The following is a 518,860-nucleotide window of genomic DNA, read 5'->3' as shown; positions in this document are numbered from 1 at the left end:
GTAATAGGGCTTTTCTCAAGTAAGTTGGATTTCCCAGGTAGCAAATGACTTAAGCCAGTACTGCCTTGATGAGGGCCTTAGAATTTGCTGTAAAAGGCCTTAGTAAGTTTGAGTATATTAGTATATGTACTTGTTATACATATTGTATGATGCCACTGATTTTAAAACAAAAGCATAATTTTATTTATTTACAATATTTATATACTGCTCCCCATTCAAAATTTTGGAACAGTGTACAAGATAAAATAAAAACAGTAGAAAAATACATTAAATTAGATTTATTTTAAAAAAAGCAAAATGTAAAGTGAACCGTGGCTGGTCATCAAGGGAAGGCTTCATGGAACAATGTTTTCTGGAGGCACCAAAAGGTATACAAGGTTGGTGCTTGTCTGACCTCCAGAGGTAGGGAATTACACAGGAGAGGGGCTACCACACTGAAGGCTCTTCCCCTGGTGGACTCCAATTGGAGGATGGGTTTATAAGGAACCACCAGGAACATGCCCTCGGATGACCTTAGTGACTGGGCAGGTTGATAGGGGAGAAGGCATTCTCTGTGATATTCTGTTCCCAAGTTGTTTAGGGCTTTGTACACTAGTACAAGAACCTTAAACCTGGCCCAGTAGCAAATAGGCAGACATTGCAGTTCCCTCAGCAAAGGAGTTACATGCTGGAAAGGGGCAACTCCAGACAACAGCCAAGGTGCAGTATTCTGCACTAGCTCCAGCTTCCAGAGCAGCTTTAAGGGCAGCTCCACATAGAGTGCATTGCAGTAATCCAGTCTTGAGGTTACCAATGCCTGTACCATCGTGGCCAAGCTGCCCCTGTCAAGGAGAGGCTGTAGCTGGCGAACCAGCCAAAGGCATCTGCAACTATCAGAAGAACATTTTCCTCACCCAATTCAGGCTAAAGTGCTTCTGGGCCACTATCAATACGCCATCTCTATGGACTGCTACAGAGGAGGGGTTCTGTGACGTAGCTTCTAGGAAGACTATAAATGGTAAAGGCCATTATATATTTATTCTGTTTAGGTTACATCTTCAGTGGCATGTTAGGTGTGCAATAAATGATGTTAAGTATTTCATAATTACCCTATGTTTAGGGCTGATTCAACTATTGTCACGAGTGCTCTCGGGAACATGCGGAGCTATGTCTGGGCTTCCTCCAGGTCAGTGCTCATGGAAGTGCCATTTGTGTAGACTGGCGTTTCCACACCTCTACTTTGCCCAACTGTAATGGCTCAAAAACACATACTATAGCTGCAGTCATGCAAATCAGGAATACAGCTCCAGGTGAAGCCTGTATGAAAACACTGCCTACCAACTGGTTGACCAACATTCTTACTATATAAGGGATCTCTCAGTTCAGAAATAACAGTGTAGATTCCTCCATGGGGGCTCTTCAGGCTGGATTAGGCTTGTGGGAAGGGCCATGGCTCAGTGGAAGTGCACCTGCTTTGCATGCAGGTGGTCCCAGGTTCAATCTCCAGCATCTCACATCAGGCAGGAAAAACTCCTGCCTGAAACCCTGGGGAACCACTGCCAGGCAGTGACAATACAGCTTCCTATGTTCCTATGGGTTCTGTATCCCTTCCTTACATGATGGCTGTTACTGAGTGCGAGCTGGTCCAAGCGGATTTGAGGTCCCCTTTGGGACAAAGACCTCCTGCAGCCACGGGGTAGAATATTACAACAGCTCTGCCTTCCCCAACTGCATTTACTCCTACCAGCCTCCACTGCTGTTTGTCCATCTTTGTTACAGAATATTTTGGAATCGTGCTGAATTAGTAGTTTGCATATGACACTCCAATCTTGTCATGAAGATCAGTTTAGTTGCCTCCCATTTACCTTACAGTCCTATAGGACTGAATTGCCCAATTTCAAATAGCTGACAAGAAGATAGTTCATTTTGTTGTCATTGGCATAACACTGAGCTACCAAAGAAGATTAGGGGCTGCTGCAAACATCCATGATGACTTGTCTTATATAAAAACAGTATCAACCCTAATGAACATAGCATTGCCAAGTTGATTTTCCATCATCCATCTCTGTATGACAGTGACAAGCCAGCCAACACTAACAACAAATGGCCTTGACAAGTGACTTTTGGATCCATGGAGATTTCTAGTGCCCTAAGAAGACTGCAGGGCAAATGAGATTTGGAGCTCTAGACAAGAAACATAAGCAAAGATTTATTATTATTCTCTCAATGTAGTACTTTATCACCTTGCTGTGTTTCCATCTCCTCCTCCTCCTCCTCCTCCTTCTAGCAAAAAAATACATACCCTGGGAAGCACTTCTGAAACATTTGGCCCTAACATAACAAACCACTTGTACAGGGGAATCAGCAGACAGGAGTTGGATGCTTAAACCATTTGCTGATTTCCCCTGCCCTCCAGGCTGTTTTTCTCTCAGCTGGACTTACTTTCAGTCTTTGAGACAGCTGAGAATAAAAAGAACAGGGGGAAGGGCTGAACAGGAGAATTAGTAAGTGGAGAAAGGATTAAGCCACCACTCCTGCATGTTCTCTTCCCCCCCCCCCCTCTTAGCATTAAGAGGCAAATGACGCCTTATAACAGCTGGGCCTGGCGTTAAAAGGAAGAACATAAGAAGCTGCCTCATATTGAGTCAGACCTAGGTCTATCTAGCTCAGTGTTATCTGACTAGTAGCAGCTCTCAAGGGGTTCACACATAAAATGCAGTGGAAGCTGGTGGCTCCAATGTCAGTGGGGTGGTAAATCTGCTCCAGGTTTCAGTCAGATCTCTAAAGGAGCTCTCCAAGGTGCAGAACCCTTTACAGTTTTGATTGAAACCCAAAGCAGATTCACCACCCCATTGATACTGGTGCCACCAGCCTCCACTACATTTTATGTGTGAACCCCTTGAGAGATGCTACTAGTCAGAAAAGGTAGACCAATGGTTCACCGTGAGAAGCCAGGAATTTTACACAGTACAGCCAAAGACATTATCTACTCATCTAATGACAGCCTTCTAGCAAATGTGCTGAATTTATTGTGGATTTGTGGTGTTCTAATTTAAAATGTGTGCAAGAGGCTTGAGCAAACATCAGGCTGGCACCTTATGAAAAGCATGGAACAGAAGAAGTAAGACAATGCCATTGGTAGATCATAGCAGGGGTAATGTAAGCACAGTTCTTGCCAGCCTTGGCCATCACTAATGGCCCAGAATGAGTTTTGTCCCTGCAGCTACCACAAGGTGTTTCACTAGAACAGGAGTGCAGAAACTCTTTCAGCCCCAGGGTCAAATTCTATTTCAGCAATGCTACCAGGGGCTGCAATCCAGTAGTGGGAGGTGCCAAAGGCAAAATGGGCAGGACCAAAAATACCACCATATTTTAATTCAAAGCTCACACTGCCAGCAATTAAGCCTTAGGAAACCATTTTGACCTTTAAAATGGAGGGAAAAACTGCACGGAAGCCAGAAAGCCACAAAATGATTGGTGGTTGGGGAAAAGAGGATGATGAGGTAAGGCCTTTTTGGAAACTCTGGAGGCCTGGATTGTACATAAGTGAATATTTAAAAAAACATTCCTGTACAAAATTTATCCGTGTAATAACCTCCTCCCAAAAAAGAAGCAACTATTGGACACTGCCAAAACATATGTTAAAAGGAAGCATTAGTTGTATTGCACTGCCAGAGATTAGCAGAATTAGTTAATCCCTTATTAAAGAGATGCTGCTGTGACTAATAGACACAAATCAAAAGTTTTTGCTGAATGAGGCCTTAAAGTTTTAAGGCTTAAACCAACTGCCTGCCTGCCTGTTGCTTGGAAGCCTGCAAGGGCAGCTCTGCATGAGGGACTCATTTGTTCAATCATTCAAGGCAGAAATCCATTCCTTGCATAGTTTGTCAGCAATCAGTGCATTTAAGAATAAGGATGTTAACTCAATGGGTCATGCCCATTGCAGCTTAATTGACTATATAGATGCTTCCTATATTCCAAAATGTTATGTAAACAATTAAGAGCAACACAATCCTTTGTGGCATGAGCTTTTGTAGGAAAGACCCTAAACATTATAAAATGCCATTTATTTATTTATTTATTTATTACATTTTTATACTGCCCAATAGCTGAAGCTCTCTAGGCGGTTCACAAAAATTAAAACCATGAAGAGCATAAAAACAACCAACTAATTTAAAACACAAATGCAAAATACAATATAAAAAGCACAACCAGAATAAAACCACACAGCAAAAATTAATATAGGTCAAAATATGAGATTAAAACATTTCCATCTGATGGAGCCGAGCGAAAGCTAACGCAGCAAAATATTTTGTCAGCCTTGAGAGGACTTTGGTTTATGTTAGGCAGTGGACGCCAAAGTAGACAAAATGACGAAGCCACCCCTACATTATTGCAAAAAGCCTTCTAGCCCTTTCCCGATTCGGATCGGAAGAAGGGATCTTTAACTCCCCTCTACTTCTCCCGCGCCATTTTACTAATACCCCCCCCCCCCCCGACACACACCTGTGGATTTTCCTTTCTGAGGCAAATAGCGTGCGGCGCGGGGGGAAAGGTGTTGTGTTTTTACTCCTCCCCCGCTGCTTTTTATAAAAATGCAGGGACGGAAAATCAGATCCGACGAATAAACAAGGACAGGAGTCACACACGCCTTCTGGAAATACAAGAGAAGTTTTGCAAAGAGGGAACTCACTAGAACAAGATGTAGTGATGGCTAACACTTTGGATGGCTTTAAAAGGGGGTTGGATAAATTCCTGGAGGCGAAGGCTATCCATGGCTACTAGCCCTGATGGTTGGGTGCTATCTCCAGTATTCGAGGCAATAAGCCTGTGTGCACCAGTTGCTGGGGAACATGGGTGGGAGGGTGCTGTTGCACCATGTCCTGCTTGTTGGTCCCTGGCCGACGGCTGGTTGGCCACTGTGTGAACAGAGTGCTGGACTAGATGGACCCTTAGTGTGATCCAGCATCAGGGCTCTTTTGATGTTCTTAATCTTTAATAGCAGGAAGAACAACGGCGCGGCAGCCTAAAAAGTTACAGCCCTAAGGGTCCGCTGTGCTCCGCTTTGCCCGACCCAGGTAAGCGTTTGCTGTGAGAGACGATTTAAGCGAGCTTCCTGTGCGTCTGCGCACTCGGGTGACGCGCACGCAGGCGCCCTCTCTGCTCTGCTTACGGCCATTCCAGCCAGCGAGTTGGGGTTTCCCCTGTTACGGGTGTGGAAGGCGAACGTGGTGCAGGATGTCGCCTACGATCCACGAGTTGGCCGAGCAGCTCGCGAGCCAGCAGTCGAACGGTGCGTGTTCCCGGGAGCCGCTTGTGAGGTCACAATGGCTTGGAACGTACCAAGATTCTAGCTTTATTCTTCCTGGGTCCGGGGAATGGGAGCGCGTATTCCTAGACGCCGTGTTTGCTTTCTCCTTCTTACCGCCCTGCCCCCCCCCCCCCAGTGGTCATTTAGGCAGTCTTATTATGCTATGCCGTCGGGAAGCTGCTTGTTATAATGGGGCTGTGGCTGTCATCAGTTTGCAGGCTCCACGCAAACGGAGTACTCCAGATTTGTTGTACTTGGCTCTAAATGTGTGTTTGTTTTAATTCACTTCTTTAAAAGTTGAAGGAAGGTGGGAGTTGATGTTATGACTGAATTTCTGAAGATGAACTGACGTCATGGATGATTTTCCTCCTTACCGAAGTCGGATCAACTATGTTAGGAGTTGGAAGACTTAATCCTTTCTTTGATTTACACTAGTCAGTTTCTCGTATCTCTCTTCACCCTTGGTAGAAACAGTACTAGACCACAGAAAATGATGCAAGAAAGCTTGCTGATTTAATAATATAAAAGCAAGCTGCGGTGGACAAGGAATAAATGGATATTCCTCATATACGAACAATCCAATAGCAGCAAGTAGAACACTACAAGACACGGTTGTGAGGCGTCCAGCCTTCTATATATTTCCTATTGTCTAATAAATGAAAATACATCAACATGCATTTTGTGTGATCCACTTGCAACGTGGCTTACTTTTGTTTACTTTGGATGGTACCAGGTTCCAACAGACTGTTGTCATGATTTGGTACCTCTTAAGTGGTTTGAGGGAGAACTTTACCCGATAGTATTTTAAAGGAACTTTAGGCACAGGGGATAATGTACTATCTGGTCAATCAGCAGGATTGCCAAGTTACTTTTAAATTTTCTTTTGGTCTTAGCTGTAGGCAATAGCTTCATATCTGCCAGTAAATCTATTCCTTAACCCCACTTCCAGATAAGGGGCTCCTAGTGTTAACTATTAGAAGGCACTGTACAGCTATTCTGTCTTTTTCTCTTTAATGGATTTTCTGTGGTAAGGAGAAAGACAGAGGAAGCAGTGGGAAAATATGGGAGGCTTATGAGTGGAAGACGTCCTTGGGCCCCCTGTAATATCTGGAGACTACTCAAAAGCAAGCAGGCTTGCAAGTGCTTGCAGAATTTGGCCCTTCAGTGTAGTCACAGCAATATGCATTTGAGATATAAAATTATGCCAAAGTGTTTAAAAAGGAAGGACCACACTACTGAAAGTTGTACTATTTGAAGTCTGATCCTATGTTACGACCCAAGCGTGTGTGTGAGTGTGGGAGCAGGCATGTGTGCGGGAAGGGGGTGGGGTTATGCCCAGGCTCCAATTACCATGAGGAGTGAAAATGAGCCAGATTTAAAATCATGCTTGAGGTTACTTATGGAAAACATCATGCTTGAGGACAATTCATGCTTAAGGATACTTATGGAAAACATATTGCCCTGTATCTATTGTTCAGAGTTCGTGAGACTAACAGTAGAAGAAGTGTTAGAGCTGAATAAACACATTGAGTGAGTTTGCACGTAACGCTAAACCATACTTTAATGTTTTGTGCATGAATAGAAATGTGACCATGCAAAGCACTGGACTGAAAGATACTACTCTCTTTCTCTTGTGCAGCTGGGAAGAGGAGTAAATCAGAAATTTCACTTTTGCAGATTCCTGACTTGTTACATGCAAGGCAGGAATTGTAGTTTAAAATAATCGCTAGTCAGTTGCTGGACAAACTAACTTCAAACCCTGGATTGCTGTTGTGGTTTGTTTAGCAAACTAGAGTTTATTTGAAACCACAGTTCCTGGTTTGCATTTAACAATAAACCAGGAATCTGCTAAAATGAAACTGAAGCCTAGCTTATTCCTCCTCCCAGTCACATGGGGTGGGGGGGGTGGGGAGCAGAAATGAAGGGGAAGCATGTCAACGTGGTGCTTTGGACACATTAATTTCTGCTCATGCGTGTAGCCTACATGCAAATGTGGCCATTCTTTGTGGTGGGTTACTGGCCCTGGCCCTTCTCTGGAACAGAGAGATTATGCTTGTGCAGTTAAAACTACTAAAGATGCATGGGCCCTCAACTTATGCATGTTTACTTGGAAAAAAGTGCCATTGAATTAAACAGGATCTACTCCTAAGGATATATGAGCAGGCCTGAAGTCTTCATGGCTTGTTTTATTTGCTTTATAGGGAAAACTTAACTCTCCTTATATTTTGCCTGTTGAAGGATTCCAGATAATTCAAAAACTAGTCTGTTATTAGATAAGTGTTAGTCTGAAGCAGCAGCTTTTCTCATCCTGCATCCTTTGAATGCATACGTATGGAGCTTTTTTGGGGGATAGTGCATGATCGTATCTGATCCCCACATGCTTTAGCTAAGCCCATTCTAGCCCCTTACATAGCAGTTTGGGCTGAAAGACGTGTCAATATGAGCTGTCCTTCCTGAGCTGAGTTAAGGTGTAATATTGGTGCTGGCTAGGTTCCGTGCCAAAAATATTTTTTTAGGAGACTTTTTCTACACCAGGAGCTGAATACATGTGTATACATGTATTCTCCATCATTCTCTTAGTTCAACACACAAAACAAGGAACGTCTAAAACATGTTATCTCTGGATGCATGTAAACTCTGTATTTCAGGGTAGAACTGGATCTTGGAACATGGTTTTCTAAGTGTATATTTTAAGCATACTTTGATTCTAATTGAAGTTAATGGGACTTCAGAGACTACCAGTGCTTGCTCCTGTGGGGTGTCCATCTCTTAAAACTGTTAGCTCAGTCGGAAGGTCATTTAATTTTTGGAAGGAATGGTATATACCTTGAAAGTGTGTATGTGTGTTTTGTAACTCTGCTTACAGTTGTTGTCAGTTTCTACTACCCCCTTCAGTAGAGAATGTTGAGTATTTTGAATAAATATTTCTCAAAACTTGTTTCTGTTACTAATGCAGCTGCCAAGAAAAGCCTGAAGGATGAAATTGAATCAATTTTGCAGGAGCGTATTATGGTTTTGGATGGAGGCATGGGCACCATGATTCAACAATATAACTTGACAGAAGAGGATTTTAGAAGTCAAGAATTTAAGGACCATCCGAAATCGCTAAAGGGGAACAATGACCTATTGAGTATAACTCAGCCTGATATAATCTGCAAAATTCACAAGGTCAGTATAGGAATTTTAATTAGGATTTTTCTGGAAAGAATGTATTGATTTCTCTGAAGCATATGAAAGATTTTGAGATTCCCATGCAGATGGTCTAGAGTAGACTATAATTATCATTGTGGGTAGCCATTGACAGCCTTTCCTGGAGGAGAAAGCTATCAATGGCTACTAGTCCTGATGGCTATGTGCTACCTTCAGTATCAGAGGCAGTAAGCCTTTATGCACCTGTTGCTGGGGAACATGGGTGGTAGGGTGCTGTTGCACCTGTGTCCAGCTTGTGGTTTCCTTGTTGACAGCCGGTTGATTGCTGTGTGAACAGAGCGCTGGACTAGATGGACCCTTGGTCTGATCCAGCATGGCTCTTCTTATGTTCTTATGGAAATATAATTGACTTTCCACTCTTTTGGGGTAGGGCGTGGGGAGGAGAATAGCACTTCATATACATGTACATTCCACCATGTTCCTTCCACAGTAGCAGGCATGACATACCCATATAGGTGGGGAAGGGAAATTCACCTGACCATGCCATTTTTAATCTTTTTTCCTATAAATGTTTAAAAACATTGTTTTAATTTGTGCTAAAGCTCTTTCTGATTTTGTGCTGTTGCGCTATTACTTTAATATTTTGTTTGAAGCAATAAGATAAAAAGTTTTCTTACAGCAATTAAAGGGTGCTGGTGTGGGGCGAGAACACAGGGTTAAAATGACAACAAGAAGGCAGCATGCATTTACTTTTAATCCTTTTTTTAAATTGTATGCTAAAATGCATTATCAATTACATATTGCTGTACAAATATTTGAGTAATAAAGCCCAAAAGCTGTTTTAGTGCATATTAAGAGATCAATTAAAAATACACACACTGATACAGTGACATCAGCTGGATGATAGTAAAGGTGAGTGGAGAGGCCACAGCTCAGTGGTAGAGCACATGTTTGCATGCAGAAGGTCTTTAGTTCAATCCCCACCATCTCTAGGTAGACCTAGAAAAACTCCTGCCTGAAACCTTGAAGAATCTGAAACCTTGAAGAATCTCTGCCAGTCAGTATCAACAATACTGGGCTAGGTGGACCAAGGGCCTGATTCAGTACAAGGCAGTTTCGTGTGTTCCTATAGTGGCATCACACTGGTACAATGGCATCAACTAGGTAATAGTGATTGTGACACAGTGCAGAGGTATAGCGAGAAGCTTACCTGCCTGAACAGCACTGCATGCATAAAAACACACCTCTTTTTAAAACAAGGCAGAAGAACAGTGTTAAGGTGTCCTACACCTGTGGAAGTTGTACTATTGTGCAGTTCTTGCCCCCAAAGTTGGAACTTTTCTACAGTCGGAGAAAAAGTTGGAGGGAAGCATGCGGCAGCCATGTGCCTTGTTCCAATAGAAAGTAGGAAGTGAAAGAAGCTTTTATTTTTTTGCATGAACAAATGCAATGCAGCAGAGTATGTATGAGGGAGAACAAACTGGTTTGTGCGACACGGCTGGCTCATTGTAGGTTATTTAACACACCATGAGCTGTGGTGCAAGCTGGGCATGTGCTGCGGCCATTTTGATTGTGCAACCCACAATTGAACCCCCATCATTGTGGGTTATTCTAGAGTTAACCCTTGCTTAACCCACAGATTGCAGTAAGTACACATTAGTATGCATTTATGCTCCTAGGCCTCAGTTCATTTTAAAAGTTTTAGCTCCAGTTGGGAAGGACATCTGTTTAAATATTAAAATACATGAGGTGCATTTGCAACAACAAAAAGTTACTACAAGGCAGTGTAGTTCAAAAAATATAAACTCTTGGTGACATTTCCTGTCATAAAATCTTGCAGGTTCACCTTTAGTTTTCAGAAACGAGTGGGTGTCCAGAGGAACCTCGCCAGTTATCAATTAGTTTCTTTGAAAATCTAAATGTGTAATTTCTCTCTTGTAGCATTTTGATTAAAATATAATTGGCTGTAATTACCCTTGTCCTCATTTATTTTCTTCACCACCAAGAAAAGTCCCAAGTGTATAAACGTCGCCATATCAGTGCTTCCAAATCTGGGAAGAAACACACACAATTCTTTTAGGAGTTGAAGTGTGTTCATTTTGGGGAACAGCATGAGGATCGAAGAGAAATTGCTGCTGTTGCCATTTTCAATTATAATTTAATTACATAATATATGGTAGATTTTCCTCTCCTGCTGTTAAAATAATGAAAAGGTGCTAGTGTAATTTGCAGATGGTAAGACTTTTTTAGCTTTTCCTCTAATCTCCCTATATTAATAGTATAATTAAAAGTGGTTATAGAGAGAGAGGGAGTCCCATTTTACACCTGTTTACTTACCGGCAGTAGTAGGCAAACTGTTAACTGTATATAGGCCATTAAAAGATCATTATACACACATGGACAATGTGACTTTGGATTTTATTCACATTCTAATATACTCATAGTTACACTATGAGTATATTAGAATGTGAATAAAATCCAAAGTCACATTGTCCATGTGTATATAATGATCTTTTAATGGTGTGTACTACTCTCTGAGGGTGTGTGGGGAAAGGGCTGTAGGGGGAGAGGGGGAATGTACCCTTTCCCCATTCCACTACCAGAAGCTTCCATCTCTGGGAGTAGTTAATATGATGCAACTCATTTGCTCCCATGACTACCATTGACAAGAAATTTTAACAAGTTTGGTATCAACCCCTGGCTTCCTCAGGCAGCTGCTTCAGCACCCTTGTAGGACCCACCTCCTGGCCCTATCCTGGCCCCACTTTTTACTCTCCCCAAGTCTAGTCTGGTGCTCCAATCAGAACTTGGTGGCTGGGTCTACCTGTCATTTTAATTTCCCACCATGACCCTGACCTAGTGTCAAACACTGGGCCATTTCTGTGGGGAAATTAAAATGGCAGCCTTCTGTGGTGCTGCTCAAAACACTGCTGCTGCCTGGCCCCACTCCAGCCAAGCCAGTGGGAGCCTACCCCAAGGGCACTTTGCCCAGGGCACCTTCAAACCTAGAGCTGGTCTAAATTTGAACAGTGTGGCACCAATCTGAGTAATGGAGCAGTTTCCAGTGTGACACCAACTGAAGGGTGAGCTCACAGTATTCTTTGTATCCCAATTAAGACACAAAGGGAGAATTGGAAGAGTGTGCACCTCCTTTGGACACAATTCACATTTCTGTAGAGGAGGCCCTGCCTGCATTTAAAGAATCCATTCCCAGCATCCTAAATTTTGAGGTCTCAGTTGCACCATTCTTCTTCGTCTTGTAGGAATACTTGCTGTCTGGTGCTGATATCATCGAGACCAACACCTTCAGCAGCACTAGGATAGCACAAGCGGACTATGGCCTTGAACATCTGGTAAGGGTTTTGATTTTTTGTTCATGAAGGTCAAGTTTCCATCAAACAAGATTAGTGTGATTTTGGAGTCACCAATATTCATACTGATATTGGTTGTCCTTCAGTCCTTGTTACCTCACCACCACCTCTTTTCCCTCTGTGGACATTTAGGTGGGGCAGACAGACACACGGTCTGTTTGCTGATGTTATTCTGCAAAGTGCCATGTATGCTGATCTATATAAAAGAACAACAAAATGTGTCTGAGCGGGTACAGGTAGCATAGCTTTGATTTGTTTGTTTCTGGTAAAAGTTTACCCCAGCCTCACAAATAAAGATTGAATGAGTAAAGAGTGAGAACGCACAAGGATTAACAGCCGCAAGTACCCCGTTGTTCATCCAGAGTTTAAAGCACAACAGCTGCAATCTCTTGCTTGTGCCGAGATAAGAGAGTTTGCATACAGTGGTGCTTATGGGGCATGCCTGGTCTCTGGAAGCTTATTAGGTAACCAAGCTAGTGCCCAATTAGAAGGCTGGATGATCTTTTGCAATGCATTCTTATGTTAGCATAAGACTCCGGATCAAAGTTAAGTAGGTTCATGCCCCATTTGACTCCTCATCAAATATGCTTAATTCTACAAACAGCAGTGCCTTGCCTTGTTATTTCTAATTTACTTATAGTAGATCAGGGCTCTCCAACAATGTGCCCACAGGCACCTCTTTTGGTGCCTACCAACCTCCCTGCCCCACCTGATTTTTATTTCATTTCTTAATAATTATTTTTAATTAAACAAATTACCTGGGAGGCTGGCATGCGGCCAAGTGATCTGCTGTTCTCCAGCACCATCTTCATTTGGGTTCAAAAGAGTGGTTTTGTGTTTGGAGCTGAAACACCTGTGCCTTCTACTTGGGTTCTTGGATAAGATACTTTTCTTATAGGTTCGCCAGTTTGCCTTCCGGGAAATGAATGTTTTGTGACTGGCCATGCCCCAACCATGGCAGCCATCTTATGAATGGTCATTCTTCCTACAATGGCAGCCATTATATGAGAATGCCCATGACACTCTTTCAAAATTCCAAATGGGCCCACCCACTCAAAAAGTTTTGGGGATATCTGCAGTAGATATGTCTTCTCCCCTCAGTGTTGTTTACTGTGCAATGTGGAATTGGGACGGGTGAGCTTAAGTATACTAGTACTTTAAAATGCTGCTATTGGGGGGTACACTTGGAAATTCACTTTTCAAATTGGAGATATTTTAAAAATCTTTTTTTTCTTCTCCTTGAAGGGACTGAACTGTTTTTCCCATCTCAGATGGAGAACGTTTGCCTACCTGAAAGCATGTTGACTTTTGCAGGCACTTGGTTGCATGATGCATAGGGTTAAATTGGGACTGGGTATGTGCAAGAACGCACACTCTGCCCCAAGTGTTCCTGCATGCCCAACTCTCTCAGAGGTGCATGAAGGTGTGCATAAGAACTTGTAAATCCATTCAGGAACACTGATAAGGCACTCTGGTTGTTACCATGCCTATTTTTGTAGAAGTATCGAAGTAAGCATTACAGAACCAACAGGGTGTATGTAGTCTGTATTGGGGTGACCGTTGTAGCAGGGCAGAATTGTCTGTTTTCTATCATAGGACTCTAACATTTGAAGGGTATTAGGTTGGAAGCAGCTAGGACCTTGTCCTGAGGACCTAGCTCCTGAGGCTGTTTATTACTCTCTTTGTTCAGATATCTAGGGCCAGTTATAGCCCTAGAAAGACAAACTTAACTAGAAGAAAGATTTCCAAGGTCACAAAAGACAAACAGGACGCTTAGGTGGGTGGTTTGGGGTACTAATTTGGAGGGTCACACAAGAACTCAGGTCTTTCAAAAGCCAATTCATAAATAATGTTGTACTGTTTTGATTGAATTAGGAAGTGGAGGTAGTGAAGTGAAGGCCTGGAAAGCCCCCCGGAAGAAATAGGGTGGGGCAGTGGATAATGAGTTAAACTGGAAAAAATCTGGTTTTTCCCTGGGATTTTTTTGGGAAACATTTGTGGGGAAATGGTTGTTTCCTGAATTTTTCTTTGGTTTTTTCATGTTTCCTCCCCCTCCTCAAACCTTCCTATCTGTAAGTAGGGGAGCTTTGGCTTTCAGATGTTCAAAAGTTCCCAGGCCAGTTTAGAAGGGCTAGCACACTCCCCCCCCTCCACATTTCAATACTGGGTGTCAAGGGTGGCTACAGAATGCATTCTCTCCTACCTTTGTGCTTGGTCGCTAATATTTCCATACAAACTGGAGACTTTTGAACCAAAGTCTTAAGTGGAAGTACAGGAACCCTCTTTTTACTGTAAACTGTGAAGTGCCCTAAAGTATGTTGAAAACTGTCACTTTTAGAATGCAGTTGAAATAGGTGTTATTCAACTCTGAATCTAATACTTTTTCCCTGTCTTTTGCTTTTGGTGTCCCTTACTCACCCACCCTCCTGCTGCTTAGGCTTATCGGTTAAATAAAATATCGGCACAGGTAGCCCGGAAAGCAGCCGATGATATCACTGCTGAGACAGGCGAGTAACTTTCCCTTCTTACTGGTTTGAACATGGTTTGAACATTCATAATGGTTTGAACATGGATCTCAAGTTCCCCCGGGATCACGGTTGCTTGTGGCCTGTTTGTTTGTTTATTTATTTAATTACATTTATATACCGCCCCACAGCCGAAGCTCTCTGGGCGGTTCACAAAAGCTAAAGGGCATTTTTGTTGGAGGCGTCCTTCAAGAAAACTTGATACAGCAGGCACTATTCATTGGGGACACTTAGGTTCCAGATGTTAGTGTCAGCCAGTATTGTTCCCAAACCACTGCAGCTTACATGCTTGGTTTCTTATTTATACTAGATTAGCTAAAATGGAAATAAACTGCCATGTGTCATTTCGAGATTCCAGTGTTTGGCAGCATGGCGGCGAGTGCTGGCTGGAAAAGATAATTTTTTAAAATTCCAAAAAAATCTCTGGTTTCAGCAGCTTTGAAGAGAAGGTGCTGCTATCTTAGTATCGAGAATAAAATGGACCAGAAATTGCTAAAGAGAAATCTCTACAACTTTGTTTACAAATTACAATTTGGGGTACAGTTTATTTTTTTCTATTTTTTAAAACACCCTTCTCCAACATTATTTCATATTTTTGTCATGGCACGGCCAGTCAGCCTTCCAAATCTGAGGTGTAGTTCTTATTCAAAGTCTTCACATAAGAACTGGTGGGTTAGTTTGTCAGTGTATGGGATGCAGGCTTCCTGCCCATTTTAACTTGGCAGACCACAAAGCTGCACTGGCAGGAGAAGCCACAGTTACCAGAATATTACCGTCAGGTTTTGATTCTAGACCCAGCAATGCAATGTCCTCTTGGTTCTTCCATTTGCCTGTCTACTTCCTTTTTGCCAATAGTGGACAAGCCCTTCTGTCTCTTAGCCATCCTTCCTTGACCTGTTGCGCTCTAGATGTTTTGGTCTACAATTCTCCCAGTATTCACAGCCATTGTCCGTACAGCCAGGGGATGACAGGAGTTGAAGTCCAAAACATTTGGAGGCCACTGCGACATCACAGACCTTTACACTAGGTCCATAGCATAAACCCTTCTCAGGTGAAGCGCCAGCACTTGAAAACCTGAGGGAGGGTTAAATAAAACCTTTCCCCTAGCTATGAGGGAAACAGGTTTAATATAGGATCTCTCTGAATATACTGTGGGTATAATCTGGTGTAGGTGTTTAATAACTGTAAGGCAGTTAAATAATGCCAAGCTGACACATGGCATTTGGTAGCTAACAAAATAATAATAAGTTTATTGTTATTTAAAAGCTTTAAACAAAAATATAATACTTTCAGTCTTGCCTAATCTAAACTCTCCACACATCAACCACCTCACTCTCTTCACACTAATCCTAAATCCCCAGAATCCAAGCACTTCTTTAAACAACTCTCTCTCTCTCTCATTCACTCATCCCCCAAACTCGCATCCCTCACAAAGTCCCAACGCTCTCCTTATATACTCCTTTCCCCCACCTATTACATCATAAACCACACCCACTCAGTTCTAACATTCCATACTTACCAGACATACTAATCTAGACATATACAAGATAATCAATTGTGGGGTAACGCCACAGGCACTAGGTTGGGGGAGGCTTGCATAGCATGTGTATATTGTTTTGCCCAGTCCTATATTCCACCCCACCCCCCCAGTTTCCTATCTTCACCACCCATTGTTTCCCCAGTTCTCTGTATTTTCAAACCACTTTGTTTTTAAAATGTTCTAACCATCCATGTGTCCTGGCAGATTTCAGGGCAATATACAGTAATAAGGGTACACTAAGATGGAAACAGTACAATACAGGACACCAGCATTCATATAACAACAAGACTTGGAAGGTACTAAGAAGATAAAACTTCCAAGCAGAACAGAAGCGATAAAACCAATTTAAATTCTTGAGCAAATAAAAATGTGTTAACCTGGTGCCAGAAGATCTCAGTATCAACACCAGTTGAACTTGCCTAGAGAGGCCTTCTCTGTTGATCAGTTCTTTCAGTTCTTTCTTCTTAGGCCATTACAGTTCTGTGCTCTTCCTTCAGTCTCTTTGCATGCATATGGTCTTCCTGTCCCTTACTTTCCCTACTAAAGTGGTCCCTACCTCTAATGGTGCCTGTGAATGGGTCCCCAATGTGGTGCCTGAACGTATTTTTCATTTCATTTCATTTTTATTTATTTTTATTTTCTCCCATTTTTTAAAGTATACATATATGGATTTGCATGAAATGCATACAACTTTCTAGCAATTATACATGGGCTTCAACAGAAGTGGATCAAATATCCAAATAAGTGTACATTTGAAGGTGAGGTCTATGTGCCACCCTTTCAAATATTGAACGTGTTGTAAGGTCCTCAGTCCATTGCATTATAGAAGGTGGGTGTTTATTCTTCCAATGTTGTAATATCAGTCCTTGTCAAAAAGGTGAAAAGAATCCATTTATGGTGACTAATTGTTAATATCCATGAAGCAGGTAAATAATTTAAAAAGAGCATGTACATGGGTGAATGTTAAAGACTGTTCCAGTACAAAATTTATCTGTGCAATAACCTCACAAAAAGAAGCAACTACTGGACATTGTCAAAGCATTTATTTAAAACAAGCATTAGCTGTATTGTACTGCCAGCACATCGCTGAATTAGACAATCCCTTCCAATAGAAACAAAGCAAAACTTTTTGCTGAATAAGGCGTAGCATAAGATCCATAGACATGACAGGTAGACCCCAAGGCAGTGATCTGCTGATTAGACATTTTGTGGCGGTGCCCACAGCATTTTCTCAAATTCCCAAATGTGCCCACGGGTCCAAAAATTTTGGAGACCCTACCGTACTATCTCTTTTCAGGCCTCAGCCATTCTCTGTGTGATGTTAAATCTGCCAAACAGATAACTTTCCCTTTCTGCAGAGAAGCTGGCCTGCAAACTTCTTTATTCCCTGAGCAACTGCAAGTCATCACACCTCCCAGCCAAATCAGTGTTAGAGACTTCACCATCACAAGCAAAATACTATAAAGATTTTTTTAATGTTGTGTCTGTGTTTCTTCTATGTTAAGGACGGAAAAGATACGTTGCTGGGGCAATGGGTCCCACAAACAAGACCCTTTCTGTCTCCCCTTCAGTGGAAAAGCCAGATTACCGGAATGTCAGTAAGTATTCACATTGTTATACCAAAAATGAAGGCCCTCCACGGATGTAACAGCAGCAATTCGTGGGTTTAATTAATAATTGTGGAGGTGTGTGTTGCGCGCGAGCCACTTATGGTGTCCTGGAACAACCTGTCATAGATTGTTTCTGTGACATAGGTTGTTTCAAGAACAAGCCATGGTTTACTTTTAGCTTGTTTAATCCATGAATAACTCCAAGTGCCTAGCTTCGAACATCAAACTATGAATATGGCACTCTTCATTGGCTTCCAATTCACTCCAGAATCCAATATAAACTTCTCCTGTTGACCTACAAAGCTTTTCACTATCTAGCTCCTTCCTATCTTTCCTCTCTCATCTCACACTATTGCCCCGCTCGTGCTCTTCGCTCCTCTGATGCCATGTTTCTCACCTGCCCAAGGGTCTCTACTTCCCTTGCTCGGCTTCGTCCATTTTCTTCTGCTGCCCCTTACGCCTGGTACGCTCTTCCAGAACATTTGAGAACTACAAGTTCAATCGCAGCTTTTAAAGCTCAGCTAAAAACTTTTCTTTTTTCTAAAGCTTTTAAAACTTGATTTTGTTCTGACTTCTATACTGTTAGTTTTACTCTACCCTGTGCCTGTTTGGTGCATTCTCTTCCCCTTCTTATTGTTTTATTATGATTTTGTTAGAATGTAAGCCTATGCGGCAGGGTTTTGCTATTTTATTGTTTTACTCTGTACAGCACCATGTACATTGATGGTGCTATATAAATAAATAAATAAATAATAATAATAATAATAATAATGGAAGCAACTTGTGTGTGGTTCATACACAGTGTGCATCCCTGCAATATGTGGATTAGTTCAGATTGCCACTGAACACTACCGTTGCATCCAAACAGGGTCTAAGAGTAACAGTGGTTTCTTTCGCTTTTCCTGCTGTCAGCTCTGTACTAACACCAGTTATGTAACATAAACTCAGAAAAGCAAAATCCAGTAATATGTGATGGGTGGGTGCAAAGACTTACATTTGAAGGCCAGTTTCATGTCTTTGTTGCAGTTAGAAATTAATTATTTATTCCAAATTAGAGGCCTGGGTAATATGTTTGATAGACAAGCAACATTAGAAGAAGCCAGTGCAGAGTTACCTTCCCACCTTTCTACCAGTTTGGGAGCATATGTGTACCGTATTTCCAGTTGTGATCAGAATGATTCTTTCATTGTCACTCATAGCATAAAGAGAGAATGTGTTGTTGTGTTCTAGCTTTTGATGAACTCGTGGAAGCATACACAGAACAAGCCAAAGGACTTCTAGATGGAGGAGCAGATATCATGTTAGTTGAAACCATATTTGATACAGCCAATGCCAAGGTGAGGTTTCTAAAAGTGTATAAAAACAGTTGATTATGGGATTTAAAACAGCAGCAGCAAAGTATCTACTGTATTTCTTCGATTCTAAGATGCACTTTTCCCCCCATATAAACATCTCTAAAAACGGGGTGCGTCTTAGAATCGCAGGTCATTTATTATTCCTTAGAATCAAAGCTTTTTTTCTGTTGGTGGTACTGAAATTAGTGTGCGTCTTACAATCGATGGCGTCTTAGAATCGAAGAAATACGGTATGTAAACTGAAACCTTATTGATCACATACGTAGGTGATGAAGAGTCCAAAGCAGATTCATCTTCTTTTATTTTAAACGATAATATTGCTTCTCTTTTTACAAGTGCAATTAAAAGAGGAAGGGGTTCCCTGCTTGAGCCCCTAATAATTTAGGGTTGAGGGATGTTTCCCATGAGGTGAAAACAGTCTCTTCCTTGTACTATATGAGGAAGTTTCAGGAAGGAGGAAAAGGAAAGGATACTTATGATGTGCGAAATAGTTTAATAATTGCAAAATGAAAAGAAGGTGGGACACTAACACTTTGTAACGTTTTCATTGCACAGGCAGCTCTCTTTGCTCTTCAAAAATTGTTTGAGGAAGAGTATGAACCCAGAGCATTGTTTGTGAGTATAAGAATTCAACTTTTTTTTTTTAAGTGAATAGTATCACACAATTTTTCATGGGTAAATGCTCAACCACATGTAAACTCAATCACAAACACTTTATTTTGCAAACTACACTGTCCTGGATGTTCGCTTGCTATTTCATGTTCCTCCTCTTCACGTTCCATGTATCCATAGTAGTAATAAGAGATAAATGACTATGACCTCAAATATGCCCCTCACTGCAATCTTGCCAATCGACTGAGAGTGTCCCGTTGAGGATTCTGCCAGTGTGCCAAACTACAGCAGCTTGTCTGTGTAGAGAGATACTTGGCCCACAACTCTCTTTTCCTGACGATTTACTGGTGCCCTGAGTATGAGCAGTTTCCACCATGGATGCAAGGCCTTGTTTGTGTTGGTATTGGGTGACAAAAGTTAATGTTGGGGTGAGGAAATTGTGGCTTCAACAACTATAATACTTCCTCCTCTTCCATTTTCTTTTTAATTTGGCTGTTTTGTATGATTAGAATATACTGGTTCCTGCCCCAGAGGCCTCGGAGGCTAAAAATCTCTATAAATAATATTAGTAGTCACGTCGGTGTGCAGTTCTTCCCAGAGTGGCTCCTGCTGGGCTCTGGGAAACCCACTTTTTGTCCCTGCCAGTGCCTTTGTGTGTACTGCAACCCCGCTGGGCCATTTCAATAGCAGCTGGAGACTTCCTGCATCTTATCAACAACTCTTCTTAGGAGTAGCTTGCATGCCAAGAGTAAGAGCTGCCAATTGGATGCTGTTGGCGAAATGCAGATGAGTTCCAGCTGCTGTTGGTGGTGCTACCTGGTTGGAGCCTACGTAGAAGAGGCTGCAGTGCACAGAGGCAATTGGCAGGGGAGGAGAGCGTTGTCATAGAACCATGTGGGAAGCCTTCTGCATCCTGTGACTTGAATGTGTGAAACAAATATCAGACTTGATGATGTTCTTAACACGTAAATTTCTTTTCATGTTGGGCAGTTGTCCTTTTGTTGAGAGTCAAGTTCAGAGATGATCATTTCTATATTATATATTTATATCCTAGAGGTAGGATATAAATTAAATAACCCCAACATGGATTAGCTCTCATTAAATATGTGGTGAAAATAATAAAGAGTTTAACATATGAATTAATTCTAATCTCCCTAGTGTGTGATGCCAAAAGTTTCCCCATGGCTCTTGTTCATCAGACCTGGTTAAAAAAAAAGACATCTTTTGTCTTGTGGGTCACATTTTACAGCATCTCAGATTGTAACATGAGGGAATATGGTTGATGGACTGGAATTTTATGCAGGCCAATAAGTTGCAATAATGTGTTTGATAACCCAGGTTATACAATACACTATTGTTTCTATAGAGGTCCTCTCTGGTTTTGGGAATCCTTCTGTACTAAGAACGGGGGAGCAGTCAGGCTGTGGTTATATGCCATGTTAGAAGTAGAATGTTGAAAAAAAGAAAGCTGGAGGATTTGTGGTATTTGGAAATTTCAGATACCAAAATATAGACTTAAGGAGTTGAGGAGGAGGATTCTTCCATTTCATCCTGCAATAGAATAAATGAGTGTTCCATTAAAAAAACAAAAAGAAAAGTCATTTGAACAACATCTCAAAGATTTGATTGATTCTTGAGTGCTTGTGTGTTCCTTGTATGATATTCAGGTGCATATTCAGTTAAAAGATTTTCTTTCCATCTTATTTTGTCTATTAATTTACAGATCATTCCCTGTGACAGGTAAATGTTGTTTGTAGAAGTTGTTTGCACAGAACCATAACCAAGCTTCATTTTTAATTGGGCATTTTTCATTTCAGTTTACCTTCTGCTATTGTAGCCTTCTTAATACGAGGCTTTTGTCTTTCGCCCCACTGCCCTTGTGGACTTTAGGTGTCGGGGACCATTGTCGATAAAAGCGGCCGCACTCTCTCTGGCCAGACTGGGGAAGCATTCGTCATCAGTATATCTCACAGTGACCCACTCTGGTAAGAGACTCACACAGCTGATCTGCATGCTAGTACTTCTCATAGCTCAGAACCTCCAGCGTACAAAGTTTTTCTCCAAGCTTGGAACTTCCAGCATGTCATAGGTCAGAATCTCTGTGTCGTATATTGCCCTGTATCACCTTAGTGTTTTATACGTATAGTTTTTGGAGTCCCCTTAATATTTAAGGCTGTGCGCAATGATGGACTCCATACTGATTTTTCTAAAGTAGATTCAGAAGCATGGACCATGTGGTAGTGTAAATCATGCACATTGCACACACATTTTTTGGCCTCCTGTTGAATGTAACTGGTTGTTTTAGAGGAGCAATGGTTTTCAAAGTGTGCAGAAGGTCTCCTCTGGGAGATGCAGATGGTTGCAGAGGTCATTCCAGACCTCTCTTGATGTACATCTTGACTAGCAGGAGGTAAAGCATTGTGCCACTTCCAGTCCTTATTTATTTATTTATTTATTTATTTAAAACATTTGTATCCCGCCTATGTCATTAGGATCTCAGGGCAGCATACAGATAAAAGCATACAGTAGAAAACAATAAATATACACAGCTAAAAACAAATTAAACCATGAACCAAGTTAAAACAGTATATAATTTAAAAACAGTAAAAACAATTAAAACAGTTAAACAGTCCTTACCAATCAGTGTAAGTGCTCAGGATTAATGCACCAAACTCTTGCAATCTCTCCTCCCGCATCCTAGAGGTTTTTCTCTCCATCACTGACTGCTTCCATGTGAACATGCTCCTCTTTTTTCTTTCTGTCTTTGCTCACAACTTGAAGCCAATTAATGAGCACTGAGAGGCAAAACTTGGGTGCTTTGGTTTTAACACTTGAGAAGAAGGGAACTCCATATGACAACGTTTGGCAATCCTTGGCAGACCTCTGCTGCAGGGACGCAAAAGAAACTTGTAGCAGGCCCATCTCCAGGTTCAAATGTGTTTCTGCTCTGCTTCCACTCCCCACCCACACATTTTCAGTCTTTGGCCACATGGCTGATCAGAAGGGAGAATGCACGGATTTTGTAAAGCCTAAATCTGCAGCTCACGATGAAGTTTGGCCCTAATGCAAAAACCTGAAAGTGAATGATGCTATGGCATGGCATCAGAGATTAAATCTCCAAGGAGAGTTATGGGAAAGGCTTAGGTTCACAGTGAGAATATATAGATTCTTAGGCATTTGTCTACCTTTTTGTTCTCAGCCAACCTGGAGCTCCAGAGACATCAGCAGATGAGGCTTGTAGAGAGAGACAGAGACAGATGGGGCGCTGAAAGAAAGTGAAATATAGCAGCTTGGGGTGAAAAGGGAGCCTGGACTAAAGGAAAGGCAAAAAGTGGAAGCTTATACATCAACCATGAACTAACAGTGTAGAATGAAGCAGTATTTATCCACGGGTTGATAAGGGTGGCAGCATTAGTTACCCTTATCTTGGCTCCAGTATTTGTAGAGTAATGGGTCTATAAGATAGATTCAGCATTGCTTCTCTTTTTGAAATGACATGCTCCCTGGCATCGTTTCTGTTCCAGCTTATATAAACACGTGTGTGCAGCAGCATAGAGATAATTGACCTCTTATGCAAGTGATCTGTGTAAAACCGGTTTTATAATTACTACAGTAAGTTTAAAAATGCAGCTATTTCAGTATGGATCAAGCCAAAGAGATAACAGAAATGTTAATGATTGAGGCTGAATTGCTAGTCCATGCCTTAAGCAAGGTCATATATGTGATTCTCTGGTTATTAATAAATTATTTGTTATATCTGTAGTCTGTCCTTCTCCCAAGGAGGCCTGTAGTTTCTTAACTGTCTCCTGATACAAGTGAAGACCAGAACCTGTTTAGTGTCAAAGTCAGACATCTTTGGATTAGAGTCTATGGTGCAAATTTGAGTAGATTTGCACAAATCCCTGTTAGATTGCGGCTCAGTTTGCTCACGTTTCTGATTCGCAAACTCAAACAGGATTTGGGCATGAGATGAGCGGAGAGACAATGTTCAGACAATGCTCATTCACCAATCCCTAATGACACAACTTGCATGTATATGTTCCTAGATTTGATCCAAGAATCTTGGGTGGCAAGCACTGGGAACATCTTTGCTTGAGGTCATCCTAGCCTTCCAGATGTGTTGGACTGCAACTCCCATCATTACCAGCTGGCATGGCCAGTGTGCCATTTATCTGAGCCTGTATTTAGAATACACACATGCACACTTATATACATATACACTAGTTGGTTACTCACAAACATAGTTTGTGGAGAAAAATCAAATCTAACAAAAGGTTTAACACAACTTTGACTAGGTTACTTTTAACTGTAGGTATCTTTCAATCCCTTCATGATTTGTTTACAGGCCATATGTTACTGACATATCATTGTATATTGGCCTGCACCTGTGATTTTTTGTGTTTTTATCTCGTTTTGCGCCAATTTGCAATAAATTATGTTTGTTTAATTATACTTGACATTTTTTATATTAAAAATAAAAAATTATAGTATATTGTTATAGAAGATAGACTAATACTTTTTAAAAAAGTTTAATGGGCATAAATAAACTCCCAAGTTTGAAAACCATTGTTATTCACGGTGTCAAGAGCTTTCCAATGAAGTGTGTTTCATGAGAATTGGTCAATGGGAAGGCAGTCAAAAAGGGATGACCAACTAATTCCTGATTTTGAATTATGATAACTTGCTGCTGAATTAGTCCTGGCACCTTCTTAGTCAAGTAACAGCTCAATCCTATACATCTCTCAGAATTACACTACATTGAGTTTAATGCGACTTACTCCCAGCAGGGAAATGGATGTAGGGTTGTCGTAGCCCTACATTATATACATTTTCATCAAGTAAGCAAGTCTGATCTGTGACTTTTTCTAGTGATGTTGATTATAGTTCATTGTTTGATTCTTTGCCTTGGGAGGAAGAAGAAAGCAACCATAGGAAAGTCTTCTTTTTGTATATTCAAGTTCCTTTTGAGATCTGAGGTGGACAGCTGAATAGAAATTGAGGCCTAATTTTGTTAACGTGGCTGGTGTTGATGTTTACACACTAATGACTTGGTGAGAGATTGTTGCAGCTCTTTCTGTGTGAGGGAAAGCCTCTCTGCAGCATAAGAATTGAAGCAGATAATTCAATTGCACAATTATAATGCCAGCCTTAGGCATATTAGGCAGATGGATTCTCAAGTTCTTCCTTACTTTAAAAATATTTGAAAGAGCATGAAAATAACTATAGGCAGGTGTTCTTTCTAACTCCTACACCCCCTTTTTTCCCCAGAATGGAAAAGGCTTTATTTTGACCTTTTCTTCAGTCATTGTAGAATTTCTGACCTGCTTTGGCATTGATAGCCACGGCGCAAATATTATCTGTATGGCAGAGGTCACTTTACGTATGTCCTCAGTTTTTTCTAATGTTTCCTAGTAGTATTACAAGTTTCAAAGAGGCATGTCAGGTGGTGCTGTGAGCTGTCTGTCACTCCATATGTAGCAATTTAAGGCATACTTGGTAGCTAAAACAAGATTGGATTGGATTAGAACAGTGGTTCTCAACCTTCCTAATGCCACGATCCTTTAATACAGTTCCTCATGTTGTGGTGACCCCCAACCATAAAATTATTTTCGTTCTTCTCTACACGATCCATTGTCATGGGATGGTTTGCTAATGAAAATAATACATAACAATAGCTTTAATAATACAAAAGATGATACATGACATAGTTCAGTCAATACAGTTTCCTAAGACCATCGGAAATATGTGTTTTCCGATGGTCTTAGGCGACCCCTGTGAAAGGGTCATTCGACCCCCAAAGGGGTCCCGACCCACAGGTTGAGAACCGCTGGATTAGAACAAAGGGTGTTTTGATAACAATATGAGATTCCCTATCTTGCTTCTGTAGTTTTAGGGGATTATCCAGCGCTGCTGCTGCATAAGCAGAAATGACCACTATTGCAACAGGAAGCTAGCGCTGGCTAGCACAACTAGACACTAGTGAAAATTACCCTTTCTGGAATGGGGGAAGTTGGCGGAGCTCAGAGAAGGGAGCTCTGCTGACTTATCCCATTCCAGAACCAGTAATGTTGGTTAGCTTTCTGGGTTGTGCTAGGAAGCACCAGCTTCCCATTGTGCTAGCAGTCATTCCTGCTAGTGCAACATGTTTAGCGTTGTCAGGTTGCCAGCATAGGATACTGCTTTAAATTATTTTTTACAGCTAAATTACTGGCATTTGCTTGCATTTCTTAAAAGATTTTAATGTGGATTTCATGATGATTTGACTCTTTGCCAAATCATCTTGGCTGAATTGCTGCATAATGAATCTCTTACAACTTAACCAAGCAGCAGATCAGAAATTCAAGGAAGACAGAAGAGTGCACCTTGCTCTACCTGCCTATGAAAGGAGGGAGACTAAGGAACACCATTCCCCCCCCCCCAAACTTCTATTTTACTTTAAAATTGTTTTATAATTAAATTATAACATAAATGAACAGAACAACGATTGCTCCAAAATGAAGCTGCAAAATACAGAATTTAGCTTGGTAAACATGTATGGGGTGTGACTTCCAATGGTGGTTCAATCTAGGCCTAATCTACAAGCAGGGTATTGCACTATAAAAGTGGTATATGGTATGTGTCAATGGACCCCAATAGTTGTCAGTGCACTTCAATACTGCTATAAATAGTAGTGTGGCTCCTGCCTTTTATATTCCGCTTTCATACTGTTTTCGTAGTGGAATATCCTGACTGGTGTAGGTAAGGCCCTAGTGTCAACACGTTTTCTGTAACAGGCAGGCAAACTAGTGTTTTCTGTAAGCTGCAATTCAAACAAATACATTTTTGTTTTTCTTACTTGCTTCTTCTTTTTGGTCTTTCTAGCATTGGTTTGAACTGTGCTTTGGGGGCTTTGGAAATGAGGCCCTTCATTGAAACAATTGGGAAGTGTTCCACTGCCTACATCATTTGTTATCCCAATGCAGGTATGCCCAGATCTGTGGGAATTCAGCTTTTTCGTATCAATCGAAGTAATACATGTTGTAAACCATATACACATTTTTAAAAATGATTTTATTGGTATTAGATTACAAAAACATTCCCTTCCATCAAAACTATTGGGGTACTTTAGACCCCACGATGTTAACAAAAGAGAAAGAAACCAGAATCTGGCTAGACCAATAGGGCAGTTTTTTCCTTCAAATAAGACATTAGTGTTAGAAATTTGCACTTTGAGAGCGTTTATTTCTTTGTAAATTTGGAGTAGAATTAACACACACCCCTGGGTCAAAGTTACTTAATAAGGTCAAGAGGGTTTGGTTTTTGTTCACACAAGATTGTATGGGAAAACGTTACAAAAACAGCATAAATTCAACTCCAGTGTAGAGGAAAAATGACCAAAAAATGTAGCTGTAACATGCAGGTTTAAAGTAATGTTTGTTCTAGACCTTATGATCAACAGAACTTTCCTCTGAGAGCAGATTGGGGGCTGAGTTGATAAGATAGAACACTTTGGGCCCGGTCTTGTAATCTGTCCATAGTGTGATACCTTCCAGTATTGTTGGCGCGCTTGAGATTTGAAATACTAAGCTGGATGTATAATCGATTAAATGTTGTTTGTTTCAAATCTGTGGTAAGCAAACTTTTTCTGTGCAAAAAGATGCTACATTTGTGAATGAATCTTTGAAAACGTAATATAAATATTGCTGCTACTCTTTCCCTGCCACATCCTGCTAATGCTTTTGTTGGACTTTTAGTAAAAGAGGACATTTTATTTTTAGAAAGGGAAGAAAAACCCTGTGCCTGTTTACACTTCCCTGTGCCTGTTTGCATTCTCCTTCCCTCTTTATTGTTTACTACAACTTATTAGATTGTAAGCCTATGCGGCAGGGTCTTGTCATTTACTGTGTTATCTGTACAGCACCATGTACATTGATGGTGCTATATAAATAAATAATAATAATAATAATAATAATAATAAAGCTGACACAGGCTATTCTCTGGGAAAACCTAATTAAGAAAAGACTTATGAGTTATTTATTTATTTATTTATTTGCAATGTAGCACATGTTCATTAATTTCAATAAAGTAACCACTGCTGCAGTGACGCTTTTAGGGTGCAATCCTATTACTTCTGCCCTCAGTGCTCGTAAGCATCTGCACTGGAGCCTTATGAGCCTCCAGTGCAGAGTGGGACAAGCAGTGGAGGCAATTGTTACCTCCACTGCTCCATCAGCTCTGCATTTTTGCTGGACGGGCTTTCTTTCCTATCTAGCCAGGATGTTCCAGAGAGGGAGGGAAGGAGGCCTGGGAGGCCTCAGGATAGCTCAGATCCTGGCCTCTCCAGGATCCTCCCTGCCCACTGGAACATCCCCTTTATTCCTCCTCCAAGGTTGAGTTCCTGACCTCGGAGAGGCAGCCAGTGTGGTCCGTTTTGCTCCTGCTGCAAGGGGAGTGTGTGAGGCGGATTCCCAGATCTGAGATCGGAGCGCTGTCTCCAACCTCAGATCCAGGAATCTAAAGTATCCTATGCCCCCCCCCGCCGCCGCCGGGATGCTGTCTAGAGGCCGTAGGATTGCTCGCTTAATTTATTTTTAGCATATCATTGCTTTAGAACAGGAATGGATTGGAAGGCCACATGGGTCTCCGGGGCTACACTTCTCTCGCACTGCAGCCACTGTGTAAGGGGCATGGTATCTGGTGTTGTTGCTGTGGTAGGGGCCATGTCATAGAGGCCAGGGACCTAGTAGGGGCTGCAGGCTATCTGAAGGCTTTAGGCCAGGCTATCTGAAGGAACACCTCCCATATGTACCTGCCCAGACCCTAAGGTCATCCTCAGGGGTTCTTCTCTGTGAGCCCCTGCCAAAGGAAGTGAGGCAGGTGGCTATGGAGCAGGGCCTTCTCTGCTGTGGCACCCCAGCTGTGGAATGAGCTCCCTAAAGAGGTTCTCCTGGCACCTACAGTATACCTTCAGATGTCAGGTGAAGACCTTTTTATTTTCTCAGTGTTTTAACAGTCTAGCAACTTAATTTTAACTTGGCTGTTTTAAATGTGTATTTTAAATCTGTATTAATTTCTGCATTGTTGCCTGATTTTATCCTGGCTGTGTTTTTATATTGTATTTTATATTATACTTTTATACTGTTTGTTTTATATTTTGAATGGTTTTTATCTTTTTAATTTTTGTAAACCGCCCACAGAGCTTCGGCTATTGGGCGATATAAAAATGCAATTATTATTATTATTATTATTATTATTATTATTATTTATTTATTTATTTATTTATATAGCACCATCAATGTACATGGTGCTGTACAGAGTAAAACAGTAAATAGCAAGACTCTGCCGCATAGGCTTACAATCTAATAAATAAATAAAGTTGTCCACCCCTTCTTAGAAGTAAATATTTCCTAAAGATTTATGCACATGGATGCTTCAAATGTGTGCAATGTGTTCCACTGAGCAAATTATTAGATTGTATTATGTAACTGAAATAAAAAAAAAATAGGAAAAAAGATGTCTTTATCTACAGATCATGTGGAATTTAAAATACCTTATATTTCTTCAGGTCTTCCAAACACATTCGGTGGTTATGATGAAACACCTGAACTGACTGCCAAGCACCTTAAGGTATTTCCTATACTAATTTGTTTCTGTAATAGAAAAAAAATAGGCTGCAATCCTATATACACTTAGCTGAGAGTAAGTCCCATTGAAAGTATGGAGCTTAACTTCTGAAAAGACATGCATAGGATTTCTTTGTTACATAATGACAGTGCAGTCTTATACATTTCTATTGAACAGTAAATTCCATAGAGTTCAGTGGAGCTTTCTTCCAGGTAAGCGTGTACAGGATTGCACCCGATTTGCAGAATGTGAAATCCCAAGATTGTCAGTGTTGATTATAAATACATCAAGAAAGTCATGTGGGTAGCTGATGAGTGACCCATTAGTTGGTCAATTCACCTACGGGAGCCCAGTCAGCTGACTTATAGCAGTTTCATGTGGGTTGGCTTTGGATATTATTATTATTATTATTATTATTATTATTATTATTATTATTATTAATAATTTACCGCCTTTTCCCCAGTACTGGGACTCAAGGCAGTTCACAAGATAAAAACATGTACAATTAAAACATATAAATATAAATGTATAAAAGTTAAAATAGAATTAAACCTGCAGTAAAATTAAAAACATATTAATTTTTTTTTTTAAAAAAAAACAGTAACAAATTAAAAGGGAGGGGGGAATCCAATACATTAACACAAGTCCGGTGTAGTTCCAAATGCCTGCCGAAACAAAAAAAGTTTTTGCCTGCCTCTGAAACTGTAGACAGAGGGAGCCAGCCTAGCTAGCCTCCCTGGAAAGGGAGTTCCAGAGCCTTGGAGCAGCCACCTAGAAGGCCCTCTCCCACGTACCCATCAGGCGTGCCTGGGATGTTGGTGGGACTGAGAGAAAGGATATGTTCAGGAGGCAGAGATGTATAAGGGATATAAAAGAGTGGAATACCTGTGTAAAAAACTTACCTGCGGTAAGGGGAGGCGGTACATGCCATTATAGCAAGGGTGGGGAACCGGATTAGTCTTGGGAGTTGGATTCCTCCTGGGACCTATCAAGGGGTGGATGAAATCAGGGGCGGCTTCTCCCCATGAAGACCCCCCCCCCCCCCGTTGTTAACCTGTCCCGGTTCTCTGTGCAAAGAGAAGTTGCTCCATGCTTCTCTCTGCACAGAGAAAGGGACTGCCCCTTGCGCTGCACAGATTGTACTGTGCTTTTCTCTGCATGCAGAAAGGGTCTGTGCTTCACTTGCCTCCTGGCATCTGCAGCGAGAGCTGAGCAAAGCAGATGTACACGCAGCCAGCCCAGCGCCCAGCTTCCCTCTTGCCCCGATCAGGAGCAAAGCAGACTCGGCCAGTGTCTCGAGGAGCGTTTCTTGAGGCTGCAGCACGGTTGCTGCTAACCTTTCTCCCTCCTGGGTGTTCCCGTGGGCCAGAGGTTCCTCATTTCTTCATTATAGGAATTGGTCTCCCACCCTGAAGCCTTCTCTACTTTGGTAACTAGGAAGGAAGTGAGGCTTGAAAGCACAGAGAATTCGGGGCAAGTCCAGATGATTGAAAAATATGGTGAAAGTGCTTGTTGAAAGATGAAAGGGATCTTTTCTAATGTGGTCCAGCTGTCTTCATGTTAGCTACTGGATGCCATTTTGAAGATTCTCTTACTCTAATTGGGGTCTTACCAGTGCAAACTTTAAAAAAATATATGGGGGGATGTTTGCAGTGCTGAAGTTAATACAGCTGAGAATGGTATTGACCTTTTGTTGCCACAGTAGCACTTCGTTAACTTATGTTCTGCGTAGAGCGGACTCAAAATGTCTCCCTCCCCTATTAATAACCTAATTCTTGGGTGGCCTATCGAGGGTGGAGTAACCTGAATCTGGCTTCTCTTTGTTTGGGGAAAGAAAGTGCCTACCGTGGGGGCAGATAAATCTGTCCCTCAGACTGTCGTGGCTGGAGCAGCCCCAGGCTTTCCCCTCTGCTTTTGTTTTTCCTTTTTTAAAGAATGCTCCCCCTCCCCGCACCCCCAGCCATGGTGAGCACCCCTCAAACTGTCATGACATAGTTCAGGGACCAAACTGGGGTGCTGAAATAACCCTCCCCCCCAGAATTCAGACAGAACTGCTGTTTTAGCCGAGTTCGCTACGGCCCTAGTTCTGTGGGTAATGAACGATAATTCCTAAACTGTTTTAATCTCATTCACCCTTGGCCTCTTCTACAACTTTTTAGAGCCAGGGAGGTTTTGAGAACCGTTGGCCTAAATGATCAAGGAGCAATGTACACTACCATTGCAATAAAGTCCCCCCCACACACACTTTAATTTACTTTTTAGTACCCAAATGATTCACAGTAATATAGGGAGCATTGTAATGTCCATTCTTATTATTATTATTATTATTATTTATTTATATAGCACCATCAATGTACATGGTGCTGTACAGATAACACAGTAAATAGCAAGACCCTGCCGCATAGGCTTACAATCTTTATTCAGCCTCTCCCCCTACCAGTTCCCAAATTATATCTCAAAAACCACTTTTCCTCTTCTACAGAATTTTGCCCTAGATGGTTTGGTGAACATAGTTGGTGGCTGTTGTGGGACCACTCCAGCACACATCCGGTAATTACATTTCCATATATTATAATTTCATTTCATATATTGACAGCAACTTGTTTCAACCATCTGTATTTGGTGGAGCAGTACAGTGCAGCTTAGGGTCCCTACTACTCAGTAGACACATATTTATTTATTTATATTTATTTATTACATTTATATACTGCCCCACAGCCGAAGCTCTCTGGGCGGTTCACATCTTGGCTTGCCGGAAAGTAGAGGGGACCTGACCCCTTTTCCCATCACATATATTCCACATTGCTGTTGTGGTTGCTATATGAAGATCAGCCCTGGGGGGAATCCGCACGTCGTACTGAGACCGCTTCTAAGCGACCCCAGTGCGACATGAAAGCGATCGTGTAACTTGCCTTTGGAAGAGCCAAGGAAGAGGCGTCCTTGCCGCTGCTGCCACCCACAGACCTCCTCGCCGGCTGGGACGGAGAGCTCGGGGGAAGAAGGCGGAGTGGAGAGCTTCTTCGCTCTCCACTCCGCCTTCTTCAGCTGAGCTCTCCTCGCCGGTGGCAAGGACGCCTCTTCCTCGGCTCTTCCAAAGGCAAGTTACACGATCGCTTTCACGTCGCACTGGGGTCGCTTAGAAGCGGTCTCGGTACGACGTGCGGATTCCCCCTTGGCTTATCCCTCGCTGAACACTTTGGCAACAGTGACCACGGCGTCCCTTTGACATACCTCTGTGGAGGTGGCTTGGAGAGGGACTCGTTGGCTCCTACTAGCAGGATATTTGTCCTTGAGGGATCCTTCAAGAAGTGGGCTGCTGGGAGCAACCACACTATGTGCCTCAGCAAATTGCCTTCATGAAAGCGCTTGCATAGGAAACTGCTGATGCAAATCGACCTTATTTTAATGAAAGCCTGCCTGATTTTGCACTTCTCAAACCAATGTGGGAACCGAAACATAGTTATTTTTTGGTATTTGCACTTCTTTGAAATTTGTGACACAGTTCTCCAATCAAAAGAATGTGTACCAAAATCCATATGTGAGGGTAAGTGTACATAAAAAATGTATATAATCATGAAAATGCCATACAAAATCCATTAATTAGGGGGAAAATGCATGCAGACATTCGTACGTTAAACAAAATTGTGTAGAAAAAAAGCATACCTTAGGGGAAATGTGCACAAAAATGCATCAAATTTCTTGTGTGGACTTTAAAACAACAGCATCAAAAGTACCTCACAAACTGATGTGAAAATTGAACAAAAGGAATTTAAGATTGCAAACATTCGAAATGGACACAAACTGAAATTGACAAACACATCCATCTATGGAGGAGGTCTGTGAATGGGAAGACTGGATGGTAGGGAAGAGTTGGATCTGACCCATGACTTCAGCCAATTCTACACCAGCCTGGTGTAGAGGGAAGGAGGGGGGAGGATCTCGCAAGATCCTGATCGCAAGATCCTTCCCTTAGTCCAGATGCGGGTGCGACATCCCGGGAGGAAGGAGGGTGTCTCACACCCGCCATTTTTTAAAAGGACCTGAGAGCATGTGTGCTCCAACTCAAACGTAAGTTAAAAAAAAAAAGCCCTGCTCCTGCTCCCCCACACCCCTGATTCCTCCCGTCCTGGTTCCCAAGACTGTGGGAAGAATCGGAGTACTTATCCCTGGGAAAACCCGTTCTCATACCTCTTTCTTCCCAGGAGTCTCTGTGCTTCATTTGGGCGCACAGGGACTTGACTGTGACCAGCCCTCATTTTCGGGCTGGTGTAGAAATGGCCTTTGGCGCTGGCTAACTTCATTGGTTTTGTATGAAGCCTCAAGCCTGTGAGCTAATTTGGAGTTTGCGTTGGGGTGCGTGACGCACTGAAGTTCCTTCATGCTGTCCAGCTGATGGGTGGGCCAGGGAAACCATTCAATGTGTGGGTTTCAGAGACTGATGTAGGCACAGGTAGGCAACCAGTTGGCTCTGTCAGGGCATTTGGAAGTTTGTGAAACTGTCCATAAAATGGCTGCCATGGGTGGGCATGGCTAGTCACAGAGGACACCTGCCTCCAGGCATTCTTGGGAGATTAGAATGATTCCCACTTTGCTTTGAAGCAATTCCAGCTGCCAGTAAGAAAATGTAAAAATATTTTTCTATAAAAATTGTGAGGAGTATGGTATATCTGTGGGCATCAAGGAAGTACCAAACAACCAACCCCTGATGTAGGCTGAGAGATGGCTGCTGGGAATTCTCCACAGGCAGCACAGGCAGCTTCAGGCTGCAAAGATGAGGCTGGCCTGACTTCACTCTTTATAAAATCTCAGTTCATTGTGCTTCAAGCTAAGCACCCCCCCTTTTTTTTTCAGGATTCAAAGAACTTGTGTGCCCGTTGTTGAAAATGTTGATTGAGCAATGCATAACAGCACCACTAATTAAGTTAATGACATTAAATTAAATTATATGTTTAACTATAGCTACTTTAGTGAAATGTTTTTCCGCAATCCCCATATAATGTTAATTGGAAAACTTCTCTGTTTCTTCTGTGATAGCAAGAGCTTATGCAACTTCCCCTGACCATAAAAAGTGATGGAGCTGAATTTGGAGGTTTTATGAGGGAATGGAAAGGTGGGGTTTAGGGTAGGTGATCATCTGATGGCGACGCTCTTAGGGTAGTTTATTATATAACCTGAGATTATATAATAAATCCACTCCAGAGTAGGAGGAATACAGCATAGGAAACTTGATAACTATGTATTGGGTCAGTCTCTTGGTGCCCCCAGGCCAACAACAAACTCAGTCCTCCATACCCACAGAAATGGATCCAAAACAGACCTACTAAGAAATGACGGGGAGTTATCGGCATGCCTAGGGCAGTAAACCTATATACACCAGTTGCTGGGGAACAGGGGCAGGAGGTTGCTGTTGCACTCATGCCCTGGTTGTGGGTTCCTAGCTGACAGCTGGTTGGCCACTGTGAACAGTGTGCTGGACTGGATGGACCCTTGGTCTGATCCAGCATGGCTTTTCTTACGTTCTTAATCTAAACAAAAAGGGCAATCCTCTCAAAAATTAGATTAGTGAATACTGAGCATGCTCAGTGGTCACCAGGGACCTAGAATGTGGAAAAGGAAAACCCAAAATGGAGAGGGGAGTGTACTGGATTTCTTGAGCTTATAGTATCCTAGAGAAAGAGCTTGCTGGTTGGAAACCAAAACAGGAACACTCCTGTTAGGGATTGAGGATATATCTGGATCATCTTTGTTGATGATGGAGTATACAGATTGTCTGGTTAAACTGTCTGATGTGCTGCTTGGAGTGTTGTGATCAGATAATTTCTGACCATAAGCATTTCTGTTGTTAATGCAACAGGATATCAATGGCTTGTATCCTAGTTTAAGTGAATGGAAGGAAATTTTCTTGTCCTCACTCTCTCTTGCAGCAAGCTGCACTCCCCCCCCCAAGTCTCTCTGGACACCCCCCCCCCCCCCAGTATGGGGTGGAAGAGGTACTGCTTGGAGAAGGAGGGCCAGGAAACCCGTGTTAACTTATAAGTTAATTTATCTTGAGATCCAAGCCCATAAAATTAGAGAAAGGCAGAAAAGTGGCTGAAGAGAATAAATATTTGGAATAGGGCACATCGTGTTGTATTCTTCATAACTTGTTTTCATATACAACCATTTTAGATAGAACAAATCCAGTTCATTATATCAGCATTCATAAGCTTCCTTATGTGAAGGTATTATGCTTTCTTGAATGCAAAGTTGATTAAAATAAATTATTTTTTCCTTCACTTTTATGCATTAATTGGGTAATATTCAAAGGTTAGTATGTTAGCTACAGTTTTCACTAAGGGTTGGGGTTACGCATATGGCTGGAACACCTCTGTGAGTTGATTGGAAGAGGAGCAGCAGAAGAGTGTAATACAGGAGCCAATGTGTGCGGGTCTCTTAACATGTTCCAGTTGAGCTGAATTCCTTCATGTAAAGCTTTCTGCTTCTACTTTGTGTGCTGCTGTTTTGCCATGCAGGGCGATAGCTGACGCCGTAAAGGCATGCAAGCCCCGCCTCCCCGCCTCCTCTGTTTCGGATGGCAACATGTTGCTGTCAGGTGAGAGACTGATGCCTCTAAACTTCCTAATCTGCGTTCCTTTAAATATATTTTAGAGTTCCTCTTTTCAGCTGCTGTTCTCGGTCTCAAGACATAAGCAATTGGAAACACACACACACATACACTGTACTTATAGCCTGCCCATGAAATGAGGAGGGGTTACAAAATCTTTAATTTTGCTTCCTGAACATATAGCCCTCAAGACTAGTAGCCATTGATAGCCTTCTCCTCCAGGAATTTGTCTAACCCCCTTTTAAAGCCATCCAAATTGGTGGCCGTCACCACATCTTATGGTAGCGAACTCCATGCTAAAGATCTTGCCCGGTGTTTTGCGGCTGGTAGGGATAGTACTCATACCTGAGAGCTGCTTCTGAGGAGTGAGTCAGCACATGAGCTTCTCCACTGGCCATATGAAGCTGTTTCTGCTGAGTCAGATCATTGATAACGTCGACCCAGGACCGCCTAGTCTTCCCAGCTCTGGACCTGAGATCCTTTGGAGATAACGGGCTGAACCTGGCACCTTCTGCATGCAAAGCACGTGCTCTACCACAGACTGGATGTCTGGATCCTCATTTCACCAGTTGCAGAGTGACCCAATATTCCACATGTACGCCGAGGGACTGGGTGCTCACGTGATGTTCTCCTGGGGTTCCTTCCTCAGTACACGGGGTTGGGAGTTTGCTGTGCCTATGTGGAATTCTACTTATGCTTACATCCCACTCATTCTTAGTGCTTTTAAGTTTTGAAACAGCTCCCAGTTCTTGCCCCATAGCCAAGGCTCTCTGGGCGGTTTACATAGGATAAAAACAGTTAAAAACAATATACAAAAATTTAAAATCACAAAAACATACAATTTAAAAGCACAAAAACATACAAAAACAAACCCAGGCTAATTACACATTGCTAAATGCCTGGGAGAAGAGAAAAGTCTTGACCTGGCGTCGAAAAGATAACAATGTTGGGGAAAGGGGCGGGGGAGAAGTATATGTCAGTGTAATGAATAGAGCACTGTTTTTTCATGCACTGGGTGAACCTGAGGTTATTAGGGCAACAAGATAGTATCACCCCATGCACAACTGAGCTCCTTGGAGGAAAGGTGGGATGCCAATCTCATAATAACTGTGTTGGTCATTGTTTCCCATGTGTCACATGCACACACCCCTTTTATTGAGAGCGCTTGATGGAGCAGGGAGGAAAGATCAGTGTTTGGGCCTCCTTTCCCCTTCTCTCTCCCTTCTGTGGTATGCTGGAACTGATCCGTATGGGTACTTTTTTCCTTGCATTCCTTGCTGCAGTTGAGTATTTTGCTGCAGAATCCTGAGGTTTTCTACAAGGATGCCTCTTCCTTTTCTGTACAGACTCTCTTGTCTTTGGAGACAGGATGTCTGTGAAAGCACAGGGCACCCTTTCACTAATTCCATAGAATCATTGAGTTGGAAGGGGCCTATAAGGCCATCGAGTCCAACCCCCTGCTCAATGCAGGGAGGTTGGATCCCCCTTGTGCATTTACTTTCTCCCAGATCTGTAGGTTTAGCGGCAGAGTGGCGTTGCGCCAAGCCACATAGCTTGCCATGTGTTGGCTGTATTCTGTCACTGTGACTTATATGCTTCTGTTCCTGACCCACAATTGGCTGCTAGGCTAATTGGGATCTTCTCCTTCAATGGGCCTGATTGGAAGGGAAAAAGGATTGATGCCAAGGCTGTCATTATCCTAATCATAATAGATATGTTTATTGCCTACTGGTGTACACTGGGTCAAGTATTGCTCCCAGCAGTGGATAGGATCCCAGCTCTATGGGCCTCCCTTTCCCTACCTCTTCATCTATTTTTTTGTCCTTGCACTGCCATAGATGTGAACTGTTCCAATAATATCCTAGCACTACAGGGTACATCACTGCACAGTTGCTGTTCATTTGCAAAGTAACTTCTGGTACACTACATTTTGTAACACCACATTCTACTGTTGCAAGGAGAATCAGTGGCTTTATTGGAGAGGAGGATCATTCTATTCGTCACATAAATTTCAATAAGGGTATTTAAGTCTAATGTATCCTGTTATCTGGTGCCATGTGGATTGGGGTAAGATGTGTGTTCTTTTTTTCTTTCTGTTTTTTTTTAAAACCAGTGTTAACTATTTCCCCCTATATATGATGCTTATAAAACTTTCTTTCAAGGTCTGGAACCCTTCAGGATTGGGCAGTACACCAACTTTGTTAACATTGGTGAACGCTGCAATGTTGCAGGATCAAGGAAGTTTGCCAAACTCATCATGGCAGACAAATACGAAGTAAGCCTTCACCTTCCTTTAAGTTTCTAGGTTGGCTTTAATTTACCATGGTTTACGTTGCATAATCCTACCATTTAAGAATTTTCACGTACTGTTTCTAGCTGATAAGTTAAATGCAGGTACGACCTTATTTCCTGAAATTTGAAGGAACTGCCTTTTGGTGCAGACACAATGTTGATGTTTTTCTCTTGCAAAAGGGAGAGGTCTGGTGTGCAAGCAATTTTGCATGTCTTATGGGTAACAGGTCTAAAAGTACTCGGCAAAGAGTTTCCCAGAGTGTGGGCTTCAGCTGAGTTTGGATTGCTGGAAGAGGGGAATGGAGTCATGATTCCTGAGGAGTTGGGTCCAGCTACCTGGGACTTCAAATGAAGAGAAGAATGTGTGTGCGCACATAGGGAAGAAGTGGCATGGCTCACATAACTCAGGGATGGAGGAACCATGTGGGCAGAGGCCAATAATGTAGCTCTTCCCTATGGACATTCTGTCCAGCCCACAGGGAGGATGGGGAAAGGGTCTACACCATTGCCCCTGCACCGTATGGTTTCTGCATCTATACACTATTGGGTAGTGTGGGAGGAAGACAGAGAAACTGCTCACACCCTGTTGTGGTAATGTGCAAATTTGGCCTCATAGGGAACAAAGGAAGGCTGTTTCAGTCTAGCACATTGGGTAGAAAAATAGATAGATATATATTTCGTGAAATAAGCTTTTAATGATAGAAAAGAGGAGGAATCACCCTTAAGCCCACCAAAGAAGATGGATGCTTGATACATTAATACATCTTGGAGCTCCATTTTAAGAAAAGATGTATGAGTTGTTTGTTAGTAAGAATCTCCAATTCCATGAATTACATCAAACAGGAATACATAAGTTTTGGCTAGAGCTAACTTTTTAAAAATTTTTAAACGTTTTTGTTATTCCTTTTAGGAAGCGTTGACTGTAGCCAAGGCCCAAGTGGAGATGGGAGCTCAAATTTTGGATATCAATATGGATGATGGAATGCTAGATGGGCCACGTGCTATGGCGAGATTTTGCAACTTCATTGCTTCAGAACCAGACATTGCCAAGGTTATATGCACAGCTTCTGATGTCTCATTTAAATGGATGTTCTTGCAATAGGATTTGAACATTTAGAAAAATGGCACATAGTATTAAGAAGAATCTTTAAGCTTCACATGTTATTCAGACATATTTCTGTTGACTTGCTGCTTTTCAGTGTGTTAAGCCAACAGCATTGCTGTAACATCGAAAGGCCTGCCAAATTGTATGGGGCCAGTCATTATTTTTTTTTACCACCCAGTTATTGTCCTTGATCCTAGCCAGGTGAATGTGGCATGGTAAAGGCCTGTGCCATTGGCCCAGCTCATGTGGTGATGAGTTTTTAAATAATAGTGCTATGGGATAAAGGCACAGGAAAACAGCTTCCATGTTGCTGCTAAAATGTTTTCAGTTAACCACGGTTTATCTTTGTGCCTGAAACCACAGTGGTTTAGGGGAAACAAGCCAGGATTGTAAACCATGGTTTGAAGTGGGATTTAGGGTTTAAAGTAGTTAAGGATAACCACAGTCTGTCTGGGTGAAGACATAACAATAAGTAACAGTTCCTTTAAAATTGAAGTGAACATTTGCGAACTCCTCCTCATGGCTACTGCAGAGGAAAAGGAGAGGGTGGAGGGGGGCACTGTGTGAGTCTGAGGTTTATTCAAGTAAAGCTAAACCATAATTGAGCATTGGCCACTGTTGTGATACATATTTTGATGTGGCTGTCGCAGGCCTTGGATAGTACTTCTGATGAGGCCCAGTCCTGCAATCACCTTAAGTGCCACAGTTTTAAATCGATGGACTTGCTACATAGTGGAGGGACTATAATGGACACGTGGGTCAAGCACGTGCTTTGCTTACAGAAGATCCCAGTTTCAATCCCCAACATCTCTGGTTCAAGCAAGTGTCATGAGGGATTTCTGTCTAAGACCCTGGAGAGCCAGTGGCAGTCGGAGTAGACTTCACTGGGCTAGCTGGGCAAATTGTCTGGCCTGATAGAAGGCAGTTTTTGATGTTTCTACCTAGAGGAGGAATCTCCATTCATTCATTCATAAATAACATATCTGTGCCACCCAATAGCCAAAGCTCTCTGGGCAGATCACAACATTTAACCAGGAACCCCAAGTCACTGTTTGACTTGTGGGTAAACAGTCTAGTGCAACAATCCGGAGGGAAAACATTTGTATCTTCTGTGACTGAAGTAGAGCTGGTGCGTGGGTGTTTTTCAGTCACCCTTTTGCTGTAGTGTCCTCGCTGTCACCTCTGGCAGCGGCATGCTGGATATGAGGAGAAGCAAGTAGGGAAATTGTCATCAAGGGAGAAAAGAGGGTAATTTTTTATTACACACAATCTGAAATGTATTTCCCATTTTCCCGTCCAGCTGATGCCCTTTGGAGCTTGGCAGGAAACTGCTCTACCTTTTCTGTGTCCTTCGTAAATCCAGTTTCTGTGTCAGGCAAATATTGTTGTTAGGGATAAGAAATCTTTTCCTGATGATGTCATAGACTGCAAAGTGCATTCCTAAATAAGCTCTTGAGAGAGAAGTTAATCTTTACCACTGTGTGTATGTGATCCATGTATACATTTAACTCGAGGGTGTCCGGTTCCTTTAAATTTGCAGGGCTATGTGCTTCACCCTCTCTCTGTCTCAGATGCAGGACATACTTTTGACTGAACTATTCACTTTTCTAGCTGTCTTTTCTAGAGTTCCTGCCTCTGGTTCAATAGACCATGGAGCTTCTCATTTCACTTGAGTTCTGTATTAAGGAAAACTGCAGAGCCTTTCCATGAATCCTCTAATTCAGGACTCTGCAACACTGTATTACTTCTCCCTCTTACCAGGGAGGGTTATAATTATTTTTATATAATTAATGAAGCATTTTGTACTACCACTCTTCAGCCAAAAAGGCTCCCCACGTGGTTCACAAAGACCAGAAATGCGACTGCCTCCCTGCAGGTTTACAATCTAAAAGTCGTGACACAAAAGGAAACAAGATTGGGAGGGAAGAGGAAAAAAGCAAACTTGGGCACTAGATTAGTTACAAAGTTTGGCAGGTCAAAGAGTTGGATATCTAAGCACAATGGAGGGGCTGCTGCTTCCTTCCCCACACACCCCGGTGACCTCAGCAATGGCAGCTAGTAGGGGGACTCTCAGCTGAAGTTGTATCCAGGCACAATAGAGGGTGTCCGACTGCTGCTTTTGGAAATGCAGTTTCAGGAGAAGCTCAATCAGATGTGCTCAGCCTCCTAAATATTTCAGTCATGATTATCTTGTTTGGTGCTTTGAGTTGCCAGCTCCAGACCCAAACGTGTGCTGAGAATACACTTGTCAGGTGTTCATTGGTATAATAAGACAAGCTATCCCTGTCTAAATTGCTTACTTTCATGTCTGTATTAATGACATGCTTTCATCTTTAGCAACTACATATGTGAACTGCAGCTTATGAGTATAATCTGAACTGCATGTATTTGCTGCAAATTCTTTGTCTGTCATTTTAAACCAAGCATGTGAACATTTTTTTTTATGTATAGCTATCCTGCTTTCTCTCCTCCAGTAGCTTAGAAGATGATAACATTGTTGTCACATCCTTCTGTTTATGTTTCATTTGGTGCCATATATATATAATAAAATTTGAAGCACTAACTGTGGAGGAAGTGTTCTTCACACGAACTGCTTGTTTTTTCCCCCCTCCCCTGGTATCAGGTGCCACTCTGTATTGATTCTTCAAATTTCTCAGTGATCGAGGCCGGGCTGAAGTGTTGCCAAGGCAAATGCATAGTGAACAGCATCAGTCTGAAGGAAGGCGAAGATGACTTCCTAGCAAAAGCTAAAGTAATAAGGAGATACGGAGCAGCTGTGGTAGTTATGGCCTTTGATGAAGTGGGTCAGGTCAGTACCGCTTTCTTCTTCTTCTTCTTATTTATTTATATAGCACCATCAATGTACATGGTGCTGTACAGAGTAAAACAGTAAATAGCAAGACCCTGCCGCATAGGCTGACCAGAGATTGGCTTTCCAGGAAGGTCATATAACAAATTGGCCTGAATCTAGAGTGGTAAACTGAGCAGAGGAGGAACCAAAGCAGAGCAGGGCAAGAGCACCTGAGTTAGGGCAGTTATAGAGGGATATATTAACATTATCCCACCCTCAGTTATTTTTATTACTATATTATTATTGTTGTTGTTGTTGTTGTTGTTGTTGTCATGGTCTCTTTTCTTGCTCTTGGCAGTTTTTCTAGACGGATATGATGGGCTTTGCCAGGTCATGCTGTCTTTTACTGATTTAGTAATTTCCTGACAACTGAGCATGTTTTAAGTATGACTGATTTCTGGACATTGCTGGGGATGTATTTTGGTAGGCCCAGTTTCTGAAGGTTTTCTGTATAGTTACTTGATGTGATGCTGGTGACTGATGTGACTAACAGAATATTAGTAGTAGTAATAGTAGTAGTAGAGCCCGCCTTTCTTCCTCTTTCAAGGAACCCAAGGTGGCTTACATGGTCCTCCTCCTCCTCTCCATTTTATCCTCACAACAACCCTGTGAAGTAGGTTAGCCTGAGAGTCAGTGACTGCCCCAAGGTCACCCCATGAGCGAGGCCTAGAACCCGTATCTCCTGAATCCCAGTCCAACACTCTAACCACTATACCATTCTCCTTAACTGATTTTCTGTGGTAAGAAACGAAGTGGAAAAGGCGGAAAGTTACAAGTAGGAGTGCTTCTCACACAGCCTCCCCCTCCCTCTGTAAAATTCTGTGAGTGAGATAGGGCAATGGCACAATGAAAGTCTCCTCTTCCCTAAAGCTATTTTTCTTTCCCACTCCCGTTTTGTTTTTCAGGCCACAACATCAGCAGAAAAAATCTCCATCTGCCACAGAGCCTACCACCTCCTGGTGGACAAAGTGGGCTTTAATCCCAATGATATCATTTTTGATCCCAACATTCTGACCATAGGTACTGGAATGGAGGAACATAATGTGTATGCAATTAACTTTATTGATGCAACCAAAACCATAAAAGTGAGTCTGGGGAGTTTTCTAGGGCATGGGATTTGGGTTCTTTTGTTCATAGTATTGAAGAGAGGATAGAAGGCCTAAATGGTATTGTTCAGCGCTCTGCACCATACTAGATTTCAGCATTGCTTGCAGTAGCAAATATTTTATAAATTATATAGTAGTTTAAAAATAACCCAGACCATTAACTGTATTGCAAATATATTTATAGTAATTAAATGGGGCAATATTCACACAATGTTGATAGTTTTGCCAAAAGGCCTTTGACAAGCCATGTGAAAGCTGCCTCATTTAATTACCATGTGCTATGATTGTCATTGTATTCTATATTTGTTCTATAAACACAGTACTTTAGATTCTACCTACTTTGTGTGATTGCGTGGGGGGGGGTTGGGTATCACAATATATATAAGCACAAGGCAAAAATACTGTCATTATCTATTTGTATCTTTGTAAGTTGGATATATACCTCAGCCTCTTCCTAAAGCTGAAGAGGGTAAAAGTGAGGGTAAGGAATTTCTTTATTTCATTTATTCACATACCACCCCTGTAAGGTAGGTCAGTATTATGAGAGGACAAGGGAATATGACTTCTCCAAGGCACCTATGTGCTGAAATGAATTAACTTATTGCCTTGATTGAGATTGTAATGCCTGATGGGTCTGCATGCATGGAAATACCTCTGTGTGCATGTCATGAGAAGCTGTAGTTCAGGAGTGGGCAATCTGGTACCCTTCAGATCTTTTGTGCTGCAACTCTCATAAGCTTGAACTTATGACCAACGGTTGGGTATCATGGCTGTTGATAGTCCAAAACATCTGGAAAGCACAAGGGTGCCTATGCCTGCTATAGTCAATCCCACCTTCTCAGCATACGCACATGCAATGACCTACATTTGTGTATGATCATGTGTTAACATTTACATGTTACAACCAGTGAATTGATCTTCCTTATAGGAATTTTGTAATGTTTGAAGCAGCCTTGGGATGGGACGCGAACTAGTTCTCCAGTGTCCAATTCTAGCCTTCTTTCTGCTGGGCTGTTCAGTCTCATAGTCATTTAGGTGCCTCTGGTACTAATGTGATGATGTAAATTCAGGTTGAAACTTCATCGTTTAAGCAAATGCAGCAATTAAGGATATCTAAGAAGATAAATTGTGCAATCTATCTAATCTGTACACTGACCAGCTCTAATTTAGAATAATTTTCAGACATTATGAGGGAGAGAAAATACTACAAAACCATTAAGTTAGAAAATCTAACACCTGGTGATTTTTTTTTTTTTTTACATATAAGAAAAAGTGCAAGTCAACCAGTCTTAGGGATAAACCAAGTTTTGAGACAAATGTTGCCTGTTCTAAGAACTTCTCTTCTATTTGCCCCAACATATTTCATTTCTCTGTCAATAACCAAACTACGGTAGCTGTTTGTGTCACTTTCCCCCGTTCTTTCTCTGGTGTCCAGACTCTGCCAACACTATATGATGTGGTTCTTGGACTTTGAAGGTGTAATTCCTAAATTCACTGGTGAATTTAGGCCTCTGATAGGAAAACGGATTTTATGAAGTTTCATGAGCTTGCTGATACTTGTTAAGTATTGTAACAATACTGATATTGTTGTTAGGAAACTCTGCCTGGAGCCAAAATAAGTGGAGGCCTTTCCAATCTGTCTTTTTCCTTCCGGGGAATGGAGGCTATTCGAGAAGCAATGCATGGAGTTTTCCTTTACCATGCAATTAAGGTAATAAGCAATTTGACAAAATGACTTCTGATCAGAAGGGACATAGGCTCAGTTCAGACAACACTTTTCTCTACGCACTGGGAGAACTCCACTCAACGATTGAGTTTTTAGGGGTTACTTACCACATGACATGTCCTAACTCCACCGGTGTGTGACTGTGGGCTACTGTGGAGTTGAGTAAAAGGCAACACAACGTTTGATTGACAGTTCCAACACCCTCTTTCCTCCCCCAGTCGTCCTAATGGTATCCCATCAGTCATTGCTGCAAAAAAATAATCCCAGCGGCTCTCCTAGAGCGGCACGCGCTCCTTTTGCCACTCTTGCCAGAGAACTCTGTAGCCAGTGGGAAAAGTCCACTCAACACAACAGAAAACTCCACGGAGCGCTCCACACAACACAATGGTTGTGCAGGAACTCTCCTCTGCACAGGGTTAATAATCTGCATGGAGCGTTTTCCCAAAAAAAAACCTTCACTGTGTGGTGGAGTCCAGACTACACGTTTCTCAACGGTGGTGTAAAAACTCCACTGTGGAGTTCTAAAACCACTGTAGAGAAACGTATTGTCTGAACTGAACCATACTGTAGCATTATCTTTTTTTCCTTCCTGCATTTTCAGCATGGAATGGACATGGGGATCGTAAATGCAGGGAATTTGCCAGTATATGATGATATCCATAAGGAACTTTTGCAGCTGTGTGAAGATTTGATCTGGAATAAAGATCCAGATGCGACTGAGAAGCTTTTGCGTTACGCTCAGGTAATTTTTCCAGTTTTCCTACGTTCTCTTTAAGATGTGTGTTTTTAACCTACAAAACATCGGTGCTTGGGGAGAGTACAGAATTGCTGTATGAATTTGTCTTCCTTGCCGAGGGGTGTAATTTGTCTGTGTAGATGTGTAAAGTTCACTTACCAAGTCACACTGCGGGGAGCAGGGGGGAGAATAGATTCTGAGGGCACATGATGCTCCTATATTGTCAAAGGTAAGCAGGACATGGCCTGGGCCCAGTGGAAATTTAGCCCAGCAGCCCTGTGGAAGTTTCTCTGAGCTTCCCAAAGGAAGAGCAAAATATGAGCACTACTATAAATATATAGATTAAAAATCATAGTAATAAATTTCAGCGTGTGTCTGTTAACACCAGTATAATTTGTTCTGTTACTTTACTGGAGCATACTGTTGGCTATTGATATGGAAGTGTATATATGCTATTTCTTTGTAGAACAGACATATTCAATAGCCTCATTCAAGGCAATGAACCTGAATGAATAAAAGAGCAAATTATGTATGGTTTCAGGGCACAGGAGGCTGTCTCCATTGTCATGGTTTTCAGTCAGAACTCTGAAGTGTTTAAAAATCGTTTTAAATGTTAGCTGTTTTTATGCTTTTGTTTTAATTTTTGTATATTGATTTTTATTGTTCAGTCTTTTTAATCTAATCTTTTTAATCTTTGTAAACCGCCCTGAGAGCTTCGGTTATGGGGCTGTATATAAATGATGATGATGATGATGATAATAATAATAATAGAGCTACCAAGGTGCTGAAATTATTTTGGTGATAGGATTTAGTACCTTGGATATCTTCATTAGAGTTCTGACTGAAATCCAGAGCTGGTACACTGCCCCACGACATCAGAGATACCAGCCTCCATTATTCCAGGGGTACACATACAACCCTGGCCCCAGTGTCCCCATATCTGCTGGACTTTCCACTCCAGACTACTACACATTCAGCGTGAAGGGAAGCCTTCAGGTTAATGCACTATGAGGTCTTTCTGGGACCAGGAGCGCTGCATTATCAGGGTTCCTAGTCATGGAGAGGCTTGTAACGCATTCTGCTGAATGTGCTTGAATTCTCTTTTCAGACTTTATGCTGAATGCACTAAGGCCCAGATTGGAGGGGGAGGTACTTGTAGGGATGTTGGGAGTGGGGGCAGTGCACATGCCCCTGGCCCCCTGCACACTTTGTTCCCCGAATAGGTGTGGTGGTACTCAGAGCCAAGGTACGTGTTCAGAAGAATCCTGTGGTGCAGCCCTCCCGCAACAATGCCACTTCAGAAAGTGGGTGAGGAAGGGGTGATACGACGGAATATTACCCTGAGTAAAAAATCTCCTTGTGCTTAAAAAACTACCGTATTTCTTCGATTCTAAGACGCCATCGATTGTAAGACGCACCCTGTTTTTAGAGATGTTTATATGGGGAGGGGAGTGCATCTTAGAATCGAAGAAATACGGTACAAGAAAAAGGGATGATGTTCAGATACGGTTTAGGGATCTTTTACTTCCAATCTTGTAAGTGTTGGGGGTAAAGCCCCTTGAATTCCTTTCCAAAACACAGGAAAAGAGGATGGGCTTGCTCTCTTAAGCGGATGAAAAGTTCTGGTTCAGTAAAAGTTTTAGATTCATTAGCAATCCATTACATGACATGACATACTCTGTGCCCAACAAGAACTGTACCAAAGCCAAATTAATTTGTTAGATTCGGAAAATGAATTGCTGCTAGGCCGGCCAGGGATAAATTTAAATTAAGTTCCCAGAAATAAAAATCTAAAGCTTCAACCCTTTCAGCGTTTACATTTCTGTTGATGGAGCTTTTATAGGTTGATGCCTCACCTCTTTTAGAAACAATGACCTCCTGGGAGCAGACCTTTAACGTTTTCGTGCAAAGTGACCAGAAGCCTTGTACAAAAGCTTCTACATGTGTTACAAATGTGGCTGGAGAACAGATAAAACTGTCTTTGTCTTCATGATATATTGATATCAGTAGATGCTGATCGGCATCATAATGCAGTTGCTGCCTCTGGCGCAGAACATTTGTGTGCAAAAGAATATATAGCTCACTCACCATTCATGCACCATCTTCCTAGCCCAACTGTTTATATGTGACTATACATATCAAACAATTGCTAAGCATACATCCACTCAGCAATGCTTTTCTGAGTTTAAAGTGAGCAGAGCGCAACCTCTGGAGGTCTGAGCTCTTTCCAGATATCACATCCATTCAATAAATTTGGTGTATATTCTTTTGTCCAGAATGCAGACTATAGTATTGGCCTGTATAGTATCCCGGGGAAATAAGCTCCTGTCTATGACTTCACTTATGGTAGTTGATTTTGCAGGGTGATCCTTTTCCTGTGTTTTTTGTCCTCTTCCCCTGCCCCCTTTTTTTCCCCTTCCCAATTTGGGATGAGGATTGTCACATCCTGTGTGTCAAGGCATGGGACAGGTAAGGATGTTCATCATCCACTACCTGTGGGGCTACATCATTCACTGGTTGTTGGCCCAGAATTGCTGCCTCTGAATAAAGCAGGGGTGGAGAAGACACAGCCTGCAGGCACCTTCTGGACATATTTTGACACACACACCCCACCCGGGTGTCCCAGCCAAATTTGGTACCACAGTGGTGGGGGGAGCCTCCTTTATAAACCGAGAATCGTGGTTTACACTATAAAGTAAGGTGATCCTGGCAAGAATACTGTAAGCAGGGCAACTGGGAAGGAAGAGAATTAGCCATGATTTTGATGGTATGACCAGCTTCTAATTCTATAAATGGATCGTTCTACACTCAAGCAAAAGAGTTGGAGTAGCCTCATAGATAGGAAGCAGCAAAGAGGGTGAAATGAACCACTCTAATATGTCCTATGATCCCATTTACACCCATAACTGCTCAGGAATGCCAAGTAACTGTCGAAAACCTCATGCAACCTCAGCCCATTGCAACTCTTTGGAGAGTTGGAGCAAAAAGTCAGTTCAGTCTTGTATCTTCTCCTTCTCTAAGAAGCAGTGTGGCAAATGGATACAATTTTTATTTTGTCGTCTTTAAATATGTCTGTTGTAGAAACAACCATCTAATTTCTCATTTGTCTTCTTAACTCTCTTAATCTCAATCCAGACCCACGCTCAAGGTGGAAAGAAAGTGGTGCAGACCGATGAATGGAGAAATGGCTCTGTAGAAGAAAGACTGGAGTATGCCCTTGTCAAGGTGAATTTATATGCATGTATATATATCAAAGCCAAAGTCTGTTCTCTTTAAACAAATCCTACTTCCGTGTCCCTACCGTTACCAAAAACTAATAAAAAGGAGATTTTTTCCCCTAGTCATCTGTATTCTTTGATTAAAGAATGACTTGAGGAGAAGCTTGTCAAGGAACTGCGTGTCCAAATTTTCAGAATTTCTTCATGCTAAAAGGAGGGCAGTTCAGGTGGCACTGATAGAAACTTGTTTGGCAGGAATAATCTTGAAGAAGGAAGATAATTGAGTATTGGCCATGTTTCATTGACATGTATATTCCACAATGTCACAAAATTACAACAACCAACTTTCCAAGTCTCCCAGCCTTGTAATTCAAAGGTCATGAAAGGTGGAACACCTGTTCACCTGAGACAAACTTACAACAATGCCTTGCAGGCCTAGTGATTCCGAATCCCTTGATTCTGGTTTCTTGTCAAGGTGGTTTAATTGGTTTGAAATCTGCTGCAGATAATTTCAATAGCAACATAGGACGTTGCCTTATACTGAGTCAGGTCATTGTTCTCCAAGGTTTTAGGGAGGAGTTTTTCCAGTCCTTCCTGGAGAAGCTGGGGATTGAACCTGGCATGTTCTGCATGCCAAGCAGCTGCTCTACCACTGAGCAATGTTCCTCCCTTTAAGGTTATATCAGCTGCAGGTCAACTATTATGATATCTCATATGAAATGACAGGCTGATATTAAACATAGGTCCATATACAGCAAATGTCCCCACTGGTTGAGCAGGTTAAAGTGAGGCTGAGACCATCTGGCCTGATGGAGGAGACTTCTCAACTTAACAGTCTCTTAGCATTTAAGAAGCTATAAAGACTGATCTCTTTTGGCAGGCCTATCCAGGGGAATTTTAGGATGTTTTTAGAATGTTTTTAGGATGTTTTAACAATGTATATAATGTTTTAATTCAGTTTTATGTATTTAATATTTACTGTTGTTCCCCGCCTCGATCAAAATGGAGAGGCGGGTAAGAAATAAATTCTTCTTCTTCTTCTTCTTCTTCTTCTTCTTCTTCTTCTTCTTCTTCTTCTTCTTTTGTCAGGTGTTCTCTTTGATAACTTCTAAAACGTGTATGAAAATGTTGCCCTTCTCTGCTGATTTCAACATGATTTGATGCTGCTGTTGTATTCGTTTCTGTTGCTGATTGTTGTGTTTGTTGACGTTTTCAGGTTTTATTATGACTTTATATTTGTTAGCTGCATTGTGATTCCCTGTGATTAAGAGATGGAGATATTTTATATAAATCTTATAACAAAAAACTAGTTTTCTTTTTTCCCCTGGGTTTTTAAAAAGGTACAAGAGGATAGCTCTATCTATAATTATATAGTTAGCATGTTTGAGTATCCTGGAATTATTTTAATCTCTTCTAATTAGATATTTTGATGAAATCAGGGCTGTATGATAAAAGCTAATGTGATTGCTCCTCCCCTCTAAAGCCTGGCAAAATTTATAAAAAAGAAAAAAAGAATGCAAGCTGAAAATTCAGATGTGGTGCCATCTAAATCTGCATATAATAGCAGCTAGGTTGTCCATGAGAAGGGCCAAGGAAATAATATAAGGAATGAGGTCTGAGCGCACTCTAGGGCAGGGCTGGACAGAACGTAGATGTTCTGATAGTTAGGAGTTCAATTCCCAGCATTTCTGGCCATTGGCCATGCTGGTGGGGGCTCCTGAGAGTTGAAGTCCAAACCATTTGGAGATCTTCTTTCTTCCCACCTCTGCCCTAAGGTCTCCACCATTAGGAGAAACCATCTCAGCCTGCTTTGAGATATAACCCCCTCATAGCTAGCTTGTGCAATGCCAGGCTTAAGCCACGGAGATGCACTTACTAGCTGTGAGACATTAAGCTGTGATTAGGGAGTGGGTGACTTGTTGCCTGATCCATGACCTGTCTTTACCCAAAACCTTCAGTCTTAGCTGAAGGGGGTGGAGGGAAATGTGTCCTCATGCTCCTTTCCTCCCAACCTGCTTGTCTTAAGCAAGAAAACTATAGCTACCCCAGGAAGTTCCTGATGGGAAAGGTAGTAGTAGCAGCCATTGGCTATGTCTGCAGTAGAGGATGGTGGTTCTGATTTCGATGGGGCTTTGAATCCATTCTGAGTATCAGTCAGAAGCAGCCAGAACTCTAAAATTGCTATCCAAGGTGCTGACCTAGGGTTCAGCAACTCAGATAGCTCCTTTAGAGTGCTGGCTGGTTCTGACTGAGAATGGATTCCAAATCAGAGCCACCAGCTTCCACTGTATGTCTGTAACACATTTCCATGGAGGTGACTCATGCTGGCATCTGCTGGTAAAGATCGAGTCCAACTGAGGAATTCCAGAAATCACCACTGGGTCCTTGTGCAAGCCATCTCGATGGAGGCAGCTTGCTGGGGTGGGAAGGAATGAGAGATTCTTCCACCTGGTTTGTCTTGCTCCTTCCATCCTTCATGAAGTCTTGCAGCTCCCCACTTTTGTTAACGTAATATAAATACGTGATGCTTATTGTATACACGAGCACATTACAATTCATGGTGTGTGTTTTACCGCAGGGCATTGAGAAATACGTGGTTGAAGACACAGAAGAGGCTAGATTAAAGAAAAAAATGTATCCCAGACCTCTGAATATAATTGAGGGCCCTCTGATGAATGGCATGAAATCAGTTGGAGAACTTTTTGGGGCTGGCAAGATGTTTCTTCCACAGGTAAAGAAGAAAAATTAGAATGTTCTACTAGCCTATCATATAACAGAAGGTCCCAGATTCATTTCCAGGTAGGGCTTGGAGAGCTCTGCCAGGGTCTGCCCCACAGGCTTGCTGAGCCTTGCTCACGTGGCCCTGTGAGCCTTTGTCGAGTGTTTGGGCGGCTGCGTGAGCCTCATGGCCCCTGGCAAAGTGTGCTTTCGGGGCCTCCAGAAAGTGCTCAGTTCCCTTGCCCACACCATTAGCATGGCCAGGGGAATTGCTCACTTTCTGGAGGCCCCAGAAAGTGCGCTTTCCCATCCCCCTGCCCTCCTGTGCCAGTTGGGCCTTAAAGGACCCCTTCCAGGCCAGGCCAAGGGTCTCTTCAACCCGAGAAACAATCAGAATGCTTCAGGGTGCTAGAATGGGATATAAGTAATCGTCTTGCATGATTCCCGGTTGTTTGTCCATCTTGCCCAGTTTTGTCTTACTCTGACTGACATTGGCTGTCCGTGGTCACAGGCAGAGGTCTCTCATCACCTGGATTGAATCTGGAATCCTACCACATGCAGTGCTATGAGCCTTCCAACCCTCAGCAGTTAAGAGAAGCCAATGATATTCTAAACATGGAAATGGATGCTATTTTCATCCACCCTATTGATGGCTGTTGTCGTTCTTATATTCAGCTGTATAGGTAGCCATTCATCCACCTATGCAGGATGAATAACAGTTCCTTCCAGGCTAGCAGTAGTATCCTGTAATGCACTGGTATCTGCCTGCAGGCAAAGTTGCAACTTCATGTGATAATATGTCTAGTCCTTTTTTGTATTCATACTCTGATGGCAATCTGTTCACAGTTTGCCTACTTCCTTTTGTGTGTTAGTTTAATTCTTGTTGTATGTACAAGAGCAAAGCACTAGTATTTTAAGTACAGAGCACCACAGCACAATAGGGCCATTTTAGCTGATGTGGGTCCCAGTTAGCTCCTGCCTGGCTCAGCTTACCTAGGCAGGCAGCTGTCCTGAAGAATTCACTTGATCAGAGCACTGATCTACAGTCCTTGGCCAACTGTCCACTGTTATCATTGAGACTCCATGGAAATGAATGAATGGGTGAGTCAAAGCAGCAGGAAGCCACATTGATGTTCTATGGGGGAGTTTCTATGGACTAGCAATAAATGGGGAAGATGGTACGGACGTGTCTTAGAGTTTAAGGATAGTCCAGTGTTGTTGTTTGTTGAAGGAGGTGGTGGTGGTGATTTTCTTACAATGTACCTTTAAACAAGAAGCACTTTGATAGCTGTCACAGTTCTTTCATTGAATCTATTCAGGTGATCAAGTCTGCTCGGGTTATGAAGAAAGCTGTGGGTCATCTCATCCCCTTCATGGAGAAGGAAAGAGAGGAAATGCGTGCATTGTGCAGTAGCACAGAAGAGGAGGCAAGTGTGCACACCACAAGGCTGGGGTCTCTTAGCTGAATCTTGGCTACAGTTGCGTTAGAAGCTCACTGATTATTTCATAAGAGACTTTCCTAGGAGGCCATCATCATCATCATCATCATCATCATCATCATCATCATCATCATTTGTTACCCGCCTCTCCCTCTGGATCGAGGCGAGGTACAACACAAATAAAAACACCATAAAATACATACAACTACTTCAAACGTTTAAAACCAGTGCATCATTAAAAGCAGCACACCATTAAGAAAGGCATCTTAAAATTCAACTGGGTAGGCCTGCCGGAAGAGATCAGTCTTTATGGCTTTCTTAAATTCTGGAAGACTGTTAAGTTGACGAATCTCTCCCGGCAAGCCATTCCACAAACTGGGAGCAGCATTCATGCAAAGCCATTGCAGCCATGTCTGTGAGCGGACCACTAGATCCATTTTTGCGAGCTCTTCATCACAGAAACGAGTGGCTGATCGTAGCACATAAAATTGGCCTTTTGACATTTTGCCAATAAAGGCAGACAAATAGTAACAGCCTGTAATGCAGCACTTGGATCCATAATCATAAACATAATACTTAATTGGGTAGAGCACCCTACTGATTATTCCACAGCCTTTTACTATTCATCTTGGGGTTGCAGGCACAAACATCCATTAAAAGCAAGAAGCAAGCACAGCCTTTTGCCGCTATAGGAGAAGCCCAGCTTTCCTCCATTGTAACTGGTCAAATAATACACACAACTCCATAGCAAAGACTGGCATCATCCTTGGCAAGTTTGGCTCTCCCCCATGCTTCGGATGGTTGCCTCTTTTGTGTGCTGTGTGTTTTCATGATGTATTTTCATGAGTGTTTAAATATACGTATAGAGCTTGATTGTAAAAACGAACGTGTTTTTTTTAAGCTGAAAACAATGGCTCTGGGGTGGGTGCTTGTTGATATCACGGGTGCTCAGCCAGTTGACACTCTGCACAGTAGGGATGAACAGATCAGTCTTGTTTTCAGTCCATGGCAGTTTAATTCATAAATACATTCAATCCCGTTTTTTCATTAATAAGCAGGGTTTTTTAAAAAATGATATACGTTTTATGGTAAAATGATATCAAAAGCTGTATTGCAAAATTTGGAGAAGTGCAGAATTGATTTGCAAGGTATGAATCAGGTCGGTTTGCTTCTGAAGACAGACCAAGGGAAATCCTTCAGCATCCCTGCGGCCCTGCCTGTTTTATTTTAATCTGGCAGAATTTGTTTCCCTTGAGGTTGATCCTCAGGCAACGTTTGTGACAGCATTGTGGAGAGCGCTTTCTAGAACAGAATGGCTCCTGCCCTTATAGACGGATATGTGCATCCTTGGGAAGCATATGACATACTGATTTTAGTTGGTCTTCCTTGGAAAGAACCATTGGGCTGGAGAGAACCTGAGGATCGGTGATATAGCAGAATATTTCATCCCTAACAAGCATGAAAATGAAATAACAGCAGTTGTTTTTGTATCTCAAATTGTTGCAAAGCCTGGGTTGGATTTAAGAACAAATTGAGAATTTTATGCTCACTTTGACATCTGGTAAGAGACCAGAATGAGCTAATGCAGAACAAGCTGTGGAAAACATTTTAAAACTAGCTTGGGATATATTTTTTTAAACGTACGTGTGCTTGTCTAAAGTGGGAAAGTGTTTAAATGTGTATGGAATTAGGCCAATCCTGCACCGTTGTTTGCTAATACTTGGTATATGCTGCAAACGCTTTTGTTGGAAATGCTGGATGCTGCTATTAGTGAAAGAGAGAGAAAGAGAAGGGTTCAGTTAGCCCCTAAATATGTGTCTTGACAATGTGAGTACATTCTGCTGCCCTTTCTTAAAATAAGATACATATCTCCTGGCATGGGTTCTCTCACTCTGGAGTGCAGTTACCTCCAGAGCAGTAACCATAGTGCCAGAACATCAGCAAATATAGAACACTGGTTATTATGTTTTAGAATGAATGGCTGTGCCTGCAGGCTTGTGCCAGGATTGAAATGGAAAGCTATTTGGTTCTGTTCCCAGTATTAGAGTGCTCCAATTCATTTGATGCTTGAAATCTTCTTGTTTTTACATAGAAGACATATTAAAATCAAATGCGTGCTCTGGTCCACGTTGCAGCACTGTCTGGGTCGGGTGTCCCCACCCCCACCCCTTTCTCCATTGGTGCTACTCATTCCTGTTGGTTTGAGGACTTCCATTACCAATTAAGTCTACAATTATCACTGGGATGTTCCCCTTATATGTATTTGTTTCAGCCTGATTAAATTGCCTTTCCGCCCAAGCTGTGCGGCATTCGTGAATGTAACACAGAATGATGCTGGATAGCGCAGCCGTTTGGCATTGTCTCGGATGTATTATAGGAAGACAGATGAGATCAATCATTATACTCAACACAAGACTTCGCAAGCATCAAGGATTAAAAAAAGAATTAGATTATGATGATGAGATATAAAGGGTTTTTTTTTTAAAAGCTCAAATGAGATATCATGTTTGCAGATTATTATTTTTTAAACCCAATTTTGCCTCCATTATGTAGGGGGTGCTGGAGGCACTAATTGGTAGAGTAAAAGGGGTCCCCCCCACGCCCCATTTGGGCTCTCAACATGTTGATGGAAACATATTTATTTATTTATTTATTACATTTATATATCACCCCATAGCCGAAGCTCTCTGGCCGGTTTACAAAAGTTAAAAACTGAACATTAAAAACAAATATACAAAAATTTTAAATCATCAAAAGCATAAAAACAACCATAGCCATTTAAAATAACTATCCTGGGGTCAGTTAAAAAACAACAACTCAGCATATATTGTTAACTGCCTGAGAGAAGAGAAAAGTCGTGACCTGGTGCCAAAAAGATAACGTTGGCGCCAGGCGAGCCTCGTCGAGGAGGCTGCAGTGGGGGTTTAGGTGATTGAAGGGGGAAGATTCAGCTTCCCTCATTCATGGACCTCAGTTTCTTTTTAAAACGGCTCTCAATTTCTTGGTTTCTACGTGATTGGGGGAGATACAGATGGATGCGGCACTATCAGGTGTAGTTGACCCTTGCTTTGATAGCATTGCCTGAAGAAATTAGCAGAGAGCTTAAACATTGCCCTTTCCCAAAAGACTAATGTATGTGTTGAACCCATCAGCAGAAAAACATGGAATCTTGTACAGCAGGAGTGGGCCATCTCTGGGGGTCAGGGGGATATACTGTCCTTCCCAGAACCCACTGGGAATTGCACTCCACCCCTGCTGCCACTGAGATTGCTGCTGTGGTGGCAAAAAAAGCATTGATTTTGCAAGGAAACAAGACGTGGGGAACACATGCCTTGTTCACAAATGAAATCACACTCCCAGGAACTTTCCAGGAGGTGCAAAGGGCTGCCTTTTACTCTTCTCTTCTTCCTCCATCTCCCCCACTGCAGTAAAGCAAGTGGGCACTCACTTTCTCGGTCTTGGCTGGCTGAAAGAGTAGAGATCCTTGTGGGCACCTTGGCATGTCTTTGTTGGGGTCACATTAAAGAATGCTGCACTATATCATGCTAGTTCTCTGCCCTCTGGTTCTGGTGCATTCTTGCTCTTCTTGCTCTGTCCTTCTCCAGCTGCAATTTGGGTTTGTTGAATGGTGTGTTATTGCAACTGTCTCACTGGGATTTCTTTGTGAGTTCTACGGTGGTTAGGTCCAGCTGGGTGCTTTGGCTTGTGGACACCTTCCATCCTATGATTAGCTGAATGAAGTAGGCAATATTTCCACATACAAGAAATAAACCTGCTCCATGATTCAGACAGGTTTGTTTGTGCGTTAAACAGCTGAAAAGAATAGTGGTTTCAATAAGCCAACTGTTCATACAGCGTAGGTTGCTCAGATGTGAAATCTTCCATCAAACCTGAAGATGGTTTCCCTCTTGCAGGACCCTTACCAGGGCACTATTGTGTTAGCTACCGTGAAAGGCGATGTACATGATATTGGCAAGAACATTGTGGGAGTTGTCCTGGGCTGCAATAATTTCAGGTAATATTTATATGATCGTTGCGCAACTTGGACTTATTTCCTCCCAGTGGGATCTGCAACAATTTGGCTAAGGTGCTGGTTTTCCAAGCCAGCTGAAACAGTTTGCCTTTGGCAGGAATAGAGGCAGGGGTGCAGAGGAAAGCCATTTCCCTAGTACAATGATGGGGAAGGTCTGGCTGTCCAGGTGTTATTGAACTGCAGCTCCTGTCAGCTCTAGCAAGCATAGCCAATGGTAAGGGATTCTGGGAGTTGCAGTCCAGCAACATCTGGAGGGCCGCTAGTACTATCCTAATTTCCCAATAGCCCATTGCCCCAAAAGGAAGAATTCTTTGGACATGGAATCCAGTTCAGAGGCATGTCATGCATACATACATGTGCAATTACAACTAAGTATGGGGCCAGGGATTTGGTTTGGGAGCGATGGAATGCTGGGAAAATATGGAGTCTGGTTGCTCAGCTATTTAAAGCCAAATGCAGTTCCCTTTAGGCTCCTTGATTGTTTTTCATAATACACAATAGCAACAACAAAGGTAGCAGAATTGGATTAATTGAGCACTCGTGCATGATGATTGACAAACTACCATTGTTTTCCAGAGTCATTGATCTGGGAGTCATGACACCATGTGACAAGATACTCAGAGCAGCTCTTGAAAGCAAAGCAGGTATGAGGTTGTTACATCTGCATTCTTCTTTTTTACATATTGGAATTATGATCTTGAAGTCACATGTTGAAAGGCTCGTTCTTACTGATCTCCAGAAAACGCAAAGTTCTCAACAGATAAATTGCAGTTTTAAAAAATGTAAAATTACTAAACTGCCATAGGAATTGTCAGAAAAATAGGGATGCAGTAAATTTGAATGACAGATCATAGGCTGATCTGGGTGAGACTAACCCTTCTTTTTTTTCTTGAGTCTTTTTCTTTAGTCTTCATGCAGAGGTGTTCTGAAACATTTTGGACCCTACAGTATTTAGCCAACCTTTTATTGTATGTATTTAAAAGATTTATATGCTGCCTTTCACCAGAGTTTCCAGGGAGGTTTAAAAAAACAAGATATAAATCAAAAATATTATTTTTAGCATATTTTTAAAAAATAAAATTGAAAGTCTGGGGAAATAAAAACGTCCTTGCCTTCCACCAAAAGGACAGCAATTTTGGCACCAGGTGGACATCCTGGAGATTGTATATCCTCCTGACATCCATTTCACAGGTGAATAGAATGCCTAGAGTGGCATCCATGGCTGTGCAGTTGTAGTAGGAACACTTAGATCAAGGCCATGAGCACACTGCATTAGTGTTTTGGTTCTCCCCCTGTAAATTAACACACACACACACCCAACCCCATGTCTGAAATGCCCACTGGACTCTTACGGACGGCAATATCTTTACCTATTTATATTTTAATAGATATCATTGGTCTCTCTGGTCTCATCACTCCATCTTTGGAAGAGATGATTTTTGTTGCCAAGGAAATGGAGAGGTTAGAAATAAAGATTCCATTGCTGATTGGAGGAGCAACTACTTCCAAGTAAGTCAGGTTCTTTTTGTTATGCCCAACAGAATAGTAAATGTAAATATGGTATATGTTGTTTTCTAGAGGCTTAGATCCATGATACACAACCAGTTTTTAAAAACTATTTTTAATGTAACTTATTATTATTATTATTATTATTATTATTATTATTATTATTTTATATGTATACCGCCTTTTGCCCAATACTGGGCCTCTAGGCGGCCTTACAAAATTTAAAACGTATATTTTCAAACCTATCAAAAGAAATATACAAAAGTAAAAAATATATTAATTATATTACAGTATTAAAACATTAAACATTTAAAATGCATGACAACTTTAAAAGTCCTTAGTATAGACGGAGGCCCAGATTATTCCCCAAAGGCCTGCCAGAACAAAGACGTTTTTGCCTGCTTCCAAAAGCACATCAAGGAGGGAATTTAAAATCCCCATATTTATTTAATTACTTATTAAAAGGTGTCTATAGGGTGGGCACTGAGAATTTAATGTCATGTTCAGAAAATTACGGAATCCATAACTCTGTCAGAACCCACACCTAAGTTTCATGGGAAACGAAACTCTGTGACCCTGTTCAGATGGCACACTAAGCCACAGTGGGTAAGCATTTTGAGCTAAACATTATGGCTTAGCATGAAACGTAAACCATTCCTAACCATGGTGGCTACATAACCACAGTTTAAACGCAGTCACTAACCATTTGCTGCAAAAGGGTTAGTGACCTAACCAAGGTTTAGCATGTTGTCTGAACAGGCCCTGTGAGTTATAGGCAATGGTGTTGTTCTGTCAGTGGAAGAGAATTGCTGGTGGAGCAGATTTCCTCCTTTCTCTTCTGCGAATCCTCCAGATCTGTTCCAGAAACACATTTAGGGGATATAGCAGGGAGAAGACAATACAGAAGTCCCATTACGCAAGTGGAAGTCCTATTGTGTGAGGGTTATACCAACGTGTGTGTGTGTGTGTGTGTGTGTGTGTGTGTGTGTATATATATAAATGAGGTGTACACTATGGATTTTTCTTATTTTATATGTATACATTTACTATAGCAAAATGAAGATATTTTTGAAAACATTAGATAGTATCTAATGGGGTACAAGCAACATAAATTACATTGCACTAGTGCAAATTACTCGACCCACAGTGGCAATAGCGTTAGCTGGCACACTGATTGCCCTGGGAAATTGTCGTGTCAGTTAATGCTATTGGTGTTCCACTACGGTGGTTCACACTAGTGCAATGTAATTTATTTTAGCAGTTGCACCCATGGGATAATGCCCATTGAAAAGAAGTAAACCCTTGAATGTATTTCGAAGTAAATGTAAATCCTAAGCATGAAGGACAGAACAAAAGACATGTAGTCATTGCACAAATATGGGACATTGTTCAGTGAGGGAAATTGTGCTTAATGAGAATCACAAACGTCTGTACAGAAAAAATCCAAACAGTTTCTTCCAGTTATGCTGCAATCCAGTCAGCAATTGGTAAGGACGGGGTTGGGCAAATCATTTAATTCTGAAAATCGTGCTGGAAGTTTTTTCCATTGTGTACTCAGAATTATCTCTGCAGCCATGACAATTAAACCATGCTTTTTAAAACAACAACAACAACAATTAAAACTTAGGATTCTGGGAAGAGAAAACGAGAGACTGCTTCAAAGAAGCCTGAAAGAGCATTATGAAGCTGTGACTTTTTATATATATATATATATATATCAATCACACACACACCAAGCCTAAGAGAATGCATTTGCAATACTGAAAAGAAGGAAGCTCTGGCAGGGAAATGCTGTCAGAAGAGAGAAATGTGGCAGCTGACGATGATGGCCTGGAACAGTGATGCACACATTTTCCCTCCCACTCCTTATCGCACACAGTCCCAGCATATGTGTTGTAGGGGAAGGTGGGGCTTAGCAGCCTCCATCCACTAAGCAAGACCTGAACTGGGAGTGCCTGTAGGCACAGCTAAAGTTGGATCAATGCCACACACACACAAAGAGGAAATGCAACAGCGCAAGTCTCACTCTCATCGGCAGGGCACTCCTCCCCTTACGAAAAGAGATCGAGAGATTTTTAGTTAAAAAACAAAAACAAATTCTGATACTCTTTGCAGGAACGAAGGCCTGAGAAAACAGGCAGTGAGGAGGCTAGGAAGGCCTGGGGGCAACCTCTCTTGCGAAATCCAGACGTGTAGTAACCGCACTTGCTCTCTATTCTGAATTAGTGATGTGTTGCAGCTCCTTGAAAATCACAGGGCACCGGCAGCCTTGGAAATCTTGTGGGAGTGTGCTCCTCTGCCCTTTTATGATCTGCAGATAGACTGCAGTTTCCATGAAAAGGGAAGTGAACTTGCCGGAGTGCTTTATACAATTTGTTTCATTATTTGAACCTTAGCAGCATGGTGTAAAGGCAATTTATTCCATACAATTCTTTTCCTATGTGTCCTTTTTGTCATTTCAGAACACACACAGCGGTGAAAATTGCCCCACGCTACAGTGCTCCTGTCATTCATGTCCTGGATGCATCAAAGAGCGTGGTGGTTGTAAGTTGTGGGATATATTTCTAGCCCTGTCTTTATACCAGTCGTCCCCAGCCTGGTGCCCTCAAGATGTCTTGGACTTCAACTCTCATCAGCCCCAGCCAGCATGGCCAATGGTCAGGAATTTTGGGAACTGTAGTTCAAAATACCTAGAGGGTACCAAGTTAGGGAAGCCTGCTTTGGACTTATCTGAATGGATCCGATTGTTAGTTTATTCAGTTCAGTTTCCCGTTATTGGCCAAATTTAATATGCTTCTGGAATTTTAGCAATACAGCATTCTTACAGAAGGTGAAATACAACTGAATGCATCTGTCAGTGGAGCAGATTCCCCTTCTCCCTGAAGCCCCCCCAAGTCTGGGGGTGGGGGCTACAGGGCAGAGGAGAGCATGGCAGAAGTCCATAGTGCAAACAGAAGTCCAGTTGTGCAATGTTGGATGATGATGATGATATTTGTACACCGCCCCGTAGCTGAAGCTCTCTGGGCGGTTTACATAGGATAAAAACACTTAAAAACAATATACAAAAATTTTAAAAAACCAAAAACATACAATTTAAAACCACAAAAACATACAAAAACATACCCAGGCTGTACCTATTTTAGGAGGCTGAAGGTCACCTGTCTGAAGGTCACCTGTGCTATACCTTGTATTATTAAAATGTGTATTGTGAATGAGTGGATCTTTTGAGCTTTTTTGTGTGAAACCTTTTATCTGCTAGACATGAATTATTAAAATGTTGCTGTTGTTGATCTCACCCATCATTGTGTAATGTACTTTACCGCTATACATTTGGTAGCCATAGTTAAACCCATAAAGAACCGTAAAGCGTGTGAACCTAACAAGTACATGAACGAAAAAGAAAAAGACTGTTAGTGTTAGGGCCCATTCAGAAGACACCTTAAACCACAGCTTTAACCATGGTGAATAAGGCTTTTTGCTTTATTCACCATGGTTAAAGCCATGGTTTAAGGTGTCTTCTGAATGGGGCCACAGACTTATTTACTGGGGCCACACTCGCCTGGGCAACTGCTTTCCTACAATTCAATCATTGATGTGTAAAAAAATGGTGTTTCCCCAGACACACTTGAGCTATGCAAACTGCTAATCCTCTTTACTAGTAATATAAAATATCTCCCAAATGATTTTTGCCAATATCTAAATGTACTGAAAAATGTCTTAATTTATCAAAGAAAATGTGAAATATTATGAAGATTCTCAGGGTTTGTAAAGACTTCTCTATAGTGTGCCGTGTATTTCCGTTTGGGATGATGCTTTTGAATGCTTAAGGCAGTCATGGGCTTAATTAAATCTGACTAGAACAGCTTGCTTAATGAATAATTGAAATCTCAGAAGCGGTTTGCCCGTGATTGGAAATATATTTGGTATGCTTTGCTAGGTTTTCAACTCTTGCCTTTTCAGACAGCTTCCTCTTACAGATGAGAGGCATAAGTCCTCTAAGCCGTGTTTTAAAATGGCTTCCACTGTTTCTATATGTTTTAACTGTTCATTGATTATATGGAGGAAATACTGATCCTACTTCAGTGGAGGCTGGTGGCTCTAATATCAGTGGGGCGGTGATTCTACTCCAGGTTTAAGTCAGAAACAGTCAGAACTTTAAAGGAGCTCTCCAAGGTGTACACCTTGGATACTTCCTTTAGAGTTCTGACTGAAGCCTGGAGTGGACTCACTGCCCCACTGACATTGGAGCCACCAGCTTCCAATGTTCTCCTTACTTCAGTAACGTAAACTTACTTCAGCAACTGTGACTGACGTTGCTTAAGTAAATGGAACTTCAGCAACCGATAATACATTTAGCCATATTTAAATATTCAAACTTGGGACAGCAATAAAGTAGCCATGCCTTTGTAATTTTGAGATTGACCTTATTTTACGTATGAAAGCTTAAAGGAAAACTTTACCCACACCCCCTCCCTTCCTCTTCATATTTCAGTCTTTTTTTAGAGCTCATAATATGGTCATTTTTGAAGCCTGCAACTGGTTCAGACAGCACAATAGTCAACAGTTGATTAAATAGTCCATGGTAGACTAAATAGTCCACCATTGTCTATTGTGTCATCTGTCGTGGAAAAACCATACCACGGTTGGCTATTTCCAAGAAATAACCAATGCAAATAATCAGCAGTGTGCAGAGTTGATTATCTGCACAACCGTTGATTACTGTGTCATGTGGGCGCTGTTGATTATTTCCTATGCCTACAGAATTACGAGGCAAGAGCAGCAGAAACCCCTGCCGCTCTTGCCCAGTGGGGCTCTATAGGCATGGGAAATAATCCTCTCCTGGCAAGTGCTTGGGGGCCACCAATTGTGCCATCTCTTGGTGGGGCAGCTCCCCACACACTTCCTGAGGAGGCACATACCATCCCTGAGTAGGGCGCCACCAATCGCAGTGCCCCATGTATTCCCAGGGACATGTACGTCCCTTGCCCCTGCCACAGAGGGAAAGTGCTGGTGATGGGGGATGCTAGGAACTCCTGCTGCTACTTAAAAGTGGCAGGAACTCCTAGCGTCCCACTGTTGCCAGTCACCAGCACTTTAATAGAATTATAAAATAGTAGAATTGGAAGGGGCCTATAAGGCCATTGAGTCCAACTTCCTGCTCATTGCAGGAATCTACCTTAAAGCATAACACCTGTCCAGCTGCCACTTAAAGGCCTCTAGTGTGGGAGAGCCCACGAGCTCCCTAGATAACTAGCTCTTTGCAGTGAATGGATTTGTTGCTATGCCAAGGGCGGTGGGGGGCACTGTCAGGAGAGACTCGTAACAGAATCTCTTTCTGCCCTCACAACAAATGGGGAAGGAGGCATTCCATAGTGATAAAATCCCCATGTCTGACAGCGTTGCTTTCGCTGCGGCCATCACCATAGCAACAAGGAGGAGGCGGGCTGGAGTGATGCTATGTGGAATCGCTCCACCCCTCCACCTCCTTGTTGCTACGGCAAGGGCTGCGAATGGATGGCGGAGCGCAGGAGGAGAGAGTTTGCCTGCACCCACTCTCGGTTCACCATTTGTGCATCTCGGGGTGTAGCAAAGGAAAGAGAAGACTCTCTCCTTCGTGCCATCCCGAGATGAAGAAACGTTGAACGGACAGCAGGGCTTAGGAGGAGTGCATCTTCCTGTGTCCCACCCTCCATTCACCGTTTGTGGATAGGGTGTAGAGAGAGGAGGACGCTGTCAGAAGAACTCTTCTGACAGCGTCCCCCCTCTCTCCGCCTCCTAGCCCCAAATGGCGAAGGAGGCATGCTGGAGTGATACCATGCCCTGTCCTTCTCCGCATGCTGTGTTTCTCTCCGCCCTCCCCACAGAAAGGTGGCGTGGTTCTCACTTTCCATACCAGGGCTTTGCAAAGAATGTTCTTTGTGCTGAAGGGGCTGGCTGCTCTCCTGCATCTTTCTCTGCGGCATACCAGTATGGAAAGTGGGAACCAGCACTGCCATTTGGTGAGAAGGGTGGGGGTGGGGAGAAAGCAATAGTCAACCCTGGGCTAATAGTCTACTCGACAGATGACTACTAGACATGCTAATAGTCATCCATGGAGTGGGCTATTAACACAGGGTTGACTATTGCGTCATCCAAACACAGCACATGTGTGTGATCTTCAACACCTTCACATGGTGTTCATGTAAAAAGATGAAGCGGCATCATAACAGGAAGCATATCATGTTCTTCCCCTGGCAATATATTATTACATATGTTCTTAGGGACCATATCACTTTATAAGCGCTCAACAGAGAGGTGTTTGGTCACATGCATCAACCTGAAGTTTAATCAGCATGCTGTGTTCTTTCCAGTGCTCTCAGCTTTTGGATGAGAATCTAAAGGATGACTTCTTTGAAGAAATACAAGAGGAGTATGAAGACATTAGACAGGACCACTATGACTCTCTCAAGGTAAATAAAGCTAACAGACCTTCTTAGTGTCAAGTGTTCTAATCATTTATATTTATTTATTTATTGCATTTTTATACTGCCCAATAGCCGAAGCTCTCTGGGCGGTTTACAAAAATTAAAACCATAAAAACCATTCAAAATATAAAACAAACAGTATAAAAGCATAATATAAAATACAGGATAATGACACAACCAGGATAAAAGCAAGCAGCAATGCAGAAATTAATACAGATTTAAAATACAAATTTAAAACAGCAAAGTTAAAATTAAATTGCTTAATTCTTAAAATGCTGAGAAAATAGAAAATAGAGGTTTACCTGGCATAGAAAAGAGTATAACCTCTCTGGGGAGCTCATTCCACAGACAGGGTGCCACAGCAGAGAAAGCCCTCCTCCTAGTAGCCACCTGCCTCACTTTCTTTGGCAGGGGCTCATGGAGAAGGACCCCTGAAGATGATCTTAGGGTCCAGGCAGGTATATGTGGGAAGAGGCGTTCCTTTAGATAACCTGGCCCCAAGCCGTTTAGGGCTTTAAATGTTAATACCAGCACTTTGAATTGGGCCCAGACCTGGACAGGCTTCATGTGCTTTCCATACCAGTTAAAATAGCAAATAAATCAACTAACAAAGGTATTTGTTCAGAACTGAACTCCAGTCTTTTTTCCACATAGGACAGGAGGTATTTATCGCTAGAGCAAGCAAGGCACAAAGGCTTCTGTTACAACTGGCTTACTGAATCTAAACCAGGTTAGTTTGTCTCTCTATAACTTCACACATGATGTTCCTAACTTTCCACGACAGTCTGAAGTTGAGCCTGGGATCAGATTCTAATTGAACCTACTTCAAGAGGCAAGTACAACAGGTTAGCTACTTTAGTGGCTGATGGGTTTAGGGTAGCATGATTTTTCACATGCAACAGTTTATTTCATCATCATCATCATCATTATTATTATTATTATTATTATTATTATTATTATTATTATTATTTTATTTGAGTAGGCTTTCTACATAGTCTTATGCTTAGACATGTTATTCACTATCCTCTATTCTTTTGCCACTGCCTGATATGGAATAACGCAGTATACACTTTCTCACTATTTTATTTCAAGCTGGTAAAATTTTAACAGATCAATTAATGTAAGTGTGTCATTTTTACAACCGCTGGTTATGCTGTAACTTGGACTTAATTGGCTATTCCATGCACCCTTATTCTATATCCTGCTGAAGAGGCTGACGTTTCTAGGTCTGGCAAACTGATATTGAGTGTTTTACTTTAGCTGCAGTTGTTCTGTGGTGTTGAATGCTTGTAGTAAGGCTCAATAACAGTGTAATAAAATTAGTGTGTGCCGTGTAACAGAGAGAGATGTAGCTCACACAGGATATTCCAAATTTCAAAAATGGCCCATTGTCTTTTTACAGTTAAACCAAAATTCCTTGGCACTAGAATTTTTGAAGATTATGACTTGCAGAAGCTGGTGGAATACATTGACTGGAAGCCTTTTTTTGATGTGTGGCAGCTTAGAGGCAAATACCCCAATCGGGGATTTCCTAAAATCTTCAATGATAAAGTGGTGGGTGAGTAATACAATAACGTTCTGCGGTGGAGAATCTAAAAGATACATTAAGTATCATTTAAAATGCCTTCAAACTGTGTAAATATGCACAAAGTGGAACCAACAATACCTATGAGAACAATGTTAATTAGAGAGAGAATTTATCATCCATAATAAAACCAGGTAAGACACTGATGCAACAGAAAAATTGTGAGGACTCATGAAACAGCTGTAAACTGTCCAGTAGCACATGTGCACACATATCTCTTTAATTTTGCTTTCCTTTTTCTAAAGCAGCTTGATTTTATAAAGAATTGTCGATAGCCACTCTCCTAATTACTTGTGGGGTGGGTGGGTGGGGGTAAGATTCACTTCTGGGTGAGAAAATCATGTACAAAAACATTTGTGGGCTAGTAATTTTGTGGACCTGGTTGCAAGGCTGTTTTATACCCTTTGAGTTTACTCTTTGAAAATTGTACATTTGAGTAATATGTCTAGGGAATGTGCAAACTTTAATATACTGTTCCTCTTGATTTATTGTTTCAACCAAGTTGCCATCAGTAAGTCTGTGTTACTGTAAAACTCAATGATGTGTCTCAAAACTGCAGATGTATTGGTGCTTGTCCATGTAGTCATTGATAGTGAAAATAGAAAGAAAGTAAACTTAAGGAGATAGCTATAACTCGGGGAGTTCTTATTTTTAAAGTGTGCGGGAACTTCAAATATTGATGTGTTCTTATGGCTCCCCCCCCCCTTTATTAGGTGAAGAGGCAAAAAAGATCTATAATGAAGCTCAGAATTTGCTGAAAACGTTGATTAAACAAAATAAGTTTAAAGCTAAAGGTCTCGTTGGATTTTGGCCAGCTCAGAGTGTTCAAGACGACATTTATATATATGCCACAGAAAAGTATTCTTCAGAACCAATTGCTAAGTTCTGTGGCTTAAGGCAACAGGTAGGATGCAAAACTGTTTCACTGAGATCAAATATATTTTATGTTGGCTTGGAGTAGTTTCAGAGTTTCCTAACAATGATGTGTGTCAGGATCAGGCTTGTTCTCCCTAGTGTGGGGGATGGGGTTTCAGACGTACACCAGTCTAGAGAGGAAGTGGGGGAAGAAATTATCCAAGACTCTTCAGGAGTCAAAGAGGAATCTTCCCAGGAGCTTATTGGACAGGAAGCTCAGGCTCAGAGATCACCCTATCCCTTGAGAAGTCGGTCTCTGTCAGAGCGGGAGGGAACATTGGAGTTGACAGATCCAAGAGTCCCCCGTAGGGTCAAGTGCGTGGAGTTGAGAGGAGGTGGGAGGCGCTCTGCCAGGTTGGCCACTCTGCATAGGCTTCAACTTAAGGACCCTCCCTGAAGGAGGGATTCAGAAAAAAGCCTGTTGAGCACTGTAGGGAAACTGTCCAGTCAGCTTTGTTACACTAATTATGTTTAGAAGATAGCTCCTTGCTTTCACACTCCCTTCAGGTGTGAGGCGATGTCTATTTACTGAATAAAGCTTTGCGGATTGCACGGGAGACCTCTTTATTGTCTCATATCTCTGTAGGAGGGCTTAGAATCGCAACAGCGTGTGACCAAGTACACTACATACAGTGGTGAATTACCCCTTACTTCTCCTCCTGTCCTTTTCTGGTTTCAGTAACAACATCACACTTGTGTCATCTACAGCCATTGCTCTGCATGGCTTTAGATGTGGGAGCCTCACTTTTGTAGTGCATTGTATATTTTATCAGTCAGAAAGCACAGATTTAAATCTGGAATGCCTGCAGAGCTTCACAAGGGAAGACCCTTTGAGCACAACTCTCAGGAGGTGCCCCAATTCAAAATACTGGTGCTTACTTTTAAAGCCCTTCACAATCATCTTGGAACCTGTGTATCTTCTGGACTGCTTTCTCTTGTATCAATCTGCTGTTATGTTTAGATCTACATCTGAGGCTCTTCTCTGGGTGCCTCTGCCGTCAGAAGGAAGGTGGGTGGAAACCAGGGAGACCGCCTTTTTGGCAGTAACCCTCTACCTGTAAAATCACTGGGAAGACTCAACAGGCACATACTTTGCTATCATTCTGGCAACAAGCCAAGACCTTATTTCCCCAGGGTTTTAAACAATTATTACTTGTAAAATCCAGTGTGGATTTTATTAAATGGAGTTCTTACGTTGTGTCATTGCTTTTATTGTTTTGATCAATACCTTGTCTCTAAACAGTTTTTAAAAAGATGTAATCAAATACCATTGGAGGGATAATGGGGTGTCCTATAGTATTCTGAGGCCCTTTAAATGAAAGTGCTTTTTTATTTAACATTGTGTTCCATTTATTATTGCAGGCCGAGAAAGACTCTGCTTCTACAGATCCCTATTATTGCTTGTCTGACTTTGTATCCCCTCTGGAGTCTTGCGTTCCTGACTATTTGGGTCTGTTTGCTGTGGCATGCTTTGGAGTAGATGAACTCTGCAAGGAGTATGAGAAACAGTCTGATGACTACAATAGCATAATGGTGAAAGCACTGGGAGATCGGTTAGCTGAGGTAACATAGTCTATTATTTATGGGTAGCAGAGTTCTCTGTACAACTCTGAGCTATGGATTCATTAATTGAAAATTGGGGCTAGGAGGTGAAATCAAAATTGAAACCTCCCACATACTTTTTGTCCCTACTTGTTGCCGTCCAGTGGTCCAAAACACTGGGGTGCTCCCTGTCTGTCCACTAGGGGGCAGTCTCTTCCAAGAAGGCTGTGCTTGTGACCCGAGCAGGAAGTGCTATCCCTCTGAAGCCAGTTTTCTCCTGTCTTTGCAATGAGTGGACTCAGGCTCCGTTCCCTGCTCTTCAGTGAGTGGAGAAATTGTTAGTTTAATTTAAAAGAAAATGAAGACTGTGAAAAAGGTGAAGATGATAATGACTAAAGGATAGGCTTAACTAATAAACCCTTGGAAGCAAGACCCACAAGTGTAAGGGCTGCAGGAACTGAATGCGGGGAGTCAGCTTTGCCCAGTGCCCTGTGTCACCACAGGACTGACATTTATTCGGAGTACTTTGCACCCCGCCCAGGACTTTTAATGATTTGTTGTATTTATTTATTCCATTTATAATACCACTCGATAGCTGAAGGTCTTTGGACAGTTAACAAAAGTTTAAACAACAAAATACAATATAAAACAATATAAAGGCTTAAAACTACAATGTAAAAGTTCAACCAGAATAAAACCTGGCAGCAATGTAGACATTTAAAATACAGATGTAAAACAGCAGGGCTTAAAAGAATAGGATGTTAAAATGCTGGGAAAATAAAAACATTTCCATTTAGCACCACAAAGAGTTCAATGTAGGTGCCAGGTGAACTTCTCTAGGGAGCTCTTTCCACATCTGGAGCACCACAGCAGAAAAGTCCTCTTCCTGGCAGCCATCTGCCTCACTTAGTTTGGTTTGGGCTCATGGAGAAGGACCCCTGAAGATGATCTTAGGCTCTGGGCAGGAACATATGGGAGGAGATGATCTTTCACATAGCCTGGCCCCAAGCTGTTTAGGGCTTTCAATGTTAATAACAGCACTTTGAATTGGGCCTGGACCTGGACTGGCAGCCATTGCAGCTGGGAAAGCACCAGTGTAATATAATCTAGCCAGGTGATGTTCATGTAATGATCCTACTAGAATGTTCTTGGTCATCTCACCTTCCCCTTTATATTTGATGTGACTGCCTGAGACAGGAATACCTTTGATCAGGTTGAGCACACGCTTTCCATGCAAGGGACTTTTGTCTGCTGTTTTACCTCTCTTCCCAATGCAGGTAATGCCAGGAAGCTTCAGAAAAGGTCCCAGCAAGTCCCAAAAGGGCAAGAACAAGCAAAAGTGTAATCTTGTTGATTTTCCTAGAGGGACATCATTTAATACAACTCATAAAGTATATCTCAATGTATTCATGTAATCATAGAAGATAAATATGAGTTAATTGCTTGGATTCAGCACTGCCAAGATTACAGCTTGCTTCTGCTTTATTCCAAGGCATTTGCAGAGGAACTTCATGAAAGGGTCCGGAAAGAATTCTGGGCTTACTGTAAAAATGAACAGCTGGAATTTTCGGATTTGCGTAGGATTAGGTATGATGGAATTCGCCCAGCACCTGGGTATCCTTGTCAGCCTGACCACACTGAAAAAATAACTATGTGGAAACTTGCAGACATTGAGAAGGCAACAGGTACCCTTAGCTGAAGAAGTATTCTTTTAAATTGCTATTGCTGAAAAAAAAATTGTGGGAAAGAAGTAAAAATGCTGGTTTTTGACTTTCACTTTTATGTTTTTCACCTCTGGTGTAGCATTGGATATTTAAAAGGATGAGAAAAAATTCACATATTTAAATAGAAACCTTCTGTTCCTTTAAAGCAACTTTTAATATGGAGGCCATAGACTTGTCTGCCAATGTTGTTAGAAATTTCTGCAATGCTTGTGTAAACAATTATGTTATGAATGCACCGCTATCTGGGAACAGAGAAGCACAATCACATATTTTAACTATCTGGAGCTGGAAGAGCATTTGCCATGGAACATTTTAAGACTGCTAACCCTTAAATTTAAAAAATAAATGTGAGCGCCAGTGTGGTATAGTGGCTAAGGTGTTGGACTGGGAGTCAGGAGATCTGGCTTCTAGTCCCAACTCGGCCATGGAAACCCACTGGCTGACTTTGGGCCAGTCACATACTCTCAGCCCAGCCTACCTCTCAGGGTTGTTGTGAGGATAACATGGAGAGGAGGAGGATCACTTGGAGGAAAAAAGGTGGGATACGAATGAAATAAATAAATAAGAAAGAAATAACTGGTCAGGAATTGTCTAATCCAGCCTTCCCAGCTTGGTGCTCTCCAGATGTTCTGTGCTGCAGTTCCCAGAATTCCTGATTATTGGCTATGCTGGCTTGGGATGATGGGAGCTGAAGTCCAAAACATCTGGAAGGTGCCAGGTTGGGGGAGGCAACAAAGAGCTAGGCTAGGCTCATTTAGAGCAAGGTTAATAAAGAGCAAGTCCAGACTAATGTAGAGGCATGATGATCTAATATGTGATGTGACAGATTGATCCTGAGCATAGTCGATTCATGGAATGTTACATTTTTGTAATGAGCAAAGTGACAAGGCAATGTTTTATAAGAATGCTGTAGGGTTATGAAGTAAGCTAGGGTGTAATTTTGGAGTGTACCCCATCCCTAGCACCATATGAGACCATCCAGGTTTCACAAGGTTTTCCCTTCCTTGCTGTTCTTGTAGAACAAAAGGCACCTGATGGAAGTGGAATTGAAGTCGGCTATTTCATTGCTGAGTTTACCAGCATCCTGGATAAAGTCCCAAACCCCTAACACTCAGAATTGCCTCATCTGAATTTCAAAAATTGTAAACACAAGAATAGAGAGAGGACTATTTTAAAACAAAGCAAAACATTCCAAGCATAGTTACTCATTCTAAGTCGCTTTATTAGCAGGATAAAAGAAATGGCTTTGATTCTAGCCCCCGCCCCAAGGCCTTCTAATTAAAAGCTGTTAAAAATAGTTTCATGGTGTTTAAAAAAACCCAACCCCGAATAAATACTATGGTTCAGTATGAACAAAAATAGTAACATTCAAACTGGGTTGTTACATTACCAGCATGGGATCCACAGCACTTGACTAACATGAGGAGCCGCAAACCAAGGGGAGCTCAGATTGTAGGTCCGTACTAGCTGCAACCATTGGACACCTGCGTTTAAAGTAGGGATGGATAAATTCGTCCATTTTCGGTCTGAGTCAGTTTCTCACGTATTCATCCATAAGTCAATTCGATATCATTTCTGTATCAGTCAGTAATATTGCATTTATTTTTGTTTGCAATTCTCCCTGACATTCACTCCTGTCCCCTAATATGTACATTTTTTGTGTGCACTTTTGGAGCCAAGGATGATATCGCCAACTTTGGAGAAGCAGGCCATCCAAAGGAAAACTCTCTTCCGGTCCATGTATTAGTCCAGGAAGTGTGGATTAGGTCTGCTTGCTTAGAAATAGGGACCAAATGAAATTCTCCCTCACAACTTGTTAATACTGGTGGGGTCGTGAAGGAGTCATAGGCCCCATTCAAACAACATGCTAAACCATGCTTTTTTGTGGTTAAGCAGCATGGTTTAGCATGTTGTCTGAACCAAGCCATAGTATGCGCTCCTCCTGCTAGGTACCTGGCTTTTCATGTTCTTCCAGCAGCAAGAGAAAAGGAGAAAGACTGAGCAGCTCCTGTGCTGCCTAGTCTATATATTTGCAAATAACTTTTTCCTAAGTGCCTGAAGAAATTCGTATTTATTACCATGGTAATCCTCAGACCTGCGGTGAGGCAGACGAGTATTATTGCACCCATATTACAGATTGGCCTAGTTCACACAACACGAAGGGGTTAATAAGCCAGGATGGCTTGTTAATCACCCTCTCTCATTTTGGTGCATTTCCCCTAATTACTCTCTCCGGGTGCGCTTCTCATGTTATCCGAACCTGGCAAGGGTGTTAACCTGTTTGGGTGGTTAACAAACCACCCAGAAACCATGGCCTATTGTAGGATTGTGGGGTGGCTTGTTAACCACCCCAACAAGCCACCTTCACTGGGTTTGGATGACATGACAAGCCACAGTGGGGAGTGTAAATTGGCAGGCTGGCATCACTGAGTGATATGGGATGGTCTGAATTGGTCCTGATGGAACAGTGGCTTGCCTTAAGACCATGCATTGAGTCCCTGTCTGAGATGAGACTTGATCTAGAGACATTCCAGCTCATTCTCTTAAACACAACATTATACCTGCTCCTAAATAGCCAATAATGAATGTTTTTCTTTGACTCTCTCAGGTATTCAGCTCACTGAATCCCTAGCAATGTTGCCTGCTTCAGCAGTATCAGGCCTCTACTTTTCCAATCCTGAATCCAAATACTTTGCTGTTGGGAAAATATTGAAAGATCAGGTAAGGCCTGCCTGACACCAAGGCAATTGCATAAAATATATTGAACTTGGAAAGGCAAATGTTGGTTGTGTCGAACCAATAGGGGCAGTTTTTATCATATGTGGTGCAACGGTGTAGAAAGCAACCAATTTTGAAAATGGTGTTCAGATATGTATCTTTCTGATACAAATTCCTTTAGACTGTTTGGTGTGTCATTTAAGAATGTCTGTCCAGAGGACAATGAAAAATTGACTTTATATGCATTAACAACAGCCAGAATTCTTGTTGCTAAGTATTGATGGTTGACTGAGAGACCAGAAATGGTAGAGAGCCTGAATAAATAATGGGAGCAGTTGGAACTGGTTAAGATGACAGCCTGGGGAAAACATACCTGTAGTTAAACATCAAGCTATGATAAAAATGTGGAAACTGGTTATTGTCTATATTGGTAGAAAACTTTTAATGTCCAGTTTGGATCTAGAGTTTATTTTTGCTGTAGTGGCTTTTTTTAGCTTGTCATCTTTTAGTGTTTGTAATGTTTTATATATAGAAATACAATGTAAAAATATCAAAAACTTGGGTAAGGGGAATGCAAACGTACAGCTGAGTCATATGTTCTCTTCAGAATTAATGTTTGAGAATGTTCAGTTACTTTTTCAAATATTTTGCTGACACTGAGAAGTGGAAGCTGTAGCAGTTAAAGTGTTAAATTAGTCATCATCATCTTCATTCTGCAGGTAGAAGATTACGCCTTGAGGAAAAGCATGCCTGTATCAGAGGTTGAGAAATGGCTGGGACCCATTCTTGGATATGAGCCAGAATAACTGTACGTGTGAAGGATTGGGGTGGGATTTTGAATGGTATCAAGTTGGTGTCCCTTCACCAATCTCAATCTTGTCTCCGTTTTGGTCACCACAGGAAGTCAAAGTGGTTAACATGGTGACCATTTCATGCGCACATACATGCTCACATATGTTAACGTGAACAAATGTGTCCGTTTCTAATTGAAAGGGACTGCCAGCTGTTTTTTGGAGCCTAATTTAATGAGGTGTGTGTGTGTGAACAGAGTCGTTTCATATTTAAATGTGCTCCTGGTAGACTACTAATAAAATGTTGTACAGAGCCCATAATTATTTCCTTGAGGGAATATTGTTTCTCGGTTAAGGCAGCAGGTTCTATTTGTTTGTAGCCATAGGAATTAAGACAAATATTTGCACTGATATATCTCCCTGATTGTGTGTGTGAGATACTGAATTTAATTGGGTTGTTTGTATATATAATGGCCAATAGTCCCAGAAATTAAACATAATACTATGATGTGGGGCAGAAATGCCTAGATTCTCATTTTCCTCTGACCCTCCTATGTTCAGCTTTCATGTTCCTAAACAAACTTCCTGATTGCTCAACCTAACTCAATATTTAGAGATTTTATTACACTAAGTTATATTGAATTATTAATAAAAAATAAATTTTAAAAACAGATCTGCTCTTTTAAGCCCATAAAACCATGTTGTTTTGGAAGTTTCATAATTGCAATTTGTTATATAGTCATAGTTACAGGTGGTTTAGCCTTCTGTTCTGTTACTACTGAAACATGCTCTGTCTGTGTTTTTCTTATAGGCTAATAATTGACAAAAGATTAGGTCACAAAATGTTAAGATTTTTAAAGTGTGGGATCACACTAACTTATCCCACTGCCACAATGAGGTCAGCCTCTTGAAATCTCTCTGGGTTTTTCTTTCCTATCCATCCCCCCCCCCCGACCTATATGACTATTTGGATTTCTCCCATTGTAGCCCATGTTTACTCTGGTATTGTTAGTTTGTGGGTTTGAATTAGTAGTGCTACATTATTCAGATGTCACAACAGGATTTCAGTTTGTAGTTTGAGGACAGTGCTGTCACTTATTCAAAGAAGTATATAATTCATGAGTGGGTTTTGATAGGTTCTACTTAGGGCCTCAATAAAGTTAAGGTAAATAGGTTTACATTTCTTTAGCAACAATGAAATATCTAATGTTCTTAAAATGGGCAGGTTTTAGTCCCAGGAGCCATAGATTAGGGTTGACCCCAGAATACAAGGTTTAAAATGGGACTAAATTCAACATTCTTGAGAGGTCAGATAGGATGAAATATAATCAACTATTCTTACAGCCCTTTCCTGCTAAGTGGACATACTGTTATTTCCCCATAGTCCAGATTGCCAGTCATCATGTGATAAGCTGACTGGAAAAATGTACTCCGTGCTGCATGGTGAAAAGCCATATAAAAGACCCTTTTGGCATCACACTGAATGTTAGGGAAACAGATGCAGCCTAGCTTCTTCCCATTGCCACTTCAGTGACATAAGAAGCCCCTGACCCCATGGGAGGAGCCCAGTGTGGCTGCTTCCCACTAGACCGTTGCCTTACTTCTAGGAGAGGCAATGCTGGCATGGGAAGGAGCCGTCTTTTTTTTCTTTTTTCTTTTTTTAATTTTTACTACATTAATCACAACAACACAAGACAAAAAAAAACATAATACATAACTTGATTAACCTTATAACATTTCTAATTCAATATTTTTACATCATTGCATAACATAAAGTGCACCCCCCCACCCCGGAATCTATTCCTGTTTCCAAAATCTCATTGATTCTTCTGGAGGTGGTTTTCCACTCCCCCTAGTTAATACATATTCTAGGAACTGATTCCAAATTCCCTCAAAATCATTCGTTTTTGTTATCCCTCTTCTTACTTTTATATTACATGTCAATTTATCATTTATAGCAATATCCCAAATCTCTTTATACCAGTCCTCAACATGATAATCTCCTTGCACCTTCCAGTTCCTAGATATGATCAACCTTGCTGCTGTCAGCAAATTCGTTATCAGTTCTTTTGTTTCTTTATTACATTTTAAATCTCCATATAATGATAGCAATGCCACTGTAGGTGTCTCTTCAATCTCCATTCCCACTATATCATTTATCTCTTTAAACACCATTTTCCACAGCTTTTGAACAAATACACATTCCCACCACATATGTAAATACGTTCCTTTTTCTTTACATCCTCTCCAACAATTTGCTGAATACAGCTTGTTTATTTTATTTAATCTCACCGGGGTTAGATACCACCTCCATAAAATCTTATAATAGTTCTGTTTTATCCTCACTGACATACTTCTCAACACTCTTTGTCTTCATATTCCCTCCCAACTCTGTTGCCCTATTTGTATCTTCAAATCCGTTTCCCACACCATCTTACCCATATTTTCTGACTCCCCCTTCCCAACCAATATTCTATATATTTCACTCGTTAAACCTTTTATCATTTTATTTTCTCCTTTCTCAATTTCTCTTTTTAAAATCATCTCAAATTTCGTTAATTCTCTACACTCTCCATTATCCTTTAACCATTTCTTCGTCCATTGCTCTAATTGAAAATAATTTAACCATGTTAAATTCTTCTCCTTTAATACCTCTTCTATTTCTTCTCGAGTGTTCATCCTCCTTAACCAATTTTTTAGTTTCATTATATCCTTCTCTATTAATATTTTCCCTAATTTATCTTTTAAATTCCCTGGAAATTTTCCTAACATTATCGCAGGTGTTATTGGAGAAATACTTGGGAAGGAGCCGTCTTATGGGCTTCTCCCTCCTACTCTTGGGCTTCAGATGTTGCCCAAACCACTCAGGTAAAATAAGAAGGGTGACCCCTTGATTCAAGGCCACTATTCACATTTGAGGCCCAGAAATGACATAGAATCATGACGAGGGCCACATGCATGGAGAAGGAAGAGAATTCCTTCAAAGGATGGTTTTGTTCAGCTAGGACTACAGAGAGTCAAGGGACAAAGTGTCAGTAATGATCTACAAACTGCATATATAAACGTTGAATGGAAAATCAGCCTGTTTTTCTGTTCCTGAATAGCCAGTCATCTTGCACACTAGGCCAGCAAAGTGGCCTTAGGATACCTGCTGTTTTAGTAGTACAATTTGCTAGGGAACTGATGTTAATAAAACACGAACTTTGATTATTAAATTGTTAAAATAAAAGAACATGATCAAGGCGTTACAGGACCAGGAAGAAACATGGTTATTTCGATAGGCAATTTTACACATATATTTGTAATACAAATACTTCTGACTTCCAAAACTCCTTGTGTTATTAATGCATATCGAGATTGAGTTTCAAAAGCTTTATTTGTCATTAAAATTTTGTGCAATAAAAGATAACCCTACCTATTTTGTTTCTGTTGTATTAATTCAATGGAAGTGGAGAAACAATCTTTAGGCAAGCTAGTACAAAAATAAAAACAATTGTTTACAATTTGATGTTGTAGCCTCAACATCTACAGGAAACACTTTTGTTGCCAACCACTGCCTCTAATCAAACTGTGGAGCCTCTGGCTGTAAGCTATTTTTGGTGTTAGCCCTGCTAATGACTCCCACTCAATGCACAGTATTTTTCCAAGGGATCAGTACTAAAGGAGACCCAACCAGACACCCTAACATCAAGATCAGCAATGTGCTACCTCTGCTCCTTATGTTGTATGTTCTCTTCAGGAGCTTAAGACACCTTCCATAACTTTTACCTATCCATAAAACCTCCTAAAATGCTACCTTTGGGACATTATTTATTTATTTAAAGTGTTTTTAGGCCACGCTTCAGGGCATAGCCTCACAAGGCAGCATGCAACAATGAGATTGAGATATACGATGCATTTGAAGTAGCAAACTGTAAGAATTCAGTATTGTAAAGAAGCACAGAGCCTAATGAATCAGTAATGGAAAATCCTGTTAAAGAAAGGCAGTCTGGAACGGATGAGTTTTCAAGGCATGTTTCACTGGCTCTTCACCACAGGAGTCACAAGTAGTTCTGTAGGAAGGGAGTCTTGCAGCTTGTAGAGCCACCACCAAGAAGGTCCTATCATGCCCACCAGCTTGATTGATCTTACTAGATAGGACCATTGTAGCTGAATTTAACACAGTCAGGATCTTATTGGAAGAAGGAAGCCCTTCAGAATGATCTGGCTTCAAACCATTAGAGCAGTAAAGGTTAACATCAGCACCTTGAACTGGGCTCTGAAACACACTAGTAACCAGTGCAATTGGTGCAAAATTGATGTGATATGGTTGGACCACCTGGCCCCATCAGCATTCAAGTAACTGTAATTTGAATGAAATGAGGTTTTGAATGGTCTTCAAAGGCAGCCCCACATAGAGCACATTACAGGAGTCAAGCTTGGAAGTAACTAGTGCATGTATAACTAGGCAGGTCCAATTGTTCTAGATAGGGATGCAGTTAATATAGCAAACTAAGCTGGCAAAAGGCACCCTTGGCCACCAACATCACATGGTGACAAATCCAGGAGCATTCCCAAGTTGCAAAGTGGGTCCTTCTGAGGAGGGCAGACCACTCCAGAACCAGCTTCACACCTATAGCCGGATCCATTGCCTTCCCAGCTCACAGTGCATATGTCTGATCTGTGTTCAGGTTCAGCTTGTTTGCCCCCATCCATCCTTTTGAGCCTAAATCATCCTGTTCCTAAGCCTAAATCTGTTCACATTCAATATATTTTTCCTATTCTCTGTTACATCAGCAAGACAGGCCAGTGGCCTATGCAGTCTACCTTACAATGCACATTTTCTTCACATGCATACAGACCACGGATTGGATCCAGAAATAGACCAACAAAATTCCACTCATGCAATGGGGCTTTCCTGGTTCCCCCCTTCCACTACAACCCACTGTGCGCCCCCCCCCCCCCCGAGCCTCTTCTGAGGATTGAAGGAAACTTTGGAACAGTGGGTGGGTGGCAGTTGCCCTCCTGTGAAATTGTCAAGTAATAGCTATCACCTGGAGTTACGAGTGACCGTATTAGGGGAATGGCTGCATTTTAAAAGAGATTTCCATTACTGGTGCTGCTATTTGGTCAACTCCTTCCACCATCAAACGTTATGCATTGAGTATGCATGAAAGAGCTGAAGCAGCATTTGGCAGAGCAGTTCGTCACAGCCTCTTTTCCTAAGGACAGGTGCACCCTCTTCCGAGAGGTAAGTCAGCTAACAAAACACTCATATGTAGAATAATTGCCCAGACCACAGATAAGAGGATCGGGTTGCTGTCCTGTAACCAGTGTTCTTTGAGGAGTCATTTAGGCAGTCACACAATTCACCCTTTTCTCCCATTGCAGTATCCCTTACTTTTAAGCGCAAACATTATTTTATGGCAAAGAAGCTGAATGGGAAGAGAAGGCCTCTGGAGGTATGCATGGATCATTTAAAACCTCCAGGGAGAGCAGAAAGGGTATATACTAGCTCATTTACTCTAGCCCTATAACAGTCATAGGCACAGAGCTCATATGTGACTTTTGAATGACAGGTGACCACTCAACATGAGCCTGAGGTAAGTGAGTGGCTTTTCCTTCCCACCCTTTTGCCTCCGTCCTCCCATCAATTCATTTGGACGATTGTGGGGCTTTATCCTTGCTAGTTCCTATTGCTAGCTCCTTCCTCTCTTCCTGACCCTGGCTTTCTCTGTCCCCTAAGTAGTGGTACACCTGCATAGTAATACTGCCTTCCTTCCTAGAGATTGCAAGGTTTTCATGGTGAAATTTTACCCAGAAATCTCATATTTTCCAATTGCCTTCATTGGCTTTCCTGTTCATCTTGCTGATTGGCTGCCACTCCAGGTTCCCACTCTTCTGAGTTCCCATGACTCCTCCTTTCCACATACTTACTGTAGGATTTATGGGATGTTTTATGTAATTAAATTGGATTAGAGTGTGGCTTGTTCACATCTCTGCCATGGCCTGTCAGAGTGAATTAAACCAGAATTCCTCTCCATGTGTGCTTGATTCAGCACATGATTCATTTCAGCTGACAGATTTCATGGGCAGTATCCATTGGATACTAAATTTCTAATGCTGAAGTTTGTGTTTAGCTGCAGAGTACACAAGGCCTTCTTTAATGTCTAGACCTGAGATTGCTGACAGACTTTCTATACATTTGTGTGTCAGTTGTGACCTTGTGAGAAAACCCTTCAGCCATTTAAGGGGAGGCTCATTGGCAGGAAGCACTGAGATAGATGTCACATTGATCAACAGGCTCATTTAACAAACTATATACAAGTTGGTACAAATCGTTCTCTGGTTATTATAAATCACATTGCCTTTTATGAGCACTGCTTCAATATTGCTTGTACTAAGCTGTTTGGAATTCAGGACATACTTGACCCAAAGGCCTGTTTTCAAATTAGGTGACACACCACCCCAGTGTCTGGGCTGTACTACCTCATATTACAAGCAGCATCTCACATAATTCAAGGCACTTAAATCCCTCAGGAAAAAAAAACCTTCTGCAGCACGTCTGTAAGAAGGTTGGGCTAGAACTTTTTCTCCCTGGCATCTCTCCCCCACCTTTTGTTTTTACATTGAGGGACCCTTTTTTTGTATGGAGGATTATTGAATTATGCAAGTCTCACCTGCACTCTGAATTGGGTGTAGCCAACCTACAAATTTACCGCCTCTATGACAATTAAGCCTAAAATGCCAAGCTTTGAAATCCTGTGAGATTCTTATCAACTATTCTAGATGGCTTAGTGCATGATCTTGCAGTGACCTATCTGAGACATTGGAGGGATCTGATTTTTGTCTCAGATCTTTATGGGGGTGGATCCTGACTTAGACATACTTAGACCTGCTGGAAGCAACAGGATGTAAGTTTGTCATGAAAAATTTAGGTCCCATTTATTTTATCAGGTCTACTCTGACTATGACTTAAATCTGGATCCATCCAGTCATGTATACAATATCTGTCCTTTGAAAGACAGTGTAGTGCTGTGGATAAAGTGGTGGCTCTGGAGTGGCTCAAAAGTGGATTTAAATGTCTGCGGTACCATGAAGCTCACTGAGTAGCAGAAAGTCACTTTCAGTATCTACACTACTGCTTTAAAATGGTTTATAACAACTGTTGGGGCCCAGGACATACTCCATATACAGTTTTCAAACCATATTCAAAATGTTATATCCTGCTTGGTGTAGATCTGGCCACTGTCTCTCATAGGATATTTATTTATTTATTTGATTTGTACCCTGCCTCTCTACCAAGAAAAATGGCACTCAAATGGATAATCCATTTACATTACTCATGGGGGAAAGGGTGACATGTATCTGATCAAATTATGCTTCCAAACAATCAAACAGATTACAATGGCCTTGTTCAAAAGACACCTTAAATGACAGTGGTTTAAGGTGTCTTCTGAACAGGGCCAATATGTTGTAACACAGCAATATCAGTTTAACTGGGCCTCCAAACCTTACTAGGAGATTTATTTGATTGATAAAAACTCAGGCTTTAGTGAGTTTCCCAACAGCAAAAGATGTTCATGTTTTCAGATCAGCCAGCAGACAGCTTTTCATGTAATCTGACAAAAAGGGTCAGAGGTTTCTTGCCCAATAAACATAGTGGAAAATGTGAACATGAGAACATAAGAAGAGTCATGCTGGCTCAGACCAAGGGACCATCTAGTCCAGCACTCTGTTCACATAGTAGCCAACCAACAGTCGACTGGAAACCCACCCGCCCATGTTCTCCATAGGCACACTGCCTCTGATACTAGAAGCTAGGAGTGCATATAATGCATATAGCTAGGAGGGGGGTGGCTATATGCACTAGAACATGACATGCAAGGCACAGTTTGGTCCTCCAAGGCCTCATCTACACCAAGCAGGATATTTCACTATGAAAGTGGTATGAAAGCTGTATATATGAGGCAGGAACCACACTACTGCTTTATAGCAGTATTGAAGTGCACTGACAACTGTTGGGTAGGGTGACCATATTTTGGAAACCAAAAAGGAGGACAATATGGCTGCCCTCAGGAGGCATGGCCACCCCAACATGTCCAGCCCCCAAGGGGGCATGGCCTCGGTCAGCATCCATTATCAGCATCCATTGTCAGCATCACCATCATTACAGCAGCAGCAGCAATATCAATATCACCATCATCCATTATCATTATCAGCATCGCCATTATCATCATCACCATCATTAGCATCATCAGCATCATTATCAATATCAGCATCAGCATCCATTATCATTATCAGCATCCATTATCAGCATCACCATCATTAGCTGTCCTCACCGCCGCTGTCCTCTTGGTATCTCTGCCATCGCCACTGTCCTCTTTTGCCAGGTGGTCTGGTCCGCCGCCGCTGTCCTGGTACCTCCACCGCCATGTTCGCTCTCCGTCCTGGGCTGCTGGGCCTGACATGACAGTGACGCGAGGCAACGGGCAGGGCTCCATCTTCGCTCCCCATCACGGGCGGCTGGGCCAGGCCTAGATCAGTGCTGGGGGCTGGGAGACGTGTTACCAGAAGTCCAGAACGCGTCTTCCAGCTCCTCTCCTCAGTGCCAACCTAGGATTCTCCTGTGCATTGGCACCATTGCGCAGAAGAAGGCCTGCATCGGCGCTCAAGGGAGGAGTTGGTAGACATGTTTCAGACTTCTGGGAACGCATCTCCCAGCCCCGCCCCCCAGCGCCAATCTAGGGTGGCTGTGGGAGGGCTTCTGCATGCATTCCCAGAAGCCCAGGAACACGTACTACAGCAGCCCCAGCCCCCGCGTTTTGCCTGGACATAACGGGGGAAACGCTATGGCTGTGCACGGACCCCCCGATCTGCTCTGGATCCCAGTCTGCAACTTCTGGATTGGGTCTGCTCTGCCCCGCATTGATCCACCTATGCTCTGCTCCAATCCACTGCGGGTCTTCGGATCTGGATCAGAATTCCATGTTCCCCCCCCATAGACTTGTATTGAAAATCAAATGCCTATAACTTTTTTAAGTTTAAAGTTAGAAACCTCAAAATCGGCACCATGAGAGCTTATATATGTATCCACATTCATACCCAATTTGAAGCAAATCTGAGCATCTGGAGGCAGGTAAGGCCCCCCTCACCACTTACCTGCCTCCGTTGCGGTCCAGCAGCAGCTTCAACTGAGGCCCAGGCCTCAGTTGAAGCTGCCACTGGACTGTGATGGAGGCAGGTAAGCCCCCCCTCCCCTCTGCCACCATCGCCGCATGGACTGTGGTGGCACCAGCTAAGCCCCCCTCCCACCACACTTACCTTTTTTCAGAGCTCCAGATCGAGGCGAAGGATCCGCTTTGTCTCGATCCACTTGGTCTCGATCTGCAGCTCCCCGACCCGACCCATCTCCGCCTTTGTTGGAGGCGAATCAGGCCGCTCCACTATCGGTTCTAAGAACTGAAGCGAAATGGAGCACAGCCCTAGAAAATGGGGATTTCCCCCCGGATCGGGTTTGGTCCTCCTGATTCTGGACATGTCCAGGCAAAACCGGACATATGGTCACCCTACTGTTGGGGCCCATTGACACATACCATATACCGCTTTCATACCACTACATACTGCTTGTTGTGGCTCCTGCCTTTTATATACCACTTTCATAGTGCAATATCCTACTTGGTGTAGATGAGGCCCAAGTCTGTAAAATTTTATAATGACGGGAGGAAGAAAGGAAACAACAACAGGGACTTCTCTACCTTTCACATGCTTTAGAGTTCAACAAGGCCAGTTCAAAAGAGAGAAATGGCTCCATTGGCCCTCTGTACCAATAGTCCCAACAACTATCTATATTGCACCTATCGGCATAGCGCTCCTTCTGCTTAGCCAAATAGTGCAAAATAAAAAGGACATGGGGTTTGGGCCCAAGTAGGTTTGGAACTGCTTGTGGAGAGGGTGCTTGACCCTTCCTTCCAACATGGTCCCAATGATATTCCTCCCCACCTCAAAGCTGCAATTAGCCCCAGAATGGAATCTTCAATTAGCATCAAAAGAACTTCCTTACCTGGGTCAAAAGTAGCTATGGGGTATTTTTTCTTCAGGACCACTGGAGGAGAAAGAGCAAGATCCCTCCCAATACACAGCAATCCCAATCTTGCTCAGGCCCTATATGCTGCAGTCCCACTCCTGCTTGGGCCACAGCAATTAAAAGTTTTTTAAAACATGCAACTAACATCACATCTCGTTTGGTCCTTGTGCCGATACAAGTGACTTTAAACGTCTCATCTGTAATTCTGTATTATAATACCAGAAGGCTTAAGCACATATAAATATTTTCTGCCTTATACTTAAATCCTTTTCTGGCAGAAAATGAAAACCTATCATGACTGCCACAGATGTGATTTTTCAGCTAACGGCTTGGTGCAATCTTTTCAAGCCTTCTAAGAACAGATTAAGAGTAATCACCTCACAAAAAACAGCAGCACAGCTATTGATTGGGCTTGCAGTCTGATAGATGAAGGTGTAAGAGTCTCCTGATTCAACACATGACAAGTATTTAAACATACAGGAAGTCAGGTCTAAATGCAAACCCAATAGCCAACATAGACAAATCTGCATTTCATTGGGTTCTCAATATTCTATTTAGTGGATTCTAAGCAAAAGCCATCTCATCACTAAGTCATAGGACTTTGCCACTTGTTTAACACTTTATGTTATTGGATATTGTCATGACATGATATTATTTGTTGTCTAACAGTTTGTGCCTAGCTTTGCTGTAATTATGCACACTGCTTATTTCTGATAGTCATTTGTTGTTGTTGTTGCTGCTGGATCATGTTTATGTATTAGCTTGGAACTACACATGACATGGCCAAGTCATATTTCCCAACCCACACCTGTTCCTCCTCCATTACAAAGCCTTGAGGGGAAAAATGGCTGAAAGGGAGAATGGGAACTTTATCTTTCCTTTTTTGCACTTTGCCTTTCTACCAAACATGGCACCCAAAGCAGCTTACATGTATAATTAAAATTGGTTTAAACAATAAAACACATTAAATTAACAATAAAAACATAACAATTTCAGAATATAAATAAATAAAATTAGAAACAGCATCCAACCCAACAGACCCATGTCGTGGATTTTCTTTATCAATGGCCAAATACCATCACAACTTCAGGTAGCATTCTCAAAGCTAAGGGCCTTTATTTGCAAGTCAGAAACACCTTCGCGACAGTGCTCCCATCTACACAGGGAGGGAGACTGAACTCTGCCTTGAAGCTCTCTGTATTTATAATGCTATACAAACAGCTAGCTATTCCCCTGCAAGCCCCCCACCTCTTTATCTTAATAGAAAGTTATATACTGGCAATCAAATTTCTAGAAGGAGTGGTGCATGCCTGCCTTATCAGGAGGCTTTGGCTATTCTGACCTTGGTTGCTGTAGGTAACACACATTCTTCCTTGCTTGCAGCAAGAGGCACCTTCTCATGCTTTTTGCAACACCCCAGAAACTCTACTACAATTCCCATCTTAGGAATTCTACTACATGCACTTACAGGCCAAAGGCGTTCTTGAATAAAGCTGTCTGCCAATAGAAGGACAGTAGAGAGGAAGTGAACCCAGCCTCCTGTAGGAAGGGCGTTCCACAGCCTGGGAGCGGCCACCAAAATGGGTCATTACCATGGTGCCGCTGAAGGCTGCAATCTTGAAAGAAGAGTCTCTTCAGGAGATCTTGAGAACGAACAGGCTCTTATTAATTATTATTGTTAATATCCCGCCTTTCTCCCAGTACTGGGACTCAAGGCGGTTTACAAAATTAAAACATGTACAATTTAAACATATAAATATAAATTACAAAAGTTAAAATAGAATTAAACCTACAGCAAAATTAAAAACATATTTTTTTTAAAAAACAAAACTGTAACAGCTTAAAAGGGGGGATCCAATACATTAACACAGGTCCAGTATAGTTCCAAAAGCCTGCTGAAACAAAACAGTTTTTGCCTGCCTCCGAAACTGTAGCACAGAGGGAGCCAGCCTAGCCTCCCTGGGAAGGGAGTTCCAGAGCCCTGGAACAGCCACGGAGAAGGCCCTCTCCCATGTATCCATCAGGTGTGCCTGGGACTGAGAGAATTGTGCCTGGAAACATATCGGAATCCAGTGAAGCTGTTTTAACAGGAGCATTGTATGCTCCCTGTAACCAGCCCCGGTCAACAGTCTGGCTGTAGCTCTTTGAACCAGCTGAAGTTTCCGAACAGTCTTCAAAGGCAGCCCCACGTAGAGCCGTAGGACTATTCAAACTTTACCCATTTGTATTTAGTTCAGACTCCACTCTGATCTTCTTTGCAAAGCTTGAAAATGCTTTGCAAAATATGCATCCTTATATTTTAGCTTCTCCCTTAATAAGTATGGTAGCTATATTCTAACTGGACTCACAAACACTAAAGATGTCATGAAAGGAGGATTCAAAATGAAGGTGTCTTGAAGCCTTTTCTTTTGCACATCTTATTTATTTTATTTATTTATTTATTACATTTCTATACCGCCCAATAGCCGAAGCTCTCTTGAAACCTTTTCTTTTGCATGTACTGCCATGTGGTGGTGGTGCAGCCTATGTTACACGCCTCTCTTCCATTTGGTATGCTAGCTAATAATCCTATTTATTTATTTATTTATTGCATTTTTATACCGCTCAATAGCCGAAACTCTCTAAACATAATACTTACTACTTACCAATCTCTATCTGATGCAAATCTAGTCAGAAAAGAAAAACTCATTATGTATAAAGTCATATGTGACTTTTTTTTTCTACCATCAAGGACGTGCCTGCAAACCAACTTTCTGTGTTGCATTATGTTAAACATTTTAAATACTGCTGTTCTGCAAATTAAAGATATCCTTCTGTACATAGACATTGGATCTAATGGAGGTTCCTGCTCTGTGAACTGGATACCCTTGCAGGCGGAAGAGGGGACGTGGTTTTAGCCACTTTCCCCTTTCACTTGCAGGCCCCAGGACCACCTCCCATTCTACTCTGGAGTGTCCCCCAGTTTTCCAAAGGCATCGTAGCCTTCACAGTAGAGAAGGAATCAATAAAAATTTCCATCCATTGGTGTATCCAGTTAATGGAATTATTTATTATTTCTTTAAAATATTTATATACTGCCCTTTATCAAACCACAGAGTGATGTACAAAATGCATTAAAACAACAATAAAATATAAAGATAAAGACAACAAGGAAAATCTAACCAAGCTAAATGTTAAAATCAGCAAATGCTTGGGTATACAGATAAGTTCCACTCTGCTAGTGTGACCATATGGAAAGAAAGACAGGGCTTCTGTATCTTTAACAGTTGTATTGAAAAGGGAATCTCAGCAGGTGTCATTTGTATGCATACAGCACCTGGAGAAATTCCTTCTTCATCACAACAGTTAAAGCTGCAGGAGCCCTGTCCTCTTTTGTATCTGGTCACGCTAGGTAGGACTCCTGCAGCTTTAACTGTTGTGATAAAGAGGGAATGTCACCAGGTGCTGCATGCATACAAATGACACCTGCTGAGATTCCCTTTTCAATACAACTGTTAAAAATACAGAAGCCCTGTCCTCCTTATCATATAGACACCCAAACTGCACAACTCTGGATACAACTCACTTAAATGTTACACATTCATATTAAAGTGACTAGAGAACTTTATAGTTTAAGATTCTGTAGACTGCAACCATAGTGAAAATCAGAATTCTATGGGTTAATGTCAACACACATTAATAAGAGTATAATTAGCTCCAATTAACACTCCTACAGACTGTTAAATGCATTGCATGCAAAATTACCATCTGTGAAGCTTAAAAAATGCATTTGTGCTACTGAGACACTAATAGGAACTGTCTTGGGTTTTAACCTCTGGAGCAAAAGCCTGTGTCCAAATTATCTGTATATAAAAGGGCTAAGCAGCAGCGTGAAGGGGACTGAACTGTCAGTATAGGGAAATCAATAAAGCCAGATAAATAAAGTCAGTGAACCACAATCTGGATTTTCTGATACAGTGTGCTGAAAATTCTAAAAGGTTAAACTGTGTAGTTCCCCTGACAAAATGGTTGGTTTTATTTCATACTTCATGCTGTATGAACCAAACACAGTGTTTCTACTAAGATGAATGACTTCAAACAAGTTGCTCTTTATTAGTCCAATTAGATATCCACAGCTTGTATGTACTTATTGGATTGTTTGCATAGTTATAGTAGCTTTCCATATTATGCTTTCAAGTCACAGAAATGCTTTCACAAGTTGTCTGAAGAGGAAACATGGATACTCTCTATAGTTCATGTGCTACTCCTCTAAGTTAGTTAGGTGGCCCATTCTTTTTCTCCTAAAGCAGAGAACAAAGATGGATCCAGTCTCCTTAGTGGCATGGAGGTAAAGCCAGACACTCAAGATCATGCCTGTGTTTTAGTTTGGTGAAGGAGAGCTTGGAGACCTGGGTCGCCTCAGTAGGCTTTTTGGATGGTGATTTTCTCTCTGAGCATGTCCATTTTCTGCATCTTTCTGAACTGGCCCCTGTCTTGATGGCGGTGCTTTGGCACCGTGAGGCACATGGCTCCCGCACTTGCATTCCTTCCCAGCATGTGTACAGGAAGGAAAGCAAGTGAGAACTTTCCCTGCTTTGTACCGTCATTGCCATCGATCCATCATGTAAGCCATTCTTACTACATAGATCGGCCTTTCCCAACTTGGTGCCTCTCCCAGATGTGTTGGACTACAACTCCCATCACCCCAACCAACATTTGTGGATTGTGGAAGTGCAGTCCAACACATCTGAGGGGGCACCAAATTGGGGAAGAATGACAAGGAGAAATATTTTATTCTCGCTCTATTCCATGATCCCTCTGATACGGTCTTTCTGCCTAGATCTTTAACCATGTAGTCAGTCCTTGGGAACTCAATCCATCCCTAGAATTTGGGGGTGCAGTTATAGGAGTTTCCATCCAAGCCCTATCCAGCTACTATCACCCTTTCCTTTCCACTTATTCTGCGGCCAGGGCTAGCAAAATGTTTCAGGATTTGAAGGCAGATTTGCATATACATGGAACCCACTCAGTGGCCTCATGTCTACCCATCTTGCCAAGCCTCTCCTGTCAGCAGGGCCTGGGATGAGAACTGTGTGTCAAGGGCCAGGTGATTGGGCCTGGTGGGACAAGGATGGGATCTGGCAAGTCAAGTAGCGGGGCCCACAGAAAACATTTTATTTATCTAAGGCAGCCTTCTCCATGCCTGGCTGCCTGAGGAGTATTGGGAGTTGTAATCAAACATGTCTAGAGGGCACCCACTGGGGCAAGGCTGATCTAAGGTATACAGTTCACAACTCCCATGTCACCAAAGATCTACATAATTTGGCCACATTCAGTAAGCAGAAAATAATCTACACCCAGAATAGAAACTACAAAACAGTAAAAAAAAAAAGAAAGAAAAAAGTCACACACTACTGGTTAAATGACACATTATCTATCTATGTATGTACCCATTTAGCTATATAAACAGAATAAATAGCAGAGTGGAAAACTATTGCCAGATTAGCAGAATTCTAGGTGACAATACAGTTGCCATCAGATAGGCCCTCCTACCAAAGAACCGTATTTTCACTATTTGGTGGAAGGCCAATCCTGACAGAGCCCTATTGGCCTCCCTCAGGAGTACTTTCTACAATTGCAGTTAGCTTGACTAAAAAAGCCCAATCCCAAATGCCCACTTTGCTGTTTCAGCCAGCTGAGCATTGAAGTCTTTTAGAAGATAAATATGGGTTCTTGATGGTAAATATGGTTCTTGAGATATCCCAGTTCCAGACTTTTTAAGGAAGGGGGTAGATAACATGGTGTCCATGAGCACCAATATCCCCTCAGACACCTTTGTTGGTGCCCACTTTAATTAACACAGTTTCTTATTGGCAGCTGAGATTGCTATGAAATAGGTTTCTGTTTGGTGCTGAAAAACTGAGTTCAAAGGAGTTGTTAGGGTGACCATATGAAAAGGAGGACAGGGCTCCTGTATCTTTAACAGTCGTATTGAAAAGGAAATTCCAGCTGGTGTCATTTGTATATATGGGGAACCTGGTGAAATTTCCTCTTCATCACAACAGTTAAAGCTGCAGGTGCCCTGCCCTCTTTTAAATCTGGTCACTCTAGTATAGCTCCTGCACCTTTAACTGTTGTGATGAAGAGGGAATTTCACCAGGTTCTCCATATATACAAATGACACCTGCAGAAATTCCCTTTTCAATACAACTGTTAAAGATACAGGAGCCCTGTCCTCTTTTTCAGATGGTCACCCTAGGAGTTGTTTAGTGTGTTGGGGCTCAGATCCCCTGCCTCAGCCTCTTTATTTTTTTAGTCATTTGGGCAGTTCACTTGTCCTTGGCTGCCATGAAAGGTGCAGCAATTTTGTGGTGGCTCCCAGGACAGTAACTCATGCTGCCAAATGTGGGTACGGCTCAAAAACGTTCAGAAGAAATGTTTTACTTGGAAATTTCCATTGATTTTAATGGAACTTATTAGCAAATTCACATTAATAACATATGAAAGTTTTACATCTGTAACGTAATGTAATGTGTTAAATTGTATGGTTTTTGATTGGAGTGCTGGTTGTTATACCGTAATAAACTTGTTCATTCATTCATTCTTATGATTACAGCCAAATCCTATACAGGTTTACTTGGAAGTAAGCAATACTGATTTGCAGTAAGACTTACTCTCCAGTAAGCATGCACAAGATTGTAGTTATAAGCACTTATATTATACACATTCTCATGCATTACTGGTCTGTAATGTAAACTGTGGTGTTAATATTTGGAGGATGTATAGGAAAGCAAAGGCTATTGTATTGTCACTCTTAACTTTATATAGAAATACTTATTTAAGAAGCATGCTGCAACATAAAACATCCTTCTTTGATACTTTTATGATTAATTGAATAATGGTCAGAAGAGCATCTCATAATTAATTTTTCAAGTAAAGATTACAAAGTATGGGTCTTTTTTAATGTATAGTGAAAATCAATGGCTCTAAAGTGCATTGCTTTTGCATGCTGCACCCTTAGAGCACATAGATAATACAATTTATAAGTCTTTTCATGCTCTGTTGGGATTTTGTATCCTTTTGCAGTATTTCCTGCAGTGTGCTGAAAACCAGAAAGAATATGGACTTAAGTCAGAAAGGAACTCTGGTTAATTAGGGTGATTTGTTTTCTGCTGAGGTGTGAACAAAATTCTACTGAGGCTGATTGTCTGAAAGGTCCTAATTCCATTTAAATTAGAGATAATCAATGGAAGGTATCATTCAGAAGAAGAAGAAAAATTCTATTTTGGTTGACATGGTAATTATTGAGGTTATATAATCTCTATCTTCCATTAAATTGTGTTTCTTTTGGGTATAATCCTTATTGATTTTTTCCTGCAGCACAGCCTAAGCCCAGAATTTTCTGTAGCTCTGTTTATTGCTGCATGATAAGTGTATAGGAGTCTCGAACCATCCCCATTAAAGTATAGTACAACGTCATTTCTAAACAGTGTAAAAAAAAGGATTATATAAGCAGTAGGCATAATCAGTACATAACAGTAACACAGTACTTTTTAACAGGCTGTAATGTAATGTAGAAATGTGCTATATTTGCTGTACAGTATCTGTAGTCAGAACCCAGCACAGAGGTATGAGCATGTAAGATGCATTGGTTAGCTGGAATTTACATAATTATACATTGGCTTGTAGGCAAACATATTGCATAGTAAATGCAGTGCATTTCCACTTTGCACCCTATTTAGGGGAGTTAATGTCCCAGACAAAAACTAGTACTATTTTCTATGTTCTTGTAGATACAGGCTTGGATCCAGATATCCGCCCACATTGATGATGTATTCCATTATCCGTTGATTTGATTCAGTGCATTAACATTTGATAAGATAACAGGGATACCAAATTAAAATATATTTGATTGAATCTAGACACCTGCCTGTAGAAGGAATGGGAAGGAAAGATATTTTCCTTGCCAGGTCCCAGAGAGACCCCAGAATGCTTGCCTAAGGGTCATGGGACTATGCTGAGTGGCATGGACCGTGGCATAGGGGCTGAGGAGGAAGTGGGACAATGGAAAATGGGTCTGAGACATCTTCCCCCACACCACATCATCCCACTCTACTCAGCAGGGTCCTATAACCCTCGGGCAACCTTTTCTGCTGTGAGAGGAGCAGGATGAGAAAATCAGCTTCCACCCGCCTCCTTCTGTAGGCAGATATCTGGATCCAATTCAAGATATTTTTAATTTGATAGCCCTGTCAAATATGAACACACTAAATAAAATCTACATGCCTGTCAGATATGAACACACTAAATAAAATCTACATACAGTGGTTTGCATCTTTAATTATGTGTTTATATTTCAAATAATAACTATAGCAATGTATATCACTTACGCAGTGCATTTCAAATTGCTTCACATAAATTACCTCAGCAGTCCTCACAGCACCTCATAAGGTAGGCTAGTATCCTCATGAATATCTCACTATTTGCGCATAATTCCAAGGCATTAAAGATCAGCATCTTGGTGCCAGCTTTGGAGCTCCATCATTACTGTACTCACAAACAGCTTTTGTGAGATCTACTTTTTTCATTCGCTGGTGGGTTACAGCTAGGGTGTCCAGGGCCAGCCCAAGACATCTTGCTCCCTGAGGAGGAACAGCAAATGGCATGCCTCCACCCAGAGTCATGGTACATAGTACCCAAGGTTGACCGAGTTATTTTGGACCCAGAGGCAAAAAATACCGCAAGGATCTCCCCTTTTATATCTCTGGCAACAATAGTAGTAGTAGTAATAGTAAGTAGAAATAAATAAATAAATAAATAATTTTTTTTTTGTTGCCTGAGGCAGCCACCTCATTTTGCCTAATGGTAGGACCAGCTCTTTCAGTGACTCTAGCTCAGGGGTGGGCAATGTGTGGCCCTCCAGATATTGTTGGACTGCCATTCCCATTATTAGTCACCATTGGCTATGCTGGCTAGGGCTGATGGGAGTTTGAGTCCAACATCTGGGGGGCACACTCTCCCAATCCCTGCTGTATTGAATCTTACTAGCATGTGAGAACATCATGTTATTTTAATGAGTAGCTTTCTACAAGGATTAGCCATGTGTCTCTTTTGAATCAGTTTGATAAGGAGCTAGTTGCTTCAGTTAATGATTTGTAGATCCTCCACCCCGTAGTACCTGCATAAAGTTCCCCCAAATAATTGTGTCTTCAAATAAGCGAGTCTTCACAATAGGAGAGCAAAAAGTGCCTGTCCACTTTTCTACCTAAGTGTTGTCAATTTTGATGGCTCAAGGCTGCAGTCCTGAGCCCATTTACTAGGGAGTAAGATCAATTGCACTCCGTGAGACTTGCTGCTGAGTAACTATCCTTAGGATTGTACTGCAAGTGATTAATAGCTTAAATCATAGGGTTGACCTTAACCTGATGTTTGTCTGACTCTTACTTCATAAGCGCCGACATAATATGATAATTCTATAAATATTTATTACGAGAAAATGTGATATAACTTACTGCCATTTATATTAAAACATATGAGCCTGCCAAACTTTTAATGTCTTCTTTATTTAAGCACTAAAGGTTCTCTATACATGAAATTTGCATAAATCATTTTTAAAAAAACCATTAGCTATCCACTGACTTACACTGAATACGACCAATACTCTAGCTAGTCTAGTATTGTCTAGCTTCAGTGGCTGTTAAGTAGCCATTTTTTCTGGTCCTATTGCTAAAGATGCTCTTGAGTTAAAGATACTACAAATCAGTGCTGTTGGGAATACAAAGCAGGTGTTCTGTCAATGGCCACAGTCCTTTTAGCTGAATGCATTGAAGGGAGAAAGGTCAGCTTTGATATTCAAAGGTCAAATCAAGTCAATCAAATAAGTAGGGCAGGAATTTATGATAATAAATACAGAAGAACAATGGGAGAACTGCGAAATATTTTAGTGAGTTCTAAATTGATTCCTCAATGTCATGTAGGGGAAAGTTTTAAAAATGTGCCAGTGCCATTTCTTAAAAGGGAATATATGTTTAAAATAACTTAAATCCCATTCTCAATTTGGGATTGAGTTTTTTATCCACAGAGGTCCATTTGTTGGGCACACATGAAAGAGCTTTTCTCCTGTGTTGCCCCCAAACTATGGAATGTCTTGCTCAAGGACTATGATTGCCCCCCACCCTCTTGGCCCTTAAGGGAGTGAAGATGCATCTTTTCAATTAAGTATTTAAAAACGTTTAGTTTTCATCGCTTTTAAAAAGTTTTTAATGCTATTATTTTTATTATTTTGAGGTTTTATTGTTTTAAATTGTTGTTTAACACCGCCTTCATGGCTTTTTTTTAGCAGATAAGGCTGATGATGATGATGATGATGATGATTACAAGCAATATTGTAGACATTTCCTTTGAATGGCCATAGTATAAACTAAATATTTTCTTAAACATTTTCTTAAAAGAAGGGAATAAGTGGGGGTCTAGTACAACCACAAAATGTTATGCGTTGAGGGGAGAGAGCCATCAAAGCTCTTTCTTCTCAGGCAGGAGGCTGCCCAGAAGGACTGCTTAGTCCACTGTTGGATGGCTTATTAACCATGTGGCTTGTTAACCATGCAGAATCATGGGTTTTCAAGGTGGCTTATCTGAGAAAAATAAGCCACACTGCCTGGTTAACAAGCCACCCTGTGGGAAATGTCCTGGTTTCAAACGACACGCTAACCCATGGTTCAACAAACAACCTACACTCACTGAATGTGGGTTAGCATGTTGTGCGAATCCAGTAATTGGGATGTTTTGAAGTTGCCCCCTTTGCATTTTTCTCTAAACATTCTTCGTGCTTCCACAAAATTCTGGGTTACTCCAAGTCTGCTGGTAACTCCCTCTTGTGACTAGTTGCTGCTGCTTTGGCTACATATGCAACAGCATTCAAGATAATTGAATTGAAATTAGATTAGAGATGTTAGACCAAAGCACCAGGTCTTAGGGATCGGCCCATTTGAGAGAAAGCTGCAATTTAGATTTAGTGTCAATCTTCCAAATTATAGAGAAAGGGATAATGTACAACATACCTATTCAGTCCACAATGTAGTCAGAGAAACTCCTCCTTTCTTGTTGTCTTGAAGTGGCTGTATCAATCACTACACAATCAAATGTGTTTTTGTTCTTCTAAACACTTGGGGGAAAGCTGTTTTTCATCGATGGTCTTGGCACACATACAATGATTCTCATTTAGAAATATAGGCAATCACTGACAATACATAGCCCTCTGAGTTTGGCAGTCCTGGCAGGAAGCAGAAATGCTTCTTGGTGATTAATCACATCCCATAAATAATAAACATTAAAACAGTATGAGGTAAGGCTCCAAATGAATAGTCATTAAAATGTAACCTAAAGATTTTTTTCTCTGTGTAATGACATTGAAACAGTTATGAATGTCAAATAAATTAGGAAAAATCAAAGCTTGTAGCAGATAATTTTATAACTTTTATTCAACTTAAACTGTGGGTAGCTGGTAATAATCAATAAACTTACAAGTCCAAATTGTGGATCCCAGCTACCATTCAGATCAGTTCAGTTCAATGGTTTGGGAATTAACATAAATCCTGAAAAATGTCATATATTTTCATAAACATGGAACACCCATGTTCATTGCTATGATATGCTGAGACTCAATGGGAGCTCCTAAACATACATATAGCCTATAAAAGGTTTATAAGCTTTATTTATATAAGCAGACATTGCTCTCTCTATCCCTTTTGTTCAGTCCCAATCCTATATTCCCTTGGCAAGTGTCCTAGGGCCCACAGAATTGGTTGGATTCCACTTTCCCAGATTGGAGACAGGCATATAACCTATCCTAAGAATCTATTTGCAGATTCCAAAGCTTTTGGGATTGGTCCATAAATCAAGGAACCAAACAAATAAAAGATATCACTGGGTGCACAACACACAGTGCAAGAAGACAACAATTTATAAAACCAGTTTTACTCAGCTGAGCCTAAATAGCTCTTCCTGTGAAACAATCATACCATCAATAAGGCAGGCATAAGACAGCATTCCCTTTAGACTGGAAAATTCTGCTGATTTTAGTCAGAGTTGTGGATGCATTAAAAGGTAGACCAGAAGCGGTATATGTAAAACAGCTGATGAGAAAATATAAAGAGACTGATAATGTGTTTGCAGTGCTGCTGTTTGTTAAATAAATGCTTTCTTATTCAAGTGAGTTCTATTTAATAGGTCTGGCAGCCTCAAGTCTGAAGTGTGAACTGCCCAGAGAGCTCTGGCTATTGGGCGGTATAGAAATGTAATTAATAAAATAATAATTAATAATAAATTAATTAATAATAAATTAATAATAAAGAGCACCATCACCGTCAACAACATCAAATATTTTTAGAAATCCCTCTTGAAGAACTGTGGCAAAACTCCCATTCATTTAAATGATAGTCAGACTCAGTTCAAATTGCATTTCTAATTTGTGGTTCCCCCACCCCCACATTTGTCCAATTATAATCTGTATCAAAGGAAAACAATGATTTGAGAAGGATGAATTACAACCTAAACACTTCCAGAGGAGTAAACTCTTCTTAGTCTGTATTAGCTAAAATGACAAAGAGTATTGTGATACCTTAAAGACTAAGGACTTGTGAAATGGAACTTTTCCTTCTCCTTCTACCCCTGCATCCCTCATGCCCCTCCTTCAAATCTGCTCTAGAGGGTCAACAACACATGGCAGGCTGTGGGGGCCTGCTGGAAGATGGAGATTGCCCTCTCCATTCTATTGGACTAGTTCAGACAATCACTGTGGCTTATTTAAGCCATAGTAGGCTGCAGTGCATGTCGATGGCCATTTTGAATATTCAAGCCACTGTGGGCAGTCTCCATGGCTTATCATGTCAAGCAAAGCCATCAAGGATGGTTTATGTGAGGATTAAGCAACCCTTGCCTAACCTTAAAACAGCCCATGGGTTATGCAAGGGTTTTTATCCCTCACATTAGCCACCCTTGCCAACTTCATATGACATGATAAGTCAGGGCGACTACCTGTCATTATTTAAATATTCAAAAGGATGGGTGGCACATGCTGAAACCCACCATGGAAGCAGACTGAGAACAGAAACAGAACTGAGTCTAGGCTCTAAAGCATCTTATAAAGCAGGCTGTTTACCTGAAATGAATGTTAAACTGTGTCCTCCATCTATGCTGAATCTGTATATTTACACATAAACACAAATATTTAAAAAAGCTATAAGCTTCCTGTGGCCTCTTTCCAACAAGGAAACTGAAGTTGGATAAGTATCTGCGGTCTGGAAATCCTCACCACTCATAGAATTGGTGTTCAGGTAACATTACTGTGGTATAAGCTTTCTTACATGAAAGTCCGTTTCATCAGATGCATCTTATGAACTGGACTTTCTTAAAAGTTGAAGCCTATGAGCTCCATCACACTTTCTTTTTTTTCCTGGTATTCAGCCGTGATTTCTACCTCTGTTTCATTAGTGCATCACTTTCACGTGTGTGCGTTCTTGCATTATTTCGCCTTGTTTACCTTTTCACCTGTGCCGGCTCGCGCTTCCTACTATCACCACTGCACTCACCTCCCCCACCCCTTTTTCTTCCCCCTCCAGTTCATTGGTTCTTGTGGTTGATGAATATTGTGATGGATATGGGTGCTTCCCCCCCACCCCCACGCTCTGGTTTTGTGGTTTAGTGTTTGAACAATTTAGCATCTGATCGATTAGGTGCCATTTCTGCCTTTTGAGGAGGAGAAATAGCAATGAGAGTGGGGTTGGAGCAGTGGAAGTATGTTCGAGCGACTCAGCATGCCCTCCTCTTTCATCAGCTAGACGGCCCTACAATGCAGATGCCCCCGAGAAGGGAGGTTCCACAATATAGCACGAGGACGGCAATGCATGGGGACAGAAGGGCAATTCTATCCTGTGTGGAGAAAAAATGCCGTATTTTCTCCACTCTAGAAAAGCACAGAAAATGGAGGGGAAGAGGAACGATGACTGCAAGACAAGGACAATGTCATGAGGCAAAACAGTAAACAAGGCAGGATGACAGTGAGATAAAACACTGGTGTGATGGAGGTCTATGTATGTGCCCTCAAGAAATAACTGAGAATAAATTCACACAATTTTTAAAATATTGAAGGCCGAGACTATGATGCCTCCTGGATTTTACACCAGAATGACTCTAATGATTTAATAGAATTGCTACTTGTTTCTTCATTTGTTACTGTGGTCAGAATGATTCCTTGTAATTAATTTCCCATGAGGATTGTAATGCCTCTCCCATAGATCTGAGTAGATTTTAAAAGCAGTTAAATTTGTGGAACAGATAAAATTAACATAAAGCAAGAGAATTAGCATACATTGTTATATTTATTTATTTATTTATTTATTTATTTAGAATATTTATATACCGCTCCCCATTGAAAAATTTCGGAGCTGTGTACAAGGTAAAAATGAAAATAAAAACAGAATAAAACAGTTAAAACAAAATTTAAAAAGAAGCAAAAAACAACAACACAGAAATCCAAGGCTGCATGTTAAAGAAAGGCTTCTTGGAATAAAGATGTTTTCAGGAAGCGCCGAAAGGAGTACAAGGTTGGCGCCTGCCTGACCTCCAGAGGCAGGGAATTCCACAGGAGGGGTGCCACCACGCTGAAGGCTCTTCCCCTGGTGGATTCCAATCGGAGGATGGATCTAGGTGGAACCACCAGGAGCAGGCCCTCGGATGACCTCAGTGACCGGGCAGGTTGGTAAGGGAGAAGGCACTCTCTCAGGTATCCTGGTCCCAAGTTGTTTAGGGCTTTGTACACAAGTACAAGAACCTTAAACCTGGCCCCGTAGCGAATAGGCAGCCAGTGCCGTTCCATCAGCAGAGGAGTTACATGCTGGAAAGGGGCAGCTCCAGACAACAGCCGAGCTGCAGCATTCTGCACTAGCTCCAGCTTCCGGAGCAGCTTCAAGGGCAGCCCCACATAGAGCGCATTGCAGTAATCCAATCTTGAGGTTACCAATGCCTGTACCACCATGGTCAAGCTATCCCTGTCCAGGAGAGGCCGTAGTTGGCGAACCAACCGAAGATGGTAAAAGGCACTCCGAGCCGTGGCGGCTACTTGAGCCTCCAACGACAGAAATGGGTCTAAGAGTACCCCCAAACTACGAACCTGTTCTTTCAGAGGCAGAGTAACCCCATCCAGAACAGGCAATGAACTTGTCTCCCGGACTCGGGAACCACTTATAGCATATGATAGGTTGATAAAACAGAAACAAGAACAAAGCTGGATTTTTGAGCCCAAGGAAACCATGGCTTGTCATTATGAGAACAAGTATGCATGACCTATGGATGTGCATGCTCTCCTTTCCCCTCTCTTTCATATGCATGAGATCAAAAAATTCCACTTTGACTTTTGAATAACTACTTAGTTAATTATAGTCTGCTCTATATCTGTTTGGTCAAAACAACCCAGAATCAAACTCTGATTTGATAGCCCAGCTTAACCAACAGTTTTAAAAAACCATAGTTTTTGGAGTTCAGACATAACAAAGAACTGTGGTTATTTCAAATGTGGAAATGGAAACTTTTAATCTGCTTGTACATGTGGAAAAGGAAAAGGGAACAGGCCGGCCTGAGGCTTCTGTAGGCTCATTCTGTTACACTGGAGTGCTTGAAATCTGTTCCAGAAAGTCACCTTACCTACCAAAGGCAAAATTCCCTATAGATGTGTCTGTTGATCTTTTATTTTGCTCCCAAAGAAAGCCAAGCAGCTTTGATTCAAAGGAACACTTTATTTCTTTATTTCTATACTGCCCAATAGCCAAAGCTCTCTGGATGGTTCACAGAAATTCAAACCAAAAGGTATAGCATAAAATATATGGAAGCTTAAAACCACAATATTAAAGTACAACTAGAATAAAACCTAGCAGCAATGCAGAGATTTAAAACACAGATTTAAAACAGCTAAAAGACTAGGCTGCTAAAATGCTAAAATACTGGGAAAATAAAAAGGCCACCTGACATCGAAAGGAGTACAATAGATGCGCAAGGTGAACCTCTCTAGGGAGCTCACTCTTTAGCGGAGATGCCACAGCAGGAAAGGCCCTCTTCCTGATAGTCACCTGTCTCACTTCCTTTGACAGAGGCTCATGGAAAAGGGTGTTACTCAGTACATAAGTCCAAAGCTTTATTTGTACATTCAGCAATCACATCATAAAACATTGCATACCCTCCCAGAAATGTGCCCACCTCCATTTCAGCTTTCACTTCCCCTTTACTCTAATGTAGGGGATGGGAATCTGTGCACCTCTAGATGTTGGATTCCAGCTCCCAGAAGCCCCAGCCAGCATGGCCAATGGTTGGGATGATGAGAGTTCTAGTCCAACATCTGGAGGACCACAGGATTTCCACCTCTGCTCTGGTGGTCAATTGCACATAAAGCTACAAGCTATTTAAATGAACATGACATGTGAAGCAACAAATCTCCCATCTAGCGAAAATGCAGGGTGGCCAGCTGACCTTGGATACTCAGCAGCCTATGATTTTGGAGGCTGCTGCCCTTACTGATATAGATATTTAATGTGAACCTTTCTGCAACTACTTATTGATGGAAGGAATAATATTCATTAAAAATAATCAAATAAAATAAGTAGAACAGCAAAACCATGCTGAGAGCCACAACTTCATGCTTTACATTTTCCAATAAGAATATTGATAGACATGCCAGAAGAGTATTGATAGACATGCCATAAAAAGTATATATCCTATAATGTGTGACTGGGAGGATAAAAGTATATTTTATTCCATGAGCACATGTCAGGAAGCTGAAGTACAAATTGTCATTTCAGGAGAAGAGGAATATATGCAATAATAATAATAATAATAATAATAATAATAATAATAATAATAATAATTTTAAAACAAGTGCACTTATTGCAGCAGCCATCTGGTTCATGATACTTTCCCAAGGTGTCTCTTGGGGCTGAACAGGTTGGACAGCCCTGATGCACACTTTTGCGTTTTCACTGGTTCCTATAATTAGAGAACTGTAATCCTTGCCCACAAATCCCTTTGAATGTACAATGTGAAACACAATATAATTGTACTAATATCTAGCACTTACATATTACTTTTTAAAGCTGCTCTATAGAACATGTATGTTCTCACTGGAACATGATCAATGGAACTGAATTTAGGTTGAGCAGACTCCCTGTTGGGAAACTGTTTTCCAAGTGAACTGCTTCCAGACTCAATCTGGGTACCACTTTCATTTTCAATACAGCTTTTGTTGTAAGGACTAGCTGTTACTTCATCTTTCTATTTATAGTGTAAAGACATTCATACAGACATTAGGGTGACCATATTCTGGAAACCAAAAAGGAGGACAACATGGTTGGCCCCCAGGGGGGCTTGCCCACCAACATGTCTTGGCCCAGGGGGTGAGTCCAGCACCAAGGGGGGGGGTACCCACCTGAACATGTCTGATTTTACAGCACACAATTAGGACAAATCTGTTTTACATAACAACTTAATCACTAAAATAAAGAACAAGTGAGATATTCAATGTATCTGAAATTAACTTCACTCACTCCTACTTTTGTAGCTTTTGCTGTACTTTGAAGCTTTTGCTATACTCTGTGTGATATATTCTCCCTTTCCCTCAAATATCTTTTCTGATTGAATCCTCACTCATTTCAAGCTGCTGCTGCTGCTAACGGGGTTTGCTGCTGGCTGCCTTTTTTATTTTTAAATTTCAATTTAAAAAAAATGTGTGTACGATTGTCACAAGTTTCTCTACTCTAACATTAGGGTGGGTGTTGTGGGCAGTGGACACTACTTTGCCCATTCACACTTCTCACTTATATACATTAGCTTCTCAAGGCACTACTTCGCACAGCCAGACTTTGAACTCCTATTTCCTGCACAAACACACAACTCTGAGACGCTCTTTCTAATGCCCTGTGTTGCATGCCAGCACCGTGGGGCTAAATTACAACAAGTGTCTCTGGGTTGTCTGTGCAGCCTCTGTTGTCTCTCTCTCTCTAAGGCCGTTTCTACACCTGCCTTTTTTCCAGACATCGTCCTGGGATCATCCCTGTGCATGCAAATGACACACAGGAGATCCCGGGAGCAGGCAGGGATGATCCATCCATTGCCCTGGGATAATCCTTAGGTGTAGAAAGGGCCTAAGTCATTGCAGCCAAACCAAAGCCTCTAGCCTCAAACAATCTTCCTCTCTCTCTCTCTCTGTCAAAGTATCCCAACGGTCCAGCTGGGCTGTGCCCTTGTGGCTGGGGATATTGCTTATTGCAGCTTTTTGCTTGGTCATGTCCACTGACTCTTACTTTAAAAAAGTGTAGAGTTAAAACAATTTGTGGACATGAGAACCATCTATCCACAGTGCTGTCTTTTCAGGATTCAATTTCAACATATTGTTTGAAATTGAATCCTAGTCCAGCCAATTACAAAGTCCAGACACTGATTCAGCACTTGCACGGCCTCACCTGACTCTGATAACAGAGAAAGAGAGCTGTGTGTCATTGCTGTGTTCATGAGATATCACTCCAACCCTCTGATGACCTCATGCAGTGGCTTCATATAGATCAGGGGTGTCAAACCTCTTTCAGCCCGAATTCAATTTTTGACAAGCTTTCGGAGGGCTGCATTCCAATGCTGGGGAGGGCCAAAGGCAAAAGGGTCTGAGCAAAAAACACCAGGATGTTTTAGCTTAATTTTTTTACTGCCAGCAACATCCTTAACTCGCAAGTGCAGCAAAATAGCATGTGAGATGGTATCAAAAGCCTCAGAAATCCAGGAGAATCAGCAGGGTCGTTTCCTGGAAATCTTGAAATTGATCCCTCTTGAACAAGCAGTGTTTAAGGGTGCAATTCTATGCATGTTTAGACAGTTTGGCTGGGGAATGCTGGGAATTGTAGGATTTTTTTTCTGTCTAAGCATGCATAGGATTGCACCTTTAACCACCTTTGAAAAAAGCATCACTTGACATTGTTGTTCTTGCTACATGATTCTAGCATTGTAATGGATATTTACTGAAAAGATTGAGACACAAGCAACAACTGGTATATTGCTATTTATGTATTTATTTATTTCGCCACTGTCATTCAGTGTTCTGTGTTTTCTGCTGATTTCGCTTGCAGATGATACAACAGTTAGGCATCGCATACCCCTAGGCAATATTTATCACTAGCCTCCAAGATTTTTGGGACAAGTGCTTGGCAAGGGCAAATGGGAATGGTCAAGGGAATTCTAGGATCCCTCCTCTTCCGCCCAACTCTGGTATCCAATCAGGGCAGAGCATTCTGAATTTCTGAGACAAATTCCCTCTCCCATGCCCCAGTAGGATTATATGGTGTCTGGAAAGGGAAAAAAGGGGTTTGAAGTACCTACCCCAAAAACCCAAGGGGCAAAAGTAACAGAAAAGAATGTTAAAAGATTATAGGTAGTATCCAATGCTAGTCCTACTGTAAAGTCTCATTCATTTCAACGGGTCAACTGTAAGTAGGGCTAATATTGGATACAATCCTCTGTATCCAACAACTTATTCGGAAGGTGCCCTCTCCTCCGTGCAGAGCTTTTGTGCCATGAACAACTGCAGGACATGCAGCCACACAACAGGTCCAGCTTTTCCCAGGACGTGGCTGTGAATGGGAAAGCCTCACCTATTGGTTTTTCACCTGTCATTTAGCTGTTGAAAGCAGGGGGTAGGTGGAGAGAAGTGGCAAAACTACGCGCGAGTTGCGTGTGTGTGTGCCTGCCTGCCTCTCTCCTTTCACCGCTAATTGGGTTTCCCGAGTTAATGACCATGCCATGGAACGCCGGACACGCTTGCTTGCTGCCTGCCAGCCTGCCCCTCTAGCGGTCTCTCCCTCTGCACGTAAACATGCAGTTCTTCTCTGCGCCTCGCGCGTCTGCCCTCCTCCACGCCTCCGCCGCGCAGGGCGTGGAGGGAGAGGCCCTAGCTGTACGTGCGCGCGCAAGCGCGCCCCCGCCCGCCCCTCTGCTTCTCGCTTTGCGCGAGCGGCCAGACAGTGGCGCTGCGCCTCAGGTTTGCTTTGCAGAGGGAGCCGGCTGCAGATCACCTGCAGTAGTGGGGGAGCCGCCGAGGAGCTCCTCCCCCGCTGCCCCTGTTAATCACTGCTCTCCCCTCCCCGCTTTTCTTTCCCTTCCCTCTCCATGCACTTGCACGAAGGAAATTGGGCTGAGCTGCCAATCTGCTGCAGAGAGGGAGCGACACGTTCGGGCAGAGCCGGGCTGGGGCTGCTGGCTCCGGGTCGCTCACACTTTCTTTCCCTAGAGCTCCAGCTCGGCGTGGAAGCATCTCGCTCAGTCGCAGCCGCCGCCGCCGCCGCCTCCTCTTCTTCCTCCTCCTCCTCCTTTTCTTCTATTCGGTTCTCCGCGGGGCTGCCTCCGTCTCCTGCCACTGCCGCCGCACCACCTGCCAACCCGGGCACCGGAGGCAGCAGCGCCCGGGAGGCAAGAGCGAGCCATGGCTGAAATGGGCGAAGGCGAGGACGAGATACAGTTCCTGCGAACTGTAAGCCCCTCGCTTGCCTTGTCTTTTGCTCGTAGCTCGCCGCCCCCTCACCTCAATGCGGAGTGTTGTATTGTTAGCCGGCGGGGGTTGGGGACCGGGGTGAGGGGTAGATGGCTCACGCGCCACGCAGCCAGAATGAGGGAGACCTTGTGCCTTTGGGGAGGGAGGCGAGTCCGGAGCCTTTTGGGCTGCGAGGCATACTTGCACTGGCGGGGGTGTACTGCATGTTTGGGGTCCAGGACCCACTTACAGGCGTGGTGTGAGAAAAGCTCTGCGTGACGAGCATCCCGAGTAACTGGGAAGTCTATCTCCCCCTCCCCACCGTCTCCTTCCCTCTAAAATGAGGGAGGGGGTTGTGGCAGGAACCTGGTAAGGAGTTTCTCTGGTTCCCACAGCTCACCTCCTCTTGAAAGAGCCGGGTGACAATTCAGAAACAAAGCTGTTTTCAGGGCTAAGGCGCCGCTTTCTATAAGCCCCGTGGGGCGATATTCTGGAATGAGGAGACGAACGCTTTCCTCTGTGGGGTTTCTGGAATAAAGGGGGCGCTTGTCACTCTCGGCTGCCGCCCGTTTGAAACGCGCTGCTTAGGGAGCTTAGAAACGCAGCCCGTGGGTGCCTTCCGTAGGGTTGAGGTAACGGCTGCCACAGGCGTTGTGGGCTTAGGTAGTGGGCACCTTCCCAAGTGTGGGCATGGTGGCTAACAGGGCGCTGCGCGGGGCGGACGGGCAGTAGGATGTTCTTCTCGGTGCTTACTCTTACTCTGCGGTGACGACGGAATGGGTCGTAGTCAGAAGCTTTTTGTGTGTTTGTCTCTTCCTCCCTCCCCCTCCCTTTATTGGGTATAACGATTCCTGTGTAAAATTATCGCTAGCAGGTGACCAGGGGCGGCTTAGATAATATTATACGGAGTCCGCCGAATGAACAGCATTTCCACGAATGCTCCCCTCTCCTCCCCCCACCCTCTGAATTTGTTCTGTGTACTGCAGATATTCCATCAAGCGGCGTTGCTCAGCCTAAAAGCTGCAATAGTATCTCCCCTTCTGGCAAAAGCAAATAAGAGGAGTGGGGAAAAGTCGAGACATTCAGTTCTCTGAAGGACTCTTAGTAACATGGTGTTAGCAAGCCTTGTTTAATTGAAAACATTTTGAACTGCTGAACCATTGCTTTTTCTAAATTTGGCTTAAGACTGCAGTTGCTGCTTATTCTGGAATATGTCTCTTAACCTGTTTTTATTAAGACGTCCCAAGTGATTTATTTTTTTTTACACTCAGAGCTGTAGCAGAGTTTTACAAATTGATGTGTTTGTATGTGTCTATATAGTTTGGGGAATAATCTATTTCCATGCTGGATGTTTACAGATCCTGGAAAAAGTGTGATGTTGCATTGGTTTCATTTTTGTAATGGGATCTGTATTGAAAACAAGGGTCTGCAGCAAGTGGTGTGTGTGTGACAGAGAGAAAATGAAAAAGGAGAGCCATCCTGTTTTGATGGAATTTGGTTGGTTTTGTTCTGAACATTTTGCAGTACTTGGAGATGCTGGTTTGGATTTTGTTGTTGTTGCTTTTTTCCCTTTGCATACCTGTTTCATAAATTCTTATTTGTACTTCATGAAACATCAGTTCTTGATTGGTATATAGTTATTATGCAGTATTGACAGAACAAATCTAAAACTAGAAACTTTTCCCTTCCTAAATGAGTCTGCTTCTGAGGTGCATACAGAGATGACAATGATCTAAAACAAATACAAGAATTTATGTAGGTGAGGCTTTCTTCTTTCCTACTCTTCTGATTGGCCCAAATATTCTGGAAGGCTTATGCAATTACAGACTTACTGCAGGTTTAAACATAAGCAAAGATCATGGAGGTGGTGTTATCTGAATACTTGATAGGGGAAAAGTGGTAACATGCATGCTAATGTCTCTGGACATATAAAGTAATGTTTGAGCTACAGCACTCCACAGCAAAAGCGCATTACGTAAAACCACTCTTCTGGTTGTGTGTTGTGCTGGAAGTAAAGATTGGAAATCCCAGCCAGGGATTATCGTTTTAAAATCCTCAGAATGTTTCATTGGTAACATTAATGACCTTGGAAGGGGCAAATTATAACCAGTGGGAAGATTTTAAATGTAGAATTCTCACAGGGCCTGGGTAAAGGGTGAATCCCCAGAGGAAAGGGGGGGGATCCTATTGATGAGCTTCCTTCCTTCCTTTAGTCTCACCATTAATTTGTGTGTCAAATGCATCACAAAAGTAACACATTTGGTGTATCATGATGCTGTAGTAGTATTTTTTAAATGGCACGCAGTAAGTACTGTAACGACATAAATCTGTCTATGATGTGGACCCTGTTGTATAATAGGATTATTTATTTATTTATTTAAAAAAACATTCATTTTAGGGGCACTTCTTTTAACCTCTAGAGTTTTTATGGTTAATGATCCTGGGTATAAAGCCCACCTCACCTATGGATTCACTTTGTAGCCTTGAATAGGTTACCATCTTTATTTTAAGCCTTACTCCTCCCCTGAAAATCTTTTATTTAGCAGAGTTGCAAAGATGAAATGGAATTTTAAAGTATGCAACATTTATAATATGATTATTAATAAATTTCCTTGTGGTGGTTCAATGTGATCTGCATGTTCAGACAAAAGATGAACACCATGGTGGTTGTTTTTAAAGGTTTATCTGGAAGTACCTCACTTCCATAGTATTCCAATTATACCATATGTACACTCCCAAATGGCCAAGCAGAGGTTCATTTAAAGTGGGATAACTTTACCTAGCTTTTCGTCCCCTGTTTTTTAAAAATCTGAATAGAACTGAAAGTAAAATTGGTAAAGGTCTTTAGCTCACTGTTTGTGTGTGACTTTAGGCCATTCATGTGATCTGAATCTGAAGTGCAGAACTAGCAGTGGAAGTATAATGACTTGCAATTATGACTGCATTCTGATACTTTTACTTTTTGCCAAATTCCATGAATATATTATCTAAGAGTAGGTAACAACCACTCATTCTTTCTGCACCAAAATTCACATAATATATTCTTTTGCCATAGCTGTGCAAGAACAGAAATTATTTTAACATGCCTAGAGAAAATGTACTTTGCAAAATATTCAGAGCTTTTGAATATGTCATAGGAAATAAAAAGGATGTTATAACCTCAGGTGTGGACAATCTTATTTACTTCATTTTGTGCTGACATGGACCTTGCTTACTCTGATTTCCTCCCCCACAATTCAGAGCCTCTAATGCCTCCTTATTCTGTTTGTACGTCACCTCTATCTGTTCCAGTTCCATACAGAGATCTAAGATCCAGCTAGAGTTGTGACACAAGCTACATTATTACCATTTTGTCAGTTTTCTGATTTTGTTTGGAAATTGTTTATGTTTATTGATTTTAAAGAAAAGACATGTTGATTGTCGGGGTTTAGTGTTATGTCTGACTAAGGCCAGTATCAGTGAAATAGGGTTTTGAGAAGTTGGATCTGACATTTTCTGGGATTTCTAGAAATCCTCCCTGCCTTCCCCCCAAATACGTTGGGAAATTTTCTAGTGCCCAAAATAGATTGAGATCTGATTTAACTTGCATGTTTGACTTGTGTTTAGCAAACAAAACTATCTCAAAAGTTATTCTAATATCCAAAAGTGTACGCTTAATTTGGTTTAAATTTTAGTTTCAAACAGATTAAAAGTTTTACTTGAAAATTATTTTTATTGGAATACTTTTAAATATGTTAAGACATGATGACACACATTTCTCTTACATAGCTAAATTCTGAAGAAAACAAATAAAGCTACTGAAAACCATTATCAATGCTAATTGTAACACAGCTAAAGAGCTGTGCACACCCTCTCTCTCCCTCTCTCATGATGATCACCTGGAATACGTTAATTACAACTTTGAAATTGCCCAATTTGGCTGCTGTTGACTATTCATTGACTATTTAATTTTGTGACACGATGTGGGTTTTTTTTTAAGAAAAGAAAGAGTGTAACAGTGGAAAGTGTTTTGTCAGGGCATGATTGAAAATCAGTGAAAATTACTAATGAAAATCAGTACTTTTCAAATATTGTGCCATGTCAAAAAGATAAAATAGTGTAAAATATATACCAGGTCACACACAGGAGGTCAAACACAATTTCTATATTGCTGGATATATACTCTGTATTTTGCTTATTATCGTAAATTCTCATTTATGAATAAATACTATGAATACATTAATTGCACTTCATCATAATGGAGTATCCCTGATGTAGGTAATTGTGATATAAACATTTATTTTTATGGGAAGATCATTTTTAAAACTTTCTGAAATGATTGAAGCTACAGCACAAAGTATAATCATTTGGAAGTAAATCCTACTGAAATAAATGGGACATATTGAAAAATAATACACAGAAGAATGTGCTTGGTCGTCCCCCCAACATTTCTACGCACACTTTCGTTTGGTTGTGTATTTTTACCTTGTTTGGTATGCTTTGAGCATGATTGCAGGAAGCCATATTTTCTTCTAACTGCCTGCATAGATTTTGTAAAGATGTATTTGCTGACCTGTTACTTATGTTTGCTCCTTCTTAACATACTTAGATTGCTGTGTATGTACCATGTTAGTTCTCTTAATGCTCTTACACTTTCATTTATCAGTAGGGATGTTGTTGAAACTCAGGGGTTGTATCCAACTGTGTCCATCTACCAATAGAACTGGCAGAATGGATTTCCCCTTCCATTGCAGCTCTGCATCCCCCCCCCCCCACCAAATCTGCTTCACATTGTTGAGTTCTGTTGCACTAGTGGAAATCTGCTTGCATGGCATTGTATGGAACCCTTTGGCTGCAATTCTATACATACGTACAGGGCAGAAGCCCCATTAAGCTCAACAAGAGTTACTTCCGAGTAGTCATTGCACTGTAAGTAAGTCATTTAAGATAATATTCTGAACTTTTATAAAAATATGTTTTGTGTCCGTGTTTGTTCTGATAATTGTATATGAGTATGGTAAAATGAAAATTACTAATGCCTTTGCAGCATTTGTAGATTTGCTTTCACATAATAGACCGCAGGATTAGTGTCCAGAATACATACATAAAAAAACTAAGCTAATCTCTACTGATAAAATGAGCAACCATTGCCCTCTAAGAGTAGTTGCATATAATGTTTATTTTGCTTACCATTTTATAAAATGTAATGATTAGTAATGGTTCTTCACAATTGGTATGAACTAGTGAAGTTCTGCTACAGATAAAAAGCTGCCTACAGGCTACTTTGGTAAGCAAAGCTGTACTCACAGTACTTATTATTCTCTAAATGTAACCTTCCGGAAAATACTATACAAATCTTTGGAAAGGCCCTCAAGCTGCCAAGTGCCCTTTACTACGACACTGCTGAAGGATTATCTATGTGGTTTATCTGATGATCCCTGGTGTGACTGTTCTGGAGAAAGTGAGCTAGGCATGTTTCCTGAGGTGCATTATTTTAGTTTCATTGCAGCTTTGTGAAAAATAAATCAAATTATTTCCTTGTAGTTTGATCAAGTCTAAATAACAGAATGAAACTCATATTGAGTTATTTTAATCTGTTGTTTTAAACATGGGTACAAATTGCAGGTGCCCCTTGGTAAATAGTTTCTGTGTCTTTCACAGAATTATACTCTCTCTCTGTGTGTGCAAAAGTCATTGCCTTGCCTTCCTGTGCTTTCCTACCACTTCCATCTTTTTCTTATCATATAAACTCTGTTAAGGAGAAAAAGACATGTTAGGTGTTCTCGTCTTTGTGTAAGGATTATGATAGTAGCAGGTTTCATTAAAAATAACTCTTTTAGTTGCATTTACTATTAGAGGAGGCTCAAGACTAATACTGAGCAGTAGATACTAACATTCAATATACCTAAGCAATAATCAAAGTACATACATACTAAGGCGCTAGACCTAAGGATTATTCCAGGCAAATGGAGGGGTCGTCCCTGCCTGCTCCCAGGATCTTCTGTGTGTCATTTGGATGCACAGGGATGATCCTGGGACAATCCCGGGATATAGGCCTGGTCTAGCCATGGCCTGAGTCTCACCTTTTAGTATAGCAGAGTGGCAGATACCTTTGGTCAAAATAAGAAAGACATATAATGTGTGCACAAGTATTTCAATAAATAGTTGAATGGGATACAAACTGGAAGTAAACATTGTGTTTGCCTTTCTTTAGGTTTATGTGGGGTGAAGTGGTTGAAACTCAACAGCAGCACGGTATGCCACAAAATGAATGGGTGAAAATTGAATATGTGAAAAGCATAGTGATGGCCAAGCTGCTTTTGGCTCAATATGGAATTGGCTCAGTATTTTCAAGTGTTCTTGGGGAATGTTTGGAGAAAAACTATTTTCTGAGAGTTCTCTCTTAACTTGTCATTGCATGATGGGGCAGTTATTACAGTTTATTCTTGGAGCACAGTATTGTTGAAAATTACATGCCCATTTCATGTAGTTTCATGGTAATCAATGAGAATTTTATCCAGAGTTAAATGTGCATGAGCTTACTAAACACTTGACTTTAGGTGCCTGGTCTGCTAAACACTTACTGTGTGTGAGCAGAATGTTATTAATATTCCAAGCTGGAGAAGTACTCTTGAGTTTTAATACAGCTTGTGGCAAAGATGCTATAATCAAAGCGTGTCTCCTCTAGCAACTCCCATTTTCCTGTCAGATTCCCTTCCTGCTCCATTCACTCCTCTTATTTATTAAATTTATACCCCACCTTTCTACCAGAAAATGATACTGAAGGCAGCTAACAGTAAAATACAGATTTAAAACAAAATCTTAATTAAAACATAACAAAAAAGTAAACACAGAACACAAAAAGAACCCAGGACTCAAACAACAACACCCCTTCCGGAAGAGACTGTCTAAATAAAAACATCTTTGCCTGCCAGCAGAGAGGGGGGCAACCTAGGGGACATCTACACAGCGTTCCGAGGGCGCCCCAAAAATGCTCGTGTAGTACGTACCTTAATCGTCCCCAGAAGAGGCGGAGGAGGAGGCGTGCTTTGGCGGCGCAGACTGCGGGCGGGCTGCTCCAGGCTCCGTTTCCCTTTAGCCAGCAGGCCCTGCGAGAGCGCCCAGCAGCGGGGCTGGGTCGTGGAGGGAAGAGAGCGGATGGGTGAGGAAAGGGGCGGCGGCGGCAGCGGAGGCCCCTGCATGGTCCCGGGGGCGTGGGAGGCGCCCTCCCCTTTCCTCACCCGTCCGCTCTCTTCCCTCCCACGACCCAGCCCCGCTGGTGGTAGCTCTCGCAGGGCCTGCTGGCTAAAGGGAAACGGAGCCTGGAGCAGGCCGCCCGCAGTCTGCGCTGCCGAAGCATGCCTCCTCCTCCTCCTCTTCTGGGGACGATTAAGGTACGTCCTACACGAGCGTTTTCGGGGTGCCCTCAAGGGGCTTAGGGGCGCCTTCGGAACGCTGTGTAGATGTCCCCCTAGACTCCCTTGACAGGGAGTTGTAAAGCTTGAGAATGGCCACCAAGAATGCTCTCTCTCACATCCCCATCAAACATGCCTTTGATAGTGGTGGGGCTGAGAATATTGCCTCCTCAGAAACAGCCAGTGAATCTGTTGTAACAAAGGGAGACAAGTGCTCCAGCCCTGATTAACAGTCTTGCCACAGCATTGTGGGCCAGCTGAAGTTTCCAAACATGTTTCACAGACAACCCCATGCAGAGTGCGTTGCCGTAGTCTAAACAGAATTTATTTATTTATTTATTACATTTCTATACCGCCCAATAGCCGGAGCTCTCTGGGCGGTTCACAACAACGGTTCACAATGTAACTAAGGCATTCAAGACCAGTTCCAGATTGGATATTTCTAGGAATGGGTGAAGTTGGTGCAATAGCCTCTACTGTGCAAATGTACTTCTGGGCACTGCTGAAACCTGGGCATCTAAGTTCAGAGCTGAATCCAACAGTACACCCAAACTGGGAGCCCAAATCTTCAAGCGGAGCATAACCCCATCCAGGACAGGTTGAATCCCTATTCCCAGATGTGCATTTCAGACAAGGAGGACCACCTCTCTCATCTAATAATAAATAAATAATTTAAGCTTCTGTTTGTTTGCCCTTATCATGTATATGTTACATAGCATGGGGACAAGATGGAACCTTGAGAAACACCACAGACCAAGGATCACATCATTGAACAGCAGTCCCACAGCACTATCTTCTGAAATTGCCACTCCCAAGAAGGACTGGAGCCATCGTAGAACAATGCCTCCAAGTTCCATCCCAAACATACACCTCAGAAAGATACTTTGGTCAATGGTATCAAACCCCACCAATAGGTCCAGCAGAACCAAGAGGGACAAGATATTCTAAGTATCCCCTAGGCCCACAACCTGGAAATCCTACTCCTAATTGATGTTCTACCATTAGGACATTGGAAATATCCTTGAAATTCTCACCCTCCTGGATACTTGCAGGGTGCCAACTGCTCATCTCCAAAGTGTCAAATCGATATGAGTGCATAACATGCCTAACCTTGGATGTCAAACTCTTAGCCAATGCCATGTCTCTGTCCATGAGAATATCCACTGTCATTGGTACAAAGAGACCTTATTGTATCTTCACCTTCTAACTCCTTATTGGTGGATCAAACACTCTTAGCCTCAGAACCACAATCGGAACTTGATTTTTCATTGAAGACCAAAGTTTGTTTTTTAATGTTCCAGATCAGCCTTCAAAGCCATTGTCTTAGATGCCCTATATGTTGTGAAGATAAATGCAGGGAAAGTCTAAAGGGTATTTTAGTCTGCCACTAAGGTGTGATCATGTGTGTGGATCATGACATTTTATAGCTTGCTGGATCTTTAGTGCAGAAAGTGTTTAGGCAATGGTACATTCTCTAGTTTCTCCATGACCTCCTTTTTAGCTACCATACTCTGTGCATGTTGTATGATATGTGTGGCTATGCCTGGTAAGGAATATGTTAGTTTCTTGCCACCTGTTTTGAGAGAGAGCCAGAAAATTGTGGAAGCAACAATGTAAGTATTCTCAAAGAATGCATTTGTGCATAACTAATGTTTATTTGTTGGGTTCAGATGGTTGTTCAAATTGTTTGAACAGCAGCCATTATTCTAGAAAAAAATGGGTATGATAACTGGCAAATAGAGGGAGAAAACGTGGAGGCAGTGACAAACTTTGTATTTCTGGGCGCAAAGATCACTGCAGACGCTGACTGCAGCCAGGAAATCAGAAGACGTTTACCTCTTGGGAGGAGAGCAATGACAAATCTCAATAAAATAGTTAAGAGCAGAGACACCACACTGACAAGAACGGTCCGCATAGTTAAAGCAATGGTATTCCCCGTAGTAACCTATGGCTGCGAGAGCTGGACCATAAGGAAAGCTGAGTGAAGGAAGATAGATGCTTTTGAACTGTGGTGTTGGAGGAAAATTCTGAGAGTGCCTTGGACTGCAAGAAGATCAAACCAGTCCATACTCCAGGAAATAAAGCCAGACTGCTCACTTGAGGGAATGGTATTAAAGGCAAAACTGAAGTACTTTGGCCACATAATGAGAAGATAGGATACCCTGGAGAAGAGGATGATGCTAGAGAAAGTGGAAGGCAAAAGGAAGAGGGGCCGACCAAGGGCCAGATGGATGGATGATATTCTGGAGGTGACAGACTTGACCTTGGGGGAGCTAGGGGTGGTGACAGCGGACAGAAAGCTCTGGCGTGGGCTGGTCCATGAAGTCACGAAGAGTCGGAAGCGACTGAACAAATAAACAACAAAACTAGTAATGAGGTAAATGTGTACAGATATTAGATAAAATGCATAGACATTGCAAGACTAGAAATTTAACATGCCAGTTGCAATTAATTCAAAGGTTTTTGTGGAAAATGTACTTCAGTTTATACAGTTTAATCTAGCACAGTTAATAAATTAAAACGTGTCATAATTCCAAATAATACATGAAATTATGAAGGGTTTATTTGGTTTTGAGTGTTGAATAATGTTACAAAGCATTATTGTGATATTTAAATACAGCTTAACATAATTTTCAACTGAAAATTAAAAGTACGTATCCAAAGCCTCGTGACACTTTTTATTAGCAAATATATTTAAATAAAATGCTGCTGTTCTGTAAACATGTTTACATATGTGCTTTCCTCTGTATTTTTATGTTGTCATGGGACAATAAGACCTCTTTCACAACTGAGCATCTGCAATTTGCAGGCATTTATGCCTTTTGTTTGATAAGTAATATGTGTATCCAGCATCAACCAGAGCAATATTAATCTAGTTTCAAGTTATGCTGCCACATGAATTTTGTATATGTTTACATCACTATGGAAAGTTTTTAGTTGTGCACTTGTTAGATTTTACGAATAAAAATCAAAGGTCTCAGAAATGGAAATGATTTTGAGGCATGTGGTGTGTAAAGATCACTTCTATTTTGGTTTCTGTATCTTCCCCTTAGCATGTCATATTTTATCCACATGTTCTTAAACTGTTTCCTTCCTGTTTGACAAGAGGTTCAAGATTACGAAAGAGTAGGTTGTACTTTGGTCTTTCTAATCAATATTTATTAGCAAGAGAAAATGTATGGGCAAAGAGTAATGTGCAAGGATCTGGGGAAACAGATTTCATGAGAAAAGTCCAAGGACAGATTCACAACGACAAAATCAAAGCAGTCCTTGGATTTCTATTTATTCTGCGCCCCCCCCTCCGCGCTGAGTTTTTCAGAGCACAAGTTGTATGCAAGTAAGTTCCATTGAGTTCTGTTTTAGATAGAGGTTCTCAAAGTCTAAGGTAAACCATGGACAGTGTCTATGAATGCTTATATCATAATCAATTTGTCTTTAAGGTGCCCAAAGATTCATTGTTCTTTCTAGCAAGGTAGATGGTTGCTGGGGAAACATGGATGTCTCCTTGTGCAGGAAGGGGTGGTGGTAACACTCTCAGAGGGGAGGCTTCAAATTGTATTTCTTCACTGAAGCCCACTTCAGATGTTGCAATTGTGTTGGTAGCCATCCAACAAGAACAACAGAACTGTAGGTGTATTTCCAGGCAGGAAACACTTTTGTGTAAAATGGTTCCTCATATGAAGTTGGCAGTATGAACTGAACCCAGTATGACAATAGTGGCATAGCTTCAACTATTACACCCATTAAAGAATCTACTTGATTTGAATGACTTCCACATGGAAAGCCATGCACATGGTTCTATTTCTTTTGCTATTATGCTACAAATATGTCTGATGGTGGGGTCCAGTTGGTGGGCCACATGCTTAAGGCTCTGTACAGATGTGCCTCCCTTTGGAAGTGGTTGCAGGTTTCTCTGGACCTTCATTCTGCTGCTGTTAATACAAGTCGCTCCAACTCTGGTATGGATTTTCACCCCTCCCCCATGTTTAGGGCAGGCTTTTGGCTGTATTAATCTTTTTTTCTTCATGTTAATCCACTCCACAATTTATTCTGTGCCTTTAAAAAGTCATTGCCTTTTACATTGAAAACATAGCTCTAGGTGAGAGGGACGTGGCTTTATGATTGCTAAAGGTGAACCAATCTGCATTATGAATAGTCAATCTTCTCCTGGAAAAAGAAAGAACCAGTTGCTTCTGAACACTATTCAAAGCTGGAAGGGTGGATCTAGAGCACTCAAGCTATGTACTTCTATATGCAGCCTAAAAATCACTGAAAAGTTGTAGAGGACCCATTCTATGGACAATGTATTCTGCTGTATCATGGTTTAAGCAAGCTAGATTTCTTTGCAGCTTGCCAAGAGTGGATAATGGTTCATTGTGTCATGTCGGATTTTCCCAGATAAGCCAGTTCTACTGAAGTCCTCTAGATGGTAACTGCAAAAATGTGCACATGGTGGGAAAGGGAGAACTGCTGAATGAACTTTATGTGCAAAGATAATGCTTAAATGTTAACTGTTCTCATAGATCTATTGTCATGCTCTCTACCTGTGGTGAATATTGCAATGATGAAAACTTGCCACTAAAAATACCAAACAAAAAAGAAAGGTATCTGTCTTGCACTTGCATAGAACGCATCAGCAAAACTGATGTACAAGCAAAATTATAGTGCAGGTATTACAAAAGATAAAGGACTAGATTTAATTTTACCATGTGTAAGCAGCTTATATTCAGGGATCTCACATGACAGCCTTCCTCAGCCTGGTTTGGACTACCATTCCCAGCATTCTTGACCATTGGCCAGGCTGGCTGGGACTGATGGAAGTTTCCAGGTTGGGGAAAGCTACCATGTGGTGTATCAGCCTGATTTTCTCCCCTCCTACTTTGGTACATCACAGGGGAATGGGAGGCCTGAGTGTATGTGGATTACATATATCCATTGGTCAAAGAACTTGAGCTATGAGCCCTCAAGCTCTGCATGGCCAATGCCACTGTGTATGCAGTGAGTAGGGGTGCTGGCCAACTGATCTCTTTTATGATTGATGAGATTTCTCCACACACAAGGTAGGACTGGACTATGCCTGCAATAGATATTTATCACTGCTAATATTTTTCCTTTCCCTTTGTTGTTGTTTCTACTGAAATCTCTATCCCAAGAAGAATCCAGTGGCACTTAATGATCAATACATTTATTGTGACATAAGCTTTCATGGGCTAGAGTCCATTTTATCAGATACACAGTGTTGTCCTCGTTTGACAGGTATACATACATAGGGGAGTACAGAGAAAGAAATGCAAAATGTGAGATCAAATCACAACAATGCAAGAAAATCTGACATTTGAATTAAGTGATGATTCACAGTAGCAGCACTGTATGGATAGTGTCATTATATGATTTGGCCATTAGTTGGCATTGGACTTCTATCAGGGTTGAGTTGTGAATTCCATGTCGCTGTTCTATTCTTGTTTTAAGAGGGACAATAAAGTTCTTGTCTAGGTTTCTGCCTTTCGTGTCCTCCAAACCTTTCATAAGAACTTCTGCACTTCATGCATTTCACTGCCATTTGACTCACTGTTTACAATTTTTGCATGAAACTAATGTGCTGTTTTATTGTACATTCACACAATTTGCTTCTCAGTCTGCTGGGGTTTCTCTCACGTAAACGTTTGCAGATACCAACCTCATTCTTAAACCTTGTTAAGGTTGCTGCTGTACACTTAAATTGGTAAGGAGCCCCTAAATAACTTTCAAACTACTGCTCAGAACTTCTCCAGACTGATGAAAGGCATGTCTCCTTTTCATGAATAAAGCACAGCAGTAGTTTTCACCAAAATGTGAAAGAAGCGTATGCCATGCTATGCCACAAATTGGAGTAAAAATGGTCAACTTTCAGCGCTTTTAAACCTGTACTTATGTCAATCTTGAGTGGATCCTTTTGACATTTTACACAGTTGGACACCTCATTAAATACATCATGTACTCCAAGTTTCAGGTTGTTGGCTCAACAAGTGTCATTTCTGTAAGAATGGTGGAACCTTTTTTGTGACTCTACTAAAGGGACCCTCCTGTACCCCTTAATAATGCTGTCGACAATTTGCTATCTACAGTACATTAAGCTAAATGGCTGGTAACTTCCTGGTTCCTTTAAAAAAACAACCAGCAATACATTCAACAGTATTATGTTGGCTATTTGCCAGTCATGTAGCACAGAGGCCAATTTTAGGGAGAAGTAATATATTTTTGTTAGAAAATCAGTAGTTCTACATTTGTGTTCTTAATGAACTCTTGGTTGGATGCCATCTGAACTTGGTGACATTTTAGTTTATTATTTGTCAGTAAGCAGTAGAACTTCATCTCTTGTTATCACTACTTGACTTTAGTTCTTGAAGTGCCTTCTCTGAAAAAAATTGGTTCAGGCATAGTTATCTGTCCTACATCTTAAATAGTGAACACACACAAATAATTTGTTCAGCTCCTCCTTAGTCTCCAGTCCTCTCACTTCTTTGTCATATAATGGGTCAATCACTTCCCTGATGATGATTATAGGTCCTAATATTTTTAGCAATATGTTCCTGAACATTCTTCTGATAGCCATATCAATCTCCATTTGTTTTGCCAGAGTTTATTCTCATTTGAGCAAGACCTTTATTTTCTGAAGGAAGTCTTTTTGTCTTTTATAGCATCCTTGATACTGCTCATAAACCCCACAGACATCCTCTTGGACTTCATTGTACCTATATTAACCTGTGCTATGCATCCTGGCTGAGCTTCTATTATTGTTGCTTTAAATATCCTCCAAGTCTCTTAGGGACTGTCATCATTCTGGGATCCTTGTTCGTCAGCTCCCTCCCCTCGTTGCACCACCCTCTGTTCCCTGCTCTGTGCAAAGCGAAAGCATGGTGAGAGGAATGAGGAATTCTTGGAAAACAGTATGCTGTCTGGAAGAGCCTGCTGTCTGGAAACTTGAGTAGCCAGGACCCCAACAACAACTTTGCCAGCCCATTTCCCCTCTAAATGATATTGGAAGGTATCCTAAGAACGCTTCCCTGTAACTAGCCAAATGTTGATATATCTGTAAATCGATATATCTACACATTGAAATAACTATCTACATGGTGACATATCCACACATTGATATAGCTATACATTATTTTGTGGGAAAGGGGAGGTACTAGGATCTAGCTAATGCAAAGTATTGATTCAAACCAACAGCAACAGTATCTAACACAGCATTAAACCCGATAGAGCGATTTAGTGCTATTTGTATGTTGCACAGTAACGATGCAACAAAATTGCTCTTTGGGGATACTGCTCCGATACTGAGAATATCTACTTTGGAGGGGAAAATTGTGATTTAGTGTGATTCTTCTGCTGTGCAATAGCAGTTTAATGCTAGATCGAAGTAATGGCCTTCACTGGTTGTTTAGAAATGCTGAACTGAGATCCAGCAAATTAGAAGAGTAGAGGATAGAGTTAGACAACAATATATTGAGTGACGAAGTGACAGTAGTGAGAGATATAAACACAAACGAGGGGAAATAAGTAGAGATAGCTCTGACCTGTGCAAAATGGTGCCTCAAAACAAATGGGGTGGGTGGGAAATAAAGGCAGGAACCAACTCTTGACCTAGGTCACAACCAGGTGAAAGACACACCCCAGGAAACATCTGTAATGCTGAACCATGTGGGAGCTGGGATAAAGGAAAAAAAAACACCTAAAATACTCTGCAAAACTGTGTGTTTTTTCTAACATAAGCTTTGACATAACCATGCACTGGCCATGACATCATGTGCCCCAGGAGGCATCCAATCCAGCAAGGTCTTGGCAGAGGGAAAAGGAGCACCACATGCTTCAGGATTGTTTTCCTCCCCCGCTCCGCAGTTTCAGACATCTTTGTGCTAAGCGGAACACCAGAATCACTAGTGAGAACAATTGTGGGTTTTAAAGCTTTATTCTAGATACAAACTTAAAATGTTAATAATACTGTGAAGTAGTTAGTAATTAAAGGGGAGGAAGAGGACATAAAAGCAAGCTTAAGTATAGCATTCATTTGTGATTTTCTATAAAAAGCTTTTGTTTACAGGCAAATAACTGATTTCTTTCAGGTCAGTCCGTTCTTTAATTATCTGCTTCCGCTTTGATAAAAGTGCTTGTTAATGTTTCAGTCAAACACTTGCAGTAATCATTGTTCAGCTAGCGTGTTTAACATTTAATAAGTTTTTAAAAGGCTAATGTTTGATCAGGAACTATTCTATAATTTATGATAGTTCTAATTTAAAGGAAAACAAACACAGAAGTCCTTGAGAAGTATGAAGATGATGATACTTTGGTAGATTAAGGATCTTTGCAATGCTTGTCTGGACGCAAATCCCATTATGTTCAAAAGAGCTAAATTCTTGGTGCATCAGATCACTGGCTTGGGCTGCTTGCCTGTTTCTGTCTCTCTTACTACTTTTGAGAAGGACAGCAGCATCTTCTGTGACAGAAGAACGGAAGCACCTTCACAGCTGTAGGTGCCTTTAGTGTTACTCTTCTGTCTTTTTTTTAAAGGCAGGTAAACCCTGCATGGGTTATTTTTGTTCCACAAGTGAGTGTCTAGCGATTCCTGTATACACATATGTATATCTGTTGCTGCATGCAAGGATCTCTAGGTTGGGGTACTAATCCCAAAACTGTCCTTAGCAGAGGAGTAAAGCAGGGTGGGGGACGCTGTTCTGAAAAATCCCTTCTTTGCTGGGATCTGACTGCAAATGGAACACGTTCCAGTGGCACAGATTTGGATGCCAGCCATCTTTATTGAGCAACAGTAGGATGGATGCAGCCTCTGCTAGGGGGAAACGTGGATGATCATCAGCCGCTCCCTACAGCATGACCTTGTGCCTTGGTCAATGACAAGAAAAATAGCAAGTGGGCAGGTGCAGCATTGTGTGGACTGCAGTACCTGCAGCATAGCATAACTGTGATGGAATTGCAAGAATTAAGAAACTTGGCTGAAGGTAGGTGTCAGACACAACTTGAGTGGATGGGAACCTCCTAGGCATCATGGTTTGCAAAAGTGCAGGACAACCTCTGCCTTCAACACTGCAGTGTTATGGCTGAGAATCATACCTATAGGGTAGCAGCCTGTAGAGGGAAGAAAGAAGCAGTAGGTGGGGGTGAGGCCAATGGTGAGCAGCAGACAATATCTGTAATGCCTTGTGCAATTGTTGGCATGCCTTGGCAGTGTGTGGTAGTCCCATTCCCATTGTTCAGTGGGAATGTATCAGTGTGTGACAAGTGAAGCCATGTGGGGTGAATGTAATAAGTGTGCTGTTACTCCTCTTATAGTCCTCTTGGGGGTAGTGGAGGACCCCTTTGGGTGGGGAAAATGTGCATGGCTGGGTGTCCAAAGTCTGATTCTGCAAGACAAAAGTGGACCTAGCTGGGTAGTGACTGGCTTCAGTAATTAGGCTGTTATTTTCAGTAGGTAACTATGATGGCTTGTGCATCTCTCTCTTATACCTTACAGGGATGGGGTTTACATGTATGTGTGGGTGTGGAAACTTCTCTTGTTTGCTTGGAAGAGAGATGTGTGTTACAGCAATGCACTTAGGACAAAACATTTGAGGCACTTCAAAATATAGGACATAAGGTAGATTAGATAGGACCCAAGGTAGACAGTTTCAGCCGTTCCCCCTGACAACAACTGCCCCTATCTCCATGGGTAGGATGCTGTAGTCAGGCAGATGTAACATCTGGAGTGGGTGTTTTGTGTCCATGGCTGTGACTCCCGTGGGTGTCGATCTGTAAGGAGGAGCCATGGCTCAGTGGTAGAGAGCATGCTGGAAGGTCTCAGGTTCTGACCCCGACAACTCAAGTAGGCTAGGAAAAACTTGCCTGTGGGGCTGCTGCCAATCAGTGTTGACATTATTGGGCTAGATGGACCCATGGTCTGACTCAGTATAAGGCAGTTTTCTATGTTCCTAAAGATTCTAATCAGAAAAGTGTTAGCAGAACATACAAACTCCTAGTCTTGTGGTAAGGATTGTTTTGTGTGTGTCAAGCACCTGTTTGGAATGTGGTGTGCTTCCCTGTTTTTTGCAAACTTCCTTTTCTTCATAGTTTCTCATCAGTAGAGTTTCCCTTGCATGATATATGAGGTCAGAGAGGTATAGGCCCATAATGTACAACAGATTAGTGGTGGTGTGTTGTGATTGGACCCCTGGTGTGACTTGCTGTCTTTGAAGTGGCCGTGTCCTGCTCCCTCCATGCCCCCACTTTTACTTCCTCTATGGGTTTTTTTCCCCAGAGGAGCAGATCACTTGGCTCAATGCTGGGTTGGTATGTGGAGGAAGATCTGCTTCCTTCCCCGCCCCCTCCTGGGATAGGCCAGTGGAGGGCACTTTCTGCCAGTGAGGGCCATCTGCTCTTCTCAACACACTCCAAAAGGCAGATCTTTGATTCAGTTGTTGAATTACAGTGCAATCCTGTATATGTCTACTGAGAAGTAAGCCCCATTAAGTACGTTGGGCTTGCTGTTTGCAATATATGTATACCTTTTCAGCAGCTGTTTGTAATTTCTTTTAGCAAACCTAAACCTCTTCATACGCTATGTACTCCTCAACAATTATGTGGTTAGTTATGTGGTGTTCCCTTCCTCTTTTTTAAAAAAAATATATTTAACTCATTAAGCTTTGAATAAGTTGCAAAATGAATCATAGCTTTATTTCCAGCTTTGACTTTAAAGGGGTCTGGTGGACCCAAATACCAGATTGATACTGTATGACAGTTAAAAGTTTTAGATCAATTTAAATAGTATAGTAAATTGTTGGTTTAGGAGCTTTTGTCAAACTTTTTTTTCCTGAAGTAATGAATGGTGATGGCATTTGTAGGAAATCACTTTGTTATTTATTTCCTGGGGCTATTCTGATTTGGTCTGTTAGCTTTTCCTGATTAGAGCCTATCACATTCTCAACAACCAAACTTCAAACTCTGAAGCCTCTTCTCTTTCCAGTACATTTAGCTTCTGCCAAAAGGTCCTGAATAAGAGATGTGGTAGAATAATAAGCAGCTTCTTCCTGCTAGTAATAAGCCCACATCAGACAATGCCAGTGTAGGGTTTATCAGGTGGGGGGAGATAGTACAGTATGAACACCATCAGACGGGGCAAAATCATTTATTTATTTATTACATTTTTATACCGCCCAATAGCCGAAGCTCTCTGGGCGGTTCACAAAAATTAAAACCATCATAAAACAACCAACAGGTTAAACAACCATGGTTCCCTACAGTTGCTTCCCCCTCCCACTCAACTCCTTGTATTGTAGATGTATTGTTATGGGATTTATATTGAAGAGAGAAGTACAAAGATTGGTTATAACTCATGAGATTTCTAATTTTTAGTCTCATGTTGAAGTATGAATTAATGGGTTTACTTGCTCTTAAGGAGCAAGTGCACAGTTTGGAAGTGTTCCTAGATCCACCTTTGCACTGTTTTGATCCATCCATTGCTTCTCTGTGATCAGAAGATTATTATTTATTTATTTATTTATTTATTTATTTATTTATATAGCACCATTAATGTACATGGTGCTGTACAGAGTAAAACAATAAATGGAAAGGAATAGTAGAGCTGTATGTCATCAACATGCTGATGACACGTCAGCCTAAACCTAACAATTTCATGTAGGTGTTAAGTATAGGTGAGACATAACCTTGTGGAATTGCACATGCGAAAGACCCCTGGGGTGGTACAGCAGTCTCCCAGCGTTCCACCTTCTGGAGCCAGTGAAAAGTTGTGTATGATACAAAAATGAATATTTCAAACTGAAGTGTGAATCATCACTTTCTCTATCATTCAACTAAGAGGGTTTCTCAGGTTAACTCGATCATCCAGTGTGATCGTTTATGAAATGGCTTACCTTGTACAACTCTTGGTTAAGTGCTATTACAGTGCGTCATTCTATTCTACCCCATTCCAAATACTTAACAATATTGATAGGAGAAGAGTTCTTGGAGGGATGTCTTAGGCCTAATCTACACCAAGCAGGATATTGCACTATGAAAGTGGTATATGGTATGTGTCAAGGCCCCAACAGTTGTCAGTGCACTTCAATACCACTATAACGCAATAGTGTGGCTCCTGCCTTTTATATACCGCTTTCATACCACTTTCATAGTGCAATATTCTGCTTGGTGTAGATTAGGCCTTAGATGTTCAAGTGACAGATAGGTGGGGTACAAAATCTTTAAATTTATCAAAAATATTGTAGTGAAGAAATTGTTCTTATCAAATTAGCATCCCATGTGCCAATTTCTTTAAAGGTGTAAGAATTCTTTATGGGATGTAGCATATCATTTCCATAGTGTTCAACCATGTATCATTCAAGATTTTGCCAATCCCAAACCAGCCTGTTTAGCTCACATTGGTGTTATATATTAAAGCATAATTTGCACAGAAGAGGCTAGAGAAGTCTGCTGGTGTTTAATGTTTGTATGCATTAGTGAGTGACAGAAAAGGGATCATATTGCATCAGAAAGGATGGCACCACAATTACCTTCACTTTGGGTAGTCTAAATTGACTGCACTATTGCTAACTATAAAATTTAAATCCTGCTTCAAATTCTGTTCCATATTTTCCTCTAGAGACCATTAGTTGAAGTGGTCATGTCATGTGGACTTGGATTTCTGTCTATTGCTGCAGCCATGATTGGAGTAATAGCAAGCATTTTTTGACACCTGCAGAAAGTATTAGTGTAGGTCATGTATTATATCCAGATCCCAAAGGAACACAACGTCTTTCAAGTCATTTTAATCTGGGCAAGATATAGATAGCAATGTGCCACAAGGCATAGCATCATTCTTCATGTGCTGTTGAATGTAACAGTGGTTACATTTAGATGTAATTAGAAACAGTCATTTGACCTTATGAGGAAAGCCTCAGGGTCACATTCCTGCTTCTCTCTCAACAGTTATTACAAATTTCAGATCTGATTGTGGCAAATCAGTTTGCCATTTTGTCCAAATATGGGAATTATGGTTTATGATTGCCTGGAAACCAAGATCAAATTCTGGTTTGTAATCAACGTTTGGTTTTCTGCAAATTGGAAGCAGAGGTTTCTTGTCCTGGTGCAGGAGTTGCATGATTCAGCGGTTCATGCCTACTCATTCCCGCAGTGCCAAACAGATTTTGGTGTTACAATGAATGCAGCTATTACATTCTTTGTTAGCCCAGTATTTTCCTGTCTGTCCATAATTTGTTTGGAAGAGAATGTTAAAAAGAAGTATGTGTTTTTTTGGAGTTTGAAATTTCTTGAAAGAGGAAAATATTAACAGCATGACGTAGGTGAGAAGGCAGAGAATTGCAGTTGTAAGCAGCAAGAGGAAAAGGTCAAGTGAAGTAGAAATTTGTGGCTTAACTAAAATAGAATCAAAAGAAAGGACACAACAAGTTGGAAAATAATAAGAGCTCAGGAAAGACAAGAGCAAAAGCTACTTGTGCTATATACAGTATGGAATAGACAACCAATGCAAAGTACTGTTTCTATTTATGTTTCTATTGGTAAGCGGGGGAATCTGAGTTGTACAGAAGAACTAAAGCACTAACCAGGAATCCAATGTTGATGGGGAAGATATCAGATGAAAATAAAGTCATGATCAAAGGCTGAATCAGTGTTTTGGCACTGTTGACAAACAAAATTGAATGAATCAACAAATCACTGTGAAGAAAAAAATGTGCTCCTTCTAAAAGTGACTAAAATATGATCATGGTGGTGGTTGCAAATATGACCCTTCAATCACTGGAGCGTACTGGATTTGTTCTGCCTTTCCATGCATTTTTCAAAGCCATCTCTCTGAGTTAATTGAGCTTGTTGATTAGCTACTGATAGTAGAGGACAGTGAAAGTCTGAATTCTTTTTACTATATGGTCCACTAAGAGGTTTATTTTTTAAAGCAAGAATGCATGCTCAGGATCTCTAACAGTAAGGCATAATTAAGCTGTGTTGCGTGATTCTTTTGCCAAAGAATGTAGGAAGTGCCTTGCTGCAACAAGCAGATGTCCATGTCATCACATACTATATGAAAGGATCCCAGTAATCAGCAGGTACTAGGTAATCCTCTGGATTGCTAGTAGGCTACCCAAAGACTTGCCATCTTTCTTCTGCCTACTCCTGGTCAAGGGCACTGCAGATTATTGAAGTCAAGGTGAAAATTGCATTGTTGATGTGAGCATACATTTCAAAAGCCTAAGTCTAGTGCTCTCAAACTCTGAATACCATTACTGTAGCTTTCTCCCACAACCCAGAAAAAACTTCTAGCTGACACAAGCATTCGGTGAAGTGTGCCTTCTTACGATTTAATCAAGTTATAATTTAAGTGTTCCACATTGGGTTCTTTATTTGAGTCCTTCTGTCTAGCTTCTCACAATCCTCTGGAAGCTCTTTCCATTCAGTTTGGCTTCATCACCTCTCCCAGTTTCCAGGTGAACAACTAAACAGCAGCAGCAATGAAATTAACTTTCTGCTTTTTCAGCAATATGTAGGAAGAACCAGAACCAGACAAAAAAGCCCAAAACATTCTTGATCACCACCATTGTACATTTTACTTGAGGGCATTTTACTCTCTGAGCATGTAATCTAGTTTCATAAGAATTCAAGAACATTTTTTTCTAAAGTTGTGGGTCTTATAGAATTGATTTCCAGATAAAACTGTCCAGGACACAGCAATTATATGCAATTGAAGGTTATAACACAGAGCCAGATATTTATTTTTCCTGTCATTGAACAAATGAGATAGTATGTTTATAGCTGTAGCAATAATCCAACCTTAAGCTTTCTTGCCAAAGAAAGGTAGAGCTTGGAAGAGTTTTAAAATTGGCAAAAATGAGCCTCCGGCCTTAGCTAGACCTAGAGTTTATCCCGGGGTTGTCCCTGCCTGCTCTCAGGATATCCTGTGTGTCATTTACATGAACAGGGATCATCCCGGGACAATCCTGGGATAAACCTTAGGTCTAGCTAAGGCCTCTGAGTCTGTAGCACAATACCTAAAACAGAAACAACATTCTAATGTATAGAATTGGATGGGTGGGGTAACAGTGCAGAAAAATATGCTTTGGAAATACCTGACTAAGGCTGAAAGGTTGCATCACAGCTAGCATAGATACAACCTCTTAAAACATCTGTGCTTTAAGAGAGAAGGGGAAACTTACAAACTGAAAATGGAGGTTCCTATTTGCATGTCTTCTTTTTTTTTTTACATTGGTTCAAATATAATAACATGCTGCTTCTATAGAGTTAATCTATGCATTCAACAATGGCAAGTAACTTGCTAAAATCTAAATAAACAACTCTAGAGGGGAATCCGCACGTAGTACTCAGGGCGCTTCCATCCGCCCCCAGTGCACCCCGAAAACGAGCGTGTAACTTGCCTGTAAAAGAGCCGGGGAAGACGCGTCCTTTCCGCCGCCACCCAACTCCCTCCTCGCCGGCTGGGACGGAGAGCTCGGCAGAAGAAGGTGGGGTGGAGAGCGGAAGACGCTTCTTCCCTGGCTCTTTTACAGGCAAGTTACACGCTCGTTTTCGGGGTGCACTGGGGGCGGATGGAAGCGCCCTGAGAACTACGTGCGGATTCCCCCTAGGTTTCTTTTGTACTTTATCCTGTAATGTAAGGAAGTAATGTAATCATTGCTATTAAGATATTATTGAATGCAAGAACTGGTCTGGTTCTTCCTACCTCAAGTGTGATTTACCAGCAGCCATTCCAACTATGTAACTTTAAGAATTAGTGCCCAAGTCTTCCTCTTCCCTCCACAACCCTCTTTCTTTTTCTGTATGCCTGTCAGCAAGGACTGTCTTATTTTAATTGGTCTTTTGAAAACTGCTCTGGGAGCCATTTATCTGAATAGCAGGGTAAAAATATATTAGTAGTGCCATGTACATTGATATTACTGTATAAATAATATAAATGAAGATAAATTTTGTAGTGTCTATACTAATTTTAGGGAGTTCCAGCTTGTTGAGTTGGGGCAAAGGGGACATGTATTATCATATGGCTTCTTAGAGCCAGTGTGCTCCGTCCCCCTCTGACAAAGACTAAGTTCCCAGGGAGGGGGAGAAGAGGGAAGATGATTTCTGAGCCTGGGCCTCCTGTTTGATAAGCTCTTCGGAAGATTCCTCCCTGACGCCTGGAGAATGTTGGAGAATTTGTTCTCCTGCTTTCTGTCTTGGCTGGTTGTCTTCTTCTTCAGCCTCTGAGTCCGATTCGGGATCCACACCAAGGAGACTGGGCCTGATCCTGACATAAGGAGACATTGCTTTTTCGATCATGTATACCAGGAATGGGCAACTTGTGGCCCCCAGTTGTTCTTAGACTGCAGTTCTCATCAGCTGTAGCCAGCATAACTAACATTGAGGGATGATGAGAATTCCAAATTGCTCACCCCCAGTGTACACTGTTGTGTCAGTTATGATGGAACTTTCACAGTCCCCATTGGCACCGCAGGTAGGGTTGGTCTAGTGCTAGCTGCAGGAATTGGATGTACTTGTATGAGCTTTTATTACATACCTGATATCTAAAATCATGTTCTGTGGTTGAGAATACTGGTTTAAATCACCAGTTTTAACAGCCACTTCTGGCTATATGGGTCAGAAAGGTCTGGACCAGTATAGAAAATACTCTTTTGAGGGTTGAGCGTGCCCTTCTTTCTGCTGTAGAACTCCTAAGTTTTCTCAGAAAATAGCATATTAAAATTTGGGCTGCTGGCAATAGCAGAATCAGGATAATATAGTGATCCAAAACCAGTAGTGGACTTACTATAATCTGCAAATACGGATTTGAAATAATTTTTTTGACTAATGTCCCCATATGTAGGAACCCTATATGCACTAATGTTCCCCATATGCAGGGAATCCCATATATACTATTAATGTTCTGATCATTGATAGGTTGCTACTGCTGAGTCACACTTGAATAAGAAGGGTTGGCGCTTAAACTTAAACGCACAAGTGTTGTCTGGCCTATACTGATAACCATGTAATTGGCCTCATCAGAAGTTTCACCGGGGATCATTCATTTCATTGTCCTTGTACCCTCTCCCTGAAACACCTGCTGATTTTGGACAGTTTTTTTTTTTAAAGGAAAGCTATCTGATCTGGATTCGCCAACACAGAAATCCTCTGGGATTTGAATTTTTAATGTTTGCTTTTTCTTTTTGCAACTTGATGTTTCAGTTATAAGACTGGATTTTGTTCTATTTAATTTCTTGGTTTATTATTCAGGAAGCTGCCCTCTAATAAATCTTCACTGGAGACTAATATCAGCTGAATTCAGATGCAGTGCAGAAGTAAACATTAGCTTGAGCAAATCTGCTGGTTTTCTGTATTCCAATAAGAATCATGTAGTGAGTTACGAATTGAGTTATTCATCTCTAGACAATATTACGTAGATATAGGTCTAAAACAAAATTGGCCTATGGTGGGATACAGTTTTAGGTGCAAAAGGAATGTTCACAGGTGTCTTCTCTCCCTACCCCCTTTCCCTGGATGAAAAAAAAAAACTAATTCTGGAGCTTAAAGTTGATATTAAGAACATAAAAATGGAAGACTGAATAAAAAGCTTCAAATAACACCTCTATTTGGCTTTGAAAGCTTGCTTTTATTGAATATTTGATGAAATAGACTGCAGATCTCTGCAGTACAATTCTAACTGAATCACTGCTGGCAGAGTAGGTTGTCTTTTTCGGGGGGGTGACGTGACTGCAGCAATTGAAAATTCTGATAAGATCTAGAGTGGGAGAGGAAAATAAAGCATTAAATAGTGAAAGGAAGAAATTCGCCCTTCAGAATATGGACTCCTCCAAAGCAGCACACAAAGCCCCTTGCTATTTCAGTAGATGTCTTAAGCAGCCTAGAATTTGACTCAGGATGAAGAATAATGACTCAAATTGGTGTATAACAAAACCCGAGTTCAATATACTAGTGTATATGGGAGTAATCTCTGAAGTATAGCGCTCTTACATAAGGGCCCTGCTGCTTGGGACAATTTAATGCTATAATAGATTTGACAGCTGTTGTTTTCCTCACTCCTTCAGGACAGGTATGTAGGCAATTTAAATGCTGCCTTTCTCTACCACCGCCCTCCCCAGACACATTGTGATGTGTGACTTGGATTTAACAAATGGCAGATAGAAGTTGAAAGCACAAGGCCTCTTTGTAATCTTTCCTTTTCTTTCCCTTAACTCAATCTGACATAATTGGGATGGAAATAATTGGGGAGATGTTGAGAACTGCGATTTTAAATCAAAATTTTAATTTGTGTTTGATTTATTATTCAACTTTGTAATAAATGGATGTATTTTATGATTTTACAGTCTTGCTAAAAATAACTATAGGAAAGTGGCCTTCCCAGAGCTTTGGATGATATGTTTGTTTTTGAGGTGGTAAAGACCTCACGTGATCACCCTATCATCACATTTTAGTGTGAAATACTTTATTGCTTCAGATAACAGAAGAAACACTCAAACTAACTTGTCTAAGTGTTTTCCCATATATGCTAACTCTAAATGAGGTGTATTTCACCCAAGAATATTTGTACTAGCTCATTAGGCATGGAAATTGCAAAGAAAAGAAGTGTTTGTTTGGTGTACAAGAATCAAAATGAAGTGTTTTGGGGAGTGTGCAGAGCACAGACACCTATCAACTTCTATTATGCAAGAACAAACTTTAACAAGCTAAATCTTTTTACAATTTTATTGTTATTTTAAATTTTAAATGTTATTTTAAATTTTATTTAAGATTGCCCCTGCTTTACAGTTTTATAATTCCCTTCAGAAACTGAGGCACAGACATGGTAGTTTGCTTATGGCCTTTTTTTTTTTAAAAAAAAATTCAACCCAGGTGAAATCCAACACACTCTTGTCACCTCGACTGCATTAGTTCAGGGCCAAACTACACATATAGAATAGTTTAGCCTTTCTTGGGCTGCTCTACTTTATACTGCGGGTGGAATATATAATGGCCAAGTTCTCTTTTGATCAAAAGTAGCTTGTTTGTGGAAAGAGGAACTATGGCTGAACTTTTCTCTCTGATCTGATAGTTTACTATATTCAGGGACATTATTATTATTTTATGTGTGGAACATTCAGAAGTATATGTATGGGGAATTTTAAACACTTCATAGAAATGGAAGCAGCATCAAAGTTCCTCTAGTCCAACCCTCTGCCAATGCAGAAAGTACAATACTACTACATCCCTGATAAGTGGCAATTTCAGCCTTTACCTTGTAGGTTCTTGGTTTTCTGCCCACCTTCTTGAATTGAACAGCACAGTCACTTTCATAAGTAAAAGCACCCAAAGTTTATTTAAGAGGCATTGAGTCAAATGTAAATCTACTACTTCGTGACAAAGTTCAGAAACAAGACAGACATTATCCATTACAGCTTTCTGCTATCAAAGCCACCCCCTTAAAATCTTTCATCCCTTTAAATATCCCATTCAGTACCTCAAACTTGGTAATGGTAATACCCTGAAATCTGATTAGCTTCTGTATGTATGATTATATTTCATTATTTGCATTTATATGTGATATCCATATACGTACCACTGAATACAATAAAATCCCTAAGCATCTACCTATGCCTATTCCTATGTCATTTGTTTGTTCCAAAGTTTCAGTAACAGCCCTGAGGGTGCCCTTTAGACTTCTAGGTCACAACACCACCTTTTTGTTCTGCTATTGCACACGCCCCACCCCGCCCCTTCTCTTTCCCCCTCCAGTTCATTGGTTCTTGTCGGATGATGGAAGTGGTTGCCTTCCCCTCCTCACTCTGGTTTTGTTGTCTAGGGTTTTACCAATTCAGCGTTTACTTGCTGCCATTTCTGTGGGCAATGAAGGTGGGGTTGGAGCAGCAAAAGTCCTTTCAACCGGCTAGCACAAGTCTGTTCGTTTGACTGACAGACTCAGCAAGCTGGAGGAGAATTGCCCTGCCCCCCTCTTTTGTCAGTAGGACTGCCGCCCCCAACAAAAGCAACATAGGACAGTAACACAGGGACGGAAGTGCATATTTATTTCACATGGAGAAAATAAATTGCACTTTCCCTGCTCTAGAAAAGATGGAAAAGGGAGAGGAAGTAGTGGGATGACTGCTGGACAGGGACGTGTCGTATGAGTGTTGCGGGGCAAAACGATAACAAGGCAGGACAACAGTGTGATAAAATGCTGGTGTGATGGAGCTCTTTATGATATTACTTCTGACTTATATTTTCATTATATGCTAGCAGTATGATGAACAGGCTGATAAATATGTGATTAGTAGACAATGTATGTGTGTATATGAAGTTTTAATGGAGAATGGAGTCTCTATCAACTTAAAAAATTGTAATGAAGGAGACTCCACCACCTTCCAAGGCAGGTTGTCCCACTCAAATTGTTAGGAATTTCTACTGCTTAATCAAAATCCCCTTTCTTGTATTATTTATTTAATTTATTGCATTTCTACACCACTCAATAGCCGAAGCTCTCTGAGCGATTCACAAAGATTAAAACTGTAAAATTCAATTTAAAGTATAAAACTTAACCAACAATATAAAAAAACAATATAAAAGTACAATTAGAATAAAACCAAGCAGAAATGCAGAGATTTAAAACCGCAAAGTCAAAGACTAAGATAGTAAAATGTTAAAATACTGGGAAAATAAATAGGTCTTTACCTGCTGTCGAAAAGAGTATAAAGTAGGTGCCAGGTGAACCTCTCTAGGGAGCTCATTCCACAGCTAGGGTGCCACAGCAGAGAAGGCCCTCCTCCTGGTAGCCACCTGCCTCATTTCCTTTGGCAGGGGCTCATGAAAGGACCCCTGAAGAAGATCTTAGGGTCCAGGCAGGTATATATGGGAAGAGGCATTCCTTTAGATAACCTGGCCTTAGTACCAGCACTTTGAATTAGGGCCTGGTCCTGGTCTGGCAGCCAGTAATGCTTGAAAAGTACTGGCTGTGGTGGAATTGCTCGGTTTGACTCTGCAATTCCCCGGCTGGAGAAGGGGGGGTCTGACTCAACCAGCCCAGACACACGCCCCTTCACTGCCACTTGTTAACCCTTTAGAGTCTAGGTTCTCAAGGAAGCAACACCACAGTCCAGAGATAGGGACCAGATCTACACCAAGCAGGATACAACACTTTAAAAACGGTTTAAAAATGGTATATGTAATATGTCCTGGGCCTGAACAGTTGTCAAAACCATTATAAATCATTCTAAGCAGTAGTGTAGATCCTGCCACAGACCAAACACGTTTATTCTTCACACTATACACTTCCGTAAGGGTCCACACATTAAGGTAAACACGTAAGAGGTTGGGGGGGGGGAAACATGGACAAAGGAATGACACACTCTGGACAGCAGGGACTAATACCTCACCCTCCCCTTTTACATGCTCAAGCCAATTAAATTCACACTCTCTCCCCACTTTACCACCCACCAGCCGTAACTCCGGCAAGGTCTCTTGCCCACTTGTGCCCAAATCTAGACTAAAACATAACAAGCATTTAACTCTGTGACTCAACCCCTTTGTTGCTCACTCTGACTCGGCTTTATACCACTCAAATTAGAACTCTTTCCCTCAGCAGCCGTGTGGAGCTTCCGCCATCCAGCCGGCCCAGCCTGGATGCTCTAACTCACCATGCACACACTGGACTCCTGACACCCACAGGAAAGAGACCAGACCCTTGGGTGCCTAGGCTTTTTATCCCTTTCTGGGAACCCCTTGTCACCAGACCCACCCTGAGCAATAGAAACCCCATAGCAACCCACACCTCTCCCAAAGGGAGGGGGGAATGCTCCCAGACACTGCACAGCTGCAACTTGTTATTCCCCCCCGCCCCCCGGTACCAGCCCAGGGAGGCGTTATCAGATGCCAGGCACTTCTCGCCCAGCGCGGCCTTGCATTTCACTTGCTACTCCCCTTTCAGACACAAAGAAACCCCTCTCCCTCTCCCTTGGATGAAGCAAAAGATGTTCTCTTAAAGGAACCATGGGCTCAGCCCATGACACTGGTGTAATGTGGTTCCATAAATACGTATGAAATCAAACTGTTCTGCATATTTTTTATTTCTTTTAAATTGTATATTCAATCAAATTTTGTAATTTTAATCCCTTGAAGAACAGAAAAAAACCTCTCCTTCTATGCTACAACCTTTCAGATATTTGAAGATAGCTATCATATTGCTTCTTAACCATCTATTCTCCAGGCTTAACATATTCAACTCCTTCAACCTTTGCTCATAGGACTTGATCTCCTCACCCATCTTTGCTGCCCTCTTTTGAATATGTTCCAGTTTGTCGGTATCATCCTTAAACCTCTAGTGCCCAGAATGGGACACATTATGCAAGATCTAACCAAAGCAGACCAAAGCTCATCCGATTTGCAGATGGGTTTGGAAGTCACCATACTCTGCCATGCCACTTCATCTGTTACATTAGATATACATTAGGGGAAGGACAAAGTGTGTGTGTGTGTGTGTGAGAGAGAGAGAGAGAGAGAAAGAGAGAATAGGCATTTTACAGACTCTCAAACATAGAGTATACTGAAATATACTCTGGCTAGCAGCAATCTTTCATCAGGAAGATATGAGAGAATTCTGTAAGTGTGTGAAAAACCTCAAGTTGATATCTCACCCAAGCAAAACATAAATCTGAGCAGAATGAAGAGTAATAGACAGAGTATCTGAAAACATATACCCCCGGTGCTTATCTGTTTTATAAATCAGGAAAACCACAAAGCTCTGACTGTTCAGATCATTGTGAGATCAGCAAAATAAAGGTTGCTGCTACTAACAACTGCAGAATATTTGATTGTAGTTCCATCTTTGCCAAGTGCACTTAGTGTTGCAGTTGATGACCTCAGGGTATTGTGCTTTGCTGTACTTCATGTTTTGTGGTTGCAGAGTGCATTATCAATTGCATTTGTGATGTCTACACATAAGTGTGTATGAAATCAAACTGTTCTACATATTTTTTAAATTTCTTTTAAATTCTATATTTGATCAAATTTTGATTGAATGTACAATTTCAGTATGTTATATTAGAGAGAGACCTTTAGTATTTAGTGTAGTGAATGACGATGTAATAATAGTGAATAACAGCAATCTTAGGTACTAACAGCAGTTCTATTCTCTGAGTGCCAATCTTTATATAGCCAAAATGGCACAATCCACACACAAGAGAGATGTATTAGCAAGACTGGGGAAACTGGGAGGATGCTACTTTGGATGTGGTTGTGCGGGGGCAGGGGAGTAATTTTGCTGGTGATAGCAGAGGGGCTTTTGAGAACATTGCTCCCAATGTTAGCCAAGATAATTTACTAGAATGACACAAAGTGGTCAAAAGGCAGCTCTCTGTGTGTCTTGCTTACATATTTACACGTCCATTCGTTTTGCAATGATCTGTGGGAAGCTTCTAGTGAATGGTGACACAAAAGGTTTTCTGTGTGAGTTACTATTTCAATGCAAGAAGGGAAGAGGAGGGTTCTGTGACTTACAGAAATGGAAAAAATCTGTTTGGAAAGCTGAATAAAAGGGAGGAGATACTGATTTGTGATGCAGGGGAAAGAAGGTATACAACTCTTAATGAGAGAATAATACTAGAAGTTGGTATGGTATCGCTTAATAGAACAGAACATATGTAAGATGCATAAAAGCTGTGGCTACTTAATGATGCTCCTGAAACTTTGTACTCATTACTTTTGCAATATGTGTTATCTTGGGAAGTGGGGGAATTGCATTGTTTTCTGAAACAAAATGCTGCATTTTTAAAAAAACAAAATATTGCAGTCATTGCAGGGAAATTGCTATTTTCCAATAACAGGTGCACTAGGCAGGGGAAAGACTTCTGGCTCTAAATCAGCAACTGAGTAATAACTGTGCATTTATTTGTGCCATAAAGCAATAGTCTGGAAAGACTCCTGGAGGTAACATAATAGCTGTGCCATCTTAGACCAACCATTATTATCTGAACACAGTGTTAAAATGTACAAGAGCTCTTCTGGACATTTTCCAGACTGTCAAATAGCAGAGACATTATAGTTTATCTGTGTTTGCTGTGAAATGTTATCGTACTTGTTAACTGAACCTTCCATGATAGTGGAGTGTTAGAAGTCAGAATGACTAATGATATAGAATCCTAATGCAACACAAAATGTAACAAATAAATGGTCTATGTAAAAGATGCCTTAAAAGTCATGTCCAAGGGAGGAAAAGGTTGCAGATGTCTTGGAAAAGGCAATCTAAACTTTTTTAGTATCATTACTTAATAAGCCATAGTGGCACACATGTTTTCTAAAATAGCACAAAAGTGATTCTGCTGAAAAATGGAATTACACAGATGCATACACAGAAGTGGATTCCCATAGAGTTGCAGCAATGCTAATTGCATGGTGCAAATCGATTTTGAGGAGGGAAGTAACTTCTCGTTTCATGCTAACCAGGTCATTGTATTGACAAAGTTATAGGGATAATAGTGGTGGAGTAACTTGCTAAGCAGTTTGATGATGAAAGTGAGCATCTAATAACTGAGTTAATTCTATTGATATTTTGGTTTCAGAATTGTGAAAATGTGCTAGTAACTCACCTTGCCTGAATGAAAGGGACAAGACATATTACCACATTCTCTCTGAGCTATAAAAAGATTCCAAAGAGCCTATACGATGATTATTTGAAACATTTTGGACTTGCTTGTAGGAATCCGTCTGCATGTTGTGTGGTTAAAATCTGAGACTTCATATAGCTGTTGGACTAGTTGTTACTGAGGTAGAATACATTTAAAGTATTGTACAAGAAAATACACATGAACTAGAATGTTGATTTTTCAGCAGTCTGGCTCATGTGGAGAATTGCCCTTTGTCATTGGTTTGAACTGTGAAGGAGTCAAGTAACATAACTCATATCGAAAGAAAGGTGACATCTAGCTGCTGAATCATGAAGAGATCCTCAGAGGTTGAACTTGGATATAGGAATAATCTGTTTTAGAATCAGAGTATCTTTGCTTTGGAGTTAGTTGTACCTTGGAGAATCCTCTGGTGATTTGTGCCCTCCTCTCTCTCTCTCTCTCTCTCTCTCTCTCTCTCTCTCTCTCTCTGTGCGTGCGTGCGTGCGTGCGTGCGTGCGTTTTACTGCCATTACATTATAGTGATAAAAGTAATCTTTGAATTTGTTTTCTGTGTAAGGTCAGAATGATTATGTGGATCCATACTGTTCCTATTTGGTTGTGCTTTTAAAAAGAAAGGCTTAGATCCTAAGTACTTCCTACAAATAAAATGGCGCCACAAACAGAAGGCTTCAGTTCTTCTGAAGAGGACAATTTTTACTGATATTCCTTCCACGTAGCCCCCATGGTGTTTCAGCCAGTCCCCTAATCCTCTGGAGCAGTTCCTCAGGATCAGAAGGGGTTGCAGGGGACGGGTGAATTGATAAAAGTTGCCTTCTCCTTCTGCCAGTGAGAGTATCCCTTGAGTAGAACATGTCTCACAGGATGCTCCAGTTGGCAGAAACAACTTGGGATCCAAGCAAGAGTCAGTAAGAGTGCAGTGCTATGCAGATTTATTCAGAAAAAAGTCCTACAATTTCCAGGATGCTCCAGCCAGTCATACTGGCTGAGGCATGCTGGGAATTCTAGGACTTTTTAAATGCACAAACATGCATAGGATTGCACCCCAGACACACAACCTTCCTATGCTAGTTTTGATTAAAATGTCTGTAGGTAATGTATCTGCTGCTGCTTCAGGAAAACAAAAACCCATGGGTAACTTAAATCTATTGAACAACTTTTCCCTTTGCTTCCAGTTTTTTGTGTTTTTTTAGAAACTGTGATTGCTTGAAATAGTTTTTATTCACTTTTCCACAGTCCAGCATTTAAATGCTACCTTAGGTATATTCACTGGTTGAGTCATTTTGAATTTCTTTGTACCATGAAAGAGTGCAACATACTGGCACAATATTTTTAGCAAAACAATGTTATTAGCAAGTGCTTAATTAAAAATATTTATTTTCAAGTCTCTTGAATTATATTCCTTCATCACAGGGCGAAATACCCCCTGTAGATATGGTGTTTGCATTTCTTGTCTTATTGCTTCGTCCTGTAATTAAAATAATTTTTAAAACATCCAGATGGTCTAAAGCTCCAAGAATCCTCTTCTCATACAACTATCAAAACTTTTATACTTTATGTTTCACAACTATACCTCATATGAGTACTGTTGTGTGGTTATTGTGAATGGGTCTACTGCTGTGGTTTTGCTTAGTGTCACATGATAGAAATTGAAATTTGGTCAAATTCCCAAATTTTGTTTACTGCTGACCTCTCCAATAGGAGATGACATGTCTCTTGGCACCCACGAAACTCCCTGCTCATCCTCATTTTTATTTTATTCAAAATTTATTTTATGTAACTACCATGCCTGACCCAGACAAAGGCCAGGATGACTCTTCAGATGAAGAGCCTGAAATTGTAGAGCCTGAAGACCATGTGGAACCCCATGATGATACTGCTACCCAAAGACCCTTCCAGCAGCTGTAGAGAAGCTATACTGGTGAACCTTGAAGAACCCATGGACAGGAGCCCTGAGGAATGTGCCTAACCAATGGTGTCAGAGGAGGCTGAAGAACTCCCCAGCCTGAGAAAATGTGAGCACCTAAAGGTACAGGCTAAGCCCATGATCGGCAAAGGAGTGCCTGCTTGCAGAAAAAGACTCTTCAAGAGTAAAGGCCTTCTCATGAGCAAGGCCCTCCTAATGAGTAGAAATTTTGCCTGTGATGAACTGCACCTGAGCCCTGTGTGAAGCTCAGGCTACATAAGCCTTCAGTTTCAGTGCAGCCATTTCTGTAACAATATCTTTCTATCAATGCTGTATGAGTTGCTGGTTGTCTTCCACTGTGCTCCATTATATTTGGCTTACTTACAAATGCACAAGCAAAGGTACCATCACAGCTTTCCAGGAAGTATACATCTCAGAGAGGCAGTATGGCATTCCTAATTTTGAAGTGTAGGTATAATGCATTCTAGCATGGGCACAACATCTGCATGCGGAGCGGATAGCCATCTTGCCATCTCCCCACTTTCAGATATGCACATGTTATGCATTGAGCCATTATGGCGATTAGAAGTAGGGACTGGTGAATCTGTCAGTTTTGCTTTCTCACATATTCAAGTATTTTAAGTTCCTGATAGAATATGAAGAATTTTGCAAATTTTAATAAATTCTTATAAAAATAAACTCACCAATCTGCACTAGCTGAATTCAATAGGTACAGCCATGGAGTGGGCTATGTTGTACCTGCTTGCCATATAGCTGTTAAAGATGAGGAGTCTGCTAGAGAGAGGTCATAGCATCCCCAATTAAGCACTAACATGGTTGAAAATATAGAATTCAAACCCAGATTTTTAAGAGTTAAGCACTTAAATCTGTTAGTTTTGCTTTGTTCCACATTTAAATTCTTTTAATCTCAAATCCTTTTTATTCCAAATATGGAGAACTTTGGTAAATTCTTATCATAACTGAATTGAAATAAAGTTCTCAGTCATCCCTACTCAGGAGATTTGTTCATGCATCGGTCTCAGCCTCCCTTTTGGACTGGTAGAAGTTAGTTGAGCTTGGAGTACACAAGACAGTTATTTTTTTCATGTGCGTTAGTAGTAGTTATAAATACATGCAAGTCATGATGTATGAACATGATATTATGAATTACGGTGGGCAAGAGCATTGGTTGCCCTTATTAAAATACTATCCAAGTATTAAAGAGGTTTTGTTGTAAAGCTGAACAAACTTTCAGAACATTAAAACGTTGCACATCTTTTCATAAGCTGTAGTGATTCCCTGTCATCCTTTTTCATTAGTTACTTCACTGAAGTGGCTGGAGCATCTGACACTCTCCTGACTTTTAACCTCCTTGGCCCCTCAGCCCCCCCCCCCGCAATATAAATTCTTACGTTGGCTTGGAGACCAAGATACCTAATGTACACAGAGGGTTATTTGCAAAATCCATACAGAGCTGGGGATCTTGAGGGCATTGCTAATGCAGCCGTTTGTGCCAAATCTGATTGGCTGAAAATCTTTATTAGTGTTTAAATGAAAGCTGACCTACTTTGGGAAAAATATTTCTGAATCCTTATATTTTGACTTTATGTTAGGAATCACCTTACTGAGGTAACAGCTGGATATATTATGTCTGTGCTGTGACACCCCTGGAAAACATTACATTTAAGATGCCCTTCTTTTTCAGTATTGTGCAGAAAAAGGATTATGATGTACAGAGCCTTGCTTTAAGTTGCTTTCATAATCTCCAGATTAAATAAGGGAGGGATAGAAAGAGTGAGAGAAGGAAATACATGAATTTGGAAGAGAGTATTAGGATAAAGCACTGTAGGTGTGATTAAAAGAGCAGATGCTTCAGTGATTTATAAAAAGGGAAAACATCAGGATGTTTCTACCCATTTGAGATGTGTGTTTTTACTGTTTACTACATTTACTCATGATGGTGTACGGTTGTGGGTGAGGGAAGGCTTGAACAGTTAAAAATCATATGGACAGGAAATAAATAGGTTAGGCTACAGTCCTATACATGCATAACAAATAGCTCATTGAATTCGGCTCTCAGTACACAGTTCTGAGAAAACATACATAGAGTTCATAGGCCTTAGCTAGACCTATGGTTTATCCTGGGATTGTCCTGGGGTCATCCCTGCCTGCACCCGGGACCCCTGTGTGTCATTTACATGAACAGGGATGACCCCGGGACAATCCCAGGATAAACCTTAGGTCTAGCTAAGGCCTTAGTCTCACATGCTAAATAGCACTAATTATCATAACATTTTGGTGTTTAGATGAATGCTGAAAATGAGGTCTCTGGTTCCCAATTTCTTTATTTCTGTGTAGATTCAAAGGGAGGCATAAACTAATTTACATTTTTGAAGCATTGAGGTGAGAATGGAGTATAATGGCTATCTTGAAGTTTAACATCCTCCTCCCAACTTGTTCAGAATTTGCTGTGTTTTTTTGCACGTGGGCAAGCTGTATATGCATGGTGACCTCCAGATGTTTTGGACTGGAACTTCTAGCATTCTTGACCATTGTCCATGGTGGGCTGGGGCTGATGGGAATTGTGGCCCAAAGCATCTAACGGGCAATGGGTTGAGGAAAGCTGATCTGTACACACACAGTTTCATAGAAATTAACTCTCATAACATTCTTGGCTTAATATTAGATTTTTTTTTAAAAAGGAAAAGCTTTGAGAATGCTCATACAGGAGCCATTTGCATGGTCTATATTTTTTATGCATCCATGCTGCAGTTCTAGTTCTAGATTGAAAATATTACACAGATGGGATTAAAATACAGTTATAGGTCTGTACCCTGTAGGGTGTTTTTTGTGTGTGGTTTTAATTAATTTTTGACCAGAATATGAAGCTTAACTAATTAGAGAACCGGCAGTAATTGAAACTGACAGAAATACCTGCTTTAAAATGGGAGGAGAGAGACAAGAACGTTGGCATTAACTAATAAACCAAAGGGAAAGAGTAATTCTTGTGTGCATTTTTGTTGTTTTAAAAAATAATGTTTTCTTTTCTTAATTGAGCACTGTGGATTCTACATTCTTGTTTCTCCCAGTAACCTCACAAATAGATCATCCGCATGGAAGTGCTTCATGAGGAGGTTCTGTGTAGGAGTTCTGATCATGGGCCATTACAAACTGAGCAAGGATGACTTGTGCTGCTCTTTCAAATAGCCTGGCCCTGCATAAGAATCTCACCATGAAGTGGGTGAAACAAGGTTGGCTTTGAGTTGGCACTGCATACTTAATGGATTTTTAGTTAGACCAAAGGTCTGACCTGGTATAAAGGCAGCTTCCTGTGTGTGTGGTTTGGCATTAGACAAATGAGCCCGTACTTGCACGTTGCTTTCCCACTTCCACTCTGCTTGCTTAAGAACTCTCTGATTTTTGTCAAGCTATGTTTTGTTGCATTTGAACCAGCAAACAGTTTGCACGAGCCCTGGATGGTCATAGGAAGGCTTGAACACGTGGCTTCTTTAAATAATGCTAGAACATGGTTTGGTGTTGTAACTGACCTGACCTGAATTGAAATATCTGATAATATTAGAGATACATTGCTGCTTCAGATCTAAAAGTGACTGAGGGCATGTCTACACCATGCCTTGTCCCAGGGATCATCCCTGTGTGTCCACATGACACAGGGGATCCCGGAAGCAGGGAGGGGTGATCTCTCCATTTCCCCGGGATAAACGGTACGGGTTTTAGCCCAATTTTTCCCACAGTCTTGGGATTATCCCAAGACCACGGGAAGTGTGGGCAGCCATCCTGGTTTTGTCCCGGCTCCTCGCGAGTAAATGTGAGGACCCGGGAACCAGGCACAGGGCACAGAGTTCCTCAAGTGCTCCATGCCCATCGGGGGTGTGTGGGGAGTGCTATCGTGGTGTTGTTTATAAACTTACTCTCTCATGGGAGTGCTCGTGCACTCATCTTCTGTAAAAAAATTAAGTTAATGGCAGACGCGACACCCCTCATTCCTCCCGGGATGTCGCACGCACTCTCTATCCAGAAGGTAGGATTTCATGAGCAGAATACCGTGAGTTCCTCCCCCCTCCCTCCCAGAATGCCGGGAGGTGTAGAAATGCCCTGAGGCAAAGGATATAAGAACAAATAGAGCTTCGGCTATTGGGCAGTATAGAAATGCAATGAATAAATAAATAAATAGAAGAACCTCTTCAGTTGTGATGTGTTGCTAATTGTGCCATATGATGATGATGTAGAACCAGAACAAAATGTATCTGGAACAAAAAAGCATTCATATTACAACCATGTAGTTTCATACAGCTAAGCAAACAATTATGTCTTAACTCTCTATGATTGCTATTGCTACTTTAAAAAAAAATGCTTAATGACAGGCATTTGTGAGTTAATATGCACAACATGGAAACAACACTGTCCCCATAGATTCAAAGTGAGGTAAAAACTGGATTTGCGTATTGGAGAATTGAGGTGAGAATGGTGTATAATGGCTATCTTGAAAGGCAATGTAACAATTTAGTTTACATGCGCCTACAGACATGTTCAGAATTTGCTGTGTTTCTTTGCATGTGGGCAAGCTGTATATAAATAGTTTGGTTCAACCTCCCAACGTTTTGGACTATAATTCCCAGCATTCTTGACCATTGTCCAAGATGGGCTCAGGCTGATGGGAGGTGTGGTTCAAAGCATCTAGAGGGCAACAGGTTGGGGAAGGCTGATCTGCACACACACAATTTCATAGAAATTAACTCTCATAATCACATAATATTAATCTTGGCCGGGGGAGAGGGGGAAAGGAAAATCTTTGAGAATGCTCATACAGGAGCCATTTGCGTCATCTATAAAGGCTTAAAAATAGGGAAGATGGTGCCTGTTCCAGTTCCAGTGATCAGTATGGCATAAGTCTAACAGCAGAAATGGAAGAAGCAAATGAAGAAGGCTTCGTATATCAGCAGATGATATTGAATTGGAAGGAAGGGGGTGAGGTGAGAGAAGAGATGTAACCTTAAGTACTAGTGTTAGGACGTTGATGGATGTAATGATGATATGTTTCAGTGGAAATGTGCGAGTGAATTGTTTAAGGCCATCTCCTTTTATCTGCCCTGAGTGAGAGTTCAGGCCCAGGAAATTGGGCAGGCATAGGAGCATAATAAAAACTTGTTTCAGTTGGACAGTGAACCATCTTGTAAATAGTTCTAAAATCTCAATAACTCCGAGATTTGGGTTAAGGCCTCTCACTGTCTCCCGCCAGGAGAGACCATGATTACAACATGCTATAGCAGAAAAGCCGGTGTGGAGAGCCTTTGAACAACTCAAGGAGGGGGAGATGGTTTCAGTATGTTCTGGCCTAAGTCAAACCTTATTTAGGCACGTATGCTTCTTGAGAGGTAAAAATAGCATAGCCTGTGTACAAGCAGTTATTTCGGAGAAGCAACAGGAGCAGCACTGGCCTTACTACTGCACTGCACCCTCTCCAGACACCTCTCTAGGTGGGCTAGTACTCCATGTGAGGTGGGGTCAGTTTGGTCTTGGGACTTCCAGTTGTTGATTCCTGCACTAGGGACTTTTTCCAGGGAATGGAGGCAATAAATAGTTTGGTTCAACAATAAGGCATACTTCCTGGTGTCAGTTTTCACATACTTTAAACATAGCTAATGGTTGGTTAGCTGCCTTGAGACTGGTGATGCATGACTAAATTACGCATACCATAGCAATAATTACAATCAATAGATATAAAATGGAAGAGATAAGAGAAACAGTAAAACAAGCTGAAAGTACATCAGTTTTTTTGTTTTTAAAAAACAAAGTTTGAAGATACACAATCTTTTAAAATAATTGATTTTAACGGTTTGTTTAATTTATAGTAGGTTGTTTTAATAGTTATAGATATAATGAATCTGTGGATCTGATGAAGTGGGCTGTAATCTACAAAAGCTTATGCTATAATACATTTTTTAGTCTTTAAGGTGCCACAAAAGTTTCTGGTTTCTGGAAATATAGTATTATATTTCACCAGTTGGTATAGAAGTAAGGGACAAATGAAATATTGCTGTAGGCACATGTGATACTTGTTTGTTTTACCATATTACCAGAATCTAAATTTTAGTGGAGCTGCATCAAATAAAGCGTGTTGAAGGAAAATTGCTGCATCATCCTGAAGTCTTTCCAGCTATAGGTGCTGAAAACAAAACTAGTCAAAAGCAATTTCAGTGTTTCTGGCACTGCATGAAGTAAAAAGAAATTTTCTAGAACAAAGCATAATTGAAAGTAGGCATCAGCTGCAAAACCTAGATACCTGGTTTATCACTTTACCCCAGATGATCCAGCTCTGCTTCATTATGTTAGATTTATTTTTCTCCAGTTGTTCCGAATTATGCAAATATGTCTCAAAATGAAAACTTTGGATTTTATAGCAATGATAGTAATTTCAGTTTTGCTGTCTGTGGCCATGGTCTGTATTCAGGAATTTAATTTATATTTGTATAAACCTGAAGTCAAAGATTCTGTCAATTGATGTTTAAACTATAGATTAACTTCATAGAATGACAGTGATGCAAAATTTCTTAGGTTGGATCCAAAGGTGCTGTTCTATTCACAGAAAGGTATTTGATCTAGCAGAGGTTTCTGCTAATAGAAAGCAGTGAAAACATTTTTAATTTTGCTCTGCCACAAAACTTCAGTTTTGTGGCAGAATTGAGATCCAAGTACTACATGAGGAGCATTTATTTTCCTGCTTTTCTGCTATATAACCTCTAGGTGGCACTGTGGTTTAGTGCAAATATACAAGAGGAAATTATGCATTCTCTCACTATTAGAAATAATGCCCTATTTTCCCTGCTCTAAAAGCACTTGTGGAAAATGCTGTTTACAAACAGAAGCGAAATTGGAGATCATGTCATCTAAACAACCCATAAACAACTGAGTAGGGAATGAGTAGTGTGCATTAAATGCCTGGTGTAGAAAATCTCAATGTGTTCATTCTAGTTTTTCACATGGCAGAGAGAAACTCTTTGTACTATTTTCTCATTTGCTAAAGTGTTTGGGCTTGCTAAATTAATGAACTTGGATGAACAAGTGATAAGCTTAAAATATGGACCTAGAAACAGACACAAGACTGTGAAGTATAAAGCCATCATTCTTAGTAAGTGACATGACATAAAACAGATTTTGGTATGACATAGTGTCACTTTAGTAAATTAGCCAGTGCCATGGTATTTAGATGCTTTATGCTACCTAATAGGATTAACATTCCATTTGGAAATCCATTTCATGAAGAGAGATGATAGTTCACAGGAATAAGAAATGCCATTGGTAAGTAGGGAAAGTGATAGCTTCTTAACTCCTGGTGTTATCACAGTGACTTCTTCCACATATTGTTGTACAACTAAATATGCATCACTGCAACCCATTTTTGAAATGGGTTTAAGTCAAGGAGGTGCAGTTTGGCTATTTAGACCAGACCAATGTTTGCTATTCCATGCCCAACTAAACAAGGGGGTGAAGTTGTTTCCTTCCAGAGTTTCAATCATAAATGACTGAGGCCACAATCCTATACCCACTTAACTAGGAATAAGCCCCAAGGTATACTGCAGGACTGGCTTTTGAGTAAACATAAGCTCCAATGGAATTGAGGTGCCTTTCTATTGAATTCAGGTGTAAGTGTTTACTAGGAATTATTATTATTATTTATTTATTTATTTATTTATTTATATAGCACCATCAATGTACATGGTGCTGTACAGAGTAAAACAGTAAATAGCAAGACCCTGCCACATAGGCTTACATTCTAATAAAACCATAATAAAACAAGGAGGGGAAGAGAATGCAAACAGGCACAGGGTAGGGTAAACAGGCACTGGGTAGGGTAAAACTAACAGTATAAAGTCAGAACAAAATCAAGTTTTAAAAGCTTTAGGAAAAAGAAAAGTTTTTAGCTGAGCTTTAAAAGCTGCGGTTGAACTTGTAGTTCTCAAATGTTCTGAAAGAGCGTTCCAGGCATAAGGGGCAGCAGAAGAAAATGGACGAAGCCGAGCAAGGGAAGTAGAGACCCTTGGGCAGGCGAGAAACATGGCATCAGAGGAGCGAAGAGCACGAGCGGGGCAATAGTGTGAGATGAGAGAGGAGAGATAGGAAGGAGCTAGACAGTGCAAAGCTTTGTAGGTCAACAGGAGAAGTTTATATTGGATTCTGAAGTGAATTGGAAGCCAATGAAGAGATTTCAGAAGTGGAGTAACATGGTCAGAGCGGCGAGCCAAGAAGATGATCTTAGCAGCAGAGTGGTGAACAGAAACCAACGGACTGATGTGAGAAGAAGGAAGGCCAGTGAGAAGAAGGTTGCAGTAGTCCAACCGAGAAATAACCAATGCATGAACAAGAGTCTTGGCAGAAGAGACAGACAAAAATGATCAAATCCTGGCAATGTTATACAGGAAAAAACGACAGGATTTAGCTACTGCCTCAATATGAGGAATAAAGGAGAGCGAGGAATCAAATATAAAGCCAAGACTACGAGCTTCCTTGACTGGAGTAAGCGTAACATTATTGACAGTAAGAGAGAATGGGAGATGAGAAGGTTTAGGAGGAAAAACAAGCAATTCATGGAATGGCTGAGCAATCAGAAACTTGTCATTTATTATTGCATTTCCCCCCTCCCCAAAGTCAGAAAAAAATGAATAATATTTCTCAGCCAATCAGAGTCTTTGGGAAAAAATATTGGACAGTGTCTAATACTGCCATTGTGCTTCTGATCATTCTGTTGTGATAACAGAGGACTTTCTCTGTTGTGGCACTCTGCTTGTGGAATACCCTCCCCTTGGAGGCCTGATAGGCACTGACACTGACTTCGTTTCGGCACCAAGTTAAAACATGGCTTTTTATCGAAGCCTTCAATGGCTAAATTATCCATAGTTGCACATAGTTTTAATTGATTTAAATTGTTTTATTGCTTTTAAAAATTTCTAATGCTTTTAATTTGTTAACAATTTAATACATTTTTAACTGTGTAAATTATTTATGTTTATACTGTTCTGATTTTATCTGTGCGCTGCCCTGAGATCCCAGTGATAATAGGGTGGGATACAAATGTTTTAATAAAATAAATAAATAACAGGACCCACTGCTAGTGTAATGGGGAGTTAGTGCTACCTAAAACAACGCAAGAAACCAGCAGAAATGCTCATTTCCGGGTCAAGATCAGTAGAGTTCCATTTTGCGAACTTTGCTGACCTGCCCTGTTCTGGAAACAAGTGTTTCCTCTTGTTACCAGCTGCTTTAAGAGCTGCTAGCTCCCCACTGTGCTAACAGTAGGTCCCTCTCTCGTGTGGACAGTATTGGATACTTCCCATTTATCTTTGTTATTTACAAGCAGCTGCGTAACAAACAAAAAACTTGGGCAGCTTAAAGAATAATAACAAACAAGTTGAAAGTGGCAATAAAAATGTAATGCAACAAAACGTGATGCAGATTAAAACAACTATTACTTAAAGAGGCAATAGAATAAAACATGAAAGCTAAAATGAATTTAAAAGCGGTAGCAAGATTTAAAAGGCCCGGTAAAATAAAAAGGTCTTTGCTTGGTGCCAAAAAGGACATTAAAGTTGGTGCCAAGTGAGTCTCCCTGGGGAGGGCATTGTGAGTGAAAGGAGGGGGGATATAAAGAGACAAGAAATGCCTGGGAAGTGGGGGCCCACAGGCTAATAATGCCTCGTGAGCCCCACCCCCAGCCAATGGCATTGTGCCATCACCAGTGTTGTTCTTAGATGTATGTTGTATTTGTGTAAGCTGTCTCTTTTACATTTTAATGGTTTTAAATTTTTGTAAATTACTCAGTTTCGGCTATGGGGTAGTATAGAAGAAACAACAACAACGACAACAATTTAATAATAGTAGTAATAGTGTCAGGCATCCCCCCCCAACAACAGCCTCCCCGCAGGCAGGCCAGGGTAAGACATTTGTGTGACTAGGGTTCCACTGCTAAAAAAGCCCTTTCACCTCCTCTACCTTACTCAGTGAAGGGCCTCTGACAATGACCTCAGGATCTGGGTAGAATATTCATTCCCCGCCCCACAAAACTACATTGGCTGTAATTGTACTTTGCAAATCTGCGTTCTGTGCTGTTGAAGAGAGTGGGCATGGAGGAATAAGTAAAAGAAGGAGCTTCCATGTTTCAAAAACTCCGCTCAAAAATGTTATACTGATTTTTTTAAATAAGCCTTTCAACAGCATAAGGATATTTGGTCATTAGGTAATGAATAGTCTGTGTCTTTAAACTGATTAATCTAAAATGTTCTGTCCTGATGTCACTTCATACTATAAAATACTTAATAGACTTTGTCCATGTGTGAATAATTCTGTTTTCAGAAGAACTTTCGTCATCCTGGTGGAAAATGGCGTCACTAGAAGTAACATACATTTTCTAGTTGCAGCTACAAAGATGGATTATTACTGTATTTCTTCAATTGTAAGACGCCATCGATTGTAAGATGCATACTAATTTCAGTACCACCAACAGAAAAAAGCTTTGATTCTAAGAAAAAATAATCGCACCTGCGATTCTAAGATGCACCCCGTTTTTAGAGATGTTTATATGGGGAAAAAGTGTGTCTTAGAATCGAAGAAATACGGTAATTTGAATAATCTTACAGTTTCTCAAGTTGGGTTCTCTCAGGCTTTATTCTATGGTGCATGTGGTCTTCCATCTCCCATAGATGAGAGAAAGCAAAAGTCCTTACCATCCTTTGGATGTTCCAGCCACCCATGTGCCACCTGGATCCGATAATTCATTCTGTCACTTTGAAATAGCAGCCTTCTGCTGCTGGCAGCAAATCTCGTGTGTGCAGCAAGATGCGTGGGAACAGTTTGTACTGCAGTATTGTACAGAGTGTTTAAATGTAGGCTGTAGTACAGCAGGACCTTGGGGCCAACTTCCAGGGTTCTGCAGGCAAGGGATCCCCCAAAGGTCCCCTTTTTGGAGCCATGAGCACATGTGGGAATTTGAGAAATTGCTTTGGGCACCACCACAAAATGGTTCTGATGGCTGGGATCATTGTGGCCTGGTAAACTTTGGGACCAGGAAAATGAAAATATGTGTTACATAGGATAAGAAATATATAACTCATAGGGTAAGAAATAAAGAACTTCACTTTCCTTCATGGAAATCTGTGGAATCTTTGCCACTGAGTTATAATCAGTCCTACAGACAATCCATTCATACCAGCTGCTTTGTTTCTGGCTGTACCTGATCTATAAATAAACAACATTTAGATAACAGTGAGTGTTCCTATGAAGTTATAATTTTCGTATTTAAATGTGGTGTGTAAGCAGCCCGCTTTGGATACACACCAGAGTGGTTTGTCTCTAAAGGTGCCTTGTGCAAGCAGAAAGGCTGTTCTACTCAAACAAGGTGCCCTACCCTGGATTCTGCCTTTGCCATCCCATGCCATACTGGAGAGTCACTTGATCCTCAAGAGCAGACATTTTAGGGAATGCTGAAGACTGGAAGGGATGAGAAATCCCCCCTTCTGTGAGCACTATTCATGCTTTTCTAGATCCAAACTATAATTACTATAATCTGCAAGTATACTGATAGATTGTTCTTTAAAAATATGCTACTGTTTTTTAAAATAAATCCCTATGTTTCATTTAAAATGTAAGTACTGAGTTTAAAAAAAAAAGGAAAATAAAAAATGTAGCTTCAGATGTTGAAGACCTTATCTGGGATCCCGAATGTGGTGCCTGTGGATACCTCTGTTGGTTCCTGCCAGGCTCCATGCCATTCCTGATTTGTTTAATTGTGAGTGTATGAGTGGAAATAAAGAGACGAGACATGAAAGTATGGTGTAAAATTGGGCCACATTTATTCAAATTAGATCTGCAAAGGACTAATTGGGCGGGCAGCTAAACTCAGCCAGCAACTAGCTGGGCTGTTATTGGGCGAAAACATTCCATTCCTATTAGGTGGTGTCTGCCGATCGCCACCGACAGGACTGCCCCTTTTGGGGAGGGGAGGCCTTCTCATGTCACCCCTCCCAAATTGACCTAACCATTAAATCAGCCAACAGATTAACCTAAGGCAGTCCTGCCCCACTTACAGTGTGAAGTAGGCAAAAGACTTCTAGTCAGCCAATTAAATAAGAGTAAAAAAATCCTACTCGGCCCCTTATAGGACAACCAGAAAAGCTCACACTGCATCCAGGCAGGGAGGGAGGGAGCTGCGATCTGAAGAGGCTGAGGGAAGGGGTCGACGGGCAGTTAACACCACTGAAGTCTCCTCCCCCAGCCTGTGGCACCACATTGCCACCACCAATGGGGGCAAGTAAATTGTCCCACTCTTCCCCCCATCTTCGCAATAGGCCCCCACGCGGCTAGGCAAGCCAGACGTAGGGTATGTCATTTCTAATTGTTAACATTTTTGTAAATTAAAAAATAGCTGTTAGGCTGGCATGCTACAAAATGAAACACTGATCTGTAGGCCCCATCTTTCTTTCCAACAATGCCTCTAGGCCCCATATAAGTCCCAGAAGCATTCTTAGACAATAATGATGGGTGGCTGCAGCTCAACTCTTGATTTTGAAGTACACCCAGCTGGAGATTATAGGGAGTTTCCTAGGTGGCTAGAGAGGGGGGCTGGGAGCAAGGTGTGTATATTTTCCCCATGCGTTCTCTCAGTTTTGCTTTGATCTTTTAATTAATGTGGGGTGTAAGGGTGTGAGGTGTGTTTTGCATAAGTTGCTTAGTTATATTTTTGCTGTGGGTGGGTGGTTCATTGAGCATTACCATTTTGATTTCTGTGAAATGGTTTTTGTCGTATTTTGTGGGGGGAAATATGTGATTCGGCCTTTGGATTCAAACTCCACTTCTGCCTTGTACTCATTTTCTTGGCCAAGTGACTTGTCTCTCAACCTCATTAATGTGAGTCCCATGCAATGAGTGCTGGAGCAGAAAAGTGTGTGTTCAGAAGAGTAATTGTGTACTTTGGAGCTCAGATCCCCACTTCTGCCTTGTATTTAGGTTCTAGGGAAAGTTATTTTTCTTCTACTTAGGTTCTAGGGTAAGTTACTTCTTTTAGCCTCACCAATTTGCCTTCTGGGAAATGGGTATTTTGTGACTGGCCATACCCACCATGGCAGCCATTTTGTGAATTGACACCCCCCCCCCATGGTAGCCATGTTGTGAGAGCACCCATGACACTCAAAATTCAAAATGTGCCTACTGGCCCCAAAAGGTTGGGGACTAGTGAGCTAACATAATACACACTTTTAGATTATGTAGGTATTAATGTATACAAAAAAAATACTCCAGACAGTCCAGATTGTAAAAGGGGTGTTACAACCCTTGTACTATGTGTCTTTTGAAGAAGTGGACAGAGGCAACTCCTGTATCTGACAACTTCAAGTGGGAGGTTCTCATGACCTCAGAGAGTCGGGAGGGGAGGAGATGGCAAAATTTTGATTCACCATGCTCTCGTTCTTTTATGTTTGTTATGGGTACACTTTGTGTTAATCCCACAAAATGTTGATCAGGCTCAGTTGTGATATATCCAAGAAGATTAGTGGTGTTTGAAGATGCTCAATAATATTGCAGGATTATTCTATATAGAGAGGTTTCAGTCAAGTTGCATTTAATATAAACTATCTAGATGCCTTACATGGACCATATTCTTGAATAAAATTAAATACCTAGATGTGGTATTTCTAAAAAGCATGAAGTATAAATTATTGCTTCTTCAAGATTCCTTCATAGCAAATATTTTTTATGGACCTTGTTATTTATATAATCTCTTACATGTTCTTGGAATATAACAACCTCACCATAGGCCTTAATACTGCTGGAAACATTTGCAATTCTGAAACTAAAAACAAAACTCAACTGTTTTCAGCTTGAGTAACAAACCTCGGCTCAACTCAGATATAGGTAATCAAACTTCCCTGTGGAATACTGCAGAACTGATTTGACTGCATTGTTATATAATCCTTAACAATTTTTTTTTTGCTAAACCAATTATACATTATTTATGGTTGACTGTCAGTGGTCCTTGAATTCACAGAAAAATTACATCATACGTATTTTAGAAGCTATGGCCTGAAATTTTATTATGCCTAAGGGTTTTCTTATATGTACATTTGGTTAAGTCCCCCCACCCCCACCCCAATTGAAACGTGTCTTTTCCAAAATTCATCCAGCCACCAAAACAAAATCTGGTTTATGTGATTCATTGTTAATTACAGTTGAAAGCTGACAATACTGAAAATGCTATAAACTATAATATCTGTAGATTACAGTTGAAGTCTTTATAATGTTCAACCCTGGCAGTACAGAGTAGTATGCAGTTATAAGCCCATAGCTAAGAACCCAAGAAGAGCCATTCTGGATGAAACCTAAAGGCTTGTCTAGTCCAGCATTCTGTTTGCACAGTGGACAACCAGTTGCCTATGAGAAACTGATAAGCAGGACATAAGTGCAATAGCACCCTCCCACTCATGTTCCCCAGCAACTGGCATTGAGAGGCCCAAAGGGGCAGGGGATGAAACTGCCCCTAAAAGACATGCATTTATTGACAAGTGGCTAAGCACAGCTCACTCAAGGTGCGCCTAGCACTACCAATCAAAAGACATTGTGCAGCTATTGCAGTTTTCCTCAATAGAAAAAAGACAGAAGCAGCGCTTGGAAAACATGGGAGGGTTACAACTGGAAGACATTGTCATCTAGATCTCCCATGCTGTTCATTAGGCAGGGTGGTTGCACAATGAACACTTTGTCTGGAAGCATCCTTAGACTCAACCATTATGGTCTCTCTGGATGGTCTTACCTAGTGACTCCACAGAGCATCTTGGGGAAAAAGGGAAAATGTGTCTTGAACCCCTGGAGTACTACACTTGTCTGGGTCCTCTTGTCCACTGCTTCCACACATTGCCATACCACAGCCAAGTCTTTCTGCCCCCTTGCAGTTTAAAGAACTGCAGGATGGGAAAATTGGTCACCGGTACCAAACCAACTTTTTCATAGAATCACACCGCTGTGTGTGGTGCTTATCGGCACAGCATTGCTTTAAGTGCAATGAAAATTCAGATATGCTTCAGAATTTGCATTCAGTTGACAGCAATAGAGAGCAGAAAACAATCCAAATTTATATCTAAGTGTGCATTCCACTGAAAACGGTAGTGTGGGCAGACCAGCTGCACTGTAGTCCTTCAAAAACTTATTTCGCAGCTAACGAAATATATCTGCAATGAGAAAAGTTGAACAAGCGCAGGGTACTGAGTACTAGTCCAGAACGAGCTGTTCAGTGTTTCAGCTACTGTCATCAATGTGTATTTCTGCCAAAATAGACAAAGCTTGCAAGTGCAGATCACTCAGTAAAGAGATAGCATTCAAAATCTGCGGTTACAAGGGACAATAGGTGTGTTAAAATAAAGGACTACTTCAGAGGTGGTGGTGAAAAATTAATTGTAGGAAAAGCTGGGTTGTATCATACTATGGAAATAGCTTTGTGACAAACAGGCCTGTGCAATTATCATTGCACTCCCTGTTCCCCTTTATCTAAGAAGAAGAAATGTAAAGTTATGCATATTGTATGTACTATTGGGATCTGTTGTGGAAATACCCTAAGAATTTGTTACATAAATGCAAACACACACAGCATTTATATTTATACATTGTCAGTTCTGCCAAAATTAAAAAAGAATTAAAAATACATAGTGGCTTGGATTGAAAGGTGTCCTTTTGCTAGGGTGGCCACGTGCATATCACTAAAAAGGAGGAAATGCATTGCCAAAAGAGACAGAGTTGCCTACAGTTTGCATAAATGTTCATATGCTAATTTATATGTACAAATGCAAACTTAGAATTGCTATAATTTAAATAGAAATGCAATACATCTCACCATAGTAGGGAACAGTATGATCAGGTGGGCTCAGTCTGCTGTCCAGGTGCAAACTGTTGATGGTCAAATTTAAAGCCCCTGCTCTCCCTTAAATGGATGCATTTAAGTAAAGGACTGTCTACTGTAAAGTAGGTCACATGACCTCCTGTCATGGTCCCACTGAATGAATCCTCCTCTGAAGAGGAGCTAGACCTTTCAGAGGTGGCCAACACCAAGGAGCCCCTGGGGAAGCCTAGTCCCTCAGGGGAGATGACCATGACTCCATCTGCACAGGAGGAGGGGAATTCTGCCTCTAAGGCAGAGACTGGGCAATCATCCAGCCCCTGAGAGTGTGATTGAAATAATGGCTTCTCATGAGGAAGGGGCTCCTTGGGAACAAAGCTTGTAACAAACTGCAGCTGAGTCCTGAGTGGGGCTCAGGAAGCTCAGGTCATAGAAGCATGTAGTATCAATCTAGCTATTGCTGGCAACATATTCTACCCATATTCTAAATATTATTCCTAAAGTATTGGTGCTTATAAAAGTTGTAATATCGGTTGACAAAGGTGTGTGTGTGTGTGTGTGTGTGAATTTCTTTAACAGAGCCAAAATAAAAGGTCCCTATTAATATAAACAGTAAAGACAGGAGTCAATGAGCATTGTTTTTTAAGTTTATAGGCCTATTTTTACCATGTTAAAGAAACTTGCCCATACAGAGTAACCATACCTACAGGACATAATGTAAGATTATCTTTATTAATGCACACATTTTACAGAGCAAAACACTGAATTGTAGTTTTCCAGATGGCAGCAGCTTCCTCTCTTTGCAGTATGACATAGCAAAAAATGCTATGAGAAAATGCCTTTAGACCAGCATTGAAGTACAATGCATAATTTATGAGTTAACAGAGATTATTCATTCTGTTAGTATGCTGTTAGCATATCAATTGCCATGGAAGGATACGGAATTTTATTTTTCTGCTTTATTTCAATATTCTAAGAGCTGTTTTCTTTATAAATGTTTCATACATGGAAATTAAATGTAATTGCCTTTTGTTTTCTTCTTCATCACTGTGAAGTTCGCTAGTGCATTGCCTTTCCTCAGTTCCATTTAGAAATTTCAGAATGTGCAAGTCATTTAAAGCTGAAAACAACATACTGAAAACAACAACGTATTTTCCAATAAGAAAGTCCTTATCTTGTAAAAAGGCCTTCAGTGTATAGACTAGTTCTCAGTAAGGTGATAAATCTGGGCTATGCACTTTCAGACTGTAGGTAGCTGCTTGTATGGTTAAGTGTTCTTCCATGGTAGGTGGAGGGCAACGTTGATATTTATTTTTAGGTGCAGGGATTATTTTAATTGGAGGAACATTCAGTCATGTGAGACTCAATGTGCAGTCTTATGAGGTGTGTCTCAGAGAGAGGTCTAAATCTTTTTAAACCACCCAAAGAGCTTCGGCTATGGGGCGGTATACAAATGTAAGAAATAAATAAATCAGAACTAAGACTAAAACATTTTAAGTGACCATCAAAAGCATTCTTCACTGGAAGTAAGTGCTGTTGAAATCAATTGGAGTGACTTCCAATCAAATCTATTGCAGAGCAGGATGAGATAGGTACCATTTCAGAACTTAAGAAGCTAAGAATTGTGATTAAAATAGAAGTTAATGCTGTAAAAAGAGATTTATGATTTGCTGCAAAATATTAGAGAAAAATAATTTGAAGTAATAGAAGGTGTTAAAAGAACACTTGGATGGTTGGATTCAGAAATTGGTGCTTGAGAAATATGGCTTGGACTGCTTGATTGGGTTCCTTAACATCTATATAAAAATGTTGAGTGTGGACATCCAGAGTTGCTTTGTCATCAGTATGCTGTGACAATGGACTGGATGAGAGCTAATGAATCCAGACAAGACTGAGATACTGTTAGTGAGTGATTATTTTGACCAGATGGAGGGTGCTTAACCTGTTCTGGTTGGGGTTGTACTCCCCCTACTGAAGGAGCAGGTTTGTAGCTTGGGGGTTCTCTCGGAGCCACCTTTCCCTTTCTTACTCTTTGTAACTTGTAAAAGACTGAAAATATTTATTGTAGAACTTATAGTTTAATATTTGCTGCTGCCTATGGATTGCAGCATGCAGCAGGAGTCAAAATAGATTCTGGAAGAGAGGTGGGAAGTTTGGGTGAACCATGTCAACTCTTCTACTACGGTGCTCTTAAGAGCTAGATCTCTGCATCATTTATGAGCAGTAACTGCTCTCACTCTAATGTGCCTCTAACAAAGATAGAGAATAACACCCAACTTTAGCAAGAGCGCCAAAGTAGAGGGGATATTAAATGTGCCTTTGCACTCAAGATGCATGTTCTTAAACATGTGAATAGCACCTGGTAAGGGGATAGTTAATTGTCTGGTTTGCAGCAAGAATTTAATGCTTGCAGTTTTGACAAAACTGCTTCTTTTAAGCTGCTGTTTGTATTGGCAGGGAATTTTTTATTCCTGCCCCTCCCCAGAATGCTATTTGCATTTGTTAAATATGTGCAACTTTAAGTGTAAAAATGCATTTAACACAGTTTCTGATTTTAAGTAATTGTGGTGGGGCTCTGATCCATCTGATTCCCGCCCCCCAAGTCATGCTGTGCAATTATGTGTAGTTGCAAGTACATTTGTATGTTAAGAGACATTTTGATATGGGATTTTCCCATGCTAGATTGCTTTTACAATGCTAGTGATGCATAAACACACATGCCCCCAAACATGGGTGGGCCTGAAAGTATGTTTTTTCCAAATTTATCTTTTAGCTTATGTTTGCAATATTTGTTGCAGTATCACATAAGTGCCTAGAAAACCTTAACAGTTTCCTCATTAACATAACTATCAAATGATGCTGTCTTCTTAAATAATAGAATATTATTAAATATTAAGGCGAAAATGTTATTGCCTGTAATTAAAACATACAAATCTCGGAAAATGTGCAATTAAATGCTAGTTCATATTCCATTCGTGAAAAATGTCAGTAATTTTCCTTATGAGACTACTTAAAAAGTTTAGGCTGGTCCTGAATTCAATTCACACATATTGCAAGTCAGTCTGGCACAACTGGAAAATCAATGTTTTCATGCTGGATAACAAACAAAAACATCATTACCAGTGTTGCTATTCAACTGCATTGGTGAAATTGAACAGACTGTGTATAAACTGGAACCACTGAGCTTCGACATATGTACAATTTAATTATCTCAGCCCGCTACAATAATCTGTTACTTTGTCCCAAGCAACTCTTAAACATCCAGATCACCAATATTTCGATATGTAAAAAAAGGAGAAGCAAAGAACAAGTGTTTTTATTATTTTACTCTTGAATGCCAATGCTTGAAGAACCATCCCCGCAATTGCTCCCATTCACCCAGTCTGCCAGTTTAAAAAAGGAAAACATATTTAGTTCTTAAAAATAAAAATAGCTACGGATCCCCCCACCCCCAGCATGCAAGAAAACCACTGTAACTGTGTTGGCTACTGCTCCAGTTTGTTTCTGGATTCACAGTGCAAAAGATAAGCAAGCACAAACTCAAACCCACTTTCCTGTTTAGTCAGACTGTGCTCAAATAAGTAAGGGGAGGAGACCAAGGATTATTCTTCATGCCATGCTGATTCCTCCCATGTTGAGGCCCCAGCATGAAAAAGTGAAACTATGGCCTTAGCTAGACCTAAGGTTTATCCTGGGGTCGTCCTGCCTGCTCCCGGGATATCCTGTGTGTCATTTACATGGACAGGGATGACCCCGGGATGATCCCAGGATAAACCTTAGGTCTAGCTAAGGCCAAAGAAGATGTGTTCCATTAGGGTGCTATGTGCAGGGATGGAGGTGAAAAATAAAAAGGAGACAGCTGACTATGTGCATCTGTCATGGATGCCCTGTTCTCAAACTAAAAGCTTGCTCCTGAATGGCTGAGGCGCACTGATCGGGACTGTGTTTGGGGTCTGGAGGACTGGTTCCCCTGGACGCTCTGCTTGTCCCATGCAGTAATGCCTGGCTGAATGTCTGATGAGGAGGAAGTCAGCATGCATGGAAGGGAGAGCCAGACTTCATATGCACAAATCTAGCAGTCCAACCAACAAGGAAAATGGAACTGGTTAACTTACTGAATGCTGAAGCAGCCAACATTTATCAAATACATTCTCTAACTTCTGGTCCTTTTGTATTCAAAATGGCAGCATCCATGCACAAAAGGGAGGTATATTTAAATGTAGGATCTAAGAATATTTGATAGGAGCAAAGTTTCATACAATAGGGCTGTATGTAATTGACAAGTCTCTAATAGGGCTGTACGTAATTGACAGCCATTTCTAACTCTTTTCAACTACCTTGAAAACATTTGATTTGTTTGGCTATACCTCAAGGGTAAGGCAAAAATTCTTTTTTGGGTGGCAGGGGAAAAGAATTGAAGTGGCTGTCAATTTGTTTTTCAAAGAAAGCCCTGTTCAGAGGTGTTTTTTGAATGTTGGAATATTCAAAATGCTTGCCTCCTTTGCCACTCATTGGGGGCCATTATTATAAGCCACTGAATACATAAGCTACAGAAAAATGCACGATTTTACAGAGTGGGCTGATCATTCCTCTAGCAGTTCATTTTATTTGGGAGGTGTTTTATTGTAGTGTTAAATACCACTCCAAAGAAAGGGCAGTGATTGAAGCAGGCTTGTTAAAAATGCAAGGTCACAGTGTGTTCTTCCATATAACCTTATTCTTAAACTTAAATGGTAAGAAAAATGCTTTTTACAGTTGGATTTCTTTCTTTTTTAAAAATAAGAATGTTTTGCAAACCTATCTCACAAAGATACTTTATTCAAAATAGACTCAAAGGTTTAACAGTCATCCTGTGCCATTTTGGGGGCAAAGGGGTTGAAATTGAAGATTAAAAGTGCAATCCTACGCATGTCTACTGAGAAATAAATCCCACTGAATTTGGTGGCGCTTTTCTCCCAAGTAAACAAAGTTGGGGCAAGGCTCATTAGTGGTTCTCCTCAAATTACTGGCTCAGTTTCACAGTTTTTTGTTGAATTACTGTTTCTCACTAACCAAAGAGCTTCCCTACATGAGTGATTTATTGCATGCTTATGATAGGCTACTCATGGAAGTTTGTGGGTCATTTACATGATGATGTCAACCTCCAGGATGTCTCCAGTGTCTGCCCCCTCCATACTCACTTTTTTTAAAAAAAAGTATTTGAAATAATGCAACCACCAGACCGTGCTCTTTTATTGAACTTTATGTAACATTGCCCAGATGGGAAGTTTTCAATTACGAATCATGCATTGCTATTGCTTGCTATCTAGCCTGAAGTGAACATGGAAAGACCTGAGGAACAAAAACTTGATAATGATGCAGGTTTTTTCCCCCCTTAATGTAGAGATGCCCCCAAATAGTAGTGATTGGTTGAGCTGCCCTGTTGTTTCAAAGGCACTGGAGAAGACAGAAGGGTTTCAGGCTTCCATTTGTTGAATCACACTCGTCCTAGACAGAAGAAGTATAGAAAAAAGGGCCTGGACAAGTATAAAAAGCAGAGGTCTAAAAAATGAAGAGGGCCAGGAAGGAGGGCTGGAAAAAGGATTTGGCTAGGAGAATTAGGGGGAATACCAGAAGGAACATCCTTAGAGTTGTCGGAAAACTGGGAGAGAGAATGGGCAAAGAGGAAAGCTGCAATTTATATATTGATTTGAAATAACCTGCAAATGTTTGGCTGCATGCCACTAGTCTACATTCTAAAGCATCAAGTTTGTAATGGTAGTAATGCCTACAGATGTAATGGGCTAAAGTACTGTGATTTCATTAAATGTTAATGAGTATTCTAACAGGAAACTGAAAGTATGAACAAGAGAATGCCTGAAAACAGGCAGGCATCTCTGAGGGTGGTGTAAGGGAGGGGACGAGCCCTCAAAGAGGCCCTTGGGGCAGTGGGAGCAGATAGGGAAACTGAGCATTCTAAAGCTGAATCAGAAGAGGTCCCAGGAGATAGAAAGCTAAGGGACATAATGGCCGGAGGCTTGTTGAAGCTGCCACATTATCTTATTCAATACTGAAGGAGACTATGGTTAGAGATAGGGCAATTGACAGATAAAGAGTGTGAAAGCTTAATAGGCTTGGCAGAAAGGAAAATGGGCTTGAACTTCATGTACTGGAGAATACAGCTGTCAAATAGGCAGTAAATCTGATTAGAGAAAAGGGAAGATGTAGCTTCTATTCACAGGAGCATCTTGCTTAAATGGATCCATTTTTAATGCAAAAAAGTAACTTTACACATCAATACAATGCACCCCAAATCCTGTAATTACATGATAGATGCAATAAATAAAATACAATATTGGGTAATGTTGCAAATCCCAAATTCCTATATTACTTATTAAATTGTTTTCTTAAGTTTTTTTTTAAAAAGAAAACATTTAAGGAGAAAACACCAATATTACAGTATTTAGGATCAAAATATTTCCTTTAGTGAAGCTAGTAAAGATTGTAAAAAATAAAATAAAAATAGCAAGATGATACCAAGATGATACAAAGCCACTTGTCCAGAAGGATGACAGTTTATTGTTAGAAAATGGATGCAAATATACTCTAGATGCAAAGCAAGCTCACACCTCTCCTCAGCTAATGATGCTGTCAAAGCTGACTGTCCAGCTCAGTCCCCAAGATAAACAGGAAGTCATCCCTAGAACCACAAGCTTCTCCAAGCTGGTAGTGTTCACATTGCCCCTTGGAGCAAGACCAAAAATCAGACACCCCTTCTCTGAGACCATGGCCTCAGCATTCCCGCTCCTGTGAGAATCAAGGTATAACATCTATATCTGTTTCACTTCACAAGGCTTAGGCTTAGCAAAGCATTGTACAATTTGTTGACATCTGGAGCTGTACTTGCTTGGAACCAATTAAAGTGTGTGAAAGGTCTGCTTAATTAGGGTGACCAACTGTCAGGATTTCCCCGGATTTGTCCTGGTTTTTGTTCTTTCCATGGTGTCAGGGGGGATTTTCTATAATTTTCAATAATGTCCTGGAATGACACACCTTCCCCTTTAAGGCTGCCATTAGCATGGCAGGAGGGAATGACATGCTTTCTTGAGGTACATCATTCCCCCATCCCGAGCTCCAATTGAGGTCTTAAAGGGGAAAGTGGGTCATTCGTGGACATTATAGAAAAGGCCCCAATTGGAGTGGATGGTGGTGGTGCAGAATGAAATCCTTTCCCCTCCTCCACTCCAATCGGGTTCTTTAAGGTGGAGGAGGAATAACGTACTTTCTGCAGGACTCAGAAAGCTGCTTCCCCCCCCCCCCCCACACACACAAGGTGTCCTCTTTTTCGGTTTCCCAAATATGGTCACCCTAGCTTAATTAACTATTGCTGCTGGCTAGGCTAAACTACACAGGCCTCAGGGTGGCTACCTACCATCATATGGGAGAACAGGGTCCTTGGCCCCTCCAGCTGATTTTCAGCAGGGCGGCTTTTTCTCACCCCATGCAAATGAATGAAGGAGTTTCTCTATTTAGTTGCATAGGGATGGGGAGAGAGGGAGAGAGAAAGAAAGAGGTACCAGAGAGAAAAGAAACAAAGAAAGTTGAAGGAATAGACACCAAAGACAAGGAAGGAAGGAAGGATCAGAAAGAGAGAAAGAAAGAAAGTGCATGGGGAAGGGGGTGGAGAGCGGTGCCATATATTGAAGAGTCAGAGAGAGAGAGAAGGTAAGAAGTAAAAGTAAAATAAAGAGCTATGTCCATTTATCAGTCTCTACTGATAATGTGTGAATATGCATGTGTACAGAAATCCTATGTTCTGTTGTGCAAGTGGAAAGTCTCTTCACTGCCTCCAGGTCTTCTTTTCATTCTCAGTGCTTCTACTGACTGTGGCAGTGGGTGGCCTTGCTGCACTTCTAGGTATAGGGAAATGATTTTGGGTTTCCCTTCTTTCCTTTGAAGCTGAGGGCACAGACAGACTGAGTAGATTGAGGGGTAATTGTGGAAGGGATGATTTGGGGCATGATGGGTAATGCATTTGTTGATTGCTGGGTAGGATATTTGGGGAATAAATTAATTTAGTTTGAATCTAGTTTATTTAGAGGTTTTATTGAAGAGGATTATATTTGGATGGGCACTAATTGGCTTGCCTCTTTTATTAATTATTTTTTACATTTGCATATGTACATTAAATCAACATGTGCAATTTTGTGACAGGCTCTACCCTAAGCCACACTCAAGTCACCATTTTACAACTAGCTCTGGCAGGTGGATCCCAAGGCTCTTGCAAAAGAAAAAAAATCTGCCCACCCCTGTGTTAAATATAGGTATGTTTTAAAAAATAAAACAAAACAAAAAACTTAAATGATCTATGAAGTGATACTTGTATCCATTCCTGGTAATTGAGCCAGGAGCAGCAATAACGCTGATATAAGTAAATGGAAACATTCCTCAAAATGTTTTGGGAACTAGGTCAAAAGTTTGACCTCTGTTCCCTGCTGCTGTTTGGTATAAGCTGACTTTACATTTTCTTAGACATTTACAGGTTGAAAAGACAAAAAGCAGCTTCTCTCATTTTGCTAACGTGGCTGTTATCATGTCAAACATGCCATTAACAGAAGCTATCAGCAAGCTCAGACATCCTTTTACATCAGTAATACAGTATATTGGTTGTATTATAGCTGGCTTATCTTGTATTCTATCATCCGTTTATTTAGGCACTGCTGAGTTTTTTAATTGGGGTGCGTGTTTTTTTTTTAAAGGATGTTACTATGATGTAGTAGCTGTCATTTTCTGTACAATGTAAAATAGTATGACATGGTATGTAATAAACTGAGGGCCATATGACAAGCTGTACCCTTTTCGCATGAAAACCTCCACAGAGAGACCTGAAAACTGCACGTAGTCTACCATGTATGACCAAAGTACCATACACTTGTATAATTAGATTTAATGATTTAAGCAATAATTTTCCTGTGCAGAAGCATGTTCTGCCTAGGAGAACATGCTTCTGTACTGCTGAAGTTCCCCTAAGATGTATTCTTTTTACTTTAGTAGTGTATCTGTATAACTGTTTGAAGATGCCTCTAGTAGGCGTTCCTGTGTGATGGGTATATAGAAAATCATAGGAAGCATATTGCTGAAATAGTAGATTAAGTCCCTTTGAGATTTTCATTGTACTTGGAAATCAAAAGGTGTTTATTCTTATTTTACTTTTTTAAAGTTGTAGCGAAATATTAACTTTTAACACTTTTACTGAGTTTAAAAACTGAGAAATTGAAATAATTGATCATTAAAAGTTAACCTAATGATGAATTATTGGTAATTCATTCATAATAATTCACCTTTATCTAGGGATTTGTTTCCATATTAGTGGAGATTTCATTGTCTGATTAATATTTTATGACTCCACAGCCTGTCTGTTCTAGTGTTTATTTCTCCATGGTGAAGATTGATAATTTATTACTGCATTCTTGGCAATCTGAGGTGGCAGTTTTAAGATTGTTCATTGCTTGGATATTAGGATTTCTATGATAAAGGGTCTCATTCTGGCCAATAAATGAATTTAAACTTTCATGGGGCTTTTTTAGATGTGGTTTTTACTATGTGCGTGCCATTCCTCACAGTAGTTTATGGGTGCTGGAGCAGGAGCATTTCACATTGCATTTTATTTAATTATTTTGAAAATTCCACTTGTGTAAAAATAATGGCCATTATCTCGATATTGGGCCTGTTCAGACAATATTTCAGGCTCTGTGGTTAGCAAAACTGTGGTTCTCTGTGGTTAGCACTAACCACAAGATGTGCTGTTGCACACAACATTTTAAGCCATGGCTAGAGCTGCTAACCCTGCTGGAGACGGTCTGACTGTGGTTAGTGAATGAGCAGGTTTTAGCAAAATGCATCGCACAAGACACCTTAAACCCTGCTGCTTAACCAAAAGCCTTAATCAACAGGGGTTAAGGTGTCTTCTGAACAGGCCCAAAGTATATAATTCATGCAAACTAGGTGTGTTTGCATGCTATTTTATACTCCTCATATTGGCCTACTTGATTACAGTTAGAAAACCATAGAACATTGCTACAGTTGAAGACAGAAGATGAGAAATGACTTTTTTTTTTAATGTGCCGTTGTTTGGGAGTAGACAACAAGGAAAATTGTATAATATCTTCTGATTTTTTGTCTACATGTCCACACCCCTCCCCACTATATGTAAAGGCCAGGAAATGGCTGTTCATTTTGTGTGCCTGGCAGGTGGATGGTGCAATTTATGAATCTACTAAACAAACTAGTGATCCAGTCATCTGCTATAGATGGAGAAGGAGTTACTTAGGCTAGTCTTCTCTGTGGAAGCTGTGGGCAACTATGGGCTTAGAAGGCCCAATTTCTTGTTATTCAAAGACTAATCAACCTAGATGTATAGCATTTAAGAACTGCTGCTAACAAATCTTGTTTTCCATTACCCTATAATAATTTTAATAACTATGGACCCACTGGAGCTTCATATCTGTATACGTTAACCATTCCAAAGTACAGAAGAACATTTACCCTTCCTAGCTTTAATGTGTTGCCATCAGGACAATTTAGTAAGATCCCAGTTAATGAACGGATATGTCCCTGTGGTGCTGGAACAATAGAATCTGTTGAACATGTCCTTTTGTATTGTAACCTATATTAGGAATGCACAAAGGAGCTAATTTTTGCATTATTAACAACCTTTTTTGGAAGTAAGTCAACAATTTGGTACTAATTTGTTTAAGGGATGTGTCCTCCTGCATCACTGAAAGGTTGTGAACCGCCCAGAGAGCTTCGGCTATTGGGCGGTATAAAAATGTAATAAATAAATAAATAAATAAATAAATTTCAAAGTTTTTTATGATCTCAGTGCAAATTAGGGAAAAAAATTGCTATCCTCTTGAGAGAAGGAATTCTACAAAACTGCATTTTGCTATCATGTCACTTTTTAACTATGTTTTACATGCTTTGTATTAACTGCTGATCTGTGAACATAACAAATAAGATGCTGATGCTATAGTGGTACAGTTATCTGAAGAAAATCTACATTTGTGCTTCACTGAACCCTTGAATTCGTAAACAGAAGGCTCATATGGTTATACTGCAATATTATTTATCTGGAGGAAGTTATTATCTGGAAACAACTCAAAAGTTACTTCTGAGACCACCTGATATGTCAGGGATGAGGAACTTGTATCCCTGCAGATGTTTTGGACTGCCAGCTTCTATCAGCACTAGCCAGCATAGTCAGTGGTGAGGGATGATGGGAACTGCAGTCCAACATCTGCAGGGCCACATGCTCCCATCCTTGTGTTACATCAAGTTGGAAATGAACATTCTCATTTACTGAAGAGAATGCAGCAGGGCAGAATATATATTATGATGATCTTTGCAGTGTTTCTTTTGATGTGTTATAAAAATAGATGCTAAATGTTCTACTATTACATGATTAGAGTTTGAATTTGAGCTTGTACATAATCATGTGGATTATAAAAGAGCAGTGAAATATACAGTAATAAATGATGAAAGGTGCCCTGCTGGTTCAATATCTGTTGGACACAGTTTTCCATTCCATGTCTCATGATACCCACATAATTGTTTGTTCCAGGAAAGAAGCAATACCTGCCCAACCCAGATTCTCTGAAAATATATTTCCCTACAAAGTTATTTTTGTACTTTTAAAACAGTATTCTCCAAAGAGTTCATTGTAGCCTCTTCCTTCTACATGCTGACTCGGCAGAATTATTTGCAATAGTGTTCAAAGTAATTTATGTATTCAAAACCAAATGGGCATTTAAATTTATTAGTCATTCCACAGTGTGCAGTATGCTATTGCAGTCTTGCTTTCAGAAATAACAGGACAGGCTGTAGTAATTTCTTGTAAATTCCTTTTGATTTTTAAAAAGCAGTAAATGGGTAAATGGACACGCTTTTACTTCATTCTGGTTGTCAGTTATAATGTTCCCTGCTTTCTTTCTTTTTCACATTTTTATTTATTATAATTTCAAAACTGAAATAATAAACTGTTGCCATTAAAAAACAAACACACAGTGCAGAATATAACAATTTTTGTTGCTCACCCTATATGTAAATTTATCCATTTGAGAAATTTCCGAAACCTTAGATAACTATTATCTAGGTTCTGACATTTTTCTAGTGTCTAGTTCTGGGAGCTGTTAATACATTTATAAACAAATCCTTAATAGTTTTTACTGTAACTTCCAGAAAATAGTTTAGTAATATAGACAGTACATAAAATCCTATATTCATTCTTGTTATAAAATCTTATATCAATTTTGCTGTGTGGTTTTATCCTGGTTGTGCTTTTTATACTGTATTTTGTGATTGTGCTTTTAACCTGTTGGTTGTTTTATTGTGGTTTCAATTTTTGTGAACCGTCCAGAGAGCTTCGGCTATTGGGCGGTATAAAAATGTAATAAATAAATAAATAAATAAATATTACACACACAAACACACACACACACACATATATGAACAACTGACCTCCAGTATTCTTGGACCACCAGATAATTCCACAATACATGAATCAAACCTCCACCCAACCTCCCACACATGTAACTGCATACTTCCAATATTGTCAGCTATTGTGCAGTATAAAAATGTAATAAATAAATAAATAAATGCACCATGTACATTGATGGTGCTATATAAATAATAAATAATAATAATAACCAATCAATTTATCCTATATATTCTGTTCTTTCTTTGTGGAGTCATATACCACCTATGTAAAATTTTATACTAACCTTTTTTCAAGGAAGTACTAACTGAAAAGTGTTTACTTCAGAGATTTCTAGCCACACCTTACCTTCTATGGATTTTCCAATCTCTCTCCCCCACCTCTTGTTAGATAAGACATCAAATGTTTAATGAGCTAATATAAACATTAAAAATAATAATTTCTACTTCAACTGCAATAATGTTCTCAAACATAGTCCCCTGTCTCAAATGTATTATTTTTAGATCATATAAAATGAAATTTGCAATTTGGAAAAAAATAATACTATGGAGGTGTTTACGCAGCCCTATTTCCAGATAGCATATGTCTAGGAATAACCCCTACATTGTTTATTAAGTCTTGTAACCTACAACAATCATGAGTTTCCCATTGTTGAAAATTTCCTCCTTTATTGACAATTTCTTAATGTCTAACAACTGACATTAGAGGTGAAAATTCTGAGCTCAATCTATTCCTATATTTAAACCAAGAAGTACTGTATGTCTTAGGATTACTTTATCTCAAACAATATTTCCCACTACTACCTTCACCATCTCTGGGTCACATCGTAGTTAGCTGAGTGTGACATGTGAACCTGGAGTGCTGTTTTTTTTTTAAGGCCTAAACAACCCGGCGGTTAATTCATGGTTTGTTGTTGGGTTAACTACTGGGTTGTCTAGTCTCTAAACAACCCAATGTCCTGGGATCGCATGTCACAATACATAATCTAAAAATGGCCCAATTGTAAGTTGTTGATTAAAAACAGAAGTGGCTGGCATGCTGCTAGCAGCGCTCCCACTCATCCCTGACAGCCCATGGGTTATTTAAGTAGAAACTGACCCAACATCTGTCTCTTACTTTTTATTTTTGTTGCTGTTTTTAAAATTCTTTAAATGTTACTTTCAGTGGCAGTATTTAATAAAGAAAAAATAAGTTTATTTTATATCCTGAAACTAGGCTATAACTACCTAATAAAATAGGTGAAGAGACTGGGTGTTCCAAAGATAGCATTATATCATCTGCATATAATGTGATTTTAATAGCCCCATATCCTGCTTTGAACTCTTCAGTGTTGTTATCTGCCCCTAAAGCTACAGCCAGACGCTCTATTGCCAGGGCAAACAACAATGGTGAAAAGGGACACCCTGGTCTAGTCCCTCATCATAAATAGTTCTGTAAGTTCATTGCTAAAATACAGAAGGGGGGGAGCACAGAGGCAAACACTGCTTCTGTCACTTCCCCCACTCTGCATTGGATGGTTGTAAGCCTCCAAGTCTGGAAGCTTACAAGCATCCTGATTGGGTTGCGCCCTTACTTAATGTTACTTACTTTCTTCTATTATTTTTCTTGTATGTCTTGTGCATTTTGTGCTTTGTTTGACTCCTCAAGATGAGGATTGTCCAAGAAATCCATTATTTCCTATGCCTCACTCACCATTCTAAGAACAACCCAATCTCCTTTCATGAGGAAGAGAAGTTTAGATGGTATACCCCATTTATCCCTCAATCTCTTTCCCTCAATTTACTCACTAAAAATTGAGCTGTCCTCCTTGCAAGAATATCTGGTGGAACATCTATTAATACTTTGACCTTGGCTTCCCCTATTATTAATTTCTCTCCTAACCAGTATCCCTTTAATTATTGCTTCTTAAAGTCAATAATGCATCTCTAGGTTTATCAGTTTGCTTTGCAGAACTTAGAGTTAATTATATATACCATCTCCGCTCCCACTATTTTTGCTGAATCTAGTTGTAAATAAGCCACTGAAGTGTCCTCCAATTAGGGATGGCCCTTCCCAAGAAATCTGGCCCTTTTGGATTCTTGTGGCACAGCTCGGCTTGCATTTGCAAGTTGTGTTGGGGGTTTGTTTCCAAAATTGGGAACTTTTTAGGAATGTTTTTTGCACAAAAATGCAATTTGTGCAAATTGCTTTACACAAATAATAATGCAAAAAAACAAAACAAATCAAAACCCTGGAAATCCACAAACTGGGTGGATCTGATATCCTTACCTCCAATATGTCAGCCAAACTACCTTTTCCCCAGTCCTTCCAGAACCTTATTGAGCTTCTAATTTTATGTTTAGTCTCACTACTTAATATTTCCAGTGTTTTCCTATTTGCTCCAGACTAGTTCTCTATATTTTGCCTTTAAATCTCTTATAACATTCTTCTGCTGCTGAAGCAATCCCACTAATTCCTGTAATTCCTTTCCAAGATTTTTCACTTCATTATGTACTAAGGTTAGTTGATTCTCCACCTTACTTTCTTTCTCTGAAACTACATTAATGGTCTCTTTAAATCTCTTACCTCTTTCCTCTTTCTTTAAATCTCTTTTTGTAAAGTTTTATCTAAAGCCATATCTCATTCTTTCAGTATTGTCTCCAGCTTCTTTTCTTTTTCCAGTGCATTTCTCTCCTCAAAAGAAGCTAACCCTTTTGTAAAGATTTACTTTATTACTTCTAAAAGTAAATAAGATGTTCCTGGTTTTTCATTCTCCTTATAGTCACTATTCTTTGCACCCTTTCTATCTCTCCCCATCTTTTTCAGCAAGAGATAAGATACTTGATTGAACTTTTATCAAATTTATCTAGATCCATAGAAAAGAGAATAGAAGAGAAACGTTCTCGTTCCCACAGTTCCTTAAGCAGCCTTTGTTACTGCCAAACTTCATGTAAATTTTATAAAATGCACAGAGAAAAACAGCTCCTTGAATAATTAACTAGTCCTCAAATTAATTCATAATTATGAAAAGCAAAAAAGCCAAAAATGTGTTAATCAGTGTAAAAAAAAAAAAGCAATAAAAGGGGGAAATCATCTGAATCCCATTGTCCATATTCCTAAATCAAGCAGCCCTTTCAATTTCCCTTCTCTCTCCTGAGCAGATCCTGTTCAGTGCTCTTTAACCATGATAGTGTAATGCAACCTGCCCTCAAGTCTGCCTGCCTCTGCTTTGGGTTAGCTGTCCTCGCTGACCCACACGCTTCTGCTGTATAATCTCTAGGTAAAAGAGAGACCCCAAATGCTCAATTTATTCCCTTTACCCTCACAAGAGAAGAACCCAGGAAATAGAATACTACTGGTAGCGCAGAAAGATGAACATGGGATTTTATATTTTAAAAATAAACAAATTGATTTAATACAAGAGGAGTTATATCTTATAAATAACCACTTAGTTCTTGATCTTACCTTGCCTACTCTACCCACTCTAACTCCCACTGACTAGATGTAGCTTCATCAATCCCTAAGGCCCTGTCCCCCTGACTGTCTGCTCCTGCCTTTTATAAACTCAAGTCTCCTCACATACACACAAGGCACTCCCACCTTTCACCCACTCTCTACCATACACTTCACCCTAATTTATCCGGTTTCTACTTAACACAGCAGGCACATATATACATTAATACAGACACAACATGGCAAGCATTGTGATTTTCTCACAGATATCTTCTGGCCTTGGTCTTGTAACTCACTGGAGTAGTACTCCTGAGTGGCAAGCCCCTTGGGTTGTGCCTCTCCAGATTTTATTGCACTCCCACCTATTAGTTCATCTCTCACTTGATCCGTCTGTTTTTTTAAACAGCCCAGAGTGCTTTAATAAAATAATAATAATAATAATAATAATAATAATAATAATAATAATAATAATAATAATAATAATAATGATCTTCTGGTTCCAAGTCTGAAAGGGGAAGTGGCCTATGCTGATGGCTGGGTCAGTCAGCAGTTGGTTTCTAGAATACTTGGGCTGGGATTCACAGATAGGTAGTGGTTACATTGTACCATTGTGTATTAAGCATGTATAGGAGATGTGCAGACTATCATGAAAGTGGTTGGCATGCCATGGATAAGTAGGGAAGGATCTCATCCAACTGAGCAGCATCCCAGAGGATCTGACCAAGTGGGTATATAATGAGGATGATTAATATTTAGCACTTACATAGTACTTTACAACAGCTAAGCGAATTAGATCAGTGTTATTTATTTATTTATTACATTTCTATACCGCCCAATAGCCGGAGCTCTCTGGGTGGTTCACAAAAATTAAAAACATTCTAAGTATGAAACAACAGTATAAAACCATAATATAAAATACAATATAAAAGCTCAACCAGATAAAAATAGCAGCAATGCAAAATTACAAATTTAAAACACCAAATTAAAATTTATTTATAGACTGTTAAAATGATGGGAGAATAAAAAGGTCTTCACCTGGCGTCTAAAAGCATATAAAAATCATAAAGCATATGTTACTGTTATATTACTTATGGTGGATTGATGCTGAATAATGGTGGCTTACCTACTGCTATGGGGGTGGGGAGGTAACTTGTCCGGAGTGGTAGTGTGCTCTGTGTCTAGTTTTGTCCTGCATAAGAACATTTTTTATTTTACAGCAAGGGTGTGGCACCTCCGGCCCATGGGTCAAATCGGGCCCACCCTGGGTGCAAATCTGGCCCCCTGGATTTCCCCAGATGCCCATGCCCCTTCCAGCCCCATCTCTCTTCTCAAACTGCCAATTGTTTGGTGATTTTCTGTGTTTTATTTTTCCCATTTTAAAAGGTTGAAATGTTTCTACTAAGACTTTAAGCTAAAATTTGGTGGTAATTTGGCTCTGCTACTTTTACCTTTGGCCATGCCCTTCACTGGGATGCATGCCTTGAGAACTTCTCCAAAATTGAATTTGGCCCTTGGGCTGAAATGGCTTCAACACCCCCTATTTTACAAGTTGAATTTCTTCCTAAAGTAGCACATTAATCAGTAAAGCAGAAATGGGAGAAGAATAAAATTGCTTTCCTATGCAAATATTTCTTATGTTCTATTATTTTACAGCCTTCTTTGGACGCACTTGCAAAGCACTTCTGCATGGATTTGTCCCACTTGGTGGTTGTAACTTCTGAAATCCTCATTCCCATGTGTATCAGTACAATTGTGTATAGAGCCACCAGGGATGTTTCATGTTAATCATTTCGTGCTGTAACATGGATGACAGAGATAATGTCTGTGGTAAGGATCTTTCAGACAATGTATGTGCTTTGTGGAGCTGCTTTTTAGCAGCCATGATGTGAAACGTTTAGATTAGTCCCAAATCAGGAGTCTTGAACCTCTTTCAGCTCAAAAGCCAAATTCAATTTTGGACAACCTCTCAAGGGAGGCTGCATTTCAGTGTTAGGCTGGACCAAAGGCAAAAGGGTAAGGGGCAAAATTCTAAAAAAAAACCAACAACCCTTGCATATTTTAGCTTAAATATCTACTAACTAACTAAGCCTTAGGAGATTAATTTCAACCTTTTGGAACAGGGAGAAAACTGAACAAAAGCTGGAAAACCAGCAAAAAAATAGTGGTCTGGGAAATAGGGTAGAGCCAGGATGATGGGTGTGTGGCTGCCTAGGGAATGTCGAGAGCCTGGATTGGGAGCCCAGGAGGGCCAAATTCAGCCCCAGATTCTTCTCCCTGTACTAAAGTGTACTAACAGATGTTGCCCTCTTCCCTCCCCATCTCCTTTTCCTCGTGTGTCATGCCTTTTTTTAGAATGTAAGCCTGAGGGCAGGGACTGTCTTCTTTACTGATTTATGGTAAGCCACCCCGGGAGCCTTTTGGCTGAGGTGCGCGATAAAAATACTCTAAATAAATATAAATAAAGTGAAGAGAAATAACAACAAAGCAAACAAAACACTTGAACTCTCATATGTGGGACGATAACCTAGCTCTTTTGTTTTCCAAGCAATCCTTCGTATATTAGATAGCATCAAGTCTGTGATGCAGCAAATGTTAACGTGCTTATTTAACTAAACCAACTTAAAAGTGTTTCAGACTCTAAGCAACCCCAGTCAAAATCAGCAGGCCTGCTCTTGTTAACGATGACTTCGAGAGGATATTGGAATTACTGTTCATATCTGATAGCTTAACTTGAAATTTTCAGTGCCATGACTTTAAATGCACACCAGTGAATATATTCAAATGAGTCATCCCAAATGAAAATATAATCAGTTGCAAGAGTATTTCTATTAGGAATCATTTATGAACACATACATATTAATGTCGTTGCCTGCTAAAAACCAATTTGACACTGATTCATAATGACTTGGTTCAATAGAGAATTTAAGGTGGAAAGTGAACATGAGACACATCCTCAAAACCCTTTCCTCTGCTTTTCAGTATTGCTGAGGACCACAATTAACTAAATTGATGTCAATTATCAAATTGATGGTTACAGTTATGATTGCAAGAAATGCCCTGCTAGTTTTAACTCCGTGATGTGATTCAAATGGAAGGGCTCTGCTGACTATGCAAAAGTCTTGTTGTTACCATGCTCTCAGTGCTGAGCATATTAACTTTCACTCAAAGCTTTATTTCAGTCTAAGCAGGTCCAGAATCAGACAGCAAAACTGAGATCAACGTCAAGACTTGGAGACTTTGTGTAATGTTAATGCACTCTGTGCTGCTGTGTACCATTGTTTTCGATCAAAATGATAGCAATGATTTTCTGCCATAGTCACATGCCTTGATGTTTGACAGGCCTAGTGGGTTAGTGCTGTGATACACACAAAGGTTTTAATCTGTATGGTTGCTATAAATCTAAACCTTCAAAGATCTTATCTGTTCAGAATTAAGTTTTCATTTGTCTTAATATATTAAAATTAATTAAACTTTATTCCCCATGATCAATTAAATCATAGTATGAAAGTGCTTCCAGATGGAGCCTTTTGCATTGCACCTGGCACACACAATTTCCATGCAACCAGTGCTAGTCTAAACAGTTTAGCAAGATTAATGTCGTGTAGGCACTGTGACTGTAATGCAAAACTAGAAACGGAATTGTCAGCCTCCCCCTCACCAACTACATACTACATCTTCCTGTTATACTGTGTGGATAGTGTCATCATATGGTTTAATCATTAGGTGCCACTGTATTTGGTTGTAGCTGGGTGGAGTTAGGCATTTCCTGTGTCTGTTCTGTTTTTCTTTAAGAGAAGCAGTAAAGTTTTGTATAGCTGCCTGATTAATGGGTCTTCTAAGCCTTCCATGCTCTTCCTACTTTTTCCACTATGATCATAGTCACACTCCATTGTGAACTTTGCAAGCTTCAATAAAGCATATAACTCTTGATGCAGCATACGAATTTCTGGAGGATCTGAGAGGTGACCTGCAGGCTGCCAAGCTCTTCCAGGGCACTCAGGCACCGCTTGATGTCCGGGTTGTCGACTTTCAGCGCAAACTTGATCTCGCTGTGCAGCTTCTGCAGCTTCTCCTCGATCGTCGGCTCTTTTTCTTCTCCGCCCTTCTTTCTGGGAGCGCATCGGACTTTTCCTACTGGATCAGACCAATGGTCCATCTAGTCCAGCACTCTGTTCACAAATTGGCCAACCAGCTGTCGACCAGGGACCCACAAGCAGGACATGGTGCCACAGCACCCTCTCACCCATGTTCACAAGCAACTAGTGTATACAGGCTTACTGCCTCTGACACTGGACTGACTACAAGTGAAACGTATATTAAAAATATATATCCTTAGACTGCGTAGTGCTATATTATATAGATCTTCGAGGTTCTCATGCATGTGTGCTTTGGTTAAAGTTGCACTATATCATGGTTTCTTTACAATTTATTGAAGAGTCCACTATGCATTGTGACTTTGATTATAGTATGCTTTCAAGGGAATGTTGGGGACTTCTGTAAAATTTCCATTTTAAAACAAACTGGTTTCAGAACAACGTGCATTGTGTGCATGAAGATGAGCACTGTTAGTTAAGGTTCCAAAAGAGTTGTATTCCATGAAGGTGTAAATATGCAACACTGGCTGGTCTCTTTGGACTCACTCCTGTAAGGATAAGAGCATACTGTTCCAAATCATCAAAATATGGTGTTTTGGGTATGAAACCCACAAAAATATTTGGGCCATCCCAGATGATACATCCACACCTCTCTGCCAGATGACATTTAATTGCCCAACACTTTCACTGAGTGCAAAATAATGTCAAACATAGTGATTCCATGCCGATAATATTTGACATAGGTTGAATTAAATACAAATCTACAGCTATGCACTCCACAATAAGCCTTTGTCACCCCAAACATATAGGTATATGAGGGTGTTCTCTATGAGATGACATTGAATTGCATCTGGCCCAAAGTTTCTTTGGACTGAAGGCACCCTGAAGTACATGTGTCCATACCAATAATTGTTTAAGTATGTAGAAAATAACAAGGAAGTGGAACAGTATCCTCACACCTTTGGGCCATCCCAAATCATATGCCTACATCTCCAGGAGAGTGTTCTCTATGAGATGATGTAGAATTGTGTTTGGTACAACATGTTATTTGGGCACAGGACTCGGTCATGTGCATGGAAAATGCTATGGACCCCACAATAAACTTTGCACCACCCCAAATAATACACACACCTCTACAGGAGAGTGCCCTCCTATGAGATGTCATTGTATCTGTTCCAATGCTTTCTCTTGTCACAAATGACTGTCAAGTGTGTGTAACAACACCAATAATAGCCAAAATATGTAGAAATGAATATAGAACTGGGGGTGTGAATCCACAGTAATCTATGAACCACTTCACATCAAACACCCAATCTTCACATCCTGCCCACTAGATGTGATGTGACCTTATTGTTTGCTGGGAAAGGCAAAGTAATGGCTTTGGGAGGGACACATGGGACGTATTTTCTGCGTTTCCTACATATTTTTGTCTATTTTTGGTGTATCCTGTGCTCAGAGTGTTACATCAGATGCAATTCTATGGTAGCTCATAAAAGACACTCGCTTCTAGTTATGAGTCTATTGCTGGTTTGGCCCAAGGCTTATTGATGGAAAAGCTTTGTGGCAATATTTATTTATTTATTTATTTATTCATATCCCACCATTTTCTCCAAGGAACCCAACACGGCATACATAATCCCACTCCTCTCCATTTATCCTCGCGACAACAAACCTTTGAGGTAGATTGGGCTGAGAGTCTTAACTGGCCCTAAGTCACCCAGTGGGGTTCCATGGCCTAGTGGGGACTAGAATAGGGTGACCATATTTTGGAAACCAAAAAGGAGGACAACATGGTTGCCCCAAAGGGGGCGTGTCCAGTACCAAGGGGGCGTGCCCACCCGAACATAGCCTTGGTCACATGTCTGATTTTACAGCACACATTTAAGACAAATCTGTTCTACATAACATCTTAATGTTAAAATCACTGAAATAAAGAACAAGTGAGAGATTCAATATATCTGAAATTCACTTCACTCACTCCTACTTTTGTAGGTTTTGCTGTACTTTGAAGCTTTTGCTATACTCTGTGTGTTACATTCTCCCCTTCCCTCAAATATCTTTTCTGTCTGTATCTTCACTCATTGCAATCTGCTGTTGTTGTTAACAGGGTTTGCTACTGGCCCCAGATCTGTTTCAAATTTGGTGTGGCTAAAGCTCTACCTAAATCCTATCATGATACAAAGTTTCATCTCTTTATCTTTAAAAATGACGATTTTAAAAATAATAATTTTAAAACCTCAATTTTTAATTTTTTTTTAAAAAAATCAATGGATGAACGGATCTGTTTCAAATTTGGTGTGGCTAAAGCTCTACCTAAATCCTATCATGGTACAAAGTTTCATCACTTTAACTTTAAAAATGACGATTTAAAAAATAATTTTAAAACCTCAATTTTTAAAAAATTCCTAAAAAATCAATAGATGAACGGATCTGTTTCAAGTTTGGTATGACTAAAGCCCTTCCTAAGAGCTACCATTGTGCCAAGTTTCATGTCTTTATCTTAAAAAATGATGGAGTTATAAGCATTTTTGTTAATTCCCATTAGAGCTCCTCTTTGAAAAAAAAAATCCGGATTTCCCCTCCCCCTCCTGGATTTGCCATCAAAAACCCAGACAAATCCGGTCATATGGTCACCCTAGACTAGAACCTGAATCTCCCAACTCCCAGTCAACATGTTAGCCACTGCACCACACTGGCTCTCAATAAATAAAATAAATACTTTTTTGTGAACCACCCAGCAAAGTTGGGCTATGGGGTGGTATAGAAATGATTCAATGCCATCTGGTGTAGGACATTCTCCTGGTTGTGTGATTTGTGGATGGCCCAAAGCTTAGTGGGTGGTTCATTTTCCAGTTCTTTACTTGTAACTGTCATCTCAGGTCATCATGCTTTAATGTGTATTGTGCAAAAATGATGGTTTTTATTGGAGAGAATTATTGTTTTTCTTGAAGGAGACATAAACATTAAGTCTTTAAAAAAGGATTATTGAATTCTGCTTTGGACTTTCATGCAAAGCAGAAACTGGGAACCATTTTCAGTATTGTCTGTGTTTGTGACTGCATGAACTTGATATTGTTGAGCAGCTGGCAGATCATAATGACTCTGTTCAGACAACATGTTAAACCATGATGGGTAAGCATTTTGAGGTGAAAATTATGGATTAGTGTGTCATGTGAACCTTTCCTAACCATGGTGGCTACATAACCACGGTTTAAACACACTCACTGACCACTTGCTGCAAAAAGGTTAGTGACCTAACCATGGCTTAGTGTGTTGCCTGAACAGGCCTACTGGTATATGAGTTGAGCTTGGTGTGTCATAAGTAGTGCGAGCCTGTGCCTTTGATATTAAAATAGAGAGTGCTTTGTAGCTAAATAACTTCTTCATACCTGGCAACCTGGCATTTCTATTTAAGAGTCACCAGTATTTATATCTGATAGATTTTCAGGGTATAATTTAATTATTCTATATTAATATGCCTGCAAACAATAATTGGTGTTTTCACATGTATAATATGATAAGATACAGTACATTCCTCAGCAACTGCACAGTCTTATTTTAAGAAAAGCAGCTGAGAAACAAATAATAACACATTTTCTCACAGCTTCAGGGATTTGAATAATTTAAGAGCGATAGAACAGTTAAAATGGTGCACCCAACTAAATGCCATGTAAAAACAAATAAAAGAATCACAGACAGTAGTAGATTTTTTTTGAAAGTTATGCTTTAAAAAAAATAATTACATGTAGATAAATGCTTAGGAATGCAGTATTAAAAATTACCTGAATTAACTAGGGGGAGTGGAAAGCAACATTTTTTCTTTTTACTTAAAATTAATATTCCAAAACTGAGACAAATGAGCACATGTAGTGCATTCAGTTTATAATTTTTTATGGAATGTCCTAACATTTAAAATGTCTTAACTTTAAAAAAATTTAGACGCACACACACACACACAGACCAATTTTAAAACGTGAAACATTTCAGTATGAAACACCAGCTTCAGTCATAAATAAGAGTATGCTCTAATAAGGTGAGCCAGAACTAATCAGGAACAGGCCACATTGATGTACAGTGCTTCAACATCAAAGCTCTTCATATGCATTCTGTCTACAAACTCCACCAGATATAACTTGATGTTTTGCAAATGAGCTGGGACACAATTTAACGGAGGGGTTAACAAAGTTGCCATCAGCTCACTCATTCAGTCTGCTTGCCCATCACAGCCAGAGATAACAGGTCTTACTTTAAAAGTCTTTCTATCTGTGCTGTTTATCATGCATTCCTCAGTGTTATGTGTTTTAACAGGAAATAGATAACCGGACAACAAGGATTATTATTGTCCAACAGTTGCTTTAAATTATTATTAATCTTCCGCCTTTCACAAGTGCTTTTCTAAACAGCCCATATATTTTTCCCACTCACTTGAAACTCATTCACAGATGCAGGATTATATATAGTACAGATAGATATAACAAAGGAATTTCTTTATAGAGCTCTTGACTCATTACAACAAAGTCTCCTCCTTTGTCACTCACAGATATTCTTAAGGTGTCCTCGTCTCAGAGTGCTTTTAACTGCCTTACTACAATTCTTTGATCTTTTAACAAATTATCTCTCTGACATGTTTCCTCAGCATCAAAGATTTTTTTCCCATTTTGTTAGCCATCACAATCATGAGAAAATCAATATCTTGAGAGACTGGAGGTGCTGTAGTTTGAAATTTCTGAAAAGAAGAGCACTTTTCCAGTTGTTTCTGAGAACTGCCTTTGGGGGTGTCTACAGGGTGCCGCTTTTTCAGTAGGTTTTGGGGTGAATTTTGCAGATTCCCCCCAAAACCTGCAGCATCACCGTTGTGAAGCGGCAACGACAGTGTTACATGGCAGCGAGCGTGGGCTGTCCAGCCAGGAAAATTTGCAGCGCCATTTTCACACAGTGGTAATGTGCAGCAAATATGAAGTAACTGAAAACCTCCAAAAGCATTTTTTGTTTTCTGACAACTCTGTGCAGCTGTAGTTCATTGAATTTATCTGTTATACATAACAAATGACCTTACTTTTGTTCCAGAATTAGACTTTAATGTCACCATAGTGACCATTACTAAACATTTACCTGGGGCCCGCCTCCTGCCCTCTATTCTTGCACCTGCACTGGTATCTGCCCCCTATCTATGCCCACACTCTTAACCTGAACTGAAGCCACCACTGGCATACACACAAACAAATGTGGTGATATCAGAACAAAATAAAAACCTGTGGTAAAACAGGACTTTGAAAATGCGCAGCTTTGCAGGAAATAATACGATGTGGCTGCGAATTTGTGACTGCGTCATATAAATAACGGAGCCCAACTGTGCAGCCGTGACAGAATATGTATAGCATGTAGACAAGCCCTTCCTCAGTAGGTGCAACCTCTCTCCATTTCTGCTGATTAGCTATGCAATGTAGCCTAGTTTGCAGCTCCATTTTAATCTGCTTGTTTGCTTTTAAACTCCGAACGAATGTAAGTCCTAAATCAATGCTATCAGCATCTGATATTATCTTTCACCACCACGTTTCCGACCACTGTACATCATGCTCCCCCTACTTTCCCTTTACCTTGTAGATTGCAGCCTGTTCCAAAGATCAGCCTTACAACTTCATTGTCCCATGGGTCAATGCAACCCAGATCTTCAAGTGGTTCATGATCTTATTCCACACTCTTCTGCACCTGAGGAACTGCTGCTTGAAGGCAATCTTTTACCTCCTTATTGGCATCTAACTTCTTACTTCGAAGACTGTACCCATATTGCTTTTTCTTATTAAGTTCACAGTTCAACAGGCTGAACTGCAGGGTATGAACCTGGCAGTTAATCCATTCTTACGGAACAAATGCTTGGTCCACTGATAAATAAACCGCGGTATAATCCTTTCTTGATGACACCTTAATAGGAGCTTGTATGAACATTCTGTCTTTGCCAATTGTTCATACACCCACACCATATAATGCAATTCTATAACAGTGGGCTGGTCCAATCCAAACCTCTGAATTTTAATTACCTGATATCCAGGCAATGCAATGCACATTATACAGCACTCAAAAAATGAAACAAATGACCACAAGAACTTGTGGTCATTCTGTTTTTGGAGTGCTGTATCATGCACATAACACCACCTGGATATCAGGTGATTAAAATTAATATGTAAACCAAAGTCTCGCAGTGCTGTAAACCTAGCATTTTAAGAACAAGTTAGAAAGGCTTACAATAAATTAGATGACTACAAAGAGCGGACATTAAGGCAGAACATTTTAAGAGCTGTGTTTACGGTTATACAGCTCTAATATATCCTCTCTGTTTAGATATTTTTAAATAAATGTGGAATTTTTATTTTACTTCTAAGAAATGATGTTCTGTCTTCGATTACTCTTGTTCAGTTTTATTTTATTTTCAATCAACTGTACCGGATTGATTTGGCTGTCAAGCAAACTAAAAATACTATGCAGTCAATTAAAGTTGTGTCAGGTTAGAAGAAAAAGTAGTCAACATTTAGATCATGGGTGCACAATCTCTTTGGCCTGAGGGTTACATCTGGGGTAGGCTGAAGCCAGGGGCTGCAAATACACATGAACATACACACACACAAGTGTAATTATTACCAGTTTGGTCATTTCCCCATCAAGCATAGCTCAATTCTATTCATGTCCACTCAGAAGTAAGCTCCAGTGAGACAGCTTTCAGGGACACAAAGTGCAGCTCAGTTCTATTCAGGTTTTTAAATACCCCAGCAGGGTATTTAAAATTTAAATGTGTTTAAATTGCCCTAAGCTCCAACTACTGATGAGAGATAGGAATGAGATTTTGCTGCTTACCACTGAAAAATGTCTTGGTCCTCCTTTCTGCATTCCTTTCAGCTGATTACAACCCTCAGCCGAAGGCTGCATGTGGCCTGTGGGTTGTGCACCCATGATTGAGATGACATGAGGTCCCCCTGAACTCATTATTAAAAGTCATGTTTGAAAATATGCCAAATAGAGCACATCTTTTTTTAAAAAAAATGTCAACAGGATTCTCTTTTTTCCAACTATTTTTTGTGTCGTGGGCAAAATTGTATTGAAAAGTTTCAGGAGCTCATGCATCTATTGTGCTATTGGATAAAATGGTGTTTCTTTTACCTTTTCCTTTTTACCATGTCCTGTAAGATACATCTTGTAGGATCCCTTGTCTGACCTCAACTCTTGCTGTTACTGCTAATCAGAGATAAGAGTGGGGATTCTTCTAGGCTGGATTATTAGGCCCATAGGCCAGGTTGCTCTCAATGCTGTAGCTAAGACTGACCTAACGATTAAGCCGGCTTTCCAAATTTCCTTGCAATGCAGTGGTAAATAAGAAGGATGTTCCTTGTCAAGCTCTACTTTGGTGTGTGCACTTCTTTACTTATTTTGTGTTTGGCTTCCTTTGGATTAAATTCAAGAAGACTAGGAAATCAGGTTTAATGTTTATTTATTTCCAAAGTTGTGGTCAAATAAAACTTACGCTCACTTACGCTTAGCATCACTTAGGCTTGTGTGAATTGTGTATCACTTAAGTTACAATTTCCCTGTGTATCCTATAGAAAAAGGGAAGAGCAAGCCAACAAGACACATCAGGGCTAGGAGAAAGATAGAAGGGCATGGAATTACATGTCATTGACTGGGAGAAATAAGGAGGGGGAGGGGACAGAATAGAGGAAGGAGGGAGGAGGAAAAGGTGGCATTTGTTCTTTTGTTCAAATACCAGGCATATAAAGGATAAGGTGCTGAGTTTGAGTGTGGTCTAATGGTAGGCCTTTTGTCCTGGTGCCTAGCTGTCTGAGGTTTCAGCTGTGACAGATATCAGTTCTATATAGTAACCAAGTACTGTCTTGGTTGCTGTAGTACATAAAACTGCCTCAAGTGAAAAAGGCTAACCTTCCATGCACTGCACTTTTGTCAGGAAGAATGCTCCAACAATTAAGTTTGATAACCTGAAACAATCTTGTTCAAAACAGATGTTTGTTGAATCAACAACTTGTATCACTTTTTAATAACACATATCCAAATTTCTGCTTGCTTCTATGAACCTGTGCAGCATTATGAGCTCCATCACACCAGCGATTTATCATACTCTCACCATGCCTAGTATGTGTTTTTGCAGCACAGTACTCACATGACGTCATCCCTGTCATGCGCTCATCTCACCTCTTCCCCTCCCTTTTCCGTTTTAATTTGGGACAGGTTAAGTCTGGTTCCCCCCCCCCCCCCCGTGCACAATAAAGCCGCTCCTCCATCCTGTGTATTGCTGTCCATGCGCTATATCGGACCATCCCATTTTTTGGGGGGACCTTGTGTGTCGAAGGGTGGTCTTGCTGACAGAAGAGGAGGGTGGGGTAGTTTTCTGCTCAACTGTGAAGGGGGAGGGAGAGAGGGTGGCCGAACACCCTGTGGAGAAGGTGAGCAAGGCTGCTGCCGCCGCCCATACTCAGACTCGGTCCCATTCAACTCTATGGTTCTTACTCCTGAGTAAATGTGTCTAGGTTTCCTGACCAGAACAATGATGGCTTCCCATTGTCATGCCATCATTGACCACAAACTTTTCCAAAAACTAATTGTAATACTTTCTCTTCACTTACATGGTTTAACATTTTCTTAGGGGAAAGCGTAGTGTGTTGTTTTACCATAATTGTGCAGTGTCAGGCTGCTGTAGTATTATATTTGCGCAGAAATAATAAATAAATAAATAAATAAATAATAAATAGATAAATAATAAATAAATAATAATTAAAAAAACTGCAGGGGGAAGGAGAATGTAGGGGCCCGGGGCAGGAGGGTGGGAAGAGATTTTGCCAGCACAGTAGCGATACAGGTGAAAAGATACATGAGCTGAAATAGTGTAACAACACACAGACATGAAAGTGCCCAGCACTAGACTCACTAAGGAGAGGGAGGGAGAAACCGCAGACTCAAAGTGGGGAAAAAAGTAGATGTGATGGAGCTCTTTATGTGCTTAACACATAAAGCACACTTTTATTTCAGATCATTGTACATGTGCATATTGCATTACATAAAAAAATCTAAACATTTAACTTGCATGAGAGTTCAAAGAAATGTCGTTAAAATGCAGTCTGTGGGGGTTGCCTCCAAGTGGAGTGCCATTTGGTTGCAGCGACTTGTTGCATGAAAAGGCCTCCTGCCTTTGTGCCACCATAAACTGTGGGCATATCTATATCTCCCGGCGTTCTGGGTGGGAGGGGGGAGGATCTCGCGATATGCTGATCATGAGAGCCTCCCCTTGGGTTCACATGTGGCATGTGACATCCAGGAAGGAAGGAGGATGTCACACCTGCCTTTTTTTTAAAAAAAAAATAGCCTAGAGCACACCTGCGCTCCAGCACAAAAGTAAGTTTTTTTAAAAAGGAAAAAAGTCCCAACCTCACTCCCCCCATCCCCGATGGCCCTGGACTCTCCCGAGCCTGGCTCCTTCCGTACAATGTCTTCCGCTATTCGTGGGGAAGAAGGAAGAAGCCGGGGCAGCTGGCCACACCACCCGCGGTCCTTGGGATCGTCCCAGGACCGCTGGAAAAAGTGAGAAAAAAGAGTATGGCCATATCCCGGGGAAATGGAGGGATCATCCCTTCCTGCTCCCAGGATGCCCTGTGTGAAGACAGGAGCTTCCTCCATTTGGCAGATCATGGGAGCAATTCAAAGTAACTTCTCAACAGGAAACATTTTTAATTACTGTGCTGTGAGTAAAATGTTAGTATATCAAAATACTTAGGCATGGGGGGATTTGGTTTTGGTGAAGACAGAATACCTGACTGCATTACTGCTGTTATTCCTTTTGAATCATTCAAACCCTCTGTGACATAAATAGAAGTTACTCTGGGATTTGTTTTTGCTCTTCATGCTTGACTTCGGCTGTGTGTATTCGGAAAGTTCTGTAGCATAAGAACCCTAACCATGTTCATTTTTTTGCCTCTGTCCTTTGATAGGATGATGAAGTGGTTCTGCAGTGCACTGCTACAGTTCACAAAGAGCAACAGAAATTGTGCCTTGCCGCAGAAGGATTTGGCAACAGGCTCTGCTTCTTGGAATCCACTTCAAATTCTAAGGTACCACAAGCTGTCTTATTCTAAGGCTGTTTTAAACATCACCTGCCAAAGCTTTTCATCTTGTTGCAATATTTTCTTTTGTGATGTAGAGCAAATGTTAGCAGGAGGCACATATGAATTGCACTTCAGCACTTTTTGTATATGTTAATCTTCAATAGACTCATTCATGGCAAAATAATTTGGAGGGTAAAATACCTAATAAAAAGCAAAATTCTGAACACTTCAACATAAAAAAACCCTTTTTGAGCATGGATATCATCATTGGGGACCTTTGCAAGAGTTCTGTTGCACTTGAAATAAGTTTTCTTTATTGTGTTTTTTTAAATTAAAATGTATAACTATGAGTGAAATCCAACATTGTGTGAGTGGACTTCTGCTTATGCAAAAGAACTTTCCCTTACTCTCTTCTGTTCTAGAGCCCCTTGTGCCTCCCCAAAATCTGTCCTGGGGGTCCCCCAACTCTCCAGAATAGGTGGGGTAGGAGGCTGCAGGGGGAACTGTTCCACTGATGGATCATTGGCAGATAGACACGCATTGTATACAATCCTATATTTATGAAGATCACATGTTACAGATAGCTGGATTCTTGTTTTCTCATTGATGGATGTGTGTAAAAAAGGCATGAATGAAATTAATTTGTCATTAATTTTGTGATTGCTAGATTAATATTGCCAATCCAAGATGCTCTGTGCTGAGAGTGAAGTTAAATAAATAAAAGCTTATCCAGCTGATATTTTGTCCTCCTAATGTGCCATAGCACTGTAATAACTAGTATGGCTTCATTTGTAAGCCAAGTGGTACTAATGTTATACTTCATCCATTTGCAGTGCAATCCTAAACATGTCTACTCAGAGTTCTATGGTACCTATTCTCAAATAAGTGTGCATAGGTGTGCAGCCTTTAGGCTGCAAGTTCAGTGGCAATTCAGTAAGATTTATGCAGTCTTAGTGTATTCCTTACTATAATTAGAGGTATTTGTACCATGTCCTGTAGATTATAGGAAGAAAAGTATGACGGAGATGTATATGTTTCTGAAATAAACTGCAGATTCCTTTTCTATACACTGTCAAATTTAAGATTTCAAGCTGGGACTGGCTTTACAGTCAGTGTTATAGGGGAGCCGGTGCTCATAGTGATGCAGTGTCTGCACTTTTTATTAGCAGGGATGCTGACATCATCAGCCACCCACCACCCACGTAGACTTCCCTGTTCCCTCTGAGTTTAGCTGCAATCCTCACAGTAGCTGGTGGTGAGGGTGTGGAATCAATTTTCTCAGCAATGGTACATTGTTCCCTGTTGTGATATAAAGTATTTTGGCGTGGCTTGGTCTCGTTTGGGCAGTTAATACCCATTTAAGGGCAATTAAGACCCACTACTAGAACCGGTGCCTGGACTTCAGAAATGTACCACTATACCAGTGCCTCTAGTCCTTAGAAACTTTGCTTGAATCAGGCAACTCTGTCAATGCATCTACTCTTGTGGCAGTTAGCCCGGCATGTGAAAATGTGCATCTCCTTACCACTGAGACGCACCAGCTATCAAGTGTCTTCAAATCTGTAATATAAAATGGGAGTCTGTAATTAAAGAAGGAAATTTAAAAAAATGATGTGCCTAAGCTCTTGGTTGCAACTAAAATAACATTTTAGATTTTACTAGAGAAAGGCTGGAAAGGATTCTGACCATTTTTATGGGTTAAATGATGTAAACTGCTACAGTTATCTGTGGAATGTCATGTATTTATTTTTTGTAAAATAAAGGTTAACATTTTGGTAAGAAAAGAAAATATATTCAAAGAATCTTGACTTTAGTGAATATAAGACCTCCAGATAGGATTAGAGTTGAGGTCAGTCAAATTTTCTGCCTACAGATTCCCTTAGTATAATTTTAATTAAATATATTATCTCCCATATGGTGCAGACTAATGTTTTATTTTCAGTAGATCATCATTTTGAATCTATTATTCATCATCATAAAAAATTAATTTGAATATTAATGATTCATTATAATAGCAGCGATCCTGATGAATTCATCTAACTTATTCTCTTATAACCGAATTATTCTAAACAGTAAAATGTGGAAGAATAGAAGTAACGGCAGTAAAAAAAAAAAAAATTCTAAAAAGTAAATTTTAATGGAACAGCAAGCATACTATTTCCAGTACTTCATTATAGTTCCTTAAAAATATGTCCAATTACAATACTTATAATTTATTTTGTTGGTTTTGTGAAGTCTTAAGAAAAGCAACTGTTTTTCAGATATCCAGAGAAATGTTCAGATGCCTTTAATAAAAGTCAATGTAGTAAAAGTATAGTTGATAGGGTTAGCTAATTATGAGATCATAAATACAAGCTAAAATGGAGAAGAGAATTGTTTTTGCCAGCAATGTCCAGTGTTTAGTGCTTATTTTTCAGAAGAGGAACTTAAGGCATCGCAGTTTCTGCAGCTATCCAACTGGTGGTAGATGCTAGGAGAAAATATGGCAGGCTGGAACATTATTCAGGCCAACTGTGAACATATCTACCTTGTTATGTCATCAATATTTGATAGACTACCATCACAATCTTCAAAAATATTCAGTAATAAAACCTGCTGGTTTCAGACCAGAATTAAGGCTATTTCATGTTTGCTTGATTCACAGAACACACTAAGACCTTAGCTAGACCTAAGGTTTATCCCGGGGTCATCCCGGGGTTGTCCCTGCCTGCTCCCAGGATCCCCTGTGCGTTATTTACATGAACAGGGATCACCTCGGGATGATACCGGGATAAACCTTGGTCTAGCTAAGGCCTAAGTCACACTCAGTGGCTGAGTGCGGGTTGTTGTTGTGCCGTGGATTATTGTGTTGTCTGAACACAGTGCGTTTTCCACATGGTGGGTTGTTGTGTTGTCTGAGTGCAGTGTATTTTCTGCAAGGTGGCTTGTTAACCATGCAGTGTGGCTTATTAAGCATCTTGAACAACCCTACAACAAACCATGGGTTCTCAAGGCATTCCAATATTGCACAATTAACAATACAGTCTGCAAAAATGTTCTACTTACAGGCAACACTAAAACCTGCATTGTCCTGGTACTGTATTGCTTTATGAAGCATCTGAGCTTTACTATATTGCTAAAGGAATTTTCCTCAGAGTTGAACCATTCCTATTTGCTGCTTACATTGGTACCATAAGAGAGGTCCAGCACAATGTGGGACATCTGTGCTGGACTCAAGCACTCCATCCTCCCTATCTGGATTTGGGCCTAAAAGACCAAGGTAAAGTGTGTGTGCATGTAAAGTAAGATATAAACAAGCACAATTTGTGATATTCCACAACATCATTACTGATTATGGGGCATGTCTGTTAAGACATCACCCGCATTCAGGGCTGGGCAAAGCTGGTAGTAGGCCCAGGCCAGATGGGAAATGTAGGCCCCATTTCAAACTGCTCATTAAGTATTTTTTATCAGTTCTAAATACGTATGAACTAGAACGATTTATAAAAAAGGTAATGGCAAGCACTTTTATTCAAGATGTATATAAGACATCGCTTCTTCATATTCAGAAATGCTTTACGTGCTTTTCTTTGGGAATAGGCCCCCTCAAAATCATAGGCCCATGCCAACTGGCCCCACTGGCTCCCCCTGTGCCTAGCCCTGCCCCCATTAAGTTCTCATTTCTTGGCTCAGCTGAGCTTGAGTCAACATGAGAAAGGGCTTTTTAAAAATAATAATAATCATGGAATTAAATTACAACACATCGCAATACGAACCCCCACAATGTCACCAGTGTGATAGCAAAGGGCGGGCGCTGCAGACAAACGGAACACCCCTAGAAAGATCTACAGATTGTCTCCGTGGATAATAAAGGAGTGTACCCTAAAGATTATGAATATTGTAAATAATGTGTGTTGCGATGTTAGCAACTTTGTATTTTGTAATGGTCTTTGTGCCACAAACAAATAAACTATTCATTCATTCATTCACAATTAATTTCAGATGTTATGAGAAAGTACATCACTTGGAGGACATATATTTTTATTTGTTGTTGATTGGAAAAGGGTACCTTATTCTTGAAAGTCATATATTTAAAATTGCTTAAATACTCTGATCCTCTTTTATTGAAAAGAATGACAGCAACATGAAACTGTTTTAACACTGTTTTAAAATATATTTCACCCATCATTCTGAAGAGAAAATATTAAATCAAAGAGTTTAAAATCCCTTTTTTTAAAAGTTCCATTTCAAGCCTTGGCATGAGGGAAAATAACAAAAATTGCTCTCAGCCTGCCCCTTGGTGTGATTTCCCCCCCATTTGTCCTTAAGCTTTCACATCTGTGTGAATACCACAAATATTTTGTCATAGATTTTTTTTTTTTTAGTTCCAAGTTGTACTGTGGATTTCAGCCTCTTTCACTCCCTATGGAGGAAAAAATCTTAGACTTAATTTACACATTACTTTTGAGTGCAGGAAAGTACCACAGAATGATTTTGCTATAATAGTTGTACCCTCTGATTACATTGTTTGAATGTGCCCTCAAGTGGTAGATGCTGGTACTTACCATCCAAGCCAACAAATACCTCATGATTATATCACTTCTTGGGACTTTTACTCATGATGAGTCCCTTCTATTATAAAATCCAGAAAAAAAATAGATTGTGAATTCAGAAGTTGCCTATTAAAGAAAATGTTTAATGAGTGGTCATATTTACAAGCAAAAAAGTGGAGTCGATGTAAAAACCAAAGAATATAGATGAACAAGAAGAGCATCACTGTTAAAACTAGGCTTGATTATTTTATCTTCAGAGTAAGAATGCATTCTAAAAATATTAATATACAGATAATGACATGATTAGAAAGTGTTAAAGAAACAGAAGGAATCACAGGAAAAGAGAAAGGAGGAACAATTAACATCTGTGTTAGAGAAAGTAAATTTAAGAACAGGAGAAGATATCCAAGAAGAAATAGGACAAGACAAGGCAATTTTTTTTTAGCAACTAGCAGGTTGAGAGTTTAAAAATACTACTTTAAAACACCAGTGTAAAAATAGTAACCAATACTAAAGGAATTGTAAGAAGTCTAGGTGGCAACAGGAGAGGTTCCATAATCAAATTGTAATAAAATTCAATTTTCCTAGAAAAATATTGTTGCATATGTTTTTTTCATTAACTCTTTGTTGATGGAAAGCTGGATATAACCCCTGACACAACCCAGGGTTTGATCAACTTTGACCAGGTCTACTATGAAAAGACAACTTTTGGGATGTTCATGCCATTGTGGGTTGTTCAGCTGTTTCCCTTTCAGTGCTAGGAGGTAAACTTTGTATTTGTCCAGGCTTTTAATCCCATTTCTCCACTGAAGTTTTTGTCTGCTCTGTTTTACATTGTTTTATTCGTTTGCTTTGATTTTATTGTTAACTGCTGTGGGAACGCTTGCCTATAATAATAAATCTTTTGACTGAAGCAAGCTGTTGGAAGCGAAGCTAGTTACCAACTCTAGTGATGCAGCTATGTCAAATTTGGTAAAATTGTGCTAGTACAGAAATTAACATATATCAGATATCAATGGGAAGGGAAATTGAGCTAGAAATTTATGGAGCACGGGATCTGAGATGAAGGGGCTACCATTAAGAACCATTGTGGAGGTTATACAGTTCCTGTCATGATTCCAAGATCTCCCACTGTGATGGGAGACAATAAAGAGGTCTGCCAAGTAATCCACATAACTTTATTCAGCAAATAAACATCTCTTCGCACCTGAAGGGAGTGTAAACACTAGGAGCTTTCCTCTAGGCTAAAACTAGGCAACTTGTCTTTTCAACAAAAGGGAATGTTTTTCTCTGAGCCTCTTTTGCTTCAGGGAGGATTTGGCGAGAAACTAGCTGAGATGATTGCGTCTCCCCTGCTTTCAGCTCCACCCGCTTAACCCTGCGACAGTCTCCAGGATTGGTCAACTCTGAAGTTCCTTCACCCTCTGAGTTCCCATGGACTCTGAGTTGTTAGCATTCTTGCTGATAAAGTTGGGTGAGGATTCATCCCTGGCTCCCAAAGAGCCTGGCAGAATCTCCTCCCCCGCTTCCTGTGTTGGCTGGAAAATTTCCAGCCCTATTTCTTCTGGTTCAGAATCTGATTCCAATTGATAGCCTGAAACCCCTTCCCCCACACTAGGGAGAATAGGCCTAAGTTTTCCCCTCCCACATACAAAAAGATAAAGGGGGGATGGACAAGGAGAAGTACATATGAATTAATTTTCACCTAGGACACCAACATTGCTTGATTCAGCCTTGATGATTCTAATTTCATGGATAGGGAGCTGAGACTGAGATGAAAGGTGGACGTATATGTTGGCATGCCTGAGTTTGGAATTGAATCAGGTATTTGTGCAGATTCTGGTTTGGCAAATTTCAATTCAGTGAAACACAAAAATAGGTTCAATAAATGCTTCTGAAATTGGTTGCATCCAAAACTTGAATATAGATGAAATTATTTATTTTAGAGCATTCGTATACTACTGTTTCATATAAATTTCAAAACTAAAAATAATTAAAACACCCATAAATTAATGGTACATCCATGCAGGATTCAAATCCTTCAGCATATTAAAAAGTTTTCACTTGTCATTGAAAATAAAATAGAGATGACAGGTGAACACCAGGTGACATACCTCCAGAGTTGGCCTCTTTTGCACTAGACCATAAACAAGACCATGATTTTCTTCTGACAGTGGTGCACATATGTAATTACAGCTTCCTCAAACTACTTCACTTTATTCAATTGCCTATTGGATTGTTTATCATCTAGCTGATTGAGGCTTTTTCTATAGTCACTGCAGTGATCCCTTAGATGTTTTAAGCACTCAGGATTGCAAACAAAATCTGTTTAGCATTTAGAAACATAGCCTGTAGTTAAAAAAGGTATTTAATTCCTAGAAGCTTTGACTTGCAATCTATGAGAAGGAAAGTGGTTAAATTCAATTTGCTATAAGAACATTAATTAGGTGGACATGTTTCCTACTTCATACTGGGCAGGAAGGGCTGTCCAGGTTCGGCTCATATGTCTGGGAAAAATGGACATTGTGAGCTGGGAGAAAGCCAGTCACTAGCCATGCCAGTGGGAAGGAAAGAGTTTGGTGGAAAAGGAAGAGCAAGTGGCAGCCCCTCCCACTGCCCCATACCATCCTTTCAAAAAAAGAGAGTGCCATGTGAGTGTGCAGAACTGGGAGGGGCTTCAAAGCGATGGTGGCTTTATTGTGCTCAGTCTGTTTTGGAGATGTATCCTTCAGGAGATATAAATCAAACAAATCAAACAAATACATTGAAAGTATGAATAGTATGTTATAGACAACATGCGTGTGCACAATAAATTTCTCTTCTCTTTTTTTTGGAGTACTGGAGTTAACCTCTGACCAACCAGGTTCCAGTCGATTGGTCCTGAGTGAAGGGCCTGGAGAAGTTGCCGATCAACAGCTAACACTAGGAAAGCAGGCTGAGGCTAGATATGGGGAAGAAAGCCATATGAACTTACTTAATTCACATTACCCAAAACCATACACAAACTGGAATACAGTTAAACATCAATATTCACACTTTCCAGAAGTCTGAGATCAAAGTGTGCACATGAAAAAAATGCATACAAAAATGCATATAGGACAGAAAAGTGCACACGAAAATGTGTATACTACAGAGAAGTATGCACAAAAATTATTTATCTTATGAGGAATCACTTGCAAAAGAAATATTCCTATACTTTGAAAAATGCTTACAAAATGCATACATTTTGAGAACGTGCATGAAAATAGGTATGGATTTTCATATGGACTTGGAAAAAAAAATCAAATCCACAAACCAATGCAGAAACAGAGCAGAATGAACAGACCGTAGGAAAAATGAGAAACTGAGTGGAACCAAACTTGACACATCCATCCATCCTTTGACTGTGTAGGCACATTGACACCCTGTCACAGTCTTCCTCATTATGGTGAAATGTATTTCTATTTAAAGCATTGTGATTCCCCTCCCCTAAATGTGCATCTATACTAGGGGTACAGAACCTCAGATTTGGAGGACAAATCCAGCTCTCTGGGGTCCCAATCTGTCCCTCCAAGTCCGCACCCCCAGGCTCTACTCCCTTTTCCCTCAACCACTGATCATTTTGTGGTTTCTTGGCATTTGTGCAGCTTTCTCCCCATTCTAAAAGGTTGGAATGCCTCTCAAAGGTTTAGTTACTGGCAGAAGGAGTTTTAAGCTGGTGTTTTAGCCCCTCCTACCACTGGAACGTGCCCCCCCCCAGAGCTTCTCTGAAATGGAATTTGGCCCTCAGCCTGAAAGAGGTTCTGCATCCCTGGTCATTTACATTGGCATGTGCACATTTTGTGCTAAGTGTACTCTCTTTTGTCCTCTTTTTTTGGCAACTACTCTAATGATTACGTCTGCTTGAGACAATGGCCCTGTTCAGAAGATACCTTAAATCACCGTGGGTTAAGGCTTTTTTGTTAACAAAATAGCTCTAATTACTGCGGTTAAAGCCTTAACCACCATGGTTTAAGTTGTCTTCTGAACAGAGCCAATCAGAGTACCTTATTAATATTTTATTTGGGATATACACTGTTTTAGTCAATGATGGATTTCGATAACAGTGTTCCTTTATACAAAGAGTTCCATGTTGCTGTCAGTAGTGCAGAAAATGAATTCTAAGTTCTAGTTGTGATTTGAAATTGATAGCTGCATTTCCACATCTCTGGGTTTCTGAAACTGAATCTCTCGACTGTGAGTGGGTGGATAGAAATTCCTTTCCGTGTTCCAAACAGCAGGAAGAAAGCTGTCGGTTCTGTTTCTGAAGCTTTGCTAATCAAGACAAATAAAGCTTTCTTCTTTCATCAGGAATGTGTTAATAAGTCTGATTTCTCACTCCAGGGAAGTAGGCCACTCCTAATAGCAAAAGAATGTAATGTGTATAAACATACCTTCATTCTCAGTATTTTATCTGAAATTTACACATTTGTAATAACCATCTGCTGGATTTGCAGAGATTCAATGTGATAAAATAGGGCATGATAGGCTCCACTGAAACATATGGAGTATGAAGTTCTACAACAGAAGTGGTTGGTAAATTACGTATTGATTGTGTATTTAGAAATGTGTTTATTTTTATTTCATGCTCTTGTGAATATTAGGTTCTAGGGAATTAAATCCTGATCACAGGCTGTGCCAACTAAAGCCAACTTTTGAGCTTGAGCACCTTTATCAGGTAATGTAAGAGCTCTTCAAAAATAATTGGGTTGGTTTTCAGTTGATCTCTACATTATTGAGGGATTATATTATTGAAGTCTCATAGAGAGTTTAATTTTAACAGGACAGCATATAAATATATTGATTTTTTTTTTTTGCTGGCCCAGAATCTTAGGGGTTAGGGCAGATTAGAAATATAATGAATGTTGTACAGCAACCATTGCTTGGCCATCTAATTGGCCTTTAAGTGTTGCTTATTCAGTCACAGGAATATTTTATACACATGCCTGTACTGGGTAGGCAGATGGCTGCCCAGGCATATGTCCAAAATGGAGAAAAGGTACTGTTGGTGAGATACAAAGCATTGGGAAGAGCAAGGGGAGGGACAGGAACATGACACTTGGCCACATTCTGACATGGACTGTCCTTTGCATGGGGATGGGAAATTCTGCTAACCCCATTGAGAAAAAAGGAGGGTTGGTGTGGATCGTGTGTTGAAAAACTGCAGGTGACAAAACATGCTACAGATACTGCTGAGCTTCAAAAACAGGCCTCCGTGTGGGAAAACCCTCACTTGTAAGTAGGCAGGTATATTCATCTTCCCTTCGTTGCTATTTTACTCCCATATGATTTTATACTACAGGGCCCTTATTGCTGCCTTTGTTCTGCCTACGCTCACCTGAGTCAGCCACTTTGATCTCTTTTTCCTGTATCCATAATCTACACCTACTTAATGTGCCCCAAGTGTCCTTATTTACCCTGGGAAGTTCATTTTTTGTTTGTTTATTTGCTTCTGCACATGTAAAGTACTGCTTTAATAAAGTACCAAATTCTCTAAATTCTCATTATTTTATTGTTGGTTATTTTTACACACGTAGGCAGTGGTTCAGCTAGGGCTGGACCTCAAAGCCAAAACCCAAGATCCTGCAGTCCATAGAGCCCCCAAATGACTACTCAGACAGTGGCACATGGTGCGAGGGGGGGGGGGAAATAGGTCTGGAAACAGCTCCTTGCTGCTCACTTTATAAGGCTGATGCTCTTTGCTGCTCCCTTGAGTAGGCCATAGATATTTGCTTGATAGGATAATATCAACTTCATCTTTACCATAATTTGTTTAGTTTGTGTGAATTTTTCAGGTTCACTTTTTCCAGATTCAGTTTTCATGTTTTCTTTTTTCTCTTCGTTTCTTTAATTAACTCTCTGGATTTAACAATGATTAACTACAGCTGTGTTCCTAAAGATTTATAGCCCACTGTATTTAGAGGAGGTTAATTCTGAGTAAACACACACAGGATTGCACTGTAAGTAAGGAATGATGCATCAATATCTAAGGCTGTGATCCTTACATTGGAGTAAGTCCCACTGAAGTCAACGGGACATACTTCTGAGTAGATATGGACAGGATTGCACTGTCAGTGGAAATGCTTTACTCAATGCTTGCTTCATCGCCTTTTTCTATTAGAATGTTCCTCCGGATCTCTCCATCTGCACTTTTGTGCTGGAACAGTCCTTATCAGTGCGAGCTCTCCAGGAAATGCTGGCTAACACAGAGGAGAAAGCAGAAGGGGTGAGTAGCTTGCAGTTTAATATAGTATTGCCAACTCTTGATTTTGGACTTTATTTGCAGTATTTGGCCCCTTTATGAGAATCTCAAGCCTTTGGAGTATAGCTATTCTATAAATTCTCTGTTTTATTTAGGTTTTGATTGTCATAAAATGTCAAGGCTACAGTAATGTGAATCCTCCATGGCAAAAAGTCCAAACCAAAACTATTTAATCTGTTTCTTTAAATCCGTCATTATGAACTAGCAGAACAATTTATGAACAATTATTTTTCAAAGTACTTTCTGCACAACATTTGTAAATACAGGACACATGCCAGTCTTGGAAACCAGTTATGTAAACCAAATTTGAATGCTTGGTGTCTACTTTTAACCATGTATTGATGAATTGCACCTCTTTAACGTTAAAACTTTCTTCTCATTTTGTATTTTGTATAAGTTATGCTATTAATATGCTGTATATAGAGAAATATATACACAATATTTTTCTAAAAATGTCATCTCTTTTCTCAGATATTGCCTTGCTTTCATATATTTCATGAAGATGGTATTAAGCTATAGGTTTTCAGCACCAGTTGTTATATTTCATAATATTCCCTTCATATAGTGATAAAAGCATTCTGGTAGATTTCTGGTTTTGGTTTGTTGTTGTTGTTTAATCTGTTTAAAGAGAAACAACAAACTTCTGCAGCGTTCAGACTTGCCCTCATACAAGGACATCTGAGTAATTCATGTAGCTCAGCTTTTGCAGTGGCATTAACTTGTTTAGTAATAACTTTATTTAGAAGCCGTCAATAATTAAATAAGCACTTTGTAGTATTGTAGATGAAACTGGCTATAGGTGAAAACCAATTAGGAGATGCAAGGTAAGATTTAAAGATTTAGGAAGGAAACATGTTCTGAAGTAGGAATGTTCATTAAAAGAGGTAGAATTAGTCAATATGTACTTTACAGATATCTTAAAAATGAAGTTTGACTTGCTTCACATCACCAGTAAGGGAATGATTGGTTGGAATTGCACTTGTGAGTGGAGAAGGAAGCATGGGATAAAGACACAGGCGCCAGCGCTTGGGATATACTAGGGCTTCTTTATTTAAATAAGGGAACTTTACCCCTCCCTGGATCTGCATGTGAAATGCGGCACTCTATTAGGCCCTTTCTTCAAGCACCGAGCCTGCCAATAAGGGCGAGCCACTCCACTTAACACAGAGGTCGGGTAAACCCGCCCCCTTATTGAAGCTACACTTCAGTGTATGGGGGGACAGGCCTGCATCATCCTCACTCAGTGCTGTACAGCTCCAAGTAGATGAGACAAGAAGGTCCCCCAAAGCAAACCATATCCTGACACGAGAGCTGCACAGCCTCCAAGGAGCAGGACCTCCGGTATGCCAATCACCAGAGGGCGTGCCAGAGGGCTCACCATCAGTATTGTAATATTGTGCAAATTTGAACAAGGCTGAGTTTCGGCGGGGCAGGCCTTTATAGGCTCTGCCCCACCCACACCCCATGCTGCCTATGTGTCCTTGCACGTGCAGCATCTTTCATCCCCCCCCCAAAAGCTGCCCCCTGCCCCAAGCCATTCTGGCTAGGCAGGAAGTGGGCTTCCTTTAAAATGTTTCCTTAGACTTGATTCTGTGCATTTGAAAAAGATCCCTGCATTTATAGTGTGATGACTGATTACTAGAATGTACCTTATATAGAGCTGCCCTGAAATACATGTTGAAAGTGTCAGGTAATGTGTATAATGCCATTACCTATCCCCTTGCAGGAGTGGAGAGGTTAGATCATATGTGACAACTGCACAGGCTGCATATTAGCTTCCAGGTCTAGTTTAAAAAGCTGTTATTGCTTCTAAAACCCTCACAATCTGAGTCCACATCCTTTCCCTCAAGTGAGGAGTCTTGCTCACAGTCCAATTTTCAGGAAGAAATCAAGGTGGCTATATTTCAGGATTCTTTGCTTATTTTCAAAAGAACTGCAGTTTACTGCCTTGAACATAATGCTAAGGTGGAATGACTTGTTTAAAATAAAACATCAGAGTGTATAAAAGAATACAGAACTGGAGTTGAAAGATCTGGATGTTGTCTCATTAAGAACAGGCAAAAATAGTTATATGGAGACTAATTCTCTGGCTGCTCATCTTGACTTTTGTGAAGGATAAGGCTATCAGTGGCTACTAGTCATGGTAGCTGTGCATGGCCTCCAGTATCAGAGGCAGTTGCTGAGAAACGTGCAGGAAAAGGCCTCTGAATATAAGAAGAGCCATGTGGATCTCTCTAGATCAGCATTCTGTTCACACAGTAGCTAGCCAGCTGTTGATGGGAAACCTACAAGCAGGACATGAGTGCAACAGCACCTTCCCACTGATGTTCCCCAGCAACTAGTGTACATAGGCTTACTGCCCCTGATACTGGAAATACCATAGAAGCATCAGGACTATTAGCTATTGATTGCATTAGCCTTCTCCTCCAGGAATTTGTATAACCCCATTTTAGAGTCATCCAAATTGGTGGCCATCACTATGTCTTGTGGTTGCAAATTCCAGAGTTTGCCTATGTGCTGTACAAAGAAGTACTTCATTTTATCTGTCCTGAATCTCCCATCAATCAGCAACATGGGATGACCATGGGTTCTAGTATTGTGAGAGAGGGAGAAAAATGAAGATCTTAGTGGACAAGTTGATATGGGAGAAGACAGTCCCTTTAGAAACTCTGGCCACAGACCAGAGCTTAGAAATAAGCTTTTAATGCTGGAATAATATGATAGGTGCTGCTTAAAATGTCCACCCCCCCCAATAATACTAATGGGAAATCTTCTTGATCTGCCTTATAGAAGAATGTCATTGGGAGGTGGAAAGGTTTGGCTTTAACAGGTGTATGAGAGAAATTCATTGGGATGAGCTTTACTCACTATGAAGATACAGTTATGGGAAACTTCAGATGTTGAGTTTCATGTCTGCTAGCAGCTGTGAAAAGTGCAAGGTCCCTAGCAAAAAATAATAATAGTGGTAGCCACAAGTTCTTTTATGTTTTGTCTGGGGATGCCTTGAGGCACTTCAGCAAAGCGTTAGAGGGAATTACCCTCAACATTGATCCCAAATGGTCTGAGTTCCCAGGAAGCACCTTCACATCAGGAGCCTATCTTGCTATCACCTTCCGGGCCAAGTGTGGGGCATGAGCAGGAACAAGATGGAGGGCTTGCCAAATGTGGGCTATGCCTGCCTTGATTCTGCTTGCAGTCATTCAAAGAGGGAAGCTTGGATATTTGAACATCGTGTTTTGAGTGCTTCCCTCCACACCCAATTACAAGCTCCCGAAACTTGTTTTGGAGGATGAACCCGGCAAGCTTTGGTGACATCTTTAATTGTAAGGTCTACAAGTTCAGTTAAGACCAGTATATGTAAATTTAAAAGCTGTATCACAACAAAGAGTTTACAAGTCCTTCAGTAAACAATTTTCAGGAAAATCAACGCAGTGCAAAAAGGCTTAGATTCTGGTGCTTGGAGAAAGTGCAAACGTAGGGAGGTATTTTGGCAGTATAAAACAATCCTGTCCCTGGTTATTTGTGTCCTTATTTCTTTAGTTGTTTTGCCATAGGCCTGAGAAAAAATGATCCATCTCCCCCAATTCACTACACTATTTGCAAGTTGTGAATTGGAGTGGGGGAATTCTTCAGAATGTTCAGGTGGTTCACCATTGGTGGCTTGCTGATCTTTCGTTCTTTTGTGGGGCTGAGTTTAGGTTACAATTAAAGTTGTCAGTTATTTAGTTAGTTTTTTTACCACTGTGGGTGTCTTTACCTTGGGCAGTAGAACACCACAATGTCTTGAGCTGTCTCTGAACACAGTGGTCATAGCTCATCCTTCTGGACTGGTACTAACTGTTGTCAAAAATGGGATTTCCACAGTTATCTCAGAAGCAAGTGGGACTATTACCTCTTTATGGACTTGCCTGTTTTTTCTTTCCTTGTGTGTCATATGAACTGCCACAGGACATCAACAGTCTTATCTGTCTCTCTCCTCTTTCTTTAAATCAATATCTAGGAATCTAAATAGGTTCTGTTTAATGTCTTCTAACCAAAATGTAATCAGAAAAGATCTGTATGATGGGCTTGCTGTAAACACTGTCAGACTTAATTATATCAACCTGTTTTAGTATCATCCATAGTTTGTCCTGAAGTTTGTTTCTCTGTGATTTGTTCCAGAATCAGGTGCTTAGCATGGTGCTTGTAATCTATCTATCTATCTATCTATCTATCTTTCTTTCTTTCTTTCTTTCTTTCTTTCTTTCTTTCTTTCTTTCTTTCTTTATAGCTTTATTAAGACATTAAATCATTATTATATATAGCACCATCAATGTACATGGTGCTGTACATAGTAAAACAATAAAACAGCAACACCCTGCCACATAGGATGACATTATAATAAAATCATAATAAAACAATAAGAAAGGGAAGGGAATGCACCAAACAGGCGCAGGGAACAATAAAACTAACAGTGTAAAAGTAAGATAAAAATCAAGTTCTAAAAGCTTTAAAAAAAAGAAAAGTTTTCAGCTGAGCTTTAGGGCTCCATCTCACACTCCCCATGCCTGGTATGCAGTTTTGCAGCCCGATACCCACATGACGTCATCCACGTCCTGCACTAATTTTGGCTCTTGTCCTCCATGTTTCATTTCTTTTTGGAGCACAGAAAGTCTTCTTTTCCCTCCCTGTGAAATAAATGCTCTCCTCCCTCCTGTGTATTTCTGTGGTTGCGTTCTATTGACCATCCCGTTCTTTGTTGGGGGCGTGTGTATCTAAGGGCGGTTGCACTAACAAAAGAAGAGGGTGGGGCGATTCTTCACTCAACCGTGAAGGGGGAGGGAGAGAGGTCCCATTTAACTCTATGTTCTTACTCCTGAGTAGGCATGACCAGGGGTACATTTGCAACTTAAACGAAATGTGGAAAATGCGCCCTCCTTGCCCACAGCTCCCTCAGTTTTAAAGATAAAGAGATCAAAATTGGCACAGGTATAGCTCTTAAGTAGAGTTTTCAGCATGCCATCTTTGGATGAGATTGGTCCATCCCTTGATCTTTTAGGATTTTTAAAATTTCCCCCTCTTAAACCTTTTTCTGGTAGTCTGCAAGTGTGAAGGATCAGTCCTTTGATCATGCTAAGCTGTGCATTTCCAAGTTTATAAAATAGCGATCTGCTGGTTCCTTTACGCAAGAGTAAATCCCATTGATTTCAACTTCATTTACATCCAATTCATACTAAAATCCCATGCATGCTTACTTTTGAGCAAACCCTATTTTAGTAAGTCTGTCTCTGTTCAATGAAGTTTACTCAAAGGTAAGCATGCATTGGATTTTAGCAAACTTTTCAATGGGATTTACACAGCCCTGCAACCCTCTCCAGTTCACGCTCCAAAGCCTCCAGGCAGGGTGAGGAGAATGGGCATAGCCTAGGCAACAGGGAATAATAATTAAAAAAACAAAAACCAGAAAGTACGTAGGAGAGAGACAGTTTTTTCCGAAGTAAGTTCAGTAACAAGAGAAGCTACTTCCTAGGAAAAAGCAGTGCAAGACCAGGAGTGCCCCATGTCGATTACTAGGGAGGGCTACCACCAACCAATGAACTGTAGGGGGAGGTACAAAGGAGATCTGAGAGTGCATCTCAACGGAACAACAGCAGGAGAGGAGAGGTGTAAAGATGAATGAAATGTAAAAATGCAAAGGTGCTCAGGCTTTCGTACACTGTGGAAACAAAGGCAGATAATTCGAAGGGCAAACCAGGGCAAACACGTAGGTGTGATGGAGCTATCTGGAGAAAAATCTCACAAAGAATGTCAGATTCAGGAAGAAACTCTAATTTGTTAGTCTTTAAGGTATCACAAGACACTTTGTGGTTTTTGTCTGCTTTTGATTTCCTTCAACTCAGGATTCCTGTTTCTATTGTGCAGGGGTCTTTGGAAGTGGAGCAACAGTTGTAAGAAATGGTTTGTCAATTCAGACATCACACCAAATGTTGTAATTTACAAACCCACTTCAAACCATGACTTCTGATTCTATGAATCAGAACAGTTTATTAATTCAAACAGAATGCTTAAACCACAGTTAAGCTTCCTTAATCATGGCTTGGTGCAATGTCTGAATTCAGCCAGTGAGATACAGGCACAATAGCACCTTGAATGCTCCACTGTATATGCATGCACACATGTGAGCTCAGCTAGGGAAATGCAGTGAACAACCATGACTTCTGGCAATATCAGTGTGTGCGTGCTTTCTTCCTCCTTTCTGAGAGTGTGTACATGCAGCAATCTCTGTTCTCAGCTATGTTTTGAAAGTTGGAAAAACAGCAGGGTGTGATATTGCTGAAAGTCTCATGGTGTGCCAAGAGAGAGTAAAAGCTTTCATACAACATACAACATTCAAAGAGCTCTGTTGAGTTTCTGCATCCGTCTTGACTTAGTAACTCTTTAAGTAATAAAAAACCTGGAGGTATTTTGTATAAAACATAAACATTTTTGGGAGCTGAGTTTATAAATCATTCCCGTATAATTATATTTTTATTAAAAAATATTTTAAAACATAAAACATACTTTTAGACTTGTTTTCCTCTTTCCTCCCCATTTCTTTTCTTTTTTGTATCATGTCTATTAAACTGTGAGCCTGTGGGCAGGGGCTATCTTACCTTTCAATATATGTATATTGTCTAGACATTTTTTAGTGCTTTATAATTTTTATAATAATGGAACCGAATGGTTTCCAAAGGGCTCTGGGGAGTTTTCCGGCTGATCAAAACCCTGGTTGATCTGTGGAATGCAGAAATGACCCGGGCAATTGACATGATTGCTCCTGAGCGCCCTCTCCTGAGTAGAGCTTGTACGGCTCCATGTTATACCCAGAGCTGAGAGCAATGGAACAAAATGGGAGATGGCTTGATGGCAGACTTACAAACTCCTAGTGGATGCAGTCAAACACTGGTAAGTGCCTATAGAAAGGTATATTCAGTGGCAGTGAGGGCAGCAAAAAACCAGTACCTTGCTGCCATTATCAAATCATCAATCTGCTGCCCAGCGGTTTGTGCAAAATGCAACGGCCAGATTGATATAAGGAACCAGAAGGTTTGAACATTTAAGACCCACTTCGGCCTGCTTGCATTGGTAGCCTTTTCAATGGTGGCCCCACAACTGTGGAACTGGAAGAATCTTCCCGACGAGGCTTGCCTGGCGCCAACATTATTATCTTTTCGGTGCCAGGTCAAGACTTTTCTCCCAGGCATTTAACAGCATATGTTGAGTATTTTAACTGACCCCTGGATAGTTGGCAGTTTGTTTTTATGCTTTTTATTGTTTAAATTTTGTATATTAGTTTTTAAATGTTTGATGTTTTTAATCTTTGTAAACTGCCCAGAGAGCTTTGGCTATGGGGTGGTATATAAATAATAATAATAATAATAATAATAATGACGACTTTATATCAAAATGTGAATGCTAAATTACAAAATATCACATTCAGTAACGAACTCATTTGTTTTGTTTTTCTTTCTACAGCTAGTTGATGTGGAAAAATGGGTATGTGCTTCTGACTCTCTTGATCCAAAATAACTGTTGATTATCACAGAGTCAAAATTATCTGTTTTGTAAAATTCTGTATGTATCACAACGCTAATTTGCAAAGCTCAAAACAATTGTTTTAAAATGATTTTATTATTATTCTAGCTACTACTCTTTGATTCCTGAAATAGTTAGTCATTCTCTTAAAAGAATAATACAAATATATTATTCCTGAAGTTATCATTCATCATGCTGTAGTACAAAGCCATATAAAAAGAATACTGCCATGCAGTTTTGAGCCTTGCAATATCATCCTGTAAATACACATCCTTTAAACCTGTCATTGTTTCTTTGTACATACTTTAACTGAACAACGCATGTGAATACCATAATCCTTCCTGTATGTTTATAACTGATGTATTGCTTTATTCACCAAACACTGTAATTGTTAAGCTATTCTAGGTAATAAAATGTTCCCAGAGAATGTACAGAAGCAAATCAGTACACAGAGTTTGCCAAATACAGGTTTAATCTGTGCAGTATGCAGATTTAATTTTGGGTTAAATACAGTATTGTGCTAGCAGACATCACTAGCACAATGGGACATTCTCCATCGCTCCTTCCTCTATAGCCTCCAGCAGTGCCTGGAGATCTGCTCCGGGGGTGTGTGTGTCCCAGACTTTGAGGATGTGTGAGGGGCTGGGGGTGGGCAAAGAAGGCAAATCACCACCCTCCTGGTTCCACTGACAGAACAGCTTCTATCAGCGGCATGGCACAGTTGGAATCAACCCTCTGAACTGAATATGTGTATTAAAATATAATGAATTCCTGTAAATTATTGGGATTGGAAATCTTTGAAAATATGTTTTCCATTTGTCTGTGTGCATGTATGATTGTCAATATCAAGTTGTGTGTTTAGAAAGCCAGGCATGCAAGTAACATATTATCTGTGTAAAGAACATGTTGAGCATGTGCAATTTTTATTGTCTGTACATTCAGGAGTTACCACTCAATTCTCTCTGTATTTTTTTAAAAACACACACTAGAGGAATCCACTTTGGAAAACACCATGTCTGCATGTCTACTTGATTCTAATTTTTATTTGCTAACTGTGTGGATTGTTGATTGTTCTTGCTTCAAATTACTTCAGTTGCCTACGTTATAGTGACTTACAATTAATTCCATGTGTTTTTATGAATTCCTTTCCACAGGAATTTGAGACACAACTACATGACATTTTCCATAGATATTTTAGCATTTTAGTAGTGGCTATACTACCCTTGGTGAAAATGCCCCCAAATATGTGTAACCATTCCAAGATATTGATTACCAAAATAAGGGTGCTATTATAGTCTAGCCCAGAGAGCCTACTTCCTACAGAGTGTAAAGGCACAATTCTATGCATGTTTAGACAGAAAAAGAACATCTACAACTCCCAGCATTCCCAGCCAGAAGTTGTAGGACTTTTTTCTGTCTAAACATTTACAGGATTGTGCCCTAAATTAGGTGGTAGACGCATAAGAGTATTACTCTTATACTCTATGGAGTTTCATTCCATTTGGAAACTCATGCTTCTTAATGGTATTAATTCCTCTTTGCAGTATTCCTATTTCCAGGATTATTGTGTTTTGCGAATATTATGTACATTAATTCAGTTCATATTAAGTGAAGACAATTGTGGGAATTGTTTTGAAAATATATTTATAAATGCTTGAGATTAGCAAAGGCAGTTCTAATAACTCTCTGGTGACTAATAGACATTTTTTCCACATGGCTGTTAATAAACATATCAAGTTAATGGAAAAGAAATTCTCTTAATTGTTTTCAGGGAGAGAGAGGCTCTCAGTCTATGCAGGCATGTTAGATCTAACTAGTTGAGCTTATTATTTTGTCTTGTAATAAGAAATCTTTTTATGTGATTTTGTTTGTTTGTTTGTTACTTGATCTCAGTGTTTACCAATCAGCAAGAATTCCATTTTTACTCAAGGACTTACGGGTCTGTCATATGTACAGTCGACCACTGCATGAGAATACATGTTAAATAAGTATGTGCTCTGATAGAGTGGGGTTTTATCTGTAACACAAAATAAACTTCTAAAGGAAATATTACTTAAATTTTGTAAAAGTATAAAAACCCCGCACATGGTTAACATTGCCAAAATATTAGTTAAAAAAATAATTCTAGGGCTCAACACAGCCAAAGTTGACAGGTTTCAAAAGAGTGCCTATGTTCTATACTTCCATTGTGGTGGTGTGGGTTAGCATTATTGGGTGCTGGTGAAGCCTCTGTTACAAAGTTCCATCATGAACAGGTCTTTATCAATGTCTTGTGCTAGTCTAATTTTCCAGGGAAGCAAGAACAGGAATAGGAGAGCAGTACAGAGAGCTGTGAGTGGTGCTGAGACTGGAAGCCTGACAAGCTTACTGCATATGTATGTTGCTCCAACAAACAACAGATCCTGACTAAGCCTTAAGTAGGGGTTTGGCTTCCTTTAGGTTGGTTAGCCTTGTATCCACACTGACCAACGCCTTTTCTCTTAAAGGGTTATCATCTGTTTTAGCAGCCTCAGGTTGCAACAATGTGGGTGTGTCTGTGGCATGTTTGTGTCTTCAAGGCTGGAGTTCTCAGAGTCTGAGGATGGCAATGTGACCTCCTCTTTATGCATGGGGTCAGGTCTGTGGGATTTGCCTGGAGAACTGGGTCCTGAGAAGGTGGAAACCTTGTGATGCCTTTCTGTAACTGAGTCCTCTTCCTGAACTGTTGTCTTCATCTGAGGATGAGGGGCTGGTATCCTTTGGGGATGAGTATTCAGGGCCCTGGTCCATGACACCCTATTAATTTTAATAGTTTTAGGTTGAACCATTAGGCATTACTCTGCAGTGCTTATTGATTTTCCTTCTTTTTTTCTTAAGCTAGTAACTTGTGATATTAGAGTCTTTGTTTTTTGAGTATGATTTGTTTGAAGTGAAATTATAAATGACCACGGAAAAGGAAAACAGCATATTGTGCAAACATTGCTTCTCATCTGCTTTTGCTTTTTAAATTTATTTATTTTTGGCATGCTTTTAAAACACTTGAAATGTAAGCTTTTTAACATATGCATACATTCTTACATAAGTGATTATATATCTGGTACGAAACAAGAGATCATCTCCTGCTAAGATTTAGACATGCAATCGCTTTTCCTTCTGCAAGGGGCGGAAACATATTAAGAGAGTCAGTCCCCAGAGGATAATGAATCCAGATGGTTTCCAAAGGACTCTAGGAGGTTTTCTGTCTGTTATGGCTAGCTGCCCTGGTAAAGCCCTGATCAGAATGTGAAATTCAGGAATGGCCTGGGTGGCTGACATGATTGCTCCTGAGCTCTCTTCCTCCAATTAGTATTGCTCATATGGCTCCATGGCAAGCCCCGGAGCTTAGAGTAAAGAACAAGGTTTGGGATGGCTTGAGTGTAGATGGCAGAAAATTCCCAACAGATGCAATCAAATACTGGTGCATGCTAATTAGGGATGTAGGATCATAATGCATCAAAATGACACCAGATTTCTATGAATCCGTGCCGTGAAATCTGCAGAAAACTGGCTTTTCAAAGTTGTGTGGATTCCACAGACTTGCAAATCTTTTTTAACTTCCTGTAATTGTATGCAAATTCGGTCATACAGAACTATAGACGTTGTAATGTATACGCCATTTAAACACACACACACACACACACACACATACACACACACACAATGTTTTACACAACATTGATCTCTCTTCAGTCTATGCAGTGTAGCAATCTTTGCTTTATGTGCTCTGCTCATTGATTTTACGCTGACCCCCCCAAAAGTGCACAAAATATTATGAGCCAGTGAAGGTTCCATAAATTCTGGTAGATTTTTTGACATACTTTTGTGGAGAGAGAAAAAATTCTGCGACTGTCAATGAGATGATGGCAGAGCAGACAATGCCTGAGATTCCGCAAAACACAAACAGAGCAGATTATACAAGATTATTACATCCCTAGTGTTCATGCTCAAGCTTATTTAGGGGAGGTGAAGGCATCAAAGAAATATCACTTCTTGTCTTGCATTGCATCCAGTGGAGCATTTTAGGCCTGTTTGGGGTTTATTTTATGCTGGTTTTGCGGAGATTGCAGAACCATCTGACTCTCACTGTGACAGTTTCACAAGGCAAGTTCTCCTGTCCTCCAACCTGAGGACACTGGCAAGATCTTGGTATCTGCCCTGGTTAGGGGCAGGGCATGAGTCAGTATTGGATGTTCTGGCTGTAGGACCCAGATGAGAGAGCTCCATCTGTTGGATTATACACCTGTGGAGAGGATCTAGGAAAGTCACTGGTAAGAACAGAATAAGAGCTGTGCTGGATCAGACCAAAAGCCGTATCTAGTCCAGCATTCTGCTCACAGATGTCTGTGAGAATCCCACAAGTTGGACATGAAAGCAGTAGCACCCTTCCACTAATGTTTCCCAGTAAGCCCAAATTTACCTGAATCATATTATTGGCATAAGACTTTTTGGTTGAGGAAAATAATAATCACTATGATGGGGTATATTAGTATCTCAGGCCAATAAATTCCATGGATATTATACTAGCATCACAGGTTGGTATATCATTTACAGCCACACGTTGATATATCATTTGCCAGGCTGGTAATAATGGGAAACAATTTAGTGAGTCATAGGATTTCATGGGCACTTACAAAAGAAAATGGATTAGACTTCGCTGTCTTAAGTGTTCACCAGTGTATAGCAGCTATTAGCATTGATGAATATTAACAAATGTTTTGAAATAAAATAATTTATTCACTTGTTACACTATTATGATAGAGACAACTTAGAAATCTTTCTCAAGTTCTGACATAGTGATATTTAAAATCTAGATGAAAAATAGCTTTTACAAGAGTCATAAAATTCCACTGGAGAGTTGCATGTATTCTTTGATGTAATTTTTCAGAAGTGTTATGCATGAGTTCTTAGTAATTCTTGTTTAATTCTCTTTACTTTGTATCTGCATATTTATAACCTATTCAAACCAATTAGCATTGTTTTCTGGATCATTGCATTTTAATTCCTTTACTTTCCATGATATTAATCACCACGTATATGTAATTTAATGTATTTGTTAACGCAGAAGAAACTCCTGTACAGATACATTTGAAAAAATGCTTAATATTTCTTTCTGGAATTCAATATAATATAATTGTAATAAATGCTGCTTTCCTATTTTATTTTAGAATAAGAAAAACAAACAACATTTGTAAAAGTACAGATTGGCAATAATATTTAATGTTTTCCTCTTTTTCCTTTTCCTCATGGCACTACAGAAATTTATGATGAAGGTAAGCTTTAAAACTATTATTTAATTCAGGTATTTTCAGCAAAGAAGAATTCGTTGTGCATCGAAGTTATTAAAAAATAGCACATAAAACTATACTGTGGCAAATTTGGCAAATCTTGCATATTTGTCTCTGCTACCTATTTAGGAAATTAAATAATTTGATGCCTCTAAGAGAATTCTGGATTAAAATATAGGATTCCAAAATCCCATGTGATACAACTTAGTCTCTTCATACAAAAGTAATTAAACTTGTTTTATCTTTGAGGCATCCCAGATCAGGGGCAGAAGTGCCAAGCAATGAGCAATTGATGACTGGATTATTATTATTATTATTCGTGGTCTCTTTGCATCACACATTATGGGCTCTGCACCTGCGTGGAGCCTCAATTCGGGCATCTTCTAAAGCTGAGAACAGTTTCGGCTGGAACTTCACCCACCCACCATCTACTGTGCATGTCCGGCTAGAGTTCCTGCCTCTCCCTTAGTTCTCTTTTGACTGCCGTCATAGGTTTCTCATAGGGATCTTTGCTCCATTTTTCTGAGCAATTTTCTTTCTCTCTCCAGCTGAGAATTTCATAGAATCATAGAATAGCAGAGTTGGAAGGGGCCTACAAGGCCATTGAATCCAACCCCCTGCTCAATGCAGGAATCCACCCTAAAGCATCCCTGATGGATGGTAGTCCAGCTGCCTCTTGAAGGCCTCTAGTGTGGGAGAGCCCACAACCTCCCTAGGTAACTGATTCCATTGTCGTACTGCTCTAACAGTCATGAAGTTTTTCCTGATGTCCAGCCGGAATCTGGCTTCCTTTAACTTGAGCCCGTTATTCCGTGTCCTGCACTCTGGGAGGATCGAGAAGAGATCCTGGCCCTCCTCTGTGTGACAACCTTTTAAGTATTTGAAAAGTGCTAACATGTCTCCCCTCAATCGTCTCTTCTCCAGGCTAAACATGCCCAGTTCTTTCAGTCTCTCTTCATACGGCTTTGTTTCCAGACCCCTGATCATCCTGGTTGCCCTCCTCTGAACAAGCTCCAGCTTGTGTGCGTCCTTCTTGAATTGTTCAGAGAATTGAACTTCTCTGAACTTCTTCATCTTTAGTTCCTTCTTCTGTTACCTACAACCCCCCCACACACGTTTCATCCTCTTTATTCATTTTCTTCTCTATCCTCACTCTAGCAGGACCCTTGATTGCTGAAGTAGTGCCACATGGCACTGAGGGGCCCATTTCACAAGTGTGGTAAATATGGGTCATAAACTACTTCTGACTGACAGACACTCGCTCTGCCTCCTTTGCCCTTGTAAAGCGCATATGGTCATGTGCTACCACTGCCAAAATTTCTCCAAACAAACGTGAAAACAAAAACAAAAACGTGCCAACAGGCTTAAGTCAATTCTGTGGCAAAAAGCCTTACAAGCATTTGACAAACTGACCCCCTCAGGATGGCCACAGCTCTGAGGGTGTTCACAAAATGTATTGCTGTAGTCTGTGGACACCTTCGGATGCTTAGAGTCAAGATTTACCTCTGTCTCAATGAATGGCTGTTAGTGTTGTGTACTGTAGCTGCTCCAGCTTCCTCTGGGAGATGAATGAGACAAAGTGCTAGGCAATTGACAAAGCTTTATTACAAGCAATAAACACTTCTGTAACACAAACTAGGCACCTTCTGTGAAACTCCCTCTTAAGCAAAAACTATTCAAACTAAGCAAGACAATTGTCCGTTCAAAGAAAAGGCTTTTCAAAAGTTCATAACTTCAAGGTGGTTGATGTGTGGATAATTTCTCATGCAATCTGTCCGCCTGTCTCTTTGCCGCTAACCTCGCTGAACATTTTAGTTTCTAGCGATTCATAGCATCAAGTAAGCTCTTTGAATGCTCACCCCCGGAAATTGATTCCTTGTCTCCTGAAAGCATAGAATTTGGCCTTGAAGAGATAGACTCTGGAGGGGGCAGATTACCAGCTGGAGTCTCTCCCATGTGAACCTCCTTCTCCACTGGCTCTAACTGCCTTGGAGCGCTGTTTTTACAACATCATGACAATTTATATAAGAAGTGCAGTGTAGTCAGTTTAGTTTATTAAATTATACTTTGTTTAATGTTTTCACTTAGCTGTATAGGCATTTTACTGTGTTTAACCAAATATATTTATTATATTTATTAAAATGTCCCCCCCAAAAATCAACCCTTGAAAGATTGCACTTCTAGCTGTCAAGTTTGTCCAGTTTTAGGGGCAGTCTCATGCATATAAAGTATTGAGGTTACCTTGACCAATATGAAATTTAAATAAGTTCAATACCAACATAATTAAAATCCATTTGTTATGTGAGTAGCTGCTTCTGGAAATGACTTCCACAACCAAATGAGGTCAAAGTTCTGCTTCTACCCTATTTAGAGTAGCATGGCAAATACTAGATTTGTTCCAAATTTTGTTTCTACTCCGAAGTGGATTTTTACTATACAGCTCACCTTACCTTTATTCGGAAGGTTAGTTGTACAACTATAATTTAACTGAGAGCGTCAGAACATGGGAAAATTGCATTTGCTTACAGTAGCTTCTCTGCCAGTGCATTTGTCCTTCATTACTTCCACTTTTGAAAGAGGAAGCAAACAACTTGCACATGGCCCATTCAGTGGGCCATTTTGATCGTGCTGCTTCTCCTGCACACAGCAGGAGATAGTGGCAAATTCTGTCTTTAAAAATAAGTTGGACTTACTGGAGTATTTTTTTGTGGCGCGAAGAAGGCTAGAAGGGTCGGGGGGCAGACGACGTCATAAGAGGGACCTGTGAAAATCCGTGAGTGCCCACTAATGAGCATGCAATTAAATGCTCATCTAATGGGGCTCTGGGTGTTGGGGAGGAGTTTTGATTAAGGGGTCTTCTTCTGAGGATCTCAGTGGACATGAAGCCTAGGGAGGGGAGGGAATTGAAGGCAGGATAGACAAGGGAAGAATAAGTGATTATTTCAGCTACACATTAGGCTTAGTTAAAGCAGGGTATGGGGATTATGAGGTAGTATCAAAGCCTTCATGAAAAGTATATGTTTTGAGGACGGATTTGAAAGAGGTAAGAAAAGTGGCATTTTAGAGGCATTCTGGGATGCAGATACTGAGTACCTTTGAGAGTCACTCCTGTAAATTGTGTTCAAGTGCAAATGTAGTCAATGCAAGATAGAAAGTGGAAGATAGACCTTTAAAAAGCAAATGTATATTCTAGCAGTTTCACGTTTACTTGTGAGACGAACAACATTAAAATAAATTAAGCTTCACACTGGATTTGCCAATGCTTCAAGATAAATATTCAAGATAAGTATATTTGCAAAACCATCAAGTTAAATATTTATATTTTATATGCAGGGCTCTAAGGACAGGAGAAATACAGTAATTTATTATGGATGTATTTAACCTTTTTTAAAATCTATAAAACAAAACTTTGTTGCTGGGAAAGTAAATCAAATATTTTATATTGAATATGTTAATCAAATTTGACATCTTAAATATGCTTCTAGCTACATATTTTTCTTGCCATTTCCCAGCAGATCAATAGTTTTAAAATCTGGAGCATTTCTCATCATGTTGGCATAAATAGCAGCGATGATTATCAATGAGTTCAGTCTTTTGAACAGAGGCTATAAAATATCCCCTTATTAATGAAATGTATGCAGGCAGCTCATTTAGATAATATATTCAAGGCCTCCCTTGCCCTCATTCTGCTTACATGAACTAATAGCTTGAAAGGAAATGCCCAAGATATGTTACAGGTGTCAGCCCATTCGTATTGAACATATAATCAGTAGTGAAAGACTGTATATGCATATTAGATTTTGCACTGGACATCATTTAGGGTTGAATTCTATTTACTACAAAATATTATAAGTTGGAATCAGGCTTGTGCTCAGTGGAGTTCTGCTTGTGATGGAGGAAGGAGGGAAGGGAGACTTTTTCTTTGCCAATTTCTCCTTGCCATCGCACACTCATGTGCCTCCTAAAAAGTTTCTTTGGAGCAGTATGGGAAATAAGCCTCCGATGGATCACAGTTTCTCTGCGAACAGAAAGAGCTCTTTTGTTTGTTCAGGATCAAGTCTGGATCCAATGCCATGTTGACAGCAAAAATAGGTTTATCCACTTTTTTGCGGGGTGGGTGGGTTGTCCTTATGCTTATTGCTTTAAATTCTTAGCCTTTGTGTTGACTCTTACTTCAGTTGAAAAGACTACATGAAAATGCTTTGGGGTTTGTGAGTGTATGTTCATGTTTGGCACATCCCATAAGTAAGCCGTGGATTCTGGAATTAAGTTGGAGATTGCTAAGCAAATTTCAGGACTAGTCCTTGATAGGCCATTTTATTGAGAGAGAATATTGCCTTTGCTGTTGCATTATGGATATTATAAAATATTGTTCAAAAGTGACTCCTCAAAACAAGAAAAAAAATACCTGAGCCTTCCTAAATGTGGCCAACAACAGGGGGCTTGTGCCTTAGTTTTTACCCCAAGTACAGACGTGAGGAAAACTGAAGAACTTTATGAAAAATAGAGCTTTCCCGCAAGGTGAATCCAAAGGATTGCTTGGCCATTCACATTGCACCCACGATGGGCATCATGGATCGGCATGGTTGGGCAGCTGACAAGGGCCCACCCCACAGCCCAGCAGAGGGGTCTCTGATGAGACCCCTGGATGTGCTTCTCTTCATCGCTGCAAATCTCTTTCTCTCACCCAGACAATGGTGGTTGTGTGATGGTAGAACAATAGATGTCAATGTGTACTTACCCATTGGCTCGCTACCTGGCAAGCAAGTAGGTAGTAGCAATGATGAGGAAGAGCAGGAGTATGGGTCATGGAAGATGAGCTACTTTAGAGAAGTTCATCTCATACTGGAAGTCATAGTATATAGAGTATATAGAGTATCTCAGCAGAAAGATTGCCTTATAATTAGCAGGGAGAGGGGGACATTCGTGGTAGAGATCACTTTTGCCTTACAGTTAGGCCTGCTCTTTCTTTATCTTATTTTCTGGCATTTGGACTTGCATCTGAATGTTTGTTGTTTATTCGTTCAGTCGTTTCCGGCTCTTCATGACTTCATGGACCAGCCCACGCCAGAGCTTTCTGTCGGCTGTCGCCACCCCCAGCTCCCCCAAGGTCAAGTCTGTCACCTCCAGAATATCATCCATCCATCTTGCCCTTGGTCGGCCCCTCTTCCTTTTGCCTTCCACTTTCCCTAGCATCAGCCTCTTCTCCAGGGTATCCTGTCTTCTCATTATGTGGCCAAAGTACTTCAGTTATTCAGCATCTGAATAAGCTAATCCATTATTGCCATTATTAAGTTAGCTGAGACAACACTGGCAAATAGTTACCTGCGTTGGGAAAATGATTCATATTTTGTAGTACCTTGAAGCTAAATCTAGGAAACCCCCTATTGGGAGCTTTATAAATTCAACTTATTTTACAAGTCAGTATTTTAAGATATATATATATATATATATATATATATATATATATATATATATATACACGACTTCAGTTTTGACTCCTCACGAGAAGGTTGTGGACTGATCCAATTTTTTTTAAAAAAATATATAAAAACAATTCTATGTAAAATTTCTAATAAGTTCCTCTTAATTCACACAGACAGCTCAAGGTGGTGGTCATCGAACACTCCTCTATGGACATGCAATATTACTCCGGCATTCTTACAGTGGCATGGTATGTATGAATTTATATAGGGTGGTGGTAGTGTTGCTGTTTTTTTCTTTTGGTCTATCAAGACTAGAAGGCTACAACCCACGCTGGTGATCCATCTGCCTGTGGGAAACCCAGAAATGGGGCAAAAGCATCCTTCCACTTGTGTTCCCCAGCATGCTCCCTTTGATACTGGAGGTAGTACACCTACCTTACTGAAACTTTCATGCAGGTGGCACATTGGATAGCTGCTGTGAGGTGTTTTTCACTACTACACAGCCTGTTGATTACAGATTCATTTAGAGTTCGTCAATGTTTCGTTCAATTCATTTGATAGCATATAAAAAGCAGGTTACCAACTTTTTGTGTGTCCATATTACATTGAATAGATTGCCTCCAAAGTGCATACTTATTAGTTTGAATACCATCACTGTATGTCTAGTCTCTACTCAGTTCTAAAGATTTGGGGTGGGATAGATGAGATCTCCATTTGTAATTTCTTGAGCAATATCCAACACTGCCCATGAACCAGTAGGACCCACTGCCAGCACAACAGGAAGCTAGCATTTCCTATAGAAAAAAAGAAACGAGTCACAATGCTCATTTCCAGAATGGAACAGATCAACAGAACATGCAGAACAAAGCTATGCTGACCTGTCCTCTTCTGGAAATAAGACTTTCAGTGAATTTCCAGGGACATGTCTACACCAGGCGATATCCCGGAGATCGTCCCGGGATTGTCCCTATGCATCCATATGACGCACAGGGGATCCTGGGAGCAGGGAAGGAGGATCCCTCCATTTCCCCAGGATATTGCCATACACTTTTTTCGCATCTCTTCCTGCGATCCTGGGACGATCCTGAGGACTGCAGGTGGTGTGGCTGCTCATCCCGGATTCTTCCCAATTCTCTACGAGTAGCAGGGTCATCAGAGGGAAGAAGCCAGGCACTAAGCACATTCAGACTGTCTGCAGCATGGTTAGCAGCTCTAACCATGGCTTAAAGTGTTGTGTGCAACAGCATGGCTTGTGGTTAGTGCTAACCCCAGAGAACCACTGAAAAACCCTAACCCTAAATTTAATTTTAAAAAAAAAATATTATTTTTTTTAAAAAAAAATGGTGGGTGTGACATCCTGCTTCCTCCCTGGATGCTGCACGCCATGTGTGAACCCAGGGGAGGATCTCGCAATCAGCATATTGCGAGATTCTCCCCCTTCCCTCTCCTGGTGTAGATATGCCCCAGGTTTGCTCTAGGAAGTGCTAACTTCCTGTTAGGCTCACAGGCTGCATTGGATACTTCCCTTTGCTTGGTCTCCATACTTTCCAACTTTAGACAACCCAAGTTCCAGTTCCCTTATTATGAGCTCTCTCTCTTTTTCTGTAATGTGGGAAAATGAGGTTAAGAAAGATGGGTATTTTATCAAACAATACTAAGCTTGGTCATTTGCGTTTTACATTATTTAACAAGCTGGTACTATTAAAAAAAAGGGGGTTACACCTTTTCTTTAAAATTGTTATGTCGTTCAGTGATAGTGAATCGGTATGTTCAGATTGAAAACTGGGAAGTAGAAACCTAGAACATTTCTTTCCTACTTTCTTCCATTTTTAGTATCTGTGTTGCCTCTCCACCTCACGAACATCAATGGACAAACTGGCATTTGATGTGGGTTTGCAGGAAAATACCACAGGTGAATATATTTATTTATTTATTTATTTATTGCATTTCCATATCACCCAATAGCCGAAGCTCTCTGGGCGGTTCACAAAAATTAAAACCATTCAAAGTATAAAACAGCAGTACAAAACCATGATATAAAATAGGGCACTTTGTGAAAAAGTGCGTATTGGTTTTTATGGCAACAAGTTGTGATAGTTTGCCTTAAAGAAACTAGCCCTACTATACTACTAATTAAATAGTAGTTAAAGAGTTTAGAATATTTTACATTTCATTTTTGCTTTACAAACCTTGTTCTTTTTCTGTTAGAAAAAATGAATGTGAACATGCACTCAATACAGGTTATTTATTAATTGGAATCCCTGTTATATCTGAAAATTGAGACAATTTTTGATTTTCTTTAGTACAGTGATAGCACACTGACCTGCTTTATATGTATTCAAATAGCATTCTCCTCACATTTCTAGAATGAATTCATCCCAAAAATTTCAGTGCAACAGAAACTATTTTAAGGAGAACCTAAATGCATAACACAAATTATGATCAGCTTGTAATAATGCATATTTTTAAGATTACATCTGTTTTGCATAATAGGAGAAAGTGTGTCTATCACATCTTGATTTGAATAGCAACATTCCTAGCACTATTAATCTAACACCCTTATTTAACATCCACAGTATGGCAGTTCTATTTTCTTTTGCTTTTGCTCACGAGAAATGGGTAAGCATGAATCTATGTAGAGATCACACTTGCACTATCTTTATACTACCAAGTGTAAAACCGAGTCTGCCAAATCTTAAGCATTTTTATAAAGCCAACCCAATATTCTAGATCAGAGGGGGGTGGGAATTATGTGGTTGGTTAATGTAACAGATGAAAATGAGTCGAGACAGAGCAATTGAGTCTTTGGCATGAACTGCCAGCAACTTATCCATTCACTCTTTTGGAGAGTTATTAAAATGAAATAATACTTATTATTACAAAGCAATGTAAGTGCTTTTTCATTTTACGTCCAAGTATGTTAAAACCAAAATTAACTGCATCAAAACCCTTATGTAGATGTAAAATCAGAACCAATACATTTCAAGGTGTTTTCATTGTTATATCAATATTTCCCACACTCTCTGGTAATGTAGGTGAGGCCTGCTGGTGGACTATACACCCTGCTTCCAAACAGCGTTCAGAAGGAGAAAAAGTACGTGTTGGGGATGATCTAATCCTTGTCAGTGTCTCTTCAGAAAGATACTTGGTAAGTTATGAAGAATATCTAGAGTATAATTACATTGTACTTAATAAAGTTTAAGATTTTATTTATTTATTTATTTATTTATTACATTTCTATACCGCCCAATAGCCGAAGATAGAAATTAGGCCAGAAAAAAATAGTTATTAACATGACATTGGATTATTATTTTTTAACATTTTAGCCATAATCTGTACAGTCTATATTGCCACTGAAATGCATTACCTGTAAAGGAGACACCCCATAAAGATTACTTTAAAATAATATTATAGCATTAAAGAGACTGAAGTGAGGATAGTATTTAGCAAAGGGCAATCCAACTGAAGCCATTTCTGATTTTTCCCTAAATGTCTGTATGTAGCTAGCTATAGTCTTTCCAGTGAAAATTTTAATTTTGCTATGATAACTGAATGCTTGCATTCACATAAGTCCTGTCCAGAATACACCTTAAGCCCTGCTGGTTAAGGCTTTTGGTTAAGCAGCAGGTTTAAAGTGTCTTATATGATGCATTTTGCTAAACCCTTCTCACTCGCTAAGCACATTCAGACTGTCTGCAGCATGGTTAGCAGCTCTAACCATGGCTTAAAGTGTTGTGTGCAACAGCATGGCTTGTGGTTAGTGCTAACCCCAGAGAACCACTGTTTCGCTAACCACAGAGCCTAAAGACGGTGTTGGAAGGGGACAGACAGGGAGCTCCGGGCTCCACACTGAAAATAAATGAATACATTTTAAAGAAATGGGTGTGGGAGGAGAGGAACGGAGCAGCCAGGAGTCAGCCGCCACTGCCGGGACAAGCACTGGGGAAGGGGGAGGAATGGGGCAGCCGGCTCTTCTCCCTCTGAGCTTGCTCTGGCTGCCCTGTTCCTCCCCCATTTTTTATTTTTTTATTTGTAGATGCGAACCTTCGCATTTAAAGATTAAAAATAAAAAATGGGGGGGATAGGACCAGGGCAGCCAGAGCAAGCTCAGAGGGAGAAGAGCTGGCTGCCCTGTTCCTCCCCTCTCCTCGGTTCTGGCAGCGGCTACTCCAAATTGGCGCTCCTTCCCATGCAGATGCTGGGAAGGAGTGCCAATTCAGGAGCCCAGGGCCTTGGGGTGCAGACTCGAGGCCGTCAAGACGGGGGCAAGGCCCTTCTCTGTTTTCCCCATACCATCTGAGGGACAGTCGGTGATCATGACGGATAGGGACTGTTCAATGGTGGCACCAAAACAATGAAACATCTTGCCAAAGAAGATTGCCTAGCGCCTTTGCTGTTCACCTTTTGGTGAGCATGTAAGACTTTCTTTTTGCAGCAGGTTTTTAATGCATGATTTTATTATTCTGTTTTTGACTGTTACTATTCTCTGTGATGATTATAATTTTAAAATACTGTTGATGTTTTCGTTATTGTTTTGTTTGCTACCCTGAGTAAAACGTATTTAGAAGAATGGGTTATGCACATTGAAAATGAATAAATAAGAACAGCTGCAGTTCTTCCAATTGGTGTAGTTTTACCTTTGGTAGTCTATATGCGATGATATGGTAGATGTGCATCTCTGGATATTGGTAATCTGCTCTTTTGACCTAGATTATTATTTTCCTTTGTGACAATTACATGTTTTAGCTTTTACATTTTGAGCCACTGCACATACTGTAATCAGCATGGATCAGTTCCCGTGCACTCAGTGTAATTGCTTAAAAAGCTGCAAACATGAAGACAAACAAATGAACAAACAAAGAGACATACTCCCAAAGTATACTGGTTTCTCCGTGTGGCACCAGAATTTACATTACAAGTTCATTGTGAGGAGGAATAGTTGAAACTCTGCATGGACTTAGTAAAAATGGTGGCAAAGACACTGGAAGAATTGATCCTAAAAAAAGAATTTGCACATGGGTTATCAGAAAGATGTCTTCAGTTTATACAGCTTGACAGAGGGAGGGAGAGAGAGAGAGACAGAGACAGAGAGAGAGAGACAGAGAGGCAAACAAAATCAAGGAGGAATATCTACCCTGTCAACAGTCAGTACACCATGGGAGAACCAACCATTTCCATTGCATTCCCCATGTCCCTCATCACAACACAATGCACTTTGGGAACTAAGAGAATTGACAGCACCAAGAAACCAAATGAAGAAAATGACGCCATCTGCCTGCTGCACTTCAACAGTTTGGCTATCACTTCTCTGGATCTCTTCTATCCTTCCCATTAGGATCACCAGAGATATTCTGTCCCTTGTACAATAGGAGACAACCTCATTAGTAGAGGTGTGCAAAGGGGATCTTCTCCACCTCGAAATTTGATGCAGAGCTCCGTAGAAGTTTTTTCTGCCTTGATTTCCAGAGCAGGTCCCTTTCTCTCACTCATTGAATTACCTGTTGAAGAACCATTCCATTTTTGGGTAACCGGTATTAACAAAAATGCTTACAGCTCCCTCAGTTTTAAAGATAAACACATGAAAAATGGCACCATGACAGCTTTTAAAGAGGGCTTTAGACATGCCAACTGTAGAGCAGTGATTTATGTAAACTGCCCAGAGTTTACAGAAATCACTTCGGCTATGGGGTGGTATATAAATGTAACAAATAAATAAATAAATAAATAAATTATAGGGAATTTGAGTGATTTATAGGGAATTTTTAAAAGTCTGAACTCAAATGTCCTCTCTCAGGCACTTCTCGTGGGGGAGAGGGAAACGAAACAGCGGGAATGTGCTTAGTGCAATAATATTTAAGTAAATATATTAATAAATGCCACAACAGCAGCACACAGCTTGCCTAACCTCAGAGAGGGCAGGAGGCTTGCAGGACGAGGAGGAGGCACCCCTCTCCCACTGTCAGTCGGGCACATTGGAGGGAGTCGAGTCAAGGCAACAACAACAGCTTCCCCATAGGAGACTACATGGGAGGAGGAGGAGGAGGACAAAGACCGCCCCCTCCTGCACTGGAAGCCCAGCCAGCCAATAGGAGTGATAGTTTAACTGAGAAATAAACAGCCTACCTGACTCAGGTGTAGAAGCTTACTCACTGACGATACTGGCCCAGCAGCACTTTCACACTGTGGCTGACTTCTGTGAGCCCAAGCAGAAAGGTGCAACCAACCAAGCAGGCCTGCACTCCCTCTCCCCCCCATGGCCAGAACCAGCACAGCAGCAGCAGTCAGTGTTTCCCACACCTCGTGATGGAATATTATCAAAGCGTGCTTTATTAACTTTGAGGAAGGAGAGCTATAACACGTCAAACTGTTAAGGGGAAATAATAATAATAATAATAATAATAATAATAATAATAATAACAACAACAACAACAACAACAACAACAACAACAACAACAACAGCGCAACCCAGCCTTGCAAGGCGGAACAGACAAGCACATTGGAGGAAAAAGCTTTAACAGAACAGGCAGCAGGCACGTGCACACACGCTGGGGGTGGAACAGCTGAAACAGGTCCCTCTCTCTCTCTCTCCTCTCTCTGCTAAGAAACAGAGTTGTCTCGAGATCTCGTAGATCTCTCTATCCCTCCCTCCCTCCCTCCCTCCCTCTCACTCCTCCTCTAAATCTCACTTTGCAAACAAATGCCCCATCTCACTCTGCACTGTGTGTGCAAAGATAAAAGAATCTCTCTCTCTCTCCCTAACGAATGCCTCAAGACCAAAATAGCAATGAGCATGTGAAATCAAGGACCGTGAGAAAATTCCCTCCCCCAAACACTGTGATTGGAAGAGAATAGAACACAGTCATGGACAGCACTGTGGCAATTCCTAATTGGTTAGCCACAGATGTCAATAATACATCTGCGAACCGCATCACCCCATGTTCCTTATTGGGAAGTTTTTAGTTAGACACACCACACACACACGAACAGTCGAATAATTACGGAGACTTTAGAAGCACCAATTGGGCACGTCTCTCTGAGATTATTTGATGGGTTTGGAAGTGGCCATTCTCTGCTCTGGAAGATCGAATGCTTCATGGATGTTCATGATTACGAGATAATTCCAGGGCGAAGTGCCACCCCTACTCATTAGTTCTTTGATAGTGAACTTCTACACTTTTTAATGAAATGTTGGAAACTTCCACATGCTCAACAATGATTGTGCTCACTGTATCTTACAAGCAATCACATTACAAGGACAAATGAAAATCATGCAGTCATCCATTACTGTTGGACCAGATGTTAAAATGAACATGGCTTATTTGTAAAGTTGCCTGCAGCAAACAAATATGTGTCCTTCAGCCTTGTCTCTGCACACAAATATCAAACAGGAATATTAGTTACTTTTACATTGTGGAGTTGGGAAAGGAACCCTAACAGGAACATACGGATTGTGGGGAAAAGTCAACTCTTCTGACAGCAAGTTCAGAATTTCTCTAGCATTATCATTTCTGCAGTAGCACTGCAAATGCTGATTTTACTACAAAATACTAGCTGCTTGAAGCTGTTGACTGTCTTAATAGTAGTGGAGATGCCAGAGGCATAGCTTGAGGGTGTTCAGTGAAACCCTTTTTAAAAAGCACTGCAGCAGGTGAAGATAGTCAATCATCCACAGCGCACCCCAGTAAATCAAGCAATGCCTGCCTGTTTTTGTTTCTCTTCAGGCCAACTTTTGTTAAGCCAGGCTGTGTAAGAAAATACTGGCAACCAACTAGGAATTCATGTATACAGTAAGCTTGTTTATAGTTCATGGAGAGAGAAAAAAGGATTTAGATATTTTAATGGCTAACAAGCCTGTAACTAGAAATGTGGTGCAAATAGAGGGGAGAGGGCTGGTTGGTGGACTGTCCAACCTTTGCGGGAGAGAATTGAACTAAACTTTATTCTCACTCTGGGTTCATCTGACAGAGATATTAAGGTTCTTTCCTTGGCTGAAAATTGTGTGTTTCACTTTTCTTTTCCCATTTTTCTTTTCCTTCTCTCCCTTTATTCTCTTCTGTTCTCTTCTCCTAATCTTAATCCTTTTATTTATTTATTACATTTATATACCATCCCATAGCCGAAGCTCTCTTTGCTACCTTCCTACTACACCTGGAGTATTGTGTACGATTCTGGGCACAATATTTCCAGAAGGACATCAACAGGTTAGAACAGGTTCAGAGGAGGGTAACAAAGATGATACAGGGACTTGAAGACAGGCTGAAGGAACTTGGGATGTTCAGTTTGGAGAAAAGAAGACTGAGGGGGGTCATGTTAGCAGTGTTCACGTACATAAAAGGATGCCACAGGGAAGATGGCCAAGAACTACTTTCCATGATCACAGAAATTAGGACCCAAAATAATGGGTATAAGTTACAGCTACCTAGATTCTGATTAAATATAACGAGAAACTTCCTTTTTTTTTAAAAAAAATTTTTTTTATTCATTTTCAACACTATATAAACATAGATAAACATTACCAAAATATAACTGAAACAAAACACAATAAGAAAAAGAAAAACATCAAATATCTGCTGCATACATATTGAATGATTGTTGAGTACAAATATCAAAAACTATTACATATACCTTATCATACTACAACATCTTCGTTCTTAACATAAAAGTGCACCCCCCACCTCGGGATCATTCTTGAGTCCAAAATCTAATCGTTTCTTCTGCTGGTGGTTTCCCACTTCCCTTAGTAAACACAAACACTAGGAACTGTTTCCAAATTCCTTCGAACTCATTTATTTTAGTTACGCCTTTTCTCCACTTAATATTACATGTCAGTTTATCATTAATGGCTATGTCCCATACTTCTTTGTACCATTCCTCAATAGTATATTCCCCTTGGACCTTCCAGTTCCTAGCTACCATCAGTCGTGCTGCAACCAACAAATTCGATATCAGCTCTATAGTTCCTTTTCCACACTTTATATCTTCAAATAGTGACAGCAATGCTATTTTTGGTGTTTGTTCTATTTTCATTCCCACTATTTCTTCAATTTCTGAGAACACCATCTTCCATAATCTTTGTACATATTTGCATTGCCACCACATATGTAAATACGTTCCTTTTTCCCCACAACCTCTCCAACAATTTGCTGAATGTTGATCACTTATCTTATTCAATCTAACCGGGGTTAGGTACCACCTCCATAGGATTTTAAAATAATTCTCCTTTATTCTTACTGATAAACTTCTCAACACTCTTTGTTTCCATAGTCCCTCCCAGCTCTGTCGCCCTATTTGTATCTTCAAATCTGATTCCCAAACCATTTTCTCTGTATTCTCTCTAAACTCCTTCTCTAACAATATTTTATATATTTCACTCATTAATCCTTTTGAAACTATACTCCCTCCTTTCCCTTCCTCCTTACTTACTACTAATTCTTCAAACCTCGTCATCTTTCTGCACATTCTATTATCTTTAATCCACTTTTTATTCCATTGCTCTAATTGACCATATTCTAGCCAAGATAGCTTCTTCTCCTTTAACAAATTTTCCATATCCTCTCTTGTTTTAATATCTCTTACCCAATCCTTTAATCTTATTTTATTTTTCTCTTTTAATATTTTACATAATCTACCCTTTAGATCCTCTGGGAAATTCTTTAACATTATTATCGGTGTTAAGGGAGAGTTGCTCGGAAGCAGCTTCCCTTTAAATTTACTCCAAATTTCCCATTGAGTCCTCAGGAGTGGATTATCTATACTTCCAACCCACTTTCTTCCTCCGTCTTTAAAAAAAACATTCTCCAAATTCATCTCTACCTTATTTATGGTTTTTTCTTCCATCCAATATAAATCTCCTACTCCCATAATTGCTTCTACAACATGTCTTAATCTATTTGCTACGTAGTATAATTTTATGTTTGGGAGACCCATTCCCCCCTTTTTTTGGCTTAGGTACCAATTATTTTTATTCACTCTTGCTCTCTTTTCTCCATTACAATATTTATTAATAATATTTTGCCAACTTTTTATCTCGGTTTCTGATATTTTTATAGGTAACATTCTAAATACAAAATTAATTTTAGCTAATATCTTCATTTTTATTAAGGCTATTCTTCCGAACCAAGATAAATTTAATCTTTTATATTTCTCCAATTTCTCTAATACCTCTTTCTTTAACCTCGTTAAATTTTCCTTTTCAAGATTCTCTAAATTTTTTGTAATTTTAATTCCCAAATATTTAATCTCATTCTTAACTTTCAATTCCATTCCCTTAAATTCCCAATCCTTTTCTTCCTTCTTGGTATAGTTAAACAACATCATCTCTGATTTAGACCAATTTATTTTTAACCCTGTAATTTCCTCAAATTCCCTCAACTGATATTTAATTCTTTCTAACTTTCTTAATGGATTCTTAATGGTCAATAAAGTGTCATCCGCAAACATGTTTAACTTTATTTCCCTTACCTCTCCAATTCCTTCTAACTCTTCATCCTCCCTTAGTGCCTTCGCCAAAACTTCCATAACCATTACAAACAGGACCGGCGAGAGCGGACATCCTTGTCTTGTTCCTCTGGCTAGTCGTATCTTTTCAGTAAGTCCGTCATTTACCACCACTACCGCCGTATTTTGGGAATATAGCTGTTCTATTACATTTTTAAATTTATTTCCAAATCCCAATTTATCTATAATACTCTTTAGTGCCTGCCAGCTCACACAATCAAAAGCTTTAAAAATATCTAATGCCATAATACCTGCCTTAATATTTGCTTTTTTAATTACATTTATTACATTTAAAACTCTACCCACTAAATTATGCATATGCCTTCCTACCACAAACCCACATTGATCTGCTCCTATATATTCTGCCAAAAATTTATTTAGCCGTTTGGCCATAATAGATGTAAAAATTTTAGCATCCTGATTTATTAAAGAAATAGGTCTATAAGAATCGGGATTAGTCAAATCTTTATCTGGTTTTGGGATCAGAATTATCACTGAATGTTCCCATGATTCAGGTATCTTCTCTCCTGATAATATCCTATTATAAAGTTCCATTAATTTTGGAACTAAACAGTCTTTGAAGACCTTATAATATTCTGGACCCAAACCATCTGCTCCCGGTGATTTACCAACTTTTAACTTATCAATAACCTCTTCAACTTCTCTTTGAGTTATTACTGACTCCATTAACTCCTTATATTCTAATTTTATTCCCTTCTTTATAAACCTTCCAATATACTCCTCCACCTTTTCTTGTTGACTTTCTTTACCCTTATACAATTCCTGATAGAATTCCTGAAAATTTTTTATTTTAGCTTTCATTGCATGACAATAATTCCCTCGGCTATCTTTCAACGTTTCTATCCCATTCCTCCCTTTTTCTTTTTGTGTGAGCTTGGCAAGCAACCTCGAGTTCTTATCACTGTTTTCAAAATATTCCCTTTTCATATACATTAAATTCTTTTGAATCTCTTCTATATTTAAATTTTCTAATTGTTTCTTCTTAGCTTGTATTTCCACTAATTTATATTTATCTTTAACTCGCCAATATCTTTCCTCCAAGTTTTTAATTTCTATCTCTAACTTTTCCTGTTCTGCACGTTGTTGTCTTTTTAAACTACATGTTTCTCTAATACAGATTCCTCTTGCTACAGCCTTCATGGTGTCCCAAATGACTGACCCAGCTGTTCCTCCTTTTTCATTAATTTCCCATGACTCCGACAGTTCCTTCCGAATTTTATCTACTATTTTATTATATTTCAATATCTTTGTATTCAGCTTCCATCTATATGCCTCTTTATAATCTTTCTTAACTGTAAATTCTAGACTTAACAAGGCATGATCAGTTACTTTTATTACCCCCATTTCCATTTTACAGATCCTCGTTGCAAAATCTTTTGAAACAAATATATAATCTATCCTGGAGTATGTATGATGAACTGGGGAAAAGTATGAAAATCCAGGCCTATTCCCGTTAAGTAAACGCCACGAATCTAAATAATCATTTTCTTTTACTAATTTATTCAATATAGTCATATTGTTCCTCTTTTCAGCATTAGTGGGATTTGACCTGTCCCGTTTATTATCCATAACCATATTAAAATCCCCAGCTAATATAGCATACCCCTCCTTAAATTCTTCTATTTCTTTAAACAACTTTATAAAAAACTCTCTATGCCTCTCATTTGGGGCATAAACATTAATCAAAGTATAGACCTTTCCCTCAATTTTACCTTTTAACATAAGATATCTGCCCTTATCATCCTTTTTTACTTCTTCTAATATAAACCCACTTTTTTTTGAAATCAAAGTGGCCACTCCATTTTTTTTCGATGTCCCTAATGACTTTTCATAATAGGCTAACCACTTTAATTTTATCATATTCGAATTCTCGGAGCCTTGGTGTGTCTCTTGGACCATTATAATATCTGATCCCTCTTTATTAAGCATTTGTTCTATTCTCTTCCTTTTCACGACTGCCCCCAAACCTTTAACATTGAGTGTTGATACCTTTATCTTTTTATCCATAATCACCCTTTTGAAATCTCTTCCGATCCCTTGTGCTCAGCAGTTCAAACTTGCTTACATAAAAAAACAAACTCCATACATAAAACCCCCACCCTCCTACCCCAATCCCTCCTCTCCTACCTTCCCCCCCTCCCCACCCCCCCACTCTAATCCCCCCCCATATCCCCGTGAGTCTAACACTCCAGCCATCTACTTTAAAGGGGGGGGGGAGGCAGTGCTGCGCCTGGCCGGCAGGTTTCTATATTAGCATTCCTATTTGCAATTATCTCCAAACATAATTAACAATTCTCTTACTCTCCAGATGTCCCAGCCTCATTCCCTCCCCCACCCACTCCAGCCCCATTTGCTTCCCCATCCAGACCCAGCCTCTTCAGCAATTCTTTACCTTGATCCAATGAGGTTACTCTGTGTTCCCTCCTCCCATATGTAAATCTTAAGAAAACCGGGTAACCCCATGCGTATGGAATTTTGTTCTGCATTAACATTCCAGTTATTGGTTTAATACTCCGTCTCCAATTTAATGTATGTTGAGAAAGATCATTATAAATTTGCACTGCTTTGCCTTTATATTGTAACTGGGTCAAAGATCTCAATTCTTTCATGATTTGCTCTTTTTTATAATAGTTACCAAATTTCACCAAAATATCTCTAGTCCCTTTGTAGTTTTGCCCCCCCACGCGGTGGACTCGGTCCAGATCCGATCCATCTATTGGTATGTCAGGCATCAGCTCTTTGAACCAGTTCAGAATGATTTCTCTAAGATCTTCTCCTTGTATCTGCTTCAGCTGCTTTATTCGAATTGAAGATCTACGAGATTGGTCTTCCAAGGCGATCAGACGTAATTCCCATTCCTTAAATTGAATATTTGTTGATTTTTCAAAAGCCTCTTGCTTCTTCTGGTCCAATTCCGCTTTTGCCTCTATCTCTTTGATCTTATCCGAGTTTTCTGCGGTCTTATCCGAAAGAACACACATTTGTTGTCTAAATTCATTCATTTGCAGATCCATTTTTTTTAAAAATGATGATATTATTCTCTACAATAACTGCCTTAATTTCTGCTAGGGAGGGAAAGTTGCTGTCCATTGCTTTTCCCCCTTCAGCCATATTCTTTTCTTTATTTGGTACTGTATCCAAAGAAACTGGGTCTATAACTTCGTCTTCCTGGTCTGTTCCAGGGGCTGTATCTTCCAGGTGGGAGAGGTGGGTTAAATTATGATTTGAAGGTTTCTTTTTTTGTATATTCAACTTTTCCCACTTCTTAATCTTTTTTTTAATGTTGGACATAGGACCCTTCTGAGTAGGGCATAAATCTTAGAGCCCCCACTTCCTTAGCAACTTTTACTGGCTTCTCTTCTATGTGCCAAACACACCACCTTCTTCCCGAGGGGGAGGAAATATATTCAGTTCACAACAGCATTCACTAGAGGGGATCAGATCCAATCATTCACAGTTTCTCAAAATCCCACATCTCCCTCACAGAATGCTGTTTCTTCCCCTTCACCCCCCCCTTCTCGGCACACTGCAAACAGCTTCCACTTTCCACTTTACAAAGATTACAGCAAACAACTTCAAAGCCAGTATTTCAATCTTTCCAACTTAAGATAAAGGATGAGAAGTGAGGATCGCTGTAAATCAGATCAACGTCTAACAAGCATAAGTTCTTTCTTTTCAAACTGCGACATCAATCATGTTACTTTACTTTCGGTTTTGCCTCTGCAGTTTATAAAGACATTCCGTCAAGCTCACCTCATCCCATCGGCTCTTCTCAACACTTTCCAGCTCCGATAGCTTTTATAATCATTTCCTGTCGTTTGCTCAAAGATTTATGCCCATTAAAAAATAGATAATTGCTTTTTCCGGCAACGCCGCTCAGAGCCTCAGAAGAAACCTGCCACCGCCATGGCTGCCAAGCTCCGCCCCAACGAGAAACTTCCTAAGATCTGTACAACAGTGGAACAGTCTACTTACAGAGGTTGTGGGTCCTCCATCTCTGGAGGTTTTCAAACCAACTCTCATGGATGGTTTAACTGGTTTTCCTGCATATTGCAGAGGGTTGGACTAGATGATCCTTGTAGTCCCTTCCAACTCCACAATTCTATGATTCCATGGTTCTCCCTTCTACCACTAGAAGACAGATACTTACTTTGAGTATCTGTTAGTAGCCTATCAGTATACTTCATTTGCCTTTTTCCTACTAGATGAATGAGGGGTGAAGAGTATTCACTTTTTCCAGTCCAGTTGGGGAGTTAGGATGGCTCTTCCCCCTGGAGAGATAAAATTTAGATGTCAACCTTGCCTACAGGCTTCAGGAGGATGTGCCATCCTTAGGTGGAGAATGCCCTCCATGGGGCCCAGAAAACTGAAATTCATGTTAAGAGTGTCCTTTTTATTGTAGAATTACTGGCCATCAGCACAGCTAAAAGGGCCTTTCTTTGTTTGATGGAAACACAATGTATGCCATTTTCCCTTGCATCCTTCATTGAAGCTGCAAGCTACCAACAGCCAATTTTACCGAAGAGGTGGGACACTTATGTAGCACAAGCCGCCAAAATGCCTGTTCTGTTTGTTCTTATTTAATTTGCATGGATATACTGCATACCAAGCCACTTGTGATTGACACACAATTTTACAGTAAACAGAAATATGTACATCGAGTTGAAGAGAATAGTAAGGCTAAAGTACCACCCCCTTCTACTGTAGCAGTTTTCCCTGAAGTCAAGTATTAGTGTTTTACAGCCTGATCCTAATTCAGTGGGATTCAATCCCCTGTAAATCTACATAGGAAGGATTACAGCCTTATGCTATGTATGGTGTTTCATTTTCAAGAAATGTTTTGTTTCATGCTAGGAAGTGTGATGAGTCCACTCTCATATAAAAGATGAGTGGTTTCAGTCCAGTGACAAGAGACGCAATATTATCAAAGGATGTGCTTAGATAGCCTTGGATTACCTTAGAATTTTAATCTTCAAAAGATGTGGCCCTCATATATTTTCAATCTTATAGTTGTCATTGATGGAGAAATTAAACTTAACATTATAAAGATTATATAAAACAGGCTGTACAGGGACTCAAAATGTTGTCTGCTTGTGCTTCTGTGGATCTCTTGAGTGGGCAAACCCTAGTTGATATTCTAACATTAATAATATCAGCATCAGTATAGATCAAGAGTGCAGAACCTCAGGTAGGGTGGAAACACTGCCTGTCTATAGTCCCAATCTGTCCCTCTAGGGTTCTCCTGATGGCCACATCACCTTTACTTGACCTTGCCTTCTTTCCCATAACCACTGGTCATTTGGTAGCTTCCTGGGTTTTGTGTAATCTTTTCCCCATTCTGAAAGGTTGAAATGCTTCTACAAAGGCTTATGGTGTCTCTACATTAAGGAAAACCCCTGCACTTTTACCGGGCTTTTTTCTTCCAGAGTCTTTCCAGGTTTACTCTGGGCTTCTTTAGATGGCGACCATATGGTTTGGAATTGAAACGTTCTCTTTTGGCAATGCTCTATATATTCAATATATATATTATAGCACACTGCTTGCTTTACACACTGTGCATATCCCACGATAATTTTAATTACTGCATTATCATGATCTTTTAAAAAGTGATATTATTGGAGGAAAGCATGGGAAACATCCTAGGGGTTGATGACGTGGTGTAAAGGACCCGCAAACTCCTGAGAGTGGCCCATCATGAGCATGCAAGAAAATACTCACATAGAGAAGCTCTTAGCTACTGGCAGTAAGAGCTTTAAAGTACAATATGCTGATATTTTTGTTGTCTTGGATCTGCCCATTTTGCCATCAGCCCCAACCACCACTGAGATGTGCCCCCCAAGAGCTTATCCAAAATAGAATTTCACCCTCAGGCTGAGAGGAGTTCTGCACTGCTGGCATAATAACAGAGAATGGTTGAGAAACCAGTGAGACCACATCACGCCAGTCCTTTTACAACATCATTGACTGCCAGTCCAGGTCCAGGCCCGATTCAAAGTGCTGGTACTAACATTCAAAGCCCTAAATGGCTTGGGGCCAGGCTATTTGAAGGAATGCCTCCTCCCATATGTGCCTGCCCGGACCTTAAGATCATCCAGAGGGGTCCTTCTCCATGAGCCCCTGCCAAAGGAATTGAGGCAGGTGGCTACTAGGAGGGCTTTCTCTACTGTGGCACCCCGGCTGTGGAATGAGCTCCCCAGAGAGGTTCACCTGGGCCCTACACTGTATTCCTTCTGTCGCCAGCTGAAGACCTTTTTATTTTCTCAGTATTTTAACACCTAATTTAACTTAAATTTAAACTTTGCTGTTTTAATTCCATATTTTAATCTATATCAATTTCTGCTGCGTGGTTTTATCCTGGTTGTGCTTTTTATATTGTATTTTGTATTTGTGTTTTTAGACTGTTAGTTGTTTTATTATGCTTTTCATGATTTTAATTTTTGTGATTTTGTGTGTGTGTGTGTGTGTGAACCACCCAGAGAGCTTTGACTATTGGGCAGTATAAAATTGTAATAAAATGTAATAAATAAAAATAAATAAATAAATAAATATTCTCATCTTAATATATAACTTTCCCAAGATTATGTATGTCTTTTAACAGATGTTGTATACTGTGTAATCTTGACTTTAAAGAAAAATGCCTTTAGAAGACCATCACAGTGTGTGTTTTGCAGCATGATTTCAATGATTACAGAATATTTCTGATTCAATGACAGTTACATCAGGTCAAAGACTTGAAGGAAATTGGGTGTAATGTTGAAAGCAAGTGACTACTACTGTTGTGGCATCTGAGTGACATTTGGTTTCATAGGTTATTGCTTCAATTTAGGAACTCCAATGTCAGTGCAGGGAGAGTTCCTATGCTGATGCACAGCTCGATGTAAGCAGTGGTATCTCATTATTTTTCATATTTAAGGAAACTTCTCTATATGTGGCGTATTTCCTGATATTGCAGAGAACTGTATCGCACCACTGGTTTATGTATTGTGCATTGGCATCTCGAAGGCTTTGGACTGTAGTCATGTAGTCAATTTCAATTCATTCGTGGCTTGACAATCTGCTTTTTTACATAGCAATTTTTCAACACATTATACCAGGGATATGATTTATAGAAGAAAAAGGCCAAATCCTCTTTCTTAGTAAAGGCATCATTCTTTGGTTTATAAGATTGCTAGATTTGTTGAGACTGTTTACCTCTAAACATTATAAAAAACAGTTGATATTAATTTGATGTTTGGAGGGAATAGGAAATATGGGATCCTTTGTAGAATACCTTTCAGGGAACTATTGCTTCACTTTGAAATGAATGTTCTAAATCAGCCTTCCTCAACCTGGGGCACTCCAGATGTGTTGACTGCATCTCCCAGAATGGCTGGGGCATTCTGGGAGTTGTAGTCCAACACATCTGGAGCGCCCCAGGTTGAGGAAGGCTGTTCTAAATCATACATTGCAGCTATGGCATATAGATGCTGGATTCTCCTTTCCCAATTTCATAGCAGGGAAGTGGCTTATTCTATATACTTACAGTAGTCACAGGAATTTGGATGACTCCTGCCAAATAATTCAAAACAGAATCAACTTGCTTCGAAATAAGTCTGTTTCAACTCAATTTTCTGTACTGCCCTTTTACTGCTGGTTCTCTTCTGATGCCTGGTTTTTGAATCAGTGACTGTGACATTTAGTACTGAATACTAACTGGGACATGAGAAATGTGAATCGTTGATTGGGCTTCAACTGATAGTTTGATCAGCAGAGTGCTAAGCATGAAATCATCCATAGTTTGTAACTCTTGCAAAGACTACAGAAAATGTGTACTAAATGTAAATACAGGATAGCCATTTTATATTCTTTTACTATAATAATAACCTTTCTCATTCTTCAGCATTTATCTTATGGCAATGGCAGCTTACGTGTTGATGCAGCTTTCCAGCAAACACTTTGGAGTGTTGCCCCAATCAGTTCTGGAAGTGAAGTAGCTCAAGGTAATACCGATAAAATAATAATGATCATTGTGCTATCAATTAGTTATTTCAATTTTCAATTTGTTGTTGTTATAGCCTGCAAACAACTGCAATTTTGAACAAGTATTTTCATGGTTCTCATATTATTCTACTTAGAAATAAGAGGAAAGTAAGACAGACAGTAGTGCCACATACTGTAAAATTTGCCTTACTCAGGGTCTCTTGGAGCTGATTTTATAATATGGAAAATGAATAAGGAAGAAGATGGAAGGCAAGTGGATAATAGGCAGATGGTGGTGTTGGTGTCTGATTTTTCTTGAGCCGCACTCCTAAATATTCATCATCTTGTTCAGTGTGTACTCTTTTATATGCCACAAAAATCAGTCTTGTGTGATCTGGTAGTAAGTAGGTTTTATTGAAAGAAAACAACTTTGATACACTTAGCATATATTTTCATTCGGATAATAGCTTTACTACCTCAAGTCTTGAAAATGTTTGTTTCATTTTATTTTGTTTTAATTATTGCTTTACTTAATTAAAGCAATAATTTATTTACACCTCCTTGTAATATTTATGAAACCACGCAAACTTCAGTACCTAAAGAAGATGTGTTCCTATTGCACTGGCTTGTTATGCAATTTTTCAGCCCTTCTAAACTTGTGGGAAAATGTCAATGCACCGTGAGGGTACTTTGCAGTTGGCTTAAAGTTAGGTTACCAGCAGACACTGAACTTGAACTAATCCTAAAATTTTTGACATTTTTCTTTTCTCTTCATTATAGGTTATCTGATAGGAGGTGATGTGCTGAGGTTATTACATGGTCACATGGATGAATGCCTGACCGTCCCTTCAGGTGAACATGGAGAAGAGCAGAGAAGGTAAACATTTGCAAGAAACAATTGAGAGAATTGACTCAAGTAGACAAGCTTTTTTTGCCAAAAGAAGACTGCTGGTGGAGTGACCTCATCATGCATTTTACAACTCTCAGCTAATGATTCATTGAGAGGAAGGGGTTAGGGTAACATGAATGAATTTCTGTTACTTACAAAGCAGTTGGCTTGGTAGCTGATATAATTTTATGACAGTCAATGAGGGTTACAGCAAGACTTAAGGGACTTAATATTAAATACCTTTGGTGCATGGATCTGCAATGCAGTTGACTTTGGAGACCTGGCCAGCTGACTGCTGATTGTGGATGCTTAGTCTTGATTTACCTCCCATGCCAGAGAAGACCCTTTGGGGGGAAATTGTTTTTCTCTATTCAGAATACAGCCAAGCCGTATGAGCTAGACAAGTCTTTTTTCTAAATCATGTAATCATTTACTTTAGCAACATCACTACTGATGAGTATTTTTCTTTTTAATTGTTAATGGCAAATTAATGCTGATGTTTCCTTAAGTTCTGTGCCAACATTAGCCCTGAAGGATTTGCCAAAAAAAAAAAAAAAAAAAAAGGGAAGAAAATGGGTGAGGATACAGTAGTTGGAAGCATGGAAGTGGCAGAAAACTGCTGTTGTTTGAATTTCTTAGAGTGGGGCTATTATCAGCCACCGAAGAAGAGAAAATTTTGCTGGAATGCTATATACACACTCCAGTATTTTTATAGGATTGAATACTGTGGAACTTAACTTCTAGTTAACATACATAAGATTGCACTTTGCATTCCAAAGGGAAAAACGCCCCTGTTTTGATCCAATTATTTCCTATCCCTTCTTCCTTCAGGACCAGGAAGAACGTTGATACAGACAGAATTAGAGTAGACAGATAAATGAACTTCTCCTTCCCTGAAATGTACATTGAGATGGGAGTTAAGGGTCTTTCCGAGCTATCAAGACCTCTCCTCATATGTACCACACCATCTTTGCGCATGTGTTTTTCAAGCACATTATTTAGCAGTGTGTGATTAGTGAAAGCAGACATGAAGCTACTGTAGGAAGGATGTCTTGATAGATAAGTGTGGTGTGTACTACTTCGCAGTGACTTAGGATGCTCTCTAATAGTAATAAATAACTAATTACACAATTTGAGCTCCATCAGACGGGGGGAAATCATGCTTCCCTACTGTCGCTTCTCCGCCCCTGCTTTTGTTGCTTGTTACTTCCTCTTTCAAAAGAGGAAGTAAACAACATGCACATGGCACCTTCAGTGGGCTGTTCTGATCGCACCGCTTGTTCTGCACACAGCAGGAGATGGCAGGAATGTCTGTTTTTAAAAATATATCGGATTTTCTGGGTGTTTTTTTTGTGGTGTGAGGAAGGCCAGAAGGGGCAGGAGATGTGCAGGAGGCAGACGATGACGTTGTGAGAGGGACCCACGAAAATCCGTGAGTGCCCAGTGACGAGTATGTAATAAAATGCTCATCTGAAGGAACTCAATGTTTTCTCAGGTAGTATCTCTGTCATTACTCATTGTTTGCCACAGCTGGGAACACCCTTGATCTTTAAAAATCTGAACACAGTAAGCAAGGTTGAGGAAGAGGCATCATGCAGGAGGTTTGTGAATTTTGTTCAGTCCCATGGATTCTCCAACATGGTTGGATTTGTCTTCCATGCTGTTCAACACCTACATGAAAGCACTTAGTGGAATCATCTAGAGTTTTGGAGTGCATTGTCATCAGTATGCTTATGATATGCAGCTCTAGTTCTTCTTCTTATCTTCATCAGGTGAGGCTTTGGATGTGCTAAATCAGTAACTGGCTTGACAATGGAGTGGATGAGGGCTAATAAACTGTAGCTCAATCCAGACAAGACTGAGATGTTGTTAGTGGATGGTTCTTTTGACTGGATGGAGGCTACTCAACCTGTTCTGGATGGGGTTGCTGTCCCCTTGAAGGAGCAGGTTTGCCCCTGCTATGTCCCTGCTATCTGGACAGGGATAACCTTGTTTCAGTAATCTATGCTATGATAAAACCTCCAAGTTAGATTTTTTGCAACACACTCTACATGGGGCTGCCCTTGAAGAATGTTCAGAAGATGCAGCTTGTGCAAAATGCGGCAGCCAGATTAATAATTATTGAAGCAAATAACACCCATTCTAGCCTGTTTGCATTGGCTGCCTATGTTTCTGAGCCTGATTCAAGGTGTTGGCTTTAACTTATAAAGCCTTACATGGTTCAGGGCCAGAATACCTGACAGAGCACTTCTCCCAACCTGAACCTAACTGGATACTATGATCAACATCTGAGGCCTTCCTCCAAGTAAGACGTCCAAGAGATGCTCGGAAGGTGGCAACAAGGGAGAGTGCCTTCTCAGTAGTGGCCCTGTGATTATGGAATGATCTCCCCACTGAGGGCCACCTGGCACCAACACTGTCATCTTTCTATCGCTAGGTTAAGACTGCCACCTTCTCCCAGGCATTTAATGGCATATGATAGGGCATTTATGTCAGCTGTTTTTAATAGGTCTAGTGTTTTATTGAAATTGTTTTTAGCTGTTCACATTATTATAAATTTTGTATATTAATATTTTGTGCTGTATTTTATTATGTTATATATGTGATTTGCAATTTTGTGAATTCTTGTAAACTTTGGCTATTGGACAGTATAGAAATACAAATTAAATAGATAATGATAATTTGTTTGTCCAAATGTGGATATTGATGATAAATGGTTGTTTGTTTATTAAACTTGTTATACTTTGCACTTTCTGCCCCAGACATGGGAGCTCCAAAGTGTCTTGTGATCATAAAATAAAAACCATACAATCAAAATATCTACAACAAAAAGAAATATGCAAACAAATCTATACGTTTTCATAGTACTGCTGATTTTTAAATTGTGCAGGTCACAATCTTACGAGACTGTGTTGATATGTCCTTTTGCTTCTGATTACTTAAAAACTTCCATCATGTTTTCATGGAATATTTAGTTAAAGTTATTCAAGGATTCAGGGGGAAAGGCAGGGTACAGCATATAGTTTACATGTCAATCCCTGGTATCTGCAGTTGAAAAGGATCTTAAATCGAAGAAGGGAAAGCCATTGCCTGAGACCTTGGAGAGCCACTGTTAGCTAGAGCATGCAACATAAGGCAACTTAGAATCATAGAATCATAGAATAGTAGAGTTGGAAGGGGCCCGTAAGGTCATCGAGCCCAACTCTCTGCTCAGTGCAGGAATCCATTTTAAAGCATACCTGACAGATGGCTGTCCAGCTGCCTCTTGAATGCCTCCAGTGTGGGAGAGCCCACAACCTCCCTAGATCATTGGTTCCATTGTCATACTGCTCTGACAATCAGGACATGTTTTTCCCTGATGTCCAGCTGGAATCTGGCTTCCTTTAACTTGAGCCCGTTATTTCGTGTCCTGCAAACTGGGATGATCGAGAAGAGATCTTGGCCCTCCTCTGTATGACAACCTTTCAAGTATTTGAAGAGTGCTATCATGTCTCGCCTCAAACTTCTCTTCTCAGGCTAAACATGCTCAGTTCTTTCGGTCTCTCCTCTTAGGGCTTTGTTTCCAGATCCCTGATCATCCTCGTTGCCCTCCTCTGAACACGCTTCAGCTTGTCTGCATCCTTCTTGAAGTGTGGTGCCCAGAACTGGATGCAATACTCAAGATGAGGCCTAACCATTGTCGAATAGAGGGGAACCAGTACCTAGCATGATTTGGAAGCTATACTTCTATTAACGCATCTCAAAATAGCATTTGCTTTTTTTGTAGCCACATTACACTTCTCTCTTGTAGTATTGCTGAGCCAAGTATCCCCCATCTTCTAACTGAGCATTTGGTTTCTTTTTCCTGTGACCTTGTTCCCAACTGTAAATGAAACATCCTTTTACAGTAGACCATAAGCATCAAAGGAAAGGAACCCCAGGGTTTATTTTGAGAATGTTTTCTAGAATAGAAAACATTGGCAACAACGTTGATTTAAAACATACATTGTACGTTTTACAAAGGCATCTCATAGAGACTGAGCTTAATCCTTCAAGCACACCACAGGAAGGGCCCCCGTTGAAATGAATAAAGCTTGCCTTAGCCCAGAGCTTGGGGAATTGGTCTATTTGATAGTATCATTTATTGAAACACTACGTTGCCCGTAGTACCTGGGGCTTGCCTCAGGGACTAGTAATATAGAGAGGGAGAGAGAGAGGGAGAATAATCTTACAGCCTCTCTGTCAATTTATATGGAATCTGGAGAGAGAATAATGATTATGTGCCACTGTGTTTTGAGCTAGAGCAGAGTTGCCAAAGGGTAAAATATTTCTTATGAGGAACAGTGATAATATATTGTCTCTGCCTTGACTCACTCTACCCTGATGAGATGTTAAAGGTTACTACAAAACTCACTATAATTTGGATGTGTTTGGTTAGTATTTTATGGCTTGAAGAGAGAAGACCTGAATCATTCAAGTACAATTTGGCTTACATTTCTGAAACAGCAACAAAGTTGAGACACAAAATTATTGAATTAGATGGACCGAATGTTTAAATCTCAGCTCAGCTAAGCCATTATTTCCCTTTGTCTGTTTCCTATCTGTAAAATGGGAGCAATTATTAAGTACTTTCCTGGGTTGTTGAGTATATACAAATGCTATATAAATTTCTGGTTTTAAACAAAGGAGAGGGAAAACACTTAATACTCTTCTCATCAAAAAAAGTAGCATGGATTTCAGAGAATGAAAAGGATCATTGATCACTTGTGTATATTGTTTAACTATACAGAAGCTTATCCCATTTCAGAGTTGACCAAAGGAACAACAGCCCAGGATAGTGAAACATTGAACCCTTAAATTGTATAGTTTACTCAGATATGTAACAGTACCAGGCATTGGTTCCTCCTTTAGGATTGTATCTCTAAAATCGGAGTTCATTGCAGGATGATAAACTCAGCTACTTGAGAAGTTAAAGTGTCTTCTGTTATTGTCACTATCAGGAGGGAAAATGCATTTAACTTCATCAAGCTCCCAGGATCCCTATGCTGCACGTTGTAGTTTATTTATGTTGCCTTCCATAAATGGAAGCTACTTTTTCACTTTTAAAATAAGTACATATCCAAATGCAATCTCCAGCCCTTTATATAGTAAACATACATTGTAACAAATATGTTTTAAAGCCAATACTGCTTCTCTTGTGATGTAACAATTTCACAGACTGGTCAGTCATGGCATCTTAACTAGGCCACGAATGTGTCAATTTTAAATAGCTTAATCACATAGAGAGATGTTCTCAGTGGTTGGCTGATGAATGCAATACAATGTGCTCTTAGAATCTCACCAAAGCCAACACAGGCCATATTTCCAAAAGCTTTATAAGACATTTATCCTTCTTTTTTCTTCTAGTAGTTTGAGTTACTGTGGTATGTGGACAGTGGCTGTGTGTATTAATGTATTGTTATTTTTCTTTTTTAACTTATGGGATAGGTGGACTAGGTATCCACTCCCCCCCCCCCGGTGTGTGTGTGTGTGTGTGTGTGTGAGAGAGAGAGAGAGAGAGAGAGAATCCGGATCAGTGCTCTGTGTTTCCCCCCCCATAGACTTGCATTGTACATGTTAAACGCCTATAACTTTTTTAGTTTTCAAATTAGAAACATCAAAATGGGCACCATGAGAGCTTCTAAATGTATCCAGATTCATGCCCATTTTGAAGGAAATCCGAGCATGCCCTGATTTTGGGGAATATTTAAAGTTAAACCTAAATCAGAATCTTCCTCTCAGGTAACCAAGTCAAAAATGAACACAGGGAACTTCAAGACAGAAAATTATTAAATGGGGTGAGCGTACAGACCTTGCGTTGCCACACTTGGGTCGCAATACTTCTAAAAACATAATTTCTTTCATGCCATGCACTCATTTCAAAGTGCTATTACATGTTGGTTTTGCAAGATGCCCCCCGCCCACATCTCCATCACAGTTCACACACTCCAGAGTATGCCCAGCCAATAACTGTAATATAACAATAAAAATACTAATAATCACAACAACAAGAAGAATTAGAACAAAAATGCTGTCTGTCTTTATTACCAGTAAGAGGAAAGTGGACGTGCCCAGTGGGACAATGGGGACTGTCCCACCAGTCATTTGGCCGGTCCTGTCTAGGTACCTGCCTTTGAGAAGCCACATCACACATAAACTCATGCAACACTTTCCACTGTTACCTTTTGGAGGGTTCTGATTACCTTCAAGGGCAGTGGACACTTGCCGTACAGCACATCATCCACTTGCACCACATCTATTCAGTTGTTCACCAAGGTTATGGTGGGTACCTTGCAGTGCTGTGTTGCCTATCTGTTATTTTACTTTGTATATTATTTAAAGTTGGGTGTGTGAGTTTACTGGGGCTACTGCTTCACCAATCCACTACAAACTGGAAAAAGTCCGAGCCAAAGGCAAAGAAATAAAAGTTACTAAGTACCCCCGTTTTGCTTATTCCCCCCTTCAACATTGGGATTGGAGGATGCTTCACATAGGCTGATCACTTATCACGATTGGGAGATGAACCTGTCAATCAACATTTAAAAAAACAGGTTCCCCTTCCGCTTTACCCATCCTATAAAAATTAATAGCAAGCAAACCGCACAACAAAGAATTCTGAAAATCGACACAAATGACCCCCAATCATCACTCTCTAAACACAGTAAGTTTCAGAGATGTAGCTTTAAAAACAAAGAAGTTATAGTTCTTTCGCCCAATGTGATCCTATGCGAAAAAAGTTCCAAAATGGTGGGCGGAGCCTCATGACTAAGCGGATTGCTCCGCATATGGGTGACCGGCTTCGCAACCACTTCACCCCCGACCCAATTCAGTTCCGCCTTGAGTGGAGGCGAATCAGGCCGCTCCGCTATCGGTTCTATGAACCGAAGCGGAGCACAGCCCTAGTATTCTATATAAAATGTATATAGTATTTACAACTTTAAAACAATGGGGGGAATGTCAACCTACATCACAATACTGCAAATTTAGAACTGGAGAATTGGAGAAAAACAATCTTTTAAAAATAGGGAGCAAAATTAATATATTTAATATCACTCAAATGCCATGCAGAATAAACAAGTTTCATCTATGGCCTTTGGAAGTTTGTGTGATGTCTACTAGTTCTGTGTTTGATAAATCATGTCAGTTGGAAGTAACATTGGAAGTGACATTCCAAGATGAGGCCTCTTGTGAAATGTACTTAATAATAATTGTAGGTTTACAAATAAGCATTAGGTGTTCAGGGAATGAGACATGGTTTAATAAGAAGTAGTCCCTTTGCTATGGAATGCCAGTTTATAGCACAGCTAGCAAGGATGCTCAAAGAATATATTACTAGGTGACTGAGAGCTTCTAAGGATTTGCAGATAGCTAAGCCTTCTTCTCACTTTCACTTCTACACATTGTCTCAACATGCAATTATGGAGTGGGATTGTGCTCCTTGCCCCAACATCTACATGTCTGCTAGCCATGTATCCACCCCTTGAGTGGTCTGTGGAAGGTGATAATCAATGACAGAAGAACCCAAGATGAAGTGTGAAGTGTATCCCCTCTTCTCATGAAGAGCAGATTGCATGAAAAATCCTGGTCTGCCTGCACCACTTCCTCTATTTTAAGGGATTATGCAACTTCTTGGTTCATTCTTGGTTTTTGTGTGTCTTCCTATGGAACACTGTAGTATAGTGAATTGGGATGGGATCTGAAATGTTGTCAAATGCTAGTATTCAAATAGTTTGATCTACAATTCAAAGTATATCACTGGTAGGCACTATCTCTTTTTACTCTCTGCAAATTGCCCAATAAAAATAATAAGTAGGTAAGTAGGAACAGATGGCATTTTAGGTCGATAGCATTTGTAGCAACTGTAGCTATTCCATTGAAGGCTGCAGTCATAAGCCCAGTTACATGCTAATCAGTTCAATGAATTCAGTGGGATCGTAGTCTTGGATGCCATTTATTCAGGCCATTATCTTTTGTATCAATAAATATAAACTTGCCCGTCTTGTTGAATAATTTGCATCGGAGTCTGTGTGATTTTTTTTCATACACCTCTCCCTTATAGTTTTTAAGTAGGGTTAGAGGAACATAAATTAATAAATGATTCTCTAGGGTTATGTTATGTACAGTTATCTATTTTTAACTTCTGCAATTAATTTGTTATTGTAATTAAATAGAATAGATTCAGTGGTCTGACTCCTATGTTTAGGTCTAGCCATTGGCAGGTCATTGCAACTTCCCAATTTGCATCACACATAGATAAAAAAAATGTGCCAAGGCAGAATAAATCAGTAGAAACCTGATCAGTTCTGCTTAGCTCTGACACACTTGTCCTGATAGTGTCACTTAATATGCTCAGCGCAAAGGCAAAGAACAGTCAAGAGTAGCTCAAAGCCAAGGGAAATGTTGAGCTGTCTCTAGGGTTGTAGTGAATTCTGAATAACATTAGTGAACAAATTAGCAAATTCCGTACCGTAGGGGCTACTTTTATTTAGCCAAATTAAATGGATTAACAGGCCAGACAATAAGAACTTGTTTTTATAGGAGGATGGAGAAACATGAACGGATTAGGAAACTGTCTTTTCCTCTGAACTAAATGGGTCTCAAGCCCTCTGCATTTATTTTCTTGTTAGAGCAGTAATGAACACTAGTTGTGGCTTGTTTTTGGATGGTCTCCTACAAAACCATGGTAGCATAGATTCAACTGAAGACCATTCCTACTCTACAGTGGCCCTTGGGCAACTCTTCTAATGGAGCACAGCCTATATGGACTCAGCAGTTTTGATGGAGTCCCATGACAGGGTCTCCTTTGAGGATCCCAGAGCATTTGTTTACAGACAGCCCTTTCTCATTTTTGTGAACCTTTCTCTCTTGCCTTCACTTGTGTGCCATCAAACAGTTCTGTTGTGGGCTGCTCTTTGTTTTCTTGCCTCTCTGTTAACTCACAGACTGACTGGGTTCAGACCATTGCGGCGAGAGAAGCGGCCATTGTGGCTGCTCTCCCTGCCCCCATGTGTGTTGTATGTGACTGCAATTTACATTATTCCCCATACTGCTGCGTGGGTTGGCAGTTTGTCTGAACCTGGCATATGGTGCAGTGTGTAAGGAAAACCCGAGGCTAAAATTCTAGGATCCCTTCTCAAATAACCCCTGGTTTGGCCCAAATAATGGTGGCGGGTTTCCTTTGAGAACTTGAGGTAGACTGTTCCCATTCACTCAGATCATACCAATTAAAACTGCAACAGTGGCTTAGGCTCAATGGATTTTATTAAAGAATAAAGAAAATTTAACACACACGCAAAGCCTTCACTCAGCCAAGCAAAAATAAGACATACAAATCTTGCAGCTATATGACCACTACTCACACTTGTACTTTACCAGCAAAGGAGATTTTCTTTTGCCAGTAAAGGGAACTTTCTCACAATACAGGACCCCTCCTGTAATTGAGAGGAGGACTCCAAGTCCCACCATGCTCAGGCTTAAAAACATTTTTCAGATTGGTGACCTTCTTAATACATCTTCTAAAACTTTCAGATCTATTGGACCATGACATATTCTAGGTCAAATTTTCTCAGAAAGACCTACCCCTTTCCCCTAATACCACCTTCCTCCTTGACACAAGTCATTAATAAAAAAGCCTTAGTTCCTGCTTCCTGCAGTTAGTGGATCTTATTATACTTTGCTGTTGTCTAGACTAGAGAATCTGAAACTACAATGTCTGCATTTCTGGACGAGGGGAATCTGAAACTACAGCATCAGTGTTACTTTTCTTTTTATATATATAACCTTTGACCTGTCACTTTTGTACACACAAGGGCTCACACAATTCAAAGTTCATTAAAACATTTCTTATCAATATCTGTTTTGCTTCTAATAGCTTCTCATATTGTGTATTTGTGTTTCTATGTTTCCCTACTTGCCCTCTTAAACTCTAGCATTGCCTCCACTTAGAAGTACTATTCCTTAACCCCCCTCAGTATGCCCCTCTCTTTCCCTTAACTCCTCTGCATCCCATAAACTGTCTCTTCCCTATGCCATACTAATAAGCTCCTACAGCTTACTCCCTATCTGTGTACACCCCTTATAATATCTCTACACTAAGGGCTCATCTACACCAAGCAGGATATTGCACTATGAAAGCGGTATGAAAGTGGTATCTAAAAGGCAGGAGCCACGCTACTGCTTTATAGCGGTATTGAAGTGCACCGACAACTGTTGGGGCCCGTTGACACATACCACATACTGCTTTCATAGTGTTATATCCTACTTGGTGTAGATGTGTCATGGGTCCCAACAATTGTCAGTGCACTTCAGTTCCACTATAAAGCAGTAGTGTAGATCCTGAAGTGCACTTCAGGTAGTGTGGCTCCTGCCTTTTATATACTGCTTTCATAGTGGAATATCCTGCTTGGTGTAGATGAGTCCTAAGTGAGGGAAACAAAGTGAAGAGAGGTTGTAGGGTGGGTACAATGCTTCCCCGGTGTTCCAGGCCATGCGCCAGGTTCAAATAACGTGTGAGGAATAATACAAATGGCAGTCGAGCATGCAGCACAAGTGGTGGATACAGGAGCAGACATGATAGCTGTTTCCCTCAACGTGATCATCTGAACCCACCCACTGTTTTGCACAGTTTACCCGTTCCCTTGAGTAGTAGAAACTTATCAGGGCAGTGACTTGGAAAGAAAGAGTACTCTGCCTGAATAATCCATGTTTAATAAATTGTCATATATTATACAAATGTAAAAATGTATTATAGGGCACTGCTTCATTGTAAAGGGAAACATCCACTGAAAAAAGAAATATTTAAGATGTTAGTTTGAATGAACAGGTGTCTCAGGATTATATAATGAATAGGAGTTTGATCATGGCAACCATGCTGCCTAATTAGAAACTGTATCTTATAATTTGGTTCGCCAAATTATATTATATATCTTGGGATTTCAGATCCTTCAGCAGTGTGAAAGAAGCTATCTGAGCCTGGAAATAGACAATAGTTTTTAAGGGAGGTGAGTGATCTGGGAGACATTGTCAGCATAGTGTATATGGAAAATATTTATTTTATCTAACTACTTCCTCTGGTTAAATACGTTTTGAAACTGTGCAAAACCTGTTTCATCAGTGGCAAAAACAGGATGGGTTGTGTACACGCTAGGAGAATCAATCCCTCTTTGAAACTGACTTCATCTCTGCAATCATCTGTTTTAGCCTATAGGTGTGGGAAACTTATTAAATGCCTCTTGTGTTTGCAGAACTGTCCATTATGAAGGTGGTGCCGTGTCAGTTCATGCTCGTTCTCTTTGGCGATTGGAGACTTTGAGGGTTGCGTAAGTAAATATCCTTGTGATAATACATTTCGTTATGATAATTAATGGTCAACTAAAATGCAAGCTAGTTCTTGACAAAAATGTTGTGGCTATGCAGAAAGCAAGTGATGACAATGTGGAAATGTGCTTATTTAACCAAGGTTATAATGTACAATCATGCTGTGTTAAGCTTTTACTTGATATCAAATGGAGGGCAGGTTCAGCTCCTTCAAAATACTCAGTTGGAGCAAATCCCATGGAAATGAATGCTTACTGATTGATCAGTGAATGACATGAAATGTGGACAAAGGTTGCACTGTAACACTGTTGTTCTTTATATTCATACATTCTAATAGTAGTGATGATAAAACAGATTAACAGGATAATGGAAGAATATTTTTCTCCTTTAGTTGTTTGGGAATTAAAACCAACCTTGAGGATTCTAGGGTGAGTGCAGTCAGTGAGAAGTAGGTTCCTTTATGTTTCCCCGGTCTCTGTTTCGGAAGTGCATTACTTTCATGTGTAGGGTAGCATAGGAGCTATTACGTGAAGGTTTGATGAATGACAAGCTACTGTTCAGATTATCACATATTCTTAGTTTGACAGGCACTGTCTCAGACCACAGTTTAAACAATGGAATATACTTGACAGAGGAAGATTTGTCAGTTTAACAATGGGCATGTCTACACCTTGATCATGGAAGGAGGGGGGAGGATCTCACGATATGCTGATCGCTAGATCCTCCCCCTGCTTTCACATGTGGCGCGTGTTGTCCATGGAGGAAGGAGGACATCGCGCCCACCATTTTTTTTTAAGAATGCAAGAGCTGGAGTGCACCTGCGCTCCAGCAAAAAAGTAAGTTAAAAAAAAAAAGGCCCACCCCCGCTCCCCACTGCACCGCACCCCCCACCCCCAATGGCCCTGGACTCTTCCTGTCCCGGCTCCTTCCCTCAGACGACCCCCGCTACTCGCGGGGAAGAAGGAAGAAGCTAGTATAGCTGGACACACCACCCGCGGTCATCGGGATCATTCCGGGACCACAGGAAAAACCAAGAGAAAAGGGTATGGCGATATCCTGGGGAATCCCTCCATGCTCCCAGAATCCCCTGTGCCTCATGGCGTAGACATGCCCAATGGCATTGGGCTAGCTATCTTTTTAAATAATGGGATTTAAAGAATTCTTTATAATGCTGAACAGCTTCTAGCTGTTCAGTTACAATTATTGGCTATGAAATGCACCTTTTAAACAAACACACTGATACCTTTTCATGAAACACCTACTGTACCGCAAACAAACATATAGATTATCACTGGGAGAGGATTTTTACTATCAATGAATGTAGGCCAAATTGATGTATTATATTTATATATATATATATATATATATATATATATATATATCATGACTAGAATGTAGTGTTCTGCCTCCCCCTGTTGGTTGCATGAGAAAAATGTGCTCAATGAAGGAGGAACCAGTGTTCCTTTTTATTCCTAAGTGATGGGACGCAACTGACTACAAAGTAGATCAGGGAAAAGCATGTTTCACAGAAAGACACAGGGAGGCTTCTACATTCTGGAATCCCTGAGGTGGCTCCTCAGTGCCACTGTATCGATTATACCACACAGGAGCCACCTTGAAGCCATCGTGGGGCTTTCCAGAGACGGCCAGCGTTTTAAAAGTCGGGGACTTACCAAAATGTTTCAGGATGGAGCGAAGCAAACACGGCCCTTCCGCCATCTAACCTCACTCCATCCTCAATGCGGAGGTGTGGCTGGGTGGATGACAACACCTGACTGGTCTCCATCTGCCTGGGCAGAGGATGGGCCCAGCTGATGCCACCCTGATGCAGCAAAATTGTGGGGGTTTGTTTATTGCCGTGGCAACCCGCCGCCATTGAGGCAGCCCCAGGATCCAACAACATATCTCCTCTGCAAATTTCACAGCTGTTTTTAATTTCAGTTTATTCTGGTGCAACTGTAATCCAATCACCCTGATTCAGAATTCTGGGCATGCTCTGATGTCCATATAGAACTCTTGTGAATGTGGGCATGAGACATAGAATAATAGAGCAAATAGATGTATGGTTCCTAAATAATGCACATATAGATTTGCTGCCTTTGTTGAAATTAGCATGTATCATTACCTAGCAGATAGCTCCATGTATATACATTAAAATCCTTTGCCTAAGAAATCATTGAACTACAATGCCGAAGTGCCTTTCATTCTGTAAATAAAATTAAATGCTGTCTCAACAATTGTAGATACTGCTGTTTGACCAAATTCAGTTAGATGTAGTTTAAGCCATTTTCGGATTTTTATTTGATATTTACGTCATGGCATTTTATATTATCTAAGAATGCTAATTTGAACCTTTATTAGGTGGAGTGGAAGTCACATTAGATGGGGGCAGCCATTCAGATTAAGGCATATAACAACAGGGAAATATTTAAGCCTCATGGATGACAAGAGTCTTCTTCTAACAGAGAAAGAGAAAGCTGATGTGAAATCTACAGCGTTTTGCTTTCGGTCTTCCAAGGTAAAAAGCCTGTGATATGACTTATGGTGTTTGATTCCCCTTTTTAATTAATTATGAAAATAAATATTGACTGCATTTGGACAACCATATTTCATTTTAAAAAGTCAAAATTTCATTTTAACAAGGCCTTTTGCTCCTCCATGTAGACCCTCTCTCTTTGTGGTGTGTGAACAAACAAATTAGGAAGTCTCTCATTAGCAAAGAAGTTGAGCCAGGTTTTTTGTTTTTTTTAACCAAATCATGCATTCTTTGAGTTAAGAACATCAAACATGTCATGGACATGCAGTGATAATAGCTAAATGTTTCCTCCTGGTGGCAGGGGTGGGGTGGGGAAGACATTGCTTAATGAAATCCATATCTAATTAGTATTTGTGGATGTATAAATGTCTGCTAAATTTCGGACTTTATCCCAAAGTGCACAATTTTAGACTTAACCACTCTGTTAAATTAACAATAGCTTCCTGTTTATCTGTACTGGGAAATTATGGTTACAGAACACGCTAACTTCAAAGTGTATTTTATTAGCTTGGCTTATTCCAAAGCTGGTAACCATAGTTTCCCAGTTTTGATGAAACAGGAAACTATAGTTAATTGGAGACTTTCTGGCTTGTTTGCTTCCACTGTGAATGGTGGCTTATTAAACCAAGATATGATGTCCAAACCAGGCCAATGCCAGGAATCACTGCTCCTCAGCCCAGCCTGCCTTGGAATGCCGGCTCACCTGAGGCCAGAAGTTTCCTTGGGTCCAACCTCCCCAGCAGTTCACATGGAAGGAAGTGGGCGGAAATTCATGGATACCATCTTATGTTGGGGGTTGTTCTCTGTTTCTGATGCCCCTTGCCTTGCTCTCCGTTGCTCTTCCATATCTTCTGTGACCCACTTACTGTGCTGATTTCCCTCTGCTTGACCCTTTTGCTTTCCTGATAACGAATAGCAAGACATTGTTGCTTGAGGTAAAGGCAATTGAAGGATGTAAACAGTCACAAAAGTGTCAGCAATCACTTGACAGGGAAATAATGTCTCTCCTGCAAAGATGATAAGTGAACGGTTATACTGAACTGCAACATAAGGTCTTGTAAACTTAATGCAAACATTAACATTTCCAGTTGACCTGAGGTTAACGTATCAGTATTCTTAGCAACTGTTACTAAATCTGTTAGTAGAGTTTGAAAATGGAAAAGAAAATGCTGCTAGAACAAAGGTGATTTATTAGAATTCTATAGCAATGATTCAGCCCACTGTAGAAGATCACCATAAGATCAGTAAATCTCTATTTCATCACACCTGTGTGTGTGGGGTGTGTGCGCGGTTTGCAGGGAAACCAGGATTTATTGAGCCTATGGGAGTCATATGTGTGCAGTATTGCATTGGATATTTGTGTAGTATTGGAGAATTGGATTTTGCCCTTCATATTTGTCTACAATAATTAATGTACACAGACATTAGAATTACATGTATTTGAAGATTTATATGGTGAAACTGCAGACTTCAGGAACAGAGAATTGGTATAGTAATAATAAATGTAGTTTTGGTAAATAAGGATGTAAAGAACAGGTACTGAATTTATGGATGTCCGGAGATTTTTGCTTTTTCTTTAGAGAGATTGGCTGTACTCTGAGAACAATAAGGACACTTGAATCAAATGGAAATTAATGAACCTTAAGTATCATTGATTGAAATGGGTTAAAGTGCTTACTATTTTGTGGTGAGAAAAAAAGTCATCTTTCAAAATTGTATTGCATGTAGGGGCTAATACGTTATGTTTTTCTTTTTAGGAAAAACTGGATGTGGGGATAAGAAAAGAGGTGGATGGGATGGGAGCACCTGAGATAAAGTATGGAGACTCTGTCTGCTTTATACAGCATGTTGACACGGGTTTGTGGCTTACATACCAGTCAGTGGATGCAAAGTCTGTAAGAATGGGATCTGTGCAACGCAAGGTAAGATGCTTTACACAAGGGTAAATTATAAAACTGAAGGGACACCATCAATGCTGCATTTTGGTATTTCAACTTTTCCCCCAAATACCAAATAAAAATGGTTTTGTCTGTCAAAACGGCAATAAGGCATTGAACTATTGGGGTGGACCTACATGTTACCACGAATACAGTGCTGATGCTGAATTTAATTCTATGATTCTGCCTCCGCCATGCCCTGGAGTTATTAGGATGACTGTTTCTTCATCGCCACTGCTTGAAAACAGACACAGTAATTTCATAGTAAGTTGAACTATACATTACAGAAAAGGAAAGGAAAAGCAACTCTGTGTGTGTGTGTGTGTGTGTGTGTGTGTGTGTGTGTGTATGCAGAGTTCTGCCCATAAAAAAATAATAATGGAAAACCAAGCCATATATTTATTAGATTTCTTACACCACAACCACTAAAGTCCAACATAAGGCTTATCTTGGGCACATTTTGCACAGTGTTTTATTCTGTAACAATGTAGCAAGGTTTCATATTACACACTTATGTCATAGAATAGATGGAGGAAATTCTTCTTACAGCTTCCGGGGTGTGGAGAACATCCAGTCAAGGGTCTTATGTGGTGCACCTCCCTGTGCCAGTATAGAGTACCTGTAACCAATCTGCTAAGTCGTTCTCCTCTTTCAAATCTTCTCAAAACCCTTTTCTTCAGCAAAGCCTCTCCGGGGTCATCACAATTTCACCTTGTCTCAATCTTTCACTTTTCTCGATACCATGCCCTTGCTATTATTTTGCCATGCTCTTTGTTATGCACTGTATATCCTCCAGCTCCTGTGCTATAAAGTACTATATAAAAATCATCTTGTTTTCTCCTTTTGTAATTAGTGCTCTTTGACTTTTCATTGCAGGCTATCATGCACCATGAAGGCCATATGGATGATGGTTTAACATTGTCTAGATCTCAGCATGAAGAATCCCGAACTGCACGTGTAATTCGTAGTACTGTCTTCCTTTTCAACAGGTTCATAAGGTACAAAGGCTCTGTTGAAAACTAAAAACTTAGCATGTAACTAGGCCTAAGAACTTGTAACTGAAATAAGCAAACAGTGTTTCCCAGTTTACCCTTGCCTCTCCTTTGTCTGTTGTTTCTGCTATGTCAAATGTTAGATTGTAACCCCTTGGGGGCAGTGACCTGTCTTCTTGTACTCTTCAAAGCACCATGCACACCATCAGTATTTTAATCATTATCATGGGCAACATTTACATTGGTGCAGATGCAACATTAATAGTCCAAAGGGTGAGGGGGTGATTTGAATGGAAGAGAGAAGGGGGAAGTGGAAAGAATGAGCAGGGAAAAAAGCCAAAGGCAAGGGGTGGAACCAGGAGTTGTGTTTGAACGGATTTATTATTGCCGACGCGTTTCAGACTAAATCCAGTCCTTCATCAAGGCAATTGTTATGTTGTTGTTTATTCGTTCAGTCGCTTCCGACTCTTCATGACTTCATGGACCAGCCCACGCCAGAGCTTTCTGTCGGCCGTTGCCACCCCTAGCTCCCCCAAGGTCAAGTCTGTCACCTCCAGAATATCATCCATCCATCTTGCCCTTGGTCGGCCCCTCTTCCTTTTGCCTTCCACTTTCCCTAGCATCAGCCTCTTCTCCAGGGTATCCTGTCTTCTCATTATGTGGCCAAAGTACTTCAGTTTTGCCTTTAATACCATTCCCTCAAGTGAGCAGTCTGGCTTTATTTCCTGGAGTATGGACTGGTTTGATCTTCTTGCAGTCCACGGCACTCTCAGGATTTTCCTCCAACACCACAGTTCAAAAGCATCTATCTTCCTTCGCTCAGCCTTCCTTATGGTCCAGCTCTCGCAGCCATAGGTTACTACGGGGAATACCATTGCTTTAACTATGCGGATCTTTGTTGTCAGTGTGGTGTCTCTGCTCTTAACTATTTTATCAAGATTTGTCATTGCTCTCCTCCCAAGAAGTAAACGTTTTCTGATTTTCTGGCTGCAGTCATCGTCTGCAGTAATCTTTGCGCCCAGAAATACAATGTCTGTCACTGCCTCCATGTTTTCTCCCTCTATTTGCCAGTTATCAATCAAGCTGGTTGCCATAATCTTGGTTTTTTTGAGGTTTAACTGCAGCCCAGCTTTTGCAGTTTCTTCTTTCACCTTTGTCATAAGGCTCCTCAGCTCCTCCTCACTTTCAGCCATCAATGTGGTGTCATTTGCATATCTGAGATTGTTAATGTTTCTTCCTGCGATTTTAACTCCAGCCTTGGATTCGTCAAGCCCAGCACATCGCATGATGTGTTCTGCATACAAGTTGAATAGGTAAGGTGAGAGTATACAACCCTGCCGTACTCCTTTCCCAATCCTAAACCAGTCCGTTGTTCCATGGTCTGTTCTTACCATTGCTACTTGTTCGTTATACAGATTCCTCAGGAGTCTGTATATACCAAGATGACTTGGTATCCCCATACCACCAAGAACTTGCCACAGTTTGTTATGATCCACACAGTCAGAGGCTTTAGAATAGTCAATAAAACAGAAATAGATGTTTTTCTGGAACTCCCTGGCTTTCTCCATTATCCAGCGGATATTGGCAATTTAGTTCCTCTGCCTTTTCTAAACCCATCTTGTACATCTGGCAATTCTCGCTCCATGAATTGCTGGAGTCTACCTTGCAGGATCTTGAGCATTACCTTGCTGGCATGTAAAATAAGTGCCACTGTCCAATAGTTTGAACATTCTTTAGTGTTTCCCTTTTTTGGTATGGGGATATAAGTTGATTTTTTCCAGTCTTATGGCCATTCTTGTGTTTTCCAAATTTGCTGGCATATGGCATGCATCACCTTGACAGCATCATCTTGCAATATTTTAAACAGTTCAGCTGGGATACCGTCGTCTCCTGCTGCCTTGTTATTAGCAATGCTTCATAAGGCCCATTCAACCTCACTCTTCAGGCTGTCTGGCTCTAACTCACTGACCACACCGTCTGAGCTATCCCCGATATTATTATCCTTCCTATACAGATCTTCCGTATATTCTTGCCACCTTTTCTTGATCTCTTCTGTTTCTGTTAGGTCCTTGCCATCTTTGTTTTTGATCATACCCATTTTTGCCTGGAATTTACCTCCGATGTTTCTAATTTTCTGGAAGAGGTCTCTTGTCCTTCCTATTCTATTGTCTTCTTCCACTTCCGCGCATTGCTTGTTTAAAAATAATTCCTTATCTCTTCTGGTTAACCTCTGGAATTTTGCATTTAATTGGGCATATCTCCCCCTATCACTGCCTTTTGCTTTCCTTCTTTCTTGGGCTACTTCCAGTGTCTCAGCAGACAGCCATCTTGCCTTCTTGGTTTTCTTTTTCTTTGGGACGTTAAAATCACTTATCTCCTGAGTGCTGGTGTTCTATGTGCCAGGAGATAAGTGATTTTACATTGTTATAAGAATTGCCTTGATGAAGGACTGGATTTAGTCCGAAACGCGTTGGCAATAATAAATACTTTCAGACACACAATTCCTTGTTCCACCCCTTGCCTTTGCCTTTCCCCCCCCCCCCCCCCTGCTCACTCATTATCTAGGGTTTCCTTTCACTTTTGGAAGTGGAAAGAAAACATGGACCTTTGGGAGGGAGAGGAGTGCATGAACCTGACAATATCTCCTAAACTCTTAACTATGGCGAAGAGATGGTGAAACATTATGACTGCACTGGTCCAGTATTTTTCATATTTAACTCAGAAGTCTTTCATAGACCTCCAGTGGTTCTCACATACTCTTGCTTACAAAATTTACATGCATACTCTGAATTGTAAACAGAATGACCAATAGACAAAGGACAGGCATGCATGCTGGGGAACATGATGTAATTCCAATCTCTCCCACCCAGATGTGAGACAATGAAGAAGTCTCTTGTGCAATCCACAAAACCTTTATTCAGTAAATAGACACCTCTTCACACCTGAAGGGAGTGCGAATGCTAGGAGCTATCTTCTGAGCTTAATTAGCCTAGCAAGGCAGTTGCTTATCCACTAAATTGATGGTTTCCCATTGTGCCTGACAGGATTTTATTGAACTCCTCTTTCAGGGAGAGTCTTTATGCCACAACTTCTCCCATGTTGCTAGTCTGACGGAATGCCTCCTACCTCCTCTCAACTCCATTTGCTTGACCCTGAGGCAGACTCTGGGATCTGTCAATTCCAATGCTCCCTTCCCCTCCAGCAAAGACTGGGTTCCTTGGGGTGGGGAAAAACAATCTCTGGGCCTGGGCCTCCTGTTTGGTAAGCTGCTGGGAAGATTCCTTCTTGACTCCTGGAGAGTCTTGTATCATTTCCTCTCCCATTTTCTGTCTCGGCTGGTCTTCTACTTCAGCCTCCAAGTCTGATTCAGAATCCACATCAAGGAGACAAGCCTCATCCTGACACAACACAGCACTCAAATCAGAATTACAGTCAAAGAAGAGTAGGATCCTAGCAGACATTTTCACCTGTGAACTCCTCCTTTTTTTTTTTTTACTCATTCTTGCTATGATCCTGACTTGAGAACTTTTTACTTATATCAGTTCATTACTAGAACAAATAGTATTGTGTGATATTGTTCCTTTCCAGTGCTTATTGCTTATAGTTGACCTTCGTCAGTTCTACTTTTAAATCCATTCCTCAATAATTGTATCACACCTTGGCCACTGAAGCCATGAGTGTGACCATAAATGGCTTAGTCCATAGTCTCACTATGAGAAGGACAATGTTATGAGCTAATTGAAGGTTGATATGGCAGTGATTTTACATTGTTATAAGAATTGCCTCGTAATATTTATTATAGGTACAAGTAAGTGATAGGTGTTGATTCTGAATAAGAAGAACTTTCTGAATTATAAGCATTTTAGCACTGTGCACAATTTTTATTCTTGACGGCTAAGTTTGGAGGTTCTTTGGTAATAACACTGAATGAGGCTGCCTATCAGAGAGCAGTTGTACCACATGTTGCTTAATAAATATATATGACTATCTCAGGTTTATTTGGGATATTATAATGACAATGTTAAAAATCAGACTAGAACCATGTCTAAGTTTTTTATGTTGTGTTTTGTGGTTTTAATTTTTGTGAACCACCCAGAGAGCTTCAGTTAGTGGGTGGTATAGAAATGTTTTAAATAAATAAAACTTAGAGAGCTATTTAATTTATTTTAGGGGCCTTGATTCTCTCAGCAAGAAAGCAAAGTCTTCCACAGTTGATTTACCTATCGAATCAGTCAGCCTTAGTCTCCAGGACTTGATTGGTTACTTCCATCCACCTGGCGAGCTTTTAGAGCATGAAGACAAACAGAACCGACTAAGAGCATTGAAGAATCGACAAAATCTCTTCCAGGAAGAGGTAGCAATCTTGGTTTTTCCTTTGGTACTTTACTTTAAAGTCATGTAAAAAATTGCTTCAGATTAATGTAGATTCATATAAAGTACTTTCTGTCAGTTTTTGCTCCAGTGGAAGCAGGCATGTCAGAAAGAGAAATATTTTTACCTTTTGAAAATTTCATGATTTTATAGTCATTATTATTATTATTATTATTTGTATCCCGCCTTTTGCCAAATACTGGGCCTTATAAGCAAACAAATTTGTACTTTCCTTTGAGTGCCACACCCAGTCACAAATATGGGTGACTAGTAATTTTCCCTACAGGGGGAAATGGGAAAGAACTTACTTGGTCACCCAGTTGTGTAATCATGTGATAATATCCTGGTTGGTGCCAAAGAAATTGCCTGCCAGCCTCAAGGGACAGTCTAGCCTAGTTTAGTATTATGTGAAAGGGCAGCCGTGAACCTCAGGCTTGCACATTCCTTCTTCCTCGTCTCTTCCTCAGGTGCAGGCCACAATGAGGAAATTGGAAGCATTTGTTTCCTGGGATAAACTAAACCAAATTTCTTGTTATGTCTGAACTGGGAACTCTGGCTAATTTAAATTATGGCTTCTTGAAACCAGCCAGGATTATAAACCACAATGTGATCCTGGCTTGTTTCAATAAGCCAGCTTAAACTCTCCACAGCTTTTGGATGTAATGATAAGCCATATCTAGTTACAAGCAGATATGCTAGAGAAAGAGATTTCGTAGAGGAAGGGAAGGAGAGTATGGAAGTCTAAGACCCATCCACATGGTGCTAAACTGTACTTTATCATTACATCCAAATCAGATCTCTGTGACAGAAAGTTTTCTCCCCAGCAAAAATCATGGGTTAATGCATGAACTGCTTTTAAGATGCCCTGTTCACAAAGGGGCAATGAATGCAGATAGCGAGAATTGTATCAGGACTTCAAAACAGAGGGTGTCAGAGTTGCATGAGTAGGAATTCTCCAGAAAAGGGGTAAGAGAATGCCCATCCTTTGACTGCTGGCAAGATAAATTGGGGTAATCCTAGTCTTCCCTTAATGTGTTTTTCCTTCCTTGTTCCATGTAGATGTGAAATGGATGCTCTAAAAACATACATACACAAAAACAGCAGTTACAAATGAGAATTCTGTTTAAATATACCATTTTTCATTCCTGCCTTTTCTGTAGTTGTATGTAGTTGACCTGCACAGACATTCATATCTGCCCAAATATTTTTTTCTTTTCCTCCTTCTTTTGACAGTTGTTTGTACCTCCAAAGCTCAGTTCATTCATTGTATATTAGCTACACAGTTGGGAACTTCTTTTCAGACATAAGAAGTAGATTCTGTTGTCATTCAAAACAAAATGTTATTGTTCCCTCAGATAAGCATTTTTTTTCCTTGTAGGGTATGATCAACTTGGTGCTTGAATGTATTGATCGCTTACATGTATATAGCAGTGCAGCTCATTTTGCTGATGTGGCTGGGAAGGAGGCAGGAGAGTCCTGGAAATCTATTCTAAACTCATTGTATGAACTACTAGGTAAGATATACATTTGAGTAACTAGGATTATTGGCATCCAAACACACAGACACACCCTAAGTAAACAAAAAAATGTTGACATTTTACATAGGTTCTTTTATATCAGATTTACTTTACCTGATAAGTGCTGGCAAATATTTTCAGAAGAAAACAGGCAAATGAATATTTGGATTAAAATACAAGGGCTTGTTTAGGTAGTACTTCATGTATATTGCTAGAAATGGCAGACTCAAAATATTGTGATATTTTTTCTCATGATTAAACTTAAAATTTAACATGAATGGGCACTATCTAACAGGGTTAGCCACCAGTACTGTCTTTCTCCTATTCAGCAGATAGCATACTTTGAGCCTCAGACCTTAAATAATATATCAAAGCACCCACATAGCAAAATACACTTAAAAGGTCAGTTATAAAAGAATCAGAGAAAGGTATGTAGGAAGGTACAAGGTGTAGAGATGGTGTAGTGATGATGTAGACTCATATAAGGAATGAAACATAAAACATGGTTTTAAACTGAAACTATAGTTTGCTTTAAGACTTGGATTAATATCTTGGTAGTGTACTCAGAGTAGCTTTAGTCATGATAATCCTATGTAGCAGCTGAAGGCACGGTGAAAGTCCCATCCGCATTAGACATGGCAACAAAGTGACACTAGTTGAACATGGAAGTGATTGGATTCAGTTAGCTACACAGAATTGCCTTGTCCAAGGCTGCTCTTAGCTTAGGCTTCAGATTTCATTGGCTTAACTATTATCAAGAGACCCCCCTTATTCTCTTGAATAGCCATGGGGTTTGCCACTTTTGGATATGATTCTTCTTTCTCACTTGGATGGCACCATACCCAGAACTCAAGTGGCCAACCAGGGTGAGTGAAGTATATAGCTATTTAGGAACTTAACATGGATTGTAGAAGTAGAAAGAATAGATCTGGTTACATGTGCGATTTCTCACAGTGTGTTCTGGAACTTAATTGGTACAGTCTTTATTCTGCCACCAGCATGCCACTGTGGGCATTCCATGAATGAAAAAGTTGCCTGACAATGTGTGAAATGTTTTATGAGAGAGGTGGGTTAACTTCAACTTACTGTTTTTTCTCCATCAGTAGAATTAATGTGATACACGAAGGCATATCAGATTATACTTTCAGGATCCCTTAACGTTTAAGGCAGCCTTCCCCAACCTGGTGCTCTGCAGATGTTTTGGATTACAACTCTCAGGATTCCTGTTCATTGGCCATGCTAGCTAAGGATGATGGAAGTTGAAGTGCAAAATATCTGGAGGACACCAGGTTGGGGAAAGCTGGTTTAAAGCATAACCAATCTCTCTTGCTTAAGAATGTAAGAAGCACCTTACTGGATCAAACCAAGGTTCACAAGAACTCCAGCAACCTGCAGGTGTTAAAACGGTTCAACTGGCCATTGTTTGAAGACTGTTGTTTGAAGACGAACTTCCATATATTTATTGTCTTTATAGTATAAAACAAGGGAAGGCAATTTGATGCCCTCTAGATGTTTTGGACTACAAATCCCATAACCCACCATCATTTTGCCATGCTAGTTGAGATTTATGGGAATTGTAGCACAAAACACTTGAAGGGCATCATGGTGTTAAAGACATAACAGTATTGAGCAGATGAGGACAAAAGATCTCATTTTCAGCCGAAAGTAAAATGTTTATACAAGTAACTTAGCTTGTACAAGTGACTTAAGAAACTTAGTTTCTTAAATATGTTAGCACAAAAATGCTTACAAATATATTACATCAGAAGGGGGTTTAATCACTCTCAGTTACTCTGTTGTATCTCTTTTACGGTATTATTTTCAATAGTAGCTCATGAAACGTATTTTCCTTTCCTAACATGATAGGTCCTCATGGAATGTTTGTGTTCCATGATTAATTGTAGATTTTACCCGACCTGTAGTAAAACTAGCGATAACCACAGCTGTGATGCTTCTAATTTATGACTTTATTAACATAATTCAGTGAGAATTATTTTCAGCTCTGAAGCTTTGGCTGGATGAGAAGGAAATAGGGTTTATTTCAGAGGATTAGGATTGGGCTGTTGCTTGTTTTCCTCCTATGCTGATCCTCGCACCATTTTGAATGGGGATTTATGTCAGGGAGTAGAGATGCTACCAAAGTTCATGGGGCTTAAGCACAGAAATGACTTTTAGGGGCAAGACACTTCATGGCACCACACTGAGAATCGCTTTCACCTGTTCTCTGCATTTTCCTGAGAAAAGATTTGGTTCATCAGTGACACATGAGGCAAGAGCAGCAGAGTGCACACCACCTAAAAGTGATTCTCAATGCAATCCTGGTTATTACACTGGACTTGAAACTTTGGGGTTGGGTGGGCAGAGACTGGGCTGAGAGCTGAATGGCATCAACTCCTGAAATGCTGCTCAGCAAATGAGAGCGCCTTGTTTACCATTCCTGGTCCTGTCCCGTCCCCCCGGGTATTGCACTCTTTATGAATGTATAAGGCAAGAACTGCCTAGTCTAGGTGGGGAGTAAAATTGCTGCAGTGATCTTATGAATGGGACAGGCAGGCTTGCTATTCACTAAAGTGCTACAGAGCAATTGTGCATTTCTTCCCAGAGATATTGCTTGCATAGAAGCTGTAACTTGTTTAGCCAGAGATTTGGCTGAATCATTTGCTAGATCAGAAAGCCAAAGAAAAAGTGACATAAAGCAAGAAAAGAAATCTTGACACATTTGATAATATCGGTGGGGGGGCAGGATTCCTTAACTCACTAAGTTGGTGATTAATGAACTTGTAGCCTGACTCCTAATGACATTTCCTGGCTGGATTGGGATCCTCAGACAGGCTGGATTTGCCCATGGGCCTGAGGTCTCACAGTCCTGTCTTATGACATAAAAATAAAATGCGTAATGTTCAGGGTGGGACGTTTAGAGAGCACAGACTACTGGTGAAAAAATCTAACCTTTCCCTCCATTTTTTAATAATAATCATAGTGTTTGTAGTGGCCATGTTCCCAGTCACTTTAAGTCAAAAACTTATCTTAATAAACCAGGATGTGAATGATGACCATGCTGGGACACAGAGCCCATCATGGCCCATCTGCTGGTCTGTGTGGGTAAATTAACCCATGAAGGAAATAGCTTCTCATGACGTCCAAGCCCAGTGTGACTAAACAAGCCAGGATTTGTAAACCAACAACAAATTCAAGTTTAAAGCTATTTTACAACCCTTTGTTTGGTTGCACTAAACCATAATCCCAGGTTTTGGTGTCACAAAAAGCTATCCCTTCTTGCTTAGTTTACCCACCCATGCCAGGGCGCTGTGTGCACAAACACCGTGCTCATTCACAGCCTGGTTTATTAATCTATAGTTTTTGGTTTCAAGTGATATGTGAGTGTGGCCAGTGAATATGAGGGTTTGCAAAGAATTAATCACTACCTTTATTCTTTTCTAGCGGCTTTGATTAGAGGAAATCGTAAAAACTGTGCACAGTTTTCTGGATCTCTTGATTGGCTCATCAGTAGATTAGAGAGATTGGAAGCATCTTCTGGTATGTTTTTCAGCATTCTAAAGTATTATGTTCCTTATAAATGTATTATGAAAACCTACTATGGTAGTAATTTTGTCACAGTTCCTTGGATAGAGCTTTGCATGTATAAACTGACACACAAAACCATGAAATACAGGTGCAGAAACACATGCAGTAAAATAAGAATGGCATTAAAATTAAAATTGAAGAGTGACAAACATTAGACAATGTTAAAATCCAGATAAAACAAAACAATCTTGTCTGCCTGACTAAAGAGAAATAAGGAAGGAGTCAATCTCACCAACTTTAGTAGAGAGTTCCACAGTCGGGGTACTGCTACCAAAAGGGCCCTGATTCTAGTACCCACCAACCTAGCCTCTCTAAATACTGCAACATATAATGGCCTCCAGCGAAGATCATAATGTACAGGCAAGTTAACATGGATATCCCTTTAAGGTTCTTTTTGTTATTTCTAAAGCACCTAAAATTTATTGTGTGCGGGTTAAATTGCTAGCAATTTAATAGAAATGGTACCATGTAATAGACACAACATAATAGAAAAAAGGAGATGGACAGGAAAGAGGAAAACATGCAAACTCAGCCACAACTTATAAGTTGCCTCCAGTCTCCTTCCTTCCCCCTCTGAAGCACCTTTGCTAAACCATCTAAAAGTATGGACTAAGGGCTCCATCACACCAGCATTTTATCAGACTTTTGTCCTGATTGTTTACTGTTTTTCCCTGCGACCCTCACATGACGTCGTCCCTGTCCTGCAGTCATCTCACCTCTTCCCCTCCATTTTCTGTGTTTTTCTGGGCAGGGAAAGTGCAGTATTTTTTCTCCATGCGGGATAAAACTGTGCTTCCGTCCCTGTGCATTGCCAGCCTTGCGCTATGTCATAGAACATACTTGGGGGCATGTGTATTGAAGGGTGGTCTTGCTGACAAAAGAGGACGGTGGGGATGGTTCTCCTCCAGTGTGGCGAGTAGGTCAAATGGACTTTTGCTGCTCCAACTCCACTCTCATTGCTCTATCATCCACCCATTTCAACTCCTCTCTTTTTCTGCCTGCTGTACAAGGTGCCCAACTGATGAAACGCTAAATTGCTAAACTTTGGACAACAAAACCAGAGAGAGGGAGGGAAGGGGTCCACATCCATCAGAATGTCCATCAACCACAAGAACCAATGAACTGGAGGGGAAAGGAGAAAGGGCGGGGTGGGGCAGCAATACCAGGAAGCGCGAGCCAGCACAGGTGAAAAGGTAAACAAGGTGAAATAGCACAACAACGCACACATGTGAAAATGACCAGCGCTTGACGCACTAATGAAATGGAGGTGGAAACTGCGAATGCATACCAGGAAAAAAATGTAGGTGTGATGGAGCTCTAATTGAAAAAGCAAAGATTGGAGGATGGGGAGATAAAGATCACCTCTGCTGCTCCTCCTGCTCTGTCAACTTCAGCCCAGTAGGGAATAGAAATCTCAGAAGCTTCTAAATTTGGGGGTTGCCGAGAAGTGAGGGAGGACCAGATCTTACGGGATGCAATCACTTTCTATGGTGCACTTTGACCAAAATAATATATGACTGTATTTTAAAAAGGCAAAATTATTTATTTTTTCTGGATGAAGTTTTTGGTAATTTCATAACCAGAGGCTATTTGCAACTGATTCAGCTTGAATTCAGAAGTTAGGAAATGGAGGATTTAAAGTCAGCTATTCACAAAAATACTTTTTGTCTTGCAAATAACGTTTGAAATGTACTAAGTTTTGAATTCATATAATTGAACATTTTAAAACAAATATTTTTATTGACTAGTTTTTCATCCCACTTTTTTGGCCAGTTTGTTTGTTCATATCAGTAGATTTTGAATAAACCTGTCCATACAGATAGGAACAGATCTTGGTTCTCAAATAGATTCTCACAGCATGAAAGGTAATGGGAGCAATACAAAAAGAGGTGAGAATATGGCTGCGATTCTCCTTAGTTTCAACTCAACTGGATTGTCTCCCAAGTAAGCATGGTTAGGATTTCATGTCCTATTAAAATCGGTACCAGCTGCCTCACTTTCCCTGGATTGTGCATGTTAAAACTCTACAAATATTTACAATACTTTTCTACACCCCAACCTGTACAGAATAAAGTTATATTTTATATAAAAAATGCTGCTGATTATTTTAAGTCTTTCAGTTCCTTATTTTATTCTAAATGGCAACGGCTTGTAATTTGCTAAAAATTGGAAACTGATTCCACCATAGGTTATAAAGCCAAGAACTGTAGAGTGTGCGGTAATTCAGTTTTTAAAGTCATCAGAGAGAGAGAGCTGTATATGATTACTTAATTAAAAATGTAATTGGCTTGTGGGCTTTAAGATAAAGATCAAATTAACGGTTTGAGATTTTTTTTTAAGCCCTCATCTCTCAAATTAAAAGATGGGATGTTGAAGACATTTTAAAAAGTACCACAATTATGTGTTTGCCCTTGGGGCGCTGTTATAATTTGGGGAAATATGTAGATAGTAAATGGCTTTTGATTATAATTCAAGTGATCAAAATATTAAATACTTTAACCAGTTAAGCCTTTATCTGTAACTAGAATTAGTTTCAGGTAATTAGCTTATTTGTGTGATGAAGAAATGATTAATATGTTTTTGGTATCCGTGTTAATAAGCATACTTTCAGGTTTTTCTAGCCTACTAGCAACAGGAGGAGTCCTGATGATCAACAGATGATTCCCTCTGCTTTTATTTCTTCTGACAAGGGAAATTTGAATAAAAGCAAAACTTGAATGAAATAAAAGTGCAGGGATTACTCTGCAGTAAAGTTTCACTGGTTTGGTAATGTAGCTGTCAGACTAGATAAGCTGAAGTATAACCTCTGGTTCTCTCTAGGCCTTCTTATAAATAAAAGAAGATCTGAGAGCTTTTCTTTCTGTTTATTTCTTTTTCTGGTGGTATAGAGAAGTAGTTGATTGTCTGGTTTTGAAGAAAGGGGGAGAAGACAACATAGTACTTATTGCGTCTTTATTTGCCTGATAGTTTTGGTTAATTGAGAGGTCACAAGTGATTTAGTGCTTCCTGCTTTTTCATTATCTCAATTTTGTGTAATTCTGCTCATTTTATAGGGGCATCTTTATATACCCCTTAGTTGTGATCAGGAAATGTATCAAATACATTCTCCACTCTACATGCTGTATCTCTTCTCCTGGAATGTTGCAATTTAATTAATTAATTAATTAAGGACAAAACCCCTACATGTTTACTATTATTTATTTATTTATTTATTTATTTATATAGCACCATCAGTGTGCATGGTGCTGTACAGAGTAAAAACAATAAAATAGCAAAACCCTGCCGCATAGGCTTACATTCTAATAGAATCATAATAAAACAATAAGAAGGGGAAGAGAATGCACCAAATAGGCACAAGGTAGAGTAAAACTAACAGTATAAAAGTAAGATCAAAATCAAGAAAAAGTCCCATTGCTGGCTTGAGAATGCTGAAGGTTATAGAACTTGTTTCTATCTAAACATACATAGACCAGATCTACACCAAGCACGATACGATACTTTGAAAACGGTTTGAAAAGTGTACATGGAGTGTTTCCTGTGTCCCAACAGTTGTCACTACTGTTATAAACCATTTTAAAGCAGTAGTGTATATTATTATTATTATTATTATTATTATTATTATTATTATTATTATTTAATACATTTGTATACTGCACCATAACCGAGGCTCTCTGGGCGGTTTACATAGGATAAAAACACTTAAAAACAATATAGAAAGATTTTAAATCACAAAAACATACAATTATTATCCTGCCATAGGATCCATGTTTATTTACCCTATGCATCCTCTATATAAATATTATTTATATATTACTTTTTGGACCTGTTTTAAAACAAGCCAACTTCAAACCATGCGTTATGAGTCTGGCTAGCTTAATTAACCAGATTGTGCTATAAACCATGATTTCTGGTTTGCATGCAATGGCAAGCTAGGAATAGGAGAAAGTGAACATAAACACTCCTGAACTTCTTCAGGAGGAGAACAGATGGGGTGGGGAATGTTTTTTCCTAGGAAGGGCTGTGTTTCCACATGAAAAGCTATTGATTGGCAGAGCCTGCAGGAATGCATAATTTCCCCCCCATCCCTTCTCTTTCTCCTGCACACATATGCATATGAGAAAGCATTTGCCAGAATGGGGCTCCAGACAGCAAGGGTAGGCTTACTGCAGCCCTCAGGACGCAGGTTCCAAGGTTTAGCTTTATGTGTGTAAGTGCAAATGGTAACAACAACAAACGTTTTTATTTGTTGCATTACTTCATTCTTCTTTCCTCCGCACAAGATATTTATGGAAGGGGAAGGATTATTGTGACTCATTTGATGTATGGATCATATTGTATGATTTTGAAAGACTACAAAGAATAAAATGTGGTCTTCTTATGTTTTCAGGAATCCTTGAGGTTTTACACTGTGTGTTGGTGGAAAGTCCAGAAGCTTTAAATATTATTAAAGAAGGACATATTAAATCAATTATATGTCTTTTGGACAAACATGGGAGAAACCATAAGGTATGCAGTGCAGACATGACACTAAATAGTAGATTCTATGTGGTGAGAAGCAAATTCTGTGAGTTATCTCACTGAATAACAATGAAGGTTCTTTACTGTCTTATACTTGGTGTTTTTAAACAGAATTATAGGGACTGAAAATCTTTATAACCACCACCATCATTTCCCCCAGGTGTTAGATGTTTTGTGCTCTCTCTGTGTGTGCCATGGAGTAGCTGTGCGATCTAATCAACATTTGATCTGTGACAATCTTCTGCCAGGAAGAGATCTCCTTCTCCAAACACGCCTTGTCAATCATGTGAGCAGGTAAAAAACTAAACAGAATATGTACGGACGCTATGAGAGATTTCTACCCCCCATGCTATTATAACTCAGAGTTCCACAAGCTGACCCCTTTTCACTACTACCAATTCTGTTAGAATACTTTAAAACCTCCTAGTAGCTGGTATAAGAGCAGGCATGAGACAGGCACTAGCACTAGAGACAAAATGAACAGTTGAACAAGTAATTTACTAAAGGGATATTGTACGTAAGGGATTACTAATAATTTACTTTGTGGTTTCATAACACAGCTACCTGCTCCCCACTCCTGATTTTCACCAGCCACCTAAGGTTATCTCACAGAGAAAAATTGTTGTTCACTTTCTTCTTCTAAAACACCACACATCAACCACCATACCTTAATTGTCATATCCCAGCTGCTCTTTTCTACCCAGCTAGAATCCCCAGCCAATCAAAATTGGACTTCACTGCTTCAACCCCCATCTAACAATATTTGAAGCGATTCTCTCTCTCTCCCCTTCAGAATGTCATTCAGCAACTACTACACAGGTCTTTGACAGCAAGAAAACAAGGACTCAAGCCTGCTCAGATACATTGTTGCCTCACAGAGGCCACAGAAAGTAGGGCTATGCAGGGACCCCCCGATCCGCCTTGGAGGCTGATCCAGAGCTACCAAAACAACCCCGATCCGCCTCGGGGCTGCCTCGGGGTTCCCGACCCACCTCGGCGCCAAAGCCGAGGCAAAATTCGGGCCCTCTGAGACAACTTGTAGTTTTCTGGGTGCAGCCAGCACCCAGAAAACACCCCACTTACCTGGTGCCTCCGCCGTCTGCTGCCGTGGATAGCGGAGGCACCAGATAAGCCTCCCTTCCCCACTTACCTCATCCACTACCCGCTGCCGCCACCAGCTTGCATCTGGTGGCTTCCACTGCTGACGACACTGAAGCCCAGAAGTAGGCTGCGGCTTCAGAGTTGTTGGAGTGGTTGGTGGACTCGGGGAAGGGGGGAGGGGGGCTTACCTGCTGCCTCTGTTGCCGTGCCATCTTTCTTCTGGTGGCTTCCAGTGCCACTAGCGGAAATGAAAGGGAGTTTAACATTTTAAGACATTGCGTGGCCTACTCCCTTTCATTTTCGGTGGCGGCACCAGAAGCCACCAGAAGACAGATGGCGGCAGCGACGGAGGCAGCAGGTAAGGAGACTGGTGGGGTGTGGAGGCAGCTCTGAAGCACAGAGGCGGCCTGAAGCTTCGGAGCCAATTGACTTTGGCCTGCCTCAGCCTTCACCCAAACTGCCTCAGATCCGGTTTGGATGGGTCTGAACCACCCCGATCCACTTCAGATTCGGGGTTCGGATCCGAGGCAGTGCACAGCCCTGACAAAAAGTAAACATTACAGGACAGCAATAGGCATTTTATCACACGCACATTTTCTATAAACCCTTGAACAAGTGTTTCATACGTAAAATATCATGGTTGGATTTGTTAAGAGATAGCCTGTTCCCACCCCCTTTCTGCTTCCTTTTTTATATGAAATGGAGTCACCTCAATAGGTTTTCTAGAGACAGTTACAAATGCAACTGCATGAAATGAACTTTTTAAAAGTTACTAGTGAATTTCTACTTAAATTTCTTGTTTTTATTGTAACTCACCTGGAAAGGAAGAGGGTGGAGTGGAGGTGTCCAAGGATTACCAGGTGGGATAAAATGTTTTTAACGAATAAGCAGTGTGATTTTTTTTCTGATGCATTGAAATGTTGTTGTTTTGCTTGTGTTCAGCATGAGACCCAATATTTTCCTTGGAATCAGTGAGGGCTCTGCTCAGTACAGGAAATGGTATTATGAACTAATGGTTGACTATGTGGAACCATTCACAACAGCAGAAGCTACTCATCTTCGTGTGGGTTGGGCTTCAACAGAAGGCTATTCACCATATCCTGTGGGAGGAGAAGAATGGGGAGGTAATGGTGTTGGTGATGACCTATATTCCTATGGCTTTGATGGACTTCATCTATGGTCAGGTAAGACGAAACAAATATCTTAAGTGAGTTATTTTAAGGTATAACCACTTTGTGTTTCCTAATAGAATCGGGAGTGAGGATACTTAGGCCATGGCTAGACCAGGCCTATATCCAGGGATAATCCCTGTGCATCCAAATGACACACATGGGATCCCGGGAGCAGGCAGGGACGAGCCCTTCATTTGCCTGGGATAATCCTTAGGTCTAGCTAAGGCCTTAATTTAGTGGTGAAGCTCATGCTTTGCTTGCAGAAGATCCCAGATTAAATTCCTGGCATTTCCAGTAAGGTTGCAAAGGTTTTATTTATTTATTTATTTATTTATTTATTTATTTATTTCATTTCTATACTGCCCAATAGCTGAAGCTCTCCGGAGAGCTGCTGACAGTCAGTTTAGATAATTATGAGCTAGATGGATCAATTGTCAGGTTCCTATGATACAGTGATGTTTTTTGTTTTTTGTTTGTAATTTGTATTGATTCTTTTATAGCTTTGTCCTGAATTCTCTTACATGAGATTTTGTTCTAATTATATTTATTCTTATATCATAGGCTGTGTAGCAAGATCTGTGAATTCTCCCAACCAGCATCTACTAAGGACTGATGATGTAATCAGCTGTTGCCTTGACTTGAGTGCTCCAAGCATTTCATTCCGGATAAATGGGCAGCCAGTCCAGGGGATGTTTGAGAATTTCAACATAGATGGTCTTTTCTTTCCAGTTGTCAGCTTCTCTGCAGGGATAAAGTTAGTGCCTGCATCCCATTACTTTCTGTGACTCTTTTAATTTTTTCCCTTCCTTATTTTCCTTTGGGATTTCTGTTCTATTCACTAGACTTACTCTAAGGTCCAAGCTAGATGTGCCGTGGTAGTTCCATGATTGGAATTCTGGACATTTTTATTTTCTCTTAAAAGGCAGTATGGGATGGTGATAGTCCCATATTGTTAGGGATCATAGCACTATAGCAGTTTATTACTTTGTGTTCTGGCTAGTGTGGGTCCTGGGGGAAATGGCCAGTGAAACAGGCACTCAAGTGGATTCTGATTCAAAGAAGTTGCATCTGACAAAGCAAGGGTCATATTTGGTCAGCAGCTATGCTAGGTAAACAACAGCAGAGCAAGACAAACTGCTACTCAGACCGCACTCCACAGGATCTGCTAGGCTGTGGTAGTTCCTCATGGCAGAAGGAAGGGGCTGGCAGCAACTGATGGCTTAAGTAGGCTGGTCAGCTCAGATTCCTCAGAAGCTCCACTTTTCTCTGTTACTGTCTTAAAGGGCTCATGCTCATTTCTGTTCCTATGTGGCTGAGGAACCAGAGAGGCTTTGTGAGAGCCATTCTTGAGATAGATGGGAGGGCTTATTCCTTGAGCCCAGGGAACGCAACAGAGGTCCCCAAGAGTCCTTCATAGGGTGTGGTGCCCAGTATCTTGTTGCCTCTTTGGGCCATGCACTTGGGGGTTAGTTGCCCCTCTCAAACCTGCTATATTTGCCTCCTCAGAGAAAACATATTGTAGCATGTTAGGAGGGCAAGTACAGCATTGGGAGGGGATTTATACTGGGAAAATTAGAATAAAGGGTTAAGCCTTCCAGCATCATAGTTCCAATCAAATTCTCCCCACTGGTGTGGGCTATTCTATCATGCATCTCTTGCATCTAGTCTAACTAGGCTCTAGCAGTCAGAATAAGAATTCAGAAGAGAGTTCTTGAAGACAACTGGCAATTTTCTCCATAGTTACTTGCTGTTTCGTTTCAAATCGGTCTGCTCAATCTGTCTTTTAGAAATGAATCTTAGTTGCTAATATATTGCTTTTATTATTTCCTTTAATTACCTATCAAATAAACAGAACAGTCCCATCAAAACATGTCTGTCTGGAAAAAGTCACTGTAAATATAGCTTTTGGGGGCTAAAAGAGGCTTTATTTATCACATATATTTTTCTATTTTGTTCTTTAGTGAACAGAATTTCCTATTTATAATGAAAGAAACTACATTGTAGAAGGTTTTGCTGTTGAAGATTTAAATACTAGAGATGCCAACAAAGTTCTCACAGGTCAGACTTGGGAAAAGAAAAACTATAGAGGCTCTTTAAAACAGAAGCGAGCTTTATAAGCCCCTGAATTATTATCTTCTAATTCAGATTGTAATGGGGAGACATCATTTCATTAATTGAGTAGGGGGAAAGCAAGAGGCTGCAGGAGCAAAATCTGATGATGGGTGCATGTCCTTCATAGGGGATGGACTTCCTCCACTTGGGTTTTCCTCCTCCAGACTTTTATTTCTCCCTCTATTCAATGCAATGGAGTGGTGTTGTGCCTCAAATTGTCTTGGAAAAATGACCAAAGATCTTCTGATCCCCACCTCCCAGAAGATCTTGGATTATTTTTGAGATAATTCTAGGTGAATTTAGGAGATCAGTTAAATACAGAGCAAAAAATATTGCATTTAATTATACAGTGCTTTTCCCAACAGCTCAAATCACAACACATATATTATCTAGCACATCTTTACAACAGCCTATATGATAGGTCAGCCTTAATATCCCTATATTAAGAAATATTAGCTTGCTTAAGACCACCCCGTGAATTCCTAATTGATAGGGATTTGTTCTGTGGTTCTTCTGATTTATAGGCTATGATCTTACCAGCTTCCATTCTAATGATAGCGTCGCTGTTTTTTTAAATGTTTTTAATTTCAACAAAATCTGAATAAACAAAGGATTCAGGTTGCTTAGGCTGCAATCCTAAACATATTTACTAAGGACTAAGTTCTGCTGAATATAGTGAGATTTATTTCTGGATAAATCTGCATTGAATTTTACAGTTAGAGTTATTCTTAGACTACTTGGCATATAAAACTAATAATCTAAATTAAGGAATAGCTGTAGGTAAATTCACCACAAGTAAATAAGAACATACTGGAATATAATTACAGCCTAGTATAGAGGCAATAAACTTGATATAAAAGTAATTTACTCCAGAATAAATGCTACACAGATACAGCATATACAAAGTGTAACTTTGACTCTTAGATAAAACATTTCATTCAATCTATGGACATGGAATTCTTTAAATCAATTGTTGTTTTATAGGGTACGCTTTTTGCTTGGAGGCCGCCATGGGGAATTTAAATTCCTTCCACCTCCAGGATATGCTCCTTGTTTTGAAGCTATTCTGCCAAAAGAGAAATTGAAAGTGGAACACAGCAGAGAATACAAACAGGACTGCAACTGCACAAGAGATCTACTGGGTCCAAATATCTCTTTGTCACAAGCAGCTTTCACTCCAGTACCTGTAGATACCAGTCAGGTAAATCAAATCTATACCCACTTTGGGTAATGTATTTTATATAATATTCCGTTAAAATTAGCAATCTCAAAAAATGCCTTTTGCTTCAATTTTTGTGTCATATTTCATTGCTAAGCATTTAGATGACAAACACATTATACTAAATAATATTTGCCACCATCTATCTAACTACACAGTAGGAGCACAATCCTTGCAGTGCCAGTGCAGTACTCTAGTTTGACACAGTAGTCAATATTCCACAGTCCAAGCATTTCTCAGATGTCATAATAAAGTATTAGAATTAAGCTGTAAGGTATGCAATAAAGTATCTCACCAAAGCTGGTATATATAGTCAAGAATAAAGTTATGCAATTCATAGAATAACTGGGAGAGATGACCTGATGTAGTCTTAAAAGAATATTGCATTGTTCTTGAGATTATCAGTGGGATTTCCCATAACTTGCTTAGTAATAAAATGCCTTGTTTGTTTATATTTTTATTTTATTTAAATGTAAAATGCCATTAAACACAAACACAGTCAATACATCACCATTTCATTACCCCAAAGCATAACAAACAAATGACAGAAATTGCCAATCTTGCAACACTTTACATAATTAATTTAATGCCTATCTTGGGTTTGCTAGCATGGGCCTGTTCAGAAGACACCTTAAACCACAGCTTTAACCGCAGTGGTTAAGCCAGGAAGCCGGGGTGTGTTCAGAAGACACCTTAAACCACAGCTTTAACCATGCTGAATAAAGCAAAAAGCTGTATTCACCGTGGTTAAAGCCATGGTTTAAGGTGTCTTCTGAACATGGTCTGGCTTTCTGGCTTAACCACCATGGTTAAAGCCATGGTTTAACATGCCTTCTGAATGGGCCCTGTGAATGCATCCAAGTGGTTGCCTTCTTCTCAAAGCATGAGTTTCCTCTTTCTATAAGAACTGTTACTTGGTTTTTATGTTTAAAACTATATGGGCAGAATCCAATGGGACATTTATACTCCTGCTGGTTCTCTTGTGGCTCACAGGTTCTGTTGCGTAAAGCGTGGGTTCTGTCAATTCCGTTGTGTGCTTGGGACCCACCGCTTGTGCAAGAGAGATTTACTGCTTCACAGAGGAAGCCCTGAAATGAAAAGTAATGTTTGTTTCTTGATTGGGAGAGGTTGAAGGAGTTCCCTTATACAAGTTCTGTCGACCTGCCCTTTTCCAGAAATATTTCCAGTTGCCTTTGAAGCACTAAATCTTCATTTTACAAGTGGTGGGCACCACTTGTAGATGAGATTCGGTGGAGGCATAAATACCTCATTGGATTCTGCCCTCTATGTAAAACAAAAAAGAATCTCTGAGAGAAACCAGAAGCTGATTACCAATCTGTGCTGATCGTGAGTGCTGGGTTTAGTGGGGCAACTATCCATTTATCCAAAGCCTTTTATTTTGTCACTTTAGGTTGATGTTGTAAATCCTTACAATTCCACTCGGATTCTTTTTTTTCTTAATCATTGAAAGGAAAAAAAAGACTTCTTTAATTAATTGCTGGACCAAAGTGCATTTGTTCAATGAGCAGAATATTTATGTTAGATTAAGACATTCAGTGTGTAATCCTATAGTTCCTGGGTGGGCCTCCCAGAAGCCATAGGATATGTTGGATATTCCACTCCGAGGACAGAAGCCTCCTACCAGCCGCTGTAGAAACCTCTGTGGCTGGATCTTCTCCAATGTTAGAACTCCAATGTCAGAAAATGGGGGGGGAGGCATGCTGAGGGTGTGTGCCAGGAGAGGCTGTGTGTCCACAGGAACTCCCAGTGCTCCCAAACCAGCAGATCTATACCAGGCCTGGAGATGGCATAGATTAATTCCATCTCAAAGAACCCCCTCAAAAAAAAAAGTCTGAGGGAGAGCAAAAACTCTACTCTTCCCTCTCTTCTGCCCTACTGGCCTGGACCAAGCAGATAGAGCAGTTCCCCTGCCTGTGGAAGTCCTTGATGTGGTAAGTAGGATTCCTATGTTACAGCACCATCATATCCATGTCCATTCAGAAGTAAGTCTCATGACACATCTACACCAAGCAGGATATAACACCATGAAAGCGGTATGAAAGTGGTATTTGGCATGTGTCATGGGCCCCAACAGTTGTCAGTGCACTTCAGTACCACTATAAAACAGTAGTGTAGATCCTGCCTCAGTGGGGCTTGTTCTCAGATAAATGGGTATAAGATTGCAGCCTTAATCAGTAAAAAGCACATAGCCTTTGGGCAAGGAGTTTATTTTATCCCCCCCCCCCCTTAATTGCTCCCTGTGTCATTTTATTTTTAACAGACTCACTCTTCTATTTTTAGATTGTCTTGCCTCCACACCTGGAAAGAATTAGAGAAAAGCTAGCTGAGAATATCCACGAACTGTGGGTTATGAATAAAATTGAACTTGGATGGCAGTATGGTCCTGTATGTACCTCTTCAAATGTTGTATTCTATCCTTTGATATATATATATTTTAAAGGAACTCCAAATCAATAAAATAGAATAAGGAGCCAAGATCTTCTCCACACCAATATATATGTGATATAATTTGCAATACTTTCTACTAGTTGGAAATTAAACAGCATTTGTGATTTCATGTAGCAGAGGTTTTGTATCAAGTTTTCATGTACCGTATTCCTTCGATTCTAAGATGCCATCGATTGTAAGACGCACACTAATTTCAGTACCACCAACAGAATAAAAGCTTTGATTCTAAGAAATAATAAACGCACCCGCGATTCTAAGACGCACCCTGTTTTTAGAGATGTTTATATGGGGGGAAAAAGGTGTGTCTTAGAATCGAAGAAATACAGTAGTAAAAATGTTGCTTTAGCTTTATTGGGATTTTTTAAAATAGAATTGACCATATTGGACTACAAATCTAGGACATAAAACTCAGTCTTTCCTATCTTGCAGGTTAGGGATGACAATAAGCGACAGCATCCATGTTTGGTGGAGTTTGCAAAGCTGCCAGAACAAGAAAGAAATTATAATCTCCAAATGTCATTAGAAACACTGAAGTAAGTTGTTAGCGCACTCAGTCTAATCTAGGTATATGTGACCCAGGGAATTCTGTCCTGTTTAAGACCAACTGGATTTCTCAATGTTTCCATTCTGATAAGCAGCAACAGACTGTAGTAGATTTTATTTCCATTTCTAGAAATATTTTGCACTTTTGTTTTCAGGTTCCGCAATCCGGCCAAATGGTTGTGCAAATTTGATCTTTTTTCCAGGCCTTTAAATTTGCACAAGTGTGGTTGTAATTTTTTTTAAAAAATTGTGTATTACCCCCAGAAGCTGATGTGGAGGATAAAATTGAAAAGTTCTTTGACAAATATGGATTATGCCTCTGCTTGACTAAACACAAGGATGAAACTGACAATTATATTTACAATGAAAATATGCCTTTGAATGCTGAAATGGGCCTTTACGGCCACCATAGTTTGTGACCTTATATTTACAAAACCACAGAGCTCCCATCCAGTTTCCTCAGTTCAGATCCATACACTAAGCAGGTTGGCCTGGTCCTGAAGCAGTCCAAGTTGAATCGGGGCCAGTTCGGAAGTTCTGGATCAAATTTCGGTGTGTGTATCCATGCATAGCTCTACTCTGTGGGGCTACTTAGTGGACAGGTGGACTTGCAGAAATGTGCACTTGCGCAAGACTCCTGATAAAATTATGACCCCATTTTTGTAAATTTAAAGACCTGAAGGGAAAAAATGGATTCCATTTATGCAAATTGCCACTGCCATTAATATATATATATATATATATATATATATATATATATATATACACACACACACACACACACACACACACACACACACACAATCTGCATAATGGATTGACTCGCTTCAGATGGAGTCAATGTCAGTGGGGGGCGGGGACAGAATAAGATCCACCAGAGCCAAACTAGAGTACTGGATTTCACCCCATTAACAGAATTCTCATATATCCCTAGTCTAATTACAAGCACCTTTAGGTTTTTGCAAACAAATTGGTTTGGTTTGAAGTTTGCTTTATATAGTATTACTAAAGTGTCAGTTTGGTGGATTATATTAATCAGTGTGATTATGCATGTCCTCTAGTAATCTCCTCTGAGAGACTGTGCTGGTTACTATATTAATAATTTCACATGCTCTTCTGCTTCTTTACCAGAAACTACAGATGCACCTGTATCAGCATTTGAGAAATGCTGATATTTTTAAGCATGTTTTATTTAAGAAGATATTCTGGGATTCCTAAAGTTTCACTTTGCATATCTGTTTAATCTAGTTTTTTCTGCAGGCAAATCTTACTTTGATACTCTGCATTGCAAAACAATTTGTGCATTTCTGATTGTTGTTCTATTTGGATTTGAGTTGAAAATGTATTTGCAGATTTTAAACATTGCAACTTTGAAATCTTGAGCGTTAAAATCGGCAATCCTTTTCACAAATATGACCAAAAAAGGTATTTGAATAGTCAAACATCTTCGTACAGATTCTTGGAATTTTTGAGTCTTGCTAACACTCACACCCCGCAAGCAGTTATAACTTTGCCTTTTAACATACCATTTTATATCTCTAAAAGTTAATGATTTTCTCCTCTAGAACACTGCTGGCATTAGGTTGTCATGTTGGAATTGCTGATGAGCATGCTGAAGAAAAGGTGAAGAAACTAAAACTTCCAAAGAAGTAAGTTTAAACTCAGAAAATTAAGGAGAAAATTAAATTCTACTCTATGTAAAAACCTGTTTTCCTTGTCTTGCGCCTTCTCTTTACTATAAGGGAGAGCTGGAGAGAGTTGGTAGGGTTAGCTTTTGGGGGGTGCATGAGAAGGCAATGGATAGGCATGTGATGAGTTGAACCTTCTAAAAACTCCATCACACCTTGGAAGAAAAGCTGGCTTACACTGGCTACTGTCGCTTGTCTGTGGAAACTCAGTTGCTTCCTGTTTTCAAACAGGAAGTAAACAAGGTGCACGAGGGCCATTCAGTCCCTGTTGTGAACATGCTGCTTCTCCCACACACAGCAGGAGAGAAGCAGCAACTTTGGTTTAAAAAATATTTCATAGTTTTTCTGGTTTTCCTTGCGGCGCAAGGAAGACCAGAAGGGGTGGAAGGCATGTGAGAAGTAGACGATATCATGTGAGCTACCTCCAAGGAATCCCTGAGTGCCCAGTAACAAGTGTGCAATAAAACACTTGTTGGATGGAGCTTTAAGACTCTAGGTTTAAAATAAAGCTTGGAACTACCATTATTATTATTTTTAATATATAGCCAGTTTAGTGTAGTGGTTAGAGTACTAGACTGGGGGAGGGGTCTGCATTGATGGTTGCCCCTGCTTTAAAAAAACCCCATGCTTTTGCTGCTGCAGAGAGGCATTGGGTTATCCTGATGCAGGAGGCAGTGCGGCACTCTGGTGCCTTCCGCCTGGGAATGCCCCCGCCATGGTGCCAGAGTGAGGACAGATGGCAGAAGAGCTGTGCTGACCTCACTCCAGTAAGTCCCCAACTTTTCTGTTGTGCATCTTCATCTCTTTGTCCCACAGTGGCAGCGAATCAGTGGCTGTGGCATACAAGTGACGCAGTACAGATTGGCAGCTGCCACAGGCAAAGACGATGTTTGGAGAGCCCCCTGGACTCAGGAGATCCGGGTTCTAATCCCCACTCAGCCATGAAACTCACTGAATGACTTTGGGCCAGTCAGTGACTCTCAGTCCAGCCTACCTCACAGGGTTGTTGTGAGGATAAAATAGAGAGTAGAAGGAGAAGAAGCAGGTCAGTCATCTTGGTTTCCATGGAGGAGAAAGGTGGGATTATAAATGTGATAATAATAAAAAATAATAAACATCATTAATACTAAAATAATGATGCCCCATCTGAGCATCAAAGGAAGGGATCATTTCACCCTACCATGATCAGTGTATCAAAATGCAAGGTATAATAAATTTTGGCTTGAAGTCCTTGTTCTTGTTTTGGAAAGTTGAAACAAAAGAAATACAGGCTTTTTAAGGCTGTAGAGATCGCTAAGATATGTGAGGAAGGGAAGCCATAGAACCAAAAATCCTGTTTTTAACTAAATATACACAAGAAGTGCATATATAAATAATAATAATAATAATAATAATAATAATAATAATAATAATAGCCCATATGGCTGATTCAGACTGACATAAATCCTGATTAAGAGAGATATAAATAAAAGTAGTACTTGGAGTGAACAGCAAGATGATTGTGCATCCCTGGTTGATCTTCCTTAAGAGGACTAAGGTCAGACTGACAACAGTGAGAATAAAGAAATGGTTCGTTTTCCCTCTTCTTTGTTTTCCCCCAACAGGGCACATATTTAATAAGGCTGTGTGCAGTCATCTGAGGTTTTCCCATTTACTCTGATGCAGCTGAATAGCAAAAGTATTAATAGAGTTTAATAATGGACATTTATAGAATATGAATGTAATCTGCACATAGTTGCCTTTATATCCTTCACACATTATTAATATTATTATTATAATATTTATTTGTATCCCGCCTTTTGCCCAATAACATTCTATATCGGTTTAATCTGCTTGATGCTCAAATCCCAGTTAATATTTAAATATTCGCTGACTAGTAGCTGCAGAAGTTTAATTTTATCTGATCATATGGACATTTTATCTTGCTCACAGCCACCATCTGCAATAATCAAGTTTGATTACTGTGTATTTGTTTTTGTATATATATCATTGAAACACCTATTCCAAAAAGTAAATTAAGAATCCAGTTTTCATAATCTCACTTGAATTCTCAGTCCCCTACCATAGTGTTCACTTTATCATATGTAGAACACATCAGATTCCATTCAGCTACTCAGTAATATTTGGTCCTTCCATTATTATTCATTTCCTAGCTACTTTTATTCTAGCAAAAATTAATGAATTAATGACAATTTCATATTTGGGGTTGGAGATTGAGTCTTTTATACAGGAATTGTTATTGGAATTATTTGTGACATTACTACCACTGCCTTCTTCCAGTATTTTCCCCCCCATTTTAATACTGTCTAACAGCATATATCTAGCATTAGAAGATTGACATCACAAGTAATTACTAGGTATATTCTAAGAAAATAAGAACAGCCATGTTGGGTCAGACCAACAGCAACCATGCTCGCCATGTAAGAAAATAAGAGCTATGCTGGGTGCAAGGATTCTGCTCACACAGTGGCCAAACAGCTGCCCATGGGAAATCCACAAGCAGGACATGAATGCAACAGTACCGTCCTGCCTATGTTCCCCAGAAATTGGTGTACATAGAACCCACGGTTATATGCAATAAAATCGACTAACTCTCTATTATACTTCTCTAACATGTGAGGTGTTAAGTGCCAGTTGTACAAAACCTTAAGATGATGAGTAGATATCGAATTTGAAAGTTCACTTTTAATATAAAACTCTTGATTTAATAAAAATGGAAATAATCTGGAATTTTGATAAAAAGGCCTTTAGTTGTTTTTAAATTGACTTAAGAATGACCAAGGAACTGTCAATTGAATAATAATAATTTGAAATTTGTGGGTCTTTATTGATGAAAAGTGTCTAATTTGAAAGAAAGAAAAAATGACACCAGATTTGGTTGCATGACGAGATCTCTGAGGGTGTTTCCAGATGGAAGATGATAGCACTCTTCAAATACTTGAAAGGTTGTCACACAGAGGAGGGCCAGGATCTCTTCTCAATTATCCCAGAGTGCAGGACACGGAATAATGGGCTCAAGTTACAGGAAGCCAGATTCTGGTTGAACATCAGGAAAAACTTCCTGTTAGAGCAGTAGGACAATGGAACCAATTACCTAGGGAGGTCATGGGCTCTCTCACACTAGGGCCATTCAAGAGGCAGCTGGACAACTAGGTATGCTTTAAGGTGGACTCCTGCATTGGGTTGGACTTGATAGCCTTATAGGCCCCTTCCAACTCTACTATTCTATGGCCTTAGCTAGACCTAAGGTTTATCCCGGGATTGTCCCAGGGTCATCCCTGTTCATGTAAATGACACACAGGATATCCCTGGAGCAGGCAGGGACAACCCTGGGACAATCCCGGGATAAACCTTAGGTCTAGCTAAGGCCTATGATTCCGAAAGCTAACTATCAAGAGGCATTGTACAGCTATTCCGTCTTTCCCTTTTTCAGGGGTCCTTATATAACCTGGACCCCCTGGGCACCTCCTTAAGAATCTCTGCCTCCTTAAGAGTCCCATCTTCCTTCTTTTACATTCCCCTTCCCAGTAGCATTGGTTTAGGCTGTAGACATAGGGTGAGTGAAACTCCAGACACTTTAGATTTATATGGAAGAAGCAGTGGAAAAATATAGGGTCTGTCTAATGGAATTTTTTTTCCGAATGAGATTAGGCAATTGCTCAATAAACACTTTATTTGGAAGCACCCCATAACGCCTTGACTAAAAGCATTGTTAATAGAAAGAAGACTGGAGGAGGGAAGTTTTTTTTTAAAAAAAATGGCAACAAAGTTGCAGCTGATTGGAGTAATAAACAACAGAGTTCTGGCATAAAAGAAGGAAGCTTGAGGGGTGGGTGTGTTTTAGGAAATATTTCACCATCCCTCATAAGCTCAGTTTTCATGCTGAAAATGTTTGCCCTCAAATATTCAGCTCAGCCAGCCCTTAATGCAAAATATTAGCTCTGTATACAACAATCATTTGTGAGACAATATATTGTATTATATAAATATAATCTATCTTTAAGGATTATGGATTTTTCAAATTGGTGTTTAAACATTATACTGTTGTACTGTGTTGCTAATCAGTTGTGCAAGAAGACCACTAAGAAAACATAAGCTGAATATCATTCTGGTTCACAGAATAATATTATGATTTAATAAACAGCTTTTATATAAATGTTCTACTTCTTTGCTACATGGTACTGATATTTATAAAATATCTAGCAAAATACTTATAAAAGAAAACTCACTTAAATATTTATTTTTCTATTTGACAGTTATCTGTTGTCTAGTGGATACAAGCCTGCTCCTATGGATCTGAGTTGTATTAAGCTGACCCCGTCTCAGGAATCCATGGTTGATAAACTGGCAGAAAATGCTCACAATGTATGGGCAAGGGATCGAATCAGGCAGGGTTGGACATATGGAATCCAGCAGGTAAGATCCAATGTGGATGTTTGAAAAATCCCTCCCATCTGTGGATCTTGTGGAACTGAATTTTATTTTGAGGATGATAAACTGACAAATATGACTATTGTATGTCAGCCTGTTATCTATTTTAATTTATATATTAATCATAAACCTAATAGAAGTAATAAGTACCCTAGAGAACATTGCTTTGCTTAACATTAATTGTAAAATAGTCCTGCTAAAGTCAGTGATGTTACTTCGGAATAACTAGTTTGAGAATCGTGATCTCATTTGGAAAGGTGTAGTGCGCTCCTTGGGAACAAAGAAAATATAGGTGCTAGGTGTTTCAATAACTACTTAAAGAAGGCAAAGGATAGTTATGTGTTAATGTGGAATATAGAACTGAGAGAATTTCAGCTATTGGGTTGTATAGAAATGTAATAAAGAAATAAATAGGAATTTCCATGTATAAGAACTGCTATTATTTGTAGCAAGAAATCAGACATTTAAACTGAAGATTTATATGGCAGAGAGAAGGAGTAGTAGACCTCATGTTCTTTTGTTAATGTTTACTTTCAATAAAAGCACAGAGCACAACAGTCTGAATTATTTTCACTTTCTCCATTTGACTCACTTTTAATTAGGGAAACAGCCTTTAAGTTTGAATACCTTATTCAGGCCCAGACCACATGTGATTTGGTCAGACATGTATCTTTAAACATTAGTGGGCCCTAGCCATGTCTAAAGCTAAGGGTGGATTGTGATTTAAAGCACCAAAGAGGGACTGGAGGGGGGTGCTGAATCCTTCCCCAACCCCCATGGTCCACCCCCCAAAATGTTTTCCGTACCGCTGGGCTCAGAGGATGGAAGTCTGCCTGGCAAGGCAGGGAAGGTACTAGGTGGTGGGCAGAAGCTCTTTTAGAGCTTTAAACTGCTCTGCCTCTGCTTTCATTGCGCATTTGAAAATATGGGTCTATTGCCATCAAGTGTAGTTTGGATCTCAGTCTCCAGGTTACAAAATCTATGTGTGTGTGTGTGTGTGTGTGTGTGTGTGTGTGTGTGTGCATGAGAGGAAGAGATGTAGAGGGAACATGTAAATCATGGTGGATTATTATGAGCACCAAATATTCCTTACATAAAATCCAAGAAATCCCACCAAATTTATGGCAAATATCATTATTGTAGGCAATCACTATACTTAGTTTATTCGGTGTAATATTAAAAAGAAGCTTCTTCAATCCTGCCAAAAGGTACAGTAGCATTTCACAGTGGGTGAATTTCATTTTTATAAATGTGACATTGAAACCATGTTAGGAAAAAGTCATTTGCAAAATCTAATCAAGCGTTTCACAGAAACATAACCATTCCTCACCAATGTTTTCTTTTGGTTTGGGATTAAGACCTACAGATATAAAGGAAGGCTTTTTGTTGTTGTTGTTTTGTTGTTCTGATACAGTATTGCAATCATCAGTTTTTTATTTGGGATTTAAGACTTGCATCAACATTTTTGTTCTGCCTTTATAGTGTGTTAACAACAACACCAGCAGAAATCTACATAAATATTCTTGTTATAGCATTGACTTACTTTCTTGCATCATATTTAAGTTGTTGCTACATATTTCTAGGTCATTTTCATAATGCTGCTGTGCCTCTGCACGTTGTTACACCAGTGAGACCACCGTTAGCACAACAAGAACTAGCACTTCCTAAAGCAACCCTGGAAGCAAGCAGAAACTCTCGTTTCCAGAAGAGGACAGGTGAGCAAAGCTCCCTTCTGTGAGCTTTGCTGACCTGACCTTTTCCAAAAAAATGAACATTTCTCCTTCTTTCCAATGGCTTCAAAAACTGCTGGCTTCTTGACATGCTTGTGATTTGTTTACTAGTGCATAGGCAGGATTAGATACTGCCCACTATAACTATATTATATCTCATCAATGGTAGCTATTGAAGCCGTTGGAAATGTATATGCCTTAGATTAGCACAGAGATCTGCAAACGGAAGCAGGTGTCTATATAAACAATTAATATGAATGCAGATGTATATTTGAACTCTCAAATGCATCATGATGCAGGTTGTAAGAAACTTGCTAATACATTTTCAAGCCAGCCAGGAAGATACTTTAAGGCTGCAATCCTATACCCACTTACCTGGAAGTAAGCCCCACTAAACTTGATGGGGCTTTTTTCTGACTAGACATTTATAGGGTTGCACTGTGAAATATATAACACTATATTTTAAATTAGCAGTAGTGTAATTAAATAGACTTGGCTGCAGGAATGTTGATGTAGCCAAGCTGTAAGGAGGAAGAAAACAATTTATTCAATATATTATATTTCTAATGGAATTTTAGTTTATTGCATTCACAATTGCTTCCTACAAATCATGTTTTGTATCCATCTCTGTGAAGACATTTTTTTTAATTTCCTAGCAAAGAGTGATGGCTTTCAGGGCACTTTAACAACAAGTCATTAAACTAAAATGCCAACATTTGCACTTTTCAAACTTCAGTTGAAATTGAGGGTTGCAACAACTTTTACATGTTTTTTTTTAAAAAATAAAGTATCTAAGGGTGTTGTGTCCGACATTTTCAAATGCCAGACAAGCCCCTTCACCTCCTGGTAGCATGTGAGCTTTCTGTTCTGCATCAGCACTATACTTTCTTGCGCTTTATGTTCTTATAAGCATATGTCCAAAGGGTTTCTATTTTTGTGTAATTACTAGCTACTTTCATATGATTGCAATCCTCCAATAAAAGTTTCAACACAGAATGTGGTGATAGCACAGTATCAAATAACAGCAAGAATGTTATGTAGCAATGCTGGACATAAGATGGCATCTTACAACTTCCTTTCTAAAGTTCTTTATTGTTTGTAGAAATTCCCTGTATACCAAATTGTTTATGGGAGTTTGAGAATTGACAAGCTATGAACTGAGGTTTACTGTTGATTTTTGTAATACAATCCTAAAAAAACATTCAGATTTGTAAAATTTTCATTGTCTACTAGAAGGAAAATGGAGGTAATAACAGTTTTAGAACTGAGGGTGGAGAGCAAGTGAAAAGTGGGTTTACTCTCATTCTAGTTACAGGTAATAAAAATGATTTTTGAGCATAATTTAAATTTTTATAACTTAGAAAGTATTTTCCTGATTCTGGTTCCTTGGTAGTGAGAAGAAACTCTGCACATGTTTAGATGCATTAAGTTTAACTTCCCATTCTTCATGTCACTCACAAGATCCTGGAATAAGTTCTGTTGAGCCCTGACAGAGATTAAGCCAACTGAACATAGTTGTATCAAACTACTCCATTGAACAAACAGTTAAGCACAGTATTAATCAATATTCTGTCTTAATGTTTCATTTTGCATTTCATATTTATTTTATTAGAAATGTCACAATAAGTCAATGTATTTTGGATGAGATCCCTGAGGCCATCTTCAGAACTGAATACAGTTTCTGTCAAATGCTACTCATATTGTTGATAATTTTAAAATGAGTTTTATGACTAGTGTTGTGATCTTAAGCACACTTACCTGCAAGTAGATTGCATGAAATTATTGAAGCTTATTTATTTGCTGTTGTTTGGTTAACTCTGAGTAGTTTAATCCATAAACAACCCTGAGATTCTGGGTTCTCACATCATGAAACAACCCAGGAACGGGGATGTTAATCAAAAGCGAAATTCCCAGCATGCAAGTCACATTCTTCATTTATATCCACAGTTCCTGGGTTTAACCCAGGGGTTGCCACCATGACATGTGAATTGGTTCAGTATGTTTATGATCAGAGTCATAAACACCCACAAACATACTCACACTATAGATACCACACATAATCTTGGGTAGGCTTGTGAAAAAAGGGAAATACATTATAATATTAGAAATAGCTTAGGAATATCAGAATCACACAGGAAGAAAGGCAGGAGCTTGGATATACTATGGCCAAAGTCTTTAGAACTGCTTTGATTACAAGTCCCATTGCAGGCATTTCATTTCAGCACCTGCAGCCCTTCTCCATGGGCAATTTTTTTCAGGTAACCGCCCCCTTGGTTCCACAAACTCATGCCCAGTGTCCCCTACCCTACACTATAACAATCATTATTCAGAGTAGCGGTTTTCAACGACCCACTAAGGAAGATAATAACAATAAAATTCAAAACAGTAAAAATTAATTGAATATTTATTCAAAATCCAATTACATTTTTTTAGTTTATTCAATTAAACATAATTGATGAACTTGATCCAGTGATATCATCTTTTCAAAGTCTGATAGTCATTTAGCAAGAATATTAAATATCACATTTAGTAACTAGGGTAGAGTACCTCACTATTCTGTAAATTTTTAATGTGATGGATGGGCTTGATGAAGTGATACCGGGTTCCCAATGACTGGTTTAAAGTCACTTAACATGAGTCTTAAATCACCACGTTTAGTAATCTGGAGTCAATTTCTTTGCTTGGAGAGAAGTAGGCAGACCACACTAAAACCACATTCCACCAAATATGATGTTGGAAATGCAACTAGGAGCTTCTGAACTACTCTCCATAGTGCAGGATAGCGATCAGAAATTTCCTTCTTTAACCAAAACTCCTGGTACGATTTCTTAAACTTTGCCCCTTTAAATGGGAAGCACCCGCCGCAGGCTTGCTGAGGGAGGGAGGAGGGAAAAGAGAACAAATGCTTCTGTTTTGCAGCCAGCGTGGTGGGGCACACCAAGTAGGGTATGTCTCTTCATTAACGTTTTGGTGCTTTTGAAACATTTCAATTCACCACTAAAAGGACTCTTCTGAAACGGTATTAATGCATGTGTGGATTCTTCCCCTATATGGCTTGGGACCAAACTACCTTTTCCCATAAAAATGTCCCTGGGTTTTAAGACCTTCTGGAGAGGCGCTTCTCAGAAAAGACCACCTCGAGTGCCCCCCTGCCGCCCCATTGCCTCTAATCTCCCCCCTGCCACCCCCTTGCCTCTTAATGCCCCCTATGCAATCCCACCTCGCCCTTTGGGAACCACTGGTGTAGAACCCTGTTCTTCGCTAACTACTGTACTCTTTGGTGAATCCTACTCACCCACCCTGACTCCCAAGGCTCTTATCAGTCTGCCAGGAAGGCACAGCACCTCTTCCCCACTACCCACCCTACATGTATGCCAAGGGAAGGGGAAAGGCACAATTACCATTGTCCATCAGGCCTTATACTGACGAAACACCAGACTACCAACCCCCTAATGTTACCCTCCATCTACATTGGTACCTGCTACAGAAAGCTTTGCTCTGCCAAGCCTGGCAAACCTGCCAAACAACAAAAGTAAGCTGGGCTTATTGCAGTATGTCTTTCCTGAGAAAGCACCTTCCTCCTTATTCAACTGCTGTAACTTCACTGCAGTGTGGTAATGGGGGAAAGTAACATGTCCCCCTCTCTTGTCCCTTCAGTTGTACTGCCCACTCTCTCTCTCTGCAAATTAGGCAGCTGTTGCTTTTGTGATCACAAGAACAGCAGGAGCAATTCAAGATAATTTTCTCCCTGATGTAACAAAATCACCTCCAGGTGCAGGCACTGCCTTGTATTGATAAGATAGGGTAGCAGCTGAGTCTATAACTTTCCTTTTGTTCCCATAAGACACTGCTTTCTGCTGAACAGCATTTTAAAAAGTCTAAGGCAAGGCCTAGTTTCCTAAACTTAATTATATGGGGAACTCTCCGTTCTCCTGCAAGTTTTTAAATAGACCCCTCTATTGTGCAGTGCTGGGAGGACTAGGAAACAAGAAGTAGCCTCCCATTAGGAATTGTTTCCAATGGAGATTTCTGTAAGCTGGGTTGTATAGTGTTGCAATAGCCCTCTTCAGGCATTCAGGAATCCTAGTGGGGGGGGGGGAGAGAGACTCACATGCTCCATCTCCTCTCCTCAAAAACAAACAAACAAACAACTCTGATCAAGATGATGGGAAAGGTCTGAAGAGAGGCTCCATTAGGGTTCCTGATTGCACTGAAAATGTAACCATGATCAGCCAAATGTGGTTTAGCCGCTCTAAAACTAAGCTAGGGATGTATGAAAAACTGGCCTAAGAATATGTAATAGGCTGTAGGCAGGATAGCGATCAGTATAAAAGGGTAGCTAGTATAACGGAAAAGATGCCATTGAGGCCTAAATAAGCCTGGCTCCCATCTTTCTCACTAATCTCTATTGTCCCATTCTCCACTATGTCACCTTTTCTGCCCTGGACACAAATTGATCTGGGTCTTCTCAAGGGTTTCTGATTGCTTGAGAGTGCCTCTGCACGTAACACCTGGCCATTTCCCCCAACTTCTGGCCATTCACCATTCAAATGGCTGCAGGGAAAAACATTCCTATTCTGAATTGGAACTCCCTGGGGTAGCTAATAATGAGCAGATAATAATAGGCTTATCCGCTTTTCCACTTGCATATTTTTTCATTTATATTTTTATCTATTGTTTTTAATGGTAGATACATTAGTATGATGAGATAGCAACCAACAGTTATAAAGACATGCCATTTTAGACCCCATGTTCATTTTACTGAACAAAGCTGCCTTCTATGCGGGGCACTGACCAGGTTTTATTTTTTCATTACATGCTTGTCCAACTTCTCTTTCTTATCCACATCTACCATACTCTTTTAATTTGCATGGACAACATTTCTTGGTGAACTTCCTTCCTTTTTGTAGTCTTAGCCATCCATTGGTTTCTAATATTTATTTCTTTATTTCAGTTAAGTAGTGTCTCTTTTTCAGCCTGATCCTATGCATGTTTTCTAGAAGTAAGTCCCACTGAGTTCAGTGGGTATTACTCCAGTGTAAGTGCACATAGGATTGCAGCCTTGATGTAGGAAAAGCAAGGACAGCCTGGTTACCAACAAGTAGTGTAAAAGTAAAATATTCGGATATCAGAAACAAAAACAAAAATTGCCTCTCATTTAGGTTGCTTCCATACTAAAAGCTTTTATTGTTGCTGAGTTACTGGTTTTCCACAACCAGCTGGAACTGGGATTAAAATGGAGGCTCTACACAGCATAATATATTATCCAGTATAGCAAAGATCCTTCTATAATGTTTACTTACAAGTATGTTCCAGTTATCTAATGCTAAACGAAATCCTCCTGTTTGCAGGTTCAGTCAATTTATTTGATCTCCTGTCAGTATGACTGGGGGATTAGTGCTGAATTGTCTCCTACTTAGTCACTTTTAATTTCCTATGGTGTCTGTATGACATTTCTGCTTTCTTTCTATTGGTCGCCTTGGTCGCCCTGTGGGATGACCTCTGCCGGGAGAGAGACAGGGGGAGTGCGACCCTGTTGGTTCTCCTGGACCTCTCAGCGGCTTTCGATACCATCGACCATGGTATCCTTCTGGATAGGTTGTCTGAGCTGGGAGTTGGAGGTACTGCATTGCAGTGGTTCCGCTCCTACTTGGATGGCCGATTCCAGAAGGTGGTGCTGGGGGATTATTGCTCTGTGCCGTGGCTCCTAAGCCATAGGGTTCCGCAGGGCTCTATCTTATCCCCTATGCTGTTTAACATATACATGAAGCCACTGGGGGAGGTTATCCGGAGATGTGGACTGAGGTGTCATCAATATGCGGATGATACCCAGCTCTACCTTTCCTTTTCATCAAACCCAGGTGAGGCAGTGGCTGTTCTGAACCAGTGCCTGGGCTCGGTAATGGACTGGATGAGGGCTAATAAACTGAAACTCAATCCAGACAAGACGGAGGTACTGTTAGCGGGTGGTTCATCTGTCCGGTGAGGTGATGTTTGCCCTGTCCTGGACGGGGTTGCACTGCCCCTAAAGGATCGGGTCCATAGTTTGGGGGTGCTCTTGGATCCAGAACTGTCACTTGAGGCACAGGTGAACTCAGTGGCAAAGAGCACCTTTTATCAGCTTAGGTTGATATACCAACTACGCCCTTATCTGGATGGAGATAGCCTAGCTACAGTTATCCATGCTCTGATAACCTCTCGTTTGGATTACTGCAATGCGTTATACGTGGGGCTGCCTTTGAAAACGGTCCGGAAACTTCAACTGCTACAAAACAGGGCAGCACGCTTACTAACAGGGACTGGCCGACGAGACCACATTATGCCAGTCCTTTTCCAGCTTCATTGGCTGCCAGTCCAGGTCCGGGCCTGATTCAAAGTGCTGGTATTAACATTTAAAGCCCTAAATGGCTTGGGGCCAGGTTATCTGAAGGAACGCCTCCTCCCATATGTACCTGCCTGGACCCTAAAGTCATCCTCAGGGGTCCTTCTCCGCGAGCCCCTGCCAAAGGAAGTGAGGGAGGTGGCTACCAGGAGGAGGGCCTTCTCTGCTGTGGCACCCCGGCTGTGGAATGAGCTCCCTAAGGAGGTTCGCTTGGCACCTGCATTATATGCTTTTAGACGCCAGGTGAAGACCTTTTTATTCTCCCAGCATTTTAACAGTCTATAAATAAATTTTAACTTGGTGTTTTAAATTTGTAATTTTGCATTGCTGCTGTTTTTATCTGGTTGAGCTTTTATATTGTATTTTATATTTTGGTTTTATACTGTTGTTTTATACTTTGAATGTTTGTAATTTTTGTGAACCGCCCAGAGAGCTCTGGCTATTGGGTGGTATAAAAATGTAATAAATAAATAAATAAATAAATATTATTGTTTCTTTTATGGTGAAATAAGAAAAAATGCAAAAACCAAAACCCAGATTCTTTTCTCTATATGCACACCCACCCCTGCACACACCTCTCGCAGGGACTAAAGGGTAGCTAAATAATGCCCAGTTCAGCACTACTTTCCCAGCCATGTGACTTAGAAATGTTCAATTTAATTTAATGGAACCGTTCCCCTTAAAAAGCTCTAATAGCGCTTTGCTTGTCAATGCTGGACAAGCCGGTGCTCCAGTTGTGTGTATTGTAGCCTAAAAAAACTCCACAAATTAGATCTGAAGAGGCATGGAAAACACTGGAATGCAACTATCTGGCAACAACATGATGTGGATGCTCTGTGAAAATTGAGTGAACACAACTTGGCAATGCCAGAAAAAATGTCTAGTGTGGAAGCAACTTTAGCTCTTGCATAAACATTATATTGCTCCCCTTTAGCTGATAGCTGTAGTAATGCTTCTGCTTAGGTTCCGCACTAGGGTATAACACTGATTACATTTGTCATCCTTGAGTTATTACTGTGAGATGATGTGGTCTTGGATGAGGTAGAGGGATGGCTGGAAATCACCTATAGGGAGCAAGATTTCAATGCAAGGAATTTGCACTGAAGAACTGTAAAAAAATTCTTAGGGCAGAACTAGAGGTTGTGAGAAACACGGGGTGGCTGTTCCTTGTCTTCCTTGATTAGTTTAACACAAGATGTGACATGATGTGGCTAATTGCAGTGATAGCTGATGATGTCAGGCAGGGACTGGTCAAAGCAGAGTCATTCTTGTCATGCCATGTCTTGTATTAAACAAGATATTACGAGGAAGAGAGGGAAAGAGCCAGGGAACAGTGGCAGTGCCTCGGTCCCTCGTGATATCTAGTTCCACCTTTAATCAGTCATGGGACTTAATATAACAAGCAAACACAATGCATTCCATTAACTGTTTTGTGGTTAAGCAGCATGGTTTAACGTGTTGTCTGAACCACGCCAATCTCATTAAATGGTGGACCAAATGCTTTGCTGATTACCCTCCCCCCCACACCTTTACTTTCTATATCCTTAAAACCACTAAAATTTAAAGGGATACTGTCAAGTAGCTTATGCCCCAATTATTACACATTTTTATTGTTAGAGTCTTTAGGAAATCCCTTCAGAATGTTCTTATTTTCTTTTCTGGAATCCACCACTGCTTCCCAGGAAACCTTTAAAGAGCAATAGCCATTGTTTATGCATGATTGTACCCAGTATTTTTATTCTGCTGCTGCAGAGCCAGCCAGCCAGCCAGCAGAAGGACCACACGTTATTTAGTATCCCCTCTTCACAGAACTGTGCTGACATCATTGATGACAGGGATCACAAACAAGTAAGTACTGTAAGTAAAGCACAGCTTCTTAAATACATTGGGTTTCAGTGGTAAAAAAATAAAGGGTCCAAGATAAAGATCCAACAATCCCATGCGTGGAGTCCTGCCCATGGAAAGGGTACTCCCAGCACCTGCTAACAGAAGTGGGGGAGGCAGCTTTCATCAATTCCTTTCCCCTCCTGCAGCTCCCTGAAAATCTGTTTTGGACACTCCAGAACAGCTTGGGACATGACGTAGGTGAGGGAGAATCAGTGAAAAATACACCCCATCCATGAGCAGTAGCCTCTGCCTGATCAAAGGCTCTTGCATTCACGATCGGAAGGGCACCATTGGATCCAACTAGGGATGTCAGGATTTTGTATAATCGGTTCCATGTGTGTTTTGCGGATTGTCAGGCGTCGTTTGTTCCATTGTCTATTCACAGACAGAATAGAATTTTGTTTCATTTTTTGGCTGTGGAAAGGTACACAAAAATGAGTTTTGCAGCAATTCATGTCATTTTCATTAGTACAAAACATTTAGCGTGTTTATCTACTTCTACCAGCACAATGTTTGGTGTACACACTTAGATCAGTGTACAAACAATGAATGGAGCACAACAAAAAGGTGCTACATGGATCCTGAAGAGAGATCGGAGATATATTGAACCTTTATTGGTGCGTGTTTTAAAATGTTGTACGTATTTGTGTAATTATTCAGAATTAGTGTATTTTGCAGTAAATTTCATATTTCCCAACCAACAAATTTGCGTCAATTTTAGGAAAGTTAAAAATGATCCAAAGGTCTGCGCAGCTGGAAGAGCACAGTCTGCTGTGCAAACCACAGGTCAAATTAAAAAAAACAAACTCATTTTCATCTGTCTTAGATTTCTCTGGCCTCCCTAGATCATACACAGAATAAGCCATGAACTTAATGAAAATACTTGACAGTGTCCCTTTATGGGAGGGTATGTCTCCTTTCAGGTCATATTTGAGTCAAGAGAATCTTATCAGATTTGAAAGCTATGAGATAAAGACATCTTGGTAGAAGTTGAAACAACCACGGAGATAAAGATATCTTGGTAGAAGTTGAAACATCTATGGTGAACCAACAGGATTTAAGCATTTGCATCTGTTATCTCTAGTGTTTGATTACTTGCCTAGCTTTGAATTCACCTGTAGCTTAAAAAAACAGACATGTACTCCAAATTATGAAAAAAATAAATGTATTATGAAAATATAGATTTGTTACCAAGAACCAGTGCACATGTAAGAGCATAAAAAGAACAGTGCTGGATGAGTTACCAAAAGGGCCATCTAGGTTACTGTCTTGCTTCTCACAGTGGCTAGTCAGATGCCTTTGGAAATCCCACAAGCATAGCATGAATGCAATAGAGCCCCCCTCTCACTGTTTCTCCCCTGTCAGGGCATTCAATAGCATGCTGCCTCTGAATGCTGAGGCTCCATTTAATCATTATTGACAGACTTATCCTTGAGAGCTGTATACTGGAAAGGCAGGATATAAATCTCCTGTTAAATAAACAAACATGTCTAACCGCCATTAAAAGCCATCTATGATAGTAGCAATCAGCACATCTTGTGGCAGTGAATTCCATTAATCAATTGCATGCCATTAGGAGCTCCTGCCTTGGGTCTAGACATGCTCTTCAGTGAATGGAAGGGGTCACTCCATTCACAGAATAGATTTTGATGCAATGGTAGGCTCTGGGGGAAGGGAAGGGGAGGGGAGGGGAGGCAATTTTTACTGATTTCCCTGTTGTGCCAAATTCAGAGCAGATTTGGTGGTGGTGGTGGGGTTACACAAGGGACTGCAGGGTGATGGGGCAATCAATAAAAATAGTTTTTCCACTTCTGCCAGTAGGAGCATCCCATGAGTTTTGTTCATAGATTCTCTGGATCCAAGCCACTACCTTTAGGAGATATCAACTCTAATCTTTTGTAGCAAGCCATGCACAGGAATTATTAAATTCACTGGAGTAAATATGTGCACTCACTCATATTTGACTTCAGATTAGTTGTAAAACAAGAGACAGGCAAAATGCTAGTTCATGCAGTTCTTTGTTAGTAAAATACAAGTACAGAAAATATGCAGGGCCAACCAAATTGTCTTATCTCTTTTCTTCCTGTCATCATTTGTCATTATAATACAACAGCAGAAATGAATACATTGTCCCCAAAGAGTGAATAAAATATATTTTAATTACACACAAATGTTAAAATGCTTCAGTATTACTGAGGTAATGTATTTTGTATTGTTGTTTTCAAAATAACAGATGCACATTGCAGGCATCTGCTTCATTAGCATATTGTAGAGCCATGTTTTCAGACTGGGTTGTATCCAATGTTAGTCCTACTTGGAGTAGACCCATTGAACTGAATGGTACTTGTTAGTCATGACTGACTTAAATCTCATTTATTTCAATAGGTCCACTCCAAGTAGGACCAGCATTAGATACAAACCATGATCATAAATTGGCCAGCCAGCACATGATTCTGAAAGTAATGTAGCTAGATTTACCTGCATCTCCTGTTGTGATGTCCATACTGTGCTGATATATTGCTACCATTTTGTGATGGTGTTGCAACACTGAAACAGATACTATTTACCTTAAGCATTTACTTGCTATTGAAAGTCAATAATTGCTTTTTATGATTTTTGTTGCCTATTTCTTTGCTTCTCTTACCAAAATGTCCACCTCAGCTACAAATATTGTGCCAGCATACAGTGTTTTACTGAGAAATGCAAGGAAGTAAGCATAACATTTACACACTTATTTTGTACTTCCAAGACATGTTAAGTGAAAAAGTCAGAGAGTAGAAATCTATGATATTAAAAATAAGCTAAAAACAAATTATGCATAAAAATACAAAATAGGTTACCATTAGAAATGATAATGGGAATTTATAGGGGGCAAAAGGCAATTCTAACGATCAGTGAAGTGCAATTTCTGATTCTTATAGCTTTTTTTAATTTCTCAGGATGGGTGCCATACAAACAAAGACTTTTTAAATTCATGGCTAACTGAAGGGTTAGAATAGTCAGCTAATCAAATGTTTATATAGAAGGGATGGTTATTTAAACAGTGATACTTCCATATGGTTTAATGTAAGACATTTTACATGGCAACACTGGCCATCTGAAAAATGGTGTGGAATTAAGTTTTATTCTGATGTTTTATTACTGGACAGTCAGAATTAAGCAGGAATTCTTGTAGGTTCCTCCCCAGTCTGGCAATGCAAACGTGCGGCTAATGCAAATGCTCGTCTAGATACTCATTGTGATGCTCAGGCATTGAACTAATGCTTGAATCTAATGTATAATGTCATACAACAAAGTGGGACTTAAATTGGATCTAACATAAAATAAGAGATTAGGGAAAAACAGTTTGCATTTCTATGGCTAGTTGGTGAATATGCATTTTGTGCCATGGCATAACGACTAGCTTGCTTATGGCAATAGGGCTTGTTTTATCAGTCCATTATTTAGGGTGAAGTGTACCTTTGGTACCTTATTATTATTATTATTTATTTATTTATATAGCACCATCAATGTACATGGTGCTGTACACTTATGATCTATATTAGGATGCAGTTTTTCATACATTAGACTAACCCATGGTTTATTTAACCCGTGTTCTGTTGCTCTAACCAGGGTTTGCCTGGTAAATAGTTGAACAAATTGCAGCTTCTTTTCTCAATCGCTAAGTTTGTTTGTTTCCTCCCTTCTTTGCCCACTCCCACCTTATATCCCAAATGCTTTTGCAGTGCTGCAGTACTGGCATGTGGTGTGGCTGGATTTTTGTTTTGCTTTTACCACTCTTGCCCCTCACCTCTGTAGCGTGGCAAAACAACTCATGAACAATCCATGTTTCTGTGTTCACATGTAACAAGAATCCATGGTTTAAACAATCCAGAGTTCACAACCCAACAACAAACTATGGGTACTATTTCTGGCTTGTTCGTGGTTAACAAACTATAGTTTGTTAGCATGATTGGGTTTACACAACACAACACCCAAAATTCAGTAACCTGTACTGTGGGGTAACGTTATGTGTAAACCCAGCCTATGTCAAGAGCTGCTTCACATATAATGAAGATAAATAAAAATAGATGCCTTTCTGTTTTCATCATTATTGCACTGACCACTAACATGAGAGATACATTACATTGTATCATACTAATGTGAAAAGGTATTTAGAGAGCTCCGAGAGTATCTGTTTAATTATAAATGGTATAGATTATATTGGCTACTATATTTTCTTACAGAGAATTGTCTTTTAAAGAAGAGAGCAAGAACTTTCCTTTCTGCCTACAAAGGAACATTAATTCAGATAACTTGCATGCCTTGATACATTGCTATGTTTCCTCTGCCTTGCTGATACCATATGTGTCAAATAGTAACATAAGTCATGCCAGTTCTAGTATTTCAGCTATTAGGCTTGAAAAATAGTCTTCTGCCTCTACAGTATATAATCTCTTTTCATCAGGTTAAACATTTTTGTACTTCAGTACAGAAATTGAAGTACAAAATATATGCCTATTTTGTTAGGTATAAAGGCAGATAGTTACATGTTCCCTTTAAATTACTCACAAGCGGCTCAATCTTTTCTCAATTGTGGATATTTTGAAGAGAAAACCTATTTACATGTTTACGCTTCTGCCTGATAAAATATACATATATTTTGTGTTCAGAAATCTGAACCAAAGTATGAAGTGCTTTGCGATGAGCTGCTATAAAAGTAAGCATAGGCATATACACAATCATGTGCATATATAATATTATACAAATAATATACTTTCATATTTGGAACTTTTATACAAGTAGTGTACTTGTATTTTTTTTAATATGTGTTAACTTTAAGTATAAATTACACATACAATAAGAGAGATAGTATTATGTACAATAATCAGTAAGGCTTTCCTTCTCTGGATTTCTAGAATAAGATACGCAGTGTCACATATGCACATTACATTTCATATGCAAAATCCAAAGACATGGTTACCAATAAATATTCTTTCCTATGAATACATGCATTTTGTAAATAACTTTTCAATTTTTTTTAAAACAAACCAACCCACACACATTCTTTTAGACAGTTGATTGGGCATAAGAACTAACACTTCAGGCTTTCAACTGCCTGCACTTCTGTATAATTTGCTTTTCTGAAGATCAGATTCCTTATGAGATTTCCAAATGTATAAATAGTTTGGATCCAAAGAAGCAATGAACTGAGGCCATGGCTAGACCTGACGATATCCCAGGGATCGCTCCAGGATCATCCCTGTGCATTCAGATGACGCACAGGGGATCCCGGGATCAGGGAGGGATGATCCCTCCCTTGCCCTGGGATATCGGCATAGCCTTTTCCCCTCGCTTTTTCCGCGGTCTCAGGATGATCCTGAGACTGCGGAATGTGTGGGTGTGCGAGACTGCGGAATGTGCGGGTTGTCCCAGCTCCTTGTGAGTAACCATAAAGAGCTGGGCACAGGGAACAGAGCTCTGTGTCCATCGGGGGTGGGGTGGGGTGAGCGGGTTTTCCTTTTTTAAAAAAAACCCCACACATTTGGCGATCGAGCTCTCATGCGTTCCGTCTCCTTTAAGAAAAAAATGGTGGTTGCGATGTTCTCTTCCTCCTAGGAGGTCACGCGCCACGTGTAGACAGAGGGGGAGATCTTGTGATAACCATATTGTGAGATCCTCCCTCCTCTGTTGCGCTAGACCCGTAGGTCTAGTCATGGCCTGAATGAGTTTATGCCTAGCACTGTTCTTCATACTATCTTCTGGAAACTATGAGCTGTATATTTGCTGTTGTATATGCTTTCGGTTTACTTTAATGACTTGCTTGTTTAATGCTAGTAACCATGTTGTCGTTGCTTTTTGAAATCTTATAAAATCTGTTAAAGCTGGTCATCATAATTCATATTTCTGTACATTCTGTAGGATGTGAAGAACCGGCGAAACCCTCGCCTTGTCCCCTATGCTCTTCTAGATGATCGCACCAAGAAATCAAACAAAGATAGTCTGCGAGAAGCAGTCCGTACCCTCATTGGCTATGGCTATAACCTTGAGGCTCCAGATCAAGACCATGGTATTGAAATTTTGCTCTTTAAATAAGTTTGTGAAATCAGTGATACAAATGCTTTTATTATAATTAAGCAAGACTTATAAACCATGTGCTAGATAAAAAAAAAAGTGGGACAGATGTGAGGAAGTTAAGAGTGTCGCATACAATTTGGTATAGTATAATAGCTAAGATTGTTAGCTGTCAATTCTCATCTCAGTCATGGGCTCACCATCAAACCACTATCTTAGCCAAAAACTTTCATCCACAATATGGGAGTAGTAATACTGACCTTTCTTGTTGCAAGGAAGACTGATAATAATGTATGTAGAATGGTTTGAATGTTCTAAAGTGCTTTATTAATACTAAATATTATTAAAGTCAGCTGTGGATTTTAGGCACATTAATTTAATTCCTATATTAACACTGCAACACCATGCACATCAACTGGGAAGCAAATCCCATGGAATTCAATGGGACTTCCTTCTGGGTAATTGTATATAGGATTGCATCCTAAACCTAGTAGAGGAAGAAAGAAGAACCAATACTTAGAAATGAACACTGGACAAATTGTAATTAAAAATAAAGCACACATTTTTTAAAAAAACCCTAAAAAAAACCCTAGCATGATTCATAATTGTGTTCCACAAATGCAGTTTCCAAGTGGCTGGCAGTGACCTTAAACCTTTTTCTGACCACCTTTTCCCATAGATATCTGCACAGAGACCCTTCTCCCCATGTTCTCCATGCATTGTGGAGGCGTGGAGGACTGGTCTCCCACTTCTTGCCAGATGAGAGAGGCAGAAGAGCGCAGTCTCATGTTGCACCAGGTTTTGAACGTATTAAAAAAAAAGCAGGAATTTACCTTGCCACTTCTAAATTTCAACAAAGGTTGGTGCAAAGTTAAAGAGTAATCTAGCCCTTCCCCTGAATCCTCTGCATGTGCCAGAGGATTCAAGGAGGGATGGGGTCATAAGAATATAAGAGCCAGGCTGGATCAGACCACAGGTCCATCTAGTCCAGCATTCTATTCACAGTGGCCAACCAGCTGCCTGTGGAATACCCACAAGCAGAACATGTGTGCAACAGCATCCTCCCACCCATGTTCCCCAGCAACTGGTGTATGCAGCCATACTGCCTCTGATACTGGAGGTAGCACATAGCCATCAGATCTAGTAGCCATTGATCTTTAGCCAGGGATCACAAATAGAAATATCTGGCTACAACAGCAAGCCTAAACTTTAAACCTCTGTTTATAGCTACAAAAGTTTTCAAATATAGATTGTGGATTCTCTACAGCCTGAAGTCTTCAAGTGAAGTTAAATACATTTTATGAAGGTAGGGATTTGTAGTGCTTTGCTCTGATTATACCAAGCATCTTTTTTTGTAGTGCTTTTTTCTCTTCATGTTCAGCAACATATATTTATGTGAAGGTTTAACAAGATTAGCCACATTAGTGTCTCTGTGTTCCCAGAAGCTTTTAGAATTCTCTCTCCCTTCCCAGTTTGTGAATACTTAGGTCATTGATCTTCACTAGTTTTCATGTACTAGCCACCTTGGCTCCTTGCACTGCCACCAAGGTCACTCGGAAAGCCTCTTTCAGGCTCGCCTATTCCCCACCCCCGGGCCAAGCAGTGCCGTGGTGCCTGGAGGCCTTTTAGGGCCTTTCCTCCTCCTCCCTCTACATATTGTTCAAGCAAGGCCCCATCAGTCAGTCACCAAGTCATCAGGTAGGCAATTTCCAACACGCTTACTTTGTCCTTGGATTGGAATGGATCTTCTTATCACTGAGAGAGTGCTTTGGTCTAATTAGTGCTACAAAACCTTCCAGTGCAAGCCCACTTTGCTCTCTTTCTGTGACACTTACATTCAATTTCCTCTTCAATGCGGGCACAGTACTCCACCACAGCTGGCCAGTCACATTATGTTTTGCCTATTGGGCACTTCCCCCACCACAGCTAATTGGCTGGTTGCTCCTGTGATCTCCTCTTCACCACCTCCAGCCACCTTACAGATGACAAGCAGTAAGTCTCTTCTCCCCACCCCTGAAGCCACCACCAGTAGTCCAAATCACAGCAGTTGGTCCACCACTAAAGCAAGGCCAAACTAGAGAGCCCATGCAGAGAGTGAGCAGCTACTTCACAAAGAAAAAGAAAATGAGTGATTGAGAGACAGGCAAAGAGCTTCCCTTGAGGTAATTAGGAACTGCCAGTGGCCCTTGGACATAGACCATGATCCAATCCAACTTGAGCCATTGTAAGTCCCATTGATTTCAATGGTGGAGTGTTAAGCACACACTTTACCCATGATGGTTGTGTGCTCTCTCCAGTATCCAAAGCAATAAGCTTGTGTGCACCAGTTGCTGGGGAAGATGGGTGGGAGGGTGCTGTTGCACCATGTCCTGCTTGTTCATCCCTGGCCAATGGCTGGTTGGCCACTGTGTGAACAGAGTGCTGGACTAGATGGACCCTTGGTCTGTTCCAGCAGGGCACTTCTCATGTTCTTATGTTCCTGTTGATATCAATGAAATTTACATGCATTTTACTTTAGTGTCATACTTTAGGGATTATTCTTAAAGAATGCTTTCTGGTCATTCTCTTAGCAGCTCTTACCATAAGCATACAAGAGAGGTCATTAATATTATCCTCATATTACAGATGGCGGACTAAGGCAGAAAGTGACCCTAATGAATTTGTGGCTGAGCCAACATTCAGAGAAGGGCTTAGGGCTCATTCTTTTTAGCCTTGATATTTCAAATTATTTGTGTCATCTGCCTCTGCAAATCTCAAAATGGCCTTTTAGCCTGTGGTTAGGTTGAGAAACAGTGATGCCCAAAGTGTACCTCAGAGCTGAATACCACACAAACACGCTACTTGCAGTACTTTATATTTTATGCATTTAGTGTAATGATAATGTAGTGGTGTAATGATCCATTTGTTATTTCAGTAGCCTAATTGTTTTACATTTCAAACTGCCAAATTTAACTTGTTCAGTAAATTGGCATTTGCACATGCTGAGCAGGCTGTGCTATCTTGCTCACTTAAATTCCCAAAACATCTATGTAGTAGGAAAACAATTCTTACATTTATAAATGTCTGACAATTTTCTTACTGTACTTGAAATTATTTCATTTTAAAGAAAAACATCTTATTGAATAAATACAATAGAGACTACTTTTGTTAAAAGAATTGCAAGGAGACATTAGTATTTCATATGCCTTAGGAATATTAATGTTCTCATGTTTTTTATTATTTAATTAACTACTATGGCTGGTAATTTGGGTATTACCTAGCCACAAATAAGCACTCTGGATTTCAATAAGTGATAATTGAGCATACTTTGGGCTGTATTAATGTTTAAAGCCACCAAGTGAATTTAATGGTGGAAGCATTACAAATGTTTAACTTTATCTGCTTATGTATATGATCTAACATTATTAAAATTTTAATATTCACTTTCTTTTTTCAGAAAAGCATTTTGAAACAAATATTGAGAGAGCAATCCTATGGTCCCTGGGAGGGTGTCTTAGAGGCTATAAGATGTGGTGGTTTCCCCTCTCCAAGGAGAGAGAAGGGGGGAGAGGACGAGGAGAAGAGCTGATTACAGATTCCCCCTGTCAGCCACCATAGAAACTTCCATGGTAGCTTCCTGCCTGAGGTTGGAACTTTGACCTTGGGAAGGGGGGAAAGAAGAATGTCAAGCATGTGCCAGTGGGAGGGGAGGGAGCAGATGTGGATCTGAAAGATAAATACTATTGTGCCCCTGTAGAACCAATCTAGGAGCGGATTCTATAATTGTGGAGCCATCACAGAAAAGGCCTTGTGTCAGATGCTGATACCTAGTTTTCCATAATTGTGAACAAGGAGCAGATCATCAGCTATAGAACTTAACTGATAGTGAAACACATCTGGGAGAAAAGGCCCCCTAAGGTTACTTCGTTCAAGCCATTTGAGTTGTACTTGTGCAGGAACAAGGGATCCCTGGGTACAAGAATGTCATACTACAGGCCATGGGTAGCCCAGTCTTTTCATTTCTGTTCCCATTCTATAAAATCAATTTGTGCAACCTACCCATGTCTTTAGTGGCTTTTCCCCCAGAACTAAAGCTCCCTAAAGAGATATTGTGCCACCATATACTGGCACTGGGAGTCCAGCAAAGTAGCAGAACGGAGAATTAGGGTCAAACAAACACACAGAGAGACAACCCCTTCTCCCAGGAATAATAGTAGCTAAATTTCTACCAACTTGAATGAAATTCAAAGATCTGCTCTAAAGCAACGAATTAAGATCTGAATTTCACTTTTAAAGTTATTTGGTAGTAATTCTGCCTAAGCGACATTTCTTATTGTATATCATTTTTTATGTGTGGAATTACAACTTACTTTGTTACCTTGTACGATGAGAAAGCATCAAGAAATATTTGAGAGCTAAATCACTGCCATTATGTTTCACTTTGTTGTTTATTCGTTCAGTCGCTTCCGACTCTTCGTGACTTCATGGACCAGCCCACGCCAGAGCTTTCTCCCCTAGCTCCCCCAAGGTCAAGTCCATCACCTCCAGAATATCATCCATCCATCTTGCCCTTGGTCGACCCCTCTTCCTTTTGCCTTTCACTTTCCCTAGCATCAGCCTCTTCTCCAGGGTATCCTGTCTTCTCATTATGTGGCCAAAGTACTTCAGTTTTGCCTTTAATATCATTCCCTCAAGTGAGCAGTCTGGCTTTATTTCCTGGAGTATGGACTGGTTTGATCTTCTTGCAGTCCAAGGCACTCTCAGAACTTTCCTCCAACACCACAGTTCAAAAGCATCTATCTTCCTTCACTCAGCCTTCCTTATGGTCCAGCTCTCGCAGCCATAGGTTACTACGGAGAATACCATTGCTTTAACTATGCGGACCTTTGTTGTCAGTGTGATGTCTCTGCTCTTAACTATTTTATCAAGATTTGTCATTGCTCTCCTCCCAAGAAGTAAACGTCTTCTGATTTCCTGGCTGCAGTCAGCATCTGCAGTAATCTTTGTCCCCAGAAATACAAAGTCTGTCACTGCCTCCACGTTTTCTCCCTCTATTTGCTAGTTATCAATCAAGCTGGTTGCCATAATCTTGGTTTTTTTTTTTAGGTTTAACTGCAACCCAGCTTTTGCACTTTCTTCTTTCACCTTTGTCATAAGGCTCCTCAGCTCCTCCTCGCTTTCAGCCATCAAAGTGGTATCATCTGCATATCTGAGATTGTTAATGTTTCTTCCTGCGATTTTAACTCCAGCCTTGGATTCGTCACTACAAGAAGTTTAAAGTGATTTCTTTTGGTGTATCAAAACATTTCTTGTAACCTAACTAGATGAATATGGTTTCAGGAATTACCGTTATCATTACGCATCTGAAAGAAATATAAAATGTCCAAGAGCCCTCTAGTGGTTTGTATAGAACTGTAGGACAATATATTGAGTAAACTCACTTGAGTTCTTCCTTGGTTTTTGATATAACAGGTTAATAGTGCTTCTAGAATTGTTCAGGTATACTGAACATATATTACAAGGGTATATGATTTGCTATCTTTATTAAGTCATGGGCAATTATGAAGAATAATAAGAGGAAAATCAAAATAATGTGTACCATCATCATCATCATCATCCATGCCTATAGAATATTTTGTGGACCAAACATTCCCTGTACATCAGTAATTCTTAACAGACAGCATCTTGCACAAGGTTACTTAGGATGCAATCCTATGTATATTTAGACATAAAAAAGTCCTACAACTTCCAGCAGGCCCCAGCCCTAAATGGTTGGTTGGAGTTGTAGGATTTTTTTCTGTCTAAACATTTATTTATTTATTTATTTATTACATTTCTATACCGCTCAATAGCCGGAGCTCCCTGGGTGGTTCTAAACATGCAGTATAAACATGCACAGGATTGTCCAATGTAAGTTTTGAACTGGAGGTATCCTGTTCACATACTGGCCAATAGACTAAGCCAGTTCTCATAGTGTTTTCCTTGAAAGAGAATACATCAACTAATTTTTTCAGTGCATAGCTCAGTGGTAAAGTACAAGGTTTGCATGCAAATGGTCTCAGGTTCAATCTCTGACATCTATAAGTAGGGCTAGGAAATATGTCTGAGCCTCTCCCAGTCAGTGTAGAACAATGCCTTAGGCCCCCTTCTCCTGCCTGGAAACCAGGAATCTTCCTAGCTTGTCATTATGTATGAACCAGGAATCATGGTTTAAAACAAACTCTAGTCAATTGCTAGAGTTGTTTATGGTTGTTTATCTAGCTAGGTGATTTGTCTAATTGGTTTAACAAATTTGAGCTTGTTTTTAAGCCATGATTCCTGGTTCATATGCAATGTCGAGCTGTGAATTGTAGAAAGTGGAACTGAATCTGGTTAAGTCTTCCTGGATGTGGGTGAAGCAGAGAAGGGAGGGGAGAGCATGTGATCCCAAGGCTTTGCACAGGCTTGCAGAGCTAATCTACATAGTGGTCAGTCATGGTTTCTTGTCACGTGTAAACAGGGCCAGTGGTCCATTTTTCCAGAAATGTACAGTATTTTTCATCTGAAAGTTGAAAAAAGGGCTGTCTTGCAGCCCAGCAAGTAAATAGAACATGCCCCGTGGAAAGGGTTGCATATAAGCAGGATATGGCTACACAGTTCTGCTGCTTTGGGGGAAAGCATGACTCATTTGTAATCAGGGGGTCAGTGATAATGATCTTTAATGATCCTTACCAGAGTAGTAGTTCTGTAAAAGTCAATATGAATTGGTAACTCTGGCATTTTATCCTCCTCTACCATTATTTCCAGATTTGTGCTAAAAAAAAGATGTATTCCCAGGAATTTAGTCACAGTTGAGCAACTGATAGTTTACATGTTGTGTTAATAAATTCAAAGGAAGAATTGAGAGCGAATCATATATTCAAAAATGGGAGAGATACTCACAATAATATATTCCAGATAAAGTATGGGGGGACAAGCTTTGCGGTACCCCCTCAGGCCAAAGGTCACAGGGCAGAGCAGAAGTTCTTCTGCACTGCCTTCTTAGACCGACCAGACAGGTAGGACCAGAGCTATGCCCGACAATCTGCCAGGCAATCCAGAAAGATACCATGTTCGATGGTATTGATGGTATCGAAATCCACTGAGAGGTACCAGGAGAGCTAACACTGCCCCGCTGCCCATTTTCCAGCATAACTCATTCACCAGGGCAGTCAAGGCTGTTTCTGTCCTAACTCAAGCTTGTACCCAGACTGAAATGGATCCCAAATTATTAGTATTTTCCAAGATTATTGGGATTTGAGAATTCCAGAACCTTGCTCAAAAATGGAAGGTTAAACGCAGGGCAATAGTTATCATAGACTGAGGGATCTCGATTTGATCCCCCCCCCCCCCAGGAGGAGCCTAATCACAGATAGTCTGTGGACCACAATGAGGGGGAAAAGCAATACGATAATTAGGGATGTCTTCTATGCTGGCTCTCAGCGATTTGAAGGTTTGTATAGGTAGAAATTGAGGGTTAGGAATTTTGTATCTCCCATAGTACTTTTGCTTTTATCTGTGACAGCAGAGAATAGATAGTTAGAAATGTTTTAGAAGAAATGGTATGTAATATTAGTCCTTTTCTCACTGCACTGTGCTCTGCCCGATACTTGGCTCTTCAAAAATAGGGTTTAAAAAACCATGGTTACTATCAATTTAATTCACTTTGTACAAGTATTAGGTTTATGTTAGCAGTCAGAAAGCTAGAAGAAAATGTCACCCAGCCCTGCAGAGATGAAAAATTGTAGGAGGAAATATGAGGGTTGATTTGTGAGGAAGAGTCAAAAGATGATAACTTAATTATGTGAGTAGGTGAACTTGGAAAGAGAATGAATAATACAATAGAAACAGTTACTGGCACAGTCCTAATTGTGTGCTTACGAAGGAAAGAGGAAGGTAATGGGGAGAAAGTAAAGTAACAATCAGAGGTCAGTTTGGAAAAGCATGAAAAGTCAGGAGAAGTAATTATTTATTATACCAAAAGCTTAGCACTCAGTCAGAGTCAAAGCAAAGTACAAGAGGCTACTGCAATTCAGGCCACTTATACAGAAGCTATCCTGGAGCAAATCTACACGTAGTACTGAAGGCGCTTGCGTGCGCCTCCAGTGCGCCGTCAAAACGATGGTGTAGACAGCGAAAGAAGAGACGGAGGAAGAGATGGAGGAAGAGGCAGCTGGGGAACCGGCCGCGTCCTTGCCGCCGCCGCCGCCGCCTCCCCGCCGGCCTCCTGCTGCCGGGGTAAGAGCCACCCGGGTCGGAGAGCTCGGCTTCCGCTTCCACCGAGCTCTCCGACCTGGGTGGCTCTTAGCCCGGCAGCAGGAGGCCGGCGGGGGCAGCCACAAGGACGCGACCGGTTCCTCAGCCTCCTCCTCCTCCGTCTCTTCCTCCGTCTCTTCTTTCGCCGTCTACACCATCGTTTTGATGGCGCACTGGAGGCGCACGCAAGTGCCTTCAGTACTACGTGTAGTACTCTCTAGTCTAAAGCATTCATGTTCCGCACTGGAGCTGAGGACTGCGGTAGAGTAAGTAGATGTGAAATGATGAAACATGGTAATGGGGTGAAAGTTGAAGACTGCCTGTGCAATTATCAGGGTCTTTCTGATATGTAAGCATCTTTGAGTGTACCAGGACCTGGAAAGTAAGTTTGGAGAAGCCTAAGGATAAGCCAGCAAGGCTTATCATTTCAGTAAATTCAGTAGCAGGAATTCAGACAGGACTGGGAAATACGCAGAGCAGATTTGCTTAGGAAAAAGGTGCACAGAAAGGGCAAGGTACAAAAATGGAAAGAGGAACTAATATGAACCAAACATGCTCACAAGAATTGGGCAAAAAAGGAAATAGGCAAGTCTTTGCTTTGGTGCAACCACAGGAGGCAGTTAGAAGCATCTGCTTCCTGGTTAAATCTAATTGCAGACCTGAATCAGGTCAAATTTGGGAAAGTTTGAATCAGGAGTGGGAGACCATTTTCCTGTTGAGTTTTGCATACCTTGGTTGGAACTTGTAATGCTCGACATTCTAGCAGAGCATGGGGATAGGGCAAATTCAGGAGGCAAGAGCAGAACGTGCACATTCATTCTCTCTCACACACACTCCTAAGTCTGCCAGCCTGTCTCTGGTGTCTCTCTCCCCACACCCAGGCTTTGTGTATGTCGCTCTGTCTCCAGGTCATTCTCTTATTTCCCAGGTGGGGAAAGAAAGAGAGAGCTTCCTTCCAAGACAGACAGTGATGCTGACCAGCAGGCAGGTATGATTATGGAGTGCAGCAGCTAGACATTTTTACATTCTCTGGGTGCTGTACTCCATGGTCAGCTTCTGAGCTCCTATGTTTGTGTGCCAGCTAGCCGGCCTCCAGTCCCTCTCTTTTTCTCCTCAGTTTTTTCAGAAGAGACCAAGAGTGTGGAGGGGGGAGGAACAGCTGGCAGGCAAGCCATCAGTCAAATATGGGAGCTCAGAAAGCTGACCATGCAGCAGCTGGAGCATCATTAGATAGTGGTGTGGTGTGACCTGGGAAGACCTCAGCAGTTCAGATTCTGGAAGTCCAGATGTGGACTGGAGTTTCCCCGTAACTGGTTTAAACTATGATATAGTGAAACAAACCAAGGTCAAACTCTGGTTTCTTACCTTGGCTTTTTTCAATACATCATGTTTCCTGAATCTGAGTTGTAGGTTAAAGGGTCCAAGAGTTCCAAGCTAGTCACTACAAAGAGGCGTTAGGCAAAAGGCAAGGTTTCAACAGTCTAGGTCACAGGCAACAACGTCCAAGGCATAACAGACAAGGAGGAGACAGAGGGTTAGTCAGAGTTCAATCCAGAAATATTCACACCAGGAATAAAACAAGGGAATCCGGATTCAGGTCAACATTGTTTCCAGCAGTTCTCTCAGTCTTACACTGCTGTTTTTGTGCAATGGTTGTTAGAGCCATGCCTTAGCCTCAGCTGTGGGCTGTTAGTGACCACCCCTTTCCTTGTGAGCAAGCCTCCTACGTATGGATAGACCTCCTTTTTAAGGAGGCCTCTGGCTCAGTCTTATCACTCCTGAGTTCCTATCTTTTCAGGCAATGACAGGGATCGGTCAACATGATAACCGATGGTGGGTTAAATAGTTAGCGGTGGAGTATCGTGTCATCTGTTGGGACTTCTTCACAGCACGATTTTATTCAGCTGAAATAACCAATGCTGTACCAAGTTGTTTATTTGAACAACTGTTGGTTATTGTGTCATGTGTCGGGCACCCTTGACTATTTCGTCACACACAGTTGGTTATTTTTGGCCACCACAGAGTCCCCTGGCAAGAGCAACCAAAGGAGCAGCTGCTGCTCTAGTCCAGCCAGCAGAACTCGCAATAGCTGATGGGACACCAGCAGATGGACTGGGTGGGGGGTGGGGGAGAGGGCAGGGGATGTGTCAATCAAACACACCGTTGACTAATAGTCAACTCAGTGCTGGCCTTAATCCATATCACGGTGGATTATAATCATGTTGTGTGGGGAGTACCCTCTTGATAATCAGCCGTGGAGTTGATTTTTAACTCACCATATTGTCTGAATGCAACCTCTGTCTCAATGTCTGAGGCAGAATCCTTGCCCTCCACAGGTGGTGCCCCCATGGGAGTCATCCCTGAGGGCCTGGGCTCCTCCTGGTTTACTAGTGTATCGTGGGCGTTGCTGGTGGCGGGTGGTTCCTGGTCCTCCATCTATTCCTCTGAGTCTTCCAGCAGGGACATGACAAAATAAATCATAGTTTAAACTAACCACATTTCCCACTTTGGACATAACAACAAACTGTGGTTACCTTAAACAGATGCTTCTAATCTCATGGCCATGCTGGAGGATGAAAAGGGAGGGAGGAGTGTGTGAGCCCAAGGCTTGGGCAGGCCTCTTCTCATAACACTACACTATAGTTTAGCATTATGTCTGAAGCGTAATTATGCCTGCATCTGTGTCTTAGCTTGCTGTACCTGACAAGAACACACTCACACAAATCTCATTAAAATAAAAGACTTGCTTTTCTCTTATTGTTAAGAGGTGCATCTGTTGGATTGCTGTGAGTGAAGAGAAATGGTTTGAATTGGTGCAGTGACTACTCCACTGGCACTTAACATGCTGTGGAAATGGCATTAGAAGAATCTGTCTGTTCGCTTGCTTGTTTATATAGATTTTTTTACCCTCTGTCTAGTACCTATGTGCTATTTAAAATCACAGTAATATATAAAACAATCTATTCAATAAAAATAAAACACAAATACAGCAGAGGCAGAGTCCAGAAAAGAAACAAAATCTTTAAACATAACATTCTGCGAAAGCCTAACAGAATAAAAATGTTTTCACCAACTGCCAAAAGACAGTCAGAGGGGAACTCACCTTAATAATCCTTTCAGCCAATTTATCTAATCCTTTTTATTAATCCTATGGTCCCTGAGTGAGTGTTACTGGGACCATAGGATTGTTCAGATTCCCCATCACCTGACCTCAGGAAACACTCTGATCTTGGAAGGGGGAGTCAGAGATCCAACCTTTCTCCCCAACCCCCTTGCTGCTGGTGCTTCCCCACCAAGGTTGGAAAAGCAAACTTGAAGGAGGAGGTATGGAGGGCGGGAGGATGGGTAGGTGAAGATTGCCTCCACCATTCCTCCCATTCTGCATTAGATGATTGAATGCCTCCATGTTCAAGGGCTTCCAATCCACAAGCGTGCTCTTGATAGGATTGTGTCCGAAGAATTTTTTATCCTTCAAAATCATCATGGAATCTGCCTTAAAGCTGGAGTCAAATTGACTGCTTTCAAGTTACCTAGCTTTGGAGTCTGATTTGAATGACATTCTGATAAATGTGTATTGAGTTTTTGTTCAAGACAAGAGACTACATGTCATTCAAATTTAGAAGTCCAAGAGATGTTTGGGCACCTGTCATTCTGGAGCCAGAGAAATGATAATACACACACAGCTGAAGGTTGGAGTAATTTAAGAAAAAGGCAGCACATCCTTTTCATTGAGATTGTGATGCATTCTTGTTTGTTTCGTTGTTTTTGGGCTCCATCACACCTACATTTCCTCCCTGGTTTGTCTCAGCGATTTCTAGCTCCGTTTCATTAGCGCGTCAAGCTAACAGCCCCTTTCACGTGGGTTTGTGGTTTCGCGCTATACCGATGAAACCTCCCTTTTGCTTGTTTGCTCTTCCACTCCACCCCACCCTGCCCCTTCTTTTTCTGCCTCCAGTTCATTGGATGTAATATTGTGATGGGTCTGGGCTCATTCCCAACCCCTTGCTCTGGTTTTGTTGTCTAGCGATTTACTGAATTAACTTTTCATTGGCTGGGCTCCATTTCTACGGGCAATGAGAGTGGGGCTAGAGCAGTAAAAGTCCGTTCAACCGACTCAGCACAAGTCCATTGGTTCGACACGGTGCTGGAGGAGGAGAACCGCCCCACCTCTCCCCTTTCATCAGCAAGCTCTCCCTTCAAAGCATATGCCCCCAACAAAGGAAATAGTGAGAGGAAGGCACTACATGGGGGCTGAAGGTTGCTTTAATTTCATTTGGGGGAAATAATACAGACTTTTGCCGCTCTAGGAAAACATGAAAAAGGGAGGGGAAGAGGCGGAGTGTTTGCAGGACAGGCACGATGTCATCTGAGCGTCATGCTGCAAAACCACAAACCAGGCATGATGAGAGTTTGATAAAACACTGGTGTGATGAAGCCCTTTATCAGATTGGCAGCATTTCTAAGCTTACTTTACAAATTACATGATGTTATTATATGTTTTATTTGTTTAACCAAAATATTCTATTTTAAATTTTGCAGCTACAAGACCAGATGTGTTTTGTGGTATGATGGAAAGGTTTAGGATCTTCCGCACAGAGAAGACCTATGCAGTGAAAACTGGGAAGTGGTACTTTGAGTTTGAAGCAGTGACGTCAGGGGACATGAGGGTTGGTTGGGCCAAGCCAGCTTGTCAACCAGAACAAGAGCTTGGGTCAGATGAACAAGCATTTGTGTTCGATGGATTCAAGGTATGCATACATTTATTTTACTTCCCTATTTGTTGGAAGTACATAAATAAGATAGGATATTATTTTCATATATGATGGAAATGCTCCTTACCTCAAAATACTGAAAAAGAATAAAAGCTATTATTGGAAAGATTTTAAGTTATGAACTTCATAGAATAGCAGAGTTGGAAGGGGCCTACAAGGCCATCGAGTCCAACCCCCTGCACAATGCAGGAATCCACCCTAAAGCATCCCTGACATCCTTTGGACTCAGAAATTTTTCTTTTGAGTTTTATTTAGGGGTCAGTGGTTCATGAGCACAAGGAATTAGTGTCTAATATGTTTGCTGCTGCTGGAATATTGTAAACACATCCTTCTGTGAAAGATTGTTATGATAAAATGTAGGTCCAAGCAGTGATGGCTACATTTCCTCCTTATATTAAAACAAAAGAAAATAGACAGAGTTGAGAGAAAGAAAATTGGAAACCTTTTATTGATTATTGTAAAAAGAATTTATTGTATCCCAATGTGAAATACCTTTTCCCTCTATATCCTTCTTGTTAATAAATGTGGTATATATTTTTAATATTTTTTATATTTCATTCAAGTTTATTCTTATATGGGAATTAATGGAAGAAATTTGTATTTTCTGTGTATTGTATAATATAATATAACTTGTAATGAATTGATATCATTTGCATATTTTAACTATAATAAAAATGTTTTTAAGAATATAAATTTATTTGAGGCATGGGCAGCCTTGAGGGTCCTTCTTTGGTTTTTTATTAGAACCTTGAGCTCTAGTGGGTAGAGTCAGGTCATGATGCAAAATAGTGACTTCAGGAAGGATCAAGATGCAAAATGCTGGGTCATGGGGTGGAGGCAGTTACCTATTGCACCCCATGAGCCATATACTGAGATAATGTGTATATACAAGTACAGATCTACATCTGAATTATTACTGGTAAGGAATTATAAAAGCCTAATTTTGGTTGGAGATGGGGCAGAAGCATTTGTTACTGCTGCTAAGCAAATGGGAATTAAAACAGTTGCAAATCCTCCAGTAATCTACCGGTAGATCCTGATCTATTTTCTACGGATTCCTGATATTTATAATAATTTGGGATAATGAGGCAGTTTGAGCATATGTTACTCTGTTGGGACAATTGCCCATGGAGGGAATAATTCAATGAGTGCATTAGTAAAATGCATCCTTTTAGCAAGTGAGTGCTCTTTAACATACAGTAGATGAGCATGATGGACTTTGTTGGTGGTAATTCAAATCCCAATTTAAAAAATAACTATTTAGAGAAGTTCATGATAATTAAAAGTGGGACTTGCAGCACACAATAAGATTCCTCTTGTCCAGGTCTACAGATAGTAAGGATTTCAGGATTATTACTGTGTAAGGTGACCATATGAAAAGGAGAACAGTGCTCTTGTATCTTTAACGGTTGTATTGAAAAGGGAATTTCAGCAGGTGTCATTTGTATATATGGAGAACCTGGTGAAATGTCCTCTTTATCACAACAGTTAAAGCTGCAGGGAGCTGTACTAGAGTGTCCAGATTTAAAAGAGGGCAGGGCACTTGCAGCTTTAACTGTTGTGAGGAAGAGGGAATTTCACCAGGTTCCCCATATATACAAATGACACCTGCTGAGATTTCCTTTTCAATACAACTGTTAAAGATACAAGAGCACTGTCCTCCTTTTCATATGGTCACCCTACACAGTAATAATCCTGAAATTTAAATGAATCACACTTTGGAAAAGGCATTTGAAAAAGATTTTTAGAGTTGGGGGAGTGGGCAAGATATATTGCGCTCACACATAATTTACAAAAATATTGAAAGCAACCATTTTGGCTTGCAATAGAACTATATTATTTGAATGAAAGACTTTTCCTTTTCCTTCTGCTACTGTTTGGGTGGAATTGGTAATTTGTCCTCCAGACCATTTGATGTATTTTAAACTGTTTTCACAAAATTAATTGTAGGATTGCAATGCTTATATGCATTGTTTGAGAATGTTAATGACTGTATTAATTGTAGTACTGTGTTAATTTAGGTTAGGGGTGGCTTATTTAGTCATATGCTAGAGGCATAGAGTTCTTAATTTCCTTTTGTCTCATGTGAAATCCTTTGTTATCCAGGCCCAACGGTGGCACCAGGGAAATGAACATTTTGGCCGTTCTTGGCTGACAGGGGATATTGTGGGGTGTATGGTTGATCTCAATGAGCGCACCATGATGTTCACTCTAAATGGTGAAATCCTTCTAGATGACTCAGGTTCCGAACTTGCATTTAAGGACTTTGAGGTTGGTGATGGTAAGTTCTTGAACAGTTTTGTGCTGATAAATTGCTTCTGTGCCAAGCCTTTCCTTATTGTTAACAGGGGAGGGTCTTCTAAGATTCTAACTTCCTTGCTGAAGGAAGGCAGACAAAATAGATGTTGGCCCAAAGGCAGAGACATAAAAGAAGCAGAAGAGGTATAGAGCTGAGAAAAGAGAGGCACAGTTGAGAAAATCAAGAGGAGGACCTATAGGCAGGAAAGGCAGTGCATTATTATTATTATTATTATTATTATTATTATTATTATTATTATTATTTGCAATTATATTCCGCCTATTTTCCTATTAAGGAATCCAAGGTGATGAACATAATCCTCCTCCTCTCCATTTTATCCTCACAACAATAACCCTGTGAGATAGGTTGGGCTGAGAGTCTGTGACTGGTCCAAAGTCACCCAGTAGGTTTCCATAGCCGAGTGGGGACTAGAACCTGGATCTCCCGACTCCCAGTTCAACACTTTAGCCACTACACCACACTGGCTCTCAATATAGGTGAAGAAGTTGGAATCCTGGTGCATGAAGCATAGGGACGATGGACTAAGTGGAGGGCTGAATGTTGACATTTTGGTTGGATGGAATTACTCAAATCATTTGCAACTAATCAGCACAATATAGAATATCAACAAGCCTACCATTATTTTCCCTTCTCAACCTGGCTATTTTGTCCATCAGACAGTGAATTTGTCAGTGCAGAGAGCTTACAGGCTTGTGTGTCAAATCTCTTGCATTGCAATCTAAGTAAACAATTCTGTTTGGGGTGGCATTTAACATGCAGTTTAAGGTGTAAAGACCACACTATTGTATGTGATCAATTGTCTTTTAATTTTGGTTCAGAGCTAACCTTTATTCCAAGTTCTCATACTTCATATTTTTTAGATATTTTTTACATAGGCGCCATGCAGACAATATGTTGCTGCAAACTGGAAGTTTTTACTATAGGAGGAAAACAAAGTAGTAATTTCTCAATGCTATCCATGGTGGTTTGAAAGAATGCAAATAGCTGTTACAAGGTAGTACTGCTATTATACTAATTTGTAAAAGGAGAAAAGGAAATAAGGCTTTCTGCTCACTTGCAAGTTGTTTTCTGTTGTTAAGCTCTTCATATTTTAAGAAGACATAATGCTTTCTCTGGGAAATTAATTTCCTTTTTTCAGAGTGGCACCAAAAGTGCCAACAGGCCCAGTACACTCTATGTGGATGGATGGCTCGCCTGAATATGACTGTGACTGAGGATAAGCCTTCATGCATTTGATGAAGTAGAATCTATTGTCACAATAAAACTGTTAGTCTTTAAGGTGCTACAAAACTCTTTCTTGTTTTTGTTGCAAGAGACTAACAGGGTGACCTCTCTGAATATTTTTATATGGAAGTGGCCATGCATAGGATTATACAGCAACCCTGCCTGGCAATATCAAGATGAAATCTAGGATTCATAGCCTGGCTGGTTGGCCACCATTTGTGCCTTTCCACTTTGGTTTTGAAGATGGAAACATTTGCCCAGCACCAGCAGGAAAAAGAGCATGGAGCAGAGGACACCCATCACTAAGGGAGTGTGTGGGGAGCTCCCTGCCAGAGTCCCCAGTACCAGAGCCCAGAGACCCCAGAAGATGCCACTCTCTCTCCCTCTCATTCCCCTAGCCTGTACATAACTTCAGCAGTCCCTCATCACTCTCACTTGCTTGGCCTGGTTCTGTGGCTCATCCCCCATATGCATGTGACATCCAGAAAGAAAGAAGGTGGGAATAATGCAACAAACAACAAGCAACCCTTTAGAACCAATTGCAATGAAAATGGTTGATATCCCAAACATTGATCCAGGACACTCTCCCTGGAGGCAACTTTTAAATTGCCATTCCTTTCTTCCTGTAGTGCAAATCTCCTGTTTGCAGTACTATGTGAAGAAAGGAACAGCAATTTAAAAATTGCCTCCATGGAGAGTGTCCTGGATCAATGCTCAGGATATTATCCATTTTCTTCATAATTGGTGTCCCCAGATCAAATCAGGATACATTTTTTTGCTTAATGGGGCAGCTGTCAGCTGTGGCTCACTCCTTCACTTGCAGTTGAAAGCTTGGGGAATGTGTGTGTGTAAGCTCCATCGGATGAGCGTTTTATTGCATGCTCGTTACTGGGCACTCATGGAGTTTGCTCATGTCCCTCATATGACGTCGTCTGCCTCCTGCGCGCCTTCTGCCCTTCTTTGCATGACAACACCTCCCATTAAGTCTGATTTTTTAAAATACGGAATTGCTGCTCTCTCCTGCTGTGTGCAGGAGAAGCAGCGCCATTAGAACAGCAGACTCAATGGGCCATGTGCTCGTTGCGTACTTCCTCTTTTGAAAAGAGGAAGTAACTGAGGAACGAAAACACTGACGGAGACGCGAAGGTAGGGAGCGTGTTAACCCCCAACGTGTGATAGAGCCCTATGTGTGTGTGTAACAGATGGACTTGGAGAAAACCAGAGCACTGTCCTGTTCTGGGCTGGTCATTGTGAGTGGCTGCCTATCTGATCTAAGTGGCTGAGGGCCAAACTCAACATTCCGTTGAGCATTTTTGGTAGAGCTATGTGTAGTACTTTTCTTTACATCCATATAAGCACACAAGGCCCAAATTTGGTTAGGGACCATGGCGCTCCGGGAGGGTAGTTTAGCCCTTTTATTTGTGAAATGTTTATTTGTGCAATCTCTCTCCAGCTGTTTTTTTTTTTAAGCGGGGGGGGGGGGCTCCAGTGACTCCAGTGTAGCCTTATTTCAGCCTTCATGCCCACAGGGGGAGGAGAGTAGAAGCAAAAGCAAGAGAGGTGGGAAGGTTTAACTCTGCCTTCCAGCGTGCCATGGTCCTGATCTGAATTGGGGCAGAGGTAAGGAAAACTAACACACAAAGCTCCATCATGTGTGCTAGACAGAATGTTTTGTTTGGCCCTAAACCGCTGTTCCTGCCTCTAGGGAAAGAAAGGTACGAGAATTCCCCTGAGGAGATGGAGGAAGGAAATGGGGAAGGAACACAGAAATGAGGACTCCCAAGGAGATACATTTCCAGTGCATTCTCGTAGTCCAAAAAGACATGTTACTTTTAATACATAGTCTGTTCTTTTTTCCTTCTTCCAAAGGAAATGTGGGAGACCCAATCCTGATTGGGACTCTAGTGTGTATTGGAGGGTGGGGCTTTAACCCTTTGCCCCTGTTATGGGTCCAATCCAGATCAGGGAGCTCACACCTCCAATTTGCGTAGGAAAAAAATCACAAGGAGGCTTACACCAGATCAGACTATTTTGTCAATATACAAAATAAATAAAGTATTGCCTACTTTAACTAGCAGCAGCTGCCTAAATAAAAGCTTTTCACGTCACCTGCAACCTGATGCTTTTTAAAATTGGAGTTGCCAGGGATTGAACCTGAATTCTTTTAATGCAAAGTGTGTGTGTGTGCTCTATTAGTGTGCTATGGTTGCACCGTAGGAAAGAGTTCCTGGATTCATTAGCAGTATTTTTCCAGTTTTTGGTCCAAGAATGGAATCTTGCTAGGTGAATTGCATATGACTACTGAATATATATATTTCCCAGGCATTTTCTAATCAGATACATTGATGGTATTGTGCGTTTCAAAGGTTGTTGCTCATCTTCAGTTGTGTGTGTTATTAATTGGAAAACATAATTAAATGAAATAAATAATAAAAACGTGTATATTTATGATTCATGGATTGCATCTGTCTTTTTGGCAGGCTTTATACCTGCATGTAGCCTGGGATTGTCACAAGTGGGCAGAATGAACTTTGGCAAAGATGTTAGCACTCTGAAATATTTCACAATATGTGGCTTACAAGAAGGCTATGAACCTTTTGCAGTGAATACAAACCGGGACATCACCATATGGCTGAGCAAGAGACTACCACAGTTTCTTCCAGTACCACCAAATCATGAACATATTGAGGTTTGATATATCTTCAGTTCATTTTGTACGAGTGAATATAAAGAGAGCTTAGAGCCGGAACTACACCAAGCAGGATAAAACACTTTGGAAACGTTTTGAAAACTGTAGATGGAGTGTGTCCTGGGCCCCAGCGGTTGTCAAAACTCTTATAAACCATTTTAAAGCAGTAGTGTAGATTCTGCCTAGGCTGCAATCCTACACTCTCTTTTCTGTGAGTAAACCTCATTGAGCTCAATAGGACTTACTTCTGAGTAACCTTGCATAGGGTTGCACTATAACTCAGTTGAATTCAGTGAGAATGGTTGTGTGTGCAAGTTTCCATCTCAGTGAGTGCAACAAGCATATATGCTTAGGTAAAATCCCTGTGTCTACTTTCCTACCAACTCTGATGACCAGTTAAAGATTCTGAGCATACAGCAGCAACCCCCGTAGTGCTGCCCTTCTGGTTTCAGTGGGGAAGAAGTGCAGATACCCCTCCCCACTACATAAAGCAGCAATTGTGGTGTAAATATGACTTATTACCATTTAGAGAAGTGAAGGGTAGGTATGTTCCTCCTGTTGTTGTTTTCTGGCCCTTTACAGATCATTTAGATTCCAGCCAGTGCCTTAGGTATGCGGTTTCATTTTATCCCATTCATTTTAATGAAATCCTCAAATTGAAAAGACCCACCAAAACATACAATGGAAGTGGGGTTGAAACATTATGGAACAATCAACATTAATAGAATATATAGAATATGAAGTGGCAAAGGTTGACAGAAAAGGTTTTACAGAGTTTACATATCCCTTTGGGTATATAATTCCAAAAGGAGGATTAAGATAAAGAAATGGTAACCATTCTTTTTCTTTCTTTCTTGCTCATAACTCCAGGAGATTTTGAGTTGAAGAAAAAAGTAAATGAAATATAGTTGCATCCACAATAATCCTTAATAGAATGGCATATTTTTACATTACAGTCTTGGTCAAATACATCTCTTTTTTTTTTTCTAAACCAAGGCTACATTGGTGATTTATTGACCCCAATATTAGATTAATAAAGGGTGTTGTTGTTTTTTGCAAGAGTAGGAAGTTTAAATTTATAAGCATGCTTTTCATTCTCTAATAAGCATTTTGTACTAATAGTAATTTACCTACTAATATGTCATAAAATACATCAGTTATTAAATATTAATATTTTAAGTGATATTCATTTGCATACTATTAAAAACCTGTGAATATAAGCAAAAGTGGCATTTAATTTTATGTTTTTCATTAATTTTACATTTTAGTTTTTGCATTTGGTAGGTTACAAGAATAGATGGAACTGCAGACAGCTCCCCATGCTTGAAGGTCACACAGAAGTCATTTGGGTCTCAAAATAGCAAAACAGAGATCATGTTCTATCGCCTCAGCATGCCTATTGAATGTGCAGAAGTATTCTCTAAAATTCCTGGAGGAGGAGTGCCAAGTTCAAGTCTTCTTGGCCCAAAGAATGACTTGGATGATTTCGATGCAGATTCTGACTTTGAAGTCCTTATGAAGACTGCTCATGGTCATCTCGTACCTGATCGTGTAGAAAAAGAAGCTGTAAAAACGGAGTTCAATAACCATAAAGACTACACACAAGAGAAGCCTTCACGACTCAAGCAAAGGTCAAGTGGCTTGATCTCTCTGGGGTTTTTAACCACATTGTTTAGCTTCAAGGGCATATACATGTATGTCATTTTTTCTCACACTGTAAATGAATTTATATTATGGAGGCTATGTAAACAAACAATTAGAAGAGAGACATTTGATTTCAAAGATCTGCGCCAGTAGAAGATACATTGCATGAGTAGAAGTCCACTTGTGAGACATTGCATCCATCCCTGTATGTGCAGGAATGTTTGGGATGGGACTTGCATGCATCCTCTCCTTCTTCCCCGATTTAAGCCTTCACACATTTGCCTGAGTGCATGAATGGGCATTCTGGGAATTCCAAGCCCTCATGACTTTCAATTGTTTATTATGAGAACTTGGTGGGGATAGAGAGAAAGTGAGCTAGAATAACTTCCCATAAGATACAAAAGCATGTCTTGGCCCTCAGAAATAAGTGGCAGAATCCAAACCTCTGTTTTCTGCCAATGTCTGAACACAAAAGTGAAGCTCTGGCCAATTTGGGCCAGCAATAAGGCTATCTACCTAGAAGGGGACGCAGTCATTGGCCTGAATAATTTCCTGCAGCCCTCATGGAATTGCCTCTGTATCACAAGAGCTGGGCCTGTTGCCATTGGAGAGGTTACTTCAATTATTTCTGCGTTCCAAGCAGGCAGGTAAGAGCAGAATGGACAATAGTTCTAGGCTTTCAGTCACTCTATCCCATAGAATCATAGAATCATAGAATAGCAGAGTTGGAAGGGGCCTACAAGGCCATCGAGTCCAACCCCCTGCTCAATGCAGGAATCCACCCTAAAGCATCCCTGACAGATGGTTGTCCAGCTGCCTCTTGAATGCCTCTAGTGTGGGAGAGCCCACAACCTCCCTAGGTAGCTGATTCCATTGTCACACTGCTCTAACAGTCAGGAAGTTTTTCCTGATGTCCAGCCGGAATCTGGCTTCCTTTAACTTGAGCCCGTTATTCCGTGTCCTGCACTCTGGGAGGATCGAGAAGAGATCCTGGCCCTCCTCTGTGTGACAACCTTTTAAGTATTTGAAGACTGCTATCATGTCTCCCCTCAATCTTCTCTTCTCCAGGCTAAACATGCCCAGTTCTTTCAGTCTCTCTTCATAGGGCTTTGTTTCTAGACCTCTGCTCATCCTGGTTGCCCTCTTCTGAACACGCTCCAGCTTGTCTGCGTCCTTCTTGAATTGTGGAGCCCAGAACTGGACGCAATACTCTAGATGAGGCCTAACCAGGGCCGAATAAAGAGGAACCAGTACCTCACGTGATTTGGAAGCTATACTTCTATTAATGCAGCCCAAAATAGCATTTGCCTTTCTTGCAGCCATATCGCACTGTTGGCAGCCATCTCTGTGCTAGGCAGACTACGGCGGTATGACCTACTGATGACCAGTAGGTCATACTGGCAAGGATGTGTGACAGGCATGGATGTGTGACAGCTTCCCTGCCCCCCCCCCCCAGTTGCTTGTAAACTGTTTAAAGCACTGATCATTATTTTTCAAGCAGGCTCCAGGCATCACCATCATCACTTAGGGGCTTGCAGAGAGTACTACTGTAGCAAGCCAATTGTGTTGCTCTTTGCATCTTGGGCTTCTTCCCCACCACAGCTAATTGTCTGATGTTTACCCAACTGATAGATTCAAAGTTTACAAAAATGGCAATTTTTCAATCTCTTAAATTTTGATATATTACAGATTTATGTTGAGAAGGACGAAACCAGACTACAGCACAAGCCACTCTGCAAGACTCACTGAAGATGTCCTAGCTGATGAAAGAGATGATTATGATTACTTAATGCAAACTTCTACGGTATGTCAACTTAGTATTAATATTTGTACTGTTTGCTTTTTCAGAGAATTGTCAGATTTTCTTGATTTGTGTTTAAATCCAACATTTTGTGAGCGAACAGACTTCCGCTTGTGTGTCAGGACTTTCCTTTGTTCTCCTCCTTGCTGCAGCCCCGTGTGTGTCTCCTAAATCTGGTCCAGAGGGTCTCTCCAACCGGCTGGAACAGATTTGGGGGGGGGGCACAGTCAGGATTCTTTAAAGTTATATATTAAGTATATACTACCTATTCCTGAATAGCAGCTACTAAATTACTTTTCATAATAGCCTTATTTATTACTGCTAGCTCCTCATTGCTACATTGTGCTAAAAGTAAGGTTGAACAAAAGATTAATGGAGTTATATTTTTGTTTTGAAATAAATAAATAAATACGTGTCATGGAGGGAGCAGGGTGAGCAAGAAGCAAGAGATGTAATGTTGCTCAATCTTGCCATTACTGCCTTTATACAAATCTATGGTGCAACCACATTTACACTATTGTGTACAGTCCTGGTCACCACACCTAAAAAAGGATATTATAGAACTGGAAAAAGTGCAGAAAAGGGCAACTAAAATGATTAAGGGGCTGGAGTATCTCCCCTGTGAGGGAAGGTTACAACAACTGGGATTGTTTAGCTTGGGGAAAAAAGAGGCTAAGGGGAGACATGATAGAGGTGTACAAAATTATGCATGGTGTGGAGGATGTAGATAGGGAAACATTTTTATCCCTGTCTCATAATACTAGAACCCGGGGTCATCGCATGAGGATTCAGATCAGATAAAAGGACAGTGCATAGTTAAACTATGGAATTCACTACCACATGATGTAGCGATTGCCACCAATTTGGATGGCTTTAAAAGGCGAATAGACAAATTCATGGAATCTGAGGCTATCAATGGCTACTACTACTACATTTATTTATTACCTGCCTCTCCCTCCGGATCAAGGCGGGGAACAACATAAAATACAAAATATTATAAAATACATAAAACTGATTAAAACAACAGCCAAACATCTTAAAATTTGACTGGGTAGGCCTTCCGGAAGAGATCAGTCTTTATTGCTTTTTTATATTCAGAAAGACTGTTGCGTTGGCGGATCTCTCTCGGCAGGCCATTCCACAGTCTGGGAGCGGGAGAAGAGAAGGTCCTCTGGGTAACAGTTGTTAATCTAGTTTTTGCTGGCTGAAGTAAATTCTTCCCAGAGGACCTGAGTGTGCGGGGCGGATTGTATGGGAGAAGGTGATCCCGCAGGTAACCTGGACCCAAACCATGTAGGGCTTTAAAGGTAATAACCAACACTTTATACTTTGCCTGGAAACTAATTTGCAGCCAGTGAAGTGATTTTTAAGCTGGTGTAATATGGTCACCGCTAGATGTACTTTGTCTGAGTCCTAATTATAAATCATCTGTCGATTTTTATGCAAGAAAATCAATTTGGGATCAAAATGAAATATTAATACTATGGTCATTTTTTAAAATTTCTTGGCAGTATTTCTACTCTGTGCGTATCTTTCCTGGGCAAGAGCCTGCTAATGTTTGGGTAGGCTGGATTACATCTGACTTCCATCAATATGATACAAGCTTTGATTTGGACAAAGTCCGTACTGTTACAGTAACCCTAGGAGATGAAAAAGGGAAAGTTCATGAGAGGTTAGTTTTGTTTTTCTTTGGTTTAGAAACATGTGGAATCAAATCCTTGCATCATATCAGTGAATGTATTGATAGGTTAAGAATGCTGTGAGGACTAGAAGTGTTTCTGTCTTTGCTGGTTTGTATTGACATTACATTAATTAGCCGCCAGATACCAAGTGTTCCTCCTGCTGCTTCTCCATTCCCCTTGTGCGTGGATTCAGTGCTTTGTTTCTGGTTTGTATTAATCCAGAGTTTCCCATTATATCCTGGCTTGTTGACTGACGTTAAGCCAGAGTTTTCCAGTTTTTACCTAGCAGGGAACTCTGGCTCAGTACAAGCCGGAAACAAAGCACCAAAGCAACATGTGGAGAGGTGAGGGCAGGGGGTGGGTGGAGCACTCAACTCTGATGTTTGTTCCTGGCTTCATAAACCATCATTTATTCAATCCTGGAGTAATCATCCAAACCAGGGCATTGGGTACAACCCAGAGAAAGCTAGGTGTGCTTTAAGGCTTATTGAAATAAATGGGAATTAAGTATATGGTTAGGCCCCATTGTTATTAACTGCAGTCAGAGATATCACAAATTCTCAGGATTTATTTATTTATTTATTGCCCTCTAACAAAGCAAAGCAAGTTAAAAATTACATTAATTAACCATTATGTAATGTCTTTAATGCTGCACTGTACATGCAAGAGTGCTCAGTTCTCTTCCGTGAGTCTGAAAATATTATATGCATGTGGGTGTTCTGGGAAGTTCCCATTTGGTGTGCAAAGCTTTCTTTAACACAGAAGGGAATGAAGCAGCTCACGCAAATGTTCATGGGTACACTGTTGGAGCTTTGGATCTCAGTTTGTTATATTAACCGACCATAGGATCTCACATGTTATCCATCTTTTGAAATGCAGTATCAAACGAAGCAACTGTTATATGGTATGTGCAGGAGAAAGCATGAGTCCAGGACAGGGGCGCAATAACAATGGATTAGAGATTGGTTGTTTGGTTGATGCTGCAACTGGAATCCTGTCCTTCACAGCTAATGGCAAAGAATTAAGCACTTACTATCAGGTAATTATTTTTAAGTTTTCCAAGAACACATGACTAGTCTGAATAGTAGTAGTACCGTATTTCTTTGATTGTAAGACGCACACTAATTTCAGTACCACCAACAGAAAAAAAGCTTTGATTCTAAGAATAATAATTGCACCTGCGATTCTAAGATGCACCCCGTTTTTAGAGATGTTTATATGGGGGGAAAAGTGCGTCTTAGAATCGAAGAAATGTAGTAGTAGTAGTAATAAATAAATAAAATTTTGAGTATTAATGAAAAAGAATATTAATTCCCACAAACTTCATTTTCAGATGTGGTTGCTTCATGAACCATCATGAACAATAATATATTTCTGTTTGTTCATGATTTAGGTTGAACCAAGCACTAAATTATTTCCTGCAGTATTTGCACAAGCTACAAGCCCCAATGTTTTCCAATTTGAGCTAGGAAGAATAAAGGTAATTATTTAATAATTTCTTTCTCCACTATGTTATTGAATTTAGAATGTTTGCGGCATTGGGCTTTTTCTTCAAATGCACATTTTAAGTAGGGATGGATGAACTTATCAATTTTAGTTTTTCCAGTCTTAAATTCAGTTGGACCCAAAGTTTGGAAATGTTTCCAGTCAACCTGAACTTTGAGATTTTTTTTCATGGTTTTGTGACCATTTCTAATTGATGTGTATTTGTTCACAATTTTGCCTAAATATACATATTTTTAAAGTTATTCTCACTGAAACTTGGATGAGCAGTCATATAACTTCAGTTGTTCTGGTTGTGATTGTCCAAAACTTTTATTTATTTTCAAATTTCTATGTTCAACGCTAGGACTCTCCCAGTCAGCCACTTTGGGGCCAAACCAGGCATAACAAAGGGAAACCTGACAAAAGCGTCTGCTGTGTGTATTATTTATGTAGCAGCTCTGGGATGGGATTTGGATCAGAGTTCTGGTACTGGGGGAAAGGTGTTTGATTATGTCTCCCTACATCATTTCTTAAGCCTGCTATTTATCCCACAGTGGAAAACTTACAGGTACTAGTATTGATATGATTTGTTAAAAGGTTCTTTAGCACCAACCCAGTGAGTTTCTTTAGGGATGCTCAAAGATTTCTACTCTTGGGTAGTCCCCCCCCCTCTGTTAATACTATCATTTTATTTTGGCCAAAGCAACTTATGCCATGGCAAGAGGGAAAAAAGTGAGGTAGCTGCAATTTTGAAAAGAATGTCCCATTCCACATGATGAAGTGATCTGTACACATCTTTGGATCATGGCCATTTAATATAAACATTTGCATCATGTTTGTTCTGTATTTTACCCTCCACTGGAATCTTAAATTTGTCAACTCTGCTTTGCTGTCTCCAGAATGTCATGCCATTGTCAGCTGGCTTGTTCAAAAGTGAGCATAAAAATCCAGTTCCCCAGTGCCCTCCCCGTCTCCATGTTCAGTTCCTGACGCACGTGCTTTGGAGCAGAGTGCCAAACCACTTTCTGAAGGTGGATATATCACGGATCAGTGAACGTCAAGGATGGTCAGTGCAGTGCCTGGAGCCTTTGCAGTTCATGTCCCTTCACATCCCAGAGGAAAACAGGTATTTTTTCCTTTGCTTTCACAAATGAAGTCGAAATAGGATGGCTACATTAATGCATGTGTTTCTGCAAAACAAACATCCATTTTCTGTATTATTTTATTTATTTTAAAGATTTTATGTCTCATTTTTTAATTGAATCATTCTCAATGATTCAATTAAATCATTGTATTATACAATACAACCACCCACTCCCAAATAACTCATACATACACACACAGCCCAGCAGCCCTTAGTTCTCTGGCTGACACATGGGACCAGAATATGTTTTTCTTTAGTTTTGCAGACTCAGGGGAACTGGCAGTTGCAGCCAAGTGTTCTTTCTAGCAGAGAGGGGGAGCAAGATCCATTCAGCTGCTCTTCCTTGAGCCAATGGATGGGGCCAGGGTGGTCTTCCCCTTGCTATGATTTTATTCTTAAGAGGCAGGGGTGTAACTTTCCATTAGCCCAGTGACTTAGCAGTAGCCCAGTAACCTTGGCTGATGGATGAAGCCAGAGTATGTTTCCCAGGCAAAGGAACATAGGAAGCAGCTTTGAACTGAATCAAACTATTAGTCTATCCAGCTCAATATTTGTCCAATGTTGGGCATCAAGGCAGCATTACAAAATTTAAAACATATACACTTAAAACCTATAAATATAAATATGCAAAGTTAAAAATATATTAAATATATTCCAGTATTAAAACAAACATTTAAAATGACACTTTTACAAGTCCTTGGTACAGACAGAGGTCCCAATTATTCGCCAAAGGCCTGCTGGAACAATAAAGTCTTTGCCTGTCTCCTAAAGCACATAAAGGAGGGAGCCAGTCTAGCTTCCCTGGGAAGAGAGTTCCAGAGCACTGGAGCAGCCACCAAGAAGGCCCTCTCCCACGTACCCACCAGACATGCCTGTGATGGTGGTGGGACTGAGAGAAGGGCTTCCCCTGAAGATCTTAAAACACGGGCAGGTTTGTAAGAGAGAATACGATCTTTCAGATAACCTGGACCCAAGCCATATAGGGCTTTATAGGTCATAACCAGCATTTTGAATTGTGCCCAGGAACAAACTGGAAGCCAGTGGAACTGTTTTAACAGGAGAGTTACAGTAATCCAATTGGGATGTAACTAAGGCATGTGTCACCGTAGCCAGGTCTGACATCTCTAGGAACGGGCGCAGCTGGCACACTAGTTTTAACTGTGCAAATGCACTGCTGGCCACCACTGAATCCAGAAATACACCCAAGCTGCAGACCTGTGTCTTCAGGGAGAGTGTAACCTTATCCAGTGCAAGGTGAATCCCTATTCCCTGATCTGCCTTTCGACTGACCAGGAGCACCTCGTCTGGATTAAACTTCAATTAGTTTGCTCTCATCCAGTCCATTACTGCCGATAGACACCGGTTTAGCACCGAAACAGCTTCCTTGGAATTGAGTGGAAAGGAGTAGTAGAGTTGGGTGTCATCAGCGTACTGGTGGCACGGCACCCCAAAACTCTGGATAACCTCTCCCAATGGTTCCAGGTATATGTTAAATAGCATGGGGGACAAAACTGAACCCTGAGGGACACCACAGGCCAACAGCCAAGGAGTCCAACAGGAGTCCCCCAGCACCACCTTCTGGGTCCGCCCCTCCAGGAAGGAATGGAGCCACTGTAAAAAAAAAATTCCTAGGTAGCATAGCTATTTTTAACCACCTACTTTTCTTTCTTTCCCACAGATCTGTAGATATTTTAGAGCTGTCTGAACAAGAAGAATTGTTAAAATTTCACTACCATACTCTCAGGTTGTACTCAGCTGTTTGTGCTCTTGGGAACAATCGAGTTGCATATGCAATGTGCAGCCATGTTGATGAATCTCAGCTTCTGTATGCAATTGAGAACAAATATATGCCTGGCTTGTTGCGTGCAGGTTATTATGACCTTCTCATTGACATTCACCTTAATACCTATGCCACCGCAAGGTTGATGATGAATAATGAATTTATTGTTCCAATGACAGATGAGACTAAAAGCATCACTTTATTTCCTGATGAAAACAAAAAACATGGCCTGCCTGGCATTGGACTCAGCACCTCCCTGCGGCCCAGAATACAGTTTTCTTCTCCCAGTTTTGTAAGAATTAACAATGAATGTTACCAATACAGTCCTGAATTTCCTCTGGAAATTTTAAAGGCTAAAACAATAGAGATGTTGACAGAGGCAGTTCAGGAAGGCAGCCTTCATGTCAGAGATCCAGTAGGTGGTACTACAGAGTTTCTATTTGTTCCTTTGATCAAGCTTTTTTACACTCTACTTATAATGGGAGTCTTCCATAATGGAGACCTGAAGCATATCCTGCAGCTGATTGAGCCTAGTGTTTTTAAGGAAGATGCAAGCCATGAAGATGAGACTCGGGTTCTAGTGAAGAAACTAGTTACAGATGGACTAAATTTGGAAGCAGGAGGGGATGAAATCAGAGGAGAGAAGATCCCAGAAGAAGGCCTTCTTCAAATGAAACTTCCTGAGCCTGTGAAATTACAGGTAATAATGAAATAATTCATAGGTCATTATATATTTTGTAGCTATCTTTCCCCCTTTTTTTTTCTATGTAAGACTTGTATTTTAAATGCCAGATTATAAAGAGAGAGAGAGAGACAGAGAGAGAGAGATTCACACACACACACACACACACACACACACACAGAGAGAGAGAGAGAGAAGGCAGGTGTGAGCAGGGATGACTGCATTCTACATGTCAATCTCATGTTTATGTGCAGTAGATTGGCAAGGATTTCTGATTCCTTTCCCATTTAGCCAGTACACTCTGGAATGGCTGAGAGAATGGGAGCATGGCATCCTTTTCTTTTTCTTTCTTTCTTTCTTTCTTTCTTTCTCTCAAAATATATCTTTGTAAAGTCCTTCTGGAAATCAAATAAAAAGGAAAACAAGGACTGTTTTTTTGCATGGAGCAGTCAGAACAGTATATGTGAAACACGTGTGCAACAGAGAAATGAAGGTACCTCCCAAGAGAGAGGTGTTGGGGCTTATCAGTATGGGAGCTATCCAATCACTGTGTAAGCTGTGCTCCTTAATTTGTATGGGGCAGGGGGAGGCTGCAGTTACCCTTGAATGTTCTGAGGGAAAGACTCCTTCATTTTAAAAGTATGGGAGTTCACAGGGGAAGGGCCATAGCTTAGTGTTAGAGCACGTGCTCTACATCCAGAGGACCCAAGTTCAGTCCATGCAGTCTCCAAATAGGGCTGAAAGGCTCCTGACTGGGATCCTGGACAGATGCTAGCAGTAAATCCCTGGTGCCCTTCAGATATTTTGGACTTCAGCTCCCATCAGGCCTAACCAGCATGGCCAAAGGTCAGGAATCCTGGGAGTTGTAGTCTAAAACATCTGGAGGGCACTAGGCTGGAAAAGGCTGATATAGACTGTGCTGAGCTAGATGGACCAATAGTCTTACTACATAAAAGGTACCTTCCTATGTTTCTATGCAATGGTGTAGTGGTAAATTGTGATGTGCAGGAGCTCATCCGAACAGCCACACACCTTCAGGTTTTCAAAGGAGATAACACTGGCTGAAAACTCCACCATAAAACACAGACATCCAAAATAAACAAACAAGGAAACAAAGAAAGAAACCACTAATAAAATCTTACAATTAAGTCTACGGGGCATGACTGTAATCCTATGCATAATTACCTGGAGAAAGCTCCAGTTGAAGAGCATTCATTTCTGCTGTCTCCAGTTCCTCTTCTTTCTCCAGTTGAAATTTACTTTTTCCTTGCAGTTTACTATTATTAAACACATTCATTCATTAAAGCATATGATAATATTTACAAAAGGATGGGATTTAACATAGATAAATGCGTGGTTAGAGGGAAAGCAAGTAGGAAAAGAGAAAATACTGTCCAAAGAAATAAAGAGTATTTTAGGCAGGGAGGAACAGAATTCAAGACATAGAGAGAAGTAGATAAATAATTCTAAACTCAAAAAGAAGTAGATAAATAAAAAAGAACATCTGATGCTTAAAGAAATAGAGATTAAGAAAAAAAGTGCAAAATGACAGATCATAGGCACATAGTAGAGGAAATCTCTTCATAAAGAGGAGAAATGTGATCACACCAATGAGTACATAGCAATAATAACATTAAAAATTACCTGAACAGCATAATTCACAACAAATTAAAAGTTTAAGCTGAGAGAAGGGAAGGGAAGAGAATAGAGTTTTAGTGTCCAGAATAGGAGATAAATAAAAGGCTGAAAAGAAAAATCTAAAAAATGACAAAAATAAAGTTTATTTTCAAAACCCCCCCCCGATCACTATCCATATTATCCATATTAAAAGGGAAGAATGGTATTTGTAAAGAGGTTGCCCCTAATTTACATATCTAAACATTTACAAAATAATAATGCTCAGGCTGGATTTTATAATGTATAGTAAACATATTTTTGTTGTTGTTCATACTTTTTTTAGATGTGTCATTTACTCCAGTACCTTTGTGACTGCCAGATACGCCACCGGATAGAAGCCATTGTAGCATTTTCAGATGACTTTGTAGCAAAGCTTCAAGAGAATCAGCGTTTCCGATACAACGAAGTTATGCAGGCATTAAATATGTCTGCAGCACTGACAGCCAAGAAAACAAAAGAGTTTCGGTCACCACCACAGGAACAGGTATTATTATTATTATTATTATTATTATTATTATTATTATTATTTATTGCATTTTTATACCGCCCAATAGCTGAAGCTCCCTGGGCGGTTCACAAAAACTAAAACAATTCAAAGTGTAAAACAAACAGTATAAAAACATGATATAAAATACACATTAAAACGAATTAAAACATACCATACATAATTAAAACATCCTGAAAACATCCTGAAAACATTCTAAAATTTTACTGGATAGGGCTGCCGGAATAGATCAGTCTTTATTGCTTTTTTAAATTCTAAAAGACTGTCAAGTTGACGAATCTCCTCCGGCAGGCCATTCCACAGTCTGGGAGCAGCAGAAGAGAAGGTCCTCTGGGTAACAGTTGTTAATCTAGTTTTTGCTAGCTGAAGTGGAGGCTTCCCAGAGGATAACAGTTTTATATTAAGTTTTTGTCTAAGGTAAGATGCAACCTGCACATGATTTTGCTTTTCCTGGCCCATACCGCACTGGACTGTAGTTAGACATAAGAATAGAAGAATTGTCTTGGTGAATGAGCATTTAGGGATGGGCAAACTCACCTGTGTCCACCTTGTGCATCCCGCTCCAGACCCCTGCCAACTCCCCAACCCTGTTCGCCATGTGTGGCGAGCCACCGGAAGGTGTGCAAAATGGTAGCTAGGCCTTTTACATAAATAATTAGGATCATTTACGCAAAATTACGCCGTAATTAGGATCATTTACGCAAAATTAAATAGACCATTTGTGTCTGTAATTTTGCATAAATGGCTTTTATTTATGGCTGCCGTTTGCACAAAATGATGTTGTATGTAAAATGCTTACCTGTGATTTCCCACAGAATGGCGGCTCATGGGTAAGCGGGGATCCCTGTTGGGGGGGAGGATCTGAGGACTGGGGCCGAGGGGGACAAACAGGTGCTCACAAGAAGAGTATGGTGGAGATGGCCTTAGACAACTATTTGGTATTGAGGTATATGGTCTCTGTATGTGAAGGTTAGTTATCATTGCTAAACACTCAATTCATTTTTGTCACTTTTTATTTGAATAGTTCATTCAATGTCCTCCTTGAAAGCTATGGATCAGGCATGGTATTACTCCAACTTTTTCTTTTGATGCAAATAATCTGAAGGGAGATGTTTCTATGGGAGGTGTTTTTTAATTAGGGTTTGCTGGAGTGCACTGTTCTGCTATTGTTCCTTGAGTTCACTTGGCTCAGTGTTCCAGTGCTATTTCCTTCTGATGTAACATGGGGGGATTCCACACGTCATACTGAGGGCGCTTCCATGCGCCCCCAGTGCGCCCCCAAAGCGATCGTGTAGCTTGCCTGGAGAAGAGACGAGGAAGAGGTGTCCTTGCCGCCACTGCCGCTGCCACCCACCTACTTCCTCGCCGGCCGGGTTGGAGAGCTTGGTGGAAGAAGGCGCAGTGGAGAGCGGAAGCTCTCCACCCCACCTTCTTCCGCCGAGCTCTCCAACCCGGCCGGCAAGGAGGTAGTTGGGTGGTGGTGGCGGCAAGGACGCCTCTTCCTTGTCTCTTCTCCATGCAAGCTACACGATCACTGGGGGCACATGGAAGCGCCCTCAGTATGATGTGTAGAATCCCCCATGGAGACATTTCAGATATTAATCATAGAATTATTGCAGGCATGCAGGTGGGTGGTACCTAACTGTGTCCATCCACTAGCAGAACAGATACTGCTGGCAGAACAGATACCTCTTGCAGGCCTCTATATGCTCCCCAAACTGGAGATAGCAGTGTGAATACCTCCAAATTTGCTCAGGATGATTGATGGACTGCTAATGTCACCCTTTATTTCCTTCCTTCTGTTAATACTCTTTTCCCGCTTTACTTTTCTGATGCACACAAGTGATCACTGATGAAATGCAGCGTGTGTTCGATCCTTTCCCCTCACCAAGGAGCATGAAGAATATTTAACCAGTATTTGAGTCTGGCAGCACTGCAATAAAATGTTTTCTCTTACCCTATAATCATCTCATAAATTTCCCTTAAAATAAAATATTAATTTATTATTTCTTTTGAAGATTAATATGCTGCTGAATTTTAAGGATGATAAAAATGATTGTCCTTGTGCAGAAGAAATAAGGGATCACCTCTTGGATTTTCATGAAGATTTGATGGCACATTGTGGTAAACCTTTGCTTTCTATACTCTCATTTCCCCAAATTCTAAAACAAATAAAATAATCTCAAGATAAAGTATACTATATTGAGGTATCATTGTAACATAAGGTATACTATATTAGATACTATATTGAGGTATGATTGTAACATAAATAGACTTGTATAGGATCCAGAAAAAAGCATTATAACCTGTATTTAAACTGTTATTTTCAGTTATAAACCTCATAGAATGCATTGGTAGAAAGGCGGTACATAAATGTAGTAAATAAATAAACAAACAAATAAATAAATATTGTATTCCTTCTACTGAGTATTAATAATGCCCAACACCAGATGTAGCATAAAGCATATGGGCTATTTCACTCTCCCGCTGCTCTCTTCCCCACAAACATCTGATCTCATGCTAACTCTGACGGGAAAGGGGGAAAATCCTTGGCCAGCAGTTTTTGGTCTAGGGTCAATAAGTTGCATGCCTTTGTTGTCTGGGAAAATACTTTGTTCTTAAGATAAAATAATGGTGGCATAGTTGTAGGCTGGATTAGTTGAACCTGGGTTATTAGAGGGATTTTTGCAGATATGTGAAAGAATCTGGAGAAGATATGCAAAGTTATAAGAATAAGTACTGGCAATCATGGCAGGATAGTAACAATCTAAACTCTCAGCTGTCTCTTGGGATAGTTGTGCTACTTTTTGAAAGAAATTTGTGGCTTGATTTACAGGTAGTTAATAGTAAGAAATGTTTCAGGACTGAACAGGCTTGATACCACAATGTGGCATGGTCAGGCAAATGCCAGGGCCCACACTGCTGGTGATACCGGTAGCTTCCCCATTGCTGCCGGAGCCCCCCTCCCACTTTGGTCTGCTCAACAACTGCTGCTATCAGTTTTATTTTGCCTGAATGCAGCATGCCAGAAATTACCATTCTGGTGCATTGTGGGTAAAAAAAACCCACATGGCTGCCCCTCAACTGCTGAGTAGGGCCCAGGACGGGAGAAGACCCAAGACAGCATAGTTGCTGAGAGGACTGTGCACTCAGAACAGAAGAAGGCCCAAGTGAGCACCCTGCCAAGGGCCCTCCAAAACCCTGGAAGCAGCCATGCAACTAAATACTGAGACTGTCACCTTGGATGCTTATTTTTAATGATCTAATAAATATTTGAATTTTTATCTTTAGGAATTCAGCTAGATGAAGATGGAATTCTAGATGGAAACAGTGATTTAACTATTAAAGGTCGGCTGCTATACCTAGTGGAAAGAGTGACACACTTGAAAAAGAAACAAGCAGAGAAGCCAGTGGACAATGATGCCAAGAAGCCATGTAAGAAAAATTAAATCAGTACCGTAAAACCTTCATTCCATCAAACAACATCTAAGCTGTTTATCTGGATCTTAAGTATAGCTTAATTTTCCATCATTCCAATACCATAACCTCTTTCAGAGCACCTATTTATAAATTCAGTGCAATTTGAATGCGTTCCATCTCTCAAATATTGTGACGTATAAAACAAATATTGTGTTTTCGGGAACAATCCTATACTTGAAATTAGGGATGTGCTCCGCTTCTAATCGGACCATAGAAGCAGGAGCGGAGTGGGGGGCTTCGCCTGCCCTTAAGGCGGAGGCGAAGAGGATTGGGGGGCTGGCGGAGCGTGGCGAAGAGGATCGAGGTGAAGGCGGATCCTTCGCCTCGATCCGGAGCTCCGCCGGAAAGGTAAGTGGGGTTTACCGGGCCCTGCCGCTGTCGCCCATGCAGCGACGGCGGCAGGGTCCGGTAACCCCCCCGCCCTCCTCTCCCTTACCTGCCTCCGTCCACGGTCTGTCAGCATCTTCAATTGAGCCCGTGGTTCCAGCAGGAAGTCTGGGCCGCTTGCGGCCCAGACTTCCTGGTGGAACCGCGGGCTCAATTGAAGACGGCGACAGACCACGGATGGAGGCAGGTAAGGTCCCCCTCTCCCTTGGTCCCTTACTGGGCTCTGCCGCCGTCGCGGCATGGGCGGCGATGGCGGCAGGGCCCGGTAACCCCCCCTATGGGGGGGGAACGGAGCTCCAATCTGGATCCGGAGCTCCGAGCGGAGCGGAGTGGGCACAGGCGGAGTGGGGGCGGGGCGGAGCGGCCCGATCCGAAAATGGCGGATCTGAAAGTGAAACGGAGTGGGGGGTCCGTGCACACCCCTACTTGAAATCAAACTGCTGAGGGGCCATAGAATCTGGCAGAAGTGCCACTATACTTGAGGAACTCATGATATGTTAGTGGAACACCTTATGCTGGTCGAATATCCCAACGGCAGAGTGAAGTCATGGATGGATATGGGAAGCAGACAGGAGGGGCACACTTACACCATGCTCTATGCTCCTCCAGACCAAAGTCATGTCCCTGTCGAGGGAAGAACTATGCACAGCCACAGACCTAACACTTAGATTTACCCTCCTATATACTTCAATAGAGGATATGATATGGTGTGACCCAGTCCTTGATCTCAGCACACCACCACCAGTATGTGAACCCCACAAAAGGAGACCCTTACTCCAATGATAGGCCTTAGGTTGTATATACCTAGAGCTCACAAGAGACAACTTTGGTAAGGAGAAACTATGGGAAACACAGTTTTCACACAAAGGGAGCACTGCACAAAACATCCTGTCTCCAGAACGCATAGAGGAAACTGAGTGCATCGTTAAACACTTCTCTGCCTAGAACCCTAACTGGCTCCTTGCCTTGGGAAGTTGGGGAATCGTACTCTGGAGCCCCAGGAGCAGCCAGATCAGTGGAAGTGCTACACCAATGTGGAGCTGAACCCCCTAGAAGGAAGCACTATCTACCTCATCTGCTCAGGAAATCCATGTCACACACCCAGAAGGAACCGCAAACAGAGAACAGTACAGAAAGATAAAAAACAAAAGAAAAGAGAATTAGCACCCAAGGGCACAAAAGGGGATGGAGGATGTGGGTATTAGGGTGTGCAGGGAACAAGGGATATATGCAAATTAACACAGCAGGCTGGGAAGGGGGCTGACTCAGGGCTGTGTCCTCCATACCTACTGCAGCCAGGATGTCCTGCTGCACCAACTCTACCACTTGTAGGTAATTGGCCACCCACTGGAACCACTGATTCCAGGCAGCCGTCTCCTCTGTCATGGCTGTATACCAGCTGGAGCTAGGTATTTTTTAAAAAACAAACAAACCCTATCATCACCATCATCACCATCACCATCACCTTTCTATTCCTAGGCTGGGCATGCATAGAATATAGGGTCAGTTCTACTGGCATAGTAGTGGTATATCTCCCCATCCTCTGGCATTATGAGAGTCTAGGATTGCACTGTCCATTTGGCTTTGAATATATATATATATATATATATATATATATATATATATATATTTACCTGCAATTTCTAATTTTTAGTTTAAGGAATCATCTGGCTGTTCTATATGGCTTTTTGAAGTACTTACATTATATGTTTCTAAAACTAAAAACTACTGGGGCATTTGCAATCTATTTAGGTAGGTTTTAACAGGTGAATGTGACAGTAATCTTTCTACAGTCTGGCATTGCTTCCTTTCCCAGAAGATCATTTTTTAAAAAACCTTGACAATTCATTATTTATTGCATTGCTTTACTAAGAACATCCAATGAAAGACTCTTCTGAATTTATAATTCTAATCAGTGTAGTATACTGCATTTAATTAACGGTTATTAAAGAAGAAGAAAAGGTTTTGCTATCTGTTTATCTTAATGCTTTCTACATCTAGCAACTCTCCAACAGCTGATATCAGAGACCATGGTACGATGGGCTCAGGAGTCAGTAATAGAAGACCCAGAGTTGGTGAGGGCTATGTTTGTTTTGCTACACCGTCAGTATGATGGAGTCGGTGGCCTGGTTCGAGCTTTGCCAAAGACATACACTATAAATGGTGTATCTGTGGAAGATACAATCAACTTGCTTGCATCTCTGGGCCAGATCCGTTCTCTCCTCAGTGTTAGAATGGGCAAGGAAGAAGAGAAGCTTATGATTCGCGGATTAGGGTAAAACCTCTCTTTCTTTATTAACACTTCACTGTTAAATAAATTGTTTGCCTGTTAATACTAGATCAAAGTACACCATTATGGAAAAGAAAACTTACCCAGATGGGCTTTAGGAGTGGGTTTCTATGTCCTGAATGCCAGAGGTTAGTACTGTAGACATGGAAGTCAGGAAAAAGTGGAGAACATTCACTCCTAATGTCCTCCTGGCTTCTGGCTCAGTTTGAAGTGATGCAGTACTCTGGCCAGATGCCTTGAAGGTAGGCATTTGGGTAGCATTTGGAAATACCATGGGGCACGAATAAATAAGGTATAGATAAGGATAGCAGATACTATCTTTAGGCTCAGTTGGCTCAGTTCAGACAACACGTTAGTCAATGCAGTGTGAAAACTCCACTCAGTGGTTGAGTTTTTAGGGGGTACTCCCCATGCAACATGTTCTAACTACACTGTTGTGTGACTGTGGACTACTGTGGAGTTGAGCAAAATTCAATGCGGCATTTGACTGACAGTTCCTTTGCCCTGTCTCCTCCCCCGGTCCTCCCGATGGGATCCCATCAGCCATTGCTGTGAAAAAACAATCCTGGCAGCTCTCCTAGAGTGGCACTCCCTCCTTTCACTGCTCTTGCCACAGAACTCTGTAGCCAGAGGGAAAAGTCAACTCAATGCAATGGAAAACTCCACGGAGCCCATCACACAACATGCAACACAACGGTTGTGCAGGAACTCTCCTCTGCACAGGGCGGATATTCTATGTGGAGTATTTTTGAAAAAGACTCCACTGTTGCATGGAGTTTTCCCACCAGACAACACATTTCTCAATGGTGGAGATCCAAAACCACTGTTGAGAAAGGTGTTGTCTGAACTAAGCTGATGTATACTTTTTTTTTCATTAACTGCAACTTACTTCTTTAAGGTGAAAGATTCTAAGAACAGAAGATGTGACTTCTACATAAATTTTAAAACTGGTACTCACTGTCTTTTTTAATTAAGCAATGCATTTAGTATCATGAGTAAGGATGGACCAATGTATCAGTTTTTGTTTCCTTCCACATTTAAATTTTAAAATCTCAACTTATTCTTATTCTTATTCTTATTCTTATTATTTATTTATATAGCACCATCAGTGTACATGGTGCTGTACAGAGTAAAACAGTAAATAGCAAGACCCTGCCGCATAGGCTTACAATCTATAAAAAATGAACCAAACAAAATTCTAAGCCATCTGCCCCAGCCAAATTCAATATATAAAGCTTTTTCCAGCATGGAGAGGACTATGTTGAACTGTCTGCCATATAGTTGTTGAAGATTAAGATTCTGCAAGAAAAAAGAGGTGGCAACCTTACTTCAACAATAGGGATGAGGAAATCAGTAAAGCTCATTCTTGTAAAGCTGTGTACTTAGTCTTTTGGGGGATTGCAACACCATCTAAGACCAGTTGTAAACCTCCATCTGAAGTAGTTGGTTTCCCCACCCACAGTACCTCCATCTGGTCTGGATTAAGTATCAGCTTGTTCACCCCCATCCATCTCAAAACAGCCTCCAGACACTGGTTCAAGAGTTCCACAGCTGAGTATCATCTGCATACTGATGACACTTCAACCCAAACCTCCTGATGACTTCCCCCAGTGGTTTCATGTAGATGTTAAAAAGCATGGGGGACAAGATGGAGCCTTGTGGCACCCCATTGACTAATGGCCATGGGGTGGAAAAGAAGTCCCCCAGCACCACCTTCTGATATCGCTTCCTCAGAAAAGCCCAGAACCACTTTAAAACTGTGCCCTGAAGTCCCAATCCCAATCCAGATTAATGATCCAGAAGGATAGCATGGTCGATGCATCAGAAGCCACTGAGAGGTTTAGAAGAACCAACAGGGTTGCACTCACCCCATCTATTCCTCTGAAAAAGTTATCAACCAGGGGGCCAAGGCTGTTTCTGTCTCATAACCAGGCCTGAAACCTGATTGCAATGGATCTATGTAATCAGTTTCATCCAAAACAGCTTTGAGTTGTGAAGCCACCACACGCTCCAACACCTTGCCCAAGAATGGTAAATTAGATACAGGGCAGTAGTTATCTAAAACCATCCGATCTAAATTTGTTTTTTTCAACAAGGGCATCACCATAGTTTCTTTCAAAACTGTGGGGACAACACCAGACCTCAAGGAGGCATTTACTACCCCTGAAGTCCAGGGTAGGATCTACACTTTATAATGGTTATGACAACTGTTCAGGCCCAGGCCACATTACATATACTGTTTTCATAACATTTTTAAAGTGTTATATCCTACTTGGTGTAGATATCCAGCCCAGCTTTGGCAGATTTCAAAAGCCAGGATGGACATGGACCTAAAGGGCAATTAGTAGGCCTCAGTCCTCCAAGGTGTTTACCCACATCCTCAGGTTGCACAAACTGAAAGGTATCCAAAACATTACTAGATGTTGCACTAGCTCCATCCATATCAGACTCTAGCAAAACAATGACGAATATGAGTGATTTTATCTGAAAAGTGTCTTGCAAATTGCTCACAGTGGGCCTTTGAAGGTTCAGGTTTTTGAGTTGCAAGGCCTATACCCAAGAGACCTTTGACCACCCTAAAGAGCTCCACTAGATGGCACTGAGCAGATGCAGTGGTGGCAGAGAATAGGATTTCTTCACCGCCATCACTGCCACAGAGTAAGATCGCAAATGGATTCCTACCTGTGTTCAATCGTATTCGTTCCGAGTCTTCCACCATTTGTGCTTTAATTGTCGACACAGTCATTTCATTGCCCTCAGCTCCTCGGAATAACAAAGAGCTGACACAGTTCTACAACTAAGTCGAGGATGTTTGGGAGCGATCATATCAAAAGCCCAGGTCATCTCCTCATTCCAGGTAGTGACCAAGACCTTGGCAGAACTGCCGGCTAAGCCTGTAGGAAAATCTCCAAGAGACCTAAGAAAGCCATCTGAATTCATCAGCCGCAAGGGGTGGACCATCAAATTTGGGGGCCCACCCCTGCAGAGGTCCCCTGCCTCTGCAGACTATTACTTTTTAACAGTCATGTAATTACTGAGTTGTTTGAATTGATTTCTGAGGCATTTTACATATATTTACATTGATAGCTAGGCCACTACATCACATCCCTTTAGGTTAATGCTTTTTAAAACAATAAAGTTTTACTTTTATGAAACCAGTTTCCTGAACTGATAAAGGATTAACTGTAACTAAACTAGGAGAAACTCATTAGGAAAAATAATTTGTTGGAACTAATGTAAGATTGCATTTGGTAATGATTTCAAAGCTGGATTCATATCATGCTATTCCTTGTCGGTGAAATCCTAGTGATTTTATGCAACTTTTATCTGCCACTGCACGTAGAATTGGAACCTTGATAATTTTCCTTACGAAGTATGTCTTCCTAAAATGGTTTGTGCATTATTAAAACACTGCATTATTTGGCACGGAACTGAAGGAAATGTTTAGAACTAGTAGTTATAAAAAAAATTCAAATAAGTTTGAATATTTTTTCCCTTTTTCAACCCAGGGATATTATGAACAATAAGGTTTTTTACCAGCATCCTAATCTTATGAGGGCATTGGGGATGCATGAAACTGTCATGGAAGTAATGGTGAATGTACTTGGAGGAGGGGAGTCAAAGGTAATGCACTAGAAGAAGACATTTTAAGTATTGGCTACAATATCATTGAAGTCTAACATCCTATTTGGTTCAATTATGGAACTAAATAACCTGTGGGATTTAAATCACTTGCTTTAAGATTTTGTTCTATAACTTGGTCAGTAAGTCCTAGGAACTAATGATAACATGTACTTTAATAAGCATTTGTAGGTTCAAATCAGAGCAATAGAAATTTATGTAAGACTTTATATGTGTGTCGGTAGATTTTGCTCACAGTTATTTGGTGAACAAAATCTCTGGGCATTACAAATATTATCTAGGTTCAACTACAAGCATTCTGTTATTATTTTTCTGATATTAAATTTAAAAAATATTCCTTTTAATTATTTTTGTGAAGTTAGAAGAATATAAGTAGGGAACCAATTTATTGAATCATGCTGGGAATATGCATCCCATGCAATAACCCACTTTTATTTTAAAGGGCTGTAGTGACTTTGAGTTGGCCTTGTAGAACACACCTTAAGGCCTGCATGATCTGCAAGTCAAACTTCATATATGATATGATTCCTTGAACTTTGAGTGGGAATAAACAACATTCTTTTAATGTTCTTTTGAAACATCCTCTTTCAGAGTGGGATGTTCATTTCAATCTGTATTCAGAAGATATTGAAAGATATATAGTGTGGATTCGTATTTCACATATAGGCTGCATTTGTATTCAGTTTAAAGGACTGGGGGGGGGGTGGAATTGGCCTCAGCAGGTCACCTGGAAGACCTGCTGAAGCCTTCTACTCAACATTTGGTTCCCAGTTTGAGTAAAGGGAAATAAATACCCTTGGAGCAAACTCCTTGGAGCCAGGCACGAAGGGAGCTGCTACAGACCCAGGTGCCCAAATCCAACTAAAGGGATGCTTATGAAGAAGCAGGTCTCCAGGTGCCTAGCACTTGGATGTACTTCCAAATGCAGGCCTAAATTGGATGTACTTCCAAATGCTCTGTCTGAACAACATTTTTTATGCAAATCGGAATCTTCTAGACTTGTATGTGCATTTGTATGTGTATTCAGATGAGCAGTCTATTGAATAACAAATTGATGACAGTGAACAGTATAGAAAGGCCGCATATTCATTCTCTGTGTTTGAGGATTCCATCAGTATGGGACATGAGCGTGGTCTAAGGCAAATCACTACAACAGAACCTTTAAGAGGCCTAGTTAAGCCTGAAAGTCCAGTTTTTGATTTTCCTTACACCAAAGTGATCTTAGCTTTTTCTCTCTGCATTCCCCTTTGGCTCAGGCCTAGTTTTCCCCCTCGATTTATTGTGTGTATTGTTTATGGTCTAATTGTTTTTCCCTTGCCTTCTACTTCAATTAAAGAAGAAAAAAAATAAGTTTGCTTTGTTTCTCTGTCTGTGACTTTCCCACCTTTTTTTCTGGCTCTTCTGTAGCTTCTCCCTTTGACTCATTCTAGGGGATCCAGATACCAATTCTGACACCATTCCTCCCCCCGACAACCCCAGGGGATGGTCATTTTTCAGGTGATTCAGACAGATGGTGGGCCATCACTACGGTTTGCTGGAGACCGTCCATCACAGATGTCATTTGGAGCTGGTCTCCTGACCAACAAACAAGTTCCTTTCTTCTCCCATGCCATACAACCCTGTCAAGAAGCTTCAAATGAATCAGGCCATATACTATCTCCTTGAGATTTCAGCAGTGGAACCAGTGCCTCAAGGCAAATATGGATTTGCAGTCTTCTCACACTTCTTCACTGTCCCCAAGAAAGATGGCTCAGTGAGGGCACTATTGGACTTGAAACAACTCAACCATTTCATTCGCTATTGGAAGTTTTGGATAGAGACTCTGGCATCCATCAAGGAAGCTTTATGTCAGGAAGACTTCTTATCATCAATACACCTGACAGAGTCTAATCTGCATGTGATAATTAATCCAGCTCACAGGCACTTCCTTCGCTTCGCCTTCAGGGGATGCCATTTTCAGTACAGAGCAATGCCCTTTGGCCTTTCTTCTGGCCCAAGAATTTTTACCAAGATCATGGTCACCTTGCTAGCACATATTCTCCTTCAAGGAACCTCCATCCATCCCTACCTCGATGATCTCCTGATTCACTCCCCATCCAAGGTTCAGTCCATGAAGGACTTGCAGATACTTGCATGCCTCAAAGACTTAGACTTCTCTGTTCAACACTTGCAAGAACAACCTCTCTCCATCCCGCCAGATAATCCACCTGGGAGCCTCTATCAACACAGAGTCAGTTGTCATAGCTCTGTCTCCTGAGAGAGTTCTTTGGATCCAGGAGTTGATGCAGGAAGTTCTGCAAAAGTCATCAATACTTCTGATGTTTCTGGCCGGTCTATTAGGTCTCATGAACTCTGCCGTTCAAGTCACACCATGGGCTCAACTTCATTCTCAGCCTCTTCAGTGGTTCCTTTTTCCCTTTCAGAATGTTATTGCTCACAAATGCCAACTTCAGAATCTCACTCCAGTCGTGACTCCATTGCTCATCACTCTATCAGGGAGTTCTGTTCAGAGATCCTCCTAGAAGTCTTGTGACCTTGGACACCAGCTTATGACGATGGGGTGCACTCTGTGAGGGCAGGATGTTCCAAGGCCTTTGGACACAGTAAGAAATGCTTCTTCCAATAAACCTCCTAGAACGCTGTGCAATTCACCTTGCAGTTCAACATTTGTGACTCTGCTTACCCTGTGAGCAGTCCTGAACTGCATGGACAATGTGACTGTGAAAGTGCACGCAAATCGACAGGGTAGGACCAGATCTTGAACTCTTTAGGCAGAAGCTTCAGCTCTACATCTCTGGGCAGAAAGGAACCTAGAATCCATAACAGCAGAACATCTGACTGGGATCGAGAACATTCAGGAAGTTTGGTTGAGCAGGAAACAAATCCAGAATGGGGAGTGGATGCTCCATCTGGAAGTCTTCAACAAGATCACTTTGAAGGGAAAATCCAGGTAGATCTCTTTGCCTCAGAATCCAACCACCAATGACCAGGTTCTTCTGCTTTCCATCTCTGAGGGCAGAAGCAGTAGATATTCTAAACTCCTCCTGGCCCCTAAGGATGCTGTATGCTTTCCCTCCTCTTCCTTCCTATCCAGAATTCTCAGGAATATCAGGGAGGAGTTCTCTGACCTACATGGCGACATCTCACCCATGGCCTCTTCCACTGAGAACACATCTGCTACCTCAGAGTCATCTCTACCATCTAGATCCAGCATGGATACATCTTCATGCATGGAAATTGAACGGAGATGTCTGTTTAAGGCAGGACTTCCAGAACCTATAATTGAGACCATGTTTTCTTCTAAGTGACCTTCTACCATCAGACTGTATCAGGGTGCCTGAAAGCATTCTCCTCTTGGTGCGCTAAAAAGGAAATTAAACCCATGAAAGCTGGATTACCCACCTTCTCTCCTTCTTGCAGGATGGACTTGCATTGGGTCTGAAGCCTAATACCCTTCATTGGCAGGCCTCTACCCTTTCTACCATTCTCTCGAAAAATGCTGATAGACCCATGGCCTCAGATCCTTTCCAGAACCAGTTTCTTCTTCAATTTCATTGTCTCAATTTAATTGTCAACAAGAATTGGTCCTTCCATCCTTATGTCCTCTTGTTCACCCATCAGAGAAAGCCTAGCACTCTTTAGATGTGTGCAGAATGCTAAAGGTGTAAAGTTCTAGAACTAAGCCTTTTAGACAAACTGACTCATTTCGTTTCCTTCATTCCCTCCTCTCTAGGGAAGGAGGTTTCTTCCTCTACCTTGAGTAAATGGATAAAAGCTTGCATTACTTTGGCCTACTACTGTTTGAAGCTTACTCCCCCAATGAAGATTATGACCTACTCTACTAAAGCTGCGGCCACTTCAGCATTTTCTTTGAATGCCCCTCTTTTGGAAATTTGCAGAGTGGTTATTTCGTCCACTCCTAATACCTTTACAAGGCATTATAAGGTGGACCTATATGCTTCTGCTGAGGCATCATTTGGAAGATGTGTGCAACAACATGTTCTTCCTTCAGCCTTATGCAGCTCTGAGTTTCTTTTGAGTACTGCCCTCCCTACATGGGAATCCTCAAGCACAGAGAATAGACTGTTTGGTCTCTTACCTTAGTAAAAGGTATATTTCTATGCTTGATTGGATTCCGCTGGGGCAACCCACTACTTTTTGATTGGTTGGTTTTTTACAGGGTTGCTTTTCAAGTATTCCTAGAAAAAAATTCTTAGGAAATTGTTTGGCTGTAGGTTGTGTAAATAGTTGTTGTTTTGTCTCTACCACACACACACGTATTGTTTACGCAGAGAGATTTTCTTGTCTGTATTTTTTTCTTGTTCTGTATTTTTAGGGTGACCATATGAAAAGGAGGACAGGGCTTCTGTATCTTTAACAGTTGTATTAAAAAGGGAATTTCAGCAGGTGTCATTTGTACATATGGAGAACCTGGTGAAATTCCCTCTTCATCACAACAGTTAAAGCTGCAGGTGCCCTGCCCTCTTTTAAATCTGGTCACTCTAGTATAGCTCCTGCACTTTAACTGTTGTGAGGAAGAGGGAATTTCACCAGGTTCTCCATATGTACAAATGACACCTGATGAAATTCCCTTTTCTATGCAACTGTTAAAGATACAGGAGCCCTGCCTTCCTTTTCATATGGTCACCCTAGTATTTTCTGTCTTATCACTGCTTTGAGTTTACTTTGGCTTGTCGTAATAAAAACTGGGCTTTCAGGCTTAACTAGGCCTCTTAAAAGTTCTGTTGCAGTGATTTGTCTTGGAGCACAAGGTGGTGCTCAGGTCCCATACTGACAGAATCCAATGAAGCACAGCAAATTACCTTTACCTAAGGTAAAGGACCAAACGGTCTAATTTACATCTCCATTTCCTCTTCTACCCAGTGGTAAGCTCATGCTTACCTTACCTGGTTCTGAGCAAGGAAGCCGGAGTGGATGATTGGAGAACAGAGCTGTTTTCCTCTGTGATGTGCTCCTCTCTTCCCTCCCCTCATGAAAGTTTTAATTTAGAAGGGGCACTTCTCTGTTTAGGAATATATGTATTAATTTGTAGCAAAATGAAGATGGCGGGGTTTTTTTAATGATAGAAGCACAGACTTTGTGGATTTACACATATATTTCTTAATGTAAAAGTTGAATGTATTCCTATATTGTTGTATTGAAAAAGAAGAGTACCTGGATTTTTTGTTCAAAAATAGTTTATTTAAATTTTTGTGACCCACCCAGAGAACTTCGGCTATTGGGTGGTATAAAATGCAATGAATAAATAAAATTAAAAGCCTCTTGACTGCATCTGCAGTTCAAAGACAGATGTACCAGAGAGCACATTTAAATGGGCTGATATATATATATATATATATATATATATATATATATATATATATATATATGAGATCCTCCAAGCATTTATTTGGAGGGCTGTTAAGGTACATGAGTAAATTAATATTTGTACTTTTCTTGCATTTTGATTTCTGTAGATGGGCTCCTCTTCAGAATAGTATAAACATTTGTTGTGTTCCATGTATTATAAGAAAAGTGCAGATGGAACTATTAGCAGGACCACAGTGTAGTTGTGTGTTTTGTAAAATGAGGAATTCTAACATTTATTTTTTGTAGATATTGTAAACAAAAATGCATGAAGAAACATGAAAATACCAACATTTCAGTGGTTTTTTTAATACACTATCCTACTTTCCTAACATAGTATTGTTTGTCTAGGAAATCACCTTTCCTAAGATGGTGGCAAATTGCTGTCGTTTTCTATGTTATTTTTGCCGCATCAGTAGACAGAATCAAAAGGCTATGTTTGATCATCTTAGCTATCTTTTGGAAAACAGTAGTGTTGGGCTTGGTGAGTATTTATAAAATTTATTCTACCATTACATTTCACAACTCACATACCCTAAAGCAGTTTTGAAACTACTTTTGAGTCTCTAGATTCTTGATGACATCTTATGTGATTCCTAAAAGTCTTAGTTCAAAGCCTCCAGCATATTAGTCAGTGGCACATGAAATACTTCCATAGAAGTCTAATGAGAATAATTAGCGGTTATACTATATTGCCTATTTAGAACAGATCTGTCTATACTGGACCTTTATGACTCCCAAATTTGGCTACCCAGAATTAATGCAGAGTAAATACGTGAAGTAAATCTAGTATCATATTATTATTAAACCATATCAATACAATGCTATTATAAGGATACTCGCTGAACAAAAATCATGGTTGTGTCTTCTAAAATGTGAAATTATATTATGAATATTTTGGATAATTATTTCTCCTTAATTATTTATAACATTGTCCTACTTCTATACATGTTAAATACATTATAAATATCAAATGTTCTTTTAACAGCATCTCCTTCTATGCGTGGATCAACACCTTTAGATGTTGCAGCAGCATCTGTAATGGATAATAATGAACTTGCACTAGCTTTAAGGGAGCCTGATTTAGAGAAGGTAAGTAATCTTTCGGTTAGCTGACTATGGGGTTGTATCCAGTGGTTTAATTCCACTGATGGAATGACTTCTGCAGCAGAATCAGGAGGGGAGTGATTCCCCCTCTGCCCTGCAACATCCCTGGAACAGATTTTTAGGTGGTGATGGGAAGAGGTGACGGGAAGATCGGGAAGCAATGTGAAGTCTCTATTGCCCTGGTGGACTTCCACTAGCACAATGCATGCTTATCTTTGTTAAACATGCATTTCCTTATAAACATACAGCAGCAGCAGCAGTTTGCATTGCATTAGACATGGAATTTCCATGTGCATGTAACATCATAGGATTATAATCTATTGCAAGACTTGTAACTTGCACTACTACCCAGCAACTTCACAACTAATTGGCTTGAGCTTTTCTTGCAGAACATGCCTCTCCTGTTTAATTTTACCTTGTTCTTAGGTAGTCCGCTACCTGGCTGGATGTGGTTTGCAAAGCTGTCCTTTGCTGATTTCTAAAGGCTACCCGGATATTGGATGGAATCCAGTTGAAGGAGAACGATATTTGGATTTTCTTCGTTTTGCTGTTTTTTGCAATGGTACTGCAGCAGCCTATATGTTTTGTACAGGTTTTGTTGTTCCCAAATCATTATATCCATTTTTGAACATCAGAGCTTCAGATACTAATGCAGCTAATTAAGTGCTGCTTCACAGAGTGCTTTGTAGCACCATCCTTTCTCACTGCAGTGCTTTGAAGTGTCTGAGCTTGGAAATATGAATCTTTTTTGTTTTTTTGAAACTCTAGCCCTGTGTGTGTGAGAGAGAGAGAGAGAGAGAGAGAGTGAGAGAGTGCTGTGTGGCTGTGCTTCCTCCCTTCAATTTATACTCTTGCTTCTTTGCTGATTTGGAAGGGGTGTGTGTGCGCACGTGCATGTACAAGTGGCCATACATCATGACTGGCTTTGGCAGACTATTTCCATCGTAAATGAACAAATCTAGTTATCCTTGTGCCATCTTAAACAATACTGCAGTAAATCCAAAATTTACTGTTCATTGAACTAAGCACGTGATGAAATTGTCCCTGTTACAGTAAATAGTTTAGAGAAACAACAACAAAAATCAACTAAAATCAGAAGAGCTTTGTATATGAGTGTGTCTGTAAACCATGACACTGATTGAGAATACTAGTTCCTTCTATCTGCCAGGTTTAACTGGCCATTTTAATTTCCTTCAAAATGTTCTCACTCCCAGCTCATATTTCCCCTTCTTTTTTATCCATGTTTGTTTCACTTCACCTTCTGCCCACTAATAGGTCAGATGGAAACAGATTTTCAGAAATCTTGTAAATGGCCCATAAATAGTTGATACAACAAATTCTTAAAGTGCCCATATGGCTAGATATAGTGGGTTTATTCCACGTGAAACTGCAGGAAGAATGGGTAAGAAATGTGCTCCATCAAGTTTTTCTTTTGTTTTCTGGATTTACCCAATTCACATCTCCTGAGCTTTTCAGCAAGCTGAGTCAGAGTTCTTCTCATATATATATATATATATATATAGAGAGAGAGAGAGAGAGAGAGAGAGAGAGAGAGAGAGAGAGGGAGGGAGGGAGAGAGAGAGATAACTCATATCAGGAAAAATGTGTATATCTAAGGAAGGTACACACAAAATATGTATTTCAGAAAAGTGCACATGAACAAATCTGCATTTCAGCAATGTATAGTATTTGGAAAAGAAATGTGTACATTTAAAAATGTACAGAAAAACATATATTGATGCACACCTTAGGAAAAATGTGCACCAAAATAGTACAAATTTCCATGAGGTTTTTTTTTTAAAAAAATTGCAAACTCATGTGGGCATGGGACAAAACGAGCTTGATCTCAAAAACCTGTCCATTCTTGTGAAACTGAGATTGACACATCCATCCATCCATAGCTGCAGGCATAATAGCGGTCTTTCACATTTCGCCTAGGCTTGGCACTCAGCCATCAGAGCTGGATCTCAAAATGTGTAAAATTTCAGCTCCAGCTGGAACTACCTTTATGGCACTGGCGCTAGTTCACCCAGTGTGAACTTTATGGAAGTAATTAAAAAAACATTTGGATTGTGACTTTGTTTAATAGCTGCCTTCCTTCATGTTTGCAGGAGAGAGTGTTGAGGAGAATGCTAATGTGGTGGTCAGACTGCTTATACGGCGCCCTGAGTGCTTTGGGCCAGCACTGAGAGGAGAAGGTGGAAACGGCTTGCTTGCTGCCATGGAAGAAGCCATAAACATATCAGAAGACCCTACAAGAGATGGACCTTCACCAAGTAATGGATCCAATAGAACACTGTAAGTAGTAGGGAAGTGATTCCTTCCTCCAGACCTGTTTTGTAAACTCAATTAGAGGATTTACAGGGGATGCAGTTGTTCGTTGTTTTGTTTGTTTTTATATTACGATTTTACTGGATTTTCTTGTACATTTCTTTGAGGTCCCTTTGTGGGCAGAAAAGCGATACCTAATTTTTAAAAATTGCTTATATTTAGCCCACAGATATTTATCAGTAACATAAGAACTATAACAGAGAGAGTCCCAGGGTTCCTAGGTATTTTGGGATAAAGTTCTTGTGATGCCAGGACGGGGGTTCGGATTTCCGATCCCCACCACCACCACATTGTAGCTGCTGCAGAAAAAAGCATGCCAGTTGCTTCTCAAAGTCACAGATGAAGCTTTGGGGAGGTGAAAAAGGTTCTTGTAGGCATGAAGGGGAGGGCAGAGGCTGGGATATGCATTATTCTATGGTCTCTCCAGCCCTCCCCTCCACCCTCATCAGCCCAGGTCTTCTAGATGGGCTCAGAAGTCCCATCTAGAAGATATTAAGTTTTTTTAAAAAAGGAAATACAGCATTAGTTTACTTGGGATCATGGAAGTACTTTTTCCAAGCTTCCACATGGTGTATTCTTTTATTAAAGGTGGGGGAGGAAGGGAAGAGGGGGCATGTTCCCTTTCTCCAAGCTATTGTGATTTCGAGCAAGCCAGATATCTCCCCCTGCACACATATTTGCAGGACCATTTGTCCCTTAGGGAAGTATGTGTGTGTGTGTGTGTGGGGGGGGTATTCAGTCACTTTTAGGGGATCAACTCTAAGAACTTTTGAGAGATGGGTTTACATTTAAAGATGAGATGGCTGAGTTTCGTTTTTTAAGAGAGAGGGGGGAAAGTAGCAGCATTCGCTTTGTAATTTGGGGTGCAATCCTCCATGGAAACCACACTAAGTTGTAGCATGATTCCCATGGGGCATCGTGTTCTACAATACAAAGGGAACCCTGCCAGGCCCCTGACAGCTGAGTGTCTGTAAAGCTTTCTCTATCTTTTCTTTTCTTTTTCTTTTTAAAAAAGGAGGGCGGGACCTAGGCCATCTTATCTTTAAAAGTAAGTCTAACCCCATGCAAAAGTTCTTAGATCCCCCCCACCAAAAGATTAATCAAATAATTGCTCTGTGTGTGTGTGTTTTGTCCGACCCTCCCTTTTTTTGCCCCTTTCCCACTCCTTCAAATGCCCCTAAAGCCTGGGATGAATGCTTTGGCACAGGACTAATTATGATGGCTTGCATATTTTGTGCAAAAAGTTCTTCGAATAGTAAAACTGTGAGACATGATATATTACATCCCTGGAAGGATCACTGTTGGGTTCATGGTGACTGTGTGCAGATGGCTTGTGATAAAAGTATACATTTTAGACTCTAGAGAATCTATGCATTTTCCTCTGCAGAAATGGTGGAATTTAGTATGTTTGCTAAATTTATTTATTGATTAGATTTGTATACTGCCGAACTGGCAAATGTTCTCAGGACAGTTTACAATAATAAAACCAAACAACAACAACAAAATTACCAAACAAACACAAACAGCAGCAGCAACAATAAAAATATTAACACAATACGATATTAAACATTAAAAACATTTAAAAATTAAAACATTAAGGAGCCAGCATAAAACTGATAATTAGAGCAACTGATTAAAGATAAAATGCCTGCTTGAAGAAGGAAAGTCTTAACCTTGCATCTAAATGTATACAGTCAGAAAGCACAGGGGAAGCTACATTTTATTAAAGCAGACCAATGGCGCAGCACTATAGAATCAGCCTCAACTGGCTTCCTTAGTTGGCTCCTGGGTCTCCCTGATGCCTTTCTCTACTTTGAAACCTGTGAGTTTTAACCAGACATGCCAGGGATTGAGCCTGCGTTTGACTAAAGTTAAGCTACCATAACAATTTGCACGCTGATCCTGTATTTTTGTTTTTCTGGTGAAAAATAATAAACAGAAGTGAGGTGGAAGAAGAGGATGACACTATTCACATGGGAAATGCCATCATGACCTTTTATGCTGCTTTGATCGATCTCCTAGGACGCTGCGCTCCAGAAATGCATGTAGGTTCTGTTTTCTTCACTAGTGTTTATTATCCTTGTTGAAGTAACATGTTCTCTGTTAATGAATTGTGTAAATCAGAGTGCATGTATCATAACCCCTCTATTCCAATTCAATTACTTTTGGGCTCATGGAGCTGTTGATTAAACAGCATCACACCTACACAAGAGGGAAGTTCCAGCAGACTCAGGGCAACCTTGAAGTTTGCAGAGGCAAAAAAGAAAAAAAGCCCTAAATACCCACCCACAACACTCCCCCCCTTGCAATCAGTAGCATAGAATGTTGCCTAATTTTGGCGGTGGGGGGGGGACTTGTGACAATTTGGTAGGAGGAAGAATGGGATGGAAAAGTAGCTGGTAAAGGAGGAGGGAAGAAGAGGCACATAGATATAAAAAGGGTACAGAAAGTTAGGCATTTCCAGGTTCATCCTGAAAAGCTATTTTAAAAAGTCCACAGGGACAGAAGTGACATCTGCCTGAACAAATTAAGCCACAATTTTCATATAGACAACTGCCTCCGCATCTCCCCATACAGCCCAATACATCAAAATGGAGGCCACCTCCCCAGAAACAGCCCCAGCCCACTGAGAATTGAGCATGCCCAGTGCACATGGAACACTGACTGATGGAGGGGGAAAAAAAAAGAAAACTGGAGGGGCAGGAATGGAATAGATTGACTACTGCAAGGCTCCTCTCTCCCCTAGAGAGCCATTGTGGTGTAGTCCCCACTCGGTCATAGGAGCTCACCAGGTGACTTTGGGCCATTCACAGACTCTCAGTCCAACTTACCTCACAGGGTGGTTGTTGGGAGGATAAAAAAGGAGAGGAGGATTATGTATGCTGCCTTAGGTTCATTGAAGTAAAAAAAAAGAAGTGAATAATAATAGTGTTTCTGACTCTGGCTGTTAGTCACAAATGGGCTATTTGTTCTACACTCCAGTAAATCAAGTATGGTTTTTGACTTGAATGTTTTAAATGCCACACCTACATGACATAAAGGAAAAAGAACTATTTACACTATTGTCTCTTCAGTTCCCAAGTGAGTGAGCCTTTACAACCATACTTAATTTCAGCATTGCAAGTTTCCCACTAGTTTGAATAGACTCTGAGTGATATAAGACAGCTGCCCATGACCACAAATGTCAAGCTTTATGAGGTTTGTTGCATGTGCCTTGCTCTAGCTCTCACAGTATTTTAGCCTTTTATGTTGATATTATGGTTACCTTATATACCAGTATATGAACTTATCATTAGTTATTTAAAATTATCTAGAATGAGAATCATATGTGTACATTTTAAGATGGCTGCATTCTGATCCCAATCCTATAAACAAATACTTACATTACTCCTTTGATAGCTAATCCATGCTGGTAAAGGGGAAGCCATTAGAATCAGATCTATTCTGCGGTCTTTGATTCCTTTGGAAGATTTGGTGGGCGTAATTAGCATTCCTTTCCACATGCCAACAATAGCAAAAGGTAAGAGATTCCCCCCCCCTTGCCGTCTGCAAATTAAACCCAAATTACCTTGAATATTTCTTCTCAGTGTCATGTGTGTAGAAATGTAAATGTTCATGCAAGTCAGAAATATATCTGTCTTTATCTATATTTATTTTTTCTGGAATGTGAGAGACAATCCTGGCTTATATCTGGGACAGTATCAAAAATTCATACTGTTTTTTTTGGGGGGGGGTATAGAATGGCACTTAACCTCTCAGTTGTAGTAGAGCGGGAAGACAAGATAGTCATATAATGATTAGAATATACTAAACTGGTAACTCAAGATATACCCAGTATTTTTAATAACAGGAAGATCCACATGTATCCTGGGATGCCATGGAATTAGAATTATTAATTGGATTAGGTTTTAGTTACCAAATGTCATTTATTCAGACAGTAAAATATGCTTCCTTTGAGCATCAAAATGATCTGAAGGATGCCCACATATTCATTTTTCCTGGCAGAACTTAGTAAGGTGATGTAATTTGTAATTGTGGACGAACTCTGTATGATTGGTTTGCCTTTCTTTCAGATGGTACTGTGGTGGAACCTGATATGTCAGAGGGGTTTTGCCCAGACCACAAGGCAGCCATGGTATTATTCCTTGACAGGGTCTATGGAATTGAAGACCAGGATTTTCTTCTACATCTTCTAGAAGTTGGCTTCCTTCCAGATCTTCGTGCTGCTGCTTCGTTAGATACGGTAACAAATAAGGTTTAATTGCTGGTTTATCTTATTGATCTAGATCTATGTTATGCAAATATTTTGACTCCTTGAAGATGATGAAGTTTTGCAACCATCCTCAAGGGGGGCAACATGGGGCCTTCAGGCCACATGTACAACCCCACCCTTGTTTTGTTTCACCCACTGTACCCAAATGTGCGCTATTGAATTGCAGCATTTGGTTTTAGAAGAAGGCGGGTGGGGAATGTGTGCCTTATTTTAATGCAAAACTGTATCCCCCTGAGGCTTCAGGAGCGTGATTTTGCATTAAAACAAATGCCAACATTGCATTACAAAATGCAAAATCCGTATGCACTGTGAAAATGTATTTTTTCCTTAACCCCCAAATTTGATGGGAATTCAGCAGGGGTGGGGGTGCAGGGTGCGTTTCTGGGATGTGGAAATTGCCCCCAGACTCTCAGAATTTTCTGACACCTGCCTTAGAATAAGGCTTTCTCAATTGTGAGGCTTGAGCTCAAATTCCATAAACTTATTGGATAGTGTTAGGCAAATCTCAGTTCTCTATGTGTAAATTGAAATTAAAGGGAAATATTACACAGGATTGTTGTAACTAGTGAGTGAAAAAGGACTATTGGCATTGTGTATTAAGACTAATCTTCTATAAAATGGGCTTTATCGCTGCAGTTTTGAACTAGAAATTTAAAAATCTGTGTAGAATTGTCCCCTTTAATTCAAGCACAATTTAAGTTTTGTCTAAATAAATTTTGTACAATTAAAAGCTAGGTTGCAGTTTTCATGCATCACGAAGTGTTGTACAAATATGAATAGCAATGGGTTGGATCCAGAGTGTTTTTGCATTGGTGGTAGAGTTCCCCAAGCAGAGTTCTACTCAGAATTCTCCCACTGGCGGAATGGTAGGGGAAATGATTTTCAACTCCCTGTTTCCCTCAATGCCATTTCTTGCACTGTTCCAGAGGCTCCCCAGCTCCTCAGAGCAGATTGGTGGTGGGGGTGGTGCAGGAGGCTACATAGGGAGGGGGAATAATAATAATAATAATAAAGTCTTCTCCTCGTTCTGCCATTGGGATTCCTCTGCTGGGTCAGAAGCCTTCCAAGGATAGAAGGTGTGTTTCTGTTCATGGGTGGCATATTCTTGATCCAACCCAGTATGTGTTCCTCCTCATTAGAAACTATTTGTTGTGAGTCTTTTGCATGGTTCCTGATCTCTACGTTAGTAGGCTTTCTGTGCACTTTTGTTCAGGAAACCCACTTCATGTGTATTTCCATCTTACACTTTTCAGTTATAACAACTGATTAATCAGTTTTGTTTATATGATTTATGTTTATCAATTTATATTTTTAGTTTTTTGTAATATTTGTGTATTTTATATATTGATGTTTTTTGTATAAATCAATGCTTTATCATTCAATGGAACTTTGAATGATAAAGAACGTTTTAAGGTTCTTTATCATTCAAAGTTTCATCGCAGGAACTTGATTTTTAAAAGCTGACAGCTTTTTTTTCACTTGAAAGTGTGTGCCTAATACTTAGTGGCATGCATTCATTTTGTAACGGATAAAAATCTCATCCATTTCATACCTGATTTAATTATGAAACAAATGGCAGACTAACGAAGTTGTTCCAAATGGCCATCCATGATTCATTAGTTTCATTTTGACTTTCAGCCTGAGGTGAAATTCCATTCCGGAGAAACTCTTGGGGGCCACATTCTAGGGTCAAAGACAAAAGGGGGCGGGATCAAGGGAAAAGAGGTAGGGCCAAAATACTAGCAGAGTTTAATGGAAAGCTCTCAATGGCCCTGTTCAGACATGCTAAGCCACAGTGGCCAAGCATTTGAGCTAAACATTATGGCTTAGTGTGTCATGTGAACCATGACTTAGCATGTTGTGTGAAACAAGCCTCACCATTGTGGCTACATAGCCATGGTTTTAACACGTTCACTAACCATTTACTGCAAAAGGGTAGTGGCCTAACCATGGCTTAGTGTGTTGTCTGAACAGGCTCACAATCAATAACAAAGCCTTAGGAAGTGGAATTTCAACATTTTAGAATGGGAAAGAAACTGCACAAAAGTTGGGTGACTACCCAGTGATTGAAGGTTGAAGGAAAGAGGATGGGGCCATGGCCATCTGGGGAATTCTGAAGGACCAGATTAGGACTCCAGGCAGGCTGGATTTGTCTCCTTGGGCTGAGTTTCTGTACACTTGTGTTAGGGAGATCAGTGGGCAAGCTCAGTGATGTTCTCTGGTCTTGGAATGCAGCCCCATAACTAACTAAGCCCTTCTTAACTTAGCCTGACATAGAAGCAAAGGCTACTATACATTTTGCTAGCTGAGCTGTATCCCACCCTGTTTTCTTCACCACTTTTGGTGAAATGATTGAGTCAAAATAACCTTCCTCCCAGGTGATTCAGGTGTCCAATGCAAATGTTGTGGCGTTGAACACCTGAGGGATCTGGGACGAAGTCTTTTGTTTTTGTTTATATAATAAAATATTTTTAAAAAACTGAAGAATGTTGTCCCAGATGGCTCAGGTGTCCAAAGCAAATTATAATAGCTGAGTACATATTTGGTAGGTCTTATCTCTTGGAGAGGAATGTAAGAAAAGTTCATGTCAACTGGATGGAAAACAGAAAAGTTGTAGGCAGCTGGGTCTTCCATGAAAAACAAGGCAGAAATGAAAAAGAATGAAATAATAGCAAAATGAATGTGATTTTAATAAACAGATAATGAAAGCTATGAAGGCTTTTAAATAATGAAACCGAATGGAATAAAAACCAAACAAAAAGTCATGCCTGTCTCATATGCCCCTTATTTTCTCCTCTTACCCTCTTTCAAAGGAAGCATAACAGAATATAACCATGTTACTGTGTCACAATTCTTATGCTACAGAACGTATCTATCTGAATAGCTTTACAATTTATTTTATAGGTTGCTCTGAGTGCTACAGATATGGCCCTGGCTCTCAATCGGTACCTCTGCACTGCTGTTTTGCCTTTATTAACTAGATGTGCTCCTCTTTTTGCTGGCACAGAACACCATGCTTCCCTTATAGATTCCTTGCTACATACTGTATATCGACTCTCCAAGGGCTGCTCTCTTACCAAAGCTCAGCGGGACTCTATTGAAGAGTGCCTACTCTCCATTTGTGGGTAAGGATGTAACCTTGGATAGGAAAATCCGTTACTAGAGCAGAAATGGCCAAAGATAACTTCACTTATGCATAATAACATTAGAGTTGACGATTTTAGTAATAAGGAACACCAATATATCTGGAGGTCAGGCAGGTGCCAACTTTGTATTCCTTTCGGCGCCTCCTGAAAACATCATTATTCCAGGAAGCCTTTCCTTAATGACTAGCCACGGTTTACTGTACATTTTGCTTCTTTTAAAATCTATTTTAAAGTGTTTTTTATTTTATCTTGTACACCGCTCCAAAATTTTCATTGGGGAGTGGTATATAAATATTGTAAGTAAATAAAATCCCCTCCCTGCTAATAGGATTAATGACCTCCTTGGGAGTAAGCCCTATTTAACTGAGTGAGCATGCATAGGACTGGGGTGCATTTCATAGGTTCCTTAATATCATTGTGCTATAACATTAAGAAAAATAACAAGAAGTATATAGCCAGCTGTATGCAGAATAAATTGTTGTATACTCTGCACTATCTGGGGGAGGGGGCTGAAAAACTCTGAGTGTATCGGCTTATCATCCTTCAGAGAATAGAAACCATTTCAGAAGTTTTTACTGCAATAACAAGAAAGATACTTTCCTTTAAAAAAGAAAAATCAGAGAACCAACTGATGCTTTTCAAACTTGTCAAGAGAGTTTCTTGTGTGAAAGGGTTAGACGAGATAACATTCTGAAAAATCTGAGTTTAAATTCAGCATTTCTGGTTACCTCCCCTGTTCAGAGTTTATCTGATTTTGCTCAGCTGAAAGGTTGAATGTTTAGGCAGATTTTCTCCATATTGCCCTGGTTCACTTGATCATGGCATAGTTAATAAGCCACAGTGACTTGTTAACCTGGCCTTGTATGCTGGTTGATTTTCTTAGTGACCCTCAACTCGCACAGCATATTGTGTTGTCTGATTCTGGCTGGCATGACTTGTTTGTGAGGACAGCAACCTTCAAATAATCCAAGGGCTGTTGTTGGGTTATTTGAGGGTTTCTGTCTGCCCCCAACAAGCCATTCTGCTTGAATTCAGGTGACATGACAAGCCATGCCAATGAGGTTAGTTAAGGAGATCTGAACGGCATGTGCAGCGGGGGAAATAAGATCCCATTGCTTATTTCCATCACTGTGATCATATGAGCTGGCCCAGTTTTCTCTTACTATTACAAAAGATGAGAGAATTGAATTCACACCTTCCCATTTCTATTAAATGGGGATAAATATTTTAATTTAAAAACAAACACTGGTTAAGTTTCTGCAATAGCCACATATCCCTGATATGTGTGACCACAGTCATGGATACACAGACTTGTTCTATTTTGTACTCAAACCTTTTCTTCTTCTACTTGCAGTCAACTGAGGCCTTCAATGATGCAACATTTGTTGAGAAGATTAGTGTTTGATATTCCTCTACTAAATGAACACGCAAAGATGCCTCTAAAGGTGAGTATGATCTTTAAACTTCCCTTTCAAAATATACATCTGGTGCCACTTTCCCTCATTCACCAGAAGAAACGTGAGTCTAGTGAGAGCATTATGAATGTACTGTGAAGCAAAAATTTCAGCAATGTCAATGACATCCAGTGTAACCTTCAAAACACTTAATTTAGAGTAGGTGAAGTAATTTGATGGGGATTGTTTTGGATTAAAAGGTTTGCAGATTTCAGCCTAATAGCTCAGTGGTCTGCTATGTAAGGTCAAAAACAGATAGGATCAAATATTATTTTATCAAAGCAACATCATGAGTTGTGATCATAATGACAAGAGGAGTAGATTACCGTGGATATTGTATGCAGGAACTCAGGGACAATTCCCCCATTTCTGCAAGTTTGACATGCAAGGACTTAAAGGGGGACAGTACTCAGGCAACCCTATGCACCTTCCTAAAAATCAACAGGATGAGGATACCATTTTGCATAACTGAAACACTGAGATGTTAAACAAGATTATGAATAAATACTCAGAATAACCTGGTGTGTCTTGCTTTGATGGCATTCTGTAAATCCTTTAAAATCTCTATCCCACTCATATTTGTTCATAAATATAGCACTCCCTCGGGATAGTGTTCTGTATGGTGCTTTTACTAATGAATATATAATAGATACCTGTTTGCATATTCTGTTGATTCCAGTAGGATATATTCACAACTCAGTGAGGTAATAATAATTTTGGGTTATATGCAATTACCATCAGCCTGTTGACAGAATGCTCGTTGATCCAGCAGAGACTTCCATGACCAGAACTGGGAATTTTCAACAATATTCTTCCTTCCTGCAGCACTCTGCAGCACCCCCTAGTTTGTTCTCTTCAGTCCCCCAGCAGATTTTTTTTTGGGGGGTGAGGGCAACAATGCTGTATGGGGGAAGGAAAGTTACTGAAAATTGTCTCCCTCTCTGTTCCGTTGACAGAAGCCTCCACTAATTCCAAGAGTATTCCATCAGTGAATTGACACTAGTTGGAAACAATTCAATATTTCTTATTTCTATATTGTTTACAGCTATCTACAGGCTGTATAAAAAATGACTTGCCTGTAAACTTATAGTTTAAAAGGATAGGAGAGAAAGGGAAAGGCAGTGAAAAACAAAAGGAAGGCCTTAGCTAGACCTAAGGTTTATCCCGGGATCGTCCCGGGGTCACCCCTGTGCATCTAAATGACACACAGGGGATCCCGGGAACAGGCAGGGACGACCCCGGGACAAACCTTAGGTCTAGCTAAGGCCGAAGAGGCCAGGGGACAGAAAATAAGAGATAATACTATAGGGTTAGATTATCAAGTAGGAGGGGATAGTTTGAATGAGTAAATGAGATTTCTCACTTTAAACCCAATGCCCTTGTTCATGTGCGGGACAATCAGTAGATCTCTCTTGCCCTCCCCATATCCCAGTATTTTGTCAAGTGCCATAATTGATTGAAGCCCATAATATTAAACGGATGAGTTCTAGATCACAGAGCAAGTCCTTTTATAGATTTTGGAATAACACTAGGGTATTGTAATAATTACTTGGTGTATATATAATTTAGAGTAAAAACAGCGTACACTCAGACTTGTGGCATCTTAAAAACTATCAGGTTTATTGGGTAATATGCTTATGGTGGATTAATTCTGTTATCTTTAAAATGCCGCATAGCATCTTGTTGCATCAGGCTACCACAGCTGTGCTTCTGTAATTTAAAGTGACCATACCCAAATGCTCCACAAAGTTTACAGTGCATTCGTAAAACTGAGCTATCACATTTTTTTTCAGCTGCTGACCAATCATTATGAAAGATGCTGGAAGTATTACTGTTTACCAGGAGGATGGGGCAACTTTGGTGCTGCTTCAGAAGAGGAACTTCATTTATCCAGAAAGTTGTTCTGGGGTATTTTTGATGCCTTATCTCAAAAGGTAACTTTTATGTTTATGGTATAAGTAATGATTCTGATCAAAAAGCTAAAGAATATTGGGACTCTTTCTGAGAAAGGGAACTTCTTACAAATTCCTTCCTTAAATGCTTCTTCTACTCCCCGCCCCCAGCAGAGTTTAATTGCCAGATAATGTAAGGAGCGACTAAAATGAGAATTATAATTTGTGCCAGCAGGACGGAGTGGGAGCAAAGAGCAATAACTACACATAGGCAGAATAGATTATAACGGAGATAGCTTTTATTGGTTACAGCTATCGAGATGGTCGATACCACCATCCCAGCCCATATACTGGGATATTATTGATAGGAGCGGCAAGAATCTTGGGCACACCACAGCATGTAACAGTAATGTGGGCCAATCCTGTGTCCGTGGTGTGTGGCAAACATGCCAGCTCCCAAGCTGAGCTGGAACCTTGCTGTAACTCCTCAAAACAGTGGAGACTGTGCGTGCTGCACAAAGCGATGGACTCCACTGGTGCTGGAGGTGGGAAGCAGCTGCACTGCCTGGCTGAATGGTTTTGTGCAGCATGTGCCATCCCCACGAGGACAATGCACATGTCAGAAACACCAGCTCTAGCTGATTCCCTTTCTCCATGCTGAGTGGAGCACAGAAAAAGGCAAAATGGGGGGGGGAGGCAGTGTCAGTGAGGGGGCCTTTCAGTTTACACTCTACAGAATGTAAAATAAATAAGTGCAAAGATAAAATACAGAAGACAGGCAATCGACAAAGAAAAGTTACTTTCAAAAATAGATGTTGCACTCTGTATTTTTTTAAAATGTGCACAGAGATGCTCTGCAAGATACCAAGGGTCAAACTAGAAATGACGTTAAAGGCATCTTTGGATTTAAGGTGCAGTTTTTTAAAAAAGTACAAATAATATCAGCTGGAGGGGTGTGTGTGGATTTGACTATTATTTGGATCACAGCAGGTATGGAAGGTGAATTTAACCCTCTCTTCCTGTGCTGAGGTCCCAAGAAAAATCCCTCCTTTGAAGAGGCTATTTGCATTGGAAGGAAAACTCCAATTGGCACCAATGTGGGACACCCCTCCATAAAAACAGTAATAGCTGCAGAAGAGCGGATTTCTGTAGCCCTGAAGAAACTACAGCAGGGGAGGAAAGGGTTAGATTTCCCCTCAGCCCCTCCTATTGATTATTTGTTAAAATTTTAACAAAATTTTATTTGTTAAAATCATGTTAAATATGAAGATGCCTTTAAGGTCACATCTAGTTTGAAGAAGATGCGAGGGACACTGGAGCAGGCAGGCACCATCGGGGCCTGCTTCAGTTGCCCCCCCCCCCCAGGGCTAACTGCCATCTTCACCCTGTGGGGAAGAAGATGCGAGGGAGACTGGAGCAGGCAGGCACCATTGGAGCCTGCTTCAGTTGGACACCGCCCCCCCAGGGCTAACATCTTCACCTTGTGGGGAAGAAGGAGCTGTTGGTTTGCCCCTCCATTGGGAGATGAGAGGACGGAGCAGGGCCTTCCCACCAGCCTAAACAGTCTCCTTAATTTCTTTTTATTTTCTCCCTCTTCCCTCCCCATCCACTTTTCCTTGTGTGTCACGTCTTTTTTTAGAATGTAAGCCTGAGGGTAGGGACTGTCTTCTTTATTGATACATTGTAAGCCGCTCCGAGAGCCTTTTGGCTGAGGTGCGGGATAAAAATACTCTAAATAATAAAATAAAATAAAAATAGTTTGGTCCTAAGGAACCTGAAGGTGAAAGGTATGGTCCTCTGTAGTGAGCTCATCCTATAATGATGAAAAAAAGAACTTGCCCCGCTGAGTGAAGTAACCATGTTAGATAAAAGTGCAAGAGATGACAGCTCAGTTAATGAAGGGTTAATAATATTCCAGCGAAAATGGAGGCTGTCTCAATTCATTGCTAGGTCTTTTGTACTGTATCTGCAGAAATATGAACAGGAACTATTCAAACTAGCTTTGCCCTGCCTGAGTGCCGTTGCAGGAGCTTTACCTCCTGATTACATGGAATCAAATTATGTTGGTGTGATGGAAAAACAGGCTTCCATGGATTCAGATGGGAACTTTAATCCACAACCTGTTGATACTTCAAAGTAAGGATTTATGCTACCATAGATTATTTTAATTATATGCATTGTTCAGGGCAAAAATTTAAAATAGTGCAATATGCGTGTAATTTTCCTTGTTCCAGCACTTTAAAAAATATCTAGCCTTGCTCCTCGAAAGAAAATGCATATCCTAAATGATAAACAGAATTACCAACAAGTCATTGTCTTTGAACTATTGGTTTGTGAAAGTCTATTCTTGAATACAAGTATATTCAAATGCCTTATTTGGGATGATTCATAAATTAGATATGTTCTTTGGTTTTTATTTTCAATAAAAGTATTATATTCTTTTCCTATCAAATTAAAGTATTTTCCTATCAAATTAAGTGCCGCTGTGGTTTGAAATAACTCTCATATTCAGTATCCTACCTTTTCTATACCCCACCTCCCACTTTGTTCTAAGATGATAGAATACCAATATTATATTCAGATACTTACTATGAGAATAGTATTGAACTTGACAGAGAGATGCAAATATAGTAATATGATGAAGTGATTTTTAAAAAGTTAACATTAAAAAGAATGCAGTTTATAATTATGAAGTATTGATGTTGTCTGGTTTGTTCTCATGCAGCATTACAATTCCTGAAAAACTAGACTACTTTATTAACAAATATGCTGAACATTCCCATGATAAATGGTGCATGGAAAAGGTAATCATATCTCTACATAGATAACATATTTTTGTTAAGGCATATTTAAAGTATTACGAATCTACCTGGGTTATACTCTGAACATATTTTTCATTTCAGTATTCATCATGGAATCTTGGTTATGCTGCATTATTAGAATCATTCATTTTTTTCATCAAACAGTTTTTTTTCTTTAAATACATTTATACGAATCAGCAGTCCCTGTTTTTACATTTATACTAATCTGATGAGTTAACATGTTCATTTTAATAAGGATTTTTCAATTTCTATTATCATCACATATTTGGATGGTTGCATTTGCATGCTTGTCTTCTACAATGTCATTTTTCAAATAAATCTAGAAAAATGGAAATTGCCTGATCCTGTAAGTTCCACTAGCAGATCTCCTCTACCGGCAGTGCAATTCGATGTTGCAGAGGGTGGGGGAATACCCACAACCATAAAGCAGGCTATATTAGCAGTGCTTCAGCACCATGCACACACTGCTTAATGTATTATCACTTTTGTTAATTTGGTAAATCCTGAGAGCCCTCCTTAGGTGGCAAAAGAGCTATGTGAACACATGTAAGCCCACAGGCTCTTAGTTCCTGAACCAAGGCCTATCCATTGAAAAGTACTTTAAGTCAATATTTGCTACGTGTGGGACCTGCAATAAATGTTGCAGTGTGCAGTGCTCCTGTTCAGTTTCCAGATACTCCATTCCTTCCCCTCCCATTTTGTGTCCCTCCCACTCAACATCTAATCAGCATTCTCTGTCCACTGAACATGCTCAGTTCTCATTGGACTGTTTTTGGGATCCCTTCCTCTGTGCTTAGGTTCCCCCCACCTAAATGTTTTTTGTACTTCTGCAAACTTTGGGTTTTTCCCAAACCTGCTGATACCTCCCCCTTGTGCTCCAGTGTTCTGTTATTATCACATAAGATTAAAAGTTCTTAACTGCAATATTTAAAATTTACGTGAGTTATTGCATGACTAGAATACAGGATTTTATTGTTACTGCTATAGGAAATTTTAAAATCAGGATAATCAGGGCACAAATATGGTGGTACTTCTAATTCTTTTGGAGGGGGTGGCTGTAGTACACTGATAGCATGCAAAAAGAGCATCCAAACCATAAATGGCATCAAGATTCCTGATCAATTTATCCCCTCCCCCCCTTTTTTTAACTTTTGTCAGTTTGCAAATGGGTGGATATATGGTGAAACATACTCAGAATCTTCCAAAGTGCAGCCATTAATGAAACAATATAAACTATTATCAGAAAAGGTAAGAAGATCATGTGAAATGTTTTGTTTGTAGTAATCTTTTTCTTTTGAAAGAAGCAACTAATTTAAGTGGTTTCTCAATGAATACACAAACGTCTTGGTACTTGAAAAAACGCCACAATGCTATTTCTCCTCTCATATGTAAGAACACATTCTAAGTTGGGGATGCAGGACTTATAGCCTCTTGCGAGTGGAGAAGGAAACGAGAAATAATGACACGGACACCAGAGCTTGGGATAAACTAGGGCCTTTTTATTTTAAGTGGGTAATTCACCCTCCCCTGGAGCTACACGTGAAAGTGTGGGAATCAATTAATCCTTTCTACAGGCCACTAGCCTGTCTTATGGGCAAGCACTCTGCCAAGTCAGGAGTTGGGTAAACCCACCCCTTTTCATAAGCTACACTTCTTATAAGTGCAGGGGGTGGGAGGTAGACTGCCCTGCATCCGCCCCGCCCAGTGCCACACAACTCCAAATAGGTGAGGCTGGAAGGTCCCCAAAGGCAAGCCATATCCTGGCACGAGAGCCGTACAACCCTCGAGAAGCAGGCCTCTGAACTTGCCAATCACCGTAAAGGTGCCCTAGTGTTCACCAGCCCTACCCTAATAACCAAAATTCCCGCACGACCTGCCTAAACAATCAGCCAATTTACTCACCCTCCGCTAAAACGTAATCCCAGTATGAAATAGGTGAAAAATCTGTACACAAAAGCCAATCCGTGGCAGGTAAAATTCCTACTCAGCCCTTCCAAAGGAAATGTCTGGCTAATCCCATACTGGTTAAAGGGAGGGAGGGTGGGAGCCGGAAAGAGAAAGAGGCCATGTTAGCTGGCGGGGCTTGCCCTTACAGGCTTGCCCCACCCATGCCTTGTGCTGCAGATATGCCAGCACAGATGCAGCGTCATCTCCTCATCCTTCCCACCTGCAAATGCTGCCCCCCACCCGAGCCATACCATTGGGCGGGAATCGGACTGCTTGGAAGGTGAGAACTTTCCACAAATTCCCAATTTGTTTTCCAGTCTGAGGCCAGATTTCTGAGCGCTCTTTAGGAGCAACAGGAAAAAAAGTGAAAGAGAGAAAGTGTGCATCATGTGTATTAGAGAAAGAGCACAGGAAACCATAGAAACACCTCCAGCCCAGTCATTTACTCATTCAGCCTTGCACTGAAGATCAAGATAAACAGATCATCCGCCTTCAGTTTTTGGCCAGCCTCCTGGGGTTGATGATGTCCAGCTTGGAGTATTTTCCTTGGGCTTCCCTGTGCTCCCGTCCACAAAAGTTCCTCTTGTCCTTCCAGGATTGGCAATCCATGAGGCTGAACCCACACATTCAAATTTCCCAAGCTCTACACAAGTCCTTGCAAACACATTTGCTCCTCTCCATTTCCAGAGAATGGGGACGGCGTGTACTAGGTTTTTGCTGCACCCTCACGTTTTATATGAACTGTACTAGTCCCCTTCAACAGCATTGCACAAATTTTGTCACCTTTTGGCTTCCTTCACTGGGGAAAAAAAGATGTTCTTTGCGCTTATTGAGATAACACATTGCTCTTCTATACAGTTTATTACTTACCTTGTTATGTATTGTGCAATTATTACCTGTTGAGATGAGTATAATGATAGTATGATAACTTAACAATCACTATTTCATACAGTGAGGTTATCAGTTCAAATTTACAATTATGTTACGAGCTCATCATTGCACCCCACTTCTAATTGCATTTTTAAAAAGTTAGTGGCTTTGGCTTGTTCCCAATGTTAGAATAACTTAAGTCCCATTCATTTCAATGTCTCTAAGTAGGGCTAATATTGGATACTACCCATTGATTACATTGGAGTTGTTTTACAACAGGTGTGCATGGAATCAAACTACATCTCTTCATTCATAAGTTTTCCAGTATGCAAATCCAAGGTGATCTGTTAGTTATTCATAAGCTTGAATGCTATACCAGCTTCAGTGAAAAGTCTGGAGCTAACCTGATGAAACTACCGAGAGGATCCTGTAAGGCATTCTGAAGAGTGGGATATAAGTTCAATAACTAAAACAAAGTAACAGAACTGCTGACTCCAACTCAGTTACTTGAAGACTAACAGGATGACCATATTGTGCTTTCTCTAGGAAAAAGAAATTTACAGATGGCCAATCAAAGAGTCTCTGAAAACTATGCTTGCTTGGGGATGGCGGGTTGAAAGAACAAGGGAAGGAGATACTATGGCACTTTATAATAGGCCACGTCGAATATCACAGACAAGTCAGGTACATTTTATGTCAAGCTGCAAGTGTTTCCTATGCTTCTACTTAGTAACTGCATCCCAAGTATCCTCTGCTTATTTATTAAAGATAAAGGACTGATTTGAAGGCAGAAGATTTGGCATGACCTCAACCATGAGGATTTGTTTGCACCTCTACTCTAGTTGTATTTTCACATTAAAATAAAAGGCTGGGGCAGGGGAACCAAGCTTTCCCTCTATGCAATTCTGAATATTTCAAGTAGTATAGCCTGAATTTACATTGTAATGGCATATTTTTAAGGTATACTTTAAACTGGCTATTTTTAAAGAGGAAACGCAACGACTCCTGATAGATTAATATTAGGACTGTGATACTTTATAGAAAATGGCACAAACCAATTAATTAATCGGTCTATACAGTGCTGATAGGGAAGAGGCAGGGGAAAGAGAAATGTCAGCATTCATTTTTAGAGTATCTTCTTTGCCTTTAATAGTACATTAACCTTTTCGTCAAGGACAACAGGATCTATATTAAAATGAAACGTGTTTTCACTTCCATCAGAACTTTGGTTTCAGTTATTTTGTATAGCTCTGAAATTACTGAGTCTAGATGAGCTAAAACCTTTACTCTCTACCTACAATGTTTCAAAGTGTATTGCATTAAGGACCAGCATATTTTATTTTTTAGTTATTATTATTATTATTATTATTATTATTATTATTATTATTATTATTTATTTATATAGCCTATGTTGTCAATTATTCATTTATATAAATGGAAAACTGCCTCGATGGAGTTCAAAGTGTGAAAAAGTGTGAAAAAGTGACAGTGTTGTACTACTTACCTTATTTATAGTATCTAGATTGTGCCTTGCTTTCATTAATTTGCAGCATTTTGCAGTTTAATACAGAAATATATATGAACATGATAAATTGTCAATTGCTCCCTCTTCCCTGATGAATGTGTCAATAAATTTCTTATCCTTTGTAAGTTGTCATTAAAGTTTTTGTACCTAATGTGTTTGATCATTAATTTTTCTTTTACACATCTGTTAATATTTATTCAGGTTTCTGTAGATACTGTCCATGGCTATAGTCCCCGTGCAATTGACATGAGTAATGTTACCCTCTCCAGAGAGCTGCATGTAAGTTATATCACAGCTAATGTGATATATTAGGAACATTTAAGAAAGCTTTTGTTACTTTTTCATTGCTTGTATAATCTGAATTCCTTGCTTATTCTCTGGTAGATATCATTCACCCTGATGTCTGACATCTACTGTAAAACATGTATTTTAAGTTCACATTTCTAGTATTTTAGTTGTAAAATTCTGCAAGAAGTTCATATAGATTTTTTTAAAAACAAAACAAAACACACCATCAAAGCAAGTCACTGGATTCGAGCTAGTGGATGCAAGCAAGTCCTGAACTGTCTCTTTCGTTTTCCTCACTGCCAGCTTTGGATAAGGAAAAAGGGCCTTATACTGTTGTGCAACCCTGCCTACCATAGTAAGCAACGGCAGTGACGTGTACACAGGGATTTGGTTCATAACTATGGGTGTTTCAACCAGTCTTAGAAATTCTCTAGTTTAGTCCAGTACTCTCACATCCTTTTGTAATTTTCCATACGGAAGCTTGGATCACCTCCCCCTGTTCCACCTGCAAGAGCATCCCATGATCAGAACTCTGCTGAAATGATCTCTAGATCTCATATATCTTGAGATCATTTTCTGAAGCTTAGATTTGTAAAATTAATGTATCTGAAGCATGTCTTTATTTAATGTTTGTTTCTGCTAAGGCAACTTTTGCAAAAGCATGATAATCATTTTTTAAATGCAAAACCATTGGGCATTATGAAAAAAAAATCTCCACATTTTTTCAGGCTATGGCTGAGATGATGGCTGAAAACTATCACAACATATGGGCAAAGAAAAAGAAAATGGAACTAGAGGCCAAAGGTAAATCTGCTTGCACCTTTACAAAAATATCATCTTGTGTTACCCAACAATAATTATTGCTAAAGAATGTCAGGAATGTTTTGAAGTAGATGTAGTTATAGAAAAAATGGCCTCTGATTCAGTTACATATTTTAAAATATTTAAACATGTTCTGAAAACTAATAACAATCTCTATCCTGAATAGTACTTAGAACAGTACCTGTCTTTTTTTGCTTATATAACTATATGGAGTGCTTCATATATTGATGGCACTGTGCAAACAATACAAATACGTGTAGTTTGAACATAAGAAACATGCTGATTTGGAATAACCTTGGCATTGATATTTTTTTTGTGACATTCCGAACTGGTTCTCCTACCTAGTAAAGTTTTTGCAAATAACCTCTTCCCCAGTTGTACACATGGGAAGCAGTTGTGTACAACAATAGTCTATTTTATGCACAGAAGTTGTCCATTTCAGAGTTCACAGGGCTGTTTGAATTAGATTGGAATGCCCAGAGACCTTCAGGCTCACATATCTAAATGGAAGCAGGTGGCATGCATCAGCCCCTACTTTGGTTCCTGATGGTCTGATAGGCAGTGTTGCTGGAGTAATGAAAAGCTTAACAGCCAAACTTCAATTTCCCATCAGTTACTCTGATGTAGAGCTAGTGGATGCAAGCAAGTCCTGAACTGTCTCTTTCGTTTTCCTCACTGCTAGCTTTGGATAAGGAAAAAGAGCCTTATACTGTTGTCACTGATTGGTAATATTTATTTATTTTCATTTTAATATCCTAGCCTTTTAACCTATAAATAGGTTTTCAGGGGCTTTCAGATTACTAAAACATGATAACACCAATTTTATGCATTCAAATCTACAAAGAGAACAGTCATGCAAACACCAGTTCCTTTGCCAACCATTTTATACTCCATAGCCTATCCTATAATTTCCTATACTTACTTTTTAAAAGTGTAGTTTTCATGCCATGTTAATTTAGAATAGGTTAGTTTTACCATGTCATAATCTAAAGGTAACCAGTTGCTGCAATGTCTTGGCTTGCCTGGAACGACAGTCCATGGTTTATGCAATGCGTGGGTTGTATGCATGAGTGGGAGACAGTGAGTGCACTGTCTCCCACACCGCATTGTTTGTTGGGTTAACTGTTGGGTTGTTTAGCCCCTAAACAATCCATTGACCCAGGTTTGCACATCACACTCAACAACAAGCTGATTGTAGGTTGTTGATTAACAACGGAGATGACTGGTGCACTGCAGGCAGTGCTCCCATTTTTTCCTGCTTATCCCTGGCAACCTATGGTTTGTTTAGCCCACGGGCTTTCATTACATGCAAATTGCCAGTGTGCCTTGTCTTATTCAAGATGGCAAAACAAGTGTTAAACTGTTTGCCTTAGCAGGTAACAAACGTTTCTTCGATGCTCATATAATAGAATTTATTAACTCTTGACTTAGGCCCACAATATATTACTGTGAGAAATGTTTAAATTATCTTCTTAGCTAAATGACAGCCTAATAACTACAGCTTGTCAGCTTGTGGATTTTTAGTACATATGAAAATAGATAATAGAAGAAGCAAAATGCAAGTTAAAACCCCAGAAGATGGAGTTAAACATTGCCTGTTTTAGCAATGAGGGGGTGGTGATGTGCTAGAAAGTGTGTTTAGCTATGTGAAATTGAGTCATTTTTTGGCTTTTCATGGAGCTTTCTTTCTTTTTTTAAAGTGATTTTTTAAAATGAAATATTTTAGTGAATACATTGTTGATATTGTTTCTACCATAGCAGTTACAGGCCACTGCAACTATTAACTTTGGACATAGCCAGTGGGTCTCCCAATCCATTCTTTAATGGGTTATTAGGCATACATTTTGTACTCTTTTCCCTTTTGGCATTTAATACCTCTATGGGGAGGAAACTCTTGAGCAGCATTCCATGAGGTGAAAAGGAAAGAAAGCAGATACTAGCTTCATTCTCCTGTTCACAGCAAAAGCACTTTGTACAGGCAGACGTTTATCTCTGGACCCCTACTGTTCAGTTAATGCCTGGTGGAGGGGAAATTTGAAAGAATATTCAGTCTTAAAAACCATTATTTAAATATATCTGGAACTTACCTATGATGCCCAATTAATGAATGGTTAATGGGACACGATACGGGTAGCCAACCTTTTTTGCTGAAGTGCAAAAAGCTGTGGAGCTATGAGCAGTGATTCAGGAGCCACACACATGTGTGCATTTGCATTTGCACACAATCACCTGACCTGCTCAGGGAGACTGGTGAGGTCAGCCAGCTGTGATGTCTCCCTACCAACACTCAGGGGTGGGTGACTTGTAGCCCTCCAGATGTTTTGGCCTACAATTACCATCATCCCTCACCATTGACTACACCATTGACTCTGCTAGGGCTTTTTGCACCCTGTGTACCACATGGAAGTAAACCTTTATCCTTGTAGGGAGAGGCAGGTGTGAATTGGCTACCCACATTAACCACATATAGCTCTGCTGGTGTAGATGGCTGGGCCTCACTTGCCTTAACAACCCTAAGTGGCAGCTCCACTCCAAGAGGCCCACTGCAGCCTTGTGAGTGCTCTGCTGTCCCTCATCGCATGTGCTTGGTGGGAAAAGACTAACATCAAGGGGTCAAGCGTTTGCACCTCCCTTGATGACTGATAAAGCCAGCTGCTGAAGGGCAGCTTGGTGAAGAGTGACTAAGTTATATTAAAACTTTTGAGGGTTTGTGGGGCTTGAAGGAAGACTAGCAAACTTTACTTTACCTGGTGAGAGATGGACTGTGAGAAGGAGACCAAAGAGACAGCTGGGAGGAAGGCTGCCACACGTGAGAGGTGTGGCTGTCAGCAGTGTTTGTGGGCTAAATGTGAAGAACTGCGTGTGGAATGGAGTTTTATTTATGCCTCTAGGGCAGGGGTTCAGAACAGAAAGGGGCTGGGGACCAGATGACACCACCCACCAGCCCCCAGCAGTCAAAAATGACATCAAGTGGGCCATTGCAGAGAAGCAAAGCTTCGCTCGCCCCACCTCCTTCCCACAATCCCCACTCAGGTCTCCCCCAGTGTCATAGCTCTGCCTATGGCTGGTGGGGGCGGTATCTCATGGATCCTCTAATGCCATTTGAGGAGCCATAAGGCTGCTTTCTTAATGAATTTCACAGTGAAGAATTCATCCTTCTTTTATGTTACTGTCAAAGTGGCTGCCCCTCAGTCTTACTGTTTTGTCATTTCCTTAACTTACAATAGTGGGAGGAGGAAACCATCCCTTACTTGTTCCCTATGATACACTGACAGCCAAAGAAAAGGCGAAGGACAGAGAGAAAGCCCAAGATATCCTGAAGTTTCTGCAGATCAATGGATATGTCGTCTCCCGGTAAATTCTAACCCAGTATCGCAGTTGTTTTACCTTCAGTACATGTTGCCTTCAATGTGTATAAAAAAATTCTACAAAATAGGAATATTTGTTTTAAGTGCCATTGCAATATTCTGTTTTGCCCTCACTTGAAAATACACAAATCATGTAGGCAATCTGAAATTGGTGTGGGATTCTTTCTTATTTGCTTTCCTGTTCCAAAGCCTTTCATAAACGCTAGTTTGCAGTCACAAAGACTAAATAGTGTTTTTGTTGGCAAAAACTGAAATTCTGTGCAATAGATATACTCGAGGGTTGATTTTTTTTTTTAAGTTGGTACAAACAACAAGTATGTTATTCAACAAAAATAAGTAGAAGAGTTCTGAACATCCATCCTAATGAGCCTCTCCAGGTCAAGAATTAACTGTTTTGAGCCTCCCACTTGCTTTTGTCCTAGATCCAGAGTCAGGCTGAAAAAGGGTGGCAGCTGGCTGTGTGGGCTTTAGGAATCTTGAGGGGGAGGCCCTGGAAAAGTCAGGTGACAGCACTATCAATTAAAAAAAAAGTAGAACTGGGTTGGTATGTGTGGGAAGAGAGGCAAATGATTAGGAGAGACTGGATATGGCAGCAATGTGCCTTGTGGACCAATCAAAGTAAAACGCAACAAAAAATTGAACAGACAGAGGCCTTAGTTCTAGCGATCTAGTGATAATCGTTGAAGTACATGAGCTCATCATGGCAACTGTTATAGCCCCCCCTTTCAAAAAGAGTCGAAACACAGGCAAGCTGTGTTGATTCTCTCTCACCCCTACCTACACACACGCCCTTCAAAGTTCAAACCCTGGTGTACAATCCTACTTGAAGGCAAGTGCAAACAATAATTTGCTGGTTTGCTGTGGTTTGCCACAAACCAGAAAGGGAGGAAAGGATTTGCAGTTTCTCTTGTGCATGTAAACAGTACATCAGGTGGGTCTTAGGCACCACCTAGTGGTCGAGGAAAAATCACTGCTCCAATTAAAGCTTTTAATTGTCCTTCCTGCCTTTATAACTCAGTTTTGCAGCCCTAGCCGGCCTGGACAGGAGCCCAATTTTTCTACATTATCTCCCAGGTGGCTAGCCAGAAGGAATCTTAGGGCAGATGCAGAATTCCTAAGTGGGGGAGAGAAAACCCAGGTTGGCTGGCTAAGCAGGGAACAGCTAAACCAAGGGAAATGGATGGTGCATCCAGAAGTTTTTGAGGATGTAGTCTCCCATTCCAGACGGTTCAGGTGGACCTGTTTGCATCAGAAGCCAATCACCACATCAGCAGGTTTTTCTCCCATTATGCATCACCAGCAGCAGAGATGACAAATGCCCTGTCTTCTCCATGGCCCACTGAGCTTCTGTATGCTTTTCCACTGCTCCCTCTTTCCAGAGTTCTGTGGAAGGTGAAGGAGGAAAAGGGAGGACTTGTTCTATTGGCTCCATTTTTGGCCGTAGAGACCCTGGATTCCTGACCTGATCAATTTGGCAGCGGCTCCTCCTTGGCCTCTCTCTCTGTGGGACGATCTGTTGTCTCAGGGACATCTTCACCCAGATCCTGCATGGCTTCAGTTACATGTTTGGAAATTGAACGGAAACATTTTGCTAAGGCAGGCCTCTTCCATGCGGTAATTGAGACTACGTTGGCCTCAAGGAGACCGTCCACCTGTAGAATGTACCAGAGTACGTGGAAGATTTTTTCATTTTGGTGTGCTAAGAAAAGGTTTTCAGCTCAGAAAGCCAGCTTCCACTGGCATTTTAGCATTTCTGCAAGATGGTTTCGTTATGGGACTCAAGCCTAATACACTCAAGCGTCAGGCTTCCACACTGTCAAAATACCCAGAAAAATTCATGGGCTTTCATCCCTTTCATTCCGAGAGCTTCGGCTATTGGGCGGTATAAAAATGTAATAAATGTAATAAATAAATTTCTGAAACAGTTCCTGCATGGAGCTTTTTCAAAGACACCTCCAGTCCAGCATCATTTCCCTTCCTGGAATCTCCATAAAGTACTTTCAGCACTTCAGGAGCCACCTTTGGATCCCCTGAAATCAGTCTCTCTCTCTGAATGCTCTCTTTCAAGGTTTTATTCTTGGTGGCGATAAAGTCAGCCAGAAGGGCATCTGAACTGAATGCCCTCTCTTTAGATAAGCACCTATGTGTCTTCCATAAAGATAGAGTGGTTCTCCGTACTAACCTGTCTTTCCATCCTAAAGTCCTGTCTCCCTTTCATTATCAAGAACAGCTAATTTTTCCCACTTTTTGTCCTTCCCCTGTGCACATCTTAGAGAAGTCATGGCATTCCCTGGATGTCAGGAGTGTTTTGAAGGTTTATATAGGCAGATCTAAACCTTTTCATCAATCAGATGCCTCCTGGGGCAGAAGGTTTCTAATGGCACTCTGAGTAGATGGCTAAAGGTGTGTATTTCTTTAGCTTATTCTTGCTTTAAGTTGTCTCAGCCTACCAAGATTTTTGCCCATTCTACAAGAGCAGCTGTGACCTCAGCAGCTTTTTCCCTTAATGTTCCGCTGCATGACATTTGTACGACAGCTACCTGGGCGAATCCTAACACCTTTTTTAAACATTGTAAGATCAACCTACAGTATATGCCTCTGCAGAGGCAGACTTTGGAAGGCGTGTCCTACAACATGTCCATCCCAGACACTAAGCAACTACTACTTTTTTTAATCCTGCCCTACATGGGTCAAGCATTGGTATGTCCCACCTCATGTACTGTTTACATGCACAAGAGAAAAGACTATTGGTCACTTACCCATAAAAGGGATTTCTTTGTGCATGTAAAACAGTACATCAGGGCTACACCCTAGACTAGAATTCCTTTTAAACTGCTTTATGTTGTTAGGAGTTAATTTTCCTAATTTTGTCACACTTTGTGCCTTTCCAAGCCTTGTCTGCAGAGAGTGTGAGGTGTCCTGTTTTTCAAGTTTGTATTTTCACTGTTCTCAGTGTAGTACTTCCTGAGCTTGTCATTGGAAACTGAAAGCTCTATCACACCTGGGAAAAAATGCTGGTTACCATGGCTTCTCTGCTCCTGGTTTCATTGCTCAGTTACTTCCTGTTTGAAAAGAGGAAGTAAACAAGGAGCACGAGGCCCATTCAGTCCGGCATTGTATTCACGCTGCTTCTACCACACACAGCAGAAGAGAGCAACAACCGGACTTTTACTGGTTTTTCTTGCAGTCCTGGATCAGAGAGGCAGGCGACGTCATGTGAGAGACCTCTGAGAAATCTGTGAGTGCCCAGCAGTGAGCGTACAATAAAAGGCTCATTGGATGGAGCTCTGAATTATAAATGTAAGAACAGTTAAAAGGTTTAATTGGAGCAGCAATTTTGCCATGACCACTAGGTGGCGCCTAAGACCCACCTGATGTACTGTTTGCCAAAGATGGCAAAAAAATACATAATATTTTTGGGCAATTAGGTAATATCACAACTATTTGTGACAATTTCAGAATGTATGCAAGATCTCCTTTTTGAGTTCTTTTCTCAGCTTGTTGGAAATCTTTTTTTTATTATTATTCCAGAGGTCTGAAGGATATAGAGTTAGACACACCTTCCATTGAGAAACGGTTTGCTTACAGTTTTCTTCAGCAGCTGATAAGATATGTAGATGAAGCCCATCAGTATATCCTGGAGTTTGGTAAGCCATTTTAAATAAGCATTTTATATGATAAAATAATAATAATAATAATAATAATAATAATAATAATAATAATAATAATAATTAATAATAATAATAATATATTTATTTGTTACCTGCCTCTCCCTCTGGATTGAGGAGGGGTACAACACAAATGCAAACACCATAAAATTCATATAACTAATTAAAACATTTAAAACTAATACATTATTAGCAGTACATATTTTAATATGGATTGCCAAAAGCAATCTGGAGTTTTTGTAGGGACATGAATCAACTGTATGTCTCTTTGAACAGGAACGGTTGGATTGCATTATCAGCATGGATTTTTACTTTACTAGTGCAGTAAAAACCTAAAATGGTTCCCATTCAGTGCTCAAACATAGTTTTGAATTCATTTGCACTTGTTAAAGAAATTCAGTAAGATTCTCAAAAGACTCAGAAAAATCAAAACAATAATAATAATAATATATTAATTGCTGCTTCCTGCAGATAGATGAGAAAGATAATAGACAAATAAATTCCAACCATTCTCAGGAATGCCCCCTCTTTCCTGCTCAATTTCCCATTTAGTTTACTGCACAAGGAACCTTTCAACAGTGAAAACAAAAAAAAAGGGGGGGGGGAATGTACTGGATTTAACTTGATTGAACAAACTTATGAAAAGTTATTATTTTCTAAAAATTGAAGAAGTGCCTCAATACTTGGAGAAGTTGTTGCTTTTATAATAGATTTTCATCTAAATTCATCTTTAATGATATAGGGCGGGATATAAATGTTTTAAATAAATATTTGTGGTATGCGGAAGGGTGGTTGTAGAGAAAATAAATATATATTTAATTATCTCTCTCTTGAACCAAATTTAGTCAATTCTGTAGTGCCAGGTCTGTTCAAATTGAAGGTTAAACATTCAGACGGTTTAAAGTAATTTACTCACAAGTAGCCATTCGTATTTGATTTAGTATGATGGCTCCTAACAGACTTGCACTGTAACCTTGTTCAGGACTGCAATCTTGCACACTGAACCTGTATGCCCTTGTCCTGGGTACTGAAAATTAATAGATGGGGGAAGTGGTATAGTATTAAGCTCTGCGTGGAGATTGTTTTGGTCTTATGATAGTAAGGGAGGAAGCTCTTGGAAACTAATGAGTTTTGAATTGTGCTTTGTGCCAGAGAAAATGGATCTTTACCACTGTGGCTGAATTATTTGTCACACTGCTTTACTGACAGAAAGGGGGAAACCTAAAGAGGATAAGTACAAATCTATAGTTATATTAAGGTGTGAAATACAGATCAGAAATTCAGTTTAGGAAGAATGTGGAAACAATACAGAGGGTTACAAATTGTCCTGAACGTATTTACATTACATCTGAAGCATTTATCTTTTTTCATACAGATGGTGGCAGTAGAGGCAAAGGAGAACAATTTCCTTATGAACAAGAAATCAAGTTCTTTGCTAAAGTAAAGTATATTGTACTGCTTTTCTGCAACTATCAAATGTATTATACTTAGAGGTAGTGCAGAGTTAAATAACCTCAGTTAAGAAATTGGGATCAAGACACTTGAATGCTGCAGGTGATGGAAGAATAACGCTGATCCTATACCTCCCTGCGACATATGCAATGATTTGGGTTGTATTCAACAGTGTCTGCCCACTAGTGGGAACAGAAAGCTGGTGGAAAGGATTCCTTCTCACCCCTGCACCCCCCCCAATCTGCTCTGGAGAGTTGGGGGAGCCCTCTGAAACAGTTTGGAGGGGCACAAGAAGGAGGTGAGGAAGGGGAAGTCCAACCATGTAAGCAGAAGTCTGCTCATGTGATGTTGGATGGAACCCACAACGTCCCTTCTCTTCATTCCGTTATGTTGTGTACTGATGTTTGCTCATAGCAGCAATGTGCAGTGTCTACAGTCTGATAGTTCCAACAGCCAGTCATGGGCCTATGTGGGTTGATATGCCAATGCCAGGCTTTCCTTGCTAAATGGGGGGCGGGGAGAGGCAAGGAAGGGCCTGTACATATCCCAGAAGTGGCACGCAAAGACACAATGGGATGGTGGAGCCCTCTGCACAGCTGAGAAGCTACAATGTCTCCTCTGATCTGATTCACTCTCTCTATGTATTAATTTAGTTTGGGGAAAATATATGTAGAGAGGGGAGGAAAAAACTAGAGAATTTCGATGCATGTTAATAAATCCCCAATACCATGAAACTGTCACAAATGTCATAGCATCAGAGGAGACCTTGGGATAAACAGTGTTTGTTTTTCTCTCTTCTATTTATTCCAGGTTGTACTTCCTTTAATTGATCAGTATTTCAAAAACCATCGGCTGTATTTCCTATCTGCAGCAAGCAGGCCTCTCAGCAGTGGGGGGCATGCCTCTAACAAGGAGAAAGAAATGGTAACAAGGTAAAAAACATAGTAAAATATAATTGCTGATTAGCTTATTATGAAATATGGGTAGATTTATAGACAGATGTACTGAAATAAGAAGAGTACCATTTCCACGAAGATGTACGATCAGCTCCTGAAGACTGCATATTGAATCATTTCGTTCCTCCTTTCCTCATCCCCAGTACTTTTTCCCATGCTCTTGCTACCTCTTATACTCTGATTCTATCCTCACATTTTAGCTACTGGCTATGTTTCTATGGTTTTTTTAAGGCAGCAGAGCTAAAACAATCACTGAGATGTTTAATTTTGGGGGGCCCTTTTTTCAAACTTTTTTTTTTTGTATAAGTCCATTAATACTTTTTTTATCACTTGAATCTACTTTTCCTATGAAATATGCAGGTATCTTCTATATTTTAGTTTCACTTTATGTATTTCAGGTATTCAGACACGTTGATTTAAACGTATTTTGATGTACACAGCTATTCCCTTTACACATTGGGGGAAAATGATAAAATTGTTTATTTCACAATTGTATGTCCTGTCTCAAAGGTTAGAAATATTGGCATGTCTACCCACTCTGGACCCAAGCGTATTTGATAACTACTATCCAGTTGTAATACTCTTTTCTTTGAGGGGGGGGTTGTGTCTCTCAGGAGGGTCCCTGCAGGCACTCTTGGAGGATATTGACTATCTAGACCCATTTCAATCTGTGTTCCAGCCTGGTTACAGGACCTAATCAGACATGGTTGTCCTAATGGATGACCTTTATTGAAAGAGAACAGAGAGAGTATGACACTGTTAATTCTGCTTTTATTTCTCATTGGCTCTTAATACTTCGTATAATGTATTTTTAATAGGTTTAAATTTTTTGTCAACCAGCCAGAGAGTTTCAGCTATGGAGCAGGATAGAAATATAATGAATGAATGAAATGAATCAATACTATTGAACATGGCATCCACAGCTTCTTGGCAATTATGGAGTACCGCAAGGTACCATCTTGTCCTCAATTTTGTTTAATATCTATATAAAGCCACTGGGAACAATCATTAGGGGATTTGGAGCAAGCTGCCATCAGTATGCTGATAACACACAGTTCTATCTCCCTGTGACACCTGAATCAGGTGAGGCTGTGCAAGTCCTGGATCAGTGCCTAGACTCAGGGATAGACCGAATGAGGGCCAAGAAACTGAGGCTGAATCCTGGCAAGACAGATGATGATGATGATAATAATAATTATTTCTATACTGTACCATAGCTGAAGCTCTCTGGGCGATTTACAAAAGATACCCTGAGGGTGAGTCATTTCTGAACCCATGAGATAGGCTTATTGTGTGCTCTGGATGGGATTGCACTCCTTCTGAACGATCAAGTTCGTAAATTGAGACTACTCTTAGATTCTTATCTGTTGCTGAAGCCCCAAGTGGCCACAGCAGCTCGGAATGCCTTCTACCAATTTTGTCTGATACTCTAGCTTCAGCCTCTCCTAGACAGCAATCGCTCAGCCATGTAGGACAGGCACTGGGAACCTCACAAAGAGATTATTGCAATGTGTTCTATGTTGGGCTGTCCTTAAGGTTGGTCTAGAAGCTGCAGCTAGTGCAAAATGCAGCAGCTTGGTTGTTTTGGGGAGCTGTCCCTTTTCAGCATGTAGCTTCTTTGCTGAGGGAATTGCACTAGCATCATCATCATCATCATCATTATTATTATTATTATTATTATTATTATTATTATTATTATTATTATTAATCTTACCTGCCTTTCCCTCTGGATCGAGGCAGGGAACAACATTAAATACAATATAATACATAAAACTAGTTAAAAGAGCATATAAAACCAATATTATATTAAAATAACAATCACAACATATTAAAATTCTTAGGTTTAAAATTCATCTGGGTAAGCCTGCTGAAAGAGACTAGTCTTTTTGACTGTCTTAAACTCAGAGAGAGTATTCAGGTGATGAATCTCTTCCAGCAGGCCATTCCACAGTCTCGGGGCGGCAGAAGAAAAGGTCCTCTGGGTAACAGTTGTCAGCCTTTTTTGCTACCAATGCAAGTTTAAGGTTATGTCACAGGTGTATAAAGCCCTAAACAGCTTGCAACCAGGATATTTCAGTGAATGCCTTCTCCTAGGCATGTATGAGAATTTTGTTTCAGTTTGCAAACCACTCAAAAATGTCCTATTCATAATTCCAGGCATGAACAGGAGCACAGGTTCTCCAAAAATGTTTGCAAATTCCCAACCTTGCATTAAAAATTGTGTACTTTTAGAAACGCACACTTTTAAAAATTCATATTTCCACTCTTTAATTAATGGGGGGAAAGTGTACCTTTTAAAACATGCACACATTAAGACATGCACATGTTTAAATATGAATACTTTTTTTTTAAAAAAAGCACAATTTAACATGTGCATTTTAAAAAGCGCTCACTTGAAAAATTCACATTTTTATGCTTTAGCCTATGAGAAGAAAGGGCACACCTTTCCCCATTCGAACAGACCAAATAAGCACATCACAAACAAGATCAGGAGCGAACTTTGAAGTGAAGCCTGGAGAATTTTGTCAAGCTGAAGCATCCCTGGTTCTCTCATCCCTACCTTCTCCCTTACCAACCTATCCAGTCACTGAGATCATCAGATGAGCCTCTGCTGGTAGTTCCACATGTATATGTGGTCTGTCTGGAGTCCACTCAGAGTAGCGCCTTCAGTGTATTGTTTTTCTACCTTTGGAACTCTCTGCCTGTTAGGCAGGCACCAATGTTATTTTGTTTTCAGCAGCTGCTGAAGACATTTTTATTTAAACAAACCTTTGTTGATTGACAAACCATGGTTTTAGATGACATCTGGTTTTAAATATTTTAATTCTGTATTTTCTTTCTTTCTTTCTATTGTTCACTGCTTGGGAATCTTGTCAGATGTAGAGTGGTATATAAATCCGTCTGCCAGTGGAAGGGACACTGCTGTTGGAATGATTATTAGAATGTAAGCCTATGCGGCAGGGTCTTGCTATTTACTGTTTTACTCTGTACAGCACCATGTACATTGATGGTGCTATATAAATAAATAATAATAATAATAATTCCCCCCTCCCCTGCAGCCTCACACACAATTTCAAATCTGCTCCAGAAGGTTGGGTGACCCTCCAGTCAGATTTGGGAGGGGCAACAGGGTATGCAGAGGGGAGGGGAGAAAGGGAAATTTGCATTGCAAGTGAAGAAATGCAGACTTCTGCAATGTTGGATGTTGCCCATTATGACAACATTAGAATTTCCAGGATGTTGTCATGTTAATTATGGTATTAATTTCATATTAGCCCAGGGCTACTTCTCAGATTTGTGGATGTATGCAGGTGAAAGAGGGGAGTCATATCTGTCCTTACCTCTATTCTTCCAATGGATTTTCTAAATGCTAGGCACCCTTGCACATCTTTCTATTATCAGCTGAGTTGGTGGGTTGGCTCATTGTTGTCAGAAGAAAGGCAGGGACATATGTGGTTGTTGTTGTATTAATTTAATTGTTTTTCATTTTATTGTGAACTGCCCTTGGAAGTCTTTGGGTGATGGGTGGTATATAAGTTTATAACACGCACACACACACACACGATTTATATCCTGCCCTTCTTCACAAAGAGCCAGGGCAGCTAAAAAAAATGATATAAAACACAGCACACCACATAAATATCATAACACTTATGACTCTAAAATCACAAATATATAACAAAATATGTTAAAACCACCAAAGTCATCCATCCATCCAAATAAATAAATGAAACACTTGCCTATTCCCCAGAAGTATGCACAAATAAATAGGCCTTTAAGTGGTACCTACATCACAAGAGCTAAATCTCTACTGGAAGAGAGTTCCATAACCTGTAGGCAGGAAATCTGTAGCCTGCCATGTATAGCTCCATGGGACACATTTCTCAAGAAAACTACAAGCCATGCCTGCCCATCTTAAATCCTGAGATGGCCAGTATTGGGGAAGGCATTCCTTCAAGTTCCTAGGTCCTGGGCTATTTTGGCCTTTGAACACTAGTAATAACTACATAGGGCGAGGGAGCTCACTGGCAGCCAGTGAAAGATTTCAAAACTGCTCTGATATACTCACATCTTACCGCCCCTGTCAGCAGACGGGCAGAAGCATTCTGCACCGGACTGTCTTTAGAATGCACATGAACAGCCACTTTTGGAAATTTCTTCCATGCTTCCAAATTGTGCACAGAAATTGTACATTTCAAGAAGAAAGTTAGGCTTGACCCCTTCTCCCTGATGTGTACGGTATTTACATGTTCTGTCTTGATAGTGATATCATTTGGAGGACTGTCCACGTACATCTGACGTGAACTTGCTCTAAATGTGTTCTTAATATGATTGAAGAAAATTGATCCTGGATGTGGTAACTTGCCTTCAGGTATTCCTCTGAGAAACACTACAAACACCACAAAGATCATAGAAAGAAACATAATAGAAAGAAAAAAGATCACAAGATCTTGCCATCACCAAATATATGAAATAATGAATATTAGAAAAAAATATATTTTAAATTTCCATTGGCCTTCTTATAGAATACTTTTAGTTTAGAAAAATATTATGGCAAAAAATACAAATTATTTTAAATACAAAACAAACATTTTAGCAGTGAAGTCTCACGTTCATATTTTTTTTAAATGTTGTAGGGTGTGGTATCCTAACAATGTATGTGAATTTAAGGCATCTGTCAGTGGAATGGGAATGAAGGTGATTTTCAGCAATTCCTACCATGGTGCCTTCATCTACTCTGGAAGATCCTGAACCTTCCAGAGCAGATTTTGGGGGCCTGGGCATCTCAAGGGAGAGGGAGAACTTCCCAAACTTGCCGCCTTCCTGTTCTGCTGATAAATGCCTTTTGTTGGTGGGTACTAGTTAGATACCACCCACCGTATAAATCTCTTTCTATTTCCAAGGTGTGTAGGTAACAAATGATAATTAGATTTAAACTTGAAAGTTAACAAGGTAGTTATTTTATCCACTAATATTGTTCCAGTCAGTAATTTGAAAGGTATTGCTAATTTGAAAGCTATTTACTAACGTCTTTCTGTAGCAACTTATTAACATCATTTAATGGAATAAGCCTGGCAAAGAAACATCTGCCTGTCTGCTTTTTAATGAGGACATACTTGAAACATATTTTGGTGGTGTAAAAATATCTCATGGTTTTGTAGAACATTTAAAGAAATTCCATAGACTCTTTGCCCCATTCATTGTATAAGTGTCCAATGAAGAACGGGGTGTCCATATTGTAATTTTTTTTCTGGATAGTTCAAGAAGAAGTTACATGCTTTTGATACATCTTTTGCTTGATAAGTATCTTCATCTTTACATCTTAGATTTGATTGTGGGTAATGGAAGCATGACCAGGTTTTGCTAGTAATGTGTGGCCCAAAAGTATCTTTTACTACTGAGGCTGCTTGCAGTCCCATACAAGACTTTTATTGAGCAATCGTTCACAGAATTTTATGGGGGCCTCAGATGTAGTCATTTACTATTTCTAACCCTCCAGTGTTTTACAACCACTACTTCTATATTTTTTCATACCAGAACACATCCACTGAAGAGGAAAATACAGGACAGCTCCACAAAACCTCTTCATTGGTAGCACTAGGAGCCCTCCCTCTGGAAATACCCTGAGTGTCAACTGAGGGGATAGGATATCCTTACTGGGGGATGTTTCTGGACACCAGAGCAGGCAACACATTTGTAGTGAACAGGCAGTCATGTCTCAAACAGATGATGATAATGATATTATTATTATTATCATTATTATTAATAATAATAATTGTTATTATAATTATTAATAATTTATTGTAACTTTATTGCAGGCACAACTTAGCTCAGTCTACATTCATTTAAGTTATAGATAATACCATTTCAGAGGCATGTCATAATATATCCTTCCAGATTTTATGCTGAATGTTTGGCAGGCCCCGCCTCCCTCATTTTCTCAATAAATGTGAACCAGTCAGTAATCAAGACTCCATCCCCTTCAACACCCTCAGTTTATGAGTCAGCTTTTTCAATAATGCTGCCTTGCAGACTCTGTCCAGCCACTGAGAGGTCGTCACCCACCTTCCAATGAGCCATCTCTTCTGAACGATCAGCTTTCAATAAAAGTCTTAATGACTCCTTGAGCATTAGATGTTCATTTGCACCAGTGAATATAGATAATAAAAATAAGGCACCACAGAAGCTGACTGTTTGGTTTATCACTGGGAACTCCAGCCACATATGAATTAGCATTCCTCTGAGCTCCATAATCCCTTCTGTATAGTGAAGACAACCCCAGCTAAATTTTGGACCATTTCATATGGATGATTTTTTTATATACTTGAGCCATATCTGGCAGTGCAGACCATCCACCAGCAGCACACCTGCGTTTTGCAGCTCCTCTCACCCATCCTCCTTTCCTGTTTCCAGTAATATGGATCATGTTCCATCTTAGTCACTGATCAGAGGCTATAGCCATGTATTTTCCACTGCAGAGCAGTCAGGACAAATTGCTGATTTTAAAAATATTTTAAATATTTTTTGAATATTTGATAGGGAATTAGTGATTAATGTCTATAGTGGTCCTCATCATTGCAAGGAAATGAATTTCATTATGAATAGTAATCTAGTTTTTGTTTAAATGTGTGCATCAGTTCTCTCACTTGCATTTTCTATCTCTCCCTGAGCCAGGTACCTTTCATGAGCACTACAGTGTCCCCATTCAGAAGACACGTTAAAACATGGCTTTAACCGTGGTAAATAAAGCAAAAAGCCTTATTAACTATGGTTAAAGCCATGGTTTAAGCTGTCTTCTGAATGGGTCCAATGATTCAAAATATATTGGGTTGGATCCAAAGATTCATTTCTGTTCATGGAAGAAAGAGCTTCCATTCCCAGGAGTCCTCCTATAGAACTCTCATTCTGTGAGTGGAAACTCTTTCCGTTAGTAAAACATAACATTTGGACCCAACTCATTAAGTAAATTAATAGTTCATATCTACATATAGCTAGTCATAGTTCAGCAGAGGTGCACCTAAACCCAGTGAAAGTGATGAGTTAAATGTGCATAAATCCATCAGTTTCCTAGGGCTTAATTTTGTTTGGACTGTGATCAATGTTAACTGTACATTGAATAACAAAACATGTTTTGAACTTGATTATATGCACATAAAACAAATTTAATATCTACTGCCATCATCAAATAGTTGTCACTGATTCAAGCTGTTCCGGTGGTTATTTCTGGATGGGTTTTTTAAAGAAATAAAATATGCTTTTATAATAATTAGCTTCACTGATAGTTTTTCTCTGTTTCTTTAATTATAATACATGCTTACTTAACCATGTCTGTTAAAGAGCTGCTCTTGGAAACTTTTATAGTATTCTCAGTCTTACATCCTACTCAGAGAATTGATTCTTTCTGCAAAACATCATGTTGCTTTTTCCTGCTCATATATCAGCTGTTACTTTTCTTCCTTTATTTCCTTTTCCCTTCCCTTCTCTTTTATTTACCCCTTGTCTTCAGCCTATTCTGCAAACTTGGAGTTCTTGTCAGGCATAGGATTTCACTGTTTGGTAAGGAGACCTTTGAAAAATACTTGTGTGAGCATCCTTTGATTTTCTTTGCCATTATTTGCAACTCTGTGTGTTCTGCTTTGTTGCATGCTGCATGACTGCATGGCCAAGAGCATGATCTTTGCAGGCCACTAAGAATCCTTCAAAATAGTCAATCACAGTGGTTTTTACATAGCAACCTAAAAGTTCTGTAACGATCCAAAATTTGTATTCACTGTTGATTTAGAAGATAAAAATTTAAAGCAATTGTCCTGCTAAAGGAATTTATATACTTTAGCTTTAAGATGTCATTTATGGAGATGTAGCCTGAATTTATTCTGTGTCATATTTTGAATTCTCAAAGATATTCCACATTGCCTACTGTGGACTTACATTTCCATAACTGGCAATGGGAATCCAATGCATTTGTGGATCATGGCAGTTCATCCCAATCTAGAAATCTCTCTTCCCAAAATCCAGTGGAGACATTGCATTTGTACCTACAAAGTTGTGCTGTGTACTGAAAAAAGGAAGTATGCTTTGCATACATGGAAACCTCCCTGTAAGTCATGATTGTTGTAATGTTTAGCATAATAAAACTAAATATGGGGCTACTGGTTGAGTTGTGCTAGGCAATACAAAATGTTATTGAACTGGTAGTTTGAGATGCTAATACGGTTCTATATCTATTAACATATTTTAGACAAGCAATTTCTGACATTTTTAGTGTGTAACTAAAAGATGGTTATCTTAAGAGTGATTGTTTTAATTGCTCCTAAGGAATTTGTTTTGCACTGGACTTTGCAGTGGTGCAAAGAGCATGTTGCAAACACTGTGCAAGCAGATGCAGAGAAAACTCTGCCTAACTAGCAAGTAAAACCCATAAAGTTAAGAACATCAGAAGAGCCCTGATGCTGGATCAGATCAAGGGTCCATCTAGTCCAGCACTCTGTTCACACAGTGGCCAACCAGCCATCGGCCAGGGATCAACGAGGCAAGACATGGTGCAACAGCACCCTTCCAACCATGTTCCCCAGTAACTGGTACACACAGGCTTACTGCCTCAAATACTGGAGGTAGCACACAACCATCATGGCTAGTAGCCATTGATATCCTTTGCCTCCAGGAATTTATCTACCCCCCTTTTAAAGCCATTCAAATTGGTGGCCATCACTACATCTTGTGGAAGTGAGTTCCATAATTTATGCACTGTATGAAGAAGTACTTCCTCTTATTTGTCCTGGATCTCCCACCAATTAGCTTCATCAGATTACCCTGGGTTGAGAGAGGGAGAAAAATGTCTCCCTATCCACATTCTCCACACCATGCATACTTTTGTACACCTCTATCAGGTCTCCCCTTAGCCTCCTTTTTCCAAGCTAAACAATCCCAGTTGATGTAACTAAAGTTCCTGTTTAACAATAAAAAAATCATAAATTCGAAAGCCACACTGTCACGTTTTGTTTCAGGTTCCAGTAGTACAATATACTTTTTTATTATTTCTATAGTGAAGCGTTCTAAAGAACCAGTCATCCACCTTCTTCCTTCCTTTGAATGATTCCTTTGAATGGAATAATATAATACTGTTGTACCTCTAATATAGGATTTGCTGCATTAGCGCTGTATGTGTAGTTGTACATGGACAGTTATATGTGTGATTGTAAACTGTCTCAATCCACCTGCATGCCAAGGTCATCAGCAGGGAGCTAGGGTTGCAGCTACAAGGGACAGGGCTTTTTCAGTAGTGGTGTCCCAGGAGGTACCAACTGGTGCCAACTTTGCTATCTTTGAGGTATCAGGCAAAAACATCTTTGTTCTCACAGGCATTTTTTTTGGTAATGCCTTAAATATTTTAAACCTGAGTACTAATTGCACTTTTACCTGCTTCTTGTTTTGTTTGCAGCATTATTATTATTATTATTATTATTATTATTATTATTATTATTCAGCCTTGAATATACAGAAATACACATATATAACCTGCTTTTCTCTAAAACTACATGAGAAAAATATAATTTCTCCATTATATATTCTGTAATCTCTGAACATTTTTATGTACACTTCTTTAAATAATTTGGCCTTTAGTCTCAGTTTTTACCCTTGCTTTTATTTTATTTTTTCTGTTAATATTATGGATTTCATTTTTGTGCCCATAAATATTCCAGTAATTTAATTTATCTCATGTCATACTTTTTTACTTAGGTTTTATGTTATTTTTGGTCATTATTGTTATTGAGATTCCTTCCATACAGTTAAGGTTTTTAGGCTGCAGTCCTGTACTCAGATATCTGTTCCATTGAGTTCAATGGAATTTATTCTCAGGTTAGTATTATATTATAAAACTGTATTGAACTCCTGGGGTCTCAGGTACAATTCTAACCTAGGGTGACCATATGAAAAGCAGGACAGGGCTCCTGTATCTTTAACAGTTGTTTAGAAAAGGGAATTTCAGCAGGTGTCATTTGTATATATGGAGAACCTGGTGAACTTCCCTCTTCATCACAACAGTTAAAGCTGCAGGAGCTATATTAAAGTGACCAGATTTAGAAGAGGGCAGGGCACCGGCAAGTTTAACTGTTGTGACGAAGAGGGAATTTCACCAGGTTCCCCATATATACAAATGACACCTGCTGAAATTTCCTTTTCAATACAACTGTTAAAGATACAGGAGCCCTGTCCTCCTTTCCATATTGTCACCCTACCTAACCATACTAGGGAGTAGTATTTAGAGAACTCATGGGGGGCACCCCTCTAGTTTGCCAAGCCCTGCTCATTCATCTTAACTGAACGACCCTTTGCTGAGTGCTCAAGAGGCTGACCCCTCCTGAGCCCTCGGCAAAGCATACTTTTCAGAGCCTCCAGAAAGTGCACAATTCCCCCAGGTAGGCCCTTAGTGTGGCCGGGGCAATTGTGCACTTTCCAGAGGCTCCAGAAAGCATGCTTTGCCTTCACCCCATACCAATCAGGGCCTTAAAGATCCTCTTAACCTTGCATTAAGAGAGTCTTTAAGGTTAACGGGGCCTTTAAGGCCCCCATTGGCATGAGGGGAAGGGAGAGAGAGAAACGCAATTTCCCAAGGCAGGGAAAATTGTGTATTTTCTCCCTTCACTCTGGCAGCAGAGTAGAGGGAGAAAATATGCAATTTCCCCCAGACTTTAACACAGCGGGAAGGGACAAAGGGTGCAGGTTAGGGCAGACCTGTGCCCGACTGCTCTTGAAAGCTTGCAAGCAGTCAAGCATGGACCTCTCTTAGCACTGTGCAGGTCCCCCTGGGCCCGTGAAGGCCAGTTGCATTGACATCTGCTGCCTTCGCAGGCCCAGGCAGATTTTGCCTCAAAGATACTATGAAGTAAGTCCCACTGAATTTAGTGAGATTTACTTCTGAGTTTACATGCTCAGGATTACACTGTTAGTTGCTTTTCCTCTAGATATCATGGAAAGAATCCTGCATCAAACTCACATTTTTCAGCACGGAAGAGTGCAGCCTGACTGATTTTTAGGGAACTGTTAACCCACACTTCTAACTAATCAGTCTTACATACATAGTGATTTGATGCGATTGCATTTGATATGTTTCATATCCTGGAGGGCTGTCTATGCGACACTGCTTTGTAGCTGGTTCTCTCAAACCCCAGCAGCATCACTGCTGCAAGGCAGAAATGATAAATATAGATGGCAGGAGGGAGTGCGGGGGCTACCTGGCCAGGAAAACCACAGCGCCACGGCCTTTGGGCTCAGCCAGCCCACCCTCTGCCCTCTGTTTCTGCACTTTCCCCGGACTTCGATCTACCCCCAGATCCAAGGCCACCATTGTCAGATGGAGAAACAATGTTGTGACCTCAGAGCCACTAAAAATGTGCAATAAAAGCACACTGCGGAAAAGTGCTGTTTCAAGGATAGAAGCCTGATGTGGCTTTAAGTTGGCATCTGCATCATATAAACAGTGCAGTGCCACTGCACAGCCACAACGTGGTAAATATACACCCCCATGATTTCGCTGATGTTATCACAATAATCTGTAAACTTTATTTTGTTTTTACCATTATGCAGAATTCCACAGGAAGTAGTTCTTCTCACCTTAGGAACTGCTAAAAATTTCCTGTGCATTCTACTTTAGATGATGCTGTGTAATTGTAGAAAGATATAAGCCCCTTGCGTGATGCCAAGTAGCTTCTTGGATTCCTGCCATAGTGTTTTGTACTTCACAACATCTGTGAGACATAGGTGCATAATCTAGCTAAGGTTAAGCACTTTTAAGGCTAATTGATTTCTGTGGAAAACATTTAAGCGTGTCCTTAACTTTCCACTTGAAAACAAAACCTAAAAGTGCTTAAGTGTGGCTGGATTTTTTTTTACTGTTCTGTGTATCACTTCAACAATTGATTTGATGAAATGTTCTCGCAGAACAGCTACAATAAACTTCCAGGAGAACGCATTTACTTAATCACAAAAGTATGAAAAATGCATACATATTATTTCTGATATCTACGTTCTGCAATTCCTAAATTTAAATGAAAAAGGATTTCTATCATGAACTGCCAATACTTGTTTGTAGAGGTCATTACTTTAGATATACATTACATGTGAGTTATAGATCCAGTAGTGGAATGTACTAACAATGGTGCTTTATATAATGATACATAAGCTTCCAAATTTAATGCAGTCACACAAAGAGCAGGGAGTTTTACTGTTTCGTCTTGTTTCTTTTACAAATCTCACTTTGTTAGGGTTCAGTCTTTAAGGTGGCCTAAAATATTTTTGAATGAATTAATAAATAAAAATAACCTGAAGTTCCTGTTTTAGGTTCGATTGTAAGGTTGTCCCTCTTGTAAATGACACACATTTTTAATTGCAGTTTTAAAATCACATAAAAACTCGTTGCATTGATTTCCGCATTCATGAAATACGTTTTGTCTGCTTCAGCCAATTGTGTGGTGATGCATAATTGTTTCTGTTTTTGGCACCTGCTAAAAATGTTGAAACAATATTTAATTAATGTCATGCGGAGCATTTTCCTCTCTAACGTTCATTTTTCCCACTTGTAAATTCACCAGTGGGAATAATTTCACTGTTCAAAATATTAGGAATACTATAAAATTCTCTCTCTTATTCCCTTCCCTCAGGAAATGATGCAACTTCAATAGTCAATTGTCTTCATATCTTGGGCCAGACTTTGGATGCAAGGTAAAATGTTATACATACTTAATTTAATTACTATTTGAATTACAAAACAAGTCAAAATAGGATTTGGAACAGAATGCTCAATAGTTCATTCCATAATGGCGAATTGTTGTTAAATCTGAAGTATTAGTAATGGGTGCAGTCAGCTGAACGCTCTCCACGCCTTGGCCCCATTGAAAACATTAAAAGCTAATCATATATTTTATTTCAGTTCCTTTAAGCATGTAAGCACACACAGAGTTAGCATGATTGTTTAGAGACTTCTGAATATTACTCCCTTAGATGAAATGAACATTACCATCCCTAACCTAATCACTTTCTCGATCAGGACTGAATCATCCTTGCATGGTAAAGCAAATGTATGCTTCATTGTAAAGCATAATGTACCTATTATCTGAATGTATTGAACACATATAGAGCATAATTCTGTAGATGAAGCCTTCATATTTAGCTCCATCCTCGCACCATCTGCCACCCTCTACCATCCAAAGGTTTCCTGTTCCCTCAAAAGATTCCGCTTCCATATGCTTGGAACTGCTTTCCAAAATGCCTCTGTGTTCCCTCTTCCCTTACTTTCTTCAAATCCCTCAAAACCCACCTTTGGCACAACCAAAGTTCCAGCATTCCCAGTCACTAGCCATGGCAGCTAGGGCTGATAGGATTGATGTTCAAAATGTCTGGAGAACACCAAGTTGAGAAATGTAAGCACGTGTAACTGAAAAAGTTTTAGATTGCATTCCTGTTCATGTCTGTTTTCACTTCCTTCCTCTTCTTCTTGTTATTTTCCCTGTGTCAAATTTTAGATTGTACGTTCATTGTAGCAGGGACCTATTGTAATTAAGCAAGCACTATGCACACAGATAGTGCGAAATAAATAAATAAATCAAATTAGGGCTGGGAGCTTGTGCATTTCCAGATGTGGCTGGACTGCAGGTCCTACTGTACCCACATTGGCTATGCTGGCTGGGGCTCATGAGAACTGGAGTCCAACATCTGGAGGTTCCCTTTTCCTGAAGTACATAATAATGTCAAATATGCTCAAATAATTTGACCTCCTGCTTTGACTCTAAATTACGGCTTTCATTTAACCTCTATTATTTTATAGTTACGAATGCCAGCTTTGATCATGATAGCTAAAGTATGAATCTAAATAAAGCTGCTATCTTGCCTTGTTAATTCTAAATATGCAATTGCCGCATCAGTTCCAAGAAGCCTTCCTTTGACCATAGGAACATTTTATTATATCTAGTGCTTTAATCATACAGTTAGTAGCCAATTTTACTTGCTAAGTGTATGATCAATGCGTGAGTTATGTGGACTTCTACTGCCCTCTTTTGACATTTCTCTGACCAGTTTCACTGGTTGTTAGAGGTTTATATTTTATATGTGGTAGTAGAGACTAAGAAGCGTATCGTTTTTGTTTATAGCAGAACGTAATATAGGTTTATGTGTATGTAACATGTAGGACAGTGATGAAGACAGGTTTAGAGTCTGTTAAGATGGCTTTGCGGACATTTTTGGATAATGCTGCAGAGGACCTGGAGAAGACAATGGAGAACCTTAAACAAGGACAGTTCACACACACCAGGAGTCAGCCGAAAGGAGTGACACAAATAATTAACTACACCACAGTGGCTCTCCTGCCAGTGCTGTCTTCATTATTTGAACACATTGGACAGCATCAGTTTGGAGAAGACCTGATATGTAGGTATTTGAATAATAATGTAAGGTATTTCTGTACTACTAAAAATATTTTGTGTTTGAGATCCGTAAAGCCTGACTTCTAATATTCCGAACAATAATACAAACTTAATTGCTCTATGCGAGCCTTCTCCAGCTGGCCCCTTCAAGATGTTTTGGACTACAACTCCCATCAGCCCCTGTCAATATGGTCAATGATCAGGGATGATGGGCATTGTGATCCAAAAACATTGGGACGCTACCAGGTTGAGAAAGACTGCTTTAGTCAGTGACTTGATTGACTTGTTCTTAACAATTTTAGAATAAGGAATCCAGAGTTGATTCCATTGGGTTAAATATCTCGACTATGTTGTGCTGCCTAAGTGGTGGGATTTAAAGGGGACTACTTGGTTCTCTTTCTGTCTTTGAGACAGATATGATTGATGGCACTGTATGAATAATTAAATGTTTTGGTGTCTCAGCTCACCCAACTCCAAAATGTAAATCACCTGAATCGATGTGTAAAGCCCTATATATTTCATATTATTTAGACATCTATTAATATAGGCCTGCTCAACTTGATACCCACCAAGCTTACCAGCCATATATCATGTTTGCCTAGGTTCTTGGGAACTCATGCACATTCTCTCTCTCTCTCTCTCTCTCTCTCTCTCTCTCTCTCGCACACACACACACACACACAGCATTTTTGCAATTCTAGGCAGGCAGGAAAACTAAGGAATGAGTTTTCGGGGGGACAGGACCATAAACGGCTTGTGAGCTATGCTAAACTTGGTTGATTTCAAGTTGTGCAGACCTGCACTAATATATTACCATTTCTTTATCACAGGCATTATATTTCTGACAGTAACATCTGCATGAGTTTTTCAGAGTGGTTCTTTTTCTCTTATTGGAGACAAATGGCCATTTCTGTTTGTGAACAAACCAAGCAAGATATGCAGGACATTATTCTTTGAAAATAATTTTTTTATTGGCAAGTTCAAATATTTCATGCCATTTAATCTTGCACTACCAAGAACTCTGGGGACATAGTTCAGTGGTAGAATATATGCATTGCATGCTGGAAGTCTCAGGTTTAATTTCTGCATGCCATGATAGTGTAATACATTCAGTTAATAATACTGTTATATGAATCTTACCTATTAACCTAAGATGTTTTACTACTCATAAGTATATGATCTACAGCAAATTAACAAAGTAGCATTTTCCACCATGGCATGTTTTTGGATTAACTATGTGTCCTATTTTAAGAAATGCTTGTATAATAGAATTTAAGCTCAACCTTGTGTGCTTGATGTAGGAATATCATTTTATTTTATATGATTAACTTATGTTTTTGCACATGTATAATAATTCCACATGTAATACCTCCATTGTTTATTGTTGCAAGTTGTTTTCTGAATGGTTTATTGTCCCTTCTTAATTATTTTCTGAATATTTCCTGTTCTTCCTTCCTACTTTCTTTAGTGGAAGATGTACAAGTTTCTTGTTACAGAATATTGGCCAGCTTGTATGCTCTGGGAACCAGCAAGAGTATCTATGTGGAGCGGTAAGGGAGAAATGTGTATTGCCAACAATGTCTTGTGAACCTTAAGGCTGGAGTCCAGACCTTGTTGAAGTCTGGGAAATGATATCAATCACTTCAATTAAAACATTTATTTATTTTGAATTTTTTATCCTGCCAAATGTTTCCATAGAGCTCTATAGTTCCATATTGCCCATGGGAGTGAGGCAGTTAACAACATTTTATAACATAACAATAAAACATTATCAATTCAGTAGCGGGGGGGGGGACTCCCCATGCCGGCTCATGTAAACATCAAATCCTCATCTTCAAATACCTACTGGAACAACAACAACAACAGTTTTGTTAACCTTCTAAAGGTAAACATCAAGCTGAGTCCCTTGTATGGAAAAGATGCTCTATAAGAGAAGATATATCAAATCTCTTTAACACTTTTAACATTTTGACCAACACATTGGGAAGGGATGTGCCCCCATTGTGTCACTGCTACTAATAAGCATACTTTTTCATTTTGAATTAATAGAATTTTCCGAGCAGTCATTAAAGGTGTTGCTACACACATAGCACATTACAGTAGTCTAACCTAGAGGTTACCATAACATCTATCATGATATTCAGTTCACCGTTTTCTAGGAGCAGTCACAGTTGGTGAATCATGTTTAGTTGGTAAAAGACTATTCTGTCCATTGCTGCCTTCTGAGGTTTCACCTGATATGAAGAATCATCCTCAATTGGCTGGGTCCAGGCTGATGAAATTACAATAACAAGAATAATGAAAAGACTATTTTCTTCATTTTAGTCATCCCGTTTTTGTATGATCCCCTGAATTATGTTTGGGCTTTGTTTTTGTTTTAACATGTCATATTATATGAACCTGCATATTTTTTAAATATCAAAGGCTCTGTTCTCAGTGCTGCTGCCTTCAGAAGTAAGGTAGATTGTAATGGGAGATAGGACTTTTCAGTGGCTGTGCCCCAATTATGAAATACTATCTTCAGAGGACATTGGTTGTCACCTATTTTACAAGCTTTTTGGTGCCAGCCATGTGAAGTTAATCTAATTCTCCTGAGCTTTTAATGTATGACCTATTTTATTCCTCCTGTTTCTCAGGTTTTAACCCTGCTTTGCTTTAGTTTTTATGGTTGTCTTATTTTTATTTTTATCTTTAGCATTTATCTATCATCATCACCATCACCTGTATTACACTTGTAATGAAAGATAATACATTTTGGACATATTTCTAGTACATCCAATTTATGCATTAAACCAGCTTAAGAACAATGAATCCTCCAAAATAAATATTCTAAATTAAAAGCTGAACAAAATTAATACATAAATTAAGGATCTAATATAATCAAAAACATATTTTGATTAAAATGTGAATTCCAAATTTAAAAAAGGATTCCTATTTTTGTAGTATATTCTACACTTCTAAAATCTTTTCCTTCCTTCTCAGTTCCTTGTCATATGTGTTAGATGTGTCAGATCGCTCATGCAAGTCACTCGATAACTTATTCAACCACAGTAGGGTTGTCTGATTGTTAAAATGTTAATGTGACAAGTTGAATTTAAACATTTTTACTATTAGCTCCCATGGGTGTTTCTGGTGACTTGTGGGATAGAAACCTTTAAAATAAAAAATATCTAATATTCACTTATGATCAGTCAAGGACTATTCAATACCAGTAGAACTCAGTGGGCTTTTCAGTTACTATATTTGGAATAATTAGATGTAGATATAGATATGGAATATTTATAGAGAACATTCATTATTGGACCAATGAGAAATGTAATAAATAAATAAATATCTAACAGACTGCTTGAAAAGCCTAGAATGATACTGAACTAACTATGTGTGCATGGAGTAAGGGAAAGTGTTTAAATAATGATGGGAAATTTTAATTTGCAGGCAGCGCTCAGCTTTAGGTGAATGCTTAGCTGCGTTTGCTGGTGCCTTTCCTGTGGCATTTCTAGAAACTCATCTGAACAATCACAACACCTATTCTATTTACAACACCAAGACTGCAAGAGATAGAGCAGGTACATAATTATTATTTTTAAATGGTTATTAAAATCAGCTTTTTTGAAGTCCAAGGTACATATTTTCCTTAAAATGAAGAACTCGAGCATGTCATGGTCACTTTCCTCCAAAGTTCCTGTTACTTTCATGTCATCAACTAACTGTTCCCTATTGGTCAGAATCAAGTCAAAGATGACAGCCAAAAGACTTATATTATCACATTGGAAGGACAAATTTACACCTCCTATAATGCAATGGATCGAGGACCTAATAACATTATCAACTTTTGAACGAGTGTTATATAGACTCAATTTGCAAGAGGATAAATATACGGATATTTGGTCTGCTTTTCTTGAAACCTTTGTATAACTCTCTCCCTTCTTTCTTCCTTCTCTTCTTCTTCTTCTTCTTCTTCTTCTTCTTCTTCTTCTTCTTCTTCTTCTTCAGTTTTTATGATGGAATTGATGATAACTCTTTATACACAATCTATGGTGTTTTTCTTCCCCATTTTTCATTATGTATTTCTGTTTTGTTTGTTGATATTCACAATAATAATAAAAAGATGGTCAAGGAGGGCTGACTTGACCTTCCTTTCTCCACCCTCTGAATGAGAAAGTGGTCAGCAAGGCAAGTTAAGAATTTCCTGGAGAGACTGTGCTTGGCAGAGTTTGTCCATTAACAGATAGCAGGGTAATTGAAGTCCCCTATTACAACTACTTCATGATTCCCTGATGTATCTGCAATTTGCTTTTGGAAAGGATAATCTACATCTTCTCCTTGGTTTGGTAGTCAGTAGCAAACTCCAACCACAGTATTGTTTTTCCCCTGCCTACATTTATTTTAACCAAGATGATTTCAACATGGCCAGCACATTCATGCTCTTGAATTTCTGTGTAGGCACGTACATTTCTAATATGTAGTGCAACTCCTCCCTGCTTTCTATGGCTTCTGTTGTGTTTGAACAAGTTATCCTTCAGTTGCTAAATTCCACTTATGGGAGACATCCTATTAGGTCCCAGATATTAAATCATATTTACCTTCTTGATTAAAAAGTTTAAGCTCATCCAGTTTATTTCCCATACTTTGAGCATTAGCATAAAGGCATCGAAAGCCATTAACTTTATGCTACAATTACCTCCATTTTTATTCAGAGATTTAACAGGCCCCATTTTAGCTGCTCTTCTAGTTCCTGCTGCAGTGCATGAACCCTTATCTGTACTCCTTCTCTCTAAGCATTTATCTCCATCCTCCACAGGATTCAGTTTAGAGCCTTCCTGATCAATCTCACCATTCTTTGGGCAAACATATTCTTCCCAGTCTTCATTAGGCTTGGAGGATTGCCTGAATGCAGGTCTAGACTATCTGCTTTCATTGCATTTTGGTTCTTTATTTTTCAGATAGTTTGCATTAAAGTATCATAAAGTTAAATAATAAAAATGAATATTAAATAACATGTTGATGAAAGTCTTAAGTAAAATATTAGTGATATGTGGAAATGTGATGCATGAAATATATATTGAAGGAGAAATCTAACTAGGAAAAATGTTTGTTCACTATTGTTAAGCATATTGTTATTTTAATAGTTATTATTGTTCTTTCTTCTAGGTATCAGTTTACCAGATAGTGTAGAAGAGCTTTGTCCAAACATTCCTTCCCTGGAGAAGCTAATGGAAGAAATTGTGGAATTGGCTGAATCTGGCATTCGCTATACACAAATGCCTCATGTAATGGAAGTTGTATTGCCTATGCTTTGTAGTTACATGTCACATTGGTGGGAATATGGGCCAGAAAGCAATCCAGACAGAAGTGAAATGTGCTGCACAGCTTTGACTTCAGAACATATGAATACCCTGCTTGGGAACATACTGAAAATCATACATAATAACTTGGGCATAGATGAGGGAGCCTGGATGAAGAGATTGGCAGGTAAGATAAAAGGAAATTAATTCACATTACTTGATTAATTTCTGCTTGGATTTCTTTGAAATGTAAATAGTCAGTATTACCTTGGAAGTTAAGCTGAAAAAGAACACATTTTTTAAAAGAAGCTGAGAAATGTAAAGGAAGATGGAAGAAGTACTTTGAATTGCTTTTAAGAGGGCAAAATGGAATAGGATAGGGCCAGCAAGGTGGAGGCTGTCGTAGTCTAAATTCTGAGAAGGTGTTAAGTGGTTTTAGTAGTAGGATTAGAGAAGTGGTAGGTGGACAGCAGTTTGCACATCTTATTATTATTATTTATTTATATAGCACCATCAGTGTACATGGTGCTGTCTTCAAGCCAGGACCCTGGTAGTAACAGAGAGGTTTGAGGGGAAGAGTGTAATAGCTGTAATATAGATCCGTAATGTATAGATCCGTGATCGAGTCTGATTGTGGAGCGTAATATCTTCTACTATAGTTTCACATATTAATATGCTATGATATTAATGGATTCCTTACATAGTGTTTTCTCAGCCTATCATAAGCAAAGTGAAGCCCCAGCTTCTGAAAACGCATTTTCTGCCACTGATGGAGAAACTGAAGAAAAAAGCTGCCATGGTTATCTCTGACGAAGAACACTTAAGAGCAGAAGGCAGGGGAGACATGTCTGAGGCAGAACTCCTCATCCTAGATGAGTTCACTACACTAGCTCGGGACCTTTATGCCTTCTACCCATTGTTGATCAGATTTGTGGACTACAACAGGTGAATGCAGAATTGGCTTATAAATGACTTTGGGATCTCATAGTGAATAATAGTTGGGGATTCCACAAGTGTCTGACATGTTCTCTTAAAATGATGCAAACTGCTTTATCTAGAACAGTAAGTGTAGTGATAAATATTTTCCTCTATTTTATTTCAGAGCAAAATGGCTTAAAGAACCCAACTCGGAGGCTGAAGACTTGTTTCGTATGGTTGCTGAGGTATTCATTTATTGGTCAAAATCCCACGTAAGTTAATTATTTTTATTTATGTCACAACGAGCAGAATGCTTGCCATTGGTATGGGCAGGATATATTAGTGCAGGGCCTATTAGCATATGTGTGTTTTGTGGAGGTGGGGGACGGAGACGCAATGGGCCAGTTTGCACAACAGCCCATCGTGGCTTAATTTACCCTTGAGGAGCTGTGGCGCATGCTGGTCACCATTAAGAATATGCAATCCATGATCAGGAGTTGTTGTGTCATCCGAACTTAGCCAGCATGGGTTATTTGAGGACACTCTAAGGAAGATAACAATTGGACTCTGCAAGTATTATTATTTTTTTAAAAAATGGTCATGATAATATTTGTAGAGCCCTAATAAGCAGTATGAATTCCTAGAGACTGGGAAGAGCATTAAGAAAGGATTGCATGTGAGAAGATCAGAGTAAGTAAAAAAATATGAATATTGGTAAAACTCTTTTTGTATATATAATATATATTTAAACTTTTATTTACATAGTTCATATGGCATTTTATGGATTATGAGGGAAAAAGCAAAGGAGAGTGATGCAATGGGGAAGCTACAGAATGTATTTCTAGCATTTTGTTAAAAAAATGTTCTTAATATCATTTTAGAATTTTAAAAGGGAAGAACAGAATTTTGTTGTGCAGAATGAAATCAACAACATGTCCTTTCTTATTACCGACACTAAGTCCAAGATGTCCAAGGTACAGTAAACTGCAGACATAATTATAATTATTTTCTCCATGTATTGCCAAAAAAACACTTATTTTGCTTTAAACTTTTGCAACCAAAGTCATCACTGATTGGAGGTAAGAGAGAATATGCCTTCTGATAGCTCTGAGCAGTGCACAGAGAAAGGGATTCCTCCAGTTGGGAGGGTAAGTGCCCAGATTTTATTTTTGGGGTCACCCCTCCCCGCCCAGTGGCGCCAAACCCAAATGCCCAATCACCATTGGGCACGCCTCTTCCTTTGCCCTGCCCGCAATCCTCTCCCCATGCCCAGGCTGTGCCAGACATGGCAGAATGATCAATGTGGGATCAATTATGCCAACCTTCATAGTCCGGATAAGCCTGCAGACCTTTAGAGCACTGCATAATGAGGTCATCAGTGACTTTGCTTCTGACATCATGGCATAGGTATTGAGTTTAAGAATCTTGTCCTTATACATATCTAGCATTCATTTGTGCAAGCCAGTGCAGTTATTCATAGCTTCTGCCTTAGTTTTCATCACTATTTTAAAACAAAAGGTTTTTAAACATATGTCCAAATTGCATTTGATTCTCTACAAAATGTACACTAGACTTGCAGTCTACCTAGACTGTAGGGAAAATATGCAGGAAATGTGTAGGCCCAAGGATTGTTGCAATGCTAAGCAATTTTTTAAAAAATCAGAAGAAAATGGGAATGAGTTATACCTGTAAAAAAATGTTTGCAAGAACATGTCTTTAAAGGCAAGAACATTATCTGAACAAACGAATGACATTATGACGGTAAATTAGTTGAGAAATAGCAATATATAGTGGCATGATGTGAAGTTCTATCTGTTCAATCTAAATGCAAATAAAAAATGGTAATAAGGTTGTCTCACAAAGGAACCATGAAGAGGATAAAAGTGAAAAAGAGGACTTCATCATTACTGATATAAAGTATTTAATATGCACAGTGATTTATTCTCAGTGTTTTCCTCTTTTGGGTTCAACCCATCTAAGAGATAGATGCGGTTTTTCCAATTTTCCAATGGCTTGTTTCTTACACATTTTAGGCAGCTGTTTCTGATCAGGAAAGGAAAAAAATGAAGCGGAAAGGAGATCGTTATTCAACACAGACCTCTCTTATTGTGGCAGCTTTAAAAAGATTGCTACCTGTTGGACTAAATATTTGTGCTCCTGGTGACCAAGAATTAATTGCACTGGCGAAACACAGATTAAGTATGGTAGGTTAACTATATAGACCTGTTCATATATCTAACTTGGCAGGTGTATGTGACCAATAGACTCTTTGATTCCTTCCACTCTTAGTAATTCCTTTTACAGGGACTATATTTTTAGATGTCTTCAAAGTGAACACTGTTTTGCAAAATGTAACTGGGCTTAGCTGCTCAATACTACCAATATTATAATTGCAGTAGGCAAGAAAACATCCTGTAAAATTCGTAGTAGAAACCGCAATTACATTTGTGTTCTCCAAATCCCCTTGCAGGTATCATGGTCCCTATCTACATATTAGGTTCAGTGCTTTTCAGGACAGTGTTAGATTTGCCACTGTGCTGCTGCTCTTTCTTTCTGCCTGGAGGGGCCCTCTTTTCCCAAGGTACAGTTCGACCCCACTGTGCCTCGGTTGTTTAAAATGGTGGTGGCCACCACAGTGCGAAGCCCCATGGAGACTTCTCATTATGTGCAAACCATGGCACAGTGTGCAGGGAAGAACAATTCAGTTTTGGAACATTATTTTTGAGTAGTTGCAGAAGTCCATGAGGTTTTATGAGTACTTAAAGGAAATACTTGCTAAATGGGATGTTTCTGAGGAAAACAGGGTGTTCACACATGTGTAATGCATAGCCTTAAGCTACAAATTATCCAACTGCATCACTATCCAACTGACTACCACAGTTCAGAAGGCATCCCAGAAACCTGTGGTTTTCTCTTGACTACTAGCAAATATGCATTATTACATCAAAACTACTGAATCTTATAGCTCTTTAATAAAGTCTTTACTGAACGACATGTTAGTACTAAAATGTACCTGATATTTTGTATATTTTATTGACAGAAAGACACCGAGGATGAAGTTCGAGATATTATTCGTAATAACCTTCATTTGCAGGGGAAGGTAATTTTTAAATATTATAGATTTTCTTCTTTATATTTTCTTTTAAAAACTACCCTAGTTACTTCAGGTATAAGCACCCTCTGTTTACATGGGTCATTTTTGTGTGGTGTTCTGACCTTTTGCCCTTTGCCTCAGATTTCATAGGACGTAACCTTTTGTTTTATTGTTCCTTATTTATGTCCTTTAAGAATGACCAATTTAGTCCTCTGTTCACAATATGCTACTCAAATACTGGTAATTAATCTTCTTTCTTTCATTCATGATGTTGTCCCAACATTACTTCACACCAGAAAAGATGTGTGGGCTCTGGTTTGTGAGGTCAACTGTCTAACTTCATTTGTGGAGTCTGGGAAATAAGTAGCATCCCAAACTACTTTTATTTCTCTCTGTCCCTCCTGGAGGAAGGGGGATGATAAGGTTTTTGACGATGTTTTGTAAAATATAAACTCCACTACCACCATTGCAAGGCTGCTTTTCAGTAACAAATGTTTGGTCATTGCAAGTTCCATTTTTTAAAAAGCTCTTTCTCTTACACTCACACATGCACTATCTTCTGTCCCTTTCTCTCTTTTGCAGTCAGAGGTACACTGCCTCTGAACTTGGAGGTTCTATTTCTTGGACTTTTTCCAGAGCAAATTGATCATTGCTCCATTGCCATATAAATCTCTCTCTCTCTCTCTCTCTCTCTCTCTCTCTCTCTCCTTTCTCCCCTTTCCCCCATTAAAAATAAATTGGAAAGGTATTTGCCTATAAATATCTGTCTGTTTATATTTTATATTTTAAAATAAACTAAAGTAACGTAGTAAAATAAAGGCCTACAAGTCCTATGATCTCTCACCATTGGCTAACATGGCTAGGGCTAAAGTTGTATGCCAAAACATCTGAAACACCACGAGTTGCTCACCTGTGCTGTAGAGACTCACCTGTTTGTCCTATGTTCTATGCAGAAGTGCTGAAAAAAGATGGCATGTATCACATTGAAAGATAAGCAAGTGAATGAGAGCCCTTATTGTTGTGAGTGACATTATTAGGTACTGTAACAGTGTTTCCATAATAGATATGGCAACAGAGGTGGCAACTGGGTTTGCAAGTGGAGAAGAAACCATGGAATAAAGACACAGACACCTGACTTTGGGATAAACTAGGGCCTCTTTATTTAAATAAGGGAACTTTACCCCTCCCTGGATCTGCATGTGAAAGTGCGGAAATCTATTAGATCCTTTCTTCAGGCACCTAGCCTGCCATTATGGGTGAGCCACTCTCCCAAGCCAGGAGTCCGGTAAACCTGGCTCCTCTCTTATGAGACTTTGAAAGCATGGGGAGAGTGATCTGCATCACCCCTGCCTGGTGGAGCACAGCTCTGAATAGGTGAAGCGGGAAATTCCCCAAAGGCAAACCATATTCTGACATGAGAGCTGCACAGCCCCTGAGGAGCAGGTCTTATGGATATGCCAGTCACCAAAAGGTGCCAGAGTGCTCACCATCCCTATTGTAATATTGTGCAAATTCCCACACACCCTGACACAGGAGGGTGCCAAGCCTCTGCTTTGGCACCCTACCCCCACCAGCCCAGGGGATATCCCACAGGCCCATGTGCAGGTCCTGCAGGAAAATATCATTGCCTGCATTGGACAGTCCTTCCCACCTGCAAAAGCCGGCCCCTACCCAAGCCATTCCAGATGGGCAGGAAGTGGGCTTGTTGCAGGACCTGGACTCTATGCTTGTAACCATGTTATGTTGTCTGTTGTTGCTAGTGAGTAGCAGTTTCAGGTTGGTGTCTAAAAGCAAGTACAAGCTTACAAGCAAGGTTTGTGAGAGTGAACTGTCATTGTCCAGGCTGTAGATCATTGATGATACATTTGAGTGATTAGAGCTGGAAACTGTAGGGGACAACCAGCAGTTTTCTCTTGTTTTCTCTTATGGGTCTGTTTGTAGTAGGTTGTCCCTGGATACCACTCAAAAGGAGATTAGAGCAAAAGACTGCTGTGTTAGAATTCATCAACAGGTTCAAGTCTGTCACCAGACTTGAATAGGGATAAATGACTTCTATCACATTAAATGTGTCAATTGACACATGTTTGTGTTGTCATCCACAATTGTTTTTGTGAATAGCCACAGTTAATAATGTAATTGTCACTGTCAGTACATTCTACATTTAGTTGCCTTCCGATTGCACTGTTTGGAAAACTCCTCCTGCCTCCCGTCACACATTTTATACTGCATATATACCCGAAACTCTTAATAACTACACATCTGATGAAGTGGGGTATACTCTACAAAAGCTTATGCCAGAATAAATGGATTTATTCCGTAATACTTTTTGTTGGTTATATAACCTGATAATGGAAATTAAATGTAATGCACAGTAGGTAAGGCTTAATGATACTGAAATAAATCACTCATGCCCAAATGAATGTTATAATCTCTAGAGACTATACAAACAAGGGTGTCTGTTGTAACAATAGACTTTTACTGATACCTGAAATGAATTTATGTTTAGTTGGTGTTTTCAGTTGACCATTTTTCCAATGCCATTTGCCAGGGATTTTAGAAACAGTTAGGTGTATAGTAACTATATAAACTTCTTCCTGTATTTGTGAACTTTCTTGTTAGCAGTGTTTAGCAAGCATTGCACTTCTGTTTGCCTCATGGAAGTGTGGTAATTCATAGAATCATATAAACACAGAATAGTAGAGTTGGAAGGGGCCTATAAAGCCATCGAGTCCAACCCCCTGCTCAATGCAGGAAACTTATAGAGATGCTGGTTCACAGTAGCAGTTCTCTTGTTTAAATGAATGCAAATGTGACCCAGTTAAATTTCACTTTCTGATCTGTGTGCTATCTCCTTTCCAATTTTCTTTTTAATTACCAGTGCTTAAATGCCAAACTGTCAAATGAATCTTGCTTTGCTAATATGCAGTGGTTGAGATATCCATCATAATGAAGCTTGCTGTCCATGTGTGTTGCAGTGTTCATTTAATGTCTGTCTTCTATCTTCTGTTCTCTTCCTGTCTTCCCTTTTTATTTTTCTTGTTGCATGTCTGCATGTTATCTCGATAGCAAATATTTTACTGCAAGAAACTGCTGGACAAACTTATTTTGACATGGATGAAGATCAACCCATCAAAGTCTTTCTCCAAGCATTTCAACTCAGATTCTGAAATGTCAAGCATTCAAAATGTCAAGCATGTCAAAAACTACATAACAAAAAAACATATCCTTGATATAAAGTGATGGGCACACATGTGCAAATGGCCAATCTCCCCAATTAGTTGGCTTTAATTGTCTGATGTCCCTTTGAAATACTCACATATAGTTGGGGGTGAGTTCTTGCTGAAAATTGAAAAGCTAGAACTAAGGATGTATGATGTCTTTTTATTAAAAAAGAGACTTAATTTTTCTGTGCCATAGTCTTGCATTTCTCTAGAAACTGTGGGTGTAAACCAGATACATTGGGATATGCTCCCAGATAGAGATGCTGTCTTTTGCGTTCAACAGAATGCATATTTGGATTTACATTCAGAGGCAATTCTTAAACCTCTGTCTAGCTTTCACAATAATCAGTGCAAGTAGCCGCCAATTGAATCCATTAGAAATTGTCTGCACTGGTGGAACTACAGCATCTGCTTCAGAGATTTTATGTGCTGATTACTGCAGCATCCCTGTCTATTTATTTATTTATTTATTTAAAACATTTGTATCTCACCCTATATCATAAAGATCTCAGTACAGATAAGAACATACAGTATAAAACAATAAATATACACAGCTAAAAACAAATTAAACCATGAACCAAGTTAAAACTATATATAATTTAAAAGCACTAAAAACAATTCTAGTAGTATGGGGGATTTTGAGTTGTTGTATACGTTTTTTATGCCCTCTTACTGTTTTACACCATACGTTTCAGAGCAGTCCAAGTTAGAGACACAACATGGCCAGACCTGAGGATCCATTTAAATGAGTTTCCTTAGAGTGTCATTAGTTTATTTCAACCAAAAGCTGAAAATTCTTCTCTATTCTAAGCCAAAGTACACATGTTACCTACTGTCATTTAAGTCAGCAGGGTAATGTGCTGGGGAACCAACATTTGAGTCTACTGACAGCACTTAAGCAGAATATATAGACAATAAAGACAATCCAAAAAGAGGTTCAGAAGTGACAGTTGGGGCTGTTAAACTAATGAAAATGTATTTTCTTTTCTTTTACTCATTGTTCAAATGCAGTTCTATAAGGTCCCTTGCACCTTGTGTGTTCTTGTTGGATATTCATAACAAGGCATTAGTAGTATTTTTTAGCAATAAATTTTAGTGGGTGCTGCTTTATTTCCTAGCCAAGTGTCACATTTTATAAATTAACATTTTAGTGTACTTTAAGAATGCTACAAATGCACAGCAAACTACTCACCACAAAATGTGATTTAAAAATACCCTTGTATTATTGCTTTTATATTAACTATGCTATGATACTGTAATAGCAACTAGACCTTTCAAGAGAAAGTAGTAGAAAATGAAGCCATCTTCTGTTTTCCTAAAATGATTAGGCAAGTGTAATTCCTTCAGCCTGTTTTCAGCAGCTTCATGATATACTCAAGATTAGTAATTCCAGAGGAAAAAATGGCAGAAGACTTTACAAGGGAAATGTGGGCAAGCCACATTGGTCCCTGTGCTTACACTGCCTAGTTCTGGGTAGAAGCATGGGAGATAGTGGGCCTGTTCAGACAACACACTAAGCCATGGTTAGGCCGCTAATCCTTTCACAGCAAATGGTTAGTGAGCATGTTTAAACCTTGGATATATAGCCACCATGGTTAAGAATGGTTCACACAACATACTAACCCATAATGTTTAACTCAAAATACTTAATCACCATTGCTTAGCATGCCATCTGAACAGGACTGATGCTTCTAGCAGTTTCTTCTTATTTCTAATATTCACTTATATTGTACTTTTGTTCCTGCAGCTTGAAGATCCTGCCATTAGGTGGCAGGTAGCCCTTTACAAAGATCTGCCAAACAGGACTGAAGTTACTTCAGATCCAGAGAAGACAGTGGAACGGGTTCTCGATATAGCTAATGTGCTTTTTCATCTGGAACAGGTTGGATATATTTTAAACATTTTAACGTTAAAAAATAACATCCCAAAAACCAATGAGGACTTTTCATGGTGCACATTGTAGCACTCCTGGAATCAGCCATATCAGCAAAATAAATACAACATGATCCTATGGCTGCAAATGTGCCAGTGGCAGGGGAGAGATATGCCAGCCAAATGTCTGCTGCATCCTGCGGCCACTCAGCTGGAGATGGAGAAAATGACAAAAAGGAAGAATTTTTTTTTTGCAGAGAAATGATAGACATCCCTCCGCCATAGCCTGAGCCTATACTGCAACTACCAATCAAAGACAGAGACTGCAACAGTGCCCCCCCAATACATGGCAATGTGGATACACCCAGTGTAGCATGATGACCTGGCCACTCCCCACTCCATCCCTGTTTTAGCATATACTCTCACACCCACCCACAACCACAGTGGCACATTCTATAAATCACCAGTTTGGGAAATTGCAGAAAGGAATTCAAGCCCTGCCTGGGAAGGGGAGCAAGAATACCCTTTACCCTCTGTATGTGTGGCAACAGTTCCTTCTGCTCCATGCATTCAGGCTGTCATCCTGCATGACAAGGATGAACAATGAATGAAAACAAGATGGAGGGGAGGGATAAAAGAGAAGAGTGGTGGGGGAATGGAGCAAGATGTGGAAGTGGATTGCTTATATGGAAACTCCTTGTAGAGAGAAGTCATGCACAGTATAAAGACTCCCATAGCTCTATTTATTTATTATGTGTTTATTTGATTTGTACTCTGCCTTCCTACCAAGAAAATGGCATTCAGGGAGCTTACAATCATAGACAAGAAAACCATGATTAAAACAATAATAAAATAAATATGTTAAAAACACAATAAAAAGCACAACAATAGGAGAATAAAAACAGTGCCCAACCCAACATGCACTTTGTGTGCACTTTCCCTTCCCCATTTTCGTGTGCATTTTTCCTGAGACAAGCTGCACTGGAATACTTGCAAAGATGTGGATTTCAGAATGCAACTCTGTTTTGGCTCACTGAAAGGCTTGGGGTGTGTGAATTGGGTGATTCTGTAAAAAGGACCTTGACAAAGTGAATTTCTCAGCCATCACTAGTTGGAAGGGCCAGAGGCAGGAGCATAGTCAAAGTCAAGCGGGAGTCATGAGCTAAGCCATTAGTCAGGTAAATGAGCAGAAGTACAAGTAGAGTCCTCATGCTCAGACTCAGGAGCAACTTCTGATTGGGCTTGGTGGATAAGGATTGGCCTATGGGATCAGAAGACAATACTCTGGCAGGACGGTACTGCAGCCTACATGGCACCCTTGAATCACAGAGCTTTATCTACCAGACATGCTAAAGAGCCAGTCTCCTGGTGGTACATAAGGCAAGTACTGGATCCTGGCTAATGGCTTCAGACTCATATACCTGGCACCTACGATTATTGGTTTAATTAATCTGGCAGCATACTCAGATGTTATTTTAAGGGGACACAGTGACTCAGTGGGGACGCAACACACACTACACACGTGATCTCACAGAGAAACGGTCCCTTCCACTTTTCCTGGATATTACTGGTATTTATTTATTTATTTTATTTATTGCATTTCTATACCGCCCAATAGCCAAGCTCTCTGGGCGGTTTACTCTCTCTGAGACTCTGAGATATCATGGGTGGCTAAAGAAAGGACCTCCCATCCAGATCAGTTCTGCAACTGGGGTTGGGAGAGATTCTCTCCACAATGGGACCTTCCCTTCTATGTCAAAAATCAGATTGTGTTGAGATTGTGTTGCAGGAGGAAAAAGTTAATCTCCACATGCACAAAAATATGACAGTCCTGATTAGGCCCAATGTTTACAGTTTAAAAAATATTTTCACTACTCCGAGGGACACATTTAACTTTGTATGTAGTTTGGCCCTGAACTAAGGGCAATGAAGATTTAATATTTTCTAGATATCTTAATTCCAACGTCTTTTTTTAACCTATATCCGTAAAATAAAGTGCATCATTTTGGTCTTTCATTTTTTTGCTTCATGTATTACTTTCCTTTCTTTTATTACTTCCAGAAATTCCCTAATCGGGGCCGGAAATTTTTCAGAATGGGAAGTATAGAGTATCTTCTCATGTTGCTAATCTTGCTAGGGCCATATTGGGTTGGCCAGTTAATAGTTTTTTACTCATTTATATGTTTTGGTCCCTAACATATATTTCGATTAACATGTTTTTAGATATCTTTTCTCATAACATGCTTGTTTTGTTTACTCTGTGTTTGAGAGTTTCTAGCACTTAATCTGTTTTTCACTGAGAGTTCTTTCGTAGTACACATTTATTGCCTTTATATAAATGATGTTTTTGATTTGTCTAATTAAGTTCCTGTATTCACACCCCTTCATATGTTTTCAGTTATTCAGTGTACTAATACATTTCTCTTTAATCAGAGTCCAGTACTTTGTTCTTTCATTTTCAAAGTGTCCCCATTGGCATGTGTTCTGAAGTACTAGAGTTTGTTTTACAATAAAGAACAAGAACTATCTCCCTACATAGTGCTAACTTTGCAAATCTAATGGGTTAGGCGTAATTTGTGGCTCCATAAAGCAAGCTAGAAATCCAACAACTGTTCATCCTTACAGAAATTAATCTATCGCCTCCATTTGCAATGGGAAATATGTATTCCCACCCCCCCATGCATCTCTTCATGTGCCACAAGCTTCTTTTTCAAGTATGTGGTTAGAGAGTGTAATGGGAAGTCCTAACAGCAATGGAGCAGTATGGGTAGCATCCAATAGGGGCTGTGTGTGCATGGCCAGCCCCACTGCCCCCAGGTCTGCATGTGCACAGCCCCACCAGCCCAGCTCTGTGGGTGGCTATGATATTGCGCTTCCAGGGATAAGTGCTGTCACATGTCAAAATACTTGTTTCCGGAAGGGGCAGGTCACACCCTTTCCAGCAACACATGCTTGCATGCATGTTGGCGCTTGCCCCCAGAAGCATGATATTGCAGCTGCAAGTGGTCCTGGACTGGCAGGGCTGTGCATGCAGAGTTCAGGGCTGGTGGGGCTGGTCACATGGCTCCTATTCAATGCTGCCCTATGGCAGAAACAACTTCTGAAACCTGAATTTTAAAAATGGTTTGCTATGTGGTGAGGGGAGGGCTGTTATTCAAGAAAAACAATTTCAAAGACTTTCTGGGGGCCCAGAACTACACAGCCTTTTAAAAGTTTGTCATTTGCAGCTACTATAACATTTTTCTTGCTAGTTGAATATTGCATATTGCATGCCTATATACATACACACACAACACCGGTCCTCTGTTTCTGGGACAATGCATCTTAGGCTTAGGAGATCATAGGCAGACAAAAAAGAAGGTAGTACTACACCTTAGCATATTACTTTTGGTTTGTATCTTTTATGGGCTTTTAATTGTTTTAGTCTGTTTTTATAACTCAGCATCCTTCTAAAAGATAGAAGTGATTCTCATTTCTATTTGTACTACAGGTTGAACATCCGCAGAGATCAAAAAAAGCAGTATGGCATAAACTTCTATCCAAACAGAGAAAAAGAGCAGTGGTAGCTTGTTTCAGAATGGCACCGCTATATAATCTTCCACGGTACGTGTGATCTCAAAAAGTACAAAGGAAGAAAAGAGTAGCGCATACAGAGTTCATTCATCTTTTGGAAATAACCTGGTAAAATTGCAATGCCAAAAATATGTACTATAAAATTATTATCCTGTTGCTTTCTTTTTGCACGCATTACGCAAATATAATGATTCTGCATATGATTCATTAACAGGTTTGTGTATAGCATATGGCTGGCCACCCAGGACTTGGCTGCTGAGGAGAGGAGGACTGAGTGGAAAAAAAAGGGGGGGGGGGAAACCCTATTGTATATGGAACTAATGATTTATTCTTTAAAAACACTCTGGGTGGGTTCCAGTTAAGCCTTCTCCCCAACAGTTTGGCTTCTGTCAGCAGAACAGGGAGGAGGGATTCCCACTCCCACTGCAGCCTTCACTGTTATACATCTTCAAAAATCTGCTTCAAAGGGTTGGGGGACCTTCCAGTACAGATTTTGGGGGATGTGGAACTATAGTGGAAAGGAGAAAGGGATGGAAGGCTCCACTCATGTAACATCGGCGTTTGCCCTGTTTCGGTTTGACAATATACATTTGAAATGATCAATTGCAGTAATACATGTTACCATCTAAAGGGGAAGGCACCCATTAGACCGTTAAGTCCAGAGCCTAAAATTACCTAACTGCATCACTGTGTATTGTTAATCATGTACATTTTTGTCGATATTAATTGTAAATTGCTTTTAGAGGCATCTTTGCTGAAAGAAAGGCTTTAAGTATACAAAATAAACATTATTATTATTATTATTATTATTATTATTATTATTATTATTTGCATTTTTATGCCACCCAACAGCCGAAGATCCCTGGGAGGTTCACAAAAAACGCCCAGGGATAATAGCTCCAGATAAAGCTGATGGGAAATTAGCTAGTACCATAAACTCTATAGGCAATTCCATAAACCATGCATTAACTGGACATTATATAAGGATTCACAAATTATTAAAATTCTATAACCATGATCTAAATGAACATAATTTTTAAATGATTTTTTTCTCCATAAGAAGTATTCTTTTCATGGATTATAATAAGTTGTACCCAATTGTGTCATTTCACTTGTGCAAAGCTCCTACCACTTGCAGAAATCTCATTTTCATCCTTGCACAAATGCTAGTGTAATTCCAATTGCAGAAGCCATTGTGCAAGCACTTTCACAACTAATCACAACTTTATTACATTAGGCATTGCTTGCACCTGTTTCACCAGTACTTGTGCAACCATTAGTGGAATATGCAACTACTGTTACATTAGCAACAACCTGATATTTCTGTGGAATAAGTAAATTTCAGTAAAAAAAAAAAAAGACGTTCATTTTCTTTTTTAGGCATCGAGCTGTCAATCTTTTTCTTCAAGGATATGAAAAATCCTGGGTAGAAACAGAAGACCACTACTTTGAAGATACACTGATAGAAGACCTAGCAGTATGTTTGGGTTCATATAATTTGGAACCTTTTATTTATTTTGTGTGCATTTGCAATGCCATACCAGGGCCAGCTGTAGGAAGTGGCTAGGTCAGGAATTTGCCAGTGTTGCAAGGCAATGGTGCCTTCATTTTGACTTCACATGGAGCACACAGTAAATTCAGGAGCAGTGTGAGATTATTGGTATGCATACTCTCAGAGCTAGTACTGGTGGACAAAGACTTTTGATGAGCTGAAACACTTACTTCAAATACACACGCGCACACACACACACACATATACATGCATAACTATTTTAGTTCAATAATAACATTGCTGCAGTTATGGTACATGTTTTCTGATGTGCTTTGGACCATATATTTGAAAAAATTACTTTGTAACAATAAAAATGGTTTTAAAAAACCATATCAAAGTATATTAAGAATGTGGATTTTGAAAGAAAGTACATTTTAAAATATGTTACTTCTTTAAATTCATTTTTCATGCAGATTTTTTAAAATCCCAGATTAATATAGAAACACAATGGAAGAGAATGGACAATATGGAATGCCCTTACGCAAAAGTGACACGAGCCAGAAACAGGCTGCATGTCCCCAACACAGATATACAATTTTGCAGCCCAATGTGATGTCGTCATCACATAATTGTTTAGGATGGGATGAATCAAGAGCTTTACTAGCACATCCCTTGATAAATCTGTTTTGATCTTCCTTTATATATTGATCTATCATCTGAGCTTAAAACTATGGTGTAATATTCGGAAAGTGCAAACACCTATGAATAATGGAGTTCTGATTCACATTTTAGTCCAGGAATTGAGGATCAGATAATTTCGCATATGAATTTGTAAATACCTAAATCTAAGCTGACTGACTTGGAATTGGGTGCTGTCCAACTGTGCTAGAGGAGGACCACTAGTGCAATAGAAAGGTAGTGCTTGATAGTGCAACTGGAAACTAGCTCAAACTAGCACTTCCAGAATGGGTCAAATTGGCAGAGCTCCGCTGACATCCCACATTTGAAGGTGTTAGTTTAAACTAGTTTCCAGACTTGCGCTATGTAGCATTAGCTGTCATTGTAGGGTTACACTATTCCTGCTATTGCAATGTGATTGGCACTGGCAGATCGTCAGCATTGGGTATTTCCCAGAAAGTCTGATGGCAGTGAATCAGAATTTCAAGTAAATATGCTTATCAGATCTCACACAAATATTGATTCTTTTCTCATTCCCCCTCCCCCTTCCCCTATAGAAACCAGGAAAAGAACCACCAGAGGAAGATGAATGCATTAAGAGAGTGGATCCTTTGCATCAGCTTATTTTACTGTTCAGTCGAACAGCATTAACTGAAAAATGGTAAGAGGAGTAGGAGATGGAAAATATTTATGATTGTTTGTAAATTGTTTTATCTCCAAATCTGTATTTTTAGTGCACCCTGCTCTTGGAAATAGTAACAAACTGCTAAATGTAAAGATCAGGGTTTATTAATAATGTTTGAATGGACCCTCAGTTATTCTTCTCATGTAGTTTTAAAAGGACTTGTAAAGTACAAGTATGTTGAACTGGTTTTGAATTCATCTATAGCTCTAAAATACTCATCAGTTAGTGGTGGAAAACTATAGTCCTTTCTACTAAAATGATTTAACTAAAGTTGGGCAAATAGCCAAGCGGAAGCTACTATTTTGTATTTGTGAAGGCTGGTAACAAATTGAATATTGAAAAGTATTGGTCATTTTTTTCTGTTTGAAAATACACAATCACAAAACAATGAACAGATGCATATTTCTTTGTTATCACTGTTATAATGGCCTTGTTTGTTTATATTTGGTTTGTTGAAAACCATGTTGTTGAAATCCATATTGCAAACTGAATAATAAAAGTACAGATAAAAGAATGTGAAGAGAAAAAGCAAAGAAAAATACCATTTTAAAAAAAGTATACATGGGTATATTTAATGTTTGTTCATATTATGTTTATGTGTGTGGTAGGAATCAATCTCAGATACAGTATTTAATAGCAGGAGAATGTCATGACTAGACCTGTTCCCCTTAGGCTGGGGGAAGGAGTTTCAGGTGATCAATCAGAAACAGATTCTGAAGCAGATGAGACTGTGCCAGAAACATACCAGCCTATATGGGGAATGGAGGAGGCGACTCTCACAGGCTCTTCACCAGCTGGGAATGAACTTTCGCTAGACCTTATCTCTGAAAGTGTAAACAACACACAGTCTGTGGGAAATCAGTATTCTTCCAAGGGGGAGGGCGCTGAAAGGCTAGCTGATCCTAGAGTACGCTGCAGACTCAAAAAGGTGGAGCTAAAGGAAGGTGAGAGAAAGTCAGAATGGCTAGCTTCTCACCAAAGGCTTTTTCAGAACCAGTCTCCCTGAAGTTAACACGTTCTGAGAAAAGGCCTTACGTTCTTCTTGAAAGGACAATTGTCTCGCTTAGTTGGCATAATTTTGCCTAGAGGAAAGTTCCTAGTGGTTGGACTCTCTTCAGGTGGGAAGAGATGTTTATTGCCTGAATAAAGCTTTGTGGATTACGTGGCAGACCTCGTTATTGTCTCCCAATAAGGTGAGAGGTTTTAGGAAACATGACAGCAAAATTCTGCTGCTTTTGTCTTTGCCATTCCTCCTCCAGCATTCCATCTAGTGCCACAAGGCTGTTGATAGCAGGAACCCAGGTTCTGCTGACCTAGCAGTAAATACAAGGACGATGTCTACTTCATCACCCTTTGTCCTCCATTAATCTGCAATTTTAAACTGAAGTGCCTCTTTTATGATAATTACTTGTCCTTCCTTTTCTATGCTACAGTAAACTTGAGGAAGATTACCTTTATATGGCGTATGCTGATATTATGGCAAAGGTAATTTTTTCACAGAAACTCAGAAAAGCTGTACACTTTTCTAATTCCTTGGCTTGAAATACAAACCTTGCTGACTTGTAATTCTTGCTTTAAAAATCAGGTGAGCATTATGACTTCCCATGTTCATCTTTGGGTCAGATTTTAATCTGACTCTTCCCATCTACAAGTGGGTGGGAGGGAAGTATTGCTGCCTTTCTCTTTTCCCTTTCCCCATTGCCTGAAATGTGCCAGGAACCTTGGGAAGCATAATTTCCCCAAAGCATTTGAAAGCTGATGCCAGGTGAGAGGGTCTAAAAGAAAGGTGTTTGGAGGGTTCCGTGGGATCTTAGAGATAAGGATTCTACCATGTTATGCTCCTGATTGCATCCTTTTGGGGAAAATAGTGTCATGGTTCCGAGACCTCCCGCTGTGTAATAACCACAGAAAGTCAATAGGCCTTTATTATGCTAAACCGCTAGTCCTTTAGACATATAGACTATTTGCCTAAATGGCCCCAGCCCTAATGAGCTTGCCTTGAATTCCCTAAAAGAAAAAAGAGAAGAGAGTAGGATAGAGAGTTGCTGCTAATCTAACATGATTCATCCTACACAGAAACTAGAAGGCTTCTTCAGTGCCTCCTTCAGGGAGGGTCTTTAGCCAATTGTCTCAGTTGATTGGCCAATCTGGTAGTCTCTCAGTTCCCTAGTTTGCTCTGCCCTCTTCATGCAGCGGCAAGCTCTTGTGTCTGCCAAGTCTCCCCCTCCCCCTCTGTGAGTTTCCCACAGAAGGGAGAAGAGGTATCTGTGCCTGACCCAACTGATTATCCTGCCCTTGGGAAGACTCTTCTCTGACTCCTGGAGTCTCTTGGGGAATTCCCTCCTCCTCCTTTCCTTCTGACTCCACCTCTGATTCTGTTCCAGGTTCTTCAGTCTACACAGGGAGCCTGGCCCCAATCCTGACAAATAGGTTGTCAGGTGAGCCCAATTATGAGTCAAGCCCAAGAGACTCTTCCTATCACCAATCTCTTGACAATAACTCAAAATAAAAAAGCTGTAGAAATAGTGTGTGCGTATTTTATTTTAGGAAGAGGAGGATTTTCTCTCTCTAAAAACAAATATGTTTGTCTTTGAGAGGACATTTGTGAATGTGGTGTTTTTTTCTCATGGTTTCAGAGCTGTCATGATGAAGAAGATGATGACGGTGAAGAGGAGGTGAAGAGTTTTGAAGTAAGATTATTATTATTCTCCACTTCTTTTGTTTTCTGTTGTACAGTATTCCAAGCATCTAACTAACTGGCATGACTTAGTACATGCTTTTCTGTACTTAATGAACATCAACTTGAGAAGTATATACATTCTATCTGTCTGAATAATAAATACTTGAAATTAAAACTCTGACCCCATACTTATGACTAAAAGCCAAATCTATTTAAAATATTTTATATTGCTTCCAAAATAAACCTCAGAGTGTTCTGATAATTTGAGATCCAGGGAGAATTTTGTTCCATGTTTACAGGTTGCTAATTAGAAGTTTTGTTTGTTTTTGCAACAATTGTAAATAAACAGGCAAAACACTTGTGTACAATCTCCAATTGTACACAAGTAGTATTAAGATGATGGTCTCTGTTGCTGGATATTTGGTAGAAGATGTACCATCAAGTACATTAGACCCAGTGTGTAAAGCACAAAGAGTTTATTACAGTAGTCTGTCCCTGTGATTAGAAAGTTGTCAGTGAAGGTAGTAGCAAGGGCTGTTTCTACAACTGCCTTTTCCCCCATGATCATCCCTGTGCATCCAAATGACACACAGGGAATCCCGGGAGCAGGCAGGGATGATTCCTCCATTTGCCTGGGATAATCCTTAGGTGTAGAAAGGGCCAAGGTCTGAATATGAAGAGCTGATTTCTATGAGTCGTTTTGTGCTTGGGTATAAGTACAAAACAGTAGTGAATCAAATGTGAATTGTGTCTCTGCTCTTATTATTCATCTTTCTTTAAGCCAATATGCATAGACCCAATTGCTGTACAGATGTGTTTTAAGGAGACATGGAGGTGATAGATAATACACAGAGTTTTGTCACTCATGTATTTTGGGCTCTGATATTCATACCCAAGTACAAAGTCTCATAGGAATTAGCAAATCATCTTTTTTATTAGAAGCAAAGTGGGCTTCTAGAGGCTGAACTAGGAGAACTCCAAGGTTGTATGCCTGTGGAGACCGACCTATTCTCCCAAAGCTACAGAGCTCACCAGACACCATTCTTTTAATCTGGATTCCGCAGCAGTCAGTTCTTTTACATCCAGTACACTTGTAGGACTAGATTACTGATCAGCGCTGAGACTGTGAGCCCTGTGTTGGATCACGAGGTGTCATTGTCATACTAATGGTACTAAATTCCAAGTTTCTGAAAGATGTTGCACAGGGACGCTTATAAATATGTTGAATAGTATCAAAGGACAGAACAGGGCAGAACAGAACCCTATGGGATCCCTCAGGGAAATGTTATAAACTTGAAGAACAGTCTACCACGTAGGTATTTCTCCCCGCTCCTGTTTCGTTCGTCTCAACCCCTACATAAAGACATCTGAGAAATTATATATCTTAGATTGTTATGAGCCTACTTTGTCATAACCAGGCCATTGATAAAAATCACAGGTTATCTGAAGCAATTTCTGAAATTTGGGTGTGTCCAAAAGTCTGCATTGACTCAACTGGTATGCCTTCTTGGAATCTGTGTTTTTAGAACCTTTCATGCTTTAACATTGAAATACTGTATTTTTTTAACAGAAATTGTGGACCTTACTTTTTGTTGTATGCAGACATGTCATGCGATATAGGGGGAAAGGATAGTCGAGATATAATTCTTAAACTATAATGGATTAAGCTATAAAAATACAAGGGATAATCATATCATTTAAAATGTTAAATATGAGAAATAGAATAGAGGATATTTAATTACCCTAAATTTCCTTTACTTCTTAAGTTAGATTACAAGTGTTGCTACACGTTTTTTCCTCAATTAATATTATTTACATTAAGAACAATAATTACAGAGGCCTTTTTTGTTTTGATATATAAAAGGATGCTGTGGTTTTTGTACAACACATGTGATAGCCATTTATTGAAAATAAATACTTTTAAAACCTTAACCGATTTAACAGAAAATAGAATAATAGTTCAAGCAATACAATTGCACACAGTTTCTATGGTGCAGGAGTACCTATTGATCTCTGCATACTTAGATTCTTCCATTATTATTTTTTATTATTATATTTATTTGTATCCCGCCTTTTGCCCAATACTGGGCCTCAAGGCAGCCTTACAAAATTTAAAACGTATACATTTTAAAACCTAGGAAAAGAGATGTACAAAAATTTAAAAATAAAATTACAATTACAATATTAAAACATTAAATGTTTGAAATACACGACAATTTTACAAGTCCTTAACATAGACGGAGGCCCAGATTATTCTTCAAAGGCCTGCTGGAACAAAGAAGTTTTGGCCTGTTTCCGAAAGCACAACAAGGAGGGAGCCAGTCTAGCTTTCCTGGGAAGAGAGTTCCAAAGCACTGGAGCAGCCACCGAGAAGGCCCTCTCCCATGTTCCCACCAGGCGCGCCTGTTAAGATGGTGGGACTGAAAGAAGGGCTTCTCCAGAAGGTCTCAAAGCACGGGCAGGCTCATAAGGGAGAATGCGGTCTTTCAGATAACCTGGACCCGAGCCATATAGGGCTTTATAGGTCATAACCAGCACTTTGAATTGTGCCCCAAACCAGACTGGAAACCAGTGGATCTGTTTTAACAGGGGAGTTGTGTGCTCCCTGTAACCTTATGTGAATAGAGGAATGCTCATGGGCACTCCATGGGTCATTTCCACGAACAGGATGCTTTGGGGCAAGCAGCTCTTGGTCTATGGTGGGCAAATGGTGTTGTGCTTTTTTTAAAAAAAATGCAGACCAGAGTGAAAAAGTCAATGTATAGGCTGTCATTAATTGCATAAATAATTGGGAGGCAGCTTTATGTATTGCTCTTCTTTCATTGGTAAAATAAAAATATGGGGACGGTGAAAAACCCATTTTAAATTACTTTGATTGAGAACTGTTGTTGTTTTTTGTCATCCTCTCCCTATCCTCCTCCATCACTTTTGTTCACTTCTTATCACTGTTGTCCATGAAGTACATGTGTTATATTCCTTGTTTGGTTTTATTCTCTCGTTTATTTCAGTCCCGTAAGTATGTCTATTATAAACTTTAGTAAAACCGCACATATTTCCAGTATGTCTTTAATAATAGCAAGGATTTTGATAGATAGTATTCCATGAATGAATGGTGCCAATGACAGAAACTTTCAGTGACCAGGCAAGAGAGATGTAGGTTGAGAGATGTAGTTTAAATATCTATTATGGAATCATGCACTTTTGAAGTGTGCAACTTTTAAAAATTCGGTGCATATAAAATTAAGCAAAAAGTGGAGATTGGATGAATTTAGATGAATTTCATCATTTTGTTCTGTTCTTCAGTGGGGAAGTTATTATGGGGAGGGAGAGGATGAGCTAAGTAATTCCATGACAGAAAAGAGTAAGCTCAAACTTTCCTAGTTTGTTTTAGGGTTTGTATTTTAAGTTGCTAGAGATTATATGTAAACACATGATAATTCTTTCAGGAAATACAATTTGGTTTATGTATTTGGTTGTTCAGTTATCAGCATAGTACTTTGGACACTTTTTTCTCATTGCTATTTCACTTCTTATCCTCGCCTTTCCTTAAGGTCACAGGATCCCAACGCAGCAAGGTAAAATAATGTGTGTGTATTTACGTGGGTCTAATTTTGTGACTCTTAGTTGTGTTAGACCCAACATCTTGGACACGTTTCTGAGTATGTTTTCATAGATTTCTGAACTTTTTCAGTTCCAAGAGTGATGCATGGTGTTGTTGTTTTTCTGAACAAACAATATCAATTCTCCCCATGATTCCAATATTGGAATTATTTCACTATTGGAATTAGATATGCCAAATGAAACACTCAAAGGTAAATGTAGTAATTTTTCATTGATTTTCAGTTATCTCCCAAATATGGATTGGGGGATATCCCCCTCAATCTATGGATTGAGAAAATACTGTTGACCATAATGGAATTTATGATGATGAAAGCTGGACAAGGAGAGACTATATCATTTCCCAGTTAATTAGATTCCATATAGTTGCTTATTGGAAATAAGATACTATTTACTGATATCATATGTGCAGCTGATTTGCTCTTTAACCCCCAAAATTTACTATTTGTCGCAGTATACTGTGACATATTTGTTATGTCCTTGCAAATCCTTACCAGTATCCATTAATCATAAAGTGTTTAGTTTTAAATTATAACTAGTGAGAGTCTTAGGCAAATGTTTGACTTCCAGTTTGGGTTCTTGCAGAGGAAGCAGTCTTGAAAGTGATGGTCAGCCTGTGATCCTGGATGAAGAAGCTGACATTGTCCAAAGATGGGTGGGGGTTTCAGTTTGACCCAACTATGCCCCCAGATTTTTGGGTGAAGTAGCAAGCAAGATCTGAGGGGTGGGGCAGTTGCAGTGATTTATTGTGAGTCCATCCTTCGGTTGAAGTAACCTGTCTGGAAATCTCCAAGATTTGACAATGTACACCCGTTGATTGGGTGGCAAGACAGGATTGAGATTCCGTTGGTGTACTGTCCAGCCCACTGCCCAACTGTAATCCTTACCTGAGCCGATAGAGGTTGTCCTGGATGTGGTGTTTTCCCCTAAACTGATTATGTTGGGAGATATTAACATACATACTGAGGTTCCCTCATTAGGCATGATTTTCCATGGCAATCACGAGCCTGACTCAGTTGCTGTTTGGGTGTATGGACGAGGTGGGCTCACTCTTAATCTGTATTTTGCTAGCCAGGATGTTGGTGATCTGTGAAGAGGTTTCCCCCGCCCCTGAAAAAACTCCATTGTCATGAACTGATCACTACATAAGACTTTCAATTTGCTCTCAACCTATGCATAAGTGGTGGTGGTGGTGGTGGGATTAAAATGGCTGCCCTCAGAGACTAATGAATCCAGAAAGATTCATGAATGCTTTGGGGGATATGCCATCTACTTCAGTCAACATCTTGTTGACACCCTGTTTGATCTGTTCAATTGGGAGTTGACCCAGGTGGTTGACATGGTTGTTCTTAAGCACCCTGCACTTGGATGCAGAGCATAGGCGCCTTGGTTTTTTGAGGAGCTCAGGGCACTGAAGCAGTTTGGTAGATGATGAGCGATGATATTTATTTATTTATTAAATTTATATACCGCCCCATAGCCGAAGCTCTCTGGGTGGTGTACAAAAGTTAAAACAGTGAACATTAAAAAGTATACAAAATTTTAAACCATCAAAAATATAAAAACAACAGTATCCATTTAAACAACAACAGTTCTGATGAAGAAAGACTCAGGCGATATTCAGTTGAATACAGGTAGAGCCCATTTCTGTGGTGGTGAGGGTATAATAAATTTGCTCTTCACTGCCACCATTGCATCAGCACAATGTCATCCAGCAGAATTGTTTGGGCTACTTATGGGACTATTACATTCTAGACCCAAGAGTAATGAATGGGAGCTCTCAGAAACCCACTGTGATTAACTTGTAGAACACTTTGTTGATAAAATTGCTCATAACCACTCCAGCTTGGACTCCACATTGAGGGTGGTTTCCGGTGTGGTAATTGAGGCAACTACTTGTCCAGTTTTGATGGACGAGTTTTGCTCTGTCCTGAAGATGTGGACAGCTTGCTTGGAGGAACAAGGCCAGTCATTTGTTTGTTAGACACATGTCCATAGTAGCTGATAAAAGCTGTCAGTTGGGTGGTGGAGATTGTAAGTGCTTATTTGAAAGAGGATTATGTTTCAGTTCTTCAAAAGAGGCATTTATAAGACGTTTGCTAAGGAAGCCTTCATTGAATCCCACTGTCCTAGATAACTACAGGCCAGATTCCAAACTTCTTTTTACATTGAGGTCTTAGAGCGAGTGGTGGCAGCACAATTCTAGGCTTTCTTGAATGAAGCTGATTATTTGGATCCATTCCAATTTGTGTTCAGGCCTGGTTTTCCAACAGAAGCAGCTTTGATCAACTTGATGCATTACCTATGCCAGTGACTGGACAGAGAGAGTGTATCTCTGTTGGTTCTGCTGAACCTCTGAGTGGCATTCTGTACCACTGATAATGATATCCTTCTGGACCATTTGACTGATATGGGACATGCGGACGTTATTTTGTGGTAGTTCCAGTCCTATTTGGCTAAACGTTATCAAAAAGTGGTATTTTGGGACTACTGTTTGGCCTTGCAGCTGTTAACTTATGGCTAGGTGATGGCCCAGAAAGTGTGAGGTTGGTGAAATCTTACCCCCCACCGAATGACTTTAAAAAACCACACCTTCCAATTGAAATTTTGTGGAACACTGAAAAAACAAACTGATATGAAATGTTTCTTCTTGGAATGTTGAATTATTTTAAGGCAAGGTTCCACTTATTCAAAATGCATAGTATGAAGATTTTCATACAGCACTGGAAAATGATTCTTGTGTATACTGAAGACATATACAACACTCTAATCTAAGAAGCATTTCTGCTACTAATAGAGAGCACTGCCATCTTCACGAGGAGCGTGCAGGGCCATTGGTGTTTGTGAATTGGTGCTTGCCTTGTCCTGGTGATGTTTGATCTAGTCTGTAGATACCTAATATGCTGCTGACCCTATGCTCATTCCATTTTGCGTGCAGGGCCTATCACTAGTAACCTCTAGCAGGGCCTACCACTAGTAACAAAGTAACCACAGAAATAAGTGGAAACTCTCTAAGAATAGAAGAGGCCTTCTGAGAACTCCACTGACCTGCCCCAGAAACAAACATTTCCATTCCTTTCTGATGGCTTCAGGAATCACTATCTTCCCGTTGTGCTAATGGCAGGCATTGGATATTGCCCACCAGGATGTGCTGTCCTTTTGACCTGATAACTTTCTGGTGGCCAGTTTTTTCGTCTCTTCCCTTCTATAGCTGTGACACAGACACCTTGCTATGGATTGTACAAAACTAAGGCATTTTTAAAGTTAAAATCCTATGTTTCCTCACTTGAGAGAAACATCCACTAAACAGAGTGAGTCTTTCTTCTGAGTAAGCATGTAGATGATTGCTCTGAAAATTTCATAAATATACCAAAATACAATTTTATATGCTATCCAAGTTAAAAATGATGCATTTTATATTGTTAAGCAATAAAATAAGTTTTTGGTTTGATGCAAAAGTAAATATTTCATCTAGTTTAGTTTCCCCAAAAAACGTTTTTTTCTGGGAGTGGGAATGGAAAATACCCTGGCTTTTTCCTGTGGCTTCAAAATTTCTGGTTCATGTGGCTATTTTAATATAAGGAATATTCTGAAGGCTAAAATGAGTCCAGAAGCTTAAATTTAAGTTATCCATGGAGCAGTTCTGATTTTTTTCTCCAGATTAATGTACAGAGAAAGAAAGGCATGTTGAATTTAGAATTGGAATGGGATCCTACAATAAGGAAGTTAATTGAGAAGGTGCAGTTCATCTCTGAATGTAGTATTTGACACCTTATTCCTTAATTGTCACCGGTACCTTCCAAATTACAGTTGTATAATGAAATCCTGTATGACGTTAGGGTTGCTGAAAGGAATTCTACCCCGTTTGAAATTGACTTACACTAACTGATCTGAGGTTTGCTGCTTACCTCTTACTCCTAATTTAAATGCTTCCATTTGCAACAGTGTCTTGAACCAGAACTTTTATTTTCTCTGTCTCACTTTTGGTCATCTCAGCCAACTGTGGGCTGGCGTCTATGTACATCCTTTAGCCACTGCAACTGGTTCACTCCAGTGATAAATAACTCATCATAAGCGGCATCCTATAGCTCATAGTTTAGGGCCTGCTTTGAACAGAGTATCACTTTGTAACTGTTGAGACTTACACAGATACTTCCTTTCATCTGAAATTAATTTTATATTATTTCACCCTAATACTTCTAATTACAACAAATGCTATTTCTAGTGGGATAAGACTTCCATTGGGAAAGTTATTGTAATGCACACTTCATGCACATATCACCATCTGTGTTAAAGTATCCAATAATGTTTACGTCCTTCAAGTCACATTGTTTCTATGTTTTTAGTTGTCCTTTTTCCCCTTTAAAACTGATTTAATTGAATGAGATTCATATCAGAGCAGACTGAACTCAGGTTTTTATAAAACACAGCATAATGAGGTTTTGATTAATTATTGCTTTACAGATCTATATGGAATTCAGTAAAATCATTTGGGGTTTTATCAAGACTTCCTATGCGTGGAATTCTACTCATGGGGTGCTCCTGCCAGTTGATGGGGTCGGGTTGGGTAATTTTTTGCTGATTCCTCTTTCCCCTGTAGCCCTGTGTGTTCCCTGCAAAGCTGGGGGGGGGGCACCTCTCCAGACTAATGGAAGCTATTGAGGTAGTAAAGGGGAAACATCCCTTGTAAGCCACCTTGTGAGGGCTTCTGCCCTGAAAGCCGGCTAAGGAAAGTTTTAAATAAATAAATAAATTGCACTCCTCCTCCAGCAGGAGCTTCTGTTAGATCCAAGTCTCTTCCATGCATAGAAAGAGGCCTTCTGTCTGTGGAAGGGCACATCTGGAACCAACACCAGGGCTTTTGTTTGAATGTAGCTTCCATTATATTTTCCAGTGCGCTAGGTCAGAAAAAACAACCCAAATTTTAAAATATACTCTTTCTGTTTCCACATAGATTTTAATAGTAGAGAATGCATGAATGAAGTGGAAAGAAGCATAGGGTTCTTGAGAACATAAAATGGTGCTTTCCATATTTTTAAATTTGTATTACTGTGTTCTGCTTTCTATTTAAAATGATGAAACAAAAATACAAAATATTTTAAAATTGCAGGATTTTTTTGCTACCTGTAGCCTCCTAATTTAATGTCTATATAATGTCTGGTTGACTTGCTGAGTCTAGTGTAGAGATCTCACGTAGGAAGGGTAACATTTCCCCAGAAAGGAAAGTGATGAAACATGCTAAAAATAACTACAAACAATACCTACTCCATTGCTTAAGTTCTTACATTTCTAGCATATTTTCTTGCTTTATCACCCATAGTCCATGCCTTATAGGCCCCTTCCAACTCTACTATTCTATGATCCTATAGCATGATCTATCCAATTGCTCTCTAGTCAGGTGCTAATATCTAATCATTTTGGATTTTATTCATGTTTTTGTAAGTTGCTATTAGAAACTACTTATAAGACTCTGTTTTTATAGAAATAATAACATTCTGTGATGCTCAATTCTCCTTCATGTTGTCCATAACTTTGACTTCAAGCCATTTAAGTTGAAAGGAAAAAAGGCTTACTATTGGTGTGTTTTAAAATTTTCTTTACTAATAATGGCAAAACATTATGAGTGAAATTTCTAGTGGAATGAAAAGAAAAAGATGGTGGGTCTAAAAAAATGAAATGTAGGGAAAAATGAAGATTTGTATTTAAATACTTTTGAAGAGACAAAATATTGTATTGCGGCTTCATTGAAACTGTGTTGTAATTATGTTTTGATTGTGTGTGTTTCTGTTTTTATTTCTCCCTTCACAAGAAGAGGTTTAAACAATAAGGCAAACTTTCCAATCTACTTTGGCAGTAATGCAATGCAGTGCTGCTAAATAGTTTTCCTAATTTGTGTTTTATCTAGATTATTTACACCACTTGAGAATTGGAATTCTAAACAATCATGCCAGGCAAGAAAATATTTAATGCATTCATTGCCCTGAAACACTTTTTTAAAATTAAGTAACACATGTGTGGATTCAATAAGAGTTTTCCTGTAATAGTATAATTGACTTGCAGCCCAATCATCTGCATGTTTCCTTGGAAGTAAACTCCACAATGTTTAATTGAGGTCATTCCCAGGTGAGTGTTATAGGACTGGAACTTCAGTTTGGTTTAAATTAAGGACTTGCCCTCATTTGATAAAGACATTTTCTCCCTACTCCCTGCTTCAATATTTAGGTTTTTAATGTTGAACATCCACAGCTTTTCATTGTTTAAGCCTCTTCTGTCTTCCAGTGTCTACTTTCTTTATTTAGATGGAATGTTTATGGCAGCAAAACTTTCTACCTCGCTACTTCTGCTGAAGTTGCTTTTAGGTCATACATCATTTAGCCACTGTGGTTTTGGATGTGATACTACTTGACAGTGTTATGCCCCATTGACTTGGACCTTTGGATGGATTCTCTTTTGTTATGGGGCTCTATGCAACGTCTTCTTGCTTTAATTTTACGTTTTCTGACAGGTTTCAAATAATTACGTGAAAGTGAAAAGCCATCTAAAATTAACTGTGCCATGATGCTTCTGGTTTACAGTTTTTAGATGTTGAGTAGTTGCTAGTAGTATTCAAAACGAAGTTCAGTCTTTGCTTGTCAGTTTATTTACTGCCAATCAAAACTGCAAAATATAAAGGTGAAATATAACTTACTACATCTTCTGTCATTTTATTTGAAATTGGCATGTCTGCAAAATTTTGCATCTTATTAAATAGTTCCTGCATACATAATGGATTCTTCTGTCATAAAATGCCAGCTTGCAATATTAAGCAACACTCAATCTACAGAATATTTTAATGAAACGTGAAAACAGCTGCTCTCAAATATACAAAACTACATGTTTGAGACATGGAGGATATACAAATGAAAGATTGTGAACTCTGCCCTAATCTTTTCTTACTGAGACAAGTCCTCACGCAAAAATCTGGCACTAAACTTCCACCACAAAAATAGTGAGACAATTAATCTACAATATGGTATATATTAGATGAAACCTAAAGTTGCAATAGAGCCCATACGTATGAAAATTAGGAAGAACAGATATTAACATAATGCCTCAATTTAAATGACTGGGATTTGTGTTCAGGAAAAAGAAATGGAGAAGCAAAAGCTTCTGTACCAGCAAGCAAGACTTCATGATCGGGGAGCTGCTGAGATGGTCCTTCAGACAATTAGTGCCAGCAAAGGTAAAGGCTTTAAAATTATGCATACATTTCCCACCATTTCTCTGCCATTTTCAGACTTGCCAGTGGAGGCTTTCCTTGAAATGCAAATACCAACTTTGGAGAGGCAATGTTTACTGGGATCGTGGTGGGGAGAGAAAGAAACCTCATCTCCCACAGTCCCAGTGCTGCTCAGGCTTCCTCTCGGCTGCTATATACAGGCAAAAAGCATCCAGGTTAATTGCTTTTTAATGCTATTAACTTGTGGCCCTCCAGATGTTGTTGGACTGCACCTGCCATTATCCCTAGCCAGCATAGCCAATGGTGAGGGGAGTTGTAGGTTAGATCTGAAGAGCTCCAAATTGACCACCCTGGCATTAATGCAATCAAAGGCATGTCTAATTTGGCCCTGAGCACTGAGCCGGAATGCTTCTCAAACGTATGCTGCAACCTTCAAAAACCCTCATTCATCTATAGATTTTCTTTCTTTAAAATTAATTATGGGAGGGGGTGGGGTGCATATGGGAAGATGCTGGCAACTTTGGAATAAAAGAGTGTTTATGTCTATTGACACTTTGTAGAAAATGTCTGAATTATCTAGAGAATTCTCGAATTATGGCAATGAAAAATGAGGGCCCTTTTGACTGTGTCACCGTAAATAGATGTTTGCTTTTCAGGTGAGATGGGGCCAATGGTTGCAGCCACCCTAAAACTTGGAATTGCCATTTTGAATGGAGGAAATTCTACTGTTCAACAGGTAATTGTGCTGGTAAACCGCCCAGAGAGCTTCGGCTATTCGGCGGTATAGAAATGCAATAAACAAACAAACAAACAAACTAAAAAAATCTAAAATTAAATTGCTGTTTCCTTTCAGATATTAGGAGGTTCATAAGACAAGCGTTTTGTCGCTTGCTTGCTACTTTAGATGACGCTGTCTGCCTCCTGTGCACCTCCTGCTCCTTCTTGCCTGTTTTCCCGTCACTAGGAGCTCCATCACACCTGCTTTTTTCCTCCAGTTTTCATCTACCACTTCCCTTCTGTTTCCTTAGTGAATCAAGCGCTGGGCACTTTCATATCTGTGCGTTGTTATGCTCTTTCAGCTCATGTATCTTTTCACCTGGAGTGCTACTATGACAGCAAAATCTCCCACCCTGCCCCTTGGGAAAGGTTTACAGGGGAAGAGGAGCGAAGGTTTGTTTTGCTCATTTCAAAGGATGGGCAGATGAACAACCTTTTTAAATAGTTTCTTTTGTTAAGGTGGTCAGGTCCCCTCCTTTGCTCCAAGGTAACCAAAAAGCTTACATCTGCATAAATTTTAAAGATAAAGAGATCAAACTTGGTACAGTGATAGCTGTTAAGGAGGGCTTTAGCCATGCCAAATTTGAACAGATCAGTTCATCCCTTGATTTTTTAGGATATTTTAAATTTTCCGCTTCAAACCCTTTCCTGAAAGGATCGATTTTCTTTTCCTTTGATCATGCGAAGCTGTGCATCTCCAAGTTTATAAAATAAGGATCTATTTCCTTTCTCAAGACTAAATCCCATTGATTTCAACTGTATTTACATCCAAGTCATACTAAAATCAGATACATCCTTACCTTTGAATAAACCCCATTTTAGTAAGTCTCTTTTGTTCAATGGGGTTTACTCAAAGGTAAGCATGCATTTGATTTTAGTATGACTTGGATGTAAATGCAGTTGAAATCAATGGGATTTACTCTTGAGTAAGGGAATCAGCAGATCGTGGAGTTGCACAGCTTCACATGATCAAAGGAAAGGAAAATCGATCCTTCGCACTGGTGGGCTTTCAGGAAAAGCGTTTAAGAGGGGGGAATCCTTAAAAATCAAGGGATGGCCTGAACTGATTCAAACTTGGCATGCTGCAAGCTCTACTTAAGAGCTATCACTGTGCCAATTTTCATCTCTTTATCTTTAAAAATGAGGGAGCTGTGGGCAAGGAGGGTGCATTTATTTTGCATTATTTTCCCCACTCCAAAAAGAAATGGAACATGGTGGGGAAGAGGTGAAATAAGTGCAGGACATGGAGGATGCCATGTAAGTACCAGGCTGCAAAACCGCATACCGGGTATGGCGAGTGTGCGATAAATCGCTGGTGTGATGGAGCCCAAAATGGAGCCCTTTTAATCTGACTTTTTTGGGGGGGAAACAGAATGTGTCACTGTTTCCAGATTTGTGCAGAAAAAGCATTGTGATAAAAACAGCCCATGAATGGGCCACATGGTCTTTGCTTACTTCCTCTTTCTTCTTTGAGAAAGAAGAACAAAGAAAGAGAAAATAATGTGGGACAGGAGCGGGGGCAGAGAAGCGACGGTAGGGAACCGCAATTTCCCCCCCATCTGATGATGCTCTAACATTCCTGTATCTATTTTAAATTATGCATTTTTGCTGATAGCTTATGGTTTGAAATTACCTAAGAAGTATTGAATTTCTCATTACGTGATCCAGAATCCTTTGATACTGAGCTTGCCTGAACATTAAACTTCTTTTCAGAAGCTTTTTTTCAGGGTCCCCTGCCTTCAGAGGTGAGGTGGGCAGTGAGAAGAGAATAGGGCCTTTTCAGCTGTGATACTCCAGCTCTGGCAAACTTCCCCAGGGAACATAAGAAATGCCATGCTGGAACAGCCCAGCATTCTATTCTATTCACACAGTGGCCAACCAGGTGTAACAGGAAACCCACAAGCAGGCCCACCCATGTTCCCCAGCAACTGGTATGTGTAGGCTTACTGCCTCTTATACTGTCGGTAGCATAGAGGCATCAAGACTGGTAGCCATTGATAGCCTTCTCCTTCAGGAATTTGTCAAAGTCATCCAAATTGGTTGCGAAATCCATAGTTTGTCTATGTACTGTGTGAAGAAGTACTTCCTTTTATCTGTTTCGAATCTCCTGGGGAAACCTGTCTGGCACCCAGTTTGATATCTTTTTGGTGCCAGGTAATTCTTTATCCAGACATTTTATGTCTTTTAATCCTTTTGTTCTCTGCTACTTTCCTATATCTGTACTGTGTTTTATATGAATTTGTGTCTCTTGGAGCTGAAATAATGGGATATAAATGTCTAAAATAAATTCTAGTCTAATTCATACATAATTTTACAGAGCATTTTTCGTTGTAGAAAATGCTTGACTACCTCAAGGACAAAAAAGATGTAGGCTTCTTTCAGAGCCTTGCTGGTCTTATGCAGTCTTGCAGGTAAGAGAGCAAATATTATATTATTTTACATACTAATTTTATTGTATCATCATTATATATTCCAATGCTTAATTTGGATTTTCTGTGCCTATCTGCTTTGAAACAAAACATGGCCACCAAAAGACAAGGGTCTCCCCAGGTAGGAGTTCAGAAGTATATTAATTTGTAAATTAAAAGCAAAAGAACAGAAACCTCAGACCAATCCAACAAAGACTGAACATATTCAGTGACCTACAGGAGTGACAGAGTATTGAGAGTGTCAGTTTCAAAAAATGAAAATGACTGGAGAATGTTGGCCATACTTCCTCTAGGCACTATAAGGTTGATAGTGTAGCTTTTGGTAGAAGGCTGTTGCAAAACGTTATACAGCTTTGACTTTTTAAACTGGACTCCCACCTGGGAATGGCACTGCTCTTGTACATCCCGAAGGATAAAGAATGCTGAATGCCCCCTGTGAGTCTTGGAAAAAGGAATACTTTCCACAAATTCCTTTTTCCAGGGCTCCCAGAAGGCATTTGTATGGCCACTTCAGTCCATTATTTGATTTGGGGTAGTTTTTAGGGCTCCTGCCTCAGCATACATGTAGGGTGGTAGCTAGTTCCTTGCTGATGATTTTTGATTGATCATGTGAATGTGTTCAGAGGCATTATTTTTTTGCTGGCATGTTGCCAGAAGTTATAGTGTTAACATATATCTCATAGTTCCTGCCCTTTTGGAGGAAGTAAGGTTTCTGCTTTTCCAGTACTGGGATATCCCTCCCACTAGAGGAGATGGCAAGATGTTTGTCCTGCCTACTGACGGAAGAGGAGGGGCTATACTGAAGGATAAAGAATGATGAATGCCCTCAGGGAGTCCTGGGAACAGAATTTCATGGTAAAATTTTTGTGTGTGATATAATCTAAACTATGGGTTGCCTTTTTCGTTTTAGTGTTCTTGACCTAAATGCTTTTGAACGTCAAAACAAAGCAGAGGGCCTTGGAATGGTAACAGAAGAAGGATCAGGTATTATCGTCTTAATGAAAAGATTTGTTACTTTCCCTTTTAAATCTACTGAATAAAAGTAAGTCATATCCAAACTTCTTCAGTGAAGGACCACTGCAAACCAATGTCGCACCCATAAGTGATTTAAAGATAATGTATCCTTAGACAGCTTATAGTTTTATTGGTTTTTGATAAGAAACACTTGACTGATGGTTTTTGGGTTTTTTTAAAGAGTGGAAAAATATTTCTAAATTTCTAAAATAAAATAAAATAAAATAAAATGTCATGGAAAGATGGTGTCTTTAGAAAATACTTTTACTTGGAAGTGTTTTAGATTGAGTTTCTTCCATGAAACCCCCTCTGAATATTTGAACTTTTGATTTTGAACCAATTTACCTCTTCCACCCTCTCATCAACTCATTCTTTCTTTCCTTTTGCTGTCTTTTTGTTTGTACTGTAATATTGTTACTGTTTCTGTCTAAAATCCTTGGATTATTTTCTATTTTATTAGTTGAGCTACCAAACAACCATTCTTTGTCCATATTGCCAATGGTAATTTCTTCCATAATCTACTTTAGTTAATCTTTTTCATATTTTATTCTTCAAAATAAGGGGGAAAGCGTGACTGTTTATTTACTGCTGTGATTTCTGATTTCATAATTAATATTTTTGATATTGCATGTTTGCCTGCAGCCATTTTGCCTGGTATATCCTTAATTATTCAAGTGTTTTCATCAAGCTAAAAGTACAATAACTTGACTGAAAACTTTTCAAGTTTTCTACAGTTCCGTCTAAAAATTATTTTCTTTTTTTCAAATATTCATCAAACATGCTCCAATTATTAATATGATATACCTTTTTATTTTTACTCATCTGAGTAGTTCTGTTGCAGTGAGCTCGTGAGTAAAATTTGGTATTCAAATTACGCACAGTCCTGTTTGATCCATTGATTTACTGAAAATTATTCTCCAGAATGCTTGGATATTGGGGACATAATTTCCATTAATATGTATTTTATATTTATATAATTTTCAAAATAATTTTTGGATTTTCATTTCAACAAATCCAGTTTTCTTTTAAATCTCTGCATATGTTATTTAAATGGGAAAAAGCATGCCTATATAAATAACTAACACGAATGATATCAGGATATTTTTTATGTTTCCTTATTTGAAGGTCTTTTTTTTAATTTTTGCCTGATTTGAAGTTTTGGTTTCATAGAGAATTAAATTGCCAAAAGCAATGCTACGTATATTTTCAATCTGCTGAAACAAATTCTCACTTTTTTTTCCTTTTTTCCCCGTTTTCTTTTCTTTGAAATAAATGTCCTGTCTTTCCCTTCCTCAGTCATCACTCATGAGCGTGGTAATTATTACATACAAATTGCCTTTCCTGTTGTTAGCTTTGTGTCAGCACTGTACAGCTCCTGAACACCATGTAGTTTGTTTTTGTTCTCAGAATTTTAAGGCGTGGGCTCTCTTTTTTATTATTATTATGGTTGTATTCTCCAAACTTTCCGTTTGTATGCCAACTTTCCCCACATCTTTGTTTTTCCTCCCTTTCTCAGGATTTGCACAGTAACTGGCACACTAGATGTAAGAGCAGCAAGCTTTTTTGGTTTTTATTTTATTTTTCTGCTTCATTTGGTGGTGTTTATTTTCTTAGTGGGCCAAGTATTTGTGATGGTTGGATGTAAACAAAATGTGTGCATACAATATGAAAACCCACCATGTGCTGTAGTCTTCCTGTAGCATTTCTGTTGTGTATTTAATGTGGCTTTATGGCTGCATTGGTTTGTGCAATCAAAGGAAATCAGTGGAGGATCCAGAGTTGGGTTTCAGGGTGGGATAGAAAGGGGATGTTTAATGACAGAAACTACCTTTACACTATAAAGTAAACAGCATTAATACATGATAACCAAAGTCATAACTATGTTGCTAAGGCTTCTCTTACAATGTTGTCGATGCTACTGTGCTTCACCAAGTCAAAGTCTTAAAGGATCGAGTCTTTCAGTAGAAATAAACTCTAGTAGACAAGGCAAGACTTACGACATGTTATTTAGAAGAGAGATGAAATTCTAAGGGTGACTTTATCTGAATCCATTTTGACAGGAAAACATCTCCACAAGGGGATAATATGTCCCCACTCTTTAGTGGTTACTTGTTTATCTAAACACACATCAAGATTCAACAATGTTCAACAAACTTCAAACGCAATATTTGAAAATGATTTACCTAAAGCTAAGAACTTTCAATTGATTGATTTTTGTAGTAGAATTGAAGCACAGTCCTCTGCACGTCTATTTGTAAGTAAATCCCATTGAGTTCAATGGGCCTTACTCCCTGGCAAGTATGTATAGGATTGAAGCCGTAAAGGCAGTTGCTTTAATGTCTCCCATTGAAATCAGTGGGATTTCACAAAGTGCTAAACTTTCAATTGATAGTGCCTTATTTTTTAGATATTTCTCAACCATCCACACAAATCATATATAATGACCCTAAAATATAAATGATTGTAGGATACAACTAATTGAATAGAATAATTATTTAGATAGAGCAACTATTGCATAATACAATTTATTTTAACAGAGGCCTATAATTTTCAAATATTTTGCTGTGATCCATATGCCCAGTATTGGGCAAAAGGTAGGATATAAATAAATAAATAAATAAAATGCACTTGGTGTTTTGCATGTGTGAGCTTCTTGATTCTATTGGGGAGAGAGCATGGGATGCATGTGCAGAACTCATCCTTCCGTTGAAGTGAATGGTGAAGTCCACTTAAACAGAGAACACTGTTCTTGATTGGGCACATTTTCCCCCGTGCAGGACATGATAGGTTAGGTCCTAAAAATATAACAGCATTACATGTTCCTGATAATTAGGCATCAAAATGGGAACTTGAAAGGAGAGGTTATATAGAAGCAATTCCTCTAAGATAACCCTATGAATTTGTTGAACATGGATGATAACTTATGGGATCCAGTATTCCTATTATAACTGGGTAAACAATCAACTCCACAACAAGCTACATAGAATTCTTTCTTAAAATGGATTTTAAAGTTATGAAGATCTAGATGTTATACTATTCTTCAAAGAACACAAAATTTATGGGAACATGTTAATTCTTTTAAGCAATATAATAAGGCATAGAATTCATTCTATTGGTTTAATGAAGAGTGTATATCTTGCTTGTTTAAAATTATGGGCTTTTATTGCAGGTAATATAATAAGTATTTCAGATAGATCTAAATCTAGATCTTGTAACTGTTAGTGTGATACAGAACTCTTTCCTCAAGATAGAATACCGAATAGTAAATCAACTTGGCTGAAAGATTTGTTGCCAGTTGTTTCCTTTGTCCTGCCCTTTCTCCCCACAATCTTTCTGTCCTGATGCCCTCTCACTATGGCCAACTTCATGCTTCCTTAATACTGGACCCCCCACTGGTAAAACATTGGTGATTCTTTACCAAATATGTATCTAATTTGTCTTTGTGATGTAATTAATGTTGCATTTTCTTTACGTGTTACGTTTTACTTGCTCTGGTGATTATTGGGAAAAAGGTTCAAAACCAAAGGCATACATCAGTGTACATTAACTTGTGTTACATTTTCATTTAATTCTTACAATCTATAACTCATGATGAGCTTGAAAGTGCATTTTCTCTCTCCTTTCTATCATTTGCTATAGGTAACAGATGTCACATTTGAGATATCTATATATCTATATCTATATCTATATCTTTATGCTCTTTAGTTTTCTCTTGGTATAAGATGTTAATTTTTCTGAAGAGAAAGTTTTAAATGTTGATACATATTGACTAACTTGAAATTGATTTTAATTCATAGTAGAAATATATTTACAGCTCAGTCCTGTACACATCTACTCAGAATAATGCTAGGTATGTGTGGATCGGACTGCAACTTTAATAGCCTGATCATAGACATGTTTAATTACAAGTAAGCTGCACTGAGTTTAGTACTTAACATTGCAGCCTATGTAATCTGGTGGAGAGAGCTGATTTCAACCATTTATTGACTCCCAGTTTTAGCCCAATCCTATTCTTTCCAATTGTAAAGTTCACGAATGACAAGCTCTCCTCTCTCTAGATACTGGTGGTGGATTTAATGCATGCAATGACTAGAGGAAAAAAGTTCTGTTCAAGAACACGTGAGGTTACTGTCAAATGTGTCACGAGTTCTGATCTTGTTGGTATTGGTGGTACAGAAAAAAAGAAAAAAGAAAATTCAGTGTTAATTGTATCCATGGAATAGATTTTATCTTTTTATAACTTTTCCTGTACAATTGGTCTATAATGACATTTTAGCCAATACCAAAAGCTTGCAGCTGTCTTCTAGAAAATATAGATGTGCAACTTGGGCTGTCTAGGATTTGTTTCATGGATAGGTTAGCTGGTGTGGGACAAGTCAAGTGTACAATTACCTCAGGTACTGTGTTATCTATAAGCATATGACAAGGGTCAATTAAAATTACAATCTTGGAATGAAAAGAAATAAATATGCCTTGCTGGTTTCTTATTTTTCCTTTATAATGACAGTTTCAACTCAAATGAACCTTTTTCTTATCTTATAATATGAAATGTGCTTTGCATATGTTTAACATTCTGATTATTAGTGATGAGGAGCCTTAACAAAAACATAAGGAGAGATAATTTGTGAACTGGCATTTAAGCACTTTCAAGGGAGTACAACATACACCACTTTTTTTTTCCTACCAGACATTACTTTTGTTTAAATACATCTCAGTCTCAGATTATCCATGGTGGAAACATAAAGTCATCTATATGTGTAATAATACCATTGAAATGCAGCATGGGCACTGGCAGTATTTTAGCTGAAGAGTAACGTGTAATGAAGCCTCTTTAAATCTTTGATTTTTATAAAATGTATAACTGTTTTTCTAGATCTACAACAGAATATACAGAATTGTTTTTAAAGGCTTCTGGCTTAGACTGTCAGTTTTCTATAAACACAATCTGCTCCTTTACTGTAGTCTGTCCCTCTCATGTAAAAACTGGGTAGAGTTACGGGGAGCTCTAAAAGATACCCTGTATCCCCTTCTCTACATTCATTAATGAAGATTTGATTTCCTTCTCAGGTTTCCTTTTCATACTCTGATGCTTAATATCAATGAGGTGTCACCATGTTTGTGTGTGTTTTTAAGGCTTGATAAATTTACTTTGACAAAAGTGTTTCAGAAGAACCAATAAAATGCTATTTATTGATTATTTATTTAATTTATTAACCATTTAATAAAATAGATTTCTCTTGAAAAAGTTCAGTAACCCCTGCTTGTACACTATTTAAATATTTTCCAATAAGTTAAAGTTATATACTTTTATGGCAAGGGTGGTTATTTCATTTTTACTTGTAAATACACTCCTTATTATTTATTTATTTATATAGCACCATAAATGTACATGGTCCTTGTGTTTAATAAGATGTCTTTGATTCAGTAAGATCTCCAGCATCTGATGGAAGAAGGAATTCTCTGCTTTTAATACCACCATCCAACAGAATTATAAGCTTGTCATAATTTGGCAGAATTCCTGCCTCCAGCCCCTTTTCATCATCTACTACAGTATAAAGGATACTAGCTTCATGTTGCTCGGAATAGTCACCTAGCACATGCTTGTAGATCCTTGCCCTTCTTGGCATACTACATCTAATAGAAGGGGGTTGATCATGTGGGTCCAGAAAGTAATAAATACCTCATTATTAGAGAAGGCGGTCCCATCTGCCTTGAAAGAGGAAGTTGTGAGACCATTTTTAAAGAAATTTTCTTTGGACCCTTGTTTAAATTTTCTTTAAACAAGATGTTTAAACAGGTAGTTGCTGTGCAACCTCAGGCACTCTTGAATGAAAATGATTATCTGGAAGCATTTCCATCTGCTTTCAGGCCAGGTTTTGCCACAGAAACATCCTTAGTTGTCCTTATGGGTAGCTTGCATCTGGAGAAAGACAGGGGAAGTGCAATGCTGCTAACTCTCCTGGATTTCTCAGCACCTTTCAATTTGATTGACATTAGTTTCCTCCTAGGGCATGTCTACACCAGTCTTTATTCCAGGGATCACCCCTGGATTGTCCCTGTGCGTCCACATGATGCACAGGAGATCCCGGGAGCAGGTAGGGATGATCCCTCCATTTCCCCGGGATATCTGGGAACACTCCCCCCCCAGGCTTTTCCCGTGGTCCTGAGATGATCCCAAGGACTGTGGGTGCTGTGGGCACCCATCCTGGTTTCTTCCCTCCTCCCCACAAGTAGCAGGGGTCAGCAGAGGGAAGGACCTGGAATGGGGAGAGTCCAGGGACATCGGGGGTAGGTGGGGTTAGTTTTCTGGGTTTTATACTTACTTTTTTGCTGGAGTGCAAGTGCGTTCCAGCTCTTGCCTTTAAGAAAAATGGCAGGCATGACATTCTGCTTTCTCCCTGGACATCGCGTGCTTTGTGTGAACTGAGGAGGAGGATCTCATGATCAGCATATTGTGAGATCCTCCCTGCTCCCTCCCTAGGTGTAGACATGTCCCTAGAGATGTTCTCTGAGTTGAGATTCGGGAGAGCCATATTTTGGGTGTTTCTGTTTCTACCTAGAGGGCTGATTCCAAAAAGTGGTATTGGGGAAATTCTGCTTGACTGTCATAGCTCTTATGCTATGGAGTCCTACAGGGTTCCATGTTCTGCCGTATGCTTTTCAACATTTACATGAAATGGCCAATTGAGGTCATATGGAGTTTCATGGTTGGGTGTCATCAATATACATCTGACACTCAACACTGTCTTCTACATTGGATTCAGATGAGTCAATGGAACTGCTGAATCGCTGTCTGGAGGGGTGGATGAGGGCCAGAAAGCTGAAGCTCAGTCCCAACAAGATGGAGAGAGTGTAACTGGGTGGTTCATCTATCAACCTGTTCCGGAAGGAACTGCACTCCTGCTGAAGAATCAGGCTAGCAGTCTGAGGGAGGATCATTGATCCATCTCTGACACTAGAGAGGCCCAATTGGCCAAGCACTAACTTCAACTGCAACTGGATAGGGAGAGTCTGACTACAATTATCTATACTTTGGTAATCTTGTCTACTGTAATGTGTTGTCCTTGGGACTTCTTTTGAAGAGAATTCAGAAACTTCAGCTACTAACTGGGACAAGATAGTGGGGACATACTTTGTTTATACTTTAAGAACTTCTGGCCTGTTTCTGAGCAAAGTGCTTGAACTTACCCTTAAAGCCATACACAGCTTGGGACCTGGTTACTTGAGGAAAAATCTTCTCTCACATCCACCCGCCTATCTTCTTCAATACTCTCACCTGGATGCTTCGGCCATCAGAAGTGGGGCAGATTCCCACAGGGCAGGGGGACTTTTCAGCACTTGCCTATGGTTTCTCTCTCCACTGAAACTTGCCAGGGCACCTATGCTAAAATCTTTTAGGCACTGGGCAAAATAAGGAAAACTTTCTTATTTTCCTAGACTTTTAATCTCCAATATATATTGATGTGTAGTGTGATTGTTTTAGCACTGGCTTTCTGTGATTCTTAGTTATTGTAAACTGCCCTGGAAATTTTGAAAGAAAGAGTAGGATAGAAGTGTTTTGTATTAAATTAAATAGAGGAAGAATTCTGCAGGAACCCCATTTGGGTCAATAATTGGCATCCCTATTCCAGAAGCTCATTTTAATCGTGCTTGAGAAACTAAGAAGATTAGATTCCAACTGTTATGTTTACAAAAAGAAAGTTCAAATGGAAAAAAAGAATCTAAAATGTTGCCAAACCCATGCTGCCACATTTTTGGGAGAGGAATGTACTTCTGAATTTTACATGTTTTTCTTCTGATGAATGAACACACCTTTCTGCAAGTGTGAGTATGCCATATAGTTGATTCCAAAAATATGCTGTAAGACTCACTTATATAAATACAGTCTTTTAGCTTCACCCAGAGGTATATGTGAGCCTGTAGAGTTAGCTGGCAATCTTTCATAATACTTAACTGGCATCTGGCTTTTCCACAGGAGAAAAGGTGATGCAAGATGATGAATTTACATGTGACCTCTTTCGGTTCCTTCAGTTGCTTTGCGAAGGGCACAGCTCAGGTTTGTTGGCAGAATGCTAGTAACTAAGGCAGTGCTGGAGTAATCAGCTATAAATAAGTACTCATTGTAAAAGTCTTAATGTATTTATTTAATTCTTCCAAATTGTGATCCAAACAAGTTGTGTATTGAAACAGAATAGTTGTGTAAATTAAAAATGTAAATTTTCTTATGTAGATGACTTGTGAAAAAAGAATTTAAATTATATTTTAAAGGAAATGTGAAATAAATGGTGCTTATTTTGTTAAGTAGACAAAAATAATAGAAATAAAAAATAAAAAATAATAAAAAATAATAGAAGTAAAATAATAGAAGTTCTTTTATCCCCTTTTAAGAAGTATGGCATCGTTTTTCTTATTTGGAAAATTTCCTCCCTAATGTAATGTCCAAGTTGTTTTATTTAGTACATAGTACTACTCGTCAATGACCGTAATAAAATATATTCATTCATACTCATCAAGAGATGAACTCCTTTCTCTAAGTAGATGTAGAGCAGAAAACTGGGTTTGGTCCTCTCCTCCCATCCCAGGCCAGTGCCCCTAAAATGGCAAAAAAAATGTCTAGTATTATTTCAAGGAATAACAAGGTACTTCTATACCCTTTAAAATAAGCATAATTAAGATGTTTGAAAAAAGGAAAATACAAATTAACAACAGAAAATATGCTTATGAAAACCCATTAGGCATTGTATGTTACGATAGAAATATAATTTATAAGAAATGTAAGGTTGGGACAACTATTAATTTAATCTTATTCTATTCTTCAAAGACTTTCAGAATTATTTGAGGACTCAGACTGGTAACAATACAACTGTCAATATTATCATATCTACTGTGGATTATTTATTGAGAGTTCAGGTAAAATATCGTTTTATTTTTTATTACTACATTTACACCCTGCCTTTTTTGTTTTGTTTTGCAAGGAGTCCAAGGCAGCTTACATAGTCCTCCCCCTCTCCATTTTATCCTCACAACAACCCTGTGGGATAGGCTAGGCTGAGAGTCAGTGACTGGCCCAAAGTTACCCAGTGAGCTTCAGGGGGGACTAGAACATGGATCTCCCAAGTCCCAGTCCAACAATCTAACCACTACACCACACTGCATGTGAAGTGCTGTTAAATCATTTGTTGGAAATAGCTCCCTCAAAATGTAAAGTCTCATAACATCCATGTTTATCTTACTTAGTCGTAATTAAAATTAGCTATGGCTGTTAGCTGGTAAATTGTGAGGCACATCATTTCCCCTCCATGAGAATATTTTATATGGAGTAGACAGATTGGAGAGAGTCTACTTCCTCTTTTCCAGCCTTCTCAAAACTATCACAACTATAGGGTTCTAGTAATCTGGCATGGGAGAAAAGTGTAGTCTACAGAATAAGGAACATTTTGCTTAATTACCTTATCCATACTGGTAGGATCCACTGCAATTTTCCCACCATCAAAAAAGTCTAGTGGAAATCATCTGTCTTCTCAAAATTAGAGCCTTCTGCCAATACCAGCTAGTTATCCTCCTCTGCGTCCCCATTCCTGCTTTCCTGCAACCAGTGCATTTCGATCTGCTTCAAGTTTCCATTGCTGACAGGAACTCTGAGTACTGTAATTTTTCATGATATTGGTCTGTCTGATAGTAGCCCACATTATTTTCTTTATTTGATTTTCCAAATGCCAATTTATGAGGATGAATTGTGAATCCATGTGCTTTGTGTATATTTCTTCCCTCATTTTCAGGAATCAATTAGTGATTTCTATTGGTATTATTCTGGAAAGGATGTTATTGATGAACAAGGACAACGTAATTTCTCTAAAGCAATACAAGTTGCAAAGCAGGTCTTCAATACTCTTACAGAATATATTCAGGTAAACCTATGAAATTGTAGTATGTTTAGTAAAAAAAAACAACCCCAATGACACAGGTTTTATTTGAGCATGAGAATTAGGGATGTGGTGTAGAAGCAGTTTTCCATGCTTAATCATTAAACTCTGAATCACTAACCTCTGAAACAATCTCTGATGTCCCTGCTTACATAAACAAGCCTGCAACCAAAAGTAGTCTAGCACACTAGTCCAGTCTTCCCCAGCTTCGTGCCCTCCTGATGTTTTGGACTACAACTCCCAGGAATCCTGACCATGGGCCATGCTGGCTGGAGTTAATGGGAATTGAAGTCCAAAACATCTGGAGGGCTCCAGGTTGGGGAAGGATGATCTAGTCTACACAGTCAATTAACACATGAAAGGGAGCAAGATTGAGTGCTGGCAACGTGCCCAACCTCCATGTTGAGAAGAACATTAGAACAGACTCTATGCATGTACAATGGGTGTACACACACACACACGGCACATTCTCACATTCTACCCAGTGCATGGAGGTTAGGAGGTTAGGACCCATGGGCACATGCAAGGAAGGAGCAAGACCAATGACCATGACTTGACTCACCTCCACATGTTGATTGAATATATGGACCAGGATGTGAGAAGAGGACTATTCTTATTATAATAGAAGAAGGATCCTAGATAGGAAGGGGGGGGAGCTTCCTTGACTTGCTATCATGTGTAACTTCTAATTTACACTGACTTAAGAAACATTTGTTTAAGTAAGATAGCTGCCTTTCAAGACTATTCCACAGGTTTTAAAATCAAAGGAGATTTTACAGCAATTTCATGCGAATTAAGATGGTTCTTTAAGAATTTGCAACTTTGACAAATATAGAAGTCAAAACAATTGTAATGTCATTTGTACCCCTTAGGCTACTGATATGGGGGAAAGTTTTATTAAAAGGATGAAACACAAATTAAAGCAGGTTTCTAAGTTACAATGTGATATTCCGTCATAAGCATATTTAAGCACAGTTGCTTTAATTCAGTGCTTATTTCTGGGTTACAAGACATTCAGGTGCCAGTGGTGCACGCTGTATGCAATGCAAGGCACTCTCCACTCATTTAAATGTATAGAAAAGGATGTCCATTCTCTTGAGATAAATGGGAAATCTAAGCTTGTGAACTATTAATAACTAACAATTGCTCTCAATCATGGAAGTTGTTTCATTTGTGTACAATTTTATTTGCAGTTCCTACTGGCAGGAGATGCTGCTTTTGTTATATTTATCTTTGAAATTGTAGGCCTACTTTTCTAACACGTCAACCCTGTTCTTTTTTTGGGCTGGGGAAATTTCTGCAGGGACCGTGTACAGGTAACCAGCAGAGTCTGGCACATAGCAGGCTATGGGATGCTGTGGTTGGGTTTCTTCATGTATTTGCCCACATGCAGATGAAGCTCTCTCAGGTACAGAATGATTTCTAAATACTAGGTCACTTCTATCTATTTTAGAAGCACATGGCCTTGAAAGAACTAACTGGGGGGCGGGGAATGGGATTGTTGTGAAGATTCAGGATGTGGAAAGCACGAGGCATTGTTGCAAGGAAAGGGTAGTTTTGCTAGTTTGTTACTTTTCTTTCTTTCTTTTTAAAGGGTAGGATGCGAAGTTCTCTGGGTGCTACAAAACAGGGAGACTTTAAAGGTTAGGGTTTATTTAACCTTTAGAGGTTAAATAAATGTCAATAATACAAAACCTATTGATAATAAAGGGCATTGGCAGGGAAAATGGGTTCGTTGTCATCCTGCTCAGCTACCTGGCAACCCACCTCCACTTCAAATTGTTATAGCTGGGAGAAGAATTGCTGTTTTCCCAATGACTAAATTTGGCAATTTGAGCGCAGGGAAATTTCTGTTTATCTGCAATGAAAGAATAACTTTTGGGAAAGACAGCTGGATCTATTGCAACAACTGCGGTAAAGTAATTGATTATCTTGAAAGCCCGTTAAAGTTATGACCCAGCTACTACTACTAAATGTAGTTGTGATAGAAAACTTTGTGTTCTGCATCTCTTTGTGTCAGTTAGCTTATCAACAAGGGCACATTACTTAAACTCACAGTGCTCCATTATCAGAAGTATGAATATGTGGTACTTGAAGTAATGTAACTACTTTAGAACTGCCTCAAATACCAGAACTGATAAAAATATAGGATATACATATCTCTCCAGTGGCATATTATAAGAATTGAAATATAGGTAGTTAAAATGAAGAGAAATGAGAAAAAGTATAATCTTTACCAGTTTCATGTTTATATGAAAAAAACCCATGTCTAATACAAACTCATACTATTAGAGCCCAAACTAATTTTAGAGGGAAATAGTTCTAACACATAGTAAATGAGCCTGTCTTGTTGGTCCCTGGCTGTCGACTGGTTGGCCACTGTGTGAAGAGAGTGGTGGACTAGACGGACCCTTGGTCTGATCCAGCAGGGCTCTTCTTATGTTCTAATGTTCTTATGAGATCTTTATGAATCACATGATACATCCACTTAAGTGGCACGGTGAGTTTTCAGTTCCTTGGAATGTCATAACCAGAATGTGGCAGCATTTATGAATTTGCAATACATTAAATGAATTTGGAAAACAGAAAAATGAGATCTGTATAAAATATATTGGTTGGGATTCACAGGCGAAAAACCAAAACCAAAAGGAGGAAAGCATCCAAGTCAAATCAAACGATGAGAGAAGCGGGTCCTCAGGATGCAAAGGATTTACTTGTATGCAGCTTCATACAAATAAATCCTTTGCATCCCAAGGACCCGTTTCTCTCTTCTTTTGATTTGGGATTCAGAGAAACATGCAACTAGTTTCATATGCCTAAGGAACCTTTGGGCTTAGTGCGTATTAAATAGCAACCCTCCATGCCACTTATCAAACCTTTTGAAACTGATAGTTTTGAAAGAAGTTTGTAATACAGCATAAGATCTGCTGCTTAAAGGTAGTCAAAATTCCAGTCGCTGTGTCCAAGACATGGACATGCTGAAAATAACAAATGGCATCCTAGCGTTTTCTATGTAATGTGTAAGTATAAAGGTTTCTCACTGCTACAAATATGGCCCAGTGCAGCTTCATTCAAGATTTTGCAGACCTCTTTCAAACTCTGGTTCCAGATCCTGCCTGATAGTGAAATGGTTGATTTCTATTCTGAAAATTTTTGACCTAATTTTAGACATATTTCAAAGCTTTGAGGCATATTTCAAAGCTTTGGTTGTCATAAGTTTGGTATATTGTTGTCATGAGTTTCTTTTAATATGTGGTCGATTAAGTTTGCAAACTTAATTATTTAATGTTTGTTTGAGGCTGCAACCCTATACCCTCTTACTGAATGTAATCTTTATTGAATTCAATGAGACTTTCTTCTATATAGACATATATAGGATTGCACTGTAAGTTTCTTTACTTAAGTTATAAAAGGCAGTATCCAATACTGCTGCTGTGCTCCTGCTGTTACTGTTGTACTAACCTGTTTCTCTTGCGGTGTGTCCTGCTTGTGACTAGCAGGACATACTGCAAGAGAAACAGGAACTAGTGGTTCCAAAGCAACTTTGGAAATGAGTGGGAACGCTCATTCCTGGAACGGGATGGATCAGCGGAGCTGCCTTTTGCAAGTTCTGCTGCCCTGCCCGGTTCTAGAAATTAACGTTTCAACGTCTTTCCAATTGCTGCAGGATTCTATTGCACTAGTGGTGATATCTGCTAGCATGCGGGCAGTGCTGGGTACTACCCAAGGAATAAAAGCTAAGCCAGAGATTTCAAGTGTAGTTTCCTAAATATGATAATAGTGGCTGTGTTAAAAGAACATTGTCATGAATCTTATATCTTATATTTTATGTTGACAGGACTCTAGCCAAATTGAATTACTGAAAGAATTAATGGATCTTCAGAAGGATATGGTGGTCATGCTGCTATCTATGTTAGAAGGTAATTTTTTTAAAGTTTATTTTTAGAAAATATATGTTAAAAAAACATATTTACTCAATTATTTGTATTTGCTTGGTTTGTGGCCTGCCTTTCTGTCAAGAAAGTGGTACTACAATCATAGGGCAGAATCCAATGCGGCACCTTCTCTAGCAAAGCTGTCCACCAATTCTGGTCTGCATGTGGCCAGCCCCACCAATTCCGGTCCACAAGTGGCCCCTACCACTTGTGGAATGGCAATTTGGCACTTCCAGAGGCAAGCCCCCAAAAGAGCAGAAACACTCATTTCCGGAACTGATCCACATTGTCATGAAAATGAATAAGCTGATTGTTAGTTACTTTGATTGGAATAACCACTTGTATATAAATCCATTCCTTGTTCTGATAAGTTGCACAATTCCCACAACTGCTAGTTCCTGAATGCTGATGCATTACATATAGTTTTCTTGTTTAAAAAGTCACAAATGCAGTGTATTCTGGAGCTGTATAATAATTGATAATTTTGGCAGCAGTATCGTTTTTACAAATGCTCCATTTGGGGCAATATTTGTGTGTAAACTCAGGGTAGATAAATAACTCTCTCCAATAACGTTGAGCTCTCTCAGTGTCTGGAAAGGAAAATTACATGGGAATTTAAGCTGAACGGATCCCTGCACATGTCTGTTCCGGTAAGCTGAATCAGATCTCCCCCACACCTCAGTTTCTGGGCAGTTTTGGAGCATTTTTTTTTTTCCGGGTCAGGAAAATCAAGCTGATCCTCAGGATTTGAAGTATAAACTGATACTTTTGGGTCCCGTTTCTAGTCCATGCATCCCCCAAGTTTCAAGCATATGCTTTTAACACAGATCTAGCCTCCACCCCCCTTTTGAGAGCCCTGAAAGGGGGAACTGCAAAAGGGGGGTTAGATCTGTGTTGAAAGCACTTTCCTGAGACTTGGGAAACTGTGAACTGGAAGCAGGGGACCAACAAATGTCAATTCAGTACTTCAAATCCTGAGCATCAGCTTGCTCAGAGGGGAATCTGGTCCCCTTTTCCTGACCTGTCACTTCCACCAAAAATTGCTCAAATCCCAATTTGTGCAAATGACAGAAGGGGGAAACGTGTAAATTGCCGACATTAGCCCCCCCCCCCCCCGCGAATTCCCATATTGGCTTGACTCACTACTGAATGAGCTGGAAGCCTTTACTGTGGCCAGCCAGGGGCCAAGGCCACCCCCCCCACCAAATCCGCTCTTTTATTTGAATTACAATTAAGCTGAGGAGGTCAATGCGCGATGGAGATGGAAAGGCGCATCCTCCGTGTGTGTGTGTGTGTGTGTGTGTGTGAATAAGAGTGTTTCTGAGTGTGAGAGGGAGCAAGGGAGATGCCAATCCTGGCCATGCACACTCATATGTGACCCTTGCCTGCCTGCCCACTGCCAGATGTAGCCCCTGGAGAAGGAAAAGTTATCTCTTTGCTCTAATTGAAGACTAGAGATAATACAATAAAGGGGAATTGGAGTAAATGCTACAGAAATATTATGCATAAACTAACTTTTACACTTGTAAATAAAATGTTGAGATGTTTCAGGTCTGCTTTTTTGTCTCCTACAAACTGAAATTTTAATCAATCCTCTTTCTTATTAGTACCAGATTGTCTAAGTAATCCTAAGTGCTGATCTGTGAAATTCAATGTTTCTGTTCGGTAGTGGCCGGCATACTTGAAAGGCTTACCACATCTCTGCTTCTTACTTAATTAATTAAGGAAGTAAATATTTTAGTAAAATTGTCAATGCTCTTTTCCACATTTAGGTAATGTTGTGAATGGAACCATTGGCAAGCAGATGGTTGACATGCTAGTGGAATCTTCCAACAACGTAGAAATGATTTTAAAGTTTTTTGATATGTTTCTAAAACTGAAGGATTTAACTTTCTCGGATGCCTTTAAAGAATATGATCCTGATGGTAAGGGCATCATTTCAAAAAGAGATTTCCACAAAGCAATGGAGAGCCATAAGCACTACACCCAATCCGAAACAGAGTTTCTGCTCTCTTGTGCTGAAACCGATGAGAACGAGACTCTCGACTACGAGGAATTTGTGAAGCGGTTTCACGAGCCAGCCAAAGACATTGGCTTCAACGTTGCTGTCCTCCTGACAAACCTGTCTGAGCACATGCCTCATGATACTCGATTGCAGACTTTCCTTGAACTGGCAGACAGCGTTCTGAACTATTTCCAGCCCTTCTTAGGCCGCATAGAAATAATGGGCAGTGCAAAGCGCATTGAACGTGTTTATTTTGAGATAAGTGAATCAAGTCGGACACAGTGGGAAAAACCTCAAGTTAAAGAGTCAAAGCGACAGTTTATCTTTGATGTAGTAAACGAAGGTGGTGAAAAGGAAAAAATGGAACTTTTTGTTAATTTCTGTGAGGATACCATCTTTGAGATGCAGTTGGCTGCTCAGATCTCTGAATCGGATTTGAATGAGAGGTCTATAAATAAAGAAGAAAATGAGCATGAGAAACCCGAGGAACAGGATCCTAGAATGGGCTTCTTCTCTCTAGTGACTGTCAAATCAGCTTTAGTAGCTCTCAGGTATAACATTATGACACTCGTGAAAATGCTAAGCATGAAAAGTATAAAGAAGCAGATGAAGAGGGTGAAAAAAATGACCATGAAGGACATGATAATGGCTTCATTTTCTTCCTACTGGAGCATTTTAATGGGCTTGATGCATTTCATAGCAAGCGTCTTCCGAGGCTTCTTTCAGATCATGTACAGCTTGCTGCTTGGAGGAAGCCTGGTCGAAGGGGCTAAGAAAATCAAGGTGGCTGAACTGTTAGCAAACATGCCTGACCCCACTCAAGATGAGGTGCGGGGCGAAGGGGAAGAAACGGAACGGAAGCCCGCGGAAGCTGCCTTGCCTGCAGAAGACCTAACAGATCTTAAAGCCTTGTCGGAGGACAGCGACCTACTGTCCGACATATTTGGCTTGGATTTAAAAAGAGAGGGAGGACAATATAAACTAATCCCACATAATCCAAATGCAGGCCTGAGTGATTTGTTGAGCAGCCCAGCTTTACTCCCTTTACCTGAAGTGCAAGAAAAAATACAGGTACGTGCTATAGTTTGCATATGACATTGTTTAAATTGGATATTAACACTCTTTAAAATTTATTTATTTATTTATTAAATTTATATACCGCCCCATAGCCAAAGCTCTCTTGGCGGTTTACAAATAAAGGTTTTTGCATATTTTAAATAAGTAATTCATGCTTGTAATCACATTTACAAGTGAAATCTTGACTCCACTGAAAGTAATGTTTGAGTCCTTTGAGTCCTTTGTTTAAAATTGTTTGAGTTTTAAAATGAAAGTGATCTTTGCAAGTTAAAAATGTGGTGCCTCATTTTCTACTCAACATGGACATTACAATGTTGGGTTTTTTGTTTTTTTAATGTATTCTGGGCTGTGGTAGTCGGTGTGTTTTTAAACATGACTTGAAAGTGGCACATTGTCATAATGGTTTCCTCCTTCTTGGATATACTTATTCATTCAAGGACCAGAAAGTGAATGAAGACGAAAAAGAGGAGAGAGAAGAAACTAAATTTGAACCTGAAAAAGCAGAGTATGTATCAGTACTTACACCATTTGTGAATTGATTTATCAAGATTCTAATGCTATTTGGCATTAGTAAAATCCACTGAAATCAATGGGAGTTCATTTCATATAAATATTTTAGGACTGGAGTGTAAACGAAGAACTTCACTTGTATTTATGTTCTTAAGGGTTGTTTCAACAGCTAAATTCTATAGAATGCAGGGCGATTATTTTAGCAATCATTGCTATAAAGTGTCTTACATCTCTCTCCATCTATGTGTATTAATTTTTTTGAAATGTTCTTTCCTTTTTAAAATACACTTCGGGCACGATCCTATGCATGATCCTTTTCTTTAGAAAGAAAAAAGTCCTACAACTCACAGTATCCCCCAGCTAGCAATCATGAGTTTTGCAAGCTCTTATTCATTTCCTAACTGCTCTCTCCATCTCTGATCATTCCAGTTACATATGTATTATATTACATTGTAATTGGTAGATAATGACTCACAGTGTAATTTGGTTTTTTCAGAGGAGAAGATGGAGAAAAGGAGGAGAAAAAAGAAGATAAAGAAAAACAGAAACAAAGACAGCATCACAAACATAGGCACGGAGAACCAGAAATGCAAGAATCAGCCTTCTGGAAGAAAATTATTGCATACCAACAGAAACTTCTCGTAAGGGTGGAATAAGTAATCTTCAGGCTAATATAACATGTATACCATGAGTTGGATCCAGTGTTTGTTCTTGTCAGTGGCAGTGTTCCTTGAGTGCAGTTCTGCTCAGGAGTTAGCTGATGCGAATGGGAAGACAGTAGATCGGTTCACACGACACAAGGGTAGTTAATAACACAGTGGCTTGTTAATTACCCTGTGCATGCTGGTCATGTGCTGGGCCAATTTATATAATTACTCTTGCTGGGCACAGCTTCAGATGTCATCCAGACCTGGTGAGGGTGGCTTGTTGGAGTGGTTAACAAACCACCTAGAACCCATGGCTTGTTGTGGGTGGTTTCTTAACCACCCTAACAAGCCACCCTGTCCGAGTTTGGACAACATGAGAAGCGGCTGTGGGGGTGTGAATTAGCAACCAGGAGCTTCCAGGCACTGCAACCCACCATACCTTAAATAAGGCATGGTGTCCTATGGTAATGGTGTGAACCCAGTCAAGTTTTATGGCATCCCTCATGCCACATCTCACACTGCTTTGGACAGCCCCCAATCTTCCAGGGGTGTATCTGGGCTGACGTAGGAGACTGCAGGTGGAGGGGGAATTAGCATAAAATCACCTCCACCCCCATTCCATCAGGAAAAATGTTTGGCTCGATCAGAAGCCTTCCATGGATGGAAGGAGTCTTTCTGTCCATGGGAGGCAAATTTTGGAAGCAAATGCTGAGTGGGGAGGGCAGTGTCTCACTCTGAGGGGTCCTCAGTGTGAGTGTCATCCTCCAGATAACTTACTCTGAAGTTTCCACAGAGCAAGGCATCAGGCAGGAGGGCTCTGGGGAAGCCCTGGCAGCCACTTTCTGGACAGGTAAGTGTGGCTCTTCAGAGAACCTACACAGCCCAAATGTCTCACTCTGAGGTATTCTGGGTGATATTGTCCTGGAGATCATCTGTGTTGCCATGGCACAGGTGGTCTCTGGGCCCGAATCCCTGCCAGTGCTTCACTCTGAGGAAAGACCCCCCAGAACAAGGCATTGAGTAGGAGGCAGGTAGCAGCCAGGTGGGGAGGAGGTGGATAGCACATCCCCCCGCCTCAGGCGGTCCACGGTCTTGCATCGGCACTGTTTGCTAATGTATATATCATGCTCTTAGAAGCTTGACCTATCCAGTGGAATTTTAAGATGTTTTTAAAATGTTTTTAGGATGTTTTTAACAATGTATATTATGTTTTAATTGAGTATTATGCATTTTATCGTTTATTGTTGTGCCCTGCCTCGATCAAAATGGAGAGGCGGGCAAGAAATATTTTATTATTATTATTATTATTATTATTATTATTATTATTATTATTGACATCTGTTTTCACAAAGAAGCTTCATTTGGTCTCTCAGGCTGCCTGAATGAAAGCTTGTTTATATTATTTAGCAGTTTGAAGATAGCTGGCCAACAAACGTTGGTTATGATGTTACTTGCAGTTTGTTGAATGAACATGTTGTCACTGTTACATAGTACGAAGAAGACTAAAATCTAAACTGTGACGTTATATTATGTAGGTTTGAATGGAACACTGTAGTTCATCAGTAACTGAATGAGAATAAACCTTAACATATAGATAACTCTTGTAGTGTTCTAGCTGTTCCTGCTGTAATTTGTGAGTGAAACTATGTGTAACGTCATGAAATGGCAGTTAGATGGTCCTTTTTTTTTGCTGGAAAGTCCACTTTGAGAGCAGAGGAAGGGGACACGCCTGCTACTTGCTCCTCATTAACCAACCCAATGACTTTCCCTTCTCAGGAAAGTCTAGTTTAGTAACATGCAAATGTGACTGGAAATAGAGAATGCCTCCTCTCAGCTTCTAGGGTGGGCCTAAAATGAACTGGTTTTGATGTGTACATAACACACCTTCAATTAGACTCTTTATACAATGTGCAAATGTGATTTGGAGGATGGACAGTTTTTTTATTTTTATAAAACTGTCTGAATCTTTTAATATGTTCATTAACAAAATTTCTTCAGAATAGTGTTCTGTAGATTAACTGCTTTTAATTATTCTGACATAACTAGCATGTTTAGCATTTACTACTTTTTCTTTCAGAACTATTTTGCTCGGAATTTCTACAATATGCGGATGCTGGCTTTGTTTGTTGCATTTGCCATTAACTTCATTCTTCTCTTCTATAAGGTAAATCCTTCACGTTTTAACTCTTCATCCACTGACAGATAAACGAATTAACATTAAATTAGAAGGCTAACATGAAGTTATATGATGAATTCCCATGAAACTAGTAAACTGATGCCCGAGTTTGGGGTCATTCATGCAGTGCAGCAATGATTATCCAGTAATGTTTGGACAGTTATTTCATTGAATAGAATGAATTCATTCAGTATGCTATTTCCCAGCACCACATATAAGAACCTAAGAATATGAGAATTGCCATGCTGAATCAGACCAAGGGTCCATCTAGTCCAGCACTCTGTTCACACAGTGGCCAACCAGCCATCGGCCAGGGATGAACAAGCAGGACGTCGTGCAACAGCACCCTCCCACCCATGTTTCCCAGCAACTGGTGCACACAAGCTTTTCATTTAACAAACATGGGTAGAGGCAAGAGACCTGGGCAAGGGAGGGAAGCTAGCAAAGTGTTGGAGGCATCTGGTTCTACACCATGCAAGGCCCTCTGTGCTCACCTTGCCCATGCAGATTTTAGACTACTGAGCCAGCTGTACTTAACAGCTGCACTGCTTCTTCCTACTGCAAGACATCACTTTCTAGGACTTAAGGGACCCACAAAATATTGTGGTTCTTTGGGTGGTCCCAGGCAGGCAGGGAGCCAAGCTTTCAATGGAATTGGGTTGTACTGTTGAAATGGGTGCAGGCTAAAGACATCCATGGGCTCTTCACAACGTATGAAGCTCTGTTTTGGAATACAAGGCAGTGGAAATATCTGGGCATACAAGGCAGCAAGATGGTACAAGCAAAGAAGAAATGGCTATTTATGACGACTTAGTTTTGGCCCTAGAGAAGAGAGAAAGCATAGAAATGAATGAGGACCAGGTAGTATGCCAGGAATACCTGGGGAAAGTCTGTAGCATTGATTGCTGCAATAAAGACTCTTTTAGGGAAAATCTAGACTTGAGGTTAGCTGTAAGGTATAGGCAGAGAGCACAAAGGAACTGCTTGACTAGTGTGATGACCTGAAAGTCAGGAATGCATTTGCTCCTGGTTACTGCGTGCAGCCTTCCAGAACAATAAAACATATTAGATGGGGGGCTAGGGAGATGCAACGAAATAGAAATGTACAAGCCATCACAGCAGAGCTTCTCGGTAATGTTTGGTACTGCTTCACTTGTTTTGTTTCAAAAGAAGCGAATTTAGATCTCTAGTTCACAGCAGTATGGATATAGAGGCACATCTCAAAATCTTTAAACAGTAATGTAGAAGGATACAGAGTTGGATAGGAAAGTATTCTCCTAGCCAACTGCTAAAGATAGTCTTGGCACCATTATCAGTGAAGACTCTCTCTCTGCAACTTCTGGAATTATGAAATGCACTCGCTGCAATTCACAGGCAAATTTAGTTACATTTCTTGGAGGAATAGCAGACAAGTCTCAAAACCTCAGTCCCATTCAGATGAGTTTCTGCAAAGAAATTGTTAACAATATGCCTTTGGAATAGGCCGTTTTCTGTCAGTTAATTCACCCATGAAGGTTCTCTTTTGTATGTGTAACTGCTTGAAATGTGACATTTATGTCAAATTGTTATTTCACTTATTTAAAATTACTTCAACAGGTTTCCACCTCTGCAGTAATTGAAGAAAAGGAGGTTCCTGTGGTTGACACTGCTGAAAACTCCAAGCTAAGCAGCCTGGAAAGTCCTTCTCATCGAATCATCACAGTGCACTATGTCCTTGAAGAAAGCAGTGGCTACATGGAACCTACACTCCGTATTTTAGCCATTCTGCACACGGTCATCTCCTTTTTCTGCATCATTGGCTATTACTGTTTGAAAGTAAGACAACAAGGAAGTCCTATAGCTCCACTGAAGAAGTAACAAACAATATCTTATATCTTTTAGGCCCCATTGAGAAGACACCTTAAACCATGGCTTTTGTTTTATTCACCATGGTTAAAGCTATGGTTTAAGGTGTCTTCTGAACACAGCCTGGCTTTCTGGCTTAACCACTGTGGTTAAAGTCATGGTTTAAGGTGTCTTCTGAATGGAGCCTAAGATTTGGTTTAGGTGGTGTGCACTATGTTGTTGCATTATTTCAAAGATTTTAATATTCCCCTTCAGTTAAAATTTCCAGGGCAGTGTTCAACAGCATTCAAAACACAGGAGATGTAACAACCACAATAAATAGAACTTATTTAAAAGGCAGTGCAAAATCCTAGCAGAGGTAACTGATTCCACCAGATGTGAAAAGATGTCAAAAGCCTGGGAAATTGAAAAGGGGTACCTAAAGTATCTCAGCCGAGTCACCTGATGACATATCCTAGGGAGAGAATCGTAGGGGCTCCAACTGAGAATTACCTTTCTACTTTTGCATCACCTCAGACCGTGGGGGTGGCACAAATAATAAATACATGTGACCTTTTAACACCCCTCCTACTTCTCCCTAAAGTACAACATCATGCATTCGTATGTGGCACTTGAGTATGTTCTAAACACTATGGTTATTGTGTGGTATTAACATGAGCCCACAGCACAGTGATTGTATGTGGGGGAGGGGGGGAATACTGGCACAGTGGTGACCCACAAATGAAAGATATTCCAGCGTAGATCCTTCCCATGTCTTTCTTGTAGAATGGCATCTATCTCTTAGAAATCTGCCATAGTTGTTTTGATTTCAGGACTTTGTGGTGACCATGGACATGGAGCTTGCTAAACTTCTAATTATCTCCCATTTGCTCTCTCTACCTTACTGTTGCTAAGATGGCTATGCACATACCTTCAATTCTTCATCAATGATTGCTTGTTTGCATTGATATAGTTGAAAGGGAGGGGAATAAATAAATTAATAAAAGGAAACTAAAGCTGGTTAAAAACAGAAGTTGGATTCATTTTAGAAATTCTCCATCTTATATTGGACGGAAGGCAGTATGGATTTCTGGTTCAAGCGAACTTATAGAGCAATAACAGCATGAAACAAGGAAAAGCCACCCATTCCTATTTAACCTGTTTGATGCCACTGTATGCCCTTAGTATTTCCCCAGTGTAAACAAATGTAATCCCCTTGTGCTTCAGGTGGATGTTGAAGACCCATATGCAAACCTTCCCCGTAGCCCACCATCTTATGAATTCTATGTATTGCTCTTTATTTTTTTTATGAATTTTGTGAATTGTGTACACTGCCTTGAAATCTTCAGAGCTGCTTATAACTACTCGTAAACAAACAAGAAGAGGGATCATTGGACAGTAGAAAAGGGAAGCAATTTCTATCAGTGTTTCAGCACATATTTTTATCTTGTTTGCATTTTCCTCATTGGGTAACCTTATACAGCGGTGGTCTACCTCAAAGTGTTGTTGTGAGGGCAAATACAATAAAGATTGAAAAATAACTTTTCTACCTGAATGCAAAATAGAATTGGCTCAGTAAGCTTTCTCCTTCTTATCCATCAGGGTGTGCTCTGGAATCATCCAGGTTTCTTTGTTTTTTTAAAAAAGAACATACTGTTTACTGAGTTGGATCTAGAGATCTGTTAGTGTATTTTGCCTCACTGGATGTTTCTGCTCATGAAAGGGGAGGAAGTTGATTTTTAATTATTCGCCTTTCCCCCTGTGGTCCCTTGCGCTCTTCAAAAAGCTCTTCTGGAGGGATTGGGGATGCTCTGGAATAGTGCGGGAGTTGGTGTGGGTGGTTTCAGGGAGAAGGGGGGAATCGTACAAAAATCACCTATCTCCCCATCTTTGAGTGTGGCCTCCACTGAACTGCAGTGCCTTCTCTTTGCAGAAGTGCTGGGCTAGATTCAAGCCACTTTATTTATTTATTTTATAATTTTAATCCACCCAGTAACATTATAAATGTTTCCTTTCTGGACTTGCACAGGTTCATTCCATCGTTCTGTTTTTCCCAGAAGCCAGCTGTTCTTAAAAGATAGCTGCTTCAAGTGCTGCAGTGAATTTAAACTAACATATAGTATGTTTATTTTTCAATTGCAGGTTCCACTGGTTATATTTAAACGAGAAAAAGAAGTTGCAAGGAAATTGGAATTTGATGGGCTGTATATTACAGAACAGCCTTCAGAAGACGATATTAAAGGGCAGTGGGATAGACTTGTCATCAACACACAGTGAGCATTTTTATTTATCTTTCTTGAAGTTAGACAGTTTATGTAATTTTCACTCAATTTCGACAGGAGTGAATAGTAATCGGAAACATCTATAATACAGAAAATCCCAAGACTTGAGACAGTTGTAAATATCTAATGTACATTTCAGTTTGTTTTGTTGTGAGATATAAGAAATCTGAAATTTCTTATATCCTGCAAACAGCAGCTCTGTTTAAAATGCCCCTCCAAGGCATGAAGCATTTTAGTATGCAGTTATCCAACAATCCCGTAGACACTTACCTGGGAGTAAGTCCAGGGAACTTGGTGTGACTTACTTTTAAGTAGACATGCATAGGATTGTGCAGTTAACATCATTAAGAGAAAAAAAGAAATGTTCATTCATAAAGTCAAGCTGGCTAAACTTTACCTATATTAAAATGCTAGAAATAGTTCAAGACACTTGCATTATTAGAGAAATCTAGTAATTGCACATTATCCGCATTGCTCCTTTAAAAGGAGGACATGAACTGGCAGCAGCACAACTTCTTGCGCCCTCTGAGCCAGGAGAAAAGCCGCCACCGCAACTCCCTCTCACAGTAGCCGCAAATTCCCCCATCTGCCTCAGCAGCAGCCCCAGCAGATGCAACCCCTACCTACCTGCCTATCTCTTTAGAGAGTCATCCTTCTGAAAAGCCTGGTGCAGAGCCAGGCATTGGCCGGGTTTGCACGGTCAGTGGGGGAAACATGCAATATGGATTGTTTCTCCCATGCGTACTGCTTGTGCGACCAGCATTCACCTAATTACCTGGGCCACGTTGTGGGTTGCCAGTCTCATGACTCATTCTCATGAGTCATTCAGATCTGGCACACGGCACAGCAGGGGATGGCTTCTCATCCGCCTCCCAGCCTAGGGCTTGTGGTAGGCGATGTTTGCAAGGACACAAGGAACATCCTGATGTCACACTATACTTGTATTCAGATCAGAAGGTGGTGGCAGCCATTATTAGTCATCTCAAAGATGAACGGAGCACATTTTCCTCCGTAAATAATTATTTTATAATACATATCTGTGTTGAGCTTATATCCAGGCCATCCCCAACACCTTCAACAGTGTTAGCTGTGAATTTATAACTCAGGAAAAAATGTTTACCCTTAGTGATAGCTTACATTTAAGCATATTTGTCCTTCATATCTTTAGGTCATTTCCTAATAACTATTGGGACAAGTTTGTGAAAAGGAAGGTAATACTTTTTTATTATTGCTGGAGTATCTATTTTATTTTCAAAATGTGTGGTCTAAATTCTAGAAATACACCCTTTTGTACATAATGTACTATGTCTATTAGTTGATGTGCCAAGGTTCTTTGCCCCTATTGGCCTAATTGCAGGAAACGATGTGTTCAGGAGACGGCTGAGCTGGCTGCACTGATCGTGAAACTCCAGTCGTATGATCAGTGCTGTCACATGATATTACCACTCACCTGTTAAGGAGATGAGAGAGCGTTCTTAACACTTACACTGGGCCCCAGTACTTCCTTTCCCCTTCCTCCCATCTAACCCCTAATCATCATTGTTAGGAAAGGAGGGACAAACCAGATTACCTGTTAAAGGTTGGCGCAGCCCAATCAGGAGCAGTGTATGCACACTCTGGCCTAGGATGAAAACTATGCAATGCCACTCTGGGCAACGGCTTTTCATACTACCAGTGGAGCCAATCTGCATGCAGAAACTCCTTTCTGTAAGCAGATGGCATTCGCTCATGGCCATTGTTTGCAATGGCTCATTGTGCTATTGCTTGTATGTGTTGCATTTTAATTGTTCAGGAAAATATTTATTTTTGCAACCTTATATGAAAATACGCGTGGGCCTAAAGTGGGGAGGGAGCACAGACATGTACCAGCCCAGTCCCCAATGTCCCTCCAGGCATCAGCACCACTTGCAACCTTCATATGTTCAACACGAGGCTCAGAACCTCACCCAAATGCACAAATAAGGCTTATGTTGATGGCATGTAAACAGCCTGCCATAACACACTTTAGTTGATGGTTACTGCTATGCTGAGAATAGGTCTCAGCCCATGACCCAAGAAAGCTCTGTCTTGCTAGAGGCAGAAGCCCTTGTGTTGCCTTTGTGCTCAATAACTGCATAACTCTTGTTTTGTATTCTAGTATTTCATCTTAACTGCATTGTGATTAGGCTGTTGGAATAAATTGGTTTCATATATATATATATATATATATATATATATATATATGTGTGTGTGTGTGTGTGTGTGTGTGTGTGTGTGTGTGTGTGTGTGATTGCCCTTATAAATTAGAGAAGAGAATAATATTCACATGCATTCCTTTAGGTTATGGATAAATACGGAGAGTTCTACGGCAAGGACAGAATCAGTGAATTGCTGGGAATGGACAAAGCTGCTCTGGATTTTAGCGATGCCCGAGAAAAAAAGAAACCCAAAAAAGATAGTTCTTTATCAGCTGTGTAAGTTTTTTAAAACTTTGCTTGGAAAAAAATTCAAACATTTTTCATTTCTTTTTTTTAAAAATCTATTTCTCATGTTTTAATGACTTGAGATTCTCAACTTACTTCAGCAATAGAAGCTTCACATCAAGAGGACTTTCTCTTAACACAGTTTTTAACTGGTGCTGAGGAGGAATTTGAGTAGAATTGAGCTGTGATTTCATTTACCTTGAAAAATGGGGCGGTGGGCTAACAGCTTTTAAACAACAGCTGCCATTCTTGAAAGTAAGGAAGCATAAGATCTTCAACGAAGTACTTGAGTAATGCTTGCATCACACTGAAAACACTGTGACTAACTTGTCTCATTAATTTTAATGGGATTTAAGGATGACTACCTTTATCTGGACTGGGGCCATTAACTGTAACAAAAACAAACTAGAGATGTCAGATACAAGGTGTTTTGTGTGTCTTGGTGACTGGCTTCTTTGGGGGCAGAACCTTCCAGGTTCAGACTCCCTTGAAACAATCAAGCTGAGGCAGGGAGCTTGCCAGCACAGGTGTGAGGTCCCTAAAGACCAAATAGTTTATTAAAGCATTTGCGCTCAAAAGGTGGAACAAAGAGGTGCAAATAAGTGTTCCAAAACCATCATTTTTATGCCCTGTAAAAGAACCTTTCTAGGGCTCCCCAGTTTTGCAGGTGATGAACAGGGGAGAGCATTTTGAGGATGGAGTGGGTGAAACTGATTTGAGGGTAAGGTGAAATTGGGCTAGACATGAAACTTAGTAGCCACTAACTCGCAACTGCCATCTTTCATTTGTTTTTACCCAGAAGACACGTAGAATGATATTACATTGCATTGGCTGCCTATAAGTTTCTGAGCCCAATTCAAGGTGCTGGTTTTAACCTATAAAGCCTTACACGGCTTGGGACCACAATACCTGATGGAACGCCTCTCCTGACACGAACCTACGTGTTCACTGTGCTCAACATCTAAGGTCCTCCTTCAAGTGCCTTCTCCAAGGGAAGCTTGGAGGATGGCAACAAGGGAGAGAGCCTTTTTGGTTGTGGCCCCCTGACTGTGGAATGATCTCCTCGATGAGGCTCACCTGGCACCAACACTGTTATCTTTCAGGTGCCTGGTCAAGACTTTCCTCTTCTCCCAGGCATTTAACAATGCTAGGTTTGTTTTTTAACGGACCCCAGAACTTTTGTTTTTAAATGGATACTGTTGTTTTTATACTGTTGTTTTTATGTTTTTGATGGTTTTAAATTTTGTATACTTTTTAAAAAAATGTTTACTGTTTTTAACTTTTGTAAACTGCCCAGAGAGCTTCAGCTATGGGGCGGTATATGAAATAAATAAATAAATAAATAAGTAAATAAAAGTGTTGCTCTGATGGGCATGTGAGTAAAAAGAAAAGAAAAAAAGCAGCATCAACAGGCCCCCTTTTTTACCCTAAAAGCCCAGTGAGAACGAAAAATTTCACAGCAATGGCAGGAATTTGAATCCTATGAATTCTCATATGCTTCGCGGCTAGATCAAAAACAGTTCAGTGATGAGATGCTCCTTACATCTTGCATGCAGTGCTGTTCCCCATTGTGTGTTTTATGTGTGCTTTCCCCCCCAGGCTGAATTCTATTGATGTAAAGTATCAGATGTGGAAATTAGGAGTTGTTTTCACCGATAATGTGAGTTTATACGATCAAATATCAATTAGAGCACTATTTAGAGAATTGGTTTATAATCTGAGATTTGAATGTTTTAACAGTAAAAACCTATGTTTGATACGTTAAGATTCTGGGCACATACAGATAACCATTCTACCATACTTTTTATCTGATATGTAATATAATTCTTTTTTCTATTTGGCTGGATGCTGTAGATCAGGGTCGGCAGTGTAGCACCTCCCACAACCCCTGAGTACACCCGCCAGACCTCTGCCGCCATTACCACGGCTTTCCTCCTCCCCGCCACTCCCACCAATGATTTCTTGCTCGCTGCCACTTCTGTCCTCACCTCAGTAGCCTTAAAAAGGAAACAAAAGGAGGTGAGTGCAGCAGTGCCGGGAGGAAATCCCACGTGGGCAGAGGCGGAAGAAAGGCGGTGAGTAGGGTGGAGGGGGAAAGGAACTTGTGGGTGCATGTGGACGGGGACGATGTGAGTGCAATCCTGGGCAAGGGAAGAGCAATGGAGCATGGTGGCAGGGAAAGGAAACAGCAGGTAGCAGGAGGAAGAGGCGAGTGCGGCGGCAAGGAAAAGGAAACTGCAGGAGTGTGGGAGGAGGACAAGAAGGTGAGTGTGGTGGCAGCGGAAATTGAGGACTGGGGAAGGAGGGCAAGGAGGAAGACGAAAGGTGGTGTGGGAAAGAACTCCCAAGTGGGGAGGGAGGAGGAGGAAGCAGATCAGTAGGACCCTTACGACTGATCGTATGAACTACTGGATTTTCTTTTTGGTCCATTCCCTTTTCTAATATGATTTTTTTTGTTGTTCTTTGCCCCTAAAAAGTCATTTCTTTACCTGGCCTGGTATATGACCATGTCAATCCTTGGTCATTACAACAACTTTTTCTTTGCTGCTCATCTCCTTGACATAGCAATGGGATTCAAAACACTGCGAACTATTCTGTCATCAGTGACCCACAATGGGAAACAGGTAATGTTGCTTTTTGTATCATTAACTGCACAGAAAAATTCACACCATTCTTTGAATCAAGTGGACTAAGGAACAATACCAACAGAAACATTCATCATATGTATTTTTACCATTCAAAAGGAAATGTGATGATGGCTGTATTGCTCCTGCAACTCTGATTTTGCCTCATCAGTTCTAAGAGAGACAAGGGACGTTTGCACAGTGGGACTAAGAATGCCTTGTGCAGCACAATCCTATCTGTAGTTGTTTCCAGTGGGGCATATTCCTTAGTCAGTGTGTTTAGGATGGCAGCCTTACAGTGTCATCCTATGTATGTCTACTCAGACATAATTACCATTGTGTTCAAAGGGAATTACTTTCAGGAGTACAGCCTTAGTCCACAAGGTATTGTTTGTAAGTATTGCTGATGTGGAAGAGTACTTCTTAATCCAATGTAGACTCGATCATTTGATGGTGTTTTTTCTGCCTGAGGGAAATTGAAATGCTCTTTGTTACTTGTGCAAATACCTATTTTCTGTTTACTTTTTAAAATAAAGGAATCTTCTTCATGTGCTGCATTCAGCACAGAAAGTTAATTATTCTTTTCTTCATCTGTTGAAGTGTTATTTCTTTATTCCTAATTCCTATATTATGCCACTTACTTTTAGCTTGTGCTGACAGTGGGGTTGTTGGCAGTGGTTGTTTACCTATACACAGTGGTCGCCTTCAATTTTTTCCGAAAATTCTACAATAAGAGTGAAGATGGAGATATGCCAGATATGAAATGTGATGATATGCTAACGGTAAATCGTACTTCTGTTTATCTTCTTATATTGTTAATATAGTACTTGATCCCTATCATATAACTGTACTCAGTATGGGTACTGTAAAACACAATGGCTTAAGATAATGGAAGATTCTATTACTATAAATTGATGGAGGCAGACAGTTGTAACTGAAGGTTAGAAGGATTCTGATTTTTCTGCAGCTACTAGTATCAAATAATTCTTTAGTCAGAATAGAGACATCAGAAGAGCTTAGCATTATTGGATAGCAATTTTTTATGGGTTGAATTTTGTTCATGCAGAAGTGTGGAGGCTTCAGAATTACAGGCACACTCATTCATTCTACTAGAGCAGGAGTGGGCAACTTGTGGCTCTCCAAATGTTTTGGCCTACAACTCTCATCAGCCCAAGCCTGCATAGTTAATGATGAGGGATCATGGGAGTTGTAGGCCAAACCCCCTGGTGGGTGACAAGTTGCCCACCCCTGTGCTTGTGGAAGACTTGTTGACACTGCCGTCTTAATGCTTGCCTGCCAACTAATAAGCTTTAAGGGATGACCACCAACAGGAGGCTCACAGAGGGTAACATATTCAGGATCCCTCAATACCTGGAGCCAACCTAGAGTTCAACAGACCTTAAAGAATTTTTATAGGGATGGACTGAATATTGGTAGCTTTCATTTAAACTTATGAGTTTTCTTTAACAGAAGTCCTCACTCTTGGGTAAGAAAAAACTGTAATATTTGGTGCCCCCCAAATAACAGCCTGCTTAGGCTGATTAGTTAGTGAACTGAAATAGGGTATACTACTCCTTGATCTCAGGGAGAATGCTACAGTCCCTATACCCTTCAAAAATGGTTGCAGTCCATTTGGTTCTAAGTGCAAATTAGTCGACTTTTTTGCTTACGGGTAACTGTAAGCACAACCTGGTGCTGCAAATCTCTGATCCAGAAGCTGAGGCTGTGTGCAGGAAGCCCTTTTTAAAAAGCTAAAATCTCAGTGATAGGCTCTTTTGGGGTGGTGGTGATAGTAAGGGCTAATTTATTATGTTCAAATATTTTAGCAACACAGTTTTCTTTAGTATTTTGAGAATATGCTGATTGTGTTGTAGAATTGTATCTACTGCCCTTTCCAACTGAATCAGTTCTTACTGTTGAAAAGAACCAAATGTGAAACTTGACCTTTTAGGAATATATTTATTTTTGTTACAATTTGTCATTTGTTATTGGCATTGTTTCTAACCTTTAGGAAACCGCTTCAATCCCTTACAGTGCTTTCCCAGCTACAGCAGTTTTCTACCATTTTTCAGAACAAAAATACTGCCCAAGGAATTAATCCTGTTCTTCTTCATGGTGTCTGTGCAGTTTAATGTTGAGAATGGCCTGTTTCTGATATGTCAAGGAATAAAAATCCACTTTGGTTGTAAGGCAACTCTGGGAGAAGTTCTTTGTCTGCAGGACTTTCTCCATACAGCTGTATTACACTCAATAAAATAGAGTTACCTTACAACCAAAGTGGATTTTTATCCTTGACAAATACAACATGAAATCATAGATTAGCGCCATGTGACCAAGCCCAATCATTCCTCTCTCCTCTTTTGCCACACACTGGGGGAGGATGAAAGGTTTAAACCAGCCTTTCCCAACCAGGTGTCTTCCAGATGTTTAAGACTACACCTCCCAGCATTCCTTATCATTGGCTGGGGCTGATGAGAGTTTACGTTCAAAACATTTGGAGGGCACCTGATTGGGGAGAGCTGTTTTAAACTAACTTCTGTTTGTCACTATGTCTGAACTGGGAATTGCAGTTAATTCAAAGTATGATTTATTGCAGGAAGCCAGGATCAGAAACCATGGTTTGGTCAGTCTTGTTTCAATAAACCATAGCTAAGACTAACTACAGTTTGTTCTTGTTGGACATACAGCAGTGCAGTGTTAGCTTAAACTGAGACACAGATGCTTCTAAACTCCTTCTCTAGTCTGTGCTGGAGGAGGGCACACTGTGGTGAAGGAACTGGCTTATATTTTTGTTGACAGTGGTGGTTGTGGGGGAGATTTGAGAGGGTGGAGTTGAGCAAAAAAAAAAAAAGAGCAGCCAAATAATAATACTGATTGCAGCTCTGCCACCACTTGAAGCAGCGTCAAGTCCCCTTTTTTGCAAAAGAAAAGTATTTGGAACCCTCTGCCAGCTCCTGTCATCATCGATACCCCCCACCTCCCAAATGGAGTAGATTTCAAACCTACCCACCCACCCCACTGTGAAAGTGGCTGGAAATCTCTTCTTTTTCATAGTGATACTTTTTAAGAAAAGTGATTGGGGTGGGTGGGAGAGAATGGGCACTAAAGGAGAACTCCGGCCGATTCTGTCCAAACTCGCCCTTTTCCCTCCGATAGATACACATTCCCACTCCCTTTCAAACCACCCAGAGAGCTTCAGCTATTGGGTGGTATAAAAATGTAATGAATAAATAAATAAATTTATCTGCAGTTCTGGCCCTCAAAAAGTGAAGGACATTCTGAGTAAATGGGGCTTCCTTCCATTTAGGGCTTCCTAGAATTTACGTTTTTTTAAATATCAGTATCTTCTCATGTGCTTATAGTGCTACATGTTTCACATGTATGTGGGAGTGCGTGCTGGTGGTGGAATTGGTGATGAAATTGAAGATCCAGCAGGCGATGAATATGAAATCTATCGAATCATCTTTGATATCACATTTTTCTTCTTTGTAATTGTTATTCTACTAGCTATCATACAAGGTACGTATTCATTGCTTTTCACCAATTTATTTAGTGTTTTAATTTATAATTGAAAAATCACCTTTCCCTGCTGTTTTTTTCCTCCCAGCACATGGTAGGAAGACATGTTGTGCACCATCCAACATATGTAAATTGCCTGTATCTGATACGTTTGCTTATGCTCAGAAACTATTTTACATGAATTCAGTGCCTTGTTAAGGCTTTGAGAATGAATGGTCTCAACCAGATGGAAGACTTCTTTTATATGGAAATTCATCTACTTTAGTAGAGAGGAATCAATTCTTTTCTTAATCAGTTGCCTCATTGTAAAGAAGCAGGTATTCTTCCCTGCATGAAGCCATACTTTTCTTTATAAAAATCTTCAAGAATTGAATAGATTTTTAAAGGGGACATTTTTAGATTGAGGTTCTAGACATAAGGACAGGCTGGCAAAAGGGTTTATATGGCCAAGGCTTCTCTTTGTGAGGGAGAACAAAAGAAGAACAAGAAAAGCAGAATGGACTATCTTACTTGCACAGAGTAGACGTAAGAAGGATTCTGAACTGTTAACCTTAAATCTACCATAGGGAATTCCATCAACCGCATGGTATACAAAGAATGGTGGTGGGGGGTGGTAGAAGAACACATTTTTCTGTGCCAGCTGCATTGGTTTCTAGAGATGTCTGACCTGGCCACAGTGACACATGCCTTAGGTACATCCTGTTTCAACTACTGTAACATGCTCTATGTGGGGCTGCCTTTGAAGAGTGTTTGGAAACTTCAAGCTGGTTCAAAGAGCTGCAGCCAGAGTGATGACCGGGGCTGGTTACAGGGAACATGTAACTCCCCAGCTTCACTGGCTTCCAGTCTGTTTCCGGGCACAATTCAAAGTGCTGGTTATCACCTATAAAGCCCTGTACAGCTTGGGTCCTGGTTATCTGAAAGACCATATTCTCCCTTTTGAGCCTACCTGTACCCTGAGATTTTTAGGGGAGGCCCTTCTCTCGGTCCTGCCATCATCCCAGGCACTCCTGATAGGAACACAGGAGAGGGCCTTCTCAGCAGCTGCTCCAAGGCTCTGGAACTCCCGTTCCAATAATTGCATTCCTTTGAATGTAATTATTGTCCTGAAGGCCCTAGAAGGTCTTATCTAAGCCGTAGAAGGTCTTATCTATTGTAAGCTTCCTTCAGAGGAAGGAAGCTCACAACAGCATCTGAGTGAAGCTTCAGGTTATAGTTTTCCTTTGCTTTCCTTTTTAAAAGCTTCCAGCACAACATTAGCAAAGGCCTCTACTATTTCTTTCATCCTTCTCGGAATGCCTCTGCGAGTGGCAGTACCTTTCCGAGAACCATTCTTTCATCTGAGAACACAACTGCCCCCAAATTCCTCACCCAGCTGCAGCCAGCAAAATCCCTCTGGACACTGCAGAACCAGGGCAGTAATACTCTATAATCTGTTTTAGCACCTTATGCGCCTAAGTCAAAAGAATCCCAACCATATAGATAATCCTGGCTGAAGCTATTCAGCTAGAATAATATCCCCTCTTTTGGGTAGGGGATATAAAATAAGATATTAAACAGATTTGTCGACTCATAAGGAGGATTGTAAGGTCAGTTTTCTATCTGTGAGCTGCCAGCAGCTCCTGCTGGCATATGTTGTAGGCCAATGGTAGTATTTATCCCTGAAAGTGGTCTGAGCCATGGAGCATCCTCCTTTCAGAAAGAGATGTTCTGTTCAGGTGTTCCATTCCTTCTAGTGGCTTTTCCTGCGTCGTGGTAATTAGGAATATGCCAAAACAGCCAAATGTAGGCTCAGGAACAAATAAGGTTGAATTGGTAGAACATCATGTGAATATATCAAAATAGAGCTAATGGTACTTGTTGAATGCATCACATGCTGCTTTTTTATTTATTTATTTCTTTATTTGATTACATTTATATACTGCCCCATAGCTGAAGCTCTCTGGGCAGTTTACAAAACATGACAATGGAGGTGAAAAGCATTCCAGCTCTCAAGGATCATCCCCAAATGGCAACCATACACATATGATTTATATGTTATAAACTGAAACAGGTGAATTGGACATAATTCCTGCCTAAAATGGAATTGTTAAGTCTGTGAGACCCCAGGAAAGCACAAGCGACAGCCCTGCGTCTACAAGATCTCTAATCCTATAGGGATGTTGGAGAGATCCGCAATGGATTCAAATGAGTTTGAATAAATCCAGAGTGCAGATTACACAGAGGCCCAAATTTTCCACGTCATGTGGTCCATATATATATATTCTGGAATTGAATATATATATATTCTGGAATTGGACATAAATGTAGTTATAAAAAAATTATGAAAAAGTCCAATTGAAAATGTGCATTTCCCTACCCCCATTGAACTAAAGGGGGGAAATGTGCATTTTGGGGGATTTGTGCAAGTATGCACTAATACCAATTTGGGAAATTGAGAAAAACCCTCTTCTGTCAATGAGTGGACAACAGAACAAAAGGCGCCTGATAATCCATGAAACTCAGACAGTACGGATTTAACATCTCTATGTAGCACATTGCACAGTTAGTCTATGCCCACGAATACCTGCCTCCCCAGTGGCTACCAGATAGGTTTCAGCCTCTTTTACTTTATCCCTTTGCTGCAACAAATTTCCCTTTTCCTTTTATTATATTCTTGGCTCTTCGCTGATTTATTTCCCCTACCCTTTTTTCCTAAGCCATGGCCCATTACTTCTGTTGAGCTCCATTAATGGGACTGCGTTACTAATATGCAAGCTTGATTAGAACAATGAAAAGGATGTAGTCTCTGGAGATCGTCACATAAGGCACCGTTTAGCAATTAAGATTTGTACTCCATATGCAAATACCTTGTGAGGTGGACGAAAGGGTTTAAAATCTTTGTAAACCACCCAGAGAGCTTTGCCTATGGGGCGGTATATTAATAATGATGATGATGATGATGATAGACCAAAAACAATTATTTCTCTTGTCTTATTCTCTGAATAGCACTTTGTGCAGCTCCAGTTTATATGGCAAATACGAAGATGTACACAGGCATTTCCTGCAGCATACACTGCAGAATGGATGACACGTGCATCTTTTAACTAGTGCTAGTTAGGCCAAAGTAGTCAGCCCAGTGGTTTTTGTCAGTTTGAGAGGAGGTGGCAGTGGGACAAGAATGCCCCCCACTCAAAGATTTTTTGCTACCTCTGGGGATTGAGAGAAATTATATTTTGGGGGCTGGTAGGTGGCTTACCATGGTAGATGAGGTGACACACAGTTTCACATTCTCTCTTTGGTAAAACAACTTTGCTGCCACTTCAAGTGGCAGTGAAGTTGCAATCAGCAGGCAGCCTGGTAGCATTCCTCACTGCCAATGTGAACGATTCCATGGCCCTTTCTAAACCTGATTATCCCAGGAAAATGGAGGGACCGTCCCTGCCTGCTCCCAGGATTGCCTGTGTATCATTTGCATGCACAGGGATGATCCCGGGGGGGGGGGGGGGGAAAGGCAGGTGTAGAAACGGCCTGTGCCATGACCCATTTGGGGGGTGCGTGGGCATTTTCTTTTTCTTTCTTTCTTTCACCCACAGTGCCCCTGGGAATAATGCTACAGCACGATGTAGCTTTGTTCCCATTGGTCCATTTTGTTGGCAATGAAAAACCCTGACAAGCTGCTGCTTATTGCAGCTCTGTCTGAAGTGGCAGGAAAGGATTTTTTTTTTTTTAAAAAAAAGTAGTAAAATCCAGTGCCAGCTATGGGAAAGAACCTGCCTCCCCAACAATGTTAGGTTTCTCTTCAGACACCCCAAAAGTGCCCCCTGAAAAGTGTAGGGGGCATTTTCAGCCCAGGAAACACCCATAGTGTGGGTCTGTTGCAGATCATTGTGACATCAATGTACACATAACAATTGTTTGCCACAAACTTTGGAGCTGTTTTGAGTATTGAATGTATCTAACATAGGTTTGCTTGTTGCAGACACCTCACTAAATCCTGTGATATAAAATCTAAACAAATTCAAGAGTGCGGTTTCGCTAGTTTTATTTGGACCTCTAGCCAGAAAAATGTTTTCAAAATATGTGGTACTCTATGCTCAAGTATATACCTTCAAGTTTACATTGCATTTTAGGGTTTTGATTTGACAGGTTGTGTCATAATTCAATGCTCAGATGTTTAAAATATCACCTTATTTATTACCAGGATTAATTATTGATGCATTTGGAGAATTAAGAGATCAGCAAGAACAAGTTAAAGAAGACATGGAGGTAATAAATGTCAGCATTCCCTTCATAATCCGTACCATATTTCTGTGAAATATCCCCTAAACCATGTAATAGAAAATAAATGGCCAGGAAATAATTTGCATTTTCAGGATCATATAAAATACCCGTGGCTCTGGAAAACGTCTGCGGCCTGCTCAGCCTGATGCAAACACCAACCCCTCTTGCTTGCCTTCCTGCTGTTCTTGTGGTGAAAGAGAGGGATTAAAGAGTGTGATCTTTTTTCCTTCCTTTCACAGCTAGTGCACTGCGTAGCAGTATGCTAGGCAAAGGTACAGTATGGAAATGCAGTACTCTCAAGGGATGACATCTTCAGTAGCCCTTGGGAGTACATTTCCCAAGTCCAGATTTGCTTGGCACACTTCTGTACTGCCCCACGTGTCAAAAGGGTGTGTGTTAATCCCTCCCAATTGTTGCAAGAGCAGCAGCAGGCAGCTAAGTGGGGCTGGGTTTTAGAGCAGCGGTCCCCAACCTTTTTGGCACCAGGGATTGGTTTCGTGAAAGACAATGGACTGGGGGGGGGGTTTGAGGGGATGGTTTTGGGAAGCCCCCCCACTCCAGCGTCCTGGCTTCGCTTCGGCCTGGTGGGCCGAAGCGAAGCCAGGATGCTGGGGTGGGCGGCTTCGGAATGGCACGCCCAGAAGTTGCTTTCCCAGAGTGGCTTCTGGCCGGGTGTGTCGTTCCGAAGCCATCCCACCCCAGCGTCCTGGCTTTGCTTCAGCAGGGCAGGCGAGATGGCGCCCCGCGCCCAGGTACGCTGGGGTGGCTGTGGGTGGGTGAAAGCAGCTCACCTGCGCGGCCCGGTTCCTAACAGGCCATGGACCGGGACCGGACCGGGTGTTGGGGACCCATTTTAGAGGACGGGGTGGGATTGATGATAGGAGCAGAATACTTTTCGGGGTCAGATTTTAATCTGATCTGAAAAAGAATTATGAGGTCATAATAACTGCTTCATATTTGAGTCAATCATTATGAATCCGCAAGGTTCCTATTTCAAAGCCTGGAAATGCAAGCTTTATTATCGGAGTGTACAACTTTATAATGCAGGCAGTGAGTCACAACTTTAAAGGCATCCTCGCATCATCAAATATCTCCTGCAAGTTTAAAGTTAGCGTGCCAGGGAGAGGGTTCCAGCTTTACCTTTTGCTGTCATGCAGGTAGTTTTTGATGTGTAGGATTCAACCTTATAATCTGCTGTCCACCTGCAATTTGAAGCGTTAGGTCTGTATCAGAATGTGCAAATAAGTTTTAATAGGTAGAATACTGTCTGGTGTGGCTTTGGCTCAGGGTACTAAGCATCTTCAAGCTTATTTATTGGTACTGAAGACTATATTTATTATCACTTTTGTTATGCCCTCTAAAGCAAGCCCTTATTCTGTTTCTAAACTTATGATGGCAGTGGTTTGGCTGAGGCACCCTCCAAGCTATTTTCTTCCCTATATGAGCCTATGGAGCAATTCATCATAGGCCTGTACAGGGAGCAAACATGCCCCTTGTTAAAAACGGCTGGTGTATGTTTGTATTGAGGGGTGGGGTGGGGAGTGGCGAGTAAAGTCTCACTCCCCTCAAGGACCCTTAGTGCAACAGGGCCCTTGGGGATGGGGGTAGAATTACTGGCTGATTTTCAGCAGGGGGACTTTTTCTCACCCCATGCAAAAGAATGGAAAAACCACTCTGTTCTGTTGCATAGGGATGGGGTGAGAGAAAGAGGAGCCAGAGAAATGGCAGCCGGGGGGGGGGGGGAGAACCAGAGAGATAGAGAGGGAGAGAGAGAGGAGCCAGAAAAGGGGGGTGGGAGACAAGAAAAAAGAAAGGACCCAGGGTGGGTGGGTGGAATAAAACAGGAACTGGGGAGAGGGGGAGGAAGAGGAATGAGAGAGCAAAAAACAGTGTGTGTGTGTGTGTGTGTGTGTGAGAGAGAGAGAGAGAGAGAGAGAGAGAGAGAGAGAGAGAGAGAGAGAGAGAGAAGAAAAAAGGAGGGAAAAGCAGGCAAGGAAAGAGCAAGAGGAGGCAAGGATAGAAAGAGGGGAGGGGAGGAGAGAGGGGGGGATCCCAAAGAGAAAAAGAAAGGAGCCAGAGAGAGACAGAAGGCACTAGAAAGAGAGAGCAGAGCCAGAGAGAGAGAGAGGAGTGGATAGTACACACAAGGTGCACATTCATGCACAAACACAGGTAAGGGAGGATGCGTGAACACTTTTGTGATCCCCCCCCCCCACCAGCAGTCAATGTGTGCTGGCACCCAGGGCACTTTTTCAAAATGCCAAAAGTGCCCATGGGCCCCAAAAGATTGGAGACCCAGGCACTACGGGTTTCAGTTACTCTGGCATATGAACATATAACACTGCCTTATACTGTCTGATTGTTGGCCATTACAACCCATGGCTCTACAAAGACTCATGCAGTGATATCCTTTTTACCAGTAGATGTTGGAAACTGAACTTGGGAACTTCTGCATGGAATGTATATGTTATATCACTGAGATATGGCTCCTCCAGACACAAATAGGAAAAGCAGTGAGGAAACTTTGCATTTCAGCAGTGAGCCTTCTCTTGCTTTTTTCCCTTTTACTTATCACAGTATTTTATCACAGAGAGAGGAGAGGTTATGATGACGACTACATTTCTATTTAAATACTTGGTTGATCCAGCATAAGACCTTAAAGCAAGGGCCTCTGCTAACCAAATTGCAAACTTAGTATATATGTTCAGACCTTTTCCTCCTCTGATACAGAATATTCGAATTATGTACATGTTTTCTTTATTCTTTTTAGACCAAATGCTTTATCTGTGGGATAGGTAATGATTATTTTGACACAGTGCCACATGGTTTTGAAACACACACTCTACAGGAGCACAACTTGGCTAATTATCTGTAAGTAGTTTAATATCTCCAAACGTATAACATCATAAGGAAATGAAACAAAATGGTATTTTTGAAGTGTAACTCTTCTGTAACTCATGATACTGTCAAAAGTCACATATCAGACTGGAATCAAAGGAAGTTGCGTTTGTTTTCCATGAAGAAAGAAAAGATCGAGCCACCTGCCCCAGAAATCAGATTCTGGTTTCATATACTGGTTTGGAAGAAGGCCTTAAGCCAAGCATTAGTCCGCAGGCACCAATGTGCACCTGGACACCTTTTTAGGTGCTTAGATACCTTGCCCTCTCAAAACACACACACACATACACACACTTTCTTACCAGCAGTGAGATTGTGAATTGTGGATTCAAAGGAGTTGCTTAGTGTGTTTGGGCTCACACCTCCATCCCTGCCTTGTAATCTGTCCTTTTGACAGGTTATTGGTCTTTTCCCATGGCAGCCATGTTGTGATGGTTCCCAGGACAGTTTCTCAGATTGCCAAATGTACCACGGCCTAAAAATGTTGCCTACCCCTGCCTTAAATCATGGTTATCTGATTTGAGTGTCACAGGAAACTATAGTTTAAGGAAGCAAGGTACACGAGGGGAGGAAGGAAGGGTGAGGAGAAGTATGCAAGGATGTTTCTTGTTCCTGGTCTGATGAACCATGGTTCATTGATGTCTGTACCTATATCTGTAAAATAACAAATGTTAAATATAGCCATTTTTACATGTGGGAGTCCAATTTGTTTCTAATGACCAGATTGATGCACTGTTAGTTTTAAATCAATTTATGTATATGCAGTAACATCTTTATTAATTTAGAAAATATTATCTCTCCTGTATATAAAATGAAGACTTTTTTTCTTTATTTTAGATTTTTCCTGATGTATCTCATTAATAAAGATGAAACAGAACATACTGGACAGGTAAGTCAACATATTTTGTAGTATGTAGGATGAAGTTTCTGAAAAAGGAAAATACCTTTATATGACTTGACACCCGTAACTAGACACCCTGCTGTGGTGTGTGGAAGATTCCTGAAAATCAGGCACCTTCTGTGAGCAGGAAAAAAGTCAGCAACTCTCTTGAGAGTTTTTTTTTGGGCTTCAGGGGAAGAGAGGACAGGGAATTGCGCATTGCATATTTTCTACGAAAACATTAAATAATGTTAATATTTTCAGCACAAAAGACATACCTTTTCATTGTGTGTATGTGTAATGTCCCCCAACCACTACCCTCTGAACGTTCATCACTTTTTTCATACCTGTTCAGTCTGATCTGCTGAACAGACCATCACCTCTTTTCCATTTACTATATTTCCCCAACTAATTGTGTTGTGAATATGATGACTCCACAGTGTAACATAGGCAATCAGATTTGGCTGAGTTATAATATCATTGAGGGGAAACAAAGCAGACTGAGAGTTAAGGCAATCATTCCTGTGCTGGTCGTATGGATCATCGCAGTTAAAGTATCTGAATGGGCTTGCCACTCTTTTGCTGTAACCCTTCAGCAGTCACTGAAAGGGGGCGGGAGCACTCATTACAGTTGCCAAACGTTTTTGTAAAGCGTACCCCCTTTTCAGGTTAAATCTAACAGAAGCATAAATCATGAATCTGAGAGGGAGCAAAATGAGGACTGTTTGCATCTGACATACAACCCCGCTTCTTGGTTCCTTCCATCCTACCTTCAAGCATACTGGGAAGCCTGAGACAGATTTGGAACCCTCGTTATGGGATGTCCCCTATGGGTCTGCAAAAGGCAGAGGGGCCAGGGTGTGCACCTATCTTTCCCAGCCCACAGTCTTGGCATTTCTTGCTTAAGTGCTTTTTAAATTATTCTTTTACAAATTTGAATTACTTTGTTTGTAAAACATATTTCAACATTAAATGCTCAACCATACAGTAATGGTTGAAAGTCCCAGGTTAGTTGACAAAGACCGTTTAAAGATCTACTCATCATAGTTCTTTTCTGTGTCTTCTAGGAATCCTACGTATGGAAAATGTACCAGGAGCGATGCTGGGAATTTTTCCCTGCTGGTGATTGCTTTCGAAAGCAGTATGAAGACCAGTTGAACTAATTATAGTTGAGGACCATCTCTTGAGAAACCATCCACACCTCTCCCAACTCCTTTGGGAAACATCTACGAGATTTCCTGGTTCTGTTACGCAGTGCGCTGTTTGGAGCACCAAAGTGTTTTTTGATGACTCAGCTGTCCTTTTTTCTTCTGGGTTTGCTTTGAGAACAATGAGAACTCAACTCTGGGAAGAGGAGAGAAAAAAATCCCACACAACAAATCCCCATACATAACATGAACCCATACACACAAGAGACTTGAGACAGCTTTTTTCCCTCTGAGACTGCCTGATGACTCCCTTAACTAGGAGAACACACATGGGATAATGTGATAGCCACATTCATTCAGTCTATTTATTTCATCATCCTGGAAGGAACTCTGTAGTTCTCAGAGTGCTGTAAAGGATTTTTGTGGACACTAAGTTGTGGGGAAATAGTGCCTTACTATATGTAGGTTGAGCTATGCAGAAGATGAGTGCATGATGACATCTTATATTTTCTTTATTTGCCCTCTTTTTCCTCCCAGTTAATATTTATTTTGTCTTCTGGAGGGACTTGGGTGGGCTTTGGCTGTGCACACCTTTTTAATAAGACTATGGCGTGTCTCAGGATAAAAAGTAGTTTTTTCTCATCAAGCTAAATTCACAGGTATCTTCCTCTTTAATCTCTTACATTTATTTTGGTAATGCTCTGATGCAGCACTGCAACTTTATGAAATCTTTGTATGAAAACAAAAAGACTGCAGAAAAAACTTCAAAAAGAATTATTTCATTGCATGTTTATTATGCAAGTTTAAACAACAAAAAAGCAACCTTCTGAAGCAAGTTGATCAACATGAGAAAACATTCACGATAATATTCATAGTAATAAAGTGTTGTGGGCTTTATTGTACATTTGGAACCAGTGTCATCAACCCACTATGTATATGTTATGAACTTGCCAGTAGTTTGGTTTTACTTTCTTTTTCTGTTAACTTTTCTTTTGGTTCATTTTGCCATTTGTGATCATTAGTGGAATTAAAGATTTTCTTAGGTCAATTTTTAAAATCAAAGGTGAAGCAATATCCATTCAGGGATTTCATTAGTTGCATCATGAAACACCAATGACGTGTACATCACTCCATTTGAGTCCTTTTTGATTGTAATGCCAGTCTTTACAAATAAAAGGAGAGATTTGGAATGGAAGCAAAGTGGTTTTGCTGTCACTGGGCTTCTTGGAGGTTGTCAGTTAATTTCAAAATTTGTTTCTGTCTGAAATTGCGCTGAAACAATTATATTTCTAACATCTCTGTCGTTCCTTCTGCCCTCCTCAATTTTCCAGTTTAAGCCCACATTACCACTTCAAATTAAAAGTCTTTAGTTACTCTCAATTAGGTCAGAGTGAGCCATTTGTTACACCTACCTTTTAAATCAAGCAAGAGGCTTGTGGCACCTTAAAGACTGAAAAATGCATTATGGTACACCTGCCAACTGAGGTTCGCACTTTATGCATCTCATGAACTGGACTCTAGTCCACAGAAGCTTACTCCATAATACAAGGATGAGGGATCTTTGGCCCTCAAGACGTTGGGCTATAATTATCATCATCCCTGACCATTGGTCATGCTGGCTGTAGCTCATGGGAGTACAGCAACATCTAGAGGGCCTGAGGTTCCCCAGTTCTGCCATAATAAATGTATTAATCTTTATGGTGTCACAATATTGCAGCAAAATAAAATGGTACCCATCTGTAATCTTTTTTTTAATCATGTCAATTATTTAATTTGGGCACGGCTGTGCTACTTGCACATAAGTATATCTCTAAACCACTTAATCCTAATTTTTTCTTGTCTTTCTCAGTTGCACTAAATTGCCTGAGAAGTTGTATCTTCCAGTCTACCTCTCAAAAATCGGAATGCAGGAAACAGCGGAAGCAAAAGTACATCTAACATGACATTTTCTAGTTTTCTATCTAGTTATCTTTTATACCTGTGCAAATTAGTTCCTACTGTGAAAAGACGAGTATTGTAGTGAGCATCTAGCACGGGAGTACTCCAGGATCACTAAATACCCTCAGAAAACATGGTGCTAATTAGAACATTTTTACTACACTCCAGTGCTATATCTCGTCAGTATATAATTTCCTTTTGATGTTAGACAAACTGATAGGAGAAACCTAAAACATGTTTACATTCTGAAAGGCAGAACTGATTTAAAGAACTATTTCTGCATTATTATTTTTTAGATATACTTTGTCATATATAAAAACAACAGGAGACAGAGCTCACTATGTTAGCAATTTGCAGTTCCTTATTGAAAATTTATCCTCTGCTCACATTTCGGATTATTCTGAGTGTACAAATAATCACAAGGAGTGGGCAAGCTAAAGGTTGAAATGCACATTAGGACCTGAACATAGAGGCAGCATTAAATCTTTCCACATGGCAAATGTGAACTATGTTTGGAGTCCTTACCGTGAAAATTGGGATATTGTCTTCACATCTCCACAAATAGAAAAAGATTTTTTTAAAAAAAAGCCTAGAAAGGGTGTATTATAAAACATGGTGAAAAAATAAATATAATGACAAGCACTTAGTGGAGCCATTTAAAATGGCAGCTATAGCATGTCCACTGTCAGTGGGGAGGACTTCCATCCATCCATCTTTTGGCAGAACAGATGCTATCTATGTAGTTCCTGGCGGCTGGAGGGCTGCTGCAGAGCCTGAGAGTGTTTGTTTGTCCCGCCCACTCCTACAGGTACTAAAGGGACCAGGGTGCTGGAGGCACGAGCCGAAGGACGAGAGACAAAGGGCTCTCGGCCTGAGGCTCTCTGCCGTGGGCAAGAAGCCGTGCAAGAGGAACTGCCTCGTCGCAAATAAAGACTCCGGAGTGTGCTTTGCGATCAGCAAACTTGGCTGTGAGGAGCAGAGGAGTGAACATCCATAATATACAAACAAACAAGTCCCTGCTTGGAGGGAAGGGAATCGGTTCATGTTTTATGCTGCTCTAGTTTAATATTTTAATATCTTAGCCAATATTTTAATATTTTTAATATCTTAGCTATTTTGACTATTACTCTTATTTTTTATCTTTTAACGGGGTACTCTTTCTCAGATTGCATATTGTTAGGGTGTGTGGCAGTTCAGATGAAATGGCAATGAAAGGCAGGAAAAGATGCAGATCTCTGAGCGAGCTGGTGCCTCAACCATCTTTCAAGCAGTCCAAAATCGATGACTTTTTGCCTTCCCAAAAACCTCAACCAAAAGAGACAGCCTTTACTATTCCAGTCGCAAATAGGTACTCTGCATTAGCTGAAGATTATTATTATTATTATTTATATAGCACCATCAATGTACATGGTGCTGTACAGCGTAAAACAGTAAATAGCAAGACCCTGCCGCATAGGCTTACATTCTACTAAAATCATAGTAAAGCAATAAGGAGGGGAAGGGATAATGAGCCTCCTCCTAGAGCTGAAGATGTTTGCCGTTCTCCTCCTAAGGCTGAGGCTACTAAACCTGAGCCTTTTCCTTTTGATTTATCTTTTATGGAACTTTTGGCAAATCAGTGTTTTCTGGTGGCTAATACGACACAAAGTATTCATTCCCAATTAAGTGAAATATTGAGGTTATTAAACCATTTAGTCTCTCTTGCCTTAAGTGGAAGTTTAGATTCTGGAAATCGTATTGCTTCCAACCAACTCCCAGTATTAGTGAAGAAAACTACTTCTTCAGCCCAATCTAAATCACCTGCTGATTGCATCCTCAAAGAAAGTAAGGAGCAACCTTTAGGGGGCACAGAACATTTTACAGACATACCAGGCTGTCCTAAAGATTATGCCCTTTAACGGAGGTATGCCACACTGGGACTCAGTGCAGATGGTCAAACATCATCTAAGGCAGTTGTTGGGAGTTAGATTTATTGATTTGAGAACTGTTGAATTGCTCCCCTCTTTACCAACATATACCAGAGTTCTTCTCAGTTTCAGCAAACCAGATATTCCTACTCTTCTAATTAGAAAAAGGTTTTTGCTTAACTCATTTGGTATTTCTCCTACAAGAGTCTTTAAAGATCTATCCCTAAAGCCTCTCTTTCCTAACAGGAGACATAGTGGTGTTAGAAGAGGTTCTGGGATCAACTTAAAAACTAAGGATGCTAGTTGCAAAAGATCAGATAGTACCAAAAATAGGAATCAATCTACTCAAGAGTATTCTGTCAGGTGGTGCAGACCCAAAAGCTACTAAATATATCCAACAAACCACTGTGAAATCTCTGCCTATTCAACAGCTAGCACCTAATTTACAACAAGAATTAATCCTGTTAAAAGAAAGCCCAGACTTAATTAGATGGGATGATCCAACATCTACTGACTCGCCCATGTCTACAGTTATTTCTTCAATTCCACCACAGTTGAAATTAGAAAAGGCAAAGTATATACTTACAATAACTCATTCGTTATCCCAGGCTAAAGATGACTTCTGGGACTTGGAGGAGTCTCATCTCTTTGGTTCTTTCTCTGCACTCCCACAGCCAGAGCAGATTAACATCATAGATTAAACATAGTGAAAACTAAGCTTCTGAGACTTTTTACAACTAACAGGAAATTAGATAAATCACATGAGGATCCAACAGCTCTACCATCACCAAACTCTAAAGTGCTCTCTCCAGTCTGTATAGTTAAAAACTCAGAGCAAGCTGGAGCATTTAAAACTATTGACTCCCATCCTGAGGAAGGACTGGTGGTTAAGCCTAATGCCCCTATACTAAATGTTGATTTTACTTGCTCAAAGGACTGGGTTGGTTTCCAGTTTCTGCACCCTCATGAATTAGGTTTACCTATTACCTCTAACTCTCCTCCTAGGTCTCTTAATAAGCAGATTTTACCAACTAAGAATGGCAGTGTTTTTTTTAGACCAGGAAGGTCTGTTGGAGGAACTTAACCCTACCGATTGACTCCCTAAGACACGTAACCTTCCACACATGCTCAAATGTCTCTCTTGGAACTTAGCAAGCTGGAAGGGGAAGATTAGGGACAGGTCATTTATTAATTGCATCCAATCGTTTGATATTGTTCTGCTCCAGGAGACTTGGGCTTGTAAACAGATAACTTTCAATGGGTATATTGTTACATCACTGACAGCAACTAAATCCTCAAACAAAAGCAGGCCCAAAGCAGGATTGCTCTGTCTGGTTTCTGCATCCCTTAATGCAGAGGTGGTTGCACTCCCTAATTGTGGAACTGTTGCTATGGCAACCCTAATTAAGAGTAGCTTCCTTCAAGTCTTATTGTTCAACATTTACGTCCCTCCAATTACATGCAATTATGGCAAGAAAGCCCAATGGGAAGAACTAGAACAGTATATTACTCATACTGAGGCAAAGTTTCCATCAGCACAGGTCTTTATGGCCGGTGACTTCAATGCCTGGATTGGCCCCGATGATAATATATTAGCAGAATCTCGACATCTTAAAGGAATTGATCACACAATAGGGCAATCTCCATATACCAGACATTCTAAAGATGCTACAATAAATTTTGCTGGCACATGTCTAGCTCTTCTTGCATGCCGACATAATAAAATTATCTTGAATGGAAGCACTCCAGGCAATACAATGGGTGAGTTTACCTTCAGTTCTTTGTTAGGGAGTAGTGTGGCTGACTTTGTCCTTGTTACCCAGTCATTTAGAAGGGCAGTTCATGCTTTTTATGTTGATGATTATACAGATAGTGATCACTATCCTTTAGTGATATTAATTAACCCTCCCTCAAAGATTCACTTGCCTATTGGACCTCCATTATTGGACTCCTCTCTGTCTTGTGTGAGAAGGATTAAATGGACTAATAGGACAGAGGGTAAGTTCGTCTCTTTTATAAAATCCTCTGCCTGTCTTCAATTATATGAAAATATTCTAGCCTCTACTGGTGAAGGAAAGCTGTATCATTATGTGGTGCTTATTTCTGATAGCCAAAGGAATCTAGAGACAGATAGTTCTCTGGCTAGTGCTAAATATTATAGGAACAAGACCTGGTTCGACCATGATTGTATGATGCTCAAGAAACAGATTAGCCAGGTTTATTCTATATACCGTAATAGGAGTGATAAATGTCTTCCTGAAGTGTATTATGAACTGAAACGAGAATACAAAGCACTTATTATTCGAAAAAAAAGAGCTAAAGAGAGAGAGAAATGGAATGAACTACTATATGCTACACAAAAGGATAGCAAAATATTCTGGCAAATTGTCACAGGGACTCTGTCAGAGCGACAAGAACATCCTGCTTGTTGTATTTCCAACTGTGAGTGGGAAAGATACTTTTCTGCAATTCTCCAGGTTCCAAATAATTTCTTAGAGTCCAGTTTCCAACTGTCCCCAGATGTCCCAGAGTGGCAATCTGTCACCCATTGTGAAATTGTCAATTTGATCACTGAACTTAAATCTGGTAAAGCTCCAGGCCCAGATTCTATACCCCCTGATCTTTTAAAATTTAATCCAGAATGGTGGGCTCCCCTATTAGCAGCTCTATTCACTTTTATTAATAACTCTGGAAAGATTCCAGACATCTGGAGTACAGTGATTATAGTTCCTATTTTTAAAAGAGGTGACAGGACCAATCCAGCAAATTATCGTCCTATCAGCCTTCTCTCAGTCATTGGGAAACTTTATGCCAGGTATCTAAAATGTAAGCTTCTAAATTGGATGGAGGATAATAATATAATAGGTGAAGAACAGATTGGGTTTAAAGCTGGCTGCTCAACCTTAGACCATTGTTGTGTATTAGCTCACCTGGCAGAGAAATATACCTCATTTCCTGATGGTAAGCTTTTTACTGCCTTCATCGATCTTAAGTCTGCCTTCGACTTAGTTTCAAGGGAACTGCTATGGTCCAAATTATACAAAAGTTCTATGGACAAGCGCCTACTGTTTCTCATTAGATGTCTGTATAATCAGACCTCTAGTCAAGTCAGATGTGGGCAGCAGGGACAACTTTCCATCTCAATCCTGGTTACAAGAGGTGTAAGACAGGTCTGTATTTTGGCCCCTCTTCTTTTTAATCTATTTTTAAATGACTTGGCTTCTTATCTTTGTAGTGTTGATTCCCATGCTCCCAAATTGTCCAACACCAAGGTGCCTTTACTTCTGTATGCTGATGATGCTGTACTATTATCACTTTCTAGAATTGGGTTAAAACGATTACTCTCTGCATTTGGGACCTATTGCTGTGAGAATAGTTTGACTATCAATTATAGCAAGTCGAAAGTTTTGGTGTTCCCTAAAGCTCGGAAACAATACAGATGGACTTTAAATGGTAATATCATTGAGCAAGTTGCCCATATAAAATATCTAGGCATACAAATGCAGGGCACTGGAGCTTGGTCTGAACAAAGAAGGCAGACAATTAATTCAGCAAATTCTAGTCAGCAGCTGATCCTGATTCTTTTTCATGCAAGGTGGTCAATTCATCCCTTCTGCAATTCAAATTTACAAAGCTAAGACTCTGGCCCAACTTACTTACGGTATTCCTATTTGGATACTGGGATTTAATGCCCAAATTGAAAGAGTCCAATCTGTATTTCTTAGAAAATTACTGGGCCTCCCTTCCTGTGTGGGGAACGCAGCTATTTAGCTGGAAGTGGGTATTAGATCAGTTGAATGCAAGGCATGGATCGAGGCCTTTAAATGGTGGCTACGGCTACACTTCCTTGCAGCTCCTGGTAGCTATCTCTCTTTACTGCTCTCAGATTCCTATGTCACTTGTTGGATGAGAGAGATGGAGAAGAAGCTACTTAGGCTGGGCTTCTCCGTGGAAGTGGTAGGTAACTATGGGCTCCAGAAGGCCCAATCTCTTGTTGTTCAAAGACTAATAGATCTAGATCTACAGCATTTAAGAACTGCTGCTAACAAATCTTGCTCTCCGCTGCTCTACAATAATTTTAATAACTATGGGCTCACTGCAGCTTCATATCTGTATGCTTTAACCATTCCCAAGTATAGGAGAGCATTTACCCTTGCTCGCTTTAATATGTTGCCATCAGCATTACTAGAAGGACGATTTAGTAAGATCCCGGTTAATGAATGGATATATCCCTGTGGTTCTGGAGCAATAGAATCTGTTGAACATGTCATTTTGCATTGTAACATGTATGAGGAATGTAGAAAAAAGTTAATCTTTCCTTTATTAACAGCCTTTTCTGGATATAGCCCCACAACGTTGGTATTAATTTGTTTAAGGGATGTGTCCTCCCATATTACTGAAAGGGTCTCTAAGTTTCTCATGACCTCAATGCAAACTAGAAAAATAACATTGCAATCCTTCTGAGAGAAACAACTCACCAAGCTGTATTTTGTTTTTATGTCACCTTTTATCTATTCTTTGTATGTTTTGGTGTTGATTTTGCTGGTCTGTGACTGTAATAAATAACAATGATGATGTAGTTCCTGGCAGTGATAGGAGAACTTCCCTCGCCTTGATTAGGATTGAGCTCAGCAAGCTAAACCATTCATGTACTTATTCATGTTCCATCTTTCTCCCACCACTGGACTCAAGGTGGTGTAAGACAGGGTTCCCTCCATATCATGATATAGCTCAGTTTTTCTAAGCAGAATTCCAAACTCCAACTCCACTTCACTTTTAATGTCATTGGGACTGAGAAGGAGTCTGAACACTTTCTCATAACTCCTGTACCTGATTCCCACCCCCAGATGACTGCAAGGACATTGTCCTGCCCTGCTGCCCTCTTCCCATCCCCTCAGTGGCAGTGACAGGAAGGTCTCTCTTAGTGTCTAAAATGCCTTTTAAAAGGGCTGTTCCTTGTTAATTCTTATAGCCCATTTAAGTTATACTCAAATGTGTGCAATCATGGTGTATTGCTGGCCTTTGCTGTTAAATTACTCAAACTAATAACATTTCCTTTATACCTGAATAAGCCTTTCTTTATTTAGCTCCAAGCCATCTGGTACAACTCCTACAACCTTCTAAGACTAATTATTTTCATTTCTATTATGACCTTGAGAAGATTTATAGCTTATGATTATCTTCAAGGCTTTTGGTCATGGGTTACAGCATATCTTGCAGTAGAATTCATTCATTTCATTTCTAATAAAAATAAAATTGTAGTATTAGTGTAGCCTTTGATGGAAGCTAGTATCTTGAATTTGGTGGTTAGGGTCAAACTACTTATTAATGTGTAAGATAGCTTAATATTTTAAAGTGATTGCTATGATAAGGTTGATTTCATTTGTAAATGAAATTCTGTGTGAAAATAACTGAGAATCAGGAGTGGGCCATTCTAATAGCATCTCCATCTCTGGGGAAATTAGGCACCATTAGAAGCCCCTTATCTTTCCAGTGACTTCTATAATCAACCATTTACACTAGTTCACCCAAGCACAGCACTAGTATTTACCCATAAGCCCCACAAAATCCTGAGCTCCCTCTGTCACAAGAGAAAAGAAGTCAGGAGTTCTTTGCCCAATCCAACCATGAAGCAATGACTCAATGAGGCAACCCTTTTTGGTTTTGCCTCACTAGAATTCCTCAGGCTCAATATCTCCTCCCCTGGAGGCCAGCTGCCAAGAACCAAGTGTCTCCAATCATCCATTGGGTGTACTCCCTCAGCTGGGCCCAAGTTCAAGTCCTGCATCATTCCTCAACAGTAGTGGCAAAAAAGGAGACACTGGGGATATGATGAAAGTTCCTTTAAGGAGTCCTTCCCCCAGCCTTCAGATGCTCCTGGAACTTTAGTGCTCCTCTGGCTGGCTTGCAGTGTCCTTGAGCTAAATATGTTCCTCCCAGAGGTGTCCTTCTTGATTCCTGAATGTGGGATCATATGCCAGAAAGAACCAAAAAAAGAAAAGAAAAAAGTAACAGGTACAAAATTGTGAATTACCGAAACTATTTTGAACTAAAATATTGACATTAGGGGATATTTCATATGGAGAAGACTTAGCTACAATAACAGTTTCCAGTCAACATGCAGTTTGCTATTCCTTAGACAGAAATATATTCTATGTACACAATTTGTCATGTTTGAAGCAGCCCTTATTCCCCTGGAGACAGATGCAGATTCACTGTTCTATGAGTATCAGAGATTAACTAAGCACTCCATAAAAGTAGCTGATGGGGTTTTGTATTGCTCCTCAAGAGACTATAGTCTAAGCTAGGCTGCACTGAGGGAGAAAGGCATTTTCCCTGACAACGTTAACCCAGCCTATCCAGGCATGAAATCCACACATTCCAATTGGACTCAGAAGACGCCTAATACACTAGAGCATGACTGCAGCATTTCATAAATATTCAGAGCATTACAGAGCTGTGTACCCCATTCTTGAGCATAGCAGTCCTGAACAACAAGCAAGGGAAAGGAAGATCTGAAATAACTAGAGAAAGTGACTAGAAGGAACCATAGGAAGGCATAAAAAGAATAGAAGAATTAATTTATAAAAGGAGGCCTTCCAATGGGAAATAGGAGAATGTAGGAAGGAAGAAATGCTAAAAGCAAGAAGGATTTAATCACAGTAGCAAATAGAGGAAGGCACAAAACTTTTTTTAAAAAATGAAACCCTGTTATACCAGGTGTGAAAAGATTTTTAAACAATTTTGTCTTGAATATGGCAGAAATAATCAAGGACGATTTTGCCTCAGGTTGTGCATACAGAATTCTATTCAACAAGCCTATACTAATAGGATGGGACAGGGGCTGATGACCTATCAGAAACCCATTCATGTGGCAATGTATGTTTTCTCCCCTTGCATGTTTTCTTCACATTGACAATGCTGTTCTAGAATGTGAAAAGATTGTCATAAAAGTACCATGTAAAGAACGTGTCAAACAACAACTGAAATCGTCAAATGAATAACATGTTAATCTGAATGCACACTCTTAACTGGTTTCGGATGACACATGTGCAAGCCCCACTTGGGCTTTGTTGTGTCGTGCGAACCCAGCAAATGTGGGTTATGCGAGGATTAAACAACCCTAATTTTAGGAAGGTGTAGGTGGGATTTCTCCCATCTGACAAAGACAGATTGTCCCTGTCATTTATTGATTGAAACCACCAACCCATTTTATTCCTAGAAACAATGATAGAATAGTCTGTAACGTCTACAGCATTCCTTGGAGTCCCATTGCAACCATTTCAATATCTGAATTCTACTGAAGTCAAATCATGCTTTTAATAGGTTCCTTTTAAATACTCATTCCTCTGTCTGATCCTTGACATCTAAATACCCTGCAAAATGTGGACTAATGAGAGATTTCCCAGTTTCATATGCTTACTTGGATTCTGTAGTTAAGGGGTTGTGATCCATAAAATCACAATTTAATGAATTGTGCTGCCTTCATGAAAAGGTTTTGAAGAGCTGGTTAGTGTTGCATCTGCACACAGTGAGATTGCCGAAGTCTCTCTAAAATTTGAAGTATTACATAGGACTGTTTTCAGAAGCTACATTTACTTCCTCCAGCAAGATGGATTCCAGTAGGGTCTCCATCAGTTTTTACTTGTCATTTCAAGAGTACAGATTCTTAAATTAGTGATGCCCTGGGTAAACCCAAGATTCTCTTTTGAACATTTCCAGTGGTATGGCCAAGAATCGGACACTCCTTATGTTCAATTTTATCTACTTTAAATTTCATTGGGAAAAAGTTATTGGCAGCTGGCTATGCAAACTTTTTTGCATGCTGGTCAGAGAATAATTACATGCAGTTGGATGCACAACATCCAGCTTAAATGCAGTGGTTTTGCACAAACGCTGTAAAGAGCAGTGGTGAAACTGAAGTGTCTTCCCTTTAGTACTTTGAAGTGATATCTGGAAAAGCCTGTGTAAAGGTGAAATTGAGAAGAGATTTCACACACCCTCTTCTCCAAATGGGCAGCAGAGATGGAGAGGAAAGCTTGTCATTTTCACTACTACTTTTTGCAGCGTTTGCATGGGCACCAAGTGAAAATGTAAATCATAGTATGAGAGACAAGTGATCCTGCACAAGCATTTGCCCATGAAAAATGTCGCTACATATGCACTGCTCTGTAATGCACAATTCTTTGAGAATTTTTAAAAAAGCTGTTCAGGAGTTGTTTCAAACAGCAAGGTTATGTGAGACACTGCAGGTTTTCAAATATCGAACTAAATAAGACAGAAATTCCATATTAATAAGGGGTTGGTCTTGCATATTTCTATTAATTTTTTAATCCCACATCTTCAGGATAGATGAAGCAGTAACATGAAACTTACAAATGTCTTAAGTGTGGAAAATATCCCTCCACCCACAGAGAAATGCTAGAAGTCAGCCACAATAAACAAGACCACAAACCAAACAACTTTAGGTTGCCAAATTGCTTAATTTAGGGCCTGTATGATATACCCAGGTTGCTTGTTCAAGGATATATACCTCCCTGTTCATCTCTAATATCCACAGGGTGGCCTTGAATAGATCACTCAAAGAGACATGTGTAGATAGTGTGAGTTATTCCATTGTTAACTCTCTGAGAATGTTTGAAATAAAGGAAAAATAAATGAGGCATTTCCAGTCAGCCCATCTTGATTTATTCTCACATTAAACAGAATCGTGGAGGTAATTAGGCAGCTTGCAATCTGCCAATAAGCAGGAACAATGCTCCTGCTTGGATATTTCATTCTGTGGCACCAGCTTTTGGAGATTATTGGGAACTGATTAAATTGCAGGGTTTGAGAGACTGGCTATTCCTCTAACCATAATTCTGGTAGGGACACTGAGTAGGACAAGGCTAGTCTACGACTTATAATCTATGGGACCTGTGCAGATACAACTATGCCTGAGCACCAAAACTGGGTGTGTATTTGGAAGAATGAATGTCAAGCTTTGTGGTGGAGGAGGATTTTCTCTTGCCTCAAGGCAGAAATACATGCTCCAAGAAAAATAGAAACGCCGCCAAAATGGCATCTGTAGTGTGTAGTAAAACCTATCATCACACAGTGGACTGGTGCACACAATCACAGCAGCTAAAACAAATCATGGTGGCTTGTTTAAGCCACAGTGCATGCCAAGCACCATTTCCCTAATTACATGACTGGGCACAGCTTGTCATGTCTTCCAAACCCGGATAGCATGGCTTGTTTGAGAGGGTAACAACCCTCAAATAACCCATGAGCTGTGTTCTCTCCCCCCCCCCCCCCCACAGAACACATGATTGATTTTTACTCATTGGGCCTCAGAGACACAGTGCAAGGACATCAGGACACACAGTAACCTTTGATACAGTGTGTGTGTGTGTGTGTGTGGAGGGGGAGAGAGAACTTGATATGGTGTACCATTTTCAGCAGAGGAAGAGAGCCAGTTAAAGCCACATTTGATATTACATATTAAACATGCTTGATACTGCACTAGTCTTTGTTTCAAATCTATAATCTGCGCTTTGCTACCAATGATTTATTCTCCCAGCATTGAGCCAGTGTGGTGTAGTGGCTAAAGTGTTGGACTGGGAGTCGGGAGATCCGGGTTCTAGTCCCCACTCAGCCATGGAAACCCACTGGGTGACTTTGGGCCAGTCACACCCTTTCAGCCCAGCCTACCTCATAGGGTTGTTGTTGTGAGGATAAAATGGAGAGGAGGAGGATTATGTACGTCACCTTGGGTTCTGTGGAGGAAAAAAGGTGGGATATAAATGCAATAATTAATTAATGTTTTTTTAAAATCCTTATGCTGTTGATGTCCTCCACTGTTAGTTTTACTTTGGTTTTATTTTGTGGCATTATTTTAGATTTTAATCATGTTTTATTGTTATATTTTTATATTTCATGGTTTTTAGCTTGATTTTGTGAACAGCCCAAAGAGCTTTGACTTTTAGTCAGTATAGAAATGAAGAAAGTCACAGTACAAAAAGTGCATGTTTACTAGAAGTAAGTCCCATTGTGTTCAATGGGGCCTACTGCCTACTGCCTACTGCCAAGATTGCAGCCTCGAGAACATGGCATTCAGAGTTCTCTGACCTGGGGCCTCCGGCATATCCTAAGCCCTGCCAGGCTCATTCTGGCGGGGAGGAAGGAGTAGCATTCTCCCATCCTTCCTATTGGGGTGTGTGAGACCTATTAGTTTTCCACTGCAGGCAAAGGGAGGTAAATTATTCATGCCAGCCCGCTCTCCCCACGTTGGGATGTGGCTAGTAATCAGGAGGGCATTGTATTTTGTGTATCCAAAGCCTCCCCTGAGCTCCACTTACCATGACCAGGATCTGCCCCTTTTAACCTTTCCTGATGTTGGAGGTCCAATGTTGGGGAAATATAGGATGTAGAAGTTTCCATAGGGACTGGGAGGAGGGATTCAAGATTGAATAACCCCCACCAAGGAACCACAGGATTGCAGTCTTACTTAGTATGAATTAAAATGCAGAATATGGTCAGTCAAACATACATCCCAAAGCCAAAATAGGACTACATTGTTTCCCTGAAACTACAAAGAGGAATGTATAAAACACTGGAACAACCAACTAAACAAGCAATCTCTCAAAAAGATGGATTTCTACGTTCAAGGCCATTTTAATTAATTTTCTGAATTTATTTCTATCTTCTAAACCCCACACAAATTAGAAAACTAAGTATACTCTGGAAATGCAAAATGTACACAAATTATTATGGTGGCCAATAAATCAGTTTACATGTCCTTCTGCAACTTATCCCTCATTGTAAGTTTTAAAACCAAGGATTTAGTGCAGCTCACAGATGTTCTAATTAATGTACTATTCTTGAAAAGCTACTTATTAACATTTGGCCGTAATCCAAATAAGCAAGCAAAATCTAAGTGCACACACAGTGCACCACCTGCTGCTGTCAGCTTCAATAACTACACCTTTCCGTTTTTTCAATAAAAACTCCCCAGTTCTAAACAACCCAGCAAATAGCTCTGTTTTTGGCACTGGCAGCTTTGTTGCTTCTGCTTACACAGCTGTGAAGAACAACCATCATCCAGGGCAATACAGATCATTCAGCACAGAGAGGGTGAGAGTCTCAGTAACAGCCTCGTGCCATTTTCAAGACGAACAGAATTCCATTTTGGGAGAGATGTGAGCCTGCAAAGTCCGTCACTGTGTATGTAGGAGCCAATGTCTCTTCTGGATTACTCGTTTTCTGGTAGAGCATCCCAGGGACCATAGGATATTTTGGATTCCACATGCCGAGGCTACACGTGTGCCTATGACCTTGGTTGGGGGAATTAATCATCCCCCACCCACCCACCCAGAACTGCCAGCTGCCTTCCAAGGTCAGAAAACTGACCTCAGAGGAACATGGGAAGGCCAGAAATAGGACATGCCAGTAGGCAGGGAGGGAAAGGGAGGATCTCATCTCCACCCATCCCAATTGCCCGTCCCCACGCACTCACCACCACTAAAATAGCTAAACAGGCTTAGAGGCCCAGCTAGCTGATAATTTTAAAATTATTATTCTGAAGAACAGGAGGCAAAATTCCCTCCATTGATCCTCCTGCCCCACTGGCAACAATCCAGAAGGGTATAGGATTTTCAGAAGCTTCAGAATTCAGAGGCTTCTGTCTAACAGGAGTGTAGGACTGTACTCTTAAATGTGTTAAATTAAAATTAAACCACCACTATTATCTGCAGAGTTACTCAGTCTGTGCTTAATGTTACTTAAAGACTCAAAGAACTATGATTGGTCTTTGACCCTGGAGATATGAAGCCCTGATCTGGTTACATAGGCAGCTGTGTGTGTGTGTATAAGGAAGTATATTATACATCTTTATACACACACAATGTTTTGCCTACACTGTAACCTATTGGCCATCATGATCATCAGTATTTGAAATAAATCCATCAAATTTTATTATACAGACCTGTTCACAAGTACTTGAAATTCACTTTCCCACTGTGTCATAAACATGCTAACCTGAGGAGGTTTAAGCATTCCTGACTAAAGTCTCCTCTGGTACATACCACAGGGGTAACTAGCTGCCACCAGAACCCTAGATGATGATGATGATGATTGATGTGTTACATTTCTATACTACACGATAAATAAACTTTCCAAATATTTCTCTCCAAAGTAGTTATCCCACCAGGAGGGATAAAATCACAAAGGCAAGCATATTCTGGTTCACAGTCTACTGTCCCCATTCTTTATGTGCATGATCTTTTCCCCTCACCCAGTACCCACCCTTCTTCAGAGAAGAAACTTTATTCAAGCATATTTGCATTTGGAATTATATCTGACCTTTAAAGAATTACACCAGCCTAGAGCCTAACTCCCCCCCCCCCCAAAGTGTTTTGCTCTATATTTTACACACACAAAAAGTATCAACAACTAAAGACAATTTTGAAAGGAAATTGAAATATGAACATAATTCTAACTCCTTACTCTAAGAATTATAAGGTTACCAGGGCCAGATCTACACAAGCAGGATATAACACTTTGAAAACGTTTTGAAAACTGTATTTTGAGTGTGTCCTGGGCCCCAACAGTTGTCACTACTGTTATAAACTGTTTTAAAGCAGTAGTGAATATCCTGCCCAGGATTATTATTTATTACTTACATATCACTATTAATCTGCCTGATGCTTTACACAGTAAAAGAAAAAGACAGCTCCTCATACTTGGGAGGCTGCGTACACACACCTATCTCTGACTAAAGAAAAGCCTCTCTTTTTCAAAAGGATACTCTGGTAGGCAGACATTTATTTTGGAAGCTCAGTCCTATGAAAACTTACCTAGGAGTAACCCTACTGAAATCAATGGGGCTTACTTCTGAGTAAACATGCATGCATAGGATTGCACTGTCAGACAACCAAACTTTGAGGCCAAGCTTAGTAAAAAGCTTTCTCATGAAAGAGAGTGTACATGTTCTCAGTTTCAATGTATGTCAAGGTAATGTCCACTCAGCATCACATTTACATGAAATTGTCGGTGATCATCCTGCCACCTATCCTTCCAAGAGGTTTACTTTAGTCACAGTTGATGGTCATTGAAAATAGTATAATGGTTCTCCAAGTCAGAACCAATTTGTATTGCATGACACTGGTATCCCATACAAAGCCTTTGAATGGCCTTCTATTTCTCCAAAGCTTTTGGTGTTGAATTATTTTTGTGCTGTCTACAGGTTGCATATATGGTTGATATATCATTTGTGTACCCTTCAAACCAGTCCTCATTGTGATAGCTGCAACTGCCTCATACATGACTTACTTCAAAGAGCCCAGATTCCTTGAGCTTTGCATTTTGAAGCTTTCTTTTGTAGCTACATTGCCTTGGCATTCTTGTGCTGGGAGAATTTGGCCAAGTTTCACCAATGTAGATGTAAATTAAGTCTACTCAACCCTCTTTCTAGTGTATCCTTTACACACGAGACAGCTACACTATTTGCTTAAGCAAGGTACTATAGGCCACCTTGGAAAGTTGGGTAAGCCAAATACCATTCTGAATTTCATTTTTGTTTTCTTACAGCTCCTGTCCTGAGATGACACATGACCTCTCCATTCATTGACTTATCACAGCACAGCAAGTATTAACTTTATTTGAAATCAAAATAGTCAATCAATATTTAGCTAACACAGCTTCCTAAAATGAAGGGAATACCATGATGCATCTTTTCATTCAAAGATCCTGCCACAATATTAGCAAAGGCCTCTGATTAGGGTGACCATATGGAAAGGAGAACAGGGCTCCTGTATCTTTAACAGTTGTATAGAAAGGGGAATTTCAGTTGGTGTCATGTGTTTGTATGCATGCAGCACCTGGTAAAATTCCTTCATCACAATGGTTAAAGCTGCAGGAGCCCTGCCCTCTTTTGTATCTGATCACTCTAGCTATACTCTAGCCATACTAGAGTGACCAGATACAAAAGAAGGCAGGGATGAAGAGGTAATTTCACCAGGCGTTGCACGCATACAAATGACACTTGCTGAAATTCCCTTTTCTATACAACTGTTAAAAGATACAGGAGCCCTGTCCTCCTTTATATATGGTCACCCTATCTCTGATGTCAAAACCTGTCATCACTGAACAAGTCAAGGGAATAAAAAAATGTAGCAATCAATTCAATGGAGTTCCGTGTTGTGCAAAAGCATTGAGTAAGTGCTGAGAAACACAATGCCCTCATCTAGCACAGAGAAGATAGGATCTACTAAAAGATTTCTGGAAGCAGTGACTAGGAATATGTTTGCTATGCGACTCAGCTGTTGAAGTGCTGTATCTCCATTCCCTGAAGGGAAGTGCTATGACAGAGTTGCCTTAGAACACAGAAACGGAAACTGTACAGCTCAAGCCGAATGAATGCATTAACAGGCACCATGAGCTTGCCCCTCTGAGGCTCACCATCTGAAAATAAGCCACTGGCTCTAGTATTACTGACAGATTTTAAAATATTCTTGTAGTTCAAAGGATATATTAATCCTTTAGGAGTTAAGGGTCCCTGCCTGAGATCCTATGAAGGATGCAAATTTCTCACAGGCTGAAATCGTGGCATCCAAATTAAATATGCCAATATACTAATCTGCTGCAACCTTTCATATGTGTATGAAGAGCACTCCAAAAACAGGGTGATCCATACCGTGGTACACCAGGGAATAATTGCTTCAGACCACAGTTTCCAGAGGGTGACTATTTTCCTGCCTTAGTGTTGGAGATGGCCACTCTAAGCTAAAATTGATAACAGGTAACAGAAATTATTCAGAAGCAGAGACTTCTGAGTGTAAGGAGACACCAAAGCAGATGAGTAAAGATGAAACCGAAAATGGAGATTGAAATGTAAGTACACAGGAACATCCAGCCCAGTATTGTTGACACCCCTACTGGCAGCAATGGCTCCCCAGGGTTTCAGGTGCCCTACTTGGAAAAGCCAGGGAAAAACCTGGGACCTTCTGCTTGCCAAGCAGGCGCTCTATCACACTGAGCTATGGCCCCTTCCCATTCCCAGGTAAGGTGAAGAGATAAGGAGGAGAAAAATGTAAAACGGTTTGTTTATCATTAAGATGGGAAGGAAGAGGTAGAGAAAAATACAACGCGATGGTCAGAACATGTTAAGAAAACAATATGAGAAGCAGAACTGAGAAAATAAGAGAATAGTGAGAGGTTGAGACATGATCGGGACTCTGTCTAAGAAGAGGGGATGTCAAAGAGCTCCAGGAAAGAGTTAAGTGATGGGCAAATGTGTTTCACCTTCCCCAGCATTCAATTTTTAAAAATGTCAGTTCATTCTCTCCCAAATCTGAATGTTGTGAATTTTAGTAAATTCTTATCAAAAACGAAATAAAATGGAATTCTCAACCATCTGCACTAGGCAAATTCAACAGGTACAGCCGGAGTAGTTCATGATGCACCTGCCAGCATGGAGAGGACCATGATGCACCTGCCTACCATATAGCTCTTAAAGATGAAGAGTCTCTCAAAAAAATGAGGTGGCACCCCTAATTAAGTACTAACATGGTTTAATACACAAAGATGGAGCAAAGCAGAGAATGTGAATAGACAAATCTGGGCCTGGATAGACAAATCTGTTAGTTTGTTTCTCCCACATTCAATTTTTTAAGATCTCAAGTTTCTTTTGTCCAAAATATGGAGAACTTTACAAATTTTGGTAAATTCTTATCAAAATCAAAAAGTAATTAAATTCTCATCTATCCGTAGAGATGGCCATCTCAGGGAAATCTGGCCCTTTGGGGGCTTGGCGGATTTCCCTAGAGCTTCTCACTCCGCTTGCATTTGCAAGGTGAGCAACAGGTATTTTCCTGGGATCTGGGAAATTTCTGTTTCCCCCCCCCTCTTGAAATTGTCATCTATTGTCATCATTGCAGGTGAAATTTGGTAATTTGTGCAAATATTAGTCATAATTTGCACAAATTTGCCACCATAGATTGCTTGATTTCATGCAAAATTGCAGGTATAATTTGCACAAATTAAGCAATTTATGTCTGCATTTTCCACAAATTATGGCCAAAATTCGCAGAAATTACAGCCAGTCTGTATAAATGTTTATGGGGGGGGGGGACAAAATCCATGAGCTGTCCTGACTCAGATTCAGTTGGGCTAGCTCACGAGTTAGCAAGCTGGAGTCTGGGGGACGAGCTGCTGAAAGGTTGGCAAACCTCACCTATTGGCCAGTTCCTCCAACATCCCATTCCATTCCTAGTTGCGGTACTGCAATCTCGGCCACAAAAGAGCTGGACCGAATACCCTAATGTAGATTTCAGAATTCTACCTGCAGGCTGCCAGAACACCCTTCACTGGGTTTCCCCCAAGGGACTACAATGCCCTCAAACAAAAGCCTCATGATCTCTCACTACTCAAAGAGCATGAAGCCTAGAATAGGTAGTGAAGCAGACCGAGGATGAAAGGGCTCAAGTCTGGCTCCAGAATTTATTGGTGTATTTCCCACAAGAGCTCTGCCTGGTCCAGAGGACCCCCAACTGTGGTCAGATATGGACTGGACAGGGCAATAGGGGAGGGGTCATAGCTCAGTGGTAGAGCATGTGCTTTGCATGCACATATCTGAGGTTCAATCCCTGGTATCTGCAGCAAGCAGGGCTGGGAAAGACTCCTGTCTAAAACTTCACAGACTTGCTGCTATTTAATGTAGATAATGTTGAGCTAGATGGATCAATGGACCAATTCAGCAAAAGGCAGCTTTCTATATTCCTTTCATCAAGCCAAGAGATCTCTCTCTGAATTGTACAAAAAATGGACTGTGAACATAATCATGTAATGACACTATGAAGCCAACCAGAACTGGTTATGTCAGTCCCATAAAGAGGTTTACCTCAAAATCCCTTATTGGTTGGGATCACTGAGAAATAGAAGAAACCATAACTAGGAGAGGAAACGTGCTGCCAATGGCAGTAAACAGATCATTTAAATAAATCTTGAAGGGGTTTTCTGGGAAATATATTTCCATCCAAATCATTGCTTTAAATACAACAGGAAACAGTTAGTACCAGTGTGGCGTAGTGGCTAGAGTGTCAGACTGGGAGTCAGGAGATCCGGGTTCTAGTCCCCACTCAGCCATGAAAACCCACTGGGTGACTTTAGGCCAGTCACAGATTCTCAGCCCAACTCACCTCACAGGGTTGTTGTTGTGAGGATAAAGGGGTGAGGAGGATTATGTACGCCGCCTTGGGTTCCTTGCAGGAAAAAAGGCGGGGGATATAAATGCAATAATAAATAAAATAAATAAAAAATGTAGACATATTATTAAGGTTATTTAAAATACTTTAACTCACTATGGGCACAAGGCTGAGACTAATTTCTTGCACAACATGTTGCTAGAAGTACAATATTGAGGAATTATGGGAGAAGCCTTCGGACAAAAATTTAAAGAGCAAAAGATAAAACATTTTGATTTCAGCTTAAAAATAATTGAGTTGATGATCATGTCAAGTGTTCTGAGCTAATTGTGGGGAAGGGGTAGTATCAATCTCAAATCACTGGATTTCATTCCCTTATAGCAGTGGTTCCTAAAGTGGGCGGTGGGATTGCATAGGGGGACGTTAAGAGGCAAAGGGACAGCAGGGAGTTGCTGGCAGGGAGCGCTAACAGGCAAAGGGGCGGCAGGGGGGGCGCTCGAGGTGGTCTCTCCAGAAGGTCCTAAAACCCAGGGACCGAGCAGGAAAGAGCGGCAAATTCAGCTGCTCCCCCCACACCGCTCCTGCTGAGGAAGAACTTTCTCACTCACGCAGCCGCTCTCTCCTCCTATCTCAAGCCCACAGCAGCCCCACCAGAAGTAGGGGGTGGGGAAGTGCCCACAGGAGGAAGCAGAGCAGGAAACAGCGGCGAATTCAGCTGCTCTGCCCACTCTTCTCCTGCCTAGGAGGGCCCGGGGCTTCTTTCCTGCTGGAGACACCGCCGCTCGCTCGCTTCCTCCCTCGGCCAGAGCTGCTCCCTCCTACAAGCTGCCCCGGCAGACCTCTCGTGATAGTTGCAGCACAAGGCGGGAGCAGCAGCCCTGCGGCAGAAAGGAAGGAGCACGTGGAGGACTGTGGGCGCAAAGCAGCTGCCAAGAACAGCGGCCGGCTGGCTGGGTGGGGAGCAGGACTGCTTGTGCTGCTGCAAGGTATCACCAGGCTCCCTTCCCCTGTCAGGAGTTGCAGATTGGGTCCATCTCCCCTCTGAGCTGCTGCCCCCCTGTCCTAATCAGCCCGGCAGCTATTGTGAGGCTTGGGGGGAGGGGGGGTTGGAGAGAGAGGGGGGCTTGGAGGGAGGGGGGTTGGAGAGAGAGAGAGAAATATGTTGTGTGTCTGTGTGTGTGCTCCCACCCCCCAAAAAATCTGGACTACAACAGGATTGGGAGAGAAAAGAAAAGAAAAGGGGGAGGGGGAGAGAATTGCAATTCCCCAGGTCCTTCCTGGCTAAAGAAGATTCAGCAGCACCTTTTTCCAGAATGCTTGCTGAAACAATTCCTGTCTGCCCTTGCTTATTTCAGTTTTTTTTTTCAAGCGTTCTTTTGGTAAACACGTTCTTTTTTCAAGCGTTCTTTTGGTAAACATGGTATGTGTATATCTTGTGTCACCATAAAAACAGAGCTGCAGCACAATCCTAAGTACGTCTACTCAGAAGTAAGTCTCAATGAGATCACTAGAACTTACTCTGAGGTAAATGTGCATAGGATTCAGCCTGAAAACGAAGAGAGGGTGAAGAAAAGACAGGAGAAAATGAAGTGTAGAAATAGTATAGCAAGGTAACTTTGGGATATTTAGCCATATTTAAAGACAGTAAGTACAGTAAAATTAGTGCCCCTCTACTTCAGTCCCAGCCAGGTTTTCCATAGGAAAACTCTGTACCAGGTGGCAGATAATTATTTTGAAATTTTAATTAAAATAACTTATCTTTTCCTATAACAAAATGGTGCTTACTCCTAAGTAAGTGTGTTCCACTGAAGAAGGAAATCCTATTTGATTCCTGTATTCATGCTAGTGTGATATGATAAGTTAAAGGCACAATTTTATGCATGTTTAGACAGAAAAAAGTCCTTCAACTCCTAGAATCCCCTCTAAATGGGAAGCACCTGCCCCAGGCTTGCCGAGGGAGGGAGGGAAAAGAGAGCAAACGCCTCTGTTTGCAGCCAGCGTGGCGGGGCACACCAATTGGATAGTGAATAAAGTATTCAATTAATTGTTACTGTTTTGAATTTTATTGTTATTATCTTCCTTAGTGGGTCATGAAAACCGTTATTGTGAATAATGGCTTTTATAGGGTAGGGTAGGGGGGCACTGGGCATGAGTTTGTGGAACCAAGGGGGCGGTGACGTGAAAAAGTTTGGGAACCACTGCCTTATAGGTTCTCTGGAGAGCAGCCATGTTTCATAAAGCAACTATTTTATTTTATGGGCAGAAAGGAACATTGACACTATATAATAAACATGATTCAAACTGCATTTGTAGATATTACATGGCATGAAAATTAGGGGTGTGCACGGACCCCCCCGATCCGTTTCTCTTCCAGATCTGCAACTTCCGGATCGGGTCCACTCCGCTCTGCCTATAGTCCGCTCCGGTTTGCTGCAAAGCTCCGGATCCGGAGCGGAGCTCCGCTTCCCCCCCATAGGCTTGCATTGAAATCCAAAAAAGCCTACAAGTTTTTTTCTGTTAACGTTAGACACCTCAAATTCAGCACCATGACACCTCATGCACGTATACACGTGCATGCCAAGCCTCAAGCCAATCCAAGCCTCCCCTGATTTTTGAGGAATTTTTGAAAATCGGACACCCCATTTTCAGACATGGACTTTTCTCCGACATTTTGACAGATAAAAACTTGGAAGCAGGCACATAAACATTTATGGCAAGTTTCAAGCAAATTCCATCATCCCCTGATTTTTTTGGGGGGGGCTTTAACCTCTAACGCAGCACCCCTAACCCCAATTCACACACCCCTTTCTATATCTCTGTCAATTTTCATGTTAGAAACCTCAAATTCAGCACCATGACACCTCATGCACGTATACACATGCATGCCAAGCCTCAAGCCAATCCAAGCCTCCCCTGATTTTTGGTGAATTTTTGAAAATTGGACACCCCATTTTCAGACATGGGCTTTTCTCCAACATTTTGACAGATAAAAACTTGGAAGCAGGCACATCCACATTCATGGCAAGTTTCAAGCAAATTCCATCATCCCCTGATTTTTTTGGGGGGGCTTTAACCTCTAACGCAGCACCCCTAACCCCAATTTACACCCCTTTCTATATCTCCATCAATTTTCACATTAGAAACTTCAAGTTAGGCACCATGACACCTAATGCACGTATACACATGCATGCCAAGCCTCAAGCCAATCCAAGCCTCCCCTGATTTGGGGGGAATTTTTGAAAATCGGACACCCCAGTATCTCAGGGATTTAAAGCTGCAGACAGCTCAATGGGGCCATTTCAAAGGAAATCCCAACATGCCATGAATTGGGGAGTAGATAACCCTAAATATGAATTTTCTTCCACACTTCCACACTTCCCATTCACACCTCTTTCCATAGCTCCGTCAATTTGCACGTTAGAAACCTCAAACTCGCCACCATGAAAGCTTATCCAGGGATACATACGCACGCCGAGACTCAAGGCAGTCCCATCATCCCCTGATTTTTGGGAAATTTATGAAAATCCAACACCCATTCACACCCCTTTCTAATAGCTCCGTCAATTTGCACGTTAAAAAAAAACCTCAAACTCACCACCATGACAGCTTATCCAGGGATACATATGCCGCACGCCGAGACTCAAGGCAGTCCCATCATCCCCTGTTTTTTGGCGGGGCTTAAACCTGCAGACCTCTCAATGGGGCCATTTCAAAGGAAATCCCAACATGCCATGAATTGGGGAGTAGATAACCCTAAATATGAATCTTCTTCCACACTTGAAAAATTGATTTGGAACTTCAAAAAGTCTAAGTGAGCGCAGGAAGGACTTGTCCCCTGAGACAAAGCAAGACACACATAAACCATCCCTGCGAGGCGGGCAGGGGAGGAGGACAGGCGGGCAGAGAGCCAGGCAGAGATATGCCATACCTCTAGTATGGGGGAATCAGTCCCAGCAGATGCCCCACCACAGCAGCACCCCGGGGGGGGGGGGAAGGCACGCAGGCAGGCAGCAGGCATTTCTGGGGGCACAAGGAAGTGAGGCAAGGATGGTTTGTTTCAAAGCCAGCAGTAAGTCATGCATTGCAAACCATACCTGCGAGGCGGTCACAGAGGAGGAGGACAGGCGGGCAGAGAGCCAGGCAGAGATATGCCATAGATCTAGTATGGGGGAATCAGTCCCAGCAGATGCCCCACCACAGCAGCACCCGGGGGGGGGGGAAGCACGCAGGCAGGCAGCAGACATTTCTGGGGGCACAAGGAAGTGAGCCAAGGATTGTTTCAAAGCCAGTAATGCAAACCATCCCTGTGAGGCGGGAGCAGCACAGAGAGATGCCTTTTCTTTTGCATCCCATAACTAGGAGGCTAGGAAGATAAGAGTAAAGCTTTGTGATCCTTGCTTCAGAGTTGATTGACTGCACTGTGATTGACTGCACTGTGTTGATTGACTGCACTGCACTGCCATTATTAAACAACAACAACAACAATAGTAACGTTAATAATAGCAGTACTAATTAATATTAATAGCAATAATAACAACAACAAGAAGTTGAACCACAATGAAAGCCTGCCTGACTTCACTGAAGAGGAAAAGCCAGGAGAGCTTGAGCTATGGGGTGTAAATATAAAATGGAATAAATAAATAAACAAAGGAGGGGTGGAATTAAAAGCAGCAGTGTTGCTGAATAAACAACAAGAATAATTTTTTAAAAAAGGCTATGTCTGTCTTTTACCAGTAAGAGGAAAGTGGACGTGCCCAGGGGGAGGGGGATATGCCAATTTTTGACTGGCCCTAAGTAAGTACCAGTGTTTAAGAAGCTACCTGTCACTTCAACTCATGACAGGCATTAGTCTCCACTGGTTACTCTTTGGAGGGCTCTGATTACCCTCCAAGGGCAGGACACAGTGTGTGTGCACTGGGCACGTCCACATGCCCTAGGGGACCTCATCCCCTTGCACCACATCTATTCAGTTGTTCACCAAGGTTAGGGTGGGTAGCAGTGCTGTGTTTCCTATCTGTTATTTATGTGCTTAGTATATGATTTCAGGTTGTGTTTGTGCATTTGGTGGGGCTACTGTTTTAAAAAACACTGGGAAAATTCCGTTCAGACTAAGAAAGAGAGGTTTCCCAGTATCCCAAGTTACTAAGTATCCCGTTTTGCCTATCCCCTCCTCCAACTTTGGGATTGGAGGATGCTTCATCAGGTGATCATGACTGGGAGTTGAATCTGCCTCTCAGCACTTCAAAAAGGTACCTCTCCCACTTTTTTTACCCGTTTTTTAGAAAATTATAGCAAACTGCACCACACAGAGTGCTGAGAGTAGGCTCAAAATGACCCCCAGCCATGACTCTCTAAGCACACGAAATTTCAGAAAGATAGCTTTAAAAACAACACAGTTATCCCCTAATCTTTTCCGCAATGCAATCCTATGGGCAAAATTATCCAAAATGGCGGGTGGATCGCTCCGCGAAAAGAGAAGCGCTCCGCCTATGGCCGCTTCTCTTTGCCATGCTTCTCCAGGACCCCAGTTCGCTTCTACTCCGCCTCTGGGCAAGGCGGATCAGGCCAATTCGCTCCTGATTCTCCGCTCCGAGGAGACGCGGAGCACATCCCTAATGAAAATGTATGAAGCTATGTTACCTCTTTATCTGTCAGAAGGTGGAGCTATTGCTTTAGTTAAGTTTCTGGCTTGGAAAGCCAATCCAAGCCTTTGAGGATCTCCTTTGAGGTAAGAGTGAGAGAGCACTCTCAAGTTGTGGTTGTCAAACATATTAAGGTTATTTAAAATACTTTAACTCACTATGGGCACAAGGCTAAGGCTAATTTCTTGCACAACATGTTTCTAGAAGTACAATATTGAAGAATTATGGGAGAAGCCTTCGGACAAAAATTCAAAGAGCAAAAGATAAAACATTATGATTTCAGCTTAAAAATAATTGAGTTGATGTTCATGTCAAGTGTTCTGAGCTAATTGTGGGGAAGGGGTAGTATCAATCTCAAATCAGTGGATTCACCTTGCAAATTCCATCCCCCAGGTTTATTAGGGTCTAATAATGGCAAGTTTCATTAATTTTTAATATATCAATTAATACAATTTCCATAAAAGCCTAGAGTCCACAGATATGCCGAAACAACAACACAGGCATGCACATATTCAATAAATGCATAACCATCACACTCAAATTTTCCACATCCAACCAGCGGTTCTCCACAGAGCATTTTGACAGGGGAAGCTGCCCCTAGCAACTTTCTAAAAACAGTAGCTGACCATCACAAAAGGTGAGGGGACTCAGGGCCCTCTACATTGCCCCCTCCAAAATGTGAGCACTACTAAAGAATATGAAATTCATGTGTCGGAATCCAAAGAGCTAGTTTAGCACAATGGGATTATTTTCTTTGCACAGAAAATCCTTATGAGTTACCACATCCCTGATTTAGAAGGTTTATAAATCAAACATTGTTTAAATTGTTTTCAGCGGTTTACATTGCTTTAATGTTTCCATGTTAAAAAAATTAGATTATTTTTATTATATTGTTTTGTATTTTTATGAGTTATTTTAAACCACCCAGAGCACTTCAGATATGAGGCAGTACAGAAATGTAATAAATAATTATTCCCCTCAATCATTGGGTCTATCATTCCTTCCTTGTAAAGAAGGTATGCCCTACCTAGGATGGCTAATTAACCCTAAATACAGAAAGGCATTCTCCTTGACAAGGTTTAATGTTCTTTTAGAAAGCAGATTTAATAAAACTCCAGTGAATAACAGATGCTGCTCCTGTAACAACGTTGAGGTGGAGTCCATTTTACACATTCTGTTTCACTGTAGTTACTATCAAGAAGGCAGAAAAGACCTAACATATCCCAACACACAGTTTTTCCCTGGCCGCTCTACTGAGACCCTTACAATTATCCTAATCTATGGTACCAACAAGTTAAACACCGAACAAGTGGCTAAATTCTTGAACCTGGTAATCCTCACCAGACCACTTATGATTGGATAATCATAATCTTTGTGGAGACAATTTTACTGCTCTGTTTCTTAATGATATTGTATCTCCCATTTTATTAATATGTTTTAATATGTGTATATTCAATATGCTGTGGACTGTAAATAAAAGTTGGCTGACTGAATAATAAATAATAATCCTTAAACCCCTCCCTGATGGATGCTTCCCTTTAGCTGTACAGTCCCAGGGCAACACAATAGTATCTTCTTTGACAATGAAAACTACGGAAAAGGGTCTTTCTCTTTACACCCTTCACGCTAGGGTTCGGACCTAGGGATGGGGTGGTGGTGGAAGTGAGGCTTCACTAAAGGCCAGAACTATACAGCTAAGGTAATGTGTAGCTCATCCCTGGCAGTTGGAGCTGCGTGCTCTTTCTGGCAGGCAGTTGAATACAAGCTGCTTGCAACTGCTTTTCCTCTGGCTGGCACATCTTCCTGAAGGCAGAGCTGCAGCCTCTTGCTGGCACTGGGTCTCCTGGCCAATGGAAGGCCCCTGCAGGTTGAAGGCATCTTTAGCATATTCTAGGAGAAAAGCCACATCTTTTCAGCCTGAGCTTCACTGATAATCATGAGGACACACACCATCTTAAATCCAAGTTCTTGTGTATAACGGGATGGTCGATCAAGCCATCAGGAGGCTAAAAATACAAAGTTTTGACACTCTTTGAATGTTTTCTTGTGCATTTTAGGGTCACCTAGAATTGCACTGTAGGATTTTGAGAATATTTTTATAATGGTTTTGAGATCTTCTGACTGCATAAACTTTATGAACGTTCTGTTTATAAATGTTCTGTTTATCAAATGTTCTGTTTATGTGACTTCCAATGAAGTATGCATAGGCCTATTCTTCTATTTCTTTAATGACAAATCCTCAAATGAAGAACTCATTCTTTATTTGCCATTTGCTAGTGTTCCCCTGCTGAATTCTTTTTGCATGTCCTTTGACATTTCCAATGCTGCTTTTCAGTCATTTAATTTCTTCCCACAGCAGCTTTTAGTGTCTACAGCCATGCATATCCATACAAATGAATGGCACTCTGACATTTACCTCCTGATCTATGGCTCAGAGGTCTGTTGCAGTTCAGCAACCATGAGATCCAACTCCAGTGAAACTGACTGGAATTAGGTTTGGATGCCAGGCACTTCAAAATTCTCCCTGGCCAGCCATGCATATGACGCTTGTTACAATCAGACTGGATCTAAAAGCAGTGAGAATTTTGGGGGGAAACAACCTCAACTTCTTGCACTGCTTGACAAAGCACTCTGGAACCTCAAAGGGCCTAGCTTTCAGGAGCACGCTTGAATAAACGATAAAGAAATATCTTTGGAAAAGAAAATGATCCAGTGTAGTGTGTAATGGCCTGTGTTAGAACTCAGAACACAGTTTTAAATTCCCTCTCAGCTGCAAAGTTCACTGGGTGAGCCTAGGCCAGTCATGTTCTCTCAGCCTATCCTATCTCACAGGGTTGATGTGAAGTCGTTAGGGGAAAGCTAAACATGCTGCCATGAGCAATTTGGATTAAAGACAGTATAAATATATAATCAATCCATCAGGGGAAGCCTGTTTATGCATACAGAAATGTGCACTCCTACCAAGCTCTTTGATGTTCAGCTATTAAATTGATGATAGCCAAATGAGCTGAACATCGTACACTGGCTATCACAAATTAGGTAGATCCAAGTTTTACCCTCACATGGCAATGGCGCCGTTCAGACAACACGGTAAACCGTGCTGCTTAACCACAAAACGGTTTGTGGTTAAGCAGCACGGTTTAGCGTGTTGTCTGAATGGGGCCTATAAATTTACCAAATACAAGATGACAAAACTCTATCTGTAATAGTTGATGTGGTGAAAGGTTCTAATAACCAGGCTTTCCTGAAAAACATGATAGCATTTAAATCCAACTTTTCATCTTCATCAATAATATTTTGTGTAGTACCAGCAAAATCATCATCATCATCATCATTATCATCATAATCCGAGAGATCTGGAGCCAAAGTGATTTGAGCTTTATGTCTGCTGCTTAGCCCCCTTGCCTCTTTCTTCCCAATGCTACAGCTCTCTCTCTCCTAAGGTCCTGTGGAAGGTTTTCTTCCCAGCCAGCTTATTTATTTATTTATTACATTTTTATACCGCCCAATAGCCAAAGTTCTCTGGGCGGTTCACAAAAATTAAAACCATAATAAAACAACTTGACGTTTTACTACACTCACTGAAGCTACATTGTTTGTCTACTTTCTCTATTGAGATTTTCTTTATTGCTACATTGAATGTATATGAACATCCCATGGAAGCATAGCTTCCCAGTCAACAGTCAGGTGGGTTTTAACATATTATATATAAGTGTACGGTGTGATGATCACCATGAGAACTGATCATATAAAACATACAAGACTTATTTGAGCTCTTTCATGCTTCCTCATAGCATTGCATAATCTTTCATAATAGCACCAGCAAAATCATGTTTGGGCCTAATGTCTCAGTCACACATGCTACAAGTTTCCTATCTCAGGTATTTGTCACCAAAGTGCTGTCAGCTTGCCATAGTAAGAACTATCAATATATTACGTAGAGGATAAAGGGAAAAGATGTTATTGGGGGAGAAAGAAGTTCTGGAGTTCAATGTTCTAGGCCTTCCTCTGGCCTCGAAATTCATCCATTAACCCTAGGTGTTTAAATGCTAACTATGGTTGTTACAAAGCATTAGGATCATGGCATTCTGAGAGACCATGAATGAATCCTGGCAATGCAAACAGGTTTGGGAACTGAAAGGTGATGTAAGAACCAACTCGGACTGCCAATACTGGGGTGGCCAACTTCTGATTCACCCAATTAGGGGCATTTATTATAAAATTAGAGTGGAAGATTGAAAAACAAAAAACAAATTAGGTATTAATAGAGATATTTACAGCTTGATTTTAATTCAGAAGTACATGCACTGAGTTCAAGAGGATTAGATAAATTTATGCAGGATAAGGTTATCAATGGCAACTACTCATTATGGCTATATATTACATCCAATATCGGAATCAGTATGGCTCTCAAAACCAGTTGCTGGGGAATATAAATGCTCGTGCCCTGTTTGTGGTTTTCCATAGTCATCTGGTTGGCCACTCTGGGAACAGAATGCTGGACTAGAAAGGCATTTGGTCTGATTTAGTTCAGCTCCTCTTATGTTTATTTTAAAAGAGGCTGATGTATGCCTGTACTTATAACAATTTTCTGAACTGTGTCAATTAGCTGTTCATTAAAATTTAGTAGATACTTTTCTCCTCCCCATGTGATAATTGCACATTCTAGGAGAGATTCTGAACATAGATTAACCTTATCTATATAGTAAATGACATGTTAATGCATAATCAAAATGGTGAAATCATCTAGTAATTCAAAAAATATTAAGGAATCCAATTAAAGAAAGGTTAGAAGTAATACATAATTAGTAATTACATCAATTCTTCTTCTGAACTTCTCCCCCAACTCCCAGACAGACATTATGGCCTAATATGTTTTGTCTGAAAGTTAGTAAATTAACATTTTCTGTATTTTTAAAAAACTTTTAGACCACTTAATAACCAAAGTAAATTTAAAAGAAGTCTAACGACTAACATACAGAAGTCCAAGGACTAGCAAGTTATAAAAGGTAAGGCATGCATCTGTGCCACTCCTTGGTCTTCCTTTTGAATTTGTCGTATTATTTTATTATTACATAGCTGTACCCTGCCACGCGTTGCTGTGGCTCAGTCTGGTTAAATTGAAAAGAAAAAAAAGACAAAGCGGATGTTTGTAATATGTTTAATTTCACAATGCTTGTGGATATACAATATTTTTAGTTGTTCCATTGTCTGTGTAGATATAGAGATTGTCTGGTTTGCCGACTCTAGAACAAGCAACATATAATTGTCCATGTGAGAAGCAATCTGTGTCTAGATCTAAACCGCACAATTCTAAAGATTGGCCCTGAGCTTTGTTGATGGTGATTGCAAACGCCAATCGAATTGGGAATTGCAATCTCTTAAATTGAAATGGCATATCTGTTGGAATCATAGGAATGCGAGGAATGAGGACATCTTCACCTTTGAAAGGTCCTGTCAAGATTGATCTCCGACTATAACAATTGCCACTTCGTCTATAGTTGGAGCATTGAATCTTCGCACATGTTCTCCAGCAGGCGTTTTGTCAGCATGAATAACAATCTTGTGTGTATCAGATGGCATCATGTCAATTGCTGTTTTGAACAAATGTACTAAATTGTTTTTTTTCGTGAAGTAGCTGTTGCAGTTTTGAAACGATGGACCTTTTTATGCCGGTATAAATTCCGCAGTGTGCATTCAATTCATCATTGCCATCACCAATGAAATACATTTGTAGGAATTTATGTTGACTATCTTGAAACGGAAGGAAGGAGACGGCTTTATGATAAATTTGTCCTTTGACTTTGAAAGTTGGCATAAATGAAGCTGTGATGGAAGCATGAGCTGTATTTCCTGATGTTAGATAGGAAATGCTTTGATTCTGCGGTATATCCGGCAAGCAAAGTTTGTAATGGCTCTGGTGGTTCTCCAAGTTGAGGCAGTTTAATTTTTCCAGCAGCGCAACACATTCCTTTTGTTTCTCCATTAAATTTAAGAGTCTTGCAATAAGGACACACTTCAGTCATAGTGCCGATGAGAACATGCCGCCTCAAACTATAATCATCAGCTGGGTTGTACCGGAATGCAAGGCGATTGTAATCATGTGATTGTTTACCACGGAGTCGTGTTTGACGCTGATGTGCTGTTTCTCGTTGACGTCTTTCAGCCACTCTCAGCCTGTCGCGTTCATTCTGTTGAGAACAAAGCAGATCTGAAGCTGTAGAATGCGATTGCTGTGCTCGCAACCGTGCATCCTCAAGTCTGGCTGAACGTTGCTTGGCTGGTTCCTTGGCACGTATTTGAGGCATTCTTTTTCTTTTTTTCTCATTTGCTGATGCCCGTTCTTCCTCAGTCTGATTTGCAATTTCTCGTCGCAGTGCTTCCGCTCTGCGAGTACGACAACCTAAGCGTGATCTTCTGCGAGGCATTATTTGGATGAAGTAAAGCAGATTGTTTGGTTTTTTAAAAAGGATGTTTTTACAGTGAGGAGGTTAGTGGAAACTCCTGGCAGTTACCTTTCTTCAGAACGTGTAACTGTCACAGGTGTGACATCTATATTCACTTAGCCAATTGTGAGAGAATATGCAAATAGGAGAGGAGGCAGAGGCAGTGGATTGGCCTACTGGTTGGCGATATCACAATGACTTATAAGAGCAAATAGGAGAGAACATGCAAATAGGAGAGAAGGCAGAGGCAGTGGATTGGCCTACTGGTTGGCGATGTCACAATGACTTATAAGAGCAAATAGGAGAGAACATGCAAATAGGAGAGAAGGCAGAGGCAGTGGATTGGTCTACTGGTTGGCGATGTCACAATGACCTATAAGAGCAAATAGGAGAGAACATGCAAATAGGAGAGGAGGCAGAGGCAGTGGATTGGCCTACTGGTTGGTGATGTCACAATGATCAGCAGGACTGGTTTTGAGGAGGCTTATTTCTTCGATTTTAAGACAAACCTTTGACTCCATAGAGAACATAGTTACATAACAACGCTCGCGTATTCGAACGCAACGCTGTGTCAAAATTTCAAAGCAATCGGTGAAGAACTTTCGGAGATATAACGACAGTAACGAACGGTCTTTTTCATTTTTATTTATATAGATTTATGTACCATTTTTCTTCCATCATGGAACTCTAGATGGCTACATGGGGTTCCCAGGTAGTGTCCTCTCCAAGCACTGACCAGACCTACTTAGCTTCAGCAAGGTGGCTGCTCATGTGCCTTCAGACTATGCCCTGGTACCAATGTGTCCGGGAAAGCCGCCAAAGGCTGACAAGACAAACGATGGACGCTGGAAACAAGGCAACGATTTGGTTTATTTACAAAACACAGGCAGTCAGAGGAGGGGATGCCAAAGGCTTGAAGTTAACTAAAAGCAAAGCAACGCAACAGTTCAGGCTGACAGCTTACAGAGGAGTGATTGTCCGGTCCGAGGTCTAGGGCGTTGGCAAAGGAGGTAGTAGAGAGTCCAGTCCAGGGTCAGCGCAGCCAGCATTCAGCAAAGTCCAAACAACAGTCCAAAGGTCAAATAGGGCAAAGCAGGCAACCGTATCGCAGTCCAGTCCGAGTCAACGCAGGAATCAGGAATAGAGAGAGACGTCGTCACGAAGAGGTCCGGAGTCACAACAGGAAACACGAAGCAGGAGCCAAGATACACGGAGCCGAGGTCAAGAGATCCAGGGACAGAAGCTTTCGCCAGGAAGCCCAGTTAATCTCTGACAAAGCTACCTCGACTAACAGCTGTGTATTTATGCTGAGTCAGAGTGCTAAGTCACGGTCTTTCAGCTGTTCCTTAATTGCCTGGCGTTTCAGATAAAGGCGACGCGACCGGCGCCTTGTTTCCTTTTCGGCCCGCAGCTGACTGAAGCCAGGCTTGTTTATCTCGGCCCCTGAACCCTGCAGATTATCAGAGGTCTCTGCTGGCACTGAGCCCTCTGAGCTGGCAGAGGTCCCAGCCGGCCCAGGAGTCTCTGCCCGTCCCGACTCCACACTTCCTGGGCTGGTGCTGGGCCCTGCTTCTTCCAGCTCCTCATCTTCCGACTCTGCGTCTACGCAGGGCATGACACAATGTTACCCTGTGTGTATATGTGCATTTCTTACAACAACAACAGCGGCAGCTAATCAACCACAGCCATGAAGCCCAGATAAGGCTGTGTAATGTCCTTCCAGAGGGGCAGTGAAGGGGGAAGCAGAGATCAACTGGGCTCCGTCACCGTTCACATTTCAGCATGCAGTGAAAATTTAGTTATTCCAGAGGAATTTTGAGGGGAAATTGCCTGACTGATTTACTCTTGTCCCGGCAAGAGTGAAGATATTTTTTAAAATGATTGTTTGTGGATTTAAAAATGTTTTATATACATTGTGTGTGTGTGTTATACAGTTTTATCATTCCTGTAACAATAAACAAAATTAAATATTATTTAAACACACTAGGTGTTTTATAAAGTAGATTCTCTAGACGTCATACAAATTATAAAATCAAACAAAGCATAATACAATAAAAATCCAGCATACAATTTTTTTAAAAAAACCTAAAACCAAAAGCAAATAGCACCAACAGCATATTTCTCCCCATTAGACATGAAATACCCTACTGATACGATGTGGGACTACGTCCACCTCTTAGCTTCCCCCTTTCCGTCAATTTTAAAGCCTTGCTGTAGAGGGAAGCAGTAGAACCATCTGTGAGCAGTTAGGAAGGATTTCTTCTCTGTCACAGTTGTGTACCTCCAAGTTGGTAATCCACATGAAATCCTATCATGGTTGTCACAAATTTCCCTCCTGGAGGCTCTCTCTTCCCTGACCATATGTTTATTCCACCTGGTACCCTGCACTTCCTATGTCCAGCTGCCAGACAGATGCGTGGACCCTCCATCCCTAGCTGCCATGTTTTGATTGCTTCTGCATCTTTGTGGTATACAGCATAAACAAGCACAACAGCTCCATCTAAACACAGTGAGAGTTACCATGGTGACTAAGAAGTAGAGGCAGAGACAATGCACAAGTATATAACCAAAGCTGGCCCCGCATCCAGAAATAGGTTTTTAAAAGAAGAAATTCAAGGATAAGTAGTATACATTTTAATATGCATTTTGATATTGTAAAATAAAAATAATATATTTCCTTTCCAATATTCTTTTATGTATATAATTATATGCACATGTAATATTAAATTACACAAATTCAAAGCAGTAGTCTTTCTTGCCCTGCATTGCTTAGCAGCATACCAGGCATCATTTCCTTGGAATCTCAGGTAAAGAACTACCCTGGCCTAGACCCTTATAATAGTTAATGGGACCATGTACATAATACTAGTGAATAGGGGCCCACAAATTATCTCAGAGCTTAGTCATAAAAAATTATTTATACTAGCTAGCAAGAAGTAAGAGTGCCTCTGAACACATGCAGAGGGCTTTTCATTTTCCACCCAACAAGTGGCAGGTTGCACCTCCCACAGAATGAAGGAGAAGAGCTAATAGTTCAGATGACATTGTTCTGCAAAAGCCTGAATCCCCTGCTGGTCTCCGAAAATTAAATATTGTCCCCACTTCCTGGGAAAGCTACAGCACAGCACACATGTGTTGTCAAAATCCAGCTTCAAAGGCTTGGAAACACAGTCTTTCCATCTCTTTGAGAGAAACCCATTCCAGGTTTTTTTCCTTTTCCCTGCAGCAGCTCCCCTTCACAACCCAGTCACTATGTTTCTTAAACAGCCTCTGGAGTTGGTGCAAAACTTAAATTCCCTTAAACTGTAGAAAGTGAGAACAGAGAGAGGGAGAGGGAGAGAGAGAGAAGCCAACTGGAAGTAGGGCTAGGAAATGGAGAAAGAAACTGCAGAGGATGAGAGGCAGAGTGAAGAAAGCAGAAACCTACTGACAGAGGAAAAGAAGATATTTTAAATTGCCCTCTGCAATTTGAAATTGGCCTCCAGTCAATCAGTTTAGAAAGTAATCCCCTCCTGATGTTTTAAAAATCTGCAACTGGAATGAAGTGGTAGGAGCTTGTTGACTGAGAGGCTGTTCCAGATACTTTGTCATAGCATCTTACAAACTATATACACTACCACACCAGATTATTTCCAAACCTTTAGTCACCAATTGGCTCCTTACTATAACTAGAGAATCCACAACAACTGAAATCAAAATACACCAAGAGAAATGTAAAAGAAACCAATTTCCTGTTGCTGTAAGCCATATGCTGGGTAAACACAAAAATCAGATCAATTTTTTTTGAAAACTTCAACCTGACATTCCAATGATTGGATATAGATGATGTTTGGTCTCAAAACAGCCCCAAGTAGATCAGCATCCATACATTAACCCTACTTATTTGTGGAGAACAGATGCTAAATAAAGGAGATATGCCCAAGTCCAGATGAAATACACAAAAGGGATCATTGTGACTTTGGTATTTAAGGATAGGAAAAATAATTTTGGCTCATTATGTTGTTCTTGTGGCATGAGAAGCTTCTACTATGAAAGGCACAGCAGTCCAGTTCTACATCAAGTCTAGCAATCCTTCACACACCAATATCACTTGGCATTCCCCTCAAATTCCCTCAGACTGCACAGCCAATACTCTCAAATCCATTAAAAGCCAGAACAAATGAAGCACCAGATAAGTCTGAATACTAATGCCAAAATAGCCATGTATTCAGTTCCAGTAACACTGACCATTTGTAAAGAGAAAATAAAACTGATCTTCTCTACCTGAAGAGATAAATAAACTTCCTAAGCCTCCTCTCCCTTTCCAATATCAGGCCACAGTATAAAAGCTTTTGGAGATTAATGTGCGTGAGACAGGTATCTGACAGAGCTTGGAAAGCTTTGGGGGATAGGAGTGGGAAGAACAGAGAAAACTCAATATACAACCCTTCTACCCCCAAGCGCACAAACACAGTCTTTGGGATACTAGCAAAGTCTAAGTTTGAGGTCCTTCTTTCAGTGCCAGTGCTTAGAGAACCTGGAACACAAAATGTAATAATAAAAGGGAGTTCCATTAAACCCGCACAAAGTGCCTTTCCCTGATTACTGGAACTATCCACATCCAGCCATCACATGTTTGGGATAAACTGGAAAGTCTTCCAGCCAAGCTTAAACCCCATAACCTCTCATTCCATACAGTAGTCTTGTAAACCGATCTGAGCACCGGGAGAAGGAGCAAAAAGAGAACTAGCAGCTAAAAGAGACCATTAAGCAAAGAAAATACAAATATGGAGGGGCTGGAATTGTTTGTAACCCGCCCAGGGAACATTACTTATTGGGTGAGTTAGAAATGTAATGAATAAATCCATAAAAAAGAGGACAGGCACCCACCGAGGTATTGTGAGGTGTGTTAAACGGTAGCGTTCAGACACCACACAACTTGGTGACTTCGCACGTTTATTAACAGGATTATTTACAGCCCGGTACTCCTCTAAAGTAGGGAAGGCAGGGGCAGCAGCATGGAGGCTGGTTTGGGCTTAAGGGGATAACGCACAGTTAATTCATTGGGCTTGGATGCAAGACATACAGGAAGCAGAAGAAGAGAGGGGGAAATGAGGTTGAAGGGGGCAATGGAGGAATAGCGGTAAGGCGATGTTAATTCAAGTGGGGGGAGAGGTAACAGACACACTGGGGTAGGGAGTAGACAGGGGAGGGAAAAGAGAAGCAGCCATGAGTCTACGGGGAGGTAGTAGTAAACGGGGAAGAAACAGGACGTATTTCCACCTACACCACATTTTACCTCTGTTGCTGAATAACCCAGTTGCCTATTCTGAAAGGAGTGGCTGTTTTCTTTCAGAGAAAATGGCACCAGAGCGTCTGAAATCGGTTCTGGCTTCTTTCAATCTACTTCGCCCCAAATGGCTGCCTATCCCAACTGTCTGCTTAGGCCTTGGGGACTTCCCCCTTTAAACTCTGTAGCCACGTGGGCGACAGGGCGGGATTATTGGTGAAGTTGCTGCCTGGAAAGGAAGACTAGCATTCCTCCTCCCTGCAGAGAGGGAGCCAAAAAAACTTGGACACACTCAACACCTCAAGTGTGAAAAAGGAAAGACCTAGTCGCCTTTACATCACGTGTACTTTGAGCCTCAGGCTTGCTCACAGGCAGCAGAATGAGGCTATAGGGTAGGTTGCACTATTTCAGATTTCAAGTGGATTTCAATGATCCTTACACTGTGGACAAATAACTCCGCAATGAAAGGGCTGGGTTAGAACCTTTCTCTGTGCTATGCTGGTTTTTTACTTGCAGGAAAACTTTTGTTTTTATGTTTTAATTAAAATGCATTTTAAAAATAGCTTCCCCTATCTGAAATGGTACAGTCTATCCCCTGCCTGGGAATTATGGGCATTGCAGTACAACACATCTGGAGGGCACCAGGTTGGGGAAGGCTGTACTATGGTATGGTGAAAGTTTTGGACACATATTCAATGACTAAGGCAGAGGCGGGCAAACCTGTGGTCATGCAAATGTTGTTGGATGCCACCCCCTATCATTCCTGGCCATGATGGATGGGGCTAATGGGAGTTGGAGTCGCACAACATCTGGAAGGCCACAGGTTTCCTCACCCATGTTCTAAAGCATCTGTAGTCCTCTTCATGCATTCTCTGAAATGTATGAGGGTTGAAAAAGGGGCTGCGGATGATGGCCCTGCCCCAATGTCCCTGTGTACCCTGAACCCTCATCACAGGCTTGACATTTTGAGAAGCAGGGTCTGAATGCAAGTAGAAGGGATGGTGTAAAACAGAAGAGAATGGGCTGGAATAGCTTTATTTAAGAAACAAACAAAACAAACACTATGGTATGTGGTACAGACATCTGAGAACAATATTTTAGTACATAAACTCTTGAAAAATTATATTATTTATTATTATTATTATTATTATTATTATTATTATTATTATTATTATTATTATTATTCCCTTCATGCCCAGAACACATCCAGAACAGAATGGAGTGGCCTGGAACTGGAACTTCCAAATGAGACAAATCAACCAAATTCACTAGTCACACATGACAGTATAGTAGGGGTGCAGTGAGCCACAAAACCTCCACAGAAATCACATTTGGACACCTGTTCTGGGCAAAAGTTCATATTCTGGAAAATGCCCCAGAAAGACCACTTCCAAGTGAGTCAAATCAACCAAATTCACCATTCCCTTATGGCTGTATGGGAGAGACACAATGAGCCACAGAACCAAACACAAAATCCACATTCTGATATCTGTTCCTGACAAAATGGTCCTGAACACCAACTTCAATGTGAGTGAAACCAACCAAATTCAACAGTCATATATGATTATATGGGGGTGATGTAATATGCTAAAAACCCTCCACAAAGTCATGTTCTTCTGACTGTTGCAGACAACAGTCTGTATTTTATAATATGGCCTGTAACAGGAATTTCCAAGTGAGACAAATCAACCTAACTCTTGCCACATGTAACTACATGGGATGGATGCAATAAGCCACAACTCTTCCACAGAAACTGTGTTCCAGCATCCATTCCAGGCATATTCTGGAAAATGACCTAGAAGGGCAACTTCAAAGTAAGCCAAATCAAGATCTAGCCTCTGAGTAATCTGTATGCCTGGTCTATCCCTCTATTGTTTCTCAATGTCTAAACAAAGGCCATTACAGGGTTGAAGGGCATATTTAATTTTTGGAGTGGGGAATGACTAGCTCTGCTTGCAGCCTACTTACTGCTAGGTTCTGCTGTACGAGCAATACACAATAGATTGGGTACTTTCACAAGAGGTTTCTTTATTTTTACAGTGAGAACACACTACCTTCTGTAGAGCTGCATGGCACACTGTCTCAGCTCTAAGGTAGGGTGACCATATGAAAAAGTGGACAGGGCTCCTGTATCTTTAACAGTTGTATTGAAAAGGAAATTTCAGCAGGTGTTATTTGTATATATGGGGAACCTGGTGAAATTCCCTCTTCATCACAACAGTTAAACCTGCCGGTGCCCTGCCCTCTTTTAAATCTGGTCACTCTAGTATAGCTCCTGTAGTTTTAATTGTTGTGATAAAGAGGGAATTTCACCAGGTTCTCCATATATACAAATGACACCTGCTGAAATTCCATTTTATATGCAACTGTTAAAGAAACAGGAGCCCTGCCCTCCTTTTCATATGGTCACCCTATCTAAGGCCAACGCTAAGTGAAAGATGGTGAGAAGTTCCACTTGGGCCTCCTGTAAGAGTTAAAAATGGCAGGTTCTCTTAAATCTCTCTCTTTCTCACCCACCCCCACCCATACACCCAAGCAGCACCTAATGAATTGCACGGCTGCTACAATCAATTTCACAGCCCTATCTGCATTGCCCTAAAACACCAACAACACTGGACTATACTGCACAGTTCTCATAGACTAACACCCACCCCTCCACAAAATGGGAATAACAACACTGGGCTACTTTTCAGGAGTCGTGTAACCCACACTTTCTCAACCACATCCCTGCCTACTGCAATATGGGTATAATAATGTTGAACTTTAAAAAAAAATTTATAAACTTAGAAAAAAACATATTAACAAGACCAGAGTTAGATAGATCATGAACTTTTTGCTTCTACTTTTGGGGTTTTTTTTGGTAGACATTCTGCTGCCCAAACCCAGCTACAGGAAACTCCTGGATTTTTAAATTGTTTTTTTATGAGGCTGCAATTACTTCCTAACAGGAAAGACTCCAAAAAGGCTCAACACACTCAGAAGGGTTAAACACTCAGATAGTTTCTTCATTCATTGGCTAAAACACTAAAAGGTGAGAGTAGGCTAGTTTCTCACAAAATGAACAGGCAGAATAGTGGCTGCACATTTAGCCTCTTATCTTGTGTTCTACAAGGGTTAGAGATTTGCTTTTTTCTTTAAATGAAAGCTGGGAATCTGAGATTGTGGCTCATCCTCAGGGGGTCAATTGCCCCTCCTTACTCCTTTGGTATGCAGGAGCCTGGTTGCCTTATGAAGAGGTGCTCCCATGGCACTGGTTAAACTCGAGGGCATCTTCCCTCCAGTGTTCAATTTACTGACCTTGCCCATGTTGATGGAAAATGAAAGCAGAGATGGTTGGGGCAGGCACAGCACAGCAGCTGCTGTTGCTGCTTTTGTCATGACTGGAATCCAGGGGGGCAGTTGCAACTTTTTGCTCCACGGAGTGCCTTCTATCGCTTTGACAGGGACAGGGATAACCTGTCTTCAGTTGTCTACGCCCCGGTAACCTCCAAGTTAGATTACTGCAACGAGTTCTACGTGGGGCTGCCTTTGATGATGGTTTGGAAGCTGCAGCTTGTGCAAAATGCAGCAGACAGAGTGATAACAGGGACCAGAAGGTTCGAACATATAGGACCCACACCGGCCTGCTTGCATTGGCTGCCTGTATGTTTCCGAGCCCGATTCAAGGTGTTGGTTTTAAACTATAAAGCCTTACATGGCTCAGGACCACAATACCTGATGGAATGCCTGTCCCGACATGAACCTAACCGTACACTGCGCTCAACATCCAAGGTCCTCCTCCGGGTGCCTACTCCAAGGGAGTAGGCACCAGTTTTCCTGTGCTGCTAAAGCCTATGCCAGCAACTACTGGAAAAATTATACAGTGCATGCTCTGTTTCATTCTGAAGCTAGAGTACTGCCAGTACTTTAGTGTTTGCAGAGGGAAGGTAGTGGGTTCTTTCCTTTATGTGGTCTCGGTAAGATGTGCCTGCCAGCACTCTAGCTGCTGCATTTTGCACTAGCTGCAACTTCTGAGTCATCTTCAAGGGCAGCCCCACGTAGAGTGCATTGTAATAGTCTAATCGGGAAGTTACCAGTGCATGCACTGCTGTGGCTAGGTTGTCCCTGTCCAGGAAAGGTCATAGCTGGAGGATCAGCCAAAGCTGGCACCAAGTACTCTGGGCCACAGAGTCCAGTGTACTGGGCCTCCAGCGACAAGGATGGATCTAGGAGTACTCCCAAGCTATGCACTTGCTCACTTACCCAATTCCCGGACTTGGGAACCGCAAATCCACAGAGCGTCCATCTTATCAGGATTCAGCTTCAGTTCATTGGCTTTCGTCCAGCCCATTACAGCCTCCAGGCACTGGTCCAGCACCTTCACTGCCCCAGCTGAAGTAGAGCTGAGTATCATCAGCATACTGATGGCACCCAACCCCCAAGCCCCTAATGACCTCACCCAGTGGCTTCATATAGATGTCAATACATTCCCTACCATCCACACTGCTAAGACACATCACGTCTTGGTGCCCCTTAAAAACCCATGAACCGAGTAGATTATTGCCAAAACTTGCTTTGAAATTTTTCATTACTGGCATCACCATCAATCTAGTGGTGCTAGAAACAGAGCAACAAGCATCGTTAGCAGCCGTACTCTCACCCCTACGGCATCGCCCAATCTTTATCCCATCCTGCTAGCTGATGATGGAAGCAACACAACGGGGCATGGGTCAACTCACAGGAGGATTCTTCTAGCAAGGCTCAGATGCATCATAAGGCAATACAGAAACAGGACAACATGGGGCATCCTTGTTTGTCTCTGGCACTTCATTCTTCCCTATCTGGATTTGTACCTGAAAGACCAAGGAAAACTGTGGGTGCATGAAGAGTAAGATGTAAGGAAGCATAATTCGTGACATTGTGCAACATCATTACTGACCATGAAACACCTCTTGTTAAGGCAGAGGTGGGCAACCTTTTGCGGCCTGTGGACATATTTACCAATTTGAGAAACTGTCGTTGGCAACACAACACATTGACTAGAAGTATGACAAATAACTTGCCCACATGACTGAGTACAAGGCGGAAGTGGGGTCTGAGCACCAACACACAACTCAACTTCTTTGAACCCACAGTTTTCAGAAAACTATTTTGCAGAAGGCCAATTCTTATTCTCTCCCCACCCCCACCCCAAACACATTCCCCCATCTTTTTCTTTCTCACACTGGCTTTACTGGCTTGTCACCCATAAACATGCAGTCCCTTGTGCGCACACAAACACAAACACAAACACAAACACAAACACACACACACACACACACACACACACACACACACACACAGCCACCTCAGCCAGCACCAAGAAAGATGTCTGGGGGTGCACTAATGCCTAAGAGCATCCGATGTCTGGGGGTGCACTAGTGTTTAAGGGTGTGAGGCTGTGTCAAGGCCATCGGCCTGAGCTTCCAATTTCCTGGCTTTGTAGACCTTGAGCCAACATGAGATAGCCTTAACTCTGGTGTAAAATCGGCAGGGTTTTTAAAAATAATTGAATAATTCATGTGATGAGGCTTGGCTTACTAGTCATTTGATTTTGAAGGAGCCCTCTGATTAAAGATACTCAGAGGAGATTAATGAGTGCAGCAAATATTATGAACTTACAGGACCTTTTAAAAATAGTTATTTGATAGATTTATGCAATGTTAATAAATTGTAATTATTCCTTGCTACCAAGTGGCTGATTCTACCTATGTGCCAGGCTCATTTGCATTACAGTCATTGTTTCTGATAGTGTTAATTAAAAATAATTATTGAGTATATGATGATGCATGTGAGGTCACTGTCAGGTGACATGTGATGCTCCACTAAAAGAAGAACAGAAATCTTGCATTTTCTTAAAGGATTCCAAGGAATTAAATCAAGACAATCCACCAACATGTATTCACTGTGCTGCAGTATTTGTCAAAACGGTTATGAATATGACTTGCAATGAACTTTGGCTTTTGACTTTAAGATCAAGTCTATGATGAACATAGCGAGGCATATTGGAAATAAGGTAAATTGATATTAATGAAAAGCCTCTTGGGCTATAATGCCAAGGACATTTACGAAGAAGAAAAAACTCTCTATGGTATTGCTTATCTTTTATTCATGTAAATGTACCTCCCAATGTGCGACTGTTGTCTGAACTTGCTCGTTCACTTTAAACTCCATTATGACTTTCTCAGGATGCTGATGGATATCACAGATAGCAAACTAAGGTTTTCACTTTACAAAAATAAGTAATGGCAGATGCAGAAATACCCCATAACACCCCCACCCCATTGTAATCCAGTTTGAGGTTCTGGTGGAAGGGAAGGTGAAAGGGAAATTCCCAGGACCTTGGCAAAATACCTTTCCTCTCCCAAATTTTCACTAAGCTACCTAATGACTCTTTGGTATCATTATTATTTTTGTGTGGAATCTTAGCAAAGTACAGTGGTTTCCCAGTGATGCTGAAGCTGTACCCTTTCATTGCAATTGTACAGCTTGGCTAGTTTTCCCCCTAGGCCAGGGATGGGAATTTTTTTCTGATTCCCCTTCAGGGCTAATCTGTCAGGGACCACACACTGCTAGTGGGCAGGGCTAAAGCTGGTGGTGGGTGAGGCACCCTTCTCTCTCTTTACTCTTTTTCTTTCTCCTTATTCTTACTTGCCCGGTGTGCCACGAGGGAGAGACAGATTGCTTCTGCAAGAGGATGGAACTGATTGCTTGAGGAGGGCTTTTGAAATTAGGCTAAGGGGCTGCAGATTACCTACCCCTGTGCTAGACTATTTTGGAGGCCTCTGTTATGATGCATCAGGGATCTCATTAGCTACTCCAGAGGTATGTGTGAAGTCCTATTTATAACTCTTGGCTAGAGATGTGAAGGCCCAGAAAAACCTGGAAAATTCAGAAAAAACAATTTTTCAGTTTTTCCCCCCAAGCCTTTTTGTGTGTGTGTTTTTATGAAAAATTGGGGGGAAATGAAGAAAAAATGGATTATGGAATGTTTTATTTTAGCATAATGTATAAAATGTTTAAGACAAGGTGTTCAGATATTTACTTCTCCAAATGTTTTCTAAAAACTATGTACACTATCAGATTATTACAATTTCTGTGCACTGAGGACAAGCAAGTCCTAGGTTGCAAACTGAGACTACAACTGACAAATGCAAGAGCAAGATGCATTTTTGCCTCTAGGGGGCACTGCCATTGAAGCGGAGACTGAAACTGATAATGATAGCTATAGCTCAGAAAATGAGTCGGATTAAATTTCATGCATATTCATTGAATCTTGATCCCCCCTTTTTCCTCAGTTCTTTTTATGAGAATGGGTCCTTTATGTCTGGTTGACACTGTGGAGGACTAGCACAGACATAAATAATTTTCTTTGTTACTAACATTGATGTCTTCTTCTGTTTTTTTGTTGTGTTTTTAATTTTTTGCCTGCTCCTCCTGAACTGGCAAAACCAAAGAGGTTCCTTACAGTTCAGGTGTTCCTTGTCGCTCCATTTGTTACCAAAAAAGTAAAAATTTAAAAAAGTAAATTCAATTTGTAATAATTGTTTGAATACACTGTACTTTTAATATACAAAATGTAATAATTTTATGCCAAACCAACTTGGACATAAATACATTTTATGTTCCTAAAGTAACAAAGTGACTTTCAATCTGTAAAAAGTGCTAATATTGCACATATATTTTTCAATTTTCCCAAAAATTTCCATTTCCCCCCGGAAAAAAAAAAACCTGGAAAAAAAACACCACCACATTTTTTTCCATGGCTGCAAAATTTCCAGAAATTTTACATATCTACTCTTAGCATCAAGTCCCACCATCACCTCATGGTCCTGAATGAATCATGTTGTCTTCTGTTATATTTTGTTCCTGCCTGATTTCAACCATTTCCTCCAACAAGTTTGTTCTACAGTGGGAGATAGAGTGACACAGTTTAAGCATCAAATACCGAAACACAGTAAACACAAGAGTTTACTGCTGGGTCTGTTGGCTCTTGTAGTGATAGGTGAGGCAGCATGGTCAACAGAAGCAGGAACATCAAGATCACCTCTAGCACTACGGTGAGCTATAAAATTAACTTGGAGTACCTCGTACCCATCAATACATGGCATTGGGAACCTCCTTCCGAAGCAATTACAGGGCATTTTATGATACTTAAGGGTGCAATCCTATGCACGTTTAGACAGGAAATAAACCCTTTAACTCCCAGAATTTCCCAGCCAATCATACTGGCTGGGGAATGCTGGGAGCTGTAGGACTTTTTTCTGTCTAAACATGCATAGGATTATGCCCTAAATTGACAAGAAAAGAAACTCTTCTGTTTAAGTAAAGTAACCTAGGGTGCTGGGTGGAGAATGCTGGGAGTCCAAGGATTTTTTCTGTCTACGCATAGGTAGGATTGCACCATTAATGGCACAGTTATGCAATAGTGAAAGATTTCTAACCAACCATTGTTCTGCACGGCCTAAAGCAGAAGAAATAAATGTTTTAATCAAACATCACACATGAGAAAGGGAATATTTTCCACAGCAATCTGTTGACAGGGATGGGAACAACAAACAAATGCAAAACAGGAATGAAGAAACTGAGGAAATATATTATTCAACCTAATACATAATCCCTGCAAGTATACAGAATCATTTGGTTGGATGCATTTGAACACTTGCCTCTTCCAAATAGTGTTGCATTGTTCTGCCTGGGATTCATTCAACAGTGAAGACATGTAGCTGCCAGTTCATTAACCCTGTACAGCAATGTATCCACAGGCTGGGTTAAATGCTGCATGAGTGACTCATCGGCTGGCAGAATCGAAATCACATGGCTCAGCTTTGCTGATTCCATTTCAGTTTTCATTTTAGCTGCAAGACCCTCAGAATTAAGACAAGCCTCTTGCTAGTCAAGATAATTACATGCCAGCCGCGCCCGACCAATGACTGTGCTGCACTGTAATCCCTGAAGGGGTTTTTTTGGAAGAAGAGTGTAAGGAGATGGAGTGTTTGGAGCGGTTTCCAGGTGCTCGCTCCTGAAAGCTGCCTATGTGTTATCATAAAACACCTGTTAGAATGCAAATCATTCGCACAAAGTAGCAATCAATCTCTATAAATTCCCATCAGGCCTTATAATTATCCCAGGTATTTAATTATTGATTGTAAAGCTTCAGAATGGTGGTTTGACACCGTAGACATTAAGGTATGGGTAGGGCGTGTGCTGGCTCGCAAGGAAAGGTTATAATTTGGAGAGGCTTTGTGAGGTCCCCATTTTCCAAAGTAGATAAGCAGCTTTCTCTGCTCAAATGGAGCAGAAAAAAGGTTTTTATGCTTTTCTCTATTGAGCTCTGTATTTTGCAATAGCTGCTGTGCAGCATACAGAAGGCGCTGTTTGCCAGGTGGGAGGAAACAAGCCGTTGGAGGGGATTGTCAGGTGGCTAGGCAGTTTTGTGTGTGTTTGGAGACGGCAAATGTTCGTGCTCTATTGCTTTAAATATTTGGCACTCACTCTTCTTTGCTGGTAAGTCCCAAATCTGTGGGTTGGGTGAATATTATATTATTGAGAGATTCCCCCCCCCCTCAAGGTTTCACAGCTATGCTTTGGAATTCGGTAGCTGCTTTGAGCTTCTTTTTAGAAGGAAAAATGGGGTATAAACATTAAATGAAAAAATGAAAACAAAATCAATAAACCCCAGCAAATCTGTACCATCCATCTACAGGCTTTGATTTTTTAAAAAGTCTCTCATAGCACAATCCAATACATCTTTAAACAGGAAAAAGTCCTACAACTCCTAGTCTTCCCCAGCCAGCCATGCATAGGATTGCACCCTTAAGTATCTTTAAACATTTTTGTATTTTCATGTTTTATTGTTTTTGCAATGTGTTTTTTAACCTTATAACTGATATTGTATTTTATGCTGTTGGCACATTTATTTGTTTTATTATTATTAGTTTATTATTACCAGTGGAACTTCCCCGTTACCATGAGGGCTAGTAGCTTGAGAATGATTGGGTAAAAATATGTTTGCCCATTTCTCTTTTACCTGGAACAACTTTACACTTTTAAAATAAATGTACTACAATGGTGAAAATAAATAAAATATGTCCTTTAAAAAAAAGATAATTTACCAATTTTTGATGTTTGAGGTCAAAATCTTGTGACATAAGATTTCTCTCTCTCTTCTCTCTCTGGTGTTCTTTCAGTTCTTTTGCCTCAGCTTCTCTTCCTCATCCTCTAACTGTATCCAACTGACTTTTCTTCATCCCCTTTCTCAACATTCTTTGCCTGTCCTTTCATTGGCCCACCACTTTAAGAGCTCACCAATGTAAGTATTGTTACACGTATATACACACACTGTGTCACATATTATATTAGATGCACAGCGTGAGGCATATGCCATAACCTCCCTGTGCCTTAACCCTCTCCCTTCCTTAGTTGTCCAAAGCTTGAGCTTTGAACATTTTTGAAGCTTCAGTTTTTTCTGCATGTCTGTACTGCTCAAGCATTAATTTAAAGCAAAAATGAGCAAAATCAGTCTGGAAGAACTCTAGCAATAAGCTTTGACATTTTGTTATATAAGATTATTATTTTTGTAATATGCCTACAGAATGTATTTTATAATTATTATTATTATTATTATTTATTTATATAGCACCATCGATGTACATGGTGCTGTACAGATAACACAGTAAATAGCAAGACCCTGCCGCATAGGCTTACAATCTAATAAAGTTGTAGTAAACAATAAGGAGGGAAAGAGAATGCAAACAGGCACAGGGAAGTGTAAACAGGCACCGGGAAGGGTGAAGCTAACAGTATAGAGTCAGAACAAACTCAAAGTTTAAAAGCTATAGGGAAAAGAAAAGTTTTTAGCTGTGTTTTAAAAGCTGTGATTGAGTTGGTAGTTCTCAGGTGTTCTGGAAGAGCATTCCAGGCATGAGGGGCAGCAGAGGAAAATGGGCGAAGCCGAGCAAGGGAAGTAGAGACCCTTGGGCAGGCAAGAAGCATGGCATCAGAGGAGCGAAGAGCACGAGCGGGGCAATAGTGTGAGATGAGAGAGGAGAGATAGGCAGGAGCTAGACCGTGAAAAGCTTTGAAGGTCAACAGGAGAAGTTTATATTGGATTCTGGAATGAATTGGGAGCCAATGAAGAGATTTCAGAAGCGGAGTGACATGGTCAGAGCGGTGGGCCAGGAAGATGATCTTAGCGGCAGAGTGGTGGACAGAGACCAGCGGACTGATGTGAGATGAGGGGAGGCCAGAGAGGAGGAGGTTGCAGTAGTCCAACCGAGAGATAACCAGTGCGTGAACGAGAGTCTTGGCAGAAGAGACAGACAAAAATGGTCGAATCCTGGCAATATTATACAGGAAGAAACGACAAGATTTAGCTACTGCCTCGATATGAGGAATAAAGGAGAGCGAGGAATCAAATATAAAGCCAAGGCTACGAGTTTCCTTGACCGGAGTAAGCGTGACATCGTTGACAGTAAGAGAGAATGAGAGATGAGGAGAAGGTTTAGGAGGAAAAACAAGCAGTTCAGTTTTTGCCATATTGAGTTTCAAACGGCGATGAAGCAGCCAGGCTGAGATATCTGAAAGACATGCTGAGATACGATCGTGGACATCAGGAGAAAGTTCCGGAGATGAGAGGTATAGTTGTGTGTCATCGGCATACAGGTGATATTGGAGGCCATGAGATTGAATTAGTTTACCCAAGGGCAGCATGTATAGAGAAAACAGCAGCGGGCCAAGCACCGAGCCTTGCGGAACCCCTACTGAAAGGGGAAAGGAGGAGGACGAGCTGCCGTTAGCCGACACGCTGAAGGAGCGACCCTCTAGATAGGAGGCGAACCAGTTATAGACGGAGCCACAGAGTCCAAGGTCATGGAGGGAATCT

At 40.3% G+C, this 518,860-nt stretch overlaps 2 protein-coding genes across 6 annotated transcripts; both read left to right on the top strand.

The window, feature by feature from the left end:
- Nucleotides 1–5,148: 5,148 nt before the first annotated feature.
- On the top strand, nucleotides 5,149–74,450 carry MTR (5-methyltetrahydrofolate-homocysteine methyltransferase). The gene is made up of 33 exons (XM_063124342.1): nucleotides 5,149–5,272; nucleotides 8,247–8,458; nucleotides 11,704–11,793; nucleotides 14,249–14,318; nucleotides 17,382–17,474; nucleotides 18,717–18,823; nucleotides 19,397–19,456; nucleotides 21,344–21,438; nucleotides 26,315–26,415; nucleotides 28,998–29,059; nucleotides 31,539–31,606; nucleotides 35,569–35,648; nucleotides 37,823–37,935; nucleotides 38,863–39,003; nucleotides 41,681–41,866; nucleotides 42,814–42,993; nucleotides 44,609–44,725; nucleotides 45,342–45,482; nucleotides 48,612–48,701; nucleotides 51,273–51,425; nucleotides 52,732–52,839; nucleotides 56,766–56,866; nucleotides 57,461–57,528; nucleotides 58,273–58,393; nucleotides 60,853–60,934; nucleotides 64,741–64,839; nucleotides 65,509–65,584; nucleotides 66,257–66,412; nucleotides 67,153–67,343; nucleotides 68,717–68,917; nucleotides 70,389–70,581; nucleotides 73,229–73,341; nucleotides 74,058–74,450. The coding sequence occupies exons 1-33, from the start codon at nucleotides 5,218–5,220 to the stop codon at nucleotides 74,142–74,144; spliced, it is 3,810 nt and encodes a 1,269-aa protein (XP_062980412.1). The 5' UTR covers nucleotides 5,149–5,217; the 3' UTR covers nucleotides 74,145–74,450.
- A 30,116-nt stretch (nucleotides 74,451–104,566) lies between these two features.
- RYR2 (ryanodine receptor 2) lies at nucleotides 104,567–469,610 on the top strand. 5 transcript variants are annotated; one of them, XM_063124337.1, is made up of 106 exons: nucleotides 104,567–104,728; nucleotides 184,531–184,650; nucleotides 195,316–195,420; nucleotides 202,951–202,971; nucleotides 208,284–208,298; nucleotides 213,913–213,987; nucleotides 215,573–215,651; nucleotides 216,775–216,887; nucleotides 232,137–232,236; nucleotides 232,997–233,093; nucleotides 244,367–244,441; nucleotides 246,801–246,957; nucleotides 248,733–248,897; nucleotides 249,789–249,910; nucleotides 254,075–254,258; nucleotides 255,654–255,789; nucleotides 259,234–259,329; nucleotides 263,765–263,883; nucleotides 264,056–264,189; nucleotides 265,939–266,180; nucleotides 266,730–266,922; nucleotides 269,265–269,481; nucleotides 271,801–271,905; nucleotides 272,398–272,501; nucleotides 274,077–274,160; nucleotides 278,456–278,615; nucleotides 288,495–288,590; nucleotides 294,531–294,678; nucleotides 307,476–307,684; nucleotides 309,815–309,989; nucleotides 313,733–313,941; nucleotides 315,226–315,572; nucleotides 317,275–317,389; nucleotides 318,898–319,058; nucleotides 319,948–320,107; nucleotides 320,462–320,548; nucleotides 321,453–321,679; nucleotides 323,376–324,177; nucleotides 326,120–326,320; nucleotides 328,360–328,465; nucleotides 329,633–329,776; nucleotides 332,210–332,483; nucleotides 336,008–336,122; nucleotides 341,859–341,991; nucleotides 342,496–342,599; nucleotides 343,041–343,176; nucleotides 344,726–344,912; nucleotides 346,885–346,990; nucleotides 348,345–348,465; nucleotides 349,019–349,188; nucleotides 352,123–352,343; nucleotides 353,719–353,809; nucleotides 355,612–355,752; nucleotides 357,683–357,846; nucleotides 358,436–358,514; nucleotides 359,691–359,780; nucleotides 361,896–362,033; nucleotides 363,076–363,153; nucleotides 363,891–363,966; nucleotides 367,212–367,338; nucleotides 370,884–370,999; nucleotides 372,396–372,460; nucleotides 373,283–373,404; nucleotides 380,936–380,985; nucleotides 386,088–386,148; nucleotides 387,611–387,849; nucleotides 389,314–389,395; nucleotides 391,281–391,411; nucleotides 392,997–393,317; nucleotides 393,835–394,075; nucleotides 394,233–394,320; nucleotides 394,930–395,022; nucleotides 396,082–396,252; nucleotides 397,089–397,148; nucleotides 402,111–402,245; nucleotides 405,726–405,838; nucleotides 407,189–407,285; nucleotides 408,536–408,639; nucleotides 410,097–410,148; nucleotides 411,300–411,353; nucleotides 414,895–414,918; nucleotides 422,084–422,183; nucleotides 422,837–422,916; nucleotides 425,292–425,368; nucleotides 426,297–426,370; nucleotides 434,376–434,456; nucleotides 435,222–435,310; nucleotides 436,180–436,308; nucleotides 437,627–437,731; nucleotides 440,162–440,243; nucleotides 442,031–443,334; nucleotides 443,778–443,845; nucleotides 444,347–444,491; nucleotides 446,575–446,661; nucleotides 448,270–448,488; nucleotides 450,640–450,770; nucleotides 451,948–451,990; nucleotides 453,099–453,232; nucleotides 454,841–454,901; nucleotides 455,719–455,865; nucleotides 456,513–456,647; nucleotides 459,228–459,384; nucleotides 463,568–463,632; nucleotides 466,418–466,518; nucleotides 467,383–467,434; nucleotides 468,493–469,610. In XM_063124337.1, the coding sequence occupies exons 1-106, from the start codon at nucleotides 104,681–104,683 to the stop codon at nucleotides 468,586–468,588; spliced, it is 14,985 nt and encodes a 4,994-aa protein (XP_062980407.1). In that variant the 5' UTR covers nucleotides 104,567–104,680; the 3' UTR covers nucleotides 468,589–469,610. The 5 variants fall into 5 exon arrangements, with proteins under 5 accessions (XP_062980407.1, XP_062980410.1, XP_062980409.1 ...); XM_063124340.1 differs by lacking the exon at nucleotides 288,495–288,590; XM_063124339.1 differs by lacking the exon at nucleotides 359,691–359,780.
- Nucleotides 469,611–518,860: the final 49,250 nt, after the last annotated feature.

Source organism: Elgaria multicarinata, chromosome 4 (assembly GCF_023053635.1).
Source record: "Elgaria multicarinata webbii isolate HBS135686 ecotype San Diego chromosome 4, rElgMul1.1.pri, whole genome shotgun sequence".
In the NCBI taxonomy this organism is placed as follows: Eukaryota; Metazoa; Chordata; class Lepidosauria; order Squamata; family Anguidae; genus Elgaria; species Elgaria multicarinata.
Note: the sequence above shows the minus strand (reverse complement) of the source record. Positions and strands in the feature narration are given on the sequence as shown.

Bases quoted from the DNA above. Each gene is read 5' to 3' on its own strand.
- MTR (XM_063124342.1), top strand. From the start codon at position 5,218: ATGTCGCCTACGATCCACGAGTTGGCCGAGCAGCTCGCGAGCCAGCAG. The intron at 19,457-21,343 runs GTGAGTATAAGA...TGTGGACTTTAG, and splicing joins ATGAACCCAGAGCATTGTTT to GTGTCGGGGACCATTGTCGA. The intron at 58,394-60,852 runs GTAAGTCAGGTT...TTGTCATTTCAG, and splicing joins GGAGGAGCAACTACTTCCAA to AACACACACAGCGGTGAAAA.
- RYR2 (XM_063124337.1), top strand. From the start codon at position 104,681: ATGGCTGAAATGGGCGAAGGCGAGGACGAGATACAGTTCCTGCGAACT. The intron at 355,753-357,682 runs GTAACTTTTATG...CTGTATCTGCAG, and splicing joins TTGATGCCTTATCTCAAAAG to AAATATGAACAGGAACTATT. The intron at 444,492-446,574 runs GTAAGGGTGGAA...TTTTTCTTTCAG, and splicing joins CATACCAACAGAAACTTCTC to AACTATTTTGCTCGGAATTT.